The sequence below is a fragment of the Larus michahellis genome, chromosome 5 (assembly GCF_964199755.1).
Source record: "Larus michahellis chromosome 5, bLarMic1.1, whole genome shotgun sequence".
NCBI classification, from domain to species: domain Eukaryota; kingdom Metazoa; phylum Chordata; class Aves; order Charadriiformes; family Laridae; genus Larus; species Larus michahellis.
Window position 1 is genome coordinate 67,605,490 of NC_133900.1, and position 576,716 is coordinate 68,182,205.

At 36.9% G+C, this 576,716-nt stretch overlaps 1 protein-coding gene and 1 long non-coding RNA gene across 9 annotated transcripts; one reads left to right on the forward strand and one right to left on the reverse strand.

Moving 5' to 3' along the window:
• Nucleotides 1-80,224: 80,224 nt before the first annotated feature.
• LOC141743492 (uncharacterized) lies at nt 80,225-104,732 on the reverse strand. 4 transcript variants are annotated; one of them, XR_012587080.1, is made up of 6 exons: nt 104,104-104,732; nt 103,562-103,658; nt 99,987-100,163; nt 98,658-98,727; nt 96,703-96,746; nt 80,225-95,420 (listed from the first exon to the last, which is right to left on the reverse strand). It is a non-coding gene; the product is annotated as an uncharacterized LOC141743492 (long non-coding RNA). The 4 variants fall into 4 exon arrangements; XR_012587079.1 differs by having other exon boundaries at nt 80,225-86,866; nt 87,743-96,746; XR_012587081.1 differs by lacking the exon at nt 98,658-98,727.
• A 2,255-nt stretch (nt 104,733-106,987) lies between these two features.
• PCDH7 (protocadherin 7) lies at nt 106,988-387,643 on the forward strand. Of its 5 annotated transcripts, none has more exons than XM_074587755.1 (3): nt 106,988-110,802; nt 244,313-244,529; nt 384,604-387,643. In XM_074587755.1, the coding sequence occupies exons 1-3, from the start codon at nt 107,596-107,598 to the stop codon at nt 384,981-384,983; spliced, it is 3,804 nt and encodes a 1,267-aa protein (XP_074443856.1). In that variant the 5' UTR covers nt 106,988-107,595; the 3' UTR covers nt 384,984-387,643. The 5 variants fall into 5 exon arrangements, with proteins under 5 accessions (XP_074443856.1, XP_074443858.1, XP_074443859.1 ...); XM_074587757.1 differs by having other exon boundaries at nt 244,313-244,505; nt 384,604-387,637; XM_074587758.1 differs by having other exon boundaries at nt 244,313-244,421; nt 384,604-387,637.
• Nucleotides 387,644-576,716: the final 189,073 nt, after the last annotated feature.

The following is a 576,716-nucleotide window of genomic DNA, read 5'->3' on the forward strand; positions in this document are numbered from 1 at the left end:
CACTAAATAAAATGTCTTTTTGTACATGTAAGTGTGAAGAAAGGTCTTTATGAGATTAAGATGGAAACATTCAGCTCTGATGATTGCCTTTAGCTTACTAGCTAAATAAAATCTAGGCTCAAAAGATCATTAATGGTCTTCAAATGTGAACACAATAGCTTTCTACAGCCCAACCACGGTTTTAAAAGGAAGCAAATATCATTTGATTTTTCTTGTAATGAAAAAAAAATACCAGAGTAAACAAATAAAAAAAGCATAGGATTTTTCTTATCAGTAACATAATTGTAATTGCAGTTAGTTAGAACACATTACACTGTATTGTTCCCAGAAGTTTTTACGTGAACTTGTCCAAGTTCTATTTTCATCAAAGATCACACTACAAAAAAGATTAGGAAAAAACATTCCAGAGTTTAACACTCCTGAAGAGCAGGAGAGAGACTTTGAAAGCGAGTTTGACGTTTGGGTTATTGTGATTTTCCTCAGGAAATGTATTCCTTTGCACTGACTTTTTTTTTTCCTATTAACAATTACACAGATGAAAAAGTGATTGTAGAGGCTTGGGGGGGTGGGGGGTGGGGGGTGGGTGAAGGATCAGCTTGAATTTCATGTTACTACGTATATTTTGCAGGTTTAGACAACCAGCAATCTGTTGTAAGACTTGCTAGAAGGAATTATTTGTGTAACTGGATGTTACCAGACATTATATGTCCTCAAGAACATATGTCTGCATATATGAAAATCCATCTGAAAAAGCTGGCATATACTTACTGCGAAGCACATTCTTCATTAGCAATTCTATCCTCTATGTATGGCTTACCAAACTCATGTTGAAGCAACTTCATCTCACAATCTAGAAGTAAAGAAACATTTTAAAAATGTTAGGCAGAATCATTAAAACACTTCAAAATATATGTTACTCCATATGCTATGACTGCTATGAGTATAAATGTACTTGATGTATGTTTATGGTATTTTAAAAAGTCATGTTTTAAAGTTAAATGTTAGTCCTTTTCTGGATAATTCTATCAGAAAGCTGGGGATACCTTATTTCCAAAAGTATAAAACATTAATTCTGAATTCAACAGGCTATATTTAACTGATTTATAGACATGGCATTTTTTAATTTTCTGATCTGGATATGCATGCAGTTTGGGAGGAGGAGGAAGTGATTCTCTGGAAAGCAGATTCAACTTTAGAATTATGGTCTCTAGGAGCCTCAGACTGGTTGGTGAAGGGGAATTCAGAGTGTTGAAATGGTCCCAAGGCTATACATAGATGAGAACAATTTTTTGTTTTACCCTCTGCTCGTGGCCTAGTGTCAACTTTACTGACAGAACCTCTGTTCTTCATGCAGTTGTATTAACTATGTATGGAGTCAATGCCATTCTGTCTGGTCTCTGTGCTAGTAGGGCACACACATCAATCTTTTTTTTTTCTGTTTTTCTTGTCCTGTAGACAGCTAGACATGTTTCTTACACCATTTTCAATGACTTTTTGCTAGCACAGCTTTAAATGGTTCACTGAATTCTGCCAGCTTATTGTTCCACAGACTACAGAGCAAAACATAAGGAATTTTTTTACAGTTACATTTCCTTATACTTGAGACCTGTAAACTTTCTTACTCTAGATTAATCCCATCATTTGTTTTTCTTACTTAAGCTTTTTAGCACCTTGCCCTGCAGCCCTTTGTACAAAGCTTTTTCCTGTACATACAGTCTTTACTTCAGCTAAGCTTGTTAATTATCTCCTCCGCTGATATAATAATTGTTTCCCACATAGATACTAACATTTTAGGTTAATTGCTCTGTAAAGAGTGGGGAAAATGGGAGAAACACAGAGGATCTTGCCATGCACCTAGCTGGACAGAAAGCCTCATGATTAACAAGCATATGATCAGAGATGCATGGCTGATGTGCCTCTGCAATGACTTGCTTCTTCAGGCACGGGGTTAGTTAAAGAAGATTGTGTCTAACTCCGAAGCCTATATAAGAGTCCATTACTAGCAAATGCTGGCTGATAACAAGTCAGCACGATCACAGGAGCTGCAAAGGGAACCCTGCTGTTGCAGTGGCTTGCTGTATAAAATCCTGGCAAGAACCAGAAATAGTTCTTGTACTGAAGATGTACCTGGAGGTATCTTTGCTCTTTGAACCAGTGACTACATCTGACCCTTAATATATTAAAATTGTGTAAAATATTACCATAAGGAAAGTGGAAGATGTTGTCAATACTGACAATCTTCAGGCTGCTATAATGATACTTACTTAACTGTAAGGTCTCTTCTCCTCTAGGCCTATACAATGATCTGATACTTTACTACAAGCCATATGCAATTTTTTTGCTAAGCAGATAATCTGGTACTGTTGTAATTTATTTCACACAAAAACAAAAAAATGTAAAAAAAAAAGAATGAGAGAACTATTATCAGTTGTAAAAAACTTTACTCAGGATGACATTTCTGAGCAAAGCAATGGTAATAATAACGTTCAGCTGGAACATTCCAGCCTGTAACACTATCAGCTTGGTTATAGTCACAAACATATTCAGGATGGGAAACTAACATCAAATGTTGGCTAAGTGCTTAGTTGGGGCCGTCCCAAAGTCTCCTGAGTTCCCAAGAGGAAATCCGAAGTGCTGAATCTCAGTTGCTTCAACAGCACTGCGACATTTAGAACAAGCTTTTGCCAGGGCTGAATAGGGTGGTGACTCACATAAGGTCTGAGGTATTCATTTAACAATCCAATAAGAGTAATATATTTCATACAATTCCCTTCCTGTGTTTTTCTTCCTTTCACAGAGAACTGCTTTTATTGAGGCCCCAATCAGATAAGTAGGAGAAACTTGTAGAAAGGAAAAGTCTAAAGACCCAGCAAATTGCTGGATGAAGCTTTCTTCATTTTAAGCAAGCAGGAAGGTTGTTTATTGCCTACATCACAGAAAATCTGAATCCTTTTCTTGCCTAATCATACTTTCCTTGTATGACCTTGCATGAGTAACTCAGCTACTGCACGCCTCTTCCTCTCTACCTGTTCAAGATACAGAATATCTGTCCACAGAGGAGGAATCTAGCAAAGCTAAAATCATTCCCATGTCCTCAAGATTTCTGAATATCTTTGTATACCATTTTTTGTAATGTGTTACTTAAAACTCCAGGTTGGTAATTTCAATTCCTTTTTTTTTTTTAATTTTAGTTAGTCATCATCTGTCTCTTTTCTGCATAACGAGGTGTAACTTTATTGTAGAAATCCTGATATAAAATAAAATTTTCATGCAAGACTACAAAGGATATGTTTTTCAATAATTAGTTCTCCCTACACACATTCCTACTGCCTGGATGGATATTCTTACTTTATTTTAGAAGCTCAGAGTGGTTTTATCACACAGCTACAAACAGGAGTTCAATTTTATTATATTAAGGTTAGCAAAACTTCTGTAAAACTTGATTAATATTCATAAACATGTAAGTAGATGTAAAATTAATTTCTTAGTGGCTTGTTAGAATCTACCAGAAAAATAAAATATTTTCTGAAATGTTTAGTTATACATTTACATGAGTTTTCTCCCTTTCCCTCCTCTCCCTGATTCTAATAACTGTAAGAGACCCGCTTCATCACTGCCCAACAAATCAGAGAGGTAACATTTTTTAACCAATTTTGCAATGTTAGAAATGAGTACACAAGCCAAAGCAATGAGTAATCTGGCCCCAAATAATATTTGCTTCAGATGCAACAAGATGGTAAGACCATTATAAGAAGTACTGATGGAACTAAAACCCATGTAGGGGTCACAGAGACAGAAGCTGATGGGCTGCACAGATGTACTTAAGAACAGAATGTTGTCTGTAAGCTTTAGCAAACAATTCAAGGAAAAGGCTAGAAGGTATTGCTCCATGTAATGTGCTTGCTGCTGTTAAACCTTTTACTTGTTAAACTCAGTTGCTCTTTTATTGCTTGACTGGTTTTTGTGAATTTATTTTTTTTAATAGAGCTCATTTCACCTGCTTTTAGTTCACTAGCTTTTGTTAATGCTTACTCCATATTATAAACCATTCTTATTAAAAACACAAACATATTCCCAACCACACTCCAAATATAGCCATGGCTTTGGTGTTGTCTAAACATTTTGGGGTTTCTATTATTTTTTTTTAATTATTTGGAGGAAACAGGGAGCAGACTTTGTACTTAAGATGACTCAAAAGCCATTACTTTTGCAATTTGGGGCCATCTGTCTCAGGGCAGCCATTTATTTTCTGAGTGTTCTAGAATAGTTTTTCCTGCACTAAGACTACTTGAAGGAAAGGGGAAAACGGAATACTTGTTTTCTTGGAAGCAAGATGTTTAAAATATATTTAAAGCATTTGGTGTTTCTAGTATACAACACTTGGAACCAGGTCTTACTATAGAGAGACTTTTTTCTCCAGTTTTACAGTCTACAGAATATAAACAGTCCAGAAGAATTCTGCACAGGCAGAAATGGCTTTTTGAGAACAAAGGGTAGATATTCAGTTTTGGTCTTTCCAGCCAGGATAAAATATTTCGATTTAGTCTTGCCCTAACACTTAGGGTGTGACTATGATGTAGAGCACTGTACCCTTGTTTCCAAGGATATATAAGGCAATGAATTAATTGGGAAAAAAAAAAACAAACGCTAACTGTTTTTTCACTTAATCTGGGTCTCTACTAAAATATGGGTAGTCATAGAATTTCTCAATCTAATTACATCTGACTGTAGTTAAAATTATACTTCCTTGCCTTATGTCCCCTCTTCTCTAGATCATCAATAAAGCAAATGAGAGTGATTTTTTTTAAATGTGTTGCAGAGAGTGGTAAAATCTTAGAACAAACTCTACACTACTTGTATAAGGACTACTTATTTGTCAGGGTACTACAAATATTATTTAAAGTATAAAAAAGGAAAACATAATTCTTCAAGAAGTGGATCATATTTAAGAATGGAACCGCAATCATTTTACCTCAAATTAACTCATTCCCTTCTTGTCTACCTTATCTAGAAAAAGTTTGTAAATAAACAGCGTTGGTCAGGATATTGAATACTCAAACCAGAATTTTTTCAACAGATAGATAACAGATAAAATCACTGGTAGCAAAATGTTAAAAAATGTTGATTTTAAAGTTGTGATTTACATGAGAAAAGGTTTTTTCTTCATTTTTACATGCTTAAACTGGACTGTGTTTTCTTTCCATTTCCTTTGCTTGGGATTGGTTAGGTTGTTGGTTTGGTTTGGTTTTTGCTAAAGATTCTTTTTTCTATAAATGTCACTGAAAATAACAAAAACACAACCCAACACACAAACTTGTATATCCTTACCACTCTTTACTCCTATTTTCTGAAGGTTTTTTTGTTTGTTTATTTGTTTTGGCTTGGCCGTACTTTCATTTTCTCCTTTTTACTTTAATTCTTTTCTTTTCATTATTATTGGGGTTTGCTTTTGCGATCTACTTAGTTTTTCCTAACATAACTGTTAGCATGGGTTTTGGATGAATTAGGGAGCAGCAAGAGCAGGGCTGCTCCACAAAGAAGGATGAGCCATGAGCCAAAGGTGACCACAGCACAGGCACTGCTCTCACTAGGTGAGGATACCATTCCAGGGTCTGTCTTCAGCATGCAGAACAGGGTGCTGATAACAAGATCCAGTAACAGCCCCAGTTTATCTGAGTTCTGAGTTAGTTTTAAGTAAATAGAAAATTATTCACATGCTAATAGTACTCCATTAAATAATCCTTTATGACACGGTTCATCATTAAGTGTGAACTGACCCTCCTGCAGTTCATATGTATGACTAGGAACATAACAGTATGTTACAGCACAGGAAACACATCACTTCATACACGCAAACAAGTACAAAAACGGTAGGGTAAGGCTTTGTTCCAGTGTCCTTCACACCTGGATTAGGCTGTAGTGCTCAGACTCCAAGTGCCACCTTATTTAATATATATTGAAATTACAATAGAGTACTGGATTGACCTGTGTCTTCCCACAATACACACTTATTTATTTGTATATATGCTTTTCTGGTGCACTTGAGAAATATAGTTCCTACCAGTTGCCATGGTTGCTGCCTGCAATCTTAATAAACTTCTTAAAGTGTTTTGAAGAGTGCACAGAAATACCATCCTAGGCAGGCTGCCAGCTGGAAGGATATTATAAAATACTGCACTTGCTCACCAGGGGTTTCCCACAATATCTCTCCAGCTGGCAGCCTGCCCTGCTAGACAGGAGCCTCTGGGAGGGCAACACTGTACTTGTTGCTGGCAGATTTGATCTCACAGTAGGGGTGGGAGCGTCCTAGGAAGAGCTTTTAACAATTTCTTCAAGCCTAGACATTTATGTGGTTTTACCTCCCCTACAACATCTCTGTGCTTGATAGAAATCTGCCTGTTTTAAAAATAACATATGAACTGAAATTTTCCCCAGTTTATAGAAATCTGCACAGAATATTCAAATTTCTAAAGATTGTCACACTAGATTTTGGAACTCTAAACCTTACATTGTTAGAATAAATAAGGTAATATTGTACCTCAACAGTGATGTGTAATGCAGATGTCAAATAGTTCCCTCAGATTTCATTGGTCAACTAAATTAATGTTGATTGCACCGTGTTTTAACATGAGCAAGAGTTGCGGCTTCCTAAGTAGTTTAGGACCATAACTTTGATAGGAAGAAAAAAAAAAAAAAGGAAGGGATTTGTGTCTCACAGTTTCACCCAAACTAATTTTCAAAATCTCTCAAAACAGTTTCAGGGTTTCTGACTGCCTGTAGGACCATAACAGAGATTTCTTGGGCTAGTTTTTCATGAATGTAGATCCTGCTCTCTGAAGTTTAACACATTTTACTTTATTGAATGAAGATTCAGCAACTAATAAAAAAATTAAAAAGCAAAAGTTAACCCAAGAAATAACCTTTTAAAGTATAAATCAAAACCACTAGTGGTAATTCAGATAATTCCAAACGTTTCCATCTGTGTCTGCTGACAGAGTACAAATCTTGATAGATGATAAACACAAGGGAGAAGAAGGAGCAAAACTGCCAAACTATGCACTTTCAAACATAATATTTAGTCATTGGTAACTGGGATCATTTTTTAATTCTGCAGGATGCCTTTGAGAAGACTAGTAAGATGACAGAGAGTGTTTAAATTTCATATGAATCAGGAAGTCTTGAATGCATCTCTTGGTCAGACAAGCAGGTTTCAGCATTTTCTCCAATTTGGGCAGATGTATATTCACATAAACTGTTCAAGGTGCCATTTTCTTCAGCCCTTGCAGGTATAGCACAGGTGTTGGTAGCAGAGTTTCTGATCTGATGTGGATGGCCAGATTGAGCTATGAGTCAGTCCACTGCATACGAAACAAATATATCCAATCTGGAGGACAGCATTTTGGTGCCAAGTAGCAGAGAGCAAGAGCAGGTGTCCAAAACATTGTAAAAATTAGTTCCTCAGGCAAACCATTGGAGTTTAGAAGTAAGCAGGCCTTGATTTTGGCAGTCATACTTACCAGATGATGACACTAAAAGAACTATCAGGAACACGGGCTGGGTTTCAGTGGACACTTTTTCAGGGCAAGACATTATTTTCATAATGCCTCAACAAATCAAATGTGAAAGATGTACAGAATTGTGCTTTCAAAATATTGGTTTATGGCAGTAGTTGTCAGGGAGCAACAGGAGTGGGCTGCCCCACAAAGATTGTGAGCCAGGAGGTGGGGGCAAAAGCAGGGCAGACAGAGACAGTTTCCTTACGAACAAGGGGCACAGTCCCACAATACCTAAGAAAGAAGAGCAGAACAAGTCCAGTGACAGTAACCAGGTTCAGCCAAAGGTCAGGTTCATCAGACAAGTCCACAGTGATGTCTAAGATCAACCAGGAAGTCAAGTCATCAATCAGGAAGGTATGTGGCCACGCTCACATATATCTACAGCACAGGTCACACAAGGACCACAGCCAAGGGCATGAGCTTAAAAGTAGTTCCCATGTGCAGTGGGGAAAGCCTGACAAAGCCTCTCAAAGCTGTTTTTCCACACAGATCTTTCCTCATCAGCCTAATCCAAGGTTATATGCATAATATCAGATTTGGTCTTTAGCACGAGCAGCTAACCCTGGAAGAAAAACATTGCAGATCCTGTCGGTGCACTCAGAGCCCTGACAGTAGCTGTAAAAACCTACCAGAATGAAATGTAAGATTTTAAGTCAGAAGTCCTGGAACCAAGTTTCCAAGCCACAGGGAGGTCTACAGGAACAGAAAAAGTTTCAGGCAAATAATAATATATAAAACAAAAAAATCAGTAATAGTTTTGTATCAAATGCCTTTATTTTGGTATTTGAATTGGCAATTGCATAAGATAGCTCCACAGTGTTAGCAAATCAATAATGGGCTTTACTATAGTTTCACTATCAGACCTTCACTATTTATCATACTGCAAGCAGAAGTCAGACATATATGTCTTGGCAAAAAGGGCTCTCATTTTCATTTATTTCCAAAAAACTGTGCTGGTAATACCTTTATCCTAAGTGCTATAGCCACAAAGAAAAACAACACATTCTATGAACAGAAGTCTCTTTAATGTTTTTGAAAACCTGCAAAAGGAGAAAATTTCAAATACCTTCTAATACTATACAAAACTGTATGAGATAATTGATGCCACGGCACAGAGATCAAGATCTTCCTCATTGTCCCATGAATGAACAAACTAAAAAAAGTAGGCTGACAGAATCTGGGGGGGGAGAGTTCCAACCTTTCACTTCCTACTGTGTAGGGTCCTTCAGAAAGGTCTATCTAACCAGATTTAAAAAAAAAATAAATCTACCAGCTCTTAGTGTTACACAGTTACAAGATTTTCACTTCAGCAAGAAGAAAGCCTGTCTGTTAAGTATCAAGAAATTTTAATTTTCTCCTGGAAACTGGTCAGGAATAGCCTTCCACCTGATGGGAAAAAAAAAACATTGATGTCACATTACTTGAATCTTCTAAATTTTATGATGTGATCCAAATCAGCAGAAGTAAAGTATCAGATAAAAATGTGAGAAAGTCTGAAAAGATACATGCTTCGAATAAGACGCAATTTCACCTTAGCCTCCTGGGCCTTGTGCTTGAGTATGACTTGATCAGCAACATCCAAGAATCACTTTGGACAGAATCATTCATAACTTCTGCTGCCAATTGAGGATCACAATGTAATAGTAATTTAAATATGATAAATACATATGATAAAAATCTGTTCTGGGACCCAACAGGCTGCATCCAAGGGTGCTGAGAGGACCGGTTGACGTTTTTGCAAGGCTGATGACTTTGAAAAGTGATAGAAGAAACCGAGTGATACTTTCAGAATGAAGTTGCTTACTCAGATGATGTAAATTCACATATATGTGAAGCTTTCCTTTGGGATAGTGGACAAGCCGTTTGTAGTGATGATACAGGCTATATTGATCAAATACTAGCACTAGCAGTCCCTGGGACCCAGACTGAGAGATGCATTCACCCACAACATGCTGTAGAAGAATGAAGGAATATTTCAGTCTCCTTATGAATGAAGAACCCCCAGATGAGCCTCAGTTCTGCAGAGAGTTTGCAGAATGGACACAAAAGGCTTTTCTCTTTTTATTTTCTTAATTTAGGAAAAAACTAATGTATTTTATGAGTATGAAAAGTGCCAGCTTTCATGATTGGATTCTTAGCACTGTCATTGTTGTACTCCAGCCCACATTTTAAATTTGTGTCTTTCATCACATCTGATTTTATTCTAGATTATAAACGATGGAACAATATTATGTAGTTTACCACATGGTTCATAATTGTGGTCTTTGTGCGCTACCATTAATAGCCATTTTTCAATAGCTATTACGCAAAAAATAATTGAAATTAATTTAGCTTTCTGCTTCACCTAAAACTTAGTTTAAGAATTCCGAGAGCTCAATTAAACTAATGCAATGCTTTAATACCGAAGATCCCAGTATCAAGTGCATTAGTCAGGATGGCAGCCTTCAAAACACAAATAGTTCTATTATTGCTCATAGCTAACTGACATGGAACACCTGGAGATACCTGGTGATCTTCCATTTGGGTGTTTTTGCTCCTTTGAGAACTCTGTGTGATGTAGAATTACATGAGTCAGAGAAGGAGGATACACATTTGCAAAAGTGGCCAAGGAATGGCATAATTGCATGACTTCTGGGTACACTCCATTTATACCAATTTTTTTAAAAGAGCAACTTCAATGGAGTTCTTTTAAGTGCTACAGAGCAAAGTAGAGAAAGAGAAAGGAGCACAGATGTAGAAAGAGACCAGTTACTTAGTCATTGTATTTTACAGGGTTACACACTGGGACTTGCTACACCTTAGGGCAGGCAATAAAATTTATAATCAGAGCATTAGAGAAGTCCTACGTCTACAGAGGAACTTCCTGAGTTAATCTTCTGGACGGCTCTGTGGGGTCTGTGATTAGAACTCTAAACATCTAATGCAGACTGACAGAGAAATATTTTATTTACACAAAACATGACAAAGAATAAAGCTTTTCCCACCAAAATCTGAACAAATTGTCCCTACAAGTGTTGGACAAATCAAAGAATATTGCCTTTAAATTGCACAAATTATTAATAATTATGAGACAGCAACTGACACTGCAGCAGTTACCTTGATCATAGCCACCAAAAAGGAAAGCACAAAACACCTGCTTTAGCACAGCCGTTTTCTGGGATTATTAAACTGAGCTGCTTGGATTTGGAATTTTTTAACATCATTTAACTGTATAACTGTACTATAATTACAGCAAGATCAATTTAAGATAAGTGAGTTTAAGTTTAATAAACTATTAATGATAATGCACTCCCTTGGTACCTCTATATCAACAATTCTGTCTATACAAGTACTGAAATGATGCATGTAATTTACTTCAACCTCCTTACTTATTAATTTATATGTTCTCACACTTAAATTTTTCTCTAATATGAACACTATCTTATTCATATTAGAAGAATTTTCTAAGTTCAGACACTTTCAGAAGCTTGATAACATTGCTAGAATACAGCCACTATTGATATAAAGCTAAATAATTGAAACTTTCCCATAAGCTAACACAAGATACTTGAAAAGTGGTTTTCATACCATTTCCTTTTCTTTTTTGTTACAGCTTTCTGAGAAAGAGGCATATGAATATAATATTTTCAAGTTTAAATTCAATCCTACTGAATTTTGGAGAAGCAGTTAGGGAGCTATCAATAGATATTTGAGATAAAGCTGTAAGATTATTCTGGAAGTGATTTTGCTTTGTAAAAACTGTTAGTACTGAGAAATAGCTAAGTCAGCAGTTAACAAACTAATCACAATTCTGTGGCTTACTTAAGGAAAAAAAAATCATAGCCTTTAAATTATTAGTCAAGACTTTTAAAATACAACAGACCCAATAAGTCCTGATCTTACCAGCAAAAAAAAAAAAAAAAAAAACAAACCAAAACAAGGAAATGACCCATTAATTTATACAGGAGGGCCATGAAGATGGTCAGAGGGCCGAGCACCTCTCCTATGAGGACAGACTGAGAGAGATGGGATTGTCCAGCCTACAGAAGGCTTCAAGGAGACCTCATAGCAGCCTTCCAGTACTTGTAGGGGACCTACAGGAAAGACGGGGAGGGACTCTTTATCAGGGAGTGTAGTGACAGGACAAGGGGTAACGGTTTTAAACGGAAAGAGGGTAGATTTAGATTAGATATTAGGAAGAAATTCTTTACTCTGAGGGTGGTGAGGCACTGGAACAGGTTGCCCAGAGAAGTTGTGGATGCCCCATCCCTGGAGGTGTTCAAGGTCAGGTTGGATGGGGCTTTGAGCAGCCTGGTCTAGTGGGAGGTGTCCCTGCCCAGGGCAGGGGGTTGGAACTAGATGATCTTTAAGGTCCCTTCAAACCCAAACCATTCTATGATTCTGTATGTGATTATGTAACTAAAAAATTGTATCCTAATGCATATAGATACGCACAGGAAAGTCAAATCAAGGCTGCAGCAGCATTTGGCCTGTCCTTTCCAAGTGCTAAGTAAAGCTTCCTAGCTATCATGCTGAACTATATTGCTTTGATAGTCTCAAAATCAGCAGTATCTTTATTTTTCCCCCAAATCTAACAATTATAAGTGCAACTCTATTATTTCATGGTGGCCCCAGAATTTTTGGGGGGCAATAGCGTTTATAAATGCATAATGATATATAACCAAAAAACTTACGAAATACAGTGATAACTGCTTTCATATGATAATCTTGTTATATGTAAAGTTTGATGTAGCTGGTAGAGAAAGATGCATACCTTCCAAGTTATAAAATCAACTTATAATGCAATTCAACAGCATAATATAAAAATAAAAATGAAGTATGTTTAAGAGCACCATATCCATTCAGATGTAGTTAAGATGCAATTTAAGCCTGTGGTAAAATAAGGCTTGTTTGTCGGGAATGTAAGTTATAAACAGATGTATCAAAACGAACACACACAACGCATTTCAAAAATATATTGTGTGTTTGTTTTAAACAGTTTCAGAGTGCTGAGAGAATATTATTATATTGATAGAATATCTATTAGTGTTTTATGAACAGTAAACATTTACAGCTACACTATAAATGACGCACAGAAAATTACATTTAATTGTTGTAAAAATATATTCCAAAGATTAACCTTTGGACCTTAACAGAACAATAATTTAGAAGCTCCTCAGGTCTGTGAAGTTATTCCTAGCTTCTGCCAGATTAAAGCAACAATTGATACTGAGAAATCTTGGCAAAATCCCAATACATTTACCGATTGCAGCTATCTAGGTATGATCTTGCCAATGTTTGTTGAAACAAAGATCAATGCTTATTTTCTTTTCTAGTTTTCCTAAATGTACATATGTTCCAAGTCCATAACACACTCTAGTGATTTCACTTTTCAAATATGTAGTTTAAGAGATTAGGGCTAGTCAGAAATTTTCTGCCAACACCTTTTTAATCAGATAAATGCTCATTGTTAAAAAAAGAAAAAAAAATTATGGGAGAGAAAGCATTTTAGCCACTGCTATTTTTCAGTGCAAATGGTTCTATTCTGCTGTAGGATGGAGTTTTAAACAAAAACAGGAAAAGATTGCTATACAATACAGTAGCCAGTGGTCAAGGAGTACGCAAGCAGGTAAGAAGCCCACTTTAAATCTCCTTATTAAGAAAGTCAATGCTTTAAATCCTTTTGGGGACATAGGAATACTTTAATCACCAGACTTATAAAGTGTTTATAAAAGGTGTCTCTCCAACTGTCTTTTGGGGAAAATAGCCTCCTTTTGTAAAAATAGTGGTAATTGTGCTCAAAAGAAAACAAAAAAGAAAAAGCTAAATAACTGTATTTAAGTGGTTAAAATATTCAGATGCATTTTGGATGATTCCACATTTAAGACTTAAGTCACTAAAGACTGTTCAATTATACATATAAAATGACACTGGCACGAGGAAAATGGGAGAGTACAAACTGAGAATAACCATCAGTTGTTGGAGAAATGATAGGAACAGTGATAACAGCAGGCACCCAATTTGAAAGCCCTCACTTAACAATAACAGAGACTTGATGTGGTCTGATGAATCTTGAATTCCTTTTCTACATAGTGGAACAAATTCACTCGGACAAGCAGGGAATACTACAAGACAACTTTACCCTCAGCTGGTGTGTCAATCTCTTACTTTTTAGGTGAGGTTCAACAGCCTTCTACAGTCCAAGATTTTTGTATTCTCTTGTCTGACGCTGTTTTTTTTGTTTGGTTGGGTTTTTGTATTTGTTTTTTGTTTTGTTTTTTTTTTTACTGTTAGTATTACCCTTCCTCCCTGTTTACGATTACCACATTGTATCAGTATAGGAGGCCATAAAGAGCAGGGACATTCCACAAGGAAGAGCAACCAAGAGTGTCCACAGCACAGGCAGGACCGTGCCCTTACCAACTGGGGTGGACTGGTCAGTGTGCTGATAAAGGAGACCAGCAACAGCACCAGACAAAGAGATGAACCAGTTACAGGGTCTCTCTAAGGAAGCCAGTTAGAAGCAGCAGAAGACAGGACCGGAGACAAGATATAACGTACCTATGAGAAGTCCATTCATTAGACAAGCTACCTAAAAAATAAGTCCAAGGTCCATCCACGAGACAGGATCAAAATCAGGACTGATACACTTAAGCCACAGCCCAGGCTAGATGATTGTCGTGGTTTGGCCTCAGACGACAACAAAGAACCACGTGCCGCTCACTCGGGCCTTCCCAATACAGGAAGAATCGGAAGAAAAAAGGCAAAACTCTTGGGTTAAGACAAAAGCAGTTTAACAGAACAGCAAAGGGAACAAGAAAACAACAATAACACTGATAGAGGAATATACAAACACAATTACAGAACTGCCGCTCACCAACCAGACCAAGACACCCCAGCCCACTCCAAGCAGCAACTCCCTGCCCCCTACCCCAGCAGCTCAGGATGGGCACGGCTCATATGGCATGGAATACCAGGGAGAATTAACCCTATCCCCACCAGCACCAGGACAGTGATCAAGCCTCAGTTTAATTGAGGCTCCTGGGACCCAAGGCAGATGGTGTGGGTGGAAGCCTCAGGTGAGGCTGGTCAGGGTCATTAAGACCTATGGGTATCTTAAGAGCTCTGATAATCATAGCCTTTAAGCTTCTTCATGTAACCACAACTTAGGAATTCAGCCAAATAGGTTTCTAGTCAAGCTGGACTCAGAAACAAAAGCAGCCTAACTGTACTATCAGGTTTCTTAGCTCAGGTATCAACATGGGATTGTATAGATACAAACATGACTTTTATCAGATCAGTTGTTAAGCTCCAAGTGCATAGTTTCTTTACTAGCCAAATTTCTGCTTTTGATAATACTGAGAACTCTTCCAGGAATGTTAACTAACAAGGGACTCAGCTTAGGCACAAGGTTTATCACCATCCACAAGACAGTCTATGTCCCGCTTCTGCTGGAATTCTCATGGGTAAAATTATCAGATTGGTTTCTATCCAAAGTTTGGCCAAGTAACTGGGAGAGGAATTACTAGTAATATATACATTTATGAGCTTTTTAAAAAAATGTTGCAGCTGTCTACTTGGACGGTAGACAGAAAGGCTATGGGGAAAGTAGCAAAATCATTTTCAGTCTTTTCTTGGACGACAAAATGTTAGATGGCCATAATGCGAGATCTTGTGAAAAATGCACAGAATGCAATGCTACTTAGAAAGACCATACAAACACTCTTTTATAAAAGAGGCTGACTTCTTGTCATGCCTAGAAGACTGATGCATTTTTTTTATACATAGCAAGAGTTCATTCCCTTTTGAATTATCTGTTGTTTTAATCCATCATGGGACAGAGAAAGTCATCACGAAAAAACTTTGTATACTGAAAAGAATACAGAAAAAAAATTTAAAAATCTGCCCCTGATTTTCTAACACAGGGCCTGTCCATTCCTCTGTCACATATTTCCAATACTAATCGTCACTTCTGCTGCTCAATATTTAGGACATTGGGCTAAATACTGGTTTCAGAAATATGTCAAATGCTACCAAGCCACCACAGCCAATAACTTCATACCTAAGACAGAGAGACTTCATACACAGAAAAGGCTGAGAGAAGTAGTTTTTCTTTTTGTAAAATAGACCACTCAGTCTCTCAAAAAACCATATAAAAGACATAGGTTTACTTGACAAGAAATCAAAAGAAAGAGTTAGAATCATTTACTATGAAAATAAAAATCTTTCAAAAGCAACATTTTCCTATCAAGTTTTTAGTGCTTTTATAGCAGAATATGTGACATTCTGACCTGACAGAGCAAAACAATTGCCAGAAAAAAGTATTATTTGTGACAGATTATAACTTTAATTTACAACTTCATACATATTTTCACTATATATTTCAGAAGTGCCATTATATTACCCGTATGTCAATTTATTTACATTTACACCAGTTCTAAAACTGTAAGTTTATAACAGAAAATAGCCTTGTAAGTATTTATGAAATCCTTTTAGGATTACAGTAACTTCACTAATAATTTTTAAAAATAGATAAATCTCACAAAAGCCTTCTCAAAAATTACCAAAATTAACACATTACAAGGCTTCAGTGTTTTCTATTTCATTAATAGAAAATAAATTTCTAAATTTCATGTAATAAAATCCATGCTTTGTTTATGCTAAAGGCAACTTTTTTCTATCATGCCTATACACAAAATTTTCAACAAGACAGCTTTCTCATGAACCTACCTCTCTTTAATCACAAAAATTACCCAAAACTTTCACATTGTCAGAAATTGTCCCTTATGCTTATCCCACAAAGTGAATTTAATTTTAAATACATATATAATTATCTCTGCATCCTCACCTTCCCAGAAATATATCAGCCATCTCATTTTGAGCAAGAACAGACATCAATCAGTTCAGCATTTGACACAAGCGAGGGGAACAAGCATCTGAAGTGGGACTAAGGATTTCTAATAGTGGATCTTTCACTAAAGTAGTAAGTTTCAATGCCATTAGACACAAAAGCACTTTAAGAGGCTCTATAGTTTTGCTGTTGTCACTGCTTCATCCATACCCTTACGAGTTGGGCTGGAACATCTGTCAACTGTGCATGAGACCATGCTGTGCAGGGACAAAAATTTCTCCCTTGAGCTGTCAAAAGAAATGTTTGGGAATAAAATGGAGAACAGGTTAAAACAATTATAAAAGGAAAACCTGTGATTCCTTTACGGTCATTCGAAAGGTGATCATCACTTAAAAGGCCAAGCTTTGACTTTTTTGGTGAAAAACAGAAGAACAAAAAGATAATTCCAGAAGAGCAGTGAGGTATGCATCAAAAGGGTAAATTCCTCCCTCAGTATCTCAAAAGCAGCAGTGTCCTTTTCAAAAAACAGAGGTAAGGAAAAGAGATTAATTTAGCAATGTATTTAGAAGATCAAAGGGTTCATTTCTATTCAGTTTGATTTTTATTTGTCTTGAATTATATACATCAAAAGTACATACCTCAGGCTTAAGAGAAAAAGAATAAGAAAGCCGAAGCACTGAAATTAACATCAGGGGAACAGAACAGGAAACAACTTCAAGACCAATAAGTAGCTATGACTTTTTCTGTTACAAAGATAAACATTTTGACCTTTTTAAAATATGACTTCTGGAATTGCAAGGGCAACATAATCAGGGCACTTTCAAAGGACACTGATTCAATGCAATAAATTGAAGAGTTCTCAAAGAGCTGGAAAAAAGTGGAACTAATAAAATGTTAAACCACGATTTACTTGTTTTTAATAATCTTGGACATTTTAAATTCAAGTGTTAGAACACTGATAGATTTCTGTACATTTGATAGCAAATTTCAAAACTTATTTGAATTATCAATGCAATGGAAACTTTTTCAAGGGCTTTCTGTACAATGGCATTGCAACTGTAAATGTAATGCTACCATGATCTTATTGCTAAGTATATATTTCTTATTGCTATGTACATATTTTTTATGTATATGAATGAAAACATTGTTATTTTTTTGTGATGCAGTTCCAGAAAGTCCTTATAAGATTACAGAAAACACATAAACAGAAAATACCATGCTGCTCTGAAAAAAACACAGAAAACTTAGGCTTCTGTGAGAAAAATAGCATGCAATGTGTCACCTATCTAAAAAAAAAAAAACAGAAAGCTGTCTGTAGGGCTGAGCTGAATAACAGCTGAAAGTATTTGCCTTTTCCCTGGGGCAAATGACTGATGGTTTAGAAGAATCCTTTCTCACCCACTTGTAAGTTGTTCTCTGAGCATACTCTTTATTACAGAGAAGTGTGAGACAGCAGGGAACCGGGTGCCCCAGGGCATCCCCGGGCCAGGCCGGCAGGGCCTGGCAGCCAGGGCCTGTCCCACCACCCCAGCTGGGCAGCCAGGTAGCTGGGGGAAGGCAGGGATGGGCTGAGGCTGAGCCAGGACATGGGCCCACAGGTGGGCCTGGCTTGGTGGGCCCGGCTTGGTGGGCCCATGGCTGGGCAGAGCTGTGGGGACATGGAGATCAGTCCCCCTGCGGCGTCACTAGGGCTGGGGCTGATGGCCCCAAGGCGCTGAAATGGGGTCCTGGGCCCTGGACAGGGGTGCAGAGAGGTCCCACGTGAGGCTGGGCAAGGCCAGTAAGGCCTGAGAGTGTCCTCAGGGCCCTGATGCTGTTAACCTGTGCTTTTACGTCCAAATAATCTGTTGACCTAGCTTCTATTCTCTCTCTCCATGTTTTAAAGCCCTTCTCATTACCCTTTATGATTGTCTTCTGTGTCTTTCCTCTTGACACCTTAAAGCACACAGGTCCATTGTGGGCATTTTATATAGAGTGAAATCAGGCATAAAAGTACTTCTGATTTTGCAGTTGGAAGCAAACGTTATTTGATATTAGAACAAATGCAAACTCTGAGGTCATTACTTACTGTTTCATAAGTAAGGTCAATGCTTAGGGGCTAACGTCACATAAAGATTCAGCTATTACTATATTTGCAAAATCTAACTTTTAATGTCTCTATGATAAAACAGAAATCTATACTTTGAATTAGGTAAGTAGTGTCATTATCTGGGAGGAGTGAAATATCTGAGAAACAAATCCACAAAGGCCAGACAGTGAGTAAGAAAGTACTTCTATTACGCTGTAGAAAAAGTTTGAGACTCAGTCTTCAGCATTCTCCTGATTAAAAGGCAACAGAAGAAAAGATGCTCACGAGTGAGGTCCTTTTGTCCTTCCCTGTCAGCTTTCTCCTGGCCCTTTTTTCCACATCTCTTATTCTGCAGTAGAAAGGCTGGTGTGTATCATCTACCTGGGAGTTGTAGCAGTTCAGTTTTCACTCCTGCCTAGGAAGATCACTGACAACTCCAAGAAAGGCATGGAAATTACAAAGCCAAAAAAAATTCTGCAGTGGGGAGTGAAGAATTTGGGGTCCCACCGGGAAAGACAAAGTTCAAATTCACCTGGCTGCAGTGTTTCATGGTAGAAGTATAGATTTCTTAGTATAGAAAAGAAAACAATGCAAGTACATTGGTCAGCCTAGTTACTGGAGTCCTCACTGAAGCAAGGATAACTCTGGTTCTAATTCACGCTCCAGTTATTTTAATGGGTTAAAAAAAAATAGCTTCCAATTGCAAACATGCTAATGCTGAAGTTTCTGTTCTCTTGAGGAACAGCTTTATTCATCCTCTCTTACCCTTGCTTTTTCTCTAGCCTCCAAAAGCGTTAACAAGAACACCTTAGACCCTCATCAACCTGTCCAATCCAGAACAAACTGACTATTCGAATACTCCTCTGAGAGCTCCTTATTTCAGGCAGAAATACAATCAATGCCAAGTCTTTCACATTCTTGATAATGCTATAACTGTTAAGATACTACACAAAGGAACTATCCTTTCTTCTGACTCCTTCTGGGACAAGAATGTTGACACAAGTATCCTGGTTTTGTCTGGGAGAGAGTTAATTCTCTTCCTAGCAGTTCATATGGTGCTGTGTTTTGGAGCTGTGACCAAAACAGTGTTGATAATACACCAATAGCTTAGCTGTTGCTGAACAGTGCTAACACACCATGAAGACCTTTTCTGTTTCTCATGCTGCTCTGCCAGTGAATTGGCTGTGGGTGCACAAGAAGTGGGGAGGGGACGCACCCAGGACAGCTGACCCCAACTGCTCAAAGGGATATTCCATGCCATATGATGTCATGCTCAACAATAAAAGCTGTAAAGAGGACATTAAGAGTTAGTGTTTGTCTTCCCAAGTAAACGTTACATGTGATGAAGCCTTGCTTTCCTGGAAGTGGCTGAACACTTGCCTGCAACGGGAAGTAATGAAAGAATTCTTTATTTTGCTTGGCTTATATGTGGAGCTTTTGCTTTACATATTAAACTACCTTTATCTCAACTCATGAGTTTTCTTACTTTTACCTTTCCGATTCTCTCCCCCATCCCACTGTAGGGGAGTGAGTGAGTGGCTATATGGGGCTGAGCTGCCTACTGGGTTTAATAAGCAACACAGAACTTAAGTTATTTATTTGAGTAATATTGCTTGAGTAATACCATAAGCAATTGTGTAATTTTATGTAAATAAAAATCATTTCACTATCTAGTAAATATTCTGACTAAATAATCAATAAATTAGGAAGCACTTAGGAAATTGATAGAAATTAATATTTAAAGTTGGCAAATTAAAGAATTTCATGGGGAAAACATTCTGCAGAGGTTTTCCTTTCTACTAAGGAACACAAAGGAACTAACTGATGAAAAAAGCATAGAGGGGAAGGATCACTTCCCTCAATCTGCTCGCAACACTCCTCCTAACACAGCCCAGGATAATTTATTTTATTAGAAAATTTTAAAAATGTTAGTTTCTGATTCAGTGTCGTCCTGTAACTCTATGATAGTTTTAGTATGACTGGTCAAAGAATGACCTAATGAGTGTCACAACTGTTATTGCTTTGTAATTCCAATCCAATAAGAAGGTCAACAAATCTATTCTGCAATGGCTGCTTTGGCATTCAGTTTACAGTTTCTTTACCTTAATTTCATGACAATATTCTAGCTACATCATCTTATCCTGCACTAAATTATTTCTCTCTGACTTAATATTTAAATCCATTGGCTATTTGTAGCCTGTTAATTTTCCCTGCCCTTTATCATTGCTGAGTCAAGTTATACACACTTTCTTCTTTTTATCTTTCCTCAGAAATCAATCCTTCTATCTCCTTGATCTTTTTTTTTTCTCCTGTCCTCTGACCTTCATTCAGTTTGTCAGTATGAAATGCCGTATTAAAAATATATTCCCTCCAGAACACCACAAAGAGAGTTGTTTCCTTGCTGGTTGAAACCATACCAAATTCTTTGCTACCTTCTGACCGCTTTGTGCTCATTATGCCAGTTGCTAAACCATAATACACCTCCAAGATCCCTCATAATAGATACATGTATCTATCATTTGTCTAGCTCTATTTGACCGGGCTCATAAAATGATAGACTTATTTGGAATGCCACCAATGAAGGGATCTCTCAGAACTGAGCACCACCGGTAATGAAGGCAGAGCACAACAGAAACAACCTTTGTAAACGTGTTGCCTCTCTTACGCTATCTTTACATTCAAAGTTTACATCAGACTTTCTAGGTTTTGTAGTTTTCATCAAAACTACACAGGTTTCTAGAATTTGTTAGTAGTGTAAGACCACTAAGGACCCAATAGGTCATCAGGTTTATTTCCCCAGCTGTCATAAATTATATTGTATGGTAACACCTTTATGACTTTACCAGGCTCCATCTCACAAGCGCAGCTCTCCTGCCCCACATTGCAAATTACTCATAATCATAAGGCAGGGATAAAAACTGCTGCTTCTGTTTTGCAAACATGGAAATTAAATGTGCAGAGTCTAAGAGATTTTTTATTATCTTAAAGGTGTTTTCCAACCTAAATGATTCTATGATTCTACAATTTTCTGCTGGACACAAAGAATAGAATAGAGATTGCCATCTCTGAGGTATAGAACTAGGATCACGTAGGTTGTCCGTGCTAGATTTGCTACACAAAAATCAATGAAAAATAGAAAAAATAAAGAAATAATCATGTTCTTATTTTCTGACACCACTTCTTAAAAAATGCATGTGTTAAGATGCACAAATATTAATAGATATATTAATAAGGAAATGAAAAACAGCTCTAAACTACAATGCAGTTGTATTTTTTTCTGTTATAACTACTCCTGTTAGAATTGCACAGTGAGAGTAAGGAGTATCTTTTTTAGCTGTCTACTAAATCATATTAGAAGATTCTATATACCCATGCAGTCAGAATATATAATGTGAAGTCGCTATCCTTAACCTCAGTTTCTTCTGTGACTTTGAAGTTAATGTAAAGAAGAAGAAAGTCTATAGAGTGATTACAATTAATCTGTATACCTGGCAGTACCACACAATTGCTAGCAGGACAAAGAATTTGGTATTATGTGATATTTAGTACATTTGCTGTATTCCTGTACTTGTACTCAAAAAAAGAAAAAAAATTGTATTTTTTCCAAACTCTGAACCCCTAATTTGTTTTCTTTTCTGTTCTCAATCTCAATAGAAACTTCAAAATATAAATCATAAAAATATCCTTTTTCTTTTTAAAAAGTTCTGTGATGTTTTTTCCATCTTTTTCAGTCAGCTGTAGCCATTAAAAGCTTTACTATGTCAAAAGTGAACTTTCCATTTCTTTCTCTCCAGAAGCTTCTGTTTTCATTTACCAGCTATGATGATAACACCATCGTCCCTGTCATACCTCTGTGGGGTCGGGATTGCCTTCTGTTTGCTTTCCTTTATTTGTCCTGCATGTGTGGGCTATTTTCAACTCTTACACAGACTGTGACATGCTAAGCCAACTCTAGTTCACACAATCACTGAGATAATTTTGTTCATCATTTTGTTATCACTCCCTCATCTTTTCTCTGCACTTCCCCAAACACATTCAACTGCATCAAGCTGGATTTCTCAGGATATATCTTTCTTTTCTTACACAGTTTCACTCCTTTTTACTTATGCTTTCTATGTTGTATCATATATATCTCTTATACTAAAATTTGGGGGGGTTTTGTTACTGTTCATTTTGGTCAGAAACTTGATTTCTGAGATGGTCTGCAAAGCTATTTCAAGAAAGGACATTCAACAAGCTTTTGGGGTTACCAGTTGTAGTATCATACTATCTTGTTAGTGAAAATATTTTTTTCTAATGCCCAGTCTGAACTCTGTGCAACCATATCAAGCTGCTGCCTTTTGTTATACTTTCTTACACCTTACCTCCACCATATCTTTAACTCTCTGTCAAGAAGTTGTGGGCTGCCATTTAGATTGCATCTCCGTCTTCCCTTCAATGTATAAAACAAGCCTGGTTCTCTCAGTCTCTCCCTGCAGGATTCTGTGCATCTGTCTTCAAGTTTGTGAAGATCCTTTTGGACTGAATTTGCTGAAAAAGAAATTTGACTTGTCATCGAGGTTGTTGGTGAAGATATAGAATAATATTAACACAGTATCAAACACAGAGATACTCTGCTCGTTACCAGCCACTAAATGGATATCAAGGCATTGATCCTTAGACCCTTGTGGTCCATCCAAATCTCTACCCATTCAGTTGTTCAGCCTATAATTCCTATATTATGAAATAAGCATATTGCAAGAAAAAATCTTACAGCAGTCAAGGTGTATTTTATTAATTGCTCTCCCATTCTACCCATTGCCATACAACGCACTGTTGAAAGCAAACAGGTAGATTACCATGTTTTGCCTTGTTAAAACTATGTCAACTGTTCCTGGTTACCTTCTTTTATTGTACGTGCTTGGAAATGGTTTTCAAGAGGAAATTCTTCATGATCTTTCCAGGGACTGAGGTTAGGCAGACCTGTCTGCAGTTTCCAGGTCTTTGTTGTTGTCTTAAAGACATTCATAAAACTCTTTTTTTTTTTTCCCCCAGTTGCCAGGAACCCTTTTTTGCCCCATCACCATGATTTTTCATTTATAGACAGCAGCCTCGCGGCAGCATCAGCCAACTCTTTTCAATGAGTCTCTAATTCATTTTCCCCTATAGTTGGTTGTACTTTTCCTGCCATTTATATCATTATTTTTAATCTACAGCCAATAACATGACACTAATTGAAGTATACAAGAAGAAAAGAAGAGCAAAAAAGTCCTTTTCCTGTAAAATCATGTATTTTATTTAAGAGCACTATAGATCTGTTTAATGGGAACATCTGGCTTATTATTATGTGACGGAAATCTAATTTACCAAAGATTTTCTGGAAAATTAAATTCCAATGGATACATACTGGTCAGACTCCCTCAGGAGAAGGTCCTAGTGCTTTATCCCAGCATTATGCATTCTTCTGGGTCTAAAGGAAACTTCACAATTTTAGATTTCAGAATTCTAGATGTCGGTTTACAGCAGTTCATATCAGACTGGCAGCTTTCACAAGACAGGCACAATTTAAAAATTAATTCCTGAAGCACTGAGATAGTACAAGTCATCACAAATAACTCACCATAACTGATTGTAACCAACAGAAAACAGTGAAAAGGCAGATAGGATTAAACACACTATATATGCTTCTTTTGGTGAATTCAGTCCTCTGAAAAATTATTTATTAATGAAAGCCATTTACTTTCCACAGTTCAATTTAACAAATCTAAACGAAGAGCTAGAGAAGCTAGCGAAGAACTTGTCAATATATGTTTTCCTAACTTTCCCTTATGATAATTTTTGGCATTTCTAAGGGGAATGGAAAAAGAAAGTGTGCTAAAATGTGATGAAATACAAAATGGTCTGTTGGTAGCATCAGTTCTGTTGCAGCGTTTCAGTATTAAATTTATTCCATTAGTTGCTAAGTAACTAACCTTTTAGGACCACAGAACTTAATTCCAAAACAAACCCAAGGAAGTAAAATATGAAGGGAAATTTCCAAGAGAAGGAACATACTGATGTTTTTCTCACAAAGTTGTTCCTTTATACTTCAGTTGAATTCTCTCCTTCTCAATAAATACTGATTCTTAAAATATTGCTAATAAACTTCACAGTTGATGTTTGGACATGCAGAATTTTCACAGTTATTACAGCAGATACCTGAAGATAAAGCTTCCCAGTCTTTTTTTTTTTTTTGAAAGAGAGTTATTTTTCACTATGACAGAAGTCTATCGGCTTTTTTGATCTAAGGAATTTGGAAGCTGAATCCACTACAATACAGGAGCAAAACTGCTACAGTCCAATAATTCTGCATCATTGGAAAAAACCAGAAAAGACAAGTTTTACAAATCATTCTCTATGAGGGTTTTAAATGATAACAAATTACTGGTACTAGTACTGTGGCCAAACCCTTCCAGATGTTTATCACAGTACAAAATAGATAAGGATATGCTTTGCCAGGGTGAGTAGGAGCCATCCTTTTGGTAAGTAAGGATTTGTTGATAATATTAACAAACCCTGGAGTTGCAGCTTGCAAACAATTTGAATTGATTAGTGAACACTGTATAAAGAAGTGTACAACTAGGAAGAGGAGGGCCGAAGAGGAGGGCCAAAGAGGAGTTCAGGAGGAGGTATAAGAATCAGTAATGTCTACTTAGCTTTTTTATAAGAGGTTCCTTGAATGAAAAGACCGTGCTAGCTAGATGACATCGTGACAATGGAGTCGTCTGGTGATTTGACATCAGAGGATTCAACTTTTGTGGCTTCTAAAGAAAGAAATGAGTTTTTTTTTTCAGCAGGCAAGTGGTTGTAAACACCACAGACAGATTCACTACATCTGCTTTTCTCTAGTGTGCTACAGGGTAGCAATCCTGTTTTGCTCATGAGATTTGACAGCATCAGTACATTGTTATCTGCTACAGCAGATGGTCTTTAGCTGTGACTTCCCATATTGTGGAATTAAAGCCATACAACTGAAAATTTCCTGAGCATATCTTTGTAAATATTTTACTGGACAGAATTTCAGCCACCTACCAGATTTTTATGGGTCATAAAAAAAATATCTCCACAGCAGGTTCTCCAGAATTCATGCTCAATACTCAAACCACCCTGGCTAAACCTCCAGAACCAATGCTTCAGTGCTAAATAGTTAACAAATATGTCAATACGTAGGATTATCAGGTATATGAATGGCGGCTACGTTAAGACTACAAGTACCCTCCATGAAATAAAAAGTTTCAAACAGTTCAAATCAGAGATTTATTTAGGTAACAAAAAACTTCTTGTCTTATTAAACTTAACTTCCAATTTTTTTAATTAAGAATTAAAAAAGCGACATGCTTTTTGCTTTTTTAATGGAGTTCAAACTGATAACCTGGGCAAATGCAGTTGTCTGCAGATCTCTTTAAACTGTTGCCTAAAGGTCCTAGGAGTCCTATGCTGCAAGAATTCAAGCAGTTTCTTGGCACAAGGATGTATATCATGGTGAAAAGTACTAAGAGAATTTACAGAGATTAAAAGAGTAGGGGAAATTAGGCTAGTCTTTTTTTCACAATATCCTAATTCGCACTTAATGCACTGGCAATCCATCCAAGGGATGCAAATGTGAGAAAAATCTCTATTTCTTCATCAAGTGGGTAAAAAATGGAACCTCTTTTTGGTCTAATCTATAAAAAATCTTAATCAGGTGGCCTGACAGAACAGTTCCTGACAAGGCATACTGACAGGTATAATGAGAGCAACTTTAAATTGAAGCATGCTGAGGTAAGGAGCATAGGTTGGGGAAATAATAATGTAGAGAGAATGATAATCAGCTGAAGATAAAGTTACTTTAATGGACTTTAGGACTCCTGAAACTGTGCAATGAGATGGGGTCAGAGTATATTTTTATTTGTTATCAACTGAAGAAAAAAATGGTGCAATATTGTATCATTTTAAGGTAGCTACGTGAAAGCAAACAAGTGAGAGTCAAATATTAAAAACAGGGGGGGGATGAAAATAATTCCATTCTATCCTTTTTTCGCCTTTCCCTTCTGTATGCAAATTGTCTAATTAAACTGAAAACACTTCAGAACAACAACTTACTTTCATGCATGACTGTAAAACATCTAATATACTTCTGCGGACCCTACATGAATTTCCTGTAAAATGGCTTTCGTGACATTATTTAGACTGATTGAGACAACAATATAAACCATGAAAATTAACTCCTAGAACCTTTGAAGACAATAGCAAGATTTTAACCTCACTTGAGACAAACGTTCAGTCCAAATATTAAAATATCTTTAAATATGGGCATATACGTCCCATAACATGCATGTCCCTAAATTTTTTAGGCTTTTCTCTGAAAGTAAATCTTCACAAAAAAACCTGATTGTTTTTTCTGAAGAGTTGTGCATTCTTTGAAGAATATATTCAAATGGAAGGACTCAAGTCCTTAAGGCTCGCATTCCAAAGAATTCACCTTTAGGGAAAGACTCTGTGTCAACCTAAAATAGCATCTCTGAGCAGCCCAAGTAAAGCTACTGCGTCCCTAAGAGAAATGACATTCAAGAAAGTTGTTTTTAATACGTTTTCTAGGGACTATAACTCTAGGCAGCCTTTTTTTTTTCTAGAGAGTGGGATTTTTGTTTACTTTTCTTTTCTGTGGAATCCATTGTGAAGTGCTTGTTGTTTCCTTTCAGTATACATGGAGCCTAGGTGTTCAACCCAATATTCAGGAATGGTCAGTCCCTTTTTGGATTCTATCTCGAGCACCTACTGATACATCAATCATGAAAACTAATACAAACCTTTTCAGATACAAGTCTACGCTTTTCATAAATGGAACTAGGGGAACCCAGCAAACATTTTTACCTCAGCATCTTCATCTGTAAAAGGCATTGGTAATATTCATTTCATACAGAGGAATATTGTGAAAATTAGTGTTTGCCCTGCATTTTGACCACATCAAAGGTTATGAAATGCTATTAGTATTTTTTTCCTGCTGCTTAAGAACCATTACTGCTCATTCTGTACTTGTTGGCTATTGAAAATAATTGATCCCTTCACTTTTATTATGTCCCTTTGCATTTGCGTAGATAGCTATTACATCTCTCCTTAACGTTGTTTTCTTCAGGCCAAACAAAACCAGCTCTGTTTTAACCATTCTTTCCAGGTTCAATTATCCAAACCTTTCATCATGTTTATTTCTCTTCTCTGAACTAGATTCCATTTCTACTGTTAATTTTGAACTCCTGCAATTCCTTGGTGATTGAAGGGCTGTGACTGAAGTCTACCCATTGCTGAACAGAAACATTTTTTTTAAATGCACTTTATTAGATTTCCATGAGCTAGTGTTTACATTTTGATTGTTACACCAACACAATGACAAAGATTATTTTCAGCTACATCAGTTCCCTTATCCATCTCACTGCAAAGCCACAAGAACATCAGTGTTGACGGAAGAGGGCAACAGACAAAACCTGGGTAGTGGGGAAGGCATAACTGCCCCTTTCATAAGTACTGTTTCCTTGTGACAAATTAAAGTGACCAGCTTTATGCTAATACCAATTCCTATTGCCTTTCCAATCCTAAATCATTCCTGATTGCATTTCATTTTCACTTTATTTTTAATAGCTGAAACTTTCCATAGTTCATTTGTCTTCGAGGTTTCCATGTACAATTTCTTTCACAAGTTCCTCCTAGGATTTTTTGCAATCTTTCTGGTAATAGCTCAGAAATCCTAAAAGGAGTGTTCTCTATGTCAAATGAAAGTGTTATTAAATGAGGACAAAGATGGAGGTAAATATGAAAGAAACCATAGCCCCTGGCTCTATGTTCCTGCTGGGTTTGAAAGTCAATGGAATGTGGGAGTCCTTCCTCTTCTCAGAGGCAAGATATTTCTAATCAGCACTATCAGGCTCTAAGGCAATAGCTTACAACACCTATCAGTTGTAAACTCAGCAGGAAACGTAACTCCCTTATCTCTCAGAGAAACAATATTTTCCCTCTGTGTGATGCAGATTATCCAGAAAAAGGGAGAGGAAGAGATACAAACCAGAGGTGAAAATCTGCTACAGTCCCATTCAAGCTGCTGTTGACAATGCATTGTACAAAAGCCATGATCCCACAAGCTATTGAGTATTTTTCACTTAAATGAATTTTGGTAGGAACAGGATTTGCAGATTATTCCTCCTGTGTGCGATGAGCTCCAGGGATCAGGAAAAGATTGACAACTGAATTTTCTACACTTCTACTATTAGGTGTAGAAGAGAATATCCTATCCTACAAATGAACACAAGCAGTATTGAAAGGGGATAAGCATGCACAAATATCACAGTAAAATGATCACTTTTTATGTGTCTAGGAGCACTAGACACATACCCAAATACATTAGTGATCTCCTCAGTAGCCTTTGTTGGTAGCACAGCAAGTAAGGGCTGGCAGAAGTTTGAAACTGTTCATTTAGGCAGAGTTGCAATAAAAGCAGGCTTTGATCCTCAACCTATCTTCTTGGAATTAATTGTTCTTTTGATACAAGTATTATAACAGATTCAGATTACAGTTCTTCTATTTCAATCCCTACATAAAACATACCATTTATTATTTCTATTATTATTTTTCAAAGAGGTAGACAAGGAACTGACATGGAACAGGTCAATTTCCTTTACAAAGATCAGAGCTTGTCGGGCAAAAATATGGACGAGAAATGAGTCACAGAAGCCTTTTCTATAGAATAAAATAGTTTTCAATGAAGCAATGATAGCAACTTGAATATTTAGAATGGAGCCACCACAGTCTTTGTCTCACAAAATACTCCACAAAAATAAAAGACTGGAGAAAAGGAAGATTTTTTTTCTACTTATGCTTGAGATAACCCCCTTCACCATTTGCCTGAAGAAACACTCATTTGATGGCACATCATTGCCTTTTGCTGAGACAGCTTAGAAAATTTCAAAACCTCATACTTTATTTCCCATCTCTTCACATTCAAATACACACTTTTTCAGCTTCAGCACATCAAACTCACAAGGTTCATTAAGTTATAACAATCTTCATGCAAAAATTTTCCTCCTCACAGCCCCCTGTCAATTATATTGCAAGAAAGCAAGAGTTGACTGAATTAGACTGCATATATGCTCAGTATTCAAATATTGTCTCCCAGCTACATGAGAATTAGTAAAAATACTTAGATCTTTGCCAAGCTAGAGAAGATTTGTGAGCTTTGTAATAGGTAGGTTTCTGTCTGGAAATGAAATTGATTACATACGTTCTTGACATTTAATGCAGTTTAGTTTTAAAGGAAATATACTCCAGTCTTATTTGGGCACTGGTGCCCAAACTACAAAGCGATAATCCTGCTAGAAAGTACATAAAAATGCCATACAATCAAGCCCTGTTACTAATATATAAAATAATAGGAAAAAAATAGAGAGACAGAGAGTACAATACCACTGTTTTCCTCCCGCCCTTTTAAGGGAAACCGATTTTTTAAATATTAGAATAACTCCACAATCAGTTATAAAAAGTATATTTTTACCGAACAAGACTTTTCTATGGCTAATAAAGCAAGGAACAAGATTCATCCAAATTGGATACTTAAACAAGTTGTAAAAGTTGCTTAGTTCTTTCTGCTGATGTAAAATGGTATAATTACCAGAGCCGCAAAAGAGCTATTCTGGCTGCAAAGGAGCTATTTCCAGGAGAACCATCCAAAAAGCTCACATATTGGAAAAGCAACCAATATTTAGAGATGTGAAGAATAAAGTCTGAGGTGTAATTTCCAAACACAATGTGTTTATTGTGGGCCTGATAATTATAGCCTTCAGAATGATGGTGATACCTTGCAGAAGGTGCATGAAACGTGCAGGCACGCAGAATATTCATTGGGAGCAGGGGTGGAGTTCTAAGATTTCTGACCTGTCTGTGTGCCCACTGTAGTTTCTTCTCATTGCATACTGCAGTGACACTACTGCATGAGGAAGGTTTATGTTCACTGGAAGCGGTCCATCTAGAAAGGATGGTCAGGTTTCCTACTACGCAGAGTAATTTTCATTTCTATATTAGGTACCTTTGCATGCCTTCTAACTGGGGGGAGTTTATTATATTGCTATACCTCCCACCTAGGACATTTTCCTTCCTGATACTTAGTTTAAAATTTTATTACTTCTAATTCAAATTATGACCTCTTTAATTAGACTATGCACATCTTTGCATGCCTCTTTTTATGGTGGTACCATAATATAAGTAAGAGTAATATAAGAAGAATTCACCCCTAATTGGATCTCAGGCAACACTTCCTCTCTTATGGGTAGGAGCGTTCACCTCTCCCCTCCTTTACAAATCCTTTCTAAGATTAATAAAAGGTAGTTGTGTCATGAATCTTGTCCTTGTATACATCAGCTAAGAAATGTCAGGGGTGTCCTTCACCTTGTTCTCTTTCAAATTTTATTAAATCACTTACTATCTTCAGTGCTTTAGCAATCATCTTTCTGTATAAAATATTTTCTCAAGTGCAGTGGCATTTTTTAATGATTCAATAATTTCAAAGGATTTTAGGAATATTACACATCTGTTGGATATCCACATGCAACACATCCTTGAAATTAAAATGTTAGTGTTGAAAAATGGATATGAGGATTTTTTTCATTCAAAATGGAGAAATTCTAACAAAAATGGAGGACACATTAAAATGGCAAAGGGTGCTCAGCACAGCATGTTGAACAGAGGCAGTAAGACTGCATCATTACATTCCTATTCTGCATGATGCTCCTTTTGCCACCGCTCTCATTGAAAGGCAGAGCACGACTAACAGCCTTCAAGCGAGCAGAGGAAGAAGCTGGAAAAATTCACGTTTTTATTTAGGTTTCTGCTGTTGACCATGAAGTGCTGGAAAACCCTTATAACCCAATCTCCTTGGAAAAATGGTAAAGATGAAAGTTTACAAGAAAGAGATAATGTGAAGGGCAATGAGGGGAAAAGTCATTCTTCAGTTCTTATTTTTCCTTTTCTCTACTTATGGCAGAGAGTACAAGATCAAAGGCTCTTTCCTTTATAATTCTTCATGTGAGAAACCTTCCTTCTGTCCTCTGTATTCTTTGTAGGTAGCAAAAAGCTGCTTTGTGTTAAATTCCACTTAGCCTCTTTGTCTACACAAACCTCAAGTTTGAATTAAATGTTTCCTCTGAGTGACTTGTAAGTGGTATCCTCAGCAAAGTGTAAAAGAAACATAAATGAACAAATACAATAAGCCACATGCAAAGGCTGAAGTAAAGTGCTATTTGAAAAAGTTCAAGATTTTAATGTTATGGTTATTATATTGTAACTGGTAACTATTATACAACTTATCCAAAGTCAAAATTCTTCTGCAAATACAGTGTATTTATTTGAGCGACTAAAAGAAAAGGCTTGTTTCTGATCAACAGTATTCTGACTTTGTCATTTTGAATAAACTTTACTTATGCTATCCCTGGTGATATATAGGCTCTTCTCCTGATGGATACAGTTGCATTTCCTATTTCTTTAGGATTTCCGTTTTCTATAATGTTTTCCATAGCCTAATTCAGACTGTTCATCTTATTATTGAGAATGAATTAACACATCATACAGAAGGTTCTCCACTGCAAGATAGTCACCTTCACACGTAGGTGGGCTGCTGAGGTTCTTCCTCATTCTCTCCTGTCACCTTAGAGCATCTCAGTAAACTGTGATTTTATAGTTATAGAACATACTCCAAAGCTGAATCACAATATGGCTACCCCAGGTTTCCTTATCATTGTGTTTCACGTAACCAAAAGTATACCCCTAAGTAAATACATGCAAATCTTTAAGAGAAAGAAAAAAAAATAAATAAAAAAAGGGGAGGAAGAAGCAGGGAAATATAGTTCTACTTCACTCAAAGGTCACAGATATCTTTCGACTGCAGACATTTTATTGTAATAGACTACGTGCCCTGCTATCCCAAAAGATTTCATTAAATAATTCCATTCATAGCCTTTCCAATATTCATTTCTCTCATGCTTAGAAACATTTCTGTAACCAATAATAACCTAAATTTAGTCACAGAGAGTTTATACCTGTTTGTTCTTGTGCAAACATTGTCTTTTAGCTTAAGTCATACTTTTCTCTGGTATTTATTTCTAGAAAGCAAACATATCCTCTCCCAGGCTTCACTTTACCAAACAGACTATGTTCATTCTGTAAAATAAAGTTTCCATCCTTCTGGTCATCTTAATAACCTTTCTGTACACCAGATCTTAAAAAAGATGTCCAGAACTATGCAAAAGATTCTATATAGGACTTTACCAATGCCTTGTAAAATGTCATTACTACTTGCTTTTCTGTAACATAAATACCTTTTCTGACAAAGCCTCTGATGTGTCCCGCCCCTCACCTCTCCCCCTTCCACCTTGGAAACTCTAGTCATTCTGCAATTGCTTAGAATGTTCATTTCCTCCACTCTGGATGTTTTTGAGTAGAAATATCCCAGCTTATAACAGAAATTATTTTCATTAATACATAAATGGATGAAGACCCATGATTTCATCCCATTTTTAAGGTCATGTAATTCTTCCCATCAGATAGTCTGAATTTCTTCTGTATTGATGATAACTTCCAATTGTCTGTCATCAGAAAATTTCAGGAGTACCTTACAGCTTTTGGTGAACATTAATGAAAATAAAATTGCCACCTCAAAGATTCTTTAAGATAAAGGTAATCTAATGGATAAAGTTTTCTCGGTTTCCAAGGGCTTTGAAAAGTTTCTTGCTAAATGCATTTAAAGAAACTGAGCAGCAATGGCATAAAAGAGATTTGCAAGGTTAAATTATTAAACATAGGAAATGAAGGAAAAGTCAGCCAGTTCTCAGAGGAAAGAAAGTTCAACTACTGGGGGCCTACACTGACCTGGTGGTGGTGAGTTACACTGATACGGCCTGTGAAAATATTCATACACAGCTTAGCAAATGGGCAACAAGCAAAGTGACAAAGTTTTCTGGTGACAGGAGTTTATTCCAGATACTAAGGATAAAGGCTGATTGCGAATAATTGCAGAAGGAACTTACAGAAACTGGGTATTAAATGGCAGATGAAGTTCAATACGAATAAACATAAGACTAAAGGCAATAATAATTGTCTTCATAATTCTAATAAGAAATTTAATAAACCATTCTAACTTCTCGTAAAAAGTGATCAGCTCTGAGCTGACAATCAACTCTTCACAAGCATGGTTTAGGGTTACAAAGCAGGTATCATAAAAAACATTAGCTCGATATTCAGTAGTGGTCATAAAAGCAAATCAGGATATTAGGAGTTTGTAAAAAAATTAATATTAAATGTCATATTTTTTCCACTGTACAGATACAGTATTCTCCTACAGTTTAAATACTGTGTAAAATTCTGTTTCATTCTACTCAGTAAGAACAAAATAGAAATGGAAAACGTTCAGAGAATGGAAACAAGTATGATCAAAACTATAGAAAAGCATCGCTAAGATCAAAACCTTAGTATAAGCAAAAGGAAATGCATCATAAATATTAGAAATACATACAGCCAAGAATTTTTGCTCATAAAAACTGAGCAATCTCATCAGAATAAAACAAGCAATAATAATCCAGCAATGATAGTCTAAATGAATACAGAAAGCCTCATTAATATTAGTACCTTTAATTGCTGTACATGAAAACTTAATTTTATCTTTACTCTGCTGTTACGCTCATCCCTCTAAGTCTAGGGATGGTCTAGGACCCTCTAGGTCCTAAGGTCAATGTCACTGGTCTTCCTCAGGCAGAAAAGAGTTGGAATCAAAGGGAACTGTCACCATCCTGAAGGGGAGGTCCCTCCTTCTTCAGTGTTGGGATCCATTTGGGTACTATTTCCTATGTTTTCTAATCACAGTCCTCTCCTCCTCACTGGTTCCCAGCTAGTTTCCCCTCAACTGACAAAGGACTGACAAAACTGACAGTTTCATCACAGCCCTGCCCTACCCCCCCCCCATCTGGGCCCAACCTGCACACTGATGGCCTGGCCTGGCCTCAATCTCTCCTCCACCCCTCCAGCCCTGACCAGCAATCCCAGGGCTGTGTCTGACACTGGTCCCCCTCACCAGGCCCAATCCTGACCCCAACATGCAGGCTGATGTCCCAGGGGGGCTTCAGACCTCCCCTGCCACCATCAAGCTCCCTCAAAATCAGCCTGTTTCTGGCCCTGGTCACTGTCATTGGAGCTGATCCTGACTCACAGAATCACAGAATAGTCTGGGTTGGAAGGGACCTTTAAAGGTCATCTACTCCAACCTCCCTGGCAATAAGCAGGGACATCTTCAACTAGATCAGGTTGCTCAAAGCCCCATCCAGCCTGACCTTGAATGTTTCCAGGGATGAGGCATCTACTACCTCTCTGGGCAACCTATTCCATTGCTTCACCACCCTCATTGTAAAAAATTTCTTCCTTATGTCTAGTCTAAATCTATGCTCTTTTAGTTTAAAGTCATTACCCTTCATTCTATTGCTACACTCCCTGACAAAGAGTCCCTCTCCACCTTTCCTGTAGGCCAGGTTTAAGTAGTGGAAGGCCACAATAAGGTCTCCCTGGAGACTTCTCCAGGCCGAATGACTGCAACTCTCTCATCCCGTCTTCATAGGAGAGGTGCTCCAGCCCTCTGATCACCTTTGTGGCCCTCCTCTGGACTCACTCCAACAAGCCTTCTTATGTTGGGGGAGCCAGAGATGGATGCAGTACGCCAGGTGGGGTGTCACAAGTGCAGAGTAGAGGGGCAGAATCACCTCCCTTGACCTGCTGGCCACACTTGTTTTGATGCAGCCCAGGATACAGTTGGTCTTCTAGGCCACAAGCACACGTTGCCAGCTCATGTTGAGCTTCTCATCAATCAACACCCCCAAGTCCTTCTCCTCAGGGTTGCTCTCAATTCATTCTTTGCCCAGCCTGTATTTGTGCTTGGGATTGCTCCAACCCACCTGCAGGACCTTGCACTTAGCCTTGCTGAACTTCATGACGTTCGCATGGGTCCACCTCTCAAGCCTGTACAGGTCCCTCTGGATGGCATCCCTTCCCTCCAGTGTGTCAACCACACCAACCACACCACACAGCTTGGTATCACTGACAAACTTGCTGGGGGTGCACTCAATCCCACTATCCATGTCACCGAAAAACGTGTTAAATACATTATTGCTCAGTCTAGAATGGTTGGATAAACAGACACCCTTCTAGCACTATTATCAAATCTGGAATTTACTACATCTGCAATTTAGCCAGATACAGCATTACATGAGTGTCGCTTGATCTGTTTCAGTTCTAGGTCATCCTTTTTTATCAGAAACCCTCTTTATAGGCAGTTTAGTAAATCCTAAACTGAAGCTAACGAAGAGCGCTCACATTTCCTTCTATTTTTCATTTTCTAATTTCTTTGTCATATTCATGAAGTGATACCTTGTTAGAAAATACTTTGTAGTCTTTGAGAAAGGCATTTCATTTCCCTTGCCCCTCAAATGATCATTAATGAGCAGTAAAATAATTCCAACTGCTACAGTTTGCTAGAATATTTTTTAATCCTTTCCAAGGCAAACCACAAGATGTAATTATTCTCTTAGTACTACAAGTGTCTGATTGCTAGCAGTCTCGCATCTCTAGATGCCTGTAATTATCCATAGCAATTTGTTAGCTCATTTGATTAATTCAGAAGGACTGTCTGATTCTTCTCATACAGAAATATATAATGATATGGACCTCTTACCTCACACAGTGTACTAATTGCTAAATTTTATTTTGTATAACAGTATAACAACATTTGAAGGTTCAGTGAAGAGATTAACCCCCCTAGTCTGAAGACAGAATAATTAGTCTTACAAATTAACTAGCCCTCTCTCTCATGAGTGAAGAATCTATGTAATTGATGGTCAGTTCATATACAAAAAATTAGTATCAGCTGTTCAATCATTATTTGAATATGTTTGCAGTAGCTGATATAATTTATCTGGATTTTAAATGCAAAACAATGTCAGTGAGACTGTAACATGTATTAAGCATATCATTTAATAAATGTAATTTATGAAAAGTACTGTCAGGAGTATAATTCACTGTAAGAAATAGAAGCACACAATGTACTACACACTAAAAACATATGCATCATATAATTGCAAATTCTTTACTGAAATATTGTTTTTAAAAAATTACAAAATCTCCCAATTAGATAATTTAACACTGTGTGCAGTAAAACTTAGCAAAGAAATGCAGGCATATATGCTGTAACCAGTATTGCACTTTTGAAAAACTGGACCTAGATACATAAAAGAAATTAGGGATTTAGTTACACAGAGTGTGATTCAGGCTGAATTGAAATATCAAACTATAAATTTTGTTTTCCCAAGTTCCATGCTTACGTATTCATCTGTTAAGTAAAGTTGGTTTCCAGTTACTTGAGGAACCTATCCAGTGCCTTGGTGACACTGTTATCCCTATTTATTTGATAAACCAATTGTTAGAAAGCTGCATCAAGAGGCCTTCAGGTTTTCCTTGAACTAAGAAAATTCAAACCCATGTATTTCTCACCAGCTCCATCTGCTACTGTACTTGTGGTAAGAAACAAGGTCATCATTTTCTCAAAATTGTGTCAGTACATTGAAAGGAATAGAAGATCTATAGACAGGTATGCAAGCAGAGCTCTGACTCCGCAGTTTACTTTCAGGTAACTCAGTTATAAGTGCAGAGCCAGGATGTGAATCCCTGTTCTTTATGTATTTGGCATTAAGCAGTCATTGGACAAAAGTCAGAAAGAGTCATGTCCCTTCAGAATATAATCTTCCAACTATCTGACTTTTTATGATATTTTTTCATTTGCAAAGTGACTTAAAGTCCGCCAGCAAATAGTCTAAAAAGAAGACTAGGGAATCACCCTCACTCTTCATCTTCTGCTGTGGGCCAATCCATGTCTAGTTATTTCATGCAAGACAGGAGTAAATGGGTGAGCTCCACTTAAAGCCGGTGGTTAGGCATATACTGCTAGAGAATTCTGCTAGAAACTGATTAAATTCGTCACAGGTAAAGGAAAGAACTTAAATGGCATGTCTTACATTTAAGGTGCTCTAACCTGTATAAAAGGGCAAGGTAGTGATATTTATATAATATTTAGCTGTGATCCAAATGTGCAATGTCCAACTCCAGAACATTATTCAGGTTTATGAAATTCAACTGCAAGTTCTACTTGGTCAGACAAGTAACGTCAATCTATTTTCTGTTCCTGACAATATGATACATATTAATCAGGAACAGATTTTCCATCAGACATTAAAGAGAGAAAATAAAATTTCATTCTTTGTAAATAGCTTTGATTTTTTCAGGAGAGAAGAGGAAAGAAATATTCAATAATTACTATTATTATGAATCACTTGTTTCGCTTTATGAAGAAATTAAAGAGAACAAATATCAAATTCTAACATATAGCTTGATTCATATTACAAGGATGACTCGTAAGCACACAAGCAGATATAAAAATAGAAACTGTTTATCAACAATTGCAACTATGTATCTAGAAAGCATGTGAAGAAACATCAAAATTCTGTTCTTCTACTAGACATGATTAGTTAAACAAAGTAGTAAGTTTTAGTTGTGTCCCTCAAAACAGGTTAAATTCCTTAAATCATTATTGTGTCAGTATCAGGGTTACCATTATCTCTGGTCTTTCCTGACATATATTAACTTACTCATGCAACTGTTAGAAGTATGATTAACAGATCTTGTGAATGTGAGCTATGAAGTTTATATTTCACAGCAGCATTTAAACATTTCCTAGTGAGGAAGCACATTGTGTCTCACAATGACTTTGGAACTTGTTAACTTGCCCAGGGAAGTAGTGGAATAGCCATCCCTGGAGGTATTTAAAAAGCGGGTAGATGTGGTGCCTAGGGACATGGTTTAATCGTGGTTTTGGCAGTGTTAGGTTGATGGTTGGACTTGATGATCGTAAAGGTCCCTTCCAACCTAGATATTTCTATGATTCTAACAGCTCAGCTAAGCACAGACAGTCATTAACTGTCTGCCATAAACCTCATATTAAAATTGTTCAGTCCATTCATAATGCAATTAGTATTTTCAAATAAAAATGTAGGAAACTGGCTTGTTGGAAATATAGCTCAAGACCTTCTTACTTGGGTTAAACAATAACAAATAAAGAGGAAAGTAAGAGAAAACTATTATTAACCCAAGTAACTTCCAGAGTGAGGAATTAATTACAAAGACATCCAGATCCAGAAACTTTTACAAAGGCTGAAGGACTATGTGGTTGGTGTAGTCTTTTTCTGCAAGTTCAATGAAATGTAGACCAGTTTGTCACATGAACCTTGAGGGGAAACAAATATTTTGCATTCATATTAATTCAGCTATCTTATGTGGCGAAATGTTAATTGTCTAAATCTTAAGCATTCTTCTCCTTTGCGTTTGAGTAGACAATCCTAAAATTTAGTTACATGCAAAAGACACAGAGGTGATGTTATGTCTGTGCTACCAAGGTAAACATGGCTGGTACCATTTTCTGACACTGATGCCAACTAAGGAAACATCTCACATTCAAAGTTTCAAATTTTTTACTCTCCAAAACAGGTGACCATTTAAGGATTTTTCTCTGACCTGTGTTAGCTTCCGAACTGTGCCCAGGAACTGTTTGGGCAAGTGCTACAAGTCACACAGCAAAAGCATTTTCAGGGAACATTCTAACAATTTTAAAGTATGAATAGCAGAGTTTCAGAGCCTGGAAATGTGCCCTGCCTCTGTCTAATTTACTAGAATTTCTTTGTGTGACCTTGCTTCATTAGCAAGGAAAATCCTGTGACATGCCTCAAAGTCATGGAAAGCTAGCCCGCACCCTGACAGTGCCGAGACACAAAAAATTCCTGCATTTTGCTTAATTTAAAAGACAATCGTCTTTCACTGGGAGCCAAAATACCAAATAAGTTCTTTAGATGGTTCACTAGCTAGTGGATTTCAAAGTGACTTTTCTCAATGTAGATAGATCCTGGGAAAACTATAAAACTATCCTTAATAAAGAAGAATGAATATTGTTGAATATCACTGGAGAAACTACATATATATCACAACAAAGTTAGAAATGCTCCATTAGCCTAAGTTTGCTTTGAATCCCAGATGTTTTTTCTTTCCTTGGAATTCTATCACAAGTGAAGACAATAAGAGTAAAATATGATGTGTAACATCAAAGAAGAAAAATTCTTAAGGAGAGAGGATAATATAGGAATGGCCAGTGTGCATCATACTGGAAGCTTGTATGTTTTCTGGCAGTGGCTAGTATGGAAAAGTAAAACTCCAATAAAGAGAGAGAAGGAGAAACCTACTCCACAAATTAGAAGTCATCCTAAATTCTGATAATAAAAATTGTCTTATGATATAAAGATTTATTTAGCATTAATTCCAATTTTATGGGTTTTATTCATAAGGCCAACTGAATATTTTATATCCATGTTATAGGTCCAGTTGAGTTCTCCCCAGTGGAGAAAAAGAAAGAAAAAAAACCCTTACATTTTTTGCAGGAATAGTGCTTCCAGATCTAAGTATTCTTAGATCTCCAGAACTGACCCCTGACAATATCATTCATGTTCTTTAAATGCAAGGTTTTTCCAGACCTCCAAATTTGTAGATAGTCCTTTTTTTTTTTTTTAAATAGTTCTTCCTTCCAGACGTACATACTATGAGACAGATACAGATGCCCAAACTTTACACAGATATTGTGTGGCTAAAATAATAAATATAATTCCACAAACAGAAAAATATTCAGATTTTTTTTCTCTCCTTCCCCAGAAGCTTTCTTAAACTCAGGACAGTCTTTCAGAGAATACAATATCGTTCATTTTCATCTTTTCATCTCAGTCATAGAATCATTGTGTCATCATCCTTGCACAAAAAGATCACCAACTGTCAGGTAACACCCAGTCAACCTTTCCAGATAATTATATACAAATAAATCAGTTGCCAGGGAGGATCACTAGTCTTTGAACAAAAACTACAAGTTACCTTCGAGGGTGCTTCCCTATCAACACAGAATAATTAAATCCACTATTAGCTCTCATTTGTTACCCTGGAAATGTGGGACAGAAATGGAGATAAAAAGTTGCAAAGAATCAAAAAGGAATTGTAAAGATAGCAGTGGTTCTGCGGCCTGTACTATCAAATGAAATTTCTACATTTTACACAGATGCATTCCTCCAACTGTCTTTGCTTCCTTTTACATGAATAGAGTTAAATTACTTCCCACATACCGAGGAATCCTCTTAGATTTTTCCTTAAGGGCAACCCTTTACTCTTTTTTTGGTTTAAATGTATATAAGCATTCCATAAAGTAATCTAAGTATTCATACCAATATATAGTTTAATTATAATATATTAGGTTGGGTTGCGTTGACATAGGCTGGTAAGCCTTACTTCATTTCTGTGTCAGAGTCCTTAGCTTACTCACGAACTTCTAGGAGTTTATCTGCCTGCACTCAAAGCCAGCTGATAAAAATTGCCCTGAAGAAAAAGCTGGAAAAAGCTCCAGTGAGGCCCTACACCTCCTTCCTGTAGAAGCTACTTTTAAACTGAGGCCCTTTGCCCCACTTAACTACTTTGCGTCTGCATTGCCTCTGTGCCTGACCGTGTACCCCACTGACTCACATCCTAACCCTCGCCCACAGACTCACTTCCCAGCTTAACCTCAGACCTGCCTCGGCAACGCAGACATTTTTGATGATCTGGTCTGTAGGCTGCCGCCAGCTGCCTCCCCTCCTTAGCCTGCCCTGCTCCCTTGCTGGGGGTGGTAGGATGAGCCCTTGCTGCTGAGGCCCCCGCCCTGCCAGAGCCCGTGGGCAGCGCCTGCAGTTCCTGGGCCCCAGGGAGCTGCTGGACAATGCTGCACCTTGACATTCCAGATAAATGCGCTGAAACCACTTTTCTGAATTACAGAAACTGAATTACAAACCACCTCAATAAACTCATCATGAGCAGGATAAACCAGCGTGGCTTCCATAAAGGAAATTCAAGCCCTCCTAATCTACTAAAAGAGTGGATAAAAGAGAACAGGTTTATATAATTTGTTTTGACCTTTAAGAAGTCTTTAACAGTGCTCCACAAAAGCTTTTACTAAAACTTCCTAGTTATGTCATGAAAGGTATAATACTGTGATGCATTATAAACAGATTTACATATAGAAAATAAAATGTTAAGAATAAATTATCAATTTTCAGCATGACAAAAAAGTTAATTGAATTCCCCAAAGGTTTGCATGAGGAATGTGGCTGTCAGATACACTCAGTACTGATATGGAAAAGAAGATGAAGAGGAAGGTGGTGATATTTGCTAGGAGCATACCATTACTCAGATTAGTCAAGATTGCAGAAATTGTATAAGATTTCTAGAGAAACTGAAATTTACTTCCATAATGACAACTGACATTTAATTCTGATAAATGGAAGTTACTACACGCACAAAGAAATAATTTCATGTACACAAATAACCTGCAGTCTTACATTAATTCTACCCAATTACAAAGTTAGGTTATTGTATCATTATGGCCTATTAAATGGAAACTCCCACTCGGTAACAATAAAATAGTAAAATGCGTAAAGAATTAACTAGAAAACATAATTTAAAATATTCTGAGGGAATAAACACTATTTTCTGACATAAAATATCAATTTTAATTCCCTAACAAATACATGTATCAGAAAAAGAGCAAGCAATTCTTCAGTAAGGCTAAGGTTTGTCTTTGTATCCCGTGTGATCAAGATAGAATCAGGAAATAGAAATAAACTATTCATATTGATAAATTCATGTGGTTTTCATATTGTATAGCATAATAAGTATATAAATGCATATATAAACACATACATTTATTTTGTTTCATTATGAAATCTGCACTATTGCTCATGTGTGGGGAGGATGGCTGAACTTTCAAGCCCTAGTATTTCTGTGGGTTTAATTTTTACTGGTTTAAACTCAGGAGACAGAAAATAAAAACGAGATTTGCTGACCAAATTTAGTAAGTTCTTTCTTTTACCTATTTTTTTTAATTTCATCTTACTCAAACACACAAAAAACATCATTTTAATAAGCTAAGAAAATCATAGAGAAATCCGGTCTTGTTCACAACTGTGATGATGTGAAGATTATGAACTAAATTTACTAAGTGAACTGTGAAATCGAAGTTCTTAAACTTACTGAAAGAAAAAGATGGATTTTGTAGTATCCACTGACGCTTTCTTTAAACATTTTCATATACAGAAAATACTGTATATGAAATAATTTAAATGAATAAACCTGCATACACTTATGGCATAGATATAAATGGCAGATCTATCTTTACATTGAATAGGCAATTATGTAACTGTGAATGAAATGAACTATTAGTTGTACAGTTGTTTGATCTTATTGTTTTTTGTGGAAGAAATTAAAATATGACTAGATAGAAATTCACATTGCAGATTCTGTTACAGCTAGTCAATATTATATTCTATTAGCCTAATTCTTCCATTTAGAGATCTGCATTGTTACCTGAAGGATCACACAAAATTGTATCTAAAAAAATACCATTAGTGATAAATGGAGCCAGATAACAGAGAATATCGTTAATGACTCCAGATAGACAACCACATTGCATTCCTCTGATTTTTAAAAACAATCTGCATATGTTGTGCCTAAAGCAACAGTTTGAGTGTTCAGATCTCTTTTTTACCCAGGAAAAAAATTATATATTTGTGTATTTTTAGTTTTTATTTATAAGTGACACCCTTCTAGCTGAACAGCCCTAGACTTCTTGTTAAGCTTCGCTCCTTGTAGAAGGTTAAAACTCTCAAATCCCATCTCATTCATAGAAAATGAAATACTCACTATTGATGTCTTTTTGTCCCTACCTTTGATTTCCTTGTATTACTATGAGAATTAACAATCCTGATTTACAAGATCTGTAATGATAAGGAAAAATACAACTCTTCCACTCCTCTCATGCACCACAAATGAATGTACGTAAGACGAAACTCAGTTTGTGGAGTAGACAGATTTTTTCTAACGGTTGCACAAGGCTCTGGAAATGTGTCTTCACTAGTTCTTTGTTATTGTGTGTTCTAAATTCAACACACATTGCTTTGACATCAGCCAGACAAATAAACCTCATAAAACATCTCATCACTACTTTATTTCAGGGTTAAAAGTTGTAGAGAAACCACCAAAAAGAATTCAATTCAGATGCTAACTCACAGCTCCAAAAAGGTTCTGGGGTAAGAATCTATAGAATATTTTTTCATTAGAACAACAATCAATTTTCTCTTCTGTTCCATTTTCAGTGTTAGAAGTATAATGTGGAGGAAGAACTATCAGTAAAAGTATTATGAAAAGAAGAAAGATACATTATTTGAAAAATAACAATTCAAACATCTTCCAAGTCATTTGTTATAGCTGGACCATATCTATATTTATGTGCAAATGCATATTTATGCATGTACATCTATGCATAAACTTCTATTTATTTTTATAAACCAGCAGCAGTGTCAATATCAGTTTTTGTTTTCAACTGAAATAATTTTTTCCCCAAAGAAGTATACATATCCAACGTGTGACAACACCTGGCTTCGAAGATGCACTACTGATAATGATTTCCCTAGAGGCAATATTATCTGGTCAAAAAGGGATAAACCAAACTACCTATCAGATTCTAATGGGCAGAGGTCAGTGTAACATCTGCCCTGTCTATTTTCTACTTGTTTCTGAATTCATGCACAGCATTCCTCTGTCCCAAAAGTTGTTCAAGCATGTAACCGCAGTACCAATGAATTGAATCTTTTTTTTTTTCAGATGATATTGTGACAAACTGTTTTTCAGCTGCAGGAGCAGCTTATTTAAGGGTTTTTTTTTCTAGCTTTGTTAAGAGTGAATAAAGTGGCCAGAGACTGTGTACGTTAGAGTCTCCTTGCTACAAGAAGTCAGTGATAATGAGCAATTTGTGAAGTGTGATACCTATGCTCTAGTATGAAAAGTAATATTATCCAACGGATTTTTCAATTTGTACAGCAGCTTCTTTGCTCCTTTTTCAGTTTTACTTTGCTGGTGGCACTAGCTTTTGAAGCCACCCTCCTTTTTAATCCTCTTTTATAACAGGAATCAACTAGTACTCAGCTTGTATGTCTACTGTAATCCATTCCTATAAGAGAACCTTTGAGAGACATAAAGAACTCCAGACTCAGCAGAAGTTCCTGTCTGCAGACCTGCAGACTGCAGCAAACTAAGTTCCTATCTTAGTTCCATTTCTGCAGACGTTGGAAGAAATTTAGAGTAACTGGAACCAGAACTGAAGCTTGTTACTATAATGAATTTTACTTGATCACTTTTTACACTAATAGCTTGGTGTGTTTGGTCTCTTTTTCTGATGTGTTTTACTAACCTCCTAACAAGGCAAGAGAAATATAAGCAAAACAGTAAATCTGGTTAGAAAGAAAATGTCAAGCCCACTGATCAACAGAATGTTTTTTTCAAACAAAACCTTGGCTCACAATGCAAACATAGAAAAGTGGAATGAAATGGCAGTGTGTTAGCAGAGGGTTCCACAGTACTATGACCTTTTAGTTCATGATCAAAGCCAGTATAGTTCAATGACTTCTGTGATAGCTATGGGTTGTCCTGGTCTTAGCGTATGCACATATCATACAACAAGAACAGCACTGCAGCTGACATTAATGGATTTTGCTCTTGCAGCTTGAACAAAGATGCCAAGAGCTAAGTGAGCTTTGGAGACTGAACCAGCTGCTGATCACACCATGTCAGAATTCGCAATTATGCATGGAGAAGGAAAAAAGAAAAAATCTCTATAACCATTGGGCTACGTGAGATACACTTGCGTATAAAAGCTAACAATACTGTGCTGCTTTGTAAGGCATCATTTCTCTGCATGGACAATTCACCTTCTGCCATACACACGTTATTTTGGGAAAGGCAGGAATGTGCACTGGGGATACACAGGACTAGTCTGGGAATGAGGTTTTACAAAATGTGACAGAGTCTAGGAGTGCTGGAGCATGCCTGAAAAGGTTAACTGATGCTGCCTCGTTCTGCAGCATCAGTACAAGGGTTAAAGGGACAAGGAGACAGGATTAGGGGTTAGGAAAGCATTATTTTTTCTCTCTTCAACTCCTGCTGAGTTCAGATAATTGTTCCTTTCCTGAAGGGTCTTTCATATGGGACTCTCCTTGCTCTTCTCTTTACTTGATGCAGAAAGACCTCAGGAAGCAACCAGGAGGTGTGAGAGAGAATGGGGAGGGACACTGCCACGGAGAAAGACTGAAGATGGTGCTCAGAAGTGAGCCACTCATCTGCTTGCTCACTGCCCCTCTACCATAATCCTCTGATTTCTGAACTTATGCTTAATTCTGATTCTATTTCTTCTAACCTTATACATTTATTTAATTTTATGCCAGTATCCTTGTGTCTATTTCCCCTGTTGCTGTACTTATTTACTCACATGCATCATCATGCATAATTGTTTGTATACAGAACCGAAGGCAAATGATGTGTCAGTGAAGGTGCAGCACATGCACAATGGCCAGGTGCAGGCATTTAGAATGAGACAAGTAAGGAGTCAGTGGCCTTGGAAGGTCTGAGAGCAAATCATAATCCACAAAGAACAACTGAGTATGAAACATAAACAGTGAATGAATGGAATACAAGTGACTGTGTCTATGCGATATGTAGAAATTAAATACTTTACATGTAAATATATGTAATCTGATACAGAAACATAGAATTGCCTAAATTGGAAGGGACCTTTCAGATCATCTAGTCCAACCATCAACCTAACACTGACAAAAACCGTCACTAAACCATATCGGAAGCACCACGTCTACCCGTCTTTTAAATACGTCCAGGGATGGTGCCTCAAACACTTCCCTGGGCAGCCTGTTCCAATGCTTAATAACCCTTTCAGTGTAAAATTTTTTCCTAATATCCAGTCTAAACCTCCCCTGGTGCAACTTGAGGCCATTTCCTCTTGTCCTATCGCCTGTTACTTGGGAGAAGAGACTGACCCCCACCTCTCTACACCCTCCTTTCAGGTAGTTGTAGAGAGCGATAAGGTCTCCCCTCAGCCTCCTTTTCTCCAGGCTGAACAACCCCAGCTCCCTCAGCCGCTCCTCATAAGACTTATTCTCCAGACCCCTTACCAGCTTCGTTGCCCTTCTCTGGACACACTCCAGCACCTCAATGTCTTTTTTGTGGTGAGGGGACCAAAACTGGTCGCAGTACTCAAGGTAGGGCCTCACCAATGCTGAGACAGGGGGACCTCCAGCCTACTTGCTGGCAGGGCAGCCTTTCTGGACACCCTCAACGGGCATGATGTTAATAACTTTAAGACATTTGGGAACAATCAGCTTTGAGTGTAGACTGGGGTTCCATGGAGCTCCCAATGTTTTTTAGACAGGTGCAAATAGTCATGAAATTTGTGACTACATTACAGTAAATATCTAAGTGTGTAAAAAGAGTATGGAAATATCCCTGAGTACTACAGATAGAAGCTCCTCTTCCGTGCATTAGAATTTATTTTTTTTTCTTAATTGAGCTTAGTAAAGATAGAAACCTATAAATCCAGTGGACATTTTGTCTAGAAGCACCTCTCAGCAGCCTGATGAGGAAAAGCGAAGAAGGGTTCAGAAACCACCTCTTGAAGGTACTTATATTTAAAATTATATAATTTTAAAATTACGGTAGCAAATTTTGCTATAGAAAGAATGAGATATGTCTCATAGCCACAATAACTTTCGGTAACAGAAATTTAAATACCAGCAAATTAGGAACAGACATTTAAAGGAGGCATCACTGAACATATGATGAGGGAGGTTGTCTTTTTCCTTTATTCTTCCTGAAGAATAATAATAAAAGTTGCAACAAGTACCTTAGGTGAAAACAAATCTGTTCAAGCAATGTGTACCACTTCTAGAAACCAAATGAAAAATTTTGGAACCAAGGGATTCAATGTATATCGGTTTTATTGGTTTTATTTCTCTTTCGCTAGCAAGTAAAAGTAAATTCTGCTGTCAGCAGCATAGTGTAAGGAATCCTAAACATTAGAGCTGAGCAGAAAACTGAATTGCATCACTACTGTATTCACTGCTTTTATGATTGCATAGAGTTACATGATAATTAATTTATATTTAAAGGTTAAAACAGGTGGTGTCAGGAACACCTAAGTCCTCAAAGGCAAACAGATGGCTTTTTTTCCAAGTGCCAGAGGACACGATGTGCCTTTGTACAGAGACACAAGTTAAGCTGATTGCAGCCTGCACCAGTCTCTACACTAAAACTAATGGTAATTAATATACTTTAGCAGAAAAGTAGTGTAGGAGTAAATGCAACTATACCTGTGAAGTTGTGTTTCCTCTTAATTTTGTAAAACCACGTTGCGTTACAAAAATATAATGTATGTATAAGTATGTATTACAGATTTCACAGTCACTCTAAGTTGAGATTTCACTACTTCTCCATGCTTCGCATCTTACTCCATAGTATGTCCAGCTCTAAGATATACATCTAGTTGTGACATTTTACACTGATAATGTGAGAATTAAAGCACTAGTGTTCTCACTCTGAGATGAGAAACTGAGCCATACACAAGTATTTAAATGCAGTATATTATTCTTACTGTCAAAGAATGACGTCTTAGGGGAATTTGTGTTGGAACAGTTGCTTCCATGACAACAAGAACATCACAAAGATTTTAAGCAGGACTGCTGGCACCACGTATTATCAAGGTTGGTCAGTGGTTCATACTTTCAACTGATTATAACTTTGCTTAGGTTCAACAGTCTGAACTCAAATTTTCCACGCTGAGTGAACAACTCGGGATGAATTTATTTGCACTTTTTTCCACCATAGCTGTTCAATCAAACAGATTCCCAAGAAAGTGTCTAAAGAATACAAAGCAAAATAAAATATAGTTTCCTTGTATCAAAAACTCTGCAATGCCACACATTTTGGAAAAGAGATTTTTTCAAAGTCTGTCAAAAATGTGTCTGTGGTTATCCCATTAAAATCTTCAAATTTGCTCAAGGTATAAGCCCCTGAAAAGCTTTCACATGCTCATCATTACAGAACTGCTAACAATAAAAGCTATGTGGAACTGACTGAATCTTTCCTCAGATTACAACTATACTGCCTGGAACTTCTGACAGCCATAGTGGCACTAAATTCAGGAAATTCACTTTCTTAGGCTACTCTGATAGAAAAGTAGCCTTTTTCAATGCAGAAAGGGACCTGCAATAAGTTAGAAAGAGGACATGGGAACTGGAGCTAGGAACACGATGGACAAGGAATGTTGGACTCAGCGCTCACTTTTTCATGAGAAAGAGCATGGGACTAAAAGACTGAGAGAGAAGAGGTCAGTGGGTGAACAGAAAGGTCAAACATTGAACTTGTGATGGTAAACAGAAATGACAAGGAAAGATCTGAGAATAAGCACAACAAAAGAAATGGAGATGATTGGTGAGGAGCCAGTGTATTTAGGTGAACCCTAACTGATGGCACAGAGATCCTGGATGAAAGAATAAAGGGGATAAGTGAAATAAGATGAGCTGGAAGAGAGAAATGGGAGCAGGCAGAAAGGCAATTTGGTTAATGACCAAATTATAATGGGACAAACTGGAACTCTTCACTCTTCAAACTATCAGTGCAAGCCAAAGAGATTTTTATTAACATTATGGTGGTGAAATACTCACTCTAAGATTAGGAAGACTGTGATTTCTATGGTTGTATTATGAACCAAACTATGTGATAGTTCACTGTATGTGTACCCCATTGCATGCTCCGTCTATAGGGAATGGCTGAACAACAGGGAAAAAGGCTACTTGTCTAGGCTGCTGCCTTCCCCGTTCAAATGGGGAAGGGAAGACTGCTCTTTTAAGGTGAGCATCTGGTCAGCTTGAAAAATACTGGGTGATGCAGGCAGAGACTGAGGCGGAGCCCACAGGATGAGGGAGACTGAGACCTTGTGAGAAGCAAAGGGCCTGTTAGGTAGAAAAAAAAGCCAAGCCTGGGGGGTAAGAGATTTCTTAAATGCTTGGAGGGAATCCATGGAGTTTGTTCACTCAGAACATGTGGAGTTAACCAATTAAAAAGCAAAGCTACAAAAAAGACATGCTGTAGTAAGGGAGAATTCTTTCAAACCTTCTCAGGCAATTCTGACATATGACAGAGACTACCTCTAGCGTTTATTGGGGAGGTTTTTTTGTGGTGTTTTTTTTTTATAAAAAAGATTACCTTGTTTCAGTTTATGTATTTTTATATTCTAAATAATCCAGCTTTAAAGACTGAGAGCCTTTGATGTCTTTTGGCGTGCTCACTTTAAAGAAAGGAACACAGAGACCTACTCCTCTCAAGGTTCTCCTCTACTTGGGTTTGTCACAGTCTAGCCATGCAAAAACTTTGTCCCGGGGGGGACAGGGTTAATCCTCCCCAGGCTCTGGCAGGGACACAGGTATTCCATGCCATGTGAGCCATACCCAGGCTGTAGCCGGGAGCTGCCGGGGGAAGGGGCGAGAAGTCGCCACTTGGAGCAGGCTGGGGCGTCCCGGTTTTGGTGAGTGAGCGGTGGGACCGTCATCGTGTTTGTACATTAATTTATCCGTGTTATTGTTGTTTTCCTGTTCCCTTTGCTGTTCTGTTAAACTGCCTTTGTCTCAACCGACGAGTTTTGCCTTTTTCTTCCGATTGCCCCCCCCAACGGCCGTGGCGGGGCGAGAGAGTGGCCGCCTGGTTCTTTGTTGCCGTCTGAGGCTAAACCACGACAGTGACACAAAGTAGAACAGTTAACTCACACCATTTACATCAAACCGTTTTCACGCAGCAGGCTGTGAGTTCCTCCTATTCTGGATGTACGTTTAATACAGTGAATGACTAAACTGCTGACCCGCAGGACACCTTCAGCTGTAGTTGAAGATGCTGGGAACAGTACTCCAAACTGAAGGGCTAAGTACTCTAGAAATAAGTTTCTAGGTACTCAAACCAGTCATAGATTTTTCAGATAATGCATCTCAGTGTCCCAGTCATAAAAAGAGGATCATTCTATCTCTTCACCTCTCCAATCTATTTTGAAAATAAATTCAATAATATGTTGTGAGGCAGTCAAATACCATAAAGTTACGGCTGCTGTAAAAGATGATGTTAAAATTAACAAGCTTGTTAACAAACCCATTCAGAGCAGGTTATTATTAGTGTGAATTTAATAAGACATCAGACATGTTGAAGAATGCTTTGCAGTGAACAAGACCAGGAGTCGTTTGGAAAATACAGCCACTGTTCATGTTGAAAACAGTATCAAGAGAGTGGATATTATCAATGGTGCAGAGCCAGGTAAAACAAAAAAAGAAACTTATTTACAATTGAATAATTATAAAAAAGTAGAACAACTTTAGATTTATAATTACTAAAAAGGAGCTAGATAAAAATTTTGTATTATACATTTAAATATCTTCCTTTTTAAAAGATTGTCCTTCCAAAAAAAAAAAAATCAGCATCAAGGCTATTAATGTAATTAGCACTTAGCTATTAAAGGTATTTTCAAGATGTTCACAAATGTCAGAACTAATATCTCATTTTTACTCATCTAATCATATTTTTTGAAGTGTCACTTTTCTTTGACAGTTTTAGCTCTGGATCTATTTTCCAGACATTATTAGAGTCACTTTTGCTGCACTCAAAGCCTCAATAATATTACACTCCACTGAAATCTAGTCCTAAACAACTCCCTTCAAAGGTCTAGGCCTCGGTGTCCCAGAATTTGCTTAAGAAATTGAGTGTAACTATTGAATAGAACTTTTATAGAAGTAAGGATTTATTCACTTTAAGGACTTAGGCCCTATCTTAAGGGCTAAGTGCTAGACATAAAATAATCTGTATAGGAAAGCTGCTATCATCATAATACTTGGATTGCTACGTGCCAGATGGAAAATGCTGTATTTTCAACAACTCTTGCATCCTAAGTTTTCTTCAATGTTGGAAGCTTTGCACAACTCTACCAATTATTTTTCAAATGTAATTCATAGTAATTTGTTAAGAATATTTCAGAATCTGTAGGTGTGAACTATGATAATGTTTTAAAATCAAGAAAGAAAATGTTTTAAAATCATGACATTATCTAAGCAAAGAACAAGATTAATTTTGAACTAGAGGTCACTAATTTAAAAGGGAAAGATAGTGGCAGATTGTAGATGTATTCTCTCTGATAAGATTTGGGGATTTCTTTTTATTACAAAGATATTTGTCTGCTCTTAACTTTTTAATGAAACTACAGTCTTTTTAAGTCCAGGTCAGAAATGGTAGTTTAAACCTGAAAGAGACATGTAAACATCTGAAGACTGTAACTTAGAATGGATTAAATATGAAGGATGGAGCAAAATATAAAGGATTCAGAAGGAAGTGTCCTCATATTGTGTACAAATTTTAAAGAAGACAACAATGAACTGGCATTTTCTGAAGTGCCTGAAAAAATCAGTGTGCATTATGCTTGGAGTGTTGAATTGAGGACTTTTGAGCAAATTTCTCAATCTTGCTGATTTTAAGCATCAGAAATATGACAGTGAAGGGTTTGAGATCATAAACTTGGTGAATAATTTAAGAAATTCTGCTAGTATTTCTTGTAGAGATAGAAAAACAGTAATACTATCACACAAGTCACAAGTGAGAACTCACCTGAAATTCCGTGACCAATAAGTAAAAGAACTCAGAAGTTCAGAGGAAGACTGGTGCGACAATTTAAAGATTAAGAAATCCTAGCCGAAAGAAAAAAAATCTTTAACAGGGATAAAATAAACTTTTATAATTGTTTTTAGGCAAAAACAGGAAGCCAGGAGACATTTTAAAGGATGACTGTCATCCAGTATCAAATTTACCATTAGTATAACTGACAGTCAAAACCCACACAGAATATGAAAGAACATTGCCAAACTGCTGAATAAGATCGTAAAAACTTTTTAAATGTGAGACAAGAACAACGGAGATGAGGATCATGGAGACAAGAATCCTAGATTTTTCCAAGAGGAAGCCTGAAACATTCTACTTACATGTGGAGTCGTACGGAGTGGTATGGATTATGAAGGAGCAAAAGAAAGGCAATCCTAGAAATTAAAGTTTGTGAAATAGCACTTCATGTGTCTGATAGTAAGAGTTTTAGCGTAACTTTTAGTTAATTTTTCTTCAAAGTTTCTGCTGGTCCGTGCAGAAGTGAGTTTTGTTGCCCATAGCCATCATTTGGCACCATGAAGGACAACAAAGGTTCACCTTTCTCTAAAGCATCGAATATAGATGACAGAAACAAGAGGCTCCTCTTCTTCATTAGTGTTTTTTCACGCCTTTTTCTAAGCAAAACGATGGAAAAGGCATCAGGAATAAGTTTGGCCATATAAGATTAACAGAAACTTCCAAGTTTGAAGAGTTTGGAAGAGCAAAGGGAGAGCAGAGCCTACGACTGATACGTGTCTGCCTTCTAGGTGAAAATACTCAGATCCCTAGTATTGTGGATACCCAAGAAAGCAGTTTTTTGAGTCTTTTGAATTTTTACACTGAAAATGTAGAATTTATTAAGAGTTTTTGAGATGGATTTCATGCCTTGCAGTATGTGACAGGGTACAATGGTACCAGAATGAATATTCTCTTAGTCCCTTATCATTTAACATGTACTTGCCTCCTCTCACCTCCTGTTATTGAAGACAGAACTGAAGGACTCAGAATATCTTAGGCAAAAAAACAAAAATCTACATTTTTTCCTTTTGCTTTGTCTTCTTTATTTGATACATGCAGGTGTAAAATAGTAGTCAACTCCAGTGTTTTAAAGTTAAGAATGCCTGCACTGATTTCACTTAGCTGAATAGGAGATTTATTGTCCTGAGAGGATAAATACTGATGAACTTGTCTTCATTCAGCCTGGATAAATTTATTTTCCCCGGCAGTCTAATTCAGGTAAAATTCTCCCAAATGTTAGTACTTTCCATCTGTGAATGGGTAGATATTTTTTAAATAAATAGAACTATTTTAATTTACATTTATTACATTCACAATATTTATATAAAAATAGATCTTGATACTTACAGCAAAACGACATTGAAAAACACCTTTTCTCACCCCTCTTCCAGGCTCAACTTCTCTCCTTCACTCCCGACTCCTCTCTCCAGCCCGAGCGGCACAGGGGCGATGGGTGGGGGTTATGGTCAGGTCTCCCCTGATGCTCCTTCCTCTCCACGCTTCTCCTCAGCTCCTGTGTGGGTACACCATGGCCTCCAGTCCTTTGGGAACATCCATCTGTGGCGGCACAGATCCTCCACGGGCCGCAGGGCAATATTAGCTCCTCCATGGAGCACCACCTTCCCCTCTTTTTCTGACCTTGGTGTTCGCACTGCTGTTTCTCACTCTTTTTCTTCCCTCCTCTTCTCCCTCTTCAGCATTTTCACAGAGGTGCCACCATTTTGGCTGAGGGGCTCAGCTGGGTCCTGTGGTGAGTCTGTGGGAGCCGGCTGGAACCGGCTGGAACCGGCGGTCCCCTCACGGGGAGCCGGCGGGGGGGGGCCTGCAGCCCCTCCTTGCTGCCAGCGCCTCACCAGGAAGCCCAATACTTCACGTGGACGAACATTTTTAACATGTTTAACGAAGAAGATAGAAACACAGGAGGGAACAACAAGGACAAGAACCCAGGTATCTTTCTTTCTAACTGAAAATCTTCATCGCGAGATGGCCAAAACACACATTTTCCATTCCAGGTGTAGAGTTAGCCTCAGGTTCCAGCTACCTAAAAATTACATCCATTGCTGAGGCAGCATGCTTCCATTTTAGATATACCCTCGACATGCTTTTATAAAGATATCTTTGGATCTTAATCAGTGCGCAGAATCAGAGGCATCATAATTTTCCATTGCTGTATTTTCCTCCTAGGAAGAAAGCACAATTATGGACCATCCTGTATTTCGTTGCAGAGATATTACCTACAGTTATGTAAAGTGTAGGACATAATTCAGTTTGCAAGCCTAAGCCTAAAAAGTAGATGCTTAGGAGCATTCGAAAATTATAAAAGCTTTAGCAGATTTCCTTCTGTTTTCAAAACCGCCAAAATGAGCAGTGTGGTATTTCTGTCATGCAGGGCACTGCTAATGCTCAATCTAAACTCCATGGTTACCAGAATTTGATTCAGAGTTGCAGCTCTGATGCTGTACTGCTCAGCATTATTTTCATTACTGGAAGTATATTAGTCTATTAATATATTTCAGAATTCTAAAGAAAACAAAAATGTGCATTCTGTACTGTTCAGCTGACATTACATACCTACCTTGTCAAACAGAGAAGCTTTCCAGAATGGATCCAAGTAAGAACAAAATGTCACTGCTGAATGGGATGGAGGGAGTGGAATGATGTCAGCAACAGCTGTTTATGTCTACATACAGTATGTTGTTACAGCTAGCATATTTTAAGGCAAAGCGAGACAAAACAAAAAGGTACATGACCTCTATGATTTCTTTTCCTATCGACTTCTTCTGGCAGTATAACTTAGAAAAATGAAATCTTTTTATTTTTGGTAAAAACAGGGTTACAAGTGATATTTGTACCTTCATTTCATGTTTGCATTCTATTTTCAAGGGAACTTTAGAGGTTTTTTATTTATTCGAGGCATTATATACCTTGGATGAATGTTATTCTTTTTGCAGTGGTTGCTTACTTTAATTTCTGTTTGATTTCCCCTTGGCAGATCTGTGTTTGTAAATATTTATCTGAATGTTAAGCAGTATTCTAATGCAGCTTTCGAAAAGTTTTTTGTCACTCTTTTCATACCTTCCGCATAGTTACAATATTCTTTCTCAAACGGTTGTGATACAGGTAATCCTGAAAGCTGCTTTGTTCCCTGAAAGAAGCTTGTTGGAGCTTATCAGTGTGGATTTGGAAGAGATGTATAACCGACTGTACACATGATTAGAATCTGGATCTGTATACTTACTAAACCACCTGACTCCCCTGTCCTCAGTAAAAAGTCTAATTTTTAGCACTGGGGCAGAACATGCAGTATCAGAGCCATACTTTTAAAAAATTACCTTAGAAAAATTTAAATCCTCCTACTTTTTGAGCAAACCATAACATCTTTTTGTTCACACTGGCATATATACTCCTTGTACCTGCTGTGATGATTGTACCTGCTGTGATGGCCTGCTTTTTGTCAATGGATTGTCATAATCACTCACAAGTTGTAGAGGTATAGACCTTTAAACAGAGGTCACTGTACTATTAAAATAATCTGACATTTTTTAGCACCTGAAACTGCCATCTATACTGAATAATAATCAGTGCTTTTAAAGATAGTATCAATCTCATTCTGTGGGATTAAAAATTAGAAAATTTGGAAAGTATTTTTGTTTTCAACCTTTTTGTCCTGTTGTGCAAGCCCCAGAATAAATGTAAGAGGTACAAGATTCTCTCTATATCTTCTCAATAGAAGAAGTATTTTTTTCTGTGCTTCTCACATTCACATTGCTATCAAGCTTTCATATGACATTATTTCTAATAACTTTAAAATGCATCTAGAAGTGAAAACGATATTGTTAGACTAGTGCTAAATTTGCAGACAGAAAAAAAATCTACAGAGATGTCTTCGTAACTGATTAGTTTTAGCTACTTGATATCAGAAAGGTTTTCTGCACAAAGAATAACTACTTATCAATTATGTATAATTATTTTATAATAGGTACACTATGCCTATATGAAGTCCAGGTTCAGTTTGTAAATCTGTGGATGTACAGAAAATATTTTAATGAACACTTTGCAATCCCTAGTAATGCAATTAACTAATTACTGGGAGCAATTACTTAGAGATGTAAATATGTACTACTTTGTGAGTTTATAAGTTTGCACTTATAAATATTAAATCACATAAACAAAGTTCTGTCTTCAGGCTAACTTAAATACATTAAAAGAAAATTCAGAATAAATCTAGGGAGTACTTGTGCTATGTCATTGCTTTTAGATATTTTAGGCTGTAGGATAAAGTATTTTTTATAGGGTGAGCAGAGGTAGAGCGCAGAATATGCTAATGTTCATGACTTGTATTGTATACCTTGTAATTGTCTTTCAATATTTTGCTCCAGTAACTTTCACTGAAACATTTTGGGCAACAACTACAACTGACTTAAAAACCAAAATGTATTCAACAAAACCACTAAAAGCTATGTGATGCTAAGTTTTCTTTTTACATATTTTCACAGTGTGGTGTTATCATTAGAGTGAATTTTGTAGATTGAAATAGAATAATAGAATAATATAAATTCTTAGGATTAAAGCTATGGAACTGAAAAAGAATTAATTGACAAGTGGAGAGTGGGATAGCAAATGTCTTTTGTTTTGTAAGACTAAGATGGAGAGACGGACAGATTTCGGAGAAGGAGGAAGTTAAAGAAAAGCAGAACTGGATGTCTTCTAACAAAGACAAAACAAACAAAAAGAATAAATTATTCAAAAACAAAAGAGCAATTTCTACAAGTAAATAAGGTATTAATTAATGGGTAAGAACATCCTAATGGTTGGGCTCAAAACGTAACAGAAACATCTGAATTCTTTACTTTGATATGGAGTCAGGTTCTTTTGCAGGATGTAGTTAAATGCTGTAGGCATCTGGAACAAAAAAATTGCATGTGATCCTTTATTATTTACTATAACACATGATTTTTGCTGGTAAAATATTAACACTAATAATTGACAAATGCAGTAAAGTGCACAGGCCTTTCAAACACACATTAATAATATGTGTTGATTTACCAAAATAGGTTCTGAACGCTCTGTTCCTTGGCCTGTCAGGATTTTGTCTGTGATCCTGTCCAAGACATCTAATTTCTTTAAATCTCCACTTTACAGATAAAAAGCATCAAGTCAAAATCTATCTAGGCATTTAATATTTCATGTATTCATCAGTACATGAGAGATGCACAGAAGTAGAGCTGACAGAAACCACTAAAACCATAACGAGTCTGTCTTTTATTTATTCTGTTTCTTTTTTGGAGGAACTGGTAGCCACCATGGCATAGTACCAGAAAATATTAAAACAGGTATTTATAAGGCATTCTAACTCTAATGTAATCTCTAATAAACTGTTGAATTTATTTTTTTTTTACTTCTGTCTTCTTTCTGAAGTTCATACATTCAAATTTTTCTGCCTAAATCAAGTGAAGACTGAAATCTGCAGTTCCCTGGCTGAGTCTCTGAAGGAAGGAGTAGTACAGCAAAAAAAGACAATGGGTACTTTGTGGCGGTGTGCTCCACCGTTAACCTGACCTTTCTCTCTTGTAACGCTGCCCAAGCGACAGTCACTTGTGGTGGTCACAATGGGTGCATCTAGTCATGACGTCTGCATTTTGGGGAGATAGATAACAACACAATAGCCAAGGGCTAACTTGAGCAATGCTGGTGCTGTGGTCAATGTGCGAACACGACTGTAAGTCAATCATCTTACCCCCATAAATAGTGAACAGCCCAAGAGCCCTTTGAGCTCTCCTGCACGGCAGCGGGCTGCACACCAGCATCTCCCCTTGAGCAGGGTCGCCTCTCAAGATTACGTCTCGAGATTCAGAGATTCCTTGCTGCAACAGATCCTCAGTAAGCGACTAACAGCATGCTAAACTTTGAAATTTTAGCTGAGTGATATGAGGGATTGATTGCACATATATAATCCTTTAGACATAAACTGTTGACCAAGTCTGGGACTAGGATTGGATCCAGCCACAGCTAGACTTCTAGGGTCTCCCTGACAGCTCTGTCTGACCCCATCCCCTGTGCAGTAAATAACCAAGTGTGCCTTGCCATCGAACTTTGTTAAAACACTGTTGCATTTACTATAAAGCTTTGTTAAATCGTTGTTTTGTAACAATAAATATATTGCTGCTTCTCTCTTACGAAGGAAGTGCATCACTCCATCCGTGACATACTTGCAAGCTCCACTGTCAAGTATTAATTATTTTTATTTGCACTTCATTCACAGTTTATTAAAAAACAAAACAAAACTATAAAGCGCCACTTCTGAATACCCTGCTATTTGCAGCTGATGTTGGTTTGTCTTTTATGTTGTCAAATTCACGTGTTATATGTACCAAAAGTAAAAATCTGCTGCCAGGCCTAAGTAAACACGTTCCTCAAAATACCAGTTAATTATAATGACAAGCAAAAGTATTAGGAAAAGCAGAATTAACTTTGAGAAGTTTGGTTATCATTCAATAATAAGATATACTAATAGAATAGAGTGTTTCCAGTGTTTCCAAATTTGCTGTTTCTTTCAGTTCCTTGAAACTGGATTGGCAGAGGCTGGAAATTTTTTGGGCTATGACATATATCCTAGGCACAAAGATTGCATATCCCTTGAAAGTGAAGTTCTGAACTTACATTTTTTTTAAAGATTCAAAGAGTAGCTGAGTTCACACAGCTTTATTGAATAGACAATCTGCTCTATATTCCTTTAACGGACTGAGGGAATGAATAAAAAATGAAAATAGGAAACTTCTTAAGGCATAGTAAAGAGTTTCTGGGAAACTGAAATATCAGTATATGGATGTACGAGCTTGATTCAAATTTTAAAATACTATAGTAGCTGAAGAAGTTTCCCCTGTATGAAATTCACTGCACTCCTGCAGCAATAATTCACGATACATGGCTTAGCATTTTAAGTATATACCAAATTTAAGTGTAATACCAACTAATGTGTTATGAAATTACCCTCTAGGAGGACATAATAAGTAACTTATAAGATGTCTCCACAATACATCTATCAGTTATTGTTTCATCTCTGTTCCTTTCCTACCAAGTGGCTCAGTTTACCAAGGAGCAAAATCTTAGCATATGGAGAGAGGCCATATGACATGTATATACTCATCCAGACATAAATATTCAGCCTCATCTCTGCATCGCAACATGTCTGCAGTTACTTTCCAGTACTGCTTTCCTCTGTAGCTACTGAAATATCCTACTTAGATCATGAGAGCATACATTTATTTTTCATTCTTATTACTGCTACTAATATTATTTCCTAACTCTGACATATGTTATATTGTTTTACTTACAAAGGGAGGTGAAAGAGACCGTTGAATATCTTTTCCTCTGAGTCTGATTCAAATGATTCATTTGATTTGGTATGAATTTATTTTACTCTGTAGTAATATGTACTGGTTTATTCTTCATTAGAACTTTACATCCAGCATTCTGTCGTCATATTCCCTTGGGACGTTGTTGCTTTTCTTCTCCCATCCCTTGATTGTACACATTCTCTAGATCTAGTTTTTGCTTGCTCTTTTAGAGGGAACGTTATGCGTTGCATCACCGCCATTCACTTTGAAAATTCTTTTTTCTGCTTTATTGGACATCCAACTTCTCAAGAAGGCATAGTACATGGAAAAGCTGAAAGCTTTACTATGCCTTGCATACCACTTTGTGACCTTTTTCTCTACCTTTCCTCATGATCACTTAATACTGAGGAGTGCTCTCAAATCAAGGGATCTCTAAAAGAGTGCTCATCTGTATATTCAGCATAAGGCAGGTACTTAATTTCCCTTCTGAAACAATCATAATAAACCTTTGTCTTTCACAGGAAAAAAAAATAATTCCAAAAGATAGGCTATCAAATTAGAATCAGGTTTTTTGCTTCCTTTTAGGTTTGTTTTCACTAGAAGCATGACATCTGAAAGAGAATGCCTTCTTAATATGAATGATAGTTAAAAACTACAGTAGAAGCTGAACATTACTCATAAGAGGAAATAAACATGCATCTATTTGTAATGAAAAGAAATGTCATCTTCTAATGCTAAAATTGTAAGTAATTATATAAGACTAAACTACAAAAAAAATAAAACCCCATCAAAATACGGGATCCACGGATCTCATCAGGGTGGTAAAATCATGCGAATTCTTGCAGCTCAAAACTATATTGACCTGAATCTTTCTGCTGATGTAATTTATTCTTATTTATTTTGCCTGCTGGAGCCAAACACTTGTCGCTATGTGTAGCCCTAGAGCCAAAAAGAATGCACAGCTCATGTAATACCATAAGTGCTATCTCCAGTCAGGAAGTCCCTCCTGTGATATTTAAGTGCCAAAAAAAGATGATCTGCAAAGTGGAGACAAGTACATAGAATTCCTGAGTATCTGAAACTGCCAACAAGACAAATTATTTTTATAGTAAGTGCCTAAGAAACCCATTAGTAGCACTTCCACTTGGAAGCCAAAATGAATGCAACATAAGAGCCCAGTCTGTTTGTAAAGCAAGCCTATGGCAGACAATGACATTGTTGGCACCTGCAGCATAAAGGAGGAAATTGAGAAAAGTTGTCCTGAGTGTGGAGATAACTAATTCAGTACTATTAAAGTGAGCTGCATCTGTGGCTGGATTGAGTTTTACCCACACACACACAGAGACACCAAATCCTGCAAGCTGCACAGCAGGAGCCCCGTACTCAAGAGTGCATATTCTGAGTTTCTGCCATTTTCCTTATGCGACACATTTTCAAATGAATGAATGTCAGGAAGCAACAAATACATTCAGCTTCACTGGATAAATACCTTTGCCTGATTGATGTCTCAGGTAATGAGGTCAGTCCAGAAATGGATAACACTAAACAATGAGAAAACCTCCTAGTCTTTTTTGGTTTATCTTTCACCTAGCCTTCACAGTGATTTTATCTATGGACTGTCATTCACAATATTCCTGATATTTAACAGTTAATTAGAAGCGAAAATTGAAGACATTATTTTTTAGATAACTTCCAACTATTTTCAGTTTTAACTGTCTTTAAAAAAATGCCCACACTCAAATTGTTCTCTAGTTGTTTATGTATCTTTTTGCAAAGGTCCTAGATCACTTGGATAGATAACTTTTATATAAATTCAATTATCATTGTTGCTGTTTCAACTGGTTTTGCTGACAGCTAAGAAGGATGTGATATTGTGTGTGTTGACGTTGAAAAGTTATCTTCACAACTAAGAGGGTAAGAAAATTCAAGTTTCACCCTACAGGTTTTTTCTCATGGAAAAAAATCGAAACAAAACAGAACAAAAACAACTGTTGAAGGACCAGGCCTTTTAGAAAGTTTAATTTGTTTGTTTTCTCATTACAAGTTTATCACCCAACACAGTTTCTCAAGAACTGGAAATCACATTATAAACTTAGTCCTCTAAATTTGTGACTTTCAACTTTGTGTTCCTAGTGTGAAAAATAAATCCAAAATGCTCTGGAAGGGTCAAATTAATGTCTCTTCTAGATTTTTCCGTTATAAATTGGTCAATATTCTTAGTATGTCCACTAAAATCATGTTTGTGCTAGATTTTTATCTATTAAGCAAATTTGTTATTTCTCAAGCTTATAGCTAAGTTCTTGCTCATTTCAGTAGGACCTGATGACATCGTTTCTGTATATTTTCATGGAATACCAGGTCTTTCACAGTGTTTAACAGATGATTCAGAATTTGACAAAGTATAAAAAAACGGAGCAATAGGCAGACATTTTCTCTGCCATAGAGGAAAAATGTTATATACTCATTCAATGGAAACAGAAGAAAACCCATCTAAAACTTCTCAATATATATATATCCATATAACCGTTTTTAAGCATGTATATTTCATATTTTATAATGAGTTTGCATTTACTTGTCTACAGGTCTGGAAGAAAGGAAGAAAATAATACTCTATTTCACAGATTGTAAGGCTGAAGCAGAGAACATTTCTGACCTACAAGTCACAGAACAAATCTGCAGTAAAGCAAATACAATCTACATCTGTAAGTCATGATCTGTAGATATCTATCACTCTATAGATAGATAGATATCATACATATATCTAGATATATAGATATATTTATATATCAAGAAGTTCTAGCTGGGCTTTGTTTCTCGTATATTATGAAATATATATTCTTTTACATCTATATACATAGATATTCATAATTATGCTGCTAACATAGTACCATTTTTAAAATCAATGTATACTTTTTCATGGCTTCACAGACAATGACTTCTCAAAGTGGTATTCATTCTTCAAAAAACAAGTACGAACACTAAAAGATACAGTCAGTCAATAGTGTGTGGAGGAAGCCTGTACTGCAAGTAGCATGTTTGCAGTACTAACTCCTTGATTTTGTTTCCTATTTGTCAAGAGACATTAAACTAGAAGGATCCACACAACCACACCAGAACACACAGGTAGGGACAGTTTGTTCAAGGATCTTCCTAGTTGCTTTGTCTGCCACCTAGTGTCAAGTAAGCTGATCATTTTGAGACTCTAGGGTTTTTTTAATATTTATTTGCTGGTTATGATTCAGTTGGAGCTTCACGTTGAAGGAAACTTCTAACATTCAAGATAATATTAAATGCAAAACAAAATACATTGGGGTTTGATCCAACATCTTCAGAAGCTTCTATTTAATATTCCAAATGTAAATTTTGAAAAGACAAAAAATGGAAGAGGTTAAAAAATATCAGTCAACGTGATTTTTAGGTCCATTCTGAAATATACAGGTGGACAAAAGGGGGCTTATAGGCATGTTAAAATCTAAGTAGCCTAATTTTAAGTCTGTTGAACACTCGTAAGTCTCATTGGCTTCACGGGATTTATGGAGAGCATGTCTATTTCAGAACAGGAGAAAATAATGATCTGCGAGGAAGATCTACAGTGGGCATTCTTATTTAGTAACTTATTTTATTTCAGGGTTAATCAGATCTGATTAGGTATAAGATGTATTTTAAATATTGCACAATAATTAAAACATCTACTCCAGGGCTGCCTGCAAAATTGGTGAGGTGTCCTTGATGACTCTCATCCCTATTCCTGTAACAAGACACACATCCCCAGTATTTATTATATACACGATCTTCTCTCACCTGCTGATTACTTATGAAGAGTTTCAGATGCTGATAAGCTTACAGCCTAGGCACTGAGCTCTGTGATGTCTAAGCCCCTCCCACCTTTAAAGGGTCTTTGTCTCTTGTCCCCTTCTCTTGTCCCCTTCCAGTCTATAGAAAACTTGTCTTTTGGGAAGCCTTACAAAGTTGAGGATAGAGCAGCATCTTTAGTCAGAAAATAGCTCAAGGGTGTTCAGCTGCAATGTCTAAAGGGCTTTCTCTTACTGTGCAGCAGGCAGCTGCAGAAATTGATCTTGATGTGACAGAAGGTGCCCAGTACAGAAAGCTAGATATGTTTTCTTTGACCAAAGAAGGATGTTCTTTGGTTTGCCCATGCCAAAATGGCAACCATCTTCTGTTTTTCATCAGGTCATTCTAATAACTTCATGAAGAGATAAATTGAATCTTTTGTCATGATCTGTGGCTAAGCTATCCAAAACACTTCATTCAGATTTTTGTGAAAGCATCCTTTTCAAAGGACTGGGCTTCTACTTGTTATTTGTGGGTCAGAAGTCCACAGTGCAAATATTCTTTAATTGACCTTCTGATATATACCTCTTAGGCTTCCAAATACAGAATCATCTGGCCTCGGTCTGTAAAAATTTCCCCTTGTAAGTCTGAAAGCAGTATGAGTATCCAAAGATTAGAATGCATCTTTCTGAAAACAAAATGTGATTTATTTGCACACAGAGCGGTATTCACTGATGAAAAAATGCATGTGCATACTCTCCTGCGTATGCTTGGCATTTCCTTCACATCTAGATGGACACAATTATCCCTGTCTCCATTTTGGTCTTCTATTAGACCTGTTTTCCTGTTATGTTTCTCAGCCATGTTTGCCATCCATCCGAGTGACTCAGGCAATAGTCACTGAGAACTCCCCCATGTCCTATCCTGCAGGATAGATCTGTTATCTGAGTGAGCCTTTTGTTTTGGGCTTTATTTTTAATGGCTATGAAGTGGTGAAGTCATAGAGTCAGCTTTCCACAGCTATTATAGGGACTTCTGTGTTCAGATGATTGTCAGTCCGCTCCTCAGTCAATCCTTACAATGCTTTACTTGTTTCCAGGTTTTCTACATTATGTGCGAAATGCCATAGGAAATGGAAATGATGGTATAACAAATATTATTTTACATCAACAAGTGTGTGCTAATTGTCATTACAATTAAAAACTGAGAGTAACCTTCGTCAGATAAAATATTACACAATTTATTCTATTTTGTTTAAAAGTTTTTCTCAAGAAATAGTAATACAACATTAATTAGAGTAATGAATTCATCTCAACTTTAATTAAACAGTTACAATTCAATATAACCAGAAGATAATTACATCTATAGAGAAATATAACACAATAAAAAATAGTTAAACTGGTATGGTGGGAATAAATGTTACTTTGAGGATCTCTAAACATGGAACATTTGCTTACCAACAAAATAACATATGGATCCAAACAATGTGTAACTCTTTTAAAGGAAAGTACTCTTCCAGGGCATTTTATTGCACTCTGACTTGAAAAAAGAACTTAAAATATTCTGTCATCAGCAGAGGATACACATATCTCATGTTTAAAAGTAAACTAACCATAACATTGAAGTGGTTCAAAAAGATCTACCACAGCCTTAGTATTTTTCTTAGTTGAGAATAATTGCAATTGCAATTGACCAGTAATACTTGGCAACCACAACAAAGTCAAAAACAAGGGTGAGATAAAGATTAAAACTATTTCTGTTGAGTTCAAATGTAGGTAAAGCAATTGTCTGTGTGCTGTTAAAATCAATGTGAATAAACCCTGGACTGATTCATGCAATGTTCATAGAGAAGGCTGTTTGCAAGCATGGCTTCAATGATCTTTGCCTGACTACACAGAGTGTTGTGCTAGTTCACATAAGTAAGAGTAGCTATGAATACCTTTAAGGGCTCACTCACAATACAGCTTCATTAGCCTAGCCAGACCACAGTCGTGACTCTGAAGCTTTTAGTTTAGATTTAGTTTGCATCTGTACAAATTTAAAGTATTTGTATTTGCAAAAGATTTCACAGACGTGCCTCAAGAGTGGTTTTATTTACCTGTGTAATGAGAGTGGCTTTTCCTACCCAAATTCCAATAGCACTGCATTTTTTCAAATTCTAAAATCCAATTTTTCTGAATGAAAACATAAGGATACACCCCCAATGAAGACATACAGGATGCATTTGTTTAAAAGTTCTCCCTCAGAGCCTTTTGTCTTTTATTTTATTTTATTTTCCATTTTAACTACAATGAATACAAGAAAATTAATATAGGAAAAGGAAATGCATTAATGTTGTTTTAATGATTTGCCTTTAACCCAAGAAAGTAAGAAAATTCAAAGATAAGGCTTCCAATTAATCTTTAACTTGTAACATAAAAGCACTGATTTCAAGCCTTAACAACGTTGCAATTATGAAGACACAGGGGGAATGTTCTGTGGACATAGTCAAAGTTTTAATCCTAAATATGTCTGGCTCTTCTGAATTTATTAGAGCTTTAAAATTTAACATCATTTCTGTGTATGATATAAACATATGTGTTCTTGACCCACTTCGAAAAACAACCACAAGTGAAATACCATTTGCATTAATCATTCAAGAGCTTTGCAAAAAGATTGGATCTCAAGAGATGATTTTTCCACTGAAGTTTACACCATTCGGCTTGGTTTCATTACTTTTTACGTATATTGAATTGCAGCAGCTTGTTGTTCAGAGCACTGGTTGTAGAACTTATTCCCATTATTTCATTCCAAAGGTAAACACTGTCACTTAATATCCTGAAGAGAAAAATTAATTTCTACGTAATTATAGTTTTACACTGACAACTACAAAAATTTCATTGTAAACTAATACCTTGCAAATGAAATTCTATTTTTGTCCTTTAATCACTATGTAATAAGACTATGAAGGAGATGTTTGTACCATATTGAAATAATAAATAGAGACAACAATTTTTCACACTTTTCACTAGATTTTTTTATTGAAATTTTTATGGAAATAGGAATCCACACATAGGAATTAGGCTCTTCTTGCAAGACTAAAGACTAAAACCTAAGATTATTATGTATTTGTGGAAATTACTTTTTCTATCCAAGATATAATGTTACATTATGTTGGAAATATTCTGTGACTGTTATTAGCACTAAGATGACAGTAGTATTTAAGGAATCATAGTAAATTAATCATTGAAGCCATATATCTGAACGTTAGGCTTCACAAAATTTGGCATTTCTACGCCACAGTTTCTTCATGGTTCTAGCTCTGAAATCCTTTACTCGTGAAGAACAGATTTAAATCAAGTTTGAACATTTTAAAATCCATATGTTATGTTTACCTGCCTGTGCAGTAAAAAGGATAAGGAGACTGAGAAATATTGATAGTTGAATGCTTGTGATGAACCTTAGGAAGCTGCCTGATCCTTGATACTTCAACACCTACGTCAAATAAGGAAGATATCCTTGATTCTTGAACTGAATACTAATTTCATTTTTTTACTTAATAGAAAATTAGATAAAAATCTAAGCTTGTAAGAGCAGGTGATGCAGAAAATCTTAAATTAAATATGAAAGATGCAAATTGTCAGGCACAAGTCTTTATTATTATGCTTGAATTAGTGAAGCTCAGTGCCTTCAGAAGGGTCTCTGGAATGATAGTGACTGCAATATTAGTTGAATACATTTCATAAGTCCTTTTTCAAAACTAACAGGATTGGTAATATTATCCAGCATTAATGTTTTCAGATACTTTCTGGACAAAGCTATTTTCTACAGTCATTTATTAGCTCGCTAAATGATGACATTTTGATCCACAATTTTCTTTGGAAATAAAGTGGGACAAGTCCATTTCAATTTTCTAGAAAACAGTAACTACGTGTGTTGTTTTGCTAGCGTTAAAATACCTGTGACACCTTTTCTTTGAAATGTTCTAACACCTGCCTACGTTGGAACAAGGTCTTGGAATTTGGTGCGAGGAATGGGGCTTTGTGGCAAAGATACAGACCTGAAAACAAATTCTGCCAAGTCTGGAAAAGTCCTAAGGGTGCAAGAACTGTTCATGCTGCTGAGTACTTCATAGTGTTTACCTAATAAGTTTCTGACTATTTTTTCCCTCAATAAATATGCTTTTATCACAGCTCCAAGTGTGATCAGACTGTGCATACACCAAAATACGCAGGAAATTAACATCCAGCTCAGAGGTAGGAGAGAACAGGGGGATTTTTCCTAATGTCAGTTGCTCTAGATTAAGCCTCAATGCTTGAATTACAAGATGAGAATCTGCTTCTCCTGTACCTGAGTTACCATCCACATCACTGATAAAAAGAAATTATGAAAGATTAACCCCTTTGACTCAATACATAGGGGATTTGGCCTGGAAAAGGCAATGGATTCCAACAAAGTCTTCCAAGACTATTAGTGGAAGTGGAGACAGGAATAAAGGGCTGAGAATTTGTGGTGGGTTGATCCTGGCCAACAGCCAAGCCCACACCCAGTTGCTGACTCATTCTCCCACCCCAGCAGGATGAGGGAAAGAATCAGAAGAAGGGGGAAAAAATGAGAGAAAACTCGTGGGTCATGATAAAGACAATTTAGTAATTGACGAAAAGAAAGAAAGAAAAAAAAAAAATGGTGCAAATGCAGTTACTTACCACCTTCCACCACCAGGCTAATGCCCAGCCAGTCTCCAAGCAATGGCAAAACTGCTCCCTTGCCTACTAGTTTTATTGCTGAGCACGACGTCATATGGCATGGAATATTCCTTTGGTCAGTTGGGGTTAGCTGTCATGGTTTTGTCCTCTCCCAGCCGCTTGGCCACCTCCAGCCCACTCCTTGGGGGAGCAGAGTGAGAAACAGAGAAGTCCTTGACATTGTGCAAGCACTGCTCAGCAGTTGCTAAAACATTGGTGTATTATCAACACAGTTTTGGTCACAAACCTAAAACATAGCACCATATGGGATGCTATGAAGAAAACTGACTTCATCCCAACCAGAGCTAGTACAGAACTATGTCAGTTTGACTGGAAACTGCAGCAGAGGAAAACTGTAAACAGCAGGGAACAGAGAACAGAACAGATTGAACAGGAAGGCTCTTCAACATACAAAATGAATAGACCTCACTTCTGTATCTTAATTGAATGACTTAAAGTTTTATTTATTGCAGACCAATCATTTTTTTCTTATTTATTTTAATTTTTCTGAAGGGAGAATTATTAATTTATGTATTAGGTTTTCTGAATTAATTGGATGTTTCACAAGGCCCATAGATGATCACTCAACCCCAAAGCATGAGGGATGCTGCAATAGTTTGTTTTTTCTAAGTAGAAAGACTCAGAGAGTACCACATGGTACAAGATCTTTTGGAGCTGAAAAGAATAAGAGCTGCCCTGCTGAATGATGGTAGTATGAATGTAGGACAGCTGGCCTGGTCAAGATATTCCCATGAAGGCTATGAAGTGCTGCCAAACATATTAGCCACACATACAGCTGCTTTGTACTGAAGCCACAACACTGCTTTTTTTTTTTCACATTCAAAGAAAATGTGGCTCCCTGAATTAGCATCTTTCTTCTCCAGTCAGCATCATGTTTTCTTGTTACTAATGGTACCATCAGTGAAACTGTGTGATGGTATGAACAGAAAAACATCAGTTTCACCCTGGAGTTACATTACTATTAAATCAAAAAGTTGGTACATTGTGAACATAATTTCTAGCTCTCATTTTGATTTGCATCTCTTAAAAAATGGTTGTTCGAGTAACAAGAATCACTTGTACTAAACCCGAAATTCACTTTACCTGATATTATCAGCTAAGCCTTTGAAAGAACATTAGAAGCACCTGTTTTTTAAATTGCAGCTGATAAAACAGCAAAGCTCTTGCTGAAGATAATGACCTAAAAAGGGATAACATCACAGTAGAATCAGACAGTGCCATTCAATTGTCTGTTCTGCCATTTGTAAAGAAATGTGCTATTATTTCTTGATTTAAGATTATGAAGAACACTGCTCAGGTAATATTCACTTCTTTTGCAAAGCTTTTCATGCACAGAATCAGATAAACAAGATGCTATCTTCTGAGACTGCTGAAAACCTATTGAACACAACAAATTCCTTTTGTCTTTTTAAAAAGTCAAACAGTAAGCTTTCTCACATTATAAGCACGTTAGCATGTGATTCAAGATCCAAAACTCAAGCCATAAATATAGGTCTCATTGAGTTTTAAGATGACTGAAAGAAGAAAGAAATTGCCTAGGGCTGTCAATGCTGAAGCAGCAAAAAATAGGACAAATGTACAATTTATTGAAAGGAATTTGTTCATAACAGAAAAAGGGTAGCCAGCTCCTTTGAAGAAAACAGCCATCTATAACTGGTTCAGGTCTATACCTTTAGACAGTAATCTTTTTCAATACTTACAGAGCAATTATACACTCTAGTTATAAAAGATGAACTTATTAATATTTTAAAAACAAAGGAAAAAAACTAAAGGAAATTCCCTATGAAATTGTTCAGTGTGTGTTTATCATCCATGTAGGTGGGTGTATGTGAATATAAGATGTTTCTTTACACTTATACATGAGGCATAACAGCAAAAAGGCACTAGAGGATGTAAAACAGGGAAGGAAAGCCCAGACTTCAGCTTTAACTAAGATCATGGGTTTTTTCTTATGCTAAGAAGAAAATAATGGCACAAATTACATCCTTTTTTCTTTCCTGTTCTTCAGAGAACTGATAATCAGAAATGTTGGAGCAATTTTCTTTTGCACACTACAGATTAGCGCTGAGTGAAATACTCACTACTAAGGGGAAAATGATTCAAATTTCATCAAGCTTTTACCAACATTTGACCTAGTGAATGGTACTTTTGTCTATTAAAATGCACTTAAATAGTGTATGTTATTTCTTCAAAAAGCTAAGTGTTTTCTTCTAATCTCTGAGGTATTTTAAGTGTGGATACAGATAAATTTTAGAAAATGCTACTTTTTCCTTCTCCTAGATAAGAACTGGTTTTGATTTTCAAATGAAAGACAGATAGCTGCACTTACTACTCTTTGTTTTAAGAAAAACCGAGATGTCACATATTAACATCAGAAAAGCGTCTGGTATAACCCTTGCAGAATACTGAAGTATTTTCTGGCTTTTTAAAGAAAATTAAGAAATGAACTGTTATGCTGTCATTAAAGGCTTTATCCTATGGCTATGAAAGTTGACAGGATCATTGTTCTCAAAGTTCAAGCTCAAATTACTTTCAAAAGGAAATAAAGAAAGAGCAAAGAAAATTAAAAAAGAGGCTGGAGGCCAGGATGACTGCTTTCAACTGACAGATCTAAATTCTAGGTGTCTATCTCTGTGAGAGAGGTGAAGAGAAATCCAGTTCTCAGAAAAAACAGGGCTTAAATTCCCTGCTTCATCAATGAAGGAGGGGTGGCATTTCTGAAAATCCCCATCACACCTGTATTAAGTTCAAAAAAAATCTCAATGGTGTGATTCACTATATCCAAGTTAGGTGGCTGCCTTTTTCCATTAGGCAATTCTTTCTTTCTGCTCAGGACCGAATTTGTCTCAGCTTCTTCTGAGATGGATACCTAAAGGTGGCTCTTTTAAAAGAGATGTAGCAGTGGGGTTTTTTTACCGTTGGCTTAATACTTTATGTCAGAGCACTTTCCTAGGAATTTGGAGGTGGGTTCTGTGCCTGCTTCAGCTCCAAGGGATTTAACCTTGTATCTTAAGAAAATGCTGAAAGGGAAAGAAGCCTGCCACTTAAAGCTCTCCTATTTTTTTTGCTTTTTTTTGTGTAGCCAGAAATATGAAATTCCCGACGATAGAGTAGAATAAGAGGGACCTAGACTCTTGTCTGGGAAGGATTAAAATTGAAAAAAGTGCAGCCTATGTACTATTCATTGTAATACATATTTGTATTGTGCGAGGCCACCACTGAAAAAATAATGGAACTATTTGCTGGGAGTAGACCCTCCTGTATGAAAGTACTTAATCATTTGGAGTCAAACCTCTGCTTCTTTCAGTACTACGTTTCTTCACAGTTCAGTAGGAATGCAAAGGTGGCTTCCCAAACTTTAGAAGACAAAAATTAAAATCTAAAAAGGAAACTTTCAGATTTGCCTGACAAGTGCTACAGGCAGCAAGTGATTGTGAAGTAGCTGAACAGCACTACAAGCTAAATGATCAGAATTATGGCTGTTTTTTTCAAAATTCCCTTGTAGATCTGAGTGCCTGTTTAGCTGTGCCTTACTCAAGCAGAGAAATAAGTATGAAATAGATAATTATGTCCCCAAAATAAATACCTCTAAAAATGTATGAAAGCATTCAAGATGTCAACTAATCCTTTAGTTGCCTATAAGCTTAGGCAGGGCTGTAAAGGGATACACATATATGGGACAGGTGTTTAGGTAGGATTTCAGGTGCCCTTGATAAGTTTTCAGTAGAACCAACACCAGTCAGAAACACTGATTTGTTTCAAAGCTATTTTTAGAACCAAACAAGTAATTTGAAGCAGGAGATTAGGTTGTCTTTCAGATAAAGTATATCTAAATCATACCATATAGGGAAAAGTTAGGCACACAAGGAAAGAAGGCATAATGCAGCCCTAGGAAAAAGGAGAATGATTTTATGCATATTTTAATGGGTTTTGGGTACCTACTTTTTCATCCACCTATGACTATACTATGACTGAATTTTTCTAATTCTTTCATCTTTCATTGGATTAAACAATAGCACTAATGTATAAGACAATGGAAAATGGGACACAATCCGCAATCACTTACATTTCATGGAGTTAGCTAGCAAAATGAATGACAAAAATTTAAAGGTAAAACATACATTATTAAACTACCAAGTAGCAGTCTTATTCAATATGTACCTTTCTAAGTAATAATTTTTAAAATTGCCACAATTTTACACCATTTCTGAGTGTGTCTGAGGAGTGACTGTACTGATAAATGGACACATTCTCCAAAGTCACCAAGCACATGCATATCCTAATATTCCTTAAGCATAAACTTTATTAAAATCAATGCAAGGTTGAAAATGTGTTTTGATGGATCTCGTCCAACTCTGATTATCAATAGTATTCTCCCTTTGGAAAAATTACTCACCTGTTTAAAAATTCCCAAATACTAGAATGTCAGAAAATGAAAAAATGATGGAATCTAGCCTGTTCCTGCTAAGATATAACTTTTCATTACTTGTTAGCACATACCTGACAAATGCCCTCCCCCACCCCAAATATGTAAAGATGCCCAAAAGTCAATATTTAGGAGATTGTTTTGGATGGAGTCTGTAAGATATAGCATTTTGTAATAAATCTAGGATCAGAGCACAAGTTTAAAATCCAACCTGTGTGTACACAGCACCATTCCAAAGGAGAAATGGGATCAGGCTGACTCCATCATTATCAGCTTCTTCACCACTTCTGCTTTACAGTTTCTTTTGTTCTGTGCTAATAAGGATATCTTTCTGTGTCTGCCTGCACTTAGGCAAGTGAGCGAGATAAGTAGTCTGCTCAGGGGAAAATGGTTTCACACGTCCCCTTCTTGCCTGCATTGGCACACAATAAAGTGAACTGGTATTAATTTAAGGGTTTGACTTTTCTCTTAGTGGTGACATTTGTATTTACATATTTTATCTCTTCGTTAACATCTGTTAGTATGAAAAGGTATAAATACGTCTTTCATACTTCAGGAAAAGGGTTTATGGAAATAGCTAAGAATACTTGCAATGAACTGAAGTTATATGCTGCTTACCTGTATGAATAAGGAAAAGAAAGTCAGGGAGATAACCTTTCTCCCCTTTCTTTCTCTGGTCTCTGCGGTATCTGGAGGTAGAGGAACAAGAGGGCAAAAGTTATGGAGAAAAGTAATTTTGTTCATTAGACCAACTGATAAAGTTGGCAGAGAAAAAGAAATTTTTTGTGCACAAAAGCCTTTCTTCAGAGATAAATAAGCACTGAAGCACCTTTCCCTGAATTGCTGGTTAGGGTGTAAAAGATGTGAAGGGTTTCTTCCCTGCACCCTGTTTCTGCTGCTGCACTCGACACAGCAATGTGTGAAAGTTTCAAAGTCACTTATCCCCATTAAAGTTATACTGTGGTATTGCAAATATTAATTGCTAGATGGTGCCTTGCAGGTAGAATTGTCCTTTCTGCTGTGGTTCCAGTAAATGTTACAATGACTCCTCTTGAGAATGGTGACAAAAGAACAGTCAGTCACAGTTCGTGTCCTCCTTTTCTCTGTTGTCTGCTTGCCCCAGTGCCTGAACATCTCATCGAATTTAATCCAAGTCAAACAAGACAGAAACAGGGTTTTAAAGCCATGTTTCCTAACCCAGCATGTTTACTGAAGTAATAAAAGATAGCAAGCTTGATTTAGAAATATATTTGACTCTTGCTAACAAGTACAGAAACAGTACACGCTGCCTACAAACTTTACCAGGATGCACATGCATACAAGTATTCTTCAGAATATTTTCAAATGGCTATTTAACCATATTTTAAAAGACAATATGCACGTGCAAAATATGGCTTTTGAAGTCCTGCACAGCACTCAGACATCACAGTCCAGTCTTGCATAATGTGTGGAAATCACTCCCACAAATTGGGGCTCACCATGTTCTAAGATTCTAAAAAGTGTCAGGACAATTGTTCCAATCAAATTTCTTTTACATATGGTAAATTCATTCTTGACTTCTGAAGAACCAGTTTCACACTAAAATTGGCATAAAACCTTTTTTAGCATTTTTTATTATACCCTCTGTCTGATTTTACCCCGCTTGGAGTGTTATGTCTAAATTCAGGGATATATTGGTTCTGTATAATAAAAAGAAAGCAAGAAAGAAAAAAGAGATAATAATCAGATGAATTTCCTTTAGTGCTGAGAACCAGCAAAATACATAGGATAAAATGACATTGCTTTAATACAGGAATCGTAAAGGTCTAGAGTCATTTGGACACTGTTATTATTACCAAAGTTCGGAGAAAGACACACTGTGTTTTATAGATTACAGAAGTTATCTTCAGCTTTTATCCTCTGAAAGAAAAGCAGGAAAGTTCAAACAGGTCCAAATTTCTATAAATAAGCAATACTGTATTACAGTGTTCTGTGAATGTGTCAAGTCTTGAAGAGCCAGATTGTGATCCTGGCTTTGTGCCCACACCAGGAATTATGAGGCTGTTCAGCATTCGTGCTGCCTACATTTGCTGCCTATATAACTGCTATCAAGATTAGATGCAAGAAGCTTCTACAGGACCATTGATCCACCCTCTTTACAAGCGGATGGAGAAAGAACAACTGGAAAGTTGACCATAAATGGTATAGAGCTCTCCAGTACATGGGCTGAGTAGTCATATGAAGTTACCTGCTCTAAATAAAAGGCTGATACATACTGGCATATTTCCCTGCCTGAAAAAGAGAGCAGAAAAGATGTGTGAGAACACAGAAATCTTTGTGGCTTTGAGTCATGATGGGACTTTTTTTAGGCTTGTGCATTATCATTGTTGCTAACCTACAAATTAATCCTAATTTAATCTTTGCACAATGGGGAACGAACCTCATTGCTGGTATCTGCAGTTCCAACTGTCCTAATAAATGAAGGAAGTTGCTCAAGCACTAGACCTCTGTTCATCTACACCTGCTTAATTGGCAATTCCTTCCCTAGTTATGCTTTAGACTGCTCCAAATATCTCTCTTCAAGACAAAGTCTAAGCAGGCTTTTGGAGACGGTTTACTTCATGAACTGATCCCAGAAGTCTATGCAGATGAAACTGCCAGTTTTCCGCCAGTTTTCCACCAGTTTTCCCTCTGTGTATTCTACACAGTCCTCCAATACCATCCTCACAGAATAATCATCCAGTTGCACATCACAGATCCTCATGTCACACCTCAAAACTTCCAATACATGATCCTCTGAGTTTCCTAATACAAAATGCTATTCTAGGAAGCTGCAACAGTTTTCACGTTAGTTTGGGCACTTTAATCTGGTGGGGATGGGGGGAAACCACCTGACCCAAATCCCAAGACCTGTAAAATAAAGGTGATCTCTCAGGACCTTAAGAGTTTAGCTGAAACACAGGGGCAAATACGATGCAGTGTGGATCTGGTAAACCTATACAAGACTGGCTGTCTCTAACCAGTGTGGAAAGGAGCTAATCCTTTTCACTTGATCTCAGAAACTGAGGCCCTCAATTCTCAGAAACTCTCACCCCTTGACTATTTTTCACTTAATAGTGTGAACATAGCCTCCAGTTACTGTCCATTCACTGGCCATTACTATCTATCTGTCCCCTGCTGTCTGTCTATTAATTTCTTATGAAAAATATCAACAGTAGAGCACTATCCTGAGAAAGCAAATGTGTGGATGCAGGGATCCATAAATACAAATCATAATTTTAAAAAGCAGACATTTACATCATTTGGGGGTCTTTTACACAGACACTGTTTATCATATTCTTCTTCAAATGCACTAACAGATGACTGTAACAACTTCTAGTGCTATTGTGAAAGCAGACCTCTCTTTTATAAGCTGAACACTCCAGTCGTCTTCCCACTCATTACATCCTACATGTTGTCAATCTTAGTTTCAGAAACTGTCAATCAGAAATGCAGTGGGTGATATGTGTAGTATTTTTTTTTAACCACACTAAGGTGGGCATTTCTTTGATTTTCCTTTATTCTCTTGATTGGAAAGTACAGTATGTGTCTTACGTGCATGCAAGCAAACACAAAAGTACATGAAAAACAGTATTTTGAAAACTGAAAACAGAACTTTGGTACAGTAACCATTACAGCTAATCAAAGTCTTATTGTTAGTCAGACATCATCCTGATTATTTAATACAGTGGTTCCAGATATTATAATTTCCTCTTTAGACTTAAGGTTATTGATTTAGTAAGAACAATGATGAAATATTAACAAAAGAGAGAAAATAAAAGTCACAATAATCTGCTGAAGCACATTGTGACTTCTACGGTTATATTAGTATCTGTGATCAAGCTGCCAGGAGAAGGATAAAGAGGAGAAGGAGAAGGAGAAATAAGGAGGAGAGGTGGCACAGGAGTGCAAATAAAGACTGTATTAGATGGGTGATTAATCTGACCCAGAATGGGAGTTTTTATGTTTTAATACTAATACAATAATTGCTACTATTTTTATAGATGTACAGATGTCTTGTATAACACCAAAAACTACAAGCAAAACACTGCTCTTATTTAATTCATCTATGGAATTTCTGTGAGAGATTTTTTTTTTTTTTTTTACTGTTTGAGGAACCACATTGTTGACAAATACCTCAGACAATCTCAAGAGGCTTACCTGCTGCCATTGGTATCGCTTATCCTTTAAAGCCTCTGATGACATGTAATTTAAATAACTTGCCAGACTTGCTGAGCTGGTTTGCCTCACAGGCATTAAGGCTGACCGGTTGGTGATCTATTACAGTGTTATAGAATTGGTACTGAGATTATTTTAGCAGTAGGTATACACAGAACATAAAATCTTCAACAGAGAAGAGAATAAATGAAAATAAAATTGCACTTTCTATTCTAGCGCTAAAAAAATATTTTCTTCCTGTCTTCCCGAGTAGCTGAACTTTTTTCAGTGACGATTCATAGAACTGCTTGCTGAGGTACTTCAGCAACAGGGTACATTTCCAGTTCAGACCTGAATGACCTCATGGGTCTTGTGGGATGATCAAGAAGTTAAGAACTGATGGTGGTTATTAGATCTTTAAAAAATACTCTACTTACACAGTTTGAAATAGCTAATGTCTGACAAACGTTGCTTGTAAAGAAAATATTTACATTCTCCTAACTACAGAGACTGTCAGATGTTGCTAAAATTACCAGTCTTGCACAATACTGAAGGCAACATGAATGATTGTCAGCCACTAAAAGAAACAGGTTCTGTGTTCCAAAAAAGCCTTATCAACTCTAGCTTCTCATCTTTTTAAAACTTCTTTCCGTGCCTCAAAAAGTACTGACTTTCTTTAATGGGGCAATGTTATCACTTCTCTTTCAATCCTTGACACACAGGATACCAAGAGAATAGACTCATTTTCTATTTGTCTGACTGCTGTTTTCTGCAAGTACTGTTTGAACTATAACCTATTTTGTGGCTAATCTTTTTAGTTTAATTCCCTATTTATTGGCATAACTGACAAGGGAGAGGTAGTTAAATAGCATTCCAAACTCCTCACCCTATTAAGAGGCAAAGGAAGTTAAGTACCCAGAGAATGCAGATATGGTACAGATGAGCTTTCACACCCCAGTATTTTTGACACTATATTTTGGGCTTTCTCAACATTCTCATCCATAACTTGCTTTTCAAGGTTTCATTGCTTTATTTCTAGTGAGAAGCAGGTATCTGTTCCCTGTCTACAGAATGGTAGATGCAAAAATCTCTTGATTATACCTCTGTGTCCTTGTTCTCTGCGTGTCACATGCAGAAATTAGGGTCATTTCTAACAATGAAGTTTCAGAATAGAAGTAAAGTAATAGCTCACGTGACCAGAGTCACTGTCGGAGGATGTCGGAGTGGGAGACGGACCCGGAGTAACGATGGAATCTCAATATGAGTATGATCGTTCTCCCTTTATTCAAGTTTTCACAGAGTATATATAGACAGGCAATAAGAGCACGCGCTAGCGGCAGCTATATGATTGGCTTACAGTCTCTGTTCACGCGCTGTCCATGCAGTTCATTCACAGATCAGGTTGGTTACAAGAATTCACATAGTAAATTGCTTAGTCATTAGCACAACATGTTTTCTACCTTCTCAGTCCCCGTTTTTCCCATGTACTAATTCCATCTTCTACCACCTGTTTTGCCCTTAATCTAATCTCTCATAGTAGGGAGGCTGGCTCACATGACCATTTTCTCTCAGACACATTCCTACAATCCCCCCTTTTTCTTCTTGAGCCAGCCAGACCTTATGCATGGCATTTTCTATCATGTCAGTCACTTTGCGGAGAACACACGAGGCTACCATAATCAATAATAATATAACCAACAGTAGCATGAGGCCTTGCTTTAGTAAGTCTGATAACCATCCCGTTATACCCCATGAGTTTGACCAATCATCGAAACCATTTTTGACCGCTTTTAATTTGGACATGTTATCCTTGTTGTGACGCTCTTAGCAGGTCATATACTAAACACAATTAAAAACAGAATCAAAAAGAACCCTGCTAAGGCAATAAATACCCAGATTCCTAAATTTAGCCCAGAAAGCCAATTTCTTTGGATTTACCCACGAGAAATCCTTTTGTAATATTTCAAATACATTGCGGTTGCTGACAGCACAAGCGACCCTGGAAAAACAATCGTGGTAACATTTCAATCATCATAATTACTGGTTTTGAAAAGGTATGTGGCAAAAATACCCACTCTAATGCAGTCAGGCTCTTTGCGAGTGCATCATCCCACTGTCCTATCAGGGCATAAAGTTGAAATTCTTGTAGGAAGGTGTTCAGTGCGTCTTGCAGCAGTAGTAGACTATATCTTATCTTGCAACATACTGTGATGCCTTCTGAGCTGTTGGGGTTAATGAACATAAAACTTATGGGGGGGGGGGGGGGGGCAGACACAGTGCTTCAGGGCATCCCCTGTACCTTCAAAGTGTGCTCATGTCTCTCTCCCCCTCTCTGACGCGAGACAGCCTCCTTATATCCTGCACTGGATTGACTGGAGAAGTACAGGCTAGAGTCGCTGCATGCATGGCCAGTGCACGCAGCGAGTCCCACCAGACTCTCCTGCGCTGGATCGAGTAGAAAAGTACAGGCTAGAGTCGCTGCACACGTGGCCAGCGTATGCAGCGAGTCTCACCAAACTCATGATCCAGCTTCGCTAACAGCAGCTGTCTGATACGTGTCTACATTGTTGTAATCCCTTCTTGTTATCTTCTTCTGTGAAGGTCAGGTTCTCATGGATACACACATAGTTTTTAGAGCAACATATTCTACAACTTGTTCAAGGGTACGATGCAAAGCGGCATTTACAGCTGATCGTATAATGCTTATTAAACACAGCAAACAGCATACTAAACATAACAGACAAATTCCTTCCACACAGGCGATGAGTATAATTTGCTTCAACCAACCCCACCCCCAAGTCCATCCAGCAAAGAGATTTCACCCAGTGGTCTCCACAAGTTGCTGGTTCGGTCGGTGCAGTTCCTGCAGCTGGGCATGGATGGATTTGGAGTGGTCACTTAGATTCACACAATACAGTCCTTTAAAATCTTGACAACCATGTCTGTGAGCTGAAAGCAAAAAATCAGTAGCAGTTCTTTTTTGCAACATCGCATATCGAATACTATCTACATCTAGCAATAACTCAGAAATAGCGGTACTAGTAGCATTGTTAAACTTATCCTTGGCAGCAAGAGAGTCCTTGTTATCATAAATCCTTGGCAGCAAAAGAGTCCTTGTTAGCAAGAGTGCATGCGGACTCCCTGTTCTTGCTGGTACTGTGCTTTGATCTTCTTCCACAACAGGCCAAGATTCTCAAGCAGCTAGATAAGGTGTCTGTGAGTCCATTACAGGCTTATGTCATCCAAATGTTTTTCTTGCAAGCGCCCGAGAATGAATAACAATTGGTGTGATATATGTGTTTTCCAGCACCCAGGTGCGAGTCCCTTGCATGTATTTACAGTCCTCCTCGCCGATTTTCCGTTGCTTTCCCATATTCCACCCCCTTGCTCAAGAGACCGCTTCTGCTGGGGTTCATTTTAGTCTCGCAGGGTATAACACAGAGCAATCTACTAAGGCATGCAATAACATATACACATATAGAAAAAAACCAAAACCATATCTCTATGGTACTGCTTTGAATCAGGTGTCCTATTTCTCTTTTTCTGATGCTTTCTCATAATGCTTATGGCATACTTTTGTGCTAACATGACACATTTCCCATCTAATTGTTCCTGTTTGGTTTCTTTTTTTTTTTTTTTTTTTTTTCTTTTTTTTTCTCTTTTTCATTTTTTCTTTTTTTTCTTTCTCTTTTTTTCCTTTTTTTTTTTTTTTTCTTTTTTCTTTTTTCTTTTTTTTTCTTTTTTCCTTTTTCTTTTTTTTTCTTTTTTCTTTTTTTTCTCTCTCTTTTTTTTTTTTTTTCCATCACTTACAACTGACATAAAAGTCTGCCTTTGCAACAAGAGCTCAGTTTCTCATTTTTCCTTAAGTTTCTCATTTTCATACAGAGCATCCTATAGATTTTGTCTCAACTCCTTTTCCCAACCAACCACGATCTTATAGACAAACAACAAACAACCAGCGATACGCCCTGCACGGGCAAGCCGTTCCCGAGAGTGTAAACGTGTCGGCTCATGAAAACTCCCCCAATATTTCAGGACTTCCATCGGTTCTACAGCCCATCCTGGTGTATCTACCTGGGGCGCACTCGCCTTATGTCTAAACATTGTGTATACACAAACTTCTTCACTTGACGGAGTGTCAGCCCTAGTTGCATACGAAAACAGTACCACACTGGGCAGAACACCTGCTCAAGTGGAGTCACCTAACGACACTGCACACAACAAAAAGCAAACAGTAGCACACATGCTGATCAGCAGGTATAAGCCGGCGCCCACACACACTTACACAGCAGACATATAAAAACAGCACTGTTATCTCAGGGAGACGACTGGGGAGGGGAGGGGGTGAGGCGGGCAATGTCAGGAGCAAACAGCTCCGGCTCTGTCCTTCTCTGCTGACATTCTGCCTCCTCCATCGGCCTCAGGTGGAGCAGAGGGGATCAGCAGGGGATCGTCCCAGACCTTCGGGCCTGGCCTGTTCAATCCCCCTCCCGTGGGTTGTAATGCTGCAAAAGCCCCGGCTGCTGTGGCTCGCTCCGCGTTCATATCTTGTAAGGTCGATAACACCAACCACCATGTCATCGCTAACGGTGATGCCTCTTTGTCTCCTTTACTTATCATTTCCCACAGTTTTTTTCCAACAGCCTCCCATATTCCTGGTTTAAAAGCTGTCTGGGGCTCTGGTGCGAATCCGTTCTCTCTGCACCAGGTTAACAACCTTTGGAGCATACGCTCATCGTATTTCACCCCTCTCTTGGAGAGGATATGCAGGAGAAGTCTTAATATAGCCCCTTCTTCTTTTGTTACTTGTTGCCCCATCTCCTGCCCCGGCTTAATCAGTTTGAGCAACAGTTTCACTGGTGTTTCAATCCCTCTCTTAGAGAGGATCCCAGCGAGTAGCGTGGCCGCAGCTTCTGTTTCCATAGCTGCGCCTGGGAGGTGAGGAGCGACCTCACGCCGTTGTCTGCTCCCGCTGATGCGCCCAAGCAGCACGTCTCCCAGCCGAAGTTTCCCACTCCCCTCCTCTAGCTGCTTACCGCAGTCTCGGAGAACTCAGTCGCGCTGAACCATCCTCTGCTACCAGATGTCGGAGGATGTCGGAGTGGGAGACGGACCCGGAGTAACGATGGAATCTCAATATGAGTATGATCGTTCTCCCTTTATTCAAGTTTTCACAGAGTATATATAGACAGGCAATAAGAGCACGCGCTAGCGGCAGCTATATGATTGGCTTACAGTCTCTGTTCACGCGCTGTCCATGCAGTTCATTCACAGATCAGGTTGGTTACAAGAATTCACATAGTAAATTGCTTAGTCATTAGCACAACATGTTTTCTACCTTCTCAGTCCCCGTTTTTCCCATGTACTAATTCCATCTTCTACCACCTGTTTTGCCCTTAATCTAATCTCTCATAGTAGGGAGGCTGGCTCACATGACCATTTTCTCTCAGACACATTCCTACAAGTCACAAAGTAGGACATCCTAAAAACATACTAAAAAACTGTGGAGAAGATGGAATAGAGCTAATTTCTGAGCAATAGTTCAGAGGTTGGTACTTTCTCATACACGTTCTGAAGTGCTTCTAACCTCAGCTTGCCTTGCCTTTCTTACTTTTGCAGAGTACTTTGGAAGTACTTTCAGAGGTTTTTGGAAAAGACACTATATAATGACCACATTTTTATTTCAGTAAGATACCTATGAATTGGAGTAAGGAAGACTTAAAACAAAGGAATACAAGAATATGCAAAATTAATTGGATATTGTACATTCTCTAAGTCCATCCCTTTCCAGAAAGCAAAGATGTAAGATAATGGCATGATTTTCACCTGTCTAGAGTTGGTGAACCAAAGTGAGAGTGGGAAATAATATAATGATTTGTTGGTGGTACTTGTCAGTAACAGTCATCACAATCTTAGTGCCAAGGTGGCACAGAGTTGATTAAGACTTTCTAGAACCACTGACCTCCCCTTTGAATGCTCAAATAGGAGCAATTCCTGTTTAAATTTACTGAGTTTTGTCCTGGAGATTCACCTAGCCAGCCCTAAAACAACAGCTAAAAACGGCAATTTCTCTATTAAATGTTTGTAGAATAACCAGAAATATATTTACAAATACTACAGAGTGGTGTCGATCCACAAAAGTGAATCTTAAACTGCATGTTAACTTTTCACTCCATAAAAGAGAGAAGAAAGTGGAAAGACAAACATAAGTAGTAGCACTCTTGGAGAAGGAGAAAGAATAATTCTTGACTATCTGTCCACATCTAATTGCTATATAGTATGATTCTTCATAACTCAACTGAATTGCTTCCTGTTTGTGTTCCTTTAAAAACATGGTTATACAGACTTTGAGTAAATGAACTGAGAGATAGCAAGAATTTTTTTGAATTGTAAAAGCCACTGGAAAAAATGTACTGGGAATTTGATTAAATTATGCAGGTGACAAGATGAATTCAGCAATTCTTTAAAATTTCATATTTATAGAATAATCCGTGAGTATAAGGAATTTTAAATCCTTACCAAATCATTCCGCAGAGAGTAGATTGTGAAAAGAGGATCTTATTAATACAGACTGTATGGTTTTCAGCATTCATTTTTCACTCTGACAAAAGTACCAAGTAAAAGAAGGTTCTCCCAAATACTAAAATAGACTGTGGTAAAGAAATTGGCAAAATTATGAAACACATACATGCCAGATGGCTGTGTTTTCACATTCCAATGGAAGGCTGTTGTAATTCCATTCTTGACTGCAGTTCTTTACATAAAAGACACCAAAAATAGAACATATCAGAAAACCATATTCTACTGTGAGTATCAATTTTAGGAGTCCCAGTGCATAAAAGGAAATGATTGGCTACATCACAATTATTTAAAATGTTTAACATCTCTGTACAATAAAAATTGTACAGATTTAGCACAGGCTGCACAAAAGGCTATCTAAAGCTATCTAACAAAGAAACACTAAGTATAATTTTGCATTTGAGCTCCTATTCCTTTTTCTAGATGTTAGGTGTCTTGTCCAATCAGAGCAGACTTATCTTTTGAGAGTACCTAGAGAGATGAACAAAATTTGCCTTTTTTAAACAGTGACTAATTTTCCAGTTTTGCACAGCAATTTACACAGAAATTCTGAAAAGGGCTCAGCTCACCCAGAGATATTCAAACCTACCTCTCAGATCTATCCTTCCTATCAAAGTTGCGCTACAATTCAGCCATGTATGCAGGAGTTCCCTGGCCAGAACAAGAGCATGAAATTTCTGTAGCATAGCAGACAACCACTTTGGGTATGGTCTGAATTTTGAGTTTGGTCATTTCATACCAGAGATTCACTGAACTAAAAACCAAATATGAAGAGAAGGCAGTTAGCTTGGAAATCTAGGGGTTAGGCTCCTTCCTGCCTGTTCTTCTGGCCAAAAGCCTCCCTCTTCCTCCTAGACAGTGTACCAGAGATTGAGGATCACCTCAAATTTAGTCCAAAATGTGAGTTCCTCCATTATGAACTAAGGCTAATACAGATATTCTGAACAGTTTTTTTAAATGTAGGAGTCTAATTTCTGCTTAAAGTCTACTTCAAGTGTCCAATATGAATCCCACTATCAATACTTCATTCAGGTAACCAAAAATTTGTGTTGTACTACTAGACAATGTTCTTCCGATGGTATTTTAAATAGCAGAGTTTGAAATGACAGGCCTTTCCAAAATTAGAAAATACTTCAGATTTGTTACATACACTTTCTTATGGTTAAAGAAATTAAAAAAGCACGAAGGATTACAGTGGCATGTTCTCAAAAGTTCTCTCTTTTTTTTTTTTTGGTCTCATCTCTACAAAATGAACCAGGAAAATTTCTATTTAAAAGAAGTCAACTATGGATTAGACAATACAAAACAAATACTGATGTAATCTACTACTGTTACTGCAGATATTTTTACTGAAATAAAATTTCTTACAGAAATTTGGATAAGGGAAATGTAAAGGCAGACATAGAATTTTCTAATAATTGGATAAAACTAGACAGAAGTAGGGTGTTTTGGCAAAAAAATGTGAAAAAATAACAGGCATGTTAAAAATAAAGTAGAGATAATAGAAATCATCACGAGTAATTTTGAAATTTCACAGTATCACAGTACACTTAAAGAGTGGTCTTTGAAAATAAGGCCTTCTTCTGGAAATAATTTTTCATAGAAGAAATTGCAATTTAATTGTTTCCATGGTGTATCAGAGGCGCATTGAAAATGGAAAAGCTGAGTATTTTGAACATAAAAAGCTGAGTAAATGCAGGAGAAGTGAAAGACATTGACACCAAAATGTCTTCAAAAACAAAGAGGTATACATGAAAGAAAAGGAACTAGTTATGGTGTTCATGTCTTTGTGCAGGAATCTTTGCAGAGTTAAGTCAAGATACGAGAATGGTGTTTCAGGGTATGTCTCCTCAGGACATCAGTGCCCTACAGAAATAGTTGACAAGATATGTATGAGCTAAATCACCTGTGCATGCTGTCAAACAACTTAGCACTCCATTTCACTTCCATCTGCAGTTCATTGACTGTTCACACTGCTTGTATGTCAGTTTGCTCCTGGGCTCTCTTTTGAAGTGTCACAGCTAGTTTTCTCTCAGGGAAACTTCAGATGGGGATAATTTACTCTAAAGTAAACCTATAGGCAGTATGCATCTGCACCACCAGTCATACACATGCACGTACCCACCGAGTCTTCCTCAGCAAAGCCAGACCTCGACTGCCCACAAGTTGTCATGTCATACTTCCAGCCATGCAACACACACTTTTGGTATAACTTTATAAAAACGCCACTTGTGGTCTACACAGGACCTTAGACTTCCCCATGAACCCTAAGCCCTATGAGGATGGATGACCACATGTCCTGGTTTGAGCGACACAGGACCAGTTTCTCTCTCAGCAATTTTACTTTCCAATAAGATCTCTTCTAATGTTTCAGAAAACTGCATTTCTAGAAGACTCTAGTGTCTGAATTTGTGAAAATATTTACTTTATAGCCAGCTGTGGTATGTGGGTTTCAAGGTCTCAGTGGTTTTGAGCCATCGCAGGTGTAGGGATGAGGAGGAGCGAGACCTGGGCACTTGACCCAGGCTGGCCAACAGGATTATTTCATACCATGAATGGCGCATTCAATATAAATTAGAAAGTATGATGAGGATTTTTTCTCTTCTATGATGGCTGCAATCCTGAGAACTTCTTGCCCCGGTGCCAGACACCTGAGGTCTTCCCTTCCTCCCAAAGCTGCAGCGCTCGCAGTGTCCTACATTTGCTGTCCACTGCTGGGAGTGCACAGCTTCCTGCTGATAGAATGGGCTCAGTATAATCCTTGTATATTTTATAGTGGTATCAGGATCAATACTGGTTCTTTGGTACTATTAATGTTAATTATTTAGTCTTATTCTATTAAATCTGTTTATATTTCAGCCCTCGGGTTTCCTTGTTTTTTCCTGATTCCCCTTCCTGGGTAGGGAGGCGTCATCGGGTGATAGAATAATTGTCTGAACGGCAATAAATTGTTGTGTGTTCCTCAAACCACAACACCACAGCAATGCAGATCACCTGCAATGCCAGAAACAGTACAGCTGTATTAGTGAGGTGCTTGGCCCAGATTGGTAACCCTCTTACTAACTGTTCTATTACGCTGAATAAATACATATTTAGAATATCCACTCCTATGCCTGAATTAATACAGCAAAGTTCATATAAGACAGGGCTTACTGGGTTCTGGCCTGCTGTATGCTGTGTACGCATACACGCTGATAGTTTCTCAAAACAAATAAGTAAAACAAAAGGTATAGGAGTTCAATATTCAACAGGAACATGCTCTCAGGGTTGCAGATGCGCGTGTTGGTGGATTGTTGAAAAATGGTTCAGTTCAGAACACAAAAGCTTCACACCGTTAGTATTATACATTTAATATTGTATGACATTTTATTACAACATATCTCAAAGTTATTTACAAAGGAAGCTACCATCTTCCAGATACTAGCAGTACCATGAGAAAACCCTAATGAATGCGTGATGAGTTCTTCATGCTCTAACTTCTTTACCTATTCACAGCACAGGGAGCCAAGGACACTGGCTAAACAGTTTGAACACACAGTCCATTCATGGAATAAATTTCCTCAAAATTCAGGGAGTATGTTTAATATCCAGGGTCCTTTGGAAATAAATGTATGTGATAATATATTAAAGACAGCATGATAGGACTAAATGAAGATTCTGCAACTATTTCTATGTATATGAGCACTTATCTTTTAAATTATATCTTTTATTACTGGTTCACATTTACATTTAGCTAACACACAGCAATCTTGTTATCAATCTTCTCACTGAAGTAGATATACCTGAACTGAAAACTCATTTTTATAATACTGGTTGTATTTTTCATAAGAATAAGATGGTATCAGGGGCAGCACCACTATTTATGCCTAGAGCCAAAGAATTAATGTTATTTTCATTTTTTCCAAAATTTTTAATATGAAAATGACACAATCTGAAACTAGTTAGATAGCTGAAAAACTACAAAAAATTATTTGAAAGGATTGGAATATTTATCATATTATTTATCTCTTTTCCCTAGTTATGGAGAAAACTTTACAATACTTAGATAGCAAAAACAGATCAGGGGAAGAGTACAAATCAAGAAATATTTCTGCTTATGGGACCAAAACGTACTCTGCTGTGGCCGGTTTGTCTGTCAAAAAAACAACAACAAAAACAAACTAACAAAACCCAACCCAAACCAGAAATAAGGGTGAGAAAGCAAAAAGCAAAAAATGAGGCTTCCATCTTTATGGCTTTGACACTATGCTGGCTCTCACCCAAGATTTCTGTAGAACAGTGTGCGGAGGCAAAATGTTCTGCACTGCTTCTAGGACATACACTTCCCTTTGCCAAGTACGCCAGGGCTCGCTAACATACTCACACAGCCAACACACTGTCGGTGTTTAAAGTCTAATCTAAAAAAAATCCACTCACTAATTTGAAGGGAAATCGGTGTTCACGTCTTGAAGAAGATTTGAGTCAGACCTACCTCAGTTTAAATCACTGGCTCAGAGAATTCAAACATTTCCACTATGTTTAGATCGGTAAGCCACTCCCGCCAGCAGTGCCTGAAAGAGCCATTTCTCCTCCGTTTCTTCCTCTCCTTTAAAATCAGTTCCTCTCACCATAGGAAACATGCTGGCAAATTGAGAAGGGCAAAGAATTATTAAGATAAGTTAGTGAAAGAAGTGGGAATAGAAATCAGGAACTCTAGGCCTAATTTGTGTGCCTGAGGCTAAAAGAGAATTATATAATATAAGGTTTCCTATGTAAGACACCCACTATTATACATTACACAAGAAAATGCCTCTCAGAAATTTTTATGGTAATGCTTTTTCCTTGGTTGGCAATGCCAAGGTATCAGCATCTTTTAAAAAATGGAATAAGAAACTACTGTATATTCCATGCATCTTAATGTTTCAATCTATATAAAGAATTCACTAAATTTATTATACTATCTACTTGATTTGAAGGGGGAGGAATTAATGAAACGCCAAAATCTAGTGAGGCATGTTTCAAAAACTTACTAAATTACTTGTTCTGTCACTGTAATGATGACATTTGAAAAGGTCTTTACTGAGCTCAGAGAACTGGTTTTTCATCACATCTTTCTGTGGGAAAAGCAAATTATTTGCTATAATCTATATTCAATATAGTCTTTCACAACTAGAAAAATAAAGTATATCAATCAAAGAATTATTTTAAAACAGAAGAATGTGACAGGAAAGATAGTCATTCCAAAATTGCTTCTAGGCATTCAGACTCAGCATAAAAATTAATCTTTAGGAGACTTTCGCACTACACTGAGAAGTTTATTTTTCTTTTGTTAGTATTAAGGTCATTTGTAAGGCCTTTGGTGTGAAGATAGGCAGGTAGGGAGTTTTCTACTGCCATCTGTTGATGAATTAGGAATAGAATTGAAGTCCACGGGAGAACGAGCTTGCTCCTACCATCCTTTGGTGAGCAAGAGGGAATTAAGCTTGGAAAAAAGCATCAGCTTTCCTCGGGAAGCTTTTCAGGGCTCACCAGAAATGCATGCGAATTCCACATGGCATGGAAAGAAAGAAAAGGTTCTGTTTTGTGGTAGGGCTCCGCTCAAAGGTCATGCGATTGATCCCATCCTGCCACCAAAGGTGTTGCAAGGGAATGATACAGATGTGAAGGCAACTGTGCAGTAAAAGAGCACTTTGCTAAAATGGCAGAGGGGAGCAGCAAAAAACCCTAGTTCTGGTTGCTAACTTCCACTCTGATATGTCCCGAAGATTTCAGAAGTTAACCCAAAAGTACAATGGATCGAAACATGGTTTTAAATGTGCATAATGCCTCACGGATACTGTATTGCAAAAAGACGAAGAAAAAGAGAAGCATATATACTCAAACTCAATACTTGAAGGACGGTGTTTCTAGTTGAATAAGAACATCGTTGTTTGGTAGATAGTTTTTTGCAAACACACAGACTAAATATGCTTAAATCTGTGTTCATTACCAATTTTGGACAGAAGTATAGTCAGATTAGTGCTGCAATTACTTTTTTTTTAATTTTTATAGACATAACATTCTTAGTACATGATCTTTGCAGAGAATTACAAAAATAATTTCCGTATTAAAAGCTGATGTATAAGAAAGCACAATTTCTAGCAGAAGCCTGATAGATCTACTTTTTCTGCTTACTTTTAGCAGCAAGTCTGTAACACTTTCTTCAGTATTCACTGTAAATTGATTTAACATTCATGAGCACTTCTACATTGCTGGGAAGAATGTAGTTAATTGTCCATTTCTTTATCTTTTCTAGCAAAAAAGAAAAGTAAAAGTCTTACGTAAACCTTTTTAAACTTAAAATTAATTGAGACTAGTAGAAATTTGCCCCAAGTACCAGTTTAATAGCTGCAAGATAGTGGAAAAAGTTGATATCTAGCTTCAGCTGCTCATGAATAGAATGAAGCATATTGTTTCTGTTCTGCTCTCTGCTTCACTGCTGATGTGACACACATCTCCAGCCTTACTGCTTGGGAACTGGTGATTTTCAAAACTCATGGGGTGGTAACTGTTCTTATAAACAACCGGCTATTTTGTTCTTGGGACACTTTTTTGTCCCTGGTTGTCAAAGCTTTAGGAGGCTTATGGAAAACAAGTTTCACTCAGTGAAAAAAAAATATCTCAAATTAAAATGCAAGTTCACCTGCTGAAACACAAATATTTCACATCAAACACAAAGGACTCTCAATCTTGAATTTGAATAATCACTCATTCCCTACTGCAACCAGAAAACTGATCCCCTTCTAAACTGCTTATGTGAAGACTTGATCAGTAAGTAGCGCTGAGAGACCTATTCACCTGAGAGTATCTCAGGTCTCCAGATAACACAACCCACTGACACCAAACTACGACTAGCACCAGGCAACTAAAGAAGTGATACGACAAAGGGAGATTTGCTTATCTAATACAGTTTCCTGTGATCAGAGAGACAAAACACTGGCAACAGGCTTTTCTGAACTATTGTGTTGTCCTTTTCTCTCCCATTTCCCATTTTTTCACACTGCTGTACTTGACCATCTTCTTTTCTTCAGTTTGCTACTGCTGGCAGCGCCAGTCTGGGCACAGAGCCTAAGTTAATACATTCATCGGATTATACTCTGTTCTGTGTTTCACCTTTAATGCTGGCACGTTTCTCTGGTGAGAGCAGCCTCGCTCATTGGGAAACACTGAACTAAAGGACTAAAGTGCAATTGGTGTTTTACTAATTGTTCATATAAACCAGTGGCTGATATATTCTTCTGGAGCTTTCCCCACATAGATGATTGGGTTCTTCTATGCAACGTTGATTTATTTTTCTGTGGTTTACATGTCAGTTCAGTACCTGCATTTGCGTTAACATTGCATATTAAGAGACACAGGGAAGGCATTTTATTTTTCTAGGCCTTTTAAACGGAAGTTACAGTTAGAGGTCCTTGCAAGGGCCAAGTAGAAATTTTCTTCAGATAACTCGACAGAAAGACTACAAGTAAAAGCTTTTGATTTTGAAATTCAAATGCAAAATTCTATAGTAAAATTTGATTGTTCGATTTTCTTCAGCTTTTTTCTCCATGAAGAATTTTCTTTACAAGATTGCCTGACGTTGGGTCTTTCTACGGTAGTAGCTGAATTTTCCCAGAATGTCTAATTCTTTATGTGTCTAAGAACTACAGCAGTGAACAGCCCAAATTTGGTCACATCGTGTGTGAGAGGCATAGTCTTGTAACGTTTCCCTTATTTCCTCTCCCACTACCTCCACAAGACAGTAACCTTCACACTGAATGAGAATAGCTGGATGCAGCTTCCTGCATGGCTTCTCAATTGCTGGCAATTTAGTTGGCCAGATGGGGTTTCTGTGCAGAAATGTGAAGGTTAAGTGTGCTCCTGCAGAGCTCTTGGCTCCTGCTGACTCAGCAAGTGAAGGACACAATCAAATAATATAACTTCCACCTCTTTTCTCCCCTTCTTTATATCCCCTTCTATTTTCCCTCCTTCCACTCATCCAGGGCTGTGTCTGTCCTACTATTTCAGGTGACTTTCTTTTTTTTTTTTTTTCCCAATTAGGATCTGCAGTAGCTTGAAATTAAGGGTATCTTTACCAGTCTTACCCTAAGTTCCTACAGGGAAAATGTGAAGCCACTGAGACTAAAGTGAGGCGTGAAGCTTTAGCAGACACCTGAAGCAGGAGCAGCGTGCGTAGATAATACGAAATGGTAGCACAGAGCTCTTCAGCCAGGAATGGAGGATAGTGCGGTGTCTGCATATTGTCTCTGTATGAGTAGCAGAGTGAGGCATCAGTTGGTTTCTGCTCTTACCGATACTAGGAAAGCATTAAGAGCAGGAGCGGCAGCCGAGATATAATTTTTTTCCGGAGAAGCCTTAAAAAAGACTAAGTGAGGGCAGATATTGAGGGAAATGAGATTTAAGCCCCATTATAAATGGAAATGTCTTCAAATAGGGTAATTTTGAAAATGTGCTGAGGCACCAGTCCATTTAAAAGTCATGGGAACATATTCATTAACCACATTAAAGTGAAGGAAAATCCCATAAGACACGCTTACATTTACAACTGATTGACTTCAGAATGCCTTAAATTGGCACATAGATATTTTTATAAAGAATAGACAGCTCTGGGAAACAAAACACTGAAGAGAGCCAGCCAGTCAAACAAAACAGCATATCAAGAGCAGGCTACAAGCAAGTGGGATTCTGGCCACAATACGCTTGTACCTCAAATATGAGAGTTTGGCTGTCTGACATTCTTCTTTAAAATGGAAATGTACCCTTTTTTTAGAAAGGTATGCTTTTTTCTTCGTAAATTTATGTCTTAAATCCCATGAAACAGACACAAGATGGGAATATTTTTGTCTCTAGTTTGCAAAAAGGTTTAACGAAGAAACACAGAAATCTTACTGCTGTAAAGATAAGGCAAGAGGTGGATGTTTAAAACCTTTCTTTTCCCTTTATAAAGAGCAAAATATTATTTTAAAAATAATATTTCATGACTGATTAGTCCTCAGTCAGGCCCAGAGATCAGGTTTTTTGAATCGGCAAGTGAGACATGATAGTGGCCTTGAATGGTGGTTTTGATGAGAGTGCTTGTGTGGCGAGAAAGCACTATTACATGCGCTGTTCTCAGTCTCAGCCCTTGAATTTCCAGCATGACTGAGGATCAGTTATGATGTTTCCATTCTTCTACAGGTAATTAGTTGACATCTAATACTTCTTGCTAATTAAAAACAAAGCTATTTTCTAAAAAGCTACTATTTCTGCTTTTAAAGTACATATAACAGAAACAAAAGCAGCCTAAATTATTAGTTCTAGGTCTTTCCACTGATGAATCTAACCTGAGAAAATTGACCATATTCTGTACATCGCTGATAAATAATTTTTATGTCCTATTGACAACTCTAGCAGTTTGTAGAATTTTACACCTGTCAGCAGCTGCTTGCCAAATATTTTCTTGCTATTATCACGTAACCAAATATAAATATATTTACAAATATATACATACAAGTATATGTATATATGTTAGTTAGGAATCTCTGAAATTGGGCCCAGGTAAATCAGATTATCTGGTATGACATTTCTCCATTTCCCTCAATAGGAAATTATTCTCAGGCTTACTGACCTGTGTCCCCAAGGTGGTTTCTTCCTACATGAGATATAGCATAGTGGACAAGAGGCTTGCCAGAAGTTGGAGGAAGGGTGGAAGTGTAAATGAGTTTTGCTGGAGGAAAAGGAGGGACAGAAAGCATACCTAATTATGTAGCCTAATAGGTAGGTTACTTTATTGAATATAGGGTGGCTGTATGTCAAATGACTTTAAATAAGTTTTCTAACTGCTTCTATCTTTTAAGTTACGTATTCCTTTGAGAAAAACGGAGAGATCCCTGGATGAAAGGAACTGACTCAGAATCACCGAATCACAGAATGGTAGGGGTTGGAAGGGACCTCTGGAGATCATCTAGTCCAACCCCCCTGCCAGAGCAGGGTCACCTAGAGCAGGTTGCACAGCAACGCGTCCAGGCGGGTTTGGAATGTCTCCAGAGATGGAGACTCCACCACCTCTCTGGGCAGCCTGTGCCAGTGCTCTGCCACCCTCAAAGTAAAGAAGCTCCTCCTCATGTTTAGGTGGAACTTCCTATGTTCGAGTTTGTGCCCCTTATCTCAGGTCTTCTCTTACACAGATAGATGTTCCAACCTAACCTAACCCCAGTAAAATTATCGAAGGCAATTTAATGGGTCATCCAAACGTTTGTTTCCAGAAAAATATTTAGATGTCATTACATCTACATTGCCTCTCTGGACTTGACCCTTTCTAATTCCTTTCATGGAATCCATTTCACATCCAAATCTTCTATCTTTCAAGTCTTTCCACTAAATTACGTTCCATCTGTGAAGCCTATAAAGCCTTAATCATGCCTTCTAACAAATGTTATCACACTTATATAGCAAAAGACGCCCAGAGAGGAGACTAGAACATTTGGGAACTTTTACCATCTGTGCATCTCCGGCTTATGCTTATTCAAGAGTCCTTCCCCTTACCCCAGTTCCTTCTCCTCCAAAGTGTTGTATAGCTGAATTCATTTCCTTTTGCGGAGACAGGGAACTTTGCTGTCCTCTGCCTACAACAGAAACTACTATATGCCACACAAATATATTAGAAAGGCATTATTAGGGTTAAAAGATTAAATGCTTATTTCATAGTTAGAAAATTATCAAAATGTAGTTAGAGGTGAAATCATAGTTCCACTCACTTGTACTTGTGCCGTCTGACATAGTCTTTCATTAGAGTCATATTTTTTCCCCTCAAGGCCCCTACTTTCTTCATTGTACAGAACTGACCTTCTCTGAAGTGGAGGAAAACAATGTTTCATAGTGTTAGAACATTGTACTTTAAAGCTGGGGACTGAAACTTCCGTCATGGATTTCCCCCATGATATTAAGTCACAGAACAAAACATTTTGCTTGTGATTTTGTCTATTTCTGAGCTCTTACCTGAAATCCTGAGGCTGATTTGCAGAACAGTGAGCATCCCCAGACATACCTTATGTCAGTGAAAGTTTTGGTTTGCACATGTAAAAGCTATGTAGTTCTAAGCACTCCCCAAAATATGGACCTAAAAGGCTCAAATTAGATAACCTAAATCTGTGCATATTTTTGACCCACACCCTTCCCATTTGTAATACTGGAATCACAATAACCCCCAGTATAATACAGTTCTTTACAAATTAAATAACACTTTTGAATATTTTAGACAATGTAGTAGTGTACATCATAAAAAAATCCATTTAATAATTATGTGTCTTGGGATGTTATTTGAACAATGTGCAGTAAATAAGGTCTTGAGACAAACACTGAACGTGGAAAAATAAAAATATTAAATAATTTCTTATTAACTGCAACCTTACACATTTGTTCTGTGCAATTAAATAAAAATGTGGTTTTAATTTATTAATATGTATTTGTTTAATTGTTTATTTATTATGTGTTTGTTCATTTGTGTTTAATTTATTTATTTACTTACTTACTTACTTATTTGATTCCAAATTGAAACCCAGTGGAGAAAGAGTATGTAAACATGTAATTGGATTGCAATCAAACATTCCAATGGATGATGCAGTGGCATCTGAATTAAGGGTCTGCTGACAGTATTATTCTGATATTTTCTAACTTCTGAGTGTTTGATCTGGCAATATGAATAATGTTCTTGATGATAGTTCAGGGCGGGGGGAGTGTTATATCATTTTTTTTGCTATATCGTTTCCCAGCCAAAACCCAATCAAACAAACTGAAAACGGAACGTGTTTAATCATATGCTATCTTAGTGATGCTTACGTGCTTGTTCATTAGGACTGTATCATTTTGATCTGCTGAATAAGCCTTTGCTATTTGAACAAGAACTAAACATCTACAATGTTACCATTGTTTATGGACAGCATGAATGGGATAATTTTATAGTAAATTTCACAGTTATCTTTTTACATCATTGATACTTAGGACAGTCAATAAAGTTCCTTCATCCTTTTCTTTCTATTTCGATCTAACTTTCATCCCTCTGTGTTCAAATACAGCAGCTTCCTGCTCCACATTGTTACGTCCCAAAAGAGAGGTCACATAATACTGGAGGAAAGTAGATTCTGGGCAAAGAGCTGAAATTGTCAAGAAAGTATTAGTCAGCCACATGTTGCGCTACACTCAGTGTGGATGAAATCTTTCAGGAATTTATCTTTTAAAATGTAAAGTCCTTACCAAGCTTATGCAAAATTCAGTTTTTTAGTTGACTGCAACTTGAGCAAATTTGGGGGGATGAATTTTAATATTCAGACAAAATACAAAAGCTAGCCTCTTGAAAGCTCAAGTTCATAGTGAAATGTATGAAAGTGCTGAAATAATTTAGATTGTCTATAAATTTCACCATTGGTAAAATTATCTTGCTTCTTTATCAGGTATCATTGAGCCAACCTGATTTTTTAAAAAATCTAACTATAGCTTCAGACATGGAAAGAAGTTATGTGCTAAAGCTCAGTAAAGTAATAAACAACTGAAAAAAAAAAGAGATATGTTATTTGAAGTGTCATGAAGTCATAATAGCTGATGTTATCCTTACTTATAACTTTCAGAGTAGTAATAATACCAAGTTAAGTCAATAACTTCTTCCAAGAATGACACATTGGATGAAAACTAGAAAACTTTTCTTCTCGTTACTTTGTGATCATGAACTCTTTGGAACTGTAGTCAATTAAATGTATCCTCTTTAAACCACACTACGAGTCATGTATCTCCCTTGAGAAAAAAAAATTTAAAAAAATAGAAGCTTAGCACAAAAATGCCAAAATGTTTTTAAAAGAAAAACGAAGGTTAATAAATAAAAGGTAAATTTAAAAGTAGGTTCACCCGGCTGTGCTGCTGCATAGTTTTAAAATGAAAATTGGAACTCCCTCAGCTTTCTGAAATCTGCTTTTTCTCATTTCTCCCTTATAACATTTGAATTGTATTTGTTGATAAAATTAAAAAAAAAACAAACAAACACACACAATAAACCACTTCCTTATCTTCACCCCCTCACAATTCTATTCCTAATCTTCTCTTTCTGATCTATCTCTCTAAGCTTCTCTAAGGTACTTGACAGAAGAATCTTCATGGAAGAATATATTCTAATATCCAGATTTTGCTTGTTCATCAAGGACTTATATATACGTAGGTACTTTCTGTATATTCAGCCTGATAACATCTCATAACTGGTAACATCCCTCTTCATTCAGATTGACCTTTGACATTCTGGACAGCTCTGTTCTTGTAAAATGCCAAACCCATGCATGTTTTCAGTTTCTTTTCACCTAGTTCTCCATCTATGCACTATTCAACTCTTTGAAGGTGCCACGCTCCTTTTGGTCAAATATAGACTCTTTTCTCCTGGAATGAACTACCTACCTTTTCACGCTCATTCTCCGTCTTTTAATATGAAGCATTCAGACCTGCAAAATAACGAACTTGGACATGAATGATGTAGACGATATGTAAGTAATACAAGACAGACACACAAACATGCAGTAGCAAAATAGCAGAACGTGTAAATAGTCTATCACCTTGTAGACTTGAATGAAATGCCAAACCTTTAGATCTTAGAGAACTGCTAAGAAAGCAACAGCTTCACTTTTACAGAACATGTTATAAGTAAGCAAAAATAAAGTATATTTATAATTATTCAACTAGAGATACCCAAATAAATTATACATTGTTCCAGCTTTCAACAAGGATGGTGATGTTGAAATGAGGAAATTGATTAATGAAAGTAAAGGTGTGGAAGAAGAATTATCACATCTGAAATAAAATTAATTCAAAAACTACAAAATACTCAAATCAAAGACTCTTCTAACCTTCACTGCAGAATCCTGAAGTAATTAATACATACATCTGAAGGGTCTAGAACAAGGATTCTTAATAAGTGTATCGGGATGAGCATTTACAGAAAATAGCAAATGGCCTGCCTACCTTTGAGATGGGAAGCTGAAGGGAGGAAACAAATAGCTCTCTCAATGTGATTTTTAGATGGTTTTAGAACACAAAGCTTCAGAGCAAATTTTGAAGCAAAGAATGAGTAATGGCACAGAAGTACAAAGCAAACTTAATAAAATCTATCTAGAGGTTTCAAAGAGTAGATGATACCGTTTACTTGATATCTTTCTTTAATAATTTATCTTCTAAGCCAAGCAAGTGGAGAAGATCTCACGTATCTGGATTTCAAAACAATTTTTGACATTATCTGATAGGAAAAGTATTAGTTAAGATTGAGAAGATAAAGAATTGACTAACGAGGAGAGAACAACAGATTGTGTTAGGTGTTTGCATCATTACATGGTAACTGTTAAGGGGTTCTTTGTGGGGAGTCTTGCAATAGACCTTTTTGATGCTTAAAGACTAGATCACAAAAACTTGGAGCACGCTGCTGACATTTGCTGGTAAAACAAGTCTGAGAATCATCAAAATGGTAACAACGTACAGGAAGAATCAGATGACCTTGATGACTTCTATAACAGAAATGGAATTAAACTTAATAGTACAAAAAGCAATGTAATAAGATTTTCTGCTATAAACTGTGAGTTCATCAGCTGGAACTGACAGAGAAAAAGAAAGATCCAGCCAATCTACTGAAGAAGGACTATCAGCCACCAAAACATGCTGTAGCTATGAAAACTCTAATATGGAGTATTAGACAAGGTATTTCTGGGAAAGAAAGGAATGTTTAAAGCTATTACATCAGGTAGCATACACCTTCATGATGGAAATAATGAAAAATTCCTGTTCTCTGTATTAAAGAAATAGTCACTGAAAGATTCACTAAAAATGGAGTGGAGGTGAAGGGGAAGTCTGTCAGCATGATGTCAGGAATCCAGAACCTAATTCATGAGAGGAAATTGAAAAACCTTGTATTATTTTGCAAACAAAACTAAGATGAGAGAAATGCTCTCCGTAAACACATGAATGGGTAAAAAGAGCGTGCGGATGTTTATAGCGATGTATTGAACTTCAAGATCAATACCAACATAAGAATTTTTTATATATATATATAAAAAAATGAGGTTTTATAGAACATGAATGCTTGCAGTAGTAGGGGATAGGACTCAGCATCCAGTGGTCCACTGCCTGTTTATTCCGAGTCACAAACATGATCTCTGTGGTCAGGCAAAATAACATTTACACCACAAGTGGTTTAATGGCATTTATTGTCATTAAAATGCACATCATTTTCTTCTCCACTCATCTGCTTAAGATCTACATGAATGCTTTAAACATCATTCACTCACTAGGTGCCTAATGCAAAGCTTATTTAGTCAAAGTACTTCCATTGACTTTTGTATGCTTTGGATTAGTTTCTATATCCTTACCCATCAACCAGCTGCTGCAGGCTTCCAGTTTTATCACAATATTCGACTGCTTTTCTCTTTTCCCCATCATCTTAAAAGGCAAAGAAAGAGGTATACGTTGGTTTGCCCTGTCTGTTCTTTAATGTGCTTAGATTGCAGTTATTTCCTGCTGAGCTCTGGATGAGGTTTAGTTTGTTGAAGAGCAACTTTTTAATCATCTCACAGAATGAATGAACTGGAAGATATGTCAGGCTTCTATCAGAAGATGAAAAATGTGGAAACTTATCAGTACCTCTCTTCCTCTAGTTATATTGTAGGTCATAAAAACACACTCTGTGCAGTACTTATTACTCTTATAAAGGAAGCTAAAAAATGTAATTATGTGAAGGATGATTACCAAAAAACTTTGCAAAACAGTTAAAGCAGGCATAAAAGTATGGCTGCCTGGGCATGGCAAAAAGTGCAAAGGAGGCAGCGGGAGAACAAATAATTTCAAAGACTACAGCCCCTTAACTCTTATTTTGGAGAATTAAGGTAGCAGTGCAAAACATTTCAGAAGCAAAGCTGATCAGGGTTGTATCAGCATATAGATCAGTGTTTAACAGCCAAAAATACATGCGGCTACTGGATGGATTTGGCTTTACTTTTTTCCCATTGGTGCTTACAGGATCCTGTTTCAGGGTGGTATAAGCAGGGCCTTCCCCAGGCTCTAATTCTCATTTTGGCTAAATCTCAAAGCTCTTCACTAGGCCTGTTACAGGCAGTTACAGGCATGGATATATATGTTTATGTTTTAATCTAGTTCAGGGAAGGGTGCAAGGGACTCCACCTCTTCAGACCTGCTTTTTTTTGGTCACCTGTAACAGTAGATGGTAGCAGGTGAATAGCCCTTACTTTTTTTCAATGAATAGTCATTATGCCTCTGTTAGGGTCAAACAAAGGATTAAGGAAAAAATGGTGTGCTTCTGCACTGTACAGCTAAATAACTGTTATAACAATATGACCTCTATGGGTTCTAATACTGCACTTTTCTTATGAAAAGAAATAGCAAGTCTAACAGAAAATATCCAGTAAAGCAGTTTTAATCATTGCAGCACAAGGACAAATAGACTGTCCGATAAGCAATCAACAGCTTGGTCCTATTGTAAATTACTTTCTTTTCCACCATATTTATTTCCCTAATTCATAACAACTGTGTATTTATACAACCCTTATTTCAGCCGAGAGCAATGACTATTTATGATAAAGTAGACAGAAACATTAAAGCACCCAAATAATCAGTGAGTATATGTGTAGACTTAAAAATTACATTTTAGGTATAGCCAATAACATATATTGGCGTTAACTTACAGAAGGGAATGGAGCACCACAGAATTCAATTATCCATAACAGCATTCAGATTTTAATATCAAAGATTCTTCCTCTGAACGCTGCAGAGTTGCCATCTTGCTTGGATATTTCCTCTTCTACTCAACAGGCAGCCGACACAGTAGATTCATGAAGACATCACAGATCTTTTATTCTATCCTGAAATATATTAATAATAAATTAAAGCTGCACAGGATGCACTAGGAATATCAGACAAAAGATTTTAGGATCTGGTGATTCTCATTTAAACATGAAAGAAAACTTTAACTCACAGCAAAGAAACTTGCAGCATCATAAAAAAAAAAAAAAACACACAAAAAAACCCACCACAAAAAACCACCAAATGTAGCACGTAGAAATGAAAAAAAAATATTAGGTTGAGAAGCCTTCAAGAGTGTGTGAAGGCAGAATGGTTTTAGAAAATCTGTGTACTCAGTTCTGTATATAAGGGATAGCTGACAGAAATAAGTGGGAGCAGGAGCTGAGAATAACTGTATTTCAATATATCTGTAACACTTTAGTATATTTTACTGCTATCCATCAAATTTCATGATACGAGACTTTCCTTTGTAGTTCTCTGGAACACAAACTTGTTTTAAACTCTCTTCAGAATGAGCATGTTTGACTTTCCAGCAGTCCATCAAATAAAGCGGAAATTATTGCCATTTATTAAAAAACAAATATTGAGGTAAATCCAGACTATATTAAAAAAAATATAGAAGTGCAAAACTGTGGTCTGGCGAACTTCATCTGGAAAGATCCATTGTAAGTGACTTGCTGGGTGACTGAGCAGGGACCTTAAGTGGGCTTACTATTGATATCAACCTTGGGAACATTATATCAAAAAATCCTACATTATTTCCAAAAGTAACTGGTGTTCTCTGCTAGTGAATCCATATGCATATCAACCGTACCCATTTAATATTTTCAGTGACAATGAATACATTTTTCTTTCTTTGTCAGTGCTACCTGGTTCTCATGCATTTCATTTAAATTAAATCCAGCTTTAATTATCTCCCCTGAATGTCTCATTGTATCTCTTTATGTAGAATATATACTAATGATTCATAATTTCCCTCTATTTTTGATGGGAATTCATCCAAACTCACTTTAAATGCTTTTTTTTCCTCCTATAGTTTAGTTCTCATCTAGAGAAATTGAACAATAGTTCAATTAAAAAATAAATCTATAAAATAAAGGGGCTGGATGCAGCACTCATTTATATCCCTGCAAATCCAGGAAAGCCAGTAGTTGCCTATGAAGCATAAATCTAAGCAAAATCTGCCTTCCCTCATGACAATTCATATGCTTTTTTAAGACCTTTCATTAATTTTTCCTTCTGATTTTAAACATAATTTGTCTGTCATTTCTACATGATTTTGAATGGTTAGATTTTTTGTCAGCATCTGAAAAAATCCCACTCTGTCTGTAAAAGACCTTTCATAACATTCCATAGAATAATAATTAAAACCTCAAACTCAATCATTGTGATTTGGAAGGAACATATATACACTGCAAAAATCCTAGTAAACAGAATCACAACCACTTTTGCTAAATGTTACTTTTCATCATTCTTTATAAATGTGAGAACTCAGAAAAGCTGATGGAATCACGCCTATGCAGGAACCCTTTATTTTGAACAGACCTCAAATATTACTTTAAGAATGAGCAATTATAATCATGTGAGATTTAACCACTGTTATCCAACACAGATTATTTTTGCTGTCAGCAACTTTTATGGTGCATTATCTGGTTCAAAATTCTCACAGAGAGTAAAAGAGAGAGGATTTAAACTAACTGGTTCTATGCTTAGCTGCCATTCCGTTAAATAAGCACGGATGCAGTTGTTATCTGCTTAAAAGTAAACCTGTGGTTTCCTTATTTAAACTCGTAAGTTTTAATGTCCATCAGAAAGGCTGTTGCTGCAATGAATAATTTAATCACTTCTGACTATTATGTGCTACTACATAGCAAGCAGATTTGCAAAGCTGTGAAAGACACCGGGCAAGTGTCAGCACCCCCTATAATTCAGGCGACCTCCCAGTATATTCACTGCCACCAGCTAAAGGAGCTCAGAAGCGGCCGGGGGGAGGCTGTGGTAGGGAAGGGAGGTGAAGAGATCACGGCAGAATTGCACCAGATCAGCACGACACTTCAGAAAGATGAAAGGTCAACGAGGGCTTAGTGCTGCCGCGGTGTCATTTCAGCTCTTTGTCCCTTGGTGGAGTTCTTGAGTTAGTTTCTCCCTCCCGTCAAATGGCTTTAACTGCTTTATGTGGGGTTTTTGTCCTTGTTTTTCCCCTGCTTTCGAATTTGCTGTCATGTTTACTGTATTTAACCTTTTCCTCGTATTATTATGAATATGTTACTTTTAAGCCCACCGAATATTTTATTTTTTTTCCTTCGGGAGCTTCTTCATTTGTGTGCGCGCGTGTGTGCACGCAAATAGTAATAGGTGATATGTATTTGTTAATGTACAGAGTGGTACAGATATTTAAATAATCTGTCTCTCTTTAACCCGAGATGGATTCCCACTGCAGATCCCAGACGTAATTTTCCAGCGAGAGCCACCGACATTCCTAAACTGCCAAAAACAAGTTGCCGTGGGCTGAAAAGCGCCAACTGCGGCCGCGAGTTGGGACGCCGGCGGCAGAAACCGGACTCCGCCAAGAAATGCAGATAAACTAGCCATTAATTGCATCTGCATATTTAAGCCATGACCCCTGTCTTTCCAATCAACAGCTACAACAACGACAACAAAGCCCCGCTGCAGAGCATCGGGAAGGGAGCTTCGGGGCGGGGGGGGGCGCAGGGGAGCTGGGAAGCTCCCAGGCTGCTTTAGGATTCCCCCACGTACAGCAGCCTGCGAATGTCAGCAAGACGGATTCCTTCCCACACGCGAGATGCCACCTCGGTGGCCTTATCAGATGTTCCCTTTAAGGACACAAGCTCTTATTTCCCCTCTGTGTATCTCCAGCATCTCGGGCTATTTTATTTATTACAGCCGATTACATCCGTGATCCCGCTTCCCCACTTGATCTCGCCGGATCAGGAGGACAAACGCCGCGCCGTGTCTGAGCGCGTGTGGGCGTCTGTGTGCAGCTGGGGGGGGGCGGGGGAGCCGGGGAGGGAGAAGGCGGGGGGGGGAGTTACACTGCGCAACAGATTTGACCAAAAGGGCTAAACCTCCCCCGCCCGACACAGCTGGGCTTGTTCCTACCGACACCCAAACAGCTGGGCGAGCACTGGCCGCGGGGCCGGGGTGGCGGCGGCAGTCATTCCCCGTTGCCCCCACCTCCCCGCGCAAACGGGCGGGATGGGAGGCGGGGGGGAGGGACGACACACACGGTCAGTACAGCCCCATCCGTCCCGTCCCGTCCCCCGTCCCCCCCCGCGGCAGCCGGGGCACGTGGAGCGGGAGCAGCGCTGCCATCCACCATGCAGCGCACGTCGGGCCCATTTCCCACGCCGGCCGCCTGCCCTGGGGGAGGAGAGGAGGAGGAGGAGGAGGTGGGGGGGAGGAAGGGGGAATGGTAGGAAAAGGGGGGGGCCGTTACCTCTGATCCGAAATAGGAACCAATCCACTGTGAAGGACGCAGCGCTCCCGAGCAGCAAAGACATTGCACATTCAGAGGGAGATTGCATGTGAAGACACTGCAAAAAAAAAAAAAAAAAAAGAGGGGGGGGCGCCGGGGGGCGCAGACCGCATGTGAAAGGCGTAGTGTGTGTAAGAGAGGCCAGGGAGGGTAGGAAGGGAAGGGGGGAGCGATTGCACATGGCAAGAGAAAGAAATCACTCATTCGCCTGAAAGAGGCTCTCGCAAAGCAGACCGTGGTAGGAGTAGACATGGGAGACAACGGGGAAGGAGACTCAGACAAGAGGCGAGGTGTCCATGCCGTGCAACAGCCCAGAATCCGATTAAAGTTTATGGCGGGGAGGTTAAAAGCGCTTTCATTCCGCCCCTCCCCTGGCGAATACATTAAGTTTCCTGGCTGCGTTTAAAAGCACAAAGGGAAGGGAACAGCGGGAGCTTCGGGTTGCAATTGTATTGCCAGTGCAGGGAGCCAGTGTAATGCAGTATGCTGGTATTCCTACGTACTGGTATGTCTGGATCCTACACTGTGGGCAAAATTTCCTCCTCTCGAAGCTCCAGAACAGCGAGGGGGAATTTTGATAAATTCAAGTTGCTTGGCAAATATAATAGGGATTTGGTATTAATCCTACTTAACCCGCTGCGAAGATGCTGAGCTCCCGAGCCCCCCTCCTCCGTCCGGGACTGCGGCGGTGAACACTGAGCCTGCGCCGAGCCGGGCTTTCTCGCTGATGCTGCAGATATAAAGCCGAGTGTCTCCAGCATTGGCGGGGGAGGGTTTTCGTGTTCTGGAGAAGCCGGGAGAGCGGCCGGAGCTGGGGCCGCTGCCGCTGGAGGAGCAGCCCTGCGGAGCGGGGAGCGCTCACTCGCTCCCCAGCGCCGATTCCACGCGGCGTGACTCTGCCCCTCTTGTGCCTCTGGACTCCCCGAGGACAGAGGTGGCAACCTGCCCTCCCTCCCGGGCTCGCTCACCGCCCCAAATGACAAAGACGCTCTGTGACCGTTGCTTTGAACCACCTCAACACATCCGGCCGCTTGTCGCTCGAATGTGTCAGCGCGATGAAAACATGAGACATTTCTCTTACATTCGTCCGCATGCGTCTTTATTCAAAATAACCGTTTAACACGAGGAATGCACACACGCACACACAGAACCCGCAACAACTTGTTTTCCCACATGTGTTCGCAGGAGGAGAGAGAGCAGCTGGATTCCTGCCACCGCCCCCCCCCCCCCCCCCCGCTGCGCGCACACACACACGCACTCACACACACGCCAGTTCTCTTCCCAGTGGTTGCCCCATGCTCGCCCAGGTCCTCCCTCTCCTGCCAGCCTAGCGGAGTCTCCCTCTTTTCCCTCCGGGATCCGAGTGGAAAGGACGGGTACAGGACCAGGCATCACCCGGGGCGCAGGGGCAGGGGCACGCAAACGCCACAGGCGGTTAAACGGCACAAAGGCAAAAGGAGAAGCGAACTAGGGACGCCAGAATAAACAAAGTTGAGCGGAGAGCTTTAACGTTAAAGTTTATTTCCCACTTACCCAGGTAGGTGACGCTACATTTTCGCAATCATCGAAGCAGCAAGTCTCCGTTCGGAAATAAATCTGTTACTTCTTACATGTGTTTATTCTACTAACCCCCTCGCCCCCTTCCTGATCATCTTCTCCGAGGGATTTTTTTTTCTTTCTTTCTCCTAGGAAACCCACAAACACGCTGAAAAGACACATGCAAATGATGGTAATAGGAAGAACATGAACACAAAGACCAAAAGGCTCGAACAGCAGTGGGAAACAGGACGAAAGTCTGAGATCTAAGGCAGCCCCCGTTCCGCCCTGGAGTTCTATGCAGTTACAGCGACTGCAGCTATTTCACAAAAGCTCCAACACGCCAGGGGAAGGTGGGAATCTGTGCGAAACGAGTTTTCTTACCAGCGTGATTACGCAAAATGCAGAGCCCCCGAACATGCACCAGCTCTGCCTAAAAGAAAGGCGAATAAACATTTGCTTTAAAAATCGTTGCTCGGTTCACAGTCTACAGCGGAGGTGGGGAGGGAAAGGGTAGGAGAGAATCACTACGGATCACGGGTTTGAGAAGGCAACAGCGGCAACACTCGGGCGTGTAATGAGGCTGGGTTTTGAGGACTGAACTGGTGTTTTGTGACGAGCAGCTATCCCACTTGCAGCACTAGCAGCAGCAGAGAGAGGGTAAGGCTGGGCTTTCTGGAGTGCAGCGCTTGACTCGTCCTCCCTCCTCCTCCTCCTCCTCCCTCCTCCCCCCCCTCCCTCCCTCCCTCACTCTCGCTCTCTCTCTTTGCTCTCCCTCTTTCTCTCTCTCCCTCTCTCTTTCTGTGTGTATGTAGCGCAGGCGGCTCTGCTGCTGCAGCGTCAGGGAAGAGCTACCGAGAGAGGCTTCAGCAGCTCCCACCACTTTGGGCAAACTTGCCGGTTTACTGCTTCTTCTTCTTCTTTTTTTTTTTTTTTTTTCCCTTCCGAGTGGGAAGCTTCTCAGTTGCCATTCAACATTTTAAAGCACAAGCCGCTCTGCCGTGAAAGCGCCTGAGCCACACTTCTCTGAAAGACACAGGAGGGAATACACAATTGCAGATTTCACCCACCGTGGCGGTGCAGATCACAGGAAACAACTGACTGATATCATTTTATTTGCAAATAGAACTCTGTATTTTTGTTATTTTTTTTTTTTTAGCCGCGTCGCGGATCTTTTCCCCTCCCCTTTGCCATTCCGCTTATATGGATGTAATTCAGAATCTGTGTTAATTCACGTGGGGGATCCAGTTACATCTTGTTCCGCTCCGGGTCTATTTACGAGAGACCAATAATCGCCTTTGGACACATAGTTTTGTTGCTAACCTTTGAACTGAAAGGATCAAGTTCAGATCTGGTTACCTGCATTGGGACGGGAAGGAAGAGGAGAGAGAGAGAGAGAGAGAGAGAGAGGAGAGAGAGGAGAGACTGCAATCTCATTTGTGAATCGCTCTCAGTGCTGCAGATCCAGATTGCTATAACACATGCAGTGCAAATGCAGGTAAGGCACACACACAAACTGCGGATGCAAAAACAAACTTGGGACTGTTGTGTGTGTATGCTCATATCTCCAGCCTTGCAAATTCTGGGCAAACGGCTTCTGCAGTTTCTGTATCGTTGCTTTGTGACTAATGACCTTGCGCAGAGTTGTTAAAAAAAAATCCTCTCCGGAGAAAGAGCTGAACATTTTAGGCGATCTCTGAAGATGGATTTGGGTGCTTTTCTGCCAACCAGAGGGGATATTCTGTGGACTGCTCTGTAATACACGGGGTTCTTCTCCTATCAGCTGTGCGGCTACCGACATTGTTGGGATTTTTATTTTTTTTTCTTTACATTTTTATTTTTTTAAATAACTGCCCATTGCTAAGAGGATTTGGAGTTTTCCCGGACACAAGCCCTTTGAATAAAGCGAATCACATTTTTTTTTTCCCCGTGTGTGCAGAGAGGGGGAAGAATAAAGCTAATGCCTCGGTCGTAAACGGCTGAGAGAGAGGGAGAGAGAGAGAGAGAGAGAGAGAGAGAGAAAAGAGAGGGAGAGTGTGTGAATTGTAGTTAACTCTAGTGTCGAAGAAGACGACCTGGGGGGCTTCGAATCGCTCAGTGCTTCTCCTGCTTTTATTGCAAACCTTGCAAAGTGATTACAGTAACATCAGAGAGGAGGAGGAGAAGGGGGAGGAGGAGGAAAATCCCATCCTATCTACCGAGATGAATCTTTAAAAAGCAAAATACACTGTCCCGTGAACTGTGAGTACATCGCAACTGGAAGGCAGGGAGAGCAGCAAAGGAGCCAGCAGCAGGGTTTTGACCACCAATTGCACCAGCCATGAGACAATAAGTTCCCAGGAACAGAAGGATTTTGTAATTGATCACCCGGACGCTCAGCCGCTCTGTTGGCTTCTCAGGGGAGTTTACTGGGGGGCAGGTGGGAGTGAGACGAGGGGGGGGGGGTCGGTGCGAGGAAGATGAGGAAGATGCGGACTCTCCTTGGCTTTGTGCATTGCTGCTGCTGCTGCTTCTGCTTCTTGCTCCTCCTGCCTCCGCCGCTCTGGGTCAGCCTGGCAGCGGCCAAGCAGCTCCTGAGGTACCGGCTGGCCGAGGAGGGACCCGCCGACATCCGCATCGGCAACGTGGCTTCCGACCTGGGAATCGTGACGGGCTCCGGAGAGGTGACATTCAGCCTGGAATCGGGCTCCGACTATCTCAAGATCGATAACATGACCGGGGAGCTGAGCACCACGGAGCGGCGCATCGACCGCGAGAAGCTGCCGCAGTGCCAGATGATCTTCGACGAGAACGAGTGCTTCCTGGACTTCGAGGTGTCGGTCATCGGCCCCTCGCAGAGCTGGGTGGACCTCTTCGAGGGCCGGGTCATCATCCTGGACATCAACGACAACACCCCCACCTTCCCGTCCCCTGTCCTCACGCTGACCGTGGAGGAGAACCGGCCCGTGGGGACCCTCTACCTGCTCCCCACCGCCACCGACAGGGACTTCGGCCGCAACGGCATCGAGCGCTACGAGCTGCTGCAGGAGCCCGGCGGGGACGGCGGCCGCCGCGCTGGCGGGGGCGGCGGCGGCGGCGGCGGCGGCGGCGGGGGAGGCTCGGCCTCGGCGGCCTCCGAGAGCGCCCTCTACCCCGGCGGCAGCAAGCGGCGGCAGGAGGCGGACGCGGCGGCGCGGAGCAGCGTCTTCGAGCTGCAGGTGGCCGACACCCTCGACGGGGAGAAGCAGCCGCAGCTGATCGTCAAAGGGGCGCTGGACCGGGAGCAGCGGGACTCCTACGAGCTCAGTCTCCGCGTGCGGGACGGCGGCGACCCGGCGCGCTCCTCGCAGGCTATCCTGAGGGTGCTCATCACCGACGTGAACGACAACAGCCCCCGCTTCGAAAAGAGCGTCTACGAGGCAGACCTGGCGGAGAACAGCAGCCCCGGCACCCCCATCCTGCAGCTGCGAGCCGCCGACCTGGACGTGGGGGTGAACGGGCAGATCGAGTACGTCTTCGGGGCGGCCACCGAGTCCGTCAGGCGCCTGCTGCGGCTGGATGAGACCTCTGGCTGGCTCAGCGTCTTGCACCGCATCGACCGGGAGGAGGTGAACCAGCTTCGCTTCACCGTCATGGCCCGAGATCGGGGCCAGCCCCCCAAGACAGACAAGGCCACGGTCGTGCTGAACATCCGTGATGAGAATGACAACGTGCCCACCATCGACATCCGGAAAATTGGGCGCATCCCACTGCGGGATGGGGTGGCTAGTGTGGCCGAGGACGTGCTGGTGGATACCCCCATTGCCCTGGTGCAGGTGTCGGACCGGGACCAAGGTGAAAACGGCGTGGTGACCTGCACCGTGGTGGGTGACGTGCCCTTCCAGCTCAAGCCGGCCAGCGAGGGTGAAGGGGAGCCACAGAACAAACGCAAGTATTTCCTCCACACCTCAGCCCCTCTGGACTATGAGGCTGTCCGTGACTACAACGTGGTGATTGTGGCTGTGGACTCGGGCAGCCCCAGCTTGTCCAGCAACAACTCCTTGCTGGTGCGGGTCGGGGACACTAACGACAACCCTCCCGTGTTCAGCCAGGCCGTGCTGGAGGTCTCCTTCCCAGAGAACAACTTGCCTGGCGAGAGGGTGGCCACAGTGGTCGCCACGGATGCAGACAGTGGCAAGAATGCTGAGCTCACCTACTCCCTGGAGGCCTCACCCCTCTCCTCAGAGTCGCCAGGCGGCATCTTCAGCATCGACCCTGACTCTGGGGACGTGTCGGTGCAGGCGGTGCTGGACCGTGAGCAACGTGACACCTATGAGTTCCAGGTAACGGCCCGGGACAAGGGGGTCCCATCGCTGCAGGGCTCCACCACAGTGGTGGTGCGGGTGGCAGATCGCAACGACAATGAGCCACGCTTCATGCAGGATGTGTTCACTTTTTACGTGAAGGAGAACCTGCAGCCCAACAGCCCCGTGGGCATGGTGACTGTGATGGACTTCGACAAGGGCCGCAATGCTGAGCTCAGCCTCTCCATCCAGCCCGGTGATCACGACCAGGCAACTGGTATCTTCTCCATCGAGAACGACACCGGAACCATTTTTTCCACCGTCTCTTTCGACCGTGAGCAACAGACCAGCTACACTTTTAAGGTGAAGGCAGTGGATGGAGGTGAGCCACCACGGTCTGCCACTGCCACCGTGTCCCTCTTTGTGATGGACGAGAATGACAACGCACCCACTGTCACCTTCCCCAGCAACAGCTCCTACACCGTGCTGCCACCCTCCAGCAACATGCGCACCGTGGTGGCCACGGTGGTTGCCACCGATGCTGACACCGGTCTCAATGCTGACCTCAACTACAGCATCGTCGGGGGCAACCCCTTCAAGCTCTTCGAGATTGACCCGGCCAGCGGTGTGGTGTCACTGGTGGGCAAGCTGGCCCCCAAGCACTATGGCCTGCATCGCCTCGTGGTACAGGTGAATGACAGTGGGCAGCCACCCCAGTCCACCACTGCCCTGCTCCATGTCTTTGTCAACGAGAGCCTGTCCAATGCCACCGTGGTGGAGGGCCAGGTGGCCCGCAGCCTCCACACTCCCCTGGCCCAGGACATTGCTGGCGACCCCAGCTACGAGCTGAGCAAGCAGCGGCTTAGCATAGTCATCGGCGTGGTGGCTGGCATCATGACCGTCATCCTCCTCATCCTGGTGGTGGTCATGGCCCGCTACTGCCGCTCCAAGAGCAAACACGGCTATGAGGCTGGCAAGAAGGACCACGAGGATTTCTTCACCCCGCAGCAGCATGACAAGGCCAAGAAGCCCAAAAAGGACAAGAAAGGCAAGAAGGGCAAGCAGCCCCTCTACAGCAGCATCGTCACCGTCGAGGCTTCCAAGCCCAACGGGCAGCGCTACGACAGCGTCAACGAGAAGCTCTCGGACAGCCCCGGTATGGGGCGGTACCGCTCGGTCAACGGTGGCCCGGGCAGCCCCGACCTGGCCAGGCACTACAAGTCGAGCTCGCCGCTGCCCACGGTCCAGCTGCACCCCCAGTCCCCCACTGCCGGCAAAAAGCACCAGGCCGTGCAGGACCTGCCCCCGGCCAACACCTTCGTGGGCGCCGGCGACAACATCTCCATCGGGTCGGACCACTGCTCTGAGTACAGCTGCCAGGCCAGCAGCAAGTACAGCAAGCAGGTAAGAGCGCTGCGCCCCGCGCAACCCCCGACGCTCACACCCGCACCCCCCCCACACACCCCCCGCGGGGGAGGGAGCGGCGATGCCCGCCTCCCCCCGCCTCCCCCCGCCTCCCACACCGGCACAAGCAGGCACCACCGTCAGCTTCAATGACCCGTTCAGCCTGGCATCCCCGCCCCCCTTCCCCCCCCCCCCCGCAGGTAGTCAGGTGCCCAGAGCAACACACAGCACGCAGCAAGGAGAGTCAGAGATCTTTATTATTATAATTTTTTTATCGTTCCCTCCGCTTTTCACACCCGGCAGCCAACCAGCCCGACGGTGCAGCCGCATCGACGGGGGCGGCGGGACCGCCCCGTCGAGGCGGCGGGCACGACGCCCCCCCGCCCCTTCCCCCGGCAGGCGCAACGGCAGCCGGGCGCGGGGCGGGCCGGGGACGCGGTCGCCAGCCCAGACAGCGAGCTGTGAGGCAACCTGAGGTGCCTTTATCAGCCGCCCGCCCGCAGGCCAATGCCGGCGGTTGCGGGGGGGAGAATCAGGACACACACACGCCCCCCGCCGTTCCCCCGGCGGAGCCGCGCTCCCTCCGTCCGCCCCCGCGGTCCTGCCGTCCTCCCCCCGCCCCCGGCTCCGCCTTCCGCGGCCGATCCCGCTCGCCCCCCCCGCCGTGCTGCTTTCCCAGCCTTACAGGCAGCGGGCTCCGGCCGAGGGGGAAAGTTTGGCCTCGGCAGCCAGGTGTTTTGGGGGAAGGGGGGGGGGCGGGAGGGTCTGTTGCCGGCCTGACCCTTCCTAAAGCTGTGGGTGAGAGAGGGTTTGCAGCCGCCGCGCCGAAGCGCTCGTGGCTGCAATTACCAGGTCGTTCATTAGGACCAAAATGCTTAAATAATCTAGAAAGCCTGTCTGCGGTTTAATTTACACCCCAGAGATCGCACTGGTTGCTCTGAATGCGCACGTTAGCGGCCTTAGAATCGCACACCAGTATGTTTTCAGTGCCTTCCTCCCTCACAACTTCCCCCCCCCCGCCCTTGTATATCACATGAAATTCATTCATTCAAGTTGAGAGGCCCTAATTTGCCAGCCCAGCTGCTGCAGAGCTCCGTCTGCGGAGCGCGGCTGCCGTGAGACCTCGCAGGGCGAGGTGTGACACGAGGGACCGGCTCTGATCTGGGCTGTGGTGGCGGAGATCGGTTCAGCGCAGCTCCAAAAGCCTAAAACCGGCGATGGCAGGGACTTCTTGACAATCCTTGAAACAAAATAGGGGTAGCACAGAGAAGGATCAAGCTCCTAAGTGAAAGCATCTGTTTTGTTTATTTTATAAGACACATATGTAGCCTGAACAGAGGTCACTCTGCTTTCGGGGAGTGCTTTTTGGGTGATAGTACAACGAGATACTTCACACCTGGTGATTTCCATTACATCTTTTCATGTAAGAGAATATTCTTAATGTTTCCTTAGCTACAGTGCATGTTACACAAGAATCTAGAGATAAATGAACGCTGATTCATGTAAATACAGAGCCAAGTCTGGAACAGGGAAATTCTGACTAGTTTGACAAAAATGCTTTCTTTTCAACTTATTAACATGCAAATATGGTACACTATGACTTTTTTTTTTATACTTTGAAACTAGTCTGCTAGTCTACTACAATTGAAGGTTTACGGTGTGTTGCCAGTATTTGCATTCTGCTCAGAAATACTTAAAATACTGTATAAGAAAATGAATAATATGAGCCACTCAGTCTTCCAGATCACAAAAAAAAAAAAAAAAAAAAGTGTGATAGATGTACTATCTGCCAGTGGTTTTGTGTATGTTGTTTTACAAGTCATACAGATTTATAGAACGTTTGACACGGTAGTTTCTGGGTGATACATTTCATTAACTGTCTCCTGGAGAGTACATTACAATTTCAGTTTGAAAATAGTCTGTATAAAATACAAACTACTAAGAAAGTTCCTAAACTTCCATCAACTAAGACTTATTAAACCATAGTGGATTATGCCTTTTTGGTGAACACTGGAATAACAAAGTAGCAGTGGCACATATGCTAATCAGATACTACTTCTTTCTTGCTGCTGCAATTCATCTAAACATGTGAATTATAAACTGTCAAAGTGTAATTTATTTTCAGTGTAAAAGAACGACTTGCACGCTAACTGTAGGAATGGTAAAGGACAACACCATAAAACTGACTATTTTTCTTGATAAAAAAACCTGATTTAGGATTACATTAAAAAAAATTTTTTTTAAATTACTTCACATTTTTCAAGGATATATTTTGGTATACGTTATAAGGCTTCTTAGTAGAAGAAAATGGCTTTATTACGCTTTTACTTGCAACAGTCAAACCGAAAGAAGCACACGTGGAATTGCTCCAGTATTTATCTAGTTTGTTACAAAACCAATTTCTCAGCCCCGATAGTTTTCCTGTGCTAAATACTTAAGTTTGTTATGAAGGTTAGTTTACCTGAGGAGTTTATAGCCTATGTTCTAGTGCCTTGTCTGTTTTATTTTTAAATATGTAGAAAGTATTTGCACGGTTGTAAAACGGGCACGGAAGTTAAGGAAAGCGTCCAAGAAAACAGTGAAGATAGTGCTAAATAACAAACTTTAAAGGAGATATTATTAGGCACAAAACTTCCGTTACCGCTTGCCTATGAGTACTTGCCAGCTTGTTGCTGAGGGACGTTGATATAGTTTTGTTCACGCTTTTGCATAATAGTGGGGACATTAAGACGTATTTGCATAAGCAATAAGTAGACTTCTCACCTCTCAAACACTGCCAGCGCAGCATTTCCCGGTTTCTCAGGCAAAACACGTGAGGATTTTTAACACCCAAACCACGTGGAGCTCGTTCAGCCCGGTCTTTAGAGAGAAATGTGAAGCAGTTGCAGATAAAGGGTTCTGATGTGGTGTGTATCAGATTATTTTGTGTATCAGATAGAACCAGTGGCATAGTGACGTGCCCATGCTGGGGAGACTGGTTGAAATCCCTGAGGCTGCCTTTATTTACTCATTGGCACTTCCCTTTGTTCTAAGGAGATATTAGAAGGTGTATAAAGTTTTAGAACAAATAAGTGGACACAGCAGAACGCACCTGCTCTGAGTTACTGGAGATGAGAGCAATACTCATTTCCCCTTAGTGTAATTAGAATTGGTAATTGATACTTTCGTATATCTACAACATAGCAGTCAGGAAATAAAGCCTCTACTTAGGTGACCGACTGGTGTACCCCAGTGAATGCAAGTTGTTTTCATCAGGATTATTTGATACTTCCTTTTTAAGGTAATGCATTGGATTTCTTATATGAGTTCCCAAGTACACCTCGTTTGACACAGTGCTGTATAGGAGAACTTCAGTGGAGAAAACCAATCAATTTCTAACTCTCCTCCTTCTTGACATCAGGTGTGTTATACAGAGTTTAAGTTCTGCGTTCAGTAGACTTCTGACATTTCACCGTCCCTTTTTCAGAAGATCTTTCACAAGTTTTACTCCTGTTTGTGTCTTATTTGGCATGATGCTACTCTGAAATACTCTTTTAGCTTCCCTTTTATCCATTCTCGCCTAGTCAGTCAAGCACTAACATCTACTTAACAGCAAACAAATGTTTAAATCACGTAGTATTCCGTAGCTCTTAATCACTTGCCAAAAGTTAAAGCTGTACAGAAGTGTTTTGCTGAATGGGAATGAGTTTAAGCAAGTGTTTTCCTGGATCACAGATTTAAAATCTGAACCCTCCAGGTGCTGCACGTTGCCTGTGAGGAGCCTGGATGCTGCGAGCTTCCAGCAAAGACAGCCAAAGATAAGGAAAGCTCAGTGTTTAAGAGGAATAATTCGCAGCTTGGAGGGTTGCATCCTTAATCATGATTCTAATCGTAGATATTAATTATAAATAATTGTTTATTTTCTAATGTCAGTTACAGATATATCTTTATATTATATGCTTGCTTTTCCCTCTTGTTTCACGGTGTAAAATAGTGGTATATGAGCAGGTTTATTTCGCTGAAAGTTTTAATCATGAATATGAGATTAACACGTTAACAGCCACTGTTTGAAGAACAGGCCTTTTAAACCCTGTTTATATGTTTACATTTTTTGGTCATCATATTCTCTTGGATTTTTTTTTTTTTTCTACTCAACCAACAACGATTATTGACTATTTAAAACACTGCAATTGTGGTGGTGGTATTTTGGTGGGGTTTTTTGTTTGTTTGATTTGTTTAGGGTTTTTTTTATTTAATTTTAAGAGGTATTGGTCACCATTGGGAGAATTAGCAGAACCACTACAGGAATTTCTGAGCAGCATTATTTCTTTGCTTGGGGTATTGGCTTTCTGGCAATTCTGTAATCCTTTATGGATTACCCCTGTGCCTTTTCTCATTGGAAATGTACTGTTTAGTGAAGAGAAATGTTTATCATACCAGAGTGTGCTGACACACTAATCAAAACTAGATGAATTTCCTGTAAAGTCTTATTTCCAGGAAAGCAAAATACACAGAAATTAATTTTTGAAAACATTCTTTGTACGGCAGCCAGTTAATTTGTTTCACAGCATTTCAAACATTAATCAGCCTGTTGCAATGTAGAAGCATTTTGACTAGTTGGTTATCATGTATGTGAATTGTATCTATACACTAAATGGGTCCATTTCGTCATAAATGTACACATATAACCAGCAGCCTTAATAGGATCCAAAATTCACCCATGAAGGGGGCAATCAGTTTAATCACGCAGAAAAGCTTTTTTTCTTGCCTATGTACAGACACACACATACATACAGGGGCTTATCTCAAAGACTGCTTTTTATAATCACAAAGCAACTCTTGAGTAAAGCTTTTCACAACTTTCAGCTAAGCAAATGTATAATAATAATCGTAAACATAACAATGTTATGGTAGCACTAAGTGCATTGTAGAGAAAAAAAATGGGAACGTTGTCATTAAGTGTAAACGTTTACATTGGCGTCTTCTTTCAGACGTTTAATTTTAATACTGTTTGGTGCAAAGTGTACAGAAGTATAGTTCAATTTTCTGTTCTCAATTTGCATTATATTAAATACTTCACAATTAGTTTTTAAAAGTGACCCACATTTGACATTCAGTAACAAATTATGATGAAAGAGGGGCTAATTAAACATGAAATAGATGGATTGTTGATGCTTTAATTATCTATATTTAACACAAAGTGTTCCACTGATAAGTACAGCCTTTATTTTTTTTCCTCTTCGGTAAAGTCATCTTGTACAGTGCGCAGATGACTAAGTTACCACTGAATCATTCTGTGCTCCCAGGAGATGGAGAGAGCCAAAAGGGACAGGATCTGAGTAAAGGAGGATTCATGCTCTGAATAAGTAAAGAACTGTACTATTATAGGCAAGGGGGTAGCAAGAAGCATCTTTAAAAGGATAGAATGTGATATATCAACTCAGACAGCTCTCCGGCATTGTACATACCGATACGAACCTGGGTTCTAACCCTGGTTAGCAGTTCGACGGTTGCCGTATCAGTCGTTGTGCTGTAGCAGTGTATTTCTGAGTGTTTCTTTTTCTTTCTCTCTCTCGCTTTTCTTTTCTTTTTTTTCTTTTCTTTTCTTTTATCTTATTTTATCTTTGTAATGTTTACCTGCCTTGTTTTCCGGTATTTGGGATGTTTGCTGGTTTGAGCAACTGTCAGCTGTGTTTCAGAGAAATACCTGTCCTGCAGCTTCAGGCACATTTTCCTTTAAGGATTTTCTTTCAAAAGTTTTAGAAGGTTTATACAGTTAGTGAGCTGCTGGGCTACTTTGAGATGTAAAACTTATTGAATTGGTTTTGCGTTAAAATAGAAAAGAAAATGAACAGACTTCATAAGTAGTTAGCATTATGCTTATGAGTCAATTAACTAAATCCTTCACAAGCGCTGTGAACTCTTCACTATATTTGCTGAACATTTTAGTATTTAATTACTAACCTTAACAGAACACATCATTTTCATTTTCTTTGACTATATATACAGGAAAAATTGATATAGATATATGAGCAATCCAGTACAGTATTTAGCAGGCTGGCTTTTGAAGTTTTCTAAGCAAGTCTGCTTCCAACAGGTATTTAGAAACTGTTAGAGCAGCAAAACAATTTCCTTTTTTCAGTCTTAGTCTACGTGTAATATGTTCCATGTAATTTATGTTCTACACTTCTCTTTTTACTTATTCATTACCTTTTTAGTTGTTTTTATCTCACTGTGTGCTCAGGCAATGCTATTTCTGTATTTTTCTCCTCTGGTTTTTCTTTCCTAGAAGAGTAGATTTATTGTCTGTCTGATACCAAATTTTGGACTTTACTACCTTATACAACATACTCATCAATAATTAAAACAAGAAAAAATAGACCAACAGTTACTATCCAGAATCAGAAGAAAGTTTTTAATTATTGGGGTTTTTTTAAATATATAAAATTTGCATTATTTCAATTTTTGAATGGAGATTGTAAAAGAAACTCCGATGTTCATATGGGTGTACCTCAAGTTTATTGACTCTGCGTGTTAATGAAAAGTGTCTTGGTAATATGGACTGTGCAATTCAAGTTATTCTAACAGTGTACACTGCATGGCCCAGTAGCAGTATAAGGAGAACATTTAAAATACTGTTATTAAAAATATCTTAAATTATTTTCTTTCAGTTGAACTTACAATGCTCAAGCCTTGCTAGCTTCATATCCCACAAAATGCACGTTGCTAGGTAAATAGTAAAAATGAAACTCACCTATAGCCTTTCATTTTTTTCTTTTTTGTACTAAGTCGCACTGCTTGAAATTTTAAAACCTTAATTAAGTGTCAGTGAAAATAATTTGTGAATCTAAGGTCCGAGTAAAACAGCAGATGAGGTAAAATCATGGTGTCCCTTTGAGTTTTGACTTCTATGAAAAAAAAGTCTAAGGAGAGGGTAGAGAACATACGCATACAAAAAAGTTGGGACTGACTTACTGGCTTCCATATACTTCAGGCAACAGAGACTTCCCAGGGTCGCTTTTATTTTGCTATTGTGGATAACAAAATATCACGCTAATGCTGGAGTAACTAAGGTTAGTTGGGGCATCTAAAATGTGACTTACAGCAATGGAAGAAGACAGAGGAGGACTTAAAACTTCTTCATTTCTTATTTTAGTGCAATTTCCTCTATAAATATTTAACTGAGAGCAGGTCATGAACAGATGTCAAAATCTCAAAACATGATTGGTTATACCAAAGTACCAGTCAGTCAAGTTCCTGAATGGTGCCAGTGACACACGTTGGAGTTGTCCTATAAACTGTGCTGAACAGGAGTTGTTTGCTCGCTCTTGTGTGCCCATTTTCACTGACAAGAGTTGTAAAATTACAAGTAAAAGCAACTTTTGCCTGCATTCAAAAAATAGGGAATAAGTTTGATATATAAAAGAAATGAGCAGTGTGGAGGAATCACTTTTTTTTTTTTTTTTTTTGTGGAAGGAGAAGATGGGATAACTTAAGAGTAAAAGTTTCAGTTTTTAGAAGTTTGAAAATAAGTAATGTTCTGGACACATTTAAAACTGAAAGGTATGTAAAAGTGATATGCTTTTTTTTTTTTTAATCAATCAAACAATCCTCTCAATTAGGTAACACAGCTGTTTTGCAAGCATTAGCTTGTAAAATGCTGCAGCGTAACCCCAAAAGTATAATTTAATTTTACTCAGAGTGGAGCACAAATGACACAATTATTAGAAGCCGAAGAAAAGCATTATGTTTGTCTTTCAAAACTTAATTTACCTTATTAACTGCTGACAAGAGTCAGTATATTTTTTTTAAAGGCAAACGTCGTTCTGTCAGATGAGATTTTGTTACAGGTTTTATGTTCTGAATCAAACAACCTAATGGCTAACTTTGTAACCCCTGAAATAAGATGTTGCAAGTAGCGTTCCTGGAGTATTAGGAAGCAATAAAATTAATATTTATCCAAGTATTTCATATAGGGTCTTTTATTATCTACAGATAATATGAAGTAAAATTATAGACAATGTAAATTCAGTTTTTTTAAGACTAGGTACAGAAGGTGGCTACTAGCTGACGTGCTGAAAATCACTCACAGAATACGTGGTAGAACTAGAGTACAGAAATACTGATTCCATCTGCCATAAATTCAGAGAGAATTTTATCTTGCAGCCTTGTCTGATCCAAATCCTTTATGGTACCATATTGTAAATAACAAAATATTTGTCACCTGACAGGATAAAAATTCCTGCATTACGTTGTCACATGATAATTATGGAGAATCCTCCACAAACTCCCTGCAGAGTAGTTTCTTGACTGGGGATGTGGCCAGGATGCTCAGGAAGTGTGTGTCTTTTGTGGTACGTGCCAAATGTTTTCTCTGTGGTAGCTCTTAGAGAGAAGCCGGAGGGGCTGCCGTAATTTATTCTGTCTGTCCATGTATAGATGTCAAGGGCTTTTCAGCCCTAGAAGAGTGTAAAATATGAGAAGTAGCTCCTACTTCCTTTGGATACCAAATCCATGTGAGGCAGAATCGCTTTAACTTGTTCTCGGAGACTTATCCTTGGGGAAAATAGTTCTTTATTGGGACAATACTTTTACAGGAATGCAACTTGATGTAGAATCGTGTTTCTGAGTTCAGCGTTACGCTGAAAATGGAACAAGAGGAAATTATGGAGACTGTCATGGTGTTCTGGGTGTGATTCAGCTGTGTAAACATAGGCATCCTAGTGTCACTTCAGATACCCTAAAGTTTCTGAGATACCTGCGCAGAGCTGCACAGACAGGCTGTATGACGCAAGGCCTGGGTGTCTTCTGGGACACTCTTCCGTAGCTGCAGCTCAAAGCCAAACAAGAAAGCAATCACTACATCCTTTGGTTTACTTAAAGAAACAATAATTAAAGTAAAATTAAGCACTCTGTGAATGTAGTGCATTTTGGCAAGGTTGAAAATGATTTTTCCAGCCAGAACTTCAGCACAATTTTCAGATGCGTGTGCCATACACATGCCTATTAATAGAACATGCATGTGCAGATATTTGTTCACCTATACACTGATGTTAGGTTAACAAGTTATTTTTGAATTGACACAAACTGTCTCTGTTTTCAGAGAAACAATACGGTCAGCAGTTAGCTCAACCGAACTTCCATTCATCTTCAGACCTCTCAGGCTGATGTTAATCTCGTGTTAGGTTAAACGATGGGTAGTTCGACAAAAGTCCATCAAATTCAACTAATATCAATTGCTGTAAGTTAAATTGGGTGATACAACATTCAGAGACTGCTTTATATTAGAACAAAATATATAGAAGATCAGTTTGGATGTTATGCATCAAAATCTCCCGTGTTTAACTTAGCAGCATGTATATATGTATAACTTGCAATAGGTTTTCATCAGGTATTACATCCAAATGTAAAATTTTCTTTGTAACGGGCTCTGTGAATGATGTGGCTTTGATGACATTTCAAAAAGTACGATTTCAGTATTAAACAAGTTCTTACTCAAGCCAATGGTACCGCAAGAGTATGTATGGCGAGCTACCTCAGTTCAGTTACTTGACAGGTCACGGCGTTTGTTTGTGGAGTTGCCTGTTACCCCTCGTAGGCATACTTACGAGAAACACGGGAAAATTCATATCCATTTTATAATGCAAAACTTTATCTCTCAGATGAAATCTGGCCATTTGCTTCGGCAAATCTGTTTAATGTATTTAGGACTCCTTTTTTTTAAACGCTATATTTAACCAGAGAAAATACTTCATTAGTTTGCAAACTTTCTAAAGATGAAAGACAAGAACGGAAATATAGATAATAAAACAGCAAACTAAAGTCTTAGTTACTTCACCTGGCCCCAACATTTTCACAGTGATATTTTAAGTCCCTGTTCTACCATCTTCACTGTTAACAACTTTTATGTCTGCTGGTGTCAACATACATTTGGTGTCATTCTCCAGCATGTCACTCCTGTTCTAAGTGAAGTTACATTGTCATAAAATTTGAGTAATGAAATGGTGAATCAGTTCCATCCATGTGTTTTAAATTGGTTATAATGACATAACGTGTGCCTTGCGTGATAGTGAGAGAGGATATCCATCATTCTGTTGAATCAGACAAATGCTATTTTCAATGAGCGTGTAATTATGTTCCAGTTGCAGCACAAGTTTACAGAAGGACAGTAATTGATTTCTCTGAGAGAGAAGTATTTGTTTCCTTTCCAAGTAATGTTGTGAGTTCTTTTACAGAAGGAGTAATTGCACTGGAAACTAGAAATCTCTACTCAAGACAGGTCACTACATGCTCAGCCACTGAACCTCAGCCCAGATCTTGGGTAAGATCTGTCATGTAGATTTAGCAAATTCACTCAGAAGGCTCCTCTGACTATGTACTGATGGATTTATTCTGCTTCCTGCAACTTAAGGGCCTGAACCTATCACTTTATTTTAATGGTATTTTTCTGAATACGAATAAAATTTAGCTATTTCTGGAACAGGTGTTAATTCACGAGTAAAAGTGGGAGCAATAGGTGTGAAACAGAGCAGTACCTGTTTTTGTGGTGGCTTTCAACTGTGAGTGTTTTTCCTAGAAATTACAACATGTAGTCTGGCACACGTATTTTACCCAATTTATTACTATATACATATAAAATAGAATAGAATAATGTATCTGAAATATCTAACGACAGCACGGATGGGAGTAACGGCAAGGAACTACCACCGAGGTGCCGTAGGTGTCTCATCGGGACGTGGGTTCCGTCAGTAGGTTCAGACTTGACACTGGGAGCTCCCTTGAGCAGATACGAAACCAGTATAGGTTGGTGCAGCACGGTAACTCACCCTGTCTAAATTCTCCAGGTTCGTATCCAGAATTGTATGTTACTAAAAAAAAAAAATTGCTGTTTGTGGTGTTTTTATGTGCTTTTCTACATGAATTGAGAAAAATACATGACATGAGAGATTCAGTTTAGAAGTGAAGGAAACTTGTTTAACCGTTAGCAAAACGGCACTGCCTTTGCCATTCTGTATTTAGTAGAGATCACTGGACACTTACATAATTTGTCCTACCTTTTTTTTTTTTTTGTGGTGCAACACCAGTTCTTTAAATATTTATTTATTAATTGTTGCTAGTATTCTGGATATTTTTTGTTGCTCTTTAGCGCAGAGGAAAAGATAAGCACCAGTGTGAAGTTCCTCTGGGCAGAATAAGTTAAGAAGATTTTGTTATCATTATATTGTGAAATATTTTATCACTTATGTGACATTCAAGGAGACTGCAGGATGTTATATTCAATTGGCCCTTCAGAAACTGCTGAATGAATTGAAAATTCCTCTTGGACTTTCTAATACTGAATATTAGTGCACCTTTCTAGGAACCTTGAATGCTAAATTTATGGTTTTTTTTTTTTTTTTCTTTTCTAGTTCTTAATTAAATATATAAACTGACTGAACCCTTCAAATTATACAGTAACCTTCCTGGAGAATTAATGTTACAGAAATATGAAAGGACCGGCTAAAGTGTCACTCTATCAAATGTTTTTAAAAGGCTTTATGTATTTATAAGGCTTCATGATCTACTATTGATGCAAATTACTAAGGATAAAATAAAATCCATCTGTTATCAAAGAAAAAAAATAAATGAAATAAGTCCAAGGATTTGAAAGACTTAGCATTAAGGACTGAGAATTCATACTTTGTGATGGGTTTATAGTAATTGACAGTAGAAAAGACTTCTTTTTAGCATTCACAATGTGTGTGGCTTTTTTTTTTAATCGAAAGAAAATGACTTTGCCATAAAAGCTTCTCATGTAACGTATCCTGTTTCATTTCATAATTTCATATTCTTCACTGAAATGTCTCAATTAAAATATGAACTAGGCTATTTCATGTTGCATTGGGCATCGCTAGTTTTGTTGTTATTACCCTTACATTTAATGAAATTGTCTGTAGCTAAATAAACAGCATTTCATCAAGAGCCGTTGGTTTTCAATCAGCTAGGAAACAGATTACTGGCATGAGAACAGATCTAAGGCTGGTGTCTCCGATCCGCAACTAATTGTGCGCTGATAATAGTACTGCCCACAGGCAAATCTTACTCGCTGTCCTGATCTATGATAGATTTTCCTCTATGTTAATATTAAATCAGATGGAGACATTTTGTAATACTGTTACAGTTACTATCTTTAACCTTTCCTTTTTAATTTGAAATATATACTGTTTGGAGATACCGTCTCCATGTTTCATTTCTGAAAAGAAATGAAGGAAAGAAAAAAAATCTCAAGGAAAGCATAATAGTCATGCTTTTTTCTTTAGCTTCTCCTCTTAAAACAGTCACTTCTTTAGGAGATAAAGTACTGTTGACACTTAAATAAGAATTTGCCTGTAAAATCACATATTTTACTGCTTGGCTCAGAGGGGAGAGGAACGTGTCTGACAAATGGCAGCAGGAAGAAGCGCTTCGCTCTGGCTTGGTGGTGGGCTAGCAGTCGTGAGTGCAGGTGCCAGAGTACTCTCTGGATCACTTGTAGACCACTAACTGTCTTCCGTACATGCAGATTACTGCATTAAGACATCATTCACGTTTTTCCAGTGTGAAAATGATGAGGAGGTACACAGGAGCCCCTGTACCGTACCGAGACTCCATCATTTCAGGCTCTTCACAAACGCAGGTCGTGCTGTTAAGAGCTGCTTTTAAACAAGGGATACGTAGAGGGTAGAATAACACGTGCTGTAGTCAGCACATTATAGTGCTCTGCAAGAATACTGTCTCCTGGTCTGCGTACGTTGTTCTTGCGAAACGATTCCAACAGTTCGAAATCTGTTTTTTCACCTTGCTAGTTATGCAAACAGCTCTTCACTTTTTCACTAAAGCAAGTGGGAATTGTTCACTGTCACAAATAATAAATAACAAGAGTACCCGATCCGCACAGCATGGAAGTGATAAAAACACATGCTTATGAGTGCTTGAGATTTCACAGCTATTAATTTTGAACTTTTTGATTGCGGTTTCTGTTTTACAAGAGTGGATGCTGTTAGGGCAGCAGTGTGCTGCGACAGTGAAAGATTATGACAACATGCATTTGTCATTACGAGCTTGAGAAATTCAGTGTAAGAGATGGTCAGAAAATGCCCTTAAACCTGAAGTCATAAAATGCATCTTGCCTTTACTGAAAATTAACCATTATTTCATTACTGCTAATAATCTTTGGTGCTAATTTAGTACTAACATTAATATATTTGAGAAGGTTTCTTTGTGCATAATGAAATCTACATCTCTTATCAATATTAGTAAATTCCTTAACGTGTACCCCGAGGGACACTAAGAGTTTAAGTGCAGAATGCTATTGTGTATACAACATGTATTCACATACAGAAAGGTCCTTTACAAACGGTCAACAAATACTATAGCACATTTGGGCTTAAAAAAAGTCAGGAGGACTCTTCAGGCTTCGAAGAACATTTTTAAAAATTTTTGAAGGCACCTTAGCATTTAACCTCTAAATTACAAGTTTTGCCTGAAAGTATGCTCCCCAACTACTTCTATGTCAATTAAAATGTCTTCCATTTTGAGATTGCAGCATCCGCAGTGTGGTAGGAGTGTTTCAAACCAGAAACCGCATTTTTAGTTTAAGGGTAGAAACAGGATTTCAGTAATAATTAGGCATCATTCTGAAGCTGTGTACTGTAAGACAGCGGAACACAAAGAATCTGAATGCTGAATCTGTAGCATTTCTGTTCAAATTTCACATCCGTAACAGGGAAAAGAGATCCTGTGGTATACAGCACAAAAAGTCCTGAATAAGGGAAGTGGTTGAATAAGAACATGTCTAGAAATGTTAGTACCTCAATTTTTTTTTTTTTAATCTTTATCATTCTAGCGAATCCATCTCCAGCCTTTCTAAAATCCTCACTGAGCTGGTAATTTTTTTCGCATTTTCAGAATACCGTCAAAGCCATGCTAATCTGGACCAAGGGCATGTCTCAGAATCTCTGAAGAAAACATTTTGCTGTCTTTCCTATTTTTTACATAATAGAGATTCACCTCAAACTTTTTAAAAACATATAGAGAGGACAGTTGGTTTATTTACAAGGCAGGTGTTATAGGCTGCAATCAACAGTTTATAGTTCATCACAAGATTAATAAGAATTGCAGACCCGAGAGGCATATTCAGTCAGTGAACGTCTAGTTCAATAATTAGGTCATCTGACTATTGACTGCCACAATAGGTTTGATAGGTTTGACTTTGATAGGTTGTAATGTGTATCCCATGTTTAAGGCATTGTAAATTTGTAATCTGGATGAGGAAAAGCAACAATCTCATGAGAAAAGGAAACCCAGCTTGTAGTAAGTACACCTGTCTGCCTACCACTTTTTTCTGTAGTAGGAAACTGCAGGTATTTGTTCTGCCTCCCAAAGGAAAGGCCTAGCATTTAGCAGGACTTTTCTCAAAGAAAAGGAGAACAGTTGCAGTTCTGTCTTTTTTTCTTTCTTTGTTTCTTTCTTTACCCCCTAGAATTCTCTTTGGAACTCAGAAAGAAGAGCTATTTTCTAATCATTCTAGCACTTTAGTTTCTGGCAAAGTCTTTTATGGAATAATTGAAAAAATATTTTGAGATGGCTTTGTCAAGTCAAACTGATGTTCTCTACCTTCCTCTTCGTCAAAAGCTTTTAGGACTCTACTTTTAGGACATTGGGGGATATAGATAGGAAAGCTGCATCTTTCTAGGCTTTTACGACTGCTTACTTTTTTTTCTATGCTTATATTCAGAATGATTTTGAAGGGACTCTTACACGAAGCATGGGCTAGCTAACTAATATGAAGAAATTAAGGAATAAAACAAAAAGAACCTGTGATGGAAACGATTGCTTCCGATTTTTTTTTTTTCTCTCTAGTTTTTCTTTTATTTAAACATAAAGATTCTGCTGAAATAAATTAATCTAGTGAACCTTAAAATAATCACTTATATGCTGGCTTTATGAAGGGCTGTTATAAGAGCCAAATGACGTCAATCTTTTAATTTTGGGTTTTTTTTTTTTGGGAGGGAGAACTTTTATTGAGGCAACAGTAGAATATATATACTGACATATATGGGAATTTTACCATAAAGTACCTTAGAGTCCTATAATATTTTTATTCTAATCTCAATTGTCGTGCTCTGAGGTTTTTATTCTTACCTTCCCAATGGCAGTGTGAAGATTTCTAGATTTTCATTTCAGTCTCTGTTCTTCCAATCAAACCAGTTTATTTTTGTAACATAAAAAGAGTCGGATACTACCGTGCACTACGGGGTCAAACGTTAAGAAAATGTGGAGTCTGAACATTATTTAAATTTTGTTCTTTCTGCTGGATTGTAGAAAATGTTGGAGATCTAGAAGTATGTTAGTATTAGGTTCTTGTTGGTGTTGGCTGGGTTTTGTTTTTAATCATTAGCTTCTTCCATAAAACCTTAAATATTTGAAGGTCTGAGCATATATGGTGAAAGGTAAGACAGTGGAGGCAGGAAAGATCTTCATTTACAGAGTTTCCCTGTCCCATAGAACAGCAGTACATGTCCGTATGACGTCTTGGACATGTTTTCCCAAACAGGGATCTCTTCTCTGTTATAATAATGACAAAACCAAACCAGCCAAAAAAAACCCCACCAAAACAAAACGTTCCCCAAATCAGGCAGATTTCTGTTTCCGTGAATTGACATCCCAAGTTAAATTCAGAACCAGCCTGGCAAACACCTATGTCTGACCTATGCTGTAAAGAGTAAACAGAGGAAATGTCAGTTTTATGACTAATCCTCTGTTTTTCAAGAAACCTTTTCTTTCCAAAAGAGGCTTAAGTATTTCGAGCACAAATGAAATAGCGCCCATCTTCTCTACTTTTCCATAATTCAAGAGCCAGGATGTCTGATTTGTGAGAAGCTTATTCTGTGACTTTGTGTGTAATTGACAGTGAAGGGGGAAAATAAGGCAATGTTACGCCTTTTGCTAGCTTTTCTTAAAGGAAGGAATATACTTACTCATTAATGACCCAAGCTATGAATAGATTCATGGTTTATAGCACAGCCTTAGAGGAGGTTAAGAGAATTTAAGGGTTTGTCACACAGCCTTAAAGGGGGCTAAGAGAATTTAAAAGAAAGATATTCAGACTGGAAAATTCCGGGTAAACATTTACCTGTCTTCTTGGCAGTTCATTATTAAATTGTGTGTTGGCATTTTGGAAGCACATAAAGAAAAGAGAGGTACAGACAAAAGAACAGAAGCACACCGATGACCTATTGTTAGAGTTTAAGCAGAATAAACGATTAGCATCTGAAGTACGGAGCAGAGGTAATAAAAATCATTGCAAACTACTATCCACAGTGCATAGTGTCCAGTAACACAATTTAGTTCGTTACATTATCGCATGATGTAGTACTGTATGCTGCAGTATTGTTATACTCTCTTTGTGGTCTGGGCTTAAACTTGTTCAAAGTCTTGGACTAGTTCTAGACAGTAGATGTTTCGTGATGACCTGCAAATGAATCCATTAACATAATTGTAAAATAATGAAATCACATCAAAGTGTGGGGTTTTTTTTTGGGGGGGGGGGGGGTTTGGGTTTGTTTTTTCTTGTGTGTTTTGTTCTTGGTTTGTTTTTTTTTTTAAATCAAATATTCTTATTTGTGTTTAAGGGAAGGGGGAAAGAATCCATGTGGGAAAGAATCCATGAGAAATACAGGACTTTGTTAACAGGGTGCATTCATCAGTGTCTTTTACCATAGGTTCAGATCTGTCTTATTCTAGCCATGCCCTCAATATTATGCCTTTAGGTTTCTTTTTCGTAAGAAGGGGATAATAGCATTTTTTTGCTTCACAAGGATGTTACGAGTTCGGACAGAGATCAGTAATAGAACTGATGTTCTTGCTGCGTGCAGAATTTTGTCCACACTCTGGATTCTGGACTGCAAGTCAGAGTCCAAGCGCTGCGAGGGGCAGGTTCTGTGAGCTGGTTGTGCTGTCGTACATCCTGAGGGAAGTGCAAGCAAGCACAAATTGTAAGGTTACTATATTCAGCTTTTAGAAATGTTAGGGTTCTTTTTGTAGGACAGTTTGAAAGGACTCTGATGAGATGATGTATCATATATGTTTATAGAGATGGCTTACAGTAATGGATTTCAACAGCTTAACAGAGTTTAAATATGGTTTCCTCCTGTTTATTACATCGGAATTAAATTCCTGTTTACTGATTTATGTTGATAGTGGGATAATAGATCTCTACATTCTTTACATTCTCAACCTATATTTAATTATTAAAATACAGTAGATGTTTCAGCATAATATTATAGCATAGTGGTCTTATTTAGCACTATTAAAGTAAGCATAACTTCATGCACATTGACTGTACAGAGATAAGGTTTTCAAAAGTTCCCTGAACAAGTCTAACTCTGGGTTCCCTGCAAAGATCTAATTAACTGGGATAGAACTATGCTTAAGTCATTTGTATTAATGTATTTTAATCAACAGAACTGTTGTTAGATCCCTATATGTACATTAGGTTGAGTTCTAAAGGTAAGAATGAGGTACAAATGCCAATTTTAATGAAGAATTGTATTTTTTTAAAGTTTGCTACTTAAAGGTGTAGTTTGGCCCTTAGGCCAATTTGTCTCACCTCAGCTTGCTTGTCAACTGGCACAAGTTACTTACCCGGGGCCACTTCAAAAGAAGAGGGATAGATACCTTCAGAAGTCAGGCTATTCCATCTACTTTAGGTATGTTCTGTCTCCTGGACCTCTCTCTCCATTGATCATAGAAGAAGAGTAGCTTAGGTGGCCTCTAAGTCACTGAATTGGGATGAGATTCCATCTGTACCGTGATTTTTCAGAAGCAGACATCGGTTATGATTTTACTGGGTGCGTGCTATATTCCGTCTGTACAAATAACTGTGCAGACCTATAATAAAAATATTTTAAGGTATTTCTGTACGTTTGGACTGTTGGAGAGTGGACGAGTGTATTTGGTAGTGGCAGCTGGTGGCGGGAACACAGGGCATAGACCTGCCGGCGGAGTGCAGCTGTGCTTCCCTCTGCCCTCTCACCTGTTGGCTGCGAATGCTTTCTGGAAACGTGCGAAATGATTGAGGGGGTTGGGAAAGGAAGCAAAATGTAGGTGCTTTATAGATATTCTCTCCAGACACCAGGTTATATCATTATTTCTAAAAATGGTAATTAGCTCATTACCATAGTTATTTTAAGTAACAAGTGACAATGACGGAAGTGATAGCGCTGATGTGATGCTGTCCTGATATAAGAGGCTGTGAGATCGTCATCAGGATTCATGCGGGTTTCAGTTTCACCTGTGAAGAATTTGCAGATAATTTTGATGCTTTGCATTGTCCTCTTGCCCTGGGCAAACGTTGTAGTGAGTAAACATCAGAATTAATTAAAAAAAAAAAGGACTTGCAGTATTTATTGCATGTCATAAATAACATTGATAGATTTTGCTGTTTCTGTATTCAAGCCTAGAAAATGAGGAATATGCAAACTGAGATACTAGGAAGTATTTATAGCCTTCCTAATAACTAAGATAACATGCAGCAGGCGCAACTTTTTAAACTGTTTTATGTTTTGTCCTCTATTTGGCATTTATGTAACAAATACGCTTTGAACTCTTATAGTCAAGTGAAAATACCGGGTAGATTAATTTTATGTTACGATATACACATAGAAGTTGTATATACATGTGCCAAAGACAGGGAGGTTGTTCTGTTGTGATTGTAGGAACATCTGGTTTTAATAATGCAATGTTTCTTCTTTAATCATAATGTCAGTGCTGAAGTTTATGAAAGAGGTTTGGTAAATTTACCTCTAAGTTCAACCTCTTCAGGAAGAAAAAGGGAAACAAGAACAGGATGGAGGTATTTGCAATGCTCATACTCAAAAAGTTAATAATACCTTTACAATTTCACTTTTTTTGTTAAAGAAGTCCAAAGAAATCAAATTCCTTTTTGTAAGATTAACCCTGTTGAGGACTGTCTGTTAGATAAAAACATACTATCCTGGCTTTGCGATAACACGTTATAGCTTTTTGTTATAATTTCTGCAGTGTTTCTTATACTGTGAGTTTATAAAAACTGTTTCTGTCATTGATCTTTCTTTACCCTTAAAATAAACAATTTATTTGTAGAAATACAAAATAAGGTGAAAGAAGGAATACAGTTGCTCTAATACACGAGGTTTTCATTTTGAAAACAGAAAAACTACATTGTTCTAAATGTCAGATTGAGAGATTTCCAAAATCTGTGCCTGTACATTCAAAGTCACGTCCTGTTCCCTCTTTGCTGAGCAACAACTGACAGTTTTGAGGTAGAAAAAAATCATGGGGTAGATCAAGGAGATTCAACTGAGAAAATGACAAGTGTGCATTTTTCTTTCCCTAGGGGAAGGGAAAAAAAAAAAAAAACACCCCAAACTTGGAAATATTTGCACACAGGAATGTAGCGGCTGTCTGAACAGGGAGATAGAGGCGCATCGGGAATCTTAATAGAAATTGTTCAGAAGGGTCCATCTGACTAACGTGGATTCGTATGTCCTTAATAACTGTCTGGCTAGCTGCAGATGAGAGCTGTATGGGATACTATTGAATATGTCTTCGTGAAGGGTAAGGTGCTGTGACAGAGAGGTCCTTACAGACGCTCACAGTGGCTACGGAAAGGAGCAGTAACTCAGTACCACGAGTTTTTATGGCAGGTTCTGTAACTGACTGATTTCACACATGAGTTGTGTAGGAGACCAGGATATGGTTATTATTATCATCTGATTGTTTATACATGACCTATAGACTGTAGGCTTACTCTCCATGCCCAAACAACATAATTTGTAGGTTGCCTTTTAACTTTATTAACCTTTGTTCCTTCAAATAAATAGATGCCTCTAGATATTTCTCACACATAAATGTTTATGTTCCATAAATAAACCTCCTCTTTCACAAACTTTTTAGACACAGTCTATGAATTTCTAGGGGTCTCTAAATCTCACACTGATAAAAAGAATTTTATAAACTGTGCAACTAGTTCCTGTGGCTGCTTTCTCTAACATTACAGGACATTAACGTCAATCACTGCAAAAAAATTCGCAAGGCCACATCTTGGTTCCTGTTCTCGCAGATTTGTCATCTATAGAGCCATAAAACAGGCAAAGGGCCAGACTGAGCACATAGTTAGAAATGTCATCATTCTTATGTTATTAGTCCCTGGTTTAGTGGATTTGGAGAAGATCTGGAAGATTTAGTTGTGCCTGTCTCCAAGCTATTGCTTTAATGCAGGTTCGACTCGTGTTCGAACAACCGACGGTTTGGGGAGCAGCGCTCTGCTGAGCTGTAGCTGTTTCTGTCATTCAGGTTGGGGGGGGTGACCTGTACAGAGAAGATGACGATGACTGTCAAAATGGTGTAAAAGAGGTATTTTCTATCACTTTCTCTGATCTTGAACTGAACGTATTTTGAAATAAACCCCCCGTGTATCAGTGGTTTAGTATTTCCATCTCCCATTTTTAAAAACAAAGAAGCGGAGTTCACGTGTGAAACACAGAAACAAATCAAAGGCAGAGTCCTGCGTACTCTGATGAACCTTGTGTTTACAGGACTTAAGGTTAATATTTTTTTATATACTGTTTATTCTTAGACTTACTATTAAATCAATAGAGTTGTTATTTTGAATACCTAAAGCTCCAGCTTTTTCAGTAATTAATGTTTTGTCCAATACTAATCAAAAAGTGCTTTTTGTTTGCTGCCTGCGATATAGTTTGATTCATTTTATTTTCCTTAAATAATTAATTATTACTCTGCGATGTTGAATTATTTTTTGCATGACAAATTAATTATTAAAAATATTTATTATAAGTGAATATACTTATATTAATAATTATTTATTATAATAATTTAATTATTTTAAAGAGAAACGGAATAAAATATTTTCTAAAAAAGTTATTATTCTGTATTTTTCTTATCAGGTAACACATTAAAGAACTTTTGAGACTTAGCACCCCCACATGTATATAAGCCAGTTTGCATTTATTTTAGTATAATCTTTCAACTCAAACAGTAGATAATTTAGAAGAAAAAAAGAAGTCATGTCCATATGCACTAGCAGTGTATTATTTTACCTTTTCATAGACTTAATATACTATTTTTAACCTTTGAAGCTTAATTTTTTAATCAAACTGGGCATTCATGCAAAATGTGTTATTTCAAAGAAGAGTACTCAAATGACGAGGGAACCGTGAAGTGAAACAGTTGTGGATTAAGAAGAGGCATGGGAAATATTTCAGAGCAGAGAGAACCGGGAAAAGTTTGTTGTATGAGTGTTTCTACTATTGTATTTAACATCATTGATACAATAATATTTTATCGGACTGAATATTAGAGTTACGCAATGAATAGTGTTGTTACTTTCCGCTTAATTTTAGAAAGAAACTTTTAAAGTTGTGTTTGTGTCCGTTTGTGTGGTAAGGCAGACCCTGTTCAAAACGAGAGGCTTATTGTTACTTGAGCATCAGACATGGTGCGTTAAATACCACCCCTTGTTCTCGGTTTGTTTTGTGGTTCTTGCTTTGTTTTAAGAAGCGGAGCCTGCCGGAGCGCAGAGCTGCAAATTCTGCCATGAATTTTATGCGCTGGTTGATCACCATTGGGTTTCATTGGTTGCTGGTGGCACCGTCTCAGCGCAATACATTAAAATAATGCGTTACATTTCTAGCAGCTACTGAAAAGTGATGTTCTTTTGATGTTTCTGTGATGATTTAAGATTCTTGGACATAAAAATTCCTACTGCCCTACATAAGGAAGGATTCTGGCAAGTCGGATAACTGTGGAACTGTTTCATTCACCCGCTGTGAAAGTGATCGGGGACTAAGTACCTTATGTAAGCGTCTGTCGTCTAGCTTTCGGAAATGATCGAAATTCACTGTGATACACTCAGGAGTATCCCATTCTTCCCCAGTAATCCCAGCAGGCAAAGTCCAGTAGAAGAGAACAGCTAATACAGTATCTGTGATAAGGAGTTACAAATGTCAGCATAGTCTCCTTCTAAGTTATCACGTTCCCAGAGGATGCCAGAGAAGTTAGTACATTACTCGTTGCAGTTTCAGCGTTTATCCTCTGATGAGACCTACTTGAGGTTAATCTGCATTATGCGTTCTGTGTAGGATCCTGCGGTGCAATATCACTGTAGAATTTTATTTTGATACTATCTCGGTAGAAGAAAATTAGAGGCTTTTGCTTTCTTTCGAAATAGCCGCTAAGCCAGTGATATCTGCAGTTTGTTTCCATTTCTTTTCAAAATTTGACCTTGTGTGCTGGGGCTTTGACCTTTTTCTGTCTATGCGTATGAATTGTGATGTTACCAGAGTATTTTAAAAAAAAATGTAATCTTTCTTTTTCTTTACATAAATATGCATGTACGTTTATAAAATAAAAAGGTGTCTATTTCCGGCTCTTACCCCCAGGTATCAGTCAAGTAGCTAATGCAGCTACAGTTGCTGCGGAGTTTTGGCAACTGTGTTCCGGAATTACTGTTTTCATTTTGTGCTTCTTACATTTTTATGTAAAAAAAAATGTATTTAATTAGCATTATTTAATTCATAGGATCATACCTGTTCTTTGTAAGAGCAGCTACCGCGCTCCTCTCACCCTCCAGAACAGGATGGCTGGGTTCACACTAGCCATTGGGAATGGTTCCTGGCCTGTGGCAGCTGCGGAACGGTGGCTGAGCGCTCCTGGGGACCGAGCGCTGGTTGGCATCAGCTAAAACTAGGCTGAAGGTCACGCCGATAATTTAGTGTTATGGATATCCACTTGTCAGAAACTGGGCACGTGCCATGGCCTTGCGTAGTCTAGTGCTATAGACAGTGCTTTGCTGTCCACTCAGAAAGCTTTTACTATATTCCAGTAATGGACTTATTTTCTTTAAAAAAAAAAAAATTTTTTTTTTTTTTTTGTCACAGCTGCTTGCCAAGATCTTCATGTATGTACATATTTCCATATGGAAAATAGAGTTTTATGTGATGACTGAATATAAATATACTTAAAAGATAAAATTAGACTTTTAAGTGACTTTGCTTTCACAATACATTTTTTTGCCCCGCACTTAGAAAAATGACTCATAAACATCAGGCTTGTGATTCTGTGCAGACTATTACTTGTAGGCTCATTGTTTTTAATTTCACATCTCACAAAAAAAAAAGTAAAAACAAGAACAAAAAAGCAAAGTAATACCCATAATATTATTTGGTGGGTATGTGTACTTTTAACTAGATTTAATTTGTTTTTCTGACTCTCTAAAAGCTTAATTTTTTTATTTTTTAATTTTTTTTTTAGGTAAAATCTTTCTAATATACATATCACCCTCGCTACTCTGATTACAGTGCTCTACAGAATCAGGGATCTTTTCCTCTTTCCAATATATGACTATTAAGCAAAATCTCATAGGAAGAATAATGCCCACAGCATTTCCCACTAACCACTTGCAACTGCTTTTTGTAGGAATATTACCAACGGAACTGTGAACTCAAATTCTCATTTCAGCTTAGGTATAAAAGCACACTAGAAAAATTATCCTAAATTTACATTTATATAACTGAAAGTAGAATACGTCCCGTGATACTTTTACCATATATACCTGCAAAGCGTCAATTGAAATATTCCCCCACTTATCACTAAAACTGAAATCCCTACTGTCGGGTAGGAACTTAAATTCCTGTTATTGGGAAATACGTTAGCTCAGGATGGCCATGGGTACCACAAATTGCCAAGAGCTGTCCCTGAATAGAGTGTAACTAAGTAGTTATCAGCAGGCATTGGTGGTATCGAGTGAACCTCAGGAAATTCTGACAATGTAAAGTTCTGACAGGTTCTTGTTCACTTCTTGAGGCAAGATTGTAATTTCTCATTGCAGTAAGCTAATAAAAATGCATTAGGGTTAACAGTAGGAGCTCTGGAAAGGTTTTGTTAACCTCTTCATTCTGGGGATCCTCATTAAAATGTGCTAATGCAGATATGAAAGCTCTGAAATGGCTAATACCAGTGAAAAAAATATAGTACAACTGCTAATATCACAGTTTGATGCGGGCTTAAATCGCTAAGGAAAGAAGTACTAAATCGCTTTTTAAGTGCCAAAAAAAAAAGCGCACCTAAATATCATTCTTTCACACTCGGATAATTCCCAATTGGCTGGAGGGACAGTATTCAAATTGGGGGTGCGGGGTGGGGTGGGGGGGAATCTGGCCAAGTATGAGAGTTTTCAGCACCCAAAATAAACTGAGATTACATGAGAAATAGCTGCTGAGAATAAAAGTGCTATTTCAACCTCACCGCGTATAAAACTCACAAAAGCAATACCCTAAACGTGGATTATTCTAGCTACATAAAGCAGTTCAGTGAGACTACTGTGGCATGCCATTCCAAAGCCCCTGTTTCTCAAATTCAAATACTTCTGGTTTCAATCAATCAATCTTTATTATCCACTTAAGTGCTTGAGATTGATCAAAACAGCTGGTAATGCTTGAAAAAAAAAAAATGTATCAGGTGTGTGTGAGCTGCTGGCCTTTAACATGGTTCATTAGAATACGTCCTGAAATCCCTTTTGCTTCATGCAGGACAGGCTGTTGTACGCTCACAAGTCATCCATCAAATAGCTGGGAAGATGGCTGTCATATGGCAACTACAGTAGTGATATAAGCACAAATGTATCACTTTTTTTTTTTTTTTTTCTTCTTTCTATGGGAAAATATGTGTTGATTTATTTCAAATTGTTTGGAATCTGAGAGGTTTTCTACTTGCGAGAGTTACGAATTGAAGGCACTAAAATATAAGCTTTTAACAGGAATGAAATTCTCATGTAATGTAAGAACTGTTAGTCTGGAAAAAAAAAAACAACAACTTGGCAAACTCAGGGTATTTTTTGGCTGTAAAAAATGAAGATCACATGATAATACTGTCCTGGGAATTATATGAGATTTTAAAAGATTGATTATAGCAAGTATTACACACTGGTATATTTTCAGCAATCCTGGTGTTCTTATGAGGTTTTCAGCTTTAACATTGCCTTTTTTTTTTTTTTAAATTATAATAAACTACTTTGGCCATTGGTGGAAGTTGACCCCAGCCAACAGCCAAGCACCCATGTAGCTTCTTGCTCACTCTCCTCTCCCACGGGAGGCAGACAAAATAAAAGGAAGGTGAAAAGATGTGCAGATTGAGATAAAGGCAGTTTTATAGGTGAAGCAAAAGCTGTGCGCGCAAGCAAAGTGAGATAAGGAATTCATTCACTACTCCCCCTCGGCAGGCAGGGGTTCAGCAACTTCTTCTGAAGCAAGGCTTCATCATGTGGAACGGTTACTTGGGAAGACAAACACCATCCCCCCTCTTTCTCCTTCTTTCCCTGAGCTTTTATTGCTGAGCTTGGCGTCCTATGGTATGGGGTATTCCTGTGGTCAGTTTGGTCAGCTGTCCTGGCTGTGTCTCCTCCCGCTTTCTTGCAGACCCCCGGCCTACGTGCTGGCAGAGCGGGGAAAAGAGAAAGTCTGGGTGCTACGCAAGGTCTGCTCAGCAATACCCCCCGGATCGGCCTGTTCCCAACACTTCTTTAGTCACAAATCTGAAACACAGCACAGTGCGGGCTGCTGTGAAGAAAAAGAACTCCATCTCAGCCAGACGCCGTACAGTCATCTAATTATTTCATTACTTTATATTTGTAAGGCTGTTTCCTACGACTCAGGTGAACCACCATTTCCCCTGCCTTTTTTTTTTTCCTGAGATTACTAAGTTTTAATGATACGTTCATGATAATGCTAGTAAAGGGTCACCTCTTCAAAGCTGTGAAATAAATGGATCAAATTCACTGTTTTGCCTTGTGTCATGAGGCAGCGCTGAGCATTAGATAGAGACTGGTGAATTTGTCTCAGAACCTCACGTAGGTTGAATAGCAAAGCCATTGGAAGTCTTAACATTGACCTGAGACTCAGCTGGATCAGCACCTATTTAAAAGTTCACGTGAACTCAGGAAAAGTTGTTCATAGCTGCCTGTACCTACACATAGCAGAAAAAAGATGTATCAAACTTTTTTTTTTTTCATTTGGATTAACTCATGGTGTATTTTTTTTCTGAACTATTCAGTGCTAGTAGTTGTGATGGTATGCTGAATAACATCTGTAAATAGTTATTTCTGAAGTCGCATCAAATGTCAAATTATATCAAACTTTGTGGCAGAATCTTTTATAAGAGAATTCCTGAAGAATTCTGTATAACCTGCAGTTGGACAGAGGAATATGTTACAATCGTACAGAATTATGATAAAAAAGACCTAAAAATGTGGTATACGCTCTTCTGGATAGCCAGCATGATCATATCTTAGTATATGAGGATGCTGTCCACAATCTTAAACAAAGCTAGCTGTATGAGGCAGCGTGATATTTTGTAATACATGTGAATATTTGATCTAGTAGAGAAGGAACAATTTATTTACCTTCAGATGTTCCCTATTTTAGCCCCTGAACATTAAAGGAGCCATTTGGGAAGCCTAAGTTGATGATCATTGTTTGTCATTGTAAACAGAAGCTCCTATTTCTGAACTTTAAAGATAAATTGCACTTAGGACATACTCAGACAAGCAATTCCAGTTTAACTGAAACACTTCTTAAACAGATTTTTTTTTTTCTTTTTAAGGAAACCATTTTGACAGAACTGATTTAAGAAGTAATTGCACATATGGTTCTTCTGGCAGATGTGAGGAGTTTCTTACCTCCAACAGGAAAGAGTAGGAAGAAGCAGCTGGTAAAAACAGGGGACGATAACCTCTTAGCCTAGAACAGCGTGCTTAATTGTCGTCTTGTGGTAGAAATTTCAAAGTGCATTTAAATGTAGAAATTGGTTTTCTGAAGAAAAAGGAAAGGAAGTAAGAGATTGGATTTTAACTGGGTACCATGCTAAATGTTCACTGTTGTGTTTGGTTTTTTTTTTTTTTTTTTTAATAGTTATGAGAAATTTGAAAGTGCTGAGACTTGCTTAATGACTTTGTGTATAGATGACTGCAATGCCTGGTTTTGGAAGGTGATCCATATTTCTTTTGAGTCATCTAATTGTAAAAGTAATAGTCCAGATATGCTTCTTGGAGGAGGGATGTGAAAAGAACTGATTTTTTGCATGTTCCTAAATGGCATGTTATGAACAGTTGATAAATTTGTGGAATAGATTTCCAAACAAAATAGTTGGCTGAAGATTATCTTGGTTATGGCAGCAAATCACAGGACTGATAGAGTAAATGGAGATCTATATTGAAATGGTAGTAAAGAAAAAATATGTAGTTGGACTGTTTTCCTTCAGGCTATAATTATTACCTATGAGAGGTTTTCCTATTAAACCAGTAACTTAAAGCAAGTCACAAATGAGGAGCCATAAAAATCCATTCTGTTTACGTTGACACTACCTAAAAAGAACAAGGGGAAGAGGGTAATGGAACAGATAATATTAAGCAAATGCTGAATGTTGGCTTTTTACATTTGATTTCCCTCATAAACGTCTCCTCTTCATTAAGCGTTTTAGCTCTACTTTTTCATTAATTTAATCTAAGGTAATGAATATTGCTTGCAAAACTTTTCCTACGTTGCCTTGACCACAGAGTTAGAAACTCACAGTGAGCCTGACAGGCACAGTAAAGTTTGTTGCTGCCCAGCACATTATTTGTTAGATATTTTTATTCAAGTAAAGGCTACAGGCCTTGCAAGAAGAATAAAAACGTGGTATTAGAACTGTAGTGTTAGACGCTGGCGAATCATGGCATAGACAAGCGTACTCTTCGCTGGGTTAAAAACTGTCTGGATGGCCGTGCCCAGAGAGTTGTGATTAATGGGGTGAAATCCTCTTGGCGGCCGGTCACCAGTGGTGTCCCTCAGGGCTCAGTTTTGGGGCCCGTTTTGTTTAATATCTTTATCAATGATCTGGATGAGGGCATTGAGTGCACCCTCAGTAAGTTTGCAGCCGACACCAAACTAGGTGGGAGTGTTGACCTGCTTGAGGGTAGGAAGGCTCTACAGAGGGACCTGGACAGGCTGGATCGATGGGCCAAGGCCAACTGTATGAGGCTTAATAAGGCCAAGTGCCAGGTCCTGCATTTCGGTCACAACAACCCCAAGCAACGCTACAGGCTTGGGGAAGAGTGGCTGGAAAGCTGCCCGGCAGAAAAGGACCTGGGGGTGCTGGTGGACGGCCAGCTTAACATGAGCCAGCAGTGTGCCCAGGTGGCCAAGAAGGCCAACAGCATTCTGGCTTGTGTCAGGAATAGCGTGGCCAGCAGGAGCAGGGAAGTGATCGTGCCTCTGTACTCGGCACTGGTGAGGCCTCACCTCGAGTCCTGTGTTCAGTTCTGGGCCCCTCTGTACAAGAGGGACATTGAAGTGCTGGAGCGTGTCCAGAGGAGAGCTACCAGGCTGGTGAGGGGTCTGGAGACCAGGTCATATGAGGAGAGGCTGAGGGAGCTGGGCATGTTTAGCTTGGAGAAGAGGAGGCTGAGGGGAGACCTCATTGCCCTCTACAGCTACCTGAAGGAGGCTGTAGAGAGGTGGGTGTTGGCCTCTTCTCCCAGGTGAATAATGACAGGACCAGAGGAAATGGTCTGAAGTTGCAGCAGGGGAGGTTTAGATTAGAGATTAGGAAGAGTTACTTTGCTGAAGGAGTGGTCAGGCACTGGAACAGCCTGCCCAGGGAGGTGGTTGAGTCACCATCTCTAGAGGCGTTTAACAAACGTCTAGATTTGTCACTTCAGGGCATGCTCTAGTGGCAGAGATTGTAGGTTGTTTGGTTGGACTCGATGATCTCAAAGGTCCTTTCCAACCATGAAGATTCTGTGATTCTATTCTATGATCTTGTATCTAAATTCTTTAAAACTTTCAAAAAAGAAGCATTCACTGCATACCTAGGTAAAGTGTACTAGTATTTTACAACTACTGTGGTGTTGGTTTTTTTTTCTAAAAGCTTTGCTACTGTTGCTGTGATTCTTTGTGCTCTTAAAGAGTCCTTCACCTCTGTCCCTAACTGCTCAAGCCTTCTCCTTATCTGGAGGCCACTTCCACTTTTTTTTAAATGCTTTAAGTACTTAAAAATAAATTAAAAAAAGTATGGTTTCATAGAAATATTTGACTGAGAGAAATGAATTAGAGGGATAGGAAGCAGTCAGCAGGCAGGAGACAAAAAGGGAAGTCAGTGTGGTTTGAAGAAGGCGATAAATGCGTAAATCAGCATGTTGAAACGGTAATGTGAAAGCAAGGACTAAGGCAGTTTCATCTTTACCTCTCCCTGGTGTACACAGGAAAAAGTTCTCCATTGTCCTTTTATAACATTTTGGGGAATGTTATTAGTCCTTTGATATTTTTGAATAAGCTAGCATTAAGAAAGTTAGTTTATGTTTCATGGACTTCTCATTGTTGCTCTCCTCTGGATTCTTCCTGATTTATCAGTATATCTGGCACCAGATGCTGATACGCTCAGGCAAATTCTGGTACCCAAGCTGTGCTTATTATTATAACTGAAGCTTTATGAATACTGAGTAGAAAACAATTTTCTCAGTGTACCACATACGTTCCTTTTCGTGCATTCCTGGCGTTTAACTCCTTTACTACACATCTTTGTCCATTTTTAATTGTTCTTCTGCTATAATTTTTGTTGCATTGTAATGACTCCTGTCTGTGAGGCAGCACATAAAGTAATGAATTTGGTTTTTATTTGTGTGCTTAATTTTTTTCTTTTTTTTTTTTTAGTGCTACATTTTGCAGTTTCTACTAAGTTTATTCTGTGGATTTCTCAAGCTCATTTGAATTCAAATCTTGTTTCCTCAGGTGCTCACAGCTTTCCCTGCATTGGGTCAAGTGTATTCCATTGTTCAGGACTAATGAAATATTGAGTCAAGCCCAAGAAATATTCCTATGGCATCTAATTTGCAGTTCCCCCTTTTCCTGACAGCAAACTGTTGATAGCTACCAAATGACATCTTTTTTCAACTAACTGAACATCAATACCACAGAGACACTAATACCATTGTCTATTTGATCTGGGCAAGTAGGATCCAACCTCTAGCCAATACCTTCTTTCAGTCACTTAAGGTTCTTTCAATTCTTGCTTTGGTTTAGATAGTCTTGGAATGAACAAACCTAATGATCGTTGACTAAAACAAATAAAGCTACTGCAACTCCTAGAAAAACAAAACCAAAACACTTCCTAGAAACAAATGATAGAGTCTTGTATTTTTGTGTTTTCACTTCTAGTGAAGTGAAAATTTGCATATTCTTTGAAAAATGTGTGTGTTCAGTTTAAGAGAGTGTGGTTTAAAAACACACTAAATACTTACCAGGCCCAGAGACAATTAATAGATACTGAAGACATTGATTATATTGTAGTCATACCTTAAATAGGGATATATCAACATAACAAGTTGGTTTAGGTAGTAATAGCAGCATGGAATTCAGAATGAACTGACAAAAAAACCCACAAAAACCAAACCAAAACAAAAAACAAACCTTAAAAATATCTGTGTTCTGTGTTGTTGTATTTGCACGCAACCACACACTGCTAACCAGTTGGTTAACACTGGAACTAAGCTGACTCCATTACCTACACGACCCAGCGAGAGCAGGCCCTGCAGCATAAGCCTACCTGTAAATCGGAGAGAGAACCACTGAACTTGTCACAAGTTTGGCAGTCGTAGAGGCACCGGCCTGATCCTACAGACCAAAATACTTGCTACTGCTACACAGTCTGTTTTTTATTTCCCCCGTTCTTAGTTCAGTCATACCCTTTCCTGCTGCAAACGCTTTTTTTTTTTTTATGAGTCAATTTGAGTACTTCTGACTGTTGAAATTCTAACTCTGTAGATGTCAGCTGATAGCGCAGTTTGTGTATCGGCTGGACTTGCTTAATCCAGTTGTCTGGACTTGCTAATTAAATCCATCTGTGTTGTTGCTCTTCCTAAAGTTAGGAAAGCAGGAGTGGAGTAAATCAGCTGTAGCAATTTTAGTTTCTTCCTGCCGTGGAGGGAGACACATCATTGCTATTACCATGGTCAATGCAGGGCTTTCCTTTTAGTTTGACATGGTGTAATGGAACAGCTACGAAGAATGGATTTTTTTTTTTTTTTCCTTTGGTTATGCCTATGAGCTTCTCACTCTGTTGTAGTGTCTGGAGGAGAATGAATATTTTATTTATTATTATTCCTTTCCTGCCCTTCAAAACTTTTTGGTTGGTTTCAGGGAGAGATCTTAATGAATTTACAATTTCTTCAGGTTTTTGCTGATCGAGAAAGGGGAACGAGGAAAAGTTTTGCTATTTTGTTTCCACACCATTATTATTTTGCCATTTATTCCATTGTCGGCCTTTATCATCCTTTACAACGCTGTGGAGCAGGAAATGGCAGCAGGAGAAAAATGTGACCGATGAGACTTTAACAAAGCTGTTCATCGGAACAGGGGGAAGGGGATATCTGTTTCAAGAGATAAAACAACAACGCTGTGTCGAGGCCTCAATCTTGTAGGTATTCACATACGTGATAAGGATCTTAGCGTACGCTTCAGTTGAACCCTTTTCCAAAATAAGGTCTTACTTCAAGTGTGCATATTTTTGAAAAGTAGTTTTGAAAATGAGAAGAAATTTTAAAAGAGTCAAAGTAACCTCTGTGGAAAAACCTAGCTTTGATTAAGTTCAACAGTAGAAAATTTTCTTATTAAATATGCTTAATTTTTAAGTTCCGTGTATAAAATGGGACTTGCAAACCAGGTTTAGTTTGACATACAAACCCAAAAATATTGTATAAATACGTTTCTGTACTTTTTTGTTATTCCTTTGGGTAAATGCAACTATACTTCTATGTTTTGTAGTTCATTATCTACTGAAATAACATATCTAAGATTTGTTCAAAGAAACATGAAAAATGCCTACTTTTGTTTCTTAAGGTGAAAATACCCAAAGATTTCCTCATATTTTTTCATAAAGATAATTTTGAAAGTTATTTACTCTTTCATCTTGTTTCTCATGTTTATATGAGTGCTTAGATTGTTACTTTTATTCTTATTCCATTTGATTGCACAACCCCTCTACTTTTATTAAAATGTAATATTTGCAGATCAGTGGGAACAGTTCAATTAAAATGGCCAACCACTAGAAAACATTCAAAGACCAGAAGAAAAGCTGTTTTTAAAAAAAAAAAAAAAAAAGAAGTTATTTTGCCTTAGTGGTATCATTTACTGATTTCTGGTTTTTCATTTGAGCATAAAGTAAAATTCAGAGTAAAAGTCAGATAATTGAGGAAATAGAAATGAAATTAAAATGACAAAATTACAAGTCACAAAAAATAGTCTGTGAAATAAAGTTGTATTATGCCAAACCATTAAAAGCTTGCTTTCAGACAGATGAATAAAGACAATTCTCTCTACAATCAGTGAAGAGCAGTGAGTGATTAGTGCCTCCAAAGATAACTCCTGCAGGCTAGACCAGATCCATGTTAATTGTTAGGATGAGAGAATTGAAAAGAAAGAATATTCAGAGTTGGAAGACGAAATATTTACTCCAGAGGACCGTACCACTCAGCCTCTGTATATCCCATCTACAGATGATTTTATTGAAGGAAACCTCAGAGTGAATATTTTCTGTATAATGTATTGTATTTTACAACATTTTTTAAAAAGGGTTTTGGAACACAGCCTGAAGTAGGAATTAGATTTTCAGGAATTCGCCTTATGGGACTGTGGTTAGTTTAAATTTTCAAGCTGGGGATGTAAAAATTGCTTCTTTTTGTTAGTTGAAGCAGCAGTTCAGTATGCTGGAGCTGTTCCTTAGGGAGGAAAAAGAGGCAAGTGCAGACTCCTGGCCAGAGCCCAGCTGCCTGTTAGAGTTCCAGAGCTTGTCCTGATTCACTTCTATTTGTTCTTCTCTCGCTTGTTCATTCATATCCTTTCCACTGAATCATGAAACAAGAAACTGTGAAATCTTTGGATCAGTGGATTTTCGTATACTTCTGCTTCTCTAGGCATTCCGTGATTGAATGTAGTTGATGCTATTTTTAATACCGTGTTTCCTTAGAGGTTTTTTTCTGATGTATGCGGTAGTAGGTGGCAGATTTTCTGTGTCTAGAAACACGAGCTGAAACACTATCACTGACATTGTCGACGGTTTCTCCAAAATGCTAGCACTATAAAAGAATGAATACATAAATATTTCTACATACATTTCATAAACCATTTATAAACAAGCTTCATAAAATAAATATTTTAAAATCTATTTAATAAACTAAATTCTTGCGCATTACTAAATAAACAGAGTAGATCAATTTTTGTGGTGCAAACTTATTGGATTCTCATTTCTCTATGACAGTAGTCCACAGGATTTGGTCTGTTGCTAGTTGTGAAGTAATGATGGATGGACCTGTGGAACTTCGGATCTGTCTGAATCTAAAATATAATTCCTTGGCATTATGACAAAAATATTGAAATTAGCGTCTGAAACTGAATAAGTGTTCTGAACAAGTAAGTGCATAGGTTTGATCTCATAAAATACAGAAGGAAAAAAAAAAGGTTTTTCTTAGTTTTGTGATTGCTAATGAAATAGATGTATGAATCTATAGAAAAGATTAAGGAAATATTACACTACTAAGATACAATGGAAGAGAGGTGAAGGAAGTCTGGATGGCTGGTATTTTGAGCCCTAGCTCGACCAGGTTTTCAAAGTCTGGTCATGTTTTCTTCTGTTGTTGTTCTTTTGGAGTCTGTAGCAGATTTAGAAGTGGCTAAGTATACCTGGGTATAAGGGAGACTGAAATAGTGTGATGCTGCTTCTGCTTCCTCCAAACACAATGCATTTGCAGTTGCTTTATACCTACTCCGCCTTACGGCTCTGATGCATGGGTGTGAAGGACTAATGACACTTAGCACCCATGTCTGTCTATGCCTTTGTCACTCCTGAGCAGCGTAATTGTTCATACAGCAGTTATTAGATCCCGGCAAGCTGAAGCCCAAATAGTAAAGAATCGATGCTCTTTCGCCTTACTCTACCAGGCTGGAAACTGCAGCTATTAGCAGCTGCCTCATCAACAGTCTTGTTTTGCAGGTGTGGGAGTAGATATCTGTGAGGGGGCAGTAAGGTGACAGCCAAAGCAAAGGTCACCGCTTGCTGTCTCCAGGAGAGCTACTGTTTGTCTTCCATCAGAAGGCCTCAGTTCAAACTCATATCTAGTTGGAAACCCTTGCCTGTTACTTCTTAGCTCGGCCAATTGATTTTAAAAAATGTATACATCATATACGCATAATAAAAGGCACACATAAAGCGCCTGAAAGAAGGTAGAAAGCAACAAGTTTGTGGCAGTAGAACTGAACTCTCTGTTTACCCCTCTGGTGTGTACTTAGTGTCCAGTGCAGGGAATCACCTCTCCTCTTCCCGTCCGTGTCATTTTAGCTCCCATGTAATGTCTAATATGTAGCTCACAGCGGCTTGCGTAGCACTTTGAATTTGACTGTCAACATTTAGTTAGATCACGTCAGCCCATCCTGATCTGGTGAATTCAAGTTGGAGTTGGAAACAGTTTTCCAGCATTGAGTTGAGATTTGTGTTACTGTGAAGTCAAAACCTGTCGTGCTTTAGTCTGGTCCAAAGACTTTGAACATATATCTTTATGCAAACTTAACTCTAAAACATCAGAAGTGTCCAGAATCTTCAGATTTTGGTTTTTTTTTTTTTTTTGGTTTGGTTTTTTTTTTTGTTTGGGTTTTTTTTTGGGGGGGCAGGTTTTTTTTGTTTGTTTTCCCCCATCACCACCCCCGAGTGAGAGGGATAGCTATAAGAAATTCCAAGTGCTCTTGAAAGGCTCTGGAGGTCCTCTGAGGAGTTCAAAGTATCCCTTGGGTGCTGACAGAAACCATCCCTTTAGAAACTTCAGGATGTTTAATTAGTACTCCTTTCTTTGTTCATGGTTCGCAACAAAGACTCTTTGTCAGCTTTGGGTTAAACCATTAATGAAAAGGGTGTGTTAATTAAACAACTTGCTTATTTCTAATTGGCAAAAGTACCCTAGCTCTCCTGAGACTTAGAGCTAAGCACAGCAACGTCTGCTAAGAGACACTCGTGAGTTGGTAAGAGACGTCATAGAAAATATTAAAGCATCCAAGGCAAGTAGCAATAATGAAAATCTTGTGTGCTGAATGCTTCACAAGAGGCAAAACCTGTGGATATTCATATTCTCAGGGGTCTTCCTGGTTTTTTTCTTTTCTTTCTTTTTTTTTTTTCCCTACAGCATGCAATTTGCACGACTAAAGCCTGTTATTTGTAAGGAAATTGGCAAGTTCGCTTGAAATTTTCAGGTTTTATTGCAGCGTGTAGAAACAATATTCATCTCTTCTTTTTGTTGTTTTGGGTTTTGTGGTTTTTTTTTTTTATTTTTTTATTTTCATCTTTACTTGTTCTGGATGTCATTGATTAAGCGAAAAGGAGAACAGCATGTGTATGAAAACAGCTTCTGAGAAGGAATGCATTGATTTCACGCAGCAAAGTGGCAGCATTGCCTCTTTTGAGCCAGGGTTTTTTTATTGACATTCACTAATGTATTAATGGGAAGTCCTACTGATAATCCCCTCAATTTGGGTTATGTTACATAGTATCAGCAGTTGTGTTGACAGACTTCCACAAAATCATTTTATCACAGCATTTAATGTCAGTATAAAGAAAAATACCATGAGATGCTATATGTTTTAGTTAACTTTTTTTTTAAAAAAAACCAATCTTTTAAAAAACAAAAACTGGTATCTGTGAGAAACACTGCCTATGCTGCTACCTTAAAAATATCATTCATGTTAAATGTTTTACATGCAAGTTTTTAACCTACGAGTGAAACTTCAATGCTGATAACTTTATTCTCTCACATAACAAACAAGTTGAAGAGTCACATTTATGAAAAGCATTGAAGAATCACATTTCTACAGCAGTAATTTGCTGTATACTGAAACGTATTGTAATGAATTAATACAAAACTAAAACCCATAAGAATCCAGCTTGAATTTTGGCTTATCACTTATTTATATAGTTATTAATCTATGTTGTCCATTTGCCATTTAACTGAGAGAATAATTAATTTTCATATAGATTTGTAAGAGTTTATTTTATGAATCTAAATATTTCATGTATCTTAATGGAAACCTAAGTATCTTTTTCTTTTGAATACAGTAAATTGCTGCTTTATTTTCACTTTTAAAGGTATCGCTTTATTACAAGAAACTAACCTCTCATGCATAATTTCCTATATATGCAGGTCCTTAAGGACATGGAAACTAAAATAGCAAACCAGACCTGTCATTAATACGCTAGGTGGTTAGTTCGATAACTCATGTGACAACTTTAACTTATATGTTTCTTACGTGATTTCAGTCTATGCTGTATCAATCTTTTCAATTTATGCCAACCTGTATGTGGTCTAGTTCACTATTCCTTTGGGAATGTCTAATACAGGCTTGCAAAAGGCTTGGAAGTCTAGGCCATAAGCTCCTACACCACACTGTTTAGCTTTTGGCAATACGGTAGGAATTATAGCATCAGTACTTCCTTTTAATTCAGTATGAGCAGAGTGAGAATAATTCTATGATGAGACACAACACGTGCTGTATATTGTTAGAAAATTGACCTCCGCGTGCATTGTTTCTTTCTGAGCAATATTGAGCTTTGTAGGGGAGGCGTGTAATGATTCTTTAGAAATGGCAGGGTATAGAGGATACTGGTGTGGAAAATAGCATGTTTGGTGTCACACAAGAAATGATTGCATCAAATGGCTTAAATAGCACTCAGAAAAAAAATAAAAAATTCTTTGTCCGGAAGAATTGTGTGGTGTTTACAACTTGAAATCTGGACCTGTATAGAGAAAATATAAAGGTTGATCCATGAAATTCATATTCATTTTGGGTTTTGTGATTAAAAATACCATCAAGACAGTAACAGGGAATTTTTCTATTGATCTAGAAAGTAATCAAGCCTATGTAGTTTAGAAATTTCTTACTCTCTACAGAAATACTTATTTTTGTTCTGTTTCTCTCCGGGATAGATCTGACAATATCAGTTCAATACTTGCAGAAATTGTTCGTAGGCTAGTTCTTTTGCAGGCAACAAATAGTTTTGTATAATATCACCTTACTTGTTGCTCTAAGAATTAGTGGAGGAGTAAAGCTCAAATGTTAAATTTTATGTACAGAGGCCCGTATTGTGGGTTTTTTTTTTTTTTTTTAATGAGGTCTCAGAGATATGCAGGATTCCGGGAAATAAAGTATGTTGGGGGGGAGTCAAATGGACATAGTTTTGAAACTCAGAGATTAAAGAAAGAGAGTATTCTTTATTCTGTCAGCTGAACAGCAGCTCAGGAATGTCTTTTTTAAAAATGCGTTTTCTGTTAAACATCCAAGGAATCTCAGATTGGCCAGGATTCATTACTTGTCATCTTCACAAAGATGGAAGGCAAATGATCAAAATTGCTGCTTGTCTTCAATTCTAAAAATATTTTGAAGAATGAATTGTGAGAAAATACTGATGGTTTTGTCTTGTCTGCAAATTCCCAGTGTTGTCAGAAAGGTCAATAACTTTCTCTTGAGTTCTTTGGAGTGTGCTACAGAAACATTTTCAAAATGTAAGAAATTGTCTGGTCTTCCAAATAGTAGTCCCAATACTTAAATGCTCTTGTGAGAAAATGGAGGAAGGTACTTTTAGAAGAGGGTTTTGTACCTAGGCTTTGGGATATTATTGTTTGATTATACTGGAATATTTATATTTGTATTTTTCTTATCCTTTCCTGAGAGGAGATCTCAGCAAAGCCTGGGTGGGTGATGATCTGGGTAGGAAAGAGCTGCCAAGAAAAAAAAAAAAAGCTTGGAAGTCAGGAGTAGAATTTATAACAGTGTGAACCTGCGAGTGTCCTTGTTCAGAAGAAGACGTCTAAATGACTTTGACCTTCTTTGCTCAGTTCCTATGTTTGACTGAGTGAAACTTAAAAAAAATCTTTTATTTACCTAGGACTATTTCCTTCTTAGTAAGAAACTTGAAATTGATTTTAACTTGACACATTTCTTCTCTGAAGTAATATAAAATCTTTGTCTAATAAATGTATACAGAGGCTTTGTGGCCCATCAGGGTACCATGACATTCCAGCGTATTGATTTTGCGGTATTAAAGGGTGACATATTTGGTGTTAACGGGCCATCAGAGTATTGGGATTTGAATTGTACACTGTAGGAAGCACTGATTTTCATGTAACATGACAGGCTTTCTAAGCAGTGGAAGTAACTGTAGTCTTACATAACCCCTCATGTGTGAACTTCTTAATAAGAATTTTGTATAATCATGCAGAAATTAAATTAATAGTCAGAAAATCTTAGAAAAAATTCAGGAAATAAACAAGAATACTTATTGACCTGTGACAACCAAAACCATTCTGCAGTTTGTCATCTGCAAAAATCTTTGACAACCAGAATTTAAAATTCACTCTTGAAAAGAACATTTTATACTTTTTTTTTTTTTCTTCCTACAAACTGTAATTTATATCCTAGATAAAGATCTTAACTTCTGTCAGTGTGGTTCATTGCAGCATACAGGATTTGTTTACATTTAATTTAATACCTGTTCTTTCTACTTCATATTGTTGGCTAAAGGCACCTAAGTGTAAAGCTGTAGCAATTTTGTGTTACCTTGCAGTGCATCAAATGCTGATCAAAAGATCTCGTGGACTAGAGAGGGTTAAAAATTATCATCTTCTGTTTTACTGTCCTTCAGGTGAAGTGTTCTTTTTAGTTCTAATGACCTGGAGTGGTTTCTCTGGAAGTAGCATTTTGATTATTGTTTGATTGTATTGTGTTGATTATAATTATTGTGCAGAAAAAATAAGCTAAGTCCAGCCAGCTTTGGAAACTAATCATGGGAGTACCAGATTTATGGATTTAAATGAGTCTATAGAAATCAGCTTCCAGATTTTTGCGTGTTCTTGCTGTTTCATGTACTTGAATACCAGTTGTCCTGCAAAGGAGTATAGAAAGCATTTTAGATTATAGGTTTGCTCTGTTTTCTAACAACATAAGTATTTTGCTTAAGCAGATTTGCTAGGAAGTGACAGCTCTGAAAAATTGGACACAGTGGCTGCTGGAAGAATTTCAGTTTCAGGCAATCTAAATAGTGCAGAAGGGGGAAAATGAAATATCACCATATTTTAAAGATGACAGTTTTGTCAAAGATTCCTTTTCACTCTTCAACTTAAAACAAATTGAGTAGATCAAGTATATCTAAAATCTCTGCACTCATTGAAGATGCTCCACCTCTTTAGTCTCCTTTTTTTTCCTCCCTTCCTCTCCCCTTAAAAGCATAAGGGAGAACACGGACAGTAAATGTAAAACGCACTGTGGGGAGCATAATTCTTCTGGTTTAATTGTTATCTCTGAACAGTTTTGAATCATAACAGGCTTTCATGAGACATAGTTACATAGTGAGAACCTAAGTAAAATCTGGTGAGAGTGAAATGAAGTATTCCTTCAGAATTATGAAATGAAGTATTCCTTCAGAATTATGTTGTTGTGCAGGAATTTGAGTATTTTTTGTTCAAATTCACTTCAGTAACACAAATTATATTTTAGGAATAAAATCAAGAGAACATTTCGGTCAGATCAGGTTTTCTAAACATTTTGTAATACTTTGTTTTAAAATAGATAATGATATCGCTGTGCCAGGTTTTTGACATGACATCCATCTCTTTAGAAGAGTGGTAATAGCTCCTTGCCACTTATTTACATGGTTGAAACCCTCTAATGTAAGCTATTGATTTTATTACTATTTTTTTTAGAATACATTTTGTAACCACGTTTCATGTGTGACTGCATCTCTTTTCTCCAAGACCTGGCCACTGTTACAAAGAATGTGGTTTTCTCCTGCCTGATATCAGCAGACATAAAAACTAGTGAGGAAAATTGAAATAAGGCGTGTTTCAGTGACTTTTACTTTACTCCCTCCGAGTTTCCTGCACTTCTGTGCATCAAGAATCAGGAAGGTGACCAGGCCTGCTTGTTTCAATCTTCTTGAATGTTAACAAGCATCCACAAAGACATTTTTTATAAAGACCGACCTTAAAAAGAGGAGAGGGGGAAGAGTTTATTGAAGGTGGCTTTTCCTATGTGAGCAGCTGTAATTGCTCATGATGAAATTCCTGTTCCTCCCAGTAGCAGTGCGGTGTACGTCCAGCGTATAATTCTCTCCTGCTCCATTTCTGTGTGGCAACAGACTTGGTGCTAGCGTGCGTTCCCTTCACATTTAACGCAAAAGAGAAGCAATATGCGGAAAGACTTTACTGGTGTCTATAAAGTTCTGCTGAGAGTGGATCCTGCTACCGACAAAGTAAAAGCTACCCCAGTGTGGTACCCACGGTCTGCGCAGACACCAACAAGGAGATGCCAGGGTTTCTCTTGCTGCCATTTTCCTTATGTTCCGCAATAAATCAGTCTTATTTATTTGGTACTCTGCTCCAAAAAAGGGCTCAGCTACTCTATTATACTAAAACCTGTCATAGATATTTTCCTTCATCTTAGTCCCTTCTACAATATCTTGAAATACATTTGCATTATTTTAAATTTAGAAGGCCCAAGCAAAAAAATCTACAGCCTTGGATTTCTCAGGTTCCTGCCTGATATACAGAGAGGGCTCAAGTATTCTCTTTCCTGCAAAGCAGAGGGGTTTTTTCATGGACCTAAACCATGTATTTGTTTGTTTTGAGGAACACCAGAAGTTGCAGTGTAACTCACTAATTTTTATTTTTTTTTCCCCTGATACATGATAGGAAGGCTTTAAGAAAAAGAAGGACTCCAAAGGTCTCTCATTTTCTTGAAGAAGCTAAGCCATCCCACAGCATTGAAAATAATGAAAAACCTGTAACTGAAACATTTTACCTGTTAAAGTTGCTTCTTCTAATTTTGCTCAGTGGTTACGCAATTTTTCCAAATATTTTGTGAATAGGCAGCTTTAAGTAGGGTCCTGCTGCTGCACTTCTCACAGGGAAAGAAAAAATTGTCACCTCTTAAGTGGAAATATTGAGAGCCCTGGAATAACTGCACAATGACTGAGTGGTTTATGTCTGTTTCTAGCAAGTTTCTCTCTAGTTTATGGAGCTGGTATTTCCATGTAATTTGGAAATAGAAGAATGGAAAAAAAAAAAAAGTTGGGTTTTCCCTTTTGTCTTTTGACACGTGCTGGCTGTTTTTCATCATTTCAGTAAATGTGTGTGACAGCTAACTACAGAAAGATGTTTTTCAGAATAATTTAGAAATTTCTGCACAGATTTTTCTGTTTGTGGGCACCCCGATTGCCAAAGAAGGACTCAAATTAGAAGAAATAACTAATGAAAAGGTATCAGGAAAAAGGTTATGCAAATTTTAAGATGAAATCAGCTCAGTACTCTTGCTATTTGAAGAAAAGAGAGAGAAGCTTTTCATTTGCAAAATGTTATACTGTGATGCAGAAAACCAATTATAATATACATGAAGTATGCACCTGTTATTAATTTCTGAGGCATCCTTCTATTTGAAATCGAAACCCCCAGAAATAAATATCTAGAATTGTCACCTATCAACCTTGGCTGGTGTACTCTGCTTGCCAGCCAGGCTAATCAAAGTTTCATTGGTGTACATGTCTCCAGAGATTTATTTAAAATAAATATATATATATGTTTTTATTGTTTGTGTCCCCCCCAAGATATGGTGTAGCAATTGTAATCTGTTTTACTGCTGAATATTACAACTGGTAATATGCTGAGTAGGGGCAGCTGTGTGAAAATAAACTGGACTTCTGAATCTTACCTTGATAGAGAAAAGTCATTTCACAGTATGCATACACTGCGTATTAGATGTAATTTAATATGAAAGAAGCAGAGACACACTTAAGACTGATTTGGGGTCCTAAAATAAGCATTTTGCTATTTCACTGGGAAAAAGTGCTTTTTATTTTGGATCAAAAAGGAGAAAAAAAACCAAAACCAACCCAAACCCCTAAACCAAAACAGCATATAGTGTTAATTCCATATTTGCATGTACCAATTCTCTACATAAATCAACTTGCAGTGAGGAATTTATGAGCAAAATGAGCAGTGATCACCTAATATCTGTAAGCGTGTAAAATATACTGTATTTGGATCGCCAGAGTGTGATGTAATGTGAGGTAATTTAAATGATCTCACAAATATTTGAATGTAACTTTCATTGCATTCTACGGTTCATCCACTTTGAGATATGTACTGTTAGTATGATAATCTGATTTGGACACGTGACATACTTTCACATATATAACTATTGTAAAATCTAGCTTAGTTTTGGTCATTTTAGGTTTAATGTAAAAGGATGTCTGAGAAATTAAAGGTCACTTCATTAACTGTTCATTATTCTTTCTTTTTTTTTTCCATTATTCTATATCATATATTAAAGATAAAACCAACTTTCTCTGTTTCCATTAACAAAAAGTGAATAGAGAAGAAAAGCAATTATTTGCTGAATGTGTAAAATCCTTATGATAATTTGACAGACTTTAATTAAACCAATCTACCATGCTGTGCTCATAAGACAGACTATGAAATAAGCTCTTATTTGTTAGAAAACACCATACTGCTCATTGATAAAGGACTTCAAAAGTTGCAACTTATTTAGAAGCATGGAATTTTATGTTTCCTTTGAAAGGGAAGACATACATACAAAACTCCCTCTTGTTTTGAACTTAAGAAAAAGTAAGCAGTTGACAATGTAAACAGGTTTACACTGTCAGTATAGTAATTTCCATAGTATTTTGCATACGTATAACATAGTGTCTAAGGATGACTGTGTTCTTTATAAATTTAGCTCATCATTATGGTGCTTTCATAACATAACTTAAGAGTATTTAGGTGGACGTATGGAGTAACCAAGAATTTACAAATCTTACAAACCTTTTGACTTCAACTTGGAGGTACACTGAAGCGGGATTCAGGAAACCTAAACTAATTTCCGTTTCTGTCTACTAAATAACATTGATCTTTAAATAATGTCATTTTATGAATCTGTATTTTACATCCATGCTTTCTGTGATCTGTTCAAGTAGTGGATTCAGGCGATGCCCATCTAAAAGACACAGCCTGTCCCTACTCAGACATTTCTTTTCAAATTGGTGAGAGACTGGTAGCAGTGCTTACCTGTGTCTTTTGATGTATTTTCTTAGTGATCTTGCTTAATTTTTTTTTTCTTTTTTACTACAACATACCTACAAGGTGGTGTGTTGCCATCATCAGTAAGTTTTCTAGGGTCAGTGATACCTAGTTGTACTTTTGAATTTGATATAAAGGCTGGTAGGTCTGTCCTAGAAGTTTCCTGCCTAAGGATCCTAGAATCATAGAATAGTTTGGGTTGGGAGGGACCTTAAAGATAATGTAGTTCCAACCCCCCTGCCGTGGGCAGGGACACCTCCCACTACACCACGTTGCTCAAAGCCCCATCCAACTTAACCTCAAACGCTTCCAAGGTTCGGGCATCCACAACTTCTCTGGGCAGCCTGTTCCAGTGCCTCACCACCCTCACAGTAAAGAATTTCTTCCTAATATCTAATCTAGATCTAGTAAGGATACTAAGGATCCTGTGTAAAGTAGTTAAGCCCAGCCTACATTACATCTTTTCCTCTCACTTCTTTCTATAACTTTTTCTTTTAGCTTTGGCTGCTCTGTGAGACTCTACCTTTAGAGCCCTGCTGTGCCCTTGCCATAATCCTCTGCCACCTGATGGCTGGAGTTCTATCCGCCTGGGAACGGGTCTTCTGCCACTCTGACAGAGTCCCTTCTCCACCCAGCATTATTGCATTGATTCTCCTCTCTAGTCGATCTCTTGCTGAAGCAAGGGCAGGCGTGGGGTGGGGGAGGAAGAGAAGCCCCTGAAGCCTGTCGTACCCCAGGTGTAGCAGGAGGGTCTTGGTTGCACAGGGATTACTGGCCTGGTGTCTCCAAAGGGCTGAAGTGTAAAGCATTCCTGTGAAGTCTGTTGTGCCCAGGAGATGAAAAGTAATACTTCGCATTGCAAAGTAAGCAAGAAATGGATCAGCTTGCTACTTCTGCCACATCATAGCACTCTGTTTTAAATATATCTGTAAAGCATTTAATTCCATGAATGATGCTTCTGTCTCTCAAAAACGCTTCTCTAGAAGTCCTCTTCGGCCTTGCATGTGCAAATGAAGACCTTAGTAAGCAACAAATTTAATTGACAGATACCATTCCATGCAGATTTTAAATTCGGCAATGATTAAAAAAGTGGCCTTTAAAATAAAATAGTTATTAATTCATCTAAAAAATAAAATTACATTAAAAAAATTACATATTTATCATTCACCTCAGTTTTTGTATACATTAGACACTGAAGTCTTGCCAATCATTATTTTCTTTCTGTCTTGGTGAGTACTGTATGATGGCTGGAGAAATTTTAAGCAAGTGTAATACTGTGTCTGACAAAGGATCACTAGCAGAGAACACAGACATTTTGCCTTTGGGCAGATTAACTCTGAGACTTGGAAAAAAGTACGGTCCCTCTTCAATCTGTATGGTTTGTTCTCTTCAGCATTGGCCTTCAGTAGCAGGCACAGACAGTGACTGTAGTGCCACTGACCGGTAGGAGGAAGGTGGGGAAGGGGACACGGAAATACTTTTCATAAACATATCTATGAGGTACAATATCTCAAATAATACCTTCCCAGAGGCTCAGATGCACAGGTGCTAATTCTGTCTACAGGCATGAAAGGATTTTTTTTTTTTTTTTAAATGGAATAAATTACATGATAGGGAAATTATAATAATGAGAAAAGGGAGGAGAAGGGAAATCAGACAATCAAAGAGAGGTACGTTATAGGGATGGGGTCAGTATAGGGATAAAGGGCTGACAAATGTCAACTGAGATAGACATTAAAAGGACGATTAGAAGAAAACTTTGTTAAGCTATATTAACAAAGTGAGAGCAAGAGAGAAGCAGGAGCAGGACGATTATTACACTTCGAGGTGAAGGATAACATAGACGCAATGCAGAAATGAAATGAAAACTTTGCCTTAGTTTTAAACAAAGGTGATGATGTTGTACATGGGAGGCAAAAGCTGGAAGTGTCTGAGATAAAAGCAAAAGTGAAGTCTGAGGTATGTAAGTCAAAGGAGGACTAGGAAAGCATCATCACAGAATTCTGAGTGATATACAACAAAACATCCCAAGTCATCTTGTAAATAAATCTGTTAGGGCAAAAACGGTCCCGTTTTGTTGGAGAATAGCAAATACAGTATTTATATTTAAGTAGTGGTGATGATTGAAAAAAAAAAGTGACAAAGGTCTAAAAGTGTGACCTCATTTTTTATCAAACAGTAGAGCAGCATTTATATGAAAAAATTGAGTTGCTGACATAAAGGAAGAAGGAAGATGGGATAAAATGGAAATTGAAAATGGCTTTACTGAAAGGGGTTCACACAAACCAATCTGATACCTGCCTTTGAAAAGATAACCAATTTCATAGATAAAGAAAATTTAGTAATCTCTCTCTTTGGACTTCAGCAAGCAGTTGATACTGTGCCACCTGGGAAATTATTTGTGCACCTAAGGAAGATGGGGATTACTAGAGGAATTACAAAATATGTAAGAAAATCACTAAAATGAGATGATGGTTGGTGTTGTTGCAAAGGTAAGCATCATAAATAGAGGGAAAGGGACTCACTCAAGTCAAGCATCGGTCTTAAGGCTGATTTGCTTTATATTTTAACCTTTGTGCACAGAGCGCAAATGTAATAATGAAACTTGATTATGAAACAAATATGATAAACATCATGGTTTGGATGAGGATTAGGCTGTACTAGGTGAAGGACTAGAAAACTTTTCAGACTGTAGCAGTTAAAATAAAACTTAACTCAAAATACAATAGCAAGAACAGGACCGTAAGTTGTAAATTCAGTTGTAAATTCAGATTCAGGAAATCATCAGATGGAAGCAGTAGAAAAAGAGAAGAATTTAACGAATTAGGCAGAGTTGTTATGAGCACCAGTGCGACGCAGGTGAATATGTTTCTGCAACATAAGGCTGCATCAAGTTGTGTGCTGCTATGAGAGAAACAGACACATTCATGTCATTCGAGGAGTCATTCATGAGACTTCATCTGAAAAGAAGGAAGAATTAAGCATACATTTAGAGATTCAGAAAGAGCTGTTTAATAACCATGGAATATAGAGTTAGCTGTGCAAGAGATGGCTAAAAGGGCTTTGCTTATGCAGACTTGAGGCTCTGAGAGACATGCTGTGGCAAGCTAAAATTGGATGGCAGAAGCTGTTACTGTCCTCAAGGCATGAATACTTGAGCCTCCTTTGAATCACTTTGTGAAGCACTGCCTGGTATATTAGGGTAAACCAAAACTGGAATTCTTTTACTTTAATACACCCAGCTGAAGACTGCAATAGTACATGAGCTCATTCATAGGCATATCATATAACCCTGCCTTGAGGGCTTTAATGCCCATCAGAAGGGTGGAGCAGATGGATGAGGGTGGTAACTATTCCTGCCATCCGGTTTTAAGCCACTGCTACATGTACTTCAGAGCCTTAAGAAAGTAACTGGTGAGAGGAGATTTGATTGCTCTTCAAAAATATATTGGGAATAAATACCAGCAAAAGTTAGTAAAGAACAGCGTTGATATAATGGCAATTAACAGACCACTACAGGTTTAGTCTAGAAATTGAAAAAAAGATTTCAACCCTCTGGAGGTATGAAGTGATGTAAAAATATCTTACTAGTTTTGAAATTGAATTTCATCAGTTTATTAAAAGAATTATACAGATATTTTCCTTACAGTGTGTTCCTGTCCTCCTAAGAAAAGGAAAAAAAAGAAACAACAACAACAAAACATGGGCCAGACTTTTCATGCCTTGGTTTCTTAGTGACGGATTAAACTATTAGTAGCATTATCTACACCAAGACCAAGCTATGTTCTGTAAGCTGTTTAAAGAGCAGCACAAACCTCTCGGCGTGAGGTTTGCAGCATCAGAGGCATCTAAGGATATCAGTACTTGCTGTTCTGTTTTTCTGTGAGCCTTTTTTTTTCTTGACACAGCAGTATTACTCAGTTTTCAAGAAAGTCCAGACTGTTTCTGGCTTAAGATTGTAATAAGTAACTTAAATAGGTATCATTCTTATTATTACAATGCTTCTTACAAGATTGTATTAATGCATTAGTTCAGTAGGGTGAAGTGACAGAATTTTAATAAATGTATTATGGAAGTAATACACAAACCATATGGAAATTTGCATTATTGAGAATTTTTAGGTAGATTAATCCTATGTTATTCCACTCTGGGCCTTCAAAAAACTGATAGCAAGTTATATTTCTGAGCGCTGTCTACCTGAAATAAGTGAATGCATATGTATTGAAAGTAGAACAATAATATCATTATACTGCATTGTAATGAAGACAGTTCTGTGCTTCAGGAATTGCAAGGCATTGTAGTAAATAGCATTAAATGTGCAGCATTTTTATTACTACAGTGCTTGTGTGAGAGTGGATGAGAAAGTTAAATGGGATATTTTATATTTTGGTTTTCATTCCTACCTACTACTAGTGGAAGGTATATGTTTATGATTAAATTACAACATTTTGGCTTTTTTTTTTTTTTTTTTTAGAAAGAACTGATTGCTAAACAGTTAAGTATAGGTATGTGATTTTTCTTGCATTTTGAGGTGTAAATTCTTTAGTTTGTGGGCATGACTGAATTAATTTCAGGGCAATGGTATGGACACAGTCTTTGCATCTCTAACCACTGTCTTTGCAAGCCAGTAACCTGCTGGTGCTTAGCATGAACAGTGGTTGATACGTCACCGTATTACTGCAAAGGGTGACTATGAACAGAACATAATCCTAATATCTTAATAATAGGAACCGGTGGGATTTGCCAGATGCCTAAATGTTCAAAATTAATTCACAGGCATCGCGTGAGCAGGAAATCAGTAAACCAGGGAGTTTGTAAAGGTAATGAATGATACATGTTTATTTTATCAATTTTATGCTTGTAATGATCGGTTAAAAATGGTATTTTTTTTTTTTTTCTGTTTTTGGAATGAAGTGGAAAGTTTAGTTTTGATGGGCTTGATTTACCTTTTACGTACCATGCAGGAGTCAGCAGTAGCCACAATGAAGTAGCAAAACTAGACTCAGCTGATGCAAAGAAGTTAAGAATATGGCAAATCGGATTTCAGTAAGGTTAAATGAGAGTACTTCTTTTTCTTTTCAACTTTCATCATCAAGGTTACTAATAGGTTTTCTTATATTAAGTTAGACCATATCTATTAACAGAAATTCTAATGACTAAAATCTATGCATCTCTTTGTGATCGTATGTAGTAGTCCTCATTCATTTCTTATTTAGACAAACTTTAATCAGTTTCAATTTGCCTATTTTTTACCCTATATATGGCCCTTAATGATTCACAAATATTGTACAAATGGTACACCATAAAGATATTGAACATTTTATTTACTGAATCTTTTCTTTTGTTTGTTTAAGAATATGAGAATTAGTATTCCTTATTCAACATGTATATTCTACGGAATATATTCAATACACTTCCTAGAGTTCCCCATATCCTATTTTGATTTCTGTCACAAACTGAACATGAAGTTGTGTGTGTAAAAGAAGTTTAAAAATAGATTAGAAGCATCTTGTGAAATGTAACAGGAAATCTATGGAGATATATTTTTGTCTGGCATTTGCTGTAGTGGGCAAAAATGAGCATGTTGTGCCTTTCAGTTCCATTTAAGACATGTTGAACATCGCAGAAACTTGTAATGTCTGAAATTTTTAGTAATAAGCACACATCAATCAGGGCAATATATAATATATACTGCAACCGTAACATATTTACAGACACAGATTTAGTGCTAAGAATAAAGTGAGATGAGTGGCAAAGAAAAAAATCAATGACAAAAAGGTACTTGCAGAAGTTAATCATTCTGAGCTTGTAGCAGTATGTTGTGTCTGTGATCATCTATACACTCTGTTAAAGTGTGGCTCCTCGCTTATTTAATGAGAAGTATTTACATATAATAGCAAATATATATCTCTAATACTAAAAGTTCACTTCCCAATGGCAATGAATATTTAAGTTAAGGAAAAAGATGAAACAGACATAAATACCCATGAATAAATTTGGGGTTATTATTACAATAATTTTTATATACTGCAGCACTGAAATTCTGGAACAGATTTCCCATTGAGATATTCATGCAAGAAAATGGTAACCTATCAAGGAAATATGTGAGGTTATACCTATGATAAACAGAAACTGGACTCGGTATGTAATAAGAAACTTCCAGGCCTGTATTTCAGTGTTATGGACTGGTTTAGCAAAAACCTGCAAGCACCTTGCTCGTGAAAACTGAGTTAGTGACTCTCAGTTCTTCATTTAACTCTTTGGTGTATTTCATGCTGGGAAATGGGAGGAGGAACAAGACAGCAATATCAATTTCCTGGAGATTAACAAGATTCTTCAACTGCCATAGAAAAGTGAGGAAAACAGCAGCTTATTTCACAGAAATTTAGAGTAGGAGAAAAGATGTTCTTGAATTTTTTCCATCAATCATTGTGTATGGATGCATCTACATTAGCGATACGGAGCACAGCAAGGGGTTTTTGGGTGTGAATGTGACTTGAGTCTATCTTTGGAGTGCTTCTGTACATATTTTAGTGCACCCCTGATCCTTTTGAAGCATTGTCTTCCTTCCAGCATTGTTTTCAGGGTGTCATGTGGTGCGTGGCACTTGCAATGCAGATGCAAGGTCCTCCATCGGTTTGCTCCCTGTGCCTGCATAGAGTACGCCCAAGACTGGCAAGTGGCACAAACTCTGTTGCTTGTTAAGACACAATGTAGAGAGGCACAACAAATTGCACTCTCGTCCTTCCCTTTTTATGCTGCACCAGCAGGTATTACAGACACACACACGGAGACCGCCATGATTATTTGAATTTGTGAGGGTATAATATAGTGCGTTTTTGACAAAAAAGATTCAACGCTTTTTCCAGTATGTGTCAGGTAATTGTTTTGCTTGCTTGAGATTTTCTCTTGCATTGATTTATTATTTGATTTGTTAACTGAAAAAATAGCAAGAGTATCTGTCATAGAAGAAGAGACTTCTAATTATAGAAAAAAACCCGTTATGTTTATGAACTTTTGACCTCAGAAATATCTTATGAATACACCGAATGCTCACAACTGTGTTTCTATCTTGGAAAAATATACTTAAAAACATGTTAGCAGATCCCTGTTGATTGAATACTGGACAAGTCTACTATCCCAGTGAATTCATTCCTCTTAAAGTTAGTAAAATTTATTTTTATATGAATTTGAATTACTGTTGAAGTTAGCAACTTTGAGGTACTCAACGTACTTAAATTATAGGTAAAGAAACAGATTGATCAAGGTAGGTAGGTAGGTAGATAGATGCATTACCTATATTTCTATAAAACTTTTTTGGCTAGTTTAGCATTTTTTTCCATTTAGTCAAGCTAAGACAATGGAAACTGAGCAAAGAGATTTGCATATAATTGGATTGATGATGAAGAAGAATTTTACTGAGGTGTAAAAACATTTCTTCTGCAACCAAAGCAGAATGTTTTGCTTGCTTGTCCCAGATGGCTTGCTGTAGGAAGATCGTATTTAGATTGAGGAACAGACGTTACTTATTTGAGGACATTTGGGAGTCTTTTATGGATTATATTCATAGACCGAAAGCTGCTTTGTAGAGATGCTTGACATTGCAATCCTACACATGTGTAATACGGTTCCAACTTTACGTATGTGTAATAGATAGAAGAAGTGATTCATTAAAATGTTGGGAAATAAGGACTTGGTAGTGAGTGATGTAAAATAAATATAAATTAATGATAATACAAAAATACTGGAAGAGTTGAAAAGACTGTCTAGTGAATATGAACCAAACATGTTATGTAACTAACACATAATGGGTTAATGTTTTTTGTGTAGATGACCTGTTTCTGAGTGATATTTTAAGAGCTGTTTTTGAAGAATATATTGGACAGAAACTTTCATTGTTTATCAGGAGACATGCCTGTCTCTTTAGTGTCTCATTTCCTTATAAACGTATTGATCAAAGTGATTCAAAGGGAGCACACTTTCCCCTAGTTCTCCGTTTTCTTTACATCCACCTTGTGGCATAATACTTGATACCTGACGTTTTGAATAACATATGTGTTCACAGAATTGTCATTATATATATTGTATGTTGCCCTCCAAATCTGGCTTTTTTTTTTTTTTTTTTTTTTTTGGTGAGGCGGATGAGGGGGAAGAAGAGATGCCGGACTGTTTTCTTACAAAATTTGTACTCTTTGCTTCTTTCAGCTATCTGATATTACTAGTGACTTGCTGCACTATTTATCCCATCGCTTCATGGAGAAAAGTTATGCTTGTCACTGATACCTGAAACGTTTATATTATTTTTCACTCTGTCTGCAGTAACTATATGTAAGAAAAGGAAGAATATATAAATCACTACAATTTCTTTGTGATTTAAAACCATCCTGTTCCTGGACATAGTTCACTTAGTTCCTCCTTTTTCTTAAACAACATGTAACGCTATTCTAACTGGTTTTGCTGCCAAATAGTTATTTTATGGAGTGTGTTTGGACCTAAGGGAGAGAAGAGGAATCTTTTTGCTCACTTGTAAGATCCGTGATACAGGATTAGGTTAGCCAAACCCTACTCGCATCCCGGTAAGCAGACATATATTTTTGTATTTTTTGTAGGTGGATACAGTGCAGACTACGCAGCACCCTGGCCACATTGAGGAATCATGTAAAATGAATGTATGTGCTCGTAAGTGAATGATTTATGAAATGAAACTCCAACTCTAAGGAATGTTGGATCACAAAATACATGAACTCTCTTTACTCTCATGTTAAGAAATTGATTCCCAGGGGGCAGGGTTACTGCAGAACTAAGTGGACCTTGAAAGCAAAGGTATTTTAAAAAAAAAAAAAAAAAGGCAACAAACAAACAAAAAACCAAACAACAAAAAAACTCCAACCATGATAAATCATTTTAAAAAAACCCTGAAAACAAGAGATTCAGATTACATTTTGGATGCATTTGGAGAGATATGAAACAGAGTAAAGAATCCAAACCAGAAAAACAAATGGTATGTGAGAAAGGTTTGGTAAGCAGAAATGATCATAAATGGAGGAACACTATCAAATACCATCTAATTTAGGAGTATGAATAGGATGAAAAACTCACCGTTTTCTGCTTTGTTCCATCTTTGAAAGGACTGAAATTTGATTAGATGATTGCTTCAATTAGTAACTTGGAGATGAGTGTGAATGAGATTGAATTTCCGGTATTTGAATCTGTGAAGTATTTGTGATTTGCTGGAAAAAACCCCAAACTAACAACCCTGATGATGTGCTAGATAAACAAAGAGAAAAATTCATACCTCAGGACTGAATTTCTGGAAATCCATATATAGTCTTAATATTTGAAAATCTTAGTACTACCTGGGGACATGAGACAGAGGGCAGGAGAGGAATTAGGGCAAGCAGTCTTGAGTTCCTTCAGATTTGGCTGAGAAGAATGGCTCTACAAGGAAATTGAGGTAGATACAGAGAAGAAACCAAAACACGCTAAATGACTCTACCAGCACAGGGAAATCAACAGTCACTCAGATGTATACACATACAGTTTGGTTGTCAAACCCAGGTTAATTCACTCGGTTAAAGCACTCTAGAATAGAATAATTGTGCCAAGGACTGTACAATTGCCAACATCAAAACCACACGTAGGGAGAACCTCTGACCCTGCAGTCACTATTAAGCTATACACATCATACAAAGACAAAGACTATAGTGCCAACTCCAATTTTCTATATAAATATACCAATTTTTATATTTATTATATCTATATTTGGATATTACACTGTATAGTATATCAGATTATGATTTAGAGAAGGGAAAGGCTGAATATTTTCTTCTAAATAATTTATTCATTCATTTATATCCTTCATCTTCATCATAAGGAACAACAAAAGAAGATATTTTAAATATTAATAATTTCTGAACAAGCTCATTTTTTTTATGAATAAAGCATAACTTCAACCCATTCAGGTTTCTGATATAAAGCTGGTATAACTGTGTGAGGAAACTATATTGTATTTGTAACTAAAGTGTATATTATCACTTGCCTTGCTTCATAATATGGCTTTTCAACTGTATGAACAATGCTGAAAAGCACTTTTACTCTCTTGATTGTTATGCATTTATGTCTGAATTAGCTCACCCTTTGTGTTTATCCCTTCAAAACTGGTAGTCTGCCACTTTTTTCCACTTGTACTAATTAGTTCCAAGTGGAGGAATTTATGATACAGTAGGGGCTTTGACCTCTTTATTGTACTGAGATATATTATCAAACTTCAAAGTCTGTATACTGCTACTATATTGATTTTGTTTTCTGTGAACAAAATCAATGAGCAAAATTAAAATAAAAAAATCAATTCTTTTATTTTTTGAATTGATTCAGGTTTTCTACATGTACTTTGTTTATTTAACCTTGATTGTCTGGAACTCATTGAAAGGAGAAACACATTGAGACCTTTAGTAATTCTGCATAAAAGAAACCTATGGAAATTAACAAAATACAGAGAGAAAGGAAATGAAAGTTAAGATACAGGAATGAGAAGGGAAAAGATGCAAAAAAGATGAAGAAAAGCATTGTTCTCAGTTGGGAGGCATTGTTTAAGAATATCAGAGTACCTATAAAAATTAGTACCAACATCTTTGTCAGAAAAATCGGCATACAGATTGTTTCTTTTGTATTTTCTAGCCCTTTCCTTTAATTCAATACATGGCTAGGAATGTATATGAAACACCTGCAATCCACTTCGTGAGTTCAGAGCAGTTGCAAAGCTTACCTAAAGATGAGAAAATATGACAAAAAATATTTAACATGTAACATTTTGCAGAAATAATTACATTAAGTATGCAAATATATTTGTGAAAATTTCAGCCTTTTTCTCAATATAGACATTATACTAGTTAAAAAAAAGAAGTTTAACCTGGAAAGTGTAAAGAGCAATATTAAGGACCTCTGGTCAGCTTCTTATCTCAGATACAGAAAGTCTGTATTTCAATAAAATTATTCTGCAATCGGGAATAAAATCAAAATTGCGTCTCCTGTGTTCATTGCAGTTTCATTCTTCTATATTTAATTTTCTGTTCAGAAGCAATTACCAAGAGAGGATCCTTGAAAAATACTGTGCAACTACTGTAATTTTCAGATTTCACGAAGTTTAGCAGCCAGGTGGCTTGTACGGAATAAAAGCACTTTTATATTGCCTCCTGCTACAACACCAATGGGGAAAGGTCAGCAAAACAGTGGGAGACCGAATGAAGGATTTTTTTCTTGCGTGACATCAACTTGCAAGACACTGGGAGTTTCAGAATTACAAGTGGTGATATAGCTTTTTTCAACTCTTTCTTTCCTCTTTGCCTCCTACGGCTGCTTCATTGTTGGGCAATGTCTCTCTTCTGTCAGAACGAGGGAGTGAAAGCCTATTTGTGACAAGTGACATTCTAGTTTCTGTTTGCCATTGTCCCGCATGGATGAGAAAAAAAAGTACATCCATATGCCTTTCATTTCCCCACCTTTTACGAGCTTAAGTTAGAGCTTTTAAAGCCAAATCTGACTTGCCTTACTCATATGAACAGGCCAAATAAACCCAGTGACGCTGCTTGTATGAGCAAAGACAACTCTTCTTTTAGTATCACTTTATTTTCGTGTCTGTTTTATACAAGACCACTAAAGAGAAAGGTATGTCAGCAGCAAACTATCAGGGAAGTTGTGATACACAGTTACTTTAGCCAGTTAAAACACAAGTTAGATAAATTATTAGTAAGAATAATAGGAAGTGGCAATCAGTGGGAAACGGAGCTGTGTGGCAAAAGACCTCTTTTCTCAGTGTCTGTACTTCTGGGGACTGTGTCCTGTCACAGTTTGTAGAGGCACTCTCGCTGATGCCAATCGCAAATTTAAATATAGATGGAGAAGGAGATGTGGTCTTCTTAGCAGTACTTGACTTGCTAACCTGTCCGTCAAACCTAAACTGAAGGATTAAATTAAGCAAACTTCCACACTTTAGTCTCAGGGTGAACAATATAATTTAAATCAGTTGTTTTTACAAAGGTTCATTAAACAGTTTAAAATCTTCACTTGAGATTTCTCAGGCTTATTTAAAACCTCTGTCCCTACTCTTCCTGCAAGCTTCATTTAGGCCCACAAACACAGAGGCTCGGATTCACCCCCTCGCCATTTAAAAAGTCTGGAGTGATAATCTATGCTTTAACTGTTTGAGAGTCATTAAGCTGACCGAATTTTGCTAAGCTTGTAAAAGATAGCTTTGTACTGTCAAATGCAGTGGCTACATTTAAATTTCCAATGTATAGTTACTATGCATACTTACAAACTCGAGATAATCTCCCTCTGCATTGGGGGGAAAAAGTAACCTGTTGTGCTCGTAGACCTTATATTTGACTTTTGACATTACATTTAGGGAAAACTATAATTATGTAAAATTCTGTTCCAGTTTCTATACTGTTCTCAGTATTTTACCAGAATTTACATTATGAGCATAATATGTGATGAATGCCTTAAATAACCCTTTTGAAGACGATGAACATGCCTACGTAGTTTCATTGCTTAAAATTAAGCTATGTGTTTTAGTTAGAATGTGTCTGAAACTATCAAGAAACCACAATCAAAATACTATTCTTCAGCATACCCCGGTAGATTACTATTTCAGCAGTGAGCTTTCCTTTGATCTGTAGTTCCTGGAAATGGCATCAGAGCTATCTAGCACAGGAGAGCAGTTTGTTGCCCTTTCTAAGGGAGTTATGATGCTAATGGAGAAAAAAAAAAAGTTCATTATGTCCCCTGGCAGTTACAACAGAGCCCTCAGTAGTCTTCAGCGATGGAATTCAAGGAAGGCATTAACGTTCTCAAATCTAGTTTAAAATTAATTTTCTTCCAAATCAGATTACTTTTCACATTTAAACAGCCTCAGTTTAGCCCAGTAACACCTTTTTGAATAGCAAGTGCCAACCAAGCGAATTTCCAAAAGATTTCTATTATTTATTATTTATACATATTAATACTCTATTTATTTATATATTATCTTTGAGAAATATGACAGAGGAAAGTATTCTGAAGGATTTCAGTAAACCTAATTATGCTCTTATCAGACTTAATTATCTCTTTATGTTACATTTTGCAGAGTCCCTATTCAGGAAAGTAGCAGGACTTTAAATTGGTTTTTGACACAAAATAACCTTTCTTTAAACTGTGAAACTGTACATAGACAATTGTTTCTGGAAAAAAAAAAGTATCACTTCTTGAATACTGTTCAGAGCAATTTTATTTTAGCAAATATGAGCAAAAGAGTGGTATATAGACTAAGTAACCTCAGAAGACTGTGTGGGCATAGTTCTACATCATAAATGCCCATCTGCTTTTTCTTCTTACTGCTAGAAGAATGATGATTTACTTGTTATCCTCCTCTGTATTGTATGTTAGAAGTATATAGGGAGGTAAGATAACTCTGGCCTGACTTGCCCCACTCTCACCTTCCACCTCCAAGAAGGGAGCTGGCCCGTAACCAGTTACACACGCATGATTTTTACAGGTGTATTATGATTTTTGTAAAGCTTGGTGCCTCATCTAACCTAGCTGTATAGTTTCACAATTGAGAGATTTTATGGTGAGAAGTAAGCATCTCTGGGTGCCCATTCGTGTCAGCCCGAGTTTTCTAACTCGGGTTTTCTAACATTCAGGATGAAACCCTTCTTGGTGTCTCTCTGCCTGAGACTACACAGAGACTTGATCTCAGAGGAACTTTAAATGTGCTCAAGCTCAAAACATTTCTGCATTTAATGTCAGTTAACACAGAACACGTTTAAGTAGAAATGTCTCATCTCACTTGATTTGCTTTAGCATACGTCTAATGATAGAAGATACTTCATGTATTTGCCGTTACAAACCTCATGATTCCATTGCTACGGAGGGGCAGGAAGCTAGGCTTCGGTTAGCTGTTGCAGGGCTAGAAACCAGGGGATTCAGTCTTCATTCCTAGGTTTGCCACCACTACCCACCTCTTCAGGGCTACACCTGTGAAAACAGAGAATATGTTTTTATTACCTCAGTGAGAGAAAATTGTTTGATCCATTTTGTTTTGTGAACTGTTTATAAGGTATGGTAATGAGATCCATAGAAACGTCTGTAAAGAGTAGTATGATATTGTAGAAATACTTTAATGTCCTCTGTTCCACTGAAGTTGGGAGAACTGGTTTTCAGAGCAAACCCTTTTTTGCTTAACATCTTATAAACTGCCTCCTGGCCAAATTGTTTGAAACAGATATTAATTTTCATCATTATGTATATGGGACAGTTCTGTATATATACTTCAGTGCACTTTCATCAAAGAATGCTTTAGATTTAACCATGCTGCATTTAAGAAAAAAAATATTTTATAGGTTACCTTTTTTCCTAAAATATCCTATTAGGGAAGCAAATGAAAGTTATTATTTTATGTTGGTTTCAAATACAGATAGCATATTTGTTTTCATGTGAGTATTTCCGACTGTGAAGTGTGAATGTATTGACATTGTTAGTGGGTAAAGACTTTCAACAAATTAAAAAAAAAAAGACATAGTATGGAAGTAACTAATTCAATAGTATTGTAAAACCGTTGATTATGTACTCAGTGCTGGCAGTGCCACAGCTATACATGAGCTTTGTCCTGAGGAGCCTACGTTATAAAGAGGAAACTAGACAAGCTGGGGGAGACTCAGTGTTTTTCTTCGCCTTTATCCTGCTCCCATCCCTCATTTTGAAATACTCCCCATGGAGGGCATTAGAAAGTTGTGAATTAAAGCTCCAGGGAGTCTGAAAGAAGCAGCTACAGGCAGCACTGTGGAATAAAAAGGGTAGATTTCCTGGTGCAATCCTCCAGGTGTTTCCTATGCATGACGAAGAGTTTGCAGTGCGGAGAGGAGAGCGAAAGGAGAATGCAAATAGTACAGTTACATCTGTCTGTAAAATTCATGACGTGTCGTGATGTCATGCCGTACTTTCCTTGTGTTGCAGACTCTTAAAAGTACGTGAAGTTGGTCTGAGCATCTTGCAGTGATAAGGAGTTGATAGCTGCTGGTTACCTGTTGGGTTCAGTTTGTTGTCTTGTGGAGATGATCTGTTTGGATATTTTTATGAATCTTGAGCAAAGCTGTTGCCTGTATTATGTACAGATATCAGAGCATTCTCAAAGAACTTGACATATATGCAGGGAGCTAAAACAAATAAACTCTGGAGTTTATTTTTGGAGTATTTCTTCTACTATTGATGGTGGCAATTTCTGGCATTAATATTGAAATAATAAAATAGTAAAAAATAGGTGCAATACTAATAAGCTGTATTTTAAATTTTAATCTCCCATTCAAAATGTAAATGTAGTTACTAAATATAGTATTGCATTTTAAATATGACACACTTTCATTTTGTATTACGTTGTGGAGCACTTCCATGCAGCCTTCTGCACTTTGCTTTGAATCATTCTCACTGAAATTAGAACTGTCAGTGAGCAGCACCAGATTTTGATTTCACTCAAAAAAGTTATTTCTAGTAGGATGACTTCTGACAAATATATACTGTTTTTATACATGTTGTTAGGGTGATTTTCATATTAATTTGTTTGCAGTTCCCTTTGACTGAGTTCGTAGCTTATTTCAGTATGTTACAAGGTAAAAAGCGCTTTCCAAAAATATGGTTTACCACTATGGGAGATCAGACAGTAATGTCAGGACCTCTGCTTTATAGAATTCATTACTGTAAGTGATGCAAGAAGATGATACATTAGCAAGGCTTAAAAATAGATGGAAGATTTTTGAAATGCCATTTAGTCTATTAACTTTCTAGAGTTCCCTTGATGTTCTTTTTTAGGTTTCTACATATATATAATACATGCATACAATAGGACATGTTTCTCCCCTATTATGTATCTCAGGGAAGGTTGCATTTATGGCACAAGCTACATTTATATCAAATAAATAATCTGTAACAGCGTGGTTAACTACGTAGAACTGGGAAGTGGGGACTGGGGGTCTTGCATTGCGTTCTTGCTGATGACGCTGACTTGCTTTTCTGGGGTGAAAGAAGTCACCTTATCTTTTTGTGCCTTAACTTGTCTGGTGTATTAAATAGATATAAAACATCTTACATTACTGGATATGAGGAGGATTGCTTAAGTAAATGCTATTCATGATTTGTGACTGTCAATGGGAATTTGCTGATTGATGCCCTTATATTACAAAGTTTGGGACACTCCTCATCTGCACATCTGCAGTTCTCAGTTCTTTTGTACGTTGAAGTTGAAAAATCAGAGTCTTGAGCTCTGGCATAATAATTTCAGTTTTGCTATGTTCAGAATACTGATTTTTTCCCATTACTATGATGGAAAAAAAAAAAAAAGGTAGAGAATAGTCCTTAAAATGTAACTGTTTCATTTTTGTCTAATTTATTGGAAATATAGTAAAAAATGTCTCTTTTAATGCACTAGGTACTGACTATGCTGAATCTCTGATATTCTGGCCATGTTGAACTGCACCAAGACAGAATTACAATAGCTATTATAGCGCACGTAAGAAATAAGGTTGAATTTTAAAAAATGCTCACTATAACATACTCCAGTGATTAACTCTTTAAAAAATATGACCCTTAAGAGTCAGTACTAGACAGATGTACAGATGGTTATCCACATCTTGCAATAACCAGTGTGAATTCAGCCAGGCGGCAGGTGGGAAGATTCTGGACATCTGTATCATCTCTCTGGCTTGTGCATCTGTCTCTCGGGGCCTGTACAGCTGCAGCGGCTGCTTCCCTACATGCCATAACCAGGAAAGAAAAGGCAATTGGAATTCCAGTCCCCAGACATGGACATCAATGGCTGGCACCTGATACCGAATTTCTGACTCACTGTGTGTATTTCATGGGTTTTGCACATCAACAGACTTTTTTATGTTTCACATATCTAATGCCTCAGTGTGCACTTCCAAATTTTCATAGTACTCCTTTGCAATACTGCTTTTTATTTTAGGACAGAATATAAATATTGCTTTTTTTTTTCCTGCAGGAAGATATAGTGAATAATGATACCTGAAGGAGCATTACTATATTAAAAAATGGAAGATCGAATTATCACTAGATCTTTTGATACTCAGTTTTACAATCCATTGAAATTCTGCTGAAGAGATTTGTACTTTGTGTAGCTGGAATGGCTGCCAATCATGCTTCCCTCATCTATTATCTTATTCAAATTAATACTAGTAAGCTTGAAATATCATAAGTAGCTTTAGCCCTTCCATAATCTACTTTTAATAGGAGGAATGAAATACAGTCCATATGGTAACCTGGATGATCTGTCTTGAATTATTTCTGGGATAAGATCAAATACATACCTGAGTTTTGGTTACATACCCAATCTCAAATTATTTTCATTAAAAATTAAACTCTCCTTTAAATACACTTTGTCTGAGGCCATCTGTTGATTTCATAAATCCTAGAGCCTCAGCTCTTGTACTGGATAAACCTCTCCTACGCTAGCTTACCATGGAGGTTAAAACATGAGAGGTGGCAGTTGTGAGATGGGCTTGGAGTGCTGCATGCTGGAGTGAAAGGGTGAACAGCGTTTACCTTTTTAAATGCCTACTTCTGACTCAAGAAAGTAAAAGAAAAAAGTGTCTCAGTGACTTCAGTGGGTTCTGGATCAGGTCTCTATGGCAAACTGTCAAATTGTCTGATGTTAAGTATGACTAGGTGAGGATAAACAGTGTGCTACTCCTTATTAAAGACTTTTTTATGTAATGGTATCAACATAGAATAATAACACATACTTTGTATTTTTATTAAGTGATGTGTTTCTACTAATTGAAAGAGTAGATAATTTCACAGAGACAGAAAAAAGGTGATTTTTTTTTAATGTAATATTCATGTAAATCTCTAGGGGTTTCAGCCTTACGTTAGAAACAATAGCCCTATGTTCCTGTTTCTGAACTAGTCATTAAGAAGAATCCGCAGTAGAGCAATCATAATTTTGACTCCCCTTTATAATTACTGATCCATTTCTATATCACACTGTCAAGAGACTACTATAGCTGCTTAAAAAGAAGCCGGGCTTCAGCAATGAAAAAGCAGCACATCATTCGTTAAAGCTAACAGCAAGCACGCAAATCCTAAAATAATTTATCACCAGGGTGGTGGGGGTGGTGGTGTGCTTCTAAAACGGGGTTCCAATCAAGCTGCGTGCAGTCTGCAGTGATACAAAGGACTTTTTTGATTGTCAGAAGGTGCTATGTGTTAGTAGGTTGACTGTACATTTCAACAGCTATATGAAGCCTTGTGAAAATATTGAGTCTTAATACGTATAAAATCTTCCTCATATTAATTTTATTTTTTTGTAGACTCCAGGCAGTTGAACATACAAGAAGAAATTATATTTACTTAACTTTTTCGTTAAAGTTGGTGGATTTACCAAAGATATCGCTATCTGTCACTAAGAGCCGTTGATGTCTATTTTTTATTATGATTTAACAATAGCATCACTTTCCTTAGAGTAATAATGTGAGATCTGGATAGCATAATGGACTTCCAGGGCCTTTGAGAAACACCATTATTTTTTTACTGATTTTGTATTAAATAAGTACCAGCCTGTATTTGTGGGTTAATATATGCATACCATTTGGAACGTACTTAGTGACATTATGTAATTCACAGATGTTTTATTATTCATAGTACTGTGCATTCATAGCTCTCTGTAGTCACTGTTGTGCAAAATCTAATGAGGGAGATTCTGTGTGTCTTTTGCTGGCCTTTTAGAGTTGTCAAACTCTCATTCAGTCAATTCAAATCACAAACAGTGGGATGTGGTGCCCTTTTTTGATTTTTTTGCTATTTAACTGATGGAGTGGAAAGGAGTAAAAATATTGATTTCTCGTATTTGTGTATGTATATTTCCTGTTGTAAAAATACAGAGGAGGACGTAAGAAAAACAAGATCTTCTCTGTCCCCTGTATTTGGATTGTACTGTAATTTATCCCTTTGAGAGGGGATAAATTATCGTTAGTATCAGTATGAGATACGGGTTTTATACACACTTTTCATAGGCATAAATGAAATGACAGTGTTATGGACGGAAGTGAACTAAAACAAAATTAGAAGGCTCCTCTGTTTCTGTTGTTGTTGTTGTTGCTGTTGTTTTAAATCATATTAGAAATGCCTTCTCCAGCTGGTTTACCAATTCACTCTCCTTGATTTCATCATCTGATCAGCACCAGGCCACTAGCTGATGAAAGAGAAAGTCAGTGTTACTGATTGCGGTGGCATTTATCACTTTCTATTAATATAAAAAGCACGGTGTCTCAGTGCTGTAGTTCTACTGAGGAAATCATAACTCATAGGAATTAAATGATGCCCAAAAATCCTCACTGGAATCAGAATTTTAATTTGGAATTTTGTTAACATTTTTTTTCCTGATTAAAACCTCTGTTCTTTTTCACTTTGTTTCTTATTAGTCATACCTTTTCTCTGTGACTACTGCATTCTTCATCCCGCATTTCTGAACTAGTCTCTTATCTTCATCCCTGCTTGGTTGGACGTTTTGGACGGTGCAACTACAAACTCTGTAATCTCTCTTTTTTCTTCTATCACCATATTTTATCATTAATTTCTTGCATGTTATCATTTTAATTTTTGCCATGAAATATAGTCATTCACCTTGTAAAAAATTTATTCACACTTAAACATTCAGTGCTTTAGGTTTATCTTGTGGATTTTCTGCATACAGTAGCAAGTTCTTGGCATAACAGTATTTCTTTGTTTTCCTGTTTCTCCATGGGGAAGTATTCTTCCCTGGGAATGCTTGTGGTGAAAATTTAATCTCCCTGTGTTGAAGCTCCCTGTTGTACAGGTTTGTACAGGTCTGTCATCTCTGACTACCTGCCATCGTGGAAAAGAAAGGTGTAGTCCTATGTAGCTTAGCCTATTCCCAACTCTAATGTCTTGCAGGAAAAACAAAGCAGTTTACAATGTTGTACCTTTCTGTGTTGCACTAGTGATAGTCTTGCCTTTGCAGAGTCTGGGATCAGTATTAGGAAAGTAAATACACTGAATAAGGAATTTGACAGTTTTGTAAATGCAGTACTTTTCCACTTCAAGTGTTTGTGAAACTGTGCTTTTGATTTATTTAATATTCAGTCATTCACTTTGATGTTCTGTTCATTTATATACCACTTCAGTAAATAAACATGTAAAGGCCTTTTGAGCAAATCATAAACTTCAGTCAAAATGCCCATAGGAGTCTGATGGCAAACCCAAGGAACACAAAGACTAATGTAAAATTTGAGACATGTATGGAAAAGTTGAGCTTTCTGTCACATTTAAGAGGAGTTAGTGATAGAAGCCAGTAGGAAAGTGATTTTTTTTTTTTTAATCTCCCATATCCAGTGAACTTCATTAATGTGAGATATGCTCTTGAAAACATCCTTCCTTCTGTGCTACCATTCTGGCTTCCTGTGACAGTGTCAGTGATTGACAAGCTGCAGTCTTCACGCTGGATGAGGGTATAACATTCCAACTTGCTTTTCAGAGCTGTGTTGTCTTTGTAATGTTTTCTAATAAGACTCTGATAATGTAAATGTTGGGTGGTCCAAAAAATACTTTGAAGTCTAGCAATGATGCATGCTTAAACTTTTCAGGAAGTTCCTGCTTTCTTGTTGAACAGAAGGGGCAGAAAACATAAAGCACTCCCAGTTTGTTTTGCTTCAAGTTGCAAAATTTATTGGAATGGCAAGCCAATGGTATTTCAGCAAAATAGCTTACATAAAGTCCCCAAATGGTGAAAAAGGCCTCTTTTTTTTTTTTTATATCCACTGGAGTCCCAGTGGATATCTGTCAGAACAGGCAGGCAGGCAGGCAGGCCTGCAAGCAGGCAATGCAGTTCATTCTAATGATGTGCTCTGCTTCCGTCGCTGGTTTACTCTGTGATGAGTAATAGATAAAGGTTTTTAACAGTTTTACATCCAAATTTGAGGAGCTGCAGAAAATATTTGGTGTAAAATATAAACCGGGAATTATTTCAAGAGAGACATCTGTTCCTTGAGGGCCGTGGTACTTTCTAGCTTTCCTGGGCAGGAAACTGAATGGACATTGCTAATCTCACTCAGAGAGATTGATGCCATCTTCACTCCATACAAGGACATCAAGAAGATTTCCAGTCATGGAGATCACATTATCATACACAGGAGAAATATAAGGGTTAGATTCTGTCTCTGGTTCTTAGCCAGCACGATAGCATTTTCCAGATTTAGGTCTGAAGAATATAAATGGACAAGAATATGTATTCTACACAATGTCTAAAGAAAAACGCCCAGGGCAAACTAGCTTCCATTTGGTTTTATGTGAAAAAATGTAAAAAGCAGCAGTTAGTTTCTCCCTGTGTTTCTTCCCCTAGAGTTTTTTGCTTCATTCACTAAGCTCCCCTGTTGGACACAGTTTAGGATTTTTCTATTTCAGATTTTTGCTTTTGTATATGTAGAGAACACTCTGATGGAGGAATAAGGAAGACGGATGAGACAGTTGATATGTTGAAACAGGGCTGCTCACTGTAATGCCGAAGGAAGATAGGTGGAGAAAAATACAAATAATGAACGAAACCAAACACATGGTTCTCTAAAAGGGAACATTTTTGTCTCTATGCAAAGGTTATAATTCTCAAATTGGATCCAATTCTCCCTTGAATCCAGCACAAAATAATAATACTTCTTAAGTGGAGGATGCTGAAAGAAACTTAGCTGATTTGAAATGAAAAATTACATCCTTCACATAAATATTTGTGGTGGGTTGACCTTGGCTGGATGCCAGGTGTCCACCGAGCCACTGTATCACTCCCCTCCTCAGCAGGATGGGGAAGGGGAGAAAATAAGATTGAAAAAAACTCGTGGGTCAAGATAAAGGCAGTTTAATAAAGCAAAAGCAAAGGCCATGCACGGAAGCAAAGGAAAACAAAAGATTTATTCCCTATTTCCCATCAGCAGGTGATGTCCAGCCACTTCCTGGGAAGCACTTGTGCGCTTCAGTGCTTGTATGGTTAAAGATGAGCTGGCAGGGAAGAAGACTGGCCTGGCTGAACAGTGAACTTTAGCTGGAACTCAGGGAAAAAAAGAGAGTTTATGACCTTTGGAAGGAGGGGTAGGCAGCTCAGGAGAACTACACGGAGGTCTTGAGGTTATGCAATGAGAAAATTAAAAAGAGATAAAATTCACTAAAGGAGCTAAATTCCGTTGGTGGCTGGTCACAAGTGGTGTTCCCCAGGGCTCAGTATTGGGGCCAGTTCGATTTAATACCTTTATCAATGATCTGGATGAGGGGATCAAGTGCATCCTCAGTAAGCTTGCAGATGACACCAAGTTGGGCAGGAATGGTGACCTGCTTGGGCGTAGGAAGGCTCTACAAAGGGATCTGGACAGGCTGGATCGATGCACCAACGTGAAATGTATGAAGTTCAACAAGGCCAAGTGCTGGGTCATGCTCCTGGGTCACAACAACCCCATGCAGCGCTACAGGCTTGGGAAAGAGTGGCTCGAGAGCTCCCTGGCAGAAAAGGACCTGGGGGTGTTGGTTGACTGCCAGCTGAATATGAGCCAGCAGCGTGCCCAGGTGGCAAAGGCGGCCAATAGCATGGCCTGGCTTGTATCACAAATAGTGTGGCCAGCAGGACTAGGGAAGCGATTGTCTCCCTGTACTTGGCACTGGTGAGGCCGCACCTTGAATACTGTATCCGGTTTTGGGGCCCTCGCTACAAGATAGACATTGAGGAGCTGGAGCATGTTCAAAGAAGGGCAAGAAAACTGGTTAAGCATCTAGCACAAGTCCTGTGAGGACTGGCTGAGGGAACTGGGGTTGTTTAGCCTGGGGAAAAGGAGGCTGAGGGGAGACCTTATCGCTCTCTACAACTACCTGAAAGCAGGTTGTAGCAAGGTGGGGGTTGGTCTCTTTCTCCCGGGGAAAATTAACTCCATCTCAACCAGACCCAATACATTTACATCCATGCTTGAGCGGGGAAATTGGAAAGACTCTCTCCTCTGGCAAAAAAACAATCACAACAAAATGGAGACTTAAAAAAGACTTAAAAAAACTAAGCACAAAAGCTCATGTTTAGAAAGTGAGCTTTACATTTAACCCTCGAAACTTGGCAGTGTTGCATTTTTATATAACATAATTTAAAATATATTTTAAGTTAAATGTAAGATATTAAATATAAGATAACAAATATCTTGAAGTGAGCACAACACTGGAATCCATTGACTGCTACTGACCACTGTTGATGCTGTACATTGCAGGAGGGCAGTTTGGTTGTACTCTTAAGGTGCTGTGAAGAATTACGTAGTAACATTTGAGTAGAATGATCAGGAGATTTTAACATTTTGGTATAATTTATTTGTTCTGACATAGAAACAAGTTTTAAGCAAGTTGTTTGTTTGGGAGATGCTTGGGGAGACAAAATGTTTTGTATGGTTTTACGACCTGCCTAATGGTCTCTAGAGGCTAGAAACACTATACCTCAGTATTACCAAGGCAGGAAATCTTTAATCTGTTCCTGTTTTTAATCCTGAACTACCCCTGCTCCATATAGGGGATTCATCCTCTAAATATGAGAAGTCTTCCTTTTCTTTGATGAGTTCCCCTATTGGCACAACAATTGTGTCTTTTGTATAAATGACCTCAGCATTGTTGTCTTTATTTGTTTCCCTGAAAGGGCTAGCACACTTCCAGGTGTTCAGAGAACGACTATGTATTTTGGGTTGTATCCCAAAGTTGTTGGCTTAGAGTTTTCTTTGGTGAAGACTGTCTGCTGAAACTCTTTATGAAAGAACTGCAAAACGTAACCAAGTACTTACGACACCATTATTGTTATGGGGCTAGGTATTTGGCTAAAATAAGAGAGACATGTATGTACTTAAAAAATACTGCTATTAATATTATAATTTCGGTGTTTGTCAGGCAAATAAACATAGTAGCAGAACATGACAAAGTTTTTCTTAGATCTTATTGTCTTTCATGTCTTTGGGGGATGAATTCCAGCCTAGCAAACCTAAAGAAATTCTTCCCCTATTACACATTATGTATGTGATGTATGAAGCATAAAGAGATTAAACCTTTTCAGTATGAACCTAGATAAAAGTACAGGAAAATAGCAGAAAGGAACTAAGGAGGGCTTGGTTTACAGAAGCGAGGTGTAAGAAAATGAAAACTCATGGATGCAAATTCTGCAAATGTTTCAAACTTAATTCTGTCAGTGTTTATGTTTGTCTGTGATTTCCACCCACTAGACAGAGACAAAGCAGCTAATTGTTATAAATAATTTACCTTTTAGTTTCAAAAAGCACTGATATTTGTATTTTATGTTAAAAAAAAAAAAGAAAAAAGATGTGCTTTAAAAGAAATGGTAAGCAGAATACTTTCATAGTTCTTACGATGAAACATTCCCCATTCTTAGCCTATATGACAGTTCTGGCAACATTATAAATCTTTCCAACCTTCTTATTCCAATTTAGCTATACTTGTGAGGATATATGTTGAGGGATCTTAAGCATAAAGAAAACGAAGATACTAAGCTATAAAACAAATATGACAACTAGCATTTTTAACCTGTGTGGATTTGGAAAGGATTTATACTGTATATCAAAGGGTAATTCCTCTGTGCCTTTCTGCTGTTCAAGCAATTCACAGATGCTTTTTTCTCAGTGCCATGATTGTTCTGTTCTGTTTCTCAAGTCTTATGTTGTAGAAAGCTGCATTGTTGAATATTTAAGAAATGTGCAGTAGTGCCCATGTTGGCATATACGTACTCTCAAAGTATTTGGCAATTAGATTTACGTGCTAGTGTAGTGATACTGAAGAATCTCAATTTTCCTTCTGAAGCAGCAGGGAAAGCTATCGAAATAGCATATAAGCCATGGGCAGCCAGGAGAAGACAGTTCTTCTGCCACCTTTTCTTTGCATTTAACTGCAGACACACTTTTTAGCCTGGAAGGATGCTTAATTCATCCCTATGCTCACCCTTAATGACTTAATGCTGGACTTTTAAGAAATTAGGAGGTTATTGGGAAGTAGGAGGCAAAGAGGTCTTAAAATAGGTACAGCAGGAACAAAGTGAAACAGAACTTGAAGAGAAATAAACTACCCTCCACTCCCCATCAGAAGACAAAGGCAAAAAATAAATAAACGCACCAATATATAAATAGATAAACAAACCTGTATAATGCAAGTATGTGACAAAAATTAAAAGGTATTTTTTGATTCCTTACATAGTCTTTAAATGACTTTGCAAAACAAAAAAAAGTCTCATTAATATCTAAATTGGAGATGAAATGGGGCAGTGCAGTCCTGCTGTCACAGCACAGTGTCTTCCCCTTTCAGTTTTTAGTTTATTGCTAGCTATTCAGGATTTGTTTACTTTGAATTTTAAAATGAAGAGTAAGAGCAAGAAATTACGTATTTTTTTTGGTCAGAATGATAAAAGTGAAGTTTGAAACAGCCTTCCATACGGTGATACAAGCATAAGCAAAGGAGGAGAAAAATGCTTCAAAGGGTCTGTAACTCGTGGAGCAAAGGAAGTAGTGTATTTGTTGATGCTTCTTCTTAGCCCACAGAAACTCTTCTGTATATATACCTCATAATTAGGGCTTCGTGTGCCTGCGGGGAGGGTTCACAGCCAGGGAGCAGCCTTTATGCACAGCATGCTACCCTAGCAACCTGATAGATTTCCAGCAGAAATGTGTGTGGGAGTTAATGCTGATCTTTGCAGAGTTAACCCATTTTTGGAGAGAGAAGTACGCACAGCTGCTGTGGACTAGTTAGCATAGTATGGCTTCTGAAATCCATAGGAAAAGAACTCGGGCAGTCTATGTTCATATTCAGTGGAAGTACCTGGATTTTTCTTCTCTCATGCACCAGATCCCTGTGTGGAGATTAATGTGACATCAGCCACATGAGATGATGCTCACTAACTGTGCTTTTGACCTGTCCCAGGTTTGCCACTTATTTCTCACCTAAGCATGATATGAGCTCTGAGTGTGTATTTTTCACCGTTATACCAGATTAGCCTTTTTATAAGTGAATTTCCTATTTGCCATTCTAGTGCTTCAGAAGAACTCTGAGGAACTGTTTCAGGGATAGTTGGCTTTAAAACATTGCGTTACAAACTTTGGCTACCCAGGGTCAGATTTGCACAGCTGTCCAAGCTGCAGTGGTGGCGTGGCCAGCAGACAGAAATAGCCATCTGAAACTGAGCTCTGCTGGTCCCAGTCAGAGCCCTAGGACTAATAGGAGTACGAGAAAAGGTGAATGAGCACAGAAGTGAGAAAGGAGCATGGAAAGGAGAGGAATTCTTCCGTCTCACTGAGAACTGACTCCAACAGCAACAGCTGGTTGGGACCAGAATGTTCATACCTCCTGTCCTTACACTTTCCTCCAGTCAAGAGCTAGAAAAACATCACTACTACAGAGTGGAGAGCATGTATGTGTCTTGCGGCTGTGTTAATCGCATTCAGTACTTTTAAGGCATAGAGTAGAATATCCCTTGTTGGTATGCATAGCATGGGAAACTGCTTGATGGTCAAGTTTGAAAGACTGCGGAGAAGCCAGTCTTCTGAATCTCTGACAGGCTGTAGGGACTATTTGCAGTTTGTATAATTTAATTTTGAACCACCAAAGGAAGAATTTATGTGCACAATTTCTGCTGTTATCCATCCCCAAAGGAAAACCGCTGCATCACAGTCTACTCAATCATCTGTTAGCGTCATTGATCAGCAGAAAAAAAGATATGTATGATAGGAAGCCTATGTTTGCATGCAGTCTCAATGACACAAATCTAAAAATTCTGATTTTATCTGCCAATTTAATTGGCAGAGTAATGAAAAGGCTTTCACCAAGATACTTGATCTTTGAGTCATATACAGCATGGAGTTAAGATTCTAGCTTTACTGAACTTCAGTGGGTTTATCAGAAATAAAAGCTGAGAGCATCTCACTGAAAGCTTCATCTTTCCTTGTACTCGCATGTAAAACCTTAAAGTTCTTTCAGCGCATTCCAGTTAGGATCCCTGAATTCTTTCCTTGGATTTACTAATCTAATCTAATCTAATCTAATCTAATCTAATCTAATCTAATCTAATCTATTGGAAAATTCTTGAAGAAAACTGTTTGGCCTATATCCTCTGTTATTTACACTGAGAAAATTTCAATTTGGTTGAACCCATAAATTAGGTTTTTTCAGAGTTCCAAACCCATTCTCTCTGGTAATCAGCTTTCTACTACTAGATAAAATAATAGGGCAGAACAGTAACACGTGAATGGGTTGAAGAGAAGTAGACTATTCTGTGAGAAGTTTTCTGTATGTCTTCCTAGTGTTCCTGGGATGGCCCATACTTCACCTCAAACAAGAATTATACAAGTCTCCACATAACTGATGTGTAAAGGACTGCTCGTTTGGCCCAAACCAAAATAAAACAGAGGATGAGGAGTCCTTGTGATGTACTAGTCTGCTGCAATGTATCTCCATTACGCTTAGAGAAGTCTAAGGTATACCATCTCTGTTGCTTCACTGGGAAAGAGGAAGTTCAATATTGCTTTAAGGAGAGAATGCTGTAAGCAGCACAGTATAATTTCAGTTGTTTTATTGTATATTAACCATCATTTTATTTTACCCAGTCAGAGGGTGTGAGATTGGTTTGAATTATTACAATTAACTCTATAGATAAATGAGTTTCTCTCTGTTACCCGGTTCCCTGTCAGTCTTTCTACCTACTTTGAGATTTTATATTGCTATCCTTCAATACCACCATGTATTGGATCATCTTCCACCTAAAATCCATAGCTTTGCTGAAATCCCTGCTAGAACTGAAGAACTGAAGAACCATTCATGGGAATAGCAAGAAGGAAGGCTTTGCAAGGTTTTCTAAAGATGCCTGTCTGGATTTACCAGATCCACTGCAGAATATTATTGGCAGAATTCATTAAAACAGACTATCACTTGGACTGCATGAGAAATGGTGTTGGGTTTTTTTACTAGTGGAAAACGATGGAACTATAATATTCAAATTTTATTTTGCACCTTAAATAATTAAAATTAACATTCAATGTCACATTTTTGTCTTGTAAGTTAGAAACCTTCATGAATACAGTCTAAATGAAATTTGTACTAGTGATGGGAGGCCCTTCACGTGGTATTCATCAGTTGCTATTCTTGTTCAAAACATCTAACTAATAAGAACATAATCGTTGCTATTTAGACTAGTTCTGGCCCCTTGAAAACAACACATTAAAATAAGAAACTATTCATCTCACACCTGGGTAAGTTCATCAGGCAATTAAACATGGAAGATACAATTAATCCTTTTCCTCTTCGTCATGACATATATAACTGTGGAAGTTAATTTTCTTGTTTTCGAAATGAAGACAGATATCTTAATAATAAGGAGTGCTTTCTGTATGTTTCTGAACTGGAAACCTGTATATTTATTCCTATTAGGCCTAAAGCCTTCAGTCATGAGTACATATTGGGGTTTTTTTCCTCTTTTTACCACGAAGCCTCTGATAGATCAATACTTGATGGAGTTTAATACCTACACCCTTCTCTAGTAACCTGCTTTAGATTTTTGCACTGTCTCAGTCTCCTTCAAATAAACATAACAAAGAAAAATTGTTTCTGTTTGGCAAGAGGGTCTAACAGCCCTGCATCCTTTTGGATTCAACATTTGTGCAGAATATCAGTGTTCACACTGACCCTGAACTTCATTATTCTTCACATATTTATTCTGTCATTGTAGCCACATTTTCACCAACGCTGTTACTCCATTTCTTATATAAACCCTTAGGATGAGACCTCTTTGCCTCTTTCTTGGACTGTACAATGTTAAGAAATTGATTTCTGACTCTACCCTTCATCAAATGTTGCTTCCTGCCTTTCACAAACAGCTGTAATTACCACTAAAATTCATTAATTATCACTATGGCAATGGCAGCCTGATGATGGTACTTTTCCACTGACTCCCATTCAAATTCCAAACATTTTAAAAGCTTTTCAAACATTCATCTATCTTCATTTGCTTTGCTTCTCATCCAGTTCCTCTAACACCTGCCCCATCCTTCCTACAGAGTCGTGCCTGCTGGTGTGAAAATATGTTCTACATAGTTCTGCGAAACAGCCTTCTCCTTATGCGTTTCTCCTTATGATCAAGCCTTAATTGCCTTTCCAAACTTAATTATAAAAAAACAATTTTTTCTATTTTTCTATTTGTTTCGTTGGCCTTTATTTACACACATTTGCTTTCTGTAATGCTGTTATAGGAGTATATTACGTTGTACATATTTCTGTCTGCTTTCCTATTCTAATACCTATATTTTTAATGGTGCGGGAAATACACGTGGTACGAATTGGACTGCCACTGGTTGGGCTCCACCTCCGTATTCTAGGATGGCTGGTCTCATTGAAGTGTTTAGCAAATACAATACTATGTATGGTTCTGTTTTGCATGGCTATAGAGGGAGTTTGCGTGATGCAGCAAATATAATCTTTCGGCAGGAGTGCCTGCACTGTGGCAGCACCGCTACATGCACTTTTACCTGTGTTCATGCCTTTTCAAACTTACTTTCAGAAGTCAATATTGCAACAGGAGAAGAGATAAGGGCAGAGATTTTGAGAGCACTTTAGGGCACTAAATAAATCGCTGGAGCACTTCAGCCAAGGCTGCTGATGCAGCCTAACAAGAATATGGGATTACCAAATTACAGTGTATGTGCTCACAGCACTTTTATGAAAGTGAGTCAGTGGGGAAGGGTTTGAGAGGACTATTTCAAATAGAGTCAGAGTGACTGAGCTGAAACACAAACTGAGTACATATCCTCTAGGTGTGGGCAAGATCTTCACTGGGCCTTTTACTTATGGCTTTACATTTCTACAGGGCCAAAAGCAAAAATAAGATATCACATATCGATTTAGAATAAAGTCTTAGCTTTACCTACAGCAACATTGTGTGGAAAGAAGACCAGGAGTGAGAGCATTTAAGATGGATCCAACTTGTAATTTCAATTTTGTTCGACTAGAATTTAGCCATGCATACATATGGCCATCGTGAAAAAAATCACAAATACCTTTTTGGTAGTTTCTTGACAGGCATTTGCAGCAAACATGTCACGTTCCCTGTAAGACCTATTTTCTGTGAAATTAGGGTGTTGCTTCCCTGTATTGCAGAGACTTTCTCGGAATGCCAACATCCTTTTCCTTGCCCATACTTACTTCAGTTCAAATGATGCACTACACATGTCTCATTTTACATAGAATGGAGATCAGGGTATCCCTGTCATAAGACATTTGAAGTTTTCCACGCAATCTGCACTATGAAACAACATACTGCGAGCTGCACAGATCACCCTGTTGTGCATCTTTCAACTGGTGGCATTATTCCCTGTTGTTACGACAGTTGACAGCTCTTGCCTCAAATCAAGATTTGTTCTGCTGCGGAATAATGACACCGTGCAGTACTTTGAATGCGTGGTTCCCTTAGAATCGAGGTAATCCTTTCTGTGACAGGTTACGTAAATGCAGTCGGCTTATGCTGTTTTTTTCAGAAGCTACAGAAACCATACTGTTATTTTGAAAGTTAAAAAAGTTTGTAATTAATTCTGACACTCTGAATTTTTTTCCCAGTTGCATTCTGCTACTGACTGAGCATTTGATAAGCATGTATATCTTACAGTTAGGCATAGTTTACGTCCTCTACACCATCAATATCAAAGTCATTGTTTTTCAGTGTTTGTGGGATTTTCAGAATAGGAGGAGACCGTGTGAAGTGGTATTCATTTCATATGACAAGCCACTCTTACAATGCTCTTAATTTATAATGTTTTAATAAATTATTTAATAATATTTTATTTCATATCACTGAATGTAACGTTAATATGCCCTTTAATAAGTTTTTTTGTGAAGTTTTATATAATGCTTGAAATTATTATAAGGCTATTACGTAAGGCTTTTGTAGATCTTTAAGTCTTTCGAATACTATATGTCTGAGGATGTATATGCATCCAATTGCTTATTAATTCTTTTGCTGGCATCAAGATGAAATGCAGAATCCATGAAGAGAGAGCATAGAAGTAACTGTCTTTAGATAATGTGATCTTCACTCAGTTTAAGCAGCCATTTAGGCCCACATAGAGAGGAACAGGCCTGTAAAATCAGTTGTGTCCAGGAAAACAGAATTGCAATTTATGTTTCTTCTACTGTGTCATTATTTCCACTACACTCTGCTTACAGATTTGAAACAATCACTGTCCTTCTCACTAGCAAGTGATGTCAAGAAAAATTAATTTTTTTTTCCTTATTTTTTTTGAAAGCTGAAAGAACTAGTTATGCGACTTAAGTTGGGATGATCTAAGAAAAAAGCTTAATTAATTACATTTTAAAAAAGGAAAATAAGCCTTTATTTTCCCTTTCAATCACAGCAATAAAATATAGATGTGTCAGCAGACAGCTTCTGTTTGGTCTGCTTGACCTGTTCGAAAGCCCTTTAGACAATTTCCTTCGACATGGCTTCAATGGGATGAGACGTACTTGCCTCCTTCTTAAAGTGAATGGTATTAAAGCCAATTTTCTACTTCTAGACCCTTATCTTTCTAGGTGTTGCATCACATGTTTAAATCTATATGTAGCTGTTGTGGTTGTTCACTTTTTGAGAGTTTAATACATACATAATGCTGGGTCCCTGTTACTTGATTTTATAAACTCTTCATGGATTTGCAAGATGACGACTTATCTGATTGCTCAAATTTAGTAAACATTCCCATACTAAATTCTCTAAGTGTTATAAATTTAATCATACTTTAGATTACAAAATTAAGAAGTTGTTAACGAAGGTTAATAAATAATAAATAAATAATGCAAGGTTCATAAAAGCAAGCAAGATAGTGAAAACCAACTGCAGTGTTGCGAAAACAAAAAACCTGCTTTATATTAGTATTTCCTGCATTGTAAATAATTTTGCACTTTAAACATGAAATAAATGTTGGATGAGGAGTTTTATTTTTTTTTTTTTTCCCCCTGGGGATGACATTAAAATGTGAGCTCATTTAAAATACTGCTTAATCTAAAAAGCAATTGATTTTTTTCATCAAATGACAGATTGAAAATCCTGTTATATGTGTCTGAAGTGAAGAATATAACCTGCAGACTGACCTGGTACAGTAACTATGTACATTTCAATCCTAGTTTGAGATGTTTAGTCCAATACTAAGAGATATGCAGATTTTAGAAAAAGGCATAAACTATGATGCTTAATGATGTACTAAGGCACATCTTGTTTTCAAGGAAATCATGAGTCACTGAAATGTCGCACAGGATTCAACAAAGATAAAATCAGTTCTCTATTTTACATATGCTGAGAACACGCTTTGTTGAGCCTACATTAATCTTTTTGCAGCTTTCCCTTCCTCTGTAACCTGAGGAAAAAAATCTTCTTAGAGTACCAGTTCCTGCTTCCTGCTCATTAAATGCCTTTTAATTTATTTTATCCTTCACTGCACTTTTTATGTTTGAAATGCAGTTGAAGTTTCATCTAGTCTGTCCCTTCTTCTCTGGTAATAATAATGATACTCCTTTTTTTTTCTTCTACACTATCCTTTGCTCACCTAAGATTTTCTCTTTTCCATTACTGGGCCTTTATTTGAAATCAAGCACCTTAGAGTTGATTATGTTTATCATACTAGAAATTGCTTTTTTTTTTTTTGACATGAAGATGAGGCATACTTTCAATATTTAAATGTTGTTTTAATAGTACATGTGTATACTACAATACAGCATTTTTCCTTATTTGAATATATACTGTTTATGAAGAGCCTCTGTGAAATATATAATACAAAATTTCAGTACACTTGCAAAACTTTTTTAGTCAGGGATTCCTATTTTCTTAGGTTCTTGGTTTCTTTCCAGAGATGATTTAAAAAACTCAGAATAAATTGCTTTTAAAGTATGAAAAATGAAACTAAAAAATTTTATATGTAGTCTAGAAGAATTAAAAAAATTTCAGAATATATTTGTAGAACTAGATACCTATATAATAACTAGAGATAAGAATCACTAAGAATAAATAAACTTATGAACGTACTCAACACATAGTTTTTAGTTACTTTTCTTCTTCTTCCCCATTATTTTTTCAGTTCTTTCTCCTTATCTTGTATTCTACATTTTTCAATTCTTCTTTGCATGTAATATTTATTTGACATTCAAGGAAAATTTTCAACAAGCTCTTCTGATGTCTTTTCATAGAATTTCAGAAAAATTTATACACATGTGAAGACAGAGATCGTTTGGGGGGGTGGGGGAGTTTCTTTAAATAAATAGCTATATAGGTTTAATTCTCATCTTCTTAAGTAGGTGAGATGACATTCACTAGTTAATATGCAGTTTTCTAGCTGACAGGATTCTTCTAAGAAAACAGACAAGCAAACATGAATCCTAACTAATGATACACCATTCAATTGTGCAAACAGAATTATGACCAAATTTAACATAAGATATAAATCATAAAATTCTTAGCCTTGTTAATAAATCACATATTCATTTTTAGTACGCTGTCTGCATAGTAGCAGACATGACTAAAATAGTTGGAACAATAAAGATCTTTTGTTTACAGTTAAAGGAAGAACACCTGTACACAGCTGGAGAGAGTTTTAGAAAGGATGCTATTCTAAGGGCACACTAGTTAATTTTCTACAAACACACAGAGTATATAAATTATAACAGGACAATTTGTCAGTTTACATACTCATATACACATTGAGAATGCTTTTTAAAGACCTGTGTTTAAATCCCTGTTACTTCCCTGTCCAGACTAATTCTTGCATTCAGTGTGAAACTCAATGAGCTCACTTTGACTATTTTTCTTGATCCAGAAGTATTCAGTCATAGACCAGGGCCTGTTATTCTAGGCACATTAAAAACAAGTGTCTTGTGGGCAATGAAGGCATCTGATGCAGAGAAATGAGGATCATAAGCTAATGACTCTGCTAATAAAGTTGTCACTAAAACTTGACATGGATTAGAGAAGTAAAAGATCAAAAACGCTGCAACATTAAACAAGCATTTCAAGACAAACTGTGCTAGTTTACTGTTGGTGGTTTTTTCCCCTCATTTGTCTTGTGGTAACCTTACAACAGGCATTCTCTACATTCTATAAATGTCTGTAAAGGCCTTTCATAAAGAAGTTATTCAACTAAAAAAGATACTATTATTCTTATGCTATATGTGTAGACTACCATTCAGTTTAAATAACCTAGATTGCTTTTGAGTTGTTACAAAAAATTATTACAGGGTATGGTTTGGTTTACCATATATAAATCAAAGTTGTGTATGAACAAGCATGAATAAATTCTAACTGCACTGAAAGTTCAGAACTGAGTTAAGTTAGTTCAATAGCTTGAGAAGTCTATTGAAAATTATTCATTTTCCCCCTGCCCCAGCAAAAGGATAGCTTCTGATACGGAGAATATACAAACTTTTATATTAATGGTAAATATATCAGCTTCTGTTTTACAGTATAATACTCCATCTAATAGATGCTTAAAAAAGACGTACAGAAATATAGACACCTTGGCTGGGAGAGCTGTAATGAACCTTCAAATACAGCAGCACTTCAATATCCATTGAAAGTCAGTTTTATTTGGAAAGTTAACTTAACCCTCATCAGTGTGAATAATTCTTATTATTTTACTGAAGGTTGGAAATCTGACTGAATTGCCTTTTTGTAAAAATAATCAGAAATACAAAGGAATAATCAGAAATACAAAGGAATGATAGCACTTTCAATAATTTTTCGTCATTCCCATTTTAGTATTTGTTTCTCCGAATTTATGATTGTTTTTCTTTGCATAATACCAATAAATTTCACCCTTACAATTAACTTTTCTAAAAGAGAAATATTTGCATTTCCTGTGCTTTTGGAGTGACACATAAGGAAATCAAATGTGGGATCAGGGAGGGCCTTGTATTGTAGAATTAAACATTTTCATAATTGGTGTTCTAAAATGGAACTTGTAAATGTAAACTATACATTGATTATACACCAATTCACACACCAGTCTTCAAAACTCACTGGCTTTCACTGTAAACAAAGCAAGGCCATGTATTCAAAGTCTACAACTTAGCTCAGCAGAGCAACCTTTGGCCTTAAAATCTTGTCTGTAAAGAACCCTTCATGGGTAAGTGTCATTTCCATCAGCACTATATACCCATTAGATTAGCATTTTGCCCTAATTGTTACTGATTTCCATGGAGTGATAAATCAAGTTCATGTGTCAGGATACTGATTCAGTGGTATGTATTTGGAACTGGCCTGGTGATGATGTGGGGATGAAGTGTATGAGGAATTAAATGCTTATGTTTGGTGGTTATATGAGAGTTTCACATTGTTAAGATGTAATTTAAATAGACAAAGTAAAAATAGAATTCTATGCCTTTTTTAACAGGGACAAATTAAATGATTCATCTGCAAATTGCATATCCCCAAAGTAAGTGAAGGAAGAAGTTAAGTTCTATGAACGAATAGGTTCAATGTGGGTTACAAAGTCTTTTTTTTCCCAAAATAAAATTGTTAAAACTTCAGAAAGTTTCCTCATATAAATTACCTGATGACCAAATTCAGATTTACATTTTGTGAAATGCTTATATTTTTTGTAAAACTCTTTATGTGAATGCTGATGGTTTTCATTTCAGCTTCACTCATCACTGTCTGTCAGTATATCGCAGAATTTTCCTGGCTAGCTTTGGTCACTGGATGATTCTTGATGTGCACATTCGCCTTAATATACCAGCACCTACAGTGGGTTGTGCAGCTAGAAGGCTGCCTGATATACTCTCCTTAGACCTGTAGAGCAAAGTGCAGAAGTTCTCCACGCCGGTGTGGTGTTCCACTATCCAGTTTTAAAGAAGATTACATTAGTCAGCAATCCTGTGATGTTAGTTACCTCCCCCTTCATTTATCACTGTTAAAGTAAAAATGAAGTATTTACAGGCAATACAGTGACAAGGACATATAAAGACATATTTGCACAGAAGTGGGAAACTAAGGATGCTTGTATCCACCTTGTATTTTTATTAATTCCCAAGGTCACCTGGCTAAAGATTGACTTCTTATGCCTTAAATGTCACATCCTGATTTTGCTTTCATAGATTGTAGACTCACACTTTCTTTCGTACCTCAACTCAATCTCCGACGGCTATTCTGTTATCCCGATCATTCCCTCTCTTCCATACCTCTCTACAGAACATGACAGCATGACCAGTTTTGCATGAATACACAATCATATGATTTTGAAGGATATTACACCTATATTAATAAAGGCAATCAGGTGTTTTAAGGCATTTTGAATGTTAACTTTGAATGAGCCATCATGAAAACACTGAGGACAGAACAGCAGGAATACGATCAAAATATGTTTATCTAAACTACTTAGTATTTTTTCTGCTAGCAGTTTCAAGAACTGGAAGATAACTATTCTGATAGATTAGAGAGTTTATTGGGTTTTTTTTTTATTATATAATGAGACAGGGATGGCTACTACTTTGAACTAATTCATTTAAGGCCTATCTAATTTCAAAGTTACTTCATAATGGTGAAAGAGAGTATTTCCCTCATGACATTTGTTCTTGTGGCCCTTGCTCTGAAGTGCTTTTGTTTCTTCATGTACATACTGAGGTAAGCAGCTGTTTGCGACTCTTCAGCAACTGTGATTGAAACATTATTTTACAGGAAAGCAGGAGAGATTCTCTTCCCATGAAATGAAAAGTGAAGTTTGTACCTTTTAACTGTCTTGAGGGACTATTTCCAGTTCCCTCTCGTCTATGTCATTGTAGCAACCATTTAATGTTATAATAACACAATACAATATGACAACCATAAAGCCTTAACAGCAGGCTTTATTGTGTCAGCTTTCTCTGTGGCTACAAAGTTCGAAAATGAAGATAAGGCTGTGCAGGCCTTATCCATGCTTCAAATTTTCATGGAGACTGGATATTGACTGATTTTTTTATACAATTTTATATCAATTAAATTATTTTATATAGGAGCACGATATTTTTTGCAATGAAATTGTATAGAATTAATATGCGTGTAGTTATATCAGCTTGCAGTAGCTTTAGTGACTCGCACTGAAAGATATCGTCCCTTTCCTTACAGCTGTATTGGTCTGGTTTGTAATCCTGGTATATCTACATCTACACTTCAGCGAAGCATGGCTTTAAGCGTACAGGTATTTTTAAAGGGATCAAGCTTTGTGTGTAAAGAAAACCAGAGTCTTTTTACAGGAAAGGGAATCTTCATAACTTTGTCACTCTCTGTCAGAAGAGCTCACTCCATGAAGGCACACCCCAGAAACAGCCAAGCGAATTCAGCATCCTCAGAAACAGAGCAGTTCTGCCCCCTCCAGCACACTAGACGCCTTTCTAGGTTCTGATACTGCTGTATACTTTTTCACCCCTCTCTAGCCAGGTTTAAAGACTGAACCGGAATGGAGCGCTGAAATAGTTTCTTAGAGACTAGCTTGAAACGATGATAAATTACTTCACCCACAGTCAATTCATTTAGAGATTAATAATATGATAGCTCTTATTTTAATGAAAAGACACTTATTTTTTCTTTTTTTTTTCACCATCTCTATTAAGAAAACAAGGAAGACAGAATTTCTGTTGTGAAGATGCATATGTTAATATATTTAAGAAAATCTCTTAAAATTTTCCCATTGCTCTTAAGCAACCTACATAGCTTTACAGCCTGTCTCCTAAATAATCATCTGGCCTGGAGAGTATAGCAGCACAAGTGTGTTAGTAGAACAGTGCATGGAGTTCTTTTCACATTTTGCCTGTCTTTAGATAAAGCATGTATGTGTACAGGAAGTTGGTATCGTACTCGAGTGCCAGTTAAATCTCACTTGAAGGATTTTTACTTTTTACAGAGTGGTGAAGCTCGTTCCCTATACACAGCTGATGGTATTGCAAAAGTGGCAGTAAATTGTCAGAGCCATTTTTATAGTCTGGCAATATTTTCTAGAGGAGGCAAGATCTCCTCCACAGTCTTGCTATGTAATCTGCATGCCGAGAAGGACAAAAAGAAGCAGATGGCAACTTCTCCTACCTTCTTGCTGCAGCCACGAGCTGGAGTACCACAGGCATGCTGTCTTAGTGCTACGCATTTTGGCAGATGGCAGCAACAGTGTTTAGGCTGTAAATATGACAGAGTTATAATGGAAATATATCCAGTTAGGAGAATATTTGATGCGGTAATGATGGAGAGTGCAGTATCTTTCTAGTGTTCTCTGGCGTCTGTATTTTCTCTTTAGCTGACACAAACTAGAAAAAAAACCTATTTAATGCACCTTCTTTTTCACTAAGCACTGCTGTGTCAGAACCTCACTTAACAGAACATAAGTAGATCAGTCCCTGTGGACACGTGAGAATTAAAGAAACAACAATATTGATTAATGAGTTTAATAAAGCTTTATTGCTATGAAAAATCTTCAATAGGAAACTTCAAAGGAAGAAAGGATGTATGCAAAGTGTCTGTTAATTACTGTGGTATTACAGTCGTGTCTGGAGTTAAAAGCATCTGCTGTTCTAATATTACTTAGCAGATTGAAAGATAAAGACTGAGTAAGAATATGGTATACCATAGACGTTTTTATGGGAAATAATGTGAAATATGGTTAGCATACTGAAATAAGAGCACAGTATTCCACATAGTAGTCCTCATGTGCGCTGCCTTGCTTATCCATACAAATGAAAGAACATACAAAAGAGTGCATTCTCAGCACCAGTGTTTTTTTGACATCAGTCTCTGTTCACATGAGTAGCCCCATTGAGTTAATGGGTCTATTCATGTCAAAAAAGATTTCTCATGTGACCGTGGTTTGCACGGTTGCTTCCAGGTTCTAAAAGAGACCTTTATAGCAGTGCAAATCAGTAAGTAAGGGAATCATGTGTTGTTTCCTGCTACACAAGCCTTTGATTTCAACAATTTGGTAATCTGAACAAGGTTGAAATTAATTACTTGAGGCTTACTTAGTACAAAAATGTGTAAGTGGTAAAGAATGTCTGTGACCATGAGTGACTGAGCTCTTTGAAAATGCGCTTGCCCTCCTCTTCCTTATAAATGAAATTCAGGTGTAATTATTGTTTCCCAATACAATTAATCTTCATGATGAATGACACACATTAATGTACAGGGAATGATTTGTGTTTGCCTTCTTTCTTGTAGTGGTTCTGTGTTTCTAACAGGTTGAAGAGGGGCAGGAAGTGCACAAAGTTACAGTATCCAGGAATATCCCACAGAAATACTTGCTAAATAGCGTAAAAAGAGAAAGAAGAACAAGGATCATAAACTGTATCTTCCGGAGGACTATTTATGAGATTTCTGAGCTGTCCTCTGATGTTCAGCTTGTCTAAGCAGTAAATTAAGAGAACAGTATAATGGCAAATTACACAAGAACTTACTTTGAAACGTTTCTTCAGCTAATGATAAACCTGTCAACCTTTTGGTAAGTTTTAAGAATATAATATTAACACTTCAGAAACACACTGTAAACTTTGATTTCCAAGACTTGGTGTTATGGATCTAACTCATCAAATTAACACCGTTGATCTGAAAGTCAGCATCAATGGAAGCCAATAGAAAGACTCCATGGATTTAGCAGGCTTTTCGTTAAGACACTTGTTTCACTAACAATCCTGGCTAATTAAATCCTTTGGTAGTAAAACAAAGATCCCATTAGCAGCATTGCAATTTCAAAGAGTGTAAAGTTAGATATTTACTCTTGTGTCTGGCATTTGTTAGCTTGCTTTTCTTGAGTAGTGACTCAGCTCAGAGTCCAGCTCATTATATTCAAGAATGTAAGTGAGGGAGAGGGACCACAAGCAATGAATTTTTTTTTCCCCTTGAAACCAACAAATATGCAAGTGTAATATTCTGTTTAATACACTAGGAGATAGTTTATGTTTTTGTGGAAAATGAAGAGTAGGATTTTCCTTTGAAAAACAGTATTAGGGAAATGTCCATTAAGATTTTCTTTTCCAGTAGGTTCTTTAGATGATGTTGTATGTCTAAATACCTATGCATTGGATATATTCAGCCTCTTCCTCCTATCTGGAATTTGGTGATAAAATTTTGGTGAGCAGAATTTTAAAATGGAAATGCTATCTGAGATGGAGACAGATTTTTGTGTGTATAATATGACCAGTTAGAGTGCTTCTTGCCGTAACATAAGCATGCTACGAAGATTTCATAGTCTCAGTGTTTCTGGGCAGACTCCCAGTTTCAGAAGGAGAGAAGCTGACCAACACCAACACTTTGCCAGTGGTAACAGAAGCCCTTAATCAGAGTCTGGAAAATTAATTCTCTGTAGAAGCATCTGGATGCTTTTCCTACCTTGTAGTCATCTTCATTTGCAGTGCTTTATGCTTTACTTGTGGACTCTATCATAAACTGAAGTTAAAAAAAGAAAAGCAAAAGCAAACCTGCTGCCATCAGCAAAAGACAACAGATGCCTTGGTGGAAAATGAGTTTCAAACTGAAAATTAATACAATGAATGGTAGGGCTACAACATGTGCAATATAGAGTGAATTAAAAAGGGGAAATTGCTATTTCTACTGAGCAAGCTTTTTGGCATATTTTTATTCATGCATTTGATAACACTGTTATCCTAACATTGTTCTGTCTGTAAAGCTTTTCCAACCATAATATACAAGAGCTTTGTTTTTCCCTTCACTGCGATGACTCTGTCCTTCGGTATTTTTCATAGCTTGACATGAGGCAGTAATGGTTCTATTAGCTGCACTGTATCTGCTGAGCTTGCTGTTTTCAGGGAGCATGTCATCACCAGTGCCTTTCTACAGTTTCCTTATTAGCATGTGCCCTTTACTGACTCTGCAGGAGCTATCACCTAGAATTAAATATTTTCTGCTAGACCTGTCCTTACTCTGTGCAAAATGATGACAATCCATTATGCCACCCTTTTGCTGACAGCCCGATACCACTGAGATTACAATAAAATTGCTCCACATTTAAATATGATACTGGCTTGCTGCACTGAGTATTGATAAAAGAAAATGCTGGAAAAAATTCCTTTCAGTTCAGTAACTGGTGATGAACTTTTGAGAAGAAAAATATGAGTACTTATTAAAATGATCGTATCAGCTATGCTGTAATAGTTGTGATAACCATAATAACGGAAAATGTAAAGCATTCCAATACCTTTTGCTTCATTAAGATTGCTAATAACATGGAGAATAGCATAGACCTTTAGAAGATACAAAAGCACTGTAATGGAAAACAAAAGCTTTGAAATTATTCATATTTAATTTTGCCTTTAGCACAAAAGACAAATGAAGTATTCTTCAGCATTTCCTAGTGCAAGATCTTTACACGGTGTCAAAAAAACCCTACGTGCAGACTATTGTTAAGGTTTTTCATTGGAGAAAAGTGAAACACCATAGTTGTCATTGCTGATTTGAATGTAAACATGTTCTTTCTTTTTGAGACCTATTTGCCTTCCTCTCAAGCCCTATTCCAATAGAACTTCAAAAGTCTAATTGTACAGTTATCTTTATTTTTACCAAGATACCACCTCCAGTTGTGGTAGAAGATTTTGGCGTGAGCTACTCCCAGTGGGTGTAATGCTCTTGCTGGAGCTGCTTTGGAGCAGGCAGGAATCGTTATGTGTACATAAGAGAAGGTGGTTAAGCTTCCTTCAAGTGGGTGCTTTCTGTTCGAGTATTTACTTCTAAAAATTTTGTTCGTAAGTAAAATATTGCTTCAACTTAAAGCCTTCTGCATCACTACACTGTCTTATAGGCAGAGTTGTGCTTACACGGCACAGTAAAGTCCTCTTTGTCTGTGAAAGCCTGAGGACCCATTTTGTAATTTTGACACTTTTTGCTTTTATAAGCATGTTGCTTTGCTTTATCTCCATCTCACACTAGCCTAAACCATTGTAACTGTGATCAGACTCAGTCCTACTATTTCTGAAGAATGCCACTTTATAGATATAATAAGGAAAACTCCCTGCCATGAAGAATTTACTATATAAACATATCAGTACATTCCTAACCTATATTTTGTAAAATGCTTTACATTTTTAGCCGTGAGGGCTGCCTTTCTTTAGCATCCAGCTGTTTTTTTCATGTTTTACACATGAACCTCCGTGCACCACAAGGAAAGATAGATCACTGTCACATTAAAATTTGTGTGCCTGCTTCATAAAAGTCATATGCTTTGTTTACATGGGATTATTTGCTACAAATATATATATATTGTATAATACATTATTTCAAAATTAATATCCATTTTGGAGAACACCTGTCTTACTATCACGGTGCAGCTTACGTATGAAGTGTTTGAAGCAGAGAAAGGGACCGGTTTGAATAGGTCTTCACAGGATATGAAAATGTTTAAAGACATTTTCACCACAGCATTTTTATATCTAAAAATAAAAGAAGTGCTATTTTGGAGATTTGCTGAATTATAAAATATAATTATAAGGCATGTGTTTTCTGCCAACCCCTTTAACATATGAAGATTGTCTCATGAATCACTGTACTTTTCTTTAGGCTGTGCTTCTGATTTCAGGGCGTTACCAAGACTTATTTCCCTAATTTTTCCTGAAAGTTGATTTGTTTCTCGTTGAAACCACTGAACTATCAATCTCTTTATATTACAATTTAAAAAAAATATAAAATTTAAATTTCACATTGTCAGGTCTATTCTTTTGGATACAGAGTATTTTTCAAAGTCATACCCTGCATCCTACATTCACATTTAAATCATGCTGAAATTAGGCTGAAATCAAGTTAGTCATACCTAACATGCCAGGGCTGTGTAATAAAGGTTGACAGCAAGACTACCTGAACTGCAGCTGTGCCATATACAGCTTAAACAACCTCAAATGTGACTTCCTCATAGGACTCATGTCAATGGTAGGAGATCCATACTGGAGCAGGGTAATCTGAATCAAGTCAGAGAAAGCCGATCAGCAACTGCTCATTAAATCAGTATTAACAACTGCTCTGGGACCACCCTGATGCACAGAAAGCTCTATTCTGCACAGAGGCCCCTGTGAGGAAGCCTCTGAGGAACCACTGTTACCCCCTATGTGTGAAATATATCCAGGGCTCCTCCTTGACCACTGAACATGTATCATGCAGCTCTTGACCGTGTGGCATATTGGTATGCAGTCTGCAAGGTGCTGCGCCCATTGCATAGCATGAGAACTAGAATCTGTTATCTCTGAACTCCATGCAAAAATGCTATTAGAGCTCACAGACTGTACACACAAACACTGTGTGTAATATAACTGGAAAGCCTGTGTGTATGAGGTAGGATTTCATACCTTTTTCACCAAAAACTTCTGTAGATCTAGGGTCCGTATGAGCTAGTCTCTTGTATGCGAATTGATGTGAAGATGCAGAGCAATGGAGGTGACTCTGCCTGCAGGCAGGCACCCACAGAAGCTGGGAGCTGCTTTCCCGTTATGCTTTCTAGCAGCTACCAACACATGTCTTCCAAGTGTGTGGGAATACATCTCTAAGTGTGTATTTATTTATTTATTTTCGCTGCGCTTGTTTTGTAGACCATTTGCTGATATCTGAACTACCAGTTATCTGTAGAGCAGAGCTGTAGTAAGAATGCCTTAGTGGAGTCTGGTGTAAGTACAAAAAGTGGGCATGTATTATTTATTGTGTCTCAAATTATTTCTTTTGCTGGGTAAAGCAGTGAAATATGCTCACCATATTGAGCCACTGGAGAGAAATATATTATTGAGATATCCTGGGAACTGGTCCTAAGGGCCCAAATCAGTTGAGCTTTAAGTTCCCCCTTCGCTGAAGTGAAAGCAAAGTGAAATCTATACCAGCAAACAAGGCTGGAACAAGGAATAGTGTTTGTAGCCAGCTTACACACAGGGAACGTCTAAGCATATGGGTCCAGCATTTTGTGACTCAAACATAGATGACTATCCAACTCAGGGAACTCCAACAGAGCTGCATAAGTTCCCTGTTATTTCTGTCAAGCTGCCAGTACACAGTGTTATTTCCTTGTTCCTGTGACAGAGTAGATTCACCTGGATCGGAAATGGTTGACAAAACTTGTCTTTACTAGAAATTGAATTTTTAATTCCAACTTGATGTTACCAGTCACAGGTATATTAGTTTTACCGACAGTCTTTTCAGATTCCTGAAGCACAGGCTTCCTGGAGAAGGAAGGATACACAGGATATTCTCAAATGTCATTATTAAGTGACAATAGCTTTTCTGCTTCATTCAGTCATTTGCTACATCTCTCTAGCCCTGTTAACAAAAACCAAAGTCTAAACCGGGTAAAACACTTCCGAGGAAGGGTTATCATTGCCTGTGACACATGCAAATTTAAAGATATAGTTATTTTTTATGAGGGTTTTTTTTCTGCAAAGCTGCAAAAATACAATTTAGTGTACTTTGTTATAGCCTACATGTTCACCTACTTTGTCACACTCCATTGATTCTGCATAAGTTATTTATCTTATAGATATATACATATATACGTGCACACACAGGCTAATAGTTTTTTGTATGTCTGTCCAATACAAAATTGTTGTGATGATAAGTAGAAGGTTCTACCTTTTTTGTTTTAAATTGCACACATAGTACTTTTCACGTCCCAAGATTGGGGTGACTCAGGTTTGCTGATTTCTGTTGTCAAAATTCAGGTAAAACACCACCAGAGTTGTTCAAACAACAATTAATGTTTATTAACGAAGCTAACCTTGCTGACGTGTAAGTAAACTTATGCACGTGAGCCTTGCATCGTGTTATTGAGCTGCCATTTGGAAAAATGAGATAGTTAGAAAAACAACACAAAATAGGAAAAAGAGAGGGAGACACTACCAGTCCTGGGTCCAGCTGACAAAATGGAGATCGGACTGCAACACCGCTCCAGCTGATAAAATGGCGGCCCAGTCCCTGGTAGGATAATAGGGCAGCCCCTCCCCTGGATTTATATAGACGGGCAGTCTCCTCCCTCGGCCTGCCTTCTCCTTCCTCCTGTAAATTAAGTGTCATGTGCAGTTCTTTCTAGAAGGTTCTGGAAGTTGGCTGGCGTTGGGGGTGGTCGCGCTGGAGTCCTGGGTGACAGTTACCCAGCCAGGACTCGTTGCGCTGTGAGGTAAGGAAGCTGGCCCGGGAAGGCGCTGCCTCGCTGAGGCGCTCGGTTCCCCCGGGGAGCCGCCGGGCCAGGCCGCTTTCCCCCGACTGCAACCTGTTCATCTTTATTTTGTTGACGCTTCTCAGTGAGTGTTTGAAGCTTTTTCTTGTGGTCTGGGACGCTACAGCACTACATGTCAAAAAAAAAAAAAAAAAGAAAAAATCCGGATCAGGAAGGTAAATTTCAGGAAGCAGAAGAGACAAATTTGGCAAAATTTTAGGTATTTAAATAATTTTCTGAAAACAAAAAAATGTAAAGAAGGTGGTGTTGATTTAAATAAGAGTTTTATCTCAAGTATCTTTTACATATGAATAAATATAGTGAGAACTGGATCAAACCATTTCTACTCAAGAGGAGCTGCTTTGCTTTCCAGTCTGCTCAGTTGTTTTAATATTCTTGTGCTGTCCTCAGTAGTAGTTATACTCAACTACGCAAAATGTTAATGTACAAATGCATCCTTAACCGAAGGTGCACACAAAAGCCAGCAGTTGCAGGCAAAATTTTCAGGTGATGGGCTTCTACTGCCATGTTTAGAATAAGCAATACTAAAAGGCGTTTTCCATCTTCCATTTAAATTTACTGAGCGCTATTGAGGTTCAATACTAAAAGGCGTTTTCCATCTTCCATTTAAATTTACTGAGCGCTATTGAGGTTCAACTTAACAATCCATCAGTTTCTTTTTGTATTTGGCTCTGTTGACCTTACAACACATAAAACGCATCTTTCTGCCCCGGAAGCTGGAAGCAGAAAATGTGATTGTCTTAATATTTTTAGAAAACTTAAACCAAGTCTAATTAAAAGGTACTTCTGTACATTAGCCTAAACATTGCATCATTTACATAATAGATGAACAGTCTGTTTCACACCTTGCATTTTCCTGCATAATTGCCATTTGAAGCTTTAGAACTTTAAGTAGCTCGCGACTGCAAATCAGATATTACTGCATTCCAGATGTGTATACAGTGTGTACATTTTCTGTAGGTTCAAAAGAGAAGACCTGCTTTTGAAAATATTTCCTTTAATTTCCTACTTTGTGTCTGTGGGTAGTTTCTTTCCATTCAGAATTTCTCACCTTTTACAGGTTCTTTTCTGCTGAGATATATCTTTCTTTAAGGGTAAATAAATTGAACTGCATTAAATAGGAAGAGAAATGACTGAAATCTAACTCAGAAAATAATGAATTTCGGAAAAGAGAGATTGTTTGTAAGTAATTTTAATCCTAAATATTTGGGTTATTATTGTGCATGGTATAAGGTCCAAACCTTATAACAAGAAGCAGCTTTGTTGTTACAATGTTGCAAATACTGTTGTTCTGAAATGATTAATATTTCTAGCCCTAGAAAGTGGAATTTTTCTCTTTAGAGAATGCATTTGTAAAATGAAAAAAATGCAGCAATATGTGTTTGTGCATAATCTACATGCTTATATGCATTAGAATTTAAAGCATAAAGTTGCTTTATGTTATTGAAATAAACAAACAAAAACCTTATGCGTTTCTATTTGCACTTTTAATCAAATTTGTAAGTACCAAGGAACAAGCATGAGGTATTTAGAAATCCAGATTTTTGTAATACTTCTTTTGTATACAAAATGCATTCCGCATCTTTTAGCGCTTTTCAGCATCATGTTGTATGAAAGAAAATTCAAAGGAAAGGGAGTGCTATTAATGCTGAGTTATTCATAGAAGAGAAAGCAGAGCATAATTAGCTTGTCTTTTGCAGGGTATTCAGCAGCAAGGTAGCTGCTTGGTGGCTACCGTGTATCTGAGACTGCCAGCATTGGCCTTATTTCAAAGATCTCTAACGTAAGAATAAGCAAAGCATAAAAGCAAAGACAGTTTATTAATAAGTTTTTCACTGTGTTTTGAAGTCACTCTTAACATGTGAAGGAGTCATTGTAATAGCTCTAATTTCGTTTTCTTGAAGCATATCAAACGCAAAACATTAAGCAATATAAAATACAGACTGTCATGCAAAAGATGATTTGTCATTTCTGCAATCAGCTTTGGATTTTCCATTTTGCTAATACGTGTCTCTCCTCAGTAAAACCTGCTCTATAAATTGTGTTGATTTGTGAAAGTGACTATTATTTCAGCTATTCATCTGCACTATTATCCTTGGATTTGTTTAATTTGCTGGGAGGGACAGGGTTGTTTCACTACACTACTATAGATATAGAGCTGTTAAGCTGTTCCATGAGCCTAATGAAAAAAATATCATTCCAAAATAGCGATTTTAAAAGACTGACCTTGAACTCGATGCCAGACAAAATTTTATTATCTCAGTGTTACCTCAGTTGGAATATACTGTTATTGTGTACGTGCAGCTCTTGCTTGTGTACTGATAGTGTGAATGATGGACATACGGAGCTGAACAGAGCGCAGCGAATGCATGGACTTTTTTGTAGTGAAGCCTTGCTTAATTCATAGACAACAGAGGTGGTTGTCTTTCGACTATGTGAATTAGAACTCAAGCATAAATTCAGTAATTATGATTGGAAAGGTTCAAATTCTCAATGTCCTGTGAAAATTGTACCTTGTTTCTGCAAGTGACAAGAGCGAGGGGTAAATTTTTTTGTTGTGGCATTCATGTGTTCTCATGGGATTATATTATCTGTCTACTTACACCACTGATAATAATGCCAGCCTGATTAATGTGTCTGTTTTTATGACTCTGTTTTTGAATAAGCTTCAAAAGGTCTCAGTGTTTTACTTCAGTGCTTCTTGGAGCTGATCGTATCTGACATACTTTAGACACACTGGGTTCATCTGCCTCAGCACACTGGAATGTTCTTGGCTACTTGACATAAACGTAAAATCTTTAAAGTGTAGAAACTAGAGTTCAGTGCAATCTATATTGCAGGGACAGACAATGAGAGACGAAAGCCTTCTGTTGCTTTTAAATGTTTTGGACATTTTCAGTGGGAGTCTACAACATTCTTTTAAGTAGAATGGTCAATTCTGTGGTAAAGAAAGATGAGCGGGGAAAAGAAGGTATAAAAGGGGAAGCAAAAATCCCAGAGGAGACTTTACATTCATCTTGATTAGGTGGATTTAGACATAATTGAAGAGCTGTTGTTACTGGTGGCTGCCTGCAATGAAAAGTTATGCTCTTACGGCTTCCTACAAAGGCACGAGAGTCATTGTGGGACTGTCTGGTTTGACATTAGGTGGTATCATGAAGAGGCAGGCATGTAGAGAAGGGGGGGGTAATTAAAGTTCATTAGCAAACAAATATTTTTGAAGACTAATGTTTAATGTATTTAACAGGATGAATAACCGGATAACTTTTAAAATACATGCTAACTTGTGTTTTTCTTTATTTCACCTCTGTGTGCTTTAGGTTTTTTTAAAACTTTTGAAAGAATATGCATTTAATATTTAAAAAGCCAGAACACTTAAATATGATGAGAAAAGCCAGCAGCAATTATTGATACAGATAATTTTAAGGGAATTTAAAAAAAAATTTTTTTTTTTGTTTGAGAATGTTTCTTTTATTAAGAATTCTTACAGTTTCCTTTGAGATAATTTTTAACTTTGAAACCTTCAACTGTTTCTATTTTCTTTAGAATCTGTTTTCAAATACCTTTTTTTTGTTTATGTGACTGTTACATATGACCTGGTACACCAAGGTATTATTGGTGTGTCAGTATTACCTGAAATTAGCAATTGTTCTTCCTAGTGAATAGCTGAATAAGACAAGTGAAAATAAAATGGAAATTTAACATCTATCTAAAAACTTCCCTTTGCTTGACCCACCAACTAATGTTTCCTTAAATTTGAACCGTTTGCTAGTTATTTTTAGTTTAATTCATAAAAAAAAAAGAAATTTTTTTAAACAAACTTTCAATGAATTACACCCAATAAGTAGCAGAAATTAAGGAAATTTAAAAGTTGACAAAATTTTATTTAATTCCTCATCAAAAAAGAATTGCAGAACAGAGAAATTCATCAAAAGATGGAAAGGAAAGAAAAAAGCAAAAACTTCACATACTTTCGTGTCATGTCTTGACAACATCTTCTGAAGGAAAAATATGAATCTTGATATCTCTGTATCTAACATTCATCAGCTGACAATATCGATGTGGAACTTTTACATATATTTACAACAAATCACAGTATTTGTGACAGGTAAATCTTTTGTCTCTGAAAGAAATTATGTCAATGAAAAATTGAATTTTAATCTGGGAATACTACACTCTAATGGAACAAAGAGGGCCCAGGATGTCTAGAAGAATTAATGCAGATGATCTTTCATGATTATCTCAGGTGTTGGATTTTTTGGGTGAATAAGTACTGAGAAAAATGGAAAGATTTTGGGAATGTCACCTTCTCCAGTTTATTGTCCCTAGTGTCACTGGTGAAAACAATGCCTAATCATGTATTAAGTGTAAAAAAGAGCACATAAATTGTGAGTAATCTTTTATCCCTAGTATGGATCAGTGCTAAAATTTGAATTTCAGGCGATCAGTTCAGTCGAAAGAGAAATTTTTTGCATGGAATCTTTCAAATAATTATGAATAGAGGATCTATTCTAAAAAACAGATTAAAAAAGTTATTCTTATAAAGATGCAGTAAGCAACCAAGATTTTGTATTGGTTATCTCCAACTCTTTTTCACTCTCTGAACTGTGCTGTATTGAACTGAGCTGTAGGACTTTGGCTATAGTTATAGACATAGATTAGATTAGAATACATACATATAGTCTTCTTATAATGAAAGTCAATGATTAAAATGAATTATAGAATCACAGAATCATTTTGGTTGGAAGAGACCTTTGAGATCATCAAGTCCAACCATTAACCTAACACTTCCAAGTTACCACTAAACCACATCCCTCAGCACCACATGTACTACCTCTTTTATATACCTCCAAGGATGGTGCCTCAACCACTTCCCTGGGCAGCCTGTTCCAAAATCTTGATAACCCTTTCACTGAAGAAATTTTCCCTAATAGCTAGCCTAAACCTCCCCTGGTGTAACTTGAGGCCATTTCCTCTTGTCCTGTCACCTGTTACTTGGGAGAAGAGACCAACCGCCACCTCTCTACAACCTCCTTTCAGGTAGTTGTAGAGAGCGATAAGGTCTCCCCTCAGCCTCCTTTTCCCCAGGCTAAACAACCCCAGTTCCCTCAGCCAGTCCTCACAGGACTTGCTCTCTAGACCCCTCACCATCTTTGTTCCCCTTCTCTGGACTCGCTCCAGCACCTCAATGTCCCTCCTGTAGTTAGGGGCCCAAAACTGGATACAGTACTCGAGGTGTGGCCTCACCAGTGCTCTTCCCTTCCCTTCCCTAGTCCTGCTGGACACACGTTTTCTACTACAAGCCAGTATGCTATTGGCCTTCGTGGCCACCTGGGCACACTGCTGGCTTTTATTCACCCAGCTGTTGATGAACACCCACAGGCCTTTTCCACCAGGCAGCTCTCCAGCCACTCTTCCCCAAGCCTGTAGCGCTGCATGGGGTTGTTGTGGCCCAAGTGCAGGACCTGGCACTTGGCCTTGTTGAAGCTCATACCATTGGCCTCGGCCCATTGATCCAGCCTGTCCACATCCCTCTGTATAGACACGTGTTTCAGACTTTATTCTTACTATTCAATACAGGAAAATTCTAATATTGTTGAAATGTAAATTGACAATGACTCTAAATTTTTTTTTATATTTTCCTTGCCATAGAGAGGATACTGTTACCAAAATATCCTTACAGATGTTTTAATCTAATTAATCAGTGTTGTTTGGTTTAATTTTGTATTTATTTATTTGTATATTTAACCAGAGTCCTTACTTGTCCTTTTTTTTTTTTCCCCTTGACAACCAACCAGTGCTACTGCTGTAATACATTTTGCTTAACATGGGTGTTTTAGCAAAAAAAGTTGCTGTAAAACATCATGCTCTAACTGTCAAAATCATTTGGGTTGATTCTTACATTCTTACTCACTCTACATAGTATCTTACTCTTTAAAAAGTCATACCAATTTTGTTGTGGAAGGATTCTAAAAAATAACAGTCTGCTGCTCAGATTTTAATTTATGAAAAATCTCTGAGAAATTTCAAAAGCAAGATGAATCATTAACACTAGGAATAGAATTATCATTCATTTAGATTTTCATCCAAAATAAGCACTCCAGAGGACACCTAAGACTTTGAGCAACCTTGGCATGTATTTTAAAACATAATGTAGAGACTGCAATAAATAAAACTTCCAAAAAAAGCAGCACTCTTCTGTCCTCCCACTCTCTAACACCCCATTTAATTTCTAGTCATAAGACCCATGCACCTCCATCACACCTTCCCACGAGATATCCCACCCGTTACTGCCTCAGTCAGCTCACACAGATGGACTTTGTAGCATACCCAGAATGTCAACAGTTTATGGCTATTTTAGACCTTGGCAAGGAAAAGCATTCCAGAGGAAAAGTCCCTTGCAAAAGAATGCTTTGCCAGCAGCTCTGCAGTCTTTTATAAAGATGGGTTTGAGGGCATCTGCAGGTGTCAACAATGGCAATGTCAGTTGTGCAGACAAGTGCTGACCACAGCTCAGATCGGCATTTTTGCAAAAAAATCTGTCTACTATATCATTGACACAAAACACTGGTTTGTTATATATTGAGAAAAATGGTCTCATTTTTCATAATGACCTTCCTGTACCTATGCTTTGATTACTCCCAGCTGCTTTTGATTACATTTAATAGATCATTCAGTTTTGCCTAGTATTATTTAATATTATTTCCATGTGTGATAATGTTAAGGACAAAGTAATAATTAATTTATTAAAATAATAAACTATTCTAGTAATTTGCATTTTTTGCTAGATTGTAATTGTTTCCATTGATTAGTTTCCTATTGTTTTTCCCCATCCTAATACAATTTGTATTCGTCATAAAATTCTCCTAAATCATACTCTGCAATTTACTAATATTTGTTAATTTGTAACTAAATCCAAAATTATATGATAGAATGAGGCTACGATCCTTCCCAGATATATGTAAGCTTTGCTAGTAATCCCTTAGAACTGAGTGTAGTGCTTAAACAGGGAATTTTTTTCATGTTCACAAGTCTGTGTAGTATTTTATGTTAGCCTCGTGCATGTTAAGAGTTATAATTCTGATAGTAAAGCTCTGTGGAAGACATCAAAGACCAATGTACATGTATTGTGTGGGTCTGTGTGCATTTTAGGTGTGACTGTAAGTAAAGATACTCAAGATCCCCCTATGTTCACATATATATTTTGATTTTGTGTATGTTTTCCATAGTCATTAAAATAACTTATAAAACAGTACAGAATAATACCATTACAAGAATTGAAAGTTTCATCACAAAAAATGATCTCCTTAATTGATGGATACGATGCTTAGTTTGAGATTCTCCTAGTTGCAGGCAAAATCAAAGCAGCAAGTCATTCCTACTGCTGGAGAAGCAAAGGACCAGCCTGTCTGATACCTTGCAGCAAAGTCTGGGCTTTTGTCAGGCGTCCTATTTAACGTACTGGAGCCTGTTTAACATACTGGAGTGAATCCAGAAGAGGGTCACCAAAATGATTAGTACATATGACACCCAAGAAGAGGTTGAAAGAATTGAGTTTTCTGGCTAGACGGGGTTCTTGGATCCTATTTTCAGCTGTGTAATGGGTGGTTGAGCTGGGCTTTTCTCAAAGGTGGACAGTAACAAGAAAAAGGGACAAGGCTCAAAAGCTGCCAACAAGAGGAATTCTAATTAGGTGTTGGGAAGAAAAATTTCACTGTGAAGGTGGTCAAACAGTACAACAGGTTGCCCAGAGAACTTGTGGAACCTCCATTCTTGGAAACGTGACTGGGCAAGGCCTTGAACCTCCTGCTTTTAAGCTGTCCCAGTTTGGAGCAGGAGGATGAACCAGAGGCCCCTCCCACCTAAATCATGCTATGACTTACTGTGCAATACACTTCATATTTAATCTGAGGCAGTGATTGGAAGGTAGTGTTCACTACAACACAGATATAAGCTCCCTGGAAAGATTAAGTTTGTGGATAAGATTTTCATCTGATATAAATTGCCATAGCTTATTTGAAGTCATTGAAGCTTGACTAATTTGATGTAGGTGAGACTCTGCTCTCTTATCCTTTAAAATATAATTTTTGGGTCATATTTAGTTGGATCTTTTTTTTTACTTCAGAGTGTTTAATCTAAGGGCTTCGGAAATACTCTGTTCTCATCATGCTGTAATGTTATCGTGCTGTTCCACATCTGCCTTTCAACTATAGAAGGTGGGATTTACCCATGAACAGGTACTCTAACTTCTTATGCTTTGTCTCTAAGAAGTCTGGAATTTTTAAAAGAACTAGGTACTCAAATCTCATTGATATTCTGTTTTGACATTTCCAGGCCAAATTCTCTCCTGACTTATAACCTATTGATTTAATTGGAAAAGAGTTGGGCTCTGAGTTTCTCAGCATCAGATGATTAAAATAATTATCCCCCTTGCCTCCCCCTGCCCCCTTTCCTCCTCCTTGGTCTTGGTAAAAACTTTTGTTTATTGCATTTACTCTAGTACCACACTCAGACTAATGGTGAATCACGTTCTGACTTTTTATGTTGTTTAACAGAGGAATCCTCTGTTCCTCTCTTAGGAGGAAGCTATCAATCTAGGAAGCAAGAACTATAAGGGAAAAATGTTTCTGCAATAGTCTGGGGTTTTTTTTGCAATTGTCAATGATGTGTAATGAGGTATGTGTGCACTCTACATCGTTCGGGCAAAGAAATACCTAAACAGTTAAAATGCAATTGCTCTGTGTTAAAGCTCAGAATTTATCACAAACTCTGGAAATAATGTAAGCACCAAAACAATCAACAGTTAAATTATTTCAGATTTTTATTACATGATATCAGAGATCCATGCACATTTTGGGAGGCTACTTTTGTGCAGGCCGGTACCACTCTGTTATCAGACATTTGTGCACATAAGTGGATACATTGTACTAATTAGCTAAGACAGTTTTACAAATGTATGTCTTGCCACTGAGCATGCAAAAGTGCTCATGAAATTCAAGTCTTTCAGTATGAAAAGCTGATCATTAAATTGTCAAGCATTAGGATTCACCCAACATAAAAGCAGAAGTACAATTCTCATCATTTTTATAGTAATAGTTTCAGTCTGTCCACATAAAAAAGTCATATCATAAGAAATTCAGCATAAGAAATATCTCAGTTCTCAAAACCTAATTAAAAATTAATAATAAACTGTGCAGAAACTGATGATAGCAGAAAAAAATGCTCGTCCCGTTTCATTCCAGTCCCTGATCTGGAATGACAAGAATCTCTGGAGTGATGGTATCTTTTAGCTTCCTTCCTGACACAGAAGAATGTCCTTGAGGATGTCTGTAGAGGGTGCAAAGCATAAAAGGAAACCAGAGCTTTCAAACAGAGTTTTTTCTGCTTACTTAAGAGTAGGGGGATTTGTTACGACAATTCCTAGTTGTAAGAGGCAATTCAGTTCACATACATAAGAAATGGGACTGGAAAAAAATCTATTGTGTCATCAAATCCCGTTCCCTTTTTTGAAGCGCAACATACAAACCCGTTTACTAAAGACATCAAATATCGTCTTAAAACTGTTGTTTTCCCTGACTGTTCTTAGTGGAAATAACCTAATTTATTTGAAAATTTATAAACCTTTCTGATTCTAAGTTTTCTTCATGGTTAGGTTACAACCATTTGGGTCTTTCAGGCAAATAGTTCTTTTAAGAATCTTTTCTCTTTTCCTGTTTTCCCTGATATTTACAGAACAGTCAGTAATATTGTATGTATTATCAGCTTTTGTATGAAGCAAGTTGTCTGACTCTGAGGCACATGTTTACAATAAAAAGATTTTTTTGAATGATCCAGCAGTATACTTTCTATGCCTGATTTTAAAATAGTGTGAGTTTTGCCTGCTTTGGAAATGGAATGTGATTATTTGATTTCATAAAGTTTAAGGAAATGTGATTCAATGAGTTCAGGAGACACCATGGTTAATCTAAGGATTCTGTTTTGTTTTACTTGATTCAAAGTTTTATAGATGATCTGTCTTGTTTCACTTTAAGAAAAATGTCAGCTGCTCATGGCCTGCAGAAATACTGAAAGAACACCTTTTATTCAATTAGCATTAACTAAGACTGTAGCGTTCAGCCATGCATTTAAGGGAAAACAATAAAAAATCAATATACTACAGCCTATGAACAGTAAAGGTCCAAAGCTACTTTTTGTCAGTTTGCAAGTCATTATCCATTAGCGAGACAGGTGATTGCAGCTTTTCTCCTGTTGTTTATAGCAGGAACACCTGACAATAATTACACTGTTGTCAGCAATTTCTCCTGAAATGATTTAGGGTGTAGTAGCTCGGATGAAACAGGCTTGGATTTAGCACAACTGATTCAACTGTATCTTGACAATGATGAACCGAATTAAAAATACATGTCCAGATTTTCCATTCTGAGGCAATTATTTTTTTTTTTGCTTTTGGGCTAGAGGCAATTTTGAAGTGGCTAAATAAGATAAAAATTGACCCTTGTACAAGAATCAGTTTCTTAGAAATCTTTATCGTTTTGTGTGCATGTGTGTTGATACTGTTTATTATGAGAGAACAAAACAATGCACTGGTCCAAAAAGCTTTAATAATTGTTTGGTAAATTATTACCATCGTTACAGCTGATCTTAATCTTTTTTTATCATGTGACTTCTACTAAAAAATAAGAGGTCCTCTGTTCTGCTTCCTCATACATAGAATTCCTGCCACTGATTATTTTACACCAGTTATCTTCTTAGATGCAGGCTATAGTGAGGTATGCTTGTGCTCAGCTATATGTGTAAAAGTCCATAAAACAGTTTCTTGTATTCATGTTTGGGCAAAATTTGGCATCCCATTTATCATGGGAGTGTAATAGATTTGTGAGATTGTTGATAGCTGGCTTCTCTTTCCTTCATGAAGCCAAACTGTAGCCTGAACGAGTTGATAAATATGTTCCACGTGCTTCTGAGATTTGTGATCAACAGCCACTATTTAGTCAACACAGTGTGCTAATGTGATCTTAAAGATGAAAGCAAAGGCAGTTTTGGTTGAGATAACATCTAATTATTGACACCAACTCTTTCTGGATACCTCCTCTCTGTGATTCTCTTGGGGCTCCTGTTACTGTATTTGTACACTGTAAATGAAATGATAATAATGATACTAATATTCAGAGTAGTCTTATTTATTTTTTTTTTTCTTACTGTTCAGTATTTTAGTCCTTTTTTCGCTGTTTGTATTTTCTCTTGTTCATCTTCATTTGACTGTGCTGTCAAAAACAGTCATTATTTGAAAAGATAATTTAGAAAGGCTTAAAAAAAATACAGTTTGTATCTTTCCATTTGAACAACAATTTTGATCAAAGTTTAGGATTCCAAGTAAAGAAAACAAACGTTCTCCAGACATTCAACTTGAGATAGAATCCGTTTTCCTTATATTTTTAAAGTTTAGTGGTTTTAAAGACAGTTAGCTAATATCAGTTACAGTCAAAGATACTTCGAGTGATCTCTTCAAATGTATTTCATGACTCTACTTTATGGAGTCGTACTTGCAAACCATAGTATCAGTTCCAACTTTCCAGTTTTAAAAACGTTAAGAATGAATTTTCCAATGTAAGGAGCAAAATAAAGCCAATTCAGCCAATTAAACCAAATTAATTGCGTCCCCCCCAACCTTTGTAAGGAAAATTAGCTTTTATATACCTGCCTTGACTACACAGATAAAAAGTTCACCTTCTTTTACATGAAAGTGTGTAATACAAGAAAAAACAAACTGTGTGCAAATCAGTTACCTTCTGGAATTGCAGATCTTAAAAGTACATTATTACACAAGTCTGTACTGCTGCTGATTGCCTCTGCGGTAGTGCCAGCTCTTCTGAAAAATTTGAATCCTGTTCCAAATAGTGGGCAGAATTGTATCAGAGTCTGGAATTCTGAAATAATCTTTAGGTAGTTTCTTTATCAGCTTAGTACTGAGAATAGGAGGTGTCCTCACCATCATAAATCACTACCAGTTTTCTGGTTTAAACGCATTAGATTCTTAAGATTCTTTCAATTATGGTCACTTTAAGAGTTACCTATTAGTTTAAAAACTGTCATCCTTCATGCAGTTCCTGCCTTTTAGTTGTCAGTATATGTACTCTTGAGATAAGCGTGGACCTTACAGAGGCAAGAATCAGAACAAATGGTCCTCTCTTTGTATAGAGCTTTGACAAAGAGAAATATATTTCCATATTTAACAGTAAGTTAATTCAGGAAATAGAAGAACATATCTAGAAGACTGCTACAGGAGAAACTGTCAACTAATACCTTGTGTTAGCTGATTTATGGAAACTTTACCTGAGGACTAACCAAAATTTTGTGTTATTTGTAAGTATCTTATTTGTCTTTTGTGCCACTACCGGATAGCTCTGAATGTTATTCAGGAGATAATAATAACAATAATAGTATATTTATATTCTTTATACCACAAACTTATTGGAGAGCTATAAATATAGGTAAAAAAGTGTTAAAAAAATTTGAACGTCAGGAAAAAGCAACAAAATTTCAAACATTTCCAAATCTTACCATAAAAAAAAATATGATAGGATTTAGGATTTGCATTTGTGTTCCTCTTGAGGAAAGAAATTATGTATTTTTCCTTATCCTACAGCCTTTACATAGCATAATAAAATAATCCTTAAGCACCTAAAAGCCTCTATGTTTCTCATTCGGTTTATGAGACCAAATACGTATATCACTTTAGGGAACGTGTACTCTTTGTTTCAAACAGATTCCTTCTTCAGTAGTCCTTAGAGACAATACTGGACGTTTCTTACTCAGGTACCACAGAGGTTTAGGAAATGGTTAATGCCGGTTAACAACCGTAGGCGTCAGGGAAACAAAATCCATGTCTGTGACACAAGAAGAAAGCCCACCAAACCATGTGATCTCTTGTTAATATTCTATTTAGGCGTGGGGCTGAGGAAATCATTTGCAATCTTATGCAAGGCTTAATTTTTCAGTTGGTTACATCAGTTTCATACACTGCATCTCCACTGAAAATGGAAACAGTGCAATTAGTTGACAAAAGTAATATAAACAGTTGTGTAAATCTAGCATTAAATGGATATGCTAATCAAGAAGTATTGGTAAGTTTTATCAACCCATTACTCTGTTCACTAATTGGTATATCATCCAGGTAATTCAATTGTTAGCAATAGTGTTTATGGGCCACCTGAAAAGAGTGGGTAATTTGTCAGTTGGACCTCTATAGTTGTTAATATAACTACTTGTATAATTGCATATATTAATAGCAACTATAACTCAGTTACATATTTATGCAGTCCACTTATTCAGAACTTGTATTTCCAGCCTTTAATTAATATGATCAAGAGTTCACTTGAACCTTGAGATAAAATTGATTAAAAAAATCAGTGTTATGTTTCTTGTATTCAGAGCAAACCTAATATTCAATGAGCTAAATTTTTAGTATTTTTTGCTAGTAGTTCAATTTTCAAACTCTATGACAAGGCTGGTTTTGTCAGTATTGCTTATCAGTATTGTTTATTCATGTTCATAGGCTACATACTGACATATTAGATTCTGTGTCACTGACTTAACCATTTTGCTTATCTTTTGCTATTTAGTTTGTTTCTGTAAAAAGTTTGTTTCTGTAAATGTCAGACTCAGAATGATTCTTCTCTTAATTCAGCTGTATAGTAATAGTTAGTGTAAAAAAAAAAAAAAAAGGCCTCCCAGAAAATTCAGTGGATATTTTACAGATAATTTTATGAAGATCTATTCTACAATTATTTTTCTTCATGAAAAATTTCAAAGTGTAGACTAAACAAAGTTCTGCCGGTGCTTAGCCCTCCCTTGCTACATGGTCATGCACACACAGTTTTTTATCTTTTGTCATTTTACTGTAGAAAGAATGAAATGCATACAGAAAATTATTAAAAATAAAGAGCAAGCTTTTTGAATGCTCAGAATACAAACACTCTTTTTTATTTCAGCTCTTCTTAGAAGAGTTGAAATAGGAATTTTATTTTTCTTTTCAGAGCTATGTTAAAACATGACCAAGAGACATTCAAGGCACTAGAGATAAGGTCTGTCAGCAGTTCCATTTATAACCCACCTCTGTCTCCCCACACTGTTTTAAAAGCTTTTTTGAATTGATTTTTAGATGCTTTGGCAGCAACAAGCTTATCACTGGTTACGTGCAACATATAAAAATAAAATTAAAACTTAATAAGGTGGGTGATAAGTGAAAAAGTCCATTGAACTTCACAGAAGAGTGTCTGTCCTTACACAGTACTAATAGCAGCATCTCCTTAAGCAGCTGTACATTAAGAATACACTAAGGCCATCAACAAAAAGTTTATCTGAGGTCAAAACATTCAGATATTTTACCTTTTATTTCAGAGTTACATGTATATATTTACCATAGATATTTCAATCCTTTCTAGTGAAATGAAATTTAAACTTTATATAAGGATCTCTTTAACCTCAAATACTTCAGTGAAGTCCCTGGGAAATAGAGATGTTTGTGGCTCATACCATACTGTATTATGGTAAGGACTTTTCAAATTTGTCTAGGAAGCCAGACAGGTTTTATACATTTTTCCGCTTAGCTCAGAAGCACAACAAAACGTATGTTCTTAGATATGCCTGTGTCTTCAGATTCCTGTGGAGTTCGCAATCCAATCATAAAGCATCCAGGATGGTACTTCAAATTAAGGCATTCAGTGTTTTGTATTGATTTTAGACGCCATCAGAAAGTAGCTAATGCTAGTGAGTAAGCAGCCTGGATCAGTCTGAGATACAGTGATTTGAAGTCTGTCCAAAGTTCCAGGTTTCTTGCAGAATAGCTAAAATGTGACTAGTCCATTCCGGTATCCCTATGAAACACAAAGGTAGAATTAATTTTATGTATAAAACCTGTGTCATTATTTTAGCTGGTTTTGATGTGGGTTGTAAATACAGTAGTCATTTGTGCTTGATTATAACAGGAGGCAGAGTTGCAGAAATTATAGGTGATGTAAATTATATGGCAAAAAGGATACAAATTAAGTATTTATAATTGAAAAGTGTATTGCATCCCTTAGTCAGAATTTTGGTTTTCAAGGCACTGACAGTGAATCACTTCATACAAAATTGCTTTAATGCAGTAAGCCAGAATGGAACACAAAACAGTAAATTTCTCTTTTAGGAACTAATTAGAAAAAAAACACCTCCAAATCAGGTGTTCGTTTAACACTTATCCTATCTTTGTAATTAAAACTGCTTTATTTTTTGCAACAACAATGATTAACATATTGTCTCCATAGAGAATAAGAAGTTTGCCTTTTTACTTTGGCTTTTCTAGAATTTGTGGTTTTTTTCAGATGATACTGCCACTAAATCATACTTTATCCTGAGTATTAGTTTCATTGCATTTTCCAGCAAAGCTGCATGCAAGGGCTTCCAACAGTGCTTGAGAAGGTAAATGTTTAGATGGAATTAATTTACATAAAACATGGGAGAAAGTAGTTATTCCAGATGTGGAGAGGGATTCCAAAGGATTAGTCAGCCTCAGAACTGTGCTAGAAGAGAATATGTTCTCCAGTGTCACTGTTCTGTCTAATCAGCTCCAATTCTGACACATCTCTGAGTGTACTTGAAATGCAGTAAACTTTCTGTGAATACCGCAGATGCAGAACGTACAGAAATAGTATCTTACCAAAAGAACAGAAGGTGATCAGCCAGATAAATGCCATTGGAGAAAATGTAAAAAAGTCCAAAGTAGCAGAGATTTTGCTCGTAGACAAGAATATTTGTCAAGTTTTTTTAACTATGGTTCTTAAATAAGTAAAGCTTGTAAAATACCATTATAATAACCATGAACACAAAAATTTATGAAGCAGATAGGGTGCAAGGATAGAACACATTTTTTGTTAAGCTCATTCATGTTCCTTATGTTTTCATTATTGTAATTATTTTCTTTTAAAATTAGTATCAGGTAAAGGATTTTCTAGAGATAGGATTTTTTCAAGGTTAAAGGTTGGATTTCTTTTAAATTTATTGGAGGAGAAATTATTTCTGTCATTCAGAGCCAGTTCTTCTAAAGATGCAAAATACAAAAAGATACAAAGATGCAAAATGTTATCTTTCGTGTCCTCAATTTCTGTGGATTATTACTATTTTACAGAGAATCAAATACTGGTGTATGATTTTACTAAACAAAGAGTGACTAGTCACCAAAAATAGAACTATACATTATATCCAGTAAAGTCTCCAAATATCTGTATACCTTGCAACTCTTACGGTGTTTGGAGATCCATATAGTTTGTCTGTGGAAAGACCCAGATATTTCAATATAAAGCTCTGAAATGAATGCAAATTTTTAGTATACCAGTACAAATTACAAAGAGTGGCAGATATCAAACCAAAACAAGACTCCTAGGGAAAGTCCAAAGAATAGAGAAAGCCTTATGGCAAAATAAATGAGATATTTTCACCTAACATAATAATATTTGTATTATATTTTTAATGGGAAAATTCTGATTTGTTTGAGCTGGAACTATTTCTCAGCCTGCTTCAAAAACCTTGTGTTTCTTTTTTTCAAAGTACATTTGAGAATAATTAAATATCCCACCTTTCAGCTTAGAAACTGAAAGTTAAATGCTTGATTTCAAAATGACTTTTCATTCTGGAAATGTGTTAGTAATAGCGGTACAGCATACACTACAATGACGCACTTTGAATAGCTCAGCAAAAGGTTTTGATTGACTTGTTTTTACGTTTTTCCCAGTTATTATTTTCCCCAGTTATTATTTTGTAAGAAAAATCTGAATTACCAGTTTTGCATTCCAACTTGGAATGGGAAAATTATATCAAAAAACATTGAAAAGAAAGAACTAATTAACAACATCATGCTAAATTATGGCCTACATGTCGCTGGAGAAGTATGTCAATTTTACCACTTTAAATTATATATTCAAAATATATGCAGTAAACTTAATATTTCCAGTATATTGCCTCAAAGAAAAATCTTAGTCAAGGTAAAGTAACTAAAAATGAAAATAATCCATGATTTTTTAACGTAATTAATATTTAATGATAAAAGTGTTATAAGTTCAAGTAACAATCGCATGCAAATTTTCACATTACATGTTTTCATATAGATTTCCTTTAAGTAGTACACTTTTCTAAGTGTGCTGACATTCAGAAGGACCCTTGGTATAAAAAAATGCGATGTAGACCTCTCTGTGGTTTATGATAAAACACTTAATAATGGCATGTGACCACAATTCATTCAGACGTTTTTTCCTCTCAATAAATGCTGATTAGATAGAATGCATTTGGATTGCTCTCTGTGCTTATACAGCAGTATTGCAGGATAATGTAAGCTTTTGACTGAGTCAAGTGATCTTAACATAAATACAACATAAATCAAAATACTTTGTAATTGATAGTGCTTTCTAAAGGTTTTTGAAATGTCTTGGTCCTTCAAATCGAATTGTTTTCTTATGTAAACCATTGTTTGCACTGATTCTTTTTACAATTTATCTTATTCCCATTTCTCCTGTCAGTGTGAAGAGGAATTTGACTGAAACTTTTTCACCTTAATCTGTAGGATGCTTCTGATTTTCACAGCTAGCACCTTCCTCCTGAATGAAAACTTTAATTCTGCAATAGCCTTAATTATCTGTGGAATAAACCCTCCCAGGAGGTTGGTTCAATTGTGACTTGCAGTTAACACACCTTTATGAAGAAAACCAGTGGGACTACATAGTAATATACTTTTAATTGTTTTTAATCTTCTAAATCGGGTGAGGTTTAGCTTCACAGTCGTTGGATCATATTGGTAAACTTGGTTAAGTGTCAAAGGAGTCTTTTAGATCCAGTGGATCTAAAGTAGTAGCAATGGAAAGTAGTTTATTGTTTGCTCTTAATAGGTCAGAATTGAGAAACTTCTGAGTCTTTTGTTTAAAAGTATGAAGATACTATGAGATTTAACCTGTACTGAGTTGTGATCTGTTAGACAGCCATTGTCATCAGTAAAGTATGTCAGCATTATTAATGTTAGAGACATGAATCAGGTAATCAGCATCTGAAAGCAATGACATGTAATTTTACCTCAGTGTAAACATAAAACTTAATATGAGTGTTTGTGGTTTGGTTTTTGGTTTTTGTTTTTGGTTTTTTTTGTTTGTTTGTTTGTTTTTATTTAATATTTATTATTCCCCTTTAGTGCCTGATTTGCAAAACTCATTCTGTTACTTCTTCATACCAACTATGATTATTCAAAAAAAAATCAAGTTAGAATTTGATCTTTCTAATGATTATTCTCAATCATGTTCATCACACTGATACTACTGTAACAGTAGTTACATGCAGATAGATATACTAAATAGCATATATGTATCACTGATTGTTGCAATTACTGGTATTTTATGAATCATAAAGATGCAGGCAGGTTTGCAAGAGATATAATATTGATGATCTTGCAGTATCACTAAACTCCCTCATCATAACTCCTTTTTTACTCTTTTTTTCTCATTACCATTTTGGACTGTTTTTACTGACTGTTTTATTGGGAGCTATTAGAAGTTAAGGCTGTCTTAAAGTGCAGAGGGACAATATCAAATGGTATGAGATCAGCAAGACTGTAAGATTGGAGCGGGAGCAAATGAACAAAATGAGAACAATTAAACAACTGGATTTCAGAATCGTTGTCATTAGACATTCATTTTAGTATGAAATAGTACTTGATAAGAAGATCTCTCTTTAAAAAGAGAGTATTTATATAGTTCCAGCAATTATCTATGTCTATAAATGAGGCAAACTGATGACAAGTATACCTTATGGGGCTTTCGTAATATTTGTTTCCATTAGAGTAAGTAGAGAAACTGTTCTGACTGACTGGGTAAAGTCAGCATTGTATCCACAAAGTTTAATTATTAAAGAAAGCCTTTTAAAAAGGAACTGTTTAATTACTTCGGATATCAGGCTTTGATCTTGTTTTAATGTTATTTACATTCCACAATTATAGTGGAAAGTGAGTGTGTGTGCGTGCGCGTAATTTAGAAATATATCTGGAATGAATGCCTTCTTTAAGCATTAATCTTACAAATTTTTTTTCCCCAATATTTACTTTAATTGCAGAGATCTTTCTAGGAGAAAACAGGTAATTTGCTATTCGAACTTTAAAATGTGAATATGACTATATAGGCAATATTGCTGAAGCACTGGTAGAAATTCTTTCAGAGCTGTCCCTGGGCACCCAGAGCTGCAGGGAAAGGCCGAACTGCGTGAAAGAGTGAAATAGGCTGGTGCTTAGCATAATTAAATCTCAGGTGTTTTAGTTAATTCTGACTTGGATGTGAGATAGAAAACAAGAAACACTGAACGCTAATGGTTCTGTGGCTTCCTTGAAAATGGTAACACGCAGCAGGGTGTGTGATTGTTGATTGATAAACAAGCACCTAAAGTGTATGATGAGTCACAGGGTAAAGCCAAATGTTTTCAGACACCCTTGCTAGGCAGTTGCATATACAGGTGCCAAAAGACTGTAACTGAAATTCTTCCACAAGTAGTTAAGACAAACAAAGCACCCACAAACCTTCCTCTCCTTTAAGTATGTCTGTGCAGAACATATGATAAGTGAACATTCAACTCGTGGCAGACAGGGATTTTTTTTGTTTTTTTTTAAATAATGGTGTTTACTGGCGCTATGCATAATACTTTTGAGTCTTCAGGCTACTCATGACATCACTCTGTTACCTCTTGCTGCCTGTGCCAGTCAGAGTAAACCTAAAGGGTGCCTAGTCTGCTACCTTTCACTGTACTTCAAGACAGCAGAAGACCTCTTGTGCTCTGCCTGTGTAGTCATCCTTTTATTGCTGGCTATTTCAGGTGAAATACTGTGGCAGATATAACAGTGTGTTTTGGTTTTGTTTTGTTTTGTTTTTTCATGGAAAGAATGTGCCTTAGTAGCTAGAGCCTTTATATTTGGGAAAGATACATCTCCTAATATATAGCTTGAAAGTTGGTGGGGTTTTTTTTCTGAGGACATGAAAGTTTAAAGGACATCTTGTTCCCAAATTTGCACATGGGATTGTTGTTTCACATCAGACTTGTTAAAAAACTGTGCAATGAGAAGGGCAAAGTCCTCATTTAGTGACGCTAAATCCTAGGCACTAGAACAGCATGCTTTAATTGATTTGAAAAAAATAACCAACCACGGGCCCATTTCAGCTCAGACCTGGCTGTTCCTAAGTTGTTGTTTGGATTTCCTGGGTTGACCTCGAACCTGACGTATTACCTTGCTTTAGCCTGATGACAGGCTGTTGATAGTACCTGTTGGTGTCACCACCCTGCCCTGCTTGCCCAGCTGACGTGCAATGGGACTGCTCCCTCTTGGCCATTGCCTGGCCTGTCTCACAGCCACCCTGGGCTCCTGGCTCACTTCCCTGTAGGCATCAGCCCAGCTCTTGCTCCTCCCAGGTATTAAGCATCTTTTCTGGCACTGGACTGAGAGGTTCCCTTTCTAGTTGACTTCAGAGACGTTCCAGAGTACCTTCTGGGCAGAGTTGGATAGCATAGTGTTATTTAACCTTAATTACTATACATTTCCTAATGGGATTTGGCAAGCACTAGAGGAGTGGGAGGGATTTCAGTATTTTGCTCTGAAGCACAGAGTCAGCATAAGAATAAATCACAATAGCTGACTAGCCAGAATTGCAGTGGTATGCATTCAACATGTCACTTTATCCCTATTGATCCTTCAGAGGATACTTACCGTATTTATCCTCTTTGTGTTTTTATTCTCTGTGTTAAGCAGGGGAAGACCAAACTTCCTCATTAGTATTTAGATCATTGACATAGAACTTGAGGCCCATAACCAATGGTAACAATAGTAATGTCAACCAGAAAAACCCACTGTTATTGTGTGCTAGTGCAGCACGTTGAAAAATCGCATTCCCTATTGAAACGCATCCTGCAGTTTCTAGAACTGATGTCACTGGAGTTAGATAATACTGATAGTCTTCACCCACCCCACCCCCACTCACCCCGAGGAATCAATAGCACTCTAGAAATTTCCGTAGCAAGCAGTGTATCCAACCACAAACGATCATCTCAGTCATGGAAATGGAGGAGTTTGTTTGATTGTTTTTCAGGAATGACTCTGGATTTCAAATCCTTTATTCTAGGGAGGCATGAAATCAGTCTGGATATTTTATTCCCACAGGAGAATGAGATCATGTACTCTTGTTGTTTCTTCTGGTTTTGACGTAATGATGAACGTTTAAATAAAGAAAAACCATAGTCTTTATGGGCATAATGACCAATGAAATTTGTCTCAAAGACCAACTCCTGATTTTATAGTTTCACTTGAAACAATCAGTTTACCTGTCCTTTTTTATTCTTTGGTTTTTTGCTAAGCCTCCACATGTTTTCAGAAAAAAAGAAAATTAATCACAAAAGTCTAGGTCTATGCTTTATTTTATGCAGAAGACTTAGCCACTATGATTTTGCACCATCTTTTTCTTTCTAAAGCTTGATGTAAAAAATTGTCTAACTATTTCATATCAAAGAATGACAACATTGATCATGCAATGCACATTTCTGGGTTGTCAGCTGGCTGGTACATATCTCCTATATATCTGGCTTGCATCTGAACCAGAGTTCAGATGACTACAACTGCCTATGTCAGAAATTTGCCAATATAATTCAATAGCCCTTAACAAATACTAAGGCTTAGACTCAGTTTCTGGGTTCAATACCATCTACAGGAGAACGTATTACAGCTGCTGTTGTCATGAAGAATCCCGAGTTAATCACTACCATCGCAAATGGGTACGCATTCCTGCTCACCTACAGTGTTCAACTCAAATACTCAATCTGACATGCATTTAAAATGCAGAATAATTTGGTTTACAGTTAACAATTGTTTCTATGATACCACGTGCTGTCAATATGAATCACATTATTAATCCTGTTAAGAATCCTCAGCTGCTGTGGTCTTTGAATGAGTAAGTAGTGGAGGTCTTTAGATAGAGGTGGCTATGGACAGTGTTCATGTTCTCACCTGCCTACTATTTGTGTTTTCCTGTAAGACTGTGTAGAAGTACAAGGTGTATGGGTGGCTCTGATGGATTCTTTGTAATAATAAATAAAATAAAATTACTTTCAGTGGCCAGGCAGCATACCTGTAACATGAAAAAGAAATTACATCAAGTGGAGTGTTTCCAGAAATTCCAATGGAACACTTTTATGTTAGAAATGTCATTTGTCAAGTTTAAGATAGTTTGCAGAAGTGTATTAATATTTACATTTTTTTCAGGTAAACAAAAGATTTATTACTATTGCTACTACGGAAATAGATTTTTTCATTTTAATATTATAAATAAAATGAGAAGCATCTGAGACAGTTGATTTATTCAAACAGCATGCTTTAATTGATCTGAAACAAAACATGGCAGATTTTTCCATGGAAAATTTATTCTGAAAGGAAAACGTAGTATGCAAATCAGTGCAAATCTCTGCTATAGTAAAGTTTGGGTCAATATACATGTTACAGAGATCTTGCATTATTATATTGAAATAAGACAGTGAGAATAGAAGCAATACTTTGGTGTCAGACACTTTTTACAATTTGGAAAATATTTATTGTAACTTCTTCTAGATTTGTAATTTGCCCTTTTAATGTTTCTAATGAATACCATAAAAAAGAATTAATTACTTCTATAATTCAGCTTTATGAGTGATTTTCGGGGTTTTTGTAGGCCTTCTGGGCTTGTTCGAGAACCGTAGCTCTAAGGATGCCAGGACTCTCTCTTGCTTTTCTTTTTGCATCCTGTGTGCAGCCCTGCCTGCTACTCTCTCAGTTATTTTTTTTTATGCTGCCTTACCCACAAATGTCCTATTGCAGCTCTGGGAAAGAATGTGCATGCTAATTTCTCCACAGAATAGTACAAGAAATCAATGTAGCCATAAAATGTGCATGAAGAAGGAAATAGAACCGAGTATGAAAAAACCCACAGGAAAAAACCTGTAAAATTGCAGCAGATAGAAACAAATAACTTAGTGCTGTTCTTACTCACTCTTCTCAAAAGCAACAACAACAAAAAAGATAATTTCTGGAGAAAAATGATTGACTACTCTTTCCATTTAATATTTTTAAAATGCAATCCAGTCCTACTTATCTTTGAAGGTAAAGTAGTTTTTCTTAAGGACTAGGACTGAGTACCTCAGTAAACGCGTGTATTTCTCAGCACTGTTTGTCTTTCCCTCCTCTTGGGAGCCCACTCAGACACCCACCTACATACAGATGTTTTCTGACCTTGTGAAATTTAAAACATGCATTCTAAATAGCAGAGAATCGCAGTAGCTGAGGTTAATAATTAACCATGCCCCTTAAACCCCTAGGAGGCACTCACTTGCTCGCTTACTAGAGACCCATCATCCCCAGGAGACACCTGTTACTGTGCTTGCTCACTTCAAATTTAAGTGTTCCTATTTCTGTCGCAAATGTTGGAGAATAGGTTAGTGCAGACTCAAGGCGTATTGCTGCCAAGGGTTTACTTCCAATTTACAATGGCTTGAAGAGAGAGCGATCTGGAAAGAACAAGTAATGTACGAGCTTGCTGCTGCAAATGTATTTCAGGAATTTAAAATTCAGTTGCTCATTTTGGGTTTTTTTTCCTCCCTTTTTTAAAACATCATTTGTAGTTATATTGAGAGACGGAGTTAATGGTATATATGTCAAACCCCAATAAATCCCTCTACTTGAAAAACAGCGAGAGAGGCTTGAACGCATGTAGGCTGGCAGACAGAACAGGTTTCTTTTGATCCTCACCTATTTCTGTATAAACAAGAAGGTAAAAATTGTGTTATTAATTATTTTATTTAATTATTAATTATTAGTTATTAAGCTGAGTATGACCTCTACTTAGACATCTCAATTCTAATACCCCTCTGCGGTTGTTCAGAGTGTTAGTAGCTCCTAGAAATGCTCGTATTTAATCTCTTGTGAGGTGTAAATCTAACTCAATATTGGTTACAATGTGCTTTTTTCATTTGCAGCCTACAGAGGAAATCAGCCCCCTTTAGCCATTGCTCCTTCCCTGAGAATATGTACGGCAGCTGACCCATCTCTTCTGCAATCTAGATTGTTCTGTGATACCTTTGGGAAGAACTAGTTGTACAGCTCTTAACAATCCTGTGGCACTCCTTAGAGCTGCTTAAAGGAAAAAAGAATTCTTGTAACTACCCTTTCAGTCTAGCATTGCCATGTTTACACAGAACAGAACATATTACGAAGGCTGTTCTTGGTAGATATGGGAGGTGGAATAAAGTAGAGATTCTTTGCAATTTAGAAGACTGATTTTGACCTCACTCATGCCCTTGTAACACCATCATAACTTCTGTGAAGTCACCGTCTGATTTAAATTGCGCTGAATACCAGAATCCCTTTCTGAAACTGTCTCTTATGTCCCATTTTTGTCAATGATCTTAATCTAGGAGCACAAAGGGATTATTTTTTATATTTATCTTAACTAGTAATGCCACTAACTGAACAGGAAAAGAGATGTTATTGACCATCCATGAAAGACCACAGTCAGAGCTAAAGCTTGACTGTTTATCAACTGGGCTGGAGAGAGCAATGCACTGTGATACCCTTGTTATGGCATATGAATTAAAATGAATTAAAACATCTGCCGCTGCTCTGAAGATTCATATATCTTATGCTTTTGCTTGCTTGATATAGTTGCTTAGAAATAACAATCAGAGCTTACTGGTACTCATTCTGAATTACCTGTAAATTACAATGTCATAGCCTAGTCTAAGATGATAACTTGTCATTCAGAAAAGTGAGGTATTGACAAACGTCTTGATAGCTTTAAAGTGCAGGTACTTCTTTACTGCAAGAGAGCTATGTCAAAGAGTTGTCTTTATGCTGAAGCACTGGACAGTAAAAATGTTGGACATAAACTTTAAGAGGAAACTATCCATGATTCTGCTATTGCTGAGTAAACAGGTAGCAACGTCAAACAGTTGACAAAATATCTGTAAGTATGCAAGTAACTTACGAGTCTATGAAAAGCATAGGAATGATATCGTGTTTTCTGAGCTTAGTTCCTACAAATCGTTCTGCTCTGATTGGATGTAATTGTAGCATTTTTCAGTATGTTGACAGCAAACTTGGCCATCTGTGTTGTTAACGTTTGTGCCCATAACACCAATTTTCTGTCACCACAGTACTTTCTTACCCTTTTTTTAAGTCTGAAAGTGATTGAATCTGCTACTTCCTTGTCAAGTGTAGCTCCTGTTTAGTAAAGAAGTCTAAAATCTTGGTTTGATTGGGAAATATCAGTTTAAGAGCATCCAAAATGGAGATTAATATAAACCAATAAAATAGCTATAGATTTCATTAGTCTTAGTTAACAATTAAAATTTAGAATTATGTTCTGAACTGTGTGTTTCTCCCATTCTGATAAAGTGACTTGGAAATACATGTATACGAAAGAAATCTTAAGTATTACAAAATGCGTTGCATAACTGCTGTATGTAGAATCAACTGTTTACTTACTGAAAAATCTCCATTTATCATGTCATTTGCAAAACTATATAAATATCTTCAGTTTTATATATGTATTAAAGATTCATTAGCAATACAAATAATGCGGTTAGTATAAACAAAACCACTAGTACATGGGTCTTTGCTTCAGAGTTCTGCATGAACATTCCTAGAGGCTTCAGGCAGATTTTTAATTTTACAAGTTACATTCCATTCTAACTATAACATCCATACAGACTCAGATAAATCTGTTTAACTATTTGACTGTCTTAGAAACTTGCTACATTTCTTTCTGTCTAAAACCCGTAGGAAGCAACAGTGGCAAAAACTCCTTAATTGTCCTTCTTGTGTTTAGTCACAGAATGTGGTTTCTCGTCTTTGTATTTTGGATTGTATATGTTCTCTGTAGTTTGCAGGGGCTGGAGGTTAATTTCCATGTTTTTTGTTATGAATTTTGAACCCTAAGCATTATCTTAGAGATAATTTTCCTGCAGTACTGCCATGAATTTTGGAATCAGCAATGCCAGTTTGGTTTTTTGGTTATTATTTCCCAGAGATAAATTCATAGATGTCATGGGAGTCATGTTCTTAGCAATCAGTTGGTAATTCTGGAGTGTGTTGTTGGCAGTGTGAGCTGGACTTGAGCCTTTGGTAACCATTTGGTTTTGTAATTCCCTTGCCAATGGGTATGATGGCTGGTTATCCCTCTGAATCTATTTTTTAGTTAAATGTGCAGGGTAAATAAGATAAAGTTGGAGGAGTGTAATTTTAAAGGAGTCCAGTATAATTTTCATTGTGTAAATTGTATTCAGATACTATGTGACCTTATAAACACATATTGTAATAACAGTAATCAAAGCAAGGGTGTTAACGTTCCTGAAAGTTTTCTCCACTGTTACTGACTTCTTATTTGATCTTAAGTGTGAAATGAGCATAAAAAAAGAATAATTTGTCCATTTGATCAGCAGTGGTTTTAACCTAGTTATCTAGCATCTTGCCTTACTGGATAGTTCAACATTAAACATTGCATATCACATATATACTGTATTAAATTATTCTGTACTGGTATGGATTATTACATGTTGGGTTATGCTTCACACATGGAAAAGTTCCATATGTCCATTAAATATGAGATTTACCATACCTCCGTGACCTATGCACACTACGTATATGCAATAGGTCGAATGTACCCAGATTTTCTAGAGAGAAAAATGTGAACACTGTAGTTGGGGAAATCACTTTACTTTTCTCAGCCTATGTTTATTCCTTGATGAAGTAATCTGTAATGATTTATTTATAAATAATGCTATATAGTTAAAAGAATTTGTATTTCTGAAGCACTCTGAGCTTCTCAAGTGAAAACATACTGTATCATTCCATTATTCCTGGGAAATACCTGAGCTTGTTCATATTAAGTATTTTTTATGTCAGTATAGTAATGTATTTAATATTGCTTAGTATTTTCTGATAAATCTCATAAGATATTTACTTCAGTCCGAAATACACATAATCCATAGTGTTTTGTTTTATCAACAAAACACTATTTGGCAAGAAATAGATATATGGGTAGTCAGACATTCAGCTTACTCTTTTGCTGCTGTCCTTGCCTTTTTACACTTTTGTCTTTTATATTACTTGTACTGAGGAGCCCATAACTGGACACAGCACTCCAAATGTGGCCTCACCAGTGCTGAGTAGAGGGGAAGGATCACCTCCCTTGACCTGCTGCACCACTCCTCCTGTTGCATTTCAGGATAGTAGGATACTTGACAAGGCAAAAGGCAGTAGGCACAAACTGAAACAAAGGAGGTTCTCTCTGAACGTCAAGAAACACTCACTGTGAGGGTGACTGAGCACCGACACAGGTTGCCCACAGAGGCTGCGTGTAGTCTCCGTCCTTGGAGGTATTCAAAAGCTGTCTGGACACAGTCCTGGAAAACTGGCTCTAGGTGACCCTGCTTGAGCAAGAGGATCAGACAAGGTGACCTCCAGAGGTCCTTTCCCACCTCAACAGTTCTGTGATTCTGTGATTACTTACAGCACAGCCCTGAGGTAGCAAAAGCACATAAAAGCTAAAGGAACTCGACCTTTTCATGTTTTTGTCCTTGCTCTTAAGCTACAAACTGATCTTAGATTCTCTCTGACAGATATGTCCATCTGTCAATAGGCAGTGGAGCACCAGCTGGGTTATGGCTTTTGCAACCTCTAGCACTGTCCTGTCAGCTGACCCAAAGACCAGCACGTCAGACATACACAGAAGGGTTCATAGAAAAGAAAGATGGGAAGCACAAGAACAGTGAATGTGAGAAAAAGGATTGCACAAATGATTCTCTTTGTAAATACACTCAAGCCCAGGGGGCGTGTGCAGATTTATGAAATTTCTTAAAGGTTATATGTGTATATTTTAAATAAAGTTGCATGAACGATTGTCTCTGTAGGATTCAGTAGAGAGGACTCTTCTATCCAGAAAATCTCAGGGCACTTGATCTGTTGCACGTGGGTTGTATGCAGGGATCACTGAAATGTAATAGTCCTGTACCTTATAAAAACTGTAGGGTTTTTCCACTCATGATGAGGAGGGAGAAGAAAAATAAGAAAAAGGAAAAAAAAAAAGGATTTATCTGAAAAGATATTTTTTTCTTATCAAAATAAAAACTTAGGGGAGACAAAATGGAATTAGCAAAACATATGTGTGTATGTTGAAATATGTTGAAAATGTTCATATGTTGAAAAATGCCTACTTGTGGCATGTTGTTAGAAGCTTATCGGGCCAAATTTAGATGATGAAGTTAAAGGACAGTGCCAAAGAATATCTAAATATCTAACTAAGGCTTGATCTTAAAATTAGAATTTGAAATATTAGCATAATTGTGCAGTTACAGAGGCTCCAGTTTTAGCTATTTTCATAGTTCCAAGAAGTTGAGCCTTGTTGAAAGCACATATATCCATTAAAAATTCCACTGAGACAGAGTAGCCTCAAAATATACTCTTGAAGGATGGACACAGTCAATGTTTGTGATGTCCTAGTGATGTGCCCCTCATGCTCAGTTATTTTTGCTGTATTTATTTACAGAGGCTTGCACTGTGGAAACAATTGAAAGATAATTTGCATAATGAGATGCAGTATTGGAAAGATTATGTCAGTGATATGTTTGCATATTTATAGTAGTGTTGCTGGCCAGAAATTTACATATGTTTTTGTTCCAATTTCCAAGCAGATACATAGAAAATGATAAGTATGGAAATCAGCAGTATCCTCTGTGTTCTGGATTCTTGGGGTTGTTGTGGACCCCAACAATAACTTCAGTTATTTGAAATACTATTACATTAGCTTGTGCAGTTTTTCCCATCTGTGCTCCTAACAGTCTCTACCATAAACTTACACAGTCTGCTTACAAGGTCAGGGTAACCATTACAGGAAGGTAAAGGGTAATCCTTGTTTTGAATCTACAGGCAGGTGAAAGACATTGCCAAAGCAAACCATAACGTTTGTGCTGAGCTGGGAATTAAATACAGACTTTCCAACATCCTTTTCCTTTCAGCTTCCTTCCTTCTATCTACAGAGTTCTGTGATAAATGTAATTACATGAACACCACTTAATTATTATACAATTTGAAAATTGTGCATTTTCTGTCACCTTTTACATAATGCTTAAAAAGGGTATAACTTTGTCTTTGAAGGCATGAAATAATAATAATAAAAAAGATTAGTCAATTGATGTAACTACCTCTAAACTTTGTTCCATTCAGTTCTGAATAAGAGCTGCATATTCAATTATACACAGACTACAGCTTTATATCTGTTTTGATCCAATAACCAAAATCATATGGAACAATCTGAGAAGGCAATGTCACTTAGGATGACGATATCAGCATAAAATCAATTATAATCCATTTATTCACATCAAAAATTCAAAGTAGTCCAAGTATTGAATTCATTTTTCACTTTAAAGTTCTTGAATTTTTTTGGAAGGAAGTTCTGCTCAAAGTTTTTTTTTCTCTTACATCTGTCCAGACTTTCTGCTTTGTTTGTCCTGAACTGGAAAAGGAAACATCTTTTTCTAGCACTTATCTAGGAGAAATTTTGGACAAACCTCAAATGTAAATATTTGTGCTTTGAAAGTAACAGACATAAAGCTGATACAGCGCTAAATAATTTTGTTGGCCAGATGGCATAGTGGCAGCAATAAAAGCAGCCAAATGGGAGAGCTACATTTAATTCTGGACTTTGCAATATGGGTCTGCTGTTGGTGAGATTGATACTTTTTTATTTTTAGAGGGCATTGACCAGAAAGTGTTCTTGCTAATGCCAGCTGGCTTTATGAAGTGCTCGCTGCCTCATCCAATCAAGATCCAAGACTGTCTGCAGCCATGAAAATATTGTTGCCCATTATGTTGTTTTGTTTGGAAAAAGCAAAACATCTTGGTATAACTAGGGAAAGAACAGACGCCTAAAGTCAGACAACAAGAGTACATTGATTTATATCAGCTGAGGATTTGACCTCTGTAATCTTACTCATTCACATGAAGTAAATGAAGAATAAATAGTGAAATTAATCCTGAAAGTTGCAAAGTTCAAAATGGAAATTGCACGCATTCATCTATATAGTGTTGTATGAATAGAGATGCAAAGCACTTAAGAAGCTCACAAACAGCCTTCCATCACCATTCGTTTAGGGTTGGCTCGGGTGACTTCACACAGCAACACAATTTGCAATGTAGATATACAGCAAGGTTGAGACTTCAGCCCAGATTCCTGTGCCAGAAAGGCTATTTCTGTTATGTGCGGAGAGGAAATTGAAGAGTTGTGCTTTCGCTGGTGAATCATAAGAATGACCATCTCCTGTGAGAATCCCAGTGCTGGATAACAGTGGAGTCCATCAGAATCTGCACGCCAGCCTGACCCTGTGGAAAATGGCTGTGCTATTTAGAGAGCATTTCTGGTGGAGAATTTTGATATTTTCATTACGGATTCTTTTCTAAATGGCATGATGCTTTCATTATGTGATTCTGATTTCTTTCTGAATGACAATATTGTAAAAACTCTGTTGTAGAATGAAAAATTCTGATATTTTATTTTACTTAAGTTTTGATAAATAATACCAAGTTACTCTTTTCATGTGACACCTAATTATCTCAAAACCTACATTTTATGTTCTGCATGACTCTGTACAATGGAAGAACAGAATGGCATGCAGTGTCCAAAGCACTTTTTGGTTTAGTACTTCCCATACTTTGGTATTGGAGAGAAAGAGATGTGATTAGGCAAAAACATTACTTGTCTATGTGACACCTCTTAGCAGTAGAACAGATGAAGATTCATTTCACCTTGGCACATTTTTTTAATAACATCTTAATATTTAAAACTTCTTTGGAACTGGTAACAAGCATCAGTCACAGCATTAAACACATTCTTAGATGAATATTTGAGAGACTGCATAATAAGAATGAATCTGGCTGTCTGAAAAGACAATGCGGACTACTTTTAATCGTCTTTCAATCACAGTACACTTCTGTGGGCCTGTGGTTTCTTCCAGGAAATCCATCAGGCTTTTTTCTCCTTGCGACCTTGAAAGTTCCCCATCTGGTCTATAGCTAGGAAATAAAAGACCATGAACTCCAGTTTGTAAACTCTTTTTAGAATTTTCTTGAATCTCAAACAGTGTATTCCTGGACAATGTTGGTAATGTTTTTATGATCAAAAAATATCTGTAAACATGCGATTGACAGGGATGACTATGCAGTGACTGCTAAAAACGTAGGGTTTCATGAATTTTAATTTGAACTCATTCTTCATCAACCACGTAACAAAGTGTATCATAAATCCTTTGTTGTCTGTTGTATTTATGTGAGGCATGCAATCAAAATCAGACATTTATTAAGGCTAGAGTATTTTTCTTTCTACGTTATTCTCAGAATGCCTTAAAGAGACTAAAGGAACAGGAGCTCTAGCAAATAACAAAAATTCATACATCTTTCTCACAAGCAAAAAATAAAAAAACAGTCTGAAGAAATATTTGCCATAGTGGAGCTGTGCTGGAAAGATCTTGGAAAGGACTGGAACAAATTACCTCAACCTTTTAAAAACGGATCTTTGCACCAATCTGTAGCTCTCATCACTGAAACGCACGCTGCATTCGTCAACAGGGCAAAGTATTTTTCCATATTTAACATATTGTGGCTTATTGATGGCTATCATACCTAAAGTTTTACACTTCAAATTTGTTAAATTGGTGATGAAATGTTACACGTGTAGCTATGTTTTTAATTGATGAGGTAGTTTTTTTTATGCTAACCAGTTCGAGAATACTTCAACTAGCTTTACTATTAAACCCTACCTGTAGTAAGGTTATACTTATGAAAGTAGATCTATAAAGTTTTAACTCAGAACACTTTATTGAGTTTAACTACTTTTATTATAAGCCATGCTTTTCTGTTTATTTTTTACAGTATTTTATGCATAATAATTTGATATTTCTTCAGATACATAACTTAATGATTTTGTTAAATGTATGATGGAAATCTTTTAAGTGATTAACTGATGTCTTTCATTTTCCCGTCCAAATTTGAAGTGAAAGATAAAAGTGATTTTGATTTGGAATACAAAACTGAAAATGAAACTGCACATGTGGAAATCAAGTCCTAGGATAATAAAAGTAGGCATATCCAAGAAGTTAGCAGAGTCCTGACTGTTGTTTCCCAGGCAATCATCGCATTGCCTCCTTCAAAAGTTAAAAAAGTTGAAAGGCTTTTAATATTAATTGGCTGGAGCATGTATCGACAAACACATACCAGGATTATTTTTATTGGAAAACACAAGTTAAAATTTGTTTTCATAGAATTTTACCACTAGGCTTTTGAAGAAAAAAAAAATAACCAAACCATAAACAAACATGTTTTTCTGTGATGTTGCACTGTTTTCTCATTCAGTTATAATTGTATAACAAGTTGATGGTTGTAATCAATTCCACAGATAAATATTCCAGTACTTCTTATGTGGCTGTACATTTAAAACACCTTTACTGTGTTAACTACATTCTCAAATAATTACTGACATTTTGAGTCAAGTGTAAAGTAATAGTTTTGCATTTCAGCAGCTCATACACTTCAGCAATTTGCTTCAAATGACATCACTGACAATTACAAAGTAACTTTTAACCTGAAGGAACAGCCATGTTGTTGCAGTTGACCGTAATAGGAAATAAGCACCAATATCTGCATATAAGTAGGTTTGTAATTCATGTAAGTAATTTTTTAAAAAAAAAATAAATATTTTGTTTGTGTATTTGCGATATTTTTGCAACAATTAATTTACTGTCAGCTAAATGTCTTTTTTTAATTAGTGTTTTAAAATACTCATCAAATTCTATATTTTTTTGGAGACTACTACACTTCAAATGTTTTCCTACAGTCGAAGAAAAAGTATATTCTGATTTTACAGTAGTGTTACAGTTTTAAAGGGTTTACAGTATGAAATGTGAAAAAAGAAGCAAATGAACAAAACCCCCCACATCTTCGGCATGAGTTTTAATTATACAAGGTGGCTATATAGATAGTTAGCCTTGGAGTATAGTTCTGGACATGGACCTCATCTGTTATTTTGGCTGTAACTACCTTTTTATCAGTTTCCTCTTCAATTACCTCTTTTAAATGTATTTCTTCCAACGATCTATTTGTCACAATGAAAATGTATGTAACCCTGATTAGAATGAAATAATGGGACAAATTGTACTTTTATGTTCTTTCATGCCTCTTTTGTTTTCCCCATCAAATCTATAGTGCCTTGTCAAATACCTAATTTCTGAATAAAATTAACTGTTTTCCCTTTCAAGACCTTGCATTTTGAGCCTGTGGCATATTTATTATTATAACTTGCATAGCTACAGCGTTCACCAAGAACAGCATTTGTTTCATCTAACTTGAGTGATCTAAAAGTTGTGTAGCTAATTTAAATTTGTCAATGTTTAGTATAGAATATTTCCATTGTATGAAATATCTTCCTACACAGGATATATTTCTATAGTTCTGTCCTTCCACGTCTTGTAGAGACGTGTAGTTGACTGTCTGAGATCTTATGCCTGTTTTTATTGTCTATTTTATACAAAATGTATGAACCCTTCAAAAATCACTATGCCTTTAAGACTAAGTTTAGAGAATAATTTGGACAACTTAGATGAATGAACAGTAAACAAACATTGGGAACTACATGATGCATAAGAATATTATAAAGTACTGAGTATATTATCTAATTTTGGAAAATATTTCAACTGCAGATTTTGGAAAATAGGTCATCATTGATGTAGGTGACCGTTATGAAAATCCTTATTCCTAATCGCTCACAAAATGCACGAATATCTGTATTTGCATATCTGCCCTATTAGACCTGAAGTGCCTGGTTTATGTATTCATATACATTTAGAAATTGATCCTATTCTTCCAAGAGTTGTTGCTGAATTTTCCCAAAATTTGATGCTGTGACTTTTCCTGTTCATGTTGGGCTAGAGACTTTTCTTGTGAACTGCTACTAATAACAAAATGTTCTCAATAGTATTAATAATTAACTTTTTTAACAATGACAGCAGATAAAGTCAATCAAAAGGTGAGACTCAAGACCCAAAGAGTTCTACTTTGATGCAATGTATGTATTAATAATTCAAATCTTTATTGCTGGTTATTTTTTCCCTGTTTATCTAATGAGTTCTATACAGAACACTGTGGTCTATTATCATTATAGTCAAAATGTTTCATCTAATCTTAGCAGCAGGAATATTTTTCATTACTTAGAAGAAGACATTACATCTTTTGCATCGGTGCTTTGTTAATACTAAAGATTGGTGTTTTGAGAGGTTCATATATGCTTTAGCTATCTGGATCTGGGATTTCAATGGCATTCTGGCAAAGATCCCTTTGCAGACACAAGCTTCTCTTTGTGTAGGGAAACAAAACATAGAGAAAGCAATTTTTATAAATTGCTATGTCTATGTTAGCAAATAGAATGGCCCAAGAGGAATTAATCTGTATGGTGAAACAGTGTGTGCTGAGGCTGATTTTCATATTATATGCATTTTGTAGAGATTTACTGTGGACTAGTTCTAGTCTGGTTCTGTGAACTGAGTTCCTGTTAGTTCAAGTTACCTAGGTGGGCTTTTGGATCATATCCTGCATTTGAATTGTATCCAAAAAGAGTCCAATATATTTGCTTCAAGATAGTGCTTCCAAGGATAGCAAAGTACAATGATTGGGCATGATGAGGAGATAATTTCTGTAGCTTATACCTTATATGAACTAAAATATTAATGTAGATTCACACAAAATGCTGTATAGAATATAACAATTTATATCTAGTGTGAAGTATTCTGTATTTCTAAAATATTTTTCTTTTTTTATATAAATATATATATATATATAGGTAGATATACATGAAATAGAATGGTGTGCCAGAACGTCAAGTGATATTTGTACATATGTGAGTATTGCTTAATTGGATTGTTTCTGTCACATCACATTGTGACCCACTTGGACTACAGACAATTAAAGGATCATCATTCTATAGCCTAAGAAAAATACGTGTGGATAGTCTTTCTGGTTTCATCCTTTCTCTAAGGGCAGTTTTGTGTAAATGACTTCGGAAGTAGACTTATGAATGTATACCTCCAATTTTAGGGCTTTTTAGTGCGTGATAACTAGGGTAAAGGGTTACATGCGTTTTCCTTTCAACACATTAAATTATTTTAATAATGTTCCAGATTCAAGAGAAGCTGCTGAGGTTCTCAATCCAAATATCTGTGTGATTGAGCTGATAGGATGGAAATGAACGGTTTGTTTGTTTGTTTTCAGAGAATAATAATCGAGCCAATAAGAAACTTTAATGAAACAGTGTAGAAAATGCACAAAGACAAAAATTTCTCATGCTGCAAAGCAGGAGCTAACAGACACAACAGCCCCTGTGAACTAATATGCCTGGGCTAGTTTTTGACAGCAAATTCTCTGCTGAAAAACAGAAGGAAAAGAAACTCAAACTCCTGCAGGAAAGACAGACTCTCCAAATATTTCAAGAAAAGAGAAAGAGCTGATCACAGAAAAGTTTGAAAGTGAAGAGAGTTAGCCATTGTAAAGGTGTAAGTAGTGATAAGATATCGGAGTTACACTTAGCTAAATGAATACTGTTCCAGTGCCTTAGTAGTAGAATTTGGTCAAACAAAAAAGTATTCAGAGGATTTTAATGAAAATTATTAGAGAGGGTTGGAGTAGAATACTGGAATCTAATGCAGTGAGTTCAGGAAAAAAATACTAGATTCACTGAAGTTGTGTTTAATCCACACGAATGATTTAGGACAAGAATTTTTTTAAGTAGAAAGAAATATGATAAAAATCTTGTTTCACATTATAATTGTTCTTGGGAAGACAAAGTGCTACTTCATCCATTTCTTTCTTGTAGTAGAAAAATAAGAGAGCACTTCAGGGTCGTAGATGCTTGGTTTTTGTAATTCTCAAACAATGGGATACTGAAGTGATAACAAAAGTATATTTTTATGAGCAGGCAAAAGAGTACAATAGAATTATTTTGACCATCTCTGCTACAGATTCTCATTTATTCTCGGTTTCATTATGCTCATCTTTCAGTGGGTACCAAGAAGAGCTCTTGTGAAATGCTAAGAATATTGGCTTCATTTAAAAGCCTTGGAGATCTTTTTTAATTTTTCTAAATGAACGTGTGTGTTATATTTTGATATGAGGATTCTATCACAAAAGAGTATTGTATCTTTGAGAAAAGGATGTTCTTCATATTATTGGTGTCTTTTCTGATGATATTCATGGAAATAATAGGCATGCCTTTTATTTGTTTACTTGTAACGAAGATGAGAGTTATTAGGAATCTACTTAATGAACATAGCTAGGTGAATGAAAAGGACTTTGGCCTGCTCAGAAGTTGTTGTGTTTCAGAAAGGCAAATTTGGATAACAGGCAAGAGAGGATATTTGAGAAAAGCACTGAACTTAAAAGGAAAAATGTATGTTTGAATGTTACAGTAAAGATGCCCATAATGTAAAATGCATTATGAAATATTATTCCTGAATATCAAATCTTAACATGTAGCCTTGGGCTTAAGCAAATAGATATTAGTGGATTTGTATTTCATATTCTTACAGAACAAACAAAATACACTCTGGTTCATGACCAGGAGCCCGCTACTGCAACTAAAATGAGTACAAATGCTACCTAAATAAATAGCAGTAATGATGGTGAGTCTTTCTTTTGTGTGTAGAAGTCTTACTGGATAGCTGAGCCAATCACAGTTCATCACAGGTGATGCCTGCTACAGAGCTGTAATATCAGAATATTTTTTAGTTTATTCAACTCCTGTTTAAAATTGCAGTTGTTACTACTTTTTGCTAAATTTAAGAGAAAAAGTTGATTATTCTTAGCAGTGTCTATCTCCTCTTTTCCCCTCCTGTTGTAATACTTGTCTCAGGTATTTCAGTCTTGTCATTGGAAAATAATGCCTCTTTAATTTAATTTCCTGCCAATTTTGTATTAACCACAATGATAGAAATTTAGAACAGTAGAAATATGTGATTTGAATGGGGGAAAGAGTTGTGTGGGTTGAAACTATTCATGCAGAATAGCAATTGTTCATTAATATTTTGTTTGTCTTCCAACAAGCTTCCAGCAATTAAGAATGAATAGAAAGAAAAGGATAATGACATGTTTTATCAAAATTCAAGTGCTAAAGAAACACTTTGAATTTATGTGATGAGTTGGTGTATCTCTTCTGCCTATTTTTCAGATCTAGCCTATACATATCTCAGAGTCACTGTGATAGTCTTACAAGCAGCTTGACATTGATTGACTTTCTGAAGCTAACAGGAATTATAATATTATTTAGGTTTGACTCATCACCAGAGCTTTTTATTCCTTGGCGCAAACTGAAATAGAGAAATTCCATTCAAACATAAGAAAAACGTTCTTTATTGTTTGCTCAGAGATGCCGTGGAGTCTTCATTCTTGAAGATGCTAAAAACCCGACTGATTACAGCCCTGGGCAAAGTGCTCTAGGTGACCCTACTGTAAGCAGGAGGCTTGGACTAGGTGATCTCTGGAGTTGGCTTTTCAGCCAACTTAAATCCTAGTGAATAGCCCAAGATACCACAAGTTGTTAAAGTGGGAAGTGACTTGAATTGAGAGTTAGGGAAAAACAAGAACCAAAACCAAGTTCCTGATCTTCCAGGGTTTTGGGCAGTGCCCAAGCTAATGCTGAGTGAATTAGCAGAAATATTTAAAACAATGTAGCTTGCTCAGTTTGGGTTAATTTTTTATGCTTCTCAACATACGAAGTTGCTTCTTGGATAGCATTTTACAGTTGTTCAAAATGTTTTCAAAATCCTGATTCTTTTGAGATGTAGGTGTTGTGACAGCAGGAAGGACTGATAGAATCTTACTATTTTTATCCAAGTGTGAAGTAATTAAGAGAGAAAATTGCCAACGCTTCCTTGTTTCACTTTAATGCATCAACTTTGTATCCAAAATCAATTGCGAGGTATCTGGCTGAGAAAGGGTCGATGGTTGCAACCCTAGCTCTCAGTTAAACGTACAAAGAATTCACCCTTCCACCCCACCACTATAGTCCAAATGCACTAGGATTTGAACCAACAGTATTTACAAAGTTGATAGCAATTGCTATACAGGAGCCATGAAAGAAGATAATCCATAAATAATGTGAAGTATCAGGAAATACAATGCAAAACTAGACATTTTAGGAAACGAAAGGAAAATCCCTCTCATACTGGCAAAAAAGTGTCATGATTAAGCCTCATGCAGCTGTATGATTATATTGATTTTGACCAGGTCTCTCCACAGTCTGTCCCTCATGCCAAGCTCTGAAATTAGGGTTCTTCATGACTTGAAAGTATAATATGATTTTGCTTTCTAACTTGGATAGGAAAGTTAATTAATACAGGCTAAGATAAACACTGTACCATAGAATAAGTTAATGGGGCTCAAATAAGACAGACTGCAAGAAGTATATGTCTTCTGTATTGTAGTGATTTTTGTTCTGCTGGTGAGGAGAAAAGAAAATTTCTGGTTTATGAAATACATTTGAAACAAGGGAGAAGTGGTGATTTACCTTTGGAGTATAACACAAAGGTGTATCTTTTCTCTGTGATCTGATAATCTCCATGATCAGATATAATTAGGAAAAATTCCATATGCTGTTAGAAAATATCAGTTTTCAGAGGGAGAAAATTATCAGACCTATGGCATTCTTCCTAAATGTGAATCTAGTAAGGAGTATCCCTACTAAGGGACTAGTAAAGGCTTAGGGTTGCTGTTTTGCTGGGAAGGACAAATTAAACAGCCAGTGGGTTTACTTGGGTAAAAGCAGCTCTACCATGTTGATTCACAGTGCTGGCAGATGGAGATGTATTAATGTTGTTCACTGAAAATCAATAAAGCTAAACATAACCCTCTCCTCTCCCCTTGTGGGTACGTGCCTTATTTTGTCAGCACTTGGAAATTTCTCATGTCCATTTCTCTGTGAAATGTTACTGATGTAATTTTATCAATGGAAACACAAAATTAAGGATGTAGTCTGTTTCTCCTTATTAAAGTGCAGCTTATATCCATGTTTATGGAGGGTGGTTTTTTTGCATTCATAGCAACTGATGCATAAATAGTACTTATTATGTATCAACATTCTAGTACTCATAACTTTCTTGATAGGGATGATGTCTTATTTAACTTAAATGTCAGTAATGATTAAAGGATTACTATGAGTTACATAACCAGTAACATGCATACATATACACAGTTTTTTTCAGAGTTATTTTATAGTAATCTCAGACTTTCGTGTTTTCATCAACTTTATCTCTAAGATGTCATAATTTTTTGAGTGTGAAAAAAGGTGCCATAATTAGTCTAGCGTCAATTTTCAAAATATCTTTTCTGCCTGATAGTTCTGTTATGACTATTGCTTTGTTTATCTAGATTATACTGTCTAAAGTATATGATGTTTTACGTATCAGAAAGGATGACGTGTCAGAAGGGAGACAGTAAACCAGTGTGGATGTCCAATTTTTTTCTGTTCTTAAAATGCATTAAATTAGGCAAATACAGCGTTCCTTAACTATGCAGGTAACAAACATATATTATGATCAAGGTCTATTTATTTTTATCAGAAAAGCACAGGCTGTGATGTTATTCCGCGAGGCATGATGCATTCAAAATTTGCAGTACATTTGCCTGAGAAGATCTAGTTCTCAGAAGCCATGCACCACAGAGGTCAGAACTCTGATGTTTGTACTGGAAGTAGAAGTGTAATAAATGCTGCAGGATAACAACATGCACATCATTGTTTCAGAAAGGATTTTGACAGCGTTACATCATACTCAGTGAAATTCTGTGGCATGGGCTGAATTGGCTCTACTGAACTGAAGACTATGTGTGTTAGCTTTGTGTCAGGTAATTCCTACTCGGTACAGCACTTAAGGAAAAAAGCAAGATGAACACCCAGATCTGTTTAAAAACTCATTATTAATAACTTCGTAAAGGCACATCAAATTTCTTTTTCTTTAGAGGATAAATAACGATATTCTTAGGGATTTTCAGCCTTAGCTATAAAACAGCCCAACTTTGCATCTGTCACAGTTATTCTTCCTATATGCCATCTAGGACTTCTCTATATGCCATCTATATGCCATCTCTATATGCCATAAGGACTTATATCCTTAAAAGAATATGGGAAGAGGAACAGGATGGTCCTAAATCTTTGATAGTTCTTTCCAAACCTTATTTTAAATAATATGATTTCCATTCTTGTGGTAACTGCAGATGTGATGATGTCTTATTTAGTGTTCAAAGCTTGTGATCTAGTTGGGACTGATTTCCAAAAAATCCATGGGAAAGGGAACAGAAAGTTTTAAATACTTCATAATTTTTTTTAATTCCCATTTTAAGTTGCATCACTCTGTTCTTGTAATAACTGTAGATGATCCATAGTGCTTATGTTGCAGCATATCTTTGCCACAAAGTGACCCCAGGCTGGTGATTGTATCTGGAAAAGTAGGTGGAATTGATTCATCACAGTCATACAATAAAACCTGAAAAACCTTTAAGCAGAACCCCAGGGAGGGTGTGGTAATATTTGTCTCTTCAGATTAAATCTCTAATGAGAATTTTCAGAGATTATACCGAAGTGGTCTTTAGAATACTTTGTAAGTAGGAGCAACATATAGGTGTGTGGTAACCACATTTTTGTGGTTTTGCATCCCACCCTTGAATTCTGCAAGGTCTGTGGGCGTCCCTAAGTGTCATACTCTCCAGTTATCCATGGTCAAAGCTGCAGATGTGTTTTTCCAAGGAGAAACCTGAATAAGGGGCAGGGTGTTTGTGTTTTAAGGGTAGGTTCCATTGAGCTTAGATCTGAGTTATAGGGTGTAACTTTTACTACTTCACAGGCAATCTGTACCCAAAGGTCCTCAGCATCTTTTAAAAAGCGGTTGCTAAACTGTGGCTTGTGGTTCCTTGAGAGTCTGAGAGTTATCAGGTTACCATATGGCTGTCAGATCGATAGGGATTTTCAAATGTAGATTTTAATGTTTCCCCTGGAAGGTTTGATAACAGGCAAACATAGCAGTCTGTGGGAAATTACAGGAATTGCTTCCTTAATTTGCATGTTTTCTCAACTTGTCACAGTATCTCTAGCAGCTAATTCCTTCCTTGAGAGATACTATGATATTCAGGAATAGGTGCGATTGACCCACCTGAGGGATGGAATGCCATCCAGAGGGACCTGGGCGGGCTCAAGAAGGGGGCCCATGTGAACCTCACAAGGTTCAAAAAGGCCAAGTGCAGGGTCCTGTACCTGGGTCAGGGCAGCCCCTGGTATCAGTACAGGGTGGGGGATGAAGGGACTGAGAGCAGCCCTGCCGAGAAGGACTTGGGGATGCTGGTGGATGAGAAGCTCAACATGAGCTGGCAATGTGCGCTTGCAGACCAGAAGGCCAACCATATCCTGGGCTGCATCAAAAGAAGTGTGGCCACCAGGTTGAGGGAGGTGATTCTGCCCCTCTGCTCTGCTCTGGTGAGACCCCACCTGGAGTACCGCATCCAGCTCTGGAGCCCCCAGCACAGGCAAGACACGGACCTGTTGGAACGAGTCCAGAGGAGGGCCATACAAATGATCAGAGGGCTGGAACACCCATGCTATGAGGACAGGCTGAGAGAGTTGGGGTTGTTCAGCCTGGAGAAGAGGAGGCTCTGAGGAAAGCTTATTGCAGCCTTTCATTGCTTAAAGGGGGGATTATAAGAAAGATGGGGTCTGTTTAGCAGGGTCTGTTGCAATAGGACAAGGGGTAATGGCCTTAAACTAAAAGTTGGAAGATTTAGACTGGATAGAAGGAAGAAATTTTTTACAATGAGGGTGCCGAAACATTGGAACCGTTTGCCCAGAGAGGTGGTAGATGCCCCATCCCTGGAAACATTCAAGGTCAGGTTGGATGGGGCTCTGAGCAACCTGATCTAGGTGAAGATGTCCCTGCTCATTGCAGGGGAGGTTGGACTAGATGACCTTTAAAGATCTCTTCCAACCCAAACTATTCTATGATCCTATGAATAGCCTGTGGGACAGGGTTTAAGTAAATCCAGGTTCTGGGATATTCACAAAGTTTGCATCATTGGGCTAGAACTTAATTGACACGTGGTGGGTACAGGAGAGACCTCCAGAATAATAAAACCGAGTGAAAGAGGGTCCACCTCAAGGATGTCATATGTACAGAAATGTATGCAGCCTGGGAAACAAGCAAGAGGAATGGTAGGTGTGTGTGTGGTCTCAGAAATATGTCATTGTTCAAGTTACTGAGCTGTGGTGGGACAACTCATGCATCTAGAGTACAGGCTTTTCAGGAAAGACAGGTGGGCCTGCTGGAAAGTTCTGTCAATGGTGCTACTTATAGGAGGTAAAACTTGATCGTAGGATCCATCTGTATGTTGCTCCAATGAGTTAAGTGTGAGTGAAGTGAAATTATTTTCTAATGTCCTTAGACAGCTCCCTGAGCCGTTTCCTGACTAGTAGTAGAAGTACAATTCAGATTGTACTGTCTACTTTGGCATACTTAGTAAATGGAGAATCCATATTTTCTAAACAAAAATATCTCATTTCTAATGTTAGCAGGAATGCAGCTGGTCACCTGATATGGTAATAGTATGAATAAAGAAATGTATCTTCAGTGTCAAGACAGTAGAAAGATCCTGTGAGTTTGGTCAGTGTTATGAGACTAATAAACTTTGCTGGACTAGTGAAACCTTAACTTCTACTTGCAAGTATTCTTAAATGATCTGAGAATAGTCATATTGGAAAGAAACAACAGAGCCTGTTTACAAGATATGAAATAACGTCTTTGTTTGACGTCTTTTTATATAGTTAGAAGTCCATCTGTGGGAAGCACATAAAGGGAAATCACTACTTCCGTAAGTTAAAAAAAAAAAGACAAAAGCAAATTGATTGCTTACATCTAAAACTATAGCTTAGATAAAGACACTTTACCTTTATTTAGTTATTTCTCTGAGAGAATGAACGTATGTGTAAATTACCAATAACACAATACAATTGAAATATGAAAATACAAATACAAATGGCACAGACGTTTTGCACGACAGACGATGCAGAAGGGCTTTATCCTTCCTGCCTGATTCAGAACCAGTAGGAAAGCTTTTAGAATTCCTGTGTGGTTCAGCAAAGGCGTTCCTTCTGAACACTCCTGGAAGGGAAAGATCTCACTGAGCATCTATGGGGAAAAGATACTCCAATTGTATATTGTAGATATAGGGTCTCAATATAGCAGTTCTAATCCTCCTCTATGCTTTCTACTATTTCCATATTAGTGAAAGGAGCAGCAACTATGAACTATTTTAATGTGCTCTTTTAATGTTCATTATTTGTACTCTCCATTCTTTTGCTTTGCTCCCCTATTCTCCTTGCATTTGATATGATACGAAGCTCTAAATTAAATTGGTATAAAAGTGCTTTGCAGCTGAATAATAGAAGGAAACTTTAAAAGGTCAAAACCTCACCATGAGAATACTATGACTCTTCCCTTAGAATTTTCTTGTATTTCTAGCAACACTCACATTTATAAACTTTTGATGTACTTAAGCCAGGAAGATTTACTGATATATTTGTAGTCCAACTGATTTATGATGAGGACTGAATATGTCCTCAAAAAAAATTGTAATAATTCTAACTGAAACTCCACCCAAATTGTAATAATTCTAACTGAAACTCCACCCACCCCTCTATTTAATGTGGACTTCTATTCTTCAGGCCTTGTGTAAGTGGTTGTAGTTGCTGCTTCCTCACTTCTAGCCTGCATAGACGTTTCCACCCTATAGGGACCAGAGGTGCCAGTGGGGGTGGTGTGTGCCTGTGTCTCATTCTAACGTAGAGCTTGAAACACATCCGAATCCAAAGGTGGGCAGCACTCTCAGACCTCACATTTTAAACACAGGCAAATCTGCATAGTGTCTTATAAAATGCATCAATTGGTGTTCGTTTTGAAAGGTGCTTTCTAGAACATCAGATAGTTCTATGGTTTTCTAGCCTTGCGAACAGTAAGTTATTTCAAATGTATCATTCAATTATTTGAAATGTATCATTACTGTTTGAGTGTAGTTCAAATTGTAGGAGAATCCCCTGGTTTCTTACTGAAAATCCCGCTTGCCCTCAGCGTCCTCTGAAATGTGAAGGATCGACTCTCCCAGTTCTGGGATGCTCACTGGTGCCAGGGTTCAGCGTGTAGCCTTCCAGAGCAACAGTAATATCTGTCATTTTGAATGAACACAAATCTCTAACAATCTATGTTTGTACAGTCCCGGTGGAAACATGTGGTGTCAGCTGTGCTCGCAGTACTTTAAAGGCTTTATTAAGTCAGCTGGCAACACACCCTGTCTCCAGGCACTGAATTTTATGGCAAAGGAGCTAAAAGACTGAACCCTTCCCCTCCCCTCCCACCCCGCTCCGCCCCAAACTTTTTTCTCTTTTCTCATGTCAACTAGCTTTCAAAACCCCAGGAAGTTATTGTATGAAAGGCTTACGGGTGTGCTAATATCCACAATATAATTTACAGGTGAGCATTTATATCCACCCACACAGTCTTACACATACACACACACACGCTGTCAAGGACCTTTATGCAGTCTGATATAAACTCCATTCAAATTATTAGTATTGAGTGAAAGAGAAACTGTACAGAATTTATAAATAATTATAAACCAGCTTTCTTAGCTCATGCAGCCATTTGAAAGGAGGCTATGCAAAACTGCATGAAGGTTCTGGACCGTATGTCACAGTAAAATTCCACAGATACTCTGTCCAGTGGCCATTCAAGGACTGTACTTGCTGTTTGCTTTAATTTTAGACAAAATTGTTTAATTGGTAAATGTTAAAATGTTAGTTTGCTTAAGTCATGTTTTGAGAATCAGTTGTTCGCAGACTGAACTTTTCAGTGACATTCAGAATCTTTTCTCTTGCAGCCATTTCGTAGAGTGACGTTTTCTGTTGTGAGTCAGCCTCAGGACCCACATCAAGGGTCATTGCAGAGTTGCTATGACAGCGGTCTGGAGGAGTCAGAAACACCAAGCAGTAAGAGTTCATCAGGGCCAAGACTGGGTGCCCTTCCACTCCCAGAGGACAACTACGAAAGGACTACGCCGGATGGCAGTGTTGGTGAGGCAGAGCATATGGAAAATGGTAGGGGCAAACACGACATTCACACACATAATCTCACTAGCAAGTGATACTAAGTAGACTTTTGAAAGGTCAGTCCAAAAAAAATAAATAAATATATTAAATAGTTAAAATTGTAATTATTTTATTTTAAAGTTTGTTAAAATGCAGATATACAAAATAATGGAACATAACACTACTAATAAAACCAACACTTTCTTCTCTACATGATTTAAAAACTATACTGCAGAAGCAATTAAAATGTTGAAAAAAATACCAGTAGAGGGCTGGGGAGATGGTACTTGAATTAAATTCCATACTTTTCATTTTAGATAAAAGACCATAAAGGACATTTATTCTCTTTTCCTTCCATTTTTCTTTCAACAGCTACTTAAGCAGTTTCCCCGAATGTAACATGTATAGCATCAACAAAAGAAAGTAGGATTTAAAAACCCCACTCTAGAGAATTCCCTTTACCCAAAAAGTTATATAGACGGTTTTCAAAATAACACTGAGTGTCGAAGTCATTCTTCGTTATTTGGAAAAGAACATTACTTTCTTTTTCTTCACACTTTATTTTGTCCAGTACTTTTAGAACATCTCATTTAAATTCAGGGGCTATTTATGTAGAAGGGGAAAATGACGAATTCTTTTTAATTCTATGGTAATTCTCCAGCTATTAAAAATTAAAGGTGAATTAAATCACAGGTTTTGTTTTCCTTTCTATCTAAAACTATATAGAATTTAAAACAATCTTTTCAATTTGAAATGTATTTTATAAAACCTGAATGTTTTACTGTTCTCCACATATTGGGCTTCATCTAAAAATTTATGAAGTCAGACATAGACTTCATTGTTTTTTAATTTGCCCATAAACAATAAAATAAATTATTCTATTTCAAAGCGTACAGATTTTTGATAAACAATGAAATAATGGGTTTGCTAATCCAATTGGAATTGGTGGGTGTATGCAAGAAGGGCGGTGTATTTTCTGTTATAGAATGAATAAATTAGTTTGACTAAGTGCATGTTTTAGTTTTTCAGAGATTACAGCACCAGATAATTATTCTTGGGTTTTTGTCTTTCCTGAGATAGACATGCCAACCCAAAAAAAGTGTGTTATTCTCCATGGTAAGATGTTGCCAAACCTAGTATGTGTGACTGAAGAATGGCTACAGCAGTCTACATATGCTTATAATGTATATCCCAACAGCAAATGACTAATTGACCAAAAAGGAAGATGGTATTATCCATCTAAAAAGAAGATATATTAGGTTATGTATGTGTATATGTGTGTGTCTATATATTCTCCTTGGTTATTTATATGAATATATATCTTTACATTTAGTTTTTCTGGGTGTGTGGTAGTGGAGAAAGTGTTATCACTAGATATCACTGGTATCACTAGAAAAATGACAGGAAAAGGTTTCTAGACTTTGTACCTAAATTGGGATGATTATTTTATGGTCTGTTTTGTAGTGAGGTTTTGTGGTTAAGATAATGAAACGAAACGATTTGTTAATTCCCCTGGACATACAGCAGTGTAGTAGATTGCTAGACTTGAAATTCTGAGTTCAGGAAGTATGCTAACATGTAGTATGCCTGAACCATACTGGGAAAACTGTAGAGCCAAAAATGAGTATGATTTTTAATATATTCAGTAGCCAATGAAAATCATCACACTTACTGAAGTATAACTGAAAATGAAGCGAGATTGAGCAGTGGCAAAAATGAAAGTAAACCGGTTTATTTCAGGTTTTTGGCGATGCGAAAACTGGCATTCCATTCTAATAATTAAAGTATTTTAGAGATTACTTTGATTTTTTGAAAGATTATATTTTATATTTGGTAGGATGAATTTCTTGGATTCAGTTTTAAAAATAGTATTGTATAGATAGGATAGAAACATAGAGCTAGATAAATATATTATTCTGTGGGTAAGTGAGTGAAAACAAAATTATCATGGAAAAAAAATTATATGGCAGGACTTGCATATAGTAATCAGGAATTCCTTCTCCTTTATAAAACCTTGAAACTGAGACCTTTGAAAGGTGGGTGACATTGTGATGAAAATTATACTCTACAGACTTTTGGATTTTGCTGTCACATTTTAAAAACAAGATTTCAACATTGGCATGTCATCTGCCTCCAGAAATTTTTGTTAACATTAATCTATAAATAATGACAGAACAGGATGGAATGTACTTTTCTTCCTTCATATATGTAATATCTGACATTTGAGTGAGAGTTTTCTGTGATCTGATTCTTAAGTCCACTTTGTATTTTAACTATTTTAAGCACAATTGTATTGTCCAAATTCTAATAATATAATCTTCAATATTAATGGATCATTCTGACAGAAATAGAATTGGAATTGAAATCTGTCAAGTGTTCATTTGTCACATTTAATTGGAATCTAGGTAATCTGCAGTGTTTAACCTGGTTAGGTTTTAATCAGAATTTATACTGGATTTTCATGCAGATTTTCCATGGAAACAGCACTTTGGAAGCTGTCTTCGTTATTAATTGTTATTACTTCAAATATTTACCATTTAATTTCAGTTGGTGTGAAACAATGCAGTTATAACTAATTGCTTTGGATTTCCTTTCATTTTAAAGTTTGAAATTATAATTTTCAGCACAGTACGCTAAACCCTCTGATACATTTGATACTTTTTTTTGCAAGCTAAGATGACTAAGGAAAGCAATTTTTATAGTTAAGGCAAATGTGAGAAGGCCGAGTCCACCATCAGAGTAAATAGGAAATTCAGCTTTCTGTTTGCTGGGAAGAGGCCTCTCTCTGTTTTCTCACACGAGAATAAAATGCTGGAAAGAAAAAAAAGGGTAAGGGGGTTGGTTTTCTTAGAATATACTGTACATTACCTACCAGCCTACATGACTGTCAGATGTAGATTGAAGTCTTGTTCTGATGATTAGCTGTGGTGTCAGATGCAGGAGAAAAAAAAAAGGGGGGAAGAAAAAAAGAAATGTTAGCAGATTGACTGTGAAAATTCAGTATGCAAAGATCTTGTTAATTAGTAAAATCTGCAGAACCAGAAGTAACTTCTGAGTTAATTTATCCCCTGCCCTTGAAGCTTTCCTTACAAGGAAATTCTGCTCATATGTGCAGCCTTCTTCTCTAATTTTGCTGTTAGAGTGGCACTGTCTTAACGTAAATTGCACAATAATTTTCTTGAGAACATTTTTATTACATTTGTATTTGTATATCAGAGATAAAGACATTACCATGGCAAATGAGTTTCCTGGTCTTTAGTCATAGCCTTCTGTTTTTGACAATGCCTAATACCACGTATCTCAGAGGAAAGTTAAAAAAAAAACCCTGTGGCAGATACTTCCAGAATTACCTATCCTCTTGACTCTAACAGTTAACATTAAGCATGTATTTGAATTGCAATTTTCTAAATAATAATAACAATTTAAAAGAACCTAATTTATCACAAGTCATTTACCCTCTTCAGGTTACTGGCCTGAAGGATATCTTTCAGCAGGAAATTCCTCTGAAGGCTATCAAAATTGGTTTATTTTTATTTGCCTTTTTCTCTTATTTAACAGTTTTAGTGACTACTCCTTTTTATCATTATGAGAAAGAGCATGGAAGTATTCCATTTTACTTTTTAAATACTGTGGATTGCTATGTTTTCTTATAATTTATCTTTCCTCTGAACTCTATATACTCCTAGGTTTTTCAGTCTTTGATCAACATATAACTGTTATTTTTTTTCTTTCCATGAACTTCTGTTTCTTCTAATGAAGTCAGGTGTAGCTGGAGATGTATTCTCACCATTTGCGGAATGGACAATGCAGCCTTTTTGTATTAATTCCTGTGTTATTACTTACACATACGATCTCTAAGCAGAGCTGTTCATTGTTCTGTTTCATGTTCATTCACATGGTTCTGTCAGGTCTCTCTCGTGTTTCTTGCAGCCTTCGTAGCAATATTTCTTTATATTCCCCCCCTGCCCCGATTTCTGTATACTTACTATTTATTTGTACATGTATTGGCCAAATCAGTTTCATTTTTTGTTTAATTTAGCTAGAGTACCTTTAGTGGTGAAACTGTAGCACTGTAGATTTTGGTCCGCATGTTCTTCCCTAGAGATTTGTTTCTGTGGAGTCATAATTAGACTGTTGGCCACACCTGAGATACCTGAGATAAAGCCAGCTCAGGTATTTCTACATGAACATGTCTTTGGTCTGCAGCACAGTATTTTAAGTTAGCCCATGTTTCAGTGTCAAATATGTAAGGGTTGGAGAACAGCAGTCCCCTCTGCGAAAGAAGGAAAATAAGGAAATGGTTTACAGCTTCCTTTTTTGCAGGGGAAAATGGAGTAAAGAAAGATTAAATGATATGTCTGAAGTCAGAGAAGAAGTAAGGGGCACAGCTTGAAAAGGAGCTCAGAGTTTTTGTGATTCAGTTACTTGACTCCCACAAAGAAATCAGTAGATAAATCGCACTCTGGCTGACACATGCAGAACTAAAAGGCAAGGAAGAGAAGTGCATTATCTCAGTTCATATAGTCTGATAATATGCTATGTTCTCAATGACAATTTCAGATTTAGACTGTAAGTGTCAAAGTTCCACTGTCAATATAGAGAAGGGGTTCATGGTATGTGAGATGATCACTTGAAAATGAGAAAGGAATTTTGACAATTAATAAATGTAATTAATTTTGTCTATAAGACCATTCTCTCACTTCTATTTGTAAAATAGAATATTAATCTGTTCTCTGGACCAAAGTGTTAATAAAAATAAAAAAAGAATCCATTAGTTTACAGAATCCATGTTTACAGAATCCATTTCCCTTTAGCTTTTTGCAGTGCAAATAACACAGTATAATGTTCTTGAAGACTTAAATGTTCTTGTTGTAAACATTGCGAACTAGACAGTCATTGAGTTATTCCATAGAATTATTGTACTTATGCAGTTCGCATTATTTTCAGATGTTCTGTTCTTTGAATTCAGGCCCTAAAATTGCATGTGAATAATTTTGTTTTTACAACTGTGTCCTGAAAATGTTAATGCAAGTAGTCCATCTGAGAGGTTGAGTCAGTAAAGGTTTTCAATGTAGTGATAACATGCTAATAGTTCTTTTTTTCAGTTTATTTCTTCTTTCAGTGCTGCTACATCTACTTTTTCTTAAATGTTACCCTGCATGCATGAACCCAAAATACCAGAAAGTGTTGCACAAATTATTACATAATACACATACATAAGAATTCTTATCCTTGTTTCTGATAAATCCTAACCTATAATTAGGCACACAATGAACTCTGGATTCTCTAAACCTAGCAACTTATATGGGTAATGTTTTGGAACACACACATATTCCGTGATGGATTATGTCTTGAACCAGTTTGTTTTCAGAATGGAGTATTCTGATAAGATCTGTTAAAAGACATTTTATAAGAGGAAAAAACCCAAACAGTTCCTAAGACATAAGACATAATGTGCAGGGATCCCGGTTATGCTAGTGTAGTCTTATGTAAGGCAATGAACCTGGCTGGGAACAACATTGGCTGTTTTCCTCCTTGATTTTTTTTCCATTTTAATCTTTTACGATGTTCCTTTAGGTGACCTTACCCCATATGTCTGTGAGTTTCTTCAGCAGTGAAATATGTAGTTTGCTAACTTATATGCACAGCAATACCATATAGTTTCAAAATTATATGGTATTTATTTGTTCTTTAAGAGTTATTGGCATTTTGAAGTGTTATATATGTACGCTTACAGTAGAAAAAAGGGAACCATATTTCAATTGTTACAAATTCCTAGTGCTGATATATGTATTTTTTACATATATTTTTACTTTATTAGGTTAATAACATACTACAGAAGGATGAACAATTATTTTAGGTTTTGCATTGTACTTCATTGCACTAAGGGATATTGCGTCTTATCTACTATTCCATGTTTACATTGTACTTCAAATGCATAATGCAAAGTAAAGGACAAAATACAGGCCAACTGTGAGCAGAAATAACTCTGCTGAAGCTGACAATAGTATATTGTTTATGTCCTCTCTCCTTACCTTTTTGTTTCACATGACCGTTCAGAGAAATACCAACAACTTCTCTATTCATGAAGTACACCTGAGTATCGCTGTGAATTGTTTTCAGCTTGATCAGGATTTTGGCTGCTCAGAGAATGTATGCTTGGATCTGCTGGAATCAAAGAAAGAATGCATATTTCTGTACTGGAAATCCACCCCTACACATTGATAGCAAAATTAAAAAATTATTCAGCATTTTTCTGACTTTCTGAATAGTATTATTTCTGTTGCTGTTCTCTGCCAGTTGCTTTCCTATTGTATTTTCTCTAGTTCCCTTTGTGCTTTATAGTGAAGAATAGGATACGGCTCTTTTAAAGGTCTATGACAAGATTGCTATTTTTTTTTTTTTTAAAGCTATATGACAAGATTGCTTCCTTCACTCCTGATTTCAGAATCCTGCTTTTAAAAAGAAAATACATACATCAATAACTCTTCACTACTCTTAAAAGCAGTATATTGATATCAGACGACTTGAACTGCCATTTACTAAAACTTAGCTTTCTTTTATTACCTTTAAGAAAGACAGTCCATATTTACATTCCATCAGTTTTTAATCAATAATTTGAAAATGGAGAAAGACTTCGGATTCTTAAAGAACCATTGCTGCAGTTATATCTGTTAGGATGAAGCCGTGAGGGAAGGGTTTATATGTGCACGTGGGTGTGCACACATGTACACGTCTTTGTGAGTCAGTTCTTACTGCAAATACTCATGAGATCTAGAGAGTTGCAATTACATAACCTGCCTCATCTATGAATTTCAAATCAATTCACTGAGGTGGCTATGAAAGAATGTACTAAACTGAGAAGTGGAGAACTAAATCATCTGAAAGTGAAGCCGTACGTCCAGTGTCATGCTGTGAACTGATCTTGCATCTGGTAGTTGATCCAAACACTGACCACCCCTCAAAAAGTAATAATTTGGACACCACCTTCCAGTTTGCAGTCAAGTTGATGAGGGTTTTGCTATTGACTTAGTGGAGTTAGGCTTTTGTCCAAGTCCTCCGTGCCAGCTGCTAGCTCAGGCTGCCTCCCACTGATGCAGACTGCAGAACTCCCTTTGATACTGACGGAGTCCTGAATGTAGACGGAGGACAAAACGCATTCCAAAATTTACAGACTCAAGAAAGAAGAGACATCTGGTTTATGAATGGAATATTTAGCAACCTTTGCATCCACGGCAGCCTCTTTCCTGGAAAAAATCTAATGCACATAGTCAACGGAAATTTGTTTTTCCTCAGTTCAGAGGAGCCCTTTCAACATGCTGTATTTCCCCTGTTCTCTATTTGTATTTAATGACAGTTTCTTCAGTTTCCTGGACAACATTAGATCTTTCTGTCCCTTCAAATCTTCCAAGTATAATGAAGATCCGAAAGAAGTCCTTTATAGGGGTATTTCTTCTCTGTTTCAGTGAAAAATACATTTTGTTCTCTACTGCTGGTTCCCAACTACTGTTCTATTTATTTATTTATTTATTTATTTATTTATTTAAGATTCATTGCAGCAAATGACAATGTTTATCATATACTGCCTTTATAAAATACATAACCTTTTACTTTTGTCTTTCTCGTACAAGTTTGATGCTTTGGGTTTGATGTTTTAAAAGCTGGGGTAGTTTTTCCTGTATGCAAAAAAAGACTGATGAAATTAAGAGAAGAAACTATATCTTTTCCTTGAGTCCATTTTAAAAAATACCAAGTACAAATTATTGATCCAGAACAAAAATTTAACTGTATTTTCAAAATGGTGTACTGGGACTGAAGGGACAAGAGCATGTCTAATTGGCCACTCAGTTGAACCTAAAGGAACATTCACGAAGATCTGTTTTTAAAAATCTGCAAACAAATTCAAATCTCAATCGTATTAAACTGGCATGTGCCCATCTATGTCATAAAGAAAAATTTAAATGTTATCTACCCTTGTTATATTAAGACACTGAGTAAAAGTGGAGTGCAAGTACACAGAACAGGTAGGTATTACCCCAAGTTATTGATATATACACTAGTTTTGTAAGTTGTTGCTTTTTCTCATCTAAGTAAAGTCACTTCTTCAAGTGTTCTCTTTTGTTTCTTTGTAAAAGAATGTAATTTGTAATAAAGATTTGTAAAATGTAAAGTTCCCTGTGACAAAGCATAGAACATATAAAAAAGATAAAGACTTAATCTTGCAGTTCTTTTGACATCCAAAACTGCAATTTTACATTTTTTTCAGTCTGTAGCTTATCTAAGCAACTCAAAACAGTTTCCTGAAGGCAATTTTTTTTTTTCCTTGCTGATGTGTGTATTCAGAGTTAGAACAGCAAGTCTACTTATCTAGTTGCTACATAACTTAATTCTTCAAGTCTACCACAATCTGGAAAGGTTCATGATCCTGGCAACATTCCTGTGTGCCAGCCTTCCACAGAACTATTAATGAATCCCATAGATGGGAAACCCAAACAATGTGTAGGGTCAAACCAAAGATCATCTGCTGGTCAAAACAGGGTGCTTAGGGAAGAATATAGCAGGGCAGATAAACTGATTGATCTTTCAAGTATTCTACAACCAACAGTTTGTGACTTAGATTCCCTGAGACACAGTGAATTAAATAACCTTTATGGATTTATATACACAAATTTGTCCAGTTTCCGTTAGAGTGCATGCAACTATTAATATCTCTTTTTCTTAACGAGGGTTTTTAAGTGATTGTGTGTCCCATTAAGCTTGGATTGGACAAAGGAAAAATAAACTTGCTGGCCTGGTAGGGATCAGTTGATACGAATTTTCTAATGAGAATGTTTTGCTTTGTACCCACAATGGTCTTTGCTGTTGTCTCTGGAAGTACTTTTTTCTGTTATTTCATTTCCTGAGGACAGCAAGTAATTTATACAGAAAAATAGAAATAAATAAGGTCTGGAAAGCAAAGACTGAAAGGAAATTTGTGCAATTTCTTACATATTTTAGCAAATATTAATTTCAGGTTAGTATGCCAAAATCTACAGAACGGTATTTAAAGGAATTAGAAGCCCCAGTACTGAGTTCTGAAGGCTCTATTTTATATGAGGTAATTGCTTTTCAGAGAAAAGCGGATATTTCTTTATCAAATAGAGGATTTCAAGGACAGCATAATATAGAGACATTTAAGAATTTCTGAATATTACTGTAGTATCATCTCTGTGGTTTTTTTGCCTCACAGCATCATAGCATTCAATGTGAATGTGAAATGGTTGAATACCTAGAAAAATAATCATGGCATATCCTAGAACAAGATGAATATTATGATTTTAAAGAAATTATAGTAATTTATTAGTACAATAATATAAAATAAAATTCTAGAGGAGGTTGACTTGTTTTGGGCAAGGTATAACAATAACAACAAAACCTTCACCAACAACAAAAAAAGGATTTTAGTCTCCAAAATAATTTTTATGCACAGATAAAAGCAAAAAGCAAAGTCAACATTTAATATGTGAGAAAGTGTATTTTAGTAATCTGCTTTCTTTAAGGTTTTTTTTTTATTTCTTTTTTTTTCATATATACTTCAGACTGCAGTCTTAAATTCTAATAATACTAATTTCAAACCTTGACTTGATGACAGTTAACTGGGAACATGCCCTTAGAAATAAGTTTGCGTCAATGATTGATCCGTTCATGTTTAAAAGAGCTGTCCATTCTCGTACTGCTTTTAAGAATTGTGGAAAGGACGAACACATCTCTCAGTAAATAATAATAATAATTAAAAAGGTAATTTTTTTGACACGTTTCAAATCTGTGCTTCTTTCTACCATATAAAATTACTGAAATTAAGACAAGAGTGTAAATTTCTGTTTAGATGATAGAAGTAAAATGGAAAGACAGCGAGGAAGCACAGTAGCGATGGAGTTAATTTATTTTGATGGTTGCGTGCTGTCCTGTAACCAAACAAACATGCCCATACCAGCTTTCCCAACTTGCTTGTCTGAACCTGTTTTTCGCTATATCTAAGGAACAAATCAACCCTAAAGAGCCCTGCAGGGGCACTTGTTCTTTTACTAAATAATCTGCATTATTTCATCAACAAGGGAAGTAAAATCAAAGTGTATCATATCTAAAATTCCATGTAAAAAAAACCATAGGACAAGCTTGTACCAAAGTGATTTTTTTTCCTATCTTTTTATGGCAGACTTGTTTTCTTTATCCAAGGATTTTTCTGTATTTTTCTGAGACTATAATGGTGCTATAAAGATCAGTAGTGTCCATAGAGGAAATCTTGGGAAAAGGCTTTTAAAATTAAATCTCAGGAAACCAAAAAAGTGTGTCCTGCTGTCCTACTATCTTTAAAGTATTTCAGCTGCATTGTAGATTGTTTTCTTATGTAGAGTTACTTTGCTCACAATTAGTTCATATTGTCTTTGAAGAGGAGAATCTGTGTCCCTTTTTTGGGGCAGTGCAATGACATTTACATTATCATAAGATGTTAAAGTAACATTTATCAGTGGAATTTGACATTGCAAGCTTTTATTACAAAGAGAAGGCAAAGAGATCTGATATAATTTTGTCTTCCACTGGTGTTAGCTAGTAACAGAAACTTCTAAGTGCAGAATAGAAACCTTTTTGTTTTCTTTAACAGAATAGTTGAGAAATAAACTTAAGTGTCTATTATATGTTATTAATATCTTTCAATGTTTAATTCCATTAGCAGTGGCCATCATGCCCTGCTACTGAATGGCATAATTTGTGCTAGCATTCTTTTCATATTCTGCCATGCATTGCAATAATAATACAGGGTTTATTGTGGTACGCCAGCAGATTTGACAGCTTTGGAAATGTGTTTGTTTCTGCTGTCTCATACATAGCCACAGTTCAAGTACCTGAGGGAGTAATAAAATAGTTAACTTAGGTTGTTTTCTAGGTTTCTAGTGGGTTTTGGGGACAGGGGGGTTAAGCAGGCAAAAGAGGAGGGGAGTAACCATGAGTGACATTACTACGTATGCTGATTTTTAAAATGCAAGCCTTCTAAGTATTTTAGTTGTTTTTGTAGATGTCTGATTCAATGCCCCACAGCATGATTAAGATAATTGTTTTTAATGCAGTTTCATTATTCAGTTGAAATGTTTTTTGGGGAAAAAAGAGTGTAAAGATAGTTAAAATGAAATATTCTGCTTAAAAATGTACCAAAAGTTTTTATGCTTACTGAAAGTTTGGAACAGCATGATGATGGAAATTTTGTAATGACATGTAAAGCCTATAAGAAAATATTTAAGCTGTCCTGGAGCACTGAAAAAATGGTGATCAATCCATTTGCCAATATGCAGAATTAAACTTTGGGAAATAGCAGTGGCATAAGAAGCTGGCTCATGGACAGACACTGAGGAAGCACAGCAGTCTGAGAGTCAAAGAGGAAAACATATGAGATTTTATAAATGGCAATGCAGAGGACAGGCTCTATACTGCCACAGTGCACCGTTCCTAACAAAGAATGTTCCTTTGAGGCATAGCTCACTTGCCAGGAACATAGATAGGGAAACTTGAGACACAGTCAGATCTAATCTCACAAATAGTAATGGGAGAACGCAGAAAAACTTAAGATGCCCACAAAGGTTTAGATAACTGAATATTTTTCTCCTGCTTTTCTCTTCAAAAGGAAACAATTGCCTGTAGCTTTTACCAGGTAGTCCCACATGCTATTGCTCATGCTATGAATTTTAAGTGGAAAAACTTTTCCGAAATACAAAGACCTTATCCTGAAGTTTCTTGATAAATGCCATATTAACAGAGGAACTTCAAAAAGTTATAAAACTAAATTCTTTTCTCTAATACAGTTCTTTATCTGGGACTGTTGTTTTTCCTGCCACATGTAACTGACTTGTAGAAGGTGCTTTTTCAGAAGGGCCTAAGTAAACAAACTGTACTGACAAGACAAATTTGTTTATTACTGTGAAGATAAATAGTAAAAGAATTGAATCAAGCCCAGGTCAGTAGTGATATAAAGTCATTACTCTAAGGTGGCAGTTAAGTGGCTTGTGTAAAATGAGTTAGCACTTGGAGAATATTACCTACTGGAGAGGTGCTTATGCCCCTCAAAGCATTAACTAGCATCTTGGTTGAGACCGTCAGCTAAGGAAGGAGGATGGCTAAGAACAGCTAAGGAAAAAGGATCTGATACAAAGTCCATTAGCCTTTGAATGGCAATGGCTGCCAAATGTTACTGTCTTGGCTAGCTTTATATCATGGACAGAATGTTCTGTCTACTCACAACCTGGCACTTCCCATCAGCGCTGTGTTTATGTGGGAATAGAAAATCCACCTAGGACTGAACTTCAACAATGGATTACCAATAATTTTACTAAACAGAATAGTAGCGAAGGAGACTAATCAAGGCATAAACTTCAAAGCAGAATTGGTTTCTGTATTTCCTAGCACTTATATTAACCTAATTTTAAATGTTCTTAAGTGAAGGGACTCCTTCAAGTTCAGACCACCCCAATATAAAGAGGTTTTCTAATGTTACTAGAATGCTAACTTTTGCTTCCTGGAAAGTAATGGTATGTTATAGTAGTGGAACTCAGAAGTGCTTGCATTCTATTAGCTGAAAATAAATTCAGTTGTTCTCTCCCTAGGAAGGGTGGAAAACAGAGTGGAATAAACAATTATGTTTTTTTTTTCCTAGTCTCAAGATTTTCAATCAATTCTGCTCCTGGAGAAAGGAACTTTTATTCCTAAATTTTAACATACTGGTTCACTATTTTCTCTAACACCTCTTGAAACCATCTTGTGCAGTGATTTTCCCACTGCCTTGACTACCGCTTTGATAAATAATCCCGTCTTTGTCCAATTATATAAATACACGTATATATGCATATAAACGTATACAGTGTAGTTTACAAATGGGTCTTGAGAGAACAATCAAACATGAAGAAACCCTATTAAAAGTGCCTTTTAAAATGTTTTTGCTGTGTTCTCTGACATATTCTTGGAGAGTAAGGAATCCCTGTGTTATGCCTCATAACCTCATCTCAAAATCTGTAATGTCTTGAGCGTTGAGTGGGCTTTCTGTGACTTGCCTGCATTATCTCTTTCACTGCTAATCCCGAAGGGATTATTCATTTACAACAATTAAACCATAAACTCATTTAGACAATCTAAATCTGAGTTATTCTTACCTTTCCACATCTCATACAGGACTAAAATTTCCTTAACGCAATGCTACAATAGTAATTTCTTTTTCCCTGTGAAATACAGTCTGCACAACAATTGAAGTATTTAAGCATATAGTATTTCTGAGATTCAGCTATAAAGAGATAGATTAAAACTTCACCCACACTACTATAGAAACTGTGTAAAGAAGGGAATTACAACATTAGAAATAGCTAAATACAGTTCCATCCTTAACGCTCTATATTTTGCAACTGTTCTTCACTTAACTAACGCTTCATACTGGGACATAGTGAAAACACTACAAGTGGAATCTATTCAACCAGGCATGCTATTACTTAAGGGCTGCAGATGACTAGATTGTAACTAATGCTATCAGTAAGGGTGTAGAATTGTAGGAAATATCCAAACCTGTTCTATTTTATGCTTATTTGATACAAACGCTTTGGACCAAATACTAATTATGTGCTAGAACGTGTTGTCTAAATCCTACAAGTCTTGAGCTGCTCACGTATAGAATAGAATAGACTATTAACATCAGAAGTTATGGAAAAACCCCACAAGAAAAACAAACAGACAACAGATTGACCTCAAAACAACATATAAACATATACAAATTTGAGATAGTTTTTATTTACCTTCATATACTTTCATATTTATTTTCCATATTTCTGCGCAGCATTCCTAACACCTGAAGACTAGATTTTGTGTGTGTGTGTTTCTCACAGAGATGTGACTTTAGCAAAAATAACAAAAGCCTGCAAGCTGATACTTCTGTATGTGCCACAAGACACCTCTCTGGGAAGTATAGAATAAAAATCTGTAGTTGGTTGAGATGATTAGTCAAGATAATTATATTCAGAAATATCTTGCTATAAAATAATGTCACGTGTCTATTGCAAAAGATCGCTTACATTTTTTAATTCCATCAGTGATCTGTCTTAGCTATGTATACAGTCAGTTCTGAAATAGCAAGACTTTTTCTCTTTTAGCATTACATAAAATGCTGCTGACCTTAGTGAGAGTTGCGGTGCTTTGTGTTCTGGAAAATCTGGCAAAATATGCAGTATCTGTGCCTTTCAAGCCTCTGATCACTGGGATACATCCTGAAAAGAATGACAAATGTTGAGATACTTTTACAATTATTTTTAAGGAAAGCACAGAGAGAAATATTTATTTTGGTTTTCCTCAGCTTTCTAGAAGGTAAGAGGTTTGTGAAAGGTTTAGTGTATTTTCTAATCTTTGAGATCTGAACTTGGACAGCCTTTGAAATATTTGCAGTTACTATAGCTAAGTAGAGAGAACTATTTTTATCACCTTAGTAGAACTGTCTTGCAAAGACACTTCATTTGGTGAAATGAGAGAATGAAAACAGAAACACTTTTGAGGCTTCTCTTTGAAATAATAGGTTTTAAAAAATAAAAAACTGGAAAATTATTTACAAGTAAATAAAATGATACCTTCATCCAAATGGTAAGCAAACCATTAATCAGTGATTAATGAGCAACTCAGGTAGCCAAATGCTAATCTTTTCAGGGGATGCAGTTGCATCATGCTGCGTCAGCAAGAAATAAACTGTTTCCACCTTTGAGTCCGACTTAAGAGTTCATTTCACAGCATGAATGGGAATAGATACTGGGAGCTGGAGAGTCTACATTCTGCTTTCAGCTCTGCCAGTCAGTGTGAGACAATGAAAAAAATTATTAATTATAAAACAGATGCAAAATTCATTTCATAAAATTAATAGGAAGTTCTTCATAAAGATCAGTGAGCTTTTCAAAGAGAGAGCTGCTGATAATTGCAACTCTCAGGTATGTTACTTCCAAGTTTTACCTTGATTAAGCTCAACCTTTGCCCTGACTATTGTTATCATCCAAAGAATTTCTACATTCATTTTGTTTTCCAAGCACGCAGTTGTTAACAAGGGACTAAAATATTAAAACTGAAGAAAAAGGAGCTATAGTGTCTGGATATGGCCCAATACATTCATTTTCCAAAATAAATATTTTCCCTCAGAGATGAGAAAAGTGTATTAAGTAAGCTAAGCTCTACATGTCTTTCCTATTGATTTTAGAAATGAATTGGCAATGCTTAATTCAGACAGAGTTGCTCTGGTGTGTGTGGGGGGGGAAGTTTTCAGTTTCTGCTACTCCAGCAGCATTCCTGAAAGGCCTTTCCTTTCTTAAGTTTAACACTGAACTCTCGTGCAGTGCAGTAGTTTTCAGGAGAATTTGGAGAAGTTTTTACTTTAGGTGCTTTGAAAAAAATAATCTGTTGAACAGTAACTTACTTTTAGTGTAATATATAGGAGTACTATTGCTAGTAATGTAATGCAGGTTATTTTGCTGAATGTTTTAGTAGGCTTAAGAAATATTTATCCTTGTGTCACACATGAAGAAATAGCTAACACTGTAATTAAGACAATGTTAAATCATCCTTGTAGGTGTTTTAAAAATATTTTTGAAGCTTTCTGAAAGTGCTGGATTTCAAATCAAGAAGCAGTGCCATTAGTGAAGATGTGTATTAGTGAAGAAGCTGCTTAGTGCTCCAGAAAAGCAGATTTGTGTTTCATTTTGGGTTTTTAATAAGTTTAAATATCCTATGTCTTCTGCATAGAAACATATTAGCCAACATAGTTCTAGCTTTTTAATTTTTATAATTGTCAGAAGAAATAAAGAAACTTGCAGAAGATAATTATATGACAACAGTATAACCACTAATGTGAAAATGACTTCAACAAAAGTAACTTTCCAGCATTAATTATAATAAATGAGATTCTTTAGCTGGAGAGAATGAAAAGGGCATTTTATATTTATACTAGGATTATACTTAGCATTTTTTTCTACATTTTAAACTGTCATAAATCTAGCATTTTAAATTATTTATGTTACATTCAATTAAAGGTTAAGTTCAGCTAGCTAAGAAGAATCATAATTTAAAGGAGAAAAAATTTTGCATTAAATGCTTCATTATGCAGTTTTTAAAAGAAAACGGGTTTTAATGATTTCAAGCACATAGATACTTTGATGTACACTGCAGTGTTTTTCTATTCTGTCTATTCTGTTGAATTAGAATAGTCTGTTTTCCTTGAGTGGTAGATAGGGCTCTGATTTCAGAAACCATACACGCTTTCCTTCCTAGTGCGTCTTTACCTCTCTATCATTATTTAGTTATTTATGGAAGTGCTTATAGGATCACAGCCCTGGTCAAAGAACTAAAACTGTGTTCATGTAGATGAAAGCTCACTTGCTCTTCTACATTTTTATTTCTTTAAAATAAGATTTTCCTGTACCCAAGGTGGTATTTTTTAATCCTTCTGTAGAGGTAGTTAATTAAAAAAAAAAAAAAACAGATGAAAAAAAAGATGAAAGAAAATACTTTCCCTACAAGAAACCTGAATTCTTAGGAGATATCAGCATTCTAAAAGTGTGGGGGGTTTTCTTTGTTTGTTTGTTTGTTTCCTGGAAAAATTACTTTTTATTTATTTTGTTTCCTGGAAAAATTTACTTTTGTTTTAGTCAAACTTGATTTAAATCATTCATTTCTCCAGAATTGAATTCTATGTGTGAAACAGGGTAGTCCTCCTTGATATTTCAGGCAGTAATAACCTACAGTATATTTTTGTATGATATGAGCTTGTTTGGGTATGCATACTGTTGAGGTATTAAGACTCCAATCCTTTCTTTTTTTCCCCTCTTACATTATTTCAGTACTAATGTGGATTATTTTTGTTGACATAAATTTTGGAGTTAACTTTACATTTTATAATTACTTTTAAAGTATTTGTATTGTTTCCCTTTATTTTAATATTATGTGAAAAAATGAAAGGAGAATCCAATTAATTTATAATATATTTTTCTTCTCTGGAAAACCAGTGCTTTTTAATTTCTAGTTATATTTGGTAGCTATGTAGGTTTGGAAATCCTTTGGGCTTTTCTATCTTTGTTCCATAAAGATTTTGTAGTCAATAGTTGATTATACTAATGGTAAAGGAAATGATTTGACTTCAAGTATAATAAATGGCAAAATACTTACGTCTCTTGCAAGTATTACGATCACCTTGTGATGATAATATATCATGTAGCTTATTAGCCTTGCAGGGGTACAAAAATAAAACAGCAGGACATGCTGCAGGAGAAATATTTATATCACTGCATGGTGATTTCGTGGCTTATAGTAAAATATCATGCAAACTACTAATATGAAATGAAGATATCTGTAAAAAATAATTCCTAAGGTTTTTTTCCCAATTTGTTTTGAGCACTGAAAACTAAATCTTCAGAGCTAAAACTAACATAAAGATAACAGCTTTTAATTTGTAACTGCCATAACCAAATCTAGCATGAAAAAATACTACTACACATATGATCTAGTAGATCACCTGATTCTTTCCTTTGCTGGATCATTCCCTAATGTCTATTCTTAGGAGAAAAGGAGGAGGAGGGGCGATCTCATTGCTCTCTACAGCTTCCTGAGGAGGGGGGGTGGAGAGGGAGGTGCTGAGCTCTTCTCCCTGCTATCCAGTCACAGGACACATGGGAATGGTTCAAAGCTGCACCAGGGGAGGTTCAGACTTGATATTAGGAAGCATTTCTTTACCAAGCGGGTAGTCAAACACCAGAACAGGCTTCCTAGAGAGGTAGTTGTTGCCTCAAGCCTGTCAGTGTTTCAGAGGCGCTTGGACAATGCCCGTAATAACATGCTTTAACTTTTGGCTGGACTAGATGATTGTTGTAGGTCTGTCTCTTCCTACTGGATCTATTTGATTCTATTCTATTTTAATTTCAAAAACCTGTTCTTTTCACGTAGCACAATGGAATGTTGTGTGTAGGGAAAAAAGAAGAGGAAAGAAAACCAGATCTATATTCTAAACTATTTGTCTATGCTTTTTTTTTTAATAGTACATTTTCCAGATCTATTCGTTAAGGATGATCAGTTCAGACTATATTTATAAAGCTGAGATTTTTGTAAATTTCTGTTTAAACAATGAAGCTTACTCAAACGTGACTAGTTTTTGTTTTCAATACAATCCACATGTCGAATCATGTTGGAATAAAAACATTCTTAAAAGATATAGGAAGCATTTATTTCATGCTGCATAGCTTTAATGAAGGAAACTACAACAACAAAAAATGCTTTAGATGTAAATACCTTTTTTAAAAAATTATTATCTTTGCGATTTATTTTTTTCATAAAATAGAGACTAAGGACTGGAAGAGGCCTCCCACTCAGCTGTCCCATTCCCTCACAGATGACTTTATAGTATACTTTGTGTTATAAATTTGTTAAGCTCCAATTTAAAGCCTCTGCCATAAAAGGAAAGCCAATTTCTGTACCTCTGTCGTGAGATAGAGCGGAACTATGAGTTTGAAGACGAAAAATGATCGTGCAGCCAGTTCATTCCTTTTTGTACTTATGCCTTACAGTTTTTCCATCTCAGCATCTCAGGGCTATGAGATAATCCAAATTTCTAAGTACAAAATGTTTTGCTGTTCAAGCCTTCAACCAGGCTGGATCGGTGATCTCCATGCTAATGCTGCAATGTTTCTCATTTCCTATATTTGTGAGATGTGAGACCAAGCTTTCCTCTTTTTAATTTTTTTTTCCCCTAATTAATATTAAAATCCAGACTTGGAAAATGGTTCAGAAGGTTGTGGATGAAGACTCGCGCATGCAGTCTTCTAGCTGAGTTGTTCTTAACACAGATGAGTCCATGTGTAACGTGCAAATGTATGTGCGTATATGCATTTATAGAGAGAAAGCATGTACACAGTAGTAAAAAGGTTTATATCAAATAGATTAAAAAATTAGAAATAAAAAGTTTTTATCTGGACTGTGAGACAACAGCAATCACCACCTAGTAGCTGAGACTACTACATGCCTAAGTGAATGATCCTACTTTGCTCTACAAATGGTTCAAGGTAAGCTGCAGTGTTTTGGTTGCCAGTTTCTAAAATCAACCAATTTAGCAGAGACTGTTAGCAGAATTTAGCAGGTTTTTTAACTCCAAAAAGCACATGACTTCACTAGAAGATACTAATCACGGCTGGCTTCTGACAACAAATGAGTTTGAGATGTATTGCTTTCCAGCTAGAACCTTCACCTGACCACAGAATCAACAACAGCTGTGCCAAAATCTATGCTGTGATGAAGCCAGGTTCAACATATAACCTAGGCAGAGCCAGTACTCCTCTCCATTGTTCACTTGTGGTTACATTCTTTCACAAACTCCTTGCTGCTGTTTACAGAAAAGCAGGGCTCCTCATCACTGAACAAAAGCTACGCTCATTATCACTGTTCTTGACCCTGACAAGCATCAAAACAAAGCAGAGCCAAATAGTGCTAGTCAAGACTTTTAGCCATAGCCTTTTCCCTTGATTTCAGTACTAGCATTTGCAATTCATTCCCTCAGTACCTATCCCCAGACCACTGAAGCTTCTAGGAGGGCATAGTTCCTACTATTCCTTTATATTCAGGGTGGAGTGTAATGAGCCACAGCTGTCCCTGTGAGTCACCAGTAAGTAACCCGAATCTCTCTTTAGGGTTCTAGCATCTACTACTAGGATAATAATTTTGTTGGATTAAGCCTTTTTGTTTCCTCCCTTACTGAAAAATGTGAGAAGCAATAGGGGCATTTTTCATTTTAGTCAGAGAGTATAAGATGACCTTTAGAAGTCATGAAAATAGTCTTTATATCAAAATAATGGTCATATTTAAGGCATATTTAAGATATGTAAGGGAACAAGTACCAAACTGAGCCGAGTCTTTCTGAACATGGCATTGTTAATAGCAAGTTTATTAAAAGTAACATTATGGGAAATGCTGAAATAAAAATACATGCATCTAAGACAAGCAGCACAAACTAGGCCAGTCGCATAGGAGGGAGAGCTAGTAGGAGACTTAGGAAGAAGAGATACTTGTATACTCATCTTTTCAGGCAACCTCAAGAGAAGACTTCCAAACTCAGACCTTTGTGTTTTGTAAAGGTAACCCTAAACAAATAAATGAACTAATTAGGGAAAACAAAACCAAATACATGTGCTAATTGAGCTTTCCAAAACTAGCCAATAAAAAACTGTGGGCACACCTACAGAGCCTCAATTTTTTAAGCTTACACTCATAAGCTGGAGTGGAGGCAGATGTTATTTTTCATGTGGGATATAGAGCACAGAGTTTTCTCTTTATGGTAAGTACATTTTTGGTGTTTTGGATTTTTGTTTTGTGCTGGGTTTTTTTCTCATAAAAAGAAATGATTTTGAAATGATAGGAAGAGTATGGTAGCCAAGACCAAAGTTTATATTTTGTATGATGATAATTATATATTGTTTTTACTGACTGATTATTAGAATATTTACATAAGAAATAGATTCTATTTGATGTTTCTTCAAGCTCCTTTTCTTCTTTTATGTGAGCCAGTAGGGTTGGGTGAGGCTTCTCTCTGCACTTGAAGGTGTGACATAATGCAGAAAGGAATACAGAATTCATTAACTCAATAAAAAATATACGAAAAGAAATGTAATCCTTGTAGGTAGGATTCCCATAGGTTGTGGGAATCCTGATTTCTGAACTGCACGTTCAGAAGCCCATATAATTTTAGTATGTAGGTTGTAGCAATGTGGGGTTTGGTCTCTTCTCCCAATTAAGAAGTGATAGGACAAGAGGAAGTGGCCTCAGGTTGCACCAGAGGAGGTTTAGGCTGGCTATTAGGGAAAATTTCTTCAGTGAAAGGGTTATCAAGCGTTGGAAGAGGCTGCCCAGGGAAGTGGTTGGGTCATTGTCCCTGGAGGTATTTAAAAGATGGGTAGATGTCATGCTTAGCAATATGGTTTAGTGATGTTTTTTGTTAGTGTTAGATTGATGGTTGGACTAGATGATCTGAAAGGTCCCTTCCAGCCTAGGCAATTCTATGGTCCTATATATGTTGTTTATTCAGGTACAAAGTTCTTGTTTATGTTGGAGAGTCAAACTATTGAGTTACTTCTGTTTCACCCGTAACTTGAACTATTCAGGTAGTTATAAACAAAGTAGCATAAACAACGTTCTAGTTATGAAGACGTGTTTTTAATTAACTGAAATACTCTCAGATTCAAACTGAAATCTTTATGAAAAAGAAATAAAGATTTGGATACACAACTGGGGAAGGCTTTGTCGCTGGAATTGCTTCAGTTTTGACTGTTGATTGCATTACAGGAAGAAATAATATGGGTGTGCCATATGGATTAGGACAAAATTTGCCCTAAAACAAGTTTGAAAAGCTTATATTCATACCAGTAATATCACTGCTATTTTGTTATACTGCTAGCAATGCTCAGTGCTCCTTTAGGCAGTTGCTTTTTTAATTACATCAAGTGATTGTCCAGCCATATGTACTTGTTCTCGCTGAATGACTTTATTATTGCGGGTATTCACTGTTGGTTGATTTATTCAAACTATTTGAATAAATTCCACAGTAGTCCTGTTAGCGTAGTAGGATTTTTGTACTAAAAAAGAAGATAAACCTATGCCAACATTTTCTGTGACTAGAAATTATTTGTTGTTTCCAGGTGAGAGACCTCTTCACTGAAGTATCATCCCATTTAATATATACAGTTCCATTTAACATATACAGTCATATATTTAATATATACAGTTAACACAGCTTAAAGGTTAATCAAAATATGACAGTGCTAACAATGGAGATTTCAGTTTAGTTCAGTGTTAAACCGTGCCTTTTAGGTGGCTTAAAATGAACAATTCTCTTCCCCCAACTTCTGATGTAACATCAGATTGATGAGATGCAAAGCGATTCACCACTTCTGGCTTCATGCCTAAATCTAGTCAGTCAAGACTAAGACTTCCAAGTGTAAAATGCCGTGCCAGATGTTGACTAAGCTTATGTTGTGAGGCTAGGAGTCATTAGAGATTTCATATCATCAGTTAACGTAGCCAAGTTCTATTTTCTTTTGAAGAGAAACATGGACTTTTTTTCCTATGCTTTTGCCTCCATTTACTGAAATGACCTATTATTTCCTGTTGAAGGTATCTATGTTATTAATGCAATTTTCTGAAGTAATGATTCATAAAGAAGTTAATTGATTGTGTGGTGTTTATAGGTTGCATACTGCTGCTGGTTTTTTTTCCCCCTCATTTTCCTTATAGTTTTTGGCAAATAGAGATAGACGTTTATCTTATCGTGCAAACGTACTCGTACCAGTGTCTCCTCTGCTGTAACAACTTTACAAAACTTGCCAGATATGAAAACAGAGATGGGAATGAGGTGGTTGTTTGGTTGTTGTTGTTTGTTTTATTTTTTTTTTCTTTTCTGATTTTTATCCTAGAAAAAAATTACTTCAATTTGGCTCCAGGCAGCTCTAACTTACGTGACCCACACTTAGGCAGCAGATTGTTCAAGGTCTCATTGCCTTTGGCGTCCAAAAACCCAATTGCTTTTATGTGGATTAACTCTTTTGGGAAACTTATCTAGCACATGGGCTATCTAACGTATGCTTTTCTTCAGAAAGGGACGTGCATGTCTTATCTTTCTACCTAATTGTTCCTTCAGCAAATATATTTATTTTGGCTACTGAATGGAAAATGGGATTTTTCACTGAATGCTTGAGTGAGTTTGCGTATTAGCCCATGTTACTGATGGAGTAACTGATCATGCACTGCATTTCTCTTGGCTCTTTCCCAACTCTCTCTTTTTAAACTCTACTATTCAAAATTTTAGAACTGATCACTGGTAGTGTGCAATTATTCCTTCAGTGAGTGCGCTGATAGCAGAATACTGAGTTTCATTGTTTGCAGCTTTGCAAGTGTAGAAACAACCTACAAACAAACTGAAATGTTTACACAGATAATTCCAAATAATGACTTAGGTTACACCCTTTTCCTCCCCCCAGAACCCCCAACCAACCCACAGACACATCTTTTGAAGCATAGAGATGTCACCATTAAGAGCATCACTATAGTAAACTGACAAACTCCTCTACCAAGTCTAGTTTATTCTTTCATAACTTTTACGTGGAATATTTCATGTGAATATACACATATCTATATGTTGTGAAGTCCTCAAATGTATATTAGAGAACAATTTTTCTATTACATGAATACACAGTGATCTAACATACACATTCTTTTATTTTTTCCCACTCACATAATTTTGCCTTACATGATTGTCAGAGCAAGAAACAGCATTTTTTCTATTTTTTTTTTGTTTGTCATCATTCCTGCTTTGGAGCTAGTAATGAGAGTAGGCAACAACTTTTCAGTTGTACATAAAGTTCTCAGACTTTGTTAAACTTTTTGCCAAAGCTCCATAGCATAACAAGAGAATGAATTACAGTGTAGAATTTAGTAACTTTTTATCTAATCCTTTAGACCATTCCACAGATGTCACTAAAACTTATTTTTAAGATTATTTTTATCTTACAGTTATGGTCAGTAAAATACATTACATCCTCAAGTTATTATAAAGTTGGCAGGAAGAAATCTTTCTGTATTAACACCAACTTCTGCAAATCTTTATTCAAGAAGTTTATTGCTGTAGCAATTTGAAATAAGCTACGCTTCCACTTTATGAAGCTTTTAGTTATTTTAATGATGATTCAACTATTTTCTAAAAAATAATTACTTACCTCATGTTCAGTTATCTTCTTTAAACATAACAATCTAACTCCAGTGGGGTTTTTTGAGATTTTTTTTTTTTTCCAGAGTTTTTGGTTTGCAGCGTGTGGTCCTACTGTGGAGAATTAGTTCACTGCTGCACAAGGTTAATGCTTACTTTAAATAAAAATATAAGATTTATAAACCAAGTTGGTAGTGGCCATAAAAATTCAAAATGATATTTTCAATTTAATCTGAAGCAAACTACTATTAAGTGGGCAGAAAAGCCTTTATCTGGGAAGCAGTTTTCAAGTTCTATTTTAAATGCTTTCCTGTGTACCCAGTATTAGAGACATATTAGTTAGGGCCCAAAGAGGAAAAGGAACTTCAAGATCACCTTTTCCGTTAACCTTTATTGGATGAGTGTAATATACTGGCATGGCATGCATTGTTCAGAGAAGACCTATGCTGTTCTCCAGAAAAGTAAAACTGATATCAGGACTGTCTACTTAAGATGGATGCTAGTAAAATGTGAGATAAACATCAATAAATTGCTAAAAAATAATATAATTCTAAGAGTGTATTTGTCTCTAGAACACACAAAAAAACCACCATGAACTTCCCTGTATGTTTATTGCCATTTAAACTTGATCTTAACTGGAGAAAAAGATTCTGACTTTATATGGAAGCAAATCAAAGATGGTTTCTTTGTGTTTATATGCGTGCCTGTTGATTCTGCTGTAATAACTTGACTCTGATGATGATTTCAGCTAAATGTGATTGCAGGATAGAAGTTCTAATGGTGATGAACAATACACCTGTAAGTTTCATGAAAATAGTCTGCTTATAAAAGAGAGAGATCTTACGGGGTCGCCAGTTATCAGGAAAATCTGCTGTCACCTTCAATATACACCTGAGAACCTCCAAAGGGCACAAGTGAGGGCAGTCATGCTTATAAATTTTACAGTGACTAGAAAAACCTTTGGGCGGTGCTTAAACATTTTTAGACACCATGATAAGTCATATGTGAAATACAGGATAATTCAGGTTGGAAGGGACCTGGGGAGGTCACCTAGTCCATCCTCCTGCTATGAGGTCAGAACAGCTTGCTTAGGGCTTGAACAAGTCTGGCCTTGGAGACCTCCAAGGATGGAGACTGGACTATGTCTCTGGTCAGCCCGTTCCAGTGCCTGACTGCCCTCATGAGGGAGAAGGTTTTTCAGTTGGGACATCTTTCAGTTTAAAGCTGTTTCCTCTCATCTTTCCACTATGCAGCATCATGAAAAACCTGTCTTGAACATCATTATTGTAATAAGCATCATTTATTATGATGTGTGAGCAAGAACTTCCTAAAAATGGTAATGAAATGGCATACCGTAGAAGCAATTTTGAGATAATTATATTAGGAAAATAAAAAGGTAACAACATCAGTTTTATTCCTCAAAATAATAACTGAAGCAAAAAAAAACCTTTATAATTCAGGAGAGGTAGAGTCACATCATTTTAAAGCAGTTGTTAATCAAATAATTGACAACTGAATTGTGTAGACATGTTTTTAAAAGGGTGACAAAAAAGAACGTATGAAAATGGCCAGGTTTGCAAGACAATGTTTAGAACATTCTTGAGATCCTTTTAACTTTTTGAGGCTATATGATAAAAGTAACTTGTTTTAATGTCATGCAAATAATCGTTCACATGTGAAAGGACTTTTGTTGGTTTGTTTTTTGGCTTGTTCTTTTTTTCTGGAAAAACCGATAAATGTTTTCCATTTTACATAATACTTACTTTCAAATATAACATACTAGTAAGTGATACATTGTGGTATATTAAAGAGAGCATCTGTCGTTTGCTTAGTGGCCAGCCCAACCCAAATAATGACATATATAAAAAAGCTTGCAGTGGTGGCAGGTGTATGAAAAAGCCATGTATCTTCCAGGAGACTCATAGGAGTGGGAAGGATGATGGTAAGGCTTTGATTTACAATCATCATCGTCATCATCTTGCATTTAGACATTTTCCATAAATGTAGCAATATGTAAGTTTTTAGTTTTATATATATATAGTATATTTTTATGTGTGTGTATATATATATAAAATACGTTCCTGGAATCAGAAGTGTCTGAGAAATCAGGGCTTGCCTTAAGCATTATGTAACTATTTTTTTAAGTGCTCTTAGAACTAAAAAAACCCAAATGCAATAATTATTTGCAGGCACATGTTAACTTGCTGCCGATGGAAAAAGTCATCTACACTCCCAGATTTGGGACCTGGACTAGAACTACAGTGAGATATTGAATGAAAAAGATTGCTACTGCTACAAATTCAGTCCATTAAGATTCAAATTCTACAGCTTTGTTACAGTTTCACTTTTTTTATTAAGCATTTAATGTATTAAACTGGGTGTTTACTGTATCATTGTTCATCAGTAATGTAAAAATCACCTTGCCCATTTCTGATTTACTGTTTGTCATCTGAATGGTCTTGGTTTAAAACTGGAGTATAGATAAGTGATTCCTGATATTCCATAACAACACAGGGCTTGAACTTAGTTGTTAAAGGCATATCATTGTATAAAACTCCTCATTTCTGAATTAGTGTCTGGAGGAATCCGCCTCTTTCTCTTGGCTGTAGAGGACCAAAAAATTATTCGATCCCATCAATAAGTGCTAGATAACCCATATTGCATTTATGGTTCCTTGTTTAATTTAAAAATCTAAATTATTTATTTATACATGTGGAATATACATCTACAAAACAATATTTGAACATTTCAGAAGTCTGGTTGTCATCTCCTTGTCCATAGAATCAGTTCACACTGGAAGACAGTTTGTCAAATCCATTCAAAGGAGGATCAACCCTGAATTCAGACCGAGTCCTGATCAGGTCTCTGTTCAGCTGGATCTTGAAAATCTACAAGGACAGATTCCAGAAACTCTCTGGGAAGCTTGCTCCAATGTTTGTTATCTTCACAGTTATGTTCTTTTTCCTTATACCCAGTGGGAACTTCCCCTCTTTCAATATATAACCATTGCCTCTTGGTCTCCCACTGTGCATTTCAGTAAAGAGCCTCATGCTTCTCAGTAACCGTATCTTAAGGTCTCTTCCAGCAGATTATCCAGTAGAAACACTGGAATTCACCTAGTTGTTTATTATTTGCAAGTAAAGGTTTCATTCTGAAATTCATGAGGGGGAAAAAAGAGTGTTACTATAGACTATAACATCCTCAACTTCTTCAGTCAAATAACTTGCTAATTTTTCAGTAATGCAGATTGAAGCTCAGATGAGAGGCTTTTCTGTCTTGTCTATTCCTAGCTTCTTGTGAATTGTTAAAGTATCATCTGTAGCATATTAAGCAGCAGGTGGTCAATAGGCTATGCACTGAAACACGTCATCAGGTTGCTGCAGTGCAGATTATTCTTGGTCATCCGAGAGAATATAGATATCAGAGTTGCTTATCAAAACCCCCCACACAGTTAATGAACCATGTTTCAATTTTCACAGCCTTCACTGCATTGATACCAGCTAATGGGTTGCAGCAAATTGCAGTCAGGTTATTTGTTTAGTCAGACCTTTTCCTCTTTCAATATAGTTCATCTTGGTTTACCAGTAAGGTCAGAAGGACATTTGCTGTATCACTGTCTGAAATGTCCTCATTATATCGGCATCCATTGTGGTGGGGTTTATTTGTTTGTTTTCTTTTTCTTAGTTCTTTTTGTTTGTTTGTTTTGTGGGTTGGGTTTTTTTGTTGGTTTTTTTTTTTAATGTTGGTTATTATTAATAACCTTTCATGTTCTCCTGTGAAGGAGATATATCAGCATGAGTGTAGTAGTGACCATCTGGTATAATAAATGATTAGACAGAATCAAAATTTCTTAATCTTTGTGTGTTATTCTGGTTTTCCTATTGAGGCCATGAATTATATTTTACTATTAAATAGTTCTAGAAAAAAACATTTTATAATGGTTTCTACAGATTGATAACTAGCTACCATGAAATAGGCAGCCTTTTGTCAAACACTTCTTCACAGAAAAAAAAGGTAAGACAAATAACTTATTTTTTGGTTAAATTGTAGCACATCCTCAGTTTCCAAAAAAAAGACATACAAGAGGTTACTTCAAAATGTTTTCTGAATGAATGTTTTCAGCTCATATGCATGAGAAGATAGGGCTTTCAAGACCATACAATATTGACTGAAGCCTGATCCCATTAAAGTCAGTCACCATGTTTCACTTTTCGTGTGATGTAAGTTAGCATGATTACAAAAATTCAGCCACTTTCTGTTTTGTCTTTTTGATGACTTGACGATTAAGAGGCTTGAAATAAGGTGTGGCAGATGCAAAATAAGTTCTCATCATTAAATTTGAAAAAGAAAATCAACTGCCAAGACTTTTTTGGATTAAAAGAAGTAGAATATTCTTGTGAAAGAAGAAAAGATAGAGGCCTCATATGAACATTTGTAATTGTAGAACAAGGAACATCTTTTGCTTGAAGGCTACTCTGTTAACCCAGTAGGCATTTCTAGAATTATTTTATGATAAATAGTTATATCTACCAACTACTGCTAAGATTTTTTCAAAGATATGTAGTTGTTATCTCTTTTCTTTAAGTACTCATCTATCATTTAAGTGTCAGTGATAGCTTCAAAACAACACAGCTGAATCTAATCTTTTGAGCATTTACCCTCTTATTGGTAGATATATACAAAGGCATTCAATTGCTGCTACCTTCCTACACCCTTAAGCTCTGGTGTTAGACAAAATCCCCAAACTGTGAACAAGGATTCTCAGAATAGCTATTTTCCTTCCCTTTTCTTGCCTGATTCCTTTAGCTTGCTCTAAGATCTTCTACGCCATCTGTATGGGTTTCTATTATGCCAGCATAGATCAGTGACGAAAGAATTCAGCTGTACGGGCAAACTGGGATTCAAGTCTTTTTAGTTTTAGCAGAGCCTTGAAATTCATACTCCCACAACCCCCAGGAGTGCCTTAACCACCAACCGTTACCCAGTGACTGTCTTGTGTAAAATGAATAAAGAACTGCTGGGCTGGGATACAAGATTCTCCATCTTTGACTGCTGTAATCACGGGTAGGAGTCCCGAATTGTAGTTTCTGTTCCCAGGACTGGATCAGTAATATGTGCTCAATAACGGTTAGATGAAGTATACATAATTTACAGAGAACAAGGGTTCTGCCTGCCCAGTTGAGAGTCTAGCACTAGGACACAGATTTCTGCTTCCTCAGACTTGTGTTTTATCTTTAACGCTGTGAGTTTGTATTCTTACTGCAAAACAAGAGCACACAGTGTGCAATCCTTTACGGGTTCTTCAGCTTAGCTTGTAACTTTGTGGTTAGCACAATCTCCTGCGGCTGGGATGAAAGTCTTAACGACATTATACTTTGAAAGAAGTGAAGTGTTAAATGTCAATAGATCGGCCTTTACTTTCATACAGAGGATCAATGGAAGTTTTTTCTTTAATATGTTTCCTTTAATCTATTAATATAATTTATGTACATAGAAAAATAATACTTATTTCCTTTACTCCACTTATAAAAGGATTTCCAGCTTTACATCACAAACAGCTGGAAATTCGTCCCTACACCACAGTTTGGCTGTGAAATAGATGCCTAATTTTCTTATGGGAACTTATTAAAGTCTACAGAATAACCCATGTTTGTATTTGCTGATATTCTCAGGTGTGAAGGGAATATCTTGCATACAGATTTTTTCTATAAAAAAAAAAGTAAAATAAAATTTAAATTTTATATTTAGGATAAGAATAAAAGAACAAAAGTTGCATCTGAGAAGAGAAAAAATGAAAGGGATAAGAAAAGCAGTTATCTTTGGTTGACATCATTCCGCCTGTGGCATAAACCTGAAGAGATTGTAATACTTCTTGCACCATTCTGTAGTTTTGATTTTGTATTTATCCTTTTCATTTTAATTTCCTACATCAATTTATGGATTTTATATAAAAATAAATTGTAATGTGTTAATTCATGATGTTATTTTTTCTATTAGTAAAATATAAAATGTAATTTCCAAATTCAACATTGGATTTCTTATCTTACGGACATGACAGATGTTCAGCTTGTCATCAGGATTAGCAATATGACTTTTTTTCTGTTAAATGAATCTCTTTTAGTTTGGTGGGGTTTTTGTTAGTTTTGTTATGGTTTTTCTTTTTTTTTTTTTTTTTTTAAGAACATGTTGTTAATGACTATACCAGCTGACCTGAGTATATTTTTGGTAACTGAAGTGTTCGTAACACAAAAAGAACACCTACGTGTTTGCTCTTAATGGATATAGTTGTGCATTAAATGAATGGACTGTCTATTTGAAGATTACGCTTCCGTATTATTTTCTAAATAAGACAGAGTTATGGAATTGGAACCTTAACCTTTGAAGTAGTAGAAATTGGCTAAACAAGTAATCAGCATACACTCTGAAATCATTTAAGTTGAATACACTTTAAAATGAAAAGCAAAGGTCTAAAATGCTTAAGTATTAACTTAATGCTAAACTCTGAAGTATAACTTACTGACTACTGAAAGCAGAGAGTAAGCCCCTGCAGATAATAGACTACCACTTTACACGGTTGAGCACTGAGTTAGGTGCGTCATTTTGGGGATGGGGAGAGAAGATAGAAATCTATAATTTTACTCTTGGTATTAAAAAAAGAACAATAAAATTGGCCAATCAGAAAGGCCAATGTAAAAAACCACACAACCCTCAAGCTAGTATTCACTTGCTAACCACTGCTGTTCTAGCACCCAGCAAAACCTTAGTCCCTGTGAGCTTCTCTTAACTAATCGCACTGCATTATCTGGCCATCTGCTGTATCTGCCAGAAGAGCAGCATTCCTTTGGTGGTCATTATTAACAGATTTCATGCTTCGCATTTTACTTGTGCTGCCTGCTGTTGTCTACCAATCTTTCATCCTCAAAAGAAAAGTGGAGGAAAGAAAAATGGGTGGAAATCCCATCAATCAGTTACTCAAGGAAGATTAGCCCATATAACTAAAAAGATGCCATGTGAGTTATCTAAGAACATTTTTTTTTTCCTCTAGATTTATGGTCAATGTTTTCAACCTGTTTATCTTAGCAGAAAGTCTGCATTCAGTTCATGCCCAGTGACAGAAAAAAGGAAAATGTTTAAAGAAAATTATGTATCTTGTTTACTGGCTATTTCTCATGCATCTGTTACCAAGGTATCTACGTAACAAGTAAGTTCTGTAGGTGCCTTGGCATTTCTAGATGGGCATCACTTACTTTTTCAGCTCTGCTGGGTGTTCTCTGGACACCAATAAAGTGATAGGTGCGCATGACTTGCAATTTCTCTTTTATAATTTTTTTTCTCTCATGGGGAGCTCAACATACTGGAATACCTGAAGGGTGAAACTAGCTGAGTGTATAAACCACCGTCCATGTTAATCTTTAGCGCAATCCCTTAGACTTCTGTGAAAGTAAAGTGTGAAGAAATTTGGCTTTTTATTTGCAGGGACTATTACAAGTTCCTCTAAACCACAGCTAAAGTACAGACATAATCATCAAAATAGCTTTCTGGCTATTGTATTTGTTGTGCTATTTCACTGGCATTTTCTTTGTTGTGGAAAAAAAACACATTGATGTTAGTAAAAGGACATGAGTATGTGAAACATTAACTCATGTTATGTTTTTCATTTGTCTAATGCAGCTTCCTTCCTAGCTCAGCGTAGGTTAAACAACTGGGATGTGATATGTGCAGGAAAAGAATCCTTCATGGCATTCTTACAGCTGTGCTGTAGTTTCAACAGACAGTAGTTTGTACTTGCCAGCTGGATAGCTAGCAGACAGATTTTGGGGGCAGACCACCCAGTGTGGTTAAGTAGATAGAGAAAACAGAGTAATTTACTAATCCTCTTTTACAATTCAGCTGTTTTGTTCTCATCCTTTGGGGGTGTAAGGTGGAAAAAAAAATCTAGACTGTTTTACAGATGAATTATTTTGAAACTGTACTTAAGGCTGGATAAACTAGCCAAGATCCCTCAGCACCTCCTAATGTTTCTGCAGCACCTTAAGGTGTCCATTCAGAATTTATGCTGTGCAGAACAAACACAGATGAAAAATCTGTTTGTTCTTTGTCCGAGTTGGTGACATCATTTCTTCTCTGATTCATTAATATATTAAAAGACTCTTTCCTGATAAAATGCATTGAAAGTGCTAGTCCTCAAGGTATTACTAGTGTAAAGAAAAAAACTAGGTCAGTGAATTTGATCTGATTATGTTAGTTATTAAACTTATTTCATTGACTACCATAAATTGTTTTGGGAGTGGAGGATGGGCTTGCATTAGTCTTCAGATAAATGACATCCAAATCCAGCTCGCCGAGTTTGCCAAGTTGTTTCTTCATGCTAAAGTTATTATGAAACAAAAAAGTAATAATATTTATGAGCAGCTCTGTACTTGCATGTGGGAAGTGAACATCTCAGATTATGATCCCTGTTCCCATGGCTATTTTTGTTTGTCTATCGTACAGTTGTTGGATAAAATACTAAGATAACATGGAACAAGATCCCCTTTCACTTCCATTCCTGCCTCTACGGTATATCAGGTGTTCTAAACACTTATCTAGAGCCATGTTTTCTGTGTTTGGCATTTCTCTTGCCCAAATAGGCTTGACCTCCTACAAACAATGTCCAAACTTCAGCAAGAGGCTAAGGTCATAGATGTAAACTACACGTGGTGTTTGTGTGTCATTGTCAGGGAATGAGGACATACGGTACTTAACACCCTCTGACTAAGAACTGAATCTTTCTTACCCGTATCAGAGTGAATGCTGTGAGAAGGCCTCCCTTCTCCTTGTATGTAGAACAGCACCTGATTTTCAGAAACTGATTAGATGCAGCTTGACGCCTAGTTCATACATACCTACCCCTGTCAAAACCATTGCAGTTCTGAGCGTGCCTGGAGGTGCGTCTTAAAATTTACAGGCTAAAAAGCAGAGTTCCTCAAAAGGCCAAATCAGTTTAGGTGTTTTGCTCTTTGGGTATATCTATTTAAGTATTATACTTTGTACAAGAGCATGCTTTTAAACCATTGACTGCCATGACTTGGAGAGCTTTGCTTCCTATTGCAGAGCAGCGTTGCAGTGTGAGGAGTGGATTTCTTTTGAGCGAAACTAGGCAAAAAGATTCGTTCCAGGAAAAAATGTAACATGCCTCAACTGCCAGTATGTATTTAGTTCATAGGACCAACATACTTGGAAGTAAAATTCCCCCAAAGTGTATATTTTTTTCTGTATTTTGATTAAATACTTAATCAATAAAAGTCTCCATGATGTTACTGTCATATGAGTATCAGCTGACCCTGGTGACTGGCTAATTTACTTATACAAATTCAGTATTTTTATGCCATGTCTATAAAACATACAGCAATATATGAAGTGACATTTTGCTGTTCTTGTTCCAGTCCTTTTAGTGCACATAAATGCAGCCTTTGTGTATAATAATTTATCAGTCATATATAGAATTAAGTGATCCTGGTTCTTTTGTAATGTGATGACTTTATGTATTCAGCTGCAAATCACACTGGTCTTTTGTTTCATGGCATAAAGTACTGCAAATCCGCACCTAATTTACTGTGCGCTTGTTACCAAATTTCTTCTGGTATTATGTATTTTCCAATATTTTTATTCCTGTGTAATTTTCCTTTCGGAGTTATTTTCATTCTTCTACATTTTCATGCTGAATCTCATTTTGCAATTTTCTGTCCATGTGACTAATTGTTTCCTAATCCCTATGATTTTTTCCCATGCTTCCCTTTAAGGCAGGCGAGGGATTATTACTATCTAGCTGATTTAAAATAAATAAATAAATAGTTCTAATCCCATCAACTGCCATTTCACTTAAAATATTTCAAGAATAGTTTGTACAATGAAAAATTATGATCGCTGTGTATCTCAGTAAGAACATAGAACATGAATGGAAAGACTCTTTTTTTGAGGTATTTTTTTCAAATGTTAAGAGAACTGCATCCTTGTTAAGGTAAAGATACGTTCTTGAACACAGACTAGTGCACTGAATCAAAATAATTTAGAATTTATATTTTGAATGCATTGTCAAGAGTAATGTGTGTGTGTTTGTCTGCTGACAATTCTTTTTCTTCATTTTGACAATAAAAATAATACTTAGAAGTGTAGCTAAACCACAAGCAAAATTTAACCAAAACCTGTTTTATGGTATAGTGCTTGTTCCTTATTTGGAGCTAACAGCTTATTTTAATTTTTGACAATCAGTGGATAGTTCCCTACAACTGTGACAAACAACAAATACCTGAGTGTCAGTAGATTAACCTCATTAATCCACTTCTTGCCCAGTAATGGGTTACTTGAGGTGAACACCAGAGGTGTCCAATTTACTTTACTTCCTTAGTTTTTAATACTGTATGTATTTGACAGTAGGACTAATCACAGTTTAACACAGTGATGTTAAACCAGAGCATATTGAAATGTTAGCAAACACCTATCTACCTATCTTTTGTTTTTGAACAGCACACGGTAACTCAGTGCGTATACTCCGTTTGAATTCAAAAGTGTGTAGAAGCTTAGTCACTCTCCTTCTTGAAAGGAGGAGTCAGGCAATAATGGAGTATTGCATACTAGCTTCTCATTTAGTCTTCCTTAATGTGTTTTGCTTTTTGTTTAGATCAAGATATTTTGTATATTCTCTTCTCTGTGATCTGTAGTTCTTCATTAGAAGAGAGAACAGCTGCCACTCACATACCAGGAGTTGACTCTGCATCTGCCCACCCTTCAAGTACACTGTGGCAGTGGGTAAAAGAAGTAAAGATATACTTATGAACAATAAATGTATTTAAAATCCATCTATGCAACAAATTTCCCTTGGCTGTACAGAGACATGTGAATGTGTTGTAAAATGAGCTAGTAACAGATGCTGGCTTAATGAATTACCAGTGATAATTTAAAGGATGAAACCATTTTATTTTTTTTCCTTTTTAAACAAATTTACTAAAGAAAGATGAGTGGAATAAATAAAGGAAAAAAACCTATAAACTATGAGATACTATTGCAAGATTAAAAGAGGAGTATGTCACCATTTATTTAACTATTGGATATGATATGCCTACTTCTGACCAGATCATAACAGCAACAAAGTCATAGTGATGTGAATTTGGACGGGGACAGCCAATACATAGTAAAACAGGTCTTGGGCTTCTAGTTGCTGCATTAAGACAGGCTATAAATAAGGCCTAGAACTTAGATATGCACACACTATTTCACATTTTGCTTATTTTGCTGGATTAGTGCTACAAACCCTTACTTACAGTAGAAGGTCCGTTCATTTAAATAAGAGTAAACATAAACATGAGGATATTTTTATGAGCAAGCGTCAATATGGTTTGGCTGTAGTAGTATGGAAAGTGTTAGATGACCTATTTCAGTTCAAGCTTAGCTTCAGCAAGAAAGCGAGTACTGAATGGCAGGCAGCGCTGTGAGTCACTGTGAACCAGCAGAGTGTGGATATTACCAACCTGTGAATAGTCTAGCAAGGCCAGATAGAAACAATATAGTCAACTGGTCATTTTTAATCTCTGCCACATGAGAAAACACATGGGTGATTGTATTAAATTCAATTACAAGTTTTGATACTGGGATATGTATTGAAGAAGTTGCAAACAATATGGTATTGCTGATCTGAATTCAGGCTAAAGAACTGATAGCAGCAGAGGCTTGCCTTCATAAGTCAAGCCATAAGTCTTCTGTCACTCTTTGAAACCTTTACACAGTTTGCATAAGAAGAGCAGAAATGAAGATGCAGCATTTTAGCAACTGAGTGATGAGACCGCACCATATGCCTTTGCAGTAAATTACAAGATAATATGGTGTATGGTGTGTTATTACCATCACATAAGATTGTCATGAAACTGTCATGAACTCTCATGGAAATATTGTAAGACAAAAATATTTTTCCAGTCAGTGTTATCCAAACAATCCTGTTCCAGTTCATTCTGCTCAGAGATCGTATGACACTTACTTTTATAGGAAGTACTGTAATACAAGTTGCTAGTAAATAATATGACAATGAATAAACTATTCTGATCTGAGTATTTGATCCTTTCCTGTGCCATGAAATATCCAGAATTTTCATGTATTTCAGAATGAGCCCAGATCCAGGGAATCTAGGGAAAAATATATCTTTTCTGCTGGATAAACATCAGATATAAAAATAAATAAAATAAAGTAAATATGTATAATCTTGCATTGTTCGTGTTGCTTGGGCTTTAGAAGATTGGTCCTCATTGCATAGCATTGTGGTGGGACAAAGTAACTGTAATCTTAGAGCTGGCTTTTTCATAAAATTATGCATGCACTGTTCTTCTGCCTCTTGTACATGATTCGTTTAATGTTCTGAAACTTCTGAACTGATATTGGAGTGATTATCCTTTTATAGTAAAAATATAAGTTGATTCTTTTTCAGAAATGAAAGAAAGCTTTTTGATTAGCTTTGTGCAGGTGCTATATTAAGTAGCACTTTGATCTTGGAGACCTGATTTCAAATAACACATAATTTTTAGATAAATAAGAAAAGAATCATAACTTTAGCTACGTTTGCGTTATCAAAATGCTGGATTGGTGTTCGTGAGTATAATATAAGTGTATGAGCATAACCTAATTGGAGAACCATAGTACTTTTTGACATAGCTTTGCAGTTGCTGGGAAGGGATGATGAAAGATGAGTGAAGGTTTGCGTATGTGAGATCTCAATAGTATTTACACATTTCAGTATTTCACAACATGGTCTCTTGTGATCACACCAATGTTCTTGCCTTTTCCCTAGCATTACCAATTACCTTTCACAATAACTCATTACAAATGAAGACAGAATGCTAACAATGTAATTTATATTATTTCTAGAATAAAGTAAGAAACGAATCGTAGTCCAAAAGTTACATCAGTATAAACTCTATTCAAAATACAGCTTGTTGGTTTTTATCCTCCTTAAATTATTTTTTTTCAGTGAACGTTTCCATAGAGTTGAGGTAAAAGTCATTAAATGTAAATCAGAACAAGCTGTATGTTGTAGATATTTTAAAATAATAGACGACTTGTTTACTTTCAGAAACAAATGGTAGTGGTGTGAAAAAAGAGCTGAGGTTTTGGGGAAGAAAGAGCTTTTATTTTTATACACAGTCTTCATATAAAATGATACTGAAGAAGTTTTATCTGTACAGTTCTTTTGGTTTCGTTTTTAATCTAGATTACGTAATTAGTAATACTCAATAGCTTGCCTTTTTTCTTTCCAAGATATGCAGCAATACTTACAGTGGAAGGCAAGACTGAGTTCTCAAATAACTGATTTCAGAAAAGTCTACCCCCACAGATATCACTAAAAATATTCCTAGTTTTATTTCTAGATTTAAGAATAAAAAAGACTTAGTAGTCTCAGTCTTAGAACTGCTGAAATCTTCCACATGTTTAGAAAATGTTTCTTTCATTCTTTAAACACAAAAACTAGTAGGTTAGTAATTTTTTTGCTATTATTTATCCTTTTATTTATTTATTTTTATTTGACAAAAATCACAACCTGCAGTAGTTTAATGTTACTCTTCTGATTTTATTAGGCCACCTATATTTATAAAGTAGCTGTAATCAGTATGCATTCCACGTGGAACTGTAACAAAACTGACATTTTGAAATATGTAATTTCATATTCAAAAGTGTTAGTGGATATGCTATAGCCAGAATAAGATCCTGAAACCAATTACTGTGACTTCATTTATCAAATATATCAGAATTGTTATAAATACTTCTAATAGAGTCATAACAGTAGATTTGCATTTCTCTGTAGATATACAGCGTTACAGAGTTACACTATACGCTAATGTAATGAAATCGTTCTTTCTTGTCATGATTTGAATATAATCGCAGCTGTTTTCCATGTTGAGGAAGCTTCTGAGAGCTGTCACATCTTCCAAATATTGCTAAGACCATGAAAGTCAAGGAAACCAATACCTAATGTAAATATACTCTGGCACACTATTATTTGTATTTTATTTTACCCCTTCCAAGCAAAAACCTATGTTATATAATAGGGTAGGTTTAAGCGGTCATGCTAAAGTTGTAAATATATAAAGATTTATACATTTAATAACAAAGATCATTCATAAAACAGAAAATGAATAATAGAGTTGCATAAAGTTTTTACTTCCTAGGGAAACAGATCACTATTTTTTCGGTTAGCTCTTCTATGAAGTCTTTGAATCACATAATAAAAACAAATGTAAAAGTGTGTCAGAGAGGACATAGAATCATAGAATATCTCAGGTTGGAAGGGACCCATAAGGATCATTGAGTCCAACTCACTGTTCCTCACAGGACTACCTAAAAGTAAACCGTATGACTAAGAGCATTTTTCAGAAGCTCCTTCAACTATGACGGGCTTGGTGCTGTGACCACCTCCCTGGGGAGCCTGTTCCAATGACCAACCACTCTCTCAGTGAAGAACCTTTTCCTGTTGTCCAATCTGAACTTCCCTTGACACAGCTTCATTCCATTTCCTTGTGTCCTCTCGCTGGTCACCAGAGAGAGGAGATCAGCACCTTCCCCTCCGCTGCCCACCTTGAGGAAGTGGTAGACCATGATGAGGTCACCTCTCAGCCTTCTGTTAGACCATCTTGATCAGAAAATGAAAAACAGAGTTAGCCAAATAGTCTTTTCACTGTCTGCAAAGATCCTGCAGTTTAATTATTGCGTCTTTGAATTTACAGATATTGCACCAAAATCTAGTATGTTTTAAAAATTCTGCAAACAGTTTGATGCATCCCTTCAAAATAGAAAGGTCTTCAGAAACGTGAAGGTCAGAGACTTGTGTGTCACCCAGAGCGCACAGACCTCCCTGCTGAGTGAATTTTTGCATTGAAGATGACCTGTTGATTTCAGAGGAACATGGTATATTATTCCTCAAAGAACAGGGTAGAATACAGGACTTAAATAATTAATTTTCATCATTTACCACTTAACATATAAAACATAGTATATTGCAACACAGAGATTTAAGAGTAGCATCTAATTTTTATTTCTTCAATTACTGATAATGTTTGTGGTTATCTTTTTTTGGTTTGGTTTGGTTTTTTTCTTTTTAACAAGTTTAAGACTTTCTTTGCATGATTTTTAGAAGTCCTCGGCATTCCCAAATACTGAGTTAGTGGGGGTTTTGAGAATTAAGAAAACATGTGAAATCAAGGTGAGCTCCCAAATTAGCAAAAATGGGCTGCCCCAAATTTAAAAGCCCTTAAAATCAGAAATGGTTTAATAAAATTTATATGAATAATACTGTAAAATTGCAATTCCCAAAATGTTTTAAGTAATACCAAATCACTTTAAAGGTGTTAGACTTTTTAAAAGAGCTTCCTACAGGTGAAATTGAGAATGCTAATAGAAGCATTTAATAAAAAGAACCCTGACACACAAATCAAATTCTGTGCACTCTACTGAACAATTAAAATAAAAGCATAAACAGCAATGAAATTGTTAGAACTATAATACAGATTACTTCTGACACTCAATATATAAAGACTGTCACTTTTCTAACTGTTCAGCTCTAACTTTTTAAAACACTTTAGTCAGAATGAAGTTGAAACAAAGTTTTGATAGAAAAGAAAACCTAACATTTTCCATATGCACTGTCATATTCCATCCCTTTTCTAATATTCATGTTCCATTGACATTCAGTATTGGATGAATCTAGGCTTGAGGATACAAAAGATAAAAACAAGCTAAAGTATTTCTGACTTGTTTTGATATTTGCTATCTATACAGTATTTGCTCAGCCTAAGCCATCTTTTTTTATGAAAAGAAAACAAAAATAACTACAAATTCTGAGGCAAATAATCAAAATCTTGATTTATTATGCTATTGGATATAGAACTGCTACAGAAGCATACTACGTTGGCAAGATTGAGATTTACAACACTAAACACTGCTACAGCTTTGATAATTTCAATGCTAGAACTTACTTAGAGTTGGAAAATCCTACCCTCGGCGTTGAGAGTTAAAGATAACAAATGAGACTGGGAATGGAAGACCTCAGTTCACCTGCAGGCTATCTACAGCAATGGTAGTGTTAATGCATGTTTTTCTGTGCTAGTCATAAACTAGCTCAGTCAAATCACTGTCTTTCCCAGAAGTTTTGCAGAAAGCTAAATGTGGAAGGTGTCTTGAGAAATCAGTCATTGTTCTTTGTATGTCTTTGTACACAAAAGGAAGTTATACTAGACAATTCTTATTATTTTTCTATTTTTAACTGAACCTATAAACTTTTGATAAATTCATTAATCGGAAACGGATTTTATAATATTTGGCAGACAATTTTTGCAAATGGCTGTGTGTATTTCATAAAATCTTGCATTAATTGTACAAAGATAACTCTCATGAAAATCAGTCAATTGCAGATAAAACACGGCTAACATTTTGGTACATTAGAAGTACTAAGCTATAAATTCTTCATATCTCTCAACTGCAGAAAGCCACAGATATTTGGTGGAGTATTTATTAGCCATCTAATGGGGTAGCTTATTTTTCTTTATGGTTAGGAATTTTGGCTTATAAGATGTTAAATTAGCAAAGGATCAATTTATTATTCACATGATAAGCGTTAATCATAGCTGCAATACCTACCACCTGTAGTGTGCCTGCAGCAGTGCATGTTCTGTCTGTTTTATATGCAAATATTGTATGTCTGTGGTGTGTCTACAACTTTCTGTAATACACCTGTGTGTGTGCTAACTAACCTTTCACAGGTGCTGCAACCAGTCTTACCAACTATCCAGATTTTATCATGAATCTCGCAGTATTTGGTGTGTGTGTGCGCTTTGTTTATTTGATTTAAGTTGGATTTTCAGTCCAGTCTCATAATTATTGATAGAGAACACGTATACTTGTTCTAATTCCTTGTGAATATGTCTTCCATTACTTTCATTTTGGGCTAAAATCATCAAGATACCTGCTATTTCACTGTGCTTTCTGCCTTAGAAGTGAGGTTGCCCTGACCCAACACGCTTACCATATACCATTGTCCTCAGAGCCACCTTTATATAGATCATTAAATACTCAGGCAAACAGGGAATGGAAACTGAATCTTCCACAATGAAGGTGAGTGCCCTAGACATTTGAGTAAAAAAAGTTAACACCCTTCGGCTCTATGAACCTAGTGAACAGTTTGTCATTATAAAAAAAAAAAATGGAAGGGCAGACATATTGAAGTGCTCTCTTATTCCTGTGAGTGCTGGGCTGCTAAGAGAGATTATCCTTCTGTAGTCTTCCCTTCAAAAAGGGCTTACCTCACTGAGCGCCGTCAAGCAAGAACAGCTGCAATGGGAGTAGTCGTATGTGAACACCCCGCATCCAGCTGGAATATGGTGTTAAACTCCAACCTGTCTTACCGGCATTTGCTTCTGGCTTGCATTGGCAAGTGCCTTCTCAACTTTGTGTCCTCTTTAACTAACGTACATAGTTACCTAGCTCTCTCCACACGCTGTTCAGGGTAACACAGCACCACCCTCATTACAGAGGCTGATTTAAGTTAACACGTATTCTGCAAGTCTTCAATAGCCTTTCAAAGGAAGAAACGGTTTAAGAAAAAGAAGTCCTTCTATGACTGATTGAGCGTATGAAGATGACCTGTAGGTTGATACAGCTTTTTTGGTGTCAAATATAACTGATTCAGGCTACAGCCTTGCTTTGTGTGAGGAATTCTTTGGTCTCTTTTGTCCTGTTTGCATGTAAATGGTGGGAACGTATAATCTGTGAGATAACTACCATGTTGTCAGATTAGGTGTAGATTGACCCCAAGATTTGTAAAACATTAAAGCTTACAGAGTGGGCACATAGAATCAAGTGCTTCAGGAAATGTTTCCAACTATTTTGTGTGTATCACCAACTCTCAGCATATTCTTTAATTAATTTTAATATTTTCATATGTAAACATTTAGCCAGGAATATAACATCATCCGTAAGTAACACAAAATAGACCTTAATTAGACATTTAAGTGATTTTTTTTTTTTTTTTCCAGCCAAACTGGCAAGATGAGCAATAAAATAGAATTTTTAAGTTATGGAGGATCTGAGTTAGTAACACACTGAATTATGTTCTGGAAATTTTAAAAACATAGATGTTTAGAAGTGGTGTGGGAGTACAAAAACTGGTTTATGCTATGTAAGAAATTTACATGAATCAGTTAAATTTGTTAAAATGTTGGGCTTTGAGCTTTTTTATCACTCTGTCATAATGATAAATCAAATGTATTTTGTATTTCTGGATAAAAGTAAAAACAATTTTTTCTGATCCCTACACCAAATTTTATTTTAGTCTTTTATTGATTTCAAGCATTTGAAAACAAAGAAACAAAAAGAGATCCTCTGAGAGGAGGACAAGGATCTTCACAGGTATACTAGTGAGATGTGACAATAGAGGAATTCTTCTGCAGGTGCCTGGGTTTTATCGCTACTATCATTTGTAGGGATCAAAGAAATGATTCTGAAATTTATCTGGAAGAAACTTTTCTCTGGATAATAATGCAAGTCTCAGCAATATTTTCTCCCTAGCCCCTTCCTGCAAAAATATTACGTTTTCTGCTAATTTTGTTGAAGAACCTATGAAATCTCCAAGAAGATGAGTGTTACCATTATGGGTATCTGGTATTACGTACAGTCACAACACGTGTTTGTAGACATAGCTATGTTAGTTGTGTTAAGAGCTGTTGTGGTTTAGGCCCTCAAACCAGGACAAAACTAGAAACTGTTATTTGAACAAGGTGGCCATATTGACAAAAGTTTATTCTGTAGAGGTTGTGGTTTTAATAGTCTGATGTAACAAACAGTTTTCATGACATAGCATCTCTTCCCTGGGTGTGTTTTCCTGGTGTACTGAAGTATGAATATAAATATGAAAAAAAAGGAACATCAATGAATGCAATTCAAACAAACAAAAACCACCACCATCCCCTCTTCCTCCACAGGAGAAAAACTGTCTTGGCCCTGCCTTCCTTGATCAACTTTTCAAATAAATTGAAAGTTAATCTTCTTGAAATGTACCAATTCTCATGGTTGGCCTGAAGGAATAAAAAAATCCCCCCTCTCAGGCATTTCACAAGGGTAAGAGATGAAATTATGAGACCTTTTCTCTCCTAATTACCAGTCTTGGAAATATATTCATCTTGTATTTCATTTTAATGTATTATCACTGGTAATAAAGTTTGTTCAGAGTGAATGGTGCTCGATGGTGATGATTAGGGACCATACTTCTGTTTATTCTCTCAGGAACAACTTAGTCCTGCTATGATAGTGTGTAGCTGAAAGAAAAGCGTAATAAAAAGTTAAAGCATGTATAAAAGAACTTAAAAAACAGAATTTGGGTTTGGATTCCAAACACTTCACATATTGATTAAGTAAATCTGATGCTTTGATTTAAGACTAACTAAAGGTTAGATGCCAGCATAATATTTAGGTTTCTGTCCAGGAATTACAGATACAATTTTCTCATTAAACTTAAATGGTTCAAGGATATAGAAAGATGAGATTTTTGTTCAGATCTGTATTCAGTTGCTTTTATATTCCAGTTGAATATTTTCTTAATGCAAGTGTATACGTTTTGATGGAGAAGAAAGATTTGCTTTTTGTTTCTCTGAAGTAATTAACCTTATTTTTATTTTTTTTATGCCTGTGAGGGAAATTTACAAATTATTCAAAAATTTTCAAAATACTTAGAATGTGCTGAGTGTGCATTCCTTTTAAAGCCAGCTGCTTAAAAATGTTCCAGACTTCAAGGAATAAAATGTACGAGAAAGGATTTTTGAAATGTGGATTCTGTATTGGCAAAGTAGTTGATACAGTAGAAGGGAACATTTTGATAGTTCGAGACCATAAGCAATTTCGTGTTTAAAAAAGTAACAGGGTAAAAAGAGAATAGAAAATGAAATGAAGGATGTTGAAAGTACAGTTTCCCTCCTGTTCATAAATTATAAATGCTAACCCATAGGACTTTTGCAGGTGCCAGGTATTACATGTGCCAGTATTACTAAGGATGTTATTATACAGACGATAAAGAGTGATGACATGTAGCTAAATATAGTATAGTTTAAGCCTTTAGGCTTAAAATGGATATAAAATAAATATATGACTATACAAAAGATGCAATGATATGTTAGTAAAAAACTAATGACATGCACTTTTTGACATTTGTGCATGAATGTATATCCTAGAAAAGTCAAATGTATAGAAGTCAGTTAGGTGCCCATACACTTAATGAAAATGTTCTACTCTTTACCTTGGAAAACTTAACATAAAGTTATTTAATAAATATAGGCTAAGTTAGAAGATGGAGAAAGAAAGATCTTAAAACCAAAACAAAAAAGGATGCTTTTTGCTGCTTAGGAGCCGCGTAAGATTTCAGGTATGCAATCAATTAAAGGAAAATAAATGTCAAGGGGACATTAAGTAACTGAATTATTTCTTTTATGGATACATTTAAGAGTGATGTCATCTAAGTGTTCTCACTAATGCAAAGCAAAATCTTGCTTCATACAGCATATAGGAGAGAACCCAGAGTGCTTTCATAGAGGTAAATGCATTACGTATTCATTGGAACAGCTTCGCTTGCTCTGTGAAAGCTGAAACAATTCTAGGACTAAATGCAGGTCTTGATGCTTTCTCTTACAGGATCTGAAACCATCAGTGTTATTTTTGTTCCTTACAATCAGAAAATTAAAATCCAGGATGATGGATAGGAATTCTGTTTTCAATCAGGTCATACTTGCTTTTAGCAAACTGGATGTCAGGTTTATCTCAAACTCTCAATTATTCACTAAGGTACTTTCAATTTCCCTCCCAAAAGTAAATTTAATTCTTTGACATTGGTTTAGTTTTCTTAGAGGATGAAGTGATAATTAATTGTAATCTTTAACCTTTCCATTTTCCACATAACAATGTAATCTACTGTACACCATAAGGGTACAAAATAATTACTTGCTAATACATGGATGTGTGTAACAGGTTTGCTGCTTTCTGCTTACGTAAACAATTTTAAATTATGCTTGTATAGTAGCTCCTCCCCCGCCCCCTGCCCAGTGACTTAGCAAATCTTTCTTGAATCTTGACTTTTAATGAAACTGGCTTCTTTGATCTGTATTTTTCAGACTTCGTATTAACTGTCTATGTATAAAAGAGACGTTTTTGTTTTCAGACAAGGCAGATTTATTTGTGTGTGTAGTTCCTTAGATGTTAAAGACATGAAGCAAGTAAGACAGTGTCAGGCAAGGGGAATTTCTAAACCGTTTCTAGAACATGATTTGTTTATCTCTTCTTGGTCTCTTTTCTAGTCCCTGTTTTTAGTAATTGATTTCTTCCATTGATTTCTTCCATTGTTCTTTCTCTTTTGTAGGACTGTTACTCATGGACATAAGGGTGAGGGGAGTGGTGGGGGTGCATTTATGTTTGAAAAGTGCGTCAGAAGATTCCTCTGATTAGGAAATAATGTGAAGTTTGGGGTTTCTTAGTTCTCTAAATGTGACGTAATTGTAGTTTCTACTAATTTTCTTGAGATGATTTTATAATACAAATATTTATCTAAATAAATTGGAGACATCTTCACAGTGTATTTATGTGCAAGGTTGATTCAGCATTGTTTGCATTATTTTCTTTCTTCTTGCAATGAAAATGATTTAAACCAGAGCTGGGAAAACAGTTCAATTATTATGTACTCTGGGCCATAACTATCTGGGTTCTTCATTGCCAAAGAGAACTAAAGTAATAAAATTAGTGATCCCTAAATGCACTGCTATAAATACTGGCACAGTATTTATTTGTTTCATCATGAACACTTACTCAATTAAAAGCAGTTTCATTTTTTTCAAAGTATTCTTTATAGTTTTCTTGCTGTTCAGCTGTTTCAAAGGAGTGCTATTGAGTTTAGAGTTACATTTGCTTAAGTAAAATGTATCTGTAAATATGAGATCCAGAAAAGAATGTATTTTTAGAATACAGCCTAAACTATCTGATTTTAGCTAAAACCTTTTTTTCTAAACATTGAAAAAAATTCTCTGTTGAAACACTGAGGTTTAGGCCAAGGGCCATGAAGTGTTATAATTTATTTTAAGGTTAGAGAAATATAACTTGGGAATTCCACTGATGCAGTCTTAATTCAGCATTAGGTTTGGGACTGTGTTTGTACTGAATAAAGATCAGCTGCCCAGATAATTGTTGCTATTCAAAATTTAAGAGCATACTAGCTGAACCAAGATAAACGATGCTTTTATTTATGCCACAGTGCGAAAGATTTAAGGAGACAGTTCAATGTTTCTGAAGAAAAATGAAAGGTGCAAATGTGAAAAAAAAGGCTGGTTCCCGGTGTTGTAGAATTAATGCTGCAGGCACCTTTTTGTGTTTGTTCAGTGAGGTACAGCAAGGTGTCTTGGGCAGGATCTGTCTTGTAAGGTGCTCACGTGTGGCACAGTGCACTACCATAGATACCCACTGACGTTCTGGATGTAGGTATTAGGTAAATGAACTGAATACTTTGCTAAATTAGGTGTTCAGCAGGATGAATAGACAAAATGTGATCTGTGCTTTAACTGGAACATACTAAATCCACAAATAACTAAAATTAATTTTGCCAACTACTTTTTATCACAAACAGAAATAACCTACAAGGACAGTCAGCTATCATACAGTAGCCAGATGGCAGAGCAGAATTTCTCCTGTATACAGGAATGTTAGGGATCTGCACCTTGCTGGGGGCAAAAAAAAAATAGTGTAGGTTTCACAAATAGCATCATGTTGTGCACAGAGTATTTTTTGATTTTTGTTTATTTGTTTTTAGGAGGTTTTTTTGTTTTAAATATTAAACAATGGCTTCCTCTATGGAAGGTGCTTTTCGCAAAGCACTTAAGGCAGAACCTTAGGTGGATTTCACATCTTAATATATAATAACATACTGAATAAATATTGTACTCCTAATGATAATTAGACAATGGTAATTGAAAGTAAATTTAGGCAGTGATTATACTTTCTCAATATTGTTTGGAAGAATAGACTTTAAAATATATTACATTGTCAAGTAAGATGTTAATGATATATTGATGCATTCTGAACCATGCAATTTAAATTCTAATTGTAAAAACAATTCCGATAATCTCTCAGTGAGATGCAGCAAATGTTTACTTTGGAAAAGAATCATGAACAGAACATAGCCTACCCTATACTGGCATTTGTGTTTTTAATGGCTTAGTAATAAGTTTCATGCTTAATGAATTCCCAGAAATTTCAATATGGAATGAACAAAACAAAAGGTATTAATTTTTATCTATCAATGATAAAGATTTGTCAAATATGCTGCATGAATTTTGTCACTGGGAGTTAGCTGATGTTGATTGCACAGCATTCACACTCTGTGCAATGGTGGGCAACTGTAAAATTTGAGATGCATTTTTACATGGTAAATCGTAGGCTAAAAAACTCCTTTATGATTCAGATTTTTTCCTTAGATTAGATTTTTAATATAACACCTTCTTCATATAATAGTTGTAGCCCCAAAAGGGCTATGTAAATGCTGTGTCTGAATGTAGTTTTAGCATTCTAATGTATCGGTTTTAAATAAAAGTAGCTACAAGCTACTATAAAAGTTGGGTTTTTTATAGTAGCTTTAGATAACTGCAAGATGTTATGAGTATCCTCAATTTTTGTGAAACCTATGAAATTTCTCTGAACCTAAATCAAAACTTGCTACTAGAAAACCGTAGTTTTATATTAAATGCAAAGTGGAAGTCCAATGAGAAGTGGAAACGGAGTCAACTTGCGGTACAGAGCAAATTCACAAATATTAATTTTTGTAGTTCTCCCTCTGTAATTGTATCCTCTAACCTGTCGTAATATTTCTGCTTTCATTGTGCCGTATTCTAACTTTGTTTCTCTGATGCAGCAATTATACCTTTTGCCCAGTCAAAAATTTCTATTACTGGATAGGTATAATATGAATTGTCGCGTTTACTCAGTCAGAGTAAACCGAGCTGGAATTCTGCAACAGAAATGCCACAGAAGAACGAGACATGCAGAGAAGGAGGTCAGCAAATATTTATGAGTGTGTGATTTCTTTTTTCCTGTTTATCTTTTTAACACAACAAAACTGTTTAAAGATGAAGTGCTACTGCAGTAAAAACATTTTCTTCGGCTGGAGGAATTCTTTTCTTTCCTGTGTATACAGACGGTGCTTGCTTGCATATCCAGAATAGGTTTAATATGCCTAGACTGAGGACAGAATCAGAGAAGAGTTGAGTTTTGGGGTATTTTAGGTTTGTATTTTTTTTTTCTAGGTGCTTTCTTATAAGAATACAAGCTTTTCTTTATACAAATAAAGTTACAATTCAGACTAGTGATATGATAATGCCATACAGAATTGGTCTTAAAGAAAAAAAAAGGTTTCTATTAAAAACAGGTTCAACTAGATGTGCAAAACTGCACTGAGAAGGAAAGGTGGTGTTCCTTTTCAGATACAATGTGAATCATTCTGACTCACTTTTCAGAAAGCACTGTAGGAATGGAGAAATGTACAAGAGGCATCATGTTTTGATGAGACACCTTTTAAGGTCTGTGAAGTTTCAAGACTGATATATGCTATCTTTAAAGCAGGCAGGTAATTGGGGAGTGATGTAAACAGCTACAAAGACATAACAAGCCTGGGCAAAGGCCCATTAACACTGTGTATGTTGTGGGGTTCCCAGGGTGTAGCAGATGAACTTAAAAGCTTCGCAGTAAAATAATTAAACTGATGGCTAAATATGCCAGCTTCAAGGAACTGAATTATGAAGAAGAGATAGGACTTAATAGCCCCATGAGGAATGTAAGAAAGTTGCTAAATCATCCAAGTTGTTTTAGCAAGTTGGCAGATGACTTGCCCAAAGGCAGAGGCCATTGCTGTGTGGTAGGCCTGGTGCAAGATAAAAGAACACGCAAACATGCTATCTGGAGGCAGAGTGAAAAGAAGGAGGTTAGCTGAAAAGTTAAAACCAGGACTTGGTTCAGTTAGGCTTTTTCTGATTAATATCTGTGTAAGCTTTCCCAGGAACAGTGAAGAATTTTATCTCCTGAAGTGAGATGTATAGAAACATAATATTTTTTATTTCTTATGGTTTATCTTTGTTAATATTACATTTTTTCTTATGTTAGATCATTTCTTTCACTTAAGATGGATATATTTATTTATACTTTTCTAGTTTAATGTCAGTGCAATTCAAGATAACATTGTGTCATCTCTGGCTCAGTGCTGAGAACACTATCCTGCTTCTGCTAACACATTCTGGCCATAGACATAGGAGAGTAAAGATGGAGGTTTTTAAAAGATGGGTAGACATAGTGCTTAGAGATGTAGTTTAGTGATGGTTTTTGTCAGAGTTAGGTTGATGGTTGGACTAGATGATCTGAAAGGTCCTGTCCAACCTAGGCAATTCTATGATTCTGTGATTCTATGACCCATCACCATTGCCTTTCAGGCCTTGTATTTTCAATATACAGAGGTGCTATAAATTACAGGAGCTCAGAAATTAAAGATGAAAATAGAAATATAGTGGGTTTCTCATCAGATTGTCTTCTGATATTAGATACTTGTCTGAAAAAAAAAAGGCAGATAGAATTGAGCAGAATTTACTTGTGTGCTTTGACTAACAGTGAAGTTTCCACACCACGCTGAACCATGCTGGGTTATAGCATTCTGTGAAGCAAGTAACTCATTTGGTATCAAAATGTTTCTAAGCTTAACACAACTAAAAATCAGAATTTGAATTTCAGTACAGGTAAAAAAAATTAATACACCAGTTACACAGTGGATCTGTAAGAATCACATTGTGATGTTTATTTCAGTGTATACAAACCTGTCGTCATAAGGGCATGACGGGGTCCCTTTAGCATTTACTTTTATTTTTAAACTAGAAAGGCACGAATACTACTAGATAATCTTATTTTTTCCTTAAACACCTATTTCATTATAAAGCATCTGACATTTATTTGGAATAAAATTTCCCACCGTAATAACACTGAAATATTATTATACTAATAGATCAGATTCGAAGAAGCAGGGAATTTCTGCTTCTGAAAGGTTTTTAGAGAATAGTGCTAATTTAACCAGGAGTTTTGTATGTAAATGATTTCCTAATTTCCTAGAGGTCTAGGGTAGTGTTTGTGTAGCAACCTTGTTTGTAACATTAATCCAAAAATACTATTTTAAAGTTGTTCCTACAGTTTATAAAGCAGTTTTCTGTTTATAACTCCATTTCCTACAGCAATTATATTTTCTTATTCTGTTTTTTTCCCCTTTATACTTAAGCTCCACATGATCTAAACAGTTCTTGTTGTGCTGATTATCACTTTTAGATCCAAAATTAAATTCCTTACACTGAAATAATAATTTGAGCTTAGGTGAAAATGTGAACACTTTCATATTTCTCTCCTGAATCATAGAATAAATGCGGAGTTATAGGCTGGCTTTTGATTGCAATGACATGCCAACAGTTTAATGACACACCACAAACAGAACATAACGTATTGGTGTGAAGTAAAGACAGATGTGGCCGAAAGTGGTCTTGTTCGTGATAATGAGTACCTTGACTTTTTCTTCCAGTTCTTATGTCCTGTATAGAAAACGTAGACTTTTCTTTTGATGTATTATTTGTTGGGCTACCTCTTTGATAGGTTTCTCCAACAATGCAATTTTGCCTCTAGTGCCAGAGAGTTGAACATGCTATGGTTTAACAGAAGTGCTAACTAGAGTGTTGATTGTTTTTTGTCTTGTTCAGGCAACTTCACCTCCCTTTTCTAAAAGTTTTCTGTAAGTTTTCCAAAACCTTATGATTTCTACCTGAGACATTCCTTTGTCCTTTAAAGGAAATTTCTGTGCAAGTACAATAGTATTCAGTTGTCTTACTGGAAGGCTCTTTTTTTGTTTGTGGCCTTTTTTTTTTTTTTTTTTTTTTTTTAAAGATCTACCATGATCAGGAAAGCATCAAAAAATATTTTAAACTATAATTAAATCAACTTTTAGTTCCAGTAGAATTACAGTAGAATTATACTGCTGAATTTTTGTGGTTTATGCAGTCTTGGAACAGGTCAGGAATTTTACAGGCAAAAACCTGTGTTTAACACTCAAGTGTTATTTACCTTCTCCAGGAAAGCCTCTTCTAGAGCTTCAAGATCTAGACAATGGTGTTTTCAGTGCAATTGTTTCTGCTGTACCTACCTCATTTTCCTTTGACTGACTAGTAATGTTAGAGACACCAGTAAAAAGTAACCCTTTTATTTCTGGGAAATGATGGATACCAATTGCATTCGTCTTTAGCACCAACTCACAAACTGAGGAAATTATTCTTTTTATTGCCTTGTTTTCGTTTCTATAGGCTAAGCACCATTTGTAAGGTTTTTTTTAAACTTGCATTGAATTTTTTTCTAAGCTAATGGAATGTGGGTCTTATTTCCAGTTGACTTAAAGCTGCTGATGTCCATTGGCCAAACTTTTAGCGGGCTTACATTTAATACAAACAAAAAAAAAAACAAACCCAAAAACTAACTCCCAACAAGCAAACAAAATAAGTCCACAAACCCCACCATGGTTGAAGGCAGCAGAACTAGCTAGTTTCTTAAAAAGTTGAACCAAAAATAGTTTGAGAAGTATTTTGGGGGGAATTTTTGGTTGATTTTAGTAGTTTGGGGTTTTTTTCAAAGCCAACTAAGATACGACTCTATCTGTTGAATAAAAAATAAACTATTTGTGTATCGTATAAACACTGTATTTCTGGTAATAATGTGTGTGATCTTCAGTGGGGCAAAATTCTTTTATTACCCTGTCCTTTGTTTTCCTTTGCTGCTTTCAAATTCAGTGTGTAAACTGTGTGCAACATATGCAGTATTATTATTTAGTTTCTAATTTCATCTTGTGTTGACTTGAGATTCCAGCCTGATAGGGAAAAACATTGGTTTATTTTGTAAGTTGGGAAGAAAAAAGAAAGACTGGTAGCCGACTCTATTGTATTAGCTATCTAAATGGTCAGAGCTGTGGGCTTGCTTATTACAATTCTTTTGTTCACAACAGCGTTTTGGAATGCAGGCAAATGTGGTATAAAAACAATCAACAATGAATTCTGGGAAAATGTTGGAAGAAGTTGAGAAGGAAAAAAAAAAGTTTTGCATAACTCAATAGAAAAAAGGTATATTATGTTTAAAAAAAGATAAGTTTCAGGAGTTTAAATTCTATGTAAACATCAGTTGTAAAAATTGTTAGATAGTTTTTTCCATTACTTTGTACCTGTAAAAAGCTATTTTTTGCTGTTCCCTGAACCTTTCATATGGTGCATTGCTATCAGGATTAATTTCAGGTATAAAATATAGCATAGTGCTATTTGTATAAAAAACATTTCCAGCAACGGAGCCTTGCATGTGATCAGCCTGGGGACGAAGTCCAAATGCTAAGCCTTTATACTGGTCTTGGTTCATTGCCCTATAATTGATGGAGGTGCTTCTGTTTCTAGATATTAATATAAAGGGTTGAATCTTATTTAAAAAAAAAAAAAAGTTGATTTGTCTTGCGTGACTCTCTCGATTCCAATTTCTTTCTCCCCTCTCTCATGGTCTGGCACTGCTCCACTATCTTTGACCTTATACACTGCTTGGGTTTTAAACTATGCGGTAATTCTCAGTAAATAAACAGGCTTAGTTTTTCTAATCTCGCCTGCACAGTCTGGCAGAGCTTTTGCCTCCTGATCTGTCCAGTTACCTTCTGTTGTGCCTGTTTATATATACTAGAAAAAAATAATGCATTACTGCTTTTAATCCTTGTCTTCTCACAAGTTTTTCAAAGTCTTCCTCTCTTTTTTTTTTTTTTCCCCCCAATTATACTCAGCTATTCTATCTCAGTTTTATTCAGTTTTGAATCCCCCAGAGCCTACTGCTGGAATATGTTTCTGACATGCAGATATTGTACTGGTCTAACACATAATTCTGTCATCAGCCCGTAAAATACTTTGAAGTTCCCTGGCATTCATTTAGGAAACTAATGAGCAAAATTAATAATTAAATTATTGAATATTATCAATAAAAGGATTTGCACCCAGGTAATAACTGTTTCTACTGCCTAAGATAATAAACACGTTTTGATAGGCCCTTTCTGTTTATTCAAGTGATTTGTGGAAGATCAGCATAACAGTATGGTTTTCTTGAAATTGAGGCCCAAGGTCAGTCCACCGTTTTTATATGCACTGTTACTGCAGTAAGAACACGTTAATTGAAGAAATTTTTGCACTGATAGATACCAGATAGACATCAGCAATTTTCTTTGATGGTTTGTGCAAATACACGAAGACCTTCAGCTTTCACATTGTGAAAATGAGACCCAAAATATCTGAACTGTGATATTAACTGAAAGAGTTGTATAATGCTGTCTCATTTAGCACAGTTCCTACCCACAGCAATTTTCACAAAATAACTTCATGTCTCATAGCACAGGTAGTGCTTCTGTCTTGTGTGATACTACCCATTTCTCAAAAATATCTTAAACCTGGAGACTGAAGCATACAAATGTGTATCAATATAATACACAGAGGGAGAAAGGCATGATAAATGCATCCACCTGTATTGTAGTCAATAATTCATTTATGATGAGCTTCACTCCAAACTGCATCTAATATAGGTCACTTAAAAAAGCCTCTCTTGAGAACTACTCCTGAATATTTCGGTGGTGATGACTAAGCTATATTTATGTCAAGGGAGAGTTTAAACCTGAAATTTTAAGCAGAGTTCAGGAGGAGGTGCATACAGGCTCCGTGTGCATTTGGTAGTTACACATTTGAAAAATGCCCATGAATTATTGTTAGGTGACATCTCTGCCAAAATCTATCCTGAGGATAAAGGATGTCTTTTCCTCGATACTGTGTGCACTTGTAGAAGTCCATTTAGGCCAATATGTGTTGTTTTACCTTAATGATAAGAATATATGAATATTTTAGAAATCATTGTGGTAATAGCAATAAGAAAACAATACAACCACATCTATCTGTATTGACTTCTATAATATTATATATACGGAAGTGTGCAAGCACAGAAGGAACTCTTGGGAGTAGAGAGGAAACATCTGAAAAATACTTTGCGGTTCAAGAAAATCTTAAAGTAACTTTTCAACCATGAAGCAAGCCATGTTAATGGACCAGTAAGTCAAATGATATGACAGTTTTCCATTATTGAGCTCAATTACTACATTATATACCAGTGTATGTGTAAAGATACATTGACAAATATTCTGCGTGAGAAATTAATCAGCAGTACAATAGAACCAATATTTTGTTGAAAGTTAGTGTCATTTTTAACTGATATTCTGTGATTCAACGTGCCATTTTAAACTTTCCCTTGGAATTTTGTTTTTTCTTTGGCTGCTTCCCCACCTGCCCCCCCACTTTGGAAAGAATGTTTGCATTCTTCAGTACTGGGCGGAGAGGATATGAAGATATGAGGTATGCCCTTCCTTATGTGTTTTAACTAGAGGCAGGCATGTTTCCTTGTCTCTTAATTGAACTTAGTATGCCAATTAGGACACACCTGCACTGGAAACAGATAAAAAGAATTGAGAAAGTAACATTGGATTGCATTTCTTTGCAGACTTTGTGCAGAGCATCATCTTTAATCCTCCCTCACCGCCTTTTGCTAGGTATAATCTAGCCCTAATTAGATAGTTCTGTATCTAGCCATGCTATATGACAGAAATAAAATGAGACAAACAATGAGACACCTTGTAGAATTAAGTCATTCCTAAACCATAAGAAAAGGGAGTGGAGGCTCTCCTTTTTAGGCAAAAAGGCTTGGATAAAATTTGTGTGCTATGGGGGAAGTTATACTGGATACTGCTGGAAGGAGTAGGAAAAAGGAGCTTTGTCAAAGCAAGGACGTAACACATATTCTCCAATTCATCTATTTATCATTAATCCTCCGCTATGTAGGCTGAGCTACTTCTGATGGAGTGGTGGTGGGAGGGTGGGCTAAAGTTAATGTTTTACCTTCTTATGGCCAGTCCGGTTTCCTCTGCTTACCACTGAATACTGTTAAGTCCTTCCAAAGACTGAGCAAAGTGTTTTTCTCTCCCTCCCCTCTTTAGGGTGAGATACCTGAGTGTGGGGTATCAGTTATAGCTGCATTAAACCGTGGTTTCAGTGTGCGTTTACTTGTGCTTTAGAGCTATAACCCTGTGGTAGTTAAAGGGAGCTGGAGCGTCCATCAGGTTATATGGAAATGGACTGGGTATTTTATGGACTGTAGTATTTATCAGCAGTGCCCATGTGATTTTATTTCTGTATTTTCCCTTTGCTGCTTCCAAGCAAACAGCAGCTGCAATAAAATGAAAATAGAGGTGGACAGAACTGATACTGTTAGTAAGGGAGGCTTGAATATATGTTGCTTTAAGTTGCTTTCTTTTGTCACCGCTCTGAAATAAAGAAGAAAATAATACTTTGAGGATCTTCTGCATGTGACATTGGCATCTACAGTTTGGTATGTGTTAAGTTTTTTACAGTAGCCAAATTATGAACTGCAGTTCACCTAGGGAACAGAAACATTTCCCCACCCCCATACTTGAACTGGAAATGGAAGGGAAGCTTTCTGTTACTTTTTTTATACCTTTGTTTTAGGTTAATTCTATTCATGTTGTAACCTAATTTGCATGAAGAACAGTTTTCCCTGAATCTATCAGTTGTATGGGAAAATAGATATTATTCATATGAGTGGAGCTTAAAGCTCCTGAGACTGAAAAATGTTTCTGGGCAACAAATAATACTTAACATGAGCACTTGAAGTCAATGGGAATTGGGAGTACTATGCTCCATTTAGAATGTGAATAGTGTTTCACTATGAGGACTAGGACCTCATTTCATTCGTATCCCCCAGAAGAAAGAAAAATAGTTTCTGTATCTTCATCTGTCATAGTCTGACAGACCTCAGTTGAGCTTTTGAAATTTTTTACGGAATCATTATGAAGGAGGGTGGAGCTATTAAAAATGAAACTCTTCTAATTTAAAAATGTCTTCTCCCCTCCAAATCCATGGTGTATATTTTACTTATTTGTTTAGAATGGGAAGTGAGATTGCTATCACTTTTCAGCATCTATTTGGAAGTGTTTCAGATTTGGAGAGATATTAGGCCATGACATTTTTTTTCCTTCTCAATTTACTCAAATAAATAGAGCAATGAAAAGAGATTTAAAAAAAATATTGAGTTTTCTTGTTTTATTTTTAGAGTTCTGCTTCCTGTTACCTGCTTGAGATTTCATTGGATAAATAAATCTATTTATATCAGGCTTTAGAATGTACATTATTCCTGTACCAAAGAGAGTAAGCTTTGACTAAAAAAAAAATAAAAAATTAATTGTTTAAAAGCAGAAATAACTGTTGCTGCTGCTCAACTAAGTGGAGTGAGAAGTTTGCCTTTTTACATCTCCTGAAGTATTACAATTTACTAAAGTTATTGAGAATATTTTTATTTTTAAAATAGTACTTAATGATAAATTCTAATCAGATCTGCATTTTATTTTAGAAATCAATGGAAATACTCATCAGTAGTATTTCTTGTAACGTGATACATGGTATATAGTCCTTGCTTATGATTAATTATTGTGTGTCTTGGTAATATATCATTCAGAGAAGCTATTTGCGGCTGTAAGTGTATGAATCTGAGTTTAAGTGAAATTGGGATGAGAGGAGTGGATGTAAGCTCCCGGGCTTTAGTCACCCAATGAATTGCATGCTTGGCTGGCTTACAGGTATGCAGGCTGAAGGAGAAAGTTGTTAGCTATGACACGCACTTTATTTTTCTCTTGGCTTTGGAGTATTTAGAGGAAAAAGTCAAAGTGCAAAGAAGCAGCTGGGGACACTGTGAATTTTCAGCACTGTTATAAGGAAGAAGGAGAAGGAAAGGTTATAGTCGTCTTAGGCTCTGTTTTTATTCTGCTCTCTCATGTCCCCAGTAAATCCATGTGCATATAAATTGAAATTGTAGTATCTCAATCTGACAATTTCTTAAATCTGTATAGAAAACTAAAAACCCAAGAACATTGATTATATACGTATACACACGTGTTTCTGTATGTTAATGTTGTATTTTCCATTAATAATGTGGTATTAGAAGTGAGTGTGATTAACTGAACTCTCTTTTTTTGAAGAAAGAGCCTATAATACCATGATTGGATACTTTATACTCATTTTGTATGTGGCTATTGAGGTATGTTTGTGTCAGATTATGCCAGCCGCACATAAAGAGTAATATGTTTCATTCAGAACTCTTTGTGTGCTTCTCAAAGGGAGTAACTTTTCTTCTCCTTTCTGGTTGTGTGGATTGCTTTTAGCAAATCAGAATATAGTATCTCTCCAGAACTATTTTTTTTTGCTTTTATTTTTTAAATAAATGTGAATCATAAAAGTTGGGTTTAGTCAAGTACACGTTATGATGAGAGAGTGCTTAGGAAAAACTTCGCTTTATTTTTTTAATATTGCTCAGCCAAAATGGCAAAACCTGATCTTAAAACCAGTTTAGGGAGCAATAATATTTTTTCAGCATTGTTTAAAAAAAACAACAAACCCAAACCAAAAAAAAACCCCACTCTCTTTTTTAATGATAAATCTCCATATGTCTTTTGGTTTGAAAATTATGTTACAATAAGTAAACATTTTTGTCAGGGGAATATATGGCAATGCAAAGATTGAAGATTCTTCAAGTCTGCCTATTTTAAATCTTACTAGAAAATCTGTGAAGACCTCTAGTAAGAATATATTATTCTGCCAGGGCAATAGCTATGATGAAGTGTCATGGATTACATGTTTTTTAAAAGAATTACAGTGTGTATATAGCACAAGAAACATTTTGATAAAGTCTCTGCAAGTGTAATCCTGAGATAAAGAGGTTAAATCTAATTAAATGAAGTGAGATACTTGCATGTTTACAGTAATATAAAACTACACGCAATGTTCATAAAATGTTTTTGTTTCCAAATCTCATCTGAGTACTAACAATAAACAAATGTATTTCACCAAGACTTTTGCAAGATTTCCAGATCAGGCTTTGTTTTGAGATTGGGAATGAAAACAAACTGAAAATCTCTGTGAAGGAAAAGCATCATGGCTTTCTTTCATGTATCAAAGCATTTTGTTTGTTTTCCCCTTTTGCAACAATTTTATTTTAAAAGGGTAAGTGTTGTGATATATGAAAAGGGTTGTAGAGCAATGAAAAGTTTTAACAATAAACACTGAAACAAGAAACAGATGGCTTAAGTCTTTCTCCTCAGAAAGAAATGAAGCATATTCAGACCTGTGAAATTTCTCATTTTTACTTTTCCAAGTGAATCGACCTAACAATTTTAACAAATACTAAGTTATTTATTATTGCTTCTCTTATGTAAGATTTGCCTAATTGTTAACTTCTCTATCTTATAGTTTGTTGCTAATATTCCTGGTCTGTACTATATCATACTGCAATATGATGTCCTCTACTTTCCCAAGCATCCCAGAAAAGGTCCTGGGTTTGGAGAAAGGGTATGACCCATGTGCGGACTGACGCAGTGGCAGAGATGAGTTGGAACCAATTGTGTGAAGGTGTGCAATGTTACAGGCCATGGAATATGCAACACACAGCATAGTACTTCCCACATATTTCAAATCAGATTCACCTAAAAATGTATTTGCTTGAAGATGTTGAATCACTGAGGGAACTAATAATTTTAAAAACTTGGTTTGTGTTTATGGAGCTTGCTGAACTATGTCCATTGCCATTAGCATTAATAGATTGTATATAGAGACTGTTGTTAATACCACTTAGTCGAACAGAATGGAGAGACTTCTGTGAACTTCAGTAGACTTTTAATTAGGCCCTTTTATCACCAAAACAATTTGCGAAATAAAGACAAAGTAAATGAGAAAATATATTTCTGTGAATCAGGGAGTTTATTGTTATCCTCATTAACAGAAAAAAAAAAAAAAGAAGACCTGAGGACAGCAAGTTGGAAGTGGTATTTGCTATGTTCAGTACAGTAAACCCCTACAGTTCCTAGTGAAGTCAATGAAGATAATGTCAGAGTAAATTAGCCTAAGGATTTGTCAGTCTTAGCTAGGATTGATATAACTGGTGACTTCCTGCTATTTCTGTAAAACAACAAAAAATGCTCAGTTATTGGTGTCACATTAACAAGGATTACAACTATGCTGCAGTGTTTAAATCATTTTTGAGAAATGGTGTGAAATGCTGTTTCATAAAACTTACCATACAAATGGGAAGAAATCATGCGTTTTATTTGTGTTGTTTGTGTGAACTGCAGTTTGCTAGGACTAACGCCATCTTCCTACTTAATCTGCATAGTCCTTATTACATTGATTTATTTTTGAACATTATTTTTTCAGAGAGAAAGGTCAGTGTTTTTGCCTAGAAGACCTGGATCCCAGTCCTTGTTTCAGTGAATACTTGATTTAAAATTTATAAAAAACTTGTATCTTTGATCTCTATGTTCCTAGGAAAGAGTCCAAATAAGTCTTAAAGCCAGGGCACAGGTTAATCCCCCTGTTTTTCTTATAATTTTATGTTCCCTGGAAAGCAGAGAGGTGTGAGCAGAGAGATAATGTCTCAGACTTTGTAACTCAGTGAGAGCACTCTTGAAGTTTAAAGTGTGGATCTGTGTTTCCTTGGGCAGGGAAGGATTTTGGTAATCTACAGCCCGAATTGTATGTCTAGCAATTTAATAGACAGATGGAAAGGACAGTGTTTGCGTGACATTTCATCCTCAATCCCAAATCCTAAAGGCAGAATACAGGAAGAGTTTATGTACCTCTATGATCAAAATTATCTGTGTTCAGGCTGTGGCTAGGGCTAGTCATTGAAGCTGCTACAAAACAGTATTAATGGCAGTATAGGTCACAAATGACTCTTAATATCAAATTGTATTTTTAAACATCATATTTACTCTACAGGTAATTAGCAAAGTCCACTTAGTCCTTTCATGTCTCTTGGGTTTGCTTTCTCTTGAAAGAGTATTTTAGGTGCAAAATAACACATTGTACAAACTAAGTGGACATCAGGTGATGAGAATCTTAAGGAACTTCATAAAGCTTGATGGGAATGATGGCTCAAAAAGCTACCTGAGTATACAGTTGAATCTGTGTAATCTGAATTTTTAGTTTCAGTGTACTGTAACAGTGATAGATATTCTTTCCATACTTGTATTATTTTTGAAGTTTCTTTTCATGATCATCTTTTTGATGGTATTTTTTTGTTGATATATTTCCATTTTGTTTTATGGATTAACAGACAATAAGCAGGATGTGTATGTGATTACTTTGGGAGAACAGCATGGCTTTAATTGCTGTCATTAAATAACATGAGTGGTGTTTCCTAGATTTCTGTCCTCAGACCTCTGTCTGACTGAAGCTTTGCTTTTTGTTTTAAGGGGAATGTGTTTCCACAAATCTCAGTCAGTGAGTTTTACTTGACTGGTGTTTTTCTGTTAGCTCTATGCAGCTGTGCTGTCTGCTTGACGGGAGGACTTGCATGGATTGCATCAGAAGAGTCTTCTAATCCAGTTAGCATCTCTACAGATATGCAGAACATCTTGACTAACTGAAATCTTGTCTCAAGAGTACAGTGTGGAAATAATCCATGAGCTGTGAAAATGAACTAGATAGTGTTCATAGAACCTCTGTGCTTTTAATTACTTTTCAATTGCTCTTTCCAAGATTTGTTGGGGGGAGGAACACTTTATTAATAGCTAAAATTCATATACAGCGCTAAAAGAGAATGATTAAGAAATTGTAAGTTATAGCCTTGATTTATTTCTGTAGGTGAAAAATGTATATGCCTTTTTAAGTATTCTATCAGATAATCTCCTTCTAAACTTAATTTCTGTGAAATTATTTTAAAATTTTACGGCAATAAATCTTGCTCTATATTGTTGGCATTGTAGGTATTGTACTGAGGTATTTTAAGCTACATTTCTATCATACTTTATGGAATGAGGAAAAAATGTGGAAAAAGGATCATAACATTAGCTTTGAACTTGCTTTTATAGTGAAAAATTAATGGAGAAATTGGTATTTGAGTATCTTCTTTTGCAGGGGTGGAGGGGGAATCTTTTCTCATTCTAGAGGAGCAGCACCAGACTTTTTTCTTGTTAAGCAGTTTTGCACAATGATGTCTAAACAACATAAAATACAGTCCTATGTGATACTTAAATGAAAAATACTGCAGCAGGGAAAAGTTGCCTGTTACTTTTTAAGATAGCATTCTGGTGGAATATCGGATATATTTGAAGTTAGAAACTACTTCTCAGGAAAACGCGTGCTTTTTGTACATTCAAGGAATGCTGTTTTACGCTGGTAGCAGCTGCTCTTCTGTTGCTACCAGGGTCTACTGGAGAACTAGCTGTAGTCAGCTTGTGATCCATTGGGGCATAAACAATCTTCAGAGCAGATTAGCTATTGTAGTTCACTGACCACAACTGTCACCCAAAGGAAATTGTTTAACACAGTGTAAATATTTGGTGTCCTCTCCATATAGCTGAGTGATTCTTTATTTCTGTACATAAGCTTAGTTTGTATAAACAGTAAAGTACTTTTAAAAAAGAGTTTTCACGCAGTGGTGATGGTGGTTACAGTCTTGTCAGACATGTTTGGGGCTGTACTTTGACTGAAAGGCATGCTGGTAATTGTGAATTCTGAGCAACACTGCAAATGCAGTACATGTATGTATTTGAATAACTCTCATACAAAGTCCTTAGGGCTACTTTTAATTCTTTTTCCTTAGATTTACCCTGAGATTTAAGAAGTTACAGCCAGATACAGTGTCACTGTATCAACTACATCTGCTAAGCATATTTAGTTGTTTTCGCCCCCAGTAGAATCCGAAGAAAACCTCACTGACTTCATTCCATATGTCTATTGTTACTCTAATGCTTCCTGGGTAACCACAGGAATTGAATAAAGAGAATCAGAGAAACTCAAGAATAGCTGCAGCAATTCTGATCTCATTTTAAAATGATTTTGCAATTACTGTTGAAGAATAAGTCATTCAGCACTATTGGTTTTCTACTGCTGTGAGGCACTCTGATGCTGTTGTTTTGATGTGAGTTTGGATTGTTCACGCAGTGCTGGAGTGCTCAGAGGAGTCACTGAAGCTGTGATAGGGAGAGCCCTGAAGTATTGGCATGGCTAAGATCATAGCGCCCTTGCTAGATCATGCTTTTCATGATAATTGCAAACCACAGTCACTTTGGAGTTGACGGTGCTAGTCTAAAGCTATTCACCGCTCGTTGTCGTTCTTGTTTCTCTGAGGCGAGTTGAGATGTGTCATATGCTGGTTCTTTAAAGCAGCAAACTCCAAGGGGGATTACAGTCCAAGTAAAAGGTTTGCAGTGTTGTGCACAACAGCATGTGGGCTGGAAGCCTCATGTCCCTCTGCTAGGCGTGGGCGAGAGAATTCTGGCTTCTTTAAAAGCAAGTGAGCAAAGCCCCCCATCCAGATCTTAGTGTGTTTTGGTCACACATTTATCTAACTTTGGAAACAACAGCCCTGTGTTCAAAAGAAGACCTGAACCTCTTGGGTTAGTAGCCCCCACCCCACTCCTGCATGTGTTACAATCAGTAAAAGACTTTGATTTCCATTGGCCACTCATACATAAAGATTAATATTTAAAATTAATATTTTTTCTCTCTTTTTTTTCCTCTTCCCCTTTTAATTAACAAATTAGAAATGGAAAAGGAGACAAATGAAAATATTTCAGATTGTATCTATTGGCCTTCTGTGTGGCCAACTCAAACTAATTTTAAACCCCGGACATTGGTTCCATAAAAGTCATTATAGAAGGAAGCAAAGACTATAAATTGGTAGTTTCTTTAAGGAAAGGGAAAAAACCCCAACAACCCACCCTTGAGGGAAGTAAATCATCACGAAACAAACAAGGCCAAGGACCTCGTCTTACTAGCAAGATTTCTTATGGTCTGAACTATTCAGATTTTGTGAAAAGGTTCAGATGCTTCTGTTGCATGATTAAACTTTTTGTTGTTTTTTTCTTTCCTAAGAGATTGTGCTCTCCCCCACTGTTCCCAGTGGAACAGCTTCCGACCCTCCCACCCTTCCCTGCCCCTCACCTCCCTTTGAAACAATTTCTTAGGAACCCAAACAAGTTTCTTCTTCATTCATTTTCTTGCGTCTGTCTGAAACAGATTTTATTTATTAATCTTCAAGTTGTCTCAGGGAGAAATTCCGTGTTACAGTTGTGATGGTCTAATGCTTTCTGCTTCCAGATGACTGGCCACTGCCGGTCATACTTGAAAAGTACTATGTCTTCCCTTTCCCTGGGTCTGGTGTTCATGTTGTTTTCTGTAGGAATGACTCAGAACGAGCCTCACAGAAGGATAAAGAATCCATCCCTGAAAACTTCACATCCTCATTTTTGTAGAAACGAGCTATTGTTGCTTCTAGCCATTAACTGTGATCCTGTTTTCAGTGCAGCTCACTTTGTCAAGTCTTTCATTACCAGAATGTGAAAGTGGTGGCTGAAAGAAATTAGTGTTGCCATTAATTTAGTTGCTATTTAAAAATAGAAGTGAGAATTGTAGTAAATTCTTGATGGAGTCTCATTTTTTATGAACTCCTGAGTTTACAAATGTCTTTGTTATTCAAAAAAGTAGCAGTAGCAAGAACTACTACAAACAAGTTACAAGTTACAATTTTCCTGATCCTTGGAAGCTGACCACAGCAGTAATGTAGTCCTGCAAATATATAGCTTCTACTCTCTTCTGGGAAGAATAAATACAATAGATTGTTTAGGAAGAGCGTATGAATGTATATAAATGATTTATTTTTAAAAGTCTTAATAAAAATAACAAATAATTACATTATGGTATATTTTGACGTATCTGCACACGTCAAGATGGCTTAGGAAAATAGTAAACAGGAAAACATAAGACCTGACATGATAAAGCAGTAAGACAGCATGAAATAAGTGAAACTCTTAGTTTTTCAAAGCTATTAAAATTCACGCTTATTTAGCACAGAAAATGTGACTAATTTGTGCATCTGGTAACTTTAAGGATTCTTTTTAATCATTTCCTGATGAATTATTTAAAATACAGGTAGAGGTCAAATGACCTGATTTCACATATGTTGCATTACTCTTATGTTGCTCTTCAGAGTTCAGGGAATTTAATTCCACCTGGAGGTAAACAATGCCAGTGGCAGACATTGTGGGCCACATTCATCCTGTATGTAATTCTTTTGAAGTGTATGAATTATACCACAAGGAACCCAATGCCTTGAAGGTATTTCTTAGTAAAATATATTTTAGGGGCAGCTTTGCTGGCACAACAAAAATGCTATGAAGTAAAATATGTTATGCTTACACATAGTAATCCGTATGGAGATATTATACAAATATTCTGTTTTCTTTGAGCAGAAAGTGCTACATTTCCCCCAAAAAAACTATAGCTTTTTTCATTTTAAGGCACTGCTGAACTAGTAGAAAGATAACATCCAGACATTAGAAGGTGATAACTGAAGTAATTTTTAACTAAAAATTCTTATAACAGCATTATTGACTGAAATAGAGTGGATATACTCGTGGTTTTGCCTACTGTTCTCAGAACAGCAGTTCACCTAGATATTTTTCTACCTGTGAGAGCCTTTATACTCAGATGCCTATGTATGTGTGAACATGAGTGTGCAAACAATGGTTTATTGCACATAACCATTGTGTTATCAGGACTGATTGATATGAATGTATGATGTTGCGTAGATTGTGCCTACTTAGCTGCTGGTTAAGGCTACAGCAGGTACTGACTTTAAAAGAACTTTAAGTGTAAACTGGTTTGGTTTTTTTTAATTCAGTCATTGTGGAATGTGAATGTGATAACAGACTTCAATATCTTTGTAGATAGACAAGCGTAATGTGTCAGTTTCAAACATCTTGGGGAAACAGAAGCTAGCCTAACCTTCAATATGCCTCAAGCATGCAGTCCTCCAGTCTGGTTAGGAGAAGTTTGATGGAAGACATTGTTTATGTTATTTCTAAGTGATGGTGTTAAAAATACTGAGTTTTCCTTAAGGATGACATTGTGTGTGCTTTTATGCAAAGATCTGGTTTACTCCTAGAGGAATCCATTTTCTTTCAGAAAACAAAGTTGATCAATAAAGATGGATTAGCATGATTGAAAATCCCATTCTGACTTAATAGGAGTGCAGCTGCATTATAACGCTTCATAAACCAATCTGTTAAAATTGACCAGAGCCACCAGTCATTTCAGGCTGCAGCGTGGCCATTTTGATGTAAGGCCAAAGAGACTGAATCTGCCTTTAAGCTCCTTGTGAAACCAAGGCCTATAAAACTTTAACATTGTACACTTAATAACTTGCTTAACTAGTTGTAAATGGAAATATTGCGGTGGATTACCTCGCCTAAAATATGTTTTTGCTGTCTGTAAAGGAAGTTGGAAGCCAAAACTTGTTGAGCTTCCCATCCTAACCACCTCACTCCCCTTGAAAAATTAGATTGGAAGGAAATGAGCAGCAATTAATGCAGAGAAAGTGATTACCTGGTTAGGAAGAAGAATTGACACCAGCAGATGGTTTTGTTTACAGCTTTTCACTGATCGGTTACTGGAGAAGTAGACACCAAGAACAGAGACTGTGAATACAATCTGGTTCTGTAAACAGCTAGGCTTGCCCGTTAGCGATGCCTGGCTATGAGACTTAAAAACTACTATACTGACTCATCTAGCCCAGTGTGGCAGGTGCAAAACTGTGTGAATGTTGAGGATGCCACTCAAATACTTGTTGGTACAATAATGTTCTTTGCCAGTTTGTAATTCTTTCTAATTCTATTTGCTTTTTAGTTAGTAATGAGAAGGTATAGTCAAAGACAGATATATGGCAGCCTCAGCATCTCATTCCTGAATGCTCAGCTAAAAGCCCTATCCCATCACTTTCATATACAAGTTAATAATATTTTATTCTGTGCTTTTTCCTCCATCTGACTCAATATTCCAAGGAATGGAAGGAAAGGGTAAAGGACACGTGCCTGCCTGCATGTTTCTTACATACAGCCACATGCCTTCATAATAATTACTTTTAATGTGTGTGTACGTATTTATGCGTGTACACATACATAGATTTGTATATATGAACACACATTATATAAATATTTGTGTTTAGTGAAGAATTTTGAAGTCATTCCAAAGTACAGGAAAACCATGGCAAGATGCTCATCTTCAGAAAACTAATTTTGTATGAAGTTCTAAATAGATTTGGTGTTTATTGTTAGGTTAGCCTAATGTGTCTCCTTACTTTCACTTTGTGCTAATCAGTGATGTAAAAAAAATGAAAAGGATATAACGACACCACTACACTGTTTCTGTCTTCTTGAATATGGGAGCTTTGGAAACTAACTTATCTTTTCGTATTTGTCTGCTCACTAGAGAATTCTTTTTCTGCCACCTAATAAAACAAATGTTACTAAGAGTTTTATAACGCACTTGTTTCTTAATGTAGCAGGTGGTATGGTTTGAAACAGGTTTGGAAAAAAGATCTGAATAAAATACTTCAAAAGGAAAGAGGAATGTTATTTTATAAATTGTTTTCAAATGCTTGGCATCCTTTCAGATGATAAACCTATTTTTCATTGTTTCTTGACTGTCAGAATCTTGCAAAATGGCCTTAAGTCAATGAACTCTTGTGTGTTACAATCTGAAAGGAGACAGAAGAATTCAAAAGAGTTTGATCACTGTAGGGGAAAAATCAGTGCCTTTTCTTAGATTTTTCTATTTACAACATATGCAACAGATGGCAAGATTTGACAAATAAAACCATGATGTATATGTTGTCTGTTTATGAATTAGTTATGCACGATTATTGCTCAATTTCCATGCAGTTGTGCTCTAGTTAAGCTCTTTCTAATGTCTACACAAACACAATTTATCAACAGAGGTGGCTTAATGCGGACAGGGACACTTACCTAGTGAGCATCTCCTGGGCACATGCAATGATACTGGCACAGCAGGCAACTTATGCTTTCACTGACCTTGGCAGTGTTGCAGGGATAATTCTGCTTCCACAAGAGTGAAGTTGGTATTAAACAGTGTCTTGAATTTATTAGGAATGAGTATGCTTGCCTTAACCATCTGGAATGTGTGTTTGTTTGTACGTGTTTTACTGCCCTAGTGCAAGAAAACAAAAATTAAAGCAGAACCTTCTCCATTGTAAGCTACTTTTTGTGTCTTCCCACACACAATATTTTCATATGCTGTTGAGTTCTAGTATTTGTCTGTGATATCTGTTCTGAAGTTCCAGTGCTGTTTCGGTTTTTTTTTTCATTGGGTTTTGGATGCTTTGACCAGCTCTGTTTAAGGTGATATCTTAAGCTGCGTTCTATTTATTGGGCTCCATCTGTGCAAATCACCTCTAACCTTCTGGTTCAGGAAGACACTTGAAAAGATCTAGGTGTAGTCTAAAGTAACATTTTGCGAATAGAAAAGCTGTACGTAGTGTGAGGGGTGGCATTTTCTCAGTCGGTATGCTTCACATGTGCGCCCCTCTTACCTACCCGGGGAATACAGAAGCCTCTTTCTCTGAAACTGGCTCTCCCACAGGTTGTCAACTCCAGCAAGTAAAGAGGATCCTAAGACCTGTTTATTCCTTCATAATGGCTATTTTGAAACTATCAAGTTACTTTAATGTAAGAATCACAGTATGCATTTTAAAATTGGGAAGAAGTCTTTTTTTTTAATCTGTTATCAGTTATTTTGTTTTTCTTTGAGAATTTTGTGTGTGTTTTAAGGTCAATTGAGACCTAGTTATATGAAAGTAACATTTGTGCATCCGTTTGTCTGATATGAGTATAATTTTCCATGTGATGCGGGAATCATTAACCTTTGCTACTACTTTCGAACTGCATAAGACAGTGGGAGTTAGCAGGGAAAACTTGAAGGTGTTCATTAAAATGTTGAATTTTCAGAAGTGGAAGGTAAATATTTAACGACAATGGAGCTGCAAAACCAGATTGAATATAGTCAAGTATCTACTAAGTTTGTTATCCTGAGAAAAATACTCAGTATGCACCACCTTCAATAAATTTCAGTAAAAGAATAAAAATGGAAGACTACCTTGAGAGTTATATATGCTAATAGTCTTAATGCCTTAATATTCATGCCTTACTGTCTTGGTGGCTAGATCCAAAGTTGAAGAACTGCTTGTGGATTTAATGTGCTTTGGGTCACATTTTACCAGAACAATCAATGGAAGAAGTCTATTTCATTTTCACCTGACTTCTACAATATGCTTATAGCCCATTTAAGTACCTTTCTTTATCCCTGATGTGACTGAAGCGAGACGTAACAATTCTAGAGCATATGGTATTTCAAACATAACTAGAGCTATTAACAACTATTTGTAACAAAATCATTCTTTTGCAGGGATGAGAACTTGTTTTGTATTTTCGGCAAACAGAGTTGTTTTTAGCCTCCTATCTTTGGTGCATTCAGGCACTTTATAGGCAGAATGAAGTGAGATACATAACCTGTATGGTACATAAAGCCTGTATTCTGTTTCCAGAATGGAGAGTGTATTGTACCACTGAACGTTTTGAGAAAATTTGTATATGTAGCCAGAGAAACACTAGCTTTTACTGCTTCCTTCCAACCTCATGCACAGTACAAACAGTGGGACGTTCTGAAAAATGGCAGTCATTACAGTGTAAAATTCCAGAAGCAGATGGTAAATATTTAATAGCAAAGAAGTAAGAAAAGGAGGTTCAATGCTATCAGATAGCTACTAAGTTTTAATGTAGTTCATTGTGAAAATTCCATTTCTTAGCTATTTTTCAGTGAAAGTGTAATAGAGGTTAAAATGTGTTTAGTAGGCAGACAGCAGTTGTGAAAAAATAGAACTAGTTTAGATTATCAGTTTTAGCAGATTTCACAGGTTTTATCATGAGTGTATTTGATTTTGACATGAGATTATGCAGGTAGTCACACAAGTTTTTCTTCTTACAGCGATTTAAAAAAATGTTGCAACTTTTTAGAATTTTTTACTTCCTGCCTCTCAAGCTTATTCTGCTCATCATGGCTTATTGGCTCCATTCCTACAACCTCACTCAAACTCCAGCTAAACTGAGGAGACATGGGAGCGGCTGCTCCACCGGGGTATAACAGCATTTGTTAGCTGGGACAGAAGTTCCAGATGAATTTGCATTGACCTTGTGTATAAAGCTTGTAGATCAGCAGAGCATCTATGAATTTATTGGGCGACAGGAGTCCTTACCTTATCAAAGGAAACACAGCAGTTGCCCAAGTGCAGAAGCCCCTGCTTTTCACTGTTGTATCAGGAGTTGGTGTCATCTACGAAGGCAAGATACCATTCATTCTATATGTTTGTGGTTCTAGATAAGGTACCATTGTTGTTTCCTGGATTAAGGCTGGGTTTTGTACTGAAGGAAAACTCCGCAACGTATTCTGGTGTTACCATTTTTAATTTAACTGCCTGATAACGTACTGCAGCATATACTGAACCTGCCTACAGCATCTTTGTGCTGTTCATTCAAAATAGTGGTGTTTGCAGAACTACTAGCTTCATAAAACACATGAGTTGTCATTATAAATTCTTGAGATACTAAGGGAAGTTATGTCTCCCTCAGTTTCATTTACAAGTTCAAACTGGTATTACTTAGCTTGCAGTAAATGGGATAGAAGCACATATATATGGAGGAAAAACATTTCCTGAAATACGTAATTTTTACCCATTCCAAGCAGTTACCATAAGTAAAAGCACAGCAGAAAAATGCTTGGGAATAGTTCTGCAGATTCCAATTATTTATGGCTCAGCATCAGTAACTTAGAACCTAATTTGTCCAATAATGAACTCTCTGTTGTTGAGATAGATAACAAATGGCATTATAATATTCAACAGCAGCTACTTGTTTCAGTGTTGAGGAAGTTGCTGTGAATAGTGTTTGTCTCCAGCATTATTTAAACTGATGAATATTACATATGGCTTGATCTTAGAGCAGTGGAACACAAGATCTGACAGGTTAAAATGCATTCCATACAGCTGAAGACTAATAGAGGTTAAGGGGGTTTGTGTGTTGCAATTTTCTTCGCACAACTGTAATGTGGTAGTCAAGCTACAAATAGTATGTCTCTTAAAACAAATTGCTTGTGTGAGTAGTATTAGAATAGCACGCAAATAAGAAGCCTAGGAAACACCCTTTTTTCTTTCCTCTAAGTGGCAATGCAGAAGCGCAGGAGATTGCAGATGGAGCCATTTGAGTTCTTGATGAAATGTTGTCTAAAAAGATAAAATCAATTTTTCTTTATTGTTAAATAGCTTTTTTTCCCTCAGAGAAGAAAATAATCAGCGCTCTTTTTCTTTATGAAGATGTCTGTAGTAAACTTAGAGCTGCTGTAATTTCACACTTTAACTTGTTTTCCACTCTGTCTTTCAATAAATATGACTGATGCGCATATGTAGTTTACCAAAGGAATCTAACACTTCAGTTCCAGTTAGAAAGGGTCAACCTAAAGCTTACTTCTCTGTACCTTGAACAGTCAATTCTTTGTTATTTGTGGGTGGATTAACTGGTTTGTAGAGCAACCGTGCTGCAGATGCAGTGACATCAAGCTGCTCTGTTTCTGCCAGGTTGATTAGGTTAGATTAAACATTGTGCAAATGCAGCCATGATGCCTTTAAGATCACATTAAGTCTAGAATAGTCTTACTGCTTTAGCACGGCATGAAAATTGAGCTAATAAAATCCGCAAACCTGCAAATTTGCTTGCTTACACCTGGCCATTTCTGCTGAGTAGCATACTTTAGGTCTATTTTGATGGAGTACACAGACGCTTGAATGCTTTTGCTAGGGTCCAGTTCTAACTGCTCGAAAACCCTGACTTTGAGCTGAAAACACCAAAGGCAAGAGGGGTCCATAAAAAATCTTCTGGTTTTCATTCCTTCTTACTAATCTTTTTCTTCCTATTGTTCAGGGTATTCCAGTTCTTTAGTACCCAAGTAATGAAAGCAGTGGTCTGGCAGGCCATTTTAGTTAGTTTGTCTATTTATTTATTTATTTACGTCCTTATTTTAGTTTAGTTCTTTTGTATGTTGAATTTAAAATGCCTCTGTATAACCATGTAAATTAGTTTTATAATTCAATGCCAATACTTACATACTAAGTATTGATAATATCGGAACTACAGTAGTTTGACACACTTTTTCTGTTTATGTGAACTCCATAATTTTTGTGTTAAACATGTTTTGCATAGATTTCAGTATCCCTTGCAGCTACCACTCCTGGGATCACCATGTGGCTTAAACTCATCTATCTTTCTGTCTGTAAAAGTGCAGTTATCAGGAAGAAACACAAGTAAAAATTTCTGTAGATTTAAATCAGTGTAACTTTAGTCTGTGTCCTGAAAGCAAATATTGTACTTTAGGAATAATAAAGGGGAGACGTTATGTACTTATGATGATTTTAATCAATTTGGACTGGGATCTAGCAAATGACCATGATATGTAAATTTTTAGAGAATTTGTCACTGAATTCACAGTCCCGTATTAAACATCTCAGCCCCCTATACAATGCGTAACATAGATGAATAAGAATGAATTCTGCAACAATTGGTATGCAACAACAGTAAGTCAGCTATTGAATTAGCTGATAAGAAATTCAAAGGATATTACTGAGACTTTAGGAGCCTGAATGCCTGAGCTGCAAGAAGCAAACTCTTCTGTTAAGAGCTTCAGGTTTGAACCGTTTGCAGGGGTCAGGCCCTGTCAGTATTAGAATTCCGTCCCACCAAAACACAGCTGAAAGGATTTTTGTATTTTTCAGTAGTTTAAGTAAGTGTTGCACTATAGTTACGTGGGTTTCTAGGTTGGCTATGTAGACTTTTATGTGCAAGGTAGCTAATAACTCCTATTTCCATGATGCACTTTTTTGTACTGAGATCTACACACAGAGAAGGGTTTTCAGGTGAGTGAAGATCATATTTCTGAAAATACCAGTGTAAATAGAAAGTCCCAGTTCACCTCAGAAATTATATGCAAGGATATAAGCAATTGTTGTGGTATATATGATTGTATATAGTATGATATCTATGTTCATGCAATAGGAAAATGGTGGACATGGAAATTACGAGGGTTATCTATTTCTCTTCCTTTTCTTAGATTACGTTTAAAATGGAACATTATACTGCAATTTATAAAAATCAAAAAATCTTCAACCTGTGATTCCTTAGTGTCTAAGCAAAATTTAGGTACTCTCTACGTGAAAAAATCAGCAGCTTTTTCGGAATGCTTTCCCCTTTCCTTCCCAACTAGATGGTACTTAGTCTTATCATACAAACGTTTTGGGTGTGCCACAAAATGTGATTTGAAGAATTGTACTCCCTAAATAAAAGGAGTGGCAATGTTTTGCAATTAAGAACTTGTGTGTCTGCGTTCCCCTTCCCATATTCCTTTAGGATGGAACTTAAATGCTAAGTGTGAAAATAGGAAGTGCTGAGCAAGCACTTTTTTTTTCTAGAAGTTGTTCTGTTCCAGAGACCAATTAACACAAATACAGTTTTGAAGTCAAAACTACCCAGTCACAGAAAATAGATTTTCAGGGTGGAAACAGAGTTAGATCTTTGTTGAACTGTTTCCAGAAATGCAGCCTGAAATGTCGAAGATTTAACTACAAGATTTGCGCCTACTGATAAAGATCACAGACAATTTTTTTAGGAGTGGCTGACGTTTTGGGAGGTTCTGCTTTTCAGATACCCGGTTTGGGATGTTGCCAGTAAACCTAGTTTCTTTAGAGACTACTAAATATTTGCTCCCTGAAAATTGCTTTCCCTTGCGCAATGTAATATGGATATCTCTTTAGACAAAACTTTGAGATGGGTTTGCTCTATATATTTAATGGTGCAAGGGTATCATTCCTTCCTACATAGCAAAAAGAACAAAATAAAAAAAACCAAACCTCTAAAAATCCTCACTGGGTTTAACATTTCTTTCCAGGGAGCTCCTACATATTGACAATGTTATTTAGAAGACATTCCAAGGTACCTGTAGGCCGATGTGTTCAAAGATACTGAAACAATTTTATTAGGCAGGAAAGAAGTATCATAAAAAATATTAAGCAACAGTGCCTCTAAGAGGATTCATATGCAATAGTTTTCCCCAAACTATATATGCTCTGGGAGCAAACGCCCTATTTGTTGTGCAGGGTTTCTCTGTCCTACCCAGTCATGTCAAAAGTGCATGAAAATTTTTGACTAATGAATCTGCCAGATCATCTCCTCCAGCAGTAGTCATGATAAATGCTGTACACAAAACCATGTTTTTGTTGTGTTTGTCTGGGGGACGTTCTTTGAGAATGGCCAATGTGGCTGTCACAAAGTAGACCTTTGAATCCCAGTAGAAAGTGTAGTGACCAGATTATAATACTGTGAATAGCTTGCCAGAGCACAGCAGTGTTCTGATACCAGGATACTTCTCAGAATTTCTTCCCCTCCCTCCAGGTTTCTATTTCAGCATTTCTAAGGAGCACAATCATGCTTAGCATGTCAAAATCGAGTCACTGCTAATTACTGTGGTTGCAAATTCTAGCTTGACAGGTGGATATCAAACCACATTATTTGGTGTGCTGCAGGCTACACAACAATCCCTTCTTGTAGGGAATCCACAGGATCATAGTGAGAGAATTATGCTGACTAAAGTCACTCTTAACCTGGCACCAACTGTGTTTTCAATTCAAGTAACAGCCTGAAAGCATAATTTAGGTTTTGCTAATGTAACTAGTGTGCTGATGTACTATTAGTTGTACCTAAGTACTGCAAATAAAAAACAAAAAAAACCCACTGAGAGAATTTTTTGCAAATGTTAGATGGTATACGTGCTTGTATAATTTGATACTCAATACCTTTAAAATATGTGCAATCTCAACTTGAACAAAGCCACAACAGTAAAGAACGTGCTTAAGACACAAAACCACTAAGAAAAGAATTTTAGAAGTTTACATTACCCTCCTCGCACCCCCCAGTTTATTAAAATGTTTCTGCTAAATGAATTCATGAATATCTAACATTTAATAATTTAATATGCAGAGCAACTGCACTGTTCTTTGAGGAACAAGGTTTGTTTATCTGTGGTAGTGTGTGTGGCTCATCAGGATATCAAAAGTAACAAAAGGAATAGAATAAAGCTAATTTAAAAGGTGATCATGTGTTACCTTTGCAGAGCCACCAGTTTTTCTGATCATCAGAACCCCTTCCGCATGGGGTACTGATGGGCCTGTCAGCTCTATAAATACCTGTACTTTGGGTTACGGGGGTAAATGTCTAAGCCTTAGCTTGTAGAGTTGTTGTTCTGTTAACATTTTTCTCCTGTATGGTGTCCATCTAGTTTATGAAATGCAAGACTAGAAAGCTTGGTAAAGATAATGGTATTTCTCCTCATTAATTGCAACATGACTGATTGATTGTCTGCTTTTGGCATGTCAAAGAAGGATTGTATCTCTACTGTTCAGCTGTAAGCATGATAACACCGTTGCTAGCTTTAATAAAGAATTGTCTGGCAAAGAACAATTCCTTCTTTAGTAAAAAATGTTCGATGAATAGTAAGAGCAAACAAGATGCACATTTCATGGGGGGATAATCAATATCATTTTGTGTTGGGAGTTTAGTGAGAGCCGCTTTTTTTTCCTTCTCTCCTTTTAAAGTGGAAGCTATGGAAAGGATGACAATAGACATGATACAAATATAAGTACAGCTTTTAGAAGAAAGATTTTAATTTCAAATATGTGCTATTTATGTATCTTGAGGGCCTGTATGTTGACTGCAGCTGTGTTGGAATGGGATACTGAAATGGGGCTGATATTTTGTTCGTTTTATCATCTATAGACTCCATGAATTACCTGCAGATGCAGAGTACCAGTTACTAAGCTTGACATTAAAGTCCTTTAAAGCATAAGAACTTTGTCATCTCATGTACAATGGTAATACCAATCAAAAATTCCCTGTAAAGCTAATTCCCATTATGCTTTATGGAAGGTAATTATTGGGTAGAAGATGCATTACGGATGAGGATATTAATAAACCAATACATGTAATAGTGTAGTTTGCTGCTCTGCAGACTATGTTAGATGTTTCCACTCTCTAAGGACTGGCAATTCTCACCCCTTGATTCTAAAACTGTCCACATTAGTCACCTTTTTTGTACACTCTCCTCTGTTTTTCTCTTGTGTCTCTAATGAAGCAAAAAGCCATCTGTGTTTTACCTTTTCCCTCCTGTTTAGCTATTGTTGTATTTCATGTGTGTCCTTGGACTGTTGGTGAAACTTTTTATCTTTCTTACTACTTTCACCACTGTTCTCCTAAATATTGTATGTCTGCAGGAAGTCTTTGACACTCTATTGACATGCTGGCCTTTAATTTTCAGTCAAAATAGTTTCAGTGGTGAAGTCTATCTGATGAAAAATTTTGAGTGTTCAGTGCTTTTATCATTTGCTCTTATCAGTTTGACTCTGAAGATACCTTATGAATGATCCTGTCTTGATTTGGATATATCGAGCTATAATTTTCAGAGATATTTGGGTGTCAATATAAGTGAGCATCTGGGAATAGATGTACAGAAGTGTATCATTCAACCCAAAAGCTTATTTGAAATCCTGTTGTCTGTGGAGCTTACCTTTGATTGTCTGCCTGAGCTCTTTATACCTCTCTCCGTGCAGTTATCTGATGAAGAGAGAGACTTGCAGAAGGCAGCATTTTGAGTGAAACTGCCCTGAGGTAGTCAGTAGGAAATAACTGAGGTGTCACAGAAATCTACTCGAGGATTCAGCAGCTTGAGTTAAGCACCTTAGCCCCATCTTTCAATACATGGATAGAGAAGATGGATTCTCCTTTTTTTCAGTAGTAAAATTGTTAGAGCACGTGAATTCCTTTTGAGCAGTTCCAGGTTCCTCTCTCTGTCAAGCTCTGTTGTCCATATGATAGGTTGGTGATCGGAGTACTTATTTGGAGAAGGAAGATGAGTAATAGTAGGTTAACTAAGCTGAACTAGGTCTTGGGCAATTGCAAAAACGATTTTGAGTACATATCTACATAGATAAGTGATTAAGTATTTTTCAGAGTTTGGAGCTGCATGATGAGGCATGGCAGAATCTGTTATCTGATTGTCTTTTGAAGTTCCTGATTTTCTACATTTTTATGATGGTGATGTATGAAAGTCATTTTGGAAAGCATACATGTATATGTAGTTTGGCAACGTACTTTTTTTTTTTTTAATTTCAGAATATATCTTGGTCATAGAGATGTGAATTAACTCTACAAATCTGTTGCTATTCTTCTGGAAATTATAATAGATATAGACAGGAAAATATTTAATTCTGAGGTAGTTCGCTAATGCTTACAATTTATGGACAGCATAATAAAAGTCTTAAGTCAGTGTGACGGCATCATCAATGATATCAATGGCATCAATAACATCAATGATATCAAAAAATCATGATATCTCAGGACATGATTCTGTTCTATATTAACTAGGGACAACTTGGTTTATTGTTGTTTTGGAGAGGTGGAAGCCTTGTGTTAATGTTGAAGTTTGCCATATGTAACCAACAATTTAAGGAGTAGGAGGGTCCAGACAATTTTCAGGTCCTTGAACTCACTGAGGCATTTTCTGCAAATAATTGTTTTGTTCCAAAACTTAGCTGTGGTCATCAGTGTACATGAGATGCTATGCCAGGTAGCTATGTTTTCATTCAGAGGTATATCAATAGGATGGAGAAATGGGCCAACAGGATGTGCAGTATCAAGTCCTGCAATTGGGGAAGATAACCCCATGCAGCAGGACAAGGTGTGTGGTGACCAGTGGCTTTGCAGAGAAGAACTTGGGAGTCCTGTCAGACAGCAAGTTGAATATGAACCAGCAATGCACCCTTGTGGCAAAGAAGGTCAGAAGCCTCCTTAGCTGTATGAGGCAGAATATAGCCAAGGGGCTGAGGGAGGTGGTCCTTCCTTCTACTCAGCACTGGTGAGACACATCTGGAGAGCTGTGTCCAGGTCTGTGCTCCCCAATACAAGCGAGACATGGATGTACTGGAGCAAGTGCAGCAAAGGATAGCAGACAGCAGACGTGATGCACAGGTTGCAGGATCTGTCATACAAGGAGAGGCTGAGAGAGCTGGAATTGATTAGCCTGGAGAAAAGGTGGTTCAGAAGTACCTTATCAAGCTGTATGAATATCTGATTAGAGGAAGTAAAGATGATGGACCCAGACTCTTCTCAGTGGTATCCTGTGAAAGGACAAGGGGCAGTGGGCATGAATTGAAACACAGGAAATCCTGTTTAAACACAATAAACCATTTTATTGTGAGAGTGGTCAAACACTGGAACAGTTTAAGCAAAGATTGTGGAGTGTCCATCCTTGGAGGTACTCAAGACCTGACTGGACGTGGCCCTGAGCAGCCTGCAGTATGTGACAGTGGTCTGAGCATGTGGGTTGGACTAGGTGACCTCCAAAGGTGTCTTCCTACTTCAGTGATTTTGTGAATATATGTGCTGCAATTGCTGCCTGGACTAAGACTGTTCTTCAAACTTTGCATCTTTAAAAATTTGTGTATTGGCTGAGAGAGATCTTCACTGAGAGTGGGTCTGAATGGATCTCAACCCTATTTTATAGGTCCCTCTGACTCAAAGTTTCAAACTATATAGTTATGAGTCCACTTGTAGAAGTTGTGTAAATGTTTATACATATGTCCATCAGTTTGGATGTGCTTTGGGTATTGTCTTATCCCTAAGAGGTTCTGAGGTTCTGTGTTAATCGACACCGGTGCTATGAACTGAATTTGGAGACTACAAGTCTTTGTTTTATGAGATTAAATACTCTCTTGCAACAAGACAGAGGTGGTGCTTCTTAGTATGTATAGAACTAAATCTGTACAATTTATGGAGAAAAAAAAAATCTATGATGGTTAAGAAACTTCTGAGGTTCTGAGCTGTTTACTTACCATATTTGTATAAGAATTTAAAATAGTAGCTTTGGTTTCCAAATAACTCCTGCCAATGTGACAGTAGTAGCTGTAAGAATATCACTACCAGTATTTTTCTTTGAAAAAGAAAAAACGCTAACCCTCCCCCTGCCCCAAAAACAAACAAAAAAACCCCACGATCACAAACCAAACCAACCAACAAAACAAAAAAACACCATGTCATAATGAAATTTGTTTCTTTGCAGGTAATGGTACCAAGATTGAGCATTTGCAGAATGTAGGAAGGAATGTCATGCTTCTGTAATAATGTATAATTTGCCATGGTGGTTTTTTGCTATGTCCAAGACCTCCAGCGTATACAGACAAATACACAGAGACTCAGACCAGGAATATTAGCACAATTACAAAACATGCTGGAGCATGCACAGAGTTACAAGAGTAACTTGGCGTGCCTGTCTCATAATTATCTGATTGTTGCTTCTTCGGCAGTTAAGTCAATTCATCAGCATCAGTCCCTGGTGTGAGATTGACAGCTTCGATATCCATGTGTAAAACTGGAATGTTTGCTTCTGCTCACAGGGTCTGGTGGTTTTGGCCTTTTTTGCCCACATCAGGCCTTTAGGCTTCTCTCACAGTAAGTTATCATGTCTGGAGAGCAACGTTGTGTGTTGCATGTAATTTTGAGAAGCATTGTGAGAACATTCCAAAGAAATAAAATGTTTCCAAATTCACAACTGGTAGGTGTGAGTTTGTTCTTTTCCACACACAGCTCCAAAGCAAGATGTGGCTAAACTTTCCAGTTGTGGATATATATTCATAATATGACTAGTGTGCATATATGCTGAGTACACGTAGACATAATTTTTGGCAAACTGTGTTTCTAAACCAGGATAAAAAGAAGAAAAAAAAAAAAAACCAAACCCAAAAGAACAAGTGAACTTCTCTTTTGTTAAGATTTCCCAATTAATACTACTATTTTATGGTAAGGGATTTATGCCTATTCCTCAGGCTTGATGCCAGTAAGAATCTTTCCACGTCAGTGGACTTCACGACTAATTTGCTGTGATTATCAGGGAATTACTTTGTCAGACTTCCTGTTCACTTTTGCAAGGACAGACCTGTTAATTCCAACTCATTTACTTTATGTGGGATGAAAAGTAAATTCACCAAAAGTGGTCATAAGCCTCAAGCTTTTACTAGTAACAGTTGATGTTGGTTCTACGTACTGTAGTCATAGGATAAAACATCACAACTGTGCTTTAAAAATGTCAGAATGCTTAATTCATCAAACAAGGGCATTATGGCACTGCAGCAAAGGAAATGCTTATAGCCAAGTGCACACGGAGTTTTTCAGCCAAGAGGTGCAGCAGAAACATTAAATCAGAAGGTTGTCTTAACAAACCATCTTCTACAGACATCAACGCAATAGGACAGAGTGCTCCCTTACAATTTGAAGGCATTGGTACACAGAAAGGACAACCAAGTGCATGATTTACATTTCAGTTTAAAACCAAAGGTTATGAAGCAGAGAAAACATTGAAGAGCGCAGGTTTAAGTTCCTGCCACGTTTAGAATTGCACGTGACACAAGAAATTCAAGCTGAAGTGGAGATGAGTTATTATTTCAGTAAAGTCAGCTCTTTTAAAGTTGACTCTAATTATTCATTTAAGTAGCCCTTTTCTTTAAAATGATGATACTGTGCAGTATTGGTATCCAGTATCATCTGATTAGCATTTCTGGATATTTTATAATTAATCTTTTTTTAAAAAAATACTTATTTTTTTAAACTGAATTCATAACTCAGTTATATGGTTATACAGATTTTAATGAAATGTATTTTATATATTATTGTGTGTATATTATTTGTGTGATCTGGAATATTTATTTTGAACTTTATTTAGAACGTCAGTGGTTAGTTGCTTGCTTCAAATGCTGAGAGGGAGTTGGAGAAAGAGGGACAAGTGCATTCAATTTAGTGCTTAGCTTTTGAAAGTGTTTACTATCAGTGGCATATTTCCCCCATACTAAAATGGATAAACAGAGATCTATGTTTTATAATTGCAGTAGTAATCGCTTGAGTTGACAAATTAATCACATATTTGAGCTTTAACCTATAAATCAATGAAGCTTTTAATTTGAAGGTTTAATTTTAATACAGATTAATAACTGTAAATAAAAAATTGGAATTTAAAATTAAACAGAAATATTGGTTCTGTGCCATATTTTTATTTTTCTGGTTATTTCAGTCTTCAAAAACGTGTGTACAATCATGAACACAATCAAGTATTTTTTATTGAAATCTAATATGCAGCAGAAATAATTCATCTGTGTTCTTTTTAGCTGAGGGTAAAACCATCTGCATTTTGTGTTATCAAGGAATACATGTTTCAGTAAATGAATTGTTTCATCCTTAGGTATGTTTTTCATTTTTATTTTTTGTTTGTTTAGGCAAAATAAAAATTACTCTATTTCTGCAGTGTTTTGGGTTTTTTTGTTTTTTCTTCTAAGTTGTCATCATGTGATCATAGAATCATAGAATAGTTTGGATTGGAAGGGACTGTTAAAGGTCATCTAGTCCAACATCCCTGGCCATAAGCAGAGACATCTTCAAGTAGAATGGGTTGCTCTGAGCCCTGTCCAACCTTGAATATTTGCAGGGATGGCACATCTACCACCTCTCTGGGCAACCTGTTCCAGTGTTTCACCACCTTCATCGTAAAACTTTCCTTCCTTCTATCTAGTCTAAAGATGTGTCGCACAGGGGAGAAAAAAGCAAATTGTAATCTTTGTTCTGAAGCAAATGGTGCAGAGCCATACTAGCAGAAAAATGGGTCAAAGATTTTGCGTATATTTCAGTTGTTATCTTAGGGATAAGTTGAGAGAATGTAGGGAGAAGTTCAGAAAGATGACGGTGATAGCTTTTTCCATGTGGAATCCTTCATGGGTGGTTTAAAACAGCCTATTAAAATGGCAGACAACCTATTCCATGTGGTAACTAAAAGCTCTCCTGAAAGCGTAGCCAACTTAGAGAAATTTGCTAATGGTGTTATCCAGTCAGGTTTTAAGCATATTTCACAACCTGCCTAATAATATCTTCCAATATTTGACTACCCTCATTGTGACTTTTTCTAATATTTAACTGAAACTTCCCTTTGCTGCTTGGTTTTTTTTCTGTGCATCTTCAAGAAGAGTATGTCTCCATCTTCTCCATATTCTCCTGTTTGGTTGTTGAAGGCTGCAACAAGATCTGCCCTTGATCTTCTCTTCTTTAGATTAGACAGGCCAAAGTCTTTAAGTCTCTCCTCTTGTAACACATGCTGCAGTCCCCTAGTCATTTTGGTGCCTCTTCTGAGACAAAACAGTAAATAATTATCTATTTTGTACTAAGGAGACCCAAACTAGACACATACGCGCTCCTGTAACATGCTGAGTAGCAGAGAATGATCACTTCTCTCAATGTGATGTTGATGCTTTTAGTGGTAGAGCCAGGTATGTGGTTGGCCTTCTTTGCCACAAGGATATGCTGCTGCTCCTGCTCAACTCATCCAGAAAGACCCAACCCTCTAGGTCCTTTACTAAAAAAATAAGTGAATATGTTTTAAAAATAAAATAGGAAGAAGGCTAATGTTCTATTTTAAGTAGAAATAGAATTCTATAGCTCAAAGCAACTGCTAGCATAACTGCATGTGGATAGAAAATTTCTATACTGTTGAATACAGCACTAGTATGACCTTATCTGTAATGATGTATGCTTGTCTAATCATCCGTGTTTGGGAAATGTACTTGAAGTAGTAAAAAGTGCAGGAAAAGACAGAAGTATGAATGAAGGAGTACAAAGTATGTCTTACAGCAGGAGAAATGAGAGACTTGGAAAAGACAGAGAAAAAGATGTTGCTAGTTCCAAGTGTTTGAATTGCAGGGATTGTCAGGCGTCTTTCTGTAGTTGTGTGCTATATTAATTATCTTTTACCATTAGGTGGTAGTATAATAGCAGATATACTAAAAACTTAATTAAAATGAATAGATTTACTTTATAAATATGTTACATAAAATATAAATAATGTTGTTAGTGCTTTTCCTTTCAGATGTTGGTATTTTACTAATAATGCTAATAGTAATATCACCTATATCAGTGCTTCACTATAATCTTAAAAGTCCTTTATTATAAAGGCATATTTTGGCAATTGCTAGACTAGAGATACGATTAGAGAGTTCTAATAATTCCAAAGTGATCTGAATAGGGATCTTATAATACCATGGGCATGAGTGTGTGTGTTCTGGCTGTACTGTGAGCAGTGTCGGCGTATGCAAATCATGAAGAGCAGAAGAAAGTACTGGAGTAAGAAAACCTCAACACGAGGTAGATGAGTGCATTTTCAATAAACGATTCTTTGTATCATAGGCAAGTCTCTAGAAAAGCAGTTATAAATCACTAGCTTGTATCTTTTTCTTATTACTGCACGAAAATACTATCATGACATTATATTTGTCTTTAATATAATATTTAGCATTCACCTACAATAGACCCACATACTAGATTGCAATAATACTAATTTTCCTTTTGGATTTAGTCTTTTTCATTACTTTTTACTCCAGACTACATACAGTCCTTTCATTGTAGTATTTTTCCCAAGCTCTCCACTCTGTCTCGTGTCCATAAAGCGGTATAGATTTTGGGTGAGGGAAAGAGTTGTTTATTTTTGCTTCTCTCTCTTTTATTAGATGTCACGTATTGTATCACAGTCTTTTCCCTTTAGATGTTTCAATTACGTAAGAACAAGGTGCATTTAAAATGTTATTTCTGTTGCCCCGTTTTATTATAATCTCAGTTATTTATCATCTCAGCTCTATGCACGTCATCTCTTTTTAACTTCAGAAGCACTTTTCCTGATTTGTTCTAATGTAGCTTTTGATTCTGTCCACATGCTTTTATATGATTCCAGGCTTCTAGGGGGTTTTTATATCTCAGTACAATTAGTGGATTATTTGGAATGTAACAGCTTGGTTTTGACTTGCTTCATTATTAGTGCTTAGATGGTGAATCACATTTTCTATAGCAATGTACCCATCTTGTCTGGTCTTATGAATCAGAATGTACCATCTTGTTTGTTTTGCTCTGATTTTCTACTTTTTTTTCCCCTTAAGCAATTTATGCTTTTTGCTCATTTGCTTGCTTTATCAATTCAATTGCTTGTGAAGTGCAGGAGCGTATGTTGTACATGTTCTCATTCTTGTGAAGGTTTTGGGAGTCCTTACTTAACTCAGAATATTGCTTTCTGATCCATAGTTTGAATCTCAGATGTGAAGCTGAAATGATTATTTCTATGCTGTAACAAAGACAAATCAACGTCTTAAGGTGCTTCTATCGTAGGAAACTCAGCTGCATCGTGTTCACCCTGTATCTTGAAAGATACTGAAAAAAGCTAAGTAGGCTTTCTACCTCCATAAGAGAAGACTCAGGGAACAGCAAGCTTCTTAGCCTGTATACTAGCTTTATGTATTAAGAGCATAATGTACAGCTCCAAAGAAAATGTTCAATAAAAATAGAACCACCAGACTGGGTTCAGAATTCTAGCTGAAAATTATAATCTTACAGAGTTACATTAACATAATTTTTACACCTATCCATGTTAATACGTGTTATTTAACTTCCATATTTTTTTTTCTTCTTCTAATGCACGTGTCCATTATCTCTCTATACTGCTGCTAATCTAAATATTTTGAGGATACCTTAAGTTTTGAACTGGAATGATGTAGCTGTTGTTACAAGATAACATCAGTTGGTTTTGAAATAAAGGAGTTATGTTATTCCAGAATAAGTTCAGAAATAACTTATGCACACACTTTCATTTCTGTTCTATATGAACTGTTCTATTCCCAGAATTCGACATGGTTGATCTAGTATTTCTTGTCAGCTTCTGTCTTATCTCATCTGGTCCATTTCTTGCCTTGAAAATCTTGAACTAGTTGTAACTCCTCAAACAGTTCTAACATCAGTATCTGTTACCGTTTCATTAACATTCATTAAAAGTTTCATTACTTTCTGATTTAGGCTCTTATTCTTCATGCTATCTCAAAAGTATAGCCATGCTTTAAAAAATCCTGAAAAATATTTTAAAAATTTTTGTTACTGAAGTTTGCTGAATTCCTGTGTTTGTTTTCAGAATGTTTAAAAACATTCTCCCACCCCACCTCTAACCTAAATCTGTATACACAAAAGCTGTAAGTACCTGCATGAAAACATTTTGGAACCCATTAAACATTTCTCTTAGTCAAACTCTACTGTATGAGTACTGTCTCATAGCATATGTTTCAACAATATGCTTTCTAAAGATCATTTTTTTGCAGGCCTCATGCCGGACTTAAATTCTGGTTAGATCTGACTTACACACAGTAAACTTCCATACATAATCTAATTTAACTGATCTAACCTGTTATCTCTTGTTTAATAAATTTAGCTGTGTAACTGTCAGTTAAGGATTTTAAATGTTGCTTTAAATTTGCCCTGCCCCACATAGTAAAGTTAAATTGTGTTCATGCAACAATAACAGACTTTTCTTATCAACTGTATTCCCCCTGAAATTCTATTGTGAACTGTGTCCTTTGGAAGATGGTTATGGTTGGATGATTTGGAAATTAATATCTAGCTTGCTGCAGGCTGATTTAATGTTTAGCATTATTTTGGTAGAATGTGTGCAACAAACTTCTCACTCTCAGGTTGCTTCCTGTTTTGTGGCTCTTCAATTTGTCTTTAAGGGTAAAGCAATCATGATTTACAAACTTTTTTTTTCTCCATTGTCATATTTAAACTAGTCAAAATGTGGATTTTTTTTCCCCTTTTCAAATGAAAATGAGCTTTTCATAAGGGCAGAATCCTGGGAATGATAAACTATACAAAGCAAATTGGGTTAAAATTGTCAAAATGCATTCAGAGTGAAACAAATGAGGCTGTAAAATTTCAGTGAGGCATTTTACTCAGAGAGGTTGTGGAGTATCGCTCCTTGGAGATATTCAAAAGCCGTCTCGATCTGTTCCTGGGCAACCAGCTCTAGGTGGCCTTACTTGAGCAGGGGGATAGGATGAGATGATCTCTAGAGGTCCCTTCCAACCTCAGTCAACCTCTGATTTTTGCTTGCAGCTCTTTCATCATTACTAAGTGATAGAATATCAGGATGTTTCTTCATGCTATCCATCTGTCTTACTGATTATTATCAATTTTGAGTTCATATTTATATATGCCTGCTGTAATACTTTGTATAATTTCATGTAAAGGCATCATCTGAGAAGAGGAGAAAGACAGCAGATTCGCAAATCCAAAAATGCTAAAAATCCAGATACATTAAATGCAGCTAAAATGTTTTTGACAATACTCTTGGTAAAAATTTTGATTGTGACCTGATGCTCAATATCTTTAGACACAATTAATCACTCTTGAAGTATAGTGCAGCACACAAGCATCAACCTGCTCTAACACCCTGGTCAGTCCCCAGCGGTAGTTGCTTTTGCCCTATACTATGTCACTTAGAAAACAAAGGGGTCACTCACCTAGAGGAATGGACTTTCAGACACATTTGCCTCTGCTTTCTTTTCACTGTTTTAAATATATGCATTTGACATATTAGTGGTCTTGAATTTCACTTCTCGGCACCTCCTTCTTTAAAACTTTCAGTTCATCTTAGGTGCTGTGAGGGTTTTTTGTGTTCCTTTGTTTTTCTTTTTTTCCCAAGCATTGTGCATGGGAGTGCAATATGTCATCTCTTGTTTTTAGGAAGTAGAACGCTAATAGGCAAGGCGATGATGAGCATTATTGCAGGGATATGATTCCCAAAGGGAATCTAATCTATTTAGAGGGGAGCAGCATGTTCTAAAAGTCCATTCTTTTTCAACTTTTTTGGGGGGGAAAGGGGAGTGATGTCCTCACTTTTGTCCTAGATGCAAAAAATGTTTAATATACAGTTAAATCTAGACGTGTTTTCAGAATTTTCAATGCTTATTTATGAGGCACAGGTTGCAATACTTGACTATATTCTCTCTTCATTCACCATGGTGATCATTGATGTTCAAGGGATTTCCATACAAAGAACTGGGAGACAACATAAGTTTTATGTAGCATTTCTTCTGATAATGTTGACTTATCATTAGGGGAAACTGTGTTAAAACTAAAAATTCCTTTGGTTTCAGGTAAAACTTTATCTGAAGTCATCTTTTATTCCAGTTGCTTCTGGTTAAGAAGCATGCAGCTCTCTTGCTAAAGATGAGACCCTATGTATTTCAGTTCAGTTTTTTAGAAGTGTTAAAGATAGTGTACTGTTTCTAAATTCAGGTATCTTTTTCTGTGACTTGTGCTTAAAACTGAAATTTAAATTCTTTACGAACCATACAAATGTTATCTTCCCCCCCTCCCTCCCCTTATAATCCTATTGTTTTGTACCTTGTTGTTAAGGAAGAGAGTAAAATTGCAACCATTTAATAATAAAGTAGAAAGGGAATAGAAATAGAAAAAGTAATGGAGTCAGGAGACAGGGAACAGCCCTGAAAAAGCACTGCTTTAAACAAAATAAATTATACATAGTGCATTATTATTGTGCATTATGAATTGTTCCAATTCCGCACACTTTCTCGTGGATGAGGCAATTCATTACACAAAAACCATGAATTCATGTCTCAGTTCACAAGCCACTTCACACTAATTTTACCTCAGCAGGTTTCCACTGTCCTTTGTGGAATTATTCTCAACATACATAAATGTAAATGAGGATGCAATCAGGCCTTGTGACTGAGTCTTGGTCTTGCAGAGTGAAGCTATCTGCAAACTCAAGAACACAGAGAGAATAATAATAATCTATTATGACTGCAGTTTTGTAATGTCTCAGGTTTAAATAGGAAAGGATCAAACAGTCGTTGCACTGTATCCTGATAAACCTGAAGGCACAGCAGTTATTGCAATCTACCAGCGTGATCCCAGATCAAACTGTTCTAGAAGAAGCTAGAGAATAAAAATGTTACATAAAATAAACAGCGAAAGATTCTGGTGTCCTGTCCTGTAAAGACTCATAATAATGCAATGGTCATAAGAATAACTATTACATACTTTACTTGCTCAAAGAGACAGCACGTGAAGGCTTTACTGTGTGTTTCGTGTAGCACAACACAGTGTGATTCTAATTCTACCTGAAAGCACAATAACATAGTAGTATTCGTTCTGTATATTATATAGGGACAGCACTGGTTCTGTATAATATTAGCACTATATGTCAGATTGTATCCCTAGTCTTAAGTTTTTTTCTCATTTCCTTTAATGTGTATGTTTGATGTGATTATTATTATTTTTCTGTTATTTCTTCTCCATTTTCTTTTGCTAGAAGGATAGACAGCAGGAAAATGCTAGTAATTAAAAGATGAGAAACAGACTTTGCCTGGGCTGTGTGTAAAGCTTCTTGATGAATTAGGATCTGCCTTTTATAAATATAATCCGTGTGTTATGAGCTCCACTGCCAGGGGAAATCAATAGAAACGATTTCCACCTCCATTTATGATCTACTCTTCACTGGTTTCTGCTTCTTATTTTCTGGATCTACCTTTCGAAAATGCCACAGGGCCCAGACAAAGTGAAACAATTTATTTATTAATTTTTGCCCTCTGACTGAATTCATAGCGCCCAATTTCTGTTTTTAATTTCAAATGTCTTTGTGTCACTTTGAGTATGCAACATAACGAAAAAATATATATTCCTTCATGGGCTGAGAGATCCAGAATATCAACAGCTGGTGCTCATCTTTTGGGTATACATATCAAGCTTTTGAGCTCTGGGTCATAGGAGTCAACAAAATGAGGTTAAGTCAGGGCCTGCATTTTTACAAGGTTTAGAGAGTACATTTGTGTGACTCTGAAGGGAGATAAATGTGCTATTATGACAAATAGATGCAAGAATCTGCATTAGCTGCAGATGTTTATGTGCTAACAGAACAGAAAAAGCTTGAAATTACATTGACAAGACTTGCTCGTAGGAAAATTCCTAAAATCCTATTAAGTATTTTGCATGGTTTAAAATGTTTCTGAATTTACTATTATTTATAATAAAATTCTGGTTGCCTGAGCTAGAACCCCCCCCCTTTTTTTTTTCTCACTAGTTTCTCCTTTGCATCAATTGCCAATTGGTGCTGTATATTTTTCCTTGGAGATTGTAGGCTTTTTGAAATCAATATATTTAATAGAAAAATCAGCAGCAAAACATCTTGAGGGAACAAGATATGTATGTGTGTTTATATATATATACAGAAGTTGTAGGTATATGCAGATATTTGGCAGTACAAAAAGACTGCTCATGTGCTGAATCTATCAACTGTAGCTTCCTCCAAAGCAATCAGGGTGTGAGGAAGGCTAAAAATGGATTACTGTTTTATTATTTTCAGTTGTCTGGTGTTTAAACACTAAAATGTCTGTGTTCTCCTCATCTACATTTTTTTGTTTATACAAGTTCCAACTGACTGTTTTTTTTGGTGAGTCTAGGAAAGATGTGCTCTGGAGCAGAATTTGCCCTAGTGATATGACTGTAGTGAAAATCTGGAAGAATATAGAATCTTTGACTTTAATGGGAAAGAATCTACCCTGTGTTCAGGCACGTAAATCCTGATCTCCATTGGAGGAGGTGTGTCTTCTGTAACACACAGGATTGCTCAGTAGGGAAGAAGCAATCAAAAGAAGGAACCAGTATCGAATGTAGAGGTTACAGAGCACATACTTGGGGAGTAAGCTCAGGTGATGCTATTTGCTGTAAAGTAAATTTAAATGATAGTAAGATGGGTAAAGAACTTGGGTTTTGTTAAATGGTTGACTGTCCTTTATAAAATTAAATTAATGTGATGAAAATTATACTAGCAAAACCCCTAAAATCATATTTTAATATTATGGTAGTAAAAAAACCCCAGCAGTTGAAATAGATTTCATTTTTTTCAACAGAAAAAAACAATGAACATCAAGAAGAAACAACTCCATAGTTAAGACTTCTGCTTTGAGTAAATTTTCTATCTTTATTTCGGCATCTTTCAAAACAAAAAGTTCTCTCTGTAATCAATCAGTTAACTGTACGGAGAAAATAATTGCCTCAGATTATGAGAGCCACGTTTTCTAGTTACAGAAAGAGTGCTAAATAACAGAGTTCACATCCTCTGGCAATGTACTGTGGGGACAGTAAGTCACAAGCAGATTTTGTTGACACCTCAGCGAGAAACATTGCACAGGCTATGAAATTTCCTAGATTTCTGTGGGGTTTCTTTACAGTAAATGTCGACTTTTTATTGACAGTCACATCAAATGTATAATGGAAGTGTAAACCTACAGAGGAAAAAAGGAGACTGTTCTTGAAACTCAGTGTTACCTAGTCTGGATAAGAAATGAAAATTGAAATTCAGGTCTAAGAAAGAAAAAATTTTCTTCCCTTAAATGGGCCTTTTGCGTATTTACCACAAAGTAGTGTCTCTGTCAGCTGCAGCCCATTCGTATCAGGTGGGTATTTTTTCCTCCTCTTTTCCTGACAACTTACCTTTGTATTTTTTTTCTGGTCGCATTTGGAAAAAAACCCACCACCACCAAAAGACGTTGGCTCATAAGTTCACATGTTTATAATTTGGGAATAGTGTTGTGTGTGTTCGGAGTACAAGGGTACGCCCCTCAGATGGAAGGGATGTGCTGCGCAGGAGAGGTAACATCTGTTAGCAAGTTGAGGTAACACATACTGTCTGCTGTGTGGTGACATGTTAGACGAAAAAACTTCCTATTTCCTTTGCCTCCTTCCTTCACTGCCCCCTTTCTCTCTGGAGACCCTGGGTGAACAAACATGGCACAACATGCTGTTGTTCCTGCTGTGTACATGGCTCACCTCCTGTCCTGGAGTCTATTAACTCCTGATAATGACAAGCACAAGTGGAAGCTGGTGATTGACGATACTCGGCACCTGCCCCATCTGCTAGGCAGATGGCCGCACATATGAATTTATTACTGCATTGATGAAGGACTTGCTCTGTAGGTAGGGAGCTGCAGAAGACAAGGTGGGGAAACGATGAAGGGACAACCTCTGCACCAAGACAAACCAGTATGTGGTTTTTTTCCTGTCCCCCATAATCCCACTGGTGCTCCATTTTTGTGGTATACTGTGTCTGTTTATTAGCAGTATGGGCTTTTTGCCCTTCTTTTTTTTTTTTTTTTTTTTTAAATTTTATCTTGGTGCCCTATAATGCACTTCAGATCCTTAATAGGCTGCTTAAAGTTGAAAAAGCAGCCTCTCCTGTTTGTTTTTTCTTTATACCTTACGTTTGCATTTGAGGAAAGGAGAAAAGTCGGAATGTTGAAAATTGCTGGCACCTTTTTATATTTTGTGTTACTTTTGAGGTACGCAGATATCGTTTACGGGGGAAGGAAGGAAGAAAATTTGGCAGAGGAACTTAGATCATGTCATAGGGAGTAAATGAAGCATTGTTTTTACTCCATGGGGCAATCCTTGAGCTGCTGGATCTGCATCTTAGTGGAACATTGCAAAAGAGACGCAGTAGGGGGTAAGAAACTAAGCTTTATACAACTCTAAATGATTTACAGACATGCAAAGCTGTAGATGCTATGCCCATTAATGAGATGTTTGCTATTTAAAATTCCTTCCTTTCATGAAGTTACGCCTTTGTGCATAGACATCCACGTTTTGTCCTCTTATTTATAATTTGTCTGGTGAAATAAATCAAGAAATACAGATTTATAGTTCCCATGAAGTTTCTTAAGCATAATTACTCTGCTAAAAAGAATTAGATTCTTTGGTGGGGGTGGCAAAATATTAAGGATGCAGTTTTCGGATAAGTTTGTTTTATGGTTAAGATTTTCCATAAAATTTACTTAGCATGTACTCATTTCTAAAAGTGCCCTGAACACTGGGGTTTGTCTTTTATTTTTGTGCTGCCTAATTGAAGAAGTTCATTAACTTGGCTTGTCAGATAACAGAATATTGTCAAAACACAAAAATCAGATAATATGAGAAACAAACTTGCTAAACAGATAGTGATTGTTATTCAAGTAACAACTTCCCTTTGCCTGTGACGTGCTGTTCAGCGGTGATGTAGCTGTATATAAATGTTGGCTTCTGGACAGAATATAAAGCAACGTTTATGTACAAAGGAGATGAATGGGTCCAACAAAGGTAACATCTCATGTCTGAAGAGCGGCGCGTTGTAAATAGAGTGTACTGTGCCGTATGTTCCTTTAAAAGGGAAAACTGTTCTTGCCGCTACTGATGGCAGCATGCAAATTTGCTAGATTGTGGGTCAACTGTGACGTGCCTCCAAGTAAGCATAACTCAGGCAACCTCCATGCAAGTCAGATGGTGTAACAAGGAAGTAGCTGCCAGCCCAAGGCTTGAGTTTTGCCGCTCACTTATGCTATGAGCAATATTGTGTATATGTAGAGTGTTGGGTTTCCTGTTCCCTTCTTCTGCACTCTCCAAACCCAACCCCAGCTTGGTATTTCTGTGTTTATAAAAAAAATAGTAAAAAAAAGTAGGAAGGAATTTACAGATTGTAAATTATTGGCTTTTTAAAAAAAATATATTTTGTTTTATAAAGTACCACTGGAGAACTGCATAGTTTGGGGTGTGTCGTGCTTAATGACTCATCTGCAAAATCTGAAATTCTGTAGTATTACAAAATAGTTTATGAAAGTAACAAAGATACTATGGCCCTATGACAGCCGAAGGCTGCTTTATTTATATTTGTTCTACAGTTTCCTGGTAAATTAACAATGATACAGTTAAATATTTTCTTTTAAGTACTGAACAAATGAACTACAGCTCTGTCTAAGGTTCTCGGGTTCCAGATATGCTTCAGCATGTTTTTGTCTGGCGGGTCAAGTTAGTGATCTATCACACTAGCAAAATCAGTCTGCAACGTAGTATTTGATCTCTTTCATTAAAGTGAAATAGCCTTAAGTATTTAGACAGACATCTGATGACTAAGGCTTTTCAAACAAGTTGGGGAACGTTCGTTGTATTCATTGATCTTAAAAGATGCTTTTTGTTGTTAGTGGCTTTCTGTTTAAATGAGTAGTCACTGCAGAACGTGCAGCTCTGTTAATGAAAGGAAATTTTTAGTGTTTTAGACCTATGTTTTCAAGGACGTCATGCACCTAGTAATACTTACAGAAATGTATGTAATATAAGTGTGATAGCTACTGCATAGGGATAGATTTTCTACAATAAACTAAGATATAAATGGACATACTAGATATAGATGTTAATACAGAAACTATTTTTTGTTTGTTTTTAGCCGTAGTGTTGTTAACTTTTTAACATAGTTTAAGTAATGCCTGTAAAAGTGAAAACTACTGAAAAAATATGCAAATCCATTTCACATCTGTATGTCTTGAAATTGGAATTGCTCTAGATGCTTGTCAGTAGATAAAAAACCCTCAAATCAATAATCCCAAACTGAGTTCCCATTATTGCAAGCTCAAAATGAAAAAAAGAGAAGCTTAAACAAAGGGCATTATGCAGTGTTTAGCTGAGCTTGTATTAAGCGCTGTAGATGTGTTCAATCTCACCTTTTGTCTCAGAGCAAACCCTTGTTCTACTGAAGTGAGTTCAGAAGCCTTTCTTCTCTGTATTTGCTTTTAGAGACTTGTTCTTTTGGGAGGGTAAATGGGTTTGACGGAAGCGAAGTAATTCAAAACCTGTTCACAGGTAGAATTGTTTTAGATTCTTACAAGGAGAAAACATCCCTCCATTTTCTTTATTGAAAAGCACTAAGAAAGGTTAGTGCTAATCTATTTGGAGCACATTATCCATCCAGCTCTGAGACTGTCAGTTCCCACTGAAAATGTGTTTAGCAGCATTAAGCAGGTGGTAGTGGGTTTTGTTTCTTTAAGAGCAGAATGATATACTGGTGATCTGAAACATAAAATTTGCATAGAGGTGAAAGAAAATTAGTATTATTTGGTGTGGTAAGGGAGACTTACTGAAATCTCAACCACTTGAAGCCTAACTCAAGATTTAAGTGTTTTTATTTACAGAAGTAGAAATGCTTTCTTCAGCATTGTTCCTCAAATGAAAAATCTTTGAGGCTCTAAATTATTATTCTGATAATCTAGCACATTTTTTTGTGTATTTTGGAGTTTTATTTGGTTTGGTTTGTTTTTTTTTAACAAGTAATTACTTGGAAAACCAAAGCACTAGTTTACGGGAGAAAAAAATTGTCAAGGAAGATTTAAAAGCCCATTCTGCTTTCTTTGCCAGGGCTAAGAACACTGTAGAATAGCTTTTTGTCTCCCACGCTTTCTCATTCCATGTCCTATAACTGTACTCCAATATGTATATATATTGATGGGTCTTATAAATTCTTATCCCTTTGTTCAACTCCTGCTCTCATACATTTCTTCTTGATGCTGTCCTGTTTGAAATAATTCTTAGTATGCTGCAGAAGTAGCCAGTATGTAAGCAATGAAAATGAGCAGAAATTGTTTGCATCTGTGGGATCAGGACAAGCACCATTTCTGTCCTCAGTAAAAGACCGAGTACAAGCTGCCTGCCAAGAAAAAGTGTCATTTTTTTTTTTTTGCTGTTTTTATTTTACTATAGAAATACCATACTGAGTTCGTTTTCAGTTTGATTGTCATGGACTCCGAGAGAGGGGCTTTGAGACTGGCCTCCCTTTGATCACAGGTGTCTGGAGAAGGTATTTCAGACACTGCCATCCCTTTAAAATTCCTGACTTAGAAGTTAGAATACTAGACCCTCCTATGTACAATATCAAACATGATGAGAGATCCTGATAGGAATAACGGAGTCTGAACTGTATTCCACAGTCTGTGAATCTGCTCCTGGGAATAAGTGTAACAGTAGCTGTCTTCTAAGTATTAAGTGGCATGCATGCCTTTTCTTTGAATTTATATTTAGAGTTCCGTACCTCAGACATTGAGAGAAGTAGAGCTCTGTTACATATTACAAACAGATTATAAATTTGCTGGTACTTAGGAATATTTCAATAGTCTCTATTCCATGAGAATATACAGGCTTAGACATAGTAGATGGGGTGGAAAAGTTATTTTAGGGAACATGATAATGAACAACTTGTTGCTGAGGAGAAGTACACATTTTTTGTGAGCTATAGTCATAAGCTGCAATACAATTAATTTTTTTTCTTTTGTAGCAGAATAATTTGTACTATTGTTTACGTTGCTGATCGTGCAACCTGCAGTTTCTTTTTGTGTCTTTCAGTTAAAAAAAAAAATCAGAGTAAGTGGTGAAGCATACGTTTTTCTTGAACATGTTTAAAAACAGATATAAACTTCAATAAATCAATATGCCGTTGCTGAAATAAATTATATAAATTGCTGTTTAATTTGTGAAGCATTTAAATGTATTTACATTTGCAAAATATGAAACAATGTATTATGTATTTCAAAGTTAATCCTTATTACTTATTCTGTAATCAGGCTATTAATTGATGTGATAGAAATAATAATCCTAAATAAACTTCCATTTTAGAAATATTTTTTTATTTTAAAAATAACTAAAAATTCAGTCTGTTACTGAAAAATTTAATCAGAGATGAAAATATCACTGAAATCTACTCAGACTATTTTGTGATTTTTAGCTAATTTTACTTAATGTATACTATTTTCTTATATTAATGAAGCAGCTATATATAAAATGAACAAACGTATCCAGTACATAAACAACTGTCCAGATACTGTAGAAAAGGATCTTTATTTCGGCATGAATTTTAATGTGAAATCTTTAGAGCTACCAAGCTGTTCGGCAGATGACCCTCCCAAATAACTGAGTAGCATGCAAGTTAAACCAGTCAACCCATTTCATTGAAGGTTGACATTTATTTATTATTCATTTATTGGGTGGAGTTTGTATGAATAATGTGGACTGTTATAAAAGTCTTTTGGCAAATCACAGATACATTAAACTTTAGTCCAGAGTGCACAGATACCACTTTTAACGATAAAATGTACAGCTGTAAACTGCATTTATTAGGATGTGGCAACTTAAGTTGCACAGTTTAAACAAGTTGTATTAAAGTTTAGTTTGATAGCAGTATCTGACAAAATTGACCCTGTCAAGAAAACTTGTGTCTACACCTACTGCCTTAGGGTCGTGTAGCTGTACTGCAGAAAAACATGTATAGCTACACTGTCATGGTAAATGATAAGTTCTCCAAAATATGTCGACAGAATATGTGACCACAAGCTCAGGTTAAAGTCATTTTGTCATACACTTGTCTATAAAGAGCTGAGGGGAAAAAAAAAAAAGGTGAGCCAATTTGATAGGAAACTGTGTCTTTCAGTTCATAACACTAATCTAATTTTTTAGAAATGCAGTAATTTGCCAAGCTTGATGGCCATCATGAGTGTTCCCGTATCTGTCTGCCACATTCAATGAGAATGAATGATGCCTGTGAATATTTCTGGCTAACTTGTTGCTTGGACGCAAATTGACTTAAGTGCTGGTATTCAGACAATGTTTCTCTATGTCTGTGATTATGTTTGTATTTTAGGGTTTTTTTTTTTTTATTGGTGTCTTTTTTTAAAGTCATCTGTGCCTCTAGTGAAGTGGAAAAGAAACATTATTATATAGTAGCATTGTGCGCACATGAACTATAGAGTCTCACTTTATTTTTCCCTCCATCTAAAGCTCCTTGCAGCATGAATATAGTGGCTAATATGTACCCCTTTTATTTTATATGGGGAGTTAGTTACAGTATTTCTGGCAATAAAATAATTCTTATAACTGTAACATAGTTTGATCATGCTTTTATCAGTGTTCCTGAAAGGTCATTTTTTTTAATTCTATACTTGAAATTAAATTTAAAAGGCGAAAGGAAGAAACCTAACACCATCTCTGCTTCCTCCCACTACCCATTGAAAAGACCATAAGTATTTACACGTTGAATTAGTTGTTTTTCTGCATTTGCTTGTAAAGACTCAATTCTTCAGTAAATATGCAGATACTGTAGTTTAGCAAACTTTTACTTTACTTAACAAACTTACTGTACTTTAACAAACCATGTAATGCTAAATAAAAATTTGCAAAAGGGTTCATCTGGTTTTGGAGTGAAGGGATGGGGGAGTTTGAGAAGGGTTACTGACTTTATAATTTCTTTACTGGAAAAAAAACCAACAACAAACAAACCAGTTTTAATTCTGAAAGCTTTCTTTTCTGACTCGTTGTCCTCCCATTACTATCATGGATGAAGAGGCATAATCTCTCCTTGTTTCCAAAGGATTATTTGAGTAGCATGATAAGAGTATGAAACTACAATGAGTTACAGAAGACTTCTTATTTTGTGCCAGTATCTGATTCATTTCAAGGATCTCTGCAAATTGATTCAACTCAAATTAAAAAATAATTTTTATTTCTTTTGAAACTCAAGATATATTTTAAACTTTATTGAAGCTCAAAAAACCCCATATTCCTTTCACTCTTTCTTTTTCTTCTCTTCCTGACTTGGATTGCAACAAGAAATTGAAAGAGGTAGCATATGAAAAAACTATTCTAATGTTGTTTTGAAAACAAAACATTTTCAGACTGAAAATCAATGCCATAGAACTGGTCCCAATTCAGATGAAACTGAGGAGAGAATTATTACAGCTTCTGAACTATGTTTTTTGAAGAGACTTGATCTTGTGGCCTAGTCACAGGAAAAATTCCTCCTTCAAACCACTTCAAATTGTTCTAAATAATTGTTGTGCATTAATTGGGCATGACTTTGCCCTACTCCAGCTCCTCAGTTAGTAGAAGGGTGTAAAAGGAGTCTCTGTTCCAATTACTGAACTCAGTATTCATTTTCACTCCTAAGTTATTAATGATCTATAGTCAGTCTGCTTTTTCTTCCATTCTTGTTTTCCAGCTAGTGCAAGTTGTATGAGCTTAAATGTTACTCTGAATTTTCTTATTTTCTACAATCCCAAATGAACAGAAAGAATACTTTTCATATCTGTATGCACTAAATATATCAGAAGGTCTTGCATTTGCATGAAATATCCCAGTGTCCCATTAAAAATATAGGGAAAGATACAAAGAGAAATTTAGGCAATGGTATAGCTCCCTAACTTTTATGTAGCTTGTTGCAGAGCAAGCTCACTGTACATTAAGCAGGGAGCATGATGTTTCCCAAAAGGGAATTGTTACAATCCGATGCTAGTAGCAGAAATTATGCTTGAATTACTGAGGTTAGCGAGACACTGGATTGAGATGCGTTTCTCCAGTAAGTGTTCATAGGCTCGAGTGCCTTCTTTAAGCTCATTGTTCAAGAGGCAACTGTCATGTGCATTTTTTGTTACTTTTAAAAAATGGTCAAAGGAAAAGCTGCTTCTATCTCCTGTTATCACACCCAGAATACTGTTGGTATGAGTTGGCTTTCTTTTTCTGTGTTGTAGCTTTGAAAAAATCCTTTCGTCCTTGGAGGCATCACTAGCAGGCTGGTTACAGAGTAAACTTATATGGAATAGTGTCATTTCTGCTGCAACTTTTCTACATGGTTAAGAACAATTCATGTGTTTGAGAACTGGAGCTATACCACATGTTGCTGTAGCCCAGGATGCTTACTGTAAGGCCAAAAAAAAGGCTTGGACTTCAAACTCAATTTCAATATGTATTTTATTATTTTTCATAAGCCTAAGAATATCTTCACTAGTAAGCCATAGAGCCATACGTTCACTCCCATGAGGGCCAGGGGGAGGAAAACAATGAATTTTATTTTACGTAATACAGAACGTTCACCAGGTAGGAATATGAGTATGTGCACAAACACTAAGTTCAGAACAGCTGAAGGCTGAAAAGTAGCGCTATATTTTGAGCAGAGGATGTAACCGAATGTGTTTTTCCAGTGTTATTAATAAGCATTAAAAACACTGAGTTGTAAAGTGAAATGTGCACATCTTCACCATCACTTTCTTTAGCCCCAGATGTGCTCTGAAAACGCCTTGATCATGCATTGTTCTTTCTATAGGTAATATATGAAATGTGTGGGTTAAACCCCAGCTGGACTTCAAGCTGTTTATGCTGAGGCCTGTCTGTTTATGAACAGAAACAGATCTTAAGACAATTACGGAAATTATGTTCTTGCTGCCTGAGTACCTATTGACTTCTTAGGCTAGTTAAGAGCCAAGCAAGAGGTTTTTTTAGAGTTTATGTTTTAAAGCTGAGTTTTCAAAAATGTGGGTGCATATGAAAGACAATCAGAGATTTTTTTGTATGCTTTACTTACTTAAATACTCCTATATTCTGAAAACTGTCCTGTCCTGTATTTAGTACCCTGCTCTTCTGTCCAGAGTGTGCATTTATTTATACAAGTGATTCGGTACCTTTCTAGATAACTTTCAGATTGTTCATGAAAACATTTAAAGCAGAAAGGATATAAAATGCCCTCATAATTATGTGATTATTTAGTGGGTTTATGTATAAGCGTTGATAAAGCAGATGGGAGAATTTGAAGTGAAAACCTAAATTTTCAGCATAGATACGTAAGAAGTTGTTCAGTACCAATTTCAACTTTGAGTCTGTTTTGTTTACTTTTTAGCTGTATAAAATAGTATTTTAAACCTTGCGATATTTATTAGATGAACTCAACCTGTCAAACAATTTAGTGAGAAGAACCAAAGTGAGCAGAGATTAATATATTTACTGTGCTATTTATGATACCTAGTTGGAAAATAGTCATGAAGCATTACTGGTTTTCTGATAACGTAAGAGGTCTTTTTAACATCTCTCTATTGTAAATTCTCCCGATGTGTTAAATTACAATCATTAACCTTGTGTCTAGAATACTGGATATTAACCTCTTGTGGGAAAATTATTCCCCTAGAGGGATTACTTTTATACTTCGTTTAACTAGCGTTTTGCTTGTCAGTGTAAGGAAAGGAAACAGATGAATCATGAATGTGTTGTGCTTTGATAAATAGGAAAATTTCTTTTGTGAGTAAAAGAAAATGAGAATATAAATATGTAATCACTGATAATATCCCTATTCTTCATGTTGAAAACATTATGTGAGATAAATTCATAATTTAAACTAGTCTAAATATTCTGCATTCCAGATATTTGTTAGTGATTAAATAATCTTAGTTCTGTTAGAACGGAATAAAAATTGTTCTTAGAATAACTTTCTTATAAACTACTTCCTACTCCAATAGCTGCTCTACATGTTGAATTGAAAAGGTTTGTTTCACAGAATAAAGAATACAGTTACTGGGCTATGAAGGCCTGCCCCATCAAAGCTCGCTCCATGGTAGAATCAAAAACCAGACTGGGATCTCTAGATTTAGCATTTGCTGCCGTAAGATAAAGATGAAAACAGGATTTTTTTTTTTTTTTTTTTTTTTTACATGCGATTAGCGGAAATCAGATCTATGGTTTCTGCTATTATTCACTGTGCCCTGAGTCCTAATACTGTAGAATGTTGAAGCACAAGTAATCATTTAGGCTAATATTTTCTTGGCAACCAAATATAATAAATCAGGTGCATTATCTCGGCAAGTTTCATTGACACTTGTTTCTAGAATGAGTCTAATCTTCCCTCTGTTAAAGCAACCCAAATTAACTCAGTAATTCTAAGGATAGAGAGAAGCATGCAAAAAGTAATGGGAAGGGAAATTAGCTGCTTCTACATTATACAGGGGCTTTATATATACACTAATGACATTTTTTTGTGTATGCATTAATATTTCCAAATGCAATGATACTGCAAACTACCTAATCAAAAGATACAAAAGATCATTATTCAGACAATTATTTCTATCTCCTTGATCAAGTGAGATGGTTGTTCAGCAGCTGAAGGTCATGCATGAGTGTCAGTGTTCTTCATCCTTTTTCATAAGATCACACAATAATTCAGATTGGAAGGAACCTCAGGAGATCCCTAGTCCAAACGCCTGCTCAAAGCAGAGCCAGCTGTGATGTCAGATCAAGCTACTTGCGGCTTTATGCAGTCTGGTCTTGAAAACCCTCAAGGAGGGAAGCTGAACAGTCTCTCTATGCACACTGCCTGCTATTTGGCTGTCCTTGGGTGAAAAAGTTTCTACTTATGTCCAGGTGGATTCTGTTTTGTTTCGAATCATGGCCATTATCTCTTATCCTCCCTCCATGCCTGTAAGCAGCCTGGCTCTGCTGTTTTCTCGACCTCCTCATAAGGACTGCTGTTAGGCCTCCCTGAAGATTTTCCAGCTCCCTCAGCCTCTCCTTACTGGGCAAGTGCCCCATCCCAAACACATGCTAGTTTGTCAGTGTCTCTTGTAGTGAGCAGGTGATCCAAAACTAGATGCTTGACTTTAGTTTCACAAGTGTTGATGAGAGGTTGTAATCACTCCCATGGACCTCCTGGCTGGGCTTCTGTTAGTGCAGCCCGTCTTTGCTGGCTCATGCCCAGCTTGCCATCTACGAGCATCTGCAGGTCCTTCTCAGTAAACCTGCTCCAAATCCAACGATGTCCCAGCCTGTATCACCTCAGGGACTCTTGTTGCCCTTGCTGTCCTGTGCAAGTCTTAACTCCACTTGAACTTTGGCTTTCCTGATGCTTTCTCTACATGGCCAGGTATCATTTGTAAATTTCCCTTTTTTGTCTGCATATAGCTTGTGACTTTGATTAATTTCTGAAAATTAAATTAGACATATATTTATGATTCTATATATTAACTATGCTATGTAATAACAAATTTCTATGTTAAGAATTACAGTACAAAATCCTTCTGTTCAAGGAGAAGAAATAATAAACTGGGTTAGAAGAGATCAGAAAGATCAGTTCATGTTATTGAAGAATATTTCGGTAGTCCCAGAAATGGCAGAAATGAACGTAACTTCAATTTTATGTTTTCCTCTTCCCCTCTTCAAGTATTTTAAAGGTACAAATGTAAAACAGCAGAAGATCAAAGAAAGTTGTAGTTAAGCACTTAAACGAGAATATTTCACAGTGGAACAGTGGATTAGACATTCACTGACTATGTGAGATTTGTTTGTGATGTATAAAAAATTTGACTGTGAAACAGTATAGAATACTGCAAGTCCGTTTTTTTTGCTTTTGTTAGCTTACTGCTTCCAATATTTGCTTCTTTGGACAATATAGGAAGTAGGCCACTTCCCTAACATATATCATTAACTTTAAAAGCTTGTGACATTCATGGTGTTGTATGACTCTGCTTAATGCTCCATCTCTCTCCTCCTCCCCCTACCTCCTGCCACTAAAAAGTAAGGATGTCTGCTCATTTTGCCCCTGCCCACACCCTGCCCCGGAAGAATATAACTTACTTGTATGGTAGCCAGATATCTGAGGATTATGTTGTTAATTCTGATGTTCAAAGACGACATTATGAGATGTTGTAAGCGTTCCAAAAAGATTAAGTAAAACCTGCAGAATCTCTGGATTACTCCAGCCTGTCTCCAATATGCTAATTTTTCAGTGGCAAAGAACCACAGAAGTTATTTGAAGTCAAACTTCTAGATTTTGTCAGATAAAACTGATCACAGAAATCCTGTTCCGGTTACTTTCGTTAATCCATTATCACAGTTCATCCAATGCGGAGATGCCAAAATACCTTGCTAATAATGAAACCCACAGAAGATAACAATAGCACTGAGTTAAAAAGCCACCAATTAAGCAAGAATTAAAGTGAAAAGACTCCAGGATTCTGAAATCCACAAATTGTGTTATGAAATATTCACTAAACAGGAAAACTGAAAATCAAATGCCATGGATTCAAATCGAAGCTGGCAAGCTGCATTTGAAAAATTGTGAATCTTTTCAGACCTGAATAATGATGTAAAATGCCTTAGGGATGATGATGATGATACTACTTTACATCTAGTCTGAGTTACATGATATGCAAGACAATAAGAAAGTAGAGTCTTAAACCTTAAAGTATCCTTACGATACCATTAGGAGTGGATTTGTTTTGCTCAGTTCTCAGAAAAGTCATTGTTAAGATTCAGAATACTGAAGGCTAAGTAATAGTAGGTGTGCATGGAATAATGCTAATCAATGATGACAGCAATGTTCATGATACTGAAATGTAGTGTTAAGTACTATAGGACTTAGTCTTAGTAGGAGAACATACTGCACCAAACATAGCACAAAATAAAAAGGAATTCCTACTCTGTGAAGCAAGTGTGCAATGTTTTTATAGCCCCTTTCAATAATCCAGTATTGTCTGACCAGAATTTGTTAGTTCACTGGATTCCCGTTTTTACAAAGTAGAAGTCAATTCAGGAGGTTTAGTCAGTACGGAAGAAGACAGAGATCCAGGGAGGTGTCACATTATTATTATTTATTAAACAACTATTTTATCAATAATATAGCTAATAATTCTATAATTGCAGTTATTAAAATATATAAATTATCAAAACCAATGGTAACTTATATTCCATGTTTACACCAAAAATGAAAAAATTGAGTGCACCCTCAGCAAGTTTGCAGACAAACCCAAGCCGAGTGGTGCGGTTGACCCGCCTAAGGGACTATACACTATCCAGAGGGACGGGGACAAGCTCAAGAAGTTGGCCCACATGAACCTCATGAGATTCAGAAAGGCCAAGTGCAGGGTCCTGTACCTGGGTCAGGGCAGCCCCTGGTATCAATACAGGCTGGGGGATGAAGGGATTGAGAGGAGCCCTGAAGAGAAAGACTTGGGGGTCCTGGTGGATGAAAAGCTGGACATGAGCCAACAATACGCACTCACAGCCCAGAAAGCCAACTGCATCCTGGTCTGCATCAAAAGAATCATGGCCAGCAGGTTGAGGGAGATGATTCTGCCCCTCTGCTCTGCTCTGGTGAGACCCCACCTGGAGTACTGCATTGAGCTCTGGAGCCCCCAGCACAGGAAAGACAGACCTGTTGGAGTGGGTCCAGAGGAGGGTCACAGAAATGATCAGTGGGCTGGAGCACCTCTCCTGTGAGGACAGGCTGAGACAATTGGGGTTGTTCAACCTGGAGAAGAGGAGGCTCTGAGGAAAGCTTATTGCAGCCTTTCAGTACTTAAAGGGGACTTACAACAAAGACGGGGACAAACATTTTAGCAGGGTCTGTTGCAATAGGACAAGGGGTAATGGCCTTAAACTAAAAGTTGGAAGATTTAGACTGGATAGAAGGAAGAAATTTTTTACAATGACTGTGGTGAAACACTGGAACCAGTTGTCCAGAGAGGTGGTAGATGCCCCATCCCTGGAAACACTCAAGATCAGGTTGGATGGGGCTCAGAGCAACCTGATCTAGTTGCAGGGTAGGTTGGACTTAGATGACCATTAATGGTCCCTTCCAACCCAAACTATTCTATGGCTCTATGATTCTATGGATCTGGCAAAATGGTTTATGATGTCAGGAAACTATGCCTGGTTTAAGTATCTTCTCAAATTGTCTCTCTTGCATATACTTATATTAAGTCAATTCAAGAACCATTTCTTTCTGTAAACAGATGTTTCCTTGTAGATATTATGGGGTCCCCTTGCCTTACTGATGAACTAGAAACATGTGCACGTGTTGCCATTAATCATATATATGATTTTGGAAATGTTAACTGAATAGGCTTTTTTCTAACATACAGGCTAGACATATGTTTTTTATCTTTTCTATCTTTCAGCTTTCTAGATTGATTCTATTACTTGCATGAATTTAAAAAAAAAAAAAACAAAAAACAAAAAACACAAAACAAACAGAAGAAACAAACAAGAAACGAACAACCCAACAAAAACAAACAAACAAACAAACCCCCAGAAAACAACAAAAAGGACCGCCCTGATGTGGTCACCGACATGAACAACAGATAATGCTTTGCCTCACCACTTCCTGTATACACAAAAAAGGAAGGGAACTATGACTGTTGGTGTCATTCCCACTTTATTTAAAAGTAATTTCACTCAAGGACCTAAAGATAAAGGGAAGCGTCATTGCAAACAACAAATGACAAACTTTGTCATGTAGGAATGCAGCTTGCAGTTCAAAAAATCTCTCTGGATAACGCAGTTCATAGCAGTACTCTTTGCGGTGTTTAAAAACATTTAGTTCTATGTTTTCGTTATCCATCCATGTAGGAGTCTGTTGAATGAGAATTAATAAAAAAAACACAAAAATTGGAAATGCTGTTACAGGAAGCCCGTAGCCTCTTACCTCTGTGCTCTTCAGGTTTGGAAAATAAAGGAAAAAACCCCTGTACAAATATGATTTGGTCTTTGGGTTTAAAAGGTCATCTGGTTGCGGGGTCGGCTTCTCAGCCTGTAGCAGTGCAGGTATGTTGAAAATTTTCTGATGAAGAAATAAATATTAATTCTGTAGAAACTTAGACCTTTATTCTTCCCTACCCATATGCAGGATTAAAGAACAGAGTAACAGACTTCCTCCTTCACCTGGCAGATCAAAAGTACAGATCTCAGAATAATGTCTGAAGGTGTCAGTGTTCACTAAAGGTGAGAGAGAACGCAAGGAAGCGTGTATGTCGGATTGGGATTCGTTTGCTAGTTAGGAAGTGATTGGCAGAGAAAGAGGTATTAAGCACTCAGGCTCAGAGAAACCAGAATGAATGTACAGCCAAGATTACCATCTGTTGAATATGAAACGCTTGGATCAAGACATTAGAGATACATTTCCCCAAACAGCAGGGACAGCAGTCTTTTTTGGAAACAGTATCACAACAGGGTAGGGAAGCATTAAGATAGAAGCAAAAAGCTGTTCACTAAATTTTAGAGAGCAAATTACTTTATTGGTGCAATTGAACTGTATTTAAATTGTGCTGGATCTGTGAAGGACTTTACAACCAACCTCTAAATTAACATGTTGGATTTTTGACAGTTATTATACAGGCATATTATTATATTATCATTATTGCTAGGTTTTGGGGGATCCAATCCCAAGTGGCCTCTAAGCTGTGGTATGTGACCTTTTAGCCTGAATAAAGCCAGAGATTTTTATCACTTTCAAACCTCCATTTCCTGAACTAGCTGACCTTTGACAAACACTAGAGCAGTGAAAATCATTCTACTTCCATATTCAAAGAACTGTTGCAGGAGGTAGAGGGTAGCTTTAACTCATGAGGGTAATGACAGTTGTTTGTCTATGCAACTACTCTTTTCTACTTTCTTTCTTTAGCTGTAAATTGGAATATTGAAACCAGAACTACTTCTTCATCATCCAAGATTAATCATATCTGTGCAATCAGCAGCTCAGATGGTATCAGGAGCATGTAGACTTCCAGAAGGATTAAAGGATCTGCTTTGTCCCTTTTGGTTCTTCCTCACTTCCAGTTTGATTTTTAGTTAGATAACTATATTATGCAGAGTCCCATTGCCTTTAGCATTGCTGAAAGATCCACCAAATGAGTTGAGAAATGTAAAAGTATGTGGATGAGTGTGATAGGTGTGATATATTTTTACTTCTTCAAGGTTTTGACTATTGTTTGATATTCTCCTAAGAAATCTAGGGAATTATGAGCAATAAAGCTGGTGTGAAGCAGGTTACACCTGGTTAGAAAACTATTTTCAGAACAGCTGCTGAAGTTTTTGTGTAATATTCTAGAGAGATTTGTCCCAAGTCTGGAATTGCTAAAAGTTTCATTACAAAGTGGGATGAAAGAAGGGTGTACTCTTATTAAATATCAGATGGTATTCTGGGAGAGACTTGAAATATTTTAGAAAAGAGAAGTAGAAACCAAAATGATCTGGGGAACAAAAAAAAGAAAAAAACCACTCAATAAATGATTTCATAAAGGTATATGCAAGATTGGCTATAAGATGTGTTTTGTGATCTTTCCACTCTACTTGTACCAGTGAGGATTGAGTAATGTGTCATCATTTGTGTATGGCTTTTTAGGAAAGATGTCAGATAAGTGGAGAAAATCTGGGGAAGAACAACAAACTCTGATTACTGAGAAACACGATACGCAAGCAGAAAGTGAGAATAAATGGGTTTGTTCTAGTCTAGATCACTAAGACACTAAAGACACTAAAGAGACAAGATGATAGCCTTCAACCATGCAAAACCATGGCAGGAAAAAACGTTGTGATTTGAAGCACGAGGCAATTACTTGTTATATTAGAAAAAATATTCTGATGCTAGGTAAAGCTTAGCTACGCTAGATGACTTAGGAAAGGCAAGTAAGCTCCACATTAAACATTCTGGAAATCAAATCAGATAATTTCTGATAAGTATCCAGCCAGAGTGTTTCTCTCTTGGGACAAGAGGAAGAATAGATGTTCTTTGTGCAATTTTAAGGTTACAGAATATGTATTGATTAATTAAAAAATGCATTTCTTCAAAATCCAAGATAAACATGAGTTTTCTTCATACAAAGCATTAAAATACTTTTTATCTAAGTTTTGCCAAACACAGTTGATGCAAGACCGTCCAGAGACAAAGTGAAAATGACTGTTTTGGGGAGGGAGGAGAAAACCTTTCTAGGAAGGTCTCAGGAATACTAATAATTCAGGACACTGAACTCAAGAAAATCACAACTTTTTTATTTTTTTCAACCTACATTTTTTCTTACTTGTTTACAGCAACACACCTTCCCCCCCATTCCCATCTTATACTTTTTTATAGTCAGGGAAAAAAAAAATTACTGTAAAAAATATCTTACTGATTCTATATGGCTTTTTTTTTTCTTGAATCTATCCATGTTTTGATAAATCATTCTGTTTTATATCAATTGATTAGCAGTAATACAGGTTGCTTCCAATGGTGAAAATTTTGTGAAGCAGCACAACAGAAAAGAGCTGCAGAGTGCAAACTGCAGAAAAAAAAAAATCATTTTTAGGCAAAAGATCTACAGCAGAGTAGTCAGGAAAAGGATATTTATCTTTATGTCTTTATGGTTAAAGTTAGCTGTGGGAAATGTTCTTCATTATATAAAGATCTGTTGCTTGATACTGCAGTTAAACAGACCTGAAATTGTCGCCAAAAGGCAATGTTTTTTCATGTTTTAGAACTGGAGTTCTGCAAAAGAAAGTTTAATTTTATGCTACTTTCTCCAAAACTCAGAATCACGTGGTCACCACAAGGCTGTTTAATTTCTTTTAAAAATACTGAAATATTTCGGACTAATATTAATTCTAATTCTCTGTGTTTGTAGGATAGATGCTAAAAGGATACGGAGTAGTATTTCAAGGGTTGTTGGTGAGAAAGCCTTTAAAATCAGGATGTGTAGGAATTCTTCTGCCTGGTGAAGCAGAGTCAGTAAATGTTAATTCAAGATGATACTTGCAGCGTAGCTGGCAGAAGTGTGGCTGGGTGGCAGGCGGTGGGAAAGCTTGAGTTTGCTCAGAGTGGGCAGAGTGTGGTTCTCCTCTGAGAGGTGCAGTCTCTCAGTATCTGCATGAGTGTGGAGCCAGCTCCAAGCTAACATGCCTCGCTCCTCAGGATGTTTTCTTAGGCCAGGGTCAGCATTGTATCGATGCTGCTGTTCCACTTCCAGGGAATTCAGAAGTCTTGACAGAGGGAGGTCAAATTTTTCTGTAACACAGAATGTAGACACGTTTGAAGACAGACGGTTTGTTTCACTTAGGTCATCAAATTCTTACGTCATCTGAAAGTCTTCAGATTTTCAAATAGCAAAATTTTGCTGACATAATTACTAGCAAATCAACCACTTAGCTGATAACATTGTGCAATATGTCATGACTTATGTCTGTGTGTACATAGGTTATAAGATTACGACAGCAAGGTTTTGTTTCTAAATTGTTGACATACTTATCCCTGTTCAGTTTATATACGACTAAGTATTATGAGCTTGTAGTATAATTTAAGACCTTTATTTTTATGAACTCACAAACATACATAAGTGTCTTCTTTTCTGCTTTTAACAAAATTTTGACTATCCAACACTCTGTATCGTTTCAAACTCTTTTACTTTACTATTGAAAGAGCAGGCAGTTGAATGGACGTAGAATATTTTCTTTAGCCAAGAAAGATGTGTGTTTGCTTGGTAGCTTTCCATATGATGCGGATTTACCATTACCATTACCTTCTTTACAATGAGGGTGGTGAGACACTGGCACAGGTTGCCCAGAGAGGTCGTGGAGGCCCCATCCCTGGAGACATTCAAGGCTGGGTTTGATGAGGCTCTGAGCAACCTGATCCAGTTGAAGATGTCCCTGCTTACTGCAGGGGGTTGCACTAGATGACCTTTAAAGGTCACTTCCAACCCAACACATTCTATGATTTACCATTAAACTCTCATTGTTAAAGAGTATGAAGAGTGAAATTAAATGGCTGGAGAAAAACTGCATGGTGGCATTTCTAAACGATAGCGTTGTAAGCTAGCAGGTCATGGGGAAGAACACTTAGGTTCACCAACTTCACAGCACTTAACATTTTGCTTACTCTTGGTATAGCCTATGAGCTTTACAGCTTGGATTTCTATTTACAATAAGCTCTTGATCCAGATCCTTATCTGGTATAAAGAAAAAAGTGCAAGTGAAGCAAAAATACCTTCACTAGAAATATGTCAGTTTACACCAATGGAGCAGAATCCCCATTATGCCAAAAATGGTTCCTGATAACACTTTGTTGCAGCTATATTTAAGTATATCCTGATTTTATTTCTGTCTATGTAAAGTTAGAAATAGGCCATTTAAGTCAATAGAGTTGGAATTCATGCCAATAGAAATGGAAGGGAATGATATCCTGAATGCTAACTCTCCCACCAAGAAATGTTTCTTAAAGTTTTTTGTTTTCTAAGTATTTTTATTAACCACATATGGTATATTGATTCCAAATTTCACATTACAGTGTGTTGTCTTCTGCATGCAGTGTTGGACAAAATGAACATATGCTATTTTGTAAGCAGGAAAGAGATCATGCTCTTGAGAGAATCTTGTCAAATGTGATTTGATCTACCAATTATCAGAGATCCTCTGAGGGTCAAAAAGAAAAAAAAAGTTGACTTGTTTATTTTGTTTGTTTTATACATGTTAGTCATACGGCTTCTCATGCTTTCTTCCCCTTGCTAAAATCAATTGGAAAAAACCCCACCACCTTTACATGGGATATGTATATCTATGTGTTATTCATCTCAGAGTTTAAAACAACTCCAGTTCTCAAGTCTGTGGCAGTTTGGTACTGTCCAAGTCTTCGAAATATACAGCTGTTCAACTCGGATACATGAAATATTTTTAGATGAAATCCCAAAAGAAAATAAATAATCCTGTTTATTAGATGAAATATGTTTTACATATGTCTTGTACAGTAGTGGTGTATTTTATTAACCTGGTTTGGAAGTAGTATAACCTGATCTTTGTTTCTCTTTTTGATTTCACTGTGCTATGCTCAATTATGGAAAAAGCAACGGTAATTGAGACACTTAAAGTGAACGGACCAGAGTTAACCACCTGTGAAGAATCTGGAGTATGATGAAAGGGATCCTCCAGAAGGAGTTTAATAAGAGATGTCATTCCAGCCCTGTCTTGTGCTAGAAAGGAGGCAGAAATACAGGAGTTATGTAATAGGGTGTTATGTGGTCCCTTCTACGACGTTTGTTTTTGTGCTATTTGCAGAAGCCCAGGATAGTGGAGGATTAGGACAATTAAATGTTAGAACTGCATGATGGTACTCTACATGCTGGTATCCCACTCCTAACAAGGCTCTCCATCTTTGAAAGCAGAAGCTGCAGAGCTGGGCAGAGCCTACACAGTTGAGCTGGAAATCAGACAGAGGTAATAAAGGACCAGGAGTGCTCTCTGAACCAGTAAGATGTAAAAGTAACCATTTTTGTACAGAGCTTCCACATTTCTTGGAGATGAGGGTTTTTGGAATGTCAATCCAGAATTTGGGAACAAAGAGCAGAGGAACTGTATTTCATGCAAGTCGTTACTTACCCCTCTTACTCTGCTTTCAAAAATGGAGCAGTGTCACTGACTTCAGGAGTCAACTGAGTGCTGGCAAGAGTCAGTTTCATCAGGCGTTTATGAGTCACATTCTCAAACACTGGAAATCAAAAAGCTTCGTTCATTTTAAAAAAAGCAAAAGCAGATGCAGACCTGAACCTCTTAATTTAAGGATATGCAGGTAAATGGGAAATAATTCCTTCTGGTGGGCCAAGGGTGTGACTTGGTCAGTATTTTGTTATTCGTTCACCTATATATTCATTCTAAGTCCTCTTCCTTATTTCAGGGTGCGTTTCTGCCTAGAACTTGTCTGTACATGTCCTCATTACATCACACTGCTGAGGTCTTCAGGCGTTCATCCAGCCTGCAGATGGGTTATGATCTACTAGCTGCCACCCCTGTGGATGGTTATATATCTGGTATAAGTATAAAAGAAATCAGTTGAGCATGTATAATATCCTTTTTGTATATTTTCTATATATATATTCTTTTAATAAAGCAAATATTTTAACTCACCATTTCAAATAGATTAAAACATCCCCCCTGATGTATTAAAAAAAAAAAAAAAGATGAGATAATGTATTCTAAATTTATTTGTACAAATGTTGGCTCAGAGCCCTGATCTTACTAACAGATGTTGCTACACCATTAGCTAGGGAGACTAGAAATAGGAGGGTAAAAATTATGTGAATAAAAGCTAAAATAGGATTTGAAATGAAACACAAGTGAGTGTGACCAAAGAATAATCTGGTATTTAGTCTTACAATGTATACAGACAGCATTTTGACTAATCAATTTTTTTGTGAATGGACAGAAGATAAATCAATATTTAAGCTGTGATGCATTTACAGCATCGGAATGTTTGTTCAATCTGATATTTTTCCATAATATGCATCTTTATTTTTGTCTCTTCATCCCGCTCCACTTTACTGAAATCTGGTTGCTGTGTTATACATGAGCTCTCCTTGGTAGACACTGTAAGAGTAAGTTTCAAAAGTCACTGTCCGGCACAGATTCTAGTTCAGTAGCTTGTTTTATAGAAGGCATGATACATAACATCCTATCACGTATATTGCCAACTCCTTGCAGACAACTGGTCTTGACAAAGTTCGGTGCATTATTCTCAAGGTCTGTCATCTTAAAACAGAGATATCAAATTCACAGTAAAGCATTGGCAAATACAGATTACAAGGTGATTTTTCAGCATACTGGAGGGGATGGAGAATTAGTGGGATTCTTCATAGGGATAAAAATTTCAAAGAATAACCTGCACGTGGTGGTGATCTTTCCATTTCAACATTTGAAGCTCTGGCTTGCAGCTTTCTGTGGCTGAGTGTTGGCTCATCATGTGCACCTTTGCTTCACCACGTTGCACCCTTGGTTCTTTTATTGCTATAAATAAAAAATAAAAAAAAAGCTTGGTTTGTAAGGCAGCATACAAAGCTCTGGCACAGAGTGTAAGTGATCTCTAGTTTTTGTTATGACATGTTTAGGGCCCCATTGATGGTCTCTGAACTCTACATACTCCCATTGTCTGTTTCAAGTATCAAGTATTCACTTTTAGTTTGTGTATTGTCTCAGATTATAGTTTTCAAAATAGCTTATCGTCCAAAGTTAAAGCAAAAGAAACCAAGTGCCAGGACAACAGAACTGTAAGTAGCGTGGTCTGGAGCAGACTTTAATCCTGCTTCTTGAAAACTAGTATGATAGAAAAGTAACATTAAATGTGGCATTGAAATAATATTCCTAAGGTAAATCTAAAGCTCATTTGAATTCATGTCTTGATTCTTTTCCAGATGTAAGGAAGAAACAGCAAATAAGTCTTATCTGTCCAACTAGCACAGTGTCATGGTGGCATCTCCACTAGGGTCTCGTTGCCAATTTCTCAAAGGGTGCGTGCACTCTTATCACCGGCGTATTTGAACTCAGGGCATACAGCTGCATTACATTTCAGTTTAGAGATGCACCATTTAAGTCTCACAACTATTTGATCTTATTAATCTTTTCTAAGTATATCTGAATTTCTATTGCCTTATTGCGATAGTACTCTAAAAGGAAGAAAGATACTCCTTCAGGATGGTTATTTCTTCACTCCCTGCTTGTTTTACTGCTGTTTCAGGCTACTATGCTAGAAAAATCAAAGAAAATCAGAGATAAGCTTCAGGAATGAAGGTGGCATGAGGTGCTCTGAGGATGTGTGCAGCTTTCCCTTTTCCTTTGCTTAATAAATAGATACTGATATCCAGAAAAGTTCAGCATTTGCATAGGACAGTTAGATTGGGAATGAGGCATGAAGAGTCTTAATGCAGCACAGGTAGTGGCATATACCTGCTCTTTACAATGTAATAATCTTCACAGTATTGCTCAAGCCTGCCGCTCGCAACTCACTTCAGAGCGAAGAGAACAAAGCTCGTTTCCTCGTGTTGTCATTAGAGTTTTTGAAAGTGCAGACATGAGACACAGCTATCCCTGGGCTTGTTTATTTTTTGTTCTGAGTTCTGCTTGTTTTTTCCCTCTGTTCATAATTTCTGCTACCACTGGAAAAGCTCTTCCATGAGACATACCTGCAGTTTTCATGCCTGTTTCCCCCCTCTGCCCTCTTAAGTATGAAGCATTTTGTTTTCAGCATTCCAAATGCTCAAAAATCTGCTTTATTACATAGCAAAACCATGTTACAGGAGTTAAAAACAAACAAACAAAACAAATAAACAAACAATAACCCTACTTCCCTACTTCTTCTTTAGAGATCTATTTTTTAAAATATAAAAAAAATAATAATAATCAAGAAGGCTAAGTTAACAGTGGCAAATATAGAAGAAGGGCAACAATTATGGATGATGGTAGTTCCTGGTTTCTAGCAAGAAGAGTTGAACTTGCTTACTTAGTATATTAATAGAGACAGCCTGAATCTCTTTTCACTCACCAGTTCAGAGAACATTCCCTGAAATGTTGTTGCAAAACAGAATTTTCCTCTCCATCTCCTTATTTGAAATTTTATTTAATTTAATTTAATTTAATTTAATTTTATTTCATTTTGTTTTATTTCATTTTATTTTATAGATGGAAAGGATGCAGGAAAGAGGTGATAACCTTAAAAGAAGTCTCTGGAGAAGTGAACGTTCTTTACTAACCTAGGCTTTTGCTAGTGAGGAACAAGGCACTACCAGGGCAGAACTGGCAACTGCTTGAGCCATTAGTGCTTATGATGAAAACAGAACCTGCTTTATCATAGAATCATAGAATAGTTGAGATTGGAAGGGACCGTTAAAGATCATTGAGTCCAACCACCCTGCAATGAGCAGGGACATCTTCAACTAGATCAGGTTGTTCAGAACCTCGTCCAACCTGACCGTGAGTGTTTCCAGGGATGGGGCATCTGCCACCTCTCTGGGCAACCTATGCCAGTGTTTCACCACCCTCATTGTAAAAAATTTCTTCTGTATATATAGTCTTAATCTACTATTATAGTAATAAATACACAAGCTGTCCAAAACATTGGCTTATTTAGTTTTATTTTTGTGTTTCTGAGCGTAGTTGTTATGAGTAGATAAAGTGGAGAATGGGATTGATGCCAGTTTGAGACAGACTTTATTTGCATATGTTATAAAAAGGAAAATGGATTGGTAAAATCAGTGATTAATCATTAAAAGGGACTTCAGACGTCTCAGAGAAAGGTGAGTTTATCCAATAGAGAAGAACAGCAGATCAGGTAAATGATGAAAGGCAGAGCCGGTTTGCAGGTAGCGAGTGAAATGTTGAGAGTGCTCCTCCACCTGTATCCTCTTACACATCGTAACAGGAGGCAGCGATGGTGAGAGAGGGTGACACAGTTAAACCCTGCCTGATCAACTTGGCTAATTTTCTGCCATTAGAATGTAATGTTTCACAAGAAAAATAAGCTTCAGTCTTGAGAAGAAGGTGATTGAATGCCAAAAGATTTGTTATCAAAGGGGAAAAGAAAAACTACAGAACAGACTAATCTGTAAATAATTTAGGAGACAACATAAAGTAAAAATCAGCAGATCTTAAAAGCATGCATGTCCAGCTCATAATACAGGAATGACTGACTTTGCCATAAAGAGAGTTTGGGAGCAATTCAGTTCATTTTAGAGTGTAAATGTGGTGTAAAATGAACAAGGTGAAACAGGCAGATTCCTTTATTTCAGAAAACAGAAGATAACACCTTGAAAATAATTAAATATAAAACAGGAATGAATTATTGCTGTATCTATGATAACATTTTCCTGTGGAATGATAGGATTGTTTTCATTTTTTGTTGGATTTGTTGGTTAAATCGTTGTGGGTTTTTGATAAATATTAGGTCATTTAATTAATGGTATTTCTTCTGATAATTCCCATTAAATTCAATAGGAAGAAAATGACTTTCAGTATTATTTAGATTTACAATCCAGAATAGCATGAACGTGGTCTTAAAGACATAAAGAACCTGGAGAATGGTTCTTGCGTATTTGCGCAGTGTGCATATACACTGAGCAATTGCGGGAGAATGATGTTCTTTCTGAAGGCTTTATAAAATTATCACTGTCTCCTGTATTTTTATGTTTGCTAGCCCTGTTACTGTTTGTTTTGGGGCCACTCAGCAGAGCTTCACTGAGAAGGACAATGTTTGTTGTTTTAAACTTACAGAGAAGAATCTGATACCCCATGAACAACTCCACTGTAAGTGGTAGAATCAGTATGCTCACCCCAAATATTTTTCCCTCTTAAAAAAGGCACCCCCCCCAGCAAACCAATAATAATAATAACAAACAAACAAACAAACAAACAAAGAAAAACAAACCCAAAAAACAACTCCAGAAAATTTTATTGAAAGGCTACCAACAATATTTTCTGTTACAGCTAAAACACTGTAAGCCAGAAAGAAGTGACTGCGTAGAAAGAAGAAATGCTGCAATTATCTCAGAAAAATGACAAAATAAAAAAAATGTCAGGGCTGTATATGTGACTTTGTTTACAGGATCTTGACTTTTTATGGATTCCATTGAAAATTTTTGGTATTTGGGTTTTGTTGTTGTTGTTCATATATTTCTTTTTTAACTTTCTGAAATAAGTGCCTGGTAGTTGGTTTTTTGCCCCTTATATTTACATAAATGTACCTACTGTAATACCAATCATTTGAATGTGCATGAATATGGAGGAATTTAATCATAAGTAGTCAAAGTGGTAGACAAATTCTCAAATTTTTTTAAAAAAAAAGGAAAGTCAATTTTGAATTCAGGACTATATTTGAAGTTGATAGAGCAGCAGAAAGAGGTATAGAAGTCTGAAGTCACTCTTAATTTCAGTGGAACTAACTATCGATTCAATTCAGCAAAATAGAGAATGTGAAGTTACACTTGGAGGCAATGCCTTTCTTCCTCCTTGTTTGTTCAACTGTCAGAAAAATGCATTTTCTGTTAATTAAATGACTTATAGAAAATTAATGCACAACAGACCTAAAAACATAGTTCATAGCACAGTAATTTATTTGCATATGATCCTAGTAGTATAGTGTCAGAATTGATCAGATTAATTTTACTAGCAATTATTGTCCTGGCATTAACAGATCATTCTTTGAGGTCATCAATTACTTACACATATGGCTACAGCTAAAAGATTAAGGGAAAAAAAAAAAAAAGAGTCTTTCCCAGATGTTTCAATGTTGGCTATCAGGTATCACTAATTCCTTTCGGCAGGCCTAACTCTAATTTGTATGAAAATCCAGATAGAAATGAAAGTAATGTATTAGCTGTACTGGAGAAAATGTTAAGTCAATTATACTCCTGCAAGATTTATAAGAACTAAAGTGAGTTTAAATTTGAATTGTCAAAGGAAATTTTACATGCATTAACCACTCAGTAACATCCATCCCATGTATTTAATTATGTACTGGATTTCGAACCACCATCTCCAGAGCAGCATAAAAAAGTTTTCCTAAACTACTGTTCATAGACATTACTGTGAATTACACATGTAAAAGGCTCGGAGTTTTGAAGCTGAAGTCTCACCAAAAAAGAACCTAATATTAATATAATTTTATTCCTCTCCTGGTGATATGTATTACAGTGAGATAGACTTCACCCCATTCCCTTGAATGTTCAACTAGTCAAGTGTTTCAAGTAATTTAAGGTTAAAAGATTGCATATGCACATCCCAGCATATTTGATATTATTTCACTTACTAGGATAAGCAGAAAAACATAATTTGGTAAAAAGTTAGGAAAGCTGTCTCTGGCATGATGAAACTCATTTTAATCTGTGATTAATAAGCCAAATATTAAGGCAATATTTTTGCAACATAACTCCTATCTGTTATGAATCATTAATGTTACAAAAAATATCATCCATTACTAATGCAAAACAACTTAAAGCAAAGTGGAACTAACGCTGTAAACAAACAAACAAAAAAATCTCTTAGAAATTTTAAAACTTGTTGCACTTACGTGTTTTAGGTTCTTTATTCAACCTTCTCATCTGCTGTTTCAGGGGTGTATTTTCCAAGATCTTTTATAAATTCTCAGTGAAATAATTTGCAGCCTAAGCCAAATTTCCCAAATTCAGCCTTTAAGATCTTGTCTTTTGCTTGCATGTGTGGACTGTATGCACTAAGGGCATAGTCAAATGGTAACTCTGTTTGTAGCGTGCTGCTCTGAATAAAATGGCATTGATGCAAAAGGTTTATTGGATTCAGGGGGGTGTTGCAGGGTCACACATTTGCAGGATGTGTGTTTATGTCTATTTGACATGAATACTCTTTGCAACACTGGACCAGAAAGGCACAATGGAGAGACAACCGCAATGTAAATGCAAAAGAGTTTGTTTTCCTCAAGCTTATAGTATTGATACAAACACTTGAAGATGAGTAGGCTGAAGTTCAAATAGAAAAATGTTAAAAGATTGGTTCAGCACACTCAAGCTGTGAACAAGCACAATGCAAATTCAATTCACCTCAATCAGAACATTTCATAGGAACTCACAAGTTTTGATGGAAATATTGTTGATAGCTTTCATAGCTTAATTCCCAGACAGAATTACAGGTTATTATAGGAGAAAGTCACCCAGGCCGGAATAATTCCCATGTCTGAGACAAACTGCAGATTTGAAACTCTATGTTCCTACATCCCATATATAGATATATGTAAAAAAAAAAAATAAAAATTGGGGGACAGAAAGAAAACTACTTGGCATTTAAGGCAGTCCAGTATGGTTTGTCTGGAATTCTTGGGGCAGAAATAAAAAATTAATAGTATAAATGTATTGTGCCCTTTCTATCTATGTTTCTTGGAGATTTAGCTAAGGAAATTATATTCATGTTTTTATTTGTTCTGTGGACTCACGATTTCCTATATGTGATGAAATTAAGACAAGAAGGCTTGTTTTTTCTCCTGTAGCCAAATGGTGTAGCAGTAAAAGTCCTGTGTCCAGTACATCTCACTGATTGCATTTGCTATTGCTATTCCATTTTTCTCTTTTTCTTTAGACAAACACTCTGTGTATAAAAATATATTACCGTGGATTCTGTTTTCCAAAGCATTTTAAGTAGCTACTTATTATGATTTAATTTGAGAGACTCCTGTGCCTAATAAGCTTTCCGGTTAAAATCCAGGCTCTGAGCTTTATAAAAGCTACGTGGTCTACATGTAAACACTGTGTAAATAGCATCTGAATAAAAGGCAGGGACGCACATTAGGAGCTGCCAGAATTGCGTTTGTTGTGGCTGCCCTGCTAGCTGCCGCTTGAAGAGCTGAAGTAGAAAAGTACTGATCGGCTAGTGCCAGCTAAAGCGAAAAATATGCCAGCGGAGGGAAAAGTTAGAAACAAACACAGAAATGGGTGCGAGGAAGCGCGTCTGTCTGTTGGTAGAGGGGCAAGACAGAGCCATTCAATATGTGGTTGTGAAATAAATGTTAGCTTGTGATTTGATTTAGTAGAGAAATAGAGAATCAGGTTCTTAGATTTAGGATCTGTCAGATGATGCTACTGTGCGTGGTTTTACAGAATCGGATACACCATTCTGACTGCAAAATTGTTTGAAAGGTTGTTTTATGTTTATATAATCTCATTTGTTGCTAAAACACGATGACTGAAATGCAGGTTGTTTCATGTGGTATAATACAGCAGGAATGTGTGTATAGCAGAGGGGTTGTTCTGTCTAGAAACAGTCCACAATAAAGATGAATGTGGGACTGCAATGTCTAACATACTATCTAGAGAACATCTATTTAAATGAGAAAAAGAGTTCTTAATTGCTAGTTATGGATTGAAAGCTTCTAATGGCTTTTGCCTCACTGTCCAGCTTTGTTATTTGCTGGGAAGCTGCATGTTTGTATTTATCCTCTCTAAGCAGCAATTTATGTTTTACTCAGAGAAATTGAAAGTAATCAAACATACGTTAATATCAACTGGCAAAGATTAGTGTGTTATTTACAACAGAAAACTCTTAAGGAAATTGGAAATAATAATAGAAGTTAGATTATTGGTTTTTTAATGAAGAATCTGTGAATCCATTTGTAGGTGTACTAAACTGTTCAGGTAGCATACCTTTCACAAATTGACATCTATAGTAAGTCCGTTAAAGTATAAGTATAGTAACAGTGTAATAAGGCTTTCAGGGTAAGCAGTGATCAAACTATTTTTTTCTTATTTTTTTCTTATTTTTTTCTTATTTTTTTCTTATTTTTTTCTTATTTTTTTCTTATTTTTTTCTTATTTTTTTCTTATTTTTTTCTTATTTTTTTCTTATTCTTTTCTCTCTTTTCTCTCTTTTCTCTCTTTTCTCTCTTTTCTCTCTTTTCTCTCTTCTTTTTTTCTAATTTCTTTCTAATTTCTTTCTTTTATTTTTCTTATTTTTATTTATTTATTTTTAAACTTAGTAGTAGAGAACAATATTGGAGAGATATATACAATTAAATTTTATTGTCTGTCACATAAATTGTTGCAGTAGCATGGTTTAGTTCAGAGACAACAAAGGCATCAGAAAAGCAGAAAGAACATTTGTGCAATTAAAATTTGAAAAAAAATTTTCAAGAAGTTGCCTTTGGATGTGTGTGATAAAATGGATTGCTGAGATGCTTATTTTTCTTTAAATAGGAGGAAAACATTGGTTTTAATGGAAAAAGTTGTTCAAAAGATCTTGAGTTCTTTTGGAAATAAAACTGCAACTAGCAATTGAATCTTTTCCTGTTCACAAATAGTTTTTAAAGCCTGGAAAAATGCCCAAAGTTCCTGAAGGTATTTATCAAGTGAGATCTTTCTGTTAACGTAGGGAAATGCATCCCAGTTGATTCTTTTTCAACTATGATTGTTCTTTAGAGGGCAGAAACTTCTTCATTAAGTAAGAAAGAACATGTATAGGAAAAGGGAAGGATACTGCAATGTGTACACTTATACGGTAAGACAAATTTTTCAGTTTTGTGAGGTTCTGGTATATAACAAAAAGATGAAACAGGGTCCTCCAAAGAAGAAGAGTAAGGGAAATTAAAATAACAGTTTACTAGGGGTATGTAATAAACCCAGCATTGCCTGGAGTCTAAAAGTTACTATTTTCCAGAAGACACATTTTTATCTTGCTTCTGGGAGGGTGAAGATCTTCAATTTATGCATTCAAGGAAGACCATAATGGTACCTTCTGGCCAGAGAAATTGGCCTGAGTATTTTTGCTGAACATGTTTCTTTTTATATCAAATAAATACTGACATTACAATGCCTTCAAGTAATTGAATTAGTGATAGTTATGGAGGCTTAAATGTACATCCTGACTGATAATACTAAATTCTTTTGACAAAATTTGAAGGGTTAAAGTCATGAAACTCTTGATGTAATTTGTCTAGCAGTCTGATGGGAAATATTAAATGAATATTGGCTTAGTCAGACTGCTTCTAATACTCTTGCAACTCATGTTCAATCATTCTGGTTAGTGAGACATTGATTAGTGTTGGGAGACTAGTGATGAGCTGAAGAAAGTAGAGTATGACTGGAACGGAGGAGAAACTGCTTTTCATGAACTAACACGACTGATGCCAATCCCTCAGAGACCTTCAAAATGCCTAGCAAGCAGCATGGTATGGGTTCACGAAAGAAAAATTTGGCCAATCAAATGGCTTGCATTCATTGTGTTACTTTTAGATCATGTTAATAAGTGAATGACAGCCCTTATTTGCTCATAGCAATCACATCGTAGAAAAATATGCAAGGGTTTCATTTGTGCAATTATGGAAAGTAACGGACTTGAAATTCAGCTAGAAACAAAGTGTCAAGTCTTCCTGCTCAAGCTGACAGATCTCTAATCAGTTGTCATCTTATATTTACTTTAAAAGACTTTATTGCAGGATATTGAATATTTTGCAAGGAGAGCTGATAGCTGTGGACTTCATGTCATTAATTTGTTGAGAACAAGGTGGTAATAAGCTAAGTTCTAGTCTTTTGAGGGGCAAAGACTTTATTAATAAACCCAGCTGAATTTTAACCATCTCTTTTTTGAAATGTTATTGAAGGTGTCATACCAGTTAATTAATTGAAATAAATACTTGATATTGAGCCCTAGAGAAAACGTTGGTAATTATTGCAGCTCAAAATTTAGTATTCGCTTTAGAGTTTAATTAACAGTATTATGATTTGTGTCATAGAGCAGCTCTGGACCTTGCCATTTTCAAACTAAAAACCTTAGCACTGCTTTGACAGTTTTGGTGACAGACAAAGCTTTTATGACCGGTTTGTTCAGGCAAATGGGAGAGATCAAGAGGACCTATTTTGGCTTTGGAGGTGGGGCTTGGCATATGTGCCTAAGAAATAGTTTCAAAAAGTTAGTCTTACACTATCTACCTTACTCTAACTGTGACTGTGTTTTGAATCACAAAGTTACCAATGAACGTAAGTTAAGATTCACCACAGCAAAAATACTTCATCTGGAAATCCATGCTCTGGTGACATCCAAAAATAAGGCAAAAAAGATTAGTTAAGTTCTGAATGCTCCTAAAATACATGAACTCAGCATATAGCTTAAAGTCAGAGTAGGAACCACAGACGTTTTCATTCAAGCTTGGCTATTGACTTAAAATCAAAGTAGAAACCATAGGTATTTTCATTCAAGTATGGCTGTTGGAAGTTATAGGTACTATATTTAGCCTAAGGGAATTCAGGTCCAGAGCTTCCAGCTCTTCCTGGTGAAAGCCATCATCACCCTGTAGCTGCGTGCTGTGCTACTGCTGTCAGGAGTTCCTGAAAAAGAGAGAACCAGGGTGACCTTGACTCTGTAGTCTGTTAGGCATTCAACTAGGGATGGAGCTCTGATTTCTAAAACCTGACCACAGGTTGCTTCCTCCTGTTTACCACTGAGTTATAGAGGTCGAGCATGTTCCTGATCTCTCCCATAATCAAGAAGAAAAGAGAACACTTGCATGACATGACTTGGAAGGGAGTGAGGTTGTGTATGAAACACTCAAGTTTGAACGCAGACATGATGACTTGAGCTATCAGTTACATTAAATAAAAAATAAAGTTAAAAATTGCTATTAAGTTCTCTATTCTGGGATACAAATTCTGTACTTAGATTAAGCTAAGCCCCCACATGTTTTGTCTGTGCAACTTTCATCTTAGTAACTCTTACTAACTACTTGTAAACCAGAATACTTTCATGACACCATTTCAATTTGTTTTGAATCTTGAAGAGGATCAGTACTGAGAAGGTCATGGCAGATAGTATAATAAAGAAATGTAATAATGAAAACTGTCATAAACTTTCTTGTTCCCTGAAATCTGCTGATACAGTTTTCTAATGTTCTTTTTAAAATTCGTGTGCGTAGCAGAGCTCAGAAGACATGTACTTTCAAAACAAGTTAAATGTTTCTAATAGTGAGTCAGTATGACTTTTCACAGACAAACAAGCAAGTCTGAAAATGTCTGCTTTTGCCTGAAACATTTTTCTCCATATCTTGGTGTTTCCACGGAAGTTCTTTTCTGCATATAGCAAAAAAGGCACAGTTGTTTTTACTTCTACTTGCAACATTTTTTATTTCTTAGCGTTTACAATATGGGAAGTTGAAAATATGCCTTTTAGTTAGGCATTGGAAACTCGTACCTTTTCACAATCAAAATGCATTTGGTCAATGGAAGACTATTTTCCTTTTTAAAGGATTGTGCAGTTACTGATAGTGAGTAATTCATTTGGGAAATTATCGTGAAAAGCCGTGTTCTCAAATAAGTCTCTCTACCTAGAAAAGGGTTGTCTATGTGTCTGTTACAAGCTGTGAGGTGTTACGATATTCTGCTTTTCAGAATGTATGAGGCAGAATTCTTCTGATGTTTATCGCCTTTAAAATAAATTGTTTCAATTCTCTCAGAATTGCTTCCTGCAGAGAAGAACCTTGTAATTAAAAACAGAGCACAGGGTAGAACTGCAGTGAAAGTGCTTTGATGTGTTGGATACCTGATAGATTTTCTTGAGATAGGTTGACGCATAGTTGTTGGTAATAGTTTTCTTTCTAAGCCAGATTTGCAAACTACTTGGAGTAGCTTGTTTTGCATTTCATTTGATAAACAACAGAATATGAAGCATAAAGGAGGTAATGTTACTATCCGGAGTAAGTCAGGTTTACTGTCAGGGATGGCTATTTAAAACACTACATAAATTTCATTATAACTGCTTATCTCCTGTTTAGGTAAAAGTTGATTTCCTTTAAACTTTAATGATTTTTTTTTTAAATAGGTAGGCAAACTTTATAAGCGTGAATGACTCTTTTATGTTCTTTTTAGCCTTCTTTTGCTGTCCTTAAAATAATAATAAAAAAATCACCAAAATCAAAACACACCTGACAACATCCTAGTAGGACAGAAGAAAGTTCAAAGTAGAACAGTATGTGTAGTACACAGTTGTAAGTGGTGTTTGTATTTCAGTTTCATAGAAGACAGAGAAGATTGGTGAAAACTAGTCTTAATTACTTAAAATAAGTTTTCCCATCCTGTAAACTTTAGTTTTGTTCTTTTTCCCTCTGTAATCTCATATGACTCAATGTTCTTCTACTGCCAGTTGTGTTCCACCAGCAAGTAGGCATATATAACTTGCAATTTGTATGTTCAATAGGTTGAAACGTAATATTTGTAAAACAGGAATGATATATCATAGTAGACATTTGCTTTCTTACAAATTATTTTTTCCTACAAATTCTATGCTGCGATATTTTCGGTATTACTCCTTGGTTAGGATTAGGTCAAGTTTCTATTACAGGCATCCTTTTGAACGTTGTATTAACATCAACAAATAGATCACTGCAATTTCAAAACAAAAGTTTTGTGAATATGGCCAGAATTTATTTTGTTTCATCAGACTAAGTTTCTGGGTTAGTGAACCCCCAAGTAAAACAAAGCTGGTATGGCTCCATAGGTAGCTTCAGCTTCATTTTATGTGCTATCTCTTTAGAAATTAGTACTCGTTGATTTCCTAATGTTCCTTTGTTTATATTTTTGTTTAATGGACTGCTTGGTTCAGTCTTGCAGTGTAGGCAAGCCCAAAGCATCCTTGTCTCCAAACCCCTATTTTTTTAGATGACCATTAAGCTGACCTTTAGATGACCGTTAAGATGACCAAGAAGATGACCATTATTTTTTTTTAAATAGTGAAAACAAAGAACTTGTGAGTGAGACAGAATATAAAGGTCTGAAAATGCATCTTACCACTCCTCTTTGACATCCTTTCCTTCCAGACTATTTATTCAAACAACCTTCAGCGGCTTCCTATATGGAATAAACTGTACAGTCTTCTCGAAGCCTCTTTCCATCACCTGTAAATTTAGAGTCTCTGAGGCAAGGGCACAGTTCCCCCTCTACGCTACAGAAACTTCTCTCAGCTAAGCCAGTTTAATTGCTCTTAAGAAAGGAGCAATCTTCGTTTTCCTCTAGAGTTACCACTTGACCTGAAGCTCATCAGTTAGAAAAACACACACGCTGCAGCTGAGCAGCTTTGCTGAGCAGCTTTACACTTTTGAGCTGAAAAATACATTATACAGTATTTATATGACAGACTAGAAACAAAGAAATCTTTAAATTGTACTTTCTATCATGGTGTTTTATCATCTCTGTCCTTGTAAAATTGATAGTAGATGTGCAGTCAAATGTAGTAAAAAATTTTGGTACCTCTCTGAGGACGATCTGTTATCTTTTTGGACACAGAAATTATCTATGATTTGGGTATGTAAAAGTTGTATAAATCTTCATCTGCTTTATAATAATTAACATTTAAACCACATAAATCTTGAAAGACCTAATCTTCTCTTTCTGTTCAACTGAAATTGTCAGTTCCTAGCCTTGGAACAGATCTCGATCAGCTTTACATTTATTTCAGATTTGTGGCATGCCACTAGCTTTAGTTGATTACTTTGAATTTGCACTTCCCATTGTTGACAGCAGTATCAGATTCAAAGGATGTCAAAGCAGTATGAGGTCAGTCTCTGAATATGCAAAATATTTGTGCTTTTTAGAAATTTAAATGAAGTTGGATTGACCGGATTTCTAAATGCTCTGTGCTAATGATGTAGTGCATCTTGTGAAAGCTACGCCTTAGGTGTATATTACCTTTCCCTGAAAGACATATTACATAAAAATGAACCAGTGAGAAATTCTCCCAGAGATTTATAATTAGAGCCATTGCTCACTCCTCTGGCAAGTTTGTGTAGCTGATGTCTTAAAAATAATTTTAAAATTCCTAAGGGAGTTTTCAAAATACAGATTATTGTAGAAAACTGTATAAGCTTTATTTTGCAGAATAAGAGATGCCTGCAGCTAGACAAATTTTCATAGACTGAAGTATAATAAATGAGAGAACCTAACAACAGAGAAGTTAAACGATACTTGCTTTTTATGACATTAGCAAGGAAATTTTATTCCCGATCTGCTCTTTCTTCCTTTTCCATCACTACCTCTTGAAATTTGACATCTAAGGTATTTCTGTAAATCTTAATTCAGGTTAAAACCTCCCTATGAATAAAAATATTATAAATTAACAAGAAGAATTGTTCTCTTATAGCACGATGAGTTACAATAAGTATTGTAACTCATTGTATGTGTTACAATAAGTACTGTAATTGTGTCTGGTACAATAAGTATTGTAACAGATTGCTATTTTGTTGTTCCAGAAGAAGATATAATTATTTTCAAATAGTTTCAACTGGAGGCAAGATATTTCTCTACTGAGTTTCGAACAGATGGTGGTGTAAAATACATTAAGTCCATAGAATCACTTAATGACAGGCAAAAATCTTATCATCTCTTGGAATTTAATTGATACAGCATCTCTCCAATGGCTTTCAAACCTGTGGGTTTAGTACATGCTATCAGTCATAAAAGCAAAAAAACCTTGCTTCTTTAATCTTTCTTTGGATGCGGTGTCCAGCATTTTATATGGAAAAAAATCGTATATACACAGCTATTCTAGTAAATTACTTTGATGCAGAGTTACACATCTACTTCAGGTTTTAGTTTCAAAACAGATAGATGCATTGGGCAAATCTTTATTATCCTTCGACAATTATTTGGATGGTATTTGCACCCTGCTAATGTTATCTGTAGAGAGTTAGAGATATGTGTGCTTGAGACAATAAAGCTGGGGGGAGAAAAGCATTCATATTAAGTATTGAACTATGTCAAAGATGAGATAACAGATTTTATCTGGGAATGACTGACATGAGGAATAAGGGTGTAGGAAATACAAGTAAAACTCAACCTATTAAGTCTGATCCCTTAAAGGGAAACAAGGGAGACCTGTCTCTCTCAAACATTTCTTGGAGCATGAAAACTGTTTAAAGGGCATCCTAATTTATCCAGTTCACAAAGCTATCTGTGATGGCAGGAAAAGATCTTTTCTTGAAATGGATGCCTTATTCTCTTTCTCGCAGTAGCTGTTCAGAGACTTTTGTCTATTTATATTCATTATTGTTGCAGTAAGAACAGTGCTGGTTTTCATTATTTCATTGGCATGAGAAGCCCTGATTCAGTTTTGCTGTCAATTTTGACCTCTTTCTGTACCTCTTCTACTTTCAGTGACTAAAAACGTCAGTAAATAGAAACAGAGAAAACCCCATAAAATACTTCTGCAGCAGCACAAAGTAAGTTTAACAACATTCAAGACATCAGCAATTGCAGTTCATGTCTATGGTAGGGTACAGCATGCACTGATTGTTTAGCTGTTTATTGCATTGCTACGTACTTAGTGAGTTTTCACATACTGGTGGGGAAGAGATTTGAGAGTATACATAAGTAGTCCATTAAAAAAAAAAAAATTTCTCAAAATACCGTCACACAAAGAGCAGAATAAAATCAATGATAATTTTAATGGTGGTAAGTATTTTTGGTCAAAATGTTCTGAGAACACATTAATTCTTCCATTTATTTTCTATCTGTGTCACTCAAAAGTAAACACATAATTTTCAACTTTATCTAGCCAGACACTTGTCTTTGACTTAAAACCAAATATATCTCTATATGGCCATTGTTTTACCAGTCCAATGAAATTAATTAACTTGAAGCGTAAGTTTCATAAACTAATCACTGTGGACTGTGAGTTTATCCACTGTGCTTAGTCTAATTTAAAGGGACCCTAATTTAATGGGTCACTATCGGAGGTGCTTTGTTTACAAAAGGGCATGAAATATGCGCATCAGCTCTCTCTGCTGCTCACTCTTGTATGAGGACCATGAAATACCCAAGTGTGATGCCCAGTTTCTTGTAGGACTTCATTCAGCTTTGGTAGGAGCATGCCATTCTCTTTGAATAATTCTCCTGGAATAATTCCATCCTCTGACAATTATGAGGGCTCAGGTGATTGATATTCAGGCACACAATTATTTGGCTCAAGTTGCAGCTTCAAAGTTGACCCGAGTAGAAACCAATTGTACCATCTGATAGTGAATCTATTATACGAATAAATTAGTTATACTCCAGTGCATCATGTTTTGCACTCACAAGAACTGCAGTCCCAACTGGCATCTCTATTATGATCTCGGCAAGCAGACAGAGACACTGTGCAGAGAACAATTTTCTACTAAATATTTTTCATTCAGGAAACAATATTCTGAATGGCCTGGAAGGAAGAAACATGCACAAAGTATGCACCACATGATCTAGCTATAATACATCGTGGGGGCAACAGTAGGCAATGACCATTTATAAAAGGAAACTAACAAATTATTAAAATCTTGTCTGAAATAATAATTGCCAAATTACCAAATTAATCCCTCCTCTTTAACAATAATTGACTTTCAAGTCAGATCAAATCTGCAGATTTTGTATTTTTCTGTCTGATTCAGTCTGATAAACTTGTTTCATCTTCTACTGCTTTATGTTTTGCCCAACTCCTATATTTGCCATCTTAACCACTAGTTTTCTGTGTCTTGTTCAGATTTTCAAAACAATCCAGCAGCTGTTGAGTGATTTTGACCACTGCAACTGATACTGGGTAGATTGGCAGAAATGAGTCTATGGATTTACACTGGGAATAATCAAGAGGATGATTTTTATTTCCCTATACTGTAGTCAATACATTTAATACACTAATATCTTAATTTTCTTCAGTGTATGTACCCTTTTAAAAAAAAAAAAATGTTTAACCTCCCTGTTAATATATTTTGCTTGACTGGGTTTCATGCTATCCTAGCAGATGTAATTAGGGATTTTTCCTACCTATTGTCAAGAATTTAGTCATGCATTGCAAGTGGAGCAAGCTTAACATTGTCTGGTTTCAAATCTTCTGTCAGTTTTACTGGAGTCTGAGTGAAAGCATAAACTAATAATGCAAGAAACTTCTTGATATTCAAATAAGTAAAACAAGTTCAAGATTATCTGATTCATTCTTGAAAAAGTAGATGCCGGCTATGAAGAAGTAGTACAAAGTGTATGCAGTGGACTTCTTGAGAAATCTGGAAATGTCACAAACTGAGGAATAATGGAATATTTTCTGAGATTTAAAATTTTATGGGGACAGGTATACACTTTGGCAACCAAGCCAAGCAAAGGCATACTGACTAATTTTAATCTTGTGCTGCAAAACACAAGAGAAGACAAATTGTGATACTAAACAGTCTTAAACCAAGAGAATGGGTTCATTAAAGAGTACTTCCACAGGAGTCACTTCTGAAAAAATTATTCCATTTTTACTTGGGGCTAGGAAATATTTCACATATTTTGGAGGAATATATCAAGAAATACGTAGAGGTATATGCTCAACTGTTCGCTCAAGTATGTGGCTTAGGCAATCTGAAGAAAATGTTTCCTAGTAGCTGGTGAAGCAACCAAAAACCCAGTATCTTCATCTCGGGGATGGGAGATCGATCCTGACTAATATGCTTAGACATCCCCATTCAAGTCCAATCTTGCCTTTAACTTTCATCAAGACACAGTTCTATTTGTAAGGTAAGAATTCACTCCTATAACTGTTGAGTGATTGTAACACTGTAGGATACTTAGGGTTAAGGGCAGGGGTCAAAAAACTATGATACACACTACAGGCTCCATTAGATTCCCCCTCCCACATGAAGGATTGAGTCTGCTATTTCTGACAGGCTTAGACTTTGCAAGTAAACTTGATTTTTTTATCTTCTCAGTTCTGTTTCAGTCCGATATTTTCTATACTTTCCATTAGTATATAAAAAAATAGTATACTTTTCCATTGCATAGGGAGATAAACAGTGATACCCTAATATCTTTTAGTATAACATCCCTATGATTCATGTGTATGCTTACAGTCTTTCTGCTGTACATGCACAAGGGGAATTAGTGCTGTGCTTAATACTTAATTACTAATGGACTGTAACCCAGATGAATCTGTCATAAGCATGTAACCATTCTGAGCCTATGTTTGTAATTAATTCGCTAGCTGTAATCTGCACACAGAGCTGAAAAATCAATAAAAGAATTTAATGAAAAAAATCCCTCTGAGCAGGACATAAATCACACTGAGAGATTCATTATCTTTTTGTATTTTTTGAGGTGTGAAGACTTTTCCACATACTTACTATAAAAACAACAATAACAACAAAAAAACCCCTCAACACTCCCCCTCGCCTGCATCGTCTCAGTGAGAAAGCATCGGCACTTATATCAAAACTACAAACTTACTTAGGTGGATTAATTTCCGGGTAAGAATTCTTCTTAGGACAATTCGAGAGTTCCAGAACAATTGATCTAAAGGCCAGAGTGGCTTATGCCACTGACATGGAATAAAAGACAAGAGTCTGTAACTAGTTAATCAGTAAACCATTTCCTTTCCCTGTGACGTGCGGTAGTATTACCATTTACTCCTGAGTTGTGTGAGGTTATACTTCTGAAGTATACTTCTTTATAGTTTCATTAATCATCTTCATGATTAATGAAGATGAGCACTATATTTTATAAAATTTTGACCCATTACCTCTGGAGTATACTTATATAAACAGGAAAACATGTGCTTTAATACAGTAATCTTAAAATGGTTTTTATTTCTATTTTTAACATTAATTTAGGTCTTGCATCATGTGGATCTTCTGCTAAAGGAATGAAAAATACGCTCTTTTTACTTTTCAATTCACTGAATTGAATTAAATTTTGTTGTTTCCCAGATCTTGCTGGTATGATTAAGTAAGTAAAATTACAAATTTATTTGTATATTTGTGAGAGAAACATGTATGACGTGAACAGATAAGTGATTAATTTTTTCCATTGTGTGGAATAAAGTTCCCTTTATGTGACAAAAAAGGTTAAATGAATCCTTCACATGATGGCTGTATTTCTTCTTACAACTTCCTCTTGACAGCTACTAAAAAGACAAGTAGTCACAAGTTATTTGTTTCTGCTTCATGCTGAGCTCTACATTATTTAGATGATCGTTTACAAGCAGAGCATGGAGAACTTTCTTCTTCCCCCCATTTGAAAATAATGTAATATAAATTAGTAGAGCTTTAGCACATTTTACAGTTACTGTTCAAGTTTAACCTTTGAGGTTCTATGACAAAACAAACATTACGTGACTCACACAGAAACCCTCCTGGGAACACAAGTAATTCCCTTTTTGTAAAAGCAGTACTACTATTTAATATATGTTATTATGTATTATTTTATTCTCTATATGGGGGAATGAAATAAGATCCAGAATCCAGCAATGTGTTGCTGCATGAAGTAGAGCTGTATGAAGCATTTCATCTTCAGGAATGCAGTGGTTCTATCAAGACAATCAGTTCAAGTTACTATCTCATGTGGCAGAGGAAGTCTGTAAGAAAAAACTCACTGAAAGATATGAAAGTATATCAAGCTTACAGAACAGCTTGCCGGTCTCCCAAGTCACTGATTATCGATTCTGGATATCCTCTGAGGTACTTGTGGGATATCCGTAAGATCTAATGACATTGAACATTGTTTAGGATTGTGCTTTTAGTTTCTAAATGGCAGCAATGTATTCACTAGTATCCCCTAGAAAATGTTACTTGGAGTATCTCCAGAAAGAAGTTGCTTTTTGAATGACATGGGTATGAATTGTAGGGAGATGAGAGGAAATCACGTAACCTTGTTTGTCTCTTGTGGCAAGAGCTACCCGGTGCGTCCATTCCTGATGAAGAAAATACATTATTATATCCTTACCGCCAAGAATTGCAATAAAGGGGAGACGCACTATACAGCTGAGATAAGCTAATAATGGCTGTTCGCTACTCTGTTCCCTTAGAGCTCCTGCAGTCCCATCACTTTGGCATAAATATCAAGGAAATTATGTCGACTTTTGAGCCCTGATTCAGACTTATTCTTAAGTCATCTTTAAGAGAGCTGACATTCTAATTGCTCCACGAATTTTTTCAGCTCAGAGTTTGTTAAGCACTGACACATTTTACTGAAAAAAAATAAAAGTATGTAATTTGACACAGTGACAGATTAATACTTTAGCATCAGCTTGGCAGAACAATTAGACAGCTTAAATGTTTCCTACATCTTAATGTTTACGCTACTTCAGGAAGCCATAGTAAGTGTAAGTCCTACTTTTCTGAAGGATATGTTGCCATTTCAGTGATAGAAGTAAATCAGGCTATCAAAGGATTTAACAGGATTACAAGGAGTCTTGTAGCAATTACATTTAAATCTAGAAAATTAAAATCTAGGGAAATTAAGTTCAGTGTGGTGTATTTAGCAAAGTACTTGCCACTGCCATCACATAAACTGATACTTCCTAGTCGTCATTATATGTATGCAATTGGTCTTGTGAACAAAAATGAAACTATAAAGTCTGAACTACAGGATAAATACAACTTAAACAAGAGAAAACTATGTGTTTCTAATGTGCTTCCTTTTGTATTATAATATAATCAAGGTTTTAAATTAGTATTTGTCTAGACTTAAGTCTGTTGAATTTTATTGCACTTACACGTAATACATATGCAAACTATATTGTGGTTCTCCACTGACAGTCAACGGAGCAATATGATTTGGGCCTGGAAGAGTACAACTAGTTATTTGGTTGGGGAGGGGAACAAACCACAGGTCTGTTTTTCGTATGAACAGTCTTTAAGTCAATTGTGAAATATCGGTGATTCCTTGATGATCACAGATGCAGTACTACTGAGCTGGTACAATCCTTAATTTTGGTAGGAAACTTTTTTATGGAGTTATTCTATAATTAGAAGAACAACTACAGAATATTGTATTTTAATCTGCTGGGGGCAATTGTGATAGAAATAACCATGGAATCTAAGCCAGGAAATTTATTGCTTGGGTAATATTTCTTTGGTTATGTGTCTGAGTCATGTTAAATAGCTATACAGTCTGGTATAGTCTGTTAAATGGAACAAAATACATCAAAATCTTACACATTCTTTATCTTATTTGACCCTGTTCTTTCCTAAAACAAAGGCAGGTATTATGCAAGGTATTACGCAAACCGAAATTTCATGTAAGAAGTAAACACTGTTGAAATTTTCTGCTTTACAGAGTCTCTCTTACACTAGTTTCAGATTTAATGGACTTCAGAGGCATGATATTTGTTTTGCACCACTACAGGTAGAAGCAGTATTCAATTTTTAACTTTTTGATGAAACTGTAAAATGGAATTGGATGTGTTTGGACTCAGGCAAGAAGATTTTATAAATGTTAGATTATCATTTTGGAACTTGAGAGTGTTTGTTTTTTTTTAGCATTGGTGGCTTTGTTTCTCTATTCCTTTGATTAACACCTGTCTTAAATGGTCCGGCCATTTGGGGGTTTCGTTTGTAATTCTATTAACATAAAATTTTAAGGAGGACGTTATTCTAAAATGGACTTCTGGCTGAACCTAAGCGCAGCTTCTAAGGTTGATTTATTACCAAATAAGTCAAGAATCTTAACCCAAAGCCAGTTAAGGATTGGATTGAGGCCAAAGTACATAAGTGTTAGTAATCACATTAACAGAATTGCAGAGTTGAAGGGAACCTTTAGAGGTCATTCAGTGCATCCTTTCACAAGGAAGGATTAGTCACGTTTATGTTACCTTGGGAGAAGTTTTTCTAGGCATTCGTAAAGCCCTCCCAGTGGTGGAGACTCTCTAAGCTTCCATCACTACATTTATCCTCCAGGTTTTTTTCCTAATTTCTAACCTGATTTGTCATTGCTACAATCGAGCCATTACTTTTGGTCCTTTCCACTACGAGCCTGCAAAACGGGTTGTTCCCACTCTTGGCTTTACTATAGCTTTTTAGGTGCATGAAAAGTGCTGTTTTCTGCCTCAGCTGCCCTCTCTTTTAGCTAATTCACTTTCATTCATCTAGCATGAACTTTTTTCCCAATGTTAAAGCATCAGTTACCTGTTTCTATTTTTTTATTGTGACGTTTTGTTTGCTTGTTTTATTTTTACTAGTTTTAGTGGTAGAGGACTATATAGCATCTCATGTTTGCTTTGAAAATTCCCTCTACTCTCTTTTGAAACCAGCTAAATACTTGGACCTTTGACACGCTACAGTAGTGAGTCTTGCCGTTCTTAGGAATTGTTTAAGGGATACTTTTATTTTACCATTTTTCAAGTAAAGTCTTGAAAATTCTCACTTTCATTCTATGTTGCTTTTTCCTTGCATAACGAAAGAATAAAAAGGTTCAGAATTCATTATTTTATATCCTTCCTCTCACAGTATTAATCAGTCAATCACTGTACATGTAAGCCTTTCTGTACTCTGAATTATTTTCTTAAGCACTGAAAAGAATTTCAGAATTGGGCATGATATAAGTGAAATTATTCTAGTGCAAAAGCAATTAATATATTAATTACTTCAGTGCAGTTGGCATGTCTCAAACAGTGGATTTGTGTTTGACTTTATTCAGTAGGACTGTTTGAGAGATGGCATGCTCTGTCTCTGCGGTACACGATAATGGCACATTCAGAATGACAGCAGTCCAAGCCTTGGGGCACTAAATGCTTCTCGAGATATGTTCAATTGCTGTTTAACTGTATTTAGCCTAAGGTGCAGAGAAAGAAGTTGCTGATGCCTTCAAACGTGTTTAAGTATTTTAATAGGGTCTTGGCATGTCAAAATATGCCACAGCACTAACGGGGGTGCAGTTCCTGAATTACTGCAATTAGGAGACAGTAATTTCAAAGACAGTACTGTTGTAGCTGTGTATCACTATAGCTTAGCTTTTGTTGCCCCCTTAAACAGTGATTTTCTGCAATATGTACCCTCTCGGCTGTTTTCTGCATTATTGTTCTCTGATCATGTAGTCAATACTTGTTATGCTTTAAGAGCTCTATTGTGTCTCCAATCACACAGCTCATAAAACAGACAACCATGTAGTATAAAAGCTATGTAAATGGACTCCTGTTTAATTACATAGCCTTACTGGTGTTTCACTTGAATTTTGGATCGTCCTCTGAGTAAAATATAATTTTGTACAGAGTGCGGGAAAAGATGGGATCCAAACCACAGTCTCTTATCATTACCATATGACAGTTGCTGTTCCTTTTTCTTCTCTGACAGTAGTGTGGAACAACTGCACGGGCATTCTTTACAGGTCCTCAATGACTGGAACCATGCAGGGATGTTATGGGTCCATCAATGGGGGAAGGCAGCAAAATCTGCATGTAGTCATTGATTTGTCATAGATACTATTTAGAACTCACCTGCCAATGACTCCTCAGATCCTGTGGACCAAGCTGCACGGTTTACAGAAGTACTGTTGTACTGCTGTAGTACTGTATGGCTACTGTGGTCATGTACTCCTCAAGAAAAGTCTACAGCTAGGAATGCTTTCTGGGCACAGAGTTCTTTCTGGGAATGTTCAAGTTATTGTATCTAGATAGGGTGTCAGTATTGCTCCGAAGGGTTTTCCATGACCACAGATAAGTGGAACAGAGCTCTTCGCTACTTAAGTACATCTAAAGATTGTTACCATAGGTTCTGTGTGTGGTTTTCAAAAGATGAGAAAAAGAAAAGCTCCTTGAATCTTTCTCCAAAAGAGTGTATGTGCTAGGACCATGTCATGAATAATTGATAAAGCTGGGTTTGTATAAAATATATTGTACAAGAACAGTTGTTAAAAAATAGGTGGAGTGGGGCCAGAGTGAGCGTGCATCCCTCATTACATTTCTGCAATGTGTGTGTACAAAAAAGCACATAACTTGTAACTTGTACTCGTTGACTACTGTGTTCATAACGCTTTATCTGTACTTGATGAAATATATTGACCTTCTTTGGTAAGGAATGGGAGGAGAGAAAATAATGCAAAATTGCTTGGGTAGAATATTTCAGTTGTTAATTTTTTTGGCTCTAAACTGGATATCAAAGATCATATTTCCCCTCTCCACGCTGCTGTGGTAGGTGCCTTCCTTTTTTGATAACAAGCAATTCTTCTAGCCCTAAAGCAACAGTCAGCTACAATCAACAGAAACATAAGCATACATAGAAATAACTCCATTCATTTGCATGCTTTCATGCAAAGTTTTATGGGAAATATAAGCTATCACATCTCAGAAATGAATGATAAATTTTTAAAAATTTCTTGGATTAATGATAAGTATAATTTGAAAAAAAAAAAAAAGCTTTTATCAGCTAACTCTGGAAATCATTGGTGGAAGCTTATATTGATGCAATGAGAAAGTAGATTATGAGACCCTGTAAATTAGTGTTCTCCAATTTATTTTAAGCCGAAGTCTGAGCAGTTGCAAATGAGATCTACTTTATAAGTAGTCACTTTTCAAGTCTCCATTTACATGTATACCTAGAAACTTGTCTAAATATCTGCATTTTGGGGACTGGGTTTACAACATCTTTGTAAATAGTCAAGCAATAGCTAGTTCTGATGTAGAGACACAGTAAGAGGGTATGTTTGAAAATAGATTACATCTTCCATTGTAACTCTGAAGATAATTTTATGCAAATAAAAGTTTAAATTTGAGTAGTCTATGCGTAAACAAATCTACAAATTTCTGTATTACAAGAAATACCATTTCACCAGGTTTACTTTCTCACTAATTAGCATTGTGATGAAATTTGTTTGTTAATAACTGGCATCTTAAGCATTTATTTTAGTCAGTTTCCAGATATGTAACCATGGTAGAAATCTCTTGTACTCTTCCTTGGTGATTTGCCAACTGTGCTAACAAATCCTTTGCTGTGTCATATTCCATTAGGTTTGCCAGCTAGTAGGGTGGTCGCTACTAAAACTTTTAAACTAAAGAGTACTTAAAAAAACATGTCAGTTTGAGATAGTTATGTTTGGATGTAAATTATGCTAGAGGACAAGATTAACTTTTTTTTTTTTTTTTTTTTTTAATTCAGAGATTGTTCATCTCTCCATGGGCTAGATATTGTAAAAAGGAGCATAAAGTCAGTACTCTGCAAAAGAGGGTCACTGTTCAGGGAGTTAGCAAAAATACATTTAATTACTTTGTAGCTGAAGTGGTGTGGCAGTTTATTTGAAATGAAGGTTAAATCTCTGTTACCTACTGCAGTGTATAGAAAGTACCCGAGTTGCCCTTAAATGACTAGTTTAGGTACTGGTAACAACTGACAGCACAGGATGTTTTACCTGTCTTCTGATATAACACTGCCATGGTTTAACCCCAGCCGGCAACTAGGACCACACAGCCACTCGCTGACGTCTCCCCCTCTTCAGAAAAATAAGGAGAACTCCTGGGTTGAGATAAAAACAGTTTAATAAGTAAAGAAAAAGCTGTGCACGCAAGCAAAGCAAAACAAGGAATTCATTCACTACTTCCCATCAGCAGGCAGGTGTTCGGCCATCTCCAGGATCACAGGGCTCCATCAGGCATAGTGGTTACTTGGGAAGAAAAAACGCCATAATATCCCCCCCTTCCTTCTTCTTCCACCAGCTTTATACGCTGAGCATGGCATCATATGGTATGGAATATTCCTTTGGTCAGTTGGGGTCAGCTGTCCTGGCTGCGTCTCCTTCCAGCTTCTTGTGTACTCCCAGCCTACTCGCTGGTGGGGCAGCATGAGGAGCAGAAATGGCCTCGAGTGCTTAGCAACAACTCAAAGCATCATTGCGTTATCGACATTATTCTCATCCCAAATACAAAAAGTAGCGCTATACCAGCTGATAGTAAGAAAATTAAGTGTATTCCAGTCAAACCCAGGACAAACACACACAAAAAAAACCATTCCCTCCTTCACTGCGCCACCTTTCCCTCACCTGCCAAATGCTGAAGTTATGTCCGTCTTTTAAACAGAAAAGCAGTTAAATACAATAGATTACAAAACATGTCAGATTAAATTTGGGCTTAAATGCTGTTCTGATTCAAGCTCTTAGAACAGATACAAGAAAGCAATGGAGTAGATGGCTACATTAACTGTTCGTGCCAAATACTAACGAAGGGTGTTTTATAGGAAAATACATCACACCAGATCTAACAGCCTGAGGGAGGCGAGGCTGCTGCTGCTGTTCCATGTCTCCAGGTCCAACCAGCAGCAAAGATGGAGATGTATTCCCAGTAGGCACACACAGAGAGCACACATACACACCAATTATATACACAGTTGACCACACAGATCACAGACACTCAGAGCACTCACACGAACACAGACAGCACCAGTGGCCTCATCCTGCTCCCCTCTCTGTCTGGACAGGATGGAAGTCCACCAGTCAGACTGGACGTGCACATATGTATACATGCACACATAATAAAGAGCACATATCTAGGAGTTAGAAAGGAATTTAATAAGAAGATAGGACAGATGGGGCTGATCGGGCACAGGGGACGACCAGACAAGCTTATTAGTCAGCAAACTACCTGTGACTGACCCTTTTATCTCCTTATCTCTATTTTCTCACCCTTGTTCCTCCCTAAATCACCAAAACTCCTCCCTTGTCCTCCCTTTGGTTCCTCCCCTAAACATCATGTAATAAGAAGTCCTGTGCTATCTCAAACTGCTTTTCCCCCATATCCCATAATGTGTCCTACATACCTAGGCAGCAATTCCCCTGTTAGGCAGAAAGATGGTCTGGAGAGCAGCTGCCAATGACTTGTGTTGAGTTTCATGCCCAGACAAGGGGGCTGACGGCTCTGCTAGGATAGCCTGGGAGGGGCCCTTCATTACAAGCTGGTTGTTCCTTCCAAGTCCTTGATTTGTGTTCCTGTCTGCCACTGTACGCCCCTGTGCTCCTCTGAGCCTGGGCCAATGGACCTTTGATGGGCTGATGGCCCCTGTGATGGGCCTGGGAGTAGCCTGTGGATGTATTATTTGGGCTAGTATTATCTTGTCAGTGTCTATCTGAACTCTTTTGTGGGTGTGAAGATGAGGTTTATCAGATAACCCAACAGTGCGAGTCAGCCACATGCTGACTTAGAGGTTGCCGCTTCATAACACAGCGCTATAAGGCTGAATTGTAGAGTAAATCCTCATGCTTTACAATAAGGAATTCCAATATTTGTCCAGAAGTGAATAGTGGATGCACTACAGTGCAAAATGGTAACTTTTGAAGTGTGTGATTCAAGGACCACTAGCAAGGCAAAGATTTTTATCAACTCAAGTAATGCTGGCTCAGGACTTGTTTGCATTAAAAAGAAACCATCAGATATAATGAGATATTAACTGTTTCAGTCTGGGAAAAGCAAACAAACAAACAACAACACCACACACCCCCACCCCCACCCCCGTTTTCGATAAACACATCCTCCTATATTTTAAATAAAGGTCAGACATATTGCCACGATAAGCATTTGCTAATATTCTGCCAGAGTAATAACTGAAATACTAGTAGCAAGCATAATGCTTAATGGTCATTGTTTGGAAATAAGGTGCTGTTTGAAGAGTTTATTGAGATTTAGATGGGAAGGGGATTTGCCCAGTTTTTCTGTTTAAAAATCACAGCACGTTACGTGCAGCTCAGCAGCTAATTATGCTTCTTACCTTTAGGGAGTGCCAGAATAATACTAGATTTAGCTGACAAATAGAGAATTTTCCTGTCACAGTCCACATCTTCTGTCTACATCTCCAGAACACAGTCATCTGAAAACTGATAGGCTGATAACTGTCCGCAGTCTTTGCATTCTTCATTGAAAAGAATTGGGAATCATGGCTGAGTCTAAATGCAAAAGCCTTAAAAAGTACAACTGGAAAAAAACAAAACCAAACACCAAAATAAAAACAACAAACCCAAACCTCAGTTCCCTCCTCCCAGCCTTATACATCTCAGCTACAGAGTTAGTTATCTAAAAATCAGTGCTGTTTTCCTCATTAAAATGAGTGACATATTGAAATATGAAATATTATACAGTCTTCAGAATACATACAGCAGATTATATAAAATTGTTGATAATTAATAATAAATAATATGTATATTCTTCATGATACTGCAACAAATTACTAATTAAATGAATGTTTAAATGCATGAAAAAATCAGGACAGGATGAACATAAATCTGACTTTCAGGGGTTTTTGCAATTCTATCAGGGTTAAATCTGCAGATGCTAAAATTAAATATGTTTTCTCTGCAAGCACCTGTTCTAAATATTTTAAATTAAAACAGTTTATTCTGGAAGGGGCAAAGGATTTTTAGTTGCTTTTTTTTTAAACCTCAGTAGTTACTAATTTATAAAAAATTCACAGTTGGAACTGTCACTGTTTGAGAAGGTTATGTGGCAGCCAAAATCAAAGAAAAATAGGCAAAATAGAAGTAACAAAATGAAGGCTAAATAGATCTTTGAAAGATATTTTATAAGGCATAAGTTATTACTGGTAAAATTACTGTTCTCATGAATTTGGGGAAGGTAGAAAGTTGCCACAGACCCTACGAAATACCTGATTGTGTTTCCATGCTGAAGCTCCTTGCTCCTTTTCAAGATAATCTGTTTTTTATAAAAGAAACATAAAAGTTTCATCAAATAAGTCGTATCATATGGAAGTCATTAAAGAAACTGGAAAAATTCATTTACTTACTGACTTTTGTTCTTTGTCAACTTTAATTGTCTGAATATCATGTTATTACTTTGTAGGCAGCTCCAGCTGTTTCTTGTAGACCATAAAGTACAATATAACTGAATAAAAACAAGGTTTCAGAATCTTACCGAGTGCTTAAAACAGTTGAGGTAGCTTTTTAATTCAATTGCAATGCAAGTGTCAAAATATGAATATTAAAAACTACCTGTGTTTTTATCAGGTGGGATTCAGTCCTGCAGTCCCTGAACTTTGCTAGTTTTCAGTGAAAGCTCTTACAAGGACAGTAGCTAGAAAGCTTAGGCACAGTGATCTGGAACAGGACACCTTCTAACACACCAAGCGACGTATAAAATGTTCGTGTATCTATTCGGGCAGCACTCAGATTCTCCCTGTCGCTTCACATGCAAACACAGCACACAGAACAGCTTTACCCATACATAGCAGATTACATTTATAACCAAAAGCAGGTTTTTTTTGTATGTTCTACTAATCATTGATTGTACGATTCATATAACGTATTGTGTACTAACAACTAATGCCCAGTCCTGAGAAATACAGGCAGAGGTTTACACGATATGCAAATTGAGTCCCATGGTTAATAATAGAGCTGCTTACTTGCAGGGAGTTAAGCATGTTCATGAGTATTCGCAGGGTCCAGGGCCTCGGGTTCCTTTCACATGAATTACAAGTATTCTTTACAAAAAATTCAAAGAAAGGTATTTTTAATAATTTCAAGAAAATTGGCAGTATGTAATTGAGTGCTTGTTGGACTCTTTTAGACATCAAAATTCATTCATTACCTAATGTCAAATGCCTTTGAGATGGATTTACAAGCGCAGGAAGTCGCTTAATAGTCTTATTTTTTAGTGCTGGTGGTTGAGGATAACTGTACAGAGACGTTTGTTGCCTAGGCCACATGCAACATAAACCAAACTATTACTGAGGAACTTACTGCAACATTCTTGCCAAGACCTTTAAAAATACCTTTTGAGAATTTAAAGATTTGCAGTTTCACTGGAAGTCATTGCAATATTATTCATTTGTAAAGACGACTCTATTTTACTTTCAGATTCAAGGCCTCTACCAGATGTAGCCCTGACAGGGAAGTGTACCCGAGAATGTGATGAGTATGGCCACTCGGACTCCTGCTGGATGCCAGTTCGCACTTCTCCTGAAAGAAAGCAGAAGAGCCAGCCAAAACTCTCCACTTTCATGCCTGTCGATGAACGGGGCAGTCAGGAAAAGCTGGCCAATGGAGAAGCCTCCCTCATGGGTGATCGCAACAGAAACCTCCTTAACAAAAAGTTGACCTCATCCTATGAGACCTTCAGCGCGGCTAGTTTCAGCAAAAATGAAGAAGGCAATCCAGAGGATATCCCCCTTACACAGACAGGGGAATACAAGCCATCTCCTGTCAATACTCTAACTAGAAGAGAAGTTTACCTGTAGGCTAAAAAGCAGCAACAAAGTTCTTTCATGTTATAAGAAAGAAAAGGGGCAAAAGTCTTAAAATCGAAACAATTTTAACAAAAATGAGAAACAAAAAAGAGGGGGCCACCAAAGAGACAAAAGATCTGCCTGCCACTTCTGCCTCCATAACAGGCATTTAATTATACTGTCTGCCTGACTATACTGTACAATGTAGAAAACATTGTTGTTACTTGCATGTCTAATTCCCCCTCACTGATTTTTATTTTCCTAAATCTATGGTTGCAAATTCCTCCCATAGTAACGAGCTTGATTAAAAAGAACGCAACACACTGTTGTTTCCCCTCTGCAGAAGCATGAGTTAAGCCACTCATTTTGTTTGATTGTCATCTGGCTTGTTGAGGATAACAGGTCAGGGAAAATGTATTCAAAACATATCATCTGAATATTGCTGATCCCCACCAGGGACAATCCTTCAGAAACCATACAGACATAGAGATAAATATAAAGGAATAATCATTAATAGGCACTTTGTGAAGACCACAGCTTTAATATTCTCACCTCTCATCTGAGGCTGGAAGCAACAGAAATACGTTCAGCCTGAGACTGCAGTCAAAACCACAGCATACTTTACGATGATTCATGAACTCTGGTTCTGTTTTATCCATAGAACAAGTGTGTTCTTGCTGTGTCTCTTTCTCTCCTTCGCTTTCATTCTCTGTAATGATTACTTCAACGTAAACACAATTAGTAACACGTATACCGTAGGATAGTAATGATAAACTCTAAAAATCATTATTTTGGGCAAGACTAACATCTAGCTGGGAAGATGGTAATAACAAAAAGGCCAAAGATCACACAACGGATCAGGGGAACTGCTAAGTATTGGGGCTTGGCGTAGAAAACTAACATATTCACAAATACACACATGTACTCATAACACGCCTTCAGTTACATTTTGCACAGCAGCACAGTTCACAAGCCCAGATGACTTTTGTTTTATTTTCCAGTGCGGTTCAGTCGAATGCCCAAAGGAACTGATGTGGGGTTTTTTTTTTTTGTAATGACGTGATATGTTGCAGCAGATGCTGCATATGATATGCTGCATATGCCAGTTCCAGGGAATTTTTAAGATCAAAATTAAAACCCAATAGTAGTAATAGAAGGCTGTGTTAATGACGGTGCTTGGTGGGATGGAACGGGTGGACAATGGGATGATGCAGTGACAAGAGGCTATTACAAGTCAAACACAAAACCTTCTTTTCAGAGTGCAAGGAATGATTGCTAAGTTTTTTGTCATTGGTTACCAGTTGCTTCAATTATGTCAAAGATATAACGCAGGTTTTCTTGAAACACAAGTGCATTAAACCCAAGAGAAGTGCAATACTAAATGACATCAAAACTCGGAACATTTAGTCTGTGTAGAAAATGGTCTGATAAACGGTGGTGTGATACTCACCTAGCAGATCAAGATGAGTCAAAAGGAGTCCAAGGCACCATGATATCCAAGAGCTTTGGGCTCTACCGATTCTCATGGTGAGCGCTTCTGGAAAGGGAAGAGGAAACGAAGCAGGTTTTTGTGCAATAAAAGCAACAAAATTGCAGAATTTCAACCAGTTGCTTTGTAGTTGATGCTGTAGTAATAATGACAGACTGAGCTCAGCCATTCAATGAAAACAACAATCGAACAACACAGCAAGGACAGCTCGAGGAGGGGGGAGCATTCAAATCCCTGGCTCTTTAACCTGGCATTAAGGCATGGCTAGATGGCTCTCTAGTATACTGTAGTCACAATGTAGCTTTGGGTAGTCTCTTGCTTTGAAGAATTGCATAGAAATAACCTTAAACAGCCTAAAGTAGAGGTTGGTAAATCAAGACAACTCATCACATTTATCTTTTGAATTCTTTTCTCCATATAGTGGGATGTGCCATTATTGGCCATTTCGTTCTCCTCCCTCAAGTTTACTTTCTTCAAGTAACATTAGTTTGTGTCTAGCGGTTATGATGAATGGGCACATTCTAGAAAGAAGATATTAAAATCAAAGATTAATAATGATTGAACATTTTTATGTTTAATTATTTAAGTATATGGAGAGATGCAAACTAGTACTTTGTTATGAGACTGCATACAGCAGTTACTGCTTTGTATAATCTGTAAGTACCTGTTTAAAAATGCTTCTAAAAATGCTTATGTAATGTATACACATTTTTCTTGCACGTTTCAACAGAATACACAATTGCATAACACAAGTGTTCAACAGAATTTCCTTTAATAAGATTTTATTTAATATTACACATACAAAAAAAAAAATTAGGTAGCTTGGTTCCATATATTCTTAGACCCTTTTTCTACAAGGCTAATAATACAGGTCACGGAAGACCTTCAGATTAAATGGATCAGCAGTCACTCACCAATTTTTACACCACATAAGACAGTCAGTCATTAAATACTTTACTTGTGTGCATCTCCTTATATCTGAAATGGGTGTGAAAGAGGTTTTTTTTAAATTCTATCTACTGTAAGTATTCACGGTAATTCTAGTGGAACTAGCCACTATTAATATGCTGATTACTCTTCTGACCTGGCATGACACACAAATATATTTTGTGTTTGTATTTTTCCTCTTTATTTGAAATAGGTTAAAACTGGTGCCACTCCATAAATAAGAGTGCTTTTGTATAAAAATAAACAAATAAAACTATAAAAAATAATTAGGGTGAATGCGAAATATGCAACTGTGCCTTTTATACCTAATATTATGGTAAAGTGGTAGTTGGGTTTGAACACTGAGGGATAAGGGGCTATTCCCAACTTTTTTGAACCTGTATATTTACTTGTGTTTATTTTCTGAGAAATTATAAATAATATATTTAAAAACAAGCCTTTTGCCAAACTCAGTTAATGGACCAGTCTTAAGCATTATTAACACAAGGCTGTGGTTTAAGTAGGTCTTGAGGATTTTTTTTTATTACTATTTGTGTGGGATTTGGGGTTGTTTTCATTTGTTTTTAATTCTGCTGCCTGGAAAACTACGATCAGTCTATATTATAGTTATTTAGCAAGGTGTCACCAGTTCATGTTGCCAGGAAAACTGTCAATTAAGTTGGGTTTTTTTTAATTGCTTTTAGCTGTCATCACATTTCAGTTGTACAACATAGAAATCATCCTTTTATTTCCTTCCATGGGAAACTCAAACGAGCTTTGCATGTATTTTACATTAGGGCACCTTTATAGATTGATGCGTTAATATATAACTTTATATGTATTAGACAATTCAATAGCTTTGGTCTAAAATCTAATGCTCATTCTGGATCTCAGATCCACTATGTTTATTCAATATGGTTTCTGACTGGCCTGCTGCCTGAGTTTCAGGAAAAAAAAAAGTTAAACATTATTTTTATGTGGGGGAAAAACTTAAACGGGATTGAAATGATTGGCTGAAAGGCTACCCTAGGAAGTTGTCAAGCAGGAAAACCAAGAATATGGATAAAGACCTTGCCATAAATCCAGCCGTCACCAAACATTTGTAAGGAACTTGAACAGCGAAATATTTTTCCTTCTGTTTCATTGGTGATAAATACACGGTGTTTCCTTAAGGAACGAAGCAGACGAAATAGCAATAGAAATGAAAGTGCATCAGTTAAGTTGTGCTACCGACTGAAGAGCATAAAGACAAGGAAGAAGACAACATTCACCAGCTACCTGGGTATGCTTTCAGACAACTTTTTCCTAAATTTTAAAGCACTTGCATTCAGTGTGGTACGATCTGTTTGTAATATTAATCATTGACTATTGTTCTGCAACTTGGATGTTGATAGTGAAGCAGAGAACAATTTATCATTGTTTATTATGAGTCACTATGCACGCAACTATGCTAAACATGGCAAAATGTATTAAACGCTAGTCCACCTCTATTTATGAAATATTTACATAATTTAATTTGCTTTTGTACAGTTTTATGTAAATAAATTGCTTGTCATTTTTGTCTCTGCAAATTAAAATATAACATGTTCAACTGGTTGCCCATTTGCCAGTGTACTTTCTCTGACAGGCTATTCCACTTTTACTGGATTAAATCACATGATAGTTTGCATTTTCAACCTATGTTTTGCATGGCAAAGATGAAACTGCCTTTATACTGGCCACATCTGCAGCTGCTGACGTCGCTGAGGTTTTACCCGTCTACGGAGTGAAACTCAGTAGAGGTTATTGTCACTCAGGACAGCATACAGCTATTTTTGCAGTAAAAATAATGTACTTGTAAAGACAGCAGTTGTTTCTGACTACTGTTCAAAAGGGCTTCTTATTAAGATGTGTTTAAAACCTTCATATTAAGAGGAATAACAAGTAAAAGCTCAGGTATTTCCATTAGGGAAAGACAATTTTCTAATTATCAGCAAGGTTGTCATTTTTTACAAGAAGTTTAGAAATATTAACAAGTCCTAAAATGTCAGCGAAGCATCAATGCTGAAAAGAACAACACAATGAATGCAGCATTTCAGAGCAAAATGTGAAATAAAAACCTCCAGTTCTTTCTAGCTGTGAATCAAATTATCCATCTTAGCATAACGACAGATCAAGAACAAACCCTCCTCAAGAAAGAACATCTAAGAAGCAGAAAGAGTTTATTCCGTAGCTGTCTGGATCACATACTGCTTTTTTTGTTTATTTGTTTTTAAAAAGCAGGTTCCAAAACAGCCGTTAAGTTGGGATTTGCATCAGTTGTAATATGTGAAAATTATGTTTGTGGGGGAGAGGGCCCGAAGGTTAAAACTCACCCCCCTCCCTGTTGTTTTCTACAGAATACAGTATTGCTACAAAGACCCTGCAAATCATTGTGTACAGTTTCCCGCTGAACACCACAGAAAGTGCTGTTTCTATCTTTTACCTTAGTTACAGATTAGGCTTTGATTTCTGTGAATACAGGCTGACCAGAACTTTTTTTTTTTTTTTAAATAAACTTTACATTACAAATTTCTTTCTCTGACTGTGCTTTCAGTTAACATTGCCTGGTCTTCTTTAACGAACGTGTCAAGGAAGATTCTTCCTCCCGTAAGCAGAGGTCTGAATCTGCATGCCCATGGAGAGCGTTCAATCCACCAACTGACCCCCGTTCTCCCACATCGCGCTCGAACGAGCTACCCCTCAACCTCTTTCAGCAGTAGCGGTATTTTAATGAGTAACTTCAATCAAGCTTTCATGTTTATTTTATACGAGATGTAGTATGCAAGGCATGACCTTGTGTTTGTTTATTTTGTCTTTTATCTGCATTCTCCTTGTTTACCAACTGCATCCAGGAAGGTGATTACAGGAAGATAAAATAAATTTCCTGAACCACAGAGAGTGGTAAGAGAGGATAATATAAACTGGCAAAAGCTAACAATTTATGCTCCCCTTTAACCCTGGCTTCATTTCTCCCTCCTGCACTGCAGTAAAATGTAAATCTTGTGCAGAGACTGAAATTAATAAATGTGACCTAGGCAGAAATAATTTCACGTCTTCATTGAGCCTCCTGAGGGGAGTGTATAGAAGATGCTTAATAGTTCATAAATGTGCAAATCATCTAGCCTATGCAATAGAAGAAAGCAACGCCACAGTTAGACAAGAATATTTAGTATATTGCTTAGTAAAATGATAGGATTCCAGTCAGTCGGTTCATACAGCTATTTATTCTAAACCAAGTATGACTGGTTTAAAGACTTAGATATACTTACCAAGAAACAAGGGAAAAAATGCAAAATACCTATTCTGTAGTGGCATGGAATAGCCTCTGGGAGAAGAGGGAACAAAGAACAGCAAATAAGTATAATGTAATTGGCACAGAAGTGTTAGAAATAAATCCCTTTAGGACTTTCAAACTGATTTAAGGATCCTAAAATAGGGAGATATTAATGCATAATTTGTAGCTATCTACAGTACGGTACTGTAATTTCTAAGAAAGAATTCTTGCTAATTATAAGGCATGTGATTCTATTTTAGGTGGTGTTTTTAAAGATTTAATTAATGGTTAAAAATATTTATATCTTAGTATTCTTCCTATGTAAGCTTACAAAAGCAAAATTCAGCAGGCTTCTACAGCATTCGCTGTAGGAGAAGGCAGGTTTGGAAAGACCAAGACAGCCAAGATATAGTTTTCATGTGTCTGTTCTATTTTCAGCAATGCAACCAACATCTTCATGTTTACACTACAATCATGAATAAAAAAAATAAAAATATTAAAATCTAAACCTTTCAACTGCCACTGCTTTCCAGAATATTGCAGAGGGAACAAAGTAGCATAAAAGCAGATTTAGTATACCACGTCAACCCGCGCTTTGGTAAATTTTACACTCGGGAAATTCAGTGTCATGCAGAAAGCAACTTCAATAAGAACGAATCACGAAGTTTCTCCCACTTCTGTGGGGAATCAGAGAAGGAAGGAAAGACTAGAGCAAGAGGAAAAAAAATGCTGTGTCTTTTTATTACCTACCTCTCATGGATTTCCAGAACCTACAGGAAATCCCATTAATGAAATCTCTAATACTGGAGTCTGTCTTTTCCCCTCATGAGTGTACACCTCCACTTTTTTCCGGAAAGAACTTGCAGGTTTTATAACTTGTACTAAGTCTAGTTGGGGTAAACCATCTTCTTGATGCTTTCTCTTCCTTTATAGTAACTCTATTACATGATTACAGAAAATGAAACTGATTCTAACTGAGACAAGATTATGGTGGCAGTGGTCCACTCTAAGTTAGTTGAATAAATATTTGATAAGACAAGTAGAAGTGAAAAAAATAAGAGTGAGATGAAAGGGATCCCGTTGGTCTAAAAAGATCCACAAACTGCTGCACACACTGTAATGATTTATTATTTAGGTCTGATCAAAACAGAAGAGGCTGAAAATTTCATAAGCAAAAAAGAGAGAGGAGGATTTAAAAGAAAATAATTACAGATGGAGACCTAATACCAGTTAAGTGTATGTACATGTATGTATGGTGTATGTACACACACACACACCCCTCTCACCTCTGGATTTTGAAGCAGATTTTAAGACACTCCTCAAGATTCCAGAAAGTTGTCTACGTCTGAAACTGAAAGAGGGGAGATTTACACTAGATATTAGGAAGAAATTCTTTACTGTGCGGGTGGTGAGACACTGGAACAGGCTGCCCAGGGGAGCTGTGGATGCCCCATCCCTGGAGGTGTTCAAGGCCAGGCTGGATGGGGCTTTGAGCAGCCTGGTCTAGTGGGAGGTGTCCCTGCCCAGGGCAGGGGGTTGGAACTAGGTGATCTTTAAGGTCCCTTCAAACCCGAACCATTCTGTGATTCTGTGATTCTAGTTCTTGTCAGTGTCAGAGAGACAGAATACTGGAACCTGGGGACTTTCAGCATGAAGCCCTATATCTATTCTAAGATTTAGTAAAATAGAACAAAATACATAAATTAGTGGCTATCATTTCGTGTGGCAGGGTATGGTGATCACAGAGTTAGAAAACAGCAACTACCAAACTTGCTTCAGTCTGTCTGCAGCCTCCTGTCTCACGTAAGTTGCTAGAACAAAAGCCAGAGCATTTTTTAATCTTAGTTGGTCTCCTTTTACTGTCAGTTCCTGGAATCAGCTTGGCACCTACTTAGCTTTTGCCCACCTTGTTCTGAACTAGGAAAGAGCCCTGGAACAATAGGTGAATTTCATATTCTTTTTCTGTCTGACCTCTGAGCATCTGGGAGGTGTCATGTTGCCACCCTTATCTTTAGGAGCATGAAATCACGGAAGACTACCTCACACATACCTCTAAATATGAGTTTGAATATTAAAAGGGTCCTTATAGGTGGTAGAACAAGAAGTATGCCTTGAATTTAGAATAACTGGTGCTATGCTGATAAAAAAAATATCCTGAATTCCAGAGAGGATTGAAAAGCTGCTGTGTGTGATAAAGAACTAACCGCATGCTGGGTACAACCCTATAATAACAAGCACTGCATTTCTTCTTGCTCTAATCTGTGCCTTATGTAGAGATGAAAGGAAAATGTACAAATGCCCAAGGTCCCTCTCAAGTGCAGTTAACACTGTTTCGTATATACAAGTAAGAAGGAATCCTCTTTTGCCCAGCCCTGGTAAGTTAAGCTTGTTTCCAATCAGTTTGGATGCCTCTGTTGAATATTCTGATTATGTTTATGTGTCATCTGTACAATGATAACAGCTAATTAATGATACAGCTAGTGTGACATGCTCATTTAGGAGAGCGTAGAATTGATGAAGGGAAATGGTGTAAAAGCGCCTCCTGCAGAACAAGGCCTTAAAACTATAACTCCCATGAGGTGCTATAATGTATCGGCTAGATACATTATTAAGTATTAATATGAAAGTTAAATACCATTTTTCAGTTCCAAAGAAAACTCGGCTAGTGAAAATACGCGTTCAGAAAGAAATAAAGGAAGGTGAGAGTTTGGTTAGTCATAGACTGAGAAGGTCATGTCTGAGAGTTACAGAATAATTTTTCTGTATTGAATGACTGCAGATGAAATAAATTTAGCAACACTCAGAAATAATACATCTTGTCTTTTCTTACACAGCGATGGGAGCCGAAGCTTCAAGAAGTTTACTGTTCAGTGGCACTCAAAAAAACACAGAATGAAGGCTTAGAATTAAGGAAGGATTATCAAACAGAACAGATTCTGCTACTTAAATCAAGATGCAGGTGCATCATGAATATTTTGCACAGTTCTGACCTCCACCCCTCCATATTAAAAAGGATATAAGTATTAGAAGAGATGCAGACTAGGGCGATCAGAGCTCTAGAATGAATAAGAAAGGAGTCTTCAGCCTAGAGAAGTGAACTCAAGGGTTTGATAACGGTCCATATAAAGTCACTAATGGCATGAAGAGAAGTGGGGAAAACTATCAGTTTTGCTTAACAAATGGGCTATGAAGCATCATATGAAGTTATCAAGCAATAGGTGCAACATACATGGAAGATGGTGTGTTTTCTCACAGTGCAACAAAGCACTCAACTTATTTTCAGAGATCGATTTTTGGGATGCACCCCATGAATCTGCCTCACACAAAGAATAAAATAAAACCCAGAAAATTTCTAGATTGATACTTTTTATGACTAACTTGTTAAGAATAACATAAGTAAAAGACATACCTATTTGTGTCTCCTGCTCTCTTACCTAAACAGACACACTAACAACGTGTGTCTGTATTCTGGAAGAAGAATACTGAGTTGAAAGTTATCTCTCATTCTAAAAAAACCCCAAACCAAGCCAAACACACACACAAACACCCAGAAAGACCCACGAAAACCCCCAGCCCTCCACACCACTGTTTTGTTAACCAACATGGTGAGAAGCTCTGCTTCAGGACGTTCTTATGGATACTCAATGCTTTTGATACTGTTTTCCTGAGAGAGTGATGAAAAATAATCTATGCGAAACCACAATTACTCCTTGGAAATTCTCAGCTGCGTGTCTTCTGCTGAGAAAACTTTAAGTGGGTGAAAAAAAGAGTTAGATTTTCTTTTCTCCAAATTTTAATAAACTTACCAATTGAACTCCAAAACTCCGTGCCTCAGGAAACCCATAGCTGGACTCACAGAATTATGTAGGTTTTAAGGACTAGAACAGACTGTTACTGGGTTTATTTGGACATGTGAACAGCCCATTACATGGTTTTTCAAAGATAGTCATGTATTTAACCCCTGCTGAAATCAGTGGCAGGCATTTATCTTGCTGTGCACTCCTGATCGTGGACATTCATATAGACAAAAATGTGTGGCAAAACAAACCACAAGCATTTGCTTACAAGTTTCCAAGGGTTTGTGTTGTTTCAAACTTTACACTTCTTGAACACACGTACAAAACAGAAGATAGTAGAAAATACTTTAAGAACACAGTAATATGCAAGTTTCTGGTCTTTGGAGTATCTGGAGACATCTGGTTTTCCTAATCTTCTAGCTACAACTTTTAGCATCAGTGATGATGCTAAAAGTCAGTGTAGAACTTCTGCTATATCTTCTGATAACAATGAAAAGATATAGTAATTTTTTTTTTCCAAAGCCATTTAAAACAGTCTTATTTCTTCACCTTCCCATTCCATTGGAGAAAGCAATTACGTATTAAGAAAGGACTTCAGTTTGGAGTCATTAGGATCATTGCAGGTTATTCTGCAATGTACTAATAATTTCGTTTCATACTATTTTTCCTTAAAATTAAATTTAAAAACTAGATTGATGCTCATGAAGCTAATATGCATAAGAGAAATATTTCAGTGAAAACAAGTTAGTAGTATTTTAGTTTTAAGAACTAAGTCATGCAGCAGTTTCTAAAAAAATCACGTGGTAACGTGACCGGGAAACACAAGATAGGGTAGCTTCTTTTACACAAATATTCTTTTATGGATTACTCAGAATACTGGAGGAGTTCCTCATCTATGTAAAAATAATCCTTTGGCAGCAATAGCACTGCGACCTCATCAAACTCCAGATGTGGCTTACAAACCAAACTGCTCCCTGCGCCCCATGGAGCAGCACAAGTTGCAGACCCGGAGAGCGCATGCTGTTTAACCTTAACATAAATAAATAAAAACTTAGCGTTTACACAAACTCATATAAGCCTTAAGCAAAGTGCATTCTGGTCAAAGTTGAGAAACTGGACAATTTGATTAGGCTTAAATGTGTGTATAACTGGAAGGCTGTAAAGAAAGAAATGCAGTTATATTAAGTGAATTAATACTTAGCTTTCAAAAGGAGAGAAATACGACCTTATTCCTGTTCTTTACTGTTTTTCCAAAACATAGTTGCCACCAGTGCTACACAAAAACTACTACTAAAGTTTATTTACCTTAAGGATGAAAAGAAAAAAGCTTTTTTCCCCCCTAACTAGGTTCTTCAGCTCTCTCAGTATTTGAAGTTTCTTGTACTATCATCAGTAATGTCATCAAATGTCAAATCCGCAATGTCTCTTCAGAGACAAGTTCTGGTATTTTTTTCAGCATGGAAATGAGCAGAATCCCTTCTCCCTCAAAGGATATTGCTCCTGTACACAAAGCAACACTGCACAGAGACGTTAACCAAGTTATCTGATACGTGACTTGTACCTTACTCAAATACTTCAGCCCTAGTTGCTGCACCTTCGTACAGCTTGAGAAAAGGTTTGTTTGCGATGCGTGGCCCAGGGCTCTGGCCTGTGGTACACTCTGCAGAAGATTAGACAGAAGAACCTATTTTAACTCTTAAAACCTGCACAACTTAAAGCGTACAGTTGGACATGGAGGAGGTGTACTCTAACTCCAAAGATGTATTACCACCTCTGTGAGAGCACCGATTTACTGTAGAAAGAGCTAGGAACAAATGTCCAGCCTCAACGGACCTCTGTCTCTGAGCAGCAGAGTCATAGCAGTCTGTGCAGGCTCTTGCAGCTTCTGTCCTTTGGTTTCACGCTACAACTATGGAAAGGAAAAGGCATCAGGTATGCCTAAAAGACCTTTGAATCTACCTTCTACTCATTTGTGAATCGATCAAATCCTTACCAAAATCTTTTAGAAGGAAAAGGCTGTTAATTTAAAAAGTGAGAAGTTATGGGAGTTTTCACGCCCTGTGCTGGAGAAATCTGCACCACCTCTCAGTCATAGAAATAAAATTTTGCCTTTGGATCACTACAGCAGAATATACACGCTGAAGAATTACTACCCAAATTCTGCTTTCAATTTACCCATGTAACCAGAACGAACATGCACAGGGACCAATCTGAGCAAATCTTGTCCCAGTATACTCAAATTACAAGGAAGGGGGAAAAAACAGCCAGCCTTCTTTGTATTTTTAATTTTTTTTCCAGTAAATTCTCTTCCTTGCTAGACATACTAGATTCTAGTGCACTCTAATATAGCCTTGGTTGGAATGCTAAAAATGTAAAATCTCTCAAACCTTTCTTCTTCAAAAAGAAGTCTCTTAAAACTACATTGTGATGATTTCAGAGCCCCCAAAGGTCTGTTGAATGCATGATTTTATTGCAATTGTAAACTATGGGTGTGTTTTATTTTATTGTTTATTGATATATACCATTGGTACCCCATTACATTGGCAAAATATCCTTTGTCCAATAGACAAAGGAAAACAAAATTCCTTTGACAGATTTTTGTTGGTTTTTTTCCCCCTCAAACTTTTCCAGAAACTTCTGCTTCTGCTTGCTGACCTTAAAGTCATTACAGAACATTTACCCTCTTGCTCTCAATAGCACTTAAAGACTTTAAAAAGTACTTCCTGGGGAGAAAAAGCAGCAGTCAGTGTTGGATTAACACAGCAAGGGTTGGATGTACATGACAGCAGTATCTCAAGTCTCCTCTTGCTCCCCTCCCCAAACCACATGAAAGAAATATAGTGACCCAACAGCAGCAGCAATTTCGTTCAAAGAGAAAGTGCAGTGAGATTTAAAACCTGTCCTGAGAAATTATAATACCTTCCAATACCAATTGCATCCAAAAACGCATATAAACATGCTATTTGGAGATTTTTTAAAGCATATATTTTTAACCTATCAGGAGTGGCATGGAGATTTGTTGGACAAATCCTCAGCTGCAATAAATCAGCGCATAACCTATTGAGATAGGTGAGAAATCCATTATCCCTAGTGTTCTTTCTGGTTTGGATGATGATATTACCACAGCTTTTATTCAGTAGCTGGTTCATCAGACAAATTTGCAAACTACAGTACAGAGTCTCAATTATTTTAGGAAATTGATTAGGGGCTGATGTAGCTGATGTCTTCAACAGTGATTTTGCTTTTAGACTACAGGACCCTCTTTTTGAGGACTGAAGACAAAGCTGGCAAGAGCAGCTTTGCCAGCAGACTGGCCAACCTGATGAGCAGAGTTCTAACCTAGGAATGGCTGTGGACGGAAATTACAACCCACAGTCAAGGAAGGAAGTGGCGGACAGGGGTGGGCAGCAAAGGGTGCAAGGTGGCAGGTACAGGACAGACCTCCAGAATAATCAAAGAGGATGAAAGAGGGGCCACCGCAAATGTGTCATATGTGAAGAAATGCACGCAGCCTGGGAAACAAAGAGCAGGGACTGTAGCTCTGCATGAGGTTACGGAACTATGACATCATTCAAATTACTGAGCTGTGGAGGGACAACTCAGACAAGTAGGTTATTGCAATGGGAGGATAAAAGCTCTTCAGGGAAGACAGGTCAAGAAGAGGATGAGGGAAGAAAGAGGGAGGTGATGGAGCTCAGAAGTATGTGAGTCCTTCTGTGGGACAGACAACATTTTGTCTAAGAGTTTACAGCTTACGATCAAAGGAGAGTCCAGCAAGGGAGACAGAGCAGTGGGAGTTTGTTACAGTTCACCTGATCAGGGTGAGGAAATGGATGAAGCTCTTTTGAAATAAGGAATTCTGTATCACAAACCCCATTTCTCATGGGTGAACTCTTAGGCATCTTCTGGAAGATCACCAAGGCAGGAAAGATTTCTGGAGGGTGTAAGGGACAACTTCTTGATACAGGTACTGCTACCAACCAGGGGTTATGTACAGCTGGATCAGCTGTTCACAAACAAGGAAGACCTGGTTGGGGATATGATAATCAATGGTAACTTTGTCTGGAATGACCATGACCTAGCAGAGTTCAAGATCCAGAGGAGAATGAGAGAGGTAAGAAGCAGATTCTATATCCTGTACTTCAGGGGCGCAGCTTTCAGCTCATTCAGGGAACTGGCAGGTAGGATCGCATGGGAAGAGGCAGCTCCGAAGGGCAAAGCTCAAGAAGGCTGGGAAGGACATCATCGAAACACAAGAGTGGTCCATCCTTGTTCCCAGGAAAACAAGCAGTTGTCTCAGGAGGCCAGCCTGACTGAACAGGGAATTCATGGTAGAACTCCAATGGAAAAAAAGGGCAGTATACAAGAAGTTGAAGCAGGAGAGGTAGGTCAACCCGGTCAACACCTAACCTGTATTGGTGCATGGGATTACGCCTCCCTAGGTGCAGGACCCTACACTTGCCCTTGTTGAACTTCATTAGGTTCCTCTCTGCCCTACTTTCTAGCCTGTCCAGATCTCGCTGAATGGTGGCACAGGCTTCTGGTATGTTAGCCACTCCTCCCAGTTTTGCGTCATCAGCAAATTTGCTGAGAGTACACTCTATCTCCTCATCCAGGACATGGATTAATATGTTGAACAAAACTGGACCCAGTACTGACCACTGGGGAAGGCCACAAGTTCCAGGCCTCCAACTAAGCTCTGAGCTCTGCCATTCAGCCATTTCTCAATCCACCTCACTGTCCATTCATCTAACCCACTCTTCCTAAGCTTACCTATGAGGGTGTTATGGGAGACAGTGTCAAAAGCCTTGCTGAAGTTGAGATAGACAATGTCCGCTGCTCTCCTCTCATCTACCTAGTCATTCTTGTCATCAGAGAAGGCTATCTGATTGGTCAAGCATGATTTCCCCTTGGTGAATCCATGCTGACCACTCTCAATAATGTGCTTTTCCTGTACATGCCTAGAGATGACATCCAGGATGAGCTGTTCCACCACCTTTTCAGGGATGGAGGTGAGGCTGACTGGCCTGTAGTTTCCTCAGTCCTCCTTCTTGCCCTTTTTGAAGACTGGAGTGATGCTGGCTTTCCTCCAGTCCTCAGGAAACTCGCCTGTTCTCCATGACTTTTCAAATATTGCAGTCATCTTCAAAAAGGACAATATTTCAATTTCGGAGAACTATAGGCAAATCAGCTTCACTTTGGTGCTTGGGAAAATTCAAGGAGGAAGTCTTCCTGAAACACAGTTCTGGGCATATGAAGGACAAAGTGCTTGGGAAGAGCTAATATCAACCAAGTGTAAACGGTTCTTGAGAAACCTGTTTGCCTCCTGTGATTAAACAAATAGATTTATGGATGAGGTTAGACCAGGTACCTTTATTTTAATTAGGGCTTTCAACACTTTCTCCTGCATTATTCTTATATCCCAGTTAGAACATTATAGTCTGGATGGATGAATAAAAATAAATTTAAAAAAATCTAACTGGATTAAAAACCCCTCAAATCTGTCAAATCTGATAGAACTCAGAGGGTGGTAATTAATGTGTCTTTCCCTATCTGGAAGGCAGGGAGAAATGGAGCTTTGGGGCAACCTAACAGCAGCCCCCAAGTGATGAGAATGTCACCAAGAAAACAGAGCCAGGTTGTTCAAAGGTGCATTGAAAGAGGATGAGAGACAACAGGCATAAGTTGAAATGCAAGAGGTTCAGACTGGATGTAAGGAAAAACTTTTTTCTCCATGAGGATAGTCAAGCACCGGAACCGGCTACCCAGAGAGGCTCCGCAGTCTCTGTCCTTGGGCTTTTACAAGAACCAACTGGATTAAACCCTGACCAACTTTGTCTGACCTCATAGCTGACTCTGGTCTGAGCAGGAGGTTGGACTACGGCTCTCCTGAGGTCCCTTCCAACCTGAGTCATACTGTGATACTAATACTTTCCAGTTATTTTTTCAATATGCAGTACTAGCTTGGCTGTGCTTCCACAGAGCTGAGTGACATAACTTGGAATCATAGATGTTTAAATGATTGTTTAAAAACACATTTATGTCATGTTCCTCTAAAGATGTGTGAATATGTATATTCACTTATAGACACCATAATAAAATCTATTAAATTGCTTACACTACTAGGATCAAATCCTCAGAGACCCTCAGTGACACAGCTACATTGGTACATGTTTAGTTTTCAAAACTAGATTTGTGGTTACCCAGTCCTGCAAATCCTACTGTTCTAAGACGTATCATTAAACATTTTAATCTAATTTATGTCATACTGCTTTGGGCACGATCTATTGCTACCCAAGACACCCTGCAGATAGAAGAATCATATAGGATAAACTAATGTAAATGCACCAGCCTGAAAGTTGATGCAGAGACTGACTGCACTGTGTCCACAGGTACCTTGGTATGTCTAGGATCTCTAGGTAACACTGGAGTGAAGTGTACTACACCTTAAGCCTCACACTCAGGAGAGGCTGTACTTGCTGAATACATATAAATCAGATATGAAACACATTTGCAGCAGGTCTGATGTGTTTCCAGCTGAATATACGGCTGATACTGATATTCCAGACTTTGAAAGTAACTCTAAGATTTCAAGAAAGCCTCCGAATTACAGATGGAGTCATATGCAGTTTTCCAGCCATCATAATACCTTGGTCATCTCCTTGCCTTTTGTAGAAAACCAGCCTTCTGCTTCTGCCTCTCCTTCCTGCTTTGTTTCTTGCAAACTCACAATAAGATCACGTTGTTTGGTGTTAAGAATCCTTTAGCTGAAATGAGGAGAAATCCTTCGCATCCAAACTGTACAATGCTGTTCCGAGCTGAGATACAAATAAGCAAAGTAGTGCTGCTGTGCAGACAGGACTAAAGGCAAAGCTATGACTGATGAAAGCGCTACAATGCTGTCAAGACTCTCACCAGCACCTCTGTACATCACCGCACTGCTTTGTGTAAGCAGTCCAACTTGCTCAGGGCCAACTCTCGGGTGTCTGTATTGTTTGAGATAAAAACATTGCATTTCCATCAAATGTTGTGCCAGGGAGCAGGAAAGCATAACACAACCAAGCCTTAAACTAAAGGGAGAATCAGGCGCTTAAGGGCAAGCTTAACTTTAGTTGGAATAAGCTACACCAAACAGCATAGTATAACTGCTCTCTATCTGCTCATCTATTGCTTGGCCAGTATTCTCTAACATTGAGCACCGAAATCCATGCTACGTACACACTTACCATTAGTCTGGCATTCACAGATGCCGTGTCACAGTGGATCAGGAGCTTTGAAAAAAGCTGACTTTACATTCATTAATCACCATTGTGATCGGAGATTTACATGCACGCAGACACAGATTGCATATGTAATTATCTCTTTACAGCATCAAATGTGCAGTAAGCAGGTATACATACAAATGCATAGCCAAGGAATGGTAGATCAAAATCAGGTTCCTAACAACTATAATGGTGAGCTGCTCCAGGAATGTCGACTTTCAGTACCAATTATGCTGCACAGCCCTTGAAGTGTTGCAAAGTGGCAGCCATGCACCCTTAATCATATTCTTTGCTTACACACTATATTCAAGCTTTCAAATCTTCTTGTGCTGGAACTGCTTTTCAAGGAGTCTTACTGTTTGCTTGGTGGGGGTTTTTTTTGTCATCATTATTGATGGTTTTTTTGCTCGTTATCAGCATATTATGCAGTATGTTTTGTATTCTGCAGCAGCTCATATGTTAGAGTCTTTGTCCCTCAGACCATCAGTGGTGCATTTATGGACCCTCCAGCTCATCCGTACAACAAACACAATCACAAATGCATCAGTACACTATCATAATTTAAAATTACATTCAAGAAAGGTGTTTTCCTAACCTGTTCTGGTTTTATTTTTCAAGGTCAAATTAAATTTCTCAAGAATTAACAGTTTTTATACACCCCTCCCCTACCATTTTTCCAGCCAAACATTTTAAGTTTACAAAATTTAAATCAAGTAAGACTGTCTTACTCTGTGACATATCAAAATATAATTATATATTCTGGTAGTCAGCTGAACTTTGTCCCTAATTTGCATCTTATCTTGAACAATTTATTTTCCCACTTGTCATGAAACCTATGACTGGAGCTGATCTTTTATAGACCACTTGGCAAGAGTGAATAATTAGAAATACGGTTCCATCTGCATTAGAATGGTTTTTGTCCAAATTTTGGATGCAGGCCCTGCTATATGCCTCCCTAAAACTCCCTAATAGGAGCGCAAGAGATAAAAACATTAAGACGAATACAGTGAACTACCATCTTAGAAATTAGTAAGCCTTATCCTTTCTAATGTAGTATGTAACTACTTTATTCTCATTTTAGATTGATTTTACCTGAATTAGTGTCACTGGATCTTTATGATCTTTTTCTAGTTCTAAGGAAAACTAATTTATTCCCATCATGATACATAAAACATTATATTCTTTGAGGAGAGGCTCTAGGATTTTGGTTTTATGTTGCTCCAGTCAAACTGTGTTTAATAAAAGAGGTTTGAGAGAATATATCACTTGTCAAGCATAGCAAACCTGCTGTTTAGAAGTAATGCTAACAAGCCCCTTATTGTATTCTGTAAAGCAGATATTAGATATTGTCCTAAATTCAGGCAGCACAGTAGTGTTCAGGATATTCCAAGAGTTTGAGAAATGCGATCAATTATGTAACAAGATATGCCGAAGGACTTCATAATTAAAAATTAGGGCATATGAGACATAATTAAAATGCAGTTCTTCAACAACATTTTTTTTTAAATCTCAGTAAACTACACAGAAAATTAAATATGAAAGGCTGCAGAGTTGCCAGGGAATTATATAATACAATTAGAAGTGAATATACTCTTGCTCAGATCAGCCTACGCAACAAGTGACAATTTATCACCTTTCTTAAAACAAATGCACTTCGTACTACTATTTCTCCAGATCAGAATAGGGCACGATCAACACTGCAGGGGGCTCAGGGAAAGGCTGCAAAGTGAGAAATTCCCAAAAATATAAAGCTAGCGTAAGAACATTCAGTGCCACTCAGTCCACACCATTTGAGTTTGTTATGGAGTTAGAACAACTCAGAACGGCCTCTGAGCTGCAGCTAGAGATCATTTCCCTGCTCACGAAAGATTACAGAGGTGATGTTGACTGTCCAAACACTGTTCTGTTGGATTCAGCAAGGACTAGGAATAGCGTATCTCTATGGTATACCTACCAATGCTTCTCCAACGTGCCTCAAATCTATTCTTCCTCACAGCTTTTATTTTTTGAGGTTTTTATTAGGCTACAGCACCTTGCTTACTTGGAAAGAAAAGAATGAAGTGCCCTAATTACAAATGGAATTTTCTGGAAGATCAATGAATATCGAACAGACCAGAAGCTGCATTCTCTTCCTATTCATAGAGGTTTACTTCCCTCCTTCTACCCCCATAAATCATACAGCTTTATGTTTACAGTTCTTTGATGAGAATGGGAAGATGTGGTCACAATCATATCTCAAGAATCAAGAAGAGAAATTGTTTTTCTCTTATTATGAGGTTGTAATAGAATAGTGGTACCAAGCAGGTGAGAACTTAAGACTTGAACAAATCCAAGATGGGACCGCTTCAGGTGTTTGAGCTCCATGGGAACTTGTTGGCAGATGGCTTATAGCAGCACCTTCTGACCCTTAAGTTGTGGAGCATAAACCTGAAGAGATTAAAAAAGCTACTCAAAACAACAGGGCAAGAGCTAGAAATAGTATTGCTGCACTGAATTTACGTGTGAGGGGATCATAAATGTTGAACTTAACTTAAAAGGGGCACAAATTAAAACAATTAAGAAATTTCCAAAGCTTGATAGGATTTCGAGAATTTAAACTCGTCTTAAGCACATGAAGTGGGCAATGCCCTCTTCAAAAATACATTTAGCACAGAATCATAAAACAGACCTGTCGCAAGTGAGAGCAAATTAGTAAACACGAGTTGTACAGACATCAGTGTAAACCCATGCAAGTTCATTAGTTTCCATGATTTATGGGAACATAGCTGCTGATTATGCAACCAAAGCATTTTCTTAAAATTTATCCAAATGGAGCTTCAGAGCTGCCTTACATAGAACTATGATTCTATGTAGCTCAGGTTGGACTTCTGGAAGTCACCTGGTCCAATTCTGTGCTTAATGTTAAGCCAATTAGGTGAGATTACTTAGGGACTTGTCAGGTCAAGTTTTGCATATGTACAAAGGATGGAGATTCCACAAGCTCTCTGGGCAACCTGTTCCAACATTTAAAGAATCTTGTTATGAAAAGACTTTTCTTTATAACTAATCAGAGTTTTCCACATTCCATTCATTGCCTCTTGTCCAATGACTGGTCACCTTCAAGAATAATCTTACTCTGTCTTCTACATACTCTCGCATTAGGTAGTTAAAGATAACAGCAAGATCCCCCTTTGTCTTCGCTTAAGGCTGAACAAACCCACTTTTCTCAGCTGCTTCTTGTGTGTTATACATTCCAGATCCCAAAGTGGCTGGGAAGTCCTCCACTGGACATACAGGTATGTCAATGTCTTTCTCATACTGAGGAACCCAAAACCTGACATGGTATTTAAGTTGTGCTCTCACAAGGAGTGAAGAGAAACAAAGACTTACTTTCCTTAATCTGTGAGCTCCACTCTTCCTTATATAGTCCCCTTTGTATTGGCTCCTTTGCTGTAAGGGCATAATGCTGACCTACTCCATTTTGTTGTTCATAAGTATCATCAGCTCTAGCCTGTGCTAGACTGTGCTATTGCAGAGGGTTAGCACATCCCAGATGCTGGACTTCACATCTGCATTTATCTTTACCGAACTTGATGAGCGTCCTGTTCATACATTTCTCCAAACTATTGAGGTCTCTTAGTATCATCCCGATCCTCTAACAAATCAGCTGCTCCCTCCAGTTTGGTATTGTACCTGAAATTGCGGAGAGTGCATCATCCAGGTCATTAGGAATGGTAATGGACCTCACATTTATTCTTGATGACCACCACTTGTAATGGGCCTACACTTTGGCTTTGTATTGCTGCTTACAACCCTCTGGGCCAAATGACCCAGCCATGCATCTTATTATCCATTTATCTAGTGCACAACTAACCAACTTGGATATAGAATACCATGAGGAACTAAGCTTTACTAAAGATAAGGTATATAGTATCTCCTGTGATGTCCTGCTCCAGTTAGCCGTTCATTTCATCACAGAAAGTTATCAGTGTGGTCAGACATAATTTGTCCTTGGTCCCAATAATCATGTCCTTCAGGTGGTTGCAAATGGCTTCCAGGTAAATTGCTTCATAATCCGCCCAGACATTGAGGTCAGGCTGACCAGCCTGTAGCATTGTGAATCCTCCTTCCCGTCTTGAAGATGGGTGTGACATCTGCCTTTTTACAGTCATTAAACTTCCTCATGACTATCAACATGACCTTTATAAAAGCTTATAAAAAGCATAATCTTTTCTTATAAAAGATAATAAAAAATTGCCCACTAAGAACATTACCCATCTTCCTCAACACCTTTGGAAGCATACCATCCAGTCCCATGCACTCGTGTATATACAGTAGGATAAGGTTTTCCCTACCTTCCTCCACAGTAGAGGAATAGCTTCTGCTCATCTTCTACTATCAGTGTAAGGGGCCCAAGAGACCTGTGGTCATACCTGTTTAGTGAGGGCTGGAGGATGGGAGAGGTGGGAACAGAGGGAGAGGAGAGGGAAATCAAGCAGTGGGAGGGCTTTCAGCCCCTTGGTCTTTTCCCTATCCTTGGTAACCACCTCACCTGCCCCGCTGAACAGCAGCACCTCCTTTTCCTTACACTTCCTTTTGTTGCTGAACTAGTTGCAGAAACTCTTAATACTGATCACATTGCTCCCTAGCTGCAAGTCCAGCTAAGTTTTGGCTTTCCTAAATTTATTTCTGCATGCTCAGGCAAAGTCTTTATGTTCTTCCAAGTAGCACATTACCACTTCCACCTTCTGTGCACTTCCCTTCCATGACTAAACTCAGTGACCACGACTGATCATATCTTGATCCCTCACTGAGCGCATAACAGCATTAGAATGCCAATGCTTCTTAAACTTCCACACGCATCACAATAAACTGAGTAATATATCAAGATCCCACCAAAAGAAAGAATTCACCCCACTTCATTTTGCAGCTTAATTACTGATCAAAAGTCCGTCCTTGAAATCTCACATTCTCACATACATAAAAATGATCCTGGTTCTTTGTTCACTAAAATCAAATAACAAGAATGAAACATTTATGTAGAAAAAGAAAGTATTTGTACATGAACTTGAAATAATAAAGTATGAGGACAGAGTAAGAGCAGGCAAAATGTTTTCAAGTGCTGTATAATGAAGAAAATTGCTTCATAGGCAGATTCATTTCTAAAGTAAAAAAGTGAAAGCTGCTGGGTCTGGTTTGTGTTATTATGGTTGTAATTATTTATTACAGTAAAGCCCAGAGGCACATTATAGCAAGTATTGTGCAAAAGCGCAGTTTTGTAAGATGAATCCAAAAGTACATAAGTACAAAGGGATGCTGAGGGGCACAATCCACGATGGATTATTTTTCCTTTACTTATACCCTGGTTTTCTGGTGCTCGGTAATATAAAACACCGTCGTACTACAGCAGAAGATGGGGTCCTCAGTTCAGGATTGAGACTTCATTGCTGTGGGTTCTGTATGGACATACAAATCTGGCTTTTTCTCAGAGAACATAGGGTAAAGTTTGTACCTCTTACAGCTTTAAGCCTATTTGCCAGAAAAGCAGTCCTGTGCTCCCTTCTCCCCTTTCCACTAGCAGTCATTTGACCCTTTCAATTGTACCAGGTAAGTTAAGTCACAAAAAAACCCAAACAAACCAACCCAAGCAACCCACCCAAAACAAACACCAAACAAATAAACAAACAACCCCCAAAACCCCACAGAAACCACACAGAAAAAATACACGTACACCTACAAAAAAACCCACAAAACCAATATAACCCAAACACAAAAAATTCCCAAACCACCAAAAGAAACCAAAAAAGAAGAGTTCTCTGACAGATTGGCAAAACTGAATTGACTTACTGTAGGGAAAGACAAACAGAGCCAGTTGAAAGAACAGGAATACAAACTATCTCCTTTCAACACATTTGGGGCATGAGTTCAGCTCAAGCCACATCATATAATTTCACCCTTTGGCTAGATTTTAGAAAGTGTTTAGGCAGCTGAAATAAGAGATATCTGTTGAAAGCCTTAGGCTTGTGTTGGAGGTTAGGGTGCATGACAGCCACTGTTCTGCTAGCCAGAGAAATTCGAACTCAGAAAGTTACAGTAGTACACTCCGGTCAGACATCTTACATGCACACACACTTCCACAGACCAGTCTTTGAGAATAACCTAAACCTCCTCATTTTGTTTACTTCACATTACTCTGGGCAAATGAATCCAGATATCTTGAATAGAAATGAAACACAGCTGGAATTGAGGCTACATAGACTCATAATCATAGCAGTCATAAAACACAGAGAAGAAATAGAATGTGTGTACTACCAAGAAAAAAAAATGTAAAAAATCACTTATGCATGAAGTCAACTGTAGAAAGCAAATCCCGAAGTATCGACCCTTTCAACAGCTGAAGCCATAGCTGCTTCTATGTGTTATTTTCCCTGCTCCTAACACATCTGGTAGATGACCTTAAAAATTAGTTGTGCATTTTTGATATCAGCCTGTGGAAAAAACTATGCACTAAACCTCATCTCATGCTGCGTGGATGCAAGCCACAAGCAAATGTTATTGTTTAGAGGGCCTGGAAGAACAGAATTTGAACATGGTTAACTAGAAAAGAAGAACCCATGCATAGATGTCCAGCTTGAATACAGGATATACAGTGTCATTCTGTCATTTAAGATGTCTGCAGAGATCTGGAGGGTCCTTTGCCATCAAACCTCAATAATTCACTAAGACAGATGGGATCTGTACACAACCTGAGTTCAGTCTCCTCAATGTTGTGGTGGCATATAAATTAGAAGCACTACACTTTTGTGGAGGAACCCTAATGGCTTCCCCTTGGTAAAACAGCCTGAGTAACAATATCTGATAAGACAGGAATGTGAATGTAAGCAGTGTATATGAGTGGAATACTCAAAGCTGTACTTGAAATACTTGCCAACCTCCCCCCCCCCCACCCCAGCAATGACTAACTAACCAAAAAACCACACTGATAGCAACAAAGACGATGAACATCTGTTGGGTTAAACAATAATCAGGGAATGACCATGAAAATTTTGGGTGAGAAAACCAACCAAACAAAAAAGATGAGTCATCTTGAGAAGAGATACGAAAGAATCATGAAAATTTGTACAATTGAGAAGAGAGAAATGCACTTAAAATGGTTCGGTGCTGCCAGAAGTCTCTCTGGGGCATAATGGCTTTTGCCCAGGCTGGACAGAGCAGCCTCCCCATTGGATACTCTGAGGAGTCTGCACCAGATCCTAGTTTAACGTTACGGGGCACAGTACATAGGGACCCACATCTTTAGGGACTGGGGTGGCCTCCTTGGGGGGGGGTTCGTCACCTAGCAAGTTGCAGGGAGTGGGCTGCATGGGTATGCATAAAGCTAGAGCACCCACATCTCCAACGCTGGTGTGTGCAAGTAGGGTACTGCGCAGTGCCAAGAGATGGGGCCTAGTTGTAACCCACATGTTCTGAGGCACAGGTGGAGTGCATGTGACTGTGTGAATGGGTCCATGTCAGTAAGACTTTGGAGCATTTGTTAAGGAAGAGTGTTTTGTGGTCATTTGTGAACATTTTTCTAAGTATCTACCCAACGGCATATCTGCTGCATTGCTGACATTGATCCTCAATGTACAGTTCCCTCATCGCTAGTTAATCATGTATTGTTAAAAAACAAAACAAAACCAATAAATTGCTCTTATCCTTATTTGGTCCCATGTGTTATTATTTCTTGGAGTTAATTATTTTGTTTGGACAAGCTGGCTTTGAAGCAGTGCAAAATATATATAAATATATATACACATTTATTTCATTGTAGTTTATTTAATATCTTTATCAATGATCTGGAGGAGGGGATTGAGTCCTTCCTCAGTAAGTTTGCAGATGACACCAAGTTAGGTGGGAGTGTCAACCTGCATGAGGGTAGGAAGGCTTTGCAGAGGGATGTGGACAGGCTGGATCAATGGGCCAAGGCCAATGGTATGAGGTTCAACAAGGCCAAGTACCGGCTCCTGCTCTTGGGTCACAACAACCCCGTGCAGCGCTACAGGCATGGAGAAGAATATCTAGAAAGCTGTCCGGCACAAAAGGACCTGGGGGTGTTTGGTCGACTGGTGGCTGAATATGAGCCATCAGTGTGCCCAGGTGGCCAAGAAGGCCAACAGCATCCTGGCCTGTATCAGAAACAGTGTGGTGAGTAGGGAAGTGATCATCCCCTGTACTTGGCACTGGTGAGGCCCCACCTCGAGTACTGTGTCCAGTTTTGGGCCCCTCAAGTGAAGGGCCCAAAAAGAGACACTGAGGATCTGGAGCAAGTCCAGAGAAGGGCAATAAAGCTGGTGAGGTGTCTAGAGCACAAATCTTATGAGGAGTGGATGAGGAAACTGCGGTTCGCTGGAGAAAAGGAGGCTGAGGGGAGACCTCATTGCTCTCTACAACTACCTGAAAGGAGGTTGTAGAGAGGTGGGGGTCTTGTTACTTCTCCCAAGTAGCAAGTGACAGGACAAGAGGAAATGGCCTTAAGTTGCCTCAGGGTAAGTTTAGATTAGATATTAGGAAAAATTTTTCTCACTGTAAGGTTTATCAAGAATTGGAACAGGCTGCCCAGGGAAGTGGAGGAATTGTCATCCCTGGAGGTATTTAAAAGACAGGTAGATGTAGTACTTAGCGATATGGTTTAGTGTTGTTTTTTGTCAGTTACATTGATGGCTGGACTTGATGATCTGACAGGTCCCTTCCAACCTAGGCAATTCTATGATTCTGTGATTTTTTCTAAGTTTTCTAAAGGTACTAAGAATGTGACTGTGCCATTAAATTAAGAAACTGACAAATGAGTGTTACACCCGTTTACATCTCTTCATTTGGACTAATGGCAGTCAGGTTATATCAGTGAGCAGAGAAAAACAAACACAACTGATCCTTTTATTTAGACTACAGATTTATAGCAATTTGCCTGGATAAGAAACAAAAGCTCTCTAAAGTTAGAAACTGAGAGCATACTTACTACCAGCAAGCTAGCTGCAATTTCTGCAGCATTCTCAAAGCTAATACATCTTAAGTATTAATTAGTAAGAATAAGAAGCAATTGGCTAATCTAGACTCCAGTGAATTGAGACATTTGTATAAAGCTGTAAGACACCATTGCTAAGTCATCCCTAGAGGTACGTAACTGTCTACACTTGAAGAGCAACTTCCTAGGTTATGATGAGAGGTGATTATCTTTCAGGAGATTAGTCTCCATTTATTAGCCAAGTAACTCTCAGTTATATTCTCTTCTCATACATGTACTGTTGTAAACAGTCATGCTCTTGCTGTTGTCACACCATTAACAACTCTGTTTTGCAGACCTGCTAGAATTCGACCTGATGCAGTTTACTCACAACATCATTGACTAACTTGATAATGCGATTTTGGTCATCTGGGTTCACTAAACTAAGACCGTTCATACTCAAGGAAGGTCACATGCTGGATACGTTTAGAAAACTTAAATATAAATACATATACTTACTTGCATATATAGACACACGCATATGCACATACTCATATACACATAGACATACATATTATACATGTATGTGTGTACATATATGTATGTGTGTGAGTATAAAACCCCATCACACCCAAGTACACTGCTTCTTTAAAGCTAACTTATTCAGTCAAGGTAGCTAATTTCACATAGTCAGGAAAAAACCCCACTGTATTTAAACAAATAACTGTTTTTTGTACTAGAAGCCTTCCAAAGGTAGTCACAAGTTGATATTGCCTACTTCAAATACCTTTATGAGTATTATGCTTTTTTAGGTAGACAGAAGGCCAGAGAGCCTGTTAGTCAAGAGCTCTCTTTCAGCATGCAGTAGAATGCTAATTTGCAAAACAGATTTTCCAAATCAGATCTTTGTGCAGTGGTAGTTAAATCAGGTTTTCCCTAAGAACATTGGCTTGGACCTATTGAAAGAATAGCTGGTTAGAAAGTGTTTGCGAGCTTGTGCATGACTTTAGGCGCCAATGGTTTGAATTTACTGTAGCTAGCTTTCTGCCGGCAGATATATACCCAAACTATGAGAGTACAACACTGAAAATAGCAACCAAGTGGGGCTTCTGATGTTAAATGTGGCATCTATGTGAGTTGTTTAATGGCAGTAGCTGCAATTAAACACAGAGGGCTTTATCCAGTAACCTGTTTTAGAGTTACCTCAAAGTTTTAGTTGTCACTCGATACACAAGTCATCCTCAAGCAAAGATAACACATGACTAAGTCGGCTTCGGAACGCAAGTTTATCACACACACATATCCTTCTAGAGGGTTTCCACACTCAAGTCTGAAAATTACATCAACTCCCAGACATTTATTACCTGCTAAGTATTTATCAAGCATATGTTCCTATATGGTGTTACTTCAGTAACAGAGGTAGAAAAGTACACTTTTTTAGACTTGAATATTCTTCAACACTAGCAACTCAAGTGTATATCAACATTAGAGGTAAATTGCACTGTTAATTAATTTGACCTTGGGGAGTTCAGTTTTAAATATTGGTACCTGTGGTCTACCAATATTCCTGAATTCAAATTCAAACCTATCTGCAGAGCTGTCCAGTTACTTAATAATTCACAATAGGAAAACAGATTATCTGAGAAGAAGGAATGGAACTTGTTATTTTTGCTTAATTCTCTGCTTTGCCCACTGAAACACCACTATTCTGACACACCACTGCTTCACTTTATTGATGGATGAAAGAATGAAAATTAGATTTACCTTTGCTGCTCACTTGTTCAATGTAAGAGTGCCCCTCTTCTCCCTAGAGTTTCTAATATCCTCATAAGCCAACTGTAACAGTCATTACAGGTAGTAATTTAATGATCAATATCTTTTTGTAGTATTAAGGGGTCCAGATGCCTCACCTGTACATGAATATCAGGAAGCAAAAGGGAACAGTTGCTGCTCCTGTCCTTTGCTCAGAGATTAGTCAGACAGGAGAAGCAGGAAGGGGGAAATCAGACAAGCACTGTGAAACAAACCTACAGTCACATAGAGAAAGACACTGCATCTCTATTGGGAGATCTTTTACGGTATGAACAAGCTATTTTCAGAGGGTCAAAAAACTTCTGAAATAGCAAAGACATACATTTACTAGTAATATAACTTCAGAAAGTTACACAATTTTAAGGGAGGGCTTCTTAGTCATACTTTAAATGCTTAAGTATCTCAGTTAATTTGAGATTCTGATTAGAACTGCTGTTTCTATACTGAAAAAAACATCAGCAGCATTAAAAAAAAATAAAATCCAAGGGAAAGAAGAGGCTTTGGGAGGCTTTGTTTGGCAACTTTAAGCTTTTGAGAAACTGTCAGGAACACGTTCCCAACAAACACATGTAAAATGTTTAAAGAGAATGCTGACACAGCTGAAAAAAATCTTATAGTAAAAATCAATTTTCATTTATGCAGTTTAAATATGACAGATTGAGTCAATAGAAGCATTTAGCCCACCAGACACAACAAGTGGGATTTCAATAGGCAAATAGAAATTCTTTGGAACAGACTTTCTATATATCAAATAGGATCATTATAGTACTTTTCATTTCCTTCAAGGCAAGTGTTAAGGCACACTCCCATCTATTAGAGCAGACATCCAATAAACAGCACCTGTCCTGCATCTTAAACACCATTTCTCTCCACACCTATCTAGTCACAAAACAGTTCTGCAGCAAGGTGCTCTGACTTACTCCATTGAATCTTGCAGAACTGAATATTCATCAGGAGAGATAACAGTCATTCTTTCTTTACTTAACTGCCCTACCCCTTAGAACAGAATTAACCTCCTGTCTCATTTTATATAAAGGAGAGAAAATGAATTTCATTTGGAAAAAAAAATAAATAACAGAAAATCCTTCCTGAAGTCTCTTACAGCTTGATAAGCATACTCTTTTACAAACTGATGAATGTCTATTAAAATAGTGTCATTAAGGATCAAATAGCATTAGTTACTAGTTCCTGTGGAAGTGGTCAGCTTAGTGACTCCTTGAATACTTCCCACTGATTCTGTGACAGAGATCAGCTGTCAATACCAACTCGTTTGGGTGCTGAAATGCAGTCAGAAGAAAAGTCCTTTCCTATAGTCTAGTTCCTATTGGAAACATCTATGCCTCTCCATAGGAGTTAACACAGGCAAGTACAATATTAATAGTTTGTCATGGTTTCAGCTGGGATGGAGTTAACTTTCTTCCTAGCAGCTGGTGTAATGCTACGTTTGGATTTGGGATGAGAAACAGCGTTGATAGTGCACTGGTGTTTTCGGTTGCTGCTAAGCTCTCAAGGCTTTTTCTGTTCCTCATACTGCCCTGCCAGCGAGCAGGCTGGGAGTGCGCAAGAAGCTGGGAGGAGATGCAGCCGGGACAGCTGACCCCAACCAACCAAAGGGATATTCTATGCCGTATGATGTCATGTTCAGTATATGAAGCTGGGGGGGAAGAAGAAGGGGACACACACATGGCGTTGGTCTTCCCAAGTAACTGTTACGCATGATTGATCCCTGCTTTCCTGGAGACGGCTGAACACCTGCCTGCTGAGGGGAAGCAGTGAATGAATTTCTTATTTTGCTTTGCTTGCACGTGTGGCTTTTGCTCTACCTATTAAACTGTCTTTATCTCAACCCATGAGTTTTTCCTCACTTTTATTCTTCTGACTCTCTCCCCCATCACAATGAGGGGGAGTGAGCAAGCAGATGGGTCTTCGCTGCTGTTTGAGGCTAAACCGTGGTACAGTTCTATTCTGTTTGTTACTACAGATAACTAAATAAATAAATCAAGCAAGTCATTGAAATATGGCCATTTTCTCTGGAGTTACTGAATGTGGAGCTTGTGTGTACAACATCAACACCAGTACTAGTTAAAAAAAAAATTCTTTTTTTGTTTGTATGTGGCTTTTCTTTTGGGATTTAACCACTACATCACAGAATTCCAACTGAGCATCGCAATCCTAGTGGTTTTATGTTTCTTTCTACAAAACAAGCACTTCAGAAGAAGGCAAGAAAAACCCATCATTTGCTCTCTATCATAAACAAGATGTGAAATGGGTTTTGATCCCCCCTTTTTTTTTTGATGATAGCACAAAACTCTGATTTTTTTTCCCCTCAGCACACGTTCAAACCAGTAGATTGCTAGATAAAAGCTAGGCTGACACACAACAAAACAGAAGCCAATATCACATGATAAGTTAAAATAATTCATTAATTCATACCAGCCATGATTTTTGCTGAAGCCTTCCCAAGATCCTGAAATTGAGTGGAACAGAACTAATCTATTCAAATCAGAGTATACAGAAGGAAAACAGAAAACTACTTAAGAGATTTCAAGTTAACTCAGAAAATTGGGTAATTTTTTTTTTTTTCCGGGGGGGGGGTGTGGTGTGGTGTGTGTGTGTGATGTGGTGGAATATAATTTTTGAGCAGTTAGATACCCACTTTCTCCTTGCTTTAGCAAAAAGGAAATATGCAATACTAAAAGCAAAGATAACAGACTCTCTAAAACACATAATTATCTTTTGAGTTATTATGCCAATGCAGTAAGAATAATAATTCAAAATAAATCCTTTGTAGATACATAATAACAACAGTAAGATTCACAGTTTCATTACCAGACTTACTTTGCTCTGTGTGCAACCTATCTGACCTTCGCCTCTTTCCTTTAGGCTAGCTAAACCTACTGCCAGGTAGCCCAGCTGCTTTAGCACCCAACGCCTTAATAAGCTTGAGCAGATTTGAATTCTAGATAGAGCGCGAAACACACCAGTAACTTCATTTACCTGTCTCCGAAAGGAAACTAGTCTTCAACTTATAGAACACACAACTTCTTAGGAAACAACTAACTTAAAACCAACCACCTTTACTTGAAGGAAAACACCTCTTATAGTGTATTGAAACCTGCCAAATGACCGAGCCCTCCTGATTTCGTTTTTCTCTCAAAATGGAACCAGCTGCTTGTCTGTGGGTTTAAAGGGCCCCTATACCCCAGTACACCTCTACGTACAAGTTTTAAAGTAAGTCTTGATTTAGCAAGTGTTTAAGGCATAGATTACAAAAAAAAACACCCAAACCGAAACAGAACAAACAAACAAAAAGCAAACCCAAAAGAGAGATAAGTATCTGAAATGGGATTACCATTATTAACCTATTAGAGTATCTTGTCTGTTTAGAATTGTCTGAAATGAGGATTCAGAATAGTCCGAGAGACAATGAAATCACACAGAAAATGTTTAAATCATTTAAGGAAAAAATAGAGAAAAATGTCTAATTTTCTCTAAATTAGAGAAAAATCTCTAGTTTATTTTCAGTGAGAGTTAGACTATTAAGCTACTTCTTAGATATTTTTAAGTAGGAAATTGTGTATAGGTGCTTAAATGGCACACTTGAATGTACTTGAAAATATGACACCAAATCATGTATAGGGTCAGGATTTTACATTTTTGTCATTTCGCTCCACCATTAAAATGTGCATTGATGCGTAGTTACTGAAGCATCTCTTAACAGAAATAACAGGGAAAACTTGCCTGATTTAATATGAACATACAGTGTAGAGGAAAAATGAAAAATAAAAAGTGATTTAATTGTACAGACCTTTCAGACTGAAATGAAGTTTCTTTTCTGACTAGCAGCAAAAGAAAAAAACCATCCCAGATAATTACTGGGATGAAAAAAAACCCAACAAAAAACTAAAAAGACTTTAATTAACTAAAATTGTTGAAGATTTACATTATATTTTTTGGCAATTATCTTCAAATTTTAATGCTATTTAGTAGAGCATTTGAACAGCATAATCATTTGCCATTTACTGAGCTGTGTTTTTAGCTCTGTAATAGCAAAGCAAAAGGGGAGGTTGCAAGAAACAGAACAAATGACAAGAACGTGACATGTAATTTGTGATGGCATGAGACATACTATATTTGAAGATGTTCATTATGTGGGGAAAAGATTTGATATCACTACCAATGATAGGAAAGAATCTAAATGATTGGGCTCATGGCACAACATTGAAAAGAAACACTGCAAGAATTTGCATAGTTAGCTCATAACCTGATAATCATAATCTTGCAGAGATCTCATAATCTCCCAGGAAAGATACCAATCTGAATTCATTGAGGATAAGAGCAGCAATGAACTGTGGTCTCCCAATTGCTGAAAGAACATTTTCCCCTCCTGTTGTGGGTTAACCCCAGTGGGCAGCTAAGCACCACACAGCTGCACCCTCACTTCTCCCCTTCCCCCAGTGGAACAGGGGAAGAGGACAGCAAGAATAAAAGCAAGAAAACTTGTGCATCAAGATAAAACGATGGGCAAAGGAGTCCAGGAAGACTGGATGTTCTTCGAGAAAGTAGTCTTAAAGGAGCAGGAGCAGGCTGTGCCCATGAGCTGAAAAATGAGCCATCAGGGAAAAAGACTGGCCTGGCTGAACAGAGAGATACAGTTACAACTCAGGGAAGGAGAGTTTGTGGCCTTTGGAAGAAAGGGCAAGCCACTCAGGAGAACTAGAGGGATGTGGTGAGGCTATGTATTGAGAAAATTAGAAGGGCCAAAGCCCAACTAGAACTTAATCTGGCTTCTGATGTTAAGGACAATTAAAAATGTTTTTATAAATACATTAGCAACAAAAGGAGGACTGAAGGAGAATCTCCATCATTTATTAGATGAGAGGGGAAACATAGTGACCAAGGATGAGGAAAAGGCTGAGGTACTTAATGCCTTCTTTGCCTCAGTCTTTAGTAGTAGGACCAGTTCTTCCCTGAGTACCCAGCCCCTGAGATAGAAGACAGGGATGGGGAGCAGAATGAAGCCCCTATAATCCAAGGGCAAATGGTGAGTGACCTGCTACAGCACTTAGACACACACAGGTCTATGGGGCCAGATGGGACCCACCCAAGGATTCTGAGGGAGCTGGAGGAAGTGCTCACCAAGCCACTTTCCATCATTTATCAGCAGTCCTGGCTAACTGGGGAAGTGCCAGTTGACTGGAGGTTAGCAAATGTGATGCCCATCCACAAGAAGGGCTGGAAGGAGGATCCGGGGAACTACAGGCCTGTCAGTCTGACCTCAGTGCCTGGGAAGGTTATGAAACAGATTATCTTCAGTGACATTACATGCCATACGGACAATCAGGTGATCAGGCCCAGTCAGCAAAGAGTTGTGGTGAATGGAATAAAATCCAGTTGGCAGCTGGTCACAAGTGGTGCTCCCGAGGGCTCAGCATTGGGTCCTGTTTTCTTTAGTATCTTTATCAATGACCTGGATGAGAGGATTGAGTGCACCCTCAGTAAGTTTGCAGACGACACCAAGTTGGGCAGGAGTGTTGATCTACTTGAGTTAGGAAGGCTCTACAGAGGGATCTGGACAGCCTGGATCGATGGGCTGAGGTCAATGGTATAAGGTTCAATGAGGCCAAGTGCTGGGTCCTGCTCTTGGGTCACAACAACCCCACGTAGTGCTACAGGCTGGGGCAAGGGTGGCTGGAGAGCTGCCCAGCAGAAAAGGACCTGGGGGTGTTGGTTGACTGCCAGCTGAATATGAGCCAGCAGTGTGCCCAGGTGGCCAAGAAGGCCAACAACATCCTGGCCTGTATCAGGAACAGTGTGGCCAGCAGGAAGAGGGAAGTGATCGTCTCCTTGTACTCAGCACTGGTGCGATCACACCTCAAATACTGTGTTGGGCCCTTCACTACAAGAAAGACATTGAGGATCTGGAGCAAGTCCAGAGAAGGGCAATAAAGCTGGTGAGGGGTCTAGAGCACAAATCTTATGAGGAGTGGATGAGGAAACTGCGGTTCGCTGGAGAAGAGGAGGCTGAGGGGAGACCTTATCGCTCTCTACAACTACCTGAAAGGAGGTTGTAGAGAGGTGGGGGTCTCGTTACTTCTCCCAAGTTACAAGTGATAGGACAAGAGGAAATGGCCTTAAGTTACTCCAGGGGAGGTTTAGGATGGATATTAGGGAAAATTTCTTCATCTAAAGGGTTATCAAATATTGGAACAGGCTGCCCAGGGAAGAAGTTGAACCATCATCCCTGGAAATATTTAAAAGATGGGTAGAGGTGGTGCCGAGGCACATAGTTTAGTGGTGGTTTTGTCAGTATTAGGTTAATAGTTGGACTCAAAGATCTTAAAGTTCCCTTCCAAGCTAGACAATTCTATGATCTTATGATTCTATGATTCTCTGAAAATAAAATAACAATAGTTTAAGAAGTGAAGGATAAGTGGAAGAGAGAAGAAAACAAAACAAGCAATGCAAAGGTAATAATTCACCACCTCCCATCGGTAGACTGACACCCAGATAGTTTCTAAGAAAAAGATGGCTAAACTTCCTAAAACCCTCTCTTTTCCCTTTTATTGCTAAGCATAATGTTATATGGTATGCAACATCTCTTCGGTTAGTTCAGGTCATCTACCACGTTGTGTCCCCTCCCAACTTATTACACTGCCCCCATCTATTCATTGGGGGGACAGAGCGATAAACAGAGATGGCCTTGATGGTGTGCAAACACTGTTCAGCAAAAGCTAGAACATTAGTGTGTTATCAGTATTGTTTTGGTCAAAAATCTAAAACACAGAACCATATGATCTGCTGTAAAGAAAATGCACTCAATCCTAACCAAAAGCAGTACACCTCCACATTTTTTCATAAAAAGTAGACAGTAGCAGGCTTTCTTTTCTCCTCGTCCAACTTTAAAAGTAAAGACACTGTTGAATCCTTTGAGTAACTGGATGTAAACACCAAACATCTATCCTCTTGATAAAATCCAATTTACAAGTGGGCAGAATCTCCCTGTTGTCCTGATTCAGTTGCCCAAGGATATTCCTAAACTATGTTGCTAATTAGCTCTCCTTGATATTAATCTCAGCTATGGCACATTAGCTTGTAAGTCAAATTTAAATCCATGGCTGATGCATTTGCATGCACTAGGCCTATCTCTGATGTAAGAGTTGGCAGTTACAGTCTAAAAAGCAGTGAAAAAGGAGCAGCTGCTTTGACTAACTGATCTATACCTGACAATGGTATTCTTCTAGTCCCTTACCGGGCAAAGTCCAATGTATTACTTTACAATACCTTTGGTGATTTCAGCTAATATGGTAGGGTTTGCACTTAAATAGAACAGAAACTCAACCAAAGTCAATTACCTGATCTCAAATGGGAACTGTGACTTCAGCTGACAGGAGTAAGGACATGCTTTCTAAGCTGCCACTGGTCAGTAAGTAGCAGGAATAGATCCTTCATCTACTTTATTTGCATCCATGTGGCAAATGTTTCCCTGTAAATCTTATCAACTTTGGTAGTGTTTTTAGCTGTCCTACATTAGTGCATTTATTGGGTAGCTAGTCAGCTTGCAGCATGTACATTGCTGCACTGAATGACTGAGACATGTAATGAGAGCTGAGGAGAGGTGTGATTTCAGAGTCTTCTGCAGTATTCTCTATGATCCACTTCTAAATAAACTGATGGGCAAGTAAATCATTATTACTTGGGCAGTAATTTGGATTACCATTTGGAGGTACTTTGCTTTTGTCTCATCGAGGAGCCTGACCACCTGTTACAGGATTTTAGGCAAGGCAGTGCCTAAAAGGTAAGTATTATGATATACGATCTGTAAATGTCTATATATTCTACTGAATCTAGCCCTTTCTATTATTTTTATTGCAGTGACAAGATAGCATTGATATTTGAAAACATAAAAAATATACAATGATGTATTGACGCTCAATCATAACCGTATTTCCTCAACATGACCTCAGATGAACATCGTGTTTGTGACGACCTTAGCATGAAAAGCAAAAGATTCTGTTTCTTTAACACGATAAAGTAAATCCTTTATTACTCTTTCTCTTCCCTTTTCATTGTTAAAATCTTAATTGCTAAATTCAGGATGGCAAGGAAGTAATTTGTTTCAGTGTTGAGAGAACAATTTCCTTGCATTCTTTTTAATTACACAGTAGTCATTACTGTTTTGCTTAAAAGCTTTCATAACTGAGATTATTGTGGTGAAAAGGAACATTATTACTAAGACTTCTTACTCAGTGACTATGCGAAGAGAGCTCATGTAACATCAGGGGATATCTTAAATGCTTTTTTATACAGTTCATATGCATGTCAATGTATTTGCTTCTGTTTCAAATTAAATTATTTCTTTATTTTAATAATGTTCTTCTCAATATATGGCATAGATGACATTGAGGATTGGGTTTTTACATTTTTTGGGTTTTTTAAATTTTATTTTTTTTATGTTTTCTTGAAAGCTGGAGGCTTTAAATAAGGTACATAAAAGTATTTACATGATTTTGATGCCAAGCCTGCAGCTGCTATAGTTTTGTTGCTATTTGTCATCTATACAATTAAAGCAAGGGTGAGACAAAGTTTTTTCTTAGATGGGATCTCAATAGGCCTTAATTCTGTTAGATAAACCCATTACTACCTCTGCTGCTGCCGACTAAGAGAACGTGTAAGTCCATGGCAGTGAGAAGAGTCAACTGCAAGGACAAGGAGGACTGAAGTAGAAATTGCTGGTAGCTGCCAAGTCTGATAGCCCAATAGAGCTGAGGCTTCTGCAGCTCCACACACACACACACACATATACGAGTCCCTCATCCAGGAAAATAGTTAGAAATGGAGTTCAATTAAAAGGCAGGACAGACTTTGGTGACCAGGTGGAGAGTACAGGCACTCAATCATACTGACCAACCACCTATTTACACGTGACCAGCTCCTCATATACATCTACTTTCCCATGATTGCTCCCTCTCAAAATGTCTTGATCTATTCCTTTTCCTGCCTTTGGTTCCTCCCCTAAACATCCCATAATAAGTCTTGTACAGTCCCAAAATGCTGTTCCCCTCATTCCATAATGATTCCCACAGCCCTGTACGCAGTAACCCCCAGTGATCCATAATGTCCTTCCCTTGACTCATTGTGAAGGGTGTCATACCTGGGCCATGGGGTTGGTAGCTCTCCTCTCATATCTCCAGGGCCTCCATTTGCCCTGAGTTGTTGAGTTTCTTCCATCTGTCATTGTTGTTCCATGTTCCTTCATGTTTTTGAGATGAGTCTTTAATCACATCACCAAACACAAGTAGCAAGGTATAGGTGAAATAAAGTGGGCATGAAAAAACATGGGGTGAGGTACTAAAACATTTTACTGATCATTTGTAATATGTATGTGCCAAACTAAGACAGAGCTGGATATTAATATTTGTTTAAATCTGACCTTAGTCTCTAAACATACAGCTGATAATAACCGTTTGAACTGTATGAAAATGATAAAAAAACCAAAGTTTGATCCCTATCTTCTTTCAGCTTTATTGGGGTCTGCATTGAGGAAGGAGGCCCAGTAGGCCACGAACCGTTTTGATACACTAACTGATCCTGTAGTCTCTATGTTTTTGGGTTTTATTTGTTTATTTATCTTCATGTCAATTAATTTTTGATTTCTAAATGCTCACAAGTTCATCACAAGAGTATCCATGCCTATGTAAATAAGTTAACACAATTCTAGTTATTTTAGTGTGAGGAAAACTTCTACCTGATGAATGAATTTTCTCTGTATCTTCTTCCTATGATTTAAAGACTTGACACCTAAACATGTGGTTATGCTGTTCCAGAAAGTTCACAACGGAAAGAAGACATTGCAATCATAGTATCAAATGGAGCTTAAAGAAGCATTTGTGCTTGCTAAAAGAGGAGGGTAGAAAATAAACTATTAGAAAGACTGTCAATGGCAAGTGATGTTTCCCTATGGAAAGATTGTAAATACACAGATTGAAGGCAGAATCACTGGGAAGGCATTAATTATTTCTATAAGAATACATTTCTACTTAATTATACTGTGAATTATGGAGCCAAAACACTAGCATCTCACCTTCTACATCTTAAACCAGTTCAAGAAGTAGTGATCCAGTCTGTTCAAAGATGCTTCTAGCTGGGCAAAGTTGGAATTCCCAGTATGGCTTGTTTCTGTCATTTGCAAATGAAAAGCCTTTTCAAACCTTCCTCGCTTCTGTCATGCTGAATAGTCTGGCTGTCACTCTTGGCCTGGATTACATTGTTGAAAGCAAATCTGTGTCACTGACCTTACCAGTAAGGTTGAGTATGCCACAAAATGTCATCCCAGGGGACATCATTTAGAAGTTCTCTGTGAGACTTGTTGTCACCGACACACTAACTATGAGGTAGCGATGATAAATTGTCAGAATTAATGAATGTTGAAATATGTTCCAAGAGACGTTTTGTACTGAGGGCTGCAAAGGGGGTTAAGAGATAAGCAAGCCAATTAATGCTACTGCATGTATGTCATACACAAAAAATAGTTTTGGAAAGGAGATGGAATGTTTTTTGGCTTTCCACTTGGAAAGCTCATTTCCAGCATCTAACAGCTCAAGTGAAAGATTCTGAACACCTAGCTGTAACAAAAAGCTGGCCATTAGTGTACCCAGATAAATAAGGTTTTAGGAACATAACCTGAAGTATCTATTTTGGGTTTATAAGTTTCTCTTTCATATTAAATTGGAAAAGCATTTTGCTAAATAGGAACTTCCTTGAGGGTATCCCATGAGTAACACAATTAGGGGTAGGTACAGTATTATCAATTATTAATAATTCTCAATATTTATTAATAATTATCAGTGAATGTTTTTACTGTACAAAATATGGCAATGCTGTACTCTCAATAGCAGTGGGTGAAACTTAAGAAATAGTAATTTCAACCTCTACCACACTGCTTTTTATTCTCCCCTATTCTCTTATTGTTATAATTATTAACAACTTCAGAGAAGAGTTTTATTTTTTTAAAGTTTTGAATAAGAAAACTTTAGAACAGGGAGTATACTGCGTGCAAATGATTCAGCATTACAATCTGAAGTAGAATTTGGAGAGAGAACAGAACATTAAGACCTTCAGCTGTGGCAATGCAGAGAAGAGATTAAGAGGTATCATAAAACAAAATTAGGTCTAAATTGTATAAAGTCTTCAAGAAGATGAAGATCTTATATCTAATGCACTGTGGAAGAGGGCATCAGTACCTGGACTCTTCACTGACATGTAACAGACAAAATGGGAGATGAGGAAGACAACTTTAGCTGCTGTGATTTGAATAGATTAAAGAGCTAAAATTAGCATCAGAGAGACTAAAGGAGAAGTTGCAGTAATCAAGATAAAAGTTAATCTGCCACTCATGTAACCAGCAATAGTATATGGAATTAAATATCTCAGTCAATTTTTTAGCATTTAAGATTGAAGCTTTTACTGTAGCTTATCTTTAAGGACATTTATTCACTGCCATTATTTCACTTACGATTCTCGGGGCTATTGGAGAAAGGCATTAATGCTAATCAACATATAATTGATTCACTTTATGTTTATATTGTAAAAGGGACATAAGCACCACTAAAAGTAGAATTTGCCAGAGTTAATGCCACTGAAGAACAAACTTAAAAAATTGGAGTATTTACTTATGACAAAATGACTGTGACTACAGTGCGTGTTAGTCTACAAGTACCTGCTTGATGTCAATCATGTAAGTACCACAACTATCAATGAAGATACCAGCTTCAGTTTCTGCTAATGACCCTAGCACAAAGCTGCTTGACCATTATAAAGACATCCCTACTGTATTCACGCTGCCTCTTTATTAGCTCACTTAAGCTCATGTAACTTTGTCACAATTTTTTTGGAACCATACTGAGGAAGCATTCAGTACATTTTACTGAATGACGCTCATTTCAGTCAAAGAATCACTGACTGGAGTCACAGCCTCTTTGCATCACTGACACATGCAGAAAAAGTGCACTGTGATAACACACCGACCTGCAGCGGCTGAAAGACATTGGCAAAAGGGACTGCTCTTCTAGGATGTGTGCACTGCAGCTGAGCTTCGTGCCTCTGCCCAGCCCCTCCTTTCTGTGTGGCTGGAAGGGGCCTGAGTAAGAGGGCTGTTTTGCTCAATCCCTTCAGACCAAGGTAACGCTGCTGCTGCCTAGCAGCGGTTGTAAGCCAGTTACAAAACGAACACAATATTTATAGCTAATGCATTTATAATACACTCAGTTCTAGCAAAATCTTTGTGTTCACAAATTAAAATTTGTGTCACAAATAGTAAAATATGGTTTTCCCTGTCTAAGACGTTTTCTTGTATTTAATAAAATAGAAGTTAGATTTATCAATAAAATAATTTTCCACTGATTAAAAGAACAACAAGCTGAATCTTCGTTTCTTACATTCTGAAAAGTCTGGATTTTAATAGGAGGGAGGATTTGTGTTCTGAATAGGAAGTTTCAGCAATACTTGCAGTTTGCTTCCTAAAATCCTCACATCTAATTGCACTAACTTAGATAAGGCTCAGGTTTGATACCAGCTGATGAATGTAAGTAAAAGTGTCTGCTTATATATTGCTTTTATGACAGTTTTCTTTTAGTTAGGGCATTTGTTTGGATAGTACATGTGGAACCTGAGACCTGATGCAACATCAATATTTTACTGGCACCATGACACTAATGTGGATGAAAAAGCATGCTTTGAACAAGTATGGCAATTCTTTCTAACATGTGGCTCAAACAACTAACTCAGCTTCATAATGGTGTCTGTAAAGCCTCTTCGCTTGTGAACAAAACTATGTCAATCAGAGATCACATCTTTTACCACTATCAACTGCCTAAAGCTATAAACAGACGCCTCTGCAGGTGCTGATATAGCAGTAGCAGTTATCCGTCCCCTTTTTCACCCCTTTCCGCACCTCAGCTGGTAAAGCGTTTCTGGCAAATTCTGTCTAATGCACGCTCAGAGGAAAGCCAGCCAAGTCTCCAAGTGATACAGAAAAACACACCAGCCCACTTATAACAGAGACTACCACAGAATCTGCTACCATCAGCTTAACATCTGAGCTTCAGTGGTGTGTATGTGGGTCTCAGCTGTCTCAGAAACATCTACAACTCAGCTGGGTATTCTGAGTGGCATAGACTCCAGCACAGAGAGGACTAGGAACACCAACTGTCAGCACAGCTAGATCTGAAAGAGGATATCTGTCCTTACCCTCAAGCCAACTATTTAAATTGCTTGTGCTCACCTGGGTGATTTTGCTTGAAGAGGATGAGGGATCAATCGCAGGAACCACTCTGCTGGAGGTTACTGACCTCCCAGTTCTGCTGGCAAAAGGGTAATAACGAGCAGCTGGAGGGCATAACTGTAACAGGGGTCTTCCACCTGCATGCCAATTGTAGCGTGATGTCTGTCTACAATCTGTTTGACTGACATAACTATGCTAGCTTTAGCTTGTAATATAGACCTAGGTTAATTAAAGTTGCTTTCTAAGTTGCTCTTTATATAAATCCTTAAATTCCTATAATTGAATCTGTATTTTTATTTAACTGTATTTTCTGGGTGAATGTTCCTTTATATTAGTTTAGATTATTAATAAATAATATAGTATGATTTATCTTATTGCAACACGAAAAGTTTAGATAAAAGCACATAATATTGTGATTTTTCTACTAAGCTTGATGTTCCTCCATTGCTGTAGGACTTTGATCTTGCCAACAGTATTAAGATAAGGAAGAGGCAAAAAGAGGGTGAAAAGGAACACGAAGTTGTCAGTGCAAGATCTGTGCAGCTTTACGCCAAGGAAGTTATTAAAATATCTGTTCTTATATAAACTAGCTGAAAACTGGTCTCAGTAGAAAAAGCATACCTAATGATCACAGCCAACTTTCAGCACAATAATCAGTTGCTTGTTTAAGATAACTTTGTCAAGATTCTGAGATGGGTCACAAATAGCTGGATTCAGTATTCGTTGTCATTTGGTGATGGGCAGCCACAGCCAAGCATTTAGTCTGTCATTTCACAGTACAGCTGAGTGATCTATGTCCAGTCGCATGACAAAAAGTTCACCTCCACACACACAGGAGCATGGTGGAGCAACAGCATGTGTGAAAACCCAAATAATACCCTCATGCAGTCGTTCCCAGGCCCATCCCTGGAGAGTGAGAAACCTGTAAAAGGTCCATCTTCACAAACACAAAAGAGCAAGAAAGAAGAACAACATGTGGAAGAAAACCAGTAAGCCAGTCAGAGAAATGGACACCCTGCATTTGCCCTCCCTGGGCCATCTCAGGGGACACCAAGTCCCAGTGGCCAGCTGTGACACTCATCAGGTAAGTCAAGGGGAGCAGCTCTCTGGTTCACCTTTTGGACTGAGGGGGCTTACTGCTTACAAGGGTGTGGGACTTGTGATTGGATGCAGGAGAAGCACTTTTGGGGATTGTACAAGACAACAGACCAAAGGAAAGGAAATGATGTTTGAGGTGTTTTGGGGAGTATCAAGCATGGAAAAATAGAATCACAGAATCATTTAGGTTGGAAAAGACCCTAAGATCATAGAGTCCAACCATTAACCTAACACTGCAAAGTCCACCACAAAACCATGTCCCTAAGTGTCGCATCGACACGACTTTTAAATACCTGCAAGGATGGTGACTTAGCCACTTCCCTGGGCAGCCTGTTCCAGTGCCTGATAACCCCTTCACTGAAGAAATTTTTCCTAATATCCATCCTAAACCTCCCCTGGTGCAACATGAGGCTATTTCCTCTTGTCCTATCACTTGTTACTTGGGAGAAGAGAGCAATCCCCACCTCTCTACAACCTCCTTTCAGGTAGTTGTAGAGAGCGATAAGGCTCCTCTTCTACAGACTAAACAACCCCAGTTCCCTCAGCCACTCCTCATAAGACTTGTTCTCTAGAGGGAGAAGGGGATAGGAGGGACCGGTTGCTTGTACAATGATGGTCATGCCCTGCACTTGCCTGACCGTGCCCTACACTCCATCAACAAAGTCTGTCCTGTCTTCTCATTAAATTCCATTTCTAACTATTTTCTTGGGTGAGGGGCTTTCTTGTGTGTGCATGTATGTGTATGGGAGGTCTAAGTGGCAGTGACTGGAATGCCAGAGGGTCTGTGTGTCTGGGCCATGAGCAATGATGATGAGTGTGGGTACATAAGTCAGTGTATGATCACTAGCAATATCAAGTCAGACTAGCTACAGAGTAGCTGGGACCGGACATAAGTGTGCGTGCGTGTGTGTGGCTGACGCAGCTGGAGGAGTTGGCTACTGGAGGGACCAGTCAGCTGCTGGAGAGACTGTGGGCTTTGGAGGTCAATGGTGAGACCCGTTTGTAGGTATGAGTATCTATGTGGAGGACAATGGCGGAGAGGGAGGATCCAGTACTATTGCATCTAATACCACTTACCGAAGGGATACATAGTGTGTATGTGTGCGTGTGTAGGTCTGAATACCAGCAGCTGGAGCGGGGTTGTGGCCTTGGAGGTGGCATGCCCAGGTGCCACCAACAGGGGAGGCTGGGACGCAGGGGCAGCAACTAGGCAGACTGTCTGATCCCAGCTGCTGGAGGGGTGAACATTATACACTTGTATCTGTTCCCACTGTGGGATCTTTATCCTGCCAGTGAAGGCAACAGGATGAGGCTGTTGGTGCTGTTTGTGTTTGTGCAAGTGCTGCATGTGCCTGTAGGTGTTGGCCAGTGTGGCTGGCTATGTATAGAAGTGAACTTGTATGCTTGTGTTTATGTGCGTGCCTACTGGGAACACAAGCTACTGGCTGGACCGAGGGGCAGGAAGCTGTGGCAGCCTTGCTGTGTTGATGTCATATTTGGCAGTTCCCTAACAATATATGTAAAAAATATCATATAAAGTCTCTGAGATTTAGATATGCTAAAAGTCATTTATCTACACAAGTTGTATGCATGCAATTTTGAAGATATGCATTAATTTTTGGGGAGGGTATGTAATTTCTTTTTTTGCATAAAATGTTTTTATTACGTATAAATTTTTAATAAAATATTTCTTGCACAGAGTGTTCTTCAGTACATGGTTAAGCTACAGAAGCTGCTAAATCATTATGTGTCACTATTTTGAAGAAGTAGGCCCAGACATGGGAGATTTTAGTGTCAGTAATAAGGTGCTCCCAGCAAATGTCATAAAGATTGATAGTGGAGAAGGGACTGACAGACAAGATAGGGGGTAGTATCACCTGAAGTACTACCAGCCTTACCGACACTAGAAGACCCCCCTGATATGAAGTAGCAACAGCCTTATTGCCACTGGAAGAACCCCTGTCTTCAGACGTATCATTACCACAAATGGCAGTGCCACAGGAAATTAAGGTACACCTGAAATCATGCAAGGAATTTAAGTAGTTTTTCCTGGATTCTTGATCCAAATCCAAGTCCCCTTGGCCTGTAACTGAACAAGATGAAATCTAATTAGGCATTGTGCATATGCGTCTGAGAGAGCATAGTAATATCTCTATTAAGATGAAATATTATATTATGAATATAAATTCATTAAAGACTGTAATTTTCCCCTGAATAGGGGGAAAATATATATTTGCTTCAGTAAGTATTACAATTCTTCTATCACTCTTAAAATGATCACATGCGTGACTTCAAACTGAGACTTCTTAATTGTGGGCAATAATTGTATTATTTTAAGGTCAATTATAATGTGAAAACATTTTAACTTTGCTTAGAGATAGGTACGTAACTATGACTTTGTTACTTTTTTTTAGTTTGTCTGTTTAAGAACCAGCTTTGTACAGAAGACCAAACCTTGAAATATTTAAATGTGATTAAATTGATTTAATATATGATAGTCCCACCTGTATGTCATTTCTGATGTACATCTGCCACACACAAAATTAAAAGATAAGTAACATGATTACAATCAGATTAGTGAGTCTACGCAAGTAAATGAGATTGCAAATCTATGTGAGTGAAAACTGTGCTTCCTAGTGAGACCACTTTGCATCACATTAGCTTAAAATTTATTTTCAGCATTCATATAAGACACTAACTGGAAAATCCAGCCTTTGTAACAATACTGTACAAGTCCAGAAAACCTTCCCTCTGTTGGGGCACAGACTACTAGCTATTTCCTACTAGAACTTTTTGTCTGGTATTTAGTTAAAAGCTGAATCATTAATCTAGATTAATTGTTGACCAAATTAGAAGAATTAGGCTGTTAGGGGACAGAGAATTTTTGTTTTCACTGTGTTTGGGCACCAGGGGTAAACAGAAGGATCAACATTTTACTGAAGAAGTACCATGTATATACTCAAATACAACTATGTATGCTCAAAAAAGTATGCAGCTGCATGGGGGTGAGTAAATTAAGGGACAGTAAAGTATATATATTTAAAAAGTTGCTTTCCCATGGAAAAACTCCATAAGCCAAAAGAGCGGGTTGAGTTTGCAGTCGTGGGGAAGAGATTGCTTTGAACCTCAGAGAACTTGCTCTTCAATTATGGACTTCTGATAGGTTTCAATATTAACTCTAAAACTTTTGTCCACCTGTACGTGTAACGGTTTTAGACATCACAGTTCAGTTCAGATTATATGCTGTGTAAAATGAGTCTAGTTGTGCTCCAGTGCCAGTGAATTTTGACACTAGCAATAAAAAAGCATAGCTGGACAGAGCCAGAAATTCTGACAAAGAAATTCCTGGGGATTTCAAACTAGAGTTCAGCTGAATTCTAAGTTTTGTTAAGGCGTACCAAAAAATGAATTATTTTTAAGTTTGGTATTTATCATCCACTGCTTTGATCTCAAGAAAATCCCCTGAGTTTTAACTTGATAAAGCTTATTCCAGGCTAAGTTGTTTTTAATAGACTTTATTATTAATGTAATGAAAAAGCTTTAAAATTATGGCATTTAAAAATGGATTATTCATCACTCCAAATCTTTATATCAATATTCACTTCTTTGCAAAGATATGCTCTAGCTCATCTAATATTGCAGGTTTAACAGAGAAATTATTATGGAAGGTATTTTTCCTGAGTATCTTCCTGCTTTAAGTTGTGAATTTTAGAAAACACACTGAATTTCCTTGGAGTGATCAAATCACCACATTTCCAGAATGTTTTGTTCTACCTAAAAGAAATACACTCTTTTTTTTTTTTTTTTTTTCCCCCAAGTGCTTCTCTGTTGGGGAGAAATTATATTCACTACCTTTTAAGATGGTTTTACAAATTACACATAGAGTGAGCATTTTAAAGCCATTAAACCCATAAAAGGAAGAGAAGTGACCACCACTATAGGCTTAAATGGCTTTATTTATTATGTTTTTGTGTTTCTTAGTTCAAGAGAATCATTAATTTTAGATTTGAATGATAGTATCACCGTGTACTGTCACTTTATTAGCAGGAATTTTATTATTACTTTCACATTATATTATTATTTCCTCCCAAAGCATTCAAATTTATCCAAAACTAAGGATAAGCAATATCATATAACTTATGCAAAGCAATAGTTCAAAAGCAAATTGTTTCACACAAAAGAGACTTTTTTTTAGTTTATTAATATGTAGGGAAGGTATAGAGAGTTGCTTTGCCTTTTATATATTCCCATAAAACTAGAGAAACAAGAGAAATGTGAATCAAAATATGTTCTGTTACTTTTAGAAATCTCACCGTAAGAATCTCTGTGTCATTAAGGTTACCGATCAGAACAGAGTTTGAATGTTTTATGGGAAATACCAGTTTTATGCATGGCATAAAAGAGAAGGCCTACAAAGAACATAGTCCTTGCAAACATCAAGAAAGAGTGAATGCAAAAATGTCATAGCTGTTAAACTTAAAGGGAGGCTATATATCTTCAAAGATTATTTTTATGTAGATATTATAAAGCTAGAACAAGCTAGATGGCCATATTCTTTTATTTATATAGATTTTTAAAAGTAAATCCTGTAGCTACTCGAGTATTACATTAATTTTTTGGCAGAGAACATATAGAAACATATCACTGTCTCTAAAATCAATACCATCCCAAAATAGCTTCAGATGGGGTTAGGGATATAGCTTTCTAAAGGGTTCTCCTAATGGCAAAAAAAATACATTTATCATACCTAGTTTAACAACACTGTCTCTCAAGTGCTTTACCAGCAGGTTTACACTCTTGGAAATGTACATCAGGACACTCAGAGTATTTCATTTTACTGTGTTACAAGGTCAGAATCTTTATACCATTTTATTCCACTTCACAGTGGTAAGAGGATAGCAGTTTGAATAAATAAATGAAACATAATGTGAAAACAGTGAACTGCTATATTAGCTGAAAGTTCAGGATAGTAGTCTCATTTCAGGGTCATATAAGCATAATTTATTTGCGGCGAACTTTTTATATTTAAGAATTATAATTAATAAGGTCACAAAAGCAAGTCAAGCCAGTCTAAGAATCACTTACTCGTTGCTTTTGATATGTATAGACTGACAAGATTCTGCTTGTCACCCACAGTGGAGTATAATACAAAGGATCTTTTTTGTGAATCGGTGGCAATTATTAACAATAGATCAAGAAATGTTTACAGTAAAATCAGAAGGTGGGATAAAGGGGAAAAAAAGTCTGAGGTAACTTTTCAGGTGGAAGATCTTCATCTTCAGATGTGGAACTTGTGGGGAAAAGCTAAAAAGCATTGCAAGCCTGGCTGATAAATGGCGGGAAAAAAAAAAAAAGAAAAGGAGGAAGAAGAGGTATGCTAGGAAAAGTTACTACATTTCAAAAACTTGAGTGTATTATTTTAGTTTAACTTCAAGGAGATCTCTGCTCTGCTGCCTTCCCACATTGTGTATGTCAATGACAAACTCCTCTTCTGTTTTCAGGCTCACAGTATTTTATTCTGAATTCCTTAGATGCTAGAGCATAGGAATTAAGGGCAAGCATTGTAGATATCCTGTCACACCAATAACTTACAGAGTTTAAGGACTTATAAACAATTCCAGACTGCATTATTAGAAAATTAATGTCAATATTATAAGAACCACTCACTTAAATGACACGCAATAAGATATGGGTCAAGGTTAAATGAGAAAATGTCTCTCGTACAGGCGTGAAAGCTTAGGGTGGTTCCTATAGGGAAAGCCCTTAGGCAAATAGAATTTAAATTGGACACAGACACCTACCTGAAAAAAAACACTGAAGTTACTGGGTTGCAACATGATGTACAAGTACTGGAATACAGAGTGTCAAATGGAGTTCATTGCTTGATGACAAATTGCCTGTAGCATCTCAGAAAGAAAATAAAGGCAGCAAAGTTTAAAGGAAGTTTTTCAGAGTTTCTAGGAAAAAGTAGTAGGATACTGTGAACTGTTAAGATTAGGGGGCATTAAAGGAAAGAAAATAAGGCACTAAGAGTAGTATCGCTTTCAGAAGTTACAGAAAAGTTTGAAAGATAATAGTACTAGGGAAACTGCAGCAAGTAGTTAGATTCTATGATAGAAGATAAGTAGTAGATTCTATGATAGAATCACAGAATGTGTTGAGTTGGAAGGGATCTTTAGAGGTCACCCAGTCCAACCCCCCTGCAGGAAGCAGGGACATCTTCAACTAGACCAGGTTGCTCAGAGCCTCATCCAGCCTGGCCTTGAATGTCTCCAGGGGTGGGGCCTCCTCCACCTCTCTGGGCAACCTGTTCCAGTGTCTCACCACCCTCAGCGCAAAGAACTTCTTCCTGATGTTTAATCTAAACCTACCCTGCTCTAGTTTAAAACCACTGCCCCTTGTCCTATTGCTACATGCCCTTGCAAACAGCCCCTCCCCGGCTTTCCTGTAGGCCCAAGATAGCTTCTTGTAGGCCCAGATAGCTTCAAAGACTTGAAGTTCTTCACTTTAGCAGTGAATATCTTAATTCTTTTCCTAAACACATTCGATCACGTATTCAGACCTTTTGAGTTTCAAGTGGCAGCTATCTCTAGGTTTTTTCATTATTTTATTACATATTGTATACCTGGAATCACATTGGGCCGTTGTATTTCGAGGAATTTATTCCAAACAGTTCCCTTTTAAGTTTGCAAGAGCTTGTCTCTGTGCAAAACTATAACTGGAATGAAAAGATGTCTCTATCTTTTCTGAGACTCACTGGATAGTCTAGAGAACAGTGTGATGGATGAAAGAAGCGTGAGTCATGTTAAAAAATAGAAGTTCTCTCCCATCCAAAAAGTAAAACCCAAATCACAAAAAATAATTCTGACCTGAACACTAATGAAGGACTAGATGGAAAGCTCTGTGACTGTAGTAGACGACAAAATTCCTGACCTCTCTGAACGTAAGCCTCTGCTATGGATGGGTCTGTGTAAGAGCCACCGGGTCTGTGTAGCCATGGTGCAAGACAGTATGATTGCCATTGGGTCTCACCATCATGGAGCATGCATTTCCCTTGTCTGTACCCACCCATCATCATATTTTTTAACCATAGCAACTTTATTCAGAGAGTTTACATGGAAAACATAAACCTATAGTGAGTGTCTCCTGTGCTACTAAATCCAGTTCCATACTAACCCCACTATACTTATTGTCTTTTTTTTTTTGTTTTCCAAATTTGGTTAAGATCTGTCTTTAAACTGACTTGCTTTTGGGCTTCTTTCAATCCTTATATAAGGCTGATGTAGAGCTGGGATTTTTTTTATTTGCTTGGTTTTAGTTTCCAGCCTATTATTTTTATCTGTAGAGGCCATTTTCTTCACAGACCCTTGGCATTCTGTAGTTTACCTCTTACAAGCCCAGCTGCATTACACTCTGTGCTTTTGTTTAAGCTTCTTAAAAATTTTTGCTGCTTACAGATTGCTTCTACCCTTGTGCTGTGTGGAGTAAAATTCATCAGGAAAAAAATAATTAAAGAATAAATTTCTTATGTGAATAGTATACCTGATTAGTTTGTATACAGCTAGTTGAAATAATTCTTAACTCTAATTTTATTAGGTCATGTAATCTTTTATGCTTTGTACTACTGTTCTCTCAACATCCTCATCATTTATGTGCTTAAATAATTAAATCTCGTATTATACTGGTTTTCAGAAGTTAGATTCCCGTTCCTAAGGAAAAATAGTGTTTACTGTTAATTGAAATATTCAGTTCAACTAATACAGTTGATTTGACAATTAAGATACTAAAATCTGTTATTCAGCTAATGCCTGAAATGATTCAGTTTTGAACTCCATTTTGGCTTAGTTCAGTGGGCCCCTATGTCTATGCAACCAACAATAACATAGTTCTTACATCCAGTCAGAACCCAGAAATTTCTCCTTGTGACCTCTTTGTGAGTCTTAATCTTTACCTTCTACATTTTCTCACAGCATGCTTAGCATGAGGCTCCCTGCTGAGCTGCAGGTATAGCTATTGCTTTCTATATCAGTAGGCCAATTATGGCATTGTCATTACCTCTACTTTTACACCTACAGTGCTTTTCTCACTGAAGAAAACACAGAGCCAGAATCAATTTCTTCCCATTCACCACAGCCATGTTAAAACGTGTTATTCTGCAGAAAAGAATTAAAAATACTTTGTGTTACAGAAGGAATCAGTGGTCCACCAGCAGATGAAAACAAACAAATTCAACTTTTTGGTTTAATGTAAGAAGTACACGAATTCTATATTGGCTGAATAAGAACATTATCTCCCTTTACTAAGCTGTGAACTATAACGGGAAAGAGCAAAACCGCATCTAATCATGTAGCCTGACTGACTGTCGACTGGAGTTGATCCCTAGCTGATACCTAAGGAAATGCATAAAAAAGGGCAAGTTTATATGATCCTTCCTAGATAGTCTCCTAGTCTCCTGTACTCTGAGAGTTCTGCTAAAGTCACCACTGAAAGAAGAACATGTAACGTGATTAATTTTGAGACCAAACCTAAAATTCTTAAGACTGTCCACAAATTTGCAGCCATTGCATAAAATATAGAACAGTTAATGGAACAGGGAGAAGAATGAAGATCTTTATTCTTCTTGATGAGTGTGCTAATTACATGGAAAGAACTGTTTCCTCTACGTTTTATTTCTGGCACAAATAAACTTAATTGGATCATGTTTCATAATAGAATCCAGAAGCGACACAGCTTTAACTGGAAGGTTGCAGAATGTTCCTCTAACCTCAGAGTACTCTATAGCCAGGGGGCTGGAATGTGGCAAGATACCGAGCTGAAAGCCACCAGACTGAAAACATTCCTGGATGAGGGCTTCAGCCATAAGTATAGTGAGACACATGAAGCCATTTGCAAAAAGCATTGGTCCTTTAAGAAAAAGGTTTGGGTGGTAGTTAAAGAGAAGGCTAAAGTGTATGCTCAAGTAAAATGTCTGTATGGTAAGATTCAAAGCTTGTCTCTGATGTTAGTTGGTTCATACCAGTTAGCTCTGTGCACTGCGATCTCCCAGACTGACCTCAGCCTTCACGGAGAATTAGTGAAGAATGACTTCACTAGCATCACTTCATCAGTCAGCAGAGAAAGAGCAGGACTTCCAGAAGGTGGTTCACCCTATTCTAAGATTGACCTCTAAAACACGTGGGATAAAAACTTTTTTGGTTGTGCTTGTTTCTCTACTATGCCTCTTGGAAAAATCTTCATGTTTGATATGCCATCGAAAGTTAGATGAAAAGACTCCACCTTGGGAGTGCAAGGTCTAAGTGTCTTCTTACTTACTGAGATAATTATTTTGGATCCAGCTCTAAGGCTCTTAACAGTTTCTCTGAAATATTTAAATCTAAATAATAGTCACAGAGTATTGACTTCCATTCTGTAGAACAAACTCCTAGAATTTAGAATTTTGGGACCTAAATACTTTATGATTTTTGTTTTAGCTTACAGTTATATTGTATCTGATAAGAGACAGTAAATTTTCCCAATTCTAAATGTTATCCTCAGCCATTGCCAATTTACTCACAATCAATATTAAATTCACCTCCATTGAAAAGGTGTCCTTGTACTTCTCTTCTTTCTTTTGTCTGAAACCTTTCTTAGGGCAGTAACTTTTACTGTTTTGGGTTTAATTGGTTTTCTTTTAGTAACTTTTCCCATTATTTCAATGTATTTTTAAAGCAACCATTGTCTATTATCATTATTTCACCTGACTTCCTGTATGCCACGGGCAAAAATACTTCACCTAATTTTTTATGGTTTTTACTCATATCTTGTGGTTGAACCACAACTCACTTGCATTTTTTTTTCAGGGATTTGGTTAAAATTCCTCGGATAATAGAAACTGATGTCTTGGCATGAACATTAACTTCTGATTGTTGTCTTTCAGTTCTATTATACAGAGTACTTTTGACTGTCTCCAAGGAGATATATCTGATAGTTCAGCAAATTAAAAAATCAGGGTATATCCCACACTTGCAATAATTCTAATTTCAGATAGTTAAAGTTTAAATAAGGACTCTTCCTACTCCTACTCCCAGTTCTATATTCAGTCCTTTCACAAGCTTCATTGTATGATTTAAGATAGTATGTGGATTAATTTTGCTGCATTCTTACATAGAAAAGAATTGGGGTGGTGGATTTTCTATTCCTTATATAATCAATGGAATATTTTCTTAATTTAGGATTAATTTGGGTATCCTTGCTTGCAAAGCAATGCTAATTGTACATGTATCATCTTGGAATTAGTCCTCTGAAGTCAGGGATTAGTCATTGGGCTATTCTGCATGCATAAAAATTTGTCTTTCAGATTATGACTGATGATATTAGATTTACTACAGAAAGTTTCTTTCATTCAAATCAAGCCTTTAAAATGTACCAAACAGCATTGGGCAGAATATCACTTTCTTAGTCTAGTTTGTCTTTTTTCTAACTGAGCTATGACATAAAACATAAACCTCACCAAGTCTGCATTATGTACATAAATTTCTTCCTGATTGTCGGGAAAGTGATAGCACTAGGGACACCATAACTCTCCAATCAGAATTATAAGTTAATAATCCTGTTCCAAGTGTAAAGAGCTAAAAGGACATTATGAATTCCTGTATTCAGGCTTGACTTGTTTTTCTTTATGTTCATGAAGTTAGAAATGTATAAAGTCTAATAAAGTGGCAGACATGAGCAAAACAGCTTAAATTTTCTCATCAGAGGAAGTCCTCTTTCTACTACAGCTAGCAAGAAAAAGAACAGCTGAGATCTGCTATGTAGCAGAGATGATGTGATTGCCACAAATCCTCAGACCACAACTGTTCTACATTTCTTTATGAAACCTCAAGTCAATGAGCTAATTTTTCTCAAGTATCACAGCCCAAATAATGTCAGGGAAGGTCGTGTATGTGTGAATGTGAATAAAACTGGTGTTTTAGAGCTTCAGCTGCCAAGGAAGCATCTTCGTATGCAATTTTATTTTATATTTTGTCAAGTGTACATTTACGGAGAAGGATAGAATCTCTTTGTGCATGCACGATTTATATATAGCTTTGTTCTTTCAGCTAGGCTGGTCAAAACTGGTCAGTGAACATTCAAAGGAAGCCTTGTAATATATAACATATCCCTAGAGGGAGGGAATAAATGCTGTTTAAGATATTGAATTGTTGGAACAGAGCCAGTAAGGCAATTTTTGTTCAGTTACATTTTTAGATGACTCAACAGATCTTCTGCTAAACTCTGCTTTGAGGCTCAGGGAATATGGACTTTAAAATCTCCTGAATATAAGAAACAAAATCTTTTTTTTTAAAAACAGAAGAATCTTTTACACAAATTAATAATATTATTGATTAATAATATTGCGGAATCTATTTTAATCTATTGAGGATCTGTTTCCCAATGTGATGCAGTAGCTTGTACAATGCTAAATCTAGAAAGATGAGTAAACACTCCAATACTATTTCCTATTTTCCCAGGGAAAATGAAAAGGAAGAACAAAAATTTGTGCTTGGCTGTAACAGTGATGAAGCAACTGACCCCTGGAACTAATTTAGAGCAACTAGTTTTGAGAAAAGAAATCTTCACTATAAAAATAATTTATTAAAAAGAAAAAAAAAGGAACATATACCTTTATTTTTTGCAAAGCTTATGTTTTGTTTGTGCCTCTTCCATTCCTTCCAACTGCTGTTCTATGATAATGGTTTCTCCTTTTTTGTGTGCTCACCCATTGTCTTTTAACTCCTCTGTAAATCAAACAGCATCTTCACATTGCTTGTTGCTTAGCTTCTCAAACACTGAACTAAAGAGATCTGGCTCTACCAAAGTCCTTGTCAGCAACATTGTCACTTCCGTGTCAATGAATTTATCCATTAATGATATAAGTGATAAAATTGGTCCTTTCTTACTCCTTTTTTTCCTTCATTTTTCTATTTTTAAGGCAACCAACTGTATAAACAAACTATTACACAGTGTTAGGCTTAACATGGGAAGAAATCAGTCTAATCCATTAGTGTTATACATTTTACAATGAAATGAAAAAGAAAGGAAATTGGCTTCATTAGTATAAAAAGAAAAAGAAAAAAACATGATAGTGAAGAACACTAATGGCCTCTAAGGAAATGGTGTGGATATTATTTTTTAAATTACTTATGTTTCCACCTTAGCAACAAAAACCTACAACGTGAAAAGTAATGTGAGTCTGAGAATGCATGATGGCAAAAGCCAAGATGGAAAACATCCCTAGGGAAGGTTTCCATTATTTTTGACATATGAAATGCTTTCTGCTTTTATTCATGAGTAGTGGAGAAAAAGGAAAGCTTTGCCTGCTGAATTTAACTATGTGTTCTTCTCTGTAAAATGAAAATTTTTAGTTCATTCTATGTTAAGCTGCTGGGGGGCAGGGTGAGGAAGAAACCCTAGTTCACAGGCAGACGTTATAGTAAACTTCCTTCTAGGACTAGGCAGATGCTGGTTGGTAAGCTGAGCTTTAATTCACCTGTTCAGTTTGACAGGAAGTGGTCAGGACATTGGCTTTTCTGTTATTGACACATACCTCCACTGACTCCTGTCATAAAGCTAGAGTTTCAATGATGATCTGATGAATTCATAAAATCATAGAATCATAAAATGATTTGGGTTGGAAAGGGCCTTAAAAGATCATCTAGTTCCAGCCCCCTGTCATAGGCAGGGACATCTTCCACTAGATTAGGTTGCTCAAAGCCCTATCCAATCTGACCTTGAACATTTCCAATGATGGAACATCCACAGCTTCTCTGGGCAAACTGTTCCAGTGTCTCACCATGCTCATTGTAAAAAATTTCTTCCTTATATCCAGTCTAAATCTACTTTCTGTTAGATCAAAACTGTTACCCCTTGTCCTGTCACCACAGGTCTTGGTAAAAAGTCTCCCTCCATCTTTCTTATAAGACCCCTTTATATATTGAAAGGTTGCAATAAGGTCTCCCTGGAGCCTTCTCTTCTCTGGGCTAAACAACTCCAACTGTCTCAGCCTTCCTTCATAGCTGAGGTTTTTCCAGCCCTCAGATCATTTTCATGGCCCTCCTTTGGACTCACTCTAACAGGTCCATGACTTTCCTGTGCTGGAGGCCTCAGAGCTGGATGTAATGGTCTAGGTGGGGTCTCACAAAGGCAGAGCAGAGGGAGAGAATCACCTCTCACCACCTGCTGGACATGCTTCTTTTTATGCAGCCCAGGATACAATTGGCTTTCTAGGCTCTGAGCACACATTGTCAGATTTTATCTAATTTTTCATCTATAAATATCTCCAAGCCCTTTTCTGCAGGGCTGCTCTCAGTCCATCCATCTCCCAGTCTGTACTGATACTGGTGATTTCCCTGACACAGGTGTAAGGCCTTGAATTTGGCCTTGTTGTACTTCACGAGCTTCACATTGGCCTGCTCCTCCAGCCTGTCCAAGTCCCTCTGGGTGGTATCCCACCCCCCAGGCAGGTCAACTGCACCACTCAGCTTGGTGTTGTCTGCAAACTTGCTGAGGGTGCACTCGATCTCACTGACTATGTCATTAATAAATATAATGACTAGCACTGGTCCCAGTACAGACCCCTGTGGGGCACCATTTGTTACTGATCTGAGACATTAACTGCAACTCTGGATGCAGCCATCCAGCCAATTGCTTACCCATTGAAAAGTCCATCCATCAATCCCATATCTCTCCACTTTACCGACAAGGATATTGTGGGGGATCGTGTTGAAGTCCTTAGTGAAGCCACGGTGGATGACACAGTTACTCTTCCCTTATCCATTATCCTTATCCTTATTCCTTATTCCCTTATCCTAATTCAGACCAATTGTTCTTTTTTGATTCTCTGCCATCATTCATAGCAACAAAATAAAAATGCTACATTGTCAATTCAAAATATATTTATATGATTTTTCTCAGAATTATATCTTTATATTTGCATTCTTCACCCATACTTGAAAATAGGTAGGGATCTGCTGTTACTCCAGCTTTTCAGTTGAGAACTGGAGGCAAAGAATAGCTGAATTGCCTATACTAAGCATTACCAAAACAATGCCACGGAGCAGCAGCAATGGGGCTGTTAAGAGCAAGGGGTGGTAAGCCAGGAGCCAAGGGTGACCACAGCAGAAGCAGTGCCCCCACAGACAGGGCACTCCCAGAGGGTCTGAACAGAGTGAGCACAGCTGTGTGCCGATAGCAGGGTCCATTGATCAACCCTGGCAAGCCAAGCAATGAACAAGGCTCAGGGTCCATCTAGAGAATCCAGCCAGGAGCAGAGATGGAGCCAGAGATGGAACTGAAGATGAGGCTATAATGTGAGTTAAAGTTTTCCAGGTGACAAGGCTAGAGACAGGGCTACAGCGTAGAAGAGAGATCCATCTGGGAGACAGTGGCAGAGAGAGAGGGCTGGAGACAAGCACACTCATCATGTAGTTCAGACAAGGACTGGGCACCCAGGCCTGTAAGTAACTGCAGTTACTGGGCAGCAGGTGTAGGTTAAGGCCCCAGGTGTGATTGTTCAGGACAAGTAAGGCCTATGGTGGCCTCAGGATTCTGATACTGAATATCAAAGTTGATTTACTCAATTTTATGATAGTTCTAAATAGTTTACCAGCCTGCACCTAGCAACGCTTCACTGGGCTCATTTGCATGCAGACTTCATGGACATCTATTTGTGTCCTGCCTTTAGTCTTTTCTGAGCAAGCTCTTGGACATGGAATGTATGTTATACATTTTTTTTCTGTGGTAGATGCTAATTTGTTTTATTGAATATGATTGGTAAACTTTTGAGTTCCAAGGACCTTCTGATTTCATTAGAGGTGTATTCTCCAAGCTGTGAACATTCAGCCATGGTTATGACACAAGTATCTTGTTCTAAGACTTTTAAAACAAGTGCAGAATCCCAACCAACTATCATGGTTGGCAGACCTTGAACACAGGGAAGATTAAACAACACAGAGACAGAGGGATTATTCTATAGCTTTATCATCTATCTGAACCATCAACATACGCTGTGACAAAAAAGTGCCTAACCAAACAGGTTCCCATCTGCAGAGCCGTAAATCCAAAGCAAATTTCCAAAAGATCCCAACCTAATGTAATAAATTAGGTAATAGATTTAATAGCAGGAAACTGATAAAAATAAATCTACTGTGTATAGCCCAGATATACCTATTCTAGCCCTGATACCTACCTTCTATTCTTAAGGTGGGAAAGAATGTGAAAACGGTATTTAAAACAGTAGTTAGAGAATAACCTAGTGAAAAACATAAGTCTGAGACACTAACCTTGAAGGGAAATGAAGCTAGTCAAAAAACAAACAAGCAGCCCACCCTCAGGAAGACCATAGCCTGATGCTCTGAAAGGATTATGTTAACCAAGCTGACTGGCAGACATGGATTCAGAAAATTCAATGCATATGAATTGATTTGAAATTTTGGGAACATATGTAGCAATAATTTCCTGGAACATAAATCATGTTTTCTGGTGATTTATGCAAGCTATTTCTGAAATTCAAACCATTCCTGGAGCCAAAATTATTAACCCAGAACTTTTGGAACATCCTCACCTGTTAATTAAGATCCACAGCCTGAAACCATTCCATAACACCCATATTTCGAGAAAAAATGGAGCATAATCCATTGTTTGTTTTAATTGCACCCATAGGAAGAGATACAGTGTTCATCATCAGTCTTTTATACAATGCCTAGTTATTAGATCACTTGCCCAGGAAGAGGACATTTGGTTTCAGGGCCTGAGGAAGTTTGGTTCTTCATCTCCACAACGTCAAAGAGCACTGTCAGTTAATTGTGTAGCCTGGGTGGAAAAAAGGCAGTCTCTTTATTCATTTTAAATAAGTGCCAGTGTGGAGGAAATAGTTAGAGATTAATGCGGAAAAAGGAGAGCATAAACAGGAGTATGATTCTGTAACTTAACCATTAGGATAGTCACTGGGAATTAGAATTGCTGCTTTGGTTGTTCTAGTCTTATAACTTTGTATTTTATCTAATAACTTAAGGAAAACATGTTTATTTTGTAGAAAACAGAGCTAAGAACATGTTAGACCACTGAGTACATAATATTGTCTTATGATTTTTCTTTGACATAAAAAAAATTATATTCTGTTCTGTAAGTTCACAGCTTCAAGAATGAAGTTTTGAACTTTAAGGCATTAAGCTCAAGTTTTTTGCTCCTCCAGTGAATAGCTTAACCACAAAGTTATTAGGAAATAAATGGGCAGCACCGAAATTTCCAAACAATTTTAAAAGCAGATGGTCACTGCTGCATTTTGAATCAGTCCTTCCAGTATGTATTAGATATATTTAGTACTTCTAGTCATGTCACTTTTTCAAAATCACCTCTGCTCATTAATTAGAAGTCGTATCTTATTGTATATTTTATCAAAGAAAATAATGAATGTATTATTTCATCTTTCTAGTGCTGTCATTAGTTCCTTATCCTGATCATGTCCTGTCAGCACAAAAAATAGCAAAAAATAATTATCATCTTGGATTGATAACTCATGATTTACTAATCTGCTTCTAGTGTCATCTATGCATCATATGTTCATGTGGTCATATTTTGTAGAATACAATGCTGATTTAAGTTTATGGACAGAAGGAACAAGTCAATGTGGCAACAACATTTTTCGCCAAACATAAAATGATTCTAAAATGAGCGTTTCCAAAAAAACTATTCAGCCACAGTTGGTAAATAGGTCTGGATCAAGCCAAGTCTACAGCAGGCTATAGTTCAGAAATGACTGCATCCCTATGACAAGAAAAACCTGGAAAATTAAATATGTGATATTTTTATTCAGAGAACTACAAAAGCCTTTAGAGAAATCACTGTAGGTTTATTAGAAAGAAGCATTGATTATGCCAAGTATTTCTATAGTGAAAGAAGATACTGCCCAATGTTGACACCACTGGTTTGTGCTGTCAAATAAGATTGTTTTCTGTATTCATTATTGAAAAAGATAGGTGGAACGGCTATTGATTCACCTTTTCAGTTAGTGGTGTATTATCTAAGGTATTTCCATTCATTTGTCTATTATACTCTATTGGATAGACTATAGCATGCTTTGACCAAATTTTTCTCTCTGTGAAGGATTTACTCTTATTTCTCTCTTGTACAAGCAAGTTGTAAATATTAAAATGGCACCATAACTTGATTTAGTCCTTAATTTGGAGGCTGTATTTTGCCCAAGTTTATCTGAGGTATATTACTACATCTATATAGACATAACGCTGAGATAGTTAAGAAAGACTATTAGAATAGGTTTAAGAAATGTAATATGCAATTTTGGCCCTGCTCTACAACCCTAAAGATCTATGTTTGTTTCTGGCTTCCTCATAGGCTTTGCAAAGCTTTGGACAAGTCCTTAATAACGCTGTAATTTACCTTATTCTCTATAAGGCCTTCTTATCTGGAAAAAAACAATAAAATAAACAATTTAAGAAACATTTATATGTTCATATAATACTGGGATGAAAGACCATACATTTAAATAGATGGATACATCTTTGAAATATTTTCTGAGAAAAGGATTGTATAAAAAAATTACACAAAGAAAAGTATAGACAAGAAGAATAAAATCTGCAGTTACAGGTATTAGCAACAATTAAAAAAAATTTCAGATACTCCCTAGGGGATGTGACTTATGTGTCCGTTAACACATTTCACAGAGTAAACAAAGGTTATTAGCATTTCTCAGTTGCCCAATAACATTAGGGAAGTTGGACAACTTCTGAGCTGTTTCTACTAGCAAAGCAGCTGGATTTTATAAACGTTGAAAAAGCACGAACTAAGCATTTTAGGAAGGCAGTATGAAAAACATCCTAGGTAGAATTAATACATTCTACTAGTTAATAATTGACAATAGCAAATAACATTTCAGTTATAAAAAAATACACACAGCCCCAAAATTATATAGACCATGTTACAAGCATCACTGCTTGTATTCTCTATTTCCTCCATTTCCCCCCTCTTCAAATTACACATGCAAAACCATTTCTATTCACATAAAGCCTGCATACTCTATGTATGTGCATATACAGAGGTTTCCACTTGAATATTACGTAAAGTATGAGGCAAGCTGTAATTCTTTCTTAAAGAGATTCTCTTCGTTCCCATTTCAGTAGTTTAATTGTCACTATGGGCAGCTTTTGTTTATAACGTACCCTGTGGTGCAGTAAGCACTAGTGGCCATAGTTCCTGAAGAGAAATAAATAAATAAATAAATAAAAATTATAAACAAGCAATGAACACCTGCTGAAATTATTATTGTCCAGATGACAGAGATACTTTTATATAAGGCTAGAAAGAATAGACATACTTTTGCTCTTTTTAGAACAGGGCTGTGGTGGTAATGGTATCGCTATGTCAGGAGGTAGAGCAGAAAAGAGCAGAACTTCTCATGCTCATAATGACCTGCACTTACTTAAAATAAATAAATAAATAAATAAATAAATAAATAAATAAATCATGGCTTCCTTTGTGTGGTGTTTCCTTAGAGGATTCCTTACAACAAAACACATGTTCAGTGCTATCAGTGTTTATGCTACCTACCAGCTTTCAGTTGCAACAAAATCTGATCTTTCAAATAAATAAAATGAGAAAACAAACACATACATAAAGCTTTTCAAGTTATTTTAAATGATTGTGAGTTCGATCTACCTCAGTAAATTTGTCTGTCTGAGTTAATGGGATGGAATTCAGTTTGTTGTATGACAGTCGGCATTTAAAAGGTTTTATTATACCCTTCAGTAAGAATGATTCTGTATCTTTCCTTTGTTTTGAATCCTACTGGGAATATGAAGCTTTGTTTCCCTCTTTTTGCTGACAGTATTACTTTTTCCTCTGGCACATTTTCACTGAAGAGTTAGCCGTGACACATAACACCAGTAACTTCCCTCCTCTTCACACAGAGAGCTCTTAGATCTAACTTGAGGAATAGTTTGCTGCTCAGAAAGCTGTGGTGGAGTTAGCCTTGTCCAGCAGCCAGATGCCCACCCAGAAACTTTCTCTCACCCTCCTCATCAGCACTGGGGGAATAATAGGATGAGAAAACTCATGTCTTGAGATAAAGAAAGTGAGATCACTCACCTCTTACTGTCATGGGCAAAATAGACTTAAGGGAAAAATTAATCGTATTTATTAACAGAAGAGATTCAGGTACTGAGAAACAAAGACAAAAAATTTAAAACAAAACTTTACCCTGCCCACACCTCCCTCTTTTTCCAGGCTCAGCTGGTTTCCTCCTGAACAGGGCACTCCTGACTCTTCTCCCTGCCTTAAGCAACACAGTGGGATGGAGAATGGAAGGCTGCAGTCAGTAGGTAACTGTTCCTCTCTGTCATTCCTTTCTCCTTACACTTTTCCCCTGCTCCATTACAGGGTCCCTCCCATGGGATACAATACTTCAGGATAAGACTGCTTCTGCGTGGACTTTCCATAGGCTGCAGATCCTCCAGGCAATGTCCACCTGCTCCAACATGGGGTCCTCCATGGCCTTCAGTGTGGATAGATGTCAGTTCCACTCTGGTCCTCTCCGTGGGCTGCAGGGAAGCTCTTGCTCTGGTGCCTGCACCACCTCCTCCTCCTCCTTCTCTGACCTTTGATGTTCGCACCACTGTTTTTCACTGTCTTCTTTTCCCTCCTCTTTCGCCTCAGTGGTGTTTTTGCTTTTTCTTAAATACATTCAGAGAGGTGCCACCAGCTTGACTGATAGGCTCAGCTGTGTGCTGTGGTGGATCTGTTAAAGAACGGTCTGGAACCAGATGGAACTGGCTGTGTCTGGCACGGGGCAGCCCCTGGCCTCCTCTCTCAAAGGCCACCCCTGAAACCTGCTGCTGCGAGCACCTTGCCATGGACACCCAATACAAAAACTCCTCTTCCAGTTTGGTTGGCTGCATGTTTCTTTTTCTCTTTGACCACAAGGCAAAATACGTTTTCATTCAAGTACCAAAGCTGTTTGGTTTTGACACTTGAGTTGTATTATTTTAGTCTTGAGGGACTCCCACCATGACATTGCAGCACTCTACCATGTGCCTAGAACAGAATGTCAATATTGATCAAAACAGTCATCATAGAATCATAGAATGGTTTGGGTTAGAAGGGACCTTAAAGATCATCTAGTTCCAACCCCCCTGCCATGGGCAGGGACACCTCCCACTAGATCAGATTGCTCAAGCCCGATCCAGGTGGCCTTGAACACCTCCAGGGATGGGGCATCCACAGCTTCTCTGGGCAACCTGTTCCAGTGCCTCACCACCCTCACAGTAAAGAATTTCTTCTTAATATCTCATCTAAATCTACCCTCTTCGAGTTTAAAACTGTTACCCCTCGTCCTATCATATTGGATTGTTAATTTGCTTTATTTCTGCAGCACAAAAAACTGTCATGAGACATCACTGCATACCAGGCAGTCATGAACACCTTAGGTTTAAAAAGATGCGTAAATATGAAGGTCAATTTAACTGTTCAATGGGAATGTAGGTTACGATGGCATAGAAGCTTTTTTCCAGCTTTGTAAGCTAAATTAATCTAAACCAGAGTAAAGTCATTGAGTCAAATGGACTTTCATCAAGGCCAATTTTGACATCGAATTTCCTGATGTTCAAATTTAGAAAGGAAAAATAGATGTGTGGTCTTTCGTAAAATTGTTCAACATAAAATGCTTAGGTACTCATATAGAATCAGATGTTCCTATAGACTGTAGTTCAGAGCACTTAGTTGGGAGAAGCATGTCCTGAATTCTCACACTTGAAATTGTAAAATTCCTCAGGGCACATATACAGACTCAAACCCAACACATGAGTTAGGAAAAAAAACAGTTTCGTCTCTGAATAATGCTGGTATGTAGGCTTAAAATTGGCATTGAACTGCTTGGTATTTTTGAGACTTGAGAAATTCTGTATGCTCCTAGTGGCTGTAAAGTCAGTACTCATGGTGGTATTTTTAGATTCCTTGGAAATTTAGGCTTCACCATAGATGTTTGTTTGTTTGAGGTGTTTAACTTTGAAATTAGATGCTGAATGTAGCAGTTAGGTGTTGGTGTCTTATTTCTCAATTGAGTATTTCGTCTTTATTTTCCATGTCAATAACCTTGGCATGCAGTCATTCAAAATAAAAGAGTAAAGATTTCATAGTAACTGCTGCATAATTTGTACTAGCCAGACTTTATAATAATATTGTTAGACTGCATTATCTTAATATCTCCTCTCGTAATTTACATATCGTCTAAAACTAAGTGCTATTTATTAATGCAGAAATAAGTTTTAATTGGGAAGTCAGTACCACAGGAAAAATACCCTCCTACTATTGATATTTAGTTCTTTTCCTGCAGGCTAATAAAGATCTGACAAAGTCTGACGGACATTTTCACTACCTGTGAGTAGCATTACTGAGATGAGTAAGAACTCTGAGAAAAAGGAAAATAAAATTCAATAATCTCTGAATACTCAGTATAATTTTTCAAATTTGCTGTAGATTTTAGGGCAAAAGGATGTTAAAATTACCTCCTTGATCAACCTTCTGGAAATGGAATATGTATCAACACAGGATCAAGCAATGTGCTTGAGGGCATGCCTGAGTGAACCTAAATAACCAGTTAGAATGAGCTCCCAACAGGAGATAGCTGAAGTAGTTCAGCAAGTAGACACCTCTGTAACTGCACAACAAAAGCTACTACTTCTCAAAACGATTCAAAAGGCTTTTCAGATATTGATGCCTATGGAAAGCAGTGCTACATATTCATAAAGAGTTTGCTCCAACTGATCTAGGTTTTTTTTGCATAACTTAACCTTGAACAGAACTAGAACAAATCTGTAGCTATTAGAAAATGTCTGTCAGTTAAATGGTTCTTTATTTTCTGCTGTTGTTAGAAGAGCCAAATATTGCATAATACCCTATGCATTACTTTAAATTTGATAATCTATTAGGTTATTTACACATTTCAGATTAGATCAATTAATTTCTGGTAGTAGCATGAAACATGTAGAGATATTTTTGCATGCCACGCATGGGTTCCGCCGGAGAAATCAAAGAAAAAAGTAGTGTTTTACATAAACGTAGATGCAAATTCTTTCAGAAATGGTGCTCAGAACAGATACGATTAAAGTTTAATTAAAAATGTCATTTCACTTCTTTTGGTCTGTTAAAAGCATATCATTTTACCCCCAATAAAATTTCTCTGGGTCTTCAATTACTTCAGAAAAATTTATCAGAAAAAAAAATAGTAAGCACAATACAAAGTAAGAGGATGAAGACAACCTTCATATTTCCTCTTAGATAGGAACATAAATGAAATCTCTATATGCACATGGTGATCTGCCAGTTCTCTTATGTGGATTAAGATACTTTATCTGCAAAACCTTAACTGGAAGTGCTTTATACACTATACTATTTTAAAAAAATATGAAGAAATATCTTCATTTTCTGCTACATGCCATGTTTGCTATTTTAATAATTTGCAGCTGTATTTCCATCCTGTTCTCCTTATGTCCAGATCTCAACCTTGCCACTAAACAGGCTTGAGAAACAGAAAGTATTAATGAAATATTTGGTCAAAAATACTGGTTTGTTGTCACCTTTCCCCATTCTACCCATGACCTTTAGAACGAGAAATAAGACATATCTTTTTCTGTCCTTCTGATAAATACAGACCTTTAAATTGATAGAATACAATCATAGAATCATAGAATAGTTTGGGTTGGAAAGGGCCTTTAAAGGTCATCTAGTCCAAATGCCACTGCCAATGAGCAGAGACATCTTCAACTAGATCAGGTTGCTCAAAACCCTGTCCAACCTGACCTTGAATGGTTCCAGGGATGGGGCATCTACCTCTCTGGGCAACCTGTGCCAGTGTTTCAACATCCTCATTGTAAAACATTTCTTCCTTTATAAATCTACACTCTTTTAGTTTAAAGCCGTTACTCCTTGACCTCTCACAACATGCTCTGCTAAAATGTCTGTCCCCACCTTTCTTATAAGCCCCATTTAAGTACTAAAAGGCCACTATAATGTCTTATTTATCCATTATGTTCTTAAACATCTCAGGACTTTACTACCTGGGCACAAGTATATGTGATCAACTTAGTTTGCTTCCAGCAGAACTTGGAAGAGAGAAAGTGAGGCAAGATAAGTCAGAGTATTAAGTTAGCTATTCCAGGCTACCAATATCATAGACGATTGACAAGTTCTAAATACAGTGATTTCATTCAGAAGCCTTTTGAATTATCTTGGCCAGATTCTAAATTGATTATTTTTTGTAAACTTACTTGTCATGAAGTGAAGAGGGATGCCTTAAATGAAGATGGCATCTTCATGTTAGGGCCAACCTGATATCTAGTGTTACTGTGAACTGTTAAATAGCTGCCGTGTTCCCTTGGGAAATAAATTTACTTAATACAGTCAAGTTGACTCATCAAAATATTCTGATAAAATCCAATAATCTTAGTACTTATGAAACTTGATTTGCCATTCTGCTACACAATGTTTGTATTATAATCATAAGTCAATGGAGATGCACCAGCATGAAATAAAAGTAAATAAAGAGAGAATTGTGCCCCATGTCTTATTAATATGGAACCTATTGTAAAGTAGTACTGAAAATAAAAGAAACGGAGCCAAAATAATTCTTGTTTGATATAGTTTTGGTATCCACATTCTTTGTTCATTTATAATATAACATGGTGATTTGAAATATTTTGTTGCAGTAAAAATAGCACACAAATATGAAAAGGCTTTCCCTTGTTATCTTTGTTGGCATCTGAGCCATGCTATCCATTATAGGCTAAAAACTGATCCTTCTGTCAAGCATGAACACACAAAGACATATAGAATCTTACTCTTGATAAGGACATATTAAGAAAATAATTTGAAAAATCTTCTCACATCCTTGTAACTAGACTGTTAAGACTAGTAAAATATAATGGGGGAATACCTGGTGAAGCGAGCAGAAGTGTCCTGGATTTTAAAATTCATTTCCTGACATATCATTGCCCAAGATACAACTTTATTTTTAAGTGGCATTTTCTTTGCAGGTAGATATGTACACATGCCTGTAGTAGTTCCTGGCATTCAACAAAAAATGACCTTTGATGTACAGCTCTGGCTACCGAAAACTCTAACTCCAGAGAGGAACAAGGGCAGAAAGAATGTCTCAGTAGGAGACTATTGTATAACTGCAGCCAAAAAAAACCCCGTAGTGACAGCAAATTTAATAAAAGGCCTATAAAAACACCAGATCAGTGACAGCTCTCAAGGTAAGGTGCTACGATAATTTTATTACTTTAACAATGCATACATTAAAAAAACATTCCTGAGTTACAATAATAAAACACTAAATTGCACACACAATGCAATGAAGTTTAAGAGTGATGATAAAATTTAAGCAATTACCAAGAAAGTAATAAAATAATAAAACAGTACAACTAAAGGCAAGGTATTCCTTGACTAACAAGCAACAAGAAGTAGTTCCATACACAATATAAAGTGTACTTCCAGAGTATTAACATGGGTGAAGATGTTGATTTTTTTAATTCCTGTTGCTATGATTAATTCATGTTTCAGAAACTACTTCCTGAGAAATTATCTGCCTCTCAGCTGTCCCGGCAGAGCACAACAGTGACTCAGATCAGTGGGCAGAATTACAGTAACTGTGTTTTTTCCAAAGAAGCTATAAAGCATTATTTCCTGCTAGTTACAGAAACTTTGACATTCTGGCTACATGTATCTATGTTGTTAGTGTGGGATTTTGCTGACTAATCTACATGAACAAACTAAAGCTTTGAACACAGTGTTTATACAGCTTTGAAACCTGAATTTGAAAGTATTTAATTACAAAAAATTCTGCAAAGCTTTTACTTTCCTATAATCATTACATTTGCTGAGAGAAGGAATGTTGTAGACTATTTCTAGAGATAAACTTTAAAGCTAATAAGAGTTTCTGTGTTATCCTGAGCTCACAGGCCAAAGGGATCTTTAGAGTATTAAAAGCCACCTGCAAGATAGTCTTCAAGAACAAAAAAATCTCCTCTTGTGTTTATCTTCCAACCTCATTGAGGCTCTGGGATTAGAAAAAACTTCTATCTAATTGGACTTAATGAACATTATAGTAATTAAGCTTGATTCAGCGTCTGTCATCTGATACAAATGTTTATCCAGATTCATGGGCAAGCATTTTTTCTCTCCCCAAATCTAGGGAATTTCTATCATCATAGTTTCTATTGACTAAAATAGCTACTTTTCTATCATTCAGAAAGAAGGCACAAATAAAACAAAAAAAGTAACCAAAAAACACACAAAGCAAATATTGAAAAAGAAATTTCCTGATTTTCTATTTGTAGAACACATTTGCAAATATATACATTAACCATTTGTACTTTTTGAGAAACTATGTCCCTGAGTCTGTATTTTATGCGATGGAAACTATTTAACTCAACTTTATTAACATCAAAAAATATGATGAACGTAGCTGTTTGGACAGCTACAGCTGGTCTGAAAACTATTCACTGTGCTATCCCATACATTACTATAAGATTTTCTAGAACCTGAACCTCTCTATGTAATACTCAATAAAATGTATTTTCCTTCATGTAATTCTATACACAATACTAGAAAACTTAGTGCGAAGAGAAAAAAAAAAAAGAGAGAAAACAGTAAAAACACCACCAAATGTCATTCAAAATTACTAGGACAGTAGGGAATGTTACAACTGGAGGGGAAAAAAAAGCCACAAAACCCCCAAACCAAAGAAATGCTATAGATCTCAAAGGCATGGAACAAGCCTTTATGCTACAGAATAACACAAAATATTCCCTGTGATATTGCTTTTACAAACTCGTATCGTATATCTGTGTATTTTCCCCCTAGTCAAAAATTTTGAGAGACAAAAAAACTTCAGGCTGTCAGTTGATCCTGGACTCTCAGTAGTGCAACTCTCAGTAATGTTATTAGAAACCACTAGAAATGCACATGTGCAAATGAAGACATAAACTAATAGTAGTTACTTGGAAATAAAGAAGAAAACATATTTATGTCATAATAAATAAAATGACAATACCGATTTCAGAAAACAATTTGTAGAGATAGAAATAAAGCTATTGTATGTCTACGAAAACTCTCTGTCTCCCTGACAGAGTTCTTCCACTGACAGAGTTCCGTGGAAAACTTACCAGGTTTGCTTTGGAAAAGTTGTCACTGATTTATTCCAGTGACATTTTCTGCTCAGTCATTGTACTGTCAGTCTATTGTCAATATTGATAAGCATACTGTTTTCCAAATGCTGAATCATTCATTAATACCAGCTTTTTTTCCAGGAGAAACCATTTTATAGTTTTCAATATTTTTATTATTATTGCCAGATATAATGCAACCTTAAAAAGAAAACATTAATCCTTAACACAAGGCAGTTGAAATCAAGTGTTAGAAATTGTGAAATGCTTATCTCCACACTACTTGGTGTTAAACTTCCAATGTTCACTTCTAAAACAATTCCCTTAGGATGTATTGAATTGCAAAATCCATGAACCGATAAGTTGCTTGCAGTTTATTTCAGTAGCTTTCTTGGTAGCGCTTTCATTTGTAACTTCAGTGCTATCCTTACATCCATTGTTTCCAAATCCCAAGAACAGCATAGCATATGCACAGATAGTTCACTGACTTTCACAAAGTCTTTATGATCCCAGTCATCATGGCAGGGCATTTTTCCCTTTTCCTACCTCTCACTTTATTTTATTATTTATTGATTTTTTACCAAGGCCTTAAGCTTTAGCTGTTGCTTAGATTATCAACCAGAATATCCACAAAACCAAAACATCCTTCCCAAATGCTAAAGGATATGATATTTGCCTTTTTGTGAACTGTACAAATCTGAAGCAAATTTACTGAAGTCGATAGCATACAATTACTAGAGCGATCAGAATCACTTCCACAGATTGAGGCATGATGCTACACCATAATTTAAATTTTCAGTGTATGCTACACAGCCTGAGTTTCATGTCATGTATCCTTTCTATGTCACTGATAGATCCATATATTTTGGATTTGTTCTAGTGTAACTGTAATTTGGTTGCTTATCATTCCAACAGATGCAAGTCTTCAAATGTATCGATACATAATTCAATTTGTGTGCCTAATAAACAAATTCAATATATATGGAGTCATAGCTCCCTATATTTTGGGAGCCCTGCCTATAAAACAGATGTGATGTTTTCCAAACTAACCAACAGTGTGACATTCTTTCCCTTCTCCGTACACACTCCCTTTTTTGCTCATCTACTTTTGGACTCCTTATAACAGTATTTCAAGGTCAAATTCAGACAGGAGTAAACCAAACTATTTTAGATAGCTGTTTTACTAATACTTTTTTTTTCCTTTTAGTCTTAACATTTATGACTTTTGAGCTTTTTTTTGTGACTCCAAATGGAGTCGCGATCACGGTTTGAGAAATCAAGCCACAGAACCTTGGGAGGTGTACAGGTGCCATGATAACTGAATAAGAAATGCCTTTTAAAATTTTTTATCGTATTGCATAGTTTTGTTGTCGTCCCGGTTTGGGGTGGAGCAGAGCCAGCGGCCTGTCCAGGGAGAGGCCCTTGCTCACACTCGTTGCCGTGGCAACCAGGGTCAGCTGACTCGGGTGTTTACCCTGTGGGCAGGTCAGGTGACCCAAACTGACCAATGGGGTGCTCCGTCCCATCTGCCATGCTCGGTGTCAAAGCTGAGGGAGCAGAGGGGTCAGGTTGGCTCCTCTCTGAGGACCTTTCTAAGGGCTCTTCTTTGATGTGCTCTTCTCTATTCATGAAGCTCCAGACAAATCTCATGGAAAGGTAGGGCATGTACCTTTATAAAAACTAACTTTGGCTTACCTCCATAACTATATTCTATATAAACCATGCAGAATCAGCAGCTGACAAGAGGATGTAGATGGAAATCAAAACAGTGTAAGAACTGCCAGCAAAATAATTTTTGGTGTCAAAAGTAGCATTTCAAAAATAATCTGCCACTGCACCAATTCAACGTGAATTTTGCCAGAACTATGTTTCCAAAGATTTAAAACTTTCAGTCGACTTTTGTTCCTATATTATTTGAAATCTGGGCTTCTTTTTTTTTAAGTTAACAATAAAAAGTAACAACGTATATCAAGTGACTGATCTTGCAAGCCTTTCTCACATTAATCATCCCCACTATGTCTATAGCTTTGATGGTTTCTGTGGGACGAATTACGTGAATGGCACTTACAGGATCTATTCCCCTATGACTGTTCTCATATTATTTCCTATTGAGGAATAACTGGCATTGTCATGCGATGGTATGATTTCATGAACTTTTAAACATAAGGAAATAATTTAGACTTGGATCATTTTCTAAATTAACCTTTTAAAATTTTTTCTAGCATTAATTGTTAGCATGAAATAGTGGAATAGAACATACGTTTTTTCTACAGTTCAGTAAGTGAATGATGTGTGTCACCATTTCTGTTATGCAGAATTTTATGTAGCGTGATATTCATATTGATAGCTGGTGGCAAAAATGACCTAAAACAGATGCCAAAGCAAACAAAATAGTTTATGTGGAAAAGGCCAGTCTTCTGAGGTATTTAAACTCACCAGATAATGCCTTAAGAGGTGAGAACTACCTTGGCAGTAAGAGTGGAAGTTGTTACCTCACTTGATTAAGACTGGTATTGGTGTTGACACTTTACCACATGCTCAGTTGTACTGCGATTCATTTATTTATGGCACTGGGAAACACTTTCACTATAGCCAAACAGAAGTAATTTTTAATGTTGAAGCACACATTAAAAGACCCCAGGTTTTTTGTTGTGTTTTTTTATTTTTTTTAATCTCTTCACTCTTATTCTCTGCTTCAGTGTAACTAGAATTAGGCAAAAATAATAAATTGGTTTGCAAAATATTCCGAACTGTTCTATCTTTCCTAAAATGATGCTAAACTATGACATTTTGGGACACTTTCTACTGAAGCTTTGGTGAAATTCAAAAAGCCACTCTTGCTCAAAATATCAAGCTGTTAAAAGCCATCTGCTACTAAACTGAGTTGTGGAGAGAAGCCTATCCCTAGTTACAGACTTCTGTGTTTGGCATAGACACTGTATGGATTTCCACCCTTGGTTTACACCTATACTGACATAGAATAGAATATTTCAGTTGGAAGGGACCTACAATGACCACTTAGTCCAGCTGCCTGACCTCTTTGCATTACTGTCCTCCAGTCCAGTGCCGTAGTCTGCTGTAATTGAGATACACACATGAAACTTTTCCTATCTATCTGCTCACCTGGAATCTTGCTTTTCTGTTTATGTATAGGAGTGTCATTAAACTACCAAAGAACTCCAGACAAACCTGGATGTAGGGTCTAATATGTAAAGAAACCCTCTGTCTGTGGTGCTGTATAACACAGGAACTTCCTTTTGTTAAGGAGCTGCCACCTCTCTACAAGAAGTGTCTGGTAAGTTATTAGAGAGGAGGCTTAGTCCAAATCTCTATAATAATAGCAAATAATATCCTTGACACTGTAACTGATGAGAATAAATAAGGCAAATGGCACAGAGTATACTTCAATGAGGAAGTGGAGACATAAAATACTACTGTACAAGAAAAATATTTCAGATAGTATAAAATACTTGAGTTACAGAGCAGGCAAAGTAGACTCTAACGCCACAATTGAGGTGGGTTTTGTTGTGGTTTTTTTTTTTTTTTCTTTTTGAAGGACAATTCACAGACTATTTTCTATTATGTTACTTTGTATTGATGTCAGTCTTGTTAGTTTGAATGAAAACATAAACCAGAGTTGTCAACAATATAGAATTACTAAACAACATCTTGCAGAAAGAAGAGTGTAAGACTGGTTTGTATTAATATTTCTAGCTCATTTGAATTTTCCTTATGTTTCTTACATTCTGCCCAGTCACATAAAAATTTTAATATTAAGAAAGGCATTAAAGCAATTAGTGACAGTCCCCATGTCTTCAGACAACTGGCATGAGTCATTCACATAACTTCTTTCATACAGAGAGCCAGTGTGTCTGCTGCTGCTGAGCAGTCAGGTTGTTCTCTCTGATCCATTCTCACTCACAACAAAGGAATCCCACTAGAATTCAGTGAACATGCCCATTAAGCACAAGGCCTCCGGTGTCAGCTGCTGAGTTGTTATCACATTAATGAGTTAAAACCCAGCTACATTCTCAGTAATGGCCAAAGGGCATACAGTGCCAGCTGAAAGGTGGAGAAGTAAGTGATTGCACACAAGAGACATAAAGCTCAACTTTGTCATTGCCTAATTCTAGGACACTGGGATATCTTCCAAGGGCTAAAATGGCTTTTTGAATTAATCCACATAATGGCCTCTCAGTTGTCTTTGCCTCTGCTTTGGCTCTGCCTCCTAAGCTGTCCATTTCATGAAAATATCTGAGGAGCTTTAACCTGTTCATGTGCCCTAGGAAAACTTCCATATACCAGGACAAACACAGTGAAAACATATGCAATAGCTGTGTTATTCTGTAAAGAGTAGAAGTTGTGCATCTTTCACAGACAAATATGTGCATTTGAATAAACCACACGACTTAGAAAACATTACTGGTTTAGCATTTTGACTGCTGTTGCTATTCTTTTCTTAAAATAGAAACTTAATCAGAACTACTACAGGATATACACCTTGAATTAAATTACAGAATTATATACAATCCCACATATTAGAAACTTAAAAAAATGTATTTTTCTCTTAGGTAACTAAGATAAAATTATTTTTTTTTCCACTGAGAACATGACTCAAAATGGCTTCTGTTAAAAACATGATTTAATCTGAGAAAAGAAACAGAAGGAATACTAGACATCCTCACATGCATGAAATTCAACCTACCTTGAAATTAAGGTACACAAAGTCAACATTTTAAGTAGAACACAAAATTGTGCACACACTGCAGGAATACATTCATTTTTACAAATATTTAGTAAGTGAAAACACTGTTTTGCTGAAGAAGAGTTGTGATGTGAAAATGGAGTACTTAGTGTTACAGTGTGACATAATGAAGACATAAAATATATAAGAAAATACATACAAAAAATACATCTAGCTTTGGTCATTAGATATGAGAAAACAAATTGCATGCCGAAATATAACCCTTTAAACATAGGCAGCTTTCCATAAAAGTAAGTATACTTAGTGTTAACATTTATATGGTATAATATCACACATCTGTATTTCCAGCTTTTGTACATTTGCAGGATGTTGAATGATTCATGACAAGGAAAAAGAGATACACATCTACATAGAAATTGTCAGTCAAAACTTCTTGAAGAATACAGAAACATACTGAAAATTATCAAATTGTGCCTGTATTGAAGTGATACTACAAGAAAATAGGGAGCTGAGTAAGTGCATTACCAGAAGGTGTATTTGTTGATTACAATAATTGTGAAAAGGGTATTTGAGTCTTGTGTACTAATATCCACCTGTGTAACATGTAACTGTTGAAACAATGCCAAATTTTATCAGAGGGATGGTGGCTAAACAGGTACACCGGCTACATACCCTGTTCATCTGAACAGTTCACAATTTTGTGAGTGTTTTATATGTGTGACAACTTATTTTCTCCTTTGCTCCTCCAACTGCTTTTGGGATCAGTGCACTTTTTTGATGTTCCTGACAAGGCTCCACAGTTAAACAAGAAATTGGAAGTGGGAGCATGCCAGAACTGTACAGTGTAAAAAGGAAGAATTATTAACTATTTTAATTAAATACTGAAGACCAACAGCAAGCACATTTATGATTCAATATATAACAGACATAAAAAAGCTAGAAAAAAAAATGTTTCTTGTATTTGATGGTTTTATTAATTGTTGCAATTTTTCTGCCTACTGTTATGGTCATAATGGTCCTTTCTGGGTTTGATACTGGGGGAAAGAAGGGTTTGCAAAACCAGATACTTTCAGTATGAGCTTGGAATGGAATGTTGTACATGTATGGAATGTGAAACTTGCACAGCCTCTGAAAATCCCTAACCACACGCTGAGCATAATGCAGTGCCTGAATAATACTTACCCATGCAAGTAGAAGGACAGGGAGTTTGCAGCATCTAAACGAATAATGGTATTCTGTCAGTTGTTAATGACAACAGAAACTAATTGCTCTATGCGGTTTCACACTTACAGACTTCATCATATGAACTACACTCACAGAAGTAGGGTACTGTTTAACATAACTTACCACAAACTGTGTATAACAAGTGAATGCTTATCAACTGGAAACTAATAAATAGCTCCAGTCAAATGCACTGTTCATATAATAGCAATTAAGCTCACCATAGGAATAATAACCAAGTAGAAAACAAGTAGAATTTTTAATGAAACACTTGAATAATGCTTAGCCTAAAGCTGGAGTTCTCAAAGAACTGGCCATATTCTCTTCCTGTTACACAATGAAAATTTACCACTGTCTTTAGTGAAAGTAGAATTAGGTCGTTATTACTTTTGAGAGATTCACTGCTAAATGATTACTAATATTTCTTTTCCAATTTATCACTAATAGAGTAGCTATCATTGCAGTTCACAGATGAAAAGTATTTGATACATGACTTTAGTTCTCTTTATATTAAACTATAACATTCTGCGTTGTATCACTCCCAATATAGATTTATTTTTTTTTAATGTTAACTGTTCAGTATTTACAGCATGTGAATTTGTGAATGATCAGTCCAAATAGCAAGATACCTGAAGGCTAACACCATAAAGAGGACAGAGGTGTTAAAGGGCTGGAGCACCTCTGCTATGAGGACAGGCTGAGAGAGCTGGGTTTGTTCAGCCTGGAGAAGAGAAGGCTTCAGGGAGACCTTATAGAAGCCTTTCAGTACCTAAAGAGGGCCTCTAGGAAAGATGGGGAGGCACTCTTTATCGGGGAGTTGAGTGATAGGACAACAAGGGGTAATGGTTTTAAACTGAAAGAGGGGAAATTTAGATTACATATTAGGAAGAAATTCTTTACTGTGAGGGTGGTGAGGCACTGGAACAGGTTGCCCAGGGAAGTTGTGGATGCCCCATCCCTGGAAGTGTTCAAGGATGGATGAGGCTTTGAGCAGCCTGGTCTGGTGGGAGGTGTCCCTGCCCAGAGCAGGGGGTTAAAACTAGATGATCTTTAAGGTCCCTTCTAACCTGAACCATTCTATGATTCTAAATATAGAGCTGTTAAATATGTAATATGTAACTCAGGATCTACCGTCAGAATTTCTGTTTTATGATAAATCTGAAAATTGAGGTCTGTGTTACTGTTGTAGTTTGTTGTTGTTGCTGTTGTTTGCTGTTGCTGTCATCATCATCTCAGGAACAGCTTATTTATCATGCATTTTTTAAATACCAAGTCTTGCAAACACTCAAGATTTCTTTGGGAAGATTGGTGCATCTCTGTAACTGTTCTAATTCTCTGGTCAGTGTGCAAATAATGCCACTATGAAGACATTCCCATTTCTTCATATGATAAGCATTATTCACCAACATAAGGAAAAGACAAATAAGCAAGATATATTAATTATTTATTTAGTAATTATTTCTGATACAATTTCATGTAAAAGCAAGCCCAAAGGAAAAAGGGAAAAAAAAAAAAAACAACATGCTTTTCAATGACCAATTTGTGGGTTTGCTATTAATATATACTCAGAATGTTTCTTACCACACAGCTGCCACTCTGACATGTCAAAAGCAACCAGAATTTTCTATAAATGGATCTATTGTTAGCAGCTCTCCACTGAAATTTGTTACAAAAGATATTGTTCAGAGAGACCCTTAATATTTTTTCATAATATGGGAAGAGCTGCCTGTCTACTTGCCTTCTTTCACAGCAAAATAGCAATTAGCAATAGTAATAGGGAAGGTAGACAGGAGGGATGGATTATGCTTGAAGTAGTAAAAAATAAGGCATTATTCAGATACTGTATATTCAGTCAAGATGAAAGTTGTTATATAAATGTAAGCTATTTATTATCATCAGTCATTTGAGTTATTTTGTCCAATAATTTGTATATTGTAAACCTCTAATAGAAATTAGCTAAAAAATTACAAGCTATGACCCAAGAACATATCTTCAAGAAATTAATAAAGAGAATAAAACCTGACATGCACTAGAACATAGTGGTTTGCATAGCTATAGTATAAATTAATTGATTTGTAGTTGATAAACATCCATCCTACCCATGGCTATTTTCCAAAACCTAGGTAATTACCATGTTTGACTTTAGAGAGGTAATCATGATAACAGTTTAACAGATAAAGGTAATCTCCTTTAATAACTTTTCAGACTCCAGTAAAACCTTTATATTCTCAAAAAGTATTATTATTAGTAATTATGGATTTCAACCCCTAAACTAATAAGAGTGTTACATTAGTAAAAACTTTAATTAGCAATAGGACAAGGGGTAATGACTTTAAACTAAAAGAGGGTAGATTTAGACTAGATACAAGGAAGAAATTCTTTACTGTGAGGGTGGTGAAACACTGGCACAGGTTGCCCGGAGACGTGGTAGATGCCCCATCCCTGGAACCATTCAAGGTCAGGTTGGACGGGGATCTGAGCAACCTGATCTAGTTGAAGATGTCCCTCCTCATTGCAGGGGGTTTGGATTAGATGACCTTTAAAGGTCCCTTCCAACCCAAACTATTGTATGATTCTATTATTCTATGATGTTTCAAAAGCCAACTGATACTTTTCCAACTTTCCAAATCAACATAAACAATTCAGAAGTTCTGATTTTTTTAAGAGTACCTAAGCACTCAGTCTGTCTGTACCATAATGCTTTTAGCTTTCTGTAAAGGAATGTACATCTATAGATTTCAGGCTTTAGGAGATAATGGAGGGCAAAGGAATTTTTGATATTGTCCCTTACTAGCTTTTTGATAATGCTTGTTGAATTTTCTATGGCTCTAAGACTCTATCCTTCTTGGAAAAAAACGTATTGCTAATGAATTTAACTGGAGAACTTACTCTGATATGAAACAAAATGTGGCTTCTAGTGCCATGAATCACCAAGAATCATGGCTCTTCCTTAGAAATGGACATCAAGATGATTGGGTTTTAGCCCTGTTTCATGTTATGACTCTACGTAACTGGGAATTAAGGCTTACTATTTTTGTTAGACTTGGAAAACTATTGATGCCTAGAATAGGTTTCACTGAGGTATGCAAAGTACTTAGAATCATTAGTACAGTTAGCTTTCTAGATTTTGTTGCACTATATGAAAATTAATGTCCATTCTCATCCTGACTTTGATTATGAACCAGTGGGTACTTTTAATTTTTTAAAAACTTACTTTATTGCTTTTCAAAGTAATTATTAGAAAGGACACCGAAATTCCATAAGACAGATAGCTGATCCATTGGTTTTTTTAATGCTGGGAAATATATACATACATAGAATAGTTTTGTTAGAATTTACAATCTTTGCAGCAAATGAGGAATAATCTGAACACTGAAAAACAGAGGAAAAGACATGAACTGATTCAGCAAAAAGATAAGAGTTATGGAAGGGTATGGTCTGTGAGAATATGAATATGGAAGAGTTCAGGATTCCTGAGTCTTCACATTCTTCCCATGTTGGCATATATCTGTGAAAACAATTGCCAAATTGTGTTTCATTCTTTTCTTGTGGTTGAACCACATACAATTCTATTCTGCTCATGTGACCAAGGAGTGAAAATAAGCCCTGGCCCCCGGTCAATTTAAACCACATGCTGGCTCAGTATTTCACCAGAAGACTTATTTTACATGCAGTACACAGCATGCTTATCTCTGTGTATTGTCTAATCCACACACAGTGGGTTATCTTACAGCACATTTTAAAAAGGGAAAATGTTCATGTCCACAGTGCTATTTATCATTTGTTTCACAGTCATGCTCCCTGATCCAGCCGCCCGACAACACAGAATACATGGAATCCACCTCATCCAATGGGATGATATAGGACAAGCCTGAATTAGGATCAATCATAGCAGTTTTTAGGAACCCTTTGGTGAAAGTTCAATGGCAAAATTTGAGGAATATGTGATATACATGCATAGGAGTTTTTATGATCCCAAGACTGAAATTAAGTCTACTGTGTTTTCTACACCTATATTATAAAGATGGTGAGAAATTCATTTATAGCTGAAGGGCATCTTCCCTTTAGCCTATGCAAGGCTTTTAGATACTCTTTGGGGGGTGGGGGGGAGATGGACAGCACTGTCATGATGCTACTTGCATACAGGTACTTCAAAGCAATAACATAATCATGAAGGAAAAAAAAAAGATTCTGAGCCTTCACAATCAGAATGTAAGCTACCTGCAAGAGTGCATAAAAGCACTACAAGTAACAAATAAAAAAATGCATTTTTATATCTACCTCTAAAATGAGTCCCCAAATAGTAATAGACATTCCTTTTCCACCACAGTAAGGAAAAAAAAATGGAGACAAAAAAGTTATTTCCCCCACTCACTCATATACTCATAAACTATAAATTAGGCTTTCTCTTCCCAAACACTTAATATTTATGAGCTCATTCTTTCTTTTGAATCTGTTACTACAGGGTCAGATATGGATTATGCAAGGTACTCCTACATGCTTAACAGATACACAGATATAGTGCAGATAGGCAGTAATTCAAGGAGACTTCTGCAGCCCTCCCACACATCCTGAGCGCATCTGCAGAGCCTTCATCTGTGACTGACCGCATAGACACACAGGGGAAGGAAACATGCAGAAGATGACATACGGGTCCCTATAAAGGAAAAACACACCACAGTACGCTTAAAATAAAAATACTTAAAAAAAAAATAAATCAAAAAATCCTAAACCTTACTAGGTTAGCCAATCTAGAAATTAATATGTAGGAAATCTGATCATTGCCTAAACCAAAGGACAACAATTTTCTCTCTGTATCGTCCACCCGGAAAATATGCTTACCGGTCCACTGTCACAATGCTGGCTAGCCGGCTACTGGACTTGTGAAGAGGCAGACATGGACCTCAGCTCCTCCAGGAGGGCTGGTGGACACACTGGAGGAAAGAATGCGGAATCCATCTACAAACAAGTTTAAAGAAACTTTTAGCTCCTTTTGTGACCTGCCAAGCACGGGATTGTTAGAGTAAGGTGCACAAGAGGTAACTGCGAATGAGCTGAAGCACTTGATGTTCCCTGTCATTGTCTTTAACATGCACTTACATCTTTTCCTTCTATGCTTCTTTCCTCCTGTGTGCAACTGGACCAAGAGTGAATATCTATCCTGTTCAAAGTTTATGCCTTGAAGACCTTCCATGAGCAGTCCAGTTTATAAAAACCTATCCTTCTGGATTTTCTATTTATCTGGCTGTTGCTGTGCTCTCCTAGGTCGGAGGCAAGGTTTTAGTCTGTATACAGCCACAGCCATGACCTCTTTTCAGCTAAACCTGTAGAATACAAGATGATTGGAGTGTTTGAGGGTACTACTTACAACTCCTTCCTGAAGACACAAGCATACCATATTGAAAGTCTGAATGCGCTAGAGTTATTTTACTGGTCTGCGCTGGGATAGAGTTAAATTTCTTCATAGTGGCTTGTATGGTGCTGTGTTTGGGGTTTGTGATGAAAACGTAAGCTTGCCAGACAAATGACGGGACTGTTCTCTTTTTTTTTTTCATAACATGACCCTCACAGTGTGGGATGCATGCATTTCAAGCATTGCTTGTGGATATGATATGATACATGCTAGAGTAACGTTGAAGAATTGTCCCAAGCGGAGAGAATGAAACCTGATCCATCCTTAAGATGTGGAAGATTTACAGGGAGAAGGTTCTGAAGCCAAGTATGCTTTCAATTAATTTCCTTGAAACAAGTTGTTTCATTTGCTTCAGATAGGACCCTGGGATCCAAGCAGAATATAGAGAGCGTGGATAGACCTGGAGGGGAAATATGGAATGAGCCAAACTGTTAGTGTGTAAAAAATACTGAAACATTGTTGTAAACTGTAATATTAATGTAGAACCAAAAGAAATTATAAATTGGAAACACAAAGGGCAAAGTACCACTAGACCCATTTATTTTGTTCAGCCAGACGGCAGATGTGTGAATGGCCAGTCTGCATCCTTAGTGTAATGTGATGAATCAGGTGGATAAATTGTAATGATACATGATAACATTTTGCTTTAAAGATAGTGTTTTATATATACTGGGATTAAGAAAAAAAAAAAAGAAAAAAAGCATTTTGTAGTTTGCTGGCCTCAGTGTCTCTACTCTGGTTTCTTATCGTCTGTGTTAGCTACAAGAGTAGAGGGTTTTTTTCTATTTTGCCTAGATATGTATGCCTACTTCCTATCCTCACACGACATGTCCAAATCATGCCAAATTTCAGTAGTGATATACCAATATTTCCTATAGAATCATGCTCATCAATTTTAACAGGGACAGTCTTTTTCCTTATACATGGCTAAGAGAAAAGATTCAAGAGCTGACATATGACAAGGTTTGTTGCAAGCATTAAGCAGCATCTTGACAATAACTATAATTAAAGTTGCCACAGCTTTGACCTGATTAAACACTGAACAATACAACTGCCACTCTTTGACTACCTTAGGCCGGTGAGCATCTGATGATATATAATATCTTTTGGCAGCCAAGTTAATTATAACATAGTTGAATGCATTTCTTTAGAGGGGAAATATTTAAAGAAATTAATGGGAGAGAAACTGTAATGAAAGCTGTCAGAGTAATTCTAAATATTGCTAACAAGCATACCTAATATTTCTGAAGTATGGTAACTTCTTTTTTTTTTGCATATTTTTATGTATTTTTAACCCTTTTTTCATATAATACAAGAATTTTACATCCCATGTATGAAGATTTAAAAATACTGAACTTTGCAGTGTCAAAGCTCATACTATTTCCCAAAAGATTCACAGGAGCTGAAAGCTGAGATAGTCAGGCACTCGGGGGACTTGGATGTTAATTAATGGGAACTGAACATTCAAGTCTCTTAGGTAGCACTGAGAATCATAACCAATGTGTTTGTTTCAGCCCTCTGTATAAAGATGCTGACACTGGTGTTCCAAACCTGTTTCTAACACTGATATATTAACAGCTGGATGGATGAGGTATGTACAAAGCAATTATATGCAAGTAGCACTAATGAGTATCATTGTAATGTGGGATTTTTCAGCATACTCTGTGACACTTTTGCTGAATCGTTGAAAACTTAGGAAACATACATCACACCTGAATATGACCAGCAAAGATTTTTAATACATGCTGATGAGCACCAGATTAAGAAGGATCTCCTCTTTGTCACTGAATCTATCACAGATAAATAGATGCAGTACTTTATGAAATATAAAATATCTCCCTTACAGTTCTCATAAACAAGAGCTTTGCCTACAGCTTCAGGCGTAATAAATGGAAAGTTCCCTGTAGCATGCTGACAATCATTTTGTCTCTCTAATTATTATTATAGGGAACTTTAGTGAGGTATGCATAATTCTTATTAAAGTAATTTAATTTGTATTTATGTACCTGATTAAATATTTAGACTTTGTATCAGACTGGAAATGAAGAACATTACAACAAATATCTTTCCTGAAAACCATCTTTCTTCAAAAACAAGAAAACATTTTAGAAGTTATTTATAACTTCTTCCAAAATTCTTACCTAATTCACTCAAATTTTTCTGAAATCTTATTTTTAAGCGTAGTAAGACCAAAAAGTGCTACTTTTTACTTGGAATAGGTGAGCCTTTTGGTGTAATTGCACTCTACACCTTCATTGTACAGGTATGAATGACATTCCAGAGAGGCAGGCAATGGAGGGGCAACATTTTCTTACTCAGTGCTCATTGGTTTTACAAAATTCGATGCACATTTTTTATAACCTTTACATTTTGTAGCTGGAAGTTTGTTTAGCCTAGATGGACTTACTAGAAGTAGTTATTTTTGGTTTTTCCTTCTTGGACACATGAATTGTAGGAAACAAATACTATTTTTCCTCTATGAAAAATTACATTCAATGAAAAGACTCAGAAAATTATATTCAATGAAAGGACTTTCACTAACTGTGCACTTTTGGACTATAGGACTGCTAGTGCACGGCATGTGGTCCGCAAAGTTCCATACAGCTCTCATGTCTTTATAAGATACTTAGTTCAAAGGTGATGTGAACACTGTAAGGTTGTATGGATGACATGTAAAATTTGTCCGTGACTGCTGCTTTAAAAATTTGGAAATCGCTATTAGCCTTTTATGATGAGATGACCTGCTTGGTTGGTTACTTCTGGCAAGAGGGAGCCATCTGCTAGTGTGATGTACAAGAAAATAGAGAATCCCATAAGAGATTTGTTAATTGTTTACATTGAAATACATTATTCATGTTTTTTGTGACATTGCCTGTAATGTTTTCACATTGTGTTTCTTCAAAATGTAAATCAAATTATTTTCACATTTAAACATTATCATGCATTGATAAATGCGATTTGCCAAAAATAAAGCTTTCTCCTATTGCCATGTTTTAGGAAATAAAAATATTCTTCTGCTATAACAAATAAATTACTTATACAGCTTTTACAATGTAATTTAAAACGTAAAAGAATATTATGTGAAAAAAAATGTGTGCAAAATAAAATAGGAGTTTTTTTCCTTTATCTTCTATGTTTTCTAAATTTAGTGAAATAGAAGAAGGCTAGTTCCCTTACGTTTCTTTACTAGAAGTTATTTGCTTTTGCTTGAACTGGAAAACTGTTGAAATTCCTCCAAAAGGTATCATTATGTATTGAGCTTCCAAAACTACTTCCTAAGGCAGTGAACCAAGCCTGTGAGTTACCCTGAAGTCTGTAACAAGGCTCAATTATTAATGTTACTTTGTTTTCACAGAGAAAATGGGTATTGAAAGATATACAGATTCTGTCTCATGTGAATTTGCATTGCTTTATCTTCTAAAATTATTATTTTTTGTTATCTTCTGTAGCTAGTGTTTCTTGATGTGGTTTTGCACCCACATCTTGGTTTTTATACTGCAAAGTATGACACTGAAAAGAGGACTAATCATAAAAATAATCCCCAGATAGAAAGTGAGAGGGATTTTGTCTTTGACAGGTGCAGAAAGAGGATCAGAATTTCTGGCTGTGTACAGCACTTTTCTAGATTAAAATTTTGCCTGCAATAGCTTTTGTAACATCTACGACTGACCGTTACAGTCACTGATGCTACTGTTTACTCTATTCCTAGTCTAATGTTTCCGTTATCAAGATTTTTTTTCCTTTTTAAAAAATATGATGGAAATCAAAATGAATAACTCAAATGTAGATATTAAAATTAATTTTCTATTTTCTACAGAAACACTAGGAACTTTGGATATTTATTTGCTGCTAAAGATACATGGGTCATAGTTTTAGGGAGATCTGTACTTCATGATGAAATATCTCTCTTTTCAGGAGCAGAAGTTCCGAGTCCAGTAAACTATATATGGAATAACTAGGAAAAGAATTGCCCTTTATGCATCATTAAAACATATATTTGGAAAGAAATTATTTGTGAATAAGATTTTTTTCCTCAAAAGTTTCTGCTAAATTCTCAGAAATTAAATCATTCTATAAAATAGATTCTTTTAATATGAATTTAATAAACATAATCGGTTAAAAAATATTGCATAATAATTTTCAATAGTTGTTGAGAAAGGTTACATTAGTAAATAAGAAAGCTACATAAATGCAACAAGTCCAGAATTATCTGCAAATTTAAAACAACGACAACAAAAGATCAATACTGCCAGGAGTTTGCCTTTTTGGGCATTTTACAACATGTTATCAGTCTATTGAGTAAAGTGTCCCTTGCTGCCATTTATGTGTATATGTATATAGACTTTTGGGTTTATTACATTCAAACTGATTATGAAATTAGTTTCAACTAGTCATCATTTCAGAATCTTAAGATTCCTGAAGTTTGGTAGAAAACGATAATTTCATAAAAATTATTCCTTCACAGAAGAAAGAGGTGCAATACAGTGAGAATGTATCTCTAAATGCAGTCTAATATTTCTTTTGTAGTATTCAGTAATACCTGGAAGAATGAAAATACAGACTTTTAAATTGCTGTTACTCTCATGCATGGTCTTGGGATGAGGACCATCTATAATAACATTTAAATGGTCAAAGTGGCCCAAGGAGGACTGGTGAGGAAGGAAAAGATGTATGTAAGAAAGAAACTAATGAGAGCTTTATTTAGTCGATTTCATAAACTATGCCATTTATTGACCCTCCTGACCTTTACTAAGCTTTATAACATTCACCCATTAGGCACTGCCATTTCTCATCAGACATGTTAAAAAAAAAAAAAAAAAAAAAAGTTACAGTTACTGCTGATTCTCAGAGGAATAACTACCTTTTCTCTTCTGATTCCATCTCATGCCCCTCCTCCCCCAGCCAAATGAGCTGGTACTTCATCAAAACAACTATAAGGTAAATGAAAGTGGAACAAACTAGTGTGCTGTATGTGGGAGTAACTCATCACACTGACATGTCATACCAGATTTGCCCTGTAGCCATTCCCTTTTGTAAGACTTGCGATCTTCTTTAGTCATAGATACAGCATTTGATACAGTATTATACAATACAATTTTTTCAATTTTTTGTAGTCACTCTGTTTCAACGTAGATTAAGCCTTGAGTGATTCCAAGACATTTAAATTTCTCTACCGCCCTGGCTAGCAATAACACCAGAAGAGGTCAACTTCATTAGCAAGAGAATAATTCAGTTTATCGTGACATTAATGCATTCAACAAAACATTGCTCCTGTGCAGCCATATTGCCATGGGCTCTGATTGTCAGGTCCTGTAAACTAAGTAAGATTGGGTTGCCAGCAGCTGGATTCAAGAATTCATAGAAAATGAAATGAAAAAAAGGAAGTGACAGAACATGAATATTTTTTGTGTTTTGGACTTCATTCAAAATATATTCCTAAATTTTTGGTTTTGAAGGCTCTTCTTCATTGTTTATTTCATTCTACTGTCTTTCTGATAAAAAAACCTATATTAATTCTTATGATTTAATAAAATAATGAAAAATTGTATTAGTACTTCTTCTAATTTTTCCCTTTTATGGAATAAAGAACATTTGAAAATAAATAAAATCTTCCTGTAGGTTGAAGAACTGTTAGTGTAGAAGAATTTTTACTATTCTTGAAGTAAAATGATGATTAAAATGAGAATCTAGGAGAACAGCTAAGTTAAACGTCTTTGGAAGGAGGTTAAACAAGATTCTGTCTGGATCATTTTTTGTCTACAGTTGATATTCAGCACCTTTTCAACAAATAAAAACAGATAACTATAAAGAGGATGAAAAAAACTGACTATACACAAAGGATCTGGCTCCTGTTAAAGTCCATTTCCTTAATTTTGAAGCAGAGTTAACGCTGCTTCAAGGCAGCAGCTGAAAAGTACACATCTTGTACTGGTGGAATAGACAGGTGGCCAATATGTGCTGGCTGGAGGGAAGGAGCTGAAGAAATTAGTTCAGAAACCCATTCATGCCTCTCACTCTCCTATCTGGGCATATTAACATTTATTCTGAGAAACTTCATTGTATGTACGAAACAAACACAAGACATGGAAGCGTAAAGTATTGGATAGTGCATTATGGTAGGTTTTCCTGATATTTAGAATAGTAGTAGGTAAAATTTCAAATATATCTTCAAGTTAACAAAAGAAGCATTTTTGCTTGTAAAAAAAAACATTTGACCTTTTGTTTTCTTCATATAATGAATGCTCCTAGCATGGTGCATATGTAATAGTAGTCTTCCAAAACTTTTAGCTATTTCTTCAGGGAATTAAGAGGTTATTTACTTATTTTTTAAAAAGTAATTTAACATGAGATACTTGCACTATGTTCTCCTTATACTATGGTATTGTTTGGCTCATAAAATGCTATTTGTTGCATATGATTTACATGGAGAAAATAGATTTTTTTTTCATTTTCATTGCATATTTGTTAATCCATTTCAAAAAGTATTATGCTAATTAGAACAGTGTGCTTCGCATTTAGCATCTGAATTGCTCATTTTCAAGGGTTTTTAAAAAAAAATGTAATCTGTTAATTACTTGTTTAATGGAGTGTGTAATTACCTACTTTAAGTTAGAAAACTGTTTCCATTTCAAAGCAAGAAGCCCGCTCTAGAATTGAAAGTATGTAAATGCATTCCTTCCAGATACAGTATATAACATTTTTGCTTCAATAATTGTTTCATTTGTGTCTGTGAATAAATTGTTGCCTATCCTCTGTCTGTAGTTATCATTGACACTGTGTCCTAGGAGATTGAGTCCTTACATAAGAAAGAAGTATTCCTTTAGCAAATATGTGGAGAAGGATTAACATTGAAGAATGTATTTTTAAACTAGAAATGAGCAAGAAATCATTTTCTAATCCTATGAGATTTCTTTGGTGACATGAAAAAAAAGGAAAAGGCCAATTCTTCAATTTTTGTAGATTAAATTTTTTTTTGCAAAAATCAAACTGAGTCTGAAATTTATTTAATTAAATATTTGACGTTAAAAGTAGTTTTGAAATAAAACTTAGGAAGGTAATGTAACCAACTGGCTATGCTTGACACTTGATTGTCACCTACTTTTGGATAAGCCAGCTGCATTTTTTTTTTATTATTACTAATTCTACTGAAGTCTTCCAGTGCTGAGAAGGAAGTCATTAAATTGAAGGGCCAAAATTTGGGATTCCTTCTGTCAACCTCACTTGCAGGACCGCATACCTACTGTTAGTCTCAGAATATATACAATTGCTGATGAAAAGAAATCCCATGAATTATAGACAACAATAATTCTCCATCTCAATGTGCACTAGTTTGGTACATTGAAACTCATCTGAGAATGGACAGATTCAGTGTGAGGAGGCTGAAATTTACATTTTTCTGTAAATTACTGAAATTACTTCCATTATATAGAATTATGGTGATTCTTTTACAATCTTTCCCAATTAAATGATTTAATTTCCCATTCCATAATAAAGAATTATTTGAGGTAAAGTAAAACAGGTATAATAATCTTACAGGCACCAGATAAAAATTCAGAAAGTTAAGGGATTAAAATTCTTCCCAAATAACTGCATCTAATATAAATTTTAAAGGAGGATGATTTGGAGTCCATGTCTCCATTCTTTGAGGAAATAACATGATGACTGAGTGTCCACCTCATTATATTCAAAATAAAAGAGTCCAGCGTGATAGACAGAGCTACTGACTGCAAGTCGTCAGGTGAAGAGTAAAGTCAGGACCCTGAATTTTAGGAAAGCAAACATCCAGCTCTTCAAGGAGTTAGTCAATAGGACCACATGGGAAGCTGCTTTCAGGGAGAAGGGAGCAGAACAGAGCCGGCAGATCTTTAAGGATGCTTTACACAGAGCGCAAGAACTCTCGATCCCCAGGTGTAAGAAATCAGGAAAGGAAGGCAAGAGACCTGCATGGCTGAGACGAGACCTGCTGGTCAAACTGAAGGGCAAGTAGGAAACGCGCAGGCAGTAAAAGCAGGGACAGGCATCCTGGGAAGAGTATGGGGACGCTGCCCAGTTGTGTAAGGATGGGGTCAGGAAGGCCAAGGCACAGCTGGAGTGGAACTTGGCAAGGGACGGAAATAATAATAATAAGAGCTTCTACGGGTATGTCAGCCAGAAAAGGAAGGTCAAAGAAAGCATATCCCCCCTGATGAGCAAGACTGGCAAACTGGTAAGAACAGACTAAAAGGCTGAGGTACTCAACAACATTGGGGGATGACGGGATTGGGACTAGCCCTGCTGAGAAGGACTTCAGAGTCCTGGTGGATGAAAAGCTGGACGTGAGCCGATGTGCGCACACAGCCCAGAAGGCCAGCTGTATCCTGGGCTGCATCAAAAGAAGCGTGGCCAGCGGGTCGAGGGAGGTGATTCTGCCCCTCTACTCTGCTCTCATGAGACCCCACCTGGAGTACTGCGTCCAGCTCTGGAGCCCTTAGCACAGGAATGACATGGACCTGTTGGAGCGGGTCCAAAGGAGGGCCACAAAAATCATCACAGGGCTGGAGAACCTCTCCTTATGAAGACAGGCTGAGAAAATTGGGCTTGTTCATCTTGGAGAAGAGAAGGCTCCAGGGAGACCTTGATGCAGCCTTTCAGTACATAAAGAGGGCTTATAAGAATGACGGTAAAAGAGTTTTTAGCGGGTCCTGTTGCGATAGGACAAAGGGTAATGGTTTTAAACTAAAAGAGGGAAGATTTAGTCTAGAGGAATAGTTGGAGAGGGAATTTTTGCGTGGGCATGTAGTGATAGAACAAGGGGTAATGGCTTTAAACTGGGAGAGGATAGATTTAGATTACATATTAGGAAGAAATTTTTCTCTATGAGGGTGGTGAGACACTGGAACAGGTTGCCCAGGGAAGCTGTGGAGGCCCCTTCCCTGGGAGTGTTCAAGGCCAGGCTGGATGGGGCTTTGAGCAGCCTGGTCTGGTGGGAGGTGTCCCTGCCCATGGCAGGGGGTTTGGACTAGATGACCTTTAACAATCCCTTCCAACCCAAAGTATTCTATGATTCCATGATTGGGAGGTAGGAGATGTCCAAATACTGCTTCTCAAAATGTCTTGATTTTTCTTTGCTTTTTGAAATAGGGGTTAATAATGTGATTACTGAATTACTTAATAACCTCCTTTATAACTACAGTATATAAAAAAGATACAGACTTGTAGTCCAAGTAGAAAGCTCAGTTTTACTCATGTTTACTGCTGGTGGAGGAAAAATTCTGCAGTGGAAAATGATGTAAGAGACATTCCTTTTCGTTTTGTGTTCACTAATTTAGGTAGCTCCTTGCTGAAGATTCATATTTTTTTTTAATCTCTTTCCTATGTGCTTTACTTTCCACATACATGGAGCCAGTTTAAACCTATGGATTCTTCTAGGCCTCTGAGGAAAAGCTAAATTTTTCTTAAAGAGCAAATGTACTCCAGCCCCAAATACAAGTTTGCACACAGGTTAACTGTTGTGCATGAGTCTAAAAGAGCCAAGAAGTCTTCCTGGAAGATAAAATCATCCCTGGATGGTTTAGTCCAGCTTCAGTGTTATGCTTACAATTAACTGAAAACTCAGTATTGTTTACCATTGCTGGATTTAAGTTCTTCTCCAGGTTTTGCCCCAGCTTTGTCTCAGAAAATGGAATATGTATGTTACTTGCTCTGCAAAATATCAAGAAAAATAATCAATAAAAAACAGTATATGAAAATCTGAAACTTTTTTTTCTGCAGTAGTTGTTATAGACAGTCTCATAAAAGCCAAAAAACCTCAATAAGGATGGCTGGGTAAGCGTTTTGGGGATGAGAGTTTAGTTCAGAAAGTCATCTCAAAAAAATCGTACTTATAACCAAACAAAATGCATTATTACATGAAACAGAACTAGAGTTCCCTAAAAATAAGTTTAAAAAGTACAGTGATTATATATTTTAGCTCAATTATATATAGACCTGCTACTGTTTGTATATACCATTTTGTGTATATGGCCTTACCATAGACACTGATAAAACATTTTTAATGCTTTTTTTGTCTTACTATAGTTCTCAAGAACCTTGTTATGTTTCTTTTTTCAGAGAAATACAGACCTATGTAAATATTTATCACATGAATAACTTTTGTCTCGTAATTTTTTTGTAGGCTGTTCAGTTCTTGTGTGCCTGTATTTCAGGTTTTGCATTAAGGTATTTCTTTTCCCTGAGTTTCTTTTCCTGTTAAAACTATTATATTTAAGCCTTAACGTCATGTTTCTCTTCCACTGAAAGAAGATTTGGAAAACACATTCCAGAGCTTATTATGAAAGGCTGTTTTCTGAATTTACACAAAATCATGAAGAAGTATGCAGGGTTTGAAAGCTGGAATGGGGTTAAATGTGCTTGTTTTGGTTTGTTGGCAGCCATGTTAAGAGGTTGAGGGTCTTTCTTTACAAAAATATCTTCTAAAAATACAATTGTTAGAAACTACCAGATTAATGAACTAGACTTTCACACTGGAGGCCTATGTTCAAATTCTGTTAAATGCACAAATGAGTGAGTTTGGTGGTCTCTGTCACATTTGCTGTGAACATCTGTCTGTGTCACTAAGCCATTCACGTGGCTTAGCATGATTGGCAGCTCTGTCCAGAAGGGACTCAGCGTATGACAGCTTGAGCACTGCAGATCAGGCTGAAGGGGCATTGAAGGTGTACGGAACTTCCATGTGATTTGTCATTACTTTGCCGTGCTGCATTAAATCAAAAACATGGAAACCTCCAAGAAAGTACCTTTTGCTATAGATGACCGTACACATTTTATTTGCAAGGACAAACTCTTTGGAAATAATAGCTAGAGGGAAGGTTAATATTAAAAGCATTAAATAATCCCCCATTCGATTTCTGCATATTTATTAAGTCCTAAATCTGTTTGAAGAAATTTGCCTGTGTGGATGTTTTTGTTGCTCTTTTCAACCACGCAACTCAGTCTCCTGTTCTAATCCCTCTGTTACAGTAGCAATCTATGTTAATTCTTAAAAAATTCTAACATGTTCCAAATTTTTAAAAAGTGCAAAGGAGCAAAAAGCAAGCAAAACCAAACTTCACTTGAAAAGATATTATCAAGAGATTTAGCATTTGTCAAAAATAAACATGCACAGAATCGTCAAATGAAGACCATGTATTTTCTCTTCTTCATTCTCTTTTCCAAAGGAAGAAAGGAGAGGGGTCTTTGGGGATTTGACTCTTTTCTTGCCCTTCACAAAGATGGATGTTACTCTATATAACTAGGCAAGCAACCTGGCAAAAGCAGTATAACAATAAAGCTATATTTAAACAACTGTAGTTTCAGGTACAGATACCATAACCTCTTTTCTTCTCCTACTTTGTCCTCTCCGCAAAAGGCAACTTTTTGACCTAAATGGTACATTTTAAAATAGCTTTTACTTCATAGCAGAAAGTCTGCTGGTTGTTTACACTCTAATATCCTTATAAGCACTTGTTCCGTGGTGCTGACAAAGGTTGAGTGCTCAGTTAGAGACCTCTTGGTAAATGTGTCATTTTTTTATTGTGCAAGCAACCTAATTTTGTTATTTTAAATAATATTTGCACGCCATTTTTGTGTCCAATAAATAGCAGGATATAAAAGACTATTTTTTTTTCTAACATCCTCATGGACCTAGGGATGCATATAGGCACTGGTTTTACAAAAGCACTTAACTGAATTAAGAGCTTAACTCCTGCTGACTTTCAAAATACCACACATATTTATGATGCATTAGATTCTAATCTGGTGTAGCACATAGATTTCACATGTTTATTTTTAAGCAAGGAACATTCTTCACAAGTGCTTTTCTGAATCACGATTACACGTTCATTTGTTCCTGCAGGCAGTTGTGGACAGAGAGAACAATGAATGTTTTGCAATTCTATCTTAAAAATATTTAAGTGATTAAAAATTATTTTATTTCTAGAAAACTTTAAAACCCACATAAATCAAGAATACTTCAAAATCAAAATAAAATACTTTATTTCAGTAGAAGAGTTTCCACTTCATCCACTTAAGTTTTATTCAGTTTACTTGTTCATTAAAAGCAATGTTGCAGTTTTCACTTACATTTATTAAAATATTTTCTAATCTTTTTGTTAAATAACTGCCAGTGATCAGAAAATCAGCTATTCCCATGTATCTCCCACTTATCAAGAAAACTACATTTAGCATTTTTTTGTATTCAAAATGCAAAATAATTTGATGCTCAACAAGAAAATTGATCTTATGCGTCATACTACGCATCAAGTTGTTCTTTTTAAGGATTCCTAAAATAATTTTAACTAAAAGAGTTTTACTACCTTTTGAAAATATTCTGAAGTACGATTAGTTGCCACACCAAGATTTAAAAAGGCCTGGGCCCTTGGTATTTTGTAGATGTTCATAAACATGACTTTTGTATGTCCTGACATAAAATCTGAGAAAATCCTTGTTATTTTGCTGCACTGATAAATCACTTTAGGAAGTATTCTTATTACTAAATTCCTTAAAACTCTATAAAATGTATCTACTGACATTTGCTTTGTAACATTATGCCATCTCCAGTCTCACAGATTCTCTGATCTGGGACTGAACTCCTGAATAGCACAGTATTAAATTAAAACAGGCTGATCTTTGCCTATTTGATTCACTGTCTTTTCATTGTTTGCTTCTTAAAAGAGAAGATTAAAACAAAAGATCATACTTTCTGGTTTTCCTTTATGGTAGAAGAATGAAGCATAACAAGTGGAAGGATTCAGACCATCATTATGTAAAAATAAAAGAAACACTTTTATCTCTATGGTATTTTCACAAGTCTCCCATAAGCATAACTACTGGAAGGACAAAGATTAGAGCTTATACAAAAAGCTGCTAAAAATTGAGAAGCTATTTCTACTATGCACTCAGTTGCAAAATTTAATTCTTGTCTATATGTTATTAATTAATGAGTTTGAGTTGTGAGTTTTTTTCCTTTCTCTTTCGTAGGAAGAGAGTAGGCTTATTACAGGAGAAGGTCCTAAAATTTACATTATAGAATATTCTAAACTGATAGGCAAAGGTAAATAGCTGGGAAAAAGGTCATAAAGAGTAGCGTGTCAGAAAGACAAACATGAGGAATAGACAGCAGAGTGTTGAATAAAATGGTAAAACTAAAACTAGGGGAACATCTATTTGTGGGTGTGAACTTGAAAATTGATATGCAGCATTACAGGTAGCAATTGAACAAAGATTCACAGGTCCTTTGAGCTTATTCCATATAATTCTTTGGCCAACGACTATAACAGCGCTATTGGTCTGTTTTGGACTATTGAGTATTGGGCTACACTATGCTTTTATTTTCCTTAAATGTTTTGTACATCCCTATGTGTTGACTTTTTTTTTTACTCCACATAAATGAAGTGAAGGAGCTCACAAGCCACATCTGTACACGAGAATTGTTTAAAGAAACTATAGGAAACCAAAATAAAATTATTACCAGGGTAATGAGAGCTCTAGTACTGACAAAAATAATCTACAAGCAGTCCTACTTTTTTCAGCGTAGTGCAAAGAAGTCAGGGACAAAATAATTAAAAGCTTTTATGTGGAATTTGAATAAAACTGTATAAAATCAATCTCTCAGTAACTAGATTATCTCTTGCCTTTTATTGAATTTAATAACTATTTTTTAATGAATTCGTTACTACTGTTTTTGAATCTCCCTTTGTGTTTTAAACAAATACTGTTTGCATATTGGATGCATTCCATCATGTAATTTTTTTAAAAATTCATTTTGTGTTGTGCTAGGTATTTTCTTTTCTTCTTCTTGCCATCTGTGTAATTATTAATGCTCTTCTCATTATATTACTGCATCATGCTTTTGTATTGTACAAAAACATGTAATTGCAATTTAGTGAGAAAGAATGCCAAGTGAGTTATTTATGAACTAAGCTGCCCTTCATTATACCTTTGGATACAAAAAAGAAGCATTAGTATAACAAAACAGAAGCAAGAATTTACACAGTTTCTTCAATCTCAGAACTGTAATGCAGAGATGCAGAAGTAACAGATAAAGTTTTTCAAAACAGTTTGGAATGCAACTTCCTTTAATCCATCCACTTAAAAGACATTTATGTTTTCAAAACATTGCAAGGTACTTTTCAATACTCTAATTTGGTTTTAATGTGAATGTCATTCCATTTCTTGAAAAGTCCTACCCTACACTGTTTCCTGAAGAATCAAATCCTTAAAAAACTCTGAGGAGTCTCCTTACTTCCTTTTGCTTAACTAGGAAATGGATTCCATATAGCAGAACATTTGCATAGAGACTACATGGCTGTGTCCTCTAATGCAAAAAAAAAAATGGGCATATTCACCAAGGGATCTTTTTAAAGATAAATTTTTTAAAAACTATCTTTGAAAATACATCCCTGAGAATAAAAAATATTTTCAGTAGGGTTTATAAAATATTGTTTTTGAATAAGACACGGACTGCAATAGATTTGAGATTCCTACAGCACTCTGTTGTTGTTATTATACTGCATGTAGGCAAATTAACCAAAACTAAATTAATTTAAATGTGGGCTTTATATTGTAGCTGCTGAACATAGATAACATCCCATAGTAACATTATTGAATTTATTGGATTATTTAAGCATAACCAGAATCTTTAAGAACAGGGTCTCCATAAATGTTGACCTGGTTTAAGCATTCGCAGAAGCTCATGAAGTTAGCAGAGGGAAAAAATAATGGTCAAGGTCTTCTAAGATAAATAAATAAATATCATTAAGAAGATATTCTATGGCATTATGTGACCTCTACATTGTATGGTCCTGTTTCTACAAAGGATGTAACATGAGGTCATCACCTCACCAATGTTACAGTTACTGGCTGATGATATCTGTCTGTTGGGGGATACGGCGGGTCCGTAGACCCCTTGACAGAAGACATAAAGATTGCAGTGTACCCATAAGAAGGCCGCGAGTTGTGTCATGTAAGGACAATGTAACAAAAAGGAGAAAGAAGAAGATTGCTTCAGAGAACAAGGAGAGTTAGGCTGTGAGAAAGACAGATTTTGAGCAATGTAAACAGGATTTCAATAACCAATCGCATTGTAGCTACGAGCACGTGCGCTATGTAACCTAACCAATTGAAAGCGTAAAAAGAACGCATGAACGGAGCGTGAACAAAAGATTAGCTATATAAGAAAGCCAAGTTTGCAATAAAAAGAGCTTAACTTAACCCTTCAAGGAGAGTCTTGTCGTTTGTCTGTCTCGACTGAAACGACATCTGTTAAAGGTGGAGGTGCTGAGATTTCCAAAAAGTCATTTTTATCCACCTGAAATACTTTCTATCTATTTTTTTTGTAGCTTCATAAACCACCTACGGTAAAAATGCTAGATTACCATGGATCGACGTGTATATAGTATAATCATAATGTTTTTTGAAAAGGGTGTCCATCTGTCTATTTTGGAAGAGTCTTTTAAAAACTCGGTCTCAATTACACAGCATGGCCAGTGACACCTTCCACTAGATTAGGTAACTCAAAGGCCCATCCAGCTTGGCTTTGAACACTTCCAGGGAGGAGGCATCCACAGCTTCCTTGGGCAACCTGTTTCAGTGCCTCACTCCCTGATCAAGAGTCCTTCCCCATCCTTCCTGTAGGCCCCCTTTAGGTACTGAAAGGCTGCTATAAGGTCTCACCAGAGCCTTCTTTTCTCCAGGCTGAACAACCCTAACTCTCTCAGCCCATCTTCATAGGAGAGGTGTTCCAGCCCTCTGATCAGCTTCATGGCCCTCCTCTGGACCCACTCCAACAGGTCCATATCCTTCTTATGTTGGGGACTCCAGAATTGGACACAGTACTCCAGGTGGGGTCTCATGAGAGCAGAGTAGAGGGGCAGAATCACCTCCCTCGACCTGCTGGCCATCCTTCTTTTGATGCAATCCAAGATGCAGTTGGTATTCTGGGCTGTGAGCACACATTGTAGGGTCATGTTGAGCTTCTCATCAACCAGTGCCCCCAGGTCCTTCTCCTCAGGGCTGCTCTCAGTTCATTCTCTGCTCAGCCTGTATTTGTGCTTGGAATTGCCCTGACATATGTGCAGGATCTTGCATTTAGCCGTGTTGAACCTTATGCAGATTGCATGGGCTCATGTCTCAAGCCTGTTCAGGTCCCTCTGGATGGCATCCTGTTCTCTCCAGCATGTCGACTGCACCACTTTGCTTGGTGGTGCAGGCAAACTTGCTGAGGGTGCACTCAACCCAACATCGATGTTGCCGACAAAGATGCTTAGCAGTACTGGCCCCAGTACTGACCCCTGAGGAATGCCATTTGTCACATGTTGCCATTTGGACATTTATAATACTGGTGCACATAACTGGCACATAGGTTTCATCTGCATCCTTAGCACAGTTCAAAAAAAACCATAGTTCAAAACTGTGTCTTCTCTCTAACTGTTTTTCCTTACTTTTCATCATTTTCACAGCTCACAGAAGACCATACGGAAATTTGATTTCTAAAAAAAGTATTTCAAGAAACATTAAAGAAAATCACTGTTCTTGTGTTGTTTCTTTATTACTACTATTTCTCCATTATGATGTCTTATCTCTTATCTCCTAAAGAGGCACCAAAATCACTATAATTTAAATTGTAAATGTATAGGCAATTGTCTAAAAACTTTAAATAAAGGCTTTTTCTATAGTTCCTCATTAATCACTTATAATTATTCTTTGTCTTTTGTTTGTTTGTTTGTTTGGATACTCAGGTATTTTTTGTTGTTGTTTTTAACATTACTTTGCAATAAGACTATATTCCTGCCAAATACTTGAAAAACTGTGTTTCACCAAAAGTAGCAGTTATCAGGCTTAAAGGGCAAGAAAATTTTTAGCTTTTTTTTCTTCTGTTCTGTTACATTTTGTTTATTTACTTATACTTGAGGATATGTATTCATAGATGACATCTGGGAAATAAATGATAGCTCAGTATCTGATTGGAAACCTCTGTAATAGAACTAGTTGGAACATTTTTGTTGGATTTTTTTTTTATCATCTTAACTACCTTATCATGAAAGAGAAAATCTTTCTAACATCATATCAACAACTTTTGTTTAAAAAACTAAAGTTTTCACACAGTGAGATAAATAATCTTAAGTGACAATATTTATGAACAAGACATTTATTTATTTAAGTCTTAAATAACTTCGCCTGTGCCTCATCTCTTATCATCCCATGGCTGTACTCCTCTATGCTACATCCTTTGTCTCCACTTCTCAAGGCCCCTGCTATTGTACCAGGTCTGTATTTCTCTACCGCATTGTGCTAAAGTTGTAAATATGTCATTCTATACAGAATAACTGCTTGTTACTCTCTATAAAACTATGCTTGTACCATATAAAGATAAACACAAGTAAAATAAATTAGCCATAAATACCTGCTCAAATAGAGAAATTATTGTCACAGTGAAATAAAGTGAAACAAATCTGTAAGGCAGTTCAAATAAAGTTCAGGCAGAGCAAGCCTGACAAGCCGCAGTCCTGATGCCTTGCAAATTCAATACAAAGCTTATGGCCTGTTAATAGCCACGGCAATGCTTATTATTGGGCTACATGATCACAGCTGCTTGTGCTTGCAAACAGCTATCCATAGACTGTACATCCTCATGATTATTCAAACCATATTATAGCAAAAGCTGATGTGCTAATTTTATTTGGAAGTACCATAAGGTACTACATTTTATTTCGGCTCTGTTGTTTTCATGATTTGCTGGATAAGCCAAATTTTTTAATCTGTAAGTATGCATTTCATATATATATTATTTTTTTAAAAAATGCATGGGTTTATATATTATTATCATTATTATAATACCTATATATGGTTTATACAGAGAGTTCTACCTGGGAAGGATCTATGGAATTTAAACAATGACAGCGAAATTTTTAGTAGAGGGCATTATATTTCTTACATCATGGAAAACTGGATATGAGGTATTAAACTTTAGCTCGTGATGCAGCAAAAAAGAAATAATTCAGGACAAAAACACACCTTCAGTTCTTCACTAAACGTTTAAAGTACAAAAAGCCAATAGAAATGTAATGCTTTAAAAGAATCTCACCAAGCTCTGCAGCAGAGGGATGCTGCAGCAGAGGTTTATTTGCTGAGTATCTGGTGATCAGAGGCAAAAACCTGAACTTTTTTTAGCCAGCATAAAAAGATTTGTTCACTGGAATTCATATCTCTTGAGAACAGCTCAAAGCAGCTCAATATTCTTTGGCTGCCAGTTGTTGCTGATGGCCATTTTCTCTGTCAGCATGGCTGTCAGAATGTGCCTTTAAGAAAGATTTATTTGGTAAAGAGGGTAGGGTTTTTTTAACAAACAGGGATGTGGGATCTACTTTCTATTTCTTTGTCTTTTTCTTAGCTGAGCCTTTTCTCCCTCTGAATGCAGTTTGGATGGATAACTGATGAATATTTCCTATCAAACTATTTTTGGTTAAACCCCTTTAATGAAATGCGCTACAAAGCAATGCAAGTTGTACATTTGACACTAGCATTTATATTTTATTTGATTTCTATTTATTTTAACACCTACCAAACATACAAGCCTTCTCATTTTTTGTTCAATAATGTAATAATAGGAGTGTGGTAATTGGAGTTATACCCAGTTGGTGGCTGGTCACAAGTGATGTTCCCCAGGGCTCAATATTGGGGCCTGTTCTCTTTAGTATCTTTATCAACGATCTGGATGAGGGGATCGAGTGCACCCTTAGTAAGTTTGCAGACACCAAGTTGTGCAGGTATGTTGATCTGTGTAAGGGCCGGATGGCTTTGCAGAGAGACGTGGACAGGCTGGATCAATGGGCCAAGGCAAACGGTACGAGGTTCAACAAGGCCAAGTTCCGGGTCCTGCATTTGGATCACAACAACCCCATGCAATGTTATGGGCTTGGGGAAGAATGGCTGCAAAGCTGCCCAGTGGAAAAGAACCTGTGGCTGTTGGTAGACAGCCATCTGAATACGAGCCCAGGTGGCCAAGAAGGCCAACAGTGTCCTGGCTTATATTAGAAATAGTGTGTCCAGCAGGACTAGGGAAGTGATTGTTCCCCTGTACTCAGCACTGGTGAAGTCGTACCTCGAATGCTGTGTTCAGTTTTGGGCCCCTCAATACAGGAGGGACATTGAGGTGCTGAAGCATGCCCAGAGAAGAGCAACAAAGATGGTAAGGGCTCTAGAATCATAGTATCATAGAATCATAGAATGTGTTGCGTTGGAAGGACTTTTAAAGGTCATCTAGTCCAACCCCCCTGCAGTAAGCAGGGACATCTTCAACTAGATCAGGTTGCTCAGAGCCTCATCAAACCTGGCCTTGAATGTCTCCAGGGGTGGGGCCTCCACCACTTCTCTGGGCAACCTGTTCCAGTGTCTCACCACCCTCATCGTAAAGAGCACAAGTCTTACGAGGAGCGGCTGAGGGAACTGGGGTTGTTCAGCCTGGAGAAAAGGAGGCTGAGGGGAGACTTTATCACTCTCTACAACTACCTGAAAGGAGGGTGTAGCCAGGTGGGGTTCAGTCTCTACTCCCAAGTAACAGGCAATAGGACAAGAGGAAATGGCTCAAGTTGCGCCCGGGGGAGTTAGATTGGGTATTAGGAAAGATTTCTTCAGTGAAAGGGTTGTCAAGCATTGCAACAGGCTGCCCGGGGAAGCGGTGGAGTCACCATCCCTGGAAGTATTTAAAAGATATGTAGATGTCGTGCTGAAGGACATTGTTTAGTGGTAACTTGGCAGTGTTAGGTTAACGGTTGGACTTGATGCCTTAAAGGTCTCTCCCAACCAAAATGATTCTATGATTCTAATTTTTAGTAGATATGCTCCTGAGAGTCTCTGTCAAAAAATGGCCTTTATGTCAAGGACTGGCAGGTAACTGTTCCTGTGCTTAGTGCTAACTGAAAAACGAATTAATTTGTGATATCAAGCAACAAATGGGGCCAAAATAACCACAAGTATAGAAACCTTCCAGCCCCCAAGCTTTAGCTTCCTCCATTACCATGCTTAGTTCAACGTATTTTTTCCTTATTTCAGGATGTCTGGAAGCCTCATTGGAGCATCGCTTCCCTTAGGCTTTTTGGTGTTCAGAAATCACAGATAAATACATACTGCAACCCACCTGATCTAGTCAACTAGTTCTTTCCTATCTCCAAATGTGATTATTATAATATAGAAGTAATAACGACCAATGGCTGATCACATTTGTATTTGGCTCAAAGCTCAAGGATTGCAGTGACAGTTAGCAAAAAAGGAAGGGCAGGTTGTACTCTTTCAAAATCCTGATCTGAAAAAAAAAAAAGGGAAATAATTATTCCCTAAAGCCTAATGATTTCAGTCATTTTTTATAGATCACTTGCTTTTCTGAGCAAATGGTGATGATGGGGAGGCAAGTTCAATGGAAGTAGAAAATATTATCTTGTTACCTTACTATAATATAAATAATACTTTGAAGTTCATGGTACTGTCCCGGTTTGGGGTGGAGCAGAGCCAGCGGCCTGTCCAGGGAGAGGCCCTTGCTCACACTCGTTGCCGTGGCAACCAGGGTCAGCTGACTCGGGTGTTTACCCTGTGGGCAGGTCAGGTGACCCAAACTGACCAATGGGGTGCTCCGTCCCATCTGCCATGCTCGGTGTCAAAGCTGAGGGAGCAGAGGGGTCAGGCTGGCTCCTCTCTGAGGGCTCTTTTCTGAGGGTGCTTCTTCTTTGGGTCTTCTCCAGTGAGTTCCTCAATGGACTGTTTCTTCAGTGTGTTTCAGACTGTTCTTGAAATACAGTGTGTTTCAGACTGTTCTTGAAATACAGTGTGTTTCAAGTAGTCTTCAGACTGTTTCTTCAATGACTGATGTCTGAGGAGGACCCCATCAGCTCGTCTGCCTTTTGATCCCGGTCAGTGTGTTCCAGTTCCCATTTGTCACTGAGTCCGGTCTGGAACTTTCTCAGCGCCTGCCAGTGACATTTCCCTGGGAGCTTGTTATGGTTTTGTGTATATTTGTATATATTGTCTCTATTTCATTGTTTCCTTTTTAAAAATTTTATTAATTTTTCATTGAAGTAGTTTATTTTTTTATAAATGCATAACTCTCTTTATATCTCTTCTTCCTTTCCTTAGAGGGGGAGGAGAGCATCTGTCATCTTGTCATTGGCCAACCTGGCCCAAACAACAACAGTTACACAGTTTAAATATATAATTGACATTAATATTTGGTTTAATAACTAGACATTTGACTTTAATGGTAACTATTAAGTAAATGTAACTAATAAGTGTATAAATAGAAAGTAATTAACTTTTTTTTTCCTTTTATTTACGTTTTTAAAACCTCCAGGTAGCGGGACTATACGTGAAACATATATATGATAAATGATAATAGTCCTTTGATAACCAGGAAGTAAAACTTCTGAAAAAGGGAACCTAAGCATAAGACAAAATGAAAGTGAGATAGCTGTTTTTTAAATGAGAAATGATAAACATTCAGAAAGTAGACAAAATACCTCTACTGTAAATGAAGTAAACAATATCCCTGGCATAAACCTTTATAAAATTATTTTAATGTAATATTAAGTTTCACCCATTCAAAATGTTTAATATATCATTTATCTCTTTGGTGAATTCCTATTTCTGTCTGTTCATAGCTTATTCTGAACTGCATTATTCTATATTATTTTTTAGTTTTAAGATTTTTTCCAGAAGACAGTATATAAAAATAAATTACATTTTGTTTGTGAAATACTGAGAAGTCTTCTATTAACAGGGGTTACTACATAATTAAACAATACAACTTAGCTATTTGTTACCTTGGACTTTAGGTCCATGTTCATTTTTTCAGCTACCTGCCAGCACATATATAAGAACAAGAAATTATGTTTACAGGTTAATTTTTAAAATATAACCCTCTCAAGAAGGAAGTATAAATGAACAATATTTCATTTAATTAGATTAGAGAAGATAAGATCACCAAGTCTAAACAGTATAACTCAGATGTTACATTGAACAACTGTTTAGATTTTTATTTTTAATTGGACACAAACTACAACAATAAGATTTTTACATATTAATATATTCATATAGAAACTGTTCATTGACTAGAAATCTAATGAAGAATCCACAAAAAAAGTATAAATAAATCATGAAAGTACCCATGGTCACCAATGGGATGTTTTATTCCAAAAGGATTATAGGTTGAAACTGGAGTTTTAAAGAGCTTTGCATTTAACTGAAGACACTAAAATAAAAGTGTGTAGTATTACTTGGATGTCACAAATTATCTAAGTATTTAAGGTCAATTTAGAGATGTCTGGAGGATGGGAATGGCTTTAGGAACTCAAAAGATCTTTCACAGCCGTTGAAAACTGTTTGAATATCTTGAAAAGTATATATCTTTACCTATGATTTGTAAATGTCCTTCTATTTTGCAGTACAATATCATTGTAGCATGAATACAGCATCTCACTGTAGGAAAACAGTTGAATTTAGATGCCTAATATTGGATACCTATTTTGTCTTCCATAAAATGCCCGATTTCATACCACACTGAGATCGGATAGTGAAAGTGACTTCTTGGGAAGACTTTTCTTATGAAAACACAAGATGTAAAAAGAATCAGTATCAAACATAGCACTTTTTGAGGTCGTCCAAGTCTTCAGATTACAACCTTCCTTAGAAGATCCACTGATCAAGGTCTGCCACTTTGTGCAAAGGTGTACTAGCTATCTGGCTCCTAAGTAATGTCACGGGTCTCTCATGCATTCCTGGTGAAGCTTCACAAGTTACTTAAAGACTTAACTACTCAGAAAACTAGAAACTGGTAATGAGTAACCTAGTCATTAGATGCTTGGAAGTTTGAATTTCAAGTCTCTGTTTCAAGAAGACTGACTTATTGTAAATCAATGCATAGTAATAAAAAAAATTAAATATTCTCCAACTGGAAAGGCAGAAGATATCCACCCTAGAATACTGTTATTGAAGCCTGTAGAACAGTGCTATGGAAGCCACTGCTCGAGACAGGCACCCTGCAGCCTCCCTGCACTGCAGACAGCTCTCTTGATACCGCAGGAGCAGAGTAGCAAGTCTGTGCCTCTCCTGCGCCCCTCTGGAACACCCTGCTGCCTGTTGCTGAGACTTGTTTGCCATTTGCTTGGAATTTGGAGCACACCTATAAGAGTAAGCACAATAAAGGAACAGCTAATCTCTGGGGCTAGGTAAAAAGGTTGAATACACAGGGCACATCCAATACCCCTGTACTGGAAAGTGATAAATACATATTTGAAGATCTTAGTGTTAGATTGTTAGATGCAGGAGCCTAAAGTGGCGCTTCAATGCTTTATTTTCTTTGATAAAACCCATGTTTTCCCATTCTAGGTAGAGTATCATCTAAATCCTTTCAGAACTTGTGTTTCTATGCATGTGATTGACTGGCACTGAAAATGTTCAGTACCATTACTATCTGCTTGTTTTGCATTTAATTTAACTTGGAAAAAAAAAAAACAAACCCAAAAACCATAGCTGCTTGGAATCAGAAGCTGGAGTTTCTTACAGAAGTAGTCTTCAGAAGTTCCTTATTCTATGTCAGTTAGCTGCCAGAATTCCTGAAAATGAGTTCCACTGATGTGGAAAAGCTACTTGTCAGAGTACATAGAAACAATTTTGCCTTTCTGGAATTGTATATATATGAACTAGTTTTCCACCTTTCAGACATAAAGAGCATAAATACTAGATATTTTACAGTAGTTAAGTGGCCTTGTGTCTCTTCCTGTGCATTTCATTGGTTCTTCGTGTGACATTGTTAGTTCATATAATTTTTCCTTCTTCCAATTATTTTTAATTAGTTCCTTCCCTTTGTACACCTCCAGTTTCTGCAGAATTTTAAATCTTTAAATCCATATCGCAAGCAGAGTATGAGAAAAAAAATGTATAAAAAACTAATTAACATCCTTTATTAGGAAACATTTCTTCACCAAAAGGGTTGTCAAGCATTGAAACAGGCTCCCCAGGGAAGTGGTAGAGAGTCACCAGTCCTGGAGGTATTCAAAAGACATGTAGATGTGGTGCTGAGGGACATGGTTTAGTGGTGGTTTCATCAGTGTTTGGTTAATGGTTAGACTTGATGATCTTGGAGGTCCTTTCCAACCTAAATGATTCTATGATTCTGTGATTCTTTCAGGAAGTCACTGTTATATAATTTTTAGCGGATTTTTCCAGATGAGCAGATAAGCACTTATGGTTAATGAAATTTTGAAAACACCTTGTGGGTTCTTATTTTTTAATCATTAAGATATAGAATAGCGTATTTCATTCTTTTGAATCAAGAGAAATACAGTGTAATAAAAAACAGGGGATGTAAACAGAAAAGGGTAGTGCTGTGTGCTGTTGCTAGCCTGCAAATCTAATCGCAAAATGGCAACTGACGCTGAAATAAGGAATGAAATTTCTATTTAAAAGCGTCATGCAGAAAACAATGAAAGCAACGCCCTGCAACAGTCAGTGTTTTAACAGTGATTTAATACTGTGAGTACATACCTATTCCTCAGTATTTTTCCATTAAAAGTGCATGCTTTTGTGGCAGGAAAAATTGTTATCAAGTTTATGATTACTATTTAATTATTAAGTGGAGAGATAAAACAACAATTGCAATAAGATGAAGGCATGTTTCAAAAATAAATGTGCCATTTTGTTTTGGAAATAAAAGTGGTGCTGTTCTGTTGTTTCTACTTAAAAAGAGAATAATGAGACTAGTTTTGTCTCATCTATGCTCACCACCACAATATATAGGTTTTAGAGATTTAATAGTCCCGTTCAGATTTCATTAATCCGCATATCCTATAATTTGTACCACCCCAAAAAATGTTTCTCAATTAAGATCTGTGGTGAGGAAAAAAAAAAAAAGCATCATCCAACATGTAAATACCCTCAAATACTTTCAGTGGAGCTGTGGATCATACAAATGACTAGTAAATATTTTGTAATTAATAATTCTATTTTTCTTGTTCATTTGCCTTGATACTAATCACACTACAATTGCAAGTCCGTAAGAGTTTTACCGTTTATTTCACTTAGCGTCTCATAATAAACTTCAGCCGTTTACAGTGGGTCTCCAAGTCATTAATGTGAATTAGCGAGGTTCTTCTGTATTGCCGCAGAAGTAATGAGCTTATGCCTCAGAGTATTTACAGTTTACTGAACATCTCTTCCTTTTTGTACCCTGCATATTAAGCAACATTTCCCTCTTGGAATGGTCTTTATTTTATCCATTGAACCTAATAATGAAAAACATATAATTACATCTAGCCACCTGAATTATTGGATAAGAATTGAATTTTAATTAATTACGGTAGGACTGGTCAATTTCCTTTCCTGGGAGTGGTGAGAAAATGAATCATCCTAAAACTAAGAAAATGTTCCATGACTACCTTTTAGCATAACCTCAGTGTCTTGACTAAATTTCAGTTTGGATGTTCCTTCTGCCTAAATACCGTCTGCAGTTTCACTGAAATTCAGTACTCATTGTACTGAAGCAGCACGATTAAGCTGCTTCTGCAAATTATTTTAAGGGCAGCCTTATTTCAACAGGGCCAAAAAAGGTTTTTATGAATTTTTGTTCAGTTTTCTTTGTTTTCCAGAATCATAATATGCAACATAGAAAATATTTTTTTATATATATATACATGGGGAGAATTTGCCATAACTCTGATGCTCCTTTTTGATTTGTGAGTCAGGTGAATTTATTTCTTTGTCATAAGCTCTGAAAAACTATAGAATGCCCTTCAATATTTTGATCTTTATGTGGGTGACAGCACTGCTTACAAATTTTATAAATACATTTGAAAGTCATGTATCAAATTCTGTGGCATTCTTTACTACACTGAATTGTCGTAGACACTACTAAGGATTGCATATATACAATAATATATTAAAATTATTATTATATTAAGCATAAATTGAGACTTTCAACTAGTTTTACAAAACTTTTAATAAATGTATATTGTACTGTAGAACTGGGATGATATTCAAGCTTAAAATAGACTTGTAATTCCTTTGTGTGAATGCAAGTCCCAATTAATAGACTTTTAATTATCATATCAAAGGAGAAGGTTTAGGTTCACACTGCCTATGAGTCTGGACTGCTGCATGCACCTGTACTGTCGGCAGTATGGGCCAGCCTACCATGAGATTCTTTTTTATTGCTCTGTCCTCATGCCATAAGGTCCTTTCTAGAAGTGAGCCTGACGTAATATGAAGGTGCAATTTTTAAATAACTTAGAGGTTGAGTTGCCATTACAAAACAAAGGAAAATTAATGCTGAGTTAGGTTTCCACATCCCACTTTTGTTTCTGGGCGTATGTAGCGTTCCACCTGGTTCTTGCGCTAACAGCCCAGCTGAGCTTTCTCAGCACATTCCAGTGTCACTGTAGCTACTGGTCCCGTTGATCTGGGTATGTACAAGTGCAATCTGCAAAAGCCTCTGAGGTGCTAAAATATGAACCATAGTATTTTAAAGAGCTGATTTAGGAGGTGTTAGAGAATTCCCTCCTTCTTTTTGGGGTTGGTTTTTTTTTTTGTTTTTAAACCTGGATGTGACTGTACCCTGGATATCATTGTCTTAAGTACAAGAACTGACCAATTTTAATTACTGACTCTGATACGTAAAGTGAGCAGGATATGAAAGAAAGATGGGAGAGTCACATAACACTGGAAAGGGAAACAGCACTCAGCTGAAACAGCACTTTTCAATCTGATTTGATGCATTTGTAGAACAAGAGCTTGGTCAACAAGAGACTGACAGTTGTGTACTGTTTCAGAGTCTTCATGTTTGTGAGAGAGAATAATGATCTTGCTCCAGAAGTCTCTCCTTGCCACTGTTTCCTTTAGAAAGAAAAAAATTTTAAAAAATTGCTGCCAATCCTGTTACTGGTAAAGAAGGGAAAAATATTAGAAGGAATGATATTTGGTTTATATAAAAGACAGAAAGGACAGAGATGACAAGAAAACATTAAGTTTACATTAAGCGTTAAGATTGGGAAAATCAGCAGGTAAGACATGAAAATATCACTATTTTTGTCACCATAAGCAATTTAGAATGCAAATATTGAGGCCTATATGGGAAAGCATCTGTTATCTTTTAACTGAGGGTCCTGAATTAGATAACGAGAATCTTAGAACACTGTGAAATATACCTGAACTTACAACAACAATCTAAACTATACCTTATAAGTAACTTATTCTTGATGTTATAAAACAGAATTACAGACTTTCAGTAACTCTGTTCATAACGTTGAATTTTGTGTCCATACTGTGATTCAAGTTAATAAATTAACTGGTTGTTAGAACACTGAGTTAGGTTGTATCTTTGCAAATGCTAAAATAAATAATAGATGTTCTCAATATCACACACCACTGCAATAGGTTGTGCTTTTGAGTGTAGCGATCAAGCCACTCCTTGTAGAGTGTCACCTAAGGAAATCTGAACAAGTGCTCTTACTCATTTCACGAAGTGACAGGATGACTACGCGATCAAAACATTTAACATGATCAAAAGCAATCACTTACTTCCACAACATAAAAACACTGTCGTCTCCAGGACTATAGCAACACTTCTCTGCTACTCAAGCATGGACAACTTAGTAAGGCAAGCACTTCATCTATAAAACACCATTTTTGTTAATTGACTGACAAATGTTATTGGAGCCAAATAATTTTCCAATGGCTCATGAGACACGAGTCTTTGCTTAAAATTTAAGTGTGCACATCTCCACATTGTCTAGCAGTGGAGTTCAGCTGATAAGGGAGAGGCTGAAAAGAAAATGAAATGGAAGGTGGGTAACTCAGTCCTTGTTATCTTCAGGGATTATTAGTGTATTTTATGAAACTGCAGAAATATAACTAGTACAAACCCCAGAGTTTGCAAGACTAAGATTAATATCTCTCACATTAACCACCTTTGGTTTTAATTTTTTTTCCTGTTTGACATTCAAAAATCAAGCTTTCTAACTGTCTGATGCTCTACAGTACTTGGATAATTCAAATATCATTTTGTCTTTGCTTTTAGGACTATAGTTAAGAACTTTATATTTTGCAAGTTTATTTATCTCACTATATTATGTATTTATATTCAAAATTATGGTGTTTGTCTTCATCATCTTCATATTTTATCCCTGCTTGGAAACAATGATATGAAAACTACAGATGGTCAATATTTTAGCCTTCAAATATTACTGATGATGACCAAAATACAATGACATTTTATGATTCACTGAGATATGGATAAAAAAGCCAGGTATGTGGCAGGTATAAAAAAAGCTTTGAGCTGAACATGAATACAGACTGTTTCTGTCTTTTCCCCCTACCCGCCGCCACCCCATTTTGGAAATTAGAGTATTTGGAAAAAGAGTATTAATTTGTGTTAAAGAATTTTAATATCCCTGCTCAGATAGTCTCTTCTGAGTTAGAAAGCCAATTCTCATCATCAGTACCCTAGTCTTCTAACATCATCTACATTTCTGTATGAGGTGACTAGTTCAGTGTCACTAGTAGCCCTAATGAAAGTATTTTTCATGCTAGGAAAAAAAAAATAATCACAATTGGATTTGTTTATAAAGCTGCAGCTAAAGAATAGCAGCACAGAAAACAACATATAGGGGTCAGAAAAGCCTTCTAAAATGCTTCAAATCATAGGGAGTTGCTATTTCAAATAGAGTATTGGGCCATGTTTCCTTCCAGAAAGGGACTGCAGAGTTATTTCTAGAGTTTATAGACTCCTTCATTTCCATTTACTCCCTAGCTGTCTAGTTATACTGCTAGCTTTGGCTTAACTAGCACAACACAAAAAAAAACCCAACCAAACAAACAAAAAAACACACAAAAAAACACACACACACAAAAAAAAACACACAAAAAACCCCCAAACTAAAAGACAATCCTGAGACAAAAGCAAATTCAAGGCCAGTTTATTGTATTTTAATTCATAATTGTTCAATGATGGGGGAATTAATTTTAGTATAAGTATTTTTTCTAATTTTAGTAAGATAATATTTACTAAATATGCTTAAAAGGGACCTAAAATACTTGTTTACAGCTAAGTTGTTAACGTTTATTAATCCAGTTATTTTCAGTGGTGGATGTCAGCCAGAAGGAAGAAGATTTTCTCTTGGCTCTGCTCTGCCAATTCTGTTTCCATCTGCACAATTTTATCATGCCCTTTAATAAGCGTAGTTCTGCTCAATCATATCACCTCTTTGACATCTGATGTTGCAGGAGTGTAGTTCAATGAAGCGGCCAACAATAGAGTACAGAATGCAAAGAGAAACCCCTAGATTTCTTTTCTTCTGTATATCTCTTGATCACAGTATGCCATTCACCTTACCAGGTTACGCTCTTTTAAGAGCATTTATTAATTTATCTATCTTACTCATATATGCAAATCATATCACCCATACAGTATTTCTAACCTGTCAAAAATTTCAGAAAGCAAAAGACTAAATACTGCAGTGGCTTATGACATAGAAAAATGCAATAAATTAATTACCCTATCAGCCTTTCCTGCAAGTTGAGTGTGTACAGGCATTTAAACATGAAATTCTTTTTAGTCATTCATATTTGTACACACATACACAGAACGCCAAATAAAAAATCCAGCTAAAAACCCAAACAAATCTGTCTTCCATAAGTTTCAAATAATCCGAGTCCACTGCCTGAAAAACCTGGAGACCAAAAAAATTGTGACCTTGGCAACCTTGGTAGGTACTATGAAATACTTTGTTTTTATAAAGCACTAACTTTAATCTATACAAGACAAGTGTTTAAAGTAAAATCAGGTATTTCAAAATGCTTCTGTCTTGTACCTCAGCTTGTCATAAAATTTGCCTGTTGTATATGAAGTTTTGCAGACTCGTTCTCACACAGAACTGTACCTTTGGAAACATAAAAATACACAAGCAGGCAGAGCTACATTTAATGAAATGTATAAGTGGACCATGCATAAGGACATAAAGAATCATTAAGGAATTATTCCTTGAAAATATGGTGTACAGGGCTCATGAGCTGATCACAGCACAGATTCACTTTTGTTCTACAAAATGGGTTGCCAAGAAGTTTGACACTCCTAAAAAAGGGATGTGTTAGTATTGAAGTCATCCATAAACACCATAATAGCTCTTTTTCAGAGCTGAAAGAGTCTGCAAACCTTCCAGCTGAATGTAATGACGAGGCCATTGACAAGATGACATTCATTTGAGCAGCAGGCAGCAATAGATGGATAGATAAGTCAGACAGATTCCTTCAGCTGACACAGGCTAAATATGCAGTCGTAATCAGTATTTCAGAACAGTATCTCTAATTTGACACTGATGCAGAGAGGTTTCTATGCAGCTTTCTAAAAATGGACTTTGTTGTCACGTTGGCGTGTGTGTGTGTAAAACATGCTGTCACTCTCCCAACCTCTAGTCCTGACTCTTGATGGAGCTCCACTTATTTTCAAGGCACTTATGAATAGAAGAGAGAATGCAAAAACCACACTTGCAGATTTGTCCTGAAGTGAAGTGTCAAATTCAATGTGTGTTGAACTGTCTTTTTCAGGAGCATGAACAAGACAAAGCAACCAGCAGAAGAAACTGTAGCCTTTTTGATGCTGGTTATGAAAAGGAAAAGTCTTTCTCTACAGGCTTTTTGTTACCTTGTTCTCACTGAAGTTGAGAGGAGGGTTTTGGAGGTAAGAGGGGGGAGAAAATTTTACTTTTGTCAGCCTAAAGAACCTATAAGCATTTATAAGGGGAGTATATTCCACGTTTTTCTTTATGGAAAAAACAGTCAAATTTTTTTGTCTCAGTAGCTAACATTTTGATGAGTTCTAGTGACATATAATCGGATGGAGAGCAACTGTTTAAATATGAGGCATAAATATTTCTTAAAAACAACAAGGAATAGTAAAATTTGACACTACTATATTAGAAATTAAAATCAGCAGATATGGTATTTTATATATATTTATATATATTTATATATATATTTATATATATATATTTATATATATATTTTATATATTAATACTATTTTGATAGTATTTTCAATTCTTTAGTGTTCCTACAGATGTACTAATATGAGTTTTAAAGCCCCACCATTCAGTCTAACAAAGAATTCAATGCAAATGCTGCTAGGCAGTCATTGAAAAATTGTGGAATCTGTGATCTGAGCAACTGCATCAAAACCTGATTCTAGCAGTGATTCTTAATAGAAATGTATCCTATTATTCATATATTCAATTAAAAACATTAATTTAGAATATAAAATTCTTCGAACTGTTCACAAATAATGTTAGTTTTGGTTTTGGGATTAGATCTGCTGCATGCTGAATATCATAGCAGAAAACAGCATTTTTCATATACAGGAGTGCCTCAGCCGCAACTTGTCTGAAAGTCTGGGGTTCAAGAATGAATTGCAGCTGAATGCGAGACCACTTAAGAATTCCAGGTATTGCAGTAATTTGCCTGTGAGCATCCAGTGACGAATGAAGACATCATGAGAAAAAACAGCCAGAAAAAACAATTTCTGAAGAGAGAAAAACAGGGAACCAGAAGAAAATTCTGTTTGCAAATGTGTTTGATTTTATGACAACATTTTGATTTTCAAAATAAAAATAAATTAGAAGTATGTGAAATCACTTTTTTTCTAAAGTCATGACAAAGAACAAACAAAGCATCAAGTTTTCATTTCTGACTACACGTTTTCGGCGGAGGTGAAGGCGTCATTAATGAAAGACAGACTTGACACTTTTTAAATGAGCTATTTTTTTATTGGAGGCAAAATCTAGTGGACGACCTGTTGCTACAGTAATAACACACAGCCTCTTCCTGTCCCCTCATTGCTAGAGAACAAAGCAGACACATCATTGTCACATCTATATTTCTCAGGGGCAAACTTACACTACAATTAATAGTCTTTCATGTGCATGCTTAATAAGTTAACACTATGCAGTAGTCTGTCAGTTACAGTTTGACGATATATAGTTTAACAGTTTTATGTGCAAAGGTGTGAGGCAGAATATGTGAGCACGTGCAGTGAAACTCTTATCACTGGGGCAAAGATATGATTAGGTACTCTTTGAAGACCCCAGCCAGGTAGAGTTTTGGGTTAGTTCTGCTGACAAGTTTCGCTTAAAGTGAGGACATTAGAACCACTCGAATTATTCTAAGCTCTAAACAATTAAGCAAAAAAACTAGAACAAAAATCTTTAAAATGGACAAACGCAGAACTGCAGGTGAGAGGGTGAAAGTAATATTGAAGATGTTTGCTTGTGAATCTGCCCTCTGGGGCCCTTATTCACTGAGTCCTATTTATTGGTACCGTCCTTAATTCAAAAACCTTTTGTGTTCCCCTAGACTGTAACAAAATTTATCCAGCTTCTTGGCATTCCTGGAAAAAGTGTCTTCTGTTACTCTGCAGGTATGTACACTTGTATGCCTTCTTGCTGTATTTCTCCCCTTTCTACCTGCCTGAACACTGCACTCCTGAAGGTACCCTCGCTTAGGCATTCAGATTTGCTTTTTCTAAGAAATTATATTCCCTCTATTCCTAAGGATCCAAGAAAAACACAAAACCATATAGATTTAAAAAACTTTTTAAAAGGATGAAATAGTAAATATGTTAATCTGGTGAAAAATGGGATAGAACCCCCTCAGAAAAGATGATTTGTATGTTAAGGAAAACAAAGGCACAGATATAGATACTCTAAATCAGCGTATTTGAGAACGTGTTAGTCCCTTTGCATCGGGGTCGTGAACTGAAAATGGAAGTATTCATTTATAGTGAAGCTTACAAGTATATTGAAAATATTAATGCAGCCTTATATAACAATACATTTTTCAATATTTTTAAGTACAGTTGGAATTTGATCTTGTTTTAATCAAAATATGTTCTGAACTTTGATTCAAATTCATTAGTAAGCTCAAGCGTTACTTCATTTTTGCAAAGCAACTGTAGTTTGCCAGTGATTCAGAAATGTATCTAAGTTTTTTTCCTGTGATTCCTGACATAGAATTACTGCCTCCTCAGTTTTCATTATGTGAACTAAATTTTTTAAAGCAAAACTTTTCAACCCAGTTCTGAAGTCTGAATTCAATGTAACTTGTGTTGTCAAGGCAGAATCTCAGCTGAAACAATAGAATCCCACTTCATCCACCCCCACAATGGTTCAGACTAGCATCTGAGAATCTGAAGCTGCAGCTGAGACTCACAAGTATTTATAAAAATAGTCTCAGCGTTAACAGTGATAAATTGCAGTAGCAATTACAGCATGCTTACCGATAACAATGAAGTTGCTCTAGCAATTTTTAAGTTGCCACAAACTTTATCAATTCCATACTTTTGGGCTTTTTTGCAAGAAATTTTAGTAAGTTTAGAAAAATAAAGAAGTGATGACCCTCTTTATGGAGTTAGTAACCTAAATGTGCCTTTGGTACTTACCTGAGGATTTCAGCAGTGAAAAGAACAAGCAGATGTGCAACAATATGAGTGTGCAAAGACAGGAGAACACTAGAGGGAACTTTTATTTTGAGAATATCTTTAGCTGAAGAAAGGCTTGTTCTTTTAATGTGGAATGACAGATACTCAAAACGGAAATTAGAAGGCTAATACTCTTAAAGTAGGGTGAAATTCCCATTACCTGAGCGAACACCTCTGTATCTTCTGCTGTGACTGGGTGTAGTTAAATAGAATCGGAAGAATAGAATAGAATTGGCCAGATAATAAAAAGTTCCTGTGTGCTACTGATTGGTACCGATGTAATTTGTGCTTCTGAATAGCTCTTAGTGACTTAAAAACCCAGGAAAAACGAAGAGGAAATTAACTTAGGTAATTTTCTTGAATTTTAGGTGCTCTTGTGCATCTGATCTGATAGATGCAGTGGGATTCTCTCTGGAACAAATAAATGGCAAAGTTACGAACAGTACTTGTCAACACCCTGTATGAACAGTGTTTATTAACTGACAGATATAGGATGTGTATGAACTGTTCATTGTTTTATAGTGGATTTTTTCTGTAATGCTTTTGTCTTAAATAAAACGTATTATTATTTTTGGAAGCTGTTTGGCCACTGGTTAAGTCCCCTCATTTTTCCTGAGATAAAGTTGGAGTCTGGGTGTTAAACTGAATTCACACTTGCTGAAATAATCACAATAAATTATGAGAGGATTATACCTTTAAAATGCTGCTCTGAAGAGAAACCCTCAAGTTACTGCCCCAAGAAAAATGAGGGCTGGAGGCTTAAGACTTAAGGGCATTCTCCAGAGAAGGTCACAGTCTGTCAGAGATGCAGTTAACCCTGTTCAGCTAACAGGTAGGAAAAGAAATTCTTACTTCTGTTGCTCCTGAATATAACAATTTTATGTGACATGCAGTACCTCCTTTAAAACCAATTTGATTGACATTAATGATATTTTTAGTGTCTAATTCTCTATTAACGAAGTCCTGAATTTAGATTGAATTATTTTTGTCAAGAATGAATGTATACTTCAGTCTGTCATTTCTGGATCACCCTTCTAAAGTGCCAGAATTTAGCAAATGTTATGTTGTATTCTGCATTTTCCCCCCAAAATATATTTAAGATTAGCTTCACAGCTATTCCTTTGCTATACTGAGTATACTCAAGTATCCATATCTAGTAACTTGAAACACTTTAATTTAGAAGAGTCTTGTTTTACAACTCTTTTATAGATGGCATAGGCAGCATTCTAATTTCTTATGTATCCTGTTCCTTTAGTCCATACTCAGCATAAAAAATGATATTTTTTCCCTCTTAATATCAATATCTGGTTCTTGCTTTGCTATTTTAAAATTTATTTTTATTTTTTAGCTTCCTAAGTTATTGATAGATCAGTGCCTTCTTCAGTCTTCTTTGTCAGCCATGTGCATTTTTTAAAAAATTCTGTCTTTTTGCACTTGTCTTGCATTTGTACATCTCTAAGTATTCGACAAGTTTTAGTCTGTAGGGTTAAAGCACTTCTGTTTGTTTTGTTTTCTGAACTGCTTAAATACCACAGTACTAGTGCTGAAACTATAGAATGTTGTTTTTCTTCATCACTTGCATGGGAAATGTGTACAAGCATCTCAAAAAAACTGGTTCTGCAACAGATCTCAAAATACTGCTGTTAAAGTATCTTATTTCTCAGAGAGCTTCTACTAGAATATTCCAAAGAACCATTTTTTAACTGGTGTATTGATTAAAATACCAAAATCCAAGGCTGATTTAAAATCTAATTAAAGTTTGGTGGGATTCTTAATAATGAGTAGGACAGGTTATTGCTATAGAAGAACATCTGCATTGGCTGGTGAAGTTGCTAACAATCCAATATACAGCTGTTAAACTAAACCAAAATCACAGATTATGTCTGCATCTGATGGATATATATCTTGAAAAAGAACGATAGAGATAGGGATTTAGGAATCACAACAAAATCTTCTCAACATGTATTGTCAGGATAAAAACTAAGGGAAAGGATAGATGGAGATGCTGAAGGAGAGAGAAAGCTGTAGTGATCATCAGATATATGTTTCTATATATGTAAGAGTTTCAGGAGATCGAAGACCTTCAAACACATTTGGTGTTCACATTTGAAAGATGTGAAGACACATAAGATGTGGAAAAGATATGTAAAAGCACTTCAGCATCTTAAACGTTTTGGCCTTATTTGGGCCTTGAGGAGATGAAATCAGCCATCTTATTGAAGAGAAAGTTGAGAAACAATTTGGTCTCTGTGTATAGTTAAAAACACATAGAAAATGGTAAAGGGAGGCTTTTCAGCCTTTTTGACTAAGGTATGAAAGGATGAAAGTCTGTTTCCTGGCTTTAAGGTTATCCACCAGTGCAATAATATGGCAAGTGATACAATTACCAGTGTTCAAAGTATTTTAAAAAGAATTAGATAACCTTTTAAAAGATGGTCTCTAATACAGTTCTGTGAAAAGTTCAGTGCCATTTTTGCAATATGGTCCTTTCTGGCACTGGAAGTTGGGAATTCTGGAATCAGCATCTTCATTCCCTTTTTGCATGCCTCAATGAACAGAATTGGCTGTGTGAGCTACATGCTTACAATAGTTGCAGCTCTTAGTTAAAACAAAAAAATCATACTTCAGCAGATCAGCTACTAGCCTCTGGGTTATATATCTTTTGTGTGTATGATGCACAATCAGCTTGTCATCTATTCTGCTCCTGTCAGATACTGGCCATGATAAAGTCAAGAAAAGACAGATCAGTAATCACAGACTGTTCAAGGAATGCTTTTCACGTTGATGACTGGCTGGTGTTTCTTTCTCACCTCCTTAGGGACATACTGACAACTAAATTTCAATCTGAGCAGTCTCTTCCCACGGCTCCTGAGAAGTTTTGAATAAATTATCTTCTAAACTTGCTCTCCCTCTATTCTCCATTCCTTTCCTCCTCTCCGTGGTGCGAACATGATTCGGCTCCTAGAATTAACTGTGTGTGTTTCACCCAGCCGATTCCCTGCTATTGCAAAGGCTTCAGGCATTTCAGCCTTACCTACTTTTGGAATGTTGCACGTGGGTAAGTTCTCTATGAATAGATATACTTTGCTTTTCAGGATTTGCATTTGGTTGAAAATAATACAATTCTCAAAAGAAAGGCAATTGGCTTAATTATGTCATATATTTGGTCAGCAGTAACCTTTCTGGTAAAATATTTTCTATCTTATGATTTGGAGGTCAAATGTGAAGGAAACAAGCTAGGATGCCACACAGAAACACAGAAACTTACAGCGTCATATACATTTCTAAGGAAGACCTTTTAGACAGGCAATATAATCCATTTCCAATTTACTGGCATATTTTGTACACAGAAATAACCTGTGTCCCATTGATTTAATTTTTATGTGGCAAAATGATGGCCAGACAGACCTTCTGAACTTCCCAGGCAAAGCGAAACCCCCATTGTTAAGGAAGGAATTTTCTTCAAATCGGTTTTGAGCCTTCAATAAAGAGACAACACGCAGAGCCTCAAAATAAAGACAGAAAACCAAAACAATGAAAATAAATAAGAACAAACATACAGCAAGAAATATCCTGTATAATAATGTTAGACTGTCAGCTTTGTGTAGCTCTAAGTCTGTAAAACTACTCAACTATATTTGCAGTGAAATTCTTTTCTACAGTTTTGGGATGATTTAGATAAATGAAGTGCTATTTAAATTTCCTTTTGCTATGTTTGTATAGGTTATAAAAGAAACTGAATGAAAGCTTTGGTATTCATTTAAGACATTTAAATCATTCTACAGATACAGTAAGAGAATAGCAAAGGATGGGGAATGGTTTATTTACCAAAAGTAGAATAATGATTTTTTACGATTTCTAAGGACAAGTTTTTCTTATGAAAGTTCATTTAATTACAAACCTAGATGCTGAACTGAAGATGAGTGCTGGCTGACAGAATCACATCAAAGGAGTCCTTCAGAGGAAATAAATTCTATGGTATGGTAGAAATGGAGCTGTTCCACGTAGCATTTCAAATTGGAAGGTCAGAAAAGAAGCCTCATCTATCAGATGTAACAGAGAACAACACTGGCTTTTGGAAAGTTGGTAATATTGCGTGACTGACACATAGATTTTTTTTTTTTTTAAGTCTGTTGACTGCAAGCTACTGTTAGGATAAAGAAACAGAAGTGAAAAAGGTAAACAGTGAGAAGATGAAGTTGCAGTAACCATTGAGATGAGCAGATATGTTGTGCATCTTAGTAAAGAAAATGTCACATACTCCTAAAAAAAATTAGGACTCAGAAATAAGCAAGATACATAGAGATAATACTGCAAATCTCATTGATCGTGCCATGTTGCTTGGTGTTCCTTTTCCTCTGTGGCACTCTCATGTCATGTAGTTAAAATCTGATGTTACAGCTATGAAGATCTTACGACACTCTTTCTGAGTGTCCATTCTCTTATATTCCACATTATAGAGATGAGAAATGTGTTTCTCTAAAAAAATGCCATCCCACAAAACTGATTTTTTTGCTCATACTCATAACTATTTTTTAGATTCATTTCACATAAATCTCCTCATATTTGGGTCTGAGTGATATTCAGATGATCAGTAGAACTGATGTTTTAAATGTTTTAAAATCTAATATCTTATTTTGATTTTTATTGTTTCTTTCCCCCATGTATTCACACTTTCCATAAAATTCTTCTGATCTACGGTATTATTGCCTCAAATGAACAAATTCAGGGTGTGTATAATATTTATTAATATGAACAAGCATAATGCAAGTCACTTCCTAATTTCACAGTGAAAAAAAACAACCATACCCTCTCAGATACTGCAGAATTCATGAAACATATTAATAGATAAAACATTGACAAATATTTTCAAGGAAAATGTTAGACTACAATTGTTCCTTCTTTCCAGTTACATCTAATGACACAAAAACAACAGTTGAAAACAAAGCTTCGCAAGCACTTTACAGAACTACGACTTCAACTAATTTAAGTCTTTATTGTTCCATTATTTTTTCACTTTGACCAAGTGTTATAAAAGTGTTTGATTTTGCTGAACATAATGAGAATACTGTAAAAAGACCCAGATATAATGTGTTCTACTCTACACTAAATCAAAAGGTCAAAAGGGTTTTTTTGTACTAAACAAACCTCATCAGTGTAGTTTATTAATACAATTAGATGAAGTACTTTCATCCAATTTCAGATATCAATTTACTCTTCGACACTTTCTGCTTTACTTAATCAAATTGGGAGATTTTTTCCAGCTATATAATCAACACGTAAATTAATTTGTAAAGAATCTTAGAAAAAGAAAGTAAATTATTTTATCGGTTAATTTTTCCATATGATCTAACTACAAGTCTTTATTCAAAAAGGGAGGAGGGGAAACACACTTTGGGTAATACATATTTTCATTGTGTTTTTCCTTTCTAGAGTATTACTATCATTAACATTATCATGGCAAGCTAGTAAATTGGTATTTTCATTTTGAGACAAGGGGCTTATACTTATTATGGGATGCCAGCATTTTAATGGAAAAGATGATTTGATGTAAATGATAAACAGATCATTTAGTACTGCTAATGCTCTGCATTGTGTACTTCATTAATTGCATGTCCTATGTAGCTTACATTTAAGAATACACAATTACGTCAAGCTCATTTATTTAGCTGTATGTGCTGGCACACTATAGAGCTGCTATCTGTCTAATCTAAAATCTGAAGACCATACTCTTCAGCTTTCAATTTATACACAATTAGAATAGCTTCTATATATGATATTAATGCAGAAAAAAATGAGCACTTACATGGCATTTTATCAAGGAAGTTCAAGAACAGTTCGCTTAGAGTTTATTTCAAGAACTGTTGAAGGTTAGTGGTGAACACAATATATGAACTATTGATCTAACACCCACACAGTCTCTACAGGATAATTGTGGGCAAATTCATGTACCTAGCATAAGACGCTAGTTTTCAGTCTTTTGGCTATGCAGTGTATTTTCCTGAATACCGACATTCTTGTAAAGGAAATTACTGAAGCTTCCCTTTAAAGAAGTTATTTAAAGTAGTATTACTCAAATAACTTAGAATTTAAGCTATGTTTTTTCCATCAATCATTCTCCAGTCTTGACCTTGAAAAATTATTTAGTTTCTTGTTTACATTTTATATCTCTGATACTGGAAATGTTACTTATCTTGCAGCTGTGAAAACTGATATCTGGGACAAAGAAGTTGAGGGGGTTTTTAAGCAACCTGCAGCTAACACGTAATGCTGTACTTAGGAGTACTAGGCAATACAAATACTGTAACTTTACATATATCATCCTATCTCTAAGATTCTCCATAATTCTCAAATACTGCTTACCAAACGTAGTAAGTACTACGTAGTAAGTACGTAAGTACTCAAACGATGGGGAAATGATTCTGTTTTGTGCAGGTCATTATGATGGGAAGATAACAAAGGCTTCTGCTCTTTCCATTTAGGGAAGAGCTCTGACTATACGTTTCTCTTTATAATATCTTTTGGAGCCCCAGTGCCTTCAGCTAGTATTCTTACAGGCACAGTTATCAGCATTATTGTGCTGACAGAAATCGGAAAAGACTTTTAAAGACTGACAAGGACCTGCTGAATGATGAAGGTTCTTTTTGAGAAGGATGAATATAATTAGCTAATAATTTTTTTTATTTTTTTTTTTACTTTACAATCTTAAAATAGAAATTATCTGGTTGTCAAAAATCAGATAGCTTTAATGAATATGGGTAACAGATGAATGTGAATAAAAAACTGATACATTTCTTTCCCTGGTTTTGTGGATATGAAGAAGAAAGGAAGAGTGAATAAGAAGGTACCAAACATTTCCATTCTGAACACAGTATTTTGAAAGCAGTCACAGATGGCTTGTATGAAGAACACAAGCCTGTATAGCAAATTTCAGGAACAGAACCGCATCGTGTCTAACAGTTCATGTGTTAGCGAGTCAGTTTCTCATTCTTCCAGGATATGACTCTTAGAATTCTTGGAGATATTTTTTTTCCCTTCATATGCTTCTGCACAGTTTCTACATGATTGCTGCCTGCCTGACTATTCAAAACAGATGAAACAAAATACTGATCTCATAAAACATTTTTTTTTAAAAAGCTGTAAGTAGCCCATCATCATGCTACAGTTGCCTTCATCTAACCTGCAGCATTTTTCAGTTTGCTCTCGAAGTCAAATTCAGAGAAGGTATTCAAGGGTCTGAAACAGGGTCACTTTATTTCAGAAATATGTAAGTTATCAGAATCTAAAAAGATGTTTCCTCTGCGGTCATCTGAAATGTACAATATATTGTATCTAATTGACATTGCACAGACACCCCATATTTGCTCATGCAATAGCTGTGTTCTTACTTCTGATTCTGCTGAATACATATTTTTTTTTCACTATGATCTTTTCATTGTTTGCTCTCTCCTTCTTTCTTACATCATTTTTGTAAACAAACTTAGCCCATCCATGCTCTGGTGACAGAGATTGTAGGGTTGTGTTGTGTTTTTTTTTTTTTGTTTTGTTTTGGTTTTTTTTGGTTTTTTTTGGTTTTTTTTGGTTTTTTTTGTTTTGTTTTGTTTTTGTTTTTTTTTTGTTTTTTTTTTGTCTATGGTTGGACTCAATCTTAAAGGTCCTTTCCAACCATGAAGATTCTGTGATTCAGACAAGTTTGAAATTAAGCTAGAGAAGCTTACTTACTCAAATGAAGATACTTGTGTGTTAAATTTCTATGAATTAATGTTGTAGTTAATTAACTGAGACAGATATCAAAACAGGAATACTGCAGGTAATTATTTGTTGACCACGCCAATGGCATTTCTGTGATTGAAAATGGACATTTTTACTCCATGTTTGTTATGCCCATCTTCTGTGCCATGTGAAAGACAGTACCAATACTATACAAATTTAAATAACTTCTAATGTATCATTTAGGATTTTTCCTTACATCTAAAGATGTGATCAAACATTTTGAGTGTTTGGTATCTAATTCTAAGTTAAACAATTTCCTGAATATGAAAGAAAACTGCATGCCTTTGTAATAACCTGACAAGTTTACTGATTTGCTGATCTTAAGTTTATTGATCTTATGTAGGAATGTGTCTGAGAGAAAATGGTCACGTGAGCCAGCCTCCCTACTATGAGAGATTAGATTAAGAGCAAAACAGGTGGTAGAAGATGGAATTAGTACATGGGAAAAACAGGGACTGAGAAGGTAGAAAACATGTTGTGCTAATGACTAAGCAATTTACTATGTGAATTCTTGTAACCAACCTGATCTGTGAATGAACTGCATGGACAGCGCGTGAACAGAGACTGTAAGCCAATCATATAGCTGCCACTAGCGCGTGCTCTTATTGCCTGTCTATATATATTCTGTGAAAACTTGAATAAAGGGAGAACGATCATACTCATATTGAGACTCCATTGTTACTCCGGGTCCGTCTCCCACTCCGACATCCTCCGACAATCTTAAACTTACCACATAATACAGTTGCTTAAACATAAACATTGTAGAAATAATGTCTTTCTGGTATTCTTTAAAAAAGTCCTCAAAGTAAATGAATGCAAGCATATAATTTAGTATCCCAGAAAACAACATTTTGACATTTCATATCACCATTAAGAGTGACAAACTCCTTTCAGCTTATTCATCGTTTGTCTTGATAAATATTCATCACTTTTGAAGTGTCTGGAAAACACTGGGAAAAGGTCTTTGTTCAAAAATCACTTTTAATTGAGTAAATCGGTGAGTGCTTTGGTACATGGAGAGAACAGATATTAACGTGGCATTTGTAAGCATAGCCGTATGGATATCTTTCAGTTCTACAGTGAGCTGAAATATTCAATCAATAAAAGTAATTTTATTTCAAAGAAATGATGGGGCAACATTGAAATGCAAAGGGTTAAGTAATTTGAAAGATTCATCATAAACAATAAATATTTCTATATTATTTAAGCAAAGACAGACAGGTTATGTATCAAAATAAGCCATTTTGAAATGAAAACAGTAAATTCAAGCAGCATGAGTTATTAATGAAATCTAGTTTCTCACTATTACTTCTGATATTTGCTTGTTTTTGAAAGCATTTTCACCATGGAGATGAGATTCTAAATGCTGGTTTTCATATTTAAAAGTCAAAATGCAGGTAAGTGAATAAATACTACATTTCTTCTACTTCTTGTGCGTGTGTATTTGCATGGTGGATTCATTGAAATATTTTTACAACTGATATACTTACCATTCTCCCCTTCTCTCTGTCCTTCTCAGTTCCTTGGCTGGGATAGAGCTTCTCTTCATTATGTTATAACAGTGGGTCACGTAATTGTTTTCTTTTCACATTTTCTCTCACCATCATGAGGTGGCTGAACTAGTCATTTTATTCATTTTCATTTTACAAGGTGCTGGGCAGGATTTTCTGACAGACAACCTCTTATTCATTTCTTGCTTTGGCTTTTCTTTTAAACTAGTCTATCTTGGCGGCTTGCAAGACTATCACAGGGTTGCAAATTCATCAGCATGTTTTAAACCTTGTCTGGGGTTTTCAATTTTGGATAGCAACGTCTACTGCTTCTCTTCCCAGAAAAGTACACCTCTCAAACACGTCCTTATCTTTGTAGATTTCAGAATCAAAGCCAAAATAAGGGAGAGCCAGTGACTGCTTCCAGAATACCTGTTTTCCAGTCACACACATCTGCAATGCCTTCTGCAGCAGATTCCTCCATCTTCCCACATTCATTTATTACAACAATAATACCCAATCGATACCAGTAAAACCCCAAATAAATAAACCCCAATACTCTTAATACCCAGATAAGTTTTTTTCTTATCAGAGTTCAGAGCACCCTTCTACTGAAGACTCAATATATGTAAATAGCAGTTTAATCACACAGAGAGAAAGGAGAATGAAACGCTACTTGCCTAAGAATAGAGGTGCTTGCTTGTGAAGACTAAGGCCTAAATTCCAATCATGGGATCTGTTCAGAATCAATTATTCAAATTACTCTCATCGAGGTGATATTCCGGTTTGTGTTAAGGGAGGGAAAAATATCACTGTAGTTAGGTATTGCTCTATTTTAAATGCAATTCAAGGACTGGTTTTGAACTTAACAGCTCAAACCCCTGATATGGGATAGGTGGTAGAATGCCTGTTTTCTGTCCCAGGAGCAATTACGTGGTGAATTACTGATCTCTTTTCAAATTGAAGCAGGAAATTAGAAAATGTAGGTCCTTGTGCAACTTAGTGACCTCAGGTGTTTAGTGCTAGCTGAATAGGAATTTTAAAGGTTTAAGTTTTGGATATTTTGCTTATATAGAACCGGCTTCCAAAACACCTCTTTGTCTGAAGCTCCATTGTCTTCTGGAAATGAATGCAATTCTCAGAGATGGGGAAAATGTATTAGCAATTATTAGACTCTCATGTACTACAGAGATGGAGCTTAAGATAGAAAAACTACAATTTATTTGAGGATTGCGCCGTTAATCAGTCCCTCTCCCTTTTCCTCTTCCATTGGCAAAGCATTTTCTGTCTAGGGAATAATAAAAATAGTGTTTATTTGTTTTAGTCAATAATAATGTCAAGTTTGTGTTTTGTTTTCATTTTTTTTTTGTTTTGTTTTGTCATGCAGCCATTTCCTCATCCATTGATGATCCATCATCAAACCCACATCTCTCCAATTTAGAGACATGGTTTTTGTGTGAGACTATGTCAAGGCCCTTACAGAAGTCAACATAGATGATATCAGTTCTTCCCTTATCTACCAATGCAGTCACTCCACGGTAGAAGGCCACTAGATCAGCCATGTGCAATATGCTCTTTTTGAAGCCGTGTTGGCTGTCTGTAGTCACCTCCCTGTCATCCACGTGCCTTGACATAGCTTCCAGGAGGATTTGTTCCCTGATCTTGCTGGGCATAGAGGTGAGGCTGACTAGTCAACCTTTAAACTTCAGTGAAAGTGACACAAATCCAGAGTTGCTCTTTATTTAGCTATTTCTTCTTGGCTTCTGTTTACATGTATTTTAACTACAAAAATAAAATGTCATTTTATATTTCACTGCAGGTTTTTTATATTGCTTGCACTAACCTTATGCAGTTTGCTCTTTCTTTTTATCTAAACTTTTCTGAATAAGTTAGTGCAGACATTTTTTCCCCTCAATCCATGTGTATTAGTTGTTTTGATAGTGACTTAGCTTTAACGTTCTTTGTCCACTCCATAAATGGGAATGTGACAACCACGACTTTTATGGAAATTCTTTTTAGTAATCTGAAGATTATGAGTTTTTATTCAAGTCACACAATTTCTTCTTTGAAAACACAAGAAGAGCAATATAAATAGAATTTCTGTCTCTCTGGGTAACAAAAGTATATGGCCATTACAAAGACATTTCAAAGGTGAAAATCTATCCAGAATTTTCAGAGGTAAAATAGAAGGAGGAAGGCTTTCATAGTTTAATATAATTGAATTATGGTCTAGGTATTTAGAGATGCTCTCATTAAGAATGAGCCATCACCATTAAAAAAAATTCAAAGGTTTGGATTTTAACTTCATAAGGTCACAGAGAACATTCAGTCCAGGAAAAACAAGTTTTCCAAACTAGAGAAAATTAAACAATCAAACAATAAACCCCTAAAACACGCCACAACACTGTATCCAGTTATGCACTGCTTGGCTGAGTGCAAATCAATAGAAATCAAAACAACAGAGAATACAAATGGCTTTTACATTTTGTTCTTTCTTTTCCTTATGTAGACACTTTTCAACATACACACTATTATAATTTAGAAAGATAATTTTAAATACATGCTAAATTATTCCTAATTAGGCTATATAATCTCCACTAGTTAATGTGAGAATAAAAATTCTTTTTATTTCTATAGTTTGTTTTGCCAATTTTGAAAATTAAAATACTTATATTAATTTTAATCTAGAAACAAAAAAGATTTCTAGAAATTCCTCTGATAAAATTTAAGAATAAACAGGCTGCAGAATAATGCACATGAACAAAAGGTTTAAAGTTTAAAACCAGAATTTAATCCAGATACAACTGCTACTACTGCATGTATGCCCACTGAAGCTGAAAGGATATGTTTAAATTCATATATTAATATCATATACATGCATCTGTGTATAAAATAGATCCACATCCACATGACCATGTATACCTGGAACAGCTTAAGGAAATGTGGCAGTATGGTCTGTTTCTTTTGATGTATTTCAGTAATAGCACAATTTAAGCAGAAATAGTCCACTTAACATGATTTTTTTTTCCCCAAATCTTCCATTTGATTCTTCAATATTGCATTAAAAATGGGTAGGCTTTCTCAGTAGCCTTTTTAAAAAACAGATAGTCAAAGCTAGTTTTAAATAGTTTGCTTTCCTGAATTTTCAGGCTGTCATCTTCAATCAAGCATGTGGATTTGATGACCTCTTATTTTGGTTTGGTTGGCTTGGTTTGGTTTTTTTTTTGTTGTTTTGGGGAATTTTTTTTTGTTTCTTTGTTTTTTGTTGTTACTCACCTGTAAAATATGTGATGCGGTGGTCTTTTATAAGAGTTTAATAGAGTTTTCAGGAATGTGTTTAAATAAAGGCCTTTACACGCTTAACTTTATGCACAAGAGGAAATTAATCATTATTTAAGAAAATACTTAGGCCTTTGTTCATCTTACCCAACTTAGTGAAGTGCCTCAATTAGGGGCATACTTAAATTAGTCTACAGTGAAGGAAGACAGGTCTCCCGTGTGATTCAACACAAGCAAAACCAGAGTCATCCTCTGATAGCCTTTTTCTCCTTGCAGAAATAATATTCCCTGTTCCTTGCAGAGGAAGCCTGTTCTACATACAGATATGGGTGTGCTTTCACTTACCACACTGGAAGCCTACTGCGCATCTCCAGTGCCTCCATCTTTATGACCTTTGATGTCGACTGTTTACAATCTCTGTCAAAGAATGCTGGACGAAATCCCAGTGTATATGCTGTTCTCTCCTGACATGAAGGATCAGCATCACTGGTGTGAGCTCTATCAGCCAGAGCTCCCTGTACTGTAGGTAAGTCTGGCTGGCATCACCAGGCCCTATAACAGCACTTGTGTGCTGTTTGCAAATAGAAAGATGTATTTAACACACTTTAAGAAAAGCCAAGTCAGAGAGATTCCTGAGCTTAATGCACTCCTGTGCAAGACATACCTGGTAAAAACTAGCTTGGTCTGCAGATCCTCTGAGCAAAAAGGACGCAAGTTACCACCTAGTCAAATGTGGTGTAATAATAGTAGTACTATGCCAAACCCAGACTATAATCCCCTGAAATCTCAGTGGGGGAATGATTCAGGTTTGCATCAGTCCTAACAGCTTCGGTTGGCTCAGAGCACAGGCTGAGCAAGCCTGTGTCTGATGGCAGCGTACCATGTCAGCTAAAAATAGTCACATCCTGAAACGCTTTGATAGTGAGGCCTTAGTGCATGCTAAATGGTATGAGATTGTGAGGTTCTTCATCAAAGGCCACTGTGGTAATATGAAGTAGCATTGTTTCTTTTGTTAATTTGTGTTAATATTAAAATAAAATAGGGTTGTTTTGGGGTAATGCCCTACTGTTCTTTTACTGCTGATGAGGTTTTGTCTTGGTGTACACTGACCATGCCAAATAATCATTAGTTATTTTATTTTATATACATATTTCTAACTAGTAGGCCTATAGTCAGCATTAGAAGAATTTCTTTAATGAAGTTCAAAGCTTAGTATACACACATTAGGGTGCCTAGGCACTTAAAGAGTAGTGAGCACATTCCACAAGTAATGAGAACACCTCTTAATTCAGCTGAAGCCAAAGCCACAAGTGAGTTATAAATGTATTTGTTCCCCAGTTAAATCGATTCCATGCAGTGCTGCAAGTGCTTATTATGCCTTCTGTTTATTCCACATGGAGGAAAATAATAGTTCTCTTCCCATTCTGCTAAAATACCACAGTACAAGGCAGCTTATTTGGTTTAATTTTAAGTATACCAATTTCACTTCTAATCAGGTTCTGTGTGATGCTTACAGTGATCTCTCAACTGCTGCTGGATTATTGATTTCTATTAAGAAATAAGAAAGAAGCTTCAGTTCATATGTCATGAACGCTATTTTACTATGTAGACAGCTGGGTTTTTTTTTCAGAAGGAGATCAGAATGTGCATTTCATACAAGCATGCATATTAGTTACTGATGTGTATCACTGAGACAAGATTCAGGATCTTATATAAAATTACTTTTTTTGTAAGTGCAGTTCTCAGTTGATAATGTCCGAAGATAGCGTATGCTTCTACCAGAAAGGATATTAATAGGCTTTCAGATTGCTGAGGGAATCTATATTGCAGTTCCCTTAGACACTAGAATAACTTGACGTATCAAAGAGAAACCACATTTGGATGCTGTTTCTTCAGAAGAAATGAGAGAAGTAGAACTGTGATAAATTTACTGCACTGTGTTGTGATGTAAAATCCTGATTCAGAGTAATCTTACGCAGTCATTTTACAAAATGGACCATTTTTCCAAAGATGCACATGCTGGTTATCATGCAAAATAGAACAGAAACAGGCAATGTAAGTACTCATTCCTTCTTTCCTTCACATTTTACATTAGCTAATTAATGACTTGAATAAATGTCGTTACAAAAAGGAAAGAAAACAAAGAAACATTTTACTTTAAAAATAAAGAACCTCAAGTGGATCTGAATAGTCTTAGGCCTGTTAAAGGGCTTTGACAGAAACACAGCAAAATACTGGAACAAAAAAATTGAGAATCCGGTTATAGATACTAAACCAAACTCTATTTTGAAAAGCTATTGAGGACTAGTCTAATTAGACACCCTTCTCATAATTATTTCCTACCAATACTTACCTTGAACAAGTTTCTAAAGTTTAAAAAAACTTTTGAAATCCAAGTAATCAATCAGTTTCAATATTTCTCAGCCCACTTTCTGCCAAAGAACTCTTCATCATCTATCATGTCTGTCGTACCAAATGCTTGGCTGGAGTGCTCAGTGTATTTGACCACCAATAAAAAAATGACAGCACTGGACAAATCTGTCAAGCTTATGGACAAGGTTGAATTCTCCTCATAAAAAATGCTCCTGACACATTTAGATTTCTGTGTCAGAATTTTATTTTAATTCACTCGCTGACTAGGGAGCAGTTTCTTTTCAACTTAGACTTTTAATTTTACATAATATTTAATAATATTCTGCTATTAGTTATAATCATTTCAGAAACTGCACATGCCATTTTACACGGCACAATTAATTGACTATCTGTTTGTGTCCTCATATATTAAGGCAAAAGGAGTCTCAGTACCTCTAGTGACAGAAAAATAAAACGTCAGGCACAGTAAGGGGAAGAGTGGAAGAAGACTTTTGAGAGGATAAATATGCCATTTTATCTAGAGATGAATAGTTGAAGTAGGGCTCAAAATTTCTGAAAGAAAGGTCTAGAATATAAAGTCATATTTTCATATGAATGAAAATATTTCTACAGAAAACTGCAGTGCTGAGAAGGAAAAAAAAAAGTTGTTCTTTATTCTCCTCCTTTTCAGAAAATAAAATAAAAAATTATGCATCCATGTTTATAGGAGGATGTGACTTTAGACACTGCATGAATGAATTACATCAACATAGTTAGGTTAATATGGAACCTGTTACATAAATATTTTTTTACGGAATTTATGCTCAGCAACATCCTTAATATAGTTATATTTTGCTCTTTGTCAGCCCATATGAACTCCAAATCATTCTTGGGAAATTAATCATCCACTAAACATGCTTTTCATAAAGTTCTGCATATGAATATCTATTAAAGGTGAGTTAAGAACCCATGGAAAAAAACAACAGAAATAATAAAAAGAACAAAGCTCGTGTTAGAATTGACTCAGAACATGATGTGTTAAAGGAATTTGCACAATATTTTATTGAATGTGGTGCCAGACAAAAGTCAGTAATATTATCTAGAATCCTAGAGCAAACTCAAAACATGCAATGTTATTTTGTGAGTGTTGGTTAACGATTTAGTAAGACAGGATCAGATATCACTAGTTATCAGCACTAACTGTTTGCAGGTTCTATACAAAAAATACATGGATACCAATGTTTTTGGTTATCGCATGTATGAAAATTCCCTTTGGGAAAAATACTGCACCTGGGTGCTGAACCAGCAATATCCTTATAAATAGGACTGCTCATGTGACTAAGGTAAAGCAACTGCTTGATTAACCTCAAAGATTAAGTCCAGAGTGTAATATGTATTGCAATAGTTTTACTATTTCCAGCAGATTATTCTAAAAAAAAAAATAGCCCCAAAATAATTTTTGCAATGAGTTTAGATTAGTTTAAGTTCTAGAGAAGTTGAGGAAGAAAGAGAGGATGTTACTGGAAATTAGAAAATTAGGGAAAAGGAGAATCACCTGAAGGGAGAGTTAAAGGTGAAGATCAAATATTTACAAAACAAAAATAAAAAGATGTTTCATACAAGCTAGATGTGGATGTCAAAATTTGTTGACTGCTTATTTTCTCAACAGATATTCTCAGTGATTTTCTGTTTGCAATCTGGAAGGGAAGAGATCTGCTCAGTCTACTTTTGTTACTTCTCTTCTTACCTTTCAAGACTGTTTCTTTTCTTCCTGTCTTTAGCAATTTTTAATCTTTCTTTTCGTTTTATTTCAATGTCTTTCAATAAAAATGCCATTCAGGATTGCATTTTTATATATCAGTATTTTGTTTAAAAAAACCCTCAGAGATTCACTGGAAGGTACAAATGAAGATAGGGAGGGAGGGGAAGCAAGTGATAGAGAAAAAGGGGAATGAAAGGAGAGATTTCATGTGTGGATTTACCTGTAATATAGTGTCTAAAATATTCACTTGTATTATACAAGGAAACTTGGATTACAGATTTTGCTCATGTTAGTATAAATTAGTTCAATACTAATTGGAATAGTAACTGCCTTTCCCTGCTATAACTTCTCTTGCCATACTTGCCTTTTCCTCATTCAGGAGGGGGCCTAATTAAAGGGGAGAAAACCAGTATTGCACTATTATTATTACCCTGCCTTGTATGTATTGAATTCTCTGGTTGCATTCAGCATCTGTATCACTTCATATGTATGTGTGGAGGACTTGCTCTGCTCTTTCTCCCTAGTGGGTAAAGGCTAATTCCAATTTCCTATTGGTTAAACCAAACAAGCTAAATAGCATGGAGTCTATGATAAGAAAAATTCCTCCTCAGCTGTTATGCCGAATATCTTCATAAATCTTCTCTCCTAGTTTAGCGCTCATTACTGAGCAAAAGAGATAACAATATATCGCTTTGGGAGGTTTTAAGAGCATTTCCCTACTAGTCCATCTAATTTAAAGTGACTTTATGCTAGCAGCAATGTGTAAGCACATCCCTTCTGTTACGCTAAGCGCTGTAAACTGTGGTACATGATAAAAATGGTAAAATAATCAGGTCACCATTCGAAGAGTCAACAGTCACTGCAGTGTCTCTGAAATGCTTCTGTTTTGTTTTAACCAAGCAGTAACTGTGCCAGCTGTGTGGCAGTCAACGGTATTTTAATGATGACCACTGCAACCTCAAAAATAGTTTAAACAAAGTATTCAAAAAGGACTACTGACTTCCCAGTTCATTTTAATGAACGCCATAATCGTACTATAAATTGCAACTCCTCTTAAGCAGAAGTGTTTTATAATGTCATATTCATGAAAAAGAAAATCATAGGTGCCATGAAATACAAACACTTTTTCTGACTCATGAAGTCTGCATTCATTAAATGCTTGTGTAACTCTAGACAATGGATATGAGCTATTAGGAGATAAGACACTTCCAGATGGAGTCATTGGCTATGTGTACGTTAGGAAGTAGTGTACGTACATGGGAATGGGTCTAAAGATTAAAACAGTTGGGACTGACGACCTGAAATCCAGACTGTACATACTGAAAGCACTGATGAATTTGGATTATCTCTAGTTGGGTCCCATAGGCATAATGCACGTTGAAACCTGGAATGCGTTAGTTCTGCTCCTGAAGCAAATATTGTAGTTCCTGCACACTGAAGCTGCTCCACAGTGCAAAGCTAAGCACAGTATGTGGGGACTACTGGGGGATTCACTTTAAAAGTGCACTGCTGGCCTTCATTCAGTTATCTCTGTAGAAGTATCCATGAAGGCCACTCTTCAGCTTCTGAGCTATATTTATATACTTTTAAGTTTTACTGGATGTAAAGATGTCTGCAGCTCCCAACTGTTTGACCATTGTAGTGATGAGTTTGTTCCTTTATTGTTTTGTATGTTGTGATACTATTTACTTCTGAACAGACTGAATGTAGGCAAAATGCTGAAATATTGCATGGTCACAATGACAGCAATCTATATTTTTTTGCAATTACTTTGCCTTGGTTTTGTAACCGCTAGAAACATTGGTAGTGGAAACTCCAGCCATTGTCTGTTAATACAGACTTAGTTTCCTTCGTAACTCAGACCATTACCAGGGCAGCTTTCCTAAGAGAATGAAAGAATATGTCAAAGTTACAAGACCGGATTTTTCATCTGAGGTGCATGTCAGTTTTGTTGACCGTTCAAAGTACTTTTCATTCAGCAGATCTTCAAAAGTAACTCTGTTTGATGTATTTAATACTCCATAAACCCAGGGTGACTCATACATTGCAACAACTTCAGGAGATGTGAAGATGTTACACGCAGGTGACAAGTTCACTTGATCCCATGAGAGTATAAAAAGTCACAAAGCTCAAAAAAATTGTCTTTAAGTATTTAACTTCTTTTGCTTCCCAGAATCTGTCAGTTATGGTTCAGTCTTCTATTGTTTAATATTTCTTTTCATCACCTTTAGTTTGGTCTGCACATTTGTGTGATGTTGAGAATTTGATTTAATCGGTAAAATTTACGTGAAAGACACCAACAGACAATCATGGAGTCTAGTATGACCTAGTATAAAAGTTAAAGAACGGTTAAAAAAGTAACAGAAAGATGAGTGTTACCTCTAACAGCTATGTACAGATAGTAATTAAGAAATAGAACAGATTGATATAACATACAACATACAGCAACATTTAACATCAACAGTGCCCAAGCTCTGTAAAGATGTGAGGTGAGAACTACACAGAATGAGGTAGGGTAAGGACTTCAGAAATGCCAGGACCCATTAAGTAAAAAAAAGGAAATGATAGGAGTGATCTTTTTTTGTGATTTTAGTAGTCATACACATGCTTAAAGGAGCAATACATAACAAAACCAACTTTATTTATTTATCCTGCACAAGGGGAAAATACAGCCAGCTTGAACTCAGCATCTAATTCCCTTACACTTTTTATTTTGCTTGGAATACTTTGTAGACATTACAGTTGTTATGATGATTAATCTCTTTTTTCATGCTGATTAAGTTAATTTGAGATGAAGACAGTGTATGAGAAATACAGTGGTAAGAGCTAAGGTTTTAGAGGGATATTTCCAAAGCCGAATCATGTTTACGTAGAGCAAATGACATTACTGTGCATAGCTAGTTATTTTGCAATGTAGTCAAATTTTGTATGGGAAAAATATACATATATATGGAAAATGTACAGCTATACATAGGTTTGCCTTGTACCACAACTACTCTTGATTAAAAACAACAACAACAACGAAATCCAAAGTTGTTTCTGTTTCTATAGTGTAGCCAAAGCAGAGGTGTATGAAAATTATGAATTATAACTGGGTTAAATGACGGATATAGGTCTGGATATAGGTAATACAAGCTTGTCCCTGGCACATCCATTCCTTACTGTCCCTGCTAGAGATAAGAGACATCCGAATCTAAAGTCCATTAAACAGAAGGATGTTATATCTTTAACAGGAAATGTCTCTTCTGCTAATAAACATCAGGATTATGGTCCTCTATCTCCACATGATAGATTATGTAGGATCATACAGCTGGGAATGTATGGGATTACCAGATGATGGGAGTAGAAATAGCAAATTAAAAATGCAGCTAACATTTTGTCATCATTTAGCTTCCACTTATGTATTTCGTCCTAAACCAATGACCTTTAGTGAACAGCGGTAAAGTAAATACATAGCTGCTGCAGGAGATGCAGTAAATACACTTAACAATGCTTAGTAGTCCTTCTAATTCAACATATCTGAATATTTTTTTTAAAAAAAGGTTACAAAGTTAGAAGATGTGCGGAATGAAATTCAAGTCTGATGCAGCAAAACCAAAGCCATGCTTTTTTTTCCACAGAAAAATCATGAATCTAATAATGATTGGATTATTTTTGTTCTTAAAATATCTTCAGTGGGGTTTTAAATTATAATTTGCATAACAGTAGTGTCTTTTAGCCAAAACTGTATCAGAGTCTTGCTTTTCATGCATCATACATAATAATGAGCAAGCTTTGTATTGGAGATCTGATAATCTGAAGAGACAGGCTGGTAGGAGGAATAAAATTACTCCCATTTTTCTGATGAGGACTTTGGGCCTGAAGACATTAAGTAGCTCAGTCAGGATCACATTTAGAAGCTGGAAAAAGTGTCAGGATCTGTAGTCTCCTCTTTCTGACTCACACTTCTGTCCGTAAGAGAATATTATTTTTCTTGATTTATCTATGATTTCATACTTTGTATCAGGCCTTAAATGTTTCAGATCCAGCTTCACACGTCAGTCAGACTCTTTGATGCTACTGTTGTAAGTCATTTGTTTATGGGGGGATACTTGCTATGGAACACTCATAAGTACTTAATACATATACTTCAGAGATAAAGAATGCAAAGACACAAAGAGAAAAGAAATAAAACCATTGAATCATTTTTCTATAACTTTTGAGAGACTTTGGTATAAACTATAGTACAAATGATTACCTGTGCCAGAGACTTTAGTACAGACAGACACAAAATTGATTACCCTTTCTGAGCACGGATATATTTCTCAAAGAAAAACCCTACTATTAGGAAAAAACAAAACCAAAGGGAACTTATCTATTTACCTGGGGGATGGAACTTTTCAGGATAAACTCTGAAAATTAAGATTCAGAGAACTGAATATTTCTTACTTTATTCTAAAATATAATATACTCAGTCAACCAGTTTTAAAAGAAAGACATATATTACTCAGTAGGTATTTTAATAGTTAAATCAGTAATTATTGTTTTGAAGTTTGTATAAAACTATATAGTCAAACTATAGCGTTGAGTTAGTGTACAAAAGTGTGTACAACAAAGAGAAGATGGGCAATTCGATATGATTTTGTTTCAAAAAAATTCTGGGAGCAGAATTAAAAAATTTCAAAGTTCAAACTTGTTTTCAAACAGGTATGTTATCTGCCAATTAGCTGTGTTATTAAACAAATATCTAGGAGGTGCGACCTGTCTACCTACTTGAAAAAAGTTGAAGTGAAGCAGGAAGAACTGAAAGAAATCACAGTCTTCATGGCCCTTGTTTGAAAAAGCAACTGAGCTTGTGTGTGTCTAATCTCACTTCCTTCTACTGTGAATTTAATTTTAAGCTCCAGTTTAATTCCCATTGACTTCATTGTAAAATGGTGATTTTCTGCAATGAGACCCAAGCGCACAGAATGGAATCTTAACAAGCAGTGAAAAGAAGGCAGAAAGAAAAATCACATACTTGGAAACTAAGTGCTTGAAGGGCAGAGACAGAAATAACGAGATGAATCTGTGGTATGAAGAATAATGTGCGCTGGAAGTGGAAGGTCAGTGTCATTAAATATACAATCATTTCTTGCACCTGATGATTAATATATTATGTGATTCTCACACGCCAAACTTGTTTAAATTCTGTTACTGTCAAACATACTGTAAGCAAAAGTTAAAATGTATAGGGTCTATGGAACAGCAAAACGTAACTCTGCTTTCATGTTTCAGAAGTCATCAACTGCATGACAACTGGGGCACATAAGCATTTGCATTGCCATCCCTATCTTCCCCCCGCCCCCCCCCCGGTAATTTGGGATATTATCCTTCTATAGGAATGACTTTGGTCTTTTCAAAAATCTAGTCTATGCTCCTGGCCTAAAGGATATATGTGCAACCAAGTTTCACGTGGTATATTTAGATAGTGAACATGATTATTTGCAACCATACGATTCCTTCAGAGTGCTTTCGTTATTCTGAAAAATTATATGCTTCTTTATGGATATTAATTGTATTTTCTTATGTGAGGGACCACTTAGAACTACAGTTACCCTTTGCATGTACATGAGTTCATTTACTTTTATATCCTGAGGGCTATTTATACAGCTTAACATACAGTGGTGAACATCTACTTCTCACTGATGGAGTCTATTTGAAACAGAGTAATTTCATATCATGCATTTGTAAGTCATTCACTTATGAAAGCAGGAAAGTTCATATTGCATATATTTATTAAAGTGAAAAAATTATCCTTTAATTCTTTACTATATTACAAATATTTGCCTCAGACAGCATTATTTCAATATTTATATGTGTGTATATATGTAAATCTGATTGTAGAAAAATGTGCTACAAAATGAGCTAAATTGCAGGGAAGTTTTAAATTTCTTAAGTGGGTAACAGGATTTTATTATAACTCTGTTTAATGTTAACATTTGTGCATAATACATTTTTTGTCTCATAGATAAGAGAAGAAAAATGTTTTAAGACTGAATTTCTCTTTTTTTTCCCCATAGAAGAAAATTTCAGGATCAAGTAAAGGCCATTTAGCTCATCAAGGACAGCTTCTTTCCTCAGTACGTTAGTCCCTCTGGGTGCCATCTGTTTTATGAAAAGTTCTGTGCTTTGTTTCTCCAGCCTGGCTAGTATGCCAGTCTATAAATTAATAATTTCATTAGGACAGGATACATCTTCTTGCATTTCTTTAAATTTATTTTATGACTATTCCCTTTTTACTTAATCTATGGGAATTTAACAGTAACATTTAGTATACCTTTTCACCAAAAATGTTTGACTTCTGGCCTATAAAGATACATAAGAGATTTTAAAAAAGTATTTCATGCATTTTACATAGCAGTAGGCCCCAAAAGCTAAGCATATTTTACAATGAATTAATTACCATTATGATCTGAAAAATAAGTCATTCTAACATGTCACATCTACTTAGTTTTTTACCTTCACTTGTCTTCTCTGTGTAAGATTCAGCTCAACACAGCTGTACACCTCAGAAATATTTATTAACTCTTCTGATTTGTAACTTTTGAACATTAATTCTTTTTAAAGTACAAATAGTGAAATGATAACAGAGCAATAATAATTGGAACTTTACTGGAAATCATCTCTTTTTTTGAGAAGAATATAACAGCTATATCTTGGAATTTTAATTTACTTCTCCAATTTAAATGTTAGCAAAAGATCCATCCTAACTTCTTCATTCCTGTAATGGACTCATACATTTTTAAAAAAATGTATTTAATTCTTATTTTGATCACTGAAGCTAATGTATGCATAAGCTCACAAGCTGGGAGGCTTAGAAGGGCTGAGCTCTTTGTCCTCAATACAGGCAAAAAGCCGTGTCTGGGCAGCCTCATTTACATTAATTATAACGTTGCTTCACCATAGTTTCAATTACTGTTTTTTATTGCTTCAGCTGGTATTTAGTGGATTGTTTATGCCCTTGCTAGATGTGTTATTGATCAAGGACATATGGGATAGAAATCCTATCTGAACAATGCTTCTCACCCTTCACCTAACTAAGAAGGTCATTAGCTCCCTATCGCTCACAAAACAGCTCTGCCAGTACCAGCAAATCCCAGTTATCACCTAACTGTCTTCCCAATACCCTGGTGTAGACTCCAATAATGCAATGTCAGGTATCGTCCTCTGTGCCAAGAGAAATTGTTCCTACAGTTACAGGCACACTTTCTTGTACGCTTTGTGAGTATGATGGATTCACTTTCAAGGGGGCACGTAACTGAGGTACTTTTAAGCAAAATACTGCTGACTCTGATCAGAATTTTTTAGGCTGAGGAGACATTTCTGTTTTAAACTCTGACATAACAATTTTTGCAATATATTTTAAATCACAATGTAGCTTTGTTTTGCTCTCTAAGTACATGAAAAACAACTAAAAACTGGCAAGGTCTCTCAAGTTTTCTAGGATGCATTTATGTTTAGCAGAAGCCCATGTGTTACAAAGACTTTTATTCAAGCATTTAGACGTTCCATCTAAGATTCCTATTCTAGCTTCTGCAAGAGGATATTTGGAAATCAATGGAACCGAATGAATTGAATTTGTGGCAACAGCATAGAGAAACCTGTCAAGCTTCACAGAAGGTCGTACTTAAACCACTAGCAGTCATCAGAGACAATGTAAAGCTGACATCCCAAACCATGACAAACAGAAGGAAAAAAAAAAAAAGACTTTTGTAGATTTCAAAAGGCAATAGCAATGCAAATCCCATTTCCGAGTAAGAAGAAATTATATTAGGAATAGCAGTAATGACGTCATAGAATGGGATAGGTTACTTCTGCATCAGAGAAGGACTCTGCAAAAAGTCATTCCACATGTCTATCATGCCTATAAAAAACAGTTTACCTAAGTGGGTGTTTCTGTGCAATTATGCTTGACCCCACAGGACAGATGAATAGTAACTCAGTGTTCAGTTGGATATATTCCTAATGTGGAATTCATGGATTTTGCTTGTTTAATTAAAAGTTAATATCATTATACTGTCTTTTTTTGTTTGTTTGTTTCATTATTTTTTTCCTCCAAGAGAAGTTATATATGGTTTTATATTTCTATAGGCACTATAATTTTGGATTATGAGGTTTGTGCATGGGAAAACTATTTCTAAAGAAGATTTTATTTCAACACCTCAAAAAATGGCAGCACAGTGCTCTGTCAGGACTTTCTCCAGGGTGCTTAGGGACATGGTTTAGTGGTGGGCTTGGCAGTTGTACTCGGGTTGTACTCGATGACCTTAAAGGTCCTTTCCAACCTAAATGATTCTATGAATGTGACACCTAAGACTGATGGGCTGATCACAAATCTGAAGTACCTTTAGGGAGAGCTGCTTTCACATATAGCCATGTTTTCACATTTTTGCTGTTACAGTAAAACCTGTTTAATGGAAACCTGTAATTTTGATTATTTTTTAAAATCAATAATCAATAAATGTAAATAATAATGATAATAAAAAAACCCAACAAATAACATTTAAAATAGGAGTTGTCCAGACCACCTTCTTTCCAACAATTTTAATAGACGGCAAACAGCATACTTTCATCCAAGACAAAGGCAAAGGCAAGGATGTTCAAGGATCAGAGTTTTGGCAAGATATTATTTTGGCATATTAGGATGCCAGAAGAATGTATAAGACCAGATGGCTCTTCTGTTTAAGGAAACCAAGTGAAGAGGCTGGCAGTCAGTTCAGGGATCTGATTCCTAACTGGCATAACTAAAAGAGCTTCAAGACATGAAAGAAGGAAAAAGATTTTTTGACGGCAATGCTTCAAAAGAAATAGATGGCCTTTTGCCCTAGGAAGGACAGAGGGACATATACGAAGGAGAATATAGGAAACTTTTGTTTGAGTAGGTTTTGTTGTTAAATGCAAAGGATATGGCTTTTATGGTTTTTTTGACTGAAAGTAAAATACTGCTTCAAAAATTTGCATGAGAGTGTTTGGTACACATGCTGTATTTAGTGGTGTCAACCATAGCAGCCAGGGTAATGGGTAATGACGGAGGAAGACAACAGAGAGTCATCTAAACAGGGAGATTTCTGGGCCAGAGAGTTTGAGTTGTCACTGCTCGGTACTTTCTTTGCATATTAGAGATGAATTTTTTTCCAGTTAGAAGAAGAACCTGATTCTGAAAAGTGGGAAATGGGTGACAGTCCACACTAGACTTTTGGAAAGTCACAGAAGTGCCACTACAGGCACTTTTGGAAAATCACATTATTTGGTTATTGTCATCTTTCAGAATTGCATTTATAAATGTTGCTGTGTGTTTTATCTCTGAAAGTCTTGGACTTACTAAGACAGCTAAAAAAATTAAAGGGTAGTAAAACTGGAGGCAAATCAGCACAAAATTTTATTCACAAAGGCCTGTGGAATGGCTCCTGAACTACTCTGGGCACACTCTTGACCCAAGACAAAACACTTCAAATGCTGTGTACTTAGTGTCAGACATGCTGAATTACATAGGATTAAGCATTCTATTTTATGAATAAGAATGAAATTAAATATGTTTAAATTCTAATCTCATTTCAGTGCTAAAAGAAGAGGCGTTCTTGCTTGTCCATGTTGATCTGGATTTCATACAGTCCACTTTGCAATGACTGTTGACTTTGTCATATTTACTTTATTACATCTTCCACAATTTCTGCATAGTCGTCAAAGCTTTATCTATTCCCTGAACAAGTGTGTAAGCTGGGAGAAAAGCATTTCTATATTTTATTGTTAACTTTCACACTTACCCTTGAATAGACAGATTAAATCATATTTGTCATTTTAGTTTCCACACTACTTACATGATAAAAGTTATTTAATAGATTTTATGAGGCCAGAGAACAGCATGACAACCATTTAGTTTGATCCTGACCAAAAAAGACCACAGGATTTAGTGAGGTTACACATTTAAATCGGTAACCCTGAGCTACTGCGTATCTTTTCACAGAGCTTTCAGACTTTAAGTGATAAAGAATGATTTTGGATGCAGTTCTTACGACTTAACACTATAATAACAAAAACAGCAAAAAACACTGGAATTTAAAAAAGGCACAGCATCTAGTCTGAGCTGCTGTAGATTTCATACCTTAGCTGACATCTTTAGTAAAATGAGAAATGTCTCCCCATTTAGATACTGGTCAAGTTCCTTCTAGTTTGATAAACAAAAATAACTTTCTTTGCCTCAGGTAATAAGGCAATCACTGTCAGCAAGCAGCAAGAGCAGGTCTGCTCCCGAGGGAGGAGTGTGAGGGTTGGTAGGGTGGCCCAGGGCAGGCAGACCGGTGCCCTCTGTGGCAGGGCACAGTCCCGCAGCAGAGCAGAGCAGAGCAGGGTGGCTGCAGCAGTGCATCTGCTGACAGCGCAGCCATCACCAGACAAATACGAGGTGAGGAGTGAGATCAGAGCTCAGTCTGGGGAGCGCAGTCAGCAAGTCAGCATGAGCAGGAGCAGGGCTGAGCTCGGGGACACCTATGGCAGGGCTCAGGCAGGTGCCCAGCGTGCAAACCCGAGCTTAACTGGAGCCCCTGGTTGCAGGGGCAGGGGTGTGTGTACGTATGTATATTTGTGCGTGTTTACAGGGGTGTTTGGGGGAGGCGATTAAGGCCCATCAGGGCGCTCAGGGCCCTGACTTTCAACTTCTCAGAATATTTTTGTAGCTCTCTTTTTGAAGTGTAGGCATCAGAGCTGGATGCTGTATTCCTGTGTGATCCCATTAATGCCAAATTTAGTTAACAGTGTCTTCTTGTTGAATACCCCTCTGACAATTTAGAAAAATAAAATATTCAACCTCAGAGCTACTATGAAAGGTATCATGTGTTCAGTACCCATATGAACATGAATTCCTGATATTTTTCTGATGCACAGATTTTAAGTCTATATGTGAAATTTGTGTTCCTAATTGTATCATCATTTAATAACTTTATTAAAATACATGTGTGACCCTTTTATTTATTTAAAATCCCTTCATCTAACATCCTGTTTCTTATTTACAAACACAATACATGGTCTATGGTTTATTTATTATAGAATTCTAATATGCCTGTTGATTTTTTTTCAGGGATTCATACTTAGCATAGAACTTATTTAGTACAAGAAATAAGAAAAATTATGTTAGGTTTATGACTTGCTGGTAACCTAAGATAAGAGGAGGTTTTAGTACTTATCTGATCTGCAAACAGTTCTTTTTCCACTGGCAAAGGCAGTCCACCTGCTGGAAGATAAAGTTGATGGAGTTTGTATCCTCAATTCAGCTCTAAGACTTAAAATCAATTCAGTTAGGAAAGAGTGATAAAATCATTCTAGTAAAGGTAAGATACCATGGATTTCCACATATACGTGATCAAGCCCCCAGCTGCTACTGTGTCACAGCATTCATATCTTCCATAAATTCTTGCAAAGATTGTTGACTGTTAGTTACCTCTACTATAAGAAAAACATTTTTATAACCTGCAGATTTGTGGATTTATTTAAGTCCATTTTGCTTCTCTTAAATTCTTAGCTATGAACTACCAAAAAACCCAACACACAATGCACAGTTAATATCTTGATCTTACAAATAAAACATGAATGAAGAAGATGCACAGGTTATCTATAACCACGTAAAGCTGTACAAAAATGGTAATAAACACATTTTAAAAATATTTTGCAAAAGTAAAGTTCATATTAACCTTATTTCAGTCTTTTAATTTAAGTGTATCATTGTATGTGTCATGAGCATCAGATCACGTTTATTCAAAATTATGCACAACACAAAAATAGTTTTTACCTTTATTCATACAGGAATTGAAATGGATACCTGAAGTTACCTTACGTTAACATAAGCATATTATAAATAATATATAATGTGTAATATGGCATATATTTTGCTATGTAATACATATGTATCATATATAATGTATAATATATGATACATTAAACACCTAGAACTAATTACCAGTTAGTTTGGGATTTGGGATTTTTCCACAAGATTTCCTTAGAATCATGGAATCACAAAATCATAGAATCGTAGAATCATAGAATGGTTTAGGTTGGAACGAACCTTTAAAGGTCAACTAGTCCAATTCCCCTGCCATGAGCAGGGACATTTTCAACTAGATCAGGTGGCTCAGAGCCCCATCCAACCTGGCTTTGAATATTTCCAGGGATGGGGCATCTATAACCTCTGGGCAACCTGTTCAAGTGTTTCACCATCCTCATCATAAAAAATTTCTTCCTTATATCTAGTTTGAACCTACCCTCTTCTAGTTTAAAACCATTACCCCTTGTCCTGTCACTACAGGTCTTACTAAAAAGTTTGCCCCCATCTTTCTTATAAGGCTTAAGTGTTGAAAGGCTTCAAGAAGGTCTTCCCAGAATATCCTAAAATTAAAAATAGTAAAATATAACTAAAATTACACAAAAATAATTACTGCCGTTCTGGAAACAATTTGAAAATTTAAAATGAACACGTTATGGGAGGAAAAATACATTGCAGTGTATTCAGAGTAGCTTTGTGAAGAAAAGTACCTACTAAACTATGACGGAACATAAAGCAGATGCATAAGTTGAGCCTAAGACAAAATGACAGATTCATTAATAACTTCTTGAAATTCAGGTGGCACTAACCTGTAGGGATATTTTCTTCTTTTTTTTTTTTTCTTGTTCATTACACAGGTGTGCACTCTCTGTGACAGTAACGCTCATATTTCTCGGACTACCATATTTTTCAGACTTCCACCATTCCTTCCATTCAGAAGGTACAGTAACTAAAGATAACTGAAGATATACTAAACTACTAGTGTGCAATCAGGTTTAAGGTTTCATAATTTCTAATTTGTATTTGGTTGAAGTAACTATATATATATATATATGATTACTAATGCTTGTACCTGCCCTTGATTACATTTTTATTTGAACATATCTGTTTTATTAATAAGAAATCATATAGATAATAGGATTTTTTATTTTATAAAAGTGGGCTTCTGTTGTCCTACGCACTCTATACACACAGTAGATCTAGATAGATCATGCTGCTCAAACAACATACAGCCTACACACATAGACTAGAAACACAGCTGCACATTGGAGGTAAACATAAAGTGACTCCGTGTCAGTAAAAGCCACGTTGATCATAAATGTATATGTACAGTGTGAACAGAGAGAATGAGGAGAATGAAGAATGGGATCAACTAAAATAAAAGTGGAAAGGAAAAACAGTAGGAGCGATAACATAGGAGAAAAGAGATGATGCAAGCTTGAGATCAGGAGAGGAAAGTCTAGAATTGATCAGCACAAGAAGGGATGCCTCTGTTTATTTAATGCTTAATAATTTTTTCTTTACAGTTTTAACCAAGGAACATATGGAGGAGGAAGTGGAGGCAAGAGACAAGCAGACAATCTATCGCCTGATGTTAGTATAGCCAGACTTAGGAAGCCAGTACTTAAAGCCAATATTTCCCTCACCCTTTCCCCATGTAACGGTGCTTAGTTTTGCCAGCTTCTGCAAGAACTCCTTTCAGCGAAAGTCTAATTGGAATCAACTTACCAAAAAATCAGGTACATTTAGACTTAGTACCTCTAACACTTTCAGAATAATAAATAATTATATGTTTCCAGACCAATTATTCTAAGTGAGAACAATATTACCTAATTATCAGACATCAAACATATATGCTTGCTTCTTGATTATCTCAAGAGCACTCAAGCATGACAACAGCAACACACACACACAAGTTCAGTGGACTAATTAGCAATTGGTAATGAAAATATTGTCGAGGACTCTCTTGTATATAAGCTCATATGTTGGTGGGTGAAAAGACACTCTTGTTTCTATTATAATATTTGGTTCTCTCCAAGATAGTTTAATACTGTAATATAAAAATAATTAAGTAAGCAGTTTAGAATTTCAGCAAACCTCTTGCCAGATTTGACAAAATTTCTTAATGTAATAAATATCCAATGCTTTTGAATTTTATAGAATTTTCCAGGTGTAATAAAAATTGTGAAGAATCCTACTGGAGTGATATGATAACTACAGCTAGTGAAAGATGTGAACAATGTTATGTTTAGTGAAAAATGTGGTAAGTTTTATGACTATTTTAAAGAAAAAATAGGACTTAATTTTGTACTTCTTTTCCAGACTAATGGGAAACCTAGAACACAACATGAAATGAAGACTGAGATGTGTTTTATTTTTATACAATTATATTTCCTGGTATTATCTCATTACTGTATAATTTCTCATATAATACCCAGTTCCCTGACAAATCTAAAACTCTAAAAATGCTTAGTAAGCTCTTGTGCGGTTGACACTTCAGCTGTCCAAAAATCAACTATATGCTTTTCTAGAATTTACCTATTAAATTATCTTCTGTCAAGCGGCTGTAATACTGAAATATTAACACGGGTAAATTATGAAGCTTATAAGGCTCAGACTGACCTAGACTATAAATTAAACCAACCTATCACTAGAAGAGGGTCGGAAAAGCAACAGGACAAACCCAGCTACGACATATGGATGTCTCTCCTAGTAAAGTCTTCCTTCTATTCCTTTTCTCCTATATTGATGATAAGTTAGAGAGAAGTTCATAAGTCAGTAGTCTTAATTTTTATTTTTAACAAAATAAGTTCAATTTTAAAATATTATCTCATTATCTCAACATTATGTACATTTGTAGACTCATGACTAGTCAAGTTGCACTAAATATTGATACAAATGATACAACTTTTTTCTGCTTCATTAGTTTTCTGAACAAACTGAAATTCTACTGTCAAAAAAAATAAATGAGAGAAAAAACATTTCCAGTTTTATGTCATTATGTATTTCATCTCATGTACATCTTAGAAATGTTTTGATTTTCTGAACTTTATCCTAACTGAACAAAAGAATATACCAAACCGCTGCTGAAGACAGAAATGTAAAAGGAAGCTGAAGGTACATTGTACCCTTCCAACAAAACAAACTCTAGTTAATATTAGTGAAGAAGAAGCCTGTGACAGACAATAGTTTGTGTGTCCAACTATGTGTATGAGGAATGTATAGCCACAGGCAAGCCAGTGTCAGCAATAGCACCTGGGGACAACAATGAATCACAAAGAAAGGAATCTGAAAGAGAGGAAGGCCCAAATTGTGTACTTGTGGCTTAGAGACAGCAGTCAGCCAACAGCAGTATTTAATTCCTTTTCACATGGGGCAGAAGAAAATGAAAGACTCTGCAACCACTTTCTCCTTCTGGAAGAATCCCTCTTAACAAAGAGAACAAGCAAGAAGAAAGAAAACAGATGTCTTCCTACCATACTCAATGAATTTGTGTTATGTTAATACACAGGCACCAGGCTATCAGTAGTAATGTTTTTAAAAGGTGTATTTTACAAATAAAACAAACTGTAAGAAAATAGTCTCCCTTAAAAACAAAAATCAACATAAGCACAATAGAGGTGATCTTCTAAATTTCATAGGTTGTCAGCATGTTGCCAGTCATTTTTCAATACCTCTCTCTTCAGAGAAACACAGAATGGTTAGAGTTGGAAGGGACCTTAAAGATCATCTAGTTCCAACCCCCTGCCATGGGCAGGGACACCTCCCATTAGACCAAGCTGCTCAAAGCCCCATCCAGCCTGGCCTTGAACACTTCCAGGGATGGGGCAGCCACAGCCTCCCTGGGCAATCAGTTACAATGACTCACCACCCTCACAGTAAAGAATTCCTATCTCCTCAGGAGCCCCTGGCTCATCCCCATAAGACTTCAAGTGTGCTGCAGCGTACCCAGCACATCTTGGAGCAACAGGTTGAGGGCTTTCACTAGTGACCCACTCCTCAGACCTTGGAGCATCGACCCTTGGTTTGTCACGAGCAAGCCGTGTAGGATCCCCCTCCCCCAACAAGCCTAGTTTAAAGCCTGGTCAATGAGCCCCGCCAGCTCATGAGCAAACACCCTCTTCCCCCTTTCAGAAAGATGAGCCCCGTCCGATGCCAACAAACCTGGTGCCATGTAGGCCATCCCATTGTCAAAAAACCCAAAACTGTGGTGGTGACACCAGCCACGGAGCCACGTGTTGATAGATTGCACACATCTGTTTCTTACAGTGTCCCTGCCTGTAACTGGGAGAACAGAAGAAAAGATAACCTGTGCCCCAAACTCCCTTATTAACCTTCCCAAGGCCCTGAAGTCTCTCTTGATTGTTCTTGGGCTATGTGTTGCCACCTCGTCACCACCCATGTGAAACAGCAACAGCGGGTAGTAGTCCAAGGCCTGAATCAGACTGGGAAGTTTTCGAGTGATGTCCCTGACCCGGGTCCCGGGGAGGCAGCTGTCGCGTTAAAAGGACTGTAGTTTCGATATTTGTCTGTCAGAGTCCCAGGACTTTCACCGATTTACTACCAGAGTCCCACCAAAGGACTTTCACTGAATCAGATTCACAAATAATCGAAATCAGTTACTTTATTGAGAGCGACAGTTGCAGATTCGAGATTGGCGTTGATAAATTCACTAACTACAATAGCGCTAATTACTTAAGGTTAATATTGCTAGCAACAATAACGATAGTGCAGCAACCCGGGGTAACATTCACCAGAGGGTGAAAGGCGCAGCGCTTACCCAGAAAGGCGTCCCTGCCTGGGGTGGAGGAAGAGAACGCAGCCCATCGACTGGCCCGTCAGGTATCAAGTTTCTTCTCTCCCAATTTAACAGTCACTTTCTCCATCCTTTTATCCCCAAAATTACGAGGTTTCCCTCCCCTAGGTGATGTGTAGTATGATTTGGGTGGAGGGAGGAGTGCTATAGTCATATATGTTTAGCATGATCTCTAAAATCTTCATTAGCATATGCAGGGTGTCAACTTCAATATGCATTTCACAGGTAATGAGGCAAAGGTCCACCACCTGACATGGCAGCCTCTCAAGGAAACAAAGAGCTACACAAAGTCTCTGTTATCTTGATTTTACTGTCTCTGCTGATGAAAAGCAGGGCTGTGCTGGCTCCCCAAGACTACCCTGTTAATGTATCCTGTGATAGCCAGACAAGCCTTCACTCCTCTGGGTTGCACGAGATAGCAAAGCCAGTCTTAATTGCTCTTTGAGCACAGAGACTTCACCTCATTATCCAAATTCCACAGCAGCATACCTCCCTGTCAAGAGGGTCTGCCCGGCATATTGGGCCTTCTGTCCCCCTCAGAAGGGAGTCTCCTACTACTATAACCCGCCTCTTCTTCCTTGTAGAGGCAGTTTTCAAACTGAAGGTAGGCCTTGCTGGTCCTGGCATCTCTTCTGGTGTAGCCAAACCACCTTCCATGCCATCCATGGGTTGGCCTGCCTCCTCAAGAGCCCCATACCTGTTGCGCAGAGGCACCTGGTTAGGGGATGTGGGCAAGGAGGGAGTTCGCTTGCCTCCCCTAGTACAGACTAGCCTCCATTTACTAGCCTCCTTTTGTCCTCTGCCTTCAGTCTGGCAGGGGGAAGGTACCAGATCTCCTTCAGCTCCGTTTTTTTTGGTGGGTCTTTGTTTTTTTACTCAGGGAGGTCAGAGTCGGATTCCACCAATCAATTTCTTTCCCACTCTCCCTGATGCTCCTCAGCCTTTCTACTCCCTCTTTTAGCTCTGCCACCAGGCCGAGCAGATCATCCACCTGGTCGCACCTCACGCAGCTGTCACCTCTTCTACCACCCGCTGGCCCTGAGAGGTGAAGGCTTCCCCGGGAGCTCAGCCTGTACGGCCACGGCTGCTCCGGCACGCGCCGAAGAGGCGGGAAGCTGCGTCCCTCAGGCAGAGGCGGTGGCCGAGCTGCCCGTCCCGCGCGCCCTTCCCGCGCTAACTGCCGCGCCACGCCCTGGCCGCTCGTGCGCCCTGGGGCCGCCTTTTAAGGGGGTGGGTCTGGCCGCTGCCGCTGCCGCAGGCTCCGCGGGCTGTCCCGGCCTCGGAAGAACTCGGGAAAAGCCCCGTTTCACCGCGGTCGCCCGGCTCCGCTGCCGACGTGCCAGCCCCGGAGCTGTTTGTCTCGGCGAGTGGCCGTCGGTGGCGGTTACGCCGCGTTTAAATCTGCCGCTGCCGCTGCAGGCCCCGTCCCCGCCTCGGCAGCCGCTGTGGCAGCGGGTCCTTGCTGCGGCCCGGGCTTGTCCCGGCCTCTGGAAAACTCGGGAAAAGCCCCGTTTCACCGCGATCGCCCGGCTCCGCTGCCGACGTGCCAGCGCAGCTGTTTGTCTCGACCGGTGACCGTTGTCAGTGTCTCTGGTAGCGGGCATCATACTCTTTCTGAGAGTATGTTAAAAAGTTGTCTGTGGCCATTTTTTATATACTGATATATGTCACACTTGTATTTTTTTTCTTGTAGTAGTCAAAGAGCTTTTGAGAAACTGTGCGTCAGCATGCCCTGAATTAAAGGCAAGATATTTCTTTAATTATTATTTTAATGGCTTTGCCTTGTTGTTGATAGGAGCAGCTGTAAGGGTGGCCTGGTTAGAAGGGGAGAATTACTGAGCAAAAGAAAATGTCTGTTGAAAAATACTGACAGAGAAAGGACTGCCAGCCTGGAACTGTCAGCCTGGGAACTAGGCCTGAAAACCAGAAACATCCTTGAAGTACAGCTGGGTACCTAGAAACTGGACACAGCCTGAGATACCACTGACAAGCACAAAAACAAGGCACTGTAACAGCAACTTATCATCTGAAAAGGTGGAAAACAGTCTGGAGAAATGAAATTGATTTGAAAAGAACAGAAAAGCTCATCATCTATTGGTTGTTACAGATGAAAGATCAAAATTAACAGCATCTATTGGCTGCTGAAAGCAGTATGTCCTATGCCCTCTGATATCTCTATGTTATAAAAAGGTCTTCATTTTTATCCAAAATGAAGCCTCTCTCTCTCTCTCTGAAAACTCCCCATGCTGCCTTTTTGTAAACAGGTGAAATTCTCCACGTGAACTTTCTATGAGATCTTGGACTCCCACTGGGGACTCCTGGGTGACTCCAGACTCTCTCTGTTGTCTTATTGGACCACACTTTTGGGGTCAGTTTAGTTTGTCCTCCTGTGCCTGGGGTGGTTGGGTCCCTCTCTGGGATCAGTTTGTCTTCCCTTTTGAGATGGTTTGTCCTCTTCTGAAATCTAATTCACTTGATAGTGATGATATATATATATATATAGCTGACAGTAATTTGTAATAGTTTGACCTATATATACTGACTTTATTAATCATAGATATACTTGTTAGTGGTGATTGATGTGGTATTTGTGGTAATCTGTAAGAAAGCAGAGAAATTTAGAGGATAAGGACTCTGTGTTCTTGTGTATTACAGAGTCCTGTGAACCCTCGGACACGATCTCTATACATCTGCAGAACAGGTAATCATTTAGGTCATGACAGTCATTAAACTCAGTGGATTCAAGTTTCATTGTCAAAAATACAGACTAAAGTAAAATGAGTAATTGCCTAAATACCGTCTCTCTGAGTACTCACAAGGAACAATTGAAACAAAGATGTGCTATCTTTTTCTTTGAGTTATCAGGAGTTTGAGGGTGTATTATTTTTACATCAACTGCTTCACAAGAATAGCAATAAATATAAGTAATTTGAATACAACATTTGATTATTTAAAAACAGGAGTAGGGAAGATGGAGTTAATGGGATAGGTAACAGAAAGGATTAACTAAGGCTAGAAAGGAGAGAGGATTAACTATTATCCTATCTATACAGACACCTACACTTAGTGTAGCCAAAAAATATAAGATAGACCAAATCAGCTCTGAAAAAGGATTTTTTTTCCTCACTGCTAAATTGAAACTTAAGTCAGATTTATTAAAGCCTGTAGCTAAGTAAATCACATACTACATGAGCTCTCAAATGAGTAGTCTAAGAATATTTCTTACACTATAAAATTTCAGAAAACAAGGTGAATGTTATTTTTAAAAGACACTTAAGACATGCTATTGAGTTCAAAGTTTATGGGTAACCTAGTCAGTGACACTTATGTCTGTAAAAAGCAAGTTTCATTTAAGCCTTAACAGTTTAAAGAAAGTAGAAATCACAGAATTGGTTCAGTTGTGCAGCAATGAAGACATCATAGCCTACTACAAGTTCAAAGGCATTGTTTCATTCAGTACATTAATATGTGACCAAAAATTATCTACATCATGACTTCAAAGGTATGATAAAAAATCCCAATAGATATTTAGAGCAAAATTTAATGTATGAATGTATACATGTGTGTGTGGGTGTGTTATCATATTCCTTGCTAAATTTGTGGATTTTATGATTTTACCCTCATTACAGAGCTTTTGACCACTTATAGTAATTACATGTGTGTGACTTGACTTAGTACAGTACTTTGTTTCTAAAATGTCTCTGTCATTCTTTCGTGTTTACAGGGAGGTCCTAAACCACTTTATGCATTCCTCATCATAGAAGGTTATGCATCCTCAAAGTCAAACGCTATTTATCTAACATTACCACCACTTAAAATAAACTCCATTTAAACTAAAATGAAATAGATGAGACAAACAACAATATTACAAGAATCGGTGATAAGGTCACCCAGCTAGTGGGTGAAGGGAAGGTGGTGGATGTAGCTTTTCTGGGTTTTAGTAAGGTTTTTGATACTGTCATTTACAGCATCCTTCTGGACAAGCTGTTCAGCTGTGAGATAAGCAGGAGCAGAGTGCGCTGGGTGATGAAATGGCTGAATGTCAGGGCTGAAGAGGTTGTAGTGAATGGGGCTACATCTGGCTGGTGGCCATTCCACTGGTTCTGCTATCCATGCATCCTGTGGTGGGCTGAGAGTAAGCCCTTGCCAGACAAGCTTCAGCTCTTTGCACATCTCTCTTGGCAGGAGGTAGCATCAGGCACCAGGGAAGCCGTGGGGGAAAGTGACTCTGCTGCCTGGAGACATCAAAAAGACAGCCTATGTGGCCTTCTATGTGCACTACTTCTGCTTTGCCTGCATCTGGCAGTGGGCCAGGGCAAGACATGTCTGCCCAGTCTGCAGGCAGCCTTTTGAGCAGCTGCTGCACTCGGTGCAAGGGGATGACAACTATGAGGAGTATGTGCTCGGCTTGCCCCCACACCTGTGCAGGAGGATGGCCATGGAGAGGCCCCGCAGCTGGTCCCCACTGTGTCTACAGCCTGCACAGGCGGCCCACTGGCAACCACCTCTTGAACTGGCAGAAGCAGACATGAGGGAACCGACCATGGAGAGAGGCAGGGCGCAGCTCCAGGGCTCTCCAGCACCGCCTCTCAGCAGGCTCCCACACCCAGTGCTTCTGGGGAGCCAACACCGCCGAGTGCAGGCGATTGCCCGGCTGTCTGCTGCTGCTTCATACCCACGCAATGGTGTGGTGTGTCATGGTGTGGCTTTGGCCACAGACAGCATCCATGTCTTCTGCATCCAATAAACACCTTGATGCTTTCCAGGGCATGTATGTTTCCCTGCAATACACCACAGGGAATGCTTTCCAACACTGTCTCAGCAGTGTGGGAAAGCCAAAAGGGAGAATTTCTTGGAGTGCACCATGATTTTATTTCACCAAAATGCTACACAGGTGATGCATCCCTTGTGCTCCCCCAGCTCCCCGCTCCCGAGCACAACAGCAGGGCTGCCAAGGAATCCTTAGCAGCGTTCCCTGTGAATCTTCCTTTGAGGGCCTAGTGGTCCGTGAGTGCTGGTCAATTTTGAAGAACCAATGTTTAAAAGCACAGGAGCAGGCAATCCCATTGTGTTGCAAGCCAAGCAAGCAGGGCAGAAGACCAGCTTGGCTGAACAGGGAGGTCCTCTTTGAACTCAGGAGAAAAAGAGATTGGATGATCTCTAGAAGCGGGGTCAGGCTTCACAGGAAGGTGTGGTTTGCATATGCAGGGAGAAGACATGAAAGGCCAAAGCTCAACTAGAGTTGAAACTAGCTTTTGTTGTGCCAGACAACAAGAAAGGATTTTTAAAGTATATTAATAGCAAGAGGACATCCAAGGAAAACATTGGGCTGATACTTGATGAGTATGGTCCCCTGGAAAACGGGGAAGCAGAAGAAGCAGAGGCATGGAATGCTTTTTTTGCCTTAGTCTTTAATACCTATGAAAGACCTTGGGCTGTCTGATCCTCTGAGTTGGAGGACCGCAACTGCAAGAAGTGACTTTCCATTTGTGGACATGAAAATTTTAAGTGGCCAGCTGTATTAGTTGAATGTTTGTAAGTCCACGGGGCAGGGTGGTTTTCATCCCAGAGTACTGAAGGAGCTAGTGGATGTTATGGCAGGATCCCTCTCAACCATCTATCAATGGTCTTGGGAATCTGGGGAGGTCCCCACTGACTGGAAGCTAATTTAATTCTCATTTACAAGAAAGGCACAAGGAATTTTAGAATAGAGTAGAATGGAATAGAATGGAATGGTGGAATGGAATGGAATGGAATAGAATGGCATGGAATGGCATGGCATGGCATGGAATAGAATAGAATAGAATAGAATAGAATAGAATAGAATAGAATAGAAAATATGACTAGAATATGTCTCAACCTTGACTTTGGTAAGGCTTTGACACAGTCCCACACAATATTCTTGTTGCTAAAAGAAGAGATATGGGTTTGATGGATGGACTCCTTAATGGATGAGAAACTGTCTGTATGGCTGCATCCAAAGAGCTCAGTCCATGGCTCTGTATCCAAATGGAGTTCCATAGCAAATGGTGTCCCTTAGGGGTCTGTACTGGGACTAGTACTGTTCAATATATTCATCATTAACATAGTGCATCATAAGTGCACCCTCAGCAAGTTTGTGGATGACACCAAGCTGAGTGATGCAGTTGATATGCCAAAGAGAAGAGATGCTGTGCAGAGGGACCTGGACAGGCTTGAGAGGTGGGCCAATGTGAACACCATGAAGTTCAACAAGAGCAAGTGCAAGGTACTGCACCTGGGTTGAAGCAATCCCCAGTATCAGTACAGACTGGGGGATGAATGGACTGAAAGCAGCCCTGGGTAGAAGAACTTGGGAATGTTGGTATATGAAAAATTAGATATGAGCCGGCAATGTGCATCTGGAGCCCAGAAAGCTAATCATATCCTGGGCTGCATGAAAAGAAGTGTGGCCAGCAGGTGGTGAGAGATGATTCTCCCCTTCTACTCTGCTCTCATGAGACCCCACCTGGGTACTGCATGCAGCTCTGGGGCCCCCAACACAAGGAAGACGTGGATCTGTTGGAGTGGGTCCAGAGGAAGATCATGAAATTGATGAAAGGGCTGGAACACCTGTGCTATGAAGAAAGGCTGAGAGAGTTGGGGTTGTTCAGCTTGAGAAGAGAAGGCTGCGGGGGGACCTTATTGCGTCCTTTCAATCTATAAAGGGTGTTTATAAGAAAGATGGAGAGAGACTTTTTTACCAGGGCCATTAGTGATAGCATGGATATAGCTTGGATAGTGATAGTTTGGATATAAGGAACGGTGGTGAGACACTGGAGCAGGTTCCCCAGAGAAATTGTGAATGCCCTGTCATTGGAAGTGTTCAAGGTCAGGACCGATGGTGCTTTGAGCAGCCTGGTCTAGTGGGAGGTGGAACTAGATCATCTTCAAAGGTTCCTTCCAACTCAAACCATTCTATGATTCTAATTTTCTAAGACCTAAAAACATGAAACTTGTTCTTTTTGCCCTTTCTCCACCTTAATAGATTCCATTTCCATTCTCTCTGTGTTGTAAAAAGCAGTCTAAAATACAGGTTAGAGTTATAGATTTCACTGGGCAGAAGTACTAAAACTAGCCTTTGTGAATCTATCCTTGGTCTCAATGGTTCATGTTAGCAATCCCCACAAGTTAATTATATATAGTGTATCTGCTATCACTTAATATAATCTTTCAAGTATTATTGAAAAGATTACATGAGAATACTCTATAACCTTCACGTTGACCGGTACTTGGAGTATTCTTTCATTGCAGTTTTCACAAATACCATTATTGTTTACATTGATACATTGGTACCTAAAATTCCCAGTCTTCTCATAATAGGTTGTAAGAGTGTATAACAAAGCTTTGCTTCTATCTAAGAAGAAATTTCAGTGTAAGATGCAAGCTGAGAGACACTGCATGAATAAAACACTGTGAGGGAATAAATGGAAAAAAACCCCCAAGATAATATGTAGCATCTCTTATTTAACTCCAGTTTATACTACATTAAATTTCTAACTTGCTTGCATTGGCCGAATTAGCCATTATAATTCCATTTACAGTTAAAAAATAGTTTCAAAGATATATATACAGTAGAATAGAAAATAATTCAAATTCAATATAGAGTGTATCTTTTCTGAGCTATGTTTACTGTAGAAATACAATCCAGCTTACCAGAATGTAATATGATCAATGAAGATCTTGCAAATAGCTGTGTCTCTTGAAGATATCAAGTACTGGAAAGGATTTTCAACAACTTTATGTAATTAATTTTTCACATGGTTAAACAAATACAAATCTAGTTTATTTTCTGATCTATGTTATTAAATTATTTCACATTTTTTGATATCAAAAATAAGCATGCAATAACGACAGGAGGTTAATTATTGATCCTACTGGTTTGGGCTGGAATACAGCTAATGTTCTTCATTGCAGCTCGTATGGTGCTATGTTTTTGATTTGTGACCAAAACGGTGTTGATAACACACTGTTTTCGTTCTTACTGAGCAGCGCTTACACAGCGTCAAGGCCTTCTCTGTTTCTCACACTGCCCCCTCAGGCTGGGGGTGCACAAGAAGTTGGGAGGGGACACAGCTGGGACCACTGACCCAAATTGACCCAAGGGATATCCCCTACCATATGACATTGTGCTCAGCAATAAAAGCTGAGGGAAAAATGAAGGAAGGAGGTGATGTTCTGAATTATGGCGTCTGTTTTCCCAAATAACTGCTACATGTGATGAAGTCTTGCTTTCCTTGAAATGGCTGAACATCTGCCTGCCGATGGGAAGTAGTGAATGAATTCCTTATTTTGTTTTACTTGCATCCACAGCTTTTGCTTTACCCTTTAAACTGTCTTTATATCAACCTTTAAGTTTTCTCACTTCTACCCTTCTGATTCTCTTCCTCATCCCACTGTGGGGGAAAAGAATGAGTGGCTGTGTGATGCTTAGCTGCCCATTGGGGTTAACAAACCGCAGTCCTTTTTGGCACTCAATGTGAGTCTGGAAGGGTTTGAGACGATGACAGATTTGAGTATGCTAGACTGAATTTATAGCTGTTATTGCTGTTCGGCTATTAGTTGGCAGGCTCCTGTGCTTGCCATGGGGTTTGCTTGCCTTATCGTATATTGGAGTCTAGTGCTTGTTAGTGGCTGCTTTTGCTGTTTGCTGTATCGCTTATCATCTTACTCTGCTGTGCTTGGGAACACTTTGATAACACAATGGCCATGCGCCTGGGCTGGCAGATTGCCAGGGCATTGCTGCTGTTCCTGTGCTGCTATAGTGGACAGGCTAGAACTCCAGTGTCAAAGTCAAAGGGACTGTGACCTGTGGATAAGTCCACACGGGAGCAAGGGCACCTCGAAGCATCTGGGGCTGTGGATAAGTCCATTTTGGAACACGCCAGTGTTCAGAGTTAAGTTGTTTGTCTTCCCAAGTAATTGTTAGGCATGATGAAATCCTGCTTTCCTTGAAATCACTGAACATCTGCCTGCTGAAGGGAAATAGTGAATGAATTCCTTATATTGCTTTTCTCATGCATGCAGCTTTTGCTTTAATAGGTTTAAGCGATAGGGGAGTGTGAGAGCAGCTGTGTGGTGCTTAGCTGCCTACCAGGGTTAACCCACAACAATTAACAAAGAAGAGACTTTTAAGTAAAAATGCTTCTTTTTTGTTTTGCCTGTTATTGTTCAGATTTGTTGCTATCTTTGTTGATAGAAATGAGCTTTCACTCTCTTCATGTCCAGCTTTTGATAAACTTGCAATGAAGTAGTGACCCTGTGTTAATTAGATGAGTTTGTTACTATGGTAATGGCTGAAGAGTTACAAATTAAAAGTCTGACTTCATCACTAAATTGAAATTACAGATGGTCTATAAGGTATTCAACCTTTGTTTAAATCCAGATATCTCCAGTAAACTTTTGGTCTTATATTCTGTGAGAAACTAACTAAATAGGAATGTTTACAATATATTTCTTTAATACAAACTTGTTTAGTGCTAATTGTACGTCTAGAGAAACACATATGTGAACTGAGGGCACTGAGACCTTCTAACAGTTTGCATACGTGCTATCTCAAAATCTCAGTGCACTCCATCTTTCCTCTAAAAAAGCTAAATTGTGGGTTTATAACATGATATATGGATTTGTTTAATTTCTTTTATATTTAGATCCATACAGCATTTAGACACTCTTCCCTATTTTTTTTTAATTTTTATTTTTAATGCGCTGTGTTTCATTTTTAAATGTAACGTTAACTTTCCCATGACAAAGGAAAGGCACGACATGGATAACTCAAAGTAGTGCTCATTTCAGCGTAGGTAGCAGCTTAATGTCAAAGACAATGGTGACTAATAATAGCGCCCGTGCTATTATAATGTCTGCATTACTGCCACCACCATGATGGGCTGCTCCTCCAATGTGCATGCTGGGAATCAGGTTATGATTGTATGCCTTCACTATCAATATTGAGCCAATCCTGAAACTGGATGGATGGATGGATGGATGGATGGGCTGCATCAGAACTAGATCTGCAAACTCAGATCTGCTGAGCTCTGCGTAACTGAGCATGCAATTATGCTGAAATCAGCACAACTGCAGTAACATTGCACAGCCTTTAAACTATTATAGCAATAATTCAGGAAGAAAGGTATGAAAACCTGAGTCATCTGCACTTGAACCCAAATGGATGTAACATTTTAAGTAGGCACCAGATCCACTGCAGTAAGTAGGCATTCCTGCTAGGGTTTCTGTCACTATTGAGAGCTCTTTTTTTAGTATTTCAAGGTGTGGCATCGTCTTAAAAAGGTTCACATCCAGATGGTAAACATGGTTCAGATCCATAAATGGCTCAGATCCATATGATAAATGTTCTTGCATGTCATTTTCCAAAGAGGTTTATTTCTCATGTCATTTTCCAAAGAGGTTTATTTCTCATGTCATTTTCCAAAGAGGTTTAATTCTTCTCCCAAGCCAAAGAACTTCTTTTTCTCTGTTTTCAGCAGTTGCACCGTGTGTGCCCTAAGGTGAATTCTAGTTTGAGGTGCTCAATTCTTCTAATGTACTAGTGTGGGACCCTAATGATTTGACTTAATCCAGGTCCCCAAAGGTGGGGAATGGTGGAAGGAAGGAAAGAAAGAAGCGGTCAAATCACTATTCTAGAAAGCCTATATTCATGAAGTTTGAAGTAGTGTGGATATCTGAATTCCCAGCTAGAGATTTTTAATTGAGGGCCAACTAGATTACAGTGGATTTGTTTTAGCACCCTACATAAATTAATAAAGGACAAATAGCTAAGTTTGATATCCTAGTGTCACTTTCTCTGTGGAATTTTTAAGGATTCTGTGGAAAAAAAAAAGGTACGGAGTACCATTGTTACTGATTTAACAAGTGTACAATTCATTACAATTTATTTCAGGCACCCATGTCTGATTTTATTTGTGCTTTGTTAATATATATATATATTAAAACAACAAAAAATGGTTATTTTTTTTAAGAAGTTCTTTGTTAATTCAATTTAAGTAGTTTTAAATTATTTCAGGGGATTTGATTATAGAAGAAGAGACAGTTATAAAAGTCCAGGGAAGCTGTGTCCATCAAATGCCAGAAAAGTGACTGTTACATTTAAAAAACCCTCATATTTTATTAGCATTACACTGTACTGATCTGCATACCAGAGAGTGTTTGATGAGATGCAACTTTCAGTATTATGACACAATCAGACTTAATAGAACGTAGCAGGATACAGAATACTTCGTTCTTTTTGCATCAGTTCTATTTTAACATTATCATAAAGTCAGATCAAAACTATTATTCAATAATTTGAAATGCATGTAGCGTAAAATAAAAAAACAAGTTTCCCTTTAGTGACCTAGAATTAATATTTTCAAATAGAAGCTTCAAGACAGTGAAATGATGCCTTTGACTTCAAAGGCACAAGAGCAATACTACTAAGATTTCAGTTCTGTTATTTCAAAGAACATAAATCATTCTAATTTGAACAATAATGTTCATTGGTAAAAAGGTCCTTTAAAACTATTGTGGGATGTTCTTGCTTGCAGCGTAATCAAATTTCTCAACCATTATATGTCAGATACTTAAAGAATACTGGTCTGTTTAACATTGGTATGTGGAAAAAAAAAGCTATATAAATCAAACACGACAAAACCCAAGATGCACCCTGAAAGCCTACTTGTCCTCTGCTGTCTCCTTCATAACTGCAACATGTATGATCGCTAATGTAAGGGAATAACGTACTTTTCAAGGTCATTGGTGATTTGTCTGAATACCCAGTATTTGGACAAAATGAAGAAAGGATGCTGTAATTCTTTCTGGTTTGTCTTTGCCTATCTTTGCCACAAATAGATTTTGATTTTCTTGAGTTTTTTGACTTATGAGAGATTAATGCAGCAGGTGTCGTAGGTGAATAAAAAATTGTCATCTTTAAGTGTTGTGCCATTTTTACTTTAAAAACCTCACAAAACTCACCTCCCTTGTAATGATTACTACCCCAGTTTTTCACAAATACTGAAGAAACCCAGTCTTTGGTCACATCCTATTACAGTAGATATTCTATAAATACAGTTTAAAAAAATAGTCTCTTCCTCAAGTAGTTTATAAGTATTACAGACAAATTGACAGGCAAATAAACCATATTATTTGACAAAACCTACATTGAGATGGGACATAGTAACAGTCTAATTCTTTAAGATTTTTTCTTTAGGGTCAATGAAAAGAAATAATTTCAAGTGTAGTTACAATGAGAAAATAACAAGAATTCTGGAGATATTTGAGGAGCATGACTGAAAGATACTCGATAAAAAAATTTAGTATGTGAGAATTGGAAACTAGCACTGTGGAAAACTTTATGGACATTATTATTTTGGTAGAACGTAGGAATTAATTGGATAAAGGAAAACCAGAGCTGAGAGCCTTGAAACTAGTAACAGACATCTTCCATTTATTTGGAAGATGCAAAACAAAGAAAGAAACAAATAAACAAAATCAGTGAACAAGTTGAAAGAAATGGATGACATGGAAAGAGATAAAAAATTAAAAAGTTTTATTTACAGCAATAACACCAATGACTTCCACTAAAACAAGATGTCTATCCCAAGCACAGAATGCTGCTCTGGAAAATATCAGTGAATTTCAGAGTTCATGGCAGGTTTAGCTATGTGATAACAAAGCTAGTTCTCAAACTGCCTTGAAAGCTGATTGGGCTAAGAAGGAAAAGGGATGGTTCATAAAAAGAGATGAAAAGAAATTACAACAGATATTAGTATAAGAAGATAGACTGGGCTGTAGTAGAAGGAAAGTGAGTTTGAATATGTTTTTATTTTTATATATTTTACTGAAGAAACTAAACCTCCTTATTGAATTACAGAACTAATTTATTAATTTTTATGCATTATCATTCTCTGTGTCTCAAAGAAGTGCTCATCCTTACTTTCATAAGAATTTTTATTAAAGTCTTTTCTCTGTCTTTTTGTGGTGTGAGTTCATAGCAATGTGGAACTGGAAAAAAAAAAATCATCTAGATGAAGACCCACCTGGATCCCTAGCTGTGGATGAAAACAACCTTGGTGCATTATCACTGAAACAGCCTCACCCGTTTGTGTCTGGGCTTAATTCTTTGCCTTAACTTACAAGCTTTTCTTTGGCATATAATGAAAAATTGCTTCTACCTGTAACCAAAATCCCCTTATATTTGGCAGTTCAATTTTTGTTTCTTCTCATAAGAGTATTTAAGAGATAGAGACTGAAAAAAGTGGGAAAGTTAATCTGATTGACTTTAAGTGGAACTGCATGAGGAGAGCAAGGAGGAAGAATACGGGTTCTATCAAATTTCAGTGAGCTTCAAATCTTCCCAAGGGAAAAAAATTCTCATAAAAAAAATGGTTAATCATATATAATGACATTACTGATACCAGTTAATACCTTCTAGAAATTAACTGTTTTATAGAGGCAAATATCTATGGGACACTTGCATGTGCAATTGAGCTATTTGTGTTTGCAAATAGAGAATTTGAATGATGACTGGGTTACTCAGGCGACTTCCCTACAACTGTACTTAGCTGTGTATATTGTTTGTCTTAGCACCTAATTTCTCCCTTTTGAGATAATACTGACTTGATTGTTCATTGCTATTTTGACATGGATTCGTGAAGACTAAATGTGCTTTCTGTAGTTACTGATACGCTTCGCCCTGGCAGAATGCAAATTGTTTAACTGCTGTTTTGAACTCCTTATTCTAGGCTCTGGTGGTACATGCCAATATCACATTAACTTGGGATTTTACTTGTTAAAAGGCTCTCCTCTCATTTAGGCATCATAAAAGCATCGAGAGGTTGGTCCTTATGGGGTTTTAGATCTTACTAAAAATATTTTTATTTTACTAAAGCATCAATTTTCTTTTTTCCATGAATTATTTCCTTTTTCTATTTTATTTATATTTTCATATTTTCCTTATGTTTATACTTTTTCCTTAATGTTTCTTTTTATTTTTATAAATTTGGTATGAATACTTTTTAATTTACATTTACAGTTAATGTAGCGACTGAAAAGACTGAAAACCTTTGCTATCTGAAAAAACTACTATATTATGTCCTCTTATAAAAAAAATATATGTCTTTCAAGTCTTACATATTAACTTCAAAAATGAAAAGAAAAAAAGTTTGACATTTTCTAAGTATCATGAGGGCCATATTTTTACTTGGTTAATGAGGATATGATTAATACATGTTTCTTATGATCTTCTCTAGGTTACTCACATGTGTTCAATAGAAAAGAGGATCTGATTAGAAGAGGATACTTTGTGATCTCTTTGACAATGGACCATTTCAGGAAGACAAATTAAATGGGTCCAGGAAAAACCCTGTAATTTCAGGAGTTTTTTAAATTTTTGATTGTTTGGTCTTGTTAAGTCCAAACATGGTGAAAGTGCAGAACTCTTCTAGAGGATATGATGAGGGTTTCATTAAACAGGGTTAAAAGTGGACAAGATGTTCTTCATTGAAACATCGCAAAATATCATTGGGGGTCACTGACAAGCTCTTTTTTAGAAAACAAAAAAAAAAGGAGATACTGTATATCTATGTTGTTGACTGTATTTTTGCAGTGTGAGGAAGTTCATCCTTCTCACTGAGTATTTCTATTTACTTTGTATTTCTTAGATATCACAGAAATGAAAGAAGTATTATGTATGCTCCATATGCCATGGCTAATTTTTTAAAGAAGTCTGGCATGTAGAGGGGAGCCTCATGTATTTAGAGGAAAAAGTTAAAACATTTATTCAATTTCTACAGTTTTTATAACCACTTCAACAATGCACACGCAACATTGGCAGCCAACTAATACAAAATTGGCTTTTGGTTAATTTCATAAAAAGACAAAGGGTATGTTTGTATAGTGCCTGAGGTGCCTTAGTTTCAGTAATACTGAGGGTTTGCTATTTACAGCTCTGTAACTTTTCACCTAAGCTGTTGTAGTGTTTTTCCAGAGTCTGTGTGGCCATATTCCCATGTGTTCTCATGCTGCTATTCTGGTGCTCTCGGTCTCAGGGGCTTGCACCTGCAAAACCTTAATATTATTGCCATGGCATGTTCTCATGGGAAGCAACTACCACTGGCATGAGAATCACCCCTCTTCATCCCACTTCATTTTTTGTTTTGTACATTTTACTTTGTGCTCGAGAAAGCCAAACACAGTGCACAACAAAGTAGATAGTAGTCACTGAAATTCCTTATAAATAATACCCAAGAATATATGTGAACAGCAATAAATATGCAACACTTATGTTCCAAACAGTTCTAATGGCATCAGAAACAGGAATAACAATGGGGACTTTGAGCAGGTTCAAATGAAAAGAGAATAATACTAAGAAAAGGACATGGTGAAAATCATCATCATTGGCACCTCCTGCACTTGGAGGAACCTCTCAGGGGAGGATGCTTATCTGGGTTCCCTCCCTCACATCATTGCTCTTCCCTTTTCTCATGGGCATTTTTCCCCTTACCTTCTTTCATTCTCTCTCTCCTTTATTTCCTCCAAGATAACCTTCACAGTTATAGTTGAAGTACGCCATTAGCTACACGCTCTGCTATTAAATGTTCCTATATATGAACTTATCTTAAGATTTTTTTCTGCAACAAGTATAAGTTTAGTTAGGAAGTCCCAATAATTTTATGAACAGGAGGAGAAGATGGAAGGTTACAGTATGTATTGTTAAACTTATTTCTTATCAGCCCCTTAATACAGTTCAAAATGGGCAAATCTTGAGCATGGTTCTGTCTGCCTCAAGTAACTAGACACTTGAGTTCAGTTTCATGGTTTTTATTTTGTTTGAACGGTTTTGTCTGTTACACCCCTGAAGCAATAAATCATCCAGCTTTCCTAATTGCCCTTCTTGTCATCTGAGAATTTGAACAGAAATATTAGAAACACCCACCTCTTTTGATCAGATCAAAGAATCCTTTAAAAGCTTGTATACTGATTTATCAGCAGGAAAAGACATGTTTTCCCTCTGTGTTTTATGAATTATTTGGTTCTTTAACTTTCTGCATTTTTCAAAAGGCCTTTTCTCTCTTTCAATATCAAATGAGATCATACCTTTTTAATGTGGAAAAAACGTGCTAAAAATAAGTCTTACATACCTAATCGATTGACTTGAAAGTCATTTGTATTGTAATTTATTCAGGTATACTTACATATTAGCTTGAAAATATAATTCCATATTTGATTTACACAATGAAAAAAGCTGAGTAAGGAGATAAATTAGCTACTAATTCTGTTAGGGAAAGATTCAATTGCCTGATTATCAGGTATTAATTTTCACAGGACATATACTGTACCATCATTTCAGAACATGTACTGTTTTCCAATTAGCTTTTAATTGTTTTAAATATTTTTGGGATGCTTTTTCTCTCCTTTTTTTTTCTCTCTTCCTCCCCCCCTCCACCGCCCTGCTAGACTAAGATACAATTATCTTTCTTTTTGCTCAGTGATGAACAATTTAGTATTTGTTTCTTAAACTTCCTGTATTTTTCAGAAAAGTCTTTTTCCTCTCTTGTTTAAAGGGCAAGGAATATTTTCATTAATGTGTTTTCAAAGAGGAGTTCTCACTCCAGAACATATAAGTAGATTGGAAGATGGTAAAACACATGATGATACATTTTTTTTGTTTTCAGAAAATGTTAAAAGAACAGTAAAGCTTCTTTTTAGAGAGCATAATTAAAACAAAGGCACCACTACCAAAAATAAAAATTCATCAACAGAAAGAAACTAACTTGCATAATCAGATAGGACTGCAGCGTGGTTTGAATGTGAGCACAGAAGACTAGGAAACATTTATGGAGCTATTTTGTTATGAGCAGATATAAAAACACTCAGAAGCAGACAAAGAAGCTTCCTTACACGACTGAGAAAGCTGAGGGACAACATTTTGGTCAGCGTGCTAGATAGGAAAAAGCATTAATGAAAATGCACCGTATGGCACCAGGTAGAATAACTCATCTCATCTTATGTGATTTTCTCTATGTTCTTTATAATTAAAAATGGTTAAACCATGTAATCAGATACCTTTCTAAAGAAACAGCCACGAAACTCTAAATACTGATTGATTCTTAGGTAAAAATATGGTAACTGCTTTAGATATCATCCAACAAGTTGACTTTCTGGGCAGCAAAGAGCTTTAATTCCCCAGGATATTGCTTTTCTTTCTCCCAGGATTTCCCACACCGCCCAGGTTGCTTCCAGGGAGTGGGGCTCCTCCCCAAAGGAAGATGAGCGAGGCACCACCAGGGATGCCAGCACAGGCTCATCCACCAAAGGCATAGTCTCACGGTACTTACCAGGGCTCTGCTGGTGAAAATGACAGCTTCCATAGATAGCATCAGACAAGCCAAGGTAATGAGGTACAGATCCATCCAAGAAGTGCAGCAGGACCAGCAAGGGACAGAGACAAAGCTACCTGTAACTTGAGTCAAAGAGCCATCCAAGACACGCAACTGGAAATAAGACTGGAGACAAGGCTACCTACAATGTACGTCTATAGACCAAGCAAGAAAACCGATCAGTAAGTCAGAACAAGAAAAATGGCTGAGCCTTGGTACCAAGGCCTGAGCTTAACAGGGCCCACAGGCAGAGAGGATGGGTGGAGAGCCCAGGTGAAGCTGACTGTGGCAATAAATAAACACCTACAAGACAAGAAGGCCGTGAGGAGATGAACAACGGCTATATGATCATTGAGATCAGGAAAGACTGTAGGGAGTGACTGGTCATCCCTGTTGCAGGGAAAGCTGAATTTATCTCAGCACAAAAGGGGGCCTTTGTTTTAGATAAAGGGTCGTATCAGTTGGATGGATGAACAGGTTTGTAAATGTCCCTGAGTTAACCAGAACAATCTGTCTTCCAGCAGGAGGGAGGAAGGATGTTATACATGCCCCAGCCCAGAACAGTATAAAAACTGAACAAAAAACCCCCACAAACAACCAACAAACAAAAAAACCCCAAAACCAAACCTTTGAAGAGAGAAATGGGCTTGAGCTCGTTTCAATCCATGTGTTTCTTCTTGGAGATTTGGGTTACCTGACACAGTGATTGTGAACATACTCTGGAGATAAGTGGCTCTTTATGTAAGCTGAGGCTGGAGCTGGCTACTGTGTAATTCTCCAACTTTAGCTGGGAACTAGGGAGGAGGAAGAAGATTATGATAAGGAGAAAGAAATCCCCGCTATACTATCATACTCTTCAATGTGCTGACCTTCACATCATCTTCACCGCTAGCATGCTGTTTGAGGAAGACTGATGTCTGCCTTAGAATCCAGAGGAACATTCAACAGGTGATCTTTCAAAGTGATCCACCTTTTCTATACTCTCTTCTTTCTGTTAGATAGCTGAAAATAGCAATAAGAACTAACATTAAACTTTCCTTCCCTGATCTAAAGAAGTCCGTATCTCTCAGACTCTCCTGGCATGTTCTGTGCTCCAGCCCCCTAACCATTTTGATGTCCCTCTGCTGGAGTTGCTCCAATCTGCTTATGTCTTTCTTGTACTGGGAACACCAGAAAGGGACATGATACTCTAGGTGTGGTCTCACTGGTACTGAATAAGGGGGAAGAAACACAGCCCACGGTTGGCCTTTTTTTACCACAAGGACATAGGGCTGATTTGTGTTGTCCTAATTTAGTGTCTGCCAGGACCCTCAGTTCTTTCCTGTAAAGTTGCTGTTTGTGCAGATAGTAGAAGTCTGTATTGTTGCGTGGGATTATTTCATATGAAATGCATAACTTTACTCTTGACTTTTTTGCACTTCGTGACTGTCTGTCTGTGTGAACCAATGCAGGCAGGATGTAGGAACAACCGCAAAACCATGGATGAAAGGCAAAGAACAAGTTTAATCTCGATACCGCACAGACCAGGGAATCTCCAAAGCAACACCTGGGCAGACGCACGCAAGCAGGGACCGTGGGCACCGCACAGTGAGAGAGAGTCCTTGTTAACAAGAGTCCTTGGCAGCGAGAGAGTCCTTGTTAGCAAGAGTGCGCACAGACTCCCTGTTTTTGCTGGTATTTAAAGGGTTCAAACAGGCATAGTTTTCCCACTGTGCTTTGATCTTCTTCAAGAACAGGCCAGGATTCTCAAGCGGCTAGATAAGGTGTCCCTGAGTCCACCGCAGACTTATGTTATCTAAATGCAAGTGTTTTTCTTGCAAGCACCCAAGACTGAATAACAATTAGTGTGATATATGTGTTTTACAGTACCCCAGGTGTGAGTCACTTGAGCGTATTTACAATCCTCCTTGCCGATCTGCCGTTGCTTTCCCACACTGTCTATCTGCTGAGCAGCTTACCAAAGTCTTTCTGAGCAGCAGCCCTTCCTAGCAACATCCCCTCCAGCTGCCAAATGGATATGAACCACGGATGACAACTTTTTTTCCAAGCTGTCCACTCATTCATCAACCACATTGTTAAATACTTATGCAAGCTTTACCTCACCAAATTGGCTATAGCATGGTATGGGAAACTGCCAAAAGTCTTGATAAACCTAAAATAAACATCTTCCCTCATTTACATTGTTTTGGATAAGAACTAGCAGAAAGATTTATAAATTCACCTAGTTTAATAAGAATTAAGTGATGGCAGTTTATGATTGCTTTCCAACATACCAGATGTATTTCTCTTTGGATTAGTTTTTCTAAAAAAATATTGTGAAATCTCCATGTAAACTTAGATAGCCCATAATGGACCCTCATCTATAACTATATACATTCATACCTATAATAAAAAGATTTTGATAAAGATATAATTTCTACTCCTGGACAATGTCTATTTCAAGGAAAATCTTAGTCAGTCAAAGATTGGATTTAGTGTTTAACTTCAAATTTCTTTAGATTTTTGTGTTACCAAAGCATGTGACTGAAGTGTCCTCATATTATACAAGCTACACGTTAACTATGTGTACATTATTTCTGTGGAGAATATAGAGAAATTGCTGAGTAAATTATAACATCAGACATGATGTTTCTTCATTCGAACCTCTAGAAATTGTTTTTTTTTCACTTTCTAAAAGGACTGCCTGCAACATGACAAAGCAGAATCCTATTTTTCAGGGAGTTAATTTAATTCAACACTAATTGTTCTGAGGGCAAAAAAAATTCCCCCTCTCCCCCAGTAAAAACACAGGTAGTGACAGACAAGTGAACTGGATTCTAATGCTCCTTATATGCTGTCTCCCTACATTTCAATAATGTATTTGGAAAGATATTATTGCATTTCATCCACTTCATTGTAACCAATAAAACTGGAAAAGAATATGAGAGAAGCTACCCAGTAAGCTGTAGAGTCCTTTTTTAAAACTGGTTATGTGATCTTGTTCATCATCTATGCTGTGGAGTGAAAAGTGTTTCTGTATAGTTCGGTTGGTGCTAGGATCAACATAGTTTAGCCTAAGGGACTATTTTTTCTCACCTTTTGTATTTGTTTGCCGCTATGATATTTGATAGTAGAAAGCTGTTAGAACATACTGCGCACAGTGAATGAGAATGATTTACCAGGTAAAGAAACACAGACACTCTTCTGATGCACTGTTAAATCGAAGTATCTAGTTTCCTGCACAGACACAGACACACAGACACACACACACAATAAATACAGATTCAATCTCTTCTTCAGCTAGTAAAGTAAAACCTTCCTTGAACTTTCTTTTTTTTTAATTTATTTTGACAAAAGCTTCCTTTTTTTTCTAGGTCTACGAAGTTATCTGTTAGGCAAGTAAAAATAAGCTAAAGTTTTTACTTTCATTTTTGTGTAAGGGACATCTTGCTACAAATTAACAGTGTTCTAATCTAAACCTGCAGAAGTACATTGTTTCTAATTGACATATGGAAATATATAAAGGAAAGACGTTACTTTTTAATATATTTTTATAGTACTTCAATGTATGGGTACTAAGATAATTTAGCTATGCAAAACAAAATTATGTGTAAAGTTACCTGGAGTCCTTTGCAAGGAACGTGTGTGTATATGTATTTATATATACATATAGTGTGTATATATTATAGTACGATATATATATTTATCAGACATTACAATGGTTAAATATTACTAAGGCATATCTTTTGATGTATGTACTAGAAAGATGTAAGAACATGATGTATACCTTTAATCCAAAATCTGTCAAAATAAGGGGAATTTAAGACACTACATTATTTCTTTTGCACAGGTGAAATCCATCCATTTGGCATCTGAATGTGGTTAATAACTGGAGAAGCAACTGGACTCTACCACTCTGCCACTCGCTGGAAGCACTTGGAGCAGACGAAGAAGCAGAATAAATGAATGTCTGCATACATCTGAGAGCAGGTGAAACACTCTCAACACGTGGGTCAAAAATAGCTTGAACTTTCACTCTATGTTTGAAAATGCATGTTGAGAAGAGATGAAAAATGCAAGTGCAAGTACAGGGAATGACACACCAAGAGGTATGATGCTCAGGCTTCCTCCAGCTCTATTCTCTGATAGCTGTATTGCCTGCAGACTCAAAGAGCCACCGTCTGCTGTTTTCAAGGCAACCAGACCAGGCTTCCCACACAGCTGACATAGCTGAATTTAGCAACAAAACGGATATAAATTTCAGATAAAGTCTAAGCCTTTACACATTTATTTCAGGACATCACTGGGTCTGAATTGTTTTCTTTCCTTTCTTTTCACCTTTTTTTTTCCTCCTGACTCAGTTTTTTCTTTTTATTTTATGGTGCTTTTGTTTCCAGATGTTCGTTGTTAGACAAAATAGAAACATAAAACACAAACCGTTACAATTTTTTTTCTTCAAATGAATCATTGCCATTTAAAAACCAAGCAATTACTCACAATGGCACTGAATCGTCAATAATCGTTCATTGCTTCACTCACTTTTAAGGAGGATCAATCTCTCATTGAAGTTAATGACTAAGCTGTAACTGTTTTCAATGAAAATAAAATCAGGTGTCTTTAGCATCCAGGGTGTCATATATCTATTGAACATGCAAAAGAAAGAAAAAAAGATGTGCCAATCAGAAAAAAAATAATCTACTGACAAAAAATCATCCAGAAAGTATACTGGACATCTAACAATCCAAATAAATTCTTGTGTGACCATCTGTGTCCTGTCTTGCTCTGATACAGTTTTTTCCATTTCCTTTTATATGTTTCTGCTGACTAAGCAAATAGATTGGGTTTAAATGACCATTTCTCTTTCTAAAAGTAATCAAACTATGGCAAATCTATTTTTTTTAAGCCCCCAAGTAGTTTGAATTTTGTCATATGAAAACTTATTGAGGAAGACCTAAACTTCTGCATTAAAACATTTTAGAAAAATAGACTTCTGTTTCCACCAAGACTTTTAATAAAACACTTCAAGGATCAATAGGAAGTAAGAGACATGCAAAAGGCAGCCAGACATTTTATTTTCTTTCCTTACAGTTAAGTTGTCATCATTTTACAAATGTAGTATCATAGATATTGATATTATTTATTATACAACTACTATTGAATCTAGTTGTCCAAATTAAGCAATAATTAAGTTTGACAGAAGCATAAACACTGTAAATATTTCCTGTTTTATCTCTCAGTCATTTACTTGAATGAATGTTCAGTACGCTTACCAAAAAAATTGTTATAAAAGACAAATCATGAATATCAAAAGGCAACAAATCACCTCTTTTATGTATCTCAGAAATGTTAAAATAGTTCATTTTGTGGTGCCTAATTTTTATGTTGCTGAATGACTCAGTTATACATTTAGTCAGAAGACAACTCTGATATTTTAGCAAACACTAGGTCAAATAATTTACTTCTAATTTCTTCTGTCACTAGCCAGTGTATACAACAAAGAAAAGTTCATATGTACATATGTACTCCAAAAAAGTAATGGAAATGTGTTTCTTCTTTCAAATCATTACGAATTACTTAATTTTCCACATACGAAGCCGCTTTCAAAACATAGTTATATTGATTAAAAAAAGAGTAAAATTATGCAAGGTGAACACATTCATTTAGAAAAACAGTGCACATCTAGAATATAGAGCTGAAATGAATGAATCCAAGACTGTTAAGAGGAATAAAACCAGAAGATGTATCTGAGAAATGAAAGATACCGATGAGTTCTGTTGACATTCTCCTAGTTGAATGTAATGGCGGTCGTTTCCTCCACAGCATTTTAATCATGTACTATTATTTATGAACAACTATAGCAATAGTGTTCTGTCAGGCAGTTGTATTTTCCATTACTGCAGTCTCTCCTGGACATTTTATGATCATCTGTGAAATCAGCTGTGCCTGAAAGAAAGCTGTCTGCAGTAAATTTATTTATCAAAAAGTGGTGGCAAGACTTTCTATAAGAAAAGAAGGATGAGAACATAAAAGGGGTCAATTCAGTGAGAAAAAAACACCAGCCAATGCCAGGATTGTTGCTGCTTTTAAATGTAAAAATCAAATCCTTTTTTAACAAACAGGCTAACAAAAATAAAACTTAGAGGTTTTCAAGATATTGCCACTGACTTGTTTGACTGGCTTATTCTCATGCAATGGGAAGTAACCTGCAGTTGCCTGCAGTTCCACAGACCAAAGAATGCATGGCCCCTTTACTGTCAATTTAGAAGACCTAGACTCTTCAGAACTATATATGGCGAAGACATCAATCTGCATTTCCTGCCTCAGCCCATTCCTATGGACAAAATAAAAGTTACAAGGTGGCATTTCAACGCACTTTGAAATACTGATTTGTTTTTTCTTTACATGTTCTCAGTTTTCTAATACATTTCTGAATCTTTCCACAATTTCATTGTAAAATAGTTCAGTTATACACAATTCAATTCTACATAATTCCTTAGAAGGCAAATTTACTTCACCTATTTTTTTCTTGTGTTTGTAATTTCATAGGAAATCCAGATGACTTAAGTATAAGCATGGTTCAACCTGCCACCCTTACTACTTTCATTTTGAGTATTATGTAAATTAACATGGACTAAAGCACGAAGCAAGGTGAGTAAATTAGGAGTTCTTTTTCAGTATTGTCCTTTTTCACTGATACAGAATAAAATAGAATGCTCAAGGAATTAATTTTTTAGCATCTCTAAAGCTCTGTAAGGATGGAGATTCCATGACTCCCCCCCCTCCACCCCTGGCTTAATTATGCTTCATGTAGCCCTTTTTATTTCCTAGTATTTAATCTAAATAAAATTTGGGAAAAATTAAGCCAATTCATTTTTTTTTATACCTCAAGGGAATCAGGCAGGCTCTAGCATGTATACTGAGATATGACAAAAAGACTTATATACTAAGATTAGCAATATTCAAAACATTATAAATGCAAATTATTTGTTTATATAGAAAACTTTTATTTAAAAAATCTTATTTTTAAGAAGCTACTTATATAATAACAATATAAACTAAATTAGTGTTTAAAAGATCACATTTCAGGAATATTTGGACTAATCTACTAACAGCTTATGGACTTGAAGCTGAAGTTCTGTGGAGTATGACTGTGCTCTTAATTCTAGAACTGGGACATGTCTACAATGGAATGTACAGGATTGTAGGATCCAATATCCAAATTTATTATTTAAAATAAATATATTAAACTGAATCAGTCCTGTTATGTGGACGCATTGATTCAAAATTGAATTCTCAAATTTAAAATAAATTCTGGAAGAATATGGCCACATAGATCCCTGAATGCAGCTTACTAAATTTTCTTAAAAAATATAATTGGATGCTGTTGCCTAGTTTTTACTGTGTAAAAAAGCTTTAAATCAATATTGCAATTTTGCTCCTATCAAACCTGAAGTCTACAGAGGTGCATATACACATATGTGTATCTATATATGTCTACATACATATATATATAAAAATATATATTTATGCATATATGCATTTTAAAAAATGTATCAGCCAAGACTTTTATATAACTCCAAAACATTCAGTTCTTTTGGCAGTGTCCATCAAGGTAATTAAATAGCTTTCAGAACATCTAAAAGTCACACCTTAACTTGAGAAGGAACTAGATATATATTAGAGAGAAATATAAGAAGAACAAATACCAAAATGAGATGCTGGTGTTAGTATTTTCTGATTTGACAGTAAGTAATCTAGTTGTGGACAAACAAAAAAATCCATGAAAGAATAGATGATACTGAACTAATTTCACTCATGTCCCACTTCAGTGCCTGAACCTGGAACCATACATTATTTGTCTAATTCTGTTTTGGGAACTTTGTATTTATGTATTCCTTTCTTTTTTTTTTTAATTTTTATTTTAAGCCCTTTTAAAAGTTTTTTTAATGTGTATTTGCTTTTTATTTTCATTTTTTAAAGTTTCTTTTCTTTTGCTTTTTTCAGACACTTCATTCTGTCATCAAGTTATAACTTGCCTCTCACCAAGTTATAACCTGCCACTACTGTATCATTGCCATCCATTTGTCTCTAAAATTTATTTTCATTAAAGACTCACATAGGACTGAGGACTTTAAACTGCCATAGAAAATGGTTCAAAGATTATATATTAAAGAGAGTCCAATCTTGATGTGACAAGCTAGAAGAGAAATGCTCATCATTTAAGGACAGATTGCACCAGAGAGATTGAAATATAGACAACAAATCATATATACAGAAAAATATCCCTCACCACCCTCATTACAAGTAACCAAAAATCCTTAAAATATCTTTTGTTGTTGTTGTTGTTGACAAAAATCATGTATAAATTATTCTGAATTCCAAATGCCCATGAACCTCTTCAAGTGATGTATATACTACAGACATTAGATTCAATAAATAGCTCTTGTTTTCTGTGTCTGCCGTGATTGTCATGGCACAGGTAATACCACTGGTACCACATTGTCATTTCTTGATGAATGCTAAATGAAAGAATTTTTAAAGAATGTTGGCCATTTTGTTCTACCTCATTTCCATAGGACCAGGACATAGGACTTCAGATGCCCAATTGCCAGGAGCTTTGGAGACTGCCAGTTGTTTTATTTACCTCACTGCATTCAAGTAGACATATAAAATGAAACTTCTTTTTTGTACAGAAATTAAAGAACTTCATAGGATCCTTATGTATATATTCTAGAATACCATCGCTACCTAATAATTTGCAATGTCCCTAGGTGCTTCTGTATTACCTAGATTATGTCCCAGATTTTATCCAGAACATTGTCTTCTTTTTCTTCATCAGACGAAGTTTATGCCTACTTTAAAGTACTCATATCTCTTCTTTGCATCCATTTATCTTTTTACTGAACCCATTCCTCAACAGAGCCTTTCTATTGAAATGACAAACAAGCTGAACTTTGTCTCTTAACTTTATTTAAAGTGATGCAATATAGTCTCCTGAACTTTGTTAAATCAATAAGTGAAGCATACCCTTACATTTTCTCCTCAAAATGCTGAAATAAATTGGAAAAACATCGGTTGGTTAATCTCCAGTTCTTGTTAAAGCTAATGAACAAAATATTAACTTGCATAGACTTAGATTTGGAACTGAGAAAAATCTCAAGTACGGAAGGTACAAACAGTATGACTTAATTAAAAACTACCTGTCCTATCTGAAAACAAAATTAAAAACCACAAAGAATTCTTAAAAAGTAATAAATCATTATATTCTGTGCATAGATGTCTTCTGCAAATGTATTTCACAGTAGTTTAATATCATGAGTCATTAGTGTAGCCCCATTCGTTTTGTTGCGAATCATTGAGAAGGCGAAAAATGTGTATCGGTCTGATGTGACAGAGAAATTACATTTTTGATAGTTACACAGAAGATAAAAATAGTTAGAAAAAGTCATCACTGTTTCCTGATGATCTACAAGAGTCAATAATTTAAAAGGATTTCCAAAATGCGAATTCAGACATCCCTTAGAAGAAGGGAGGAAGACCTCCTCTAACCCCTGCTATTTCTGTGAACTGTGTGTGAGAATGATTAGGTAATCCAAGACATCTGGCACCCCAACAGGCACGGACAAATCCCATCTGCAGGTACAAATGCTTCTCTGCTTGCAAATGACAATGCACACTAAACTGTGGTATAAACGCAAAGATATTTTATGATTTTTTTGCCTTGTGTATGTATATGAGTGGGTTCAAACAACAAACTTAAACACCTTTCTTGCTCCTTTTTCCACAAGTTCAATTCTTAACTCCTGTAACACCAAGTGCTGGCACTTGAGAAAGCAGAAAATGACATCAGGATTCACGTAGTTAATTAGCAAAAGTTAAAACTGATAAATTAAAAAATAGATGTGTGTTTTATCTGGGGCTGGTGTCACAAATTTAGCAATCGCGGGGAAGCTTTATATCTTGAGGTCTGGGCAACTAAACTCTTTGCTCACAAATTGGAATGATTGCACGCACCTTGGGTCAGCCAGTTTCTGCTCCTATTCAGAGTTCAAGGGAGAAAGTGGTGGGGTTTTGTCCTTTTGTGCCTACCTTTGAGAGTAAGTTCTATTGACTTTTTATACGAAGGACATTTTCCTCATGCAGCACAGGTGGAGTAGGACTAATGTCTTCAGTACTCGGAGTGTCTTGAGCATCTTTTAGTTAGTAAAAATAGTTATACAACACAAGATTATTCTTTAGAATGGCTGCCATATTCATACTCTGGTTTCTGCTTGAGATCACTAGCTCCTAGAGCAATAGAAGTAACATATAATATAAATAATGTTAATAATAGCAAATTCATCATAGATAATTGAATAGGGGCCAAAAATAGCCTGAAAATGTGTGGGAGTTCACATGGATACTGGTATACTTGAAAAGAAATTAATCAGTTTGTCCCATTTCTACTGTTTTCTACTGTAAATTTGTAATAACTTTTACACTCATAGACTAAGGTTAATGGTTTCCGCTTCTGCCTTGCAAAGCACTGTCAATGTCTCCAAATATTTCCCTAAGAAAAGAGAGCTTTGTGAAGAGAGGAAATACAAAAATAAATTATTTCATTGTTCTTGATAGTTAAATAAGAGTCTCTGCAATCTACATTTATATGATGGATACATTATTATCTACATTTTAAAAAGGATATTATGAGACAAAATGTGCTTATTCAGTACCTGTTGATAAAAACTAAAAATACGCTATCTTGTGCAAGCTTTATTTTCAGTATGGTTTTCTCTTTGATGTTAGCAAACAGCTAACGTTACATATAATCAAATAAACTTTAAAAAGCATTAGGAAAAATAGGCAGTGCTACTGCTTTTACAAATCTATTTTAAACTATCTATTTAAAATATCTATACTACAAATGCTAAAATCATCTGATGTCCTAAAAATCTATGAAACCCTTCCTGCTGCACTAGAAATCTATTGTTTCTGCACATTTACAACTTGTTTCATTAATTATTTATAGCTAAATTGTGTAAATTTTAATCAGTCAATCAAGCTTCTCCATTGAACTCAAATAACTGAAAGTAGATTACAGGAAAAAAGAAATAAACACAAATTAATTAACTAGCACAGATCTCCTGCTATTTTCCATTTTCACAGAATGGTTCGGGTTGGAAGGGACCTTAAAGATCACCTAGTTCCAACCCCCGCCTGCCATGGGCAGGGACATCTCCCACTAGATCAGATTGCTCAAAGCCCCGTCCAGCCTGGCCTTGAACACCTCCAGGGATGGGGCGGCCACAACTTCCCTGAGCAACCTGTGCCAGTGCCTCACCACCCTCACAGTAAAGAATTTCTTCCTGATATCCAATCTAAATCTACCCTCTTTGAGTTTGAAACCGTTACCCCATGTCCTATCACTACGCTCCCTGATAAAGAGTCCCTCCCCATCCTTCCTGTAGGTCCCCTTTAGGTACTGGAAGGCTGCTATATGGTCTCCTCGGAGCCGCCTTCTCTTCTCCAGGGTGAACAACCCCAACTCTCTCAGACTGTCCTTATTTTCTTTATCTTTCCTTTGAATTTGCTGTAAAGTTTGTTCAGATGAATAACCCTATATAAAGTTTGTCCAAAGCCCACTGGAGAAGAGACTTTTCTCTGGATTGATTGGGCAATTTGTCATTCCCACTATCATCTTTAAAGCTCTTCACATCATATTTAGTGATCCAAAACCTAAGTGTCATGACACTCTCTAAGCTGTTGCAAAATAAGTATAATATTTTAAAAATATCAGCTCAGCTATTGCCATCTTTCAATGATGACAAAAGTTTAGATGAAAGTACCTGAAAAGAAAATGACTAGTTATACTCTACTGTGAGAGTAATAGTGATAAATGAAATAAGATCTGACAGTTTAAATTTAATCAGTATGTCACTGTTTTGTCTTAATAGAGGAAAATCATTCTATGTTGAGTGTTTAATTTACTATCAGCAGTAACAGGGATAATGAAAGTAGAATTCCATCACTAGTTTTGTGCAGAGGGTTTGGCAATTAGGGCTGCAAATAACAATTCAAATTAGATTTGAGTGGTGGTAAGCCTTGATAATTTAGATGAGTACAAGCTTAGGAAACACTGTAACCTCAATATAATAGGTTCAATACTGAATATATTGAATACTATATTTTGTTTATTACTGTGTAATTTTCTGGTATCTGTGACTTTTCATGTCTTTTTCATGTATCTAATATGTAAAGTGTTATATATTCTATGCTTTTCAGGGAAGAAATGTGCTGTTAAGAATGCCCAGTCTTATTTTTTCTACTTTTTTTCTTTGCATAATTTGCTGTTTGGTAGATGTGATTACTGGTCTCATGAATTTTGCCTCTTAAAAACTCACTCACATCTTGATATCATGTTTTAATTTTGACGTGAAATTGTTCTGTCAAAATATCTAATCAATCAACAAGTAATTAAGCTGTAAAAAGTGTATTTCCTGTGGAACGTGTTATCTGAGGTTTTGTTGCCTTTTTTTTTTTTTAAGTAGGAAATTTTACCTTATTTGTGATACTCAATAGGAATAACATTTATCCTGCAGTTATTAACAATATCCTACTTTATCTGAGTGCTAAGGCAGAATAGTGTAAGCTTTCAAAGACAAGTAGTAAGTAGTCACACACAAAATGAAGTAGCTCCAGGAGTATATTTTATCATCATTAAGGCCAGTCCCACTACCATCGAAGTCAAAGGGGTTTTTCCCCTTACAGTGAATATGAATGATGAGTTAGGACTCGCTGATAACAAAACTGTGAGGCTCAAGAAAAAGGCAAGAAAGAAAAGCTTCTGATATATTCCTTTCTGAAAGAAAGAATGATGCAATAATTGAGCAAAATTTGTTTTTGATAGTGTCAAGCTATTGGTAGTCTGTCATGGTAGTGGGGCTTTTCAAAGACTTTTGAATGCATCATGATATTTTTAACTAAGTCAATGGGTAAATTTTCTGTAATTCTTTGGTTAAGGTGTTGAGATCTGTCATCTCTAACTGTCATGGTTTCACCCCAGCTGTTAACTCAGCACCACACAGCCACTCGCTCACTCCCCACCAGCGGGATGGGGGAGAGAATCAGAAGAGTAAAAGTGAGAAAACTCGGGGGTTGAGACAAAGACAGTTTAATAGGTAAAGCAAAAGCCACACACGCAAACGAAGCAAAACAAGGAATTCACTCGCTACTTCCCATCAGCAGGCAGGTGTTCAGCCATCTCCAGGACAGCAGGGCTCCATCATGTGTAATGTCTACTTGGGAACACGAACACCGTAACTCTGAACGTCTCCCCCCTTCCTTCTCTTCCCTCAGCTTGCTGAGCATGACGTCATATGGTACGGAACATCCCTTCGGTCAGCTGGGGTCAGCTGTCCCAGCTGTGTCCCCTCCCAACTTATGGGCACCCCCAGCCTGCTCGCTGGCAGGGCGGTATGAGGAGCAGAAAAGGCCTTGACTCTGTGTAAGTGCTGCTCAGCAATGACTGAAACATCCTCGTATTATGAACACTGTTTTCAGCACAAATCCAAAGCAGAGCCCCATGCAAGCTACTATGAAGAAAATTAACTCTGTCCCAGCCAAAACCAGACGACTAAGTGTACTATTGTCTGGAGCCTAAACTATCTTTCTGTCAGGTAATTTTACTTCCTGGCAGAAAGTTAGTTACTAAGGAGCATCTGAGACTTTCATATTATTGACTAGGAAGTACTTTTGCCATGTAAGTAAATCTTAAGTGGCAGATGATTAAGAATAGAAGGCTTATGATTCAAAATAGACACTTTGCTGTGTCCAAACTCATACCTTCAAAATCTTCATGCTCATTAAATAATGTATCTGGAAATCTGTTGGCTAAGAAAGGATTTTTTAAAAAGCACTTAATCTAAACTAAATATAGGAATGTATTGGAAAATGGCAGGGTATACGTATTTCTAGGGGATCTGGCCAGAAAGAGGTTCATATTATCAGAGTTCTATGTTAGGCTGGCATCTGTGAGGGAATCTTTCACCAGTAAACATCTCTCAGGACTTAATCCGCTTGTCCACTCTTCTAGATGAACCGAGTTCTGATGTGTCTCTCTTCATCTCATATGATGGAGTGCTCGTATTATCTATAAAAGTGATTTGAGGCCAGTTAGAAAGAGTCTGAATCTACAGTCCAGTGGTTTGTGTGTTCAGTGGAGATGTGGAGGACTGAGCTTCATATCTTTCTGCCAAGAAGTGTTTACTTATGTAAGACTGAGAAGCTTCGAAGTATTTTTAAACATTACAGAATTCAGCCTCTGAGCTGTGCTTTGAAGAATACCACATAGGCCAGACATACCAAGGAGCGGTGACAGTGCTCCTCCCTTCCCTGTGGTATTCTGTGGCTTTGTGTGTGTGTTTTAATTGTTATTTATTTATTTTAATGTATTTATTTTTGCGAGAAAAAGCATTGCCCCCAGTGACAGTCCTGAGTCACTACTACAGCTGACAGGACTGTCAGTGGCCAGATGTCTACGTGTCACCCAGTTTTTCAAACTCTAGTCTCTCGCTGCCTCACTCCCTCTTTCTCCATCACTCATCTTTTCTTGGTTGTCTTTCTGTCACCAACTGTCTGCTTTTACAAGTTTATTACACTTTTATGAAGCTACTGAAAAAGATAATTGAAAAAAATGCATACATTACAGTAAATAACCTATTTCTTTAATAATCTAATTTAAAATCTGATTTGCATGGAAACCTATGTTTCTACCTTCATAATCTAAGGAAGGTACTGAAGCAGAATCACATTTTACCTCAGTCCTTAAATTGGTGAGATTTGGCTTCCATTTCATCTCCAGTGATAGTGAGTTTTGTAGTTAAATATTGGTCATGCAGAATATTTTGCCAATTTAGCCTGTTTCAGAATGAGTTTCTGCCACCTTTCCTACATAGTGCAGTCACTTGTTGAATCATTGTGAAGGAAATGATCTCTATGATCTTAGAAACATTTTGTTAGATAGAAACCACTGAATTGTGACAGTAATGAGTAAGAGACTAAATGTGTGACATGCTTTCGGTGGCTTGTTTTTTCAAGGTAATAATTTATATAAACTGGGATTTTCATCGAGTTTTTTTACTCAGCACTGGGAGGAGTGAGCTGTAGTAGTTTAACAGAGAAATAAATACATGCATAGTGTCAATCAGTACTTCTTTTAAAAGAAAGACAGAATTTTGGAAGGAAGCAGAAGTTGGAACAGACTTTATAGTACCGTGGCGCCTTTGATAGGAAGAGGAGTAAACGTTCCTGCTAGTCTCATGCAGTTTTTTCCTTTTCAGCTGCGTTAAGTGCAAGACAGCTTCATTTCTTTCATGTTTCTCTTAAGGTATTTTGACATTAATGTGAGGATACTAATGTTCCACAGACCTACAGCCTTTGGTATACTGATGGAAGAAAAATATTTGGAAGCTCAGAAGCTCTCTGTAAGCCTATATATATTTGCTGAGTGTTGCAAAAATCAGTGTTTCAGGATTATGTGTGTGTAGGATCCAAGAAAAAATGATATGCCATTGCTCATCACATACTTCAGAGAACTGTCAAAGGAGAAAGAGCATGTAAGTTATTTGTTTTTCCTGGCATAGTTGTAGACACCGTGTCTTTAGATATCTAAATTTCTCGAAACTGAATGCTATTCTAAAAGCATAACTTTCACTTGCAGATTTAAAAAACAAGTCCAAATACGTAGCAGATTAGAATAGTGTTTTATTAATAGAAAAAAATGTTTAAAAAAGAACACAATTCTGACTGTTGACCTTACTCAGACAGACAGACATTCTATTTAAAGGTGTCAGCCCGTTCCAACTGAGTGGGTATAAAGTGCTATCTATTGAAGCGGTATTTTCACTGTTGGGGACCAGAGACTGTAGAGAACAATATTGATTCTGATATACTAAGAACATCACTTAAAAAGAAAAAAAAAATGGATTCCTAAATTTTGCTTACATAGTCTTGTCTTTCTTTTCTGGATGCTTCCCGTAGTCCTACCTCATCTATCCTTCAGCTCAGATAAGAGAACTGGATTAAAGATTTTTCATTTAGAAAAGGCAATTTTAGATTATGCTGAATTCCTTCTGGCTACAAGTTTAAAAGCTTGATAAATTGCATTTGATAATATGACAATGCTGTCGAATACGACTTAAAATCAACTGTGAGATAATTAGCAAAATGCAATATATTCATTCTACTCGTTCAAATGGGTGAAATATATTCTGCTCGTTTATACTAAAAATGTGTTGGCTGGAGGAAATCGTTACACATATTGGCAGCATTATCATGGTAAGAGCTGCATTAAGTTGAGAAGGAAGTCACGCTCAATGAACCCTCTCTTCACTTTGGAAGCCAGCATTCCAGAATGAAGTGGCCTGTCCCCTAAAGCCAAACAAACATGTTTGAAACATGATTTCTTTAAAGCCAAGTAATTCATACTTCTTTACTTTAACAGTCCTTCTGTTAAAACAGCAGGAGTAGATTAAACTTTAATGGTCCCTTTTAAAGTGAAAGAACTATTTTTTTTTCCACACCAGGTGTGATTCCATTCATACATACTTACCATATTAGCACTCCTTATTGTAAAATACAGTGCAGCTGGCCTTGTAAAAGTAATTTTGCAGTGTTAAACTCAAATAGAGGTGGTTATTGTTCAATTACATTGTGAATCAAATTTCAAATCAAATTTCTTTAAGACTAACAACCTAATTAATGGAAATGTTTTGTTTTGGGCATACGAGTTGAGCAAATTCACACCTAGCAAACCTAGCGGGTCTGGTTTTTTGTATAAACAGAAGAAATGATGGAAAACCTGTTCATACTTTTTGCTACAGCTCTCATAGTTTTATAAAGTAGCTGTGTATTTTAAGAATACATTCTTAGACTTCATAGAAAAGTCTATCATCCATCTTTATCTACATGCATGTTGCATCAGGAATTCCTACATTTTATCACACATACCCTTGATAGCATGTGAACTTGAGGTACCATATATTCAATAAACACTGTAATTTTGAGATATCTTAACTCCTGCATACTGGGAACTTGTAAAAACTACTACGCTACCTACAAAAAATGTACTACAATTTCAAGATATGAATATGAATCTGTCTGCATTTTGCCTCAAACTGGTGCAATGAAGAGCAATAAAAGCAGATTAGCTGCTGCTTGATGAACTACTAAACTGCTGTAGCTCAGCTTTCTATCTAAGCTTTTAGATTGGTTTAGTGTCTTCATTCTATCACTGATCAGACTACAGAAATTACATACAGTCATTAGAGAATAAAGGTAATAAACATCATGCATTTACATCTGCATGCGTAGTAGTTTGGGGAAGATTTTGCTTGCTTTTAATTTTGATTGGTGCATTATAGACACATTGTTTCATTCATTTCTATTGTATCTGGAAAATACTAAAAGGACGACAAAATCATATCAATGATATATGCGTGAGATCTATCATTACAAAATGGTGTGGTACAAAAAGGTATGGATTGGTATTGCATTTGCTGCGTACAAAAAAAACCACCCAGATTTAACCCAATATAAATATTTGCTTCTGCTGCTAAGAAAGCTGAGTACATTTAAGATAAATAGCATATGATGTTGCATAAGTTATAATCCATATTTATCATATGTAACATTTTTCCTTTCAAAAAAAGATCTCAAAGCACTACACAATGATATGCAGTAAATGCAGAAATGCAGTCATCTCAGTTATGCTGTGAATCAAACCAAAAAGTCAGTGGGAATACACCATGCCTTACAACGATAAAACCATGATACAGTCTTAGATACATAATTATTCGCATGCTTCTTCTCATTCTGTAAAGTGAGTTCTACTGAATAAAACATTCTGAGTGTAAAATGTTTTGCAGAAGACAAGAAATTGTAAAGTTTCTGGACTGCATATGAAGGAAGCCACTCTGCTTTCAAAGAGAGAAACTACGGAAAATATATTCTTCCTCTTGTACAACAGAGGATGCTTGCAGCTGTAAAGAAAAAGGAAATATTCTCTTGTTGATATAGCGCATAATAGTTTGGCATTATGCACTGGTATTAGGCACTATGCACACACAAAAGCATTTAGTATATAATCACTAAATTCTGCAACTCTTCAGGCCATAATATAAGGGCTATAGTACAGGATATAGTTTTATTGTACCTTTTTTTTTTTTTCTATGTGTACTTATTCTACTCTTATGCATCCTCCTCTGGAAAGCAAATATATGCAAAATAGTTTTTTCTCCCTCAGTAATTCTGCCCTTTAGTGGATTAAGTTTGGACCGTGACCAGAAAACAGTTCCTAGGCAGAAGGGTGTATGGATAGCCCTGATGTTACTTTTGAGATCTGTCCTTTGGGGCAAGGTCCTTTCAGAAGACATTTTTATGAAGGATACTGCTAGTAAAAACACATGTTTCAGCCTCATGGAATTGAAAAGTGTCTATTCAATATACTGCTGGACAATAGCAATTTCCTAATTGTATTTTTGCCTGGTTTATAACAAATAATTGCAGTAAACTGGAGAAGCACTAAAACATTCCTTTTCCTGTTCAGAAATTAGGCCTACACTCCATGTGTTCAGACACCTTGTATTCTCCAGATGCAGTTGTCAATCAGCCCCTCTCTATGTATTCAGAATCAACGGCACTTTTCTGCCACTTAAATAAAAAATTAAAATATTGTTAAATGGCTGACACCTCATACCACAGATCAGAGATAAGGAACTCAGTTCTATTTATTCATACTTGAAAACTTTGGCAGAAAACAAGTTGTAACAGCCTATTGGGAACAGACAACTGAGAGCCTCCTTTGATTTTCATAGCTTGCTAATAATAACAATAGGCAAAAAAAGGAACAATACCCGTCCATTTTCGGATCTCAGACTGAATTTGCAGAACTGCGAGTGAAGAGACATTCATCTTTGTGTTTATAACATTTATGTTTGATTTGGAAATCATTCTGAATTAATAAATAAGGCCACATATTTATTTGCTATTTTTCAGTATTATTTTGGAAGTGAAACTATTCTTAAAAGTGTCTCTCTGGGGAAAAAAAAAGGTTGTATGTTTGAAACAAACAGAATATTCAGTTTTATTTATCTATGCGCTTAAGCATTTATTTACAGTTCAGTACTACTTGGAGACTGCAAATAAAAGCTATGTAAGCATTGGACAAAAAGATATTTTCTTGTCCAAGAAGGTGCTCAGGCTAGGTCATATTTTAAATATTTAATGTGATTAGAGATGCAACTGCTTCCCAGTCATTGGCTTCTATTTTTCAAAAAATTGAAGTATATATCAGTACTGCTGCTCTGAGATATCAAGGAGGAACTAATTCAGTCTCATACAAAATATTCAAAGTCAGTGAGAGTTCCTTGACATCGAATTCATGAATCAGCAATTGACCCGGCAGTATTATGGCATAACCTTGGCCAGAAGCTGAGTTCAATGCGAATGGGCTAAGTGGGGTGAGCCAGGGCGAACAAGACAATGCAAAGAAGAAGGATAGTAAGGAGCCGTGGTGTGGACCACAGGTCAACAACTAACCAAAGAGTTATAACTGAAGGTAAATCACAGAATCATTATGGACTAACCTGGCTGGTGTCTTGGGCTGACACCTGGCTTGAAACACCCCCTGAGACAGAGGCTGGGGGAACATGGTTACATGGGCATGGGACGTGGCATGAGGCAGGTGCTTGAGGTGGAGCCATTGGGTGTCAGAGCCACGTGGCTGCCAGAGCCAAAAATGGAGCCTGGTCAGAGCATCCCACGGGCTCACTGAGGAGGTATCAGCAGATGGTGCATGTGTGTGTGGGGCAGGAGTAGGGGGGAAGCTTTTTTCTGATATGGCCCCCATCGCCTACTTGGTTTGCTTAGTAAGAGAGTCACATTATTTGTTGTTTATTTTTCCCTGTGAAAAGAGCGCACTCAAATCTTCCACTCTAATTTAGACTAAATTAATTCTAATACATGTAAGTGGTTTAAAATAATCTAGTTGGTTTTGTTTTCCATTCTTTGTAGTTTTTTTATTCCTGTGAGATGAGAAGAAGAACTGATAAAATTCTTTGGCATGGGGTATTTTTGTGTTGCTGATATGAAAACCACAATCAGAATATTACTTTCAGATTAAAAATATAATATTCAGCAGTTCTCAAATTATTCTTTTTCAGAAGGAGTGGAAATCTTGTTGAAGTTTTTAGAGGACTTTATCTTGTATCAGTGAATTCACACAAAATTTTACTATAAACTTTACCAGAAATAGACAGAACTTTCAGGGCCTGAAATGAAGTAGCTTACTTTTTTTTAAACTTACACTTGAACATAGGGCTATCATACTAAGTACGAACATCCTGATCACAGCATCAAGGCATTTGGAGCCTGACACAGTGTAATTTTGAAAAGAAAATAACATCCGCTATTTCCTTATTAGGGTTTGTTGGGAATTATCATGTTAACAGAACATGTTAGTATTTTCTTTTCGATTAATTCATATTTTCTAGTTGCAAACAACAAAAGCCAGCTTGTCTATCTCACGTAATATAATGCGGTGTAACGACAGCAAGTATCAATTACGCAATTGTGTAAGTGGCGCTCGAAAAAAAAAAAATAAGCTAGAAAATACAAGAAGCCTTCTGGAGGAGACTGTTCTTACAGCATTAAAACTTAACATAGGTTTCAGAAAAAGATGTTCATGTAGTTTCACAGCCATCACTGTGGCTGCTGCTCCTTTTTGTTTTTTTCAGGTGATTTGCATCTACCAAAGATGTCCTACTAGTTCACCAGCCTAATAGTGGCAGTAGGATACATTATTTTGGAGAAGACATGATCCTTGATACTTTAAATGAGGTCCGTAGACCTTGCACCGACCTAGCATTCCCAATAGTTGAATTAGAACATTACAGTGAATTCTGCCAAATCCTTTGAGTTTCCATTTATGGATACTTTAGTCTGCCTCAGTTTGACTGAGATTTAAATAGGCAGAATTTTTAGTTCTGAGATGTAATTTTTTCTAAAACTTATATTAAAAAGGTTCATTCATTTATTTTGTATGTATGCATTACATATTTGTTCTGTGGTAGCATTTCCCACGTCTTTTCTAGTGACGACTTGCACTACTCTGGATTTGCCTTCAGCTGTCGGCACTTCTCCCATTATGAGACATCAAATAGAAACAATGTGAAGATTGTAGGGGAATGCCAAGCGGGGTCCATAAAAGTAATCGGGTCTTGTCAAGGATTATTAGAACGCAGAATTACTGCTTAATGTTTTTTCTGTATAATATTAGACAGAAGTATGTGTTTTATAATCTCGATTTATGTACAGTCTTTGCTTTATCTTACAAAATCATATTTTGTATGTGATCCAAACTACCTTTTGTCAGCAGAGGACTTCTGTCTGTTCCTGCTTGCACGGCCACAGCACACCTGACACATGTTTATGCCTTCTGCATTGGGCTTTTGCTATTCTCTGATGATGGAGAGGTCTGAAATCTTCTTTCTATGCTGGAGATCGATTTTTTTGTCCTCTGCATGCTATTATCTCTCTTGCTCTTTTCTTCTTATATTTTTCAAAATTTCATTGTGTCAACAAGAGAAATATTGTTCCATGTCATTACTTTTGAAAAGAAAACTAAATCATATTTTAGTTAGGCTTGTTCATTTCACAACTTTTTTTCCTTTTCTTTCTACAGTTTGCAGTAAAAGCAACATTCACATAAGCAGAAAATCTTTGTTCTTAGATGCCATTGTCTCACTCTGGAATACAACACTGTAAATCATAGGTATAACTGGTGATCTTAGAATGGGCAAACTGTGGCACAATGATATCCTGGTCTATGGCAGGGTCTTCCACAAAACAAATAACAGTTGGTCATTAAAACCAGTAATAAAAGCCTTAAATCAATCTATGTTGTGGGTTTTGTTTTTTTTCCATGTAATTGTAATAATGAAGAGGAGAACACACAGTAATACACATAGTTCTACAGATTTTTTTTTCAAATCAGTACGACTATACTACTCTCCTGCAAAAAAACCCAGCCTTACAGAAATGTTCTTGGTTAATGTCATAAATATGTGAAAATATAGATACATGTGATACATCAGATATATATGTATTCAAATTACACAGAATATCATATATCTTTTGTGTATAGATTTGTTTAATATATAAAACACATTTTAAAATCAATGAAAAATATCCACAATGAAGCAAAATACAGAGCTGGATCTAAGCCAAAATGCTGAACTTAAACTTTGAAAGCATGAGAGAGATTTGAACTCTTATAAAAAATGTTAGCTTTTAAACATATTAAGCAATAACCTGGACCTAGATATATTGTAATGAAAACGACTGAAATATAACCTTTTTTCAAATTTCACTGTCTGGATGCAAACAGCAGCAAAACATAACACTTTATCAAACATAGAACTGAAAACCACTGGTTAATTAGATTTATTATGAATTCTCTTCTATTCCATATTTACACTTAATTTTTAGTATACATGCAAAATAGAGGACTAGAATGGTAATTCTTTAAGACTCTGAGCATCTGGAATGTTTATACATTTATTTGCTTTTTTCTCATCACTGTCAAGTTCAAACCAATCTTGGAGTTTAGATACAGAGCTCAAAAAAACTTTCCAGAAATTTCAAGAAATTTGCTATTGGGAATGACTGAGAAGCTGGACAAATCTGCGCATAGTATATAATCTATGACAGGTATATTTTGTATGAAACTATGAGTAAATGCATGTATGTATACACATTGCAATAAGGTGAATTGTCTTTAGTCAGGGTATTCTGTTTTTCTATTTATAGATAAGTATTTACACATAAGAAAAATTGTAACTTTATAAGTACCGTAAAAACTATTACTTATCTTAACCACAGAATATAAAGCATGCTCTTAGAACTATAAATTTCTTATATAGGCAACATATAATATTGTATCTTAAGATATTTGGAATATTTTTTTTTAATGATGTTATTAGTTGTTTCAAAAATTACTTTAAGGAACATGATGCTACCTTGGTGCTTTAGAAATAACTTCCTCCACTTCCACTGTTTTTGTGCTACTAGATAGAGAATAGAAACACCAAATAATTTGGAGTCCATGAAGAGAAAGAATATACAGGCAGACTGTGCTAAGAAAATGCAGGAAAACGAATTTTTGTAGGTCCCAAGGCTGAAAAGGAAGATAACACCTACATCTTGCACCTTGCTGTAAAGGGAAGGAAGAAATCCTTGTCAAGTGACTTTTCAGGTCTCCTGGAAAGCTTTCAGGATGGTGCAGCGAAATCTTCTCATCCCTGGCCAGCAGACACCAACAGCCTCAGAAGCCGAGGAGCATGGGCAGCGTTTGCATAACACCAGCAGGCAATGGAGCAGACACTAGGAAAGCTTGTGTGCAATATTTTTAACTGCTTTGTCAAGGCTTGTCTAGGTTGATTTGAGCTGTGAACATATATTACTGGTAACTAGACTAATGATTTAGATTGTAAGACTTTTAAAACATTAATTGGACTAACAGTAAATTCTTGGCTTCATATATGAGGTTTTTTTCTATTCGTTGATAGCAAGATTTTTAGTTTAACATTTTACACCCATAGCAAGACATTGTGATTACTGTCTTAAGATTACACAGTGAATAGGTCCAGTTGAGGTGCATCATAACGTAAAATTATGTACCTCTTCCGCTGTTGCATTTCAAAGATCAGTGTTGAATTTTAGCTACTTCCTGCCATTTGCAGGGATTGTTCCATAAAACTTATTAACTCTGACTAGACGCGTTGGTGAGCCGGACAGCTCTTTTAATGTTATTTGAACACCTCATGAAAACGTACATTCAGGAAATGGACAAGTGTGTGAAAGTGTAGAAGGAAAGAAATGTCATTTTTAAAAGTTTTGGAAAGATGAAATGCTAAGAGTTTCCATTAAGCAGAAGAAGGTTCCCAGAGCGACAGAAAACCATTTTTTTTAACAATACTAGAAGATGGACTGCCAGATTTGCCAGCTGAGCATTTGCACCTGGCTGACAATATGTTGATGCAGATGGCAGTTAATGCAACATTTGGCCATGTTACACATTGGCTGTAATAAAATATTTTTCTTTGGGCATCAAGTTAATATTTTAGCTTCATTACATTTAGGATAAAGTCCATAATGCTAAAGAAATTAATTGACATAAAAGATCCATCTCTGCACATCTTTCCTTTACTGGAGATCACAAAGAATTCATCATCCATCAAAACGCAGATATTTGACTAAGGCTGCTAAGGATGACTAACTCACATGCGAGGAAAGCCTTTGTTTTCCATACAATTAATTTATTAAATTATCATAAAATAGATAGAAAAACAACAGAGCTGTAGGTTTTAGTTCTATTTTCTTTTTTCTAATTGTAATAGGTGTCGCTAGGATGGAGTTAAATTTCTTCATAGCAGGCTGTGTAGTGCTGTGTTTTAGATTTATGACCAAAATGGTGTTGATAACAAATCAATGTCTTATCTGTTGCTGAACAGCGTTTGCACAGCACCAAGGCTTTTTCTGCTTCTTACTCTGCTCTCTCCCCGCTCCCCTCTGCCCCCATGGAGTAGGCTGGGGTGGGCAAGAGGTTGGGAGGGGACACAGCTGTGACAGCTGACCGCAACTGAACAAGGGGATATGCCAAACCGCACAACAATAGTAAAACTGTGTATCTGTATGTGTGTCAGGTAGGAAGTGGTTGACTTTGCATCACTTCTTTTTTTTTTTCTTTACTTATGAAGCTGCCTTTATCTTGACCCATGATTTTTTTGTGCTTTTGCCCCTCTGATTGTCTCCTCCTGTCCTGCTAGAGGAGGGGAGAGCAAGGGAGAGGCTGGCAGTACTTAGTTATCGGGGGTCAACCCACCACACCAATCTTTCAATCTTTTCATATTTGCTGTCCATCAATGTATGCAAATATGTTATTCTTCTGTATCTTATTTTAATAAGCTTGTCTGTTTTATTTTAACTTTTAATTTTACTATGGTTGTATTAACTCTAAGCTTACCATACTTTAACACATTTTCATGTCAGGTCAACTCCATGTTTGTAATTGGTCCAGATCTCTAAGGCCTTAAATTCACTGTTTACCAACAGTGGTTGGTATCTGCTGTTTACCAACAGTGGTTTACACAAGTGTCTGAAATTTCTGAAATGTCACCTACATATGGTGACAACTTAGTGGTCCTCCTGCAGAGTAACTTAGCCTTCTCTTTCTTATGTAGCTTCTTCTCCTGAAGTAAACCCAGTGGATGCGTAACACACAGTGCCAGCTGTTTGACGACTGGTTCATACGTCAGATGTAAGATGAATCTTCTTTTACACACTGCTTCCCATGTCAACAGACAAGAATGTCTATAAATCAGGTCTCAGCTTTGCAATAAATAAAATCGCCAAAGAAGTGCTCATTTTCTTGAGATTCTAGGATTTATTCTAGTTTGACAGGCGAGGCAGTGTGTATTGGTAACTGGATGAAAAGTTTGAGGAGGCTGAGAATAAAAGCAATGGATTCTCAGTCTGTTTGCAGATAATGTACTGGCTGTTTTTCTCCCTCAGGAAAATGTTTTGATCAGAAAATAATGCTCAAATGAAAATGAAATGGAACCTTCTCAGGAGAATTCTACTTAAGCTTTAATTAAGATAGTTTCAAAGAGGTAAAGAAGAGTCCATAAAAATGTGTTGAAATAAGAAAATATATAAATATGCAAAAGCTGTGAAAAAAGGATTTAAATATGCAATTTTTCACATCCCATGTAAAAAAATCTAATCAATAAGCTACTATTTACATTATAGTGAGTCTGTTTTATATTTCATAAGATTCTTAAGAACAGGTTTCTCCTTGATGGAGAAAGGAAATAGCTGTGAACTCCACAAAACTTATAAGCGTAGAAAAGTAATTTCTGAACAAATTATGTTGCATGCCTCCAATAGGACCTGTTTGGAAATGCTTTCCAGGAGGATTGTCTCCACCCTCTTCCCAGGGACTGAGGTGACACTGACTGGCCTGTAGCTCCCTGGCTCTTCCTTCTTGCCCTTCTTGAAGACAGGAGTGATGTTTGCATTCTCCTGAATCCCTCTTCTCTCTAGGGCCATATCTGATAGGATTTTTCCAAGCAGATCTATGAAGATGCTAAAGTCCTCTTTCCCAAAATCCAGGGCTATGGTCTTGCTTTTTGTACTGCTCCCTCCTATTAGGACCCTGAACTCCACCATCTCATTGTGTCCATATAGTATATCATGAATACCATGTATACATACTATGTATTTACCTGTTTTGAGGTTCATTCATTTATTTACTGTTTTAAACCAATTTTTAAAATGGAATAATTAAATATGTTTTCCTTCATTTTTATTCATTGAATTAATATCCATCCATCTTTATGTGTTTAATTCAGTTGTTATTTAGATCTTTAAGGCTGCAACAGAATCTGCAATATTCCTAGAACTGAAGTAATCAAATGTGAGCTGTGATGAATCAGTAAAGTTTCATAACAAACTCTTTTTTTTTTTTCAGAAAAAAAAAAGTAATTGGAAGAGGATAATCTAAATGAAAATGGGAAAGTATCTTTGATTGTCTAGTGGTTGGTGCAGGAAATACCATAAATAACCTAATAATAAAATAAGTTGGAAAATTGTTATCAGAGATATGATAGACATTTCTAAGGAGTTTAGAATTGAGAACCACCCATTTTACTTGGTTATATTGAGGCATATAATAGTGAAATTCAAATAAAAAATTCCCTTCTGTCATAACTTAGTTTTTCCATATTTCTCCCTATGACTGTTATAGTACTGAAAATATAAAAATCTACACGTGTTAGACAAAATAAAGTCAGTTATGTCTGCCAATATCCAATTGACTTCTTTTTTCCCCAAAGACTACATGGAATGTGGAAATCCTGGACTGATTGATTTCTATGAACACTTACCACCGGTGTAGATGGGATTAAGATTTTAACTTAGTCTGTTAAGTCTAAATTTGCAATTAAACACCAAGTTACCTAGACAATGGCCTTACACTAACTTAACATAAATGATAATGAAGTGATAATTAAGAGATTCCTTAGATATTGTAAAAGCGAGATCATTGTTATAATCAATAACTAGGTTAGTCACAATGAAAGTACTTACAAAGCATCTCGAAGAATATAGTAAAAAGAAAATTCTGGAAGATTTTCTTCTCACTTCAGCATTGTTTGTTGCTTTTTTTTAATGCTTAGAAGAGAGGTAAGATATATGCCAAAAAACTAAGTAGCCAGAAGGTTTCCATATTATGTCTGAATTGTGAAAACAGTGTTGTATCTCTCTAATACTTGAAGCTGAGAAATATATAAAGACAAGGTTTTTATACATTACATTAAATTCAGTTGCAAACTTCTAATCTCTAACCAAAGGAGGCTGACTACTTACTTAGAAAAAATTACCTTATCTTTCACACCATGGTCTTATATTTCCTCTTAGCTAGCAATTCCTTTATATGTAACAGAAAATAGTCTCTAAAAGATACAATCAAGTTTTCATCTCTTTTTTTTTATTATTTTTAAGCATTGAGCACGCAAGAAAAGCTTATTCTCCATATAAACAGATCATCTTTTAGAGGACACATGCTATGGTCCATAGAAGTGCTTATTCTTCTTATTAAAAGAAATTTCATTAGATATGTTTAATTCTCTCTCCTCATATGGAAAGAATTAAGGGACTGGCAATAGAAGGTCAAGTGTCTAAGTACAATTACTCTATCCACTACTATTTCTCTGGATGGATGTCTTCCAACCATTCACTATGTGTAGAAGAAGAATCCAACATTCTGCTTAATGTGTTTCTTTGTAAATAAAAACTTTGTCATAACTGTTCTGAGATTCAAAAGCTAATCTTGTTTTCTACTGCATATCTTACCGAGCCTGATGGAAAATATTTCTCCCTATTATGTTAATGTAAATCAACTACAATGAGATCAGTGCAATTACTGCAAGTCCAGTAAAAATTAGAACCCATTATACTTCAAAAAATGTTTGTAATTTTTGTTTGGCAAAAGCTTGAACTTC

What these genes read in the sequence shown, in the direction of transcription:
- PCDH7 (XM_074587755.1), top strand. Translation starts at nt 107,596, where the DNA reads ATGAGGAAGATGCGGACTCTCCTTGGCTTTGTGCATTGCTGCTGCTGC. An exon ending in GCAGCAAGTACAGCAAGCAG is followed by an intron (nt 110,803 to 244,312) that starts GTAAGAGCGCTG and finishes TTTCTCTTGCAG; the next exon opens with CCATTTCGTAGAGTGACGTT. An exon ending in GGCAGAGCATATGGAAAATG is followed by an intron (nt 244,530 to 384,603) that starts GTAGGGGCAAAC and finishes TTTTACTTTCAG; the next exon opens with ATTCAAGGCCTCTACCAGAT.